The 457,080-nt window shown below is 40.9% G+C and overlaps 21 protein-coding genes, 3 long non-coding RNA genes and 1 other non-coding gene across 55 annotated transcripts; 9 read left to right on the top strand and 16 right to left on the bottom strand.

Annotated features, from left to right (window-relative positions):
• Window positions 1–1,795: 1,795 nt before the first annotated feature.
• LOC135262332 (insulin receptor substrate 2-B-like) lies at window positions 1,796–11,655 on the bottom strand. 2 transcript variants are annotated; one of them, XM_064349315.1, is made up of 2 exons: window positions 8,173–11,654; window positions 1,796–3,052 (listed from the first exon to the last, which is right to left on the bottom strand). In XM_064349315.1, the coding sequence occupies exons 1-2, from the start codon at window positions 11,321–11,323 to the stop codon at window positions 3,048–3,050; spliced, it is 3,156 nt and encodes a 1,051-aa protein (XP_064205385.1). In that variant the 5' UTR covers window positions 11,324–11,654; the 3' UTR covers window positions 1,796–3,047. The 2 variants fall into 2 exon arrangements, with proteins under 2 accessions (XP_064205385.1, XP_064205384.1); XM_064349314.1 differs by lacking the exon at window positions 1,796–3,052 and adding an exon at window positions 3,228–5,111 and having other exon boundaries at window positions 8,173–11,655.
• A 2,061-nt stretch (window positions 11,656–13,716) lies between these two features.
• gc2 (guanylyl cyclase 2) lies at window positions 13,717–31,190 on the bottom strand. 4 transcript variants are annotated; one of them, XM_064349309.1, is made up of 20 exons: window positions 30,917–31,190; window positions 27,759–28,629; window positions 26,997–27,298; window positions 23,833–24,358; window positions 23,354–23,438; window positions 23,132–23,228; window positions 22,792–22,929; window positions 22,239–22,319; window positions 21,958–22,134; window positions 20,914–21,070; window positions 20,184–20,333; window positions 19,401–19,549; window positions 19,149–19,312; window positions 18,530–18,722; window positions 17,866–18,040; window positions 17,418–17,516; window positions 17,128–17,222; window positions 16,860–16,945; window positions 16,582–16,670; window positions 13,717–16,317 (listed from the first exon to the last, which is right to left on the bottom strand). In XM_064349309.1, the coding sequence occupies exons 2-19, from the start codon at window positions 28,501–28,503 to the stop codon at window positions 16,583–16,585; spliced, it is 3,507 nt and encodes a 1,168-aa protein (XP_064205379.1). In that variant the 5' UTR covers window positions 28,504–28,629; window positions 30,917–31,190; the 3' UTR covers window positions 13,717–16,317; window position 16,582. The 4 variants fall into 4 exon arrangements, with proteins under 4 accessions (XP_064205379.1, XP_064205380.1, XP_064205382.1 ...); XM_064349310.1 differs by having other exon boundaries at window positions 30,921–31,190; XM_064349312.1 differs by having other exon boundaries at window positions 23,833–24,244; window positions 30,917–31,189.
• Window positions 31,191–38,287: 7,097 nt separating this feature from the next.
• LOC135262365 (ras-like protein family member 11A-like) lies at window positions 38,288–41,898 on the bottom strand. The gene is made up of 4 exons (XM_064349411.1): window positions 41,374–41,898; window positions 40,306–40,362; window positions 39,930–40,012; window positions 38,288–39,189 (listed from the first exon to the last, which is right to left on the bottom strand). Exons 1-4 carry the CDS (start codon window positions 41,492–41,494, stop codon window positions 38,719–38,721), a joined length of 732 nt encoding a protein of 243 aa, XP_064205481.1. The 5' UTR covers window positions 41,495–41,898; the 3' UTR covers window positions 38,288–38,718.
• Window positions 41,899–44,216: 2,318 nt separating this feature from the next.
• Window positions 44,217–59,411, bottom strand: LOC135262345 (rho GTPase-activating protein 6-like). 4 transcript variants are annotated; one of them, XM_064349355.1, is made up of 12 exons: window positions 59,215–59,411; window positions 53,312–53,468; window positions 52,917–52,985; window positions 50,593–50,852; window positions 50,089–50,287; window positions 49,256–49,311; window positions 48,827–48,977; window positions 48,071–48,219; window positions 46,578–46,781; window positions 46,069–46,157; window positions 45,759–45,955; window positions 44,217–45,122 (listed from the first exon to the last, which is right to left on the bottom strand). In XM_064349355.1, the coding sequence occupies exons 2-12, from the start codon at window positions 53,445–53,447 to the stop codon at window positions 44,803–44,805; spliced, it is 1,830 nt and encodes a 609-aa protein (XP_064205425.1). In that variant the 5' UTR covers window positions 53,448–53,468; window positions 59,215–59,411; the 3' UTR covers window positions 44,217–44,802. The 4 variants fall into 4 exon arrangements, with proteins under 4 accessions (XP_064205425.1, XP_064205426.1, XP_064205427.1 ...); XM_064349356.1 differs by having other exon boundaries at window positions 53,312–53,453; XM_064349357.1 differs by having other exon boundaries at window positions 46,578–46,748; window positions 59,215–59,410.
• Window positions 54,252–54,323, top strand: trnah-gug (transfer RNA histidin (anticodon GUG)). The gene has a single exon. It is a non-coding gene; the product is annotated as a tRNA-His (tRNA).
• Window positions 59,412–67,361: 7,950 nt separating the features above from the next.
• On the bottom strand, window positions 67,362–103,649 carry LOC135262333 (NHS-like protein 2). The gene is made up of 7 exons (XM_064349316.1): window positions 101,230–103,649; window positions 81,847–81,999; window positions 79,230–79,357; window positions 78,422–78,593; window positions 74,312–76,393; window positions 72,249–72,351; window positions 67,362–70,558 (listed from the first exon to the last, which is right to left on the bottom strand). Exons 1-7 carry the CDS (start codon window positions 101,504–101,506, stop codon window positions 70,267–70,269), a joined length of 3,207 nt encoding a protein of 1,068 aa, XP_064205386.1. The 5' UTR covers window positions 101,507–103,649; the 3' UTR covers window positions 67,362–70,266.
• A 150-nt stretch (window positions 103,650–103,799) lies between these two features.
• Window positions 103,800–109,472, bottom strand: LOC135262364 (small ribosomal subunit protein eS4). Of its 5 annotated transcripts, none has more exons than XM_064349410.1 (9): window positions 109,377–109,393; window positions 109,162–109,266; window positions 108,535–108,585; window positions 108,347–108,417; window positions 107,349–107,529; window positions 106,049–106,146; window positions 105,223–105,394; window positions 104,390–104,547; window positions 103,800–103,946 (listed from the first exon to the last, which is right to left on the bottom strand). In XM_064349410.1, the coding sequence occupies exons 4-9, from the start codon at window positions 108,371–108,373 to the stop codon at window positions 103,845–103,847; spliced, it is 738 nt and encodes a 245-aa protein (XP_064205480.1). In that variant the 5' UTR covers window positions 108,374–108,417; window positions 108,535–108,585; window positions 109,162–109,266; window positions 109,377–109,393; the 3' UTR covers window positions 103,800–103,844. The 5 variants fall into 5 exon arrangements, with proteins under 5 accessions (XP_064205480.1, XP_064205478.1, XP_064205476.1 ...); XM_064349408.1 differs by having other exon boundaries at window positions 108,347–108,424; window positions 108,539–108,585; window positions 109,377–109,392; XM_064349406.1 differs by lacking the exon at window positions 108,535–108,585 and having other exon boundaries at window positions 108,347–108,424; window positions 109,377–109,472.
• Window positions 109,473–111,061: 1,589 nt separating this feature from the next.
• Window positions 111,062–133,283, bottom strand: LOC135262330 (phosphorylase b kinase regulatory subunit alpha, skeletal muscle isoform-like). The gene is made up of 32 exons (XM_064349308.1): window positions 133,084–133,283; window positions 131,403–131,561; window positions 130,422–130,469; window positions 129,366–129,534; window positions 129,182–129,264; window positions 128,202–128,282; window positions 127,479–127,577; window positions 126,536–126,682; window positions 126,363–126,416; window positions 125,788–125,910; window positions 125,385–125,480; window positions 124,759–124,866; window positions 124,560–124,638; window positions 124,252–124,386; window positions 123,256–123,365; window positions 122,745–122,889; window positions 122,237–122,315; window positions 120,144–120,214; window positions 119,754–119,918; window positions 119,488–119,564; window positions 118,415–118,560; window positions 117,927–118,080; window positions 117,163–117,242; window positions 116,973–117,051; window positions 116,262–116,391; window positions 115,195–115,296; window positions 114,885–115,000; window positions 114,331–114,375; window positions 113,926–114,087; window positions 113,307–113,360; window positions 112,730–112,930; window positions 111,062–112,138 (listed from the first exon to the last, which is right to left on the bottom strand). The coding sequence occupies exons 1-32, from the start codon at window positions 133,159–133,161 to the stop codon at window positions 111,965–111,967; spliced, it is 3,549 nt and encodes a 1,182-aa protein (XP_064205378.1). The 5' UTR covers window positions 133,162–133,283; the 3' UTR covers window positions 111,062–111,964.
• A 2,717-nt stretch (window positions 133,284–136,000) lies between these two features.
• Window positions 136,001–141,087, bottom strand: LOC135262376 (uncharacterized). Its single transcript, XR_010332191.1, has 3 exons — window positions 140,925–141,087; window positions 138,589–138,755; window positions 136,001–138,302 (listed from the first exon to the last, which is right to left on the bottom strand). It is a non-coding gene; the product is annotated as an uncharacterized LOC135262376 (long non-coding RNA).
• Window positions 141,088–146,057: 4,970 nt separating this feature from the next.
• Window positions 146,058–151,651, top strand: adad2 (adenosine deaminase domain containing 2). 5 transcript variants are annotated; one of them, XM_064349380.1, is made up of 10 exons: window positions 146,058–146,182; window positions 146,388–146,484; window positions 147,274–147,659; window positions 148,001–148,129; window positions 148,635–148,785; window positions 149,464–149,631; window positions 149,750–149,964; window positions 150,065–150,299; window positions 150,501–150,633; window positions 151,211–151,651. In XM_064349380.1, the coding sequence occupies exons 3-10, from the start codon at window positions 147,278–147,280 to the stop codon at window positions 151,319–151,321; spliced, it is 1,524 nt and encodes a 507-aa protein (XP_064205450.1). In that variant the 5' UTR covers window positions 146,058–146,182; window positions 146,388–146,484; window positions 147,274–147,277; the 3' UTR covers window positions 151,322–151,651. The 5 variants fall into 5 exon arrangements, with proteins under 5 accessions (XP_064205450.1, XP_064205449.1, XP_064205453.1 ...); XM_064349379.1 differs by having other exon boundaries at window positions 146,080–146,484; XM_064349383.1 differs by having other exon boundaries at window positions 146,080–146,484; window positions 150,501–150,688.
• Window positions 151,652–153,604: 1,953 nt separating this feature from the next.
• zgc:153990 (uncharacterized protein LOC768125 homolog) lies at window positions 153,605–162,940 on the bottom strand. Its single transcript, XM_064349422.1, has 5 exons — window positions 162,782–162,940; window positions 159,234–159,399; window positions 156,454–157,140; window positions 155,468–155,518; window positions 153,605–154,846 (listed from the first exon to the last, which is right to left on the bottom strand). The coding sequence occupies exons 2-5, from the start codon at window positions 159,355–159,357 to the stop codon at window positions 154,404–154,406; spliced, it is 1,305 nt and encodes a 434-aa protein (XP_064205492.1). The 5' UTR covers window positions 159,358–159,399; window positions 162,782–162,940; the 3' UTR covers window positions 153,605–154,403.
• A 1,916-nt stretch (window positions 162,941–164,856) lies between these two features.
• alkbh6 (alkB homolog 6) lies at window positions 164,857–169,898 on the bottom strand. Of its 2 annotated transcripts, XR_010332188.1 has the most exons (7): window positions 169,269–169,898; window positions 168,477–168,545; window positions 167,981–168,041; window positions 167,292–167,443; window positions 166,960–167,058; window positions 165,702–166,361; window positions 164,857–165,665 (listed from the first exon to the last, which is right to left on the bottom strand). XR_010332188.1 is itself a non-coding variant. In XM_064349413.1 (6 exons), exons 1-6 carry the CDS (start codon window positions 169,323–169,325, stop codon window positions 166,092–166,094), a joined length of 708 nt encoding a protein of 235 aa, XP_064205483.1. In that variant the 5' UTR covers window positions 169,326–169,898; the 3' UTR covers window positions 164,857–166,091. The 2 variants fall into 2 exon arrangements, 1 of the variants encoding a protein (XP_064205483.1); XM_064349413.1 differs by having other exon boundaries at window positions 164,857–166,361.
• A 3,970-nt stretch (window positions 169,899–173,868) lies between these two features.
• Window positions 173,869–207,277, bottom strand: LOC135262327 (cadherin-related family member 2-like). Its single transcript, XM_064349298.1, has 31 exons — window positions 206,645–207,277; window positions 205,917–205,980; window positions 204,916–204,981; window positions 204,195–204,334; window positions 203,454–203,507; window positions 203,268–203,357; window positions 202,502–202,591; window positions 202,241–202,363; window positions 200,316–200,459; window positions 199,885–199,960; window positions 199,606–199,724; window positions 199,188–199,412; window positions 198,888–199,043; window positions 197,402–197,566; window positions 195,930–195,991; window positions 195,393–195,642; window positions 193,285–193,524; window positions 181,851–181,920; window positions 180,971–181,564; window positions 180,771–180,842; window positions 180,364–180,413; window positions 179,967–180,118; window positions 179,377–179,479; window positions 179,029–179,117; window positions 178,321–178,389; window positions 177,969–178,107; window positions 177,343–177,464; window positions 176,863–176,976; window positions 176,017–176,091; window positions 175,386–175,443; window positions 173,869–175,160 (listed from the first exon to the last, which is right to left on the bottom strand). The coding sequence occupies exons 2-31, from the start codon at window positions 205,966–205,968 to the stop codon at window positions 175,014–175,016; spliced, it is 3,906 nt and encodes a 1,301-aa protein (XP_064205368.1). The 5' UTR covers window positions 205,969–205,980; window positions 206,645–207,277; the 3' UTR covers window positions 173,869–175,013.
• LOC135262379 (uncharacterized) lies at window positions 188,895–190,167 on the top strand. Its single transcript, XR_010332196.1, has 2 exons — window positions 188,895–189,042; window positions 189,227–190,167. It is a non-coding gene; the product is annotated as an uncharacterized LOC135262379 (long non-coding RNA).
• A 2,828-nt stretch (window positions 207,278–210,105) lies between the features above and the next one.
• On the top strand, window positions 210,106–240,039 carry sptbn4a (spectrin, beta, non-erythrocytic 4a). Of its 4 annotated transcripts, none has more exons than XM_064349300.1 (20): window positions 210,106–210,784; window positions 211,034–211,180; window positions 218,720–218,980; window positions 220,135–220,359; window positions 221,842–221,931; window positions 224,124–224,402; window positions 225,061–225,191; window positions 225,484–225,688; window positions 226,865–227,110; window positions 227,862–227,996; window positions 230,303–230,547; window positions 231,486–231,624; window positions 231,766–231,850; window positions 233,032–233,228; window positions 233,679–234,415; window positions 234,619–234,679; window positions 236,217–236,464; window positions 236,971–237,138; window positions 237,460–237,502; window positions 237,664–240,039. In XM_064349300.1, exons 2-20 carry the CDS (start codon window positions 211,058–211,060, stop codon window positions 237,910–237,912), a joined length of 3,867 nt encoding a protein of 1,288 aa, XP_064205370.1. In that variant the 5' UTR covers window positions 210,106–210,784; window positions 211,034–211,057; the 3' UTR covers window positions 237,913–240,039. The 4 variants fall into 4 exon arrangements, with proteins under 4 accessions (XP_064205370.1, XP_064205369.1, XP_064205373.1 ...); XM_064349299.1 differs by having other exon boundaries at window positions 236,968–237,138; XM_064349303.1 differs by lacking the exons at window positions 234,619–234,679; window positions 237,460–237,502; window positions 237,664–240,039 and having other exon boundaries at window positions 236,968–237,102.
• A 4,149-nt stretch (window positions 240,040–244,188) lies between these two features.
• LOC135263533 (proton-coupled amino acid transporter 1-like) lies at window positions 244,189–256,681 on the top strand. Its single transcript, XM_064351676.1, has 11 exons — window positions 244,189–244,808; window positions 248,033–248,156; window positions 248,412–248,502; window positions 248,589–248,677; window positions 249,299–249,388; window positions 250,109–250,193; window positions 250,684–250,902; window positions 251,868–251,966; window positions 252,123–252,289; window positions 253,495–253,664; window positions 255,509–256,681. Exons 1-11 carry the CDS (start codon window positions 244,748–244,750, stop codon window positions 255,769–255,771), a joined length of 1,458 nt encoding a protein of 485 aa, XP_064207746.1. The 5' UTR covers window positions 244,189–244,747; the 3' UTR covers window positions 255,772–256,681.
• A 5,874-nt stretch (window positions 256,682–262,555) lies between these two features.
• LOC135263532 (cationic amino acid transporter 2-like) lies at window positions 262,556–271,961 on the bottom strand. The gene is made up of 12 exons (XM_064351674.1): window positions 271,795–271,961; window positions 268,749–269,125; window positions 268,462–268,617; window positions 268,178–268,343; window positions 267,860–268,002; window positions 265,618–265,840; window positions 265,380–265,516; window positions 264,294–264,396; window positions 264,003–264,139; window positions 263,706–263,872; window positions 263,462–263,570; window positions 262,556–263,376 (listed from the first exon to the last, which is right to left on the bottom strand). The coding sequence occupies exons 2-12, from the start codon at window positions 269,116–269,118 to the stop codon at window positions 263,237–263,239; spliced, it is 1,851 nt and encodes a 616-aa protein (XP_064207744.1). The 5' UTR covers window positions 269,119–269,125; window positions 271,795–271,961; the 3' UTR covers window positions 262,556–263,236.
• A 4,253-nt stretch (window positions 271,962–276,214) lies between these two features.
• On the top strand, window positions 276,215–280,446 carry LOC135263531 (uncharacterized). The gene is made up of 2 exons (XR_010332484.1): window positions 276,215–276,313; window positions 279,645–280,446. It is a non-coding gene; the product is annotated as an uncharacterized LOC135263531 (long non-coding RNA).
• A 1,604-nt stretch (window positions 280,447–282,050) lies between these two features.
• zbtb20 (zinc finger and BTB domain containing 20) lies at window positions 282,051–366,719 on the bottom strand. Of its 4 annotated transcripts, XM_064351672.1 has the most exons (6): window positions 366,067–366,719; window positions 321,877–322,000; window positions 321,546–321,623; window positions 317,019–317,177; window positions 306,905–308,455; window positions 282,051–301,025 (listed from the first exon to the last, which is right to left on the bottom strand). In XM_064351672.1, the coding sequence occupies exons 5-6, from the start codon at window positions 308,433–308,435 to the stop codon at window positions 300,484–300,486; spliced, it is 2,073 nt and encodes a 690-aa protein (XP_064207742.1). In that variant the 5' UTR covers window positions 308,436–308,455; window positions 317,019–317,177; window positions 321,546–321,623; window positions 321,877–322,000; window positions 366,067–366,719; the 3' UTR covers window positions 282,051–300,483. The 4 variants fall into 4 exon arrangements, with proteins under 4 accessions (XP_064207742.1, XP_064207740.1, XP_064207741.1 ...); XM_064351670.1 differs by lacking the exon at window positions 321,546–321,623; XM_064351671.1 differs by lacking the exons at window positions 321,546–321,623; window positions 366,067–366,719 and adding an exon at window positions 329,532–329,987.
• Window positions 366,720–373,849: 7,130 nt separating this feature from the next.
• On the bottom strand, window positions 373,850–379,701 carry bud13 (BUD13 homolog). The gene is made up of 11 exons (XM_064351669.1): window positions 379,507–379,701; window positions 379,250–379,343; window positions 378,618–378,702; window positions 378,464–378,512; window positions 377,547–377,821; window positions 376,911–377,161; window positions 376,496–376,604; window positions 375,728–375,866; window positions 375,226–375,416; window positions 374,759–374,840; window positions 373,850–374,452 (listed from the first exon to the last, which is right to left on the bottom strand). Exons 1-11 carry the CDS (start codon window positions 379,674–379,676, stop codon window positions 374,359–374,361), a joined length of 1,539 nt encoding a protein of 512 aa, XP_064207739.1. The 5' UTR covers window positions 379,677–379,701; the 3' UTR covers window positions 373,850–374,358.
• A 7,581-nt stretch (window positions 379,702–387,282) lies between these two features.
• Window positions 387,283–415,588, top strand: LOC135263528 (myotonin-protein kinase-like). 3 transcript variants are annotated; one of them, XM_064351665.1, is made up of 15 exons: window positions 387,283–388,580; window positions 399,214–399,305; window positions 400,480–400,563; window positions 400,909–401,004; window positions 406,671–406,837; window positions 407,351–407,444; window positions 407,808–408,005; window positions 408,653–408,901; window positions 409,326–409,405; window positions 410,110–410,206; window positions 410,287–410,435; window positions 410,813–410,910; window positions 412,163–412,224; window positions 412,881–412,955; window positions 413,221–415,588. In XM_064351665.1, the coding sequence occupies exons 1-15, from the start codon at window positions 388,421–388,423 to the stop codon at window positions 413,320–413,322; spliced, it is 1,803 nt and encodes a 600-aa protein (XP_064207735.1). In that variant the 5' UTR covers window positions 387,283–388,420; the 3' UTR covers window positions 413,323–415,588. The 3 variants fall into 3 exon arrangements, with proteins under 3 accessions (XP_064207735.1, XP_064207737.1, XP_064207736.1); XM_064351666.1 differs by having other exon boundaries at window positions 387,326–388,580; window positions 406,671–406,819; XM_064351667.1 differs by lacking the exon at window positions 412,163–412,224 and having other exon boundaries at window positions 387,319–388,580.
• Window positions 401,856–405,947, bottom strand: LOC135262523 (uncharacterized). The gene is made up of 3 exons (XM_064349538.1): window positions 405,654–405,947; window positions 404,881–405,573; window positions 401,856–402,089 (listed from the first exon to the last, which is right to left on the bottom strand). The coding sequence occupies exons 1-3, from the start codon at window positions 405,945–405,947 to the stop codon at window positions 401,856–401,858; spliced, it is 1,221 nt and encodes a 406-aa protein (XP_064205608.1).
• Window positions 415,589–416,023: 435 nt separating the features above from the next.
• Window positions 416,024–421,698, top strand: LOC135263527 (sphingolipid delta(4)-desaturase/C4-monooxygenase DES2-like). Of its 3 annotated transcripts, none has more exons than XM_064351664.1 (3): window positions 416,024–416,284; window positions 418,936–419,574; window positions 421,301–421,698. In XM_064351664.1, the coding sequence occupies exons 1-3, from the start codon at window positions 416,225–416,227 to the stop codon at window positions 421,439–421,441; spliced, it is 840 nt and encodes a 279-aa protein (XP_064207734.1). In that variant the 5' UTR covers window positions 416,024–416,224; the 3' UTR covers window positions 421,442–421,698. The 3 variants fall into 3 exon arrangements, with proteins under 3 accessions (XP_064207734.1, XP_064207732.1, XP_064207733.1); XM_064351662.1 differs by having other exon boundaries at window positions 416,027–416,284; window positions 418,832–419,574; XM_064351663.1 differs by lacking the exon at window positions 416,024–416,284 and adding an exon at window positions 416,964–416,997 and having other exon boundaries at window positions 418,832–419,574.
• Window positions 421,699–422,898: 1,200 nt separating this feature from the next.
• Window positions 422,899–425,884, bottom strand: zgc:171929 (uncharacterized protein LOC100124596 homolog). The gene is made up of 4 exons (XM_064349575.1): window positions 425,785–425,884; window positions 424,620–424,819; window positions 423,437–423,620; window positions 422,899–423,248 (listed from the first exon to the last, which is right to left on the bottom strand). The coding sequence occupies exons 1-4, from the start codon at window positions 425,882–425,884 to the stop codon at window positions 422,899–422,901; spliced, it is 834 nt and encodes a 277-aa protein (XP_064205645.1).
• An 8,780-nt stretch (window positions 425,885–434,664) lies between these two features.
• Window positions 434,665–455,872, top strand: LOC135263525 (vasodilator-stimulated phosphoprotein-like). 5 transcript variants are annotated; one of them, XM_064351657.1, is made up of 14 exons: window positions 434,665–434,825; window positions 435,475–435,555; window positions 445,180–445,351; window positions 446,943–447,123; window positions 449,230–449,293; window positions 449,596–449,902; window positions 450,771–450,898; window positions 451,365–451,413; window positions 451,805–451,838; window positions 452,101–452,143; window positions 452,431–452,508; window positions 453,696–453,765; window positions 454,044–454,101; window positions 454,388–455,872. In XM_064351657.1, exons 3-14 carry the CDS (start codon window positions 445,214–445,216, stop codon window positions 454,420–454,422), a joined length of 1,185 nt encoding a protein of 394 aa, XP_064207727.1. In that variant the 5' UTR covers window positions 434,665–434,825; window positions 435,475–435,555; window positions 445,180–445,213; the 3' UTR covers window positions 454,423–455,872. The 5 variants fall into 5 exon arrangements, with proteins under 5 accessions (XP_064207727.1, XP_064207724.1, XP_064207728.1 ...); XM_064351654.1 differs by having other exon boundaries at window positions 434,666–434,825; window positions 435,475–435,530; XM_064351655.1 differs by lacking the exon at window positions 434,665–434,825 and adding an exon at window positions 435,059–435,355 and having other exon boundaries at window positions 435,475–435,530.
• Window positions 455,873–457,080: the final 1,208 nt, after the last annotated feature.

Here is a 457,080-nt window from a genome sequence, read left to right as displayed (position 1 = left end):
ACCCTCCCTTTTTCTCATCTGCGAAGAAAATTGACCCAGTGCCTGTAACTGTATTCTCTTTCCTTAAGATAGAACAAACCGACACAATGCCTAATGACTGAGAATATCTCTCCTCTGTAAACTACGGACATAATAAAAAGTCAAAAACAGAAGTTGCATAAATATTTATGCAGTACCAGCGAGCCTCCGGATCTATATTATGAGGTTGTTGTTATAAACTTTTATTTACCATTACTTTTCATCAGTGCTGTAATTTTAAATCATAACACTATCTTTAAAGGTAGAAGGTTAACAAAATAGATATAAAACAGGTATCCTGGCCAAATTCTTTTAAATATACAATACATTGACTGAACAAATGAGGCAGTGATCCGATATCTGTCTGCTGACACAAGACCACAGCCCTTAATTACAGGAAAACAATACTCAGACGTGGGAAAAAGACAAGGATTCACAGTGGAGAAAAAAACTTTTTCTCTCTGTACCATTGACTGTGTTATCACAGGTACCTTCACTGCTGACGTACTGGAACCCCACATACTGGGGAAAAAAATTACATTTCCTAAGAAGTTTCAAGCTTCCTTATTAGATAAAAATAAATAAAAAAATAAATAGAACAACCGCACAACAAGAGGCAGTTGGGTATCGTACCATGCAGGCAGGTGGCTGAACAGGAAGTACCATAGACGTCTCCTTCATGAGGGAGAGCCACTTCAGCAGGCTCACCACAGAAAGGCTGACTGACACACTTGACAGAAGACAGTCCTCCCAGACAGGTGGGAAACAACAGAATGGCACAGTTTGCATGAAACACAGAAAAAAAATACCAGTTTGGTTTTCAGCAGCAGTTATCAGTAAACAGCTAACACCTCCCTCCCCACCCGCCCACCCCCATGTCTTTTATCTGACAGGTGGTGACAGTGGACCTGGTTGCACTCTTGGTTGCATGTGGCAGTTTGTGTGAAAAAGACATGCATGTAGTATGTAGTTTTGGTCGAATGACACAGGAAATGTGCTTGTTCAAGCTGGCTGTTCAAGCTACACCTGGAGAAAGGTGTGCTGATCTGCAGCAACACCCCGCCAAAAACATTCTCCTGACACAGATGCTAATATCACATATTACAGACTGAGTGTAAAAATGTACAACAAATTCATCCTTTAAGTGCGGTTTCAAAGCATCGTACTAAACGAAACAAGTATACAATAAATGGAAACAAAAAAATGGAAAAGCTAAAGTAAAGAGGCTAAATAGGGTGTATGTCTAGAATGGCCTGTACACACTGTGGCATCTAACAGTGTTGCTGAAATTCTGGAGGGGGACTATTCTATTCACAAGAGACTAGTTTTACCCCAGGACATCCTGAAACTGTAATTATTACCTCTTGCTCCAGTGATTTTAATCCTGTATCAATCGTCCGTGTTCATAATTTTTACAAATCGGGACAATAAAAATTCCAGCCCGAACTACCTACTGTTTTTCAGTCAAACTCAGTACCTTAGAATGTATTAATCCCTTATGAACAAACATTTTTTCGTAAACGCAAGTTTGTTCACCAGAATTTTGGCGCTAATTTCTTCTTGTTGGTAATATGGAGGCTGTTGTGGAGACTCTGCAGAAGAGATATGGTTGTTTTCTAAATAACATAAACTCAACAACTTGAGCATGGAGACCAGTTTACAGAAGGAAAAAAAATCAAAGCACTCAGAAGAGAAAAAAACCGCAAATACATGAGATTGACAGATTGATTGATTGATAGCCTAAGTGTACCTGCATTTCTTAAGACTGCTTGCTATAGGCCTATGTTATATTAATCTCCATTAGAAATCAATGGGAATGTTGTGTCCAAAAAGCAGGAATTCCTGATAATCACCGGCTATCTATATGATAGGACATAAAGGCCTTGGTTAGCTGTTGGTCGATCATCCACACCCTGGTTTAACCAACCAGCATCAGTTATGTTCCATGTTCTCAGAAGTCACAAGTGTTCCGAATCAGCGTGCGACTTTACCAAATATGGAGGGGAGAAAAAAAAAGAGTTGCATCCATGTCCTACCAGTGGAAAGGCTACAGCCATGCCTGACAACTGACCCATTAGAAGAAGCCAGAGACACAGGTGGCCACCAAACGTTGGACTAAACATCTCAGTGACTGGGGTGGAAAAGCAGGGATCGTTTTACCCAATAAGAATGCTCCACTGCAGTTACCCTCAATTCATACAAACACCATTACAGGACGTCCTGGGGTTGAACTAGTCACGTGTGAATCATATGGATAAAATAAGTGCTATGCTTCTCAAACCACTGGGAGACTACTCGCCTTCTGTGGAGAGGGGCATGGAGAACTTGAAGGACACCCCCCACTGAAGGAAGGAAGTGGTTACAAAAACACTTGGGTCATCAGTAGTGACTGACACTGGCCTTGCCTCAGGTCACCCAACACTAAAAATGAGAGAACCACCAGAACCTTTCAATGTTGGGGCAAAGGAGCATTTCCATTTCTTTGTTCACTACCGGCACAACACAAATCCCAAAGGCTGGTTTCCCTCAAGGGGTGGCGCTGCCTTCAAACATATTCACCCGATACTTATTTTGAAGAACACTGAATGCAAGTTTGTGCCCCCTAGCAAAAGAGATCAGTCTAAGTAAAAACTAAAGCCCTCCAGATCCTTCCCAGCAGAAACCCACAGTAATGCAGCCTGATATGTGATGTGTGTAGTAAATCCTCCCTACCTAAGCCCCAAGGCCTGGAACATGGGTAAGGTCAGTTCAGCCAGTTTCGTACGCGGGACTGATTCTATCTGTGTGAGGTGTCAGTTATCAGGTTGAATTTTGGTGGATTTTTTTGTTCAGATGGGAGGTATGGAGTGTAGTAATCTTAGAGCGGGAAATTTGCACAAGCTGAGATTGGGTCACCTGACACCCAGCCCACACTCGTTGTCGTGACCCCCGATGACCCCTTGCTCAGGGTAACAAGGTGCTGAAAATGGAGTGGGAATCTGACCCCCCCCCCCAACGCGGAGGAACCCACTTCCCAGGAAACTCCTTCTTCAGTCTGCAGAGAGAGAGAGAGAGAGAGAGAGAGAGAGAGAAAGAGAGAGAGACAGAGAAAGAAAGAGAAAAAGAGGGAGAGAGAGGGGGAGAGAGATATTGTTAATCTGTACAACGACCAGTACAACATTAATCAAATGGAGACCAAGACCAGGACAGCTCAGATCTGTGTGGTGCAAATCACTACAGTAGAAAACCTGTTTTTACTGTAGTCTACACTGCATATGGTCAAAACTGCCAACATGAGCACTAATGCCAAAAGCGCAATATGCAAATCAGAATTACAATGAATTGTCAGATTTTATCACTACTTCTTAAGTCCAGTAAAACGGCGGAATTCCATAACCTCTGGCTGCTGCAAAGCTGAGAGATTAAATCTGAATAACTATTTCCAGTAAAGCAGGCTTTCAGAGGAAATGTCAGCAGACAGGAGGGATTTCATCTGGCTATGTGGTGCTGTCCATCTTCCCGTCCTAACATGCCTGTCCAGGGAGGTGTAGAATGGGCCTGGCTTAGGTCTAGGAAATTTACAGCATTCACACAAGTCACATCTCTCACTTCCTGCAACCGCAATGCATTGTGGGGCTCTAGGGTGATGCACAGATGTTCAGATGCAATTTGACTGACCTGATAACAACAGAGTACTCAGTACACAGGATGCCTTTAGAGAGACAGCTCACATTTTTAACTGCTCCTTACACCCATATTTTCTCTTTATTCCACAATATGTATATAAAATAACCTGAATTCCAAACCCATCCCACCAATGCAATGTACTCATTCCATGCCATTCATAAAATCCCTGTGGGTATGGAACCCAAAACCTGAATGCTGCAAGCTTGAATCCAAGTTGGAACTCCAATGTTGGGTCATGTTCAAACTGGAAACGATATTAGCGAAGTATGCATGAGCAGGTGTTGCTAATAATAATAAGCATCCAATTAATTATACCTGGATGGGCATGTAAATAATGTGAACTACAAGGGTGGCTCTGCTTTCATATTGTGAGGCCTTATGTGTTTCATATTACCACTGTATGGTCTTAATGGAAACGCCAGTCAAACAAGGATAGCAATCAACAGTTGGCAGTTTTTTATTCTTGCAAACCATTATAGTCATGCTCTCCTCACTTTATTACAGGGATTAACCACCTTTAAAGGGATATTTCACACTTTCATAACAAGCAATTTTGTAGAACCTATCCCATTGTATTTACAATGCATGAATACTAGTAATATCAGATGCTTCTGTTGACCGTTGTCAGCATTGTCGTTCCTCCTGGGTGTCAGGCTCCCAATTCATGCCCATTCATTTTTTGGACCTCACCAAAATTAATAGTTTTAAAGCACAAAGTAATTACTGAGGATATTAGATCGATGCAATATTTTATTTTACTTTTTGTTCGTAAGCTGTTTTCAGGTTTAGGTTAGCTATAAAGTGAGGAACTATATTCAGACCGACAACAGTGCAGAAATACAGCAAGTAGTTTGAGGCATTTTAATCACAGACTGTAGAAAAAATAGCATGTGCTCAAGTGAATATCATGTGCAGGATTTTGGTAAAATAAAACTTTGTTGCTGGAACTGTTTCTTTTATAAGGTAATAAAACAATGAAAATACATAAAATATCAAAACAAACAGAAAACTCTTGATGCTAGAGCTCTCTTTCATGGAACTATTATCCTCCATGTTAGTTTGTGCTTTAAAAATATTAATTTGAAGAATAGCTGAATTCAGCGGATGTTGCTAGTATTCATGCTATGCAAATACAATTGGTAGGCTCCACAAACTGAATTATGTTATAAAAATGTGAAATATCCCTTTAAGTTGCCACAGGTTTTACTCTGTGGTCAGGACTAAGATTTGTGCATGTTTCAATTTCTTGCATGAGTTAGTTGGGACCCCAAGCGAACAGCCTATTTCCTGCACAGCAGTGTCCACCATATTCATTTGCTGGACACAGGGCTCAAGTGATGCTGGGTCAGAGGTTAGGGGTCAAAGGTTGAGGGTCAGGGCAGGACAGGGGCAGCAGCTGATGGTCTGCTGTAAGCCCCCAGGTTTACCTGCAGGGTTGTTCCAGGAGCCACAGATTCACGGTCCATGCAGTGTCCATGAAAAGCATGTGCTTATCATACATAAAGTCTACAGCTTGAGGCACATCGAAGCAGGAGTACTCCCTATCATCTACCTCCGTTCACAGAAGGCAACCATGGCTGGAATCCAAACAAACTCAAGGAATGTTCTTAAGAAGGACTTTAATACACAGCATCACTGTTTTAAAAAAACACATTGTTTTGCAGACTCTTGGCCAGGACATGGCTAACTGGTCCAGGTGATCCTTCACTGCTCTTTTTGGCTCTCAGGAGTCTCTGCTGAGCACTGCAGCGATTGAACTTTGACCTGTCGAATGATTTGTCTGACCTGAGAAGAGGCTGGTAGTGAAATTCTGTGTGTTAGCGAGTGGTGATGTTGGAGCTATGGCATTCTTTGATCTTTCGTATTCTTCCTGTATGAGTACTGTTGGTGATGCAAAGCCTGGGACCATGCCAAACAAACACACATGATCGGTCAATAATGAAGAAATAATCAGATACTACACTCCCTGTCAGGAGTGCCTCTGTAAAGTATCTCTATGGCAAAAGCTCTCTGCCTCACTGTCTGCCCCAACTATTCCACCTCACCCAGCACAAACTGCCTTCCACTATTCCACCCCACCCAGCACAAACTACCCCCAACTATTCCATCTTGCCCAACACAAACTGCCCCAAACAATATCACCTGACCCAGCACAAACTGTCCTTAACTATTCCACCCCGCCCAGCAGAAAATGCCCCCACCAACAGTGTTACAGTGATGGCATCTTTTTGAAGGCCAACTCGGAAGTTTTAGTGCAGTATGACTGCACATGAGAAGCTAGTCCACCAGTGTCACGGAGCACAGCAACAAAAACTGTGACAAATGAACAACCACAGGTGTCCACAAAATCACGCCTTACTTCTAAGAGGAAAAATTCAAGAAAAACGTTTTTTCCCACCTGAAAGCGTACTAAAATTTTCTTGGGTTTAGTTAACCCCGTAAATGTGGAGAATGTGCAGCTCAACTCCCAGTTGGTGTCCCTGATAGCAGTGTCAGCTTGTTAACAATGTCCATCTTACACTTCCCTCCTTCACTTTGTTCAGAATTTGACAAGGGTGGGCTATTATTAATTGCTAAAATTACTTTTGGTATGGTGCTTTTCTCACTTTCAGTTCAAGTTTTTTTATATGCTAAATTTTAAGTTACTATAACATTTGTCTCCACGTGTGGCCTTTGTTGATAGGGGTGAAGTATAGCCTAGGTGGAGGGGCAATTTAGCCCTGTGGTCCTCCTGGGCTGAATGCTCTGCAGGAAGCCCTTACACTGCTAGCGGCCATTTAATTTGAGGTGGGTAGTCGGGTGCGCCTGGCCTTTCAATGGTCCCTCGCCGAATACACAGAAAACCCACCCTCTCCGATTCGCTCTGAACACACGCTTCGCCCCATGTTATCTTTCTCTGGGTTTCCTTGGTCAACGTCGAACTGCTTATCTTTAATCGATGCACTCGCTTCAATTCCAGACACAAAGTTAAGAATACAGTGCTGCAGTGGTCAGTGTCTAAACCTGGAACCAGAATAGACACTTTGAAGTGAAACTACCATTCTTTCAAGAACTGACCATTTTTAGTTCAAAATAATGATTAATTTCTTTCTTGTCTTGTTGCACCTGTCCTGCCTTATAGTCTAATGCAGATTGAGCTTATGCTGCACTTGCATTGATGGCCTTAGCCTATACTGCCAGTATTATTTCCCATTTCAAAATAACAAAATGGGAAAAAAGTTGTTTTTTTCCCCCCTGTGGAACAAGGAACTGTACGGATGGAGAAATACATTTGTAAATATGCTGGTGATTAGACGCATAATCGTGACTGACCACCTGTGATTTTACCTCCCTCACATCCACAACACAGAAGACTTCACACTCCCATCAGTGATGGAACAGAAACATAAAAACAAGACCGCCAGAGGCAGCCATGACACCCATATGTGCAACAACAGCCGTGCAATCACTGACAAGACGTCACCATCGTGTCCCCAAACAGACAGCGTAAGCGCACGCACACACACACACACACGTGTGCAGACGCATCCATGCATGCGCACTCACGCGTAGGCACACATACGCACGCACACACATATGGTGCACACATGTATGACAACATGCAAATCAAACTAATGCAGCGTACACTGAATTTCTCAAACCAGTTTTAAAAAACAGCATTCTGCAGTGAAACTGCCCTGTTGATCATTCATCTAGCATCGTCTAGCAGTATCGCAGAAAATAAAGACATCCATTCATAAAAATAATCTTAAAAAGACAAATGACGTTCACTGCAACATCTACCCTGCTTTAAACACACCGAACAGACTAAGGCCACAGGTGCACTGCAGAACAGAAACAGCCAACAGGATTTTTATTTGACTTCCTGCAGAAAAGACAGTAACGCCCAAACAGGGGTACCCCAGTCGTTAACGCTCTAAAGACAGACAAGATGAGAGCAATGTGCTTCCTTGGAAGCACCAAGCAACCATCATAACTCATTCTGCTCAGAGCTTCGGAGTTTCATGCTATGGCCAACCACACAGTTACGCTGGGAATACATAAACTTCCAACTTCTTCCAGAAAACTGCATTCAATTACAGTTCCAGCAAGTAATAGGGTACATGATAAATGGGGAGGGAATGATGAAGTGATGATTATCTAGTGAAGGGTGCTGTAGTATAACCCTTTGACAGCATGAATGCAGGGAGCACAAATAAATCACCCAAAGCAAGGTGCATAGAGGTAACACTCCACAAAAAAAACCCTACACAGCAAGTGGTCAGCACTTCAACATAAATACAACCATGATCCAGCTCAACATGCCAACTCAACATGTCTGCAAAGTGCAAGTGCTTCCACCTTTATAACCCTCTTAGCATCTAAATCTCGGCACTGTAAGCTGCTCGAGGGTTCAGTAAGTGGGGTGCTGGGGTCAGAGGTCACTGGGTCCCTCTTGCTCTCTCTGATTGGGCTTACAGCAAAACGGGAGACAGAAGCATAACAAACCTTTGGAGGTCGCCGTGGTCAGGTGATCGGACCTGGAGAAGTCTATGCTGGCGTACACCCCGTTCTCCGGGGGGGCGAGCACAGATGGCGAAGGGGGGTCCGGAGTGGGGGTGTCCCGCAGGTCCAGGGCGATGTAGTTGAGGCCGTTTCGGCTTTCCGTGCCACAGGCCCCGTCGGGGTCACTGGGGGAGGCCACGCCCTCCATGCGCAGCCAGACACTGTCGAAGGAGGCGGAGCTGCGCCACCTGGCGCCCTCTGCCTGGCGGGGGCTGGCGGCGTCTGGCGTGGTGGAGGGGGCGGGGTTCAGGGGCGGGGCTGGGGGGCTGGCTCCACCCACAGAGGAAGTGAAGGTCTCGGATCTGTGTCTCCTCCTGCCCTGAGGAGTGGCGCGCACCAACTTCGGCTCGGCCTGGGGGGCGCTGTCTGACCCGTCCGCCTCTTCACAGCACTCTGCCCGCCCGCTGCTACCAAGGGCTGGGGTGCATGCGATGGGACGGGTGTAGCTGGGGGGGTTCCATGGGGCGACGAGGGAAAGGCGGGGGGCGCGAGCCTTGGTGTCCAGGCTCAGGTAGTCCTCCTGCAGGGGCGAGCGGCGGTGGGGGCTCGGAGAAGGCGGAGCCTCTGTGGGCGGGGCGCGAGGTGCATTTGAGGGCCGGGCTCGATACTCAATGTTGATGTACTCGCCCGGGCTGGAGGGGGGCTCGGGCGGGGGTTCGGGTGCTGCTTCGCCCCCCTGCCCGCCCAGAGAGAGGCGCGTGGGGCGCTGCACAGGCGAGTCTTGCGGAAGCGAGGGCGGGGCTGGGGAGCTCGCGGGGAGCTGTGCACCCTGGCGCACCGGGGCCCTGTAAGAGCGCGGGAGGGAGAAGTATGCGCTGGGGGAGCCGGGGCTGTCGGCCGGACCGCCGCGCGACATGTCCATGTACTCGTCGCTTTCGGGCAGGGTCCTGCCCTCCCGGGGGCTGCTCCACGCTGGGGAGGCACGGCCGGGGGGCAGCATCATCATGTAGCCCGGGGAGTCCGACTGAGGGGGATGCCCGCCGGGACGGGCGGGGGAGGAGGAGGAGGACGGCAGCATGGGCATGTAATCGGCTTCCCGTGAAGGCACCACCCCTGGCATCATGGGCATGTAGCCGTCGTCCTTGGCAGGGCCGCGGTGGTTCTGGGAGACGGCAGGGAGCTCCGCCTGGCAGTACGCGTCGGAGTATGACCCGCAGCCCGGCCTCGAGGAGGACGAGAGGGCAGAGCCGGCCTCCGCAACGCCCTCATCCAAAGAAGCAGTCTGGGTCATCTTCTGCTGCACCGCAGCCAGGCTGCTGCCCCCTGCTGGCCGAGAGGGGAACGCCTGGCAGTACGAGGGCTTCTCCTCATTGGCTCCCACGTCAGGGTGCGAGCCGCTGAACCTGTCCATAGCCATGTAGTCGCTCAGGCAGTGCTCCTCCTGGATGGGAGGGGTGTTGCCCAGGGATTCGGGGGTGTTGCTCCTCACGCGGAAGTAGCGGAAGTCGCAGGGGCTGGAGCCGTACTCGTCGGAGGAGTTGAAGCCGCCGTCGCTGGGGGAGCCGCAGACGGAGGAGCTGGAGGGCCGCGTGAGCGTGTCGGAGGCCGAGCCGTGCCCGCTGCTGCTGGACACGCTCACCGGGCTGGTGGTGGAGGGGAAGTGGGAGACGGGGAGGGAGGCGGAGCGCATGTGGTAGGAAGGGCCGGGGTGCGTCCGGGGGTACCGCCCCCCGCTGCCCTCCTGCCGGCCCGGGCCGGCGCGGGCGGAGCCCACGTGTGCCAGGCTGCCGGTGGCGGAGCGGAAGGGGCGCCTCATGGTGCCCTCCCCCTCGCTGGACGTGCGGAAGCGGTAGGCGCTGCCCGCGCCGCTCTTGCTGGTGGGCGGGGTCCCCGCCGCGGCCTCCGTGCGCGAGCGCCGCTGCAGCCCCGTCTGGCTGGGCGGGAGGTTGCCCAGGTGACGGCGCGTGGTGATGAAGGCCATGGGGTTGGAGCCCGAGGACTGGCTCTTGCTGCGCGGCCGGAACTCGGCGAAGGCCTTCAGCGCCTTCATGGTCTCCAGGATGGTCTCGTGCATGTTCTGCGCCACCACCGAGTCCTCCACCTGCATCCAGATCTCCCCGGGCCCGGTGGAGGAAGACCGCCCCACCTCGATGAAGAAGAAGCTTTCGGAGTGGCCGCAGCGGCGGATGTTCATCAGCTGCAGGTTCACGCACGGCATCTCGGAATTCAGCTTGACCAGGTGCATGCTCTTTGCAGACAGGCACAGGCGGTAAACTCCCGTTAGGTTCTTTGTATGGCCCAACCCTTTGGGTTTCACACTCACCTGCCACACCTCCTTAAAACCAGCGCTGGGAGGGACGACGCCGTAGCCGTCGTCCAGTTCGTCAGGGTCAACTGGACGCTTTTTACCTTCATTCATCAGGTCGCTCAAGGCTAGATACCAGTCTGTCTGCTCCTGCTCATTCTCAGCGACCATGGCAAAGTATTCATCCTTAGTGTACAGAGCAATGAGATACTTGTGTTTAGCATCTGCCCTCTTGTTAACAGTGAAACACTGGTACAGATAAATCACCCTCTTCGGCGTGAGAGCAGCGCTTGCAGCCCCGGCGGCGGAGCGGAGGCTATTCCGAAATTTCTTCTCGCTGTCATAATACTCCAAGCGGCTGGGCCCTGCATGACTCTGGCCCCTCAGCACGAAGAACCTCTTGTGGCCGTGCTTTTGCTTCCTCAGATACCCGCACTTCCAGATATCAGCCTCCACCCCATCCGTAAAAACAGCGGCGGGGGTGAACGCTGAGTCTGCCGTGGAAGCAAGTGAATGCCCGGCGGCGACGGCGTCTTCGTGACTCAGATTTACCGAAGATGTAGACCGCTTTCTGACAGCATCTTCCTGAAAATTCTCCTCCGGTAAATGGTGGGGCTGGCGGTGATGATGCTGATCCTTCGGTTGCAGTCCGGGGTGATGGACGGAGGAGTGTGGTGAGTGCTGGTGCTGCAAGCGAGCGCCGCCGATATTAATTAAAGGCAATGGGGGTTCCCCGGCTGAGGTGTCGCTTACCGTAACTGTAGTTGTTTTTGTCCCAATTCCACGCTGCTGAGTCTCCAGCATCAACATACCGCCACTGCTTCCTTGATAATTTGTCAAATTTTCCATGAGATAGCGCAATTAAACACCCTACTAAAGGTCACTATAGCTTAACGACCGTTATCGACGCACACCCCATTCTGGGCTGGAAATGTGCAGCTGCAGCACGATATCTTCCTTCCAAACAGAGTCTCCGTCCGCCCTTCTAATTATTATTCTTGTATTTTGCAGGTTATCACCAGCACTCGCTCCACGAAACAACTGCTACGTGGCTAGCATACAGCATTTGCCCGTTTCTATTATCAATCTCGCAAGCCTGCTGCCTATCTACCTCTCCCCCTCTCACAGTACACATCTCTACGGACCAGCAAAAACAACACGTGACCCACGTCTGTCCTGAGTGGGAGGGAAAAAATACTGAATTCCTCCATTTTAATTGGATGAACTGGCATGTCCAAGATGACTGACATTGCTATAAACCAATCATTGTGGACAATTGGCCAACTACGGCAACACCAACTATCGAATTTCGAGTTTAGTTTTATATTTTTAAAAAAAAGTGAAGACGTTCTATGACAATATTTTATCCAATAGTAATTCGCTGTAAAGTAGGCGTTGCAAGTCTGTCACTGATCAATAGCCAACGTTCTTGATTGACATTGATGGTACCCACTCCCTGTTTTGTAGATGGTCTGGTCTTGTTGCGCGTAGTGTTAGTAACCCGTATTACTGGGCGAGCAAAGTGCATTTCCAGTGTAAACAAAGATGAACTAGATGTAGCGACCTAGTCGAACCTGAGGTACGTCGCTGCCTGATCCTGTGAAACATCCAATGGAGTTAGATTTTTAAAGCTTTTAAGAAATAAGTTGGCATTTGCGGAAATTGCTATTTAATAGAAATTAAACTTGATGGCAACATTTGTCTTATGACTTTGTATAGCTTTCCAGTGGAGACCCCCAGCCAAAAACGTCTTGTCTTCGTTTTAGGCAAACTGAAAATGTCTTTATTGACTCGTTTCTAGCGTGTATAAATTGTGCATATATAAACAACATTCGCGATAGTTGACGTAATAAATGAATATGGAACGCGTTTGGTATATTCGTATTTGTTTGTATGGTGTGAAACTTACCAACTACTAAATTAAACATTATTATTATTATCATTATTACTATTATTATTATTATTATTATTATTATTATTATTATTATTATTATTATTAGAAGGCTTTAACTGCTGAAACTTATGAGTCCCTAGTCGAGCGACAAATCATGGATGGCAGCTCACTGACAAATATTACACAAGGAAGTGTATTACATAAGCGAAATACACAGAAAACAACTTGTAAATGGCAGCCAATTATATTTAACGATTGCATTTTTCAGTTTATCGCAACGTAACGGATTTCACGATACAAGCCAGAAAGAAATGAACTAGGGCGCCCTCTTGTGGCGAACGCATCTCTGCACACCGCACCGTTATTATGACTTTCCTTCGCGGACTCCCTTCCCCAGGATGATTCCCCTCGTTGACATTTCCATTTTGCACATTTACACATTCATATTGACCAGAGCTGTTAGGTTACAGAGCCAAGCTAGGGTTTTGAACAGCAACATTCTGATGAAAAGCTGAGCTTCACACTTAGCACCGCACTCCTCTATCAATTGTGAACTCCGTTTACTTTCAGCGAAATAAATCTCAGTGTGTTATTTCTCCCAGGAGAAACCTGTGGAGAGCACCACTTGTGTGCTTGACACTGTCCCCACCTCTCTCGTCAAATCATGCACTACTGCTCTCAGCCCATCCATCAAACACATTATCAGCAAGTCACTGTGCTCCATTGAGGTTCCCTCACTCTCTAAAATAGCAGGTGTAATTCTTCATAAAATAACATGATCTGGACAGGTCCAATTCCAACCTAGAACTATTGAGAAACTGTGGCCGGCCAGCTTCATAACCATTTACAGAGCATGCCCCCATGTGAACCCTTTCAATCTGTCTTTCACCAGAAAAAATATGGCTGTGAAAACAGCACGAGTTCTTTGTTCTGCAGTTTGTTTTAGGATAGGATGATTTAGTAGAAGTGGGTCACTGTGTGCCGGGTTCCACCCTTCGTCACAGCTGGATGCTTCTGGTGTGACTTATTTCGTTGACGATTATTACAATGGTGACGACGACAATGTTAACACCCCCCCCCCCCACACCCACTCACACACACAGCTAGAGTTAATCTTTTTGCTTAATGAGTGGGTTTTAGAGTTTAATCTCGTTATCAATGACCTCCCCTGTGTGTCCTGGTTAGGCTGCATGCTGGATAATCCAGCCGGCATTCAGGTCGCTTCATCTCCTGCTATTCCAATCTCCTCCACAGGGCGGTGCTGTGGGTGCGAAGCAGAACCAATCGATATCCTGTCTTCAGGCAAATATATATACGTTCAAAATGATAAATCACCCCTTACCCCAAATAACCACCACAATCACTTCAGTTTTTATTTCTCCTGCTTCAAATAATAGCCCTCAGCAAATGGATACCACATGAAACAGTTTTATGAAACAAACATATTGATGATTGGCTGAAGTATGGTAATCAATTCTGAACTGCATTCTCAAATATCAATAAGAGCACTTTCTGGCATGCTGTCAAATGATATTTTAGTATTCCATTCCTTTTTCTTTCTTTCCGTTTTTGTACTTGTTCCAGATGTTGCATAATACAAAAGACTCACCTGCCCTGCAGCCCATAGCTGAAATCATTACTGAGATGCACTGTATGCAGAATAATGTAAAATGCATATGATCAGGTATTTTCACCATTTATTACATTCTATCTCTGAATCAATAGCTTCCATACTCATGAATACATACTTTCTCGAAACTGATGCTTTTGCTTTTAGTAAAAAATGTCAGAGTATAAATTATTTGAAGAATCCAGATTAGGTGATTATATGAATTTTTAACTATATATGATTTATCAAATCCCAGAATATTTATTTTACAGCTGATCTGAAGCCATATAATAAGTATATGACAATAACAATGCCACGTATATAGACTACAATTCACAAGACAACAAATGATGTGCCAGCAAAATTATCTACTTGAGAGATATCTACAAACAATACAAATTTTAAACAAAATATGTTTGTTACAATATTGACAGGTCTTGCAAAAACAAACAAAAAACATGAGACATATAGAATCCATACAGTAATTGAAGTAAATTAAATGCATACAGTGCAAATTCCATAGTTACATACATCAATTAATACATTTTTGAACGTATGTTGCTTAAAATGCTGAGAATTCATAAAACTACATATGCACAGGTGATTGTACATGAGAGTTTACAGTTGAACACAGGTGAACATACATGTAAGTAAACAAGTAAACATACAGTACATGTGCATTTACAGGTGAGCACACAGATGAACATTAAAGAGAATTTACAGGTTGGTCCAGGTGAGCATGTAGGTTGGAGACCATTCACTTTGTTGCTGAATGGTAAAATAATCTACAAATCCCATTATGCAGCTGCTACTAATTACAGTGTCTGTTCCAAACAAAACTGAAAGGAATATATACTGTTTCCAGGTAACATGGCACCATATAACCCAACCCTTAGTTCTTCTACCATTATAGGATGTTGGGATGATAGTCTGGAGCAATGGGATATTTAGTGACTGTAGTTATGGGGTATTCAGTCTGTAGTTAAGGGGTAGTTAGTGTCTGACACTAATGGGTATTTAGTCTGTAGTTAAGGGGTATTTACTGTCTGTAATATTTAATTGAGTTACAGGGTATTTATCATCTGTAATATATAACCTGTAGTTTTGGCTTATTTAGAGTCTGCAGATACTGGGTTTTTATTTAGTCTCTACATAACGGTTATTTAGCGTCTGTAAACCTTCATCTATAGTTATGGGCTATTTGGCATCTGTAATATTTAATCTATAGTTATGGGGTATTTAGCATCTGTACTGTTTTGTCTGTAGTTGTGGGGTATTCAGCATCTGTACTATTTTGTCTGTAGTTATGGGTATTTAAGGTCTCCACTATTTCATATGTATTTCAGGGGTATTTAGAGTATCCACAATTTCAACAGTAGTTATGGGGCAGTCCTATAGCCTCATTTCTGTGTAAGAGAGGCAGTGACCGTAAAAATCTTCCTCAGGGAAGTGTCCCCCCACCAAGCCAGACAGACAGGCTATTTTGTAGCAGGGGCGACAAGAAGAGCGCAAAACAAACAAAATCACACAGAAAAATACTGCAGCAAAGGATCACATGACCTAAAGCGCAGAGCAAGGGGTTGAGCGTGCAGCCCACTGCACCTGCTACAGACCCTGCAAGGTTTCCTCTCACTGGAGCAGAAGCACAGAACGGGGGTGTGAGGGCCAGAGATCCGATCCTCTTCCAGCTCAGCCATGAATTCTGCTGGATATTTATAACTCCAGAGGGGAACACGTGTCACGGGGTGCTGCACAATGAGACAAGGCCACTGATCTCTCCACGGCCAGTAGACTGTATCTGCAGCTTCCTTTTCACCCTCCGACCCCGCCCTAACCTGGCAGCCAGCGGAGCTCTTGATTTGAACTTTAGTTCTTTCACAAATATTCCATTCTGACACAGGGCTGCAGTTGTCCTTCTCTCTGTCCCTCTCTCTCTCTCTCTCTCTCTTGCTCTTTCTCTCTATTCTCTCTCTCTCTCCTGTCATCTTTCTTCTCTCTCTCATCTCTCTGTCTCTATTTCTCTGTCTCTCACAGTAGTCGAGTAGAGTCTCTCTATAAAACTGGTCCCTGCTTCCTCATAAAGAATGAAAAAAAACAAAAAGAACAAAAAATCCCCTCTGGGCTCAAAGAGGGAGGCCTCTCCAGGTGAGTTCACTGCTGCCACAGTTGGCTTGGTGCAGGTGGGTGTGTGGTGCCACGTCTGTGGGCACACTGCTGTCTGTCTGGCCGTGTCCTTCGCTGTGGCCCGCCGTGCTCAGCTGTGAGACTAGCTGCACGTAGCAGATCTTCTTTAAAGCCCCACTGCAGAAGCAGCTTCAGCAGGCTCCCAACTTCCCTGGTCTGCACAGCAAGAGAAAACCAGTCATCAGAGCCAAGCAGCACAGTCTAGCGCAGTCCAGTGCATTCTTGTACAGTCTACAGCAGTCCAGCACAGTCTAGCACATTTCGCTGTTCATGCAAAAATGGAAACGTTTGAATCTACTTCTTATAACACAGAAATCTTTTATAAAGGTAATGGGTCAAAGCATGTTGCACATGTTGAATGTAGTGATACACTGTGTGGTGCAGTACAGCCCAGTCACCCCACTTCTGCACTAGCATTACCTCAGTTCTTCCTGCCGGCAAGCTGTTGCTCTGCTTTTCGCCGCTTGTACTGAGCTATTTCCTCCATCTGGAGCCCATGAGCTTTCTGCCTGTAAGATACAGAAGGAAACACCTAAACAAGACAGACACGCACACGACCACACACAAACCCACACAACCGCACACTGCCGCCCACAACTGCACACAAAGACACAACTGCACACTACCGCCCACTACCTCACACACAACTACACACAATGGACACACTGACATGAGTTGAGAGAAAACATGCCCCTTACCCTGGCTTGAGCTCTGGTGGGATGGGCAGTGGTTTGGTGAAGCCTTCCTTACCAGTGAGCCAGTAAGTCTCCTCCATTCCTTTGCCCTGTGAAGCAGAACGAGAGAGAGAGAGAGAGAGAGAGTGTGTTAGAGAGATTAACAGAATGAGAGTATGTGAGAGAGTACTGATACTGTTTCAGTGGGGAAATATAATATTTAAGAAGCCCCACAGACAGATGGCAGTCCCCTACTAGGACACTATACATTATACGCACTGATCTCTCTCACCTCAAGTTCTGTCCTTCCTCTTCGCTGCACCTTGTAGCCCTCCTTCAGTTCCAGCAGAACCTTCACAGTGCTGTCACTCACATGGATGCGGTAAGCTGCCAAAATTAACATTCAGCAAATGGGGTCAATGTCAAAATCTTAATTATACATTTGATGTATCAGACGTGTAATGTATGTCCCAGGCCTTTATATTTCATATTCATAGGGTTACAGTGTAAAACACACAAGGAACCCTGGACATAATGTCCTGGAGTTGCTCTGTATTGGCCAGAGCTGTGGATCAGACTCACGCATCCCCGTGGACTCCATTCGAGAGGCAGTGTTCACTGTGTCTCCAAACAGGCAGTACCTGGGCATGGTGAGACCCACCACTCCAGCCACACATGGGCCTGGAACCAGAACCAGAACCAAAACACACAGACATACTGGGTTAGACACTGTCATTCTGTCAGGGAACTGGGAATATCTCTTCACATGGTGGGGATGGAAGCTTATAAACAGTTGCGTGGGGAAGGGTACTGTGCTTACCCTGATTTTTGTATATATATTTTGTAAATAACTACCATATAAAATAACATGCTTTGTACACAGCCAGTACTGGCACAGCCAGGATACCGGAACACAGGCTGCATGACAGTCACTGGCATTTTTGGACCAAATGAAGACTCTGCTCTCCGCATTGTGATAACACGCTGAGGGGCTTAGGAAGCGCCACTCTCTCTCTCTCCCTGTGCCCACCCGTGTGCAGGCCGATACGGATGCGCACTGGCACGTCGGGCATGTGCCGCATCTCGAAGGTGCCGACGGCGCTGAGGATGTCCAGGGACATGTTGGCGATCTCAGCCGCATGCCGATCCCCGTTTGGAACAGGAAGTCCCGACGCTACCATGTACGCATCGCCAATGGTCTCCACCTGCAGGAAATACATGGGGACACTTTACTATACTGAATAAAGAAACATATGGAGACACTTTACTGTGGTGCACTAAGAAACATATGGGGACACTTTACTGTGCTGCACAAAGAAACATACGGGGACACTTTACTGTGCTGCACTAAGAAACATGGGGACACTGTACTGTGCTGCACAAAGAAACACATGGGGACACTTTACTGTGCTGCACAAAGAAACATACGGGGACACTTTACTGTGCTGCACTAAGAAACATGGGGACACTTTACTGTGCTGCACAAAGAAACATGTGGGGACACTTTACTGTGCTGCACAAAGAAACATATGGGGACACTTTACTGTGCTGTAAAAAGAAACATTTGGGAACATTTTACCGTGCAGCACAAAGAAATATATGGTATACCTTACTTTGTTTTACAAAAAAACATATGGGGACACTTTACTGTGAATTGCAGCCTATTGCACCAGGAGGAAAAAGGAATTGTAGACCTTGTAGACGTCATGGTTTCCGATGATGGCATCAAATAAAGTGTAGAGGTCGTTAAGGAGGTCGACCACTTCGATGGGCTCGCTGTTTGCAGAGATGGTGGTGAACCCCACAATGTCACTGAAGTACAGCGTCACACCTTCAAAGTGTTCTGGCTCCACAGTGCACCCCATTTTCAGCGCCTCTGCAACAGACCTGAGGAATGGGGTACACATCATGAGTACAGATCACTGAAAGAGTGTGTGCACGTAAGTCTTTATGGATGTGCCCATGTGTGTGTGTACGTTTGATCGTTTTCAGTAATCATTTGTGTGTACATTATGTTACTGTCTGGATATTCTCCTAAGACCCAGCAGAAAAAAATGTTTTGGTTTTAAAATTTTTTCACATATAGTAATTGTGTTTTGGATGACAAAAACATGGTCCAGTTAAAATATTATTTATTTTTATTGAATGTTCCTTGTAGAGTAGGTTTCAGTAGAATATCTAGTTCTTGACATTACTACCGGAGCGTCATTGCTGAAAATAAATTGACGGGTTTCTGGAGGATAGTGTGAAAGTGTGTTCATACATGCATATGTGTGTGCATTACCGTGTGTATATGCAGTAAGTGTGACTTACGGGGGGAGCATCTGCGTGAGCAGTTTCTCAGTCTTCTGTTTCTCGATCTCCAGCTCCTCGGTCCTCTCCCGGATCAGCTCCTCCAGGTTGCTGGAGTACTGCTCCAACATGCGCAGCATGGAGTCGATGATGTTCGTCTTCTTCCCCTTATTGACGTTTTTAAACTGAGGGAAGGAGTACGCGCTGAGTGAGCCTGCCAATCAGGAATGCGTGGTCCTAATACGGTTCAGAAATTTGCGGCGACGACATTACCTGGTCAAAGATCTCGTCGAAAGCCGGTCGTTTTTCGGGTTGCTCGTTCCAGCACTGCTTCATCAGCTGAATGCACTCCAGGGGGGCGTGGTCTGGAGACACCACTGGCCGGCACAGGGGAGGCGGCTTCTGCAGCTTCTGAATGATCTCTGCCAGAACCAGAACCAGAACCAGACCCAGAATGAGCTCTGCCTCTACAAGAACCAGAACCAGAATTAGCTCTGCCTCTGCAAGAACCAAAACCAGAACCAGAACCAGAATGAGCTCTGCCTCTGCAAGAACCAAAACCAGAACCAGAACCAGAATGAGCTCTGCCTCTGTAAGAACCAAAACCATAACCAGAACCAGAACCAGAATGAGCTCTGCCTCTGCAAGAACCAGAACCAGAATCAGAACCAGAATTAGCTCTCCAAGAACCAGAACCAGAACCTTCACGCCAAATCACTTTCCATGTCAAGAGATTATCCACACACTAATATTATTTACACCAGGGCTGCCCATCCCTGTTCCTGGAGACCAAACAACCTATAGGTTTTAATTTAAACCCTCATTTTACACTTCTGATTCTACTAAATAGCAGCTTGAAAAGATCTGTAGTTGTTGAGTGATATGTGCTTTGCTAGTGTTGGAATGAAAACCACCAGGACAGTAGATCTCCAGAAATTTTTACCCACCAACAGTTGACCCCAGATCAGTTTCTATATGAATAATGCTAATTCCAGACCAGTTTACAATGTGGTCGGGGCTGACCCCATATCAGTCAGCACGGCCTCCCAGCCCTACCTTCGGCTGGCAGGCCCAGCATGCAGAACGGCGGGCCTCGGATCACCACCTCCTGCATGATGATGGAGAAGCTGTACACGTCACCCGGCAGGGAGCCATTAAGGCCTGGTTTCGGGGCCCTCAGTAGCTCAGGGGCCGTCCACAGCAGCTCTGAGACACACACACACACACACACACGCACATGCACACACACACACATATACAAACAGACATAAACACACACACACACACACTCACATGCACACACACACACACATATACAAACAGACATAAACACACACACACACACACACTCACATACACACACACACATATATGCACATACACACACACACACACACATATACAAACAGACATAAACACACACACACACACACACACATTCACATACACACACACATATATGCACATACACACACACACACACACACACACACACACTCACATGTAATTTTCAGCAAGGTAATTATAGTTTTGTAAAAGTAATTTTTTTTTTTAGGTCTATACTATTTTCATTTTCATTTCCAATTTATTTAGTTTAATTGGAAATGAAACTCCTCTGTGTTTTTATTTCATTTCTAGTTTACAGATCTATGCCTATACCTATGCCAATCCCTGTGATAGAGACCAACACAAATTATGATCCCTGTGAGTGACAGAGACGAACAGAAACTATGATCCCTGTGAGTGATTCAGACTACTATTCCAGTGTGCTGCAGACTCCACTCACCCTCAGGGGGTGGGTGAACATAAGGAAACTTCTGAGCCTCCAGAACCTCCTTGTAGCCATAGTCACTGATCTTGAGCACAAATCGTCCATCCACCACACAGTTTCGTGACTTTAGCCGGCCGTGGCACAGATCCCTGTGGTGCAGGTACTTCATGCCCTGTCCAAGAGAAAGACGGTGAGCACTCACAGTTCCCTGCAATTACTGTGCTTCGTTCACCGCCAGAGAGAGATACTGTGGGAACGCTCAGTGTACTGCCACAAATATGCAGTGAGCATGCTCAGTTCATTTCCAGGGGAAGCATTGAACATGCCCAGTAGAAGCTGGCTGCAGACAATTTGAACCTCACTGAGAGCAACAATCTGATTTACGGTCTTCACGAGAGATTGTGTCCGCCTCAGGTAATGTGCTAGATAACAGAACAGACCTGAGGAGAAACTAAACTGTGAGAATATCACGTCTCAGAGCAGAAAATGTTATTGATGACCAGTTTTATTTTGTGCTGCTTTGATTTGTAAGGGTATATTTTGCAGAGGGAACAGAGCGAACCCTTGTGAAGTGGGTCACAGGATTTTACGAGTTGGTTTGGTTTAGTTTAGTTTACGGGGTACCGTTAAGGTCCTATTTTTTTAGGTTGGGCTCTTTTCTTTTCCTCCTAAATTGGGCACCAGGTGGCTTTCACCTTTTCCTGTCGATGTTGAATTAGTTATCTTTACAATCTCGATATATGCCCACAAGGACGACTGAGCGACAGATCCAGAAACTATTTCAAAATTCAGAACGCAAACAAAAAGCTAAAGCAAACACAACATAGGAAATGTGCTTCAAGAGAAGAAATACTGCATAATGCCAAAGCAAATTCAAAAAGGAAATGTGCTGCAAATTCAAAAACACATACAAAACTAAAGCAAATGCAACAGAGGAGAATGGACAATGGACACACACCAAACAAGGAGAGAATGCCGTTACAAGTTGTGCCACCCTAAGCAATTGCCAATGTTGCCTGTGCCTAGGATGGCTACTGATGCAGGGTGTGGTGGGGTCACCTTGATGAGGTCCAGCAGCAGCGAGGACTTGAACATCCAGTCCAGTTTGACGTCCTCGTTGTGCAGCAGGTCCCGCAGGCTACCTCGGGAGCAGAACTCTGTCACAATGGCCAGCATGTCACAGTCATGGAAGAACCCCAGGAAGGGATTAACGTTCTCGTGCCGCATGTCCTTCAGCTGAAAAAGTGGGCGAAATGTTCCAGTCACACATCACCCTTGCCACTGCAAGTGCCTCACAAACAATGTTAACTGGCATCATCGTGCATGTCCTACAAACCAACCATTTCAAAAATGTCGCTGGTTTTCGGGTTGATGGCTCCAAAATTTCCAGACGGGAGCTTTTTCAGCCATGCCCAATCTCCCTGGAAAAGAAAGTTTGTGATTGCCCATTCTAGACTGAGAGAAAATAAGCACCGAATAAACAATAATAAGAATTTTCAGTGTGATACCTGCTCATGGAATTTAAAGGCAGATGACCTAAATGTTGTTGCTAATTTATGTAAAAATCCATAGTTGAAGCCCATGGCAATGCCACAGAAATGTCTCCTCATTTCTACACATTCCTGCCATGCGACACGTTAAAATGGCAGAGTGAGGTTTCATGGACACCATCTGGAGTGGACCTACCACCAGTCATTGGCCCATGTCAATCACTGACTGTCATGACCCAATAAAACGACTCCATGCCACTGCAACAAAGCATTATGACTGACTTACTGAATCAGTTCAAGGCAGTGACTAGCAGGTAAGCAGCGATGACATTCTGAGCCTCGCTCTTCAATCATTGCGCTAACCTAGTCCGCCCGGCCCCACCTCCCGGCCCCGCCTCCTCACCTCATAGATGACCACGTTGGAGTTCTCGTATGTGGCAGGGGCCAGGCTGGAGGAGGAGTACGGGGATTTAAGGCTGTGGTCTGCATCAGATGGACTCCGCCCCATATCGCTGCTTTTGCTTTCGCTTATGCTCAGCTTCTGCACACAGATTAAGTGCTGATCAGACATTTTTATATTTTATTACAAGAATATAGATACCACAATAAACAGCTGTGCTCTCAGTAATATCTCACTTTTTCAAAATGGCAATGAGTGTGTTTATAACATAACATGAAACAACCCATATTTCATTTGACCTATGAACTTTCTGGTACATTCTATGGTGTTCCAAGGCTCTGACCTTGCTGCTTAGTGATGGGTTGATGAATGTGACATCGGCCAGGGTCAGAAGGATCTTGTTTGGTCCACGGACCATCCTGATCTTGCTGATGCGTCGCCTGGGACATGTAGGGGCACAGAGGGTTTAGGGGGAGAATCTGTGGCCCTTTCTCGCTCTCTACAAAAAACCAGGGTAAATATAGTACAATAGTAAAATGCTGTGCCACAATGCTGATGGCCATACCTTATGAAGAATGAGGTCCCCATCAGGATCAAAATCAGCAGAAAGACAGACAGGAAAATGCTCAGGGCAAAGAATGGATCCACCCCTGGAGTACCAAACAAATGCAGAAACAACACAGAAAGTTTCATGATATATATATATATATACTGTTTTTATAACACTGTACTGTATCGTTTCTGTAAAATGGTAAAACATACAAGCATATGCAGTATATACCATGAAAAAGAAACGGATTGTCTGTGCTTCTGTCGAATATTCATCTTTTGATCTCAAATCAAAATGCCTTGTGTATACAGTAAAAATAACAGATTTCACTCTACTGTTCCCACACTTTTAGAGGGCACGGTATTTATAACATAATTTTTCTGATGCTTTTCTTGTCTAAGACCCCACTGTCCTCTTCTGCCACACCAATCTCCATCTGGCACTTTCTTTCTCTTTCTCTCAGTCTCTCTCTTTTCTCTCCCTCCCTTCCTCACCTCCGGTGCAGAGCTTGCCGCGGGTGAACCAGCAGCTGGAGTCGGCTTTGGGGGCGGAGCCGTGGGGGAAGTGGATGTGGTGGCCCAGGAAGCGCACCGCGCCGGTCTCCGTGGCGACGCGGTGCGTGGGGTGCAGCGCGCAGGACTGCCCGTCCGTGTCCAGCACGGCGTAGTCCAGCAGGCAGGCGCCGGAGCTGTTGGTGCGGACGCGCTGGGAGAAGCCGGCAAAGGCGAGGCTGCGGGTGTGCCGGGCCAAGCTTGCCCCCGACAGCCACTCCCCCGAGTCCCGCACACCCCGCAGGGCGTGGGCCACCATCAGCACAGAACTGTACAGGGTACCGAACAGAGGAGACACCTGCAACAGAGGAACCATCAGAACAGAGCTGTACAGGGTGCCGAACAGAGGAGACACCTGCAACAGAGGAACCATCAGCACAGAACTGTACAGGGTACCGAACAGAGGAGACACCTGCAACAGAGGAACCATCAGCACAGAACTGTACAGGGTACCGAACAGAGGAGACACCTGCAACAGAGGAACCATCAGCACAGAGCTGTACAGGGTACTGAACAGGGGAGACACCTGCAACAGAGGAACCATCAGCACAGAGCTGTACAGGGTACTGAACAGGGGAGACACCTGCAACAGAGGAACCATCAGCACAGAGCTGTACAGGGTACAGAACAGAGGAGACACCTGCAACAGAGGAACAAACACACGCGCACACACACACACACGCACACACACACATATAGACAACCAGTCATGTATACAGGCAAATATACAAACCCAGAAACAAATAAATAAATACAGGTTTCCAGACACATTCAGTGAGATCCTTTAGCCTACAATTAAATTGAAACCTTTAAATATATTATCCACGGTGTGTACATGTGTATAGAATATCCTTCTTAAATATACAGGTAAAATTAGCTGTGACCAAACTGATTAAAAAGATTAAGAGGAAGCGCAGATTATAGGATAATGGATAGCACAATCCAACTGAATGGATTATTCTCACACCACACTGCCCCTCTAGTCATTACACCCTCTGCTGAAAGTAAACTAGAGCAGCCTGCCACAGAATGCTGGTAACAAAGAGATGAAACTTACATGATATTACAGCTCATTATCTCCTCCTGGGGTTTGCTTGTATAATAGCTATGCCTCACCTCTCTCTCAATACAGAAATCTGTTCTAGGGTCCACATTCTTTTTGTATTATTATTATTATTATTATTATTATTTTAGTGCAATAAATATTCAAGTATTGTGGGTAATGTGTTTCATATGCTATATGGCAAATCTCCACATGTGTGGATAATAAAGTCGTTTTTCTAATATAATCGTATATATTATCATAGTCTACCTCAAAATACAAACGAAGGACTAATTTTTACACCAAACCACTAAAAATTGGAATGTTAGTCTATCTAGCTTGTCTCAGCCAGCTTGACAGCTGTTATTTTGTCTGTAATGTAAAGACGGCTAGGCAGCTAACCAGAAACATACAATACTTACCAAATCATTTAAACAGCTTTCCATGAAAACTAGGCTTTGCACTAAAGTTTTTTACAGACTCTGAAAATTACATTAGTTCCTACATCCATTTAATAATCAAGGAAATATTTTAGTGAACAATCAAGCAAACTGGCTTAATGTCTGGCTTAACAAAGAAATGTGACAGAAAAACAGAAAGAAGATGTCACTTCCACACAGTCATTTGAGCTCTAAAAACAAATATTCAGCTGAAGTCTTTTACAATGCGTTTGAAAAAGTACAGAGGGGCAATAGATGTGTGGTGAATCTATAAGGTAAAATGAATCTTATATTTCACAGTGTTTTAGTTTAGTACCCACATAGTAGTTGATTAAAAGTTAAACGTAGGTCAAAAAATGAACTGACACCCTATTTTCTTCCTGTGGATTAGCTCGTACTGTACCGGTTAAAAATAACTTTCACCACTGACTACATCACACAACTCGTTTAAAAAAAAAAAAATCTGGCACCCAACGTGGATCTAAGCAAATCCAATTCCCACCCTAATTTAGAATGGCCAGCTGTCAGCCACGGTCCTCCTTTGAGACAAGTGGTGTCGCATGCCTGCGCCTGATTGACCAGCAGGGGTCGCTAGACAGTGATAAAACACAGACCCCTAACTAATTAAACCCTCCCATACCCTGGGCGATGCAATCACCAATTGAACATCACTCTGTGGGGCTACCAGCCACAGTTGGCAACAGAACGGTCTGGATGTGGTTCAAGACCTTGGAGCATGGTGCCTTAACCAAATGAACCAGCCAGCAGCTCTCACCACATTTCTCTAACCACGACACCAAACTGCTGCTCTAACCACTACACCAAACTGCTGCTCTAACCACTACACCACACTGCTGCTCAAACCACTACCCCACACTGCTGCTTGATCCACTACACCAAACTGCTGCTCTGACCACTACACCACACTGCTGCTGACCACTACACCATGCTGCTGCTCTGACCACTACACTACACTGCTGCTCTAACCACTGCACCAAACTGCTGCTCTGACCACTACAACAAACTGCTGCTCTAACCACTGCACCAAACTGCTGCTCTGACCACTACAACAAACTGCTGCTCTGACCACTGCACCACACTGCTGCTCTAACCACTACACCAAACTGCTGCTCTAACCACTACACCAAACTGCTGCTCTGACCACTGCCCCAAACTGCTGCTCTGACCACTACACCACACTGCTGCTCTGACCACTGCACCACACTGCTGCTCTGACCACTACACCACACTGCTGCTCTGACCACTGCACCAAACTGCTGCTCTGACCACTACACCAAACTGCTGCTCTGACCACTGCACCACACTGCTGCTCTAACCACTACACCACACTGCTGCTCTAACCACTGCACCAAACTGCTGCTCTGACCACTACACTACACTGCTGCTCAAACCACTACACCAAACTGCTGCTCTAACCACTGCACCACACTGCTGCTCAAACCACTGCACCACACTGCTGCTCTGACCACTACACCAAACCGCTGCTCTAACCACTACACCAAACTGCTGCTCTAACCACTACACCACACTGCTGCTCTAACCACTACACCGCACTGCTCTTCAAGCCACAACACCAACCAATCACTCTGCAGCAGATGATGTACCTGATGGGGTTTGAGGTTTTTTGGCAGCTCGCCGTGTTCCACTGCGTCCTGGTAGGCCTGGTAGAAGGAGGGGCCGGGTGACTCCAGCGTTACTGTGAGCACGGCGTCGTAGGCGCGGCGGAGCTTGCTGTTGTTCCGCAGGGCGGGATAGTGCACATCGCGGTACGGCAAACTGTACAGGAGCGTGTCGTACGGCACAAACACCACAGAGCCGTCCGTCAGACGCATGTCGTAGGCAGTCTCCAGGAACCGCCTCTGCGTCTCCCCTCCAATCAGCACGGAGTGCATGCAGAGGATCACCACTGGAGGAGAGGGTGTGTGATTACAAAGTTCTTAACTACACATTCTAATGCTGATGTAACAATCACTAATTGTAACTGTAAGCAAAGATTCTAGAACCATGACTTGGAATAAATAATCTAATAACAAAAAACCTATTCTTTAAAGGGTTAAGTATTTAACCTATGTGGGCCTGAAAAACACTCACTAAATTTCAAGAAAAATTTAATTATAAACCAGATGGCAACCTGAAAAAGAACAGTTGAGAACCTTACTGAAATGCCCAGAATGGTTCAGAATTCTCCCAAAGGGGATAATCTAATGAAATGTCTATACACAGCAGGCTGACAGTGGATACAGAAATTCTATGGAAGTAAGGATGGTCAGCTCCATATTCTTAACATTAAAAGATTCTCAGAAGGAAGGCAGCAGCTGCTAATCTGGTTGTTGTGGATGATCTGTGACCTCAGTGAGAACACTTACTTCGCAGGTGCTCCATCCTTCTGATCTTGGCCAGGGCGTGGCGCAGGCTGGCGGGGTCGGAGCTCGTGGAGGTCACCAGGTCCACGGGGAGGCCATGGCTGCGCAGGGTGCTGGCCACCGCGCTGGCCGTCTCCACCCAGGCGTCCTCTGCAGAGGACACCACGCCCACATGTGCCCAGCGGAAGTGGTGCAGCAAGGTGAGCAGCACCCAGGTGGGCGTGGGCAAGGTGCGGGCGAAGTTGGGGTATCTGTGTACGTCGTCCAGCTCGTGGCCAACGCAGGCCCAGGAGAACAGCGCTTTATTCCAGCTCCTGGCCAGCAGGGCGGCGGAGTCGCAGTAGCCTGGGTTGGCGGGTCCCACAAAGGCGGAGGCACGGGTGTTGTACCCCAGGAACCCCTGCAGGGCCCCGGAGGTCTGGCAGTCCTCCTCCAAAAGCACGTAGTCAAAGGTGGAGCCCAGCGACAGAGAGGCGTCCCGGTTGATCCTGTTCACCGCCAAACGCGCCGCCATGTCGGGCATGGCCTTGCCGAAGAGAGGGTCACATGACCAGGGTCCCACCACGCCCACCTTGAAGACGGTGGCGTGGCTGTTGACGGGCAGGCAGAGGGCGAGCAGCAGCAGGCAGAGGACCCCGGCATGGCGGAGAAGAGGGCGGGTTTGCGATCGCTCCGTGTCAGAAACGCCTGGTCTTCTCCGACTCCATTCCCGCGATAAACCATGGGCCGGACAGAGCTGCCGTCGCATCGCCAGACGTGCCCCCCCCGACGCACGCACTGGCACGCACGCTCACACACACACACACGCACACGCACACGCACACACGGCTCACTCCTCCTCAACCGACGTCTTCCTGCTTCCTGCTGCAAACTCCTGCAAAGCAGAAAAAATGCAAACAATGGAGAAAAGGCAGTTTATATGAGGGGAGCAATAATCCCGCACCAGGATGACTGTCTCACTCAGGAAATATCAATGATGGAGAGATCACAGAACCTGGCTGGAGGAGGGATTTGACACAGAATAATAAAGTAATGCTCCTGCATGATTAAATCCCCAGAAATGCTGTTTTATTGTTTCAATCGCTGTTTTGCTCAGTCTTCAGTGGTAGGCCATGCACAGCATCATCCATTGATCCCCCTCAAATCCTGCCCACGCCCCCAACCCCCCCCACCCAAACCTGCCCGGGACTGGGAAGCTTATTGCAGGGGGACAAGTTTACTGATGCAGGTGTCAGGTTTCGACAACACAAACATGTCAGCCAATCAAATACAGAGAACACCTCCCTATTTTGTTTGTGCACAAAAACACCCGTGTATGTGTTGGCAATGGCAGAAATCAGAAGCGAAAGGTGCATAGAACTTCAATACAGATTTAGGTTTGAGACATGACACAGAGCAATAGTGATTAGAGGAATCTTGTAATCTTCATACAGACATTAGGTTAGAAATGTGACCCAGTTCAGACCCAAGAAACCAGGAGAGGTGAGTTAACTCTGTAAACAGCTGCTTTTATTGACCAATCAAGTGAGTAACAATGAAATCCAGCAGACACTGAAGCCTGCCAGGATCATGGTTGAGAACCATTGCTTTAGACCAGGAACCACTGAATGCCATCCTAAAGCCTAGTTCAGGGTTGTCCAACCTTGTTCCTGGAGACATACCATCCTGAAGGTTTTCATTTCAACCACAATTTGGCACACCTGATTCTACCAACTAGCAGCTCAACCAGATCTCTAGCTGTTGGGTTTGCTTTGTTAGGGCTGGAGTGAAAACTTAAACGATGGTAGATTGCCAGGATCAGGATTGGGCAGCCCTGGCCTACTGTACATGCTGTCAGAAACTTCTCAAAATATTTAAAATGTATCCACCATCGCACAAAAAACAGCCTCCAAGTCTGTATTTGAGAACCCTCACCCTGTGCATACTGTGATAGCAACAATACCACTGCTAATATAATACTGCATGCAGGGACTGGAGTTAATACCATATCGCAAGGAACTCTGGGTCACACACTCAGTCCCTATAGACGCTAGAGCCGAAGGCTTGAACCCCATGCAGTCATTCATGGACATGTGGCACGCGGAACACAGCACACTGTTTTTGCCGATTATTTTTGGGTGGTGCTGATCAGGGGAGTGTAGACCTTGTCAAAAATGACACGAACGCGTAAGCTCGTGACTTCAACTCCCATCAGGCTCCCATCATGAGAAATGGCTTGCAGCACTTAGCCTTCTAACAGCCATAGCCTTGCTGAGGGCCTTCATGTGAACACTCATGCACCTGAGGCCTTATAATGCCTACTAGGCACACTGCTGGGCCCATACGGATGTAGACAAGGGCTTCACCACACAGTGCTGTTACTAACACAAACAGGGGTTTTGGTGGATATATAAATTGAAGGTCATCTTCATCTTAGATCTCAGTGAGTTTGCCAAACAGAGCAACACTTAAAACTTTTCTAAATTAATGAAATATTATTTCCTCCTAAATCGTGAAGGTAGAATATTTCAGAACGTTTTCCAGCTAGCTCTGCAGGATTATTGTCTTAATCCTTCAAATTTTTTAATAATATTTTTTTTTAAATCCACTTGATTTTCATTTAAATATCGATTAAGCCCCCATCAAACAAATACCGAAAAAAATGTTTGGCTGGTTTAACATTACAAGAACATTCATCTTGACGCAGGCTAGTCACCGTTTAGATATTATAACTAATAATCTAGGATAGGATTATTTAAATATGGCTGTACGATTGTATTGTAATCTAGTTTGAGAACTAGATCTATTGAAATGTCGAACTTAAAAAGTACTATCCATTCCAACGAATTATGGTTACCAGTGCGCCGTAACTGGTAACAATTTGTAAAATAAACGAGTTGGTTAAGCGCCCTTAACCCAGGCGGGAAAAAAATAACTGGACACATGTACTATCTAGAGCAATTCAGCATTAACCCAGGATAAAATGGCAGATATAACTCGGAATAAACTAATAACCGTGATAAAGTCGATGCATTTTTTTCTGAATAGGCTATTGCACACTTATTTAATCATCTTAAAGGACATACCTGGCCCGCAAAACTACGTGGTTGACATTCTGCGTGTCATAAATGTAGACCACCTGATACTACCCGACGTGCAGCAAAAAAGCAGTGTTGACTTACCTACCATGTGCCTTGAAAAGAGGTACACCACGCCTTTCTTTCCTTCTGTTGATGTAATTTTATACTGTAGTATTTCAATCAATGTCACGTTGACACGGAAACGGTTGTCGCGGTGTTTCAACATTAAGTTCTATTATAAATAGTTATCAATAAAGGCATAAACATTCAGAAATAGAACTAATACGCAGCTGAATGAAAAGCGGGTGAAAGTGCTGGCGCGACGTTTCCAGCGTTTCCAAGGTGGGAGTGGGAGCCACTTTCTGTGACGCGCATAATCTCTTCAAAGTCATACTGTATCAGGTGTATGACGGCTCTACCGACCTAGGACGAGTGTCCTGAAGATTATACTAAATCCCATCTACAACACCATATCACAACGGAGTCTTTATGGGGGGGAAATGCGTGCACGGCCCTTGGCAAGAAATGGCCCGCGTGAGCACCACATGGTTAGGCCAACATGTTGCGCAAAGTGTTTGCCGAAGGTCAGTGCGGAGATGACAACAAAATCCGCTTTAAATTGCTACATTAATATGCCGTATATTATTAATTAGGAACCCGCTCAATAAAACATTTGGTAGTGATTGGTAGTTCTTCCTTTTTGTTTTGTCCTACACACTGGCACCTGAAAAGAAAACAAATACTTGTCCTTTCAAATTTTAGCTCAACATTTCATGTAATAATTCAGTTTCATTGAATCCATACCAACAACAGTAATCCACAATATAGTCAACATAATTTTGAAATTATTTTATCTGAACAAATGAACAAACGTTATGCAGCCCTCAGTGTGTGTACTACTACCCTAGATGCATATCTTTATTTTAATCATTATTGTTTTTCACATATTAATGTTTGGGGTTTATAATTAGGTTTTCGTTGAGTCCTGCTTTAGGTCATTGTGCCGCAAAATCGCACAGTTTAGATCTAAGGTTCTCAGGCTTGAGCATGTACCACTCTGATGATGGATTTTGTTTCAGCAGATCTCGTCCACATTTTTCTATGTTAACAAAATTTGAACCCAGTTTCACCTATAAATGTATTGTTTAATCTGTTTTGTTTAATGTTTTATTGTTTAATGTAACTATTGCTGAAGGACCCATCCACCATATAGAACATTATGCAGAGAATTAAACAATTACAAATCCTGGGATGGGAATATGAGACATGTATTCTTTGTAGCATGAATAGCTTTTCTGACATAACGTGGGCATAGGAGTGTAAATATTACTTCAATAGACACTGAAATTATAATAAAGGACAATTTGCAGTTAAGAACAATTCAATGGTTTCAATTGCAGCTGGAACAAAAAAAAAAAAAAAAAAAAACAAGCACTCAGGGGGGAGCTCTGCTCAAGATGAGATAAAGCCCGGCATAATCTGGGCAATATAACACATATATTAAAGCACAAAAAACAATTGACTCTTGGGGTTAATTGTACAGAATTAAATCAGCAGACTTCAAAGAAAATAGTCATTAAAAAAAAATTAGTGTTGTAAAAACAACAGTAATTGTTATTCACACAAAGCTCTGCCCCAGTTACTTTTCAGGCTGAGGCTACATTTGCCATCTGCAATGGAGCTCTATACAATGTGGGAGAGGAGGCTTTTTAACCTGCTCATTCTGAATTGGCTGACTGAGGGAATGTTCACCATGGCCTGGCTCATTTTGTGGTTCTTTTTGGCCTTGCGTAAGTAAAAATTAAACTTGTGCATGTAGTTCCTCTTTCCAGCTCTAGATGACAGTATCCATTTCTGTTTCTATTCTTTCTTTTCTCTCACACTGAAATATTTGGGTATGTCTGTACAATATGCAAATTTAGAGATTTTTACACTTAAATTGCCATTTTGTGAAGTATTTGGCACTTTGGTTTCACATTTAGCAGTGCTGTTTGTTCTTATTTTTTGCTTTTAAATGTTAAACATTGTTTCTTCAGGATTCACATTACAGTTTTTATTTTTAATTTTTAATGTTTTTATTTTTAAGGGGAGCAGACAGCCCGCCCTCTCTTGGGCTTTGAACCCCCATTGAGGGGGACTCAGCTATCAGGGTATGGTTTGAGAGTTGACCACTCTGGACTGTGCCACAAATCACATTACAGCATTATTGCATGCATTATATTGGTCCTGGTTATGTGTTTATGAATGGCCGGACAGCATTAAGACCATCCCCCTAATACAATTTTGTATTGCAGGAAATGGAAGGTATGCTTCAATTGACCCAACATTTTTCTCTCCCTGTGGGTGTTAACTGGCAATGTGGAAAATTAAGTGAGGCATTTAGGAAAGGCATCAACTGTATCTAATCAGCTGGTGCTGGACTGAGGTTGTAAGTACTGAGCGAATTCTCCTGACAACAGATGCCTACCCATACAGCGGCATGCAACAGAAACTAACCACGGACCCCTTTGGGTTATTTAAAAATACAAAATAAAAAACAAAGGGGTGGGAAAAAATGTACGTCTCAAAAGTCAAATAATAATCAGAAACTAGGATGGAGCAACCATAGATTTGTGAACAGGGATTATGTATTGATCTTAGGTGGTGTGAAACTGGCCATTGCTTGTAAAATGTTCACAGCATTACTTGGCACTCATTTAACTAGGTTTTCCACAGTTACGTTTGCAATTAATTTTGAAGGTAGCACACTCTTTGTTCAATTTATCAGGTAGAGTTAATCTTGTAAAAGTGCTAATGATAGTTAAAATATTAGCTGGACGAGCTACCCAGCAGCCCCAAAGATATTTTAAGAGCATAAAAGTGAGTGTGGTTAGATTCCTAGGAATAGCAAAATGGAGAGGCCAGGCTCTTGTGTATGGTCTAAAAAACTTTAGAAGATTTTACCAAATAGGTTAATAATAATAATTAATGTGGAATTTCAATAGAATTTTCCCTTTCACACGCTATGGGTTAGTTTCAGCATAAAACCTTCAAAAAAGTTCAAATCCCAGAGAGGTTATTTGACAAAAAATTTTGTTCATAATGTAATTTGTAAAAGCAGGGGAAACAATTGGTTTAAGTTCATCTGGCTAAAACTACGTTTGGAAACCTGCTCTGTTGAATTGCAAAATGCATACAGTAATGCAAAAACAGAAAGTACATCCTCTTTCAGTTCAATGGTTTTTCATGTTAGGACATAACTAACCCTCATCTAGTCCTCACTGAGTCCTAACAGCAATAAAAACTAACCTCAAGTGACATAACACACAAATTCAATTTATTATTCATTTAATCAAAAATGAGCCAACAATGTATCAATCACACAGCCCTGGTGTGAGTTTGATGGAGCACCCCCTGGTGTCTCTCAGCCTATGGACTGAGGGCAGTTCCCTGCTCCTCCTTTATTATTGGCTTGGTCACACATGGTGCTCAAATTATTTTAGCATGTGTGAAGAAGATTTGTATATTTGGCACTCATTTTTTGGCAAATGCATAAGGCTGTTTCCATAGCAAGCTATTTCACTGGGGGCCATCCAGCCAGTAATCAAAGGGAACTCAAGCATATTTAAAACATCTACAGTGTAGTATGGTAAATGGTAAATGGACTGCATTTATATAGCGCTTTTTTCCAAAAAATCCTTTCATTCACCCACCAACAGTGAAAGGCTGCCATGCAAGGTACCAATCAGCTTGTTGGAGCAATTAGGGGTTAGGTGTCTTGCTCAGGGACACTTTGACACACCCAGGGCGGGGGATCGAACCGGGAATCCTCCGATTGCAAGACAACCGCTCTTACCTCCTGAGCTATGTCACGCCTTTATAGTGCTTGATTTTTTTCCCTGTATCTTTAGAATTAAGGTAATTTAGGAATATTCATGCTCGTACCAGCATGTAGTCCAGTACTGGTGAGCCCCTGAGGAGACTTCAAGCCAGAATAGCAGTCCCACTGCAAAACTAGAGGCATAGTCAAGAGACACCCCCAGTGTGGTTATGAATGTTATGTGAACATTCTGCTTGAATAGTCATATAAATATTTATATATACAGATTGCTTGGTCTTGTGCATTGCCAATCAGTCAAGTATTTTGGATAATATCTTCTTGGGAGCTGCAGAGACCAAACATGGAGTGTGGCATGTCCTTTGGCCTCTTGTCAGCAGTGGAAACGTCCTAGAGGCCTGAATGCAATTCATACGACAGCCTTTACATCAGGGCTGGCATAGCTTCCTAGTGCACTCTCCAAGCACGGAGTCACTTATCCTTGCAACTGAGCACCTTGTCTGTGGTGAAAAACAGTAAAGAATGGTTATTTGCCCTTTTTTTACACTACTTGGGATAACCTTTGTTTCCTTTCTGTTGCTGTTTCCTTCTTTTTTTGAGTTGGAAGCTGGGAGATTCACTCAAGGACTCTGCTGGATTATTAGGAAGGGAGGGGAAGGGGGAGGATGAGCAGGACCTGGCATTGCCATTTGGCTCAGAACACTCTGAAAACGAATCCAGGTAGTCAAGCACTTCTCGGGTAGGGCTACAGCATTTCTGTTAAGTTCCTCCATGAACTACAGCCTGGCTACAACTCTCAAGCACAATTTTCCATTGACTTCCATAATAACATGTGTATCTTGTCAATTTCCTCCACCATCCTTTATAGACTCAATTCTGTAGTAGAGGCTATAACAGACTTCTGATCCAGCAATTCAGGAGCACAATAATCTGACCCAGCCAATCAAGAGAAAATTAGTTTGATCCAGCCAATGAGGAGCACCTTTGTCTCATCAAGCCAATGAGGAGTGTGCAAATCTGACATAGTCAGCGAAGAGCACATTAATTCAAAGGGAGGAACTTTCTTCAGCACAGCCCATAAGTTTGAAAGAGTTCAAGCTAGATAAATGAAATCCCATCACTTGAAGACAGTTTGCTGTAGAAAATAAGCAGTTATATCAATGAATGAGGTATAGAATGTGATCTATGCAGGGCACTTGGGATAAAGCCATATGGAAAGTCAACAAACGCTATTAATAACATCAGTAATTGCGGCTGCTGTATTTAAAGGCAAGGAGCAGGCCAGTTATATCTCTCCCAGCTACATTCCACACATGCCTATCTTGGCTGCCAAAGTTTGGGAAGTCCGCTGAACCCAGAGGGAAGAGGAGGTGTAGATCTCCGCATACAGTTGCACGAAAACGTTTGCGAACCCTTTGAAATTATTTGTATTTCTGCATTAATTATGCATTAAATGTGATCTGATTTTTTTTTCTTGCAACAGTACGTGGATGAGAAGAGAGGGCTGCCACTTCTGCAGGCCACACCTGGCGTATCTGCCCCATTTTTAACGGCCTGTTCTGTGAGGTGAAAGCATGAACCGCCTTCCCTCACCCTGGCGGCTGGCCTGCCCAGGACAGATAAATATATTCCACACACTGCTGCTTACCACATTCAGATCAAAAGCAGATTATTGCATGTGTGCGTGTGTGCGTGTGTATGTGCGTGTGCGTGTGTGTTCAAGGGTATTAAATTAATTTTTCCAGGCTGATGTAAGCTAACAGTGTGGAATAAGGCGTGCTGCTCTGGGTTATCAGTAGACTCTAACAACATTTGGAGAATCTGCCAGTTCCCCACACAAAGCTTCATGGCGACTCATGGCTGTGCAAACCCTTGCAGATTTGCCAACTGTCTTTCGCAAGCATTTGAAAGCTCACCATGTCAGATTACGCCTCAATGTTTCTATTTAACTTAAATGTTTTTATCTTTAAAAAAATGAGCTAACCCTTCTCATCTTTTGTTTCACAGCTCTTGAGGCAATGACCTTGAAGGTGGCACTTACAGTACAGTCCATAAGTATTTGGACAGTGACACAATTTTTGTTGTTTTGCCTCTGTGCTTATTGGATTTGAAATGAAACAATGAATATGAGGTTAAAGTTCAGACTGTCAGGTTTAATTTGTGGGTATTAACATCCATATCAAGTGATCATGTGCACAATCTGCACTTTAACCTCATATTCATAGTTTCATTTCAAATCCAATGTGCTGGAGTACAGAGCCGAAACAAAAAAAAAAATTGTGTCACTGCCCAAATACTTACGAACTACACTGTATATGATTACAACCGTAACTATCTCTAGCTCTTATTGTTTGCTTACCATGCAAAACTTTTGTAAGTCACCTTGGCTGAAAGTCTCTGCTTAATGATTGATTTATAAGAACTTTAATTATTGAAATGGGGTGGGGCTGTGGTCAGACAGGGAGTCATGAGTGAGCAGGGCTTAGCTGTGAGAAAACTGGGTGAGTAAGACGCAATCGCATCAGCAAGCATGTAAGCTGTATATATATATATATATATATACAACATTTTGCCCTGTGCTCTGCAAATTAGTGATACTAAGGGTGGAAGGAAAGTTAAACATGTCCTATTAGATGGGAGATGGGCTTTTGTAAAGGGGACGACAAGCTAATGGCTTCCTTCTGGAGACCGGCAGTCTGTCAGTGTGGAAAGTGGAAGAGTTCCCAGAGCAGCCGTTTGGACAGAATGCTCCGTTCAGCCTTTCAGGGGGCTGGCTTTCCCGGGAATCCTTGAGTGAAGAATGCAGACGTGGATGTTCACTCCACAGCTAAAACTCTTCCAAGAAGAGGCTCAAGGTTACTATAAATACCCACAAAAACACACACTCCTCTCAGTCTCTCAAAAGCAGGCATTACAAATGCATTGTACAAATCATTGAAGGGACCGCATGGAGTGTGCTGTGTTCCGCTTTAGCAGATGATAACGCTGGACTCGCTCTTAAAGGACGTTGGCTCTCTCGCTGCATGCTTTCATGAAGCCCTCCCCCAGCTCAAGGCCAACTGGGTGTAATGAGATAATGTGGTAATGATCCCACCACCAGGTGTATTTACAGATTTGAAAAAGAAATTGTTCACAGATCACTGGACAGGTTGACTTGACTTTCCAAGGCACATATTTCAAGGTCTTATATTTATTTCTGATTTATTTGCATGTTTTCTTTGATTTGAATAATCTATGTGATGCCAACAGAGTTGATGGTTGATTCACTGAAAACCTTTGTGAGTTATTGTACATCAATGAATTCATTGAAAATTTTGAAAAATTAGGCTCTTATTTTCTAAGCTAAGGTAAGAACAGATATGAGTAATTAATGTAAGTGCGTGTTCGCGTGAATGCGTTCCAGTGAGACTATCTCAAATTGAAAATATCACTCCAGCGAAGTGACCAAGGCTGGAAACCTTGTAATGAATAGATGTAATAGTGGGCAGTGAATCTATGCAGTGTGAATGAATCGTGTCCAGACCAGTTCAATCATGACTACAGGGTCTGGGATATACAGCTTTCAGTACACAGTACGCAGTGGCATACAAATACATATATAATGTACAATTATTTGTTCACATTTTTGTTCACAAAAACCCCTTGTTGAGCAGTATTTTATTTATTTATTTATTTATTTAATAAACACAAAAGACAAATTTAATAAAGTCAAATGTTACAAATGAAATCATATGACACTGTTTTATGTTTGTATGTCCCTGACGTGCACTCCTAGAAGGTCACTGTAGATCACTGCTTCTCCCATTACAGAATCTTAGAGCAACTTTTTTTTTTTTAAACCGACACTTTCTGTGTCAGTTTCTGATGAGGGATCCAACTGATCAATAAAACCGTGTCATAAGAACTGCAAATATGTTTCTGTAACAAATAAACAAATTTCAAAGATAAGCCACACAGAACAATAGTGTGACCCTCAGTCTGGTTCCCGCGCTCCCCTGGGGGTCCATGTCCAGTGAACGTGTCCAGCACATCACCCCACAGCCTGCCTTCTGCTGGCACAGGGACAGGCCAGTCCCCAGCGATGACATCATAGGGCGGTGGCTGCCCTGACCCTGGCGGAGAGCGCCTGGCGGAACCTCCTTTTCAGCTCCTGCATGTTGGGGGACTTGGGGCGCGCCAGGTGGAGGCCCCCCCGCCGTTTCTCCCCAACCCCGGCCGCTAGGGCCCGGCTGACCTCCTGGCACAGGTGCAGGAAGGTGGCGTGCACCCCCTCCCCGTCCTCGCGGGCGGACGCCTCGAAGTAGGCCGCGCCCAGCTCGGCGGCCAGCGCCTCCCCCTCGGCCGACGACACCGCCCGCGCCCTTGGCAGGTCGCTCTTGTTGCCCACGACGATGAGGGGGATGCTGCCCCGGGGGTGGATGTGTCGCACGTGCTGGTAGAGCGGGAAGACGGTGCGGAAGCTGCCGGGGTCCATGACGGAGAAAACCAGCGCGTAGCCGTCCGCCCAGTAGATGGAACGGTTAATCTGTTCTTGGCACTGCAGCCCCTCGGGATCGTCCTGCCATAGGGAGAGACATGGAAAATGTGCTCCTTCATTTAAACAACACAGCGCTGCGAAAGCGTGCTAACAGTCTGCTGGCATTCAGTGTTAATACAGCACTCACAGGGGCATGCTCTTCAATGGCACCAAGGGACAGTCTATAAAAAAACTATCAGCTGCTTAGCAGACAATTATGATGTTATCATGTGTGTCTATTTGGAGCTTGACGTAAAGGTCAGGTATTCCAGAAAGCCTTAAAGGGTGTAAAAAAATGCTTTGAACTGCAGAAAAAATGCTTTGTGTGGTGGATGAAGTTCAAGACTGCTCCAAGGATTATCTAAATGCTGGAAATGTCACAAAAAACACTTTTTTTCAGGGATTTTTTTTACATAAACCACCCTACTTACAGTTTAAAGATGCCTTTGAACAGCATTGAGAATGTACAAAATTGTATTTCCATTTCCAGATTCATAATGGTTTGATTATCCGTTCCCTCATTTGATTCCATTGCTGGGTTCGATTTAGCATGCTGTGTTCCTCTGTCATTAGACCCTCCAGAGAGATTCAACAAACCGAACATGGTAAATGGTAAATGGACTGCATTTATATATGGTGATATGGTGGTGATATTTCAAAAAAAACATGCAGCACTGATGGAAATAACAGATATCAAACACAAGCTTTTGGTGAGAGGTCAGATTGTTGCTTGGCATGAAAGTGGCAGTATATGGTGCAAACATTATACAGATATGGCGTACCTGTAGAGAAACACAGGGCGTATCCTGCACTTGCAAAAAAACTTGTTCTCCATCAAGACTGATTCTTCTTGAATATAAGGCCCCTGAGAGAGCACATAATACAAAATTAGTGACTGAAAGGATGTAATAGAAATACACTGAAAGAAGATGCATTGTGATAAAATATATAATATCAAGATATTGAAACATTGCTGGGAAATATCCACACCCTTATTGAAAATGAATTTACCGTAATGGGTAGATGGGTAACGTTAAACGTTAACGTCAAAATTAAAACGTCCACATATTTACAATATATTGCAATAGACACCATTTCAGTTGGGGTGTGGATAAAGTACCACTTCCCATCAGTGACGGAGAGAGAGAGAACATCTACCTGTGTTTGCTTCATAATCTCCAATGAATCTCCTGGTGAGGAATCTCACAATCAAGGCTGGAAAATTAAAATAGAAATTATTCATTTGTCTGCTTGCAGACACACAAATACTGTAGATAGATGGAATGACCTGTACGTGGGTCTTTAGATTTCCCGACAAAGGAACCACCATTTTGGATCCAGTCGTATGTTCCCTCCAGGCAAAATAGCCCTGCTAATTTTGGTTAAAATAAAATCAAATGCATTAGGATATTGAATTTAATCATTTTTAAGGCAAGGCTACTTTGGCCAAAATTTTCATAGGGCACTATTGCCTAATCAGATGCCATTAAGGGCAAAATCCAATTCAACATGAAGGCATCAAGGCCAAAAAAAATTGGCAGACACTGATAGGTGTTCAGATTGTTGATTAAAAAAACTCAATTTAAACAAAAACATGGCCGGTCTCAGAAAGTCCAGAAAATGTGGTGTGTGGATGGCTGTCCATAAGTAGACATATTAATATGAATTTCATTAGGAAACAATTGCCTGCTTGCAAGAGCGCGAGGCTGGCGTCTGTCTGTGTGATGAAAATACCATGGGAAAGCGGTACCGTACAGCGCTAGTTGTGTAGTGAAAGAGGGCTGTGGATAACTAGCGATTTCCACGTGCGTGGCCTGCCTTCCACAATCTCTAGTCCAGAGGGCAATATAGATTACAAAGCAAAGCACAAATGGCAGTGCGATAGGTGCCATTATCTTTAAAAAAAACTTGGTGCAAGTAACTACACCTGGGATTTACAAATAATTTAAATTGATACGCATTTGGAATTCCTGATCGCTTGTTGTGGGGTTTTAAGCAATTGGACGACGTAATTTTACAGATGCCTATATTGAAATGTAACATAAATTATTCGTCTGGTGGAAATTCAGTCTGACTTCGCTGTCAGATGATTATCATACTTTATCGACAGTGATCCTGAATTGATTGGATTATAGTGAGAGGGGCCCTTATAGTGAGGGTGAGGTTGCAAATCATATCGGCTAATATTTTCTCATTAAAAAACAAACTTCCAAAGAAGATAGTTACCTGTTTTTCCGACGTTCCTGGCACCTAGAACCACAATTTTCACGTTCTTATTGGGCACGCAGTCCAGAGCGGGACACTCCGGTATAGGAACTAGCAGACAGTTGGTAGATTCAGAGCTCATTTTTCAGTAGTTGAAGAAAATAATTGAACTATGCTTTACAACCGCTGGAAATGTTTCCCGAGTAGAGGTCACAGCATGTGCTTCACCATCATTCAAAGCATCTGTTTACAAATGTTAACGGTGTCCTCTGTGCTCTTATTGCTGCGGCGATGACTTCGAGCAGCTGTTTTCTGCTTGGTAAATAAAAGAAGATTTCAGTGAAGAATATTGCGCGGAAATCCCACGTATCTAGGTGAAATGTTTGTTTGTAAACGTATTTCTTTTCAGCAGAAACACCGTCGTACTAGACACGTCCACAAACCAATTAACTGATGAAACAGCGAATGAATCTGGCTTCCCACAGTACCATCAACAAGAGGTGCGCCCGGGGACCGAGAAGAGGAGGTACTAGTGCAGCGTAACACTGGCTTTCCACTCTCTCTCTCTCTCTCTCTCTCTCTCTCTCTCTCTCTCTCTCTCTCTCTCTCTCTCTCTCTCTCTCTCTCTCTCTCTCTCTCTCTCTCTCTCTCTCTCTCTCTCTCTCTCTCTCTCTCTCTCTCTCCCACACACACACTCACACACACACCGAGGTGAGATAGCAGTGGAGTCAGTGTGCTATCTCGTTCAAGTGAAGCTGGATTTTGTCCAGCCTCATACCGTGGACCAGTGCTTATCCTCAACAACTTTGTGCCATCAGCCTTGTGGTATAAAAAGGTGGTCTTATCACTTGGGGGTCTACTTACGAGCCCATAACATTGATGCTTGCTTCCCTGTCAGCATTTGCTGTGGGAAGAGGCACTTTCCAAAAAAAACATTTTTTGAGAAGGTATTTCTAAGGGTGAGGGTGAAATTTACATCTGGGATTATAAAAAAGTATTTGGGCCCTCAGTTTTCCTTCCAACACAGGAATTGGAATGTTTTTGTATAATTTAGTGTTTCTTTTTTTCAGGCGCCTTGTGTCCATGTTTGTTTACTTGTTTTTTTTTTGGTGTCGCTATGTACCATGCTTCTGCTTTTGGTTGAATTGACTTTGAGGTTTCAGTAAAGGACGAAAGGGAAGGTCTTGAAATCTTTCAATTCGATTTTCAATTTAAAGGTGCTTCATTGTTATGGGTCACTAAAGCAAATGTTACAAAGAAATGTTACTCTCGCCTTTAGGTAAAAGCGACAATCCCTGTCACTCATGTTAGTTTGAATCACGTCCCACGCACGCTGCTGCAACTAAACTGTACCAAAATTAAAGATTTAACAGTTTAAAGAGGCACCCCTTTTAAATGGTTTTGAAAAACCCTAGAGTTCACTGGCTCTCGAAACACCCAACTCTTATTTTGAAATGCCACGTGGTGCCGCATTGAATTCAGTTGCATTTCTGCATGATCGATGTATCGACTTTGCTCTGATGAATTAGAGCATGTTTCAAATTAAGTCTTTTAATTTTTACTTAAGCTTCTTTAATGATAGAAAATAATGCTACCATAACTACCATTACTACACGAAATAATAATAATAATAATAAGAAGAAGAAGACAAAGAAGAAGAAGAAGAATGCAGAAATGGACAGCAATGTGGTGCAGTAAGGTGCTGTCGCCTCAGCAAGAAGACACCCAGTTCGAATCCTGGTCAAGAGCCTTTCTGTGGGAAGGTGCAGAGTCTGAGCTCACCAGTAGGGGGAGCTGATGGACTTTCAATTCATTACAGTCCTAAGTGGGCGATTTCCCCTAAGTGTAGGAAGTGTGCAAATTTTATGAAAAACTTGCATGAACTCTTAAATAAAGAAGAGAGCTTTCAAATTATGTTAAAACTAATATTGACATGTCTTGTTAATCACCATTATTTAAACATTAAAAATTAAAACGCTTCAATATTTTTTCTGCTAGGTCTTGTGAGGACATGTTCTGCTCAACTGTTAATCTGGCAAATAACTTCCTGGCATGCACGCGCTCTTTTAAAAAAAAATTTATTTGGTGGGAGCTTAAGTAACCATGATAGTTCAACGAGAATGTATAGCAACTGTGCAGCTAATATTGTGGCCAGTCTTACACACTTCCCTTTTAATGCCCTCTCACTAAACATACCAACATGCTTTATAAATTCATACAGCACTGCATTGCAAAATGCAAAAGCATTTCCAAATCAAGCTGATATAGGTGTGATACTCTGTAACAATATACCAGATTGTGTCTGAAGCAAAGAAATAATAATAATAATAATAATAATAATAATAATAATAATTTAATTTAATTTATACTTTTGCTCTTGAAATTGGTTTTGTGAGCAACTCATAACCTAGTGTGATTCGTCTCCCTCTTGTGAACTAAACAAAACATTACACTTCATAAACTGTAAACGTAAGTCCTTTTATGCTGAACCATTTCAAAAGAGGGCTTTGGTATTTGATTTTTATTTCACATCATAAAAGAGATTGCACATGAAATGCAGGGTAAGGATGCTATTAACACTATTAATCAGTCCTGAGATTTATCCCAGTTTTACGGAAATCGGAGATATGCAGCCTCTCAAAGGGACAGTTCACTTTATGGGGTTTTTAAAATGTTATTTCCATTTTAAAGTACTCGCAGTATGAAATTTGCCCAGCCTTGATTAGATCCAGCAGCAGAAAGTCATACTTTCACCCACACACAAAATAAGATTGACTGTGTAATCATGCACGCTCGCACACGCACACGCACACGCACACACACACACTATGATGAGTGTGGAAAGAGCTGGAAAAGCAACAATAGCAGAATACATTTTTATCTTTATTGCACAATGACCAGAAGAAAGATACGCATGGGAAACAATCTCTGATTGGCCGATACTTACATGGTGATTCGTTTTGGCAACAAATAATATGGAATTCTGAATAAAAAAGGAGCAGTCATGAAGTTCTACTTCCTGGATAAATCCGTGGCAGTTGCTCAGTGCTGAGAGTGTTTCTGTGCTGTGTCTGCAGTTACAGTGTCCTCTCCAAGCTAAACAGTCCACTTACAAGAAAAATGAACAGCACAAAAACTTCACCCCAACAATCTTCCTCCAGATTATATGGGATATAAAATCATAAATAAAAATACCAGGCTTCGCTGGGTATTCATTTTTGTCCGTAATCAACAGTGACGTTGGCAAAAACCAAAAAACCAACAGACAACGCTCCAATACCTCTGTGGATATGTGTGTATGCACACTGCATGTATGGATGTGCGAGTGCATACACAAATGTGTGTTCATGTATGTGCATGTGTGTGTGTGAGAGTATGAGGGTGTGTGCATATGTATGAGTGAGTGTGTGTTTGTGTGTGTGAGGGTGTGCGCATGCGTGTGAGTATGGGTCATACAGTGTTCTCAGAGCTAGAAGACTTCCGGCTGAAAAAGTCCCAGAAGTTTGTGGGCTGGGATTTTTCCCTTGGGCTGAAAGGGAGGGGGGAATTGTCGGGGTCCAGACCTAGGCTGAAAAGAACAGTCCTCTCAGCAGGGGAGAAGGCTCCGCCCATAGCCCCACCCTCACAGGGCGACTCCCCCTCCCCTGAGCTGCCTTTCTGGGCGTCGTCATTGCCGGGTGGCACGGTTCGGGCCAAGCTCATCAGGTTGTGGTGGGAGTGGAACTGCCTTATTTGGGCGATGGACCTCTGGGACCTGTCCTCTGTAGAGCCTTATGAAGAAGGATTAAAAGAAAACGGTGCCATCAATCTCCACAGAGGCCACACCCATTACATTACATTACATTACAGGCATTTAGCAGACGCTCTTATCCAGAGCGACTTACACAACTTTTTCACAACACCCCCCACGCAATCATGTGGTCTTATTCATAGACCACACCCCCCATCCAATCATGTACCCTTATTCATAGACCACACCCCCACTCAACCATGTGCCCTTATTCATAGACCACACCCCCCCACTCAACCCTGAGCCCTTATTCATAGACCACACCCCGCCCCCCACACACAAGCATGTGCCCTTATTCATAGACTATACCCCCAACCAATCATGTGCCCGTTTTCATAGACCACACCCCCCACTCAACCATGTGCCCTTATTCATAGACCACACCCCCACACACACAAACATGTGCCCTTATTCATAGACCACACTCCCCACTCAACCATGTGCCCATATTCATAGACCACACCCCCCCCCCACACACAAGCATGTGCCCTTATTCATAGACCACTCCCCCCCACCCAATCATACACCCTTAGTCATAGACCAGACCCCATCCCCCCTGCCACCCATCCAGTCACATGCCCTTATTCATGGGCCACACCCTGTTTCCGTCACTCACGCTTCCTGCTCTGGTTGACCTGCAGCACCCTGAGGAAGACCGTGCTGCTGAAGCAGTCATCAGCCTGGGAATCAGGGAAGAACGGGGTTGGGGAATCCAGGGGCGACTGCTCGCCGCTGGCCAGCTCCACAGAGTCCAGCGAGGCCCTGGGGACTCCTCTCCTACTGGCCTCCGTCTCCACTCTCTGGTAACAACCACTGGAGGTGGAGGGGGGACGGGGGCTGAGATTAGTGGGTGGGGTTTACTTACACAATGGGTGGGGTTGGGGCTTGACAACAAAACAAAAGGCCTTGACTCCTTAACTCCCCACCTGAGTTTCCTGCGCAGGAGGTAATTGATGATGTCAGGATCTGTCTGTAGGAGGCTCAGCAGTACTTCCTGCTGTAGAGCTGCAGAAACCTACAAAAGCACAGGACCATAATGATAACCATGAATCCCCATCTCACTTTTTCCCTGTCCCCCTTTCTCTCCCCCTTCACCCTGTCTCTCTCTCCAGACAAATCAACAACCTGGAAATGTTCTGTAGAGCATGGTATTCTTGGGGTGCAGTTTGTGTGCTGATGAGGAACGCTTTCAAATATGTTCTACAAAATGAGAGTGTGAGAGTTGTCTCTCCGCCGTTAAAATGAACCGTGACAATGTTTTCTATTTGTCTGTGGCTACTCTAAGCATCACACCTTACTGAAGTGAATTTACTTCTTCGTTGGTAAATAACAGAGCATCAAGATAGCCTCTCCTTCTCTCTCAGCCACTCAACCTCTACCCCTCTTGTCTGTGTCTCTCTCCTTCTCTCTCCCTCCTGACCCTTCTCTCTCTCACCATGAACAGCAGTCTGTGCTTCTGTAGGAGTAACAGGGTGACGGCGATGACGGCGGCGCTGTCTTCGGCGGTCGTGGCGCGCAGCTCCCTCTCCGAGCCGCGTTCACGCTGCAGCAGGTTCGGCCCGAAGATTACCGCCAAGTTCATGGCCGTCATCTTATTCCCTGGGATCTGTGGGGGGCAGGTGGGAGGGGGCGGTACACACTGAGTGTGTGGTTCATGGGGGAAGAGGCCCAAAAACGCGAGCAGTCAGTGGGTTTACATGATGTTTAAAAAAGTCGATTTATTGTATTAGTCCGGCTAAAACTGGACTTTTAAAAATCATGTAAACACTGTAGTCCGACTGAAATCGTACGAAGTCGAATTTTTCAAAGTCGGACTAACATACCTAGATAATGCGGTTCGGGGTCGATTTACTATGGCATGTATACACTTTAATCGGACTACAATCGGCCTGGGCATTCTGCGCATGTTCCGTAATTTACATAGCAACTTTACGCTCACGGTGGCCAAGTGGAATCGATAACGTTTAGAAAATATGTAACTTTAAAATATTTAATTGAAAGTTCTACTGGGACTTTTGCGTTTATTGAGGGTGTGACTGAAAATTTTGGTGCCGCTGACTATAATCAAATGTTTTTCACATTTACCGTTCGATTGAGCAAGTAGCCTGCCATTCAAAGTACATTTTTATGGGTTAGTGCTGTCCGATTGTACTTCACATTAACCTTGTACGGCGATCAATAAAGGCTAACAGCACAGTACCAGTTAATTATTGTCACTTCTATCACCAGTGTAATGAACTAAAAAAAGGCGACAAACTACATTTTCTGTGAGAAATGCATTGTCGAGCTCATGCGCATACACTGCTGGCGACATTCTAAAGCTCCGTTTTGCCCTCCCTAGTATCATGGCGAAAAAAACACAGACAGACAAGGAGACCAACTTCATGCTATCGCAACTAAAGGAGTTAAATATCCTAAAATACATGGATGGAAGAAAAACGCGGAATGACAAACTATTCAAAAAAGTTGTAACAAAATTGGAGGAAGCAGGATATATAAGAAGCCTTAGTCAGACACACCTCAGTCAATAATTTGATTCTTTCCGAGTTATGTATATTGGGACAACGACAATAATCCAATTAAATCTCATCTTTGGCCAAATTGAGCTATTAATATAGCTCGATTGAAACTGTGCATGTAAACGTAGTAACTCATTTATGGACAATGGAGGAGAGGTCACAGGCCAGGCATATGTGGTCTTATATAGCATATTGGTTGGGTACATTCACTGCATTAAAAAATTTACAAAATATTTTCATAGACTGCCTAATTTTAAACTGGGGTATTTATTAAAATTATATTCATATATGAACATGTCACACACACACATCTGTTTGTGTGCAGGTTTCCATGCAGGTTTTCTATGGAGTCTTATCACCTTGACGGTGTGTCACAGTTTCAATGGGTGTGTCTGAACCCTGGTCTGACCTTCTGGTTGTCAGGGCCGACAGAGTCCTGGGCGTGGCGCTGTACGGTGTGCAGGAGCGTCAGCAGCCGCAGCAAAGTGTCGCAGTTGCAGGGGGGCAGCAGGTAGAGTAGGTGCTGCAGGTAGGACAGCTGATCCGCCCCCCTCAGACCTGTACCACACAGAGAGCAGAATGGCACACAACCCAAAATCCACCCTGCGTTGGGGGTCTGACCTCCAGAGGATATGATATGGCCACTCTTTCCCTCCTTTATTGATTACTTCAGGCTTACGCAGGGTTTTTACGCTGAAGGGCATTACATAGCTGAGATTTGACGAGTTTTCTAGGCATCCACTGCAGCTTATACTGATACAATGGTTTGTGGCAGTCGAAGAACCAAAAATTTACGTTCGAAAATCTGAACAGCAATTTCTCTTTCCAAATATAATGTCACGGTTACTTAACAACATCCAGACCTTGCTTAGCACGGTTCCGTAGAAAACTACTTCCTACTAAAGTATGCTGACTGTGTTGTCACAACTGTGCTGTGCAAAGTCTCAACCAAAGCACGCCAGTATTCAGGGGCACGGTGTCAACACTGTTTTAAAACTTTGTTCCAAGCACCACCATACACCGCGTCTCGACCACAGACACCGTTAGCTGTTTACACGATGATTGTGATAAGAAGACTCTGTAAAGTGGATGTAATGTGGTAATGAGTCAGTGAGCTGGCAGTGGTCCTGACTGGGCGCAGGAGGGGAACGGTAAACTGAAGTACTGTAGGTGTGCAGGAAGGCGGGGTAGAGTTCTCGGGGGAGCAGTGGATCGGGCATGTCCCGCAGGAACTCCTTCAGCAGGGCTGCGATGTCATGCACACTGTGCTCCTCATCCAGGACCACATCCACGCCCAGGTCAAAGTGCTCCCGTAGCTATATCGCACACACACACAAGCACACGGATGCACACACACACACATACACGCATAAATACACACCCACCGATTCTCATGCATGCACGCACGCACACACACATGCATGCATACACACACACACACACACACACACACAAGCACACATACACGCACACACATGCACACACATATACAGACAGACACAAAAATAATGATATAATCATTTAATAACAATTGTCCTGGAAAAATGGAAAGGTTCAACTATTAAAATTCTCAGATTAAGAGTTAGAATGTCACCTGTCTGATTCTCTTTTTGGAGCTCCCAACACGAAAAATCCCTAAAGTCTGCAGACCTAGAGAAGACAGCAAACCAATCAGACCTAAACATGCATGCTCACACACACACACAAGTCATGGTATATGATTATTAAAAACTACATGTCAAGAGTCACTTCCATTTTCCCTCTCTCTCTTTCCTCCTCTAACCCCCTTCTTTCTCCACCACTCATGCCCAGACTGTATTACATCACAGCAGTGGTCTGTGACCCAGGACCTGGAGTGGCACAGATGCTTCTATTTTTGTTCAGTCTAAGCTCTTAATTATTAGACTGTTAATCAATTAGCTCTGTGCGCCACAATCCAGCAGGTCCTCCAAGCCCTTGTAATGCTGAGTAACTTGTGCGGCATGTCACTTGCATTCATCTAAGTTTCTCTTTCTCCAGCTACTGTGCGTACTGTAGTTGAGAGCGCGGGTGGAACAGAATGCACACCCAGTTTAACTGTCAGCAGTCTGTCTTAATCAACTGTGAGATAAATAGCTACATTCAGCAGCTAATGTTAGCAGTTTTGAACACAGTGAAGTAGCGTGTGAACAGGCTTTAAATTATTTACATTGAAAGTAATTAGCTAGCTAGCAGTAACAACCCTGGAAGTTGGTTATAAGTGCTTGTCTACCTTATCTACAAACTGGTGAAAATCCGTTTCATTAATTCACTTAAGACAATTTGATTCATTTGTTTAACCTTACAAAATTAAATTAGCCATTAATATGCTGGATATTTACACATCCGTTTATGCAGCTGGAGGATATCTGTATTTACTGTAGCAGTGGCAGGTCATTCAAAGCTCACCGTGGGCCTCGATGTGGCGGCAGCACTGCTCTAACACACGCGGCACTTGGCAGTAGATGGGGTTGAGGCTGAGCTTGGCCTGGGCGCGGTCCGCCGCCTTCTTCCCATCCAACTCATAGGGGTGAGAGAGCTGCAGCGCCTCCAGCAGGCGGGACTGACTCTCTACAAGGTCAGAGATGCAGTCCACGGACAGCCCTCCCTGCAGCGGGGGACAGGCTAAACGTTGGACTCATATAGTGCCTTTCAGTCAAGCATCTCTACATGCATTTCGGTTGGGCAGGAGAATAAAAAATGCGAACATCATCCAAATATAACATTTCCATTGGCTCATTGCAGGTTTACTTTTGTGATTCCAAACATGCAATCGTGAATTTAATTCAGCACTTTTTCAGATAGCTGACATTCCATAAAAACAAAGTTCACTATTACATATAATTAATGCAGTCATAAATGGGGAGACTCGTAAATTTGGGGTGTGTCAACTTCAGTGGGCGGAGGACTCACCCTGCGACGTGAGCGCAAGGGCTTAGAGAGGGGGGTGGATGAGCGGGGGCAGGTGCTGGGTTCCTGCTGAGGCGTAGGTGGGAGGGAGGTGGCCAGGCTGTTGCTAAGCTGCAGTTGCTGGGCGCGGAAGCTCAGCACACTGGCCTCCAGGTCCTGGCAGTCTCTCCGGCTCTCCTTCAGGGCATCCTGCTTCTGCTTGTGCGCCCGGTCGTTAGCAATCACCTGGGACAGGGGAATCCCGAAAGCCTTGGGTGTCTTTTCTGGTGAAAAATGGGGCAGAGAGAAGAAGAGAGGGGATGAGCGAAGAATGAAGTGGAAAATGGAGTGGTTGGGTTATTTGGCCTGTTGTGTAATATTAGGGGTTGGGGGGGGTTGTATCCACCCTATCCCCCCTGTAAATTACGGTCTTGAATGGCACGGTTTAAGTGTTTTTAAACGCCCCTCGAGAGACAGCTGTTAATTAAACAGATGATACAAGTTCCCATCATTTGGTTTTTCGGATGATGGCTTGCTTGGTTTATTGCTTGGTTGCTTGATCAGTTGGTTGTATATACGCACAGAATGGCCTGACTTGATAAAGTGATGTTGGGCCCAGGTTTGTGACCATGCACCCACTTTCTCTCGTTGAGTGGCTGATTAATCCGGAGCTGACATCTGAGATGTCTGGGCTCGTATCTGTCCTACACCCACAGCTCATACCCATGTTCAGTCTCATTTTAGAGTTGGCCAGGAGAGAAGGACGGAGGTTAAAGAGTTAAAGACTCATCCCATTAGTCATCCACTGGTACAAGACAAAGCCTCTTAAAGCACACTTAAAGCATACATCTTATTGTTATTACGTCTGAGACGACCAGGCTAGGCCCTCACCCCCAAATGTATCCAAACCACCATCACTAAAAATTGCATTGTCACTACACTGGCCGTAGACAAATGCTATCATTGCATTCAATTACAGCCATTTAGCAGACACCACTATCCAGAGTAACTCACAGAACAGCTGTATCTTACATTGTCCTGCCAGCCAGACCAGTGCAAAATGCGCAGACTGTGGCACACTGATCGCCGATCCCTGTGTTCTCTGTCCCTGCGATCAGCCTTGCTGGGCTCAGCCTCAGATGAACAGCATAGGGGACAGAGGCCCATTGGAGATGAACTGTACCGGCCCAGGCATGATCATGAACCTGGAGCTTTGATCCCCAGCCCACTGTAACTCCTAATCTCACACAGTCAAAGGCCTACATTGCTTGAGGCCCCTCAAAAGTTGTTGCGACTAGCTTGCGTGTACCATGAAACAAATGTGATTTTATTTAGTGGGTCAAAACTTGACTGGCAAATGTCCTTGTCTAGCATGATTTGTATGGCTTTCATACATTGTCCATCTGTAGGGCTGAAGGCTCAGTGAAGCATTCAAGTTATGTGCTTTGCTCAATGGGACCATGTGAGCTCCACACATATTGAAGCAGTAAGCCACAGTGCCATAATATTTACCACACACTTCTGAACATTAAACAGACAGAAAGAGAGGGTAGAATTAATGTGCCTTCTGGAAAAAGTATTCCAACTTCTCAGCCAGTAATTGACCCACAATAATTTAAAACAGAGGTCAGATAAGTGCTTGTGCATATAAAGACAGCTGAGAGACAGGTGAGAATATAAGGGCAGAATAATTTTTCACTGATGGGGTGAGAGAAGTCAATGGCCTAGCCAAGATCTCCAATGATCTACTAGATAAAGAGGACTTAGCCCCCTTTTCTTACAGGTAGCCAATGAGATTTGCACAGACTTGGAAGAACCCAGGGAACTCATTAACCTGGGCGTTTGCAGGCTAGGGAACATCTCCTGGTCACATGCGGCTCTGTTAATCACACGTTATTCAGCTTTGGATCAGGCCGCATTGGAGCTATAGAGGAGTGCCAGGACAGGAAAACAGAGAGCGGCAGGGCGGCAATGGACCGGGATTGCTACAGGAAACTATAGCTAGGAAATGGCAAATTTGCATGATAAATGTCCAATAAATCAGATAAAACAGTTCAGCCTCTCTCTGGCCTCGCATAATCAATTGGCCCTCATAGTGAACCCCCAAAGCTGATTGCATTCATTTATTACCAACATGGTGTGAACATGACAGAAGCTGAAGTAATGTCAAAATTATTAAATTTATTATAGCTATTTATACCACCCTGTGTCCCTGGGGGAGACACACTTTAGATGTGTAAAACACTTTTGCCACAAATGTGCTTCATTCTAAGACCAGGAATCAGGTTGAATGTCACATGTTGAATGAGTAAGTGACAGGTTGAATGTGAGACTGCATTGGTTTTTACCTCTTTCTTTCTTCTCCTTTGAGAAGGAATCGAACCTCTTCCGCAGAGACTTCCTCCTCTTTCTGTACTCTGTAAAAGAGCAGAGACCCTGAGGTGTGTGGTGGATTGGAAGAAGGGCGGGGGCACAGCAGCCAACAGGCTTCCTTTCAGGGGAAGGAGCTGGGATTATCTGAAAAGCAGCTTTAGAGCTATTATATACCAATGATAATAATAATAATAATAATAATAAGAAGAAGAAGAAGAATAAGAAGAAAAAGAAGGAGAAGAAGACGAAGACGAACAAGATGAAACATGGGGGACGGGCAGGTATATAGTCTGCCTTTGAACCTGTTCGGTAGGCAGTGGGGAGGTGGGGTGGTTAGAGTAAGGCCTATTGGTAGGGGGTGAGCCACTACCTCGGGGAATGGTTATCTTGAAGTCCAGCTCTCTCTCCTCCAGGTGGCAGTGTGCTATCTCCTGCAGGCGTGCACGCTCCAGCTCAGACAGGGTCTGGATGTGGACGGGATATAGTCTCACACCCGGACCCAACATGGTGGCCTAGTGGCGTTCACGCTAAAGGGAAGAACAGAGAACAGTCAAGCTGCAGTCAAAACAATACTTCTGTTACAACATAGAAAACAGTTTACGGCCTTGATTCGTTTACCTATCTGTGAAGACTTATTGTGGGATGTTGTGGGATTTTTGACATACAGACTCAAAAATCACATTTTCCCAATTCTTCACAATAGTTTGTTTTCTTGTTTTCCGTGAGCTCAGTCTTATGTCTTTCCTATTTGTTCTAGTGCTGAGGATTCTGGGTTCGACTCCCGAATGGGAAGTTTCTGCAAAATCATTTGTTGGTCATTCTTAGCGTGCTGTTGAAATGGTTCATCTTGGCTTGTGTAATTGGTGATTACAGTACACGCCAAAATTGAACTCTTAATAGTCCATTGATGTTTACGTGGAAGTTGGCTTTCATGGTGAAAATGTGGCAGATTGCATTTGTTTCCATGTAGTGAGTTTTCATTAGCAACTTCAGAGTTAATGTTTGCAATTTGCTAATAAAATGATCAAATCACCGTGTTTGATATGACATAGAGAAATATCATCAGGCCGGATATAGAGGAGGAAATGGAGTGAGCCATACAGCACCCACCAAAAGTGAGCTTAGTCAAACTGTCATCACTAGGGGACTATCAGAAGAAAAAAATAGTCATTACTAGGAGACTATCAGAAGAAAGAAAAGTTATTACTAGAGGACTATCAGAAAAAATATATAGTCATCACCAGGGGACTATCAGAGGGAAAGCTATAGAGGAAAAAACAGAGCATGTCAACATCTCCTAACTTTGTTGTGCCGTGATCGTATAGTGGTTAGTACTCTGCGTTGTGGCCGCAGCAACCCCGGTTCGAATCCGGGTCACGGCAGCTTTTGCAATAAAGCCCAAGATTTGTTTATTTAACAGTGAAGATTTAGCATTGTGGTATTTTTGACATACATACTCAAACCTCACATTCTCCCAATATTACACAAGAGTTGCTTTTCTTGTTTTCCAAGAGCAAATTTCTGTATCTCTCACATACGCTCTAGCGGTCAGGATTCCTGGTTTTCACCTGGTTCGACTCCCAGTATGGGAATGGGAGTTTTCTATGCAAAATGACCATCCGAAAGGCCTCTAATGTTAGCTCAGATTAAAGTGTCTGCCAGGATTTGTTAAACGTTTGCCTCATACCATGGAATGCCTTCCAACAAACTGGTGACATGTCCGTCAGCCTCGTTCTCATTGAAGTTGATCTCTAACCCCACCCTGAACTGGAAGCCATTTCTTTCATCTGGAAAATCCAAGATTTTATTCTGCATCCAAAGTTTGTTCAGCTGGCTACTCAGGTAACCTGAAACTGTCTGTTTGAACAATATTGTCTGGAATGGAGTTATTTCAGTACTCTTGCCCATGTCTCTCACCCAACCTTGTCGTGCTGTGATCGTATAGTGGATAGTACTTTGTGTTGTGGCCGCAGCAAATCCTGTTCGAATTCGGGTCACGGCACCTTTTGCAATAAAGCCCTAGATTTGTTAATTTAACATTGAAGATTTGGTATTTTAGAATTTTTTACTCTCTTCCAAGAAAGCTTTTCCTGTGGGTTTCCCATATGGTCTAGTGGTTAGGATTCTTGGTTTTTCACCCAGGAGACCAGGGTTCAATTCCCGTTATTGGAATGGGAATTTTCTATGCAAAATGAGCATTAGAAAGGCCTCTTTATGTCTTCTCAAAGGAAGGTGTTGGCCAGGATTTGTTAAACATTTGCCACAAACCATGGAATACCTTCCAACAAACTGGTGACACGTCCGTCAGCCTCATTCTTGTTGAATTTGATCTCCAACCCCACCCTGAACTGAAAATGTTGTTTCTTGCCATAACTTTGGCGGAGCCATTTCTTTCCCTGGATAAATGCAAGTCTGTTAGTATGGGTGTTTCGCACAGGGTGATGTTCCAGGAGCAGTACTCAACTTCCCAGCCAATACATTAGTATTAACTGGAGCAGTAGTGTTACATGGTGGTTCAAGAAGTTGGCTTACAACCATGAGATACAAACCTCAAGCAAGGACTAGCTATATACTCAGTCAGGACACTTAAAGATTTTTAAAATTATAAATGCAGTGCAGCCTCAGACCGTGGGTCAACTTAATATGAACTGATCCATTTAACATCTAGCTGTTTAACCCTTTAAGGTGTAAGATCATAGATATATGATTATAATGTTCTTAAATCCTCAAAGCCCAATGGCCATGATATTAGACACTGGCTTCTAACAATAACATTGTCTTAAATTATCGCTGTTATCTGTCATCAATTCAATGTGCAGTGCTATAACACTTATGCCATTCTAAAGCTTAGCCTCTCCACGCTTTGACACAAATTTAGAGTCCTATGCCACCCTCTGTTTTAGTTGCTTTGGTGACTGGTACTGCTGCTTTTGGAGAACACATCTTTCAGTACTGTACACTCAAAACAACTGCACACACAGTTCAACAGTTTTGCAGATCGGTATCTGTCTTCCTTAAATCACCAAGTGGCCATTGAGATAAACAGTGGAGAGAACAGAGGCTCTGACCCTGCAAAAAAAAAAGGCTTAAATAATACCCAGGCTTATTTTTGCTCTTTTGGTGGCGTGAGCTCACACGGCCACAACAGTCTCAGTGAATCCTTTGAGTGCTGTAGGCTCCCAGTGTTGACATTCTGATGGGGTGAACAGAACTGACACTGCTCCTGGTGCACTTCTGGCTCTTTTTCAGAAGGGTGCTGTCTCTAAAGACATTTGAAGGTAAGCTCACACTGATTGGTCTATTCAGAGCAATGACATCATAATGGTTAAGCTAGGATTTTATTGGCCAAATAGCCTAATCTCCTTCTCCTTTGGCAGTCCCCGCCTGTTTAGTTACTTTGGCATAGCTGCCCATAGTATACAGTCATTACTGCGCACAGACAAGTGTGCTCTATAGTTGTGACAGAAACTTCCTGGTTGGCAAATAAGAGGCCTCCAGCAGCATCAATAGATTGAAGTGGTTGTTATGGTTAAACATCACAGAACTCTAATCATCAACTCCATATTAAATGCTAATAATCAGATCAGATATATGCGAGACGGCAATGTTCTCACTATATTAACTATTATTTATGATACAACATGACCCGACAAGACAGGAAAATACCACCCACTGCTTTCCAAATAAATAAATAAGTGATAAGAGGGTGAACAGAAGAATAAAGAGAGGAAAGTTATGCTGAGGAAGAGTAGTCTTTCTGGGTCAAACTTTTGTTACCAGTACTAAGGCTAAAACATGGTACCACCAGCACAACCAGTACACTATCACTGACCTGGGTTCTGTGACAATCCTAACACCACCTGCACAGACTGACCTTACCATTATCAGACACAAAGCTACAGTCATTCCCATGCTCAAAAGACTCTTATCTATGAGTCTAGATTACAGCTCTGTGCCTGTGACTTCCTTGTATTAATTCAAGTTCAGACCACTTGCCGTAATAAACAGATTTTAATTACAGTGGTAGTACACAGAGGGCACCTCTTAATTGTTTTATGGAAGGTCTGGAAATAGATGGAAGACTCTGCTACTCCAAAGTACACTACATGGTCGAAAGTATGTGGACACCCGACAGCCAAAACCTCTTCTAAAATTATAGGTATTAATGTAGAGTTGGTCCACCCTTTGCTGATATTACCACCTCCACTCTTCTAGGAAGGATTTACATTAGATGTTAAACCATTTCTAGAGAGATTTTCTTACATTCAGCCAGTAGAGCATGAGTGAGGTCAGGCATTGATTGAGCGAATAGGCCTGGCTCACAGTTGGCTTTCCAATTGATCCCAAAGGTGTTGGATGGGGATGAGGTCAGGGCTCTGTGCAGGCCATTCAAGTTCTTCCTCACCAGTTTCATCAAAATGATTTCTATATGGACCTCACTGTGTACCTGGGGGCACTGAAACAGGAAAGGGCCTTCCCCAAATTGTTGCCACAAAATTGGAAGCACAGAATCATATAGAATGTCATTGCATTAAGATTTGCCTTCACTGGAACTAAGGGGCCTAGACCAAACCATGAAAAACAGTTGCAGACCAAGGGATTGTCCAGATACTTTTTGTCATATAGTGTATCTAAAGATGTCACCAGCTACAGCTGTCTGCTCTACTGTAGAATACACACCTACATATGCCTCTCTGTCACCAGATAAACCATTATCAGCAAAACAAACACCCCACTCCACGAACCTTTATGGCCTTTCATAAAGAACCTTCTGCAGCACCTAAATGTGATCTCTCTTTGATCACTCTCTCTCTTTCGCTCTCTCTGTCTGTCTCTCTCTTTCTCTGTCTCTCTCACTCCCCTTCTCATTCTCTTTCACTCTCATACTCTATACAGATAGAAACTAGGTATCTTCACTGTTGAGGACCTTTAAAGAATTTATAAATGAATCTTCGAGCCCTCAATATCTTCGGTAGGATGGTGTGTCTGTGTTTTCTTTTCCCAAATCTGAAGGACCTTTCATTGCAGAAACAGGCCTGGTGGACCAGATCAAACACAGAACAGCCCTCACAAAAGGCGCCAGTGAAACGGCAGTTATTATTACACACTTAAGCTATTCTTAAATCAAATGTCAATATGGATACTTAGGTATACAGGTCATCCTCTAATGAAAAACGGGACAGTGTATGTTAAAGTATGTAAGAGGGCCATAATAGGTACAGCAGGCAATCCTTGTTAATCATTTTTAGTTGATATCACACATTTGATATGTGACATACAGACCATAAAAAACAAGATGACAATACACTGAAGTGCTATAGCTGAAGCAGAGCACAATTAAAAAGGAAAAACTCATCACTACACAGTCCCATCATGCCATATTTCTTATCTCACTGTAAAGATTTACTTTCACAGAACTGAATGCTGGCACTAAACCAAGAGGTTGGGATACGTGTAAGCACACCCTTTAGATATTTAACATTATCGGGTCTAAGGCTGATGCCGCAGGCCTTCGTGTCCCTGAACACTTGTGCAATTAATACTTTTTCAGAATCTCACTGCCCCTCCCTAATCTGATTTTACATCTAGAATTCTGCCTTACTACCCAAATCAGGCTTGAGTAAACGTCCACAGGAAACCTGGTGGGCCTGTTTCGAGTGAACTGATTAGAGAACAGCCATTTGAGTTAATTAGATTTGTAAATATCATGTCAGAACGGTAATGAAGTTGCTTGGGAAAGTCAGCGTTGTCCTGCATTATTTCACTAAGTGACCATGCAAACACACACATACATGCACGCACACCCACATGCACACACACTCACAAATACAGAAGCACACTCACGCACACACACACACACACACACACACACACACACACACACACACACACACACACACACAATGCATTTTACTGGTAAATGAGGAGCCATATACCTTCCATAAATGATATCCATTCTGGCCAATTACCCTCAAAGAACAACAATAAAGAGAAAAATTGAATGCACCTACAGAGCTTTCACACATATACAGTGGGAAAAAAGCACATAATTGTATTTTCTCAGGCTACTTGCATGGCTACAATAAACCAGCACATGCAGTGCACTGTACAGGACTGAACCATTCAGACGGAAGCTCAGGAAGGCAGTTGATCATTTCCCTTCAATGCAACCCCAGTCTCTAGCTCCCACGGCAACAAACCGTACAACCTGTCACCACCACAGATGGCAAACAGTCCCCTACAGCAACCAAACAGCAACTAAACCGGTGGTACCTCATGGGAAAGCTGATTCCACCCTGATGAACCGGCTCCTTCCTCGGCGCTGGGGGGTGTTCCTGCGGACGGTGGGGCGTGGGAGGCGGAGACCTGGGGGTCAGGCGTGGAGGTGAGCGTGTCCGGCGGGAGTGAGGCTGAAGCGCTGGCCTCCCTCCGTCTGTCTATCACTCACTGCTCTGCCCCGGAGAACCCTGAGCACGGGCACAGCTCAGCTCAGCAGAGGGGAGGGGCCGCTTTAACCGGGCTGTCCCTCAGTGACCCCGCCCCCTCCCCCCTCCTCCCCTCCCATGGCAACGCTTCAGCCAGTGCGCTTTCCAGCTTTTTACACTTCCAGCTCAACGTCTCACATGTCTTCTCCTGTCTCGCCGTTCTAATTTTACTACATTTATACCAATTCCAAGTCTTAGACCGAGTTCATCATTACTCCATCTCTCGACTGGTGGTTTTACAAGCCAGGCAAGAAGCAGAAAAGGGCAATAAATATGTAATAAATATAAATCCCTCAAAAAATAGAGATATAAACATACTGACCTGTTAGCTTGTTTCCTGTCTGTGTTTCCCTTTGGAATTCTAATCACGTTTAGTGTTTGTATTCACACATCTAGCCCTTTAGTCTTGTTTACTTTTTATTACATTTTTGATATCTAACTTTATCACTTCCATCTTATTTGCTGGCCATGCTTTAGTATGTTGTATAAACTTGCACCACAGGTCACTCTGGCCAGTGAAATAATCAATGATAATGAAGAAATAAATAATTAGCAATAAAAGAATGTAGGGAGAAATGTGATTGCATGAGACTATAGATACTGTAGCCACCATTGCAGCCTGTTACTGCTGTCATGTGATGATGCGGATGTACTGTACAGGTGCATTGCCTATTCTGGTTATGAATTACTGACATTTGCAATCAGAATGTATTACCACCTGACACCATTTAGTGGTTGCACAGACACAAGCTGCTTTAATTGGCCTCGTATTGGTTGCAATACGCATTTTAATCCTCTGTCAGTGTAGTAGATATAAACTTCAGACACCGTAGGTAACATTTGAGAGTGGTAATTATGTATTTCTGGGACAAAAGCAATGCTCCCGTGGGTGCTTTCCTCTTTGGACCCAAGGTACTACACTGCAACAGCCTGGTACCTCGGCATACACACATGCAGGCACGCACGCACACACACACACACACACACACACAACCCCCTTACCATCACACCTCAGGGTTAGCACATGTTTCCCATAGCAGAAGCCTGGGGATAATGACTCCACGTGCTCATTTCTGTGCTTCCCGCCATTGGCTCATTGGTGAGAGGAAGTAAATATCTCTCATTCAGAGCCCCAGGTCTGCAAAGGGCTCAGGGGTAAAGGAAGTGCTCAGTGCAGAGCTGTCCTCCGACACAGATGACACTCACCACGTCCAAACACGCAGACTTCCATCCTTCCCTCTGTTGCACATCCTGACCCAAATCAATATGAAAGGGGCCGTTCTGCCTCACACATGGACAGCTCTAAGACCCAACAATTCATTTCTGTCTCCTGTAGGGGACATGAGTCTATGTTCTTTTTGAAAATATTTTCACTGCAACATGTTTTGCCATCAAAGACACTTGTATTATGTCAAAAAAACTAAAATGCTTAAAGTTTTTTCTGCCAGATCTCAGGAGGATATCTCTACCCTGAATCATTAAACAAGAAAACAAAAGCTTGGTCAAAATACAAAAAGAATGCCTGATTGCTGGTATATACTGGATTACATGAAAATCTCAGCCTGGGAGGCCACTGACTATGGCGCCCTCTGCAGTCTCTTCACTGCATGTGATATTGCTTCAATAATAATAAGGGAAAACATTGTTTCTTCTTTGTCTAAGCTTTTGCATGACACAGCCTGCTTTCCTTCCCACTGTAATGATGCACATGTGAGCATGGGTTTTTGCTTGCATTAACTTTACATTAATTCTGCGTTACATTCCTATCCTAGCATCTCTGTGGCCTGAAGCAGGACATTTACGGTAGTACAGCTTGTGTCATAAACACAAATGGTGTTTTATCCAAAATCAAGACACACAAGTTCTTCAAAACTCTGTTGTAGACTACAGTTTACAGTAGCTTCGTTGCTATAGTGTACAGTTTAACTGCACAAAGTTCGGCGCTCATGGAAACACACAGTAAAACTGGTAAACAGTCTGGTGAGGCCTTGGTTTCCAATCCACACGACAGGAAACTTCTGAATTCAGAGGAAAAAAAGCAGAAATGGTTCATGATTCATCTCACATGCTTTACAGTTTCTCTCTCTCTGGTTGGAATAGTCACAGAAGGCATCACTAAAAGAGTGACAAGTCTCTAAATAATTTCCATTTGTGCCCAACACAATGGTCTCCATGGTGACCATGGAGAGTGACAATCATGCATGTCATCTATATGAGCGAACAAATTAAATACGGCAACAGCGTTAAAAATCCTGGAAGGAATACTCTTTTTGTGCAAGATCTGCAATGTACTTTTCCCCAGACATCAGCCCAAAAGTGAACTGCTAAAACTGATATTAAATGGTGGTTTAAATGGAGTTTACTTTTTAAATTTCCTGTTCATCTCTTCTTACATTTTCTCACGAAATTATTTCCTCACACCAACACCGGCTTCCCTCCCAAAGGATCCACACAGGAAAGTGGCATTTAGAAAAGCATGCGCTGGGGATCATTCTTTCCTCTAAACAGGACATGCCTCATCCACCCTGACTGCCCACAGCCAATTTGTGGCCTCTTTGCCCCAAACGCTTCAGCGTTGCTCCATGGAGTCTGCGTGCTGAAAATGCCTGGGCTGATTCACGCTGTCAAAACACCTGTTCCTCATCCCACAGCTTATATAAAAAAGGCCTGTGTGTGATAAGGGCAACAGTGAACAAAAAATGAGGAGCATGCACGATAAGGACAATAGTGAATGAAAAAACAGGCCGGTGTACGATGGAAAGGCAAAATTATTATATGCGGTTGATTTCTATTGCACTGCTTTGCCCCGTAGTCTGGTACAGACTCCTGACTGTGCCAGTGGCTGAGAGACCAGCAGGAAGGCTCATAATTGGCTTTAGCTCTCGCAGTGAGGCTGGGCTTCACACTGCTGTGTTATCCCTGTCTAAGTGGGAAAGAGCAACTCCTCAGGCTGACCGAAAATCTGCCTGTGTGTTTCCTCTGAAAGAGCAGATGCAGCCTTACAGCTCAGCTCAGTGTAGTGTAATGGGTGAGGAACTGGGCTTGTAAGCTCAATGTTGCAGTCAATTCCCATAAAAAACTGCTGGATAAAATAATAAGAAACTGGGATCACGGTTTAGGAAGAAAGGATATAAAAACATTATGGGAAAATGTATCCAAAACCAATAATAAAGGAAAATTTAAGACCCATACAATATAAACTCAAAAACTGGATATACTATATCAGAGACTGAATTCACAAATTTTATTAAACTTTATAAGATAAATGTCTGAAATGCAAAGTACAGGACCCCTTAGTGCACTCATTTTGGGTATGTGACAGAATAGGTCAACTCTGGTGTGAAATGGAGAAGATTTTATGAAAACCATTTCATAAACAATTGGATATATCAGAGGTTAAGATTAATTCTGAATTAATGAAAAAGCTAAGATAATTATATTTTCCTCAGCAGTAATGAAAAAGATTATTTATAAAAACTGGAAAGCAAGCACGGCACCAAAGAATAGCAAAATGGGGGAAAACTTGGGGAGAAAATGAGAGAAAAAGTTTTGCATGGGAAAGGAAGAAGGAGAACCAATATGAGGAAACTTGGAATTTATTACTGATCTTAAATTCTGAATGAGTAACAGGAGCAGAATAACAGAGGAGGTAATAGTGCAAAAGAGGTAGAGAGATAAGATAAGAGAGAGAGAGATATGTAATAAAAAATAGGATCCTATAAAAGACTACCAATCTGTCGCTTAGTCTTATTGGTTCAACTGTCTGTCGCTCTGCCTGTCTGTTTTTGGGCAGTCTGGTCAGTCTGTTTAGAGGTGGACAAACATACCTCTTTAATAATTCTAAACTGCTCCTAATGTTAGCTATGTGCCATATTTGTTGTATATGTGGTTGTACATAAAATCAGGTCATTTTTTAAAGTAATGTATTAAGTGAAGGGAAGTGGTGGTTGGTAAATGCAGCTCAGTTGAGATGCTGTTCTTATGTGGGTTTTCTCAAATTTAGCAGCATTGGAACTGGCCCCTGAAAACAAATGAGTGTTAAAAGAAAGGAGGAAATCAGGGATTCATTTTTTCTAAATCTTTTGCTTTTGCAAAAAGGGAAGACACACACCCAACTATGAACAGGTTCAAATCACTGGAGAACAAACACTCAAAGGGTACAAAGTGATAGGCATGCAGTGCTGAAACACTGGTGGCATTGTACTCTATAAAGGAGCCAAGAGTGAAAAAATCAGTTACTGAAGCAAATTTAACAAATTTAACCTGATTAAAATGTATCACCACTCAAGGCTGTGGAATAATTCAAGCAAGGAACTTTACGTCTGTTAACTTTCTGTAAGAAATTAAAGGGAAAGGTGGAGTGATAATACACACTCTCTCTCTCTCTTTCTCTCTCTCTCTCTCTCACACACACACACACACACACACACGCACACACACACAAACACACAGTCTAACTTGCACACACACATGCAGAAACACACAAACACACACTCACTGAATTCTCTCTCTCTCTCTCTCTCTCTCTCTCTCTCACACACACACACACACACACGGAAACACATGCACACTGACAAATAATATTTATTTATCCCCCTGCCCTCTCTCTCTCTCTCTCTCTCTCTCTCTCTCACACATTCACACACACACACACACACACACATATATACCCAAACACACACATTTTTCCTGCTCCTACATTGATGTTTATTTATCAATATGTGTCTATATTTGATATTCAACTTACCACAAAACAAAACTCCAAATCTGGCAAACAAGATCCTTAGGTCTCATTATAAAGAACATCAATCTGCTGGATGCATTGCAAAATAACAATTAGCTCTCTTTTAGTCCAAACTTAAGCCTAAAACTGCTGTTTAAGTTTTCTGAGTGCCCTTCTTTGGTGGAACAATAGACTTTCCTGTGCTACTGGCTACTAGCTGCATGTTTTGAAAATTGTCAGCATTGGCCATTGTGTGTGTGTGTGTGTGTGTGTGTGTGTGTGTGTGTGAGAGAAAGAGAGAGAAAGAGAGAGAGAGAGTTGATACATCAGCATATATGTATTGTGTATGAGTATGTAGGCTGCCACCGATACAGTGTGGCTCTTTCAGAAACAGGAAGTGGGTAGCGGGCAACAGGGCTGTGGTGAACTCATGACTGTAGCCATGTCCTGACATGCAGGAAGCAGAGAGTGGAGTGTGGGGCTGGAGGACAGAGCAGCACTACCCTGAGCAAGGAAGACACAATGGGATTTTAGGCCATCGTGAAAGGGTCTCTGAAGCCAAAAACATATATTAGGAGTTTCCATTCCTCCCATACATGTTACACATGCACATTGTGATATGTTGTCAGTCTTATTGTAAGTAAAGGTGATTTTTGTTGTGGGGTTTTTGCCCTGCCTTAGCCTGTGGAGTTTCTTTAGTTTATAGTTTCCTCATTCTTATTTTAAGAAGGGCTTAAAAGCAGTTCATACACTAGTGAAAGTCAGTAAATCAAATACCTTTTTCATATTGATCTTGTCTGTTCACCATGTGATACAGTGGCCACGCCCAGCACTACATCACACACTTCTATCGTTTTTACACACTTCCTTAAGCTGCAACTCATTTTACCAAAACTATAAACACAAAACCTGGTTTCTGATGGCTGCACAGAGAATGATATTTCCCCCATGTTGGCCAGGAACTTATACAACGGCACAGTGACAAATGAAGTTCCTTCCTTGTCTCCTCCACTTTGCCAAGTTGAGCCCAGCCTCATCTATAAAAAAGTAATTATGTGGAATGAGGCTTGTATCTAGTTTAAATAAACAGATACCCCCTAGTGAAATTAAACACATTAGTAATGCACCATCAGCAACCTGTAAATAATCAGGATGAAGTGCCATCATCACACCAGCAGAGGGTGCACATAAGACACACAAGGACTAGTTCTGTGCAACATCTTCAAACCGTGAACAATAGATATGCAGGAAACTGCCAAAAAAAACACTGGTATAAAGTGTCTTAATGGAGCATTGGGCCCCCCACAAGCAACCAGTTGTTGGAGCCTGTCGAGTGAGGAGGTGGGGTGGGTGGTGTTGTTGGAGTCGCTTGGTAAAATCCTTCTTACATTACATTGTTATGAAATGTTCTGTTGCCATTCCATTTAAAATTTATACCGCTAGTTCCACGATAGGGGATGAATAACGTAATTACGAAAATAACGTTAATTACCTTTGGATTGTGTGGCCCCCCCTCGTGGTTGTGTGGCCCTCCCCAGCGGTTGTGGCCCTACACAACCGCATAGAGCGTTTATGACACGGGCCGGCCCTGTCCAAAGGTCATCATGCATAGCGGCTTTATTGTTATTGCCATTTAACTTACCATCTCAGCATCTATGGGGTTCAGTAGACCTAATCCGTGCCAGGAAAACGCACCCCACAGCATAAAAGAGCCACCAGAATCCTTCACCATAGGAAATGGGACATGTAGGTTTTACATTACAGGCATTTAGCACACTTGCACTGCTTTTTTTAAACATAGTATCCATTTTTATAGAGTTGGATATACACTGAAGTAATGCAGTTTAAGAACGAGGGTACAATGGCAGCATCCTACCTGGGAATAAAACCGGCAACTTTTAGACTACAAGGCCAATTCCTTAAACTTTATACAACACCACCATCCGATGGTTTAGATTCCATTTTGATTGGTATATTCCATACATACACTATATTCCATACATACACTCATCATCATGGACATCATCCATATGCATCATGTTATACGCTTTCAACCACAGTTGCCTCCAGTTGATGTTTTTTTCCCTCAGGTTTCCATGCCAACATCACCTTAGCCACTGTTCCTCATGAAACCTCAGCAAGTGGAACAGCCTTTGTCACTGAAGCTCCTGCTAAACATAGCCTAACAATCACTCCTCTTCCGAAGTCACCAAGATCTCTTCTTCTATCTACGGACAAAATAATGGGCAACCGGGCTCTCCCAGATTTTTTAAATCTGCTCTTCCATCCTTCTATTCATCCATTTTCCAAACCGCTTACTCTTGGTCAGGGTCATGGGGGGCTGGAGCCTAGAATGCAAATTGCTTAATTCAGGACCTACATCTGAGTGAAAACATCTGCTTTCTAAAAAAAAAAGGGAAATCATTAATTTACTGAAGCGTTTCCTTTATTTTGGCTTATGTGCGTACATTTTTGGCCATGAACTGCTTCACTGAAGCCCATTTTATTGTTTGCAGCAAAAGCATTCTGAAATTACTGCAAAGAGCAATCAACCCGTCAAAACCTTATTTCACAAGTAACTGTAAAACCACTACTCAAATAACCCTTTACAAGATCGATGGCATATCATGAATACTGAATTACAGTACAAGGTACTCAAATAATAAAAGAAGAGTACTTGTACATATTGATAGTGTGGTTTTTCACTCTTTCCGTGTTCCTTTCAAATGATATGCGGCACACTTGCTTCATCCTACCTCATTTTTATTCAGGATGTAATCATGTCTTTTATTTGTACCAAAGCTTCAATGGCTCATTGAAAAATTTAAGCAACTGAGTGTTTAAATGATGGCTGAAGTTCAGCATTTTGAAGCCTTTTTAGAGTAGTGTAAAATGAGACTGAAATTTGTGGGAAAACAAAAAAAATGAGCTTGTAGTTTTGCTCAGTAGGTTCTTTCCACCAGTTCCAGGGTGTAAGAAAAACTGTAAAACCAACAGCTTGTGGTGAAGATAACCATGGTACCAGTGTCTGCTGTAACGCTTTAACTGTAGTTGAATACATTTTGTTTACAGTATGTGTTTATATGTTTGTACATGCCTGTATGTGCATATATGAAAGCTCATATGTGCACATTTGAGTTTAAGTGATTATATGCATACAGGGGTATTTTAAGTATTAATCTCTCCACAAAACAAAAGCCAGCAAGTGAGAATTAAGCAGGAAAAATAATTTATTTTAACGACATAATTTCATTACATCGGCAAGACATACAATAGCTCCTTATAGGTTGTGAGCTGTGTTGGGCTTTGAATTCTCTGGCCTGTCTGCTTAACTTTAACATTCTGTGTAAACTCATCTCTGGTTGTATTTCCCCATTTACAATTTTTTTTAGTCTTCTTGCACATGGCACCCTCTAAAACAGATGCCAGTGGTCCTTGACTGTGACCTACACCCTCTAAAACAGACTCCTGTAAGCTGTACCCTCTAAAACAGACTACTGTTTATCATTAACTTTATCATTAACAATTAACAATAACAAGATACGAATGTGTAGTCTTGCTATCTTCTCAACTTCTCCCAAACGTTTGCCAGTATATTAAAGGCTTTTGAACAAAATGCCAACATGTTTCCTTCAACAAGAATAGCCTGAACCCAGGAAACAGACCCTAGATACTGGGTATAATGGGGCTGCTCCTCCCTGTGTCTGTTCCATCCATAAAGCTGTACCTACACAAACATCTCTGCAGGGGCCTCAGAAAAGGCCATGGTTAACAGGAGAGCAGATATGGTCTGAACAGTATAAAATCAATATTAACAGTAAAACACCCACCAACAACTCCTAAGGAAGTAGAATATTCAGGCATTATAAACCAGAGTTACAAGGCAAACAAACACTGCTTTTAGTTTAATTTGCTAAATATTTTGAGCAAAAGCCACACACTGCTTCACGTACTATACTTTGACTCAGCTTCTAATTCTGAATATATGAATATGAGCTGTTGGGCTACTTGTAAAAAAAAAAAAACTTCATATTAGGATATTATAAGTTCCAGAGTGGAGGCTGGAGAGCAGTCCTCTGGAGAGAGAGTACACGCGTGTTGCACACGTGTGTTGTACGCGTGTGTTGAACACGCCTCTGGAGGGAGAGTCCGTGGGCAGAGGCAGACTCTGCAGCACCGGGGCATTTGATTTTGGAACTGAGGGCAGAAGAGTACAGTGAGTCCCTTTCACACACCGGGTCAGGGGGTTCCATACCCCTGAACATACTTCCCACGTGCTGAAGGACATGCCCAGGTCTTAGGTTCCTGTCAAAGATATTCTATTTACAGTACTAAGCAGATATTCTGCTCTGTAGTCTTGTTGTCCTCCATACTGCTGTGTCTATGAAGTAGCGTTGGATAGCGGGAGGTCTCACTGAAGTCTTGGTCTATGGCCACTTTCATGAACATCCGAAGAGAGATGGCAATATAACTCTTCATCAAAGTTCAAAACAGAGGGGTGACTATCTGTTCACTCAGTGTCTCTGTTGTGCTTTGTGACCATGGTTTTGAGAAAGGTACTAGATGAATAAAAAATAATTTTTAATATAATTATATTAAAAAAATCATTTACAACCCTTATTTTAGTTTTTTCTTGCAATTTGGATTTCCAAATATATTTGTAGTACAGTTCCAGCTTGGCAATATTCATTTGATTGACATCAACTGGAGAGAGCACAAACTCCCCCTTTTGGCTCAGAGTGCTGGAGTCTTTGTATTAGGGGTGCATCCTTCACCCACAGTGGGCACGGAGCCCACTGACAGGGCCGGTAGGTATTGACTGGAGCTGAGCGAAACCTTCCCCGCGTGGGTGACAGGAATGCCCAGTGTAAACCGGCGGCCACTAAATCACGCGCTAAATTTCAGACTACGGGGGCCGTCGCATCGAGAACGAGGGCTTTCACTGGACAGAGCACCCGACTGCCCCTGGAAATAAAGCTGGTCCTTTATTGATCAGCTCGATACCATCCTGAGAGAATCGGTCCACACACTAAAACTTTTATGGTCACCTGAGAGTAAAAAAAACAAACACCTGAGCATCTAAGAACAAATTACAATCACAACTACATTCCATCAGGGCAACGCTGTCACATGACTGTCAGGGCATCACTGTCACGTGAAGACCAACCATAGCCCCTCCCCTTCCTGCAGAGTTTCAGCAGAAGAGTCAGGGACATCCTTCTGAGTCAATTCACCCAATGACAGTGTAGAGCTCCACTGCATCACAGCAGGGCTGCTCTGTGAGTTATCCATCTGCACTCCCCTATCAGTGCCATTCAAGGTTTTCCTTCAATTATAGCTGCCCTTTATTATTTATGAAGTTATTGATTAATAACTGCGGTGGGGGAAATTCAGTCAAATCCTGGTCAGGATCTGGATCTTTTGAACATCTGAAAAAAAGCTTTCATCTCCCTTCAGTGTATCCCTGTATGAAATGTGTGTCACCTGTACCCAGGTCAGTGTTCCAGTATCAGTGCTTGCTGTGAATTCCAATTTAGGAGCTGTGTTCCAATTCACCTACACTGTGTTCTGACTCAGGAGCCCACTGTTCTGATTCAGGAGCCCTGTGTTCTGATTCAGCAGCCCTGTGTTCTGATTCAGGAGCCCGCTGTTCTGATTCAGGAGCCTGCTGTTCTGATTCAGGAGCCCACTGTTCTGATTCAGGAGCCCATTGTTCTGATTCAGGAGGCCACTGTTCTGATTCAGGAGGCCAGTGCTCTGATTCAGGAGCCTGCTGTTCTGATTCAGGAGCCCATTGCCCTGATTCAGGAACCCTGTGTTCCGATCTCTGATTTGAGCTGATGCTGACCCCCCTCCCTTTAAGCTGACCACAGACCCAGTTAGTTCTGCCCCCTCACCCTGAGCCAACTCACTCAGAGAGCTAGGAAAAGCACGATCAAGAGGCTTTTTTTTTTAAAGAAAGTAAAAACAATTTGAAAACATACACTCTTTGAGACAGAAGATCTTTACATTAAAAAAACCTCATGAGAACATTGAAGCTGACGGCCACAGCACCACCATCAAGCACGGCCACACAGAGCGCGGGGGAAGGAGAGGCCCGGTGGGGTCATGGGGGGGTCAGTGCTGCTGGGGCGGTCTGTGGCAGCTCGCCGGCTCCGGGTAGGGTGGCGGGCCGTCGGGGGCCCGACGGGCCAGCGGGTTGGTGCTCTGTAGCATCTCGGCGGCGGACGGTCGGCCCGTCGGCCCGTTCCGCCCGTTCCTCTTCTGCAGCATGGCCATGAAGGTGTCGTTGCGGGCACTGGACCTGGGCGCCACGCCCGTCGCCTCTGCCTTCCCCGGCGACGCCAGGCTCTGCCGGCTGCCGAACAGGTCCAACGGCTCTTTGCGGCCCAGAACCTTCCGTTTCGACCTGCGAAGGACGAGAGATTCATCGGGGGGGCCGGCGTTTCTTTGGTGACAGCAACATTAAAATGAGTGCATCTGATCAAGACAAACATAATATATGATATCGCCTTTTGTAACTGCATAACAGACCTGTGCATGTAATCTGCATTTATACTAAAGTAATAATTCTTCAGTGTTTTTTTAATGTAGTGGTGTGTTTGTAATTTGTGCTGTTTAATACCTGCTGTTAGAAGGTATTCAACTATAAAATATGGTGTGTTACATGAAAAGTCAGATAATTGATTACAACGAAAAGTCAAAACAGCAGCCCGGTGGTGGGATGAACTGCCCACAGCGGCCAGGGCAGCAGAATCATAGGCCATCATCCTGCACTGAAAGACTAAAAACTTCAGACTGCATCTTGGCTCCCTTCCTCTGTCCACCCCCAAGCACCCTTCTTTTATGTAATTAAATTATTGTTATGGATTGCTGTGGCATGGTTTATGGATTTAAAAGGATGTTGGGTGCATGAATGCATGATTTGTATTGCTGTTGTAGGCCGACACAAGTTGTTTAGTACTTTAATAATGTTGTGCTTGCTGTTTGCCAAGACCGGCACTGACACTGACACAACTCGCTTGTGTTCTCTTTCACTATCAGTCACTCTGGATTAGAGTATCTGTTAATTTAATGTCATGTGAGGCAGCATAACTACAGTAAAACATCTTTAAAGGCTGGCTTCGCATTACCAAACACTGTTGTTAGTAGGGCTTTTTGGCGGCCATAGTTATAAGTTTGGCTCCTGTGCCTCCCATCACATGCTGTTTTTGAATAGTCATGTTCAAACTGTCATGTTTGTTAACTCAAAGTCGGAAAGTAGAAATCAGTAATTTGAAAGTCATTTCAGATTTTTCAGATCACCACTTCATTATCATTGTGCACTGTACAGTTCCATTCTACAGGAGGTAGACATTCAAAGGAAGTCGTATGATCGGATGTACAGGGGTTGGATATGCTGAACTGTACAGTCAAAGTATTTTAGTTCATTAAAATGACATTCAGTTGAATGCCTTCAGTGCTTTTCTCTCTCAAATGACCTACAGGGGGAGCGGGTGAGCTTAAAATTGGGGCTGAACTGAATGGGATTTTGCATTATGCTTCTATAAAAATTTTAACAAAAAGTTTGTATATTTGTAAACTAATTACAAATACTGCACTATAAATACTGTACCTCTGAATGAGGCAGCACTGTACCTGATACAGTAAATACTGTATCCGTGCATGAGGCAGCACTGTACCTGATACAGTAGATAGTGTATCGGTGAATGAGGCAGCACTGTACCTGATACAGTAAATACTGTATCCGTGCATGAGGCAGCACTGTACCTGATACAGTAGATAGTGTATCCGTGAATGAGGCAGCACTGTACCTGATACAGTAAATACTGTATCCGTGCATGAGGCAGCACTGTACCTGATACAGTAGATAGTGTATCCGTGAATGAGGCAGCACTGTACCTGATACAGTAAATACTGTATCCGTGCATGAGGCAGCACTGTACCTGATGCAGTAGACACCGTATATGTGAATGAGGCAGCACTGTACCTGATACAGTAGATAGTGTATCGGTGAATGAGCCAGCACTGTACGTGATACAGTAGATAGTGTATCAGTGAATGAGGCAGCGCAGTACCTGATACTGTAAATACCTTACCTGTGAATTATGGTGAAGAGGTCTTCTGTGCTGTGTAATGCGGAATTGCTCACAAACACGTCATCATAGTCCTCCTCTGGACCATCCTGTGAAAGTTCTATTCCTAAAATAGAGAATTAGAATGAAAATACAATAATAATAATAATAATAATAATAATAATAATAATAATAATAGGACTACACATTATTAATATGAAACATTTCCAGTGCCTCACAACAAAAGGCAGGGCTACACCAGGACTACCTGTGAGTGACCTACATACGTCTGTCACAGAAACACAAAGTGCGCATGTTACAGCTCCAGTGAATGAAGGAGTGCACCTAAGAGGCGAATGTGAACCATGGTGCAGTCCTGGTTCAGCACAAGCAGACTGAAGAGTGGTGTAATGCTTCTGGTCTATTTTTATTTTGACATATGCATTTATGTTTGTACACATACATTTGCTCTAAAACACTGGGTGTATGATTTCAAATAAAGCTGTTTTTTTCTATTGTACTGCAGGCTATCTTCCAGCACTAGTGCATTCTCAGTGCCGGTCCCAAGCTCGGATAAATGGGAGAGTTGCGTCAGGAAGGGCATCCGGCGTAAAACATATGCCAAATCAAATATGCGGATCGGATGATTCGCTGTGGCGACCCCTAACGGGAACAGCCGAAAGAGAGAGAGAGAGAGAGAGAGAGAGAGAGAGAGAGAGAGAGAGAGAGAGAGAGAGAGCGGCTATCTTCCAGCACAACACAATAACAAAAGAGCTCAGTGTCACGGTGAGGATCTACCACAAACACTGTGGTCAGCGTTGCCTGTTCTTTCTCAGAGAAAGTACCCGTCGAGCTTCAGATTAGTCACGAGAAGTTGCTATGATGACGCCATATGTGAATTTGCATATTTGAGTCATATCCTTGCGCTAATTTGCATATACATCCACTGCTCATTACATTCCCATGGCAATCAGTCTGATTTAAATGTTTGCAGACAAATGCAAACAAGACAGAAGTAGTGTGTACCGCTTAAAGTGTGGGCTAGCTATCTGCCAATGATAATGTTGCCATTAAGATTTTCAATAAATTTAGCAGTTACTGGTGCCATGAACAAGCAGACAGGCGTGAGTAAAAACTTTCGGTTACGGCTGTTCGGTGAGAAAAGCAGCCACAGCTAGTTAGAGCATGCAGGAGTCGGCCCTAGACCCCCCATTATCTTTACCTCAATTCCAAACAATATAATCTAAATACATAAATATGTATGGTTAATGGTTGCCAATTACCTCTGCTAGATCATTTTTAACAATGAAAGTGTCATTTGCTTGTGATAAAGATGTGATTTATAAATACAAATCCAGTATAATGAAGGCATGGGGGCATAAATCATTTTTACCTGTGAAATTTTTATCTCTAGATTAAAATGACACATGGTTTTTACTTAACAGATTATTGGTATTTATGTATTGAACTTATATTCTCAATTATTTTTCATTTTTTATCTTATGTCAAATAAACCAGGTAAAAGCACATAAGGCAAATACAGACGATGAACAAAAAAATAGAAACACAAAACAAGAAGTAAATTTACACTGGTTTAGTCACACAGTGTCATTCTTCGTTTACTAAAAGTTTCAAAATGGGTCAGTGTGACCCAAAACCAAACACAAGAGTTGACAAGTATCACTATCTGTTCACAGCCCTCCCATCCAGGACCCATTACATTATAAAAACAAAACAAAATCATTCATTATTTCAGAATTCATGCCCAGAAATAATGACTCAAGACTGTCAAACAAATGTGTCTTATTTCCATCGGAGGACCTTGCGCCTAAAAGCGAAACACACAGAGCCGCTTGTTGCACTGTTTCAGTGTGGCAGTTACTCACCCCAGTGCGTGCAAGAAGTGTGCCTCCAGCATCAATTTTGATTAATGTCAGTTTGAAAATAGCAGACCCACCTAAACTCCAATAATGAGGCACTAAATATGTCAGTCGGTGGCGAGTCATCGTAAGTCACGGTGAGCCAATGTGAAAATAACCCTCATTTTCATTCGCTATGCGGAACACGCCGCGCTTCACTTTTCTCACCTGCCTCGGCGCAAGTCAGAGGCGCTTTCACCTGCGGCCGGTCCCCGGCCGGGACTCTCTCCGCCTGGGCTGGGTCCTGCTGGGTCAGCGCGCCGTCGGCTTTGGCCGGTCGCTCCGCGCTGACGCCGCCGCCGCGGACGCCGTTGACGGGCAGGAGGAGGATGCTGGGCTTCCTGGGCACGGGTGGGGGTACCTTGTTCTGCTTCCTGTCCAGCTCAGCCAGACAGGAAATGGTAATCCGGCTGGGCAGCGTCCTGCTTTTTCCACGTGTCTCTGGGTTGCCGGGGGAGGAGGGACGCTCTGCTTCCTGCTGGGGGTCGGGTGATTGCGGCTGCTGGGCGCACTCTTGGGCCCCCCCAGGGCTGGGCGGGGAAGGGGCTGGACCCTTTTTGGACTTCCGCTTCCTCAGCACTTTGTATATGTTACCCAGGGGCAGCCCACAGTCCGCGGCTGTGGCGGGAGATGCGGCCGGGGGTTCAGAGGAGGGGGCGGGGTTCAGCATCAGGCTCAGGGGCCGTTTGGGCTGAGGACGGGGCTGGTCTTTGGGCGAGGTAGGTGGGGACTCCGACAAGGGGGCGGGGTTCAGCACCAGGCTGAGGGGTCGTTTGGGCAGGGCGGGCTTCGCTGCGATTGGAGGCTTGGGCTTGGGGTTTGGGGTTCTGACGGGGCTGTGGACTCGGTCCTGGTCCTGCTCCTCCGGGATGACCTGGGAGCCGCCCTCCACGCCGGCCTCGGGTTCGGGGAGGCCGACGGAGCGCAGGCGCACGCTCCGCAGGTCGGTCTCGGTCACCAGGGGCAACGCCACCAGGCCGGGGCTCAGCTTCTGCGGCAGCAGCATGGTGGCGGCGGCGGAGGAGTCGGAGTGGCGGCGGGCGCCCGCAGACTTGGGGCGGCCAGAGGGCGGGTCCGGGCGCGAGGTGGCGGGCACCTCGCAGGACAGCCTCACGCGGGCGGCCCTCTCTCGCGCCGACGCCGGCGTCAGGGACGACTTCCTCTCCGGGACCTTGGGTCGCAGCCTGCAGCCCAGAGGGGAGGGGCCCAGGATGGCGGAGGTGGGCACGGTGGGGGTGGGCGTGTCCGACAGGCTGGAGTAGCCGCTGGACGGGGACATCAGCCGAAGGGGTTTGACGGGGGAAACTGTGAACTCGGGCGAGAGCTGGGAGGGGCTGTTTTGGGAGGAGGAGGGTACGGGGGAGGGCAGGGATTCAGAGCTGCCGTCCGTGTTTGCCATCTCCCCAGTTGCCGGGACCTCCACTGTGCTGGAGCTGGATGAGGACCTGTGATGACTGCTGTATTTCGATTGGCTGGGAAGGGAAGATTCAGTCCTACTGGCTGCAGCGGTCCCCACCCTGGAAAGGGGCGTGTCTGGCAGGCTGGGGCGTGGCCTAGAGCTGAGGATAACGTCCGGTGGGACGGAGCTGCACAGGTCCCTGGGGAGACACAGGCTCCTGGGGCGCGTGTGGCCTTTGGCTTGCGCCGTCTCGCCCCCCCCGGTCTTGCCCAGAGACACGCTGCGCACCGGGGGGAGGGGCTTCTTCTTCAGCTTCCTCAGCGAGATGCTGCGGGAGCACTCCCGCCCCGGCCCGGCCGGCGCCATCGGTGTCGCCGCCCTGGTGGCCGTGCTGACCGGGCTGCTGCCGTGCTCAGAGCCGCTGCTGGGGTACGACAGGGCCTGGTCCTCCCCCTCCGGCGCCCCCCCACTGACGCGGCGCCCCGGGGAGAAGGAGCCGGAGTCGGCGGGGATGGAGAAGGAGCGCTCGCGGTAGTGGCCGCCGTCGGACCGCGGGGCCCGCCCCTCCGCTCTGACCTGCGGGATCGCCATGGTGATGGGGTCCGGGCTCAGCAGGTAGGGGCTGAAGGAGTTGTCCCAGTTGGGGCAGAAGGTGGAGCCCCGGGGCCCGTTCCAGGAGGAGCACATCAGCGCCATGTTCTCCATCATCTCCGAGCTGCCGCTGGAGGACTGCGGCTCGCCGTGGGCCAGATCGCTGTACGTCTTCCGCAGTGGCAAACACCCACCGGCAGGCTCTGGACACAGCGCTAAAAACCTGGGCTGAGAGGCACCCTTAATCTGGACACCCTCACCTGAGAGATACACAGAGCCAGACATTAGTCCATCTTAGGATAAAGGTTTGTCTGCACTTTCATATTCCCCAAAAAATAGTACATTTAAAAAAAAAGTTTTTTTGACATAATACAAGCATCTTGGATGACAAAAACATGTTGCAGTGAAAATATATTTTTATTTATTTTATATTATTTAATTCATTTTTATTGAACGTCACTTGAAGTGTAGGTTTCATCATAGTATGGTCCTTGAGAATACGACCAGGGACACATGTCCCCTGTAGTGGCCAGAGATTAATTTCTACAGTCCCCCAATTTGTCCCATTGCTTTTGCTCCCCTAATGAGGGGTTGTGTGTAAAAAGGGTTGTAACAGGGTTGTAATTGCTATACGGATCAACAGACATGCATACGCTCAAATTAAATCAGACAGTCTGCATTTTAACCTCATATTGACAGTTCTGTTTCAAACTCAATGTGCTGGAGTACAGAGCCAAAAAAAAACTAAAATTTTGTCACTCACGATTCTTTTGCATTTAACTGTATATTATAAAATATGCCAATTACTGCAGAACATATTTGAATATAACCAAGAGAATTTATTACCAAACATGACAATATTAGCATGTGCTGGAAAACATATTTGGATTGCCTTATATACAAATGTTCATCTCATATATTTTATTATGTTTATATGGCAACATTTTTTGTTGGGTAAGGGAACTGTTTTTACATGGGTGCTCACAATGTTGTTCACAACCTGCCAATTGTCAAAGCTGAGAAAGGTTGCTGCAACACATCATACACTACAGGGCCAAAAGTACACCTGACATACAACACCTCATCCAAAATTAAGGGCATTAATGTGGAGTTGGTCCACCGTTTGCTGCTATAACCCTCTTCTGTGGGGCGACATAGCTCAGGAGGTAAGAGCAGTTGTCTGGCAGTCGGAGGGTTGCCGGTTCGATCCCCCGCCCTGGGTGTGTCGAAGTGTCCCTAACCCCTAAGACACCTAATCCCTAATTGCTCCCAATGAGCTGATTGGTACCTTGCATGGCAGCCTTTCACTGTTGGTGTGTGAGTGTGTGTGTGTGAATGGGTGAATGAGAGGTATCAATTGTAAAGCGCTTTGGATAAAAGCGCTATATAAATGCAGTCCATTTACCATTTACCATTCTGGGAAGGCCTTATATTAGATGCTTGAGCATTGCTGCAGGGATTTATTTCCATTCAGCCAGACAATTATTGAAACTGGCTAAGAAACAAAATAGTCAGTGCAGGAATCATTGTAAGATTAACATTGGCAATATAAGCAGGTTGCTGGTATGGTGACTATGCTTGATATGAACAGCAGTTCTAGGTAAAGTTGTTCTCCTCATAAGATCATTGCGCACTGAGAATTAGATCATATTAGCAAACAGCTATGCAATATTTCATTCAGTAACTTCTGGTTTCCCTGCTGAGTGAATGAAATATGTAGTATCTGCATGCCTTCATTACAAAAAAAGGCATGCAGATTTCATTTGAAATGTCACAATTAATATAGGACAAACATTCTTTAAAAAGGAGGAAAAACAAGTGAAACATAAGGGAGTAAAAATGGGCATTTCTATTTTCTCTCTCAGCCCTCGCCTGGCGAAGGAAGAGCAGAGAGTTGCCACGGAAACTGCTACCTGTTCGTCAGCATCAGTGGGCGGAGAAAAAAATGGCATTTTCTGGACCCCCAAGATGCTACTGGGGGGGGGGGCACAGAGGAGGATGCATGAATGAGAAAGAGGGAGAAAAGAATGATAAGCACACAGAGAGAAGAGAGAGACCGATAGAGAGAGAGAACGAGAGAGAAATGAAAGAAAGCGGACTTGCAGGATAAAGGGGATTCATAAGCAAATTAAAAAACAAAGCAAAACCAGTTGAACAGAAAATGGGAGAGATATGCAGAATGGCACAGTCAGAGGCCGGGCATAACCGGCCTGCGTACTCGACCGCAGTCAGACCTGGCCTAGCCGGAGGGGCAGGCAGCCGTGGTGAGGGAGGTGAGCAGGCCATACCTGTGGCGTCTGTGAACACCAGGTGGGCTCGGGTGAAGGGTCTGAGGAGCCAGCGAGGTTTCTCCGGGATGGGGGGGCCCACCCGGGGGTGTTCCGCACAGCTGCCGGACGAGTCGTGACCCAAAACCCCTACCGACGCAGTCTGATCCACACACCCCTGCTCAGATATTACCTGTAGCAAGTCATGCACATGACAACAGTATATTAAAACTGGACATAAAGGATATAAAGGGACAATACAACTATGAAAGTATGACTGTTTTTTATTTTACTTTATCCATAGTCTTATGATGTCATTATCAAGCTCAGACACCACAGTGGTTTAGTTAGCTCTTGTTTATCCTCCTGAATCCCAGAAGAAAAAAAACATGACATTGTTTTATCTTTACTGAATGTCCCTTGTATTGTAGATCTCAGCATAGTAGAATATATGATTTTTGAGATTAAGACCAGAGACCCATGTCCCCTAGAGTGGACAAAAATGAATTGCTGGGACTTTGGAGGATATGTGATGACGACTGTGCACCTTATTGTTTAATAAGAACGTGCACTTGAACTTTAACTGGCACTACCCATTGTACTGAGCCTCTGCCATGGGTAGGTATACATACAAATGGCATTTCTTCATTCTTCCCAGTCAGTTACGGTTCTATCACAATGACAATAATGCGAATACGTATGAGCAAAGTTACAGGGGACAGTTCATCTTTAATGATAGTGGTTGATCGTTTGTCACGCGTAATCCGAGCAGGGTTCAGTAATTGCTAGATGGGCGGGGTAAGGAGGAAGAGGAAGGAGGAGCCGTTACCAGGCAGCCTGGGTCTGGCCCTTCCTCGGGGAAGGTGGCGGTGCGATCCCGACTTTGCGGGGTTCCCTCTGAGCTTTGGGAGCGCGGGCGCTGCGCCTCTGTGTCGTCGTTAAGCTGCTCGCCAAACTCTTCTCGTGCCAAAAAGAAGAAAAGATAAAAGAAAAAAACCGCGTTCCTTAGCATTACCTCACTCTCCATCCCCCCTCCCCCCCAGTGTGGCAACAGATAAATGTATCAAAATAAACTAATTCAACCTATTATTAAAGTGCGATATCCCTTTAATAATAGGCTAACTGACACACGGATAGGCGAATCACACATTAAGATTACAGAGCACAAGCTAATGAAGTGCACAGAGATAGAAAGGGGGAATGCAGAGGCTTTATTTAAATAAATCACGACTTGGTAGGAAAGAGACTATGATGTATTTTGAGTATTCTGAAAATGCAGAAAAAACTCTTCTTTCATAAGTACCATGATACCAACTGTAATATTTTTCCAAATTCATAAAATACAAACTACAAAATACTTGTTCAAATCTTAAATACAGTTATTCAAATACATGAAATTGAAATAATGTCCATCCCAGCATAGAGGACTGTCATTCCTGCTTTGTATAAAGTACTCACCCCCTTCCCACACAATCAGAATCATAGAATATGATTGTATGCTGTAGCATTGCGATTTGCCTTCCCTGGACCTGGCCCAAAGCATGAAAACAGCCCCAGACCAAAGGGTGTCCAGATACTTTGGGTCATATCTGGACTCTAATACCTCTAATACCCTTCTGCCCCAAGCCACCCCATACCCAGCCCTTTCACCCCAGGACACGTCTCAGAGACGTCCCCCTGAAAGACCACACCATATAGGCAAGCACACAATAACACACGTTTCACACCATTTAAAAGCTATTTTTCACTGCAGAGAAACCAAACTGAACTTCCCTCTATCAAGACTCAAAGCTCCCCTTCAGCACAGAATTACAGTGGAAACCCATTTAATCCTATTTTAATTGCTATCCCCCATGTAATAAGATAATTTTTTTTCTAGTGGGGCGGGGGGGTAATTAAAATGAGGTATATCGTAAACCAGCAGGCTAATTAAAATGACTCCGGAGCTGTGAATGAGGACTCACAACGGGGGCTGTCCACAGCAGGATTGTGTGCTGACAACTGAAAATATAGGACTAGGATATAGACCATTTGCACACTATACAAAGAGCATTTAAGCAGAGATAATAGCACACAGGGTTTAGTACAGGCAAGCTTTGGGTAAGCCAGAAGGCTGTTCATTTTATATGTTTATATTCGTCGTGATACAGATCATGCTGCTCTCTCGCCCCAGAACTGCAGGAGAGAACTCCCACCTGTGCCCTAAACCAGCAATAATAAGAAGAGTTTACTGCTTCAGCCCCTCAAACTCTACTGCATTCTCTCAGAGGTGAAGACTGTTTCTGTGCCATTCTGATGGGTTTACTCCAGGGCCAAACACATGGATGAATCACCTAACCAGGGAGATATTTACCCTTTAAGGTATAAGAACACAAATATGTGATTAGAATGTACTAGACTTAACATTCTAATGTCAGTGTGACAATAATAACAATAATTGCTGAAAGCAATGGAGGTCTAGAACACTGACTTAGAAAACATTCCAAAAAAACTGACTTTTAAAAAGGTTACTAAGGGTTACTGAGGAATCAAGAACTGAAGGTCACGTTAGTGTTCTAGGGGGACTTCTGTGCATTAGCTGACACCAGCTAGCAATACCACTGGTGAGAGGTGAACAAAAGTGCAGCAAATGGTGGACATTTTATATCACAGATGATAAAACGTATAGCACTTCCTACTCGCTCTCACTCTCCTACTGTCTTTCTCTCCAAGCCCCCTGCACACAGGCACGCACACAGGCACAAAAGCAAATATGAACGCACAACATACACAGAAGCAGCAGAAGGACAGACATCATCAGCTCTGGCTAGACTGGTCTCATCCAAAAGGTAAAACCATATTACCGCACTCAAGCAGCCCACGTACATTAAACATGCCTATTTTATTTCGCCAATAGCTAACAATCACCATGGCGGGAAAGAGGGAGATAAAGAGAAGGAGTGTGAAATAAAGGGGGACAGAGGGAGGGAGTGAGAGAGAGAGAAAGAAAGAAACGGGGGGGGGGCAGGCAGCTTAGACACTGAGGTATTTATTAGAGTTGCACCTTCACCTGCTCTGTACATTTGTAAATGAATCAACAGATAAACATATTCAGCGTGAATAATTAGAGCAGCTGGTGCTACTCCAGCTCCAGCAGCAACATGAATAACATTCATAGAGAAGGATGGACACAGCGCTCACTGCAGGGTGTGAAACATTTAACAGGAAACCACATTACACCCCCCTACAACCCCAAAATGATCTTAGCATTCTGGGTTCATTAATATGAGACATATGAAACAGTAACAATACAGCAGACACACAAATCAAATCCACACACAAAACTCACTGGAAATGAGCCAGTTTGAAAAATAAAGAATGAATAACCGCACAAACCCCTGAATAGCCTAGGGAAAACCACCCAATGGCCCCCAGTCCCCCCCCCCAACCTTCCCATCCCCTCCTACCTTGTAGCAGTCTCTGCAGATTGAGCTGTGCTTCCCAATGCAGCTCCTGCACACACTCCGGCCTACTCCACGAGCCCAACACGTTCACATGCTGTTGCCATGACGATCGAAAGTGGCCCGTTCTCTTGCTCTCAGAGTCCAAGTTGGTGGTAGCTGATGGGAGAGAGAGAGAGAGAGAGAGAGAGAGAGAGAGATTGAGAGAGAGAGAGGGCGGGGGGGAATAAATAAATATTATTTCTGGTATTTACATAACTAAGGCAAGCGATATCCATTAAGTATCACGTCACTTTAGGGGAGGTACAGTGCACTTCACATATGGTTTATTATTACAGTATCTCTGACAACCTCTGGCAAAGCGCATTGCACAAGCACATTCATTGTAATTGTAGCTGGTATTAGATCTATTTATGAGCTTGTGACGCACATTTACCAGGCGTTCTGGCATTGCGTGGGTGGGGTCAACATGCTCCTTTGTCTTGTCAGAGGAAGTTTGGGTCATGTGACTCTATGGATAACAGTCAGACTAAGTGAGATGGTGGACACCCTACACATTAACACAACTGCAACCAAGACCCACCAAGCTTTTACTTCCTCCCCAGGAACTGTGTGACGACAGCGCTGCCTTTTGGTGAAGTGCATTGCAGGAGAACACGCAAATTTTGGTCAAATAGAAGATTTTGGTTAATTACGGTGAAAGTAGACAAGCAGGTCAGAGGTGCCACCTCTTGCATCCCCACAAGCATGGACAGTGTGTTCCAAACAAGTACAGGTTTCATAGTCCCGTGAATTAAACTACTCAGGTATCACACCACTTTTCTACCTATAAAGTTTTTTTGGCTGTGAGTGTGAAATTAGAAATTAAGGGAGAAACCGGTTTCCTGTGAGATTTAAGACTGGGCAAGAAAAAAAAACTCCAGCTATACTTAAAGAAGAGAGAAAGAAATGAGTTTTTTATTGTTTAAACCAGTGTCCTTTGCTTGTCTTAATGGCCTTCTAGATGCAGGCTATAAATCAAGTGATCAATCAAATTATGCTAGGCTGCAGGTGGCGTTAGGCCAATGAGATCTAACTGATATAACAAATGCCTGCCTTAAAAAGTTTGGTTTAAATAGTTCAAGTTCAGGGACAGTCCCATCCTCCCCCACAGCCTGCCATCCCACCCCACCCCGGATCCTCCACCCACAGATGGTTTCACACAACTGGACCTGAACTGAGTAGATAGACTGGAAACTCAGCCATGCTGGTCCCCTATGAATCCCACACCCTCGAGCCGGCAAGAGGACGATGAGCTCCGCCTACTGAGCCTGGCTCCTCCCACGGTTTCTTCCTATAGGCCACCTCGGGAGTCCTCCCTTGTCTCTCTTGAATTTGGCTTACTGGCTGGGGTATGCTGTGAGGTGTACCGTGTCAATTTCTGGTAAAATGCTCTATATAAATACATTGTGATTGACTGATGATATGACAGTATGCTATAAAAATAAACAGCTGATAAACAGGCAGGGGCAGAAACAACAGGTGACAAGAAGTAAGTTAATCAGAAGTAAAAGCAGCAGCTTGGCTTGCAATGACACTTCAGTCACTCCAATACTGGCAATATCCAGACAAAAAAAAAAGAATTCACAGAAGCGAGGGAAACAAAAACTTGCTCTTCAAACCCACTGCTAGATATAATTTAAATATTTATTCATATTTATCATTTGGCTGTCAGTGCTATTCTCCTGTAAATAAAACAGCATTCATTTGTTTTTTATAGTATGAGTGACGTTTTGTGTATCAGGTCTCAAATTCTTCATGGTCGATCGTATACTGCAGAAAAATGTATCCAATAGTAATGGCCAGTAAATTATGTAACAGCACTACAGGCTATATTTTAAGAGATTTTCAACCAACGTCCTTCTTCTGTAAAACAAAGGGGAGCTATCCCTAGAGAGCAGTAGAGAGAAACAGCAGGGAGCAATGAAGTGATTCAGATAAGAAACAGAATCGGTGAAGTGTTCAGCTGTGTCATGGGTGGGGCCTTCATACAGAACGCATTCATCAAAATAAGCAGCCTAACTGCTAAAACACCCCCCCCCCCCCCACACACACACACAGCGCAGTAATTTTCTTTTGTTTTACAGCAGCTTGATGCATAAAATAAACCCGCATGTGTTTCTGCTGCAGTGTCTATCACAGCACTGTTCCTGCCCACAGCCAGGACTGGCCAATCAGCAGAGGTTGTCAAAAATCCACCCACGATTCTCAGTGCCTAGTTCCAGTTAACTACAGTAGCAGCAGGGTTGTTACGGGGCTGAAGCACAGGCTTCAATACTGCGGCTCTAGATCAGGCAGATGAGAATCCTACAGCTGGCTTCTGGTTCTAGTCGTGGCTAATATAACAGGGTTAAGACCAAAACATCGGTCCAAAGCAGACATGAACTAGTCAATCAAGCAAACGGAGCTGTTCAGTGACAGTTTGGTAGCAATGCATTGATATGTCACCCTATTTTATTAGTTCTGCCAGTGGATTAGTTTTTTGTCACTGGGGATTTAAAAAGTTTTTTCCTATAACTAGGCGCTCCCTTTACGATCCATCCTCAAAACTGCTGTTTATGTCAAAGTTTTACCACAGCAGAGGTTCTCAGAACTGACGAAACATATCACTGGTTTCATAACAGAATTTCAACATTTTCAACGTTGTTTCAGCACAGCACACACTTCCTGTTGTGCAACAAAAGTAGAGACAGACCCTCTCTTTCTGGATAGCTGGAACAGGTGAAAACCACAATTAATCAGCACCACAAGGGCGAGTTTGCAGCAGCTACTCACTAAGGTCCTCTGAAGCAAATGTGCCCCTGATCATCTGAGCAGGTATTTCATAGACCAGTGCAGACCTAGAGCATTCGGTTTGAAGAGGACTGAAGAGAGAGAGAGATCAGAGTTTCACTTGCACTGACACTGGTTATAATATGGTCAGATAAGGGCACTTATCAGACTGTATCATTCAGTAAACAAGAACGACAGGAAGGTGAAAGCTTCTTAAATCATCTCTTCTGTAAAAGGGTGCGGTCATTGTGAGAGGCACATTTACACACGGAAAAGTGCACAATCTGCCCTCCAGTGATCTCGGATGACAACTCATGCGGTGCAGGCCGATGACACTGTCAGCCTGCCACCCAGAAAGGCTGGTTTCACTGTGGCCTAGGCTTCCTTACTCTCTCCAGTTCCCTGTCTTCACTGAAACTTGGACCACCCCATACAACACTGCAACCCCTGAAGGTCTATCTACTGCTTATTCCTTCCCCACAACCCCTTCTTCTAATGTTTCTTTCCCATCACTGGAGTCATTTATGTGTCTGTCTGTTGCCTCTGCTGCTTCTACACCAGGGGTGTCCAATCTTGTCTGGAAAGTGCCGGTGTGGGTGCTGGTTTTTGTTTTAGCCCTGCAGTAAGACACCTGATTCTACTTATTGACGTCTTCATTGAAGACCACAATTAGTTAATTAGTTGAATCTGGTGTCATAGTGCTGAGCTAAAACCTGCACCCACACCCACACTGCCCTTCATTCTACACTGTTCTTCTCTCTGCCATCTGCACTTGACATTCTCCCCTTCAAGCCCCTTAATCTACATGGACCACACTGCAGAATGGAAATAGAGAAAATCCAACACCTCTGCTGACCTGCGTACCTACTAAGCTCTCCTCTATGCCTTCTCCTCTCATGTAAAATAAGCCTGTCTCCTTTCTCAAAACCCAAAATTCTAAGATCGGTATAATATCATTCTGACTTCATTATCCTCTGACGTACTTCTTTTTCATTCTCTCAACTTATGACTGTTCATATCTCTGAACTGCTGACGTCGCACTGTCTAACCACCTGTGCTCTGGACCCCATCCCCTGACCTCTTCTCCAGACAGTCTCTCACCCAGCATACTTCTGTTAATTGACTCTATGATCAATAAATCACTTCCAACAGGCTGTGATCCACTGGACCCGACTGCCATCCAGAATTATTGGCAGGTCCCTGCGCCACTTGTAGTATCTAACCAATTCTCTAACTTCCTTTCACAGACCAACCACATTGAGCCCTTCCAGTCTGACTTCAGGGCTGGTGACTCCACTAAGACTGCCCTCCATACCATCACAGAAGCAGCACTTCAATCAGCTAGAGTGTCTTCCATCTGCTCTGTCCTAATCCTCTTTGGCATTCACTCTCAGAAATAAAGGTTCAGTGGAGGTACGTTTTTGTTCTTTGAGGAAAAAAGTTCCCAAATATACCCTGAAGGTACAATAACATCCTGTTTGGGCACTAATAAGAAAGAGGTACACATGAATTTTGCATTGCCGGGTTGGGGTATGATTTTATGTACCTATAACCAGCTTCACTAACTCCTACTCCCATCCCGACTACACTCGAGATCTCGGGTACAACTCTAAATTGGATTGAATCCTAGATCTTTGGAGGGTGCTTTAGGCTTTGGGTTTGTGTGGGAGACTTATCTTGTGCCCATAACCTTCATATGAGTGTCAACCAAGGTTTCATACCCCTCCTCTTTCCTCCTTTACATGCAATCTCTTCCATGCATAATGGTTCCTCATGTCACTTCTATGATGATGACATTCAACATTTTCCTCTCCTTTCCTTCTTCCAACCCAAAGGTCTCATTATGCATCGCAGCTTGCTGAATGACATCTTGTGGCAGATAGCAGACTATCACCAAAAGCTGAACCTGGGTACACAATATGTCCTTCTCTCTCTGAATACGAAGCAAATATGGAATTGTATACCTCCACTATCAGGTTCTGATTAAATAGTTTGATGTGAGCTGGATGCAGGAGTTCAACTGACTGACACTACCAGCATTATCAAAAGTTCGCTGAACCATGCAAGGCCCCAGAACTCATGCCAAAATTCAGCTTTTTTATTTATAAGTTGTAACATCTCTCAAACCACTCCCTGACATCTCATACATTTGTTATTGAAGGAGGTTGTGAAAGAGCTACTGCTACTTCTGCTAAATCCAGGGCATGGCAGGATGGGAGGGCACCGTGTGGTCTGTTCGTGATCTTGACAACATTGTGCGTGTCATATCTCACTGAGGACACGGGAAAGCACAAACGCCAAACTGTTTTTGAGCAAAGACGAGTTTTTCAGGCATCCCGAGAAAAGGCTAACTGCACCTCCTCCCCCCTATGGTATACAGATTGATTTTCAGCTGTTTCAAATCTTTCATAGTTCATTCTGGAATATTTGTAAATTCTGCACTGTGTATATGTTTTGGTTGCCCATGTTGTTCACACTACCCACTTCTGCTAAAGGTCACACCCTGTAGGCGGTGCACACAAATGAGCCTTTTCGGACCGACGCTTTGGCCACAGTGGAATCACCGCAGCCACAATGCATCATTGCATCTTGACGTTTAAACATGCTGCACTAAACTCTGAAGTGAATGTTCTAGAATCAGCTGATTTAATAGCTCTGCATTTGGTCACCATGGCAACCAGGTCTATAACCAGGATCTGGATCCGTGCCCAGAGGAAGATGGAGAACAGCACCCTGAGCTGGGGCAGAGGTGCCCAGACACATGCACCAGCCAAAGGAAACATGGGAGATGCTCACTGAAAACACTGCAGTTGCTGCTTGTTTTTTTATAATGTAATTATATAAATAGAGGGTACAGTATAGATTGACTGGGAACCAAGTGCCAGACAGCCCTGGGTAATACTGTATATTCCATTCCGACAACCACCTAAAAAAGCAACACTTGTTGCCTACAGTTCTTGTAAGCAGAAACACATTCCAAAGCGCAACCACAAAAATTTTCCTTACATCACACATTCAATTTCTAATAATGATGTTACAACCCCTCCAGCAAATGGAGCATTGTGTACAATCAAACACAATCAGCTATATCTTATATCTTATATATATCTTATATAAGATGATGTGCCAAAATTGATTTATTGATTGATCTATTACAGGGGTCTGCATTTATGGTCCTGGAGAGCCACAGGCTCTGCTGGTCTTCCTTGTTATTCTGCACTGAAATAATCAATTAGAGCAGTTGATTACACAGGTAATTCACTTCACCTGGTCACTTGGGTCAGAATTGGGTTCTCATTTTAAGGTGAAAACAAAAACCAGCAGAGCTTATGGCTCTCCATGACCAGGGTAGCAGACCCCTGATCTAGTCCATTCAATGTTTTGGAAATAGGTGTGTTGCAGGAAAGTAACTTTTTGGTCCACTAGCCCCAGTGGCTGATGGATCCCAAAATTCACCAACCAATTTCGCTGTTTTACCAGACAATAAGATATTCAGAATAAAACAGGACCTCCAAGAGATGGGTGGTTAACCAGCCACTTGAGGGGACAAGATTACCAGTCACAGATTGAATTGAATTTACCAGCATTTGGCTGGTGGTTGGTGTTAATTTCTTGCCGCGCTTACAACACAGCTATTACCGGAATATTTCTAGAAGAGAAATAAAAATGACCTTTACCTGTCGCCTGTGTGCAGCCTGTCAGCCTGTCTGTCTATCTGTCCGTCAGGTCGCCTCTGTGGAACCAGTGTGAACCCCGTGTGTGTGCACCGTGTGTGCACTGTGCTCAGTTCTGACTGTGACTGGTTACTGCCTCAACGCCGGCATGCTCTGCATGCAAAACTGGCCACACCCCCCGAGAGGAACCCCTAGAGAACCCCCTGGGTCCAGCGGCTGAGGCAGGAAGGCACACAGCGGCTGTGGCAGGTCAGCTGACCTGACGGGCGCGGGTGGGGGTGCTCCCTCCACACGGCAGGGGGTTTTGCAAAAGCGGCGGTGGCGGCGCTCAGCGCTCCAATGGCAATTCTGTGAGAAACTACATTTGTAACCAGAAGGGTGGAGGATAGATTCCCCAGCACGTCACTGCTGTTTCTCCCTTCAACAAGATGTATTCAACCTGTACTGCTGCAGGAAAAATCCACCTTGCCAGGATGTGACAATGTGTAGTATATTCTAGTGGCCCTGTGTGAAAGAATTGTGTCTTAGCTGCCTTAGAGAGGAAATTTACAGATGGCCATTTTAGCAGAACAAGAACATAAAAGCCCTAAAATGAGGAACAGCTGAACTCAACTCAAATTCTCACACTTTGTGACACTTATCTAAATTACAACAAACTCCCACACCGACCAATGATTCAGTTGGTACTGTAATACTCCACAGATCACAATAGCTGTTAACAACTACTAGTAACTACAGGCCCTATGCAGACTTGGCACCTGCTTACCTCCCCTTTCCCCCCGGTCTGGGTTTAAAGTGCATTACTAGACACCGGTCTCTAATTTAAATGGCCATTGGGGGTTACAAGAATGTTTTTTGCTAGTCAAAGTTAGGTATGTTTTCTAAGCAGGTATTCAGATTCGCTTTGGAAACATACTTATCTTCCATATTGGGAGCCAGTTCCTTGCGTGCACTGAAAAATGGAAATTTCCGCAGGTTAAGGACACGTCATGACATGTTTGACAGGTCATGATAATGGTCAAACAAATTCCCTTTGTTTCAGTACCTGCACCAACACAGGCATTGGTTCAAATGTACAAGCAACAGATATGACAGGTCATAAAACACAAGTCTAAATTTTAGGGGGGATTTGAGTGAATGTAGTATTTAAAAGAACACTAGAAATAACACTTATGTAGTCCTTAGTTAAACAAATATGAGGTCAGGAGAACAGAGGACCACTTACCAAAGAACAGTCCTATTTCCATACCTCATTAATAGCAGATGGAAATTGAACAATGCCAATATCGGGCATATTTAAATTAATTAATAGAAATGTGCACCACTCATTCAGCATCCTACTGCAGCAGACTCTGTTTCTTAGTTTGTGGCAGTGAGCGATCGAAAGACAATTTCTTTATGTTAGTGGCAGTACATCAACATCACCTATTCACCCTGCCTCAATCAGAGAGGTATAATCACAGTAATAATGACAAACTGAAGAATAGGCCTACATGTATCTCATACTCCAAAGAAAAGTGTTTCCTTTTGCTATGGGAGCTATGGACGGGATTTAGGCCCCGTCCATAATGTTTGGTAGTTGGCTGCCCTATGGGCAGCTCCACGTATCCTTCCCCTCGTAACAAAATGGTTTGTTTGAATCCCATTTCAATAGTGTAGCAGCACTCTCTGTGATCCCACGGGATCCTGGCCTTCGTAAGTGATCTGCAGTCATATTTATGGGCACACAAATGTCTCGCTGGGTTAAATAATTGCTCTTTAATGTCATGCCAAGCCGCCCCTGTTAATTCATTGGCAGTGCATATGATATTGCCATGGTGCAGCTTGGACTTTCAAACAAACTGAGCTAATGCTGGAGGGTTGTATTTGCCAAAATACTCAGACAGCTACTTTTATGTATATTAGCTTGAAGCACTATCAAAATTAAACTGAATCAAACTAAATATCCAACACATATATCTGTTAGAATAGTAATATACACAGTATGTTACATGATTTTTAATACTAACCACTGGTGATGCTTGTGTCACGCAACTTCTGGCTGACCACCATTTTAAAACTATAGCTTAAACCTCTGCTTAAAACTGGTTAACCACAGCAAGCCACACTGATTCCACTTCATTCTGAGATCAAATTAGGGGATTTAGAGCTGCTGAAATACTTTAATGAAAACAAAGAGCTTTGCTAAACTAAACACACACACACACACACGCACACACACACTCAAGACACTGATGAAACTACAGATCTAACACAGACCCTGTGCAAATATAAAAAATAAAAAAAAACTGGTCTGCTTAAAGGTACTGTACAAATGCTAAAACCAGAAGGTGTTTTACCGTGTGAAACTCATTATGGGGGGAAAGTGAGCAACACAGGCAAACCACACACTTCCTAAAATGAAGGAATCCAGTATGAGAGTGCCCATGCAATCAGAATGTTGCAAGTGCAAACCAAAGGTTGGCACACTGCTGTTGCACACAGTGTGGCACTGAACCTGCATAAATGACAGAACCCCCCCTCCTCTTCATCTGCCCCCCTGGCCCCTCTATGTCAAGTTCATTAGTATCTCACTGGCATAAAATTTATATGAGGATTAATTCTGAACCCATTAATTTTCCAAAGGAGGCAGGAAGACCTGGAGTGCTTTGCAAATGCTTGCGCCAGCTCTATGACGTTACTCAAGCACACTGACTCTGGGTTCACATAAAAATAGCAAAACACTACGGATTAGTATCAGCATTATAAAAAACACTGGTTTTATACTGGGGGTGGGCTGGTCTGTATACAGGTTTTTGTTGCCACCAGGTACCCTGGCTCAATCAGCTAAGTAGGTCCTAGTCATATACACCAACAGCAGTTCACAGTAAAATTGTTAAATACCGTACAAGAACATTCATAAGCTGCTGTTCATATCACAGAATGTAGCGAAAATATCAGATCATAAAAATGATTAGGCTAATTAAATCACTAAGAGCAGAAACTGTCCTGAAATCCAGAAACAGATAGACTAAGGCCCAGCCTTTCCCAACCCGACTTCATATGCATACTGTAAAAACACTGGTTTTAATGCAGCACACAGTTCTGATGGCACTGTGTAGTTCAGTGTTCCAGCGTTGTACACGGTCGCTGCACACAACCAGTGACGAACAAGTCCTATTGTACAGAAGCCTCCATCCCGCTCACACATGACACACACCAAGTCCCGGTCAGCTTCAAAAAGAGCCAATGCGGTTCCCTCTCAAAAGCTAAAGCAGTGCAGACTTTCTTGATTGTACTCGCGTCTCGCACACAAAACAGCGTGTCCATGCATTTACACACACACTCAAACATTCCCCATTATGTTACATAATACATATATCGATATAATTACATTGTTCGCAGGGGCGGAGCTAGCCTGTCATACATGTGGGTGAGAGCGGGTGCGAGCCAGAGACTGTAAAAAGGTGCGAGCCGAGGCATGAGGAATAGAACGTCACGCTTAGAACAATGCAAAGGTGTCCACTTTAAAGATACAATACTTTTCAACGTCAGCTCTGATTAAAACATAATGTATTATCTGTTTTTAACGCAAACAATACTCATTGTTACTTGTCAACATTCATCACGTTTTACATGAATTACCCATTGATTAACCCGCGTTCACGCAGCTAGCAACTCGGTTGATCAGTTTCCAGAAGTCCATTCATTCCCTATGTAGGTAAGCGACGTCCAGCAACCAAAGTTGCCAGAAAAATGTTGCCCACGATTTCACTTTCGCGGGCACTGCCCGTCAACACAGCCAATCAGAGCTTCAGGCTTGAGGCTTCCTACTTCACCAATATGATACCATAGACATATATAGTCTATGTATGATACAGTTTCGTGAATTATACAGGTCCGCTAAGTGAGGAAAAATGGAGGAACAACTTATTATGGTACAATCGTGTAAAACAGTACAGGGACGAGGGTCTAAAATGACGCATGGACTTAAGTTATAGCTTGGTTGCCAGCTAGCTAGTGAGAGAGTTAGGGAGATCGCTGGGCAGCTAACTAGTACTATTAGTAGTAGTGAGAGAGATATGGAGAGATAGCTAGTGAGCGGGATAGGCAGGTCGTTAGCAAGGTGGCTAACTAGTGAGAGAGATATGGCTACCGAGATAGCATAACAAATAATATTAATGAGTGTCCTGACATAATTATAGAAACTAAAGGAGATGCTATGTGGCTATATGGCACATATACGCAGGGGATGGGGGCGTAAGAACAGACATTCATCTCAAGTAGGCCTACTCTTTTCATGCGTTCATTCAATGATGGGCATGTCTCCGGCAATTAACAGAGTGATGGACATGGGGGTGTGGCTCATCCCCTCTAAGGACCAATAGGAGCCCACGCGCTGCTGGGACAGATAAATAATGAGTGACAGATGAATAATGAGAGCAGGATCTTCCCTGCTCTGAGGGCAGATCTTGCTCTCTTAGTAATAAGTTAATGAAAGCAGTAGAGAAATTGATTCCAGATCAGCAATCACTTGATTTACAGGGATAATCCTCAGGGTAGCATAGAGAGAGGAAAAAGCCTCATCATCTTACTCTCCAACCTGCACACACACACACCATGTGGTAAACCTGCACATGAAGAGCAGTCTACCCTAATGGTTTGCAAAAGGCAATGCTGAATTGTAGAGGTCACTGCAAATACCTATTTTTTAAATTGACAAGAATGAAAAATTAATAACAAACTGATCCCGACAGTATCGACAGCAAAAGCTCAGTCCCATGGGAACACTGTTGTGAAGCACTTTGTGTTGCCATTTGATGTATGAAATGTGCCACACCAATACTGTTAATATGTATTAGATTATTTATTTTTAATTACTATATGCCCCTAGAGTAACAGCATTTCCACTAGATGTTCTTAAATTCCATCCACAGAGATAAGACAAAGAATTCAATTAATTTATGCAGTTATTAAACACATGCACATTTACTCAGTGTCAGTACTCTCATAAATAAAGGTATAGTGGACATATGTTTAAACACATTTCACAAATATACTCTGAAAGTACAGCAATGTTCTATTTGGGTAATAATAACTACCTTTAACAAGCAAAATAGGTACAAATGAATAATGTATTGCTGGCTAGGACTACAATTTTATGTACCTATAGCGTATCACCCCAGTGACAAGAGTTTGTACCTTTTTAGGCACTTTTTTGTACCTTTTGTAAACATGTAATATCTTACCCCATTACATACTCCAAGGTGTATGATGTAGTTGCCTAAAGGCAACATTCCACAAACATGACATTTCACTAACTGAACTTATATTGAATATAATTGAAGAGAGCACTGTACATGGAAGATAAGCAGGTACTTGTCCAAGGAGAGATATGGGGATTTAACCGATCCATCTGCAGACACCGAACTACAGTACACAAACAAAATCAGCACAATAAGATAAACGGAAACTATTATTTTTGTATGTCACTACAAGCCAGAAAACAGTAATCTTATCAAGAAATGTAGGAATGGTTACAGACATATCCTGAGCTAGTGACCTACTGTCACACCCTGATTCAAAACGTGCACGTCAGCCCCATTCACACACACACAGGGCTTGAAGAAAAGGACCATGGGAGCCAGCACTTACAGTATGGCAGACACGCTTGCACACTCGCACGCATGCTCGCAATCATGTGTCCATGGTTACGAGCAAGCCTTTAAATTCTCATCCCCGTCATTCCGAAATTCCAGCTGTGCATCCTAACTTCTTACCTCCAGGGGTACAGTACATTCTGGAAGGCGCTCCCTGCCCCTGCAGATGCTGCTTGGAGGAGGAAGAGAACGCGTAAGAGCTGATCGCGGTGGGTTACGGGTTCCCGACAGTGGGGGCAGATTGGACCTCTAGGAGGCATCGACCCGCTTTACAGATTTAAGAGCAAGAGACATCTGGTGGGTGGGATTATGCTAATTAGCGGTGGTTTAATCACATGCACTCCCGTGGAGTAGCACACAGACCCAGATTACGGCCCACCCAGACCCTGATTTATAGCCCCTCCAGTGGTCACACACTGGTCACCCTCCACACAGATTACCCAAGTACCTTTAAACCACCCACGTTCCATAAATCTACTCTGTTCATGGGAGCTTTTATCTTTTATTTGTTCTGTAGCACATCCCCCCCACAGAAACACACATTCACCACAGGATTACATAACTACATTATACTGCACTCATCAGACGGAATTCCTGGGGGAAGCAGTGCATTGTGGGTATAGGTAAACTTGGTGTAAGTATCCTCAGACTAAGAGACAGAATTAGATTAGGTGTTTTTAGGAAGTAGGAAGTCAGGTTGATCTGGGGTATTTAGAAGATGATTCTGATGGAATACTTGTGCCAGGATGCTTGGATCAAGCTAAAATACTCACCTCATCCAGAGAGCTCAATAAAGAGTGGGGGTGGAGGGGCTTCAGATGGGATGGGGAGATGTAGGTTATAAATAGAGACGCCCATCTCATTTCTGTTTAAGAAGAACCCATCCCAGGTGAGAAATCTGGCTCATTTTGCCCCCGTCCCGACATGAGTCTTGTTTGATTGCGTAATACTCTAAGTGGGAAACAAACTCATCATTTCCCCCCACCTGTGGGGCTTCCTGCTGAGAAGGATTAACCCCCCCCCCCCCCACTCTACTGCTTACAGGCAGCCAACCCCCACCTGTGCTGGGCGATTCATACACACACAGACAGGCAGGCTCACACACACACACACACACATACACACAAACATATATGCACAAGCATACACACACGCACACACACACATATATGCACAAGCATACACACACGCACACACACACATAGGCATAGGCATGACTGGAAAAATACACACACATGCACACACAAACACGTGTCCACACTTCATCCACAGTTATATTTCAAAGAGGTTAGTGACCCCCCACCCACCAGCTCCTCCGCACTGTTCATCACCACCGAACGCAGAACACCGGGGTGACACGTGCAGTCCATTCACTGCATTACAGCATCTACCCCATCATACTCACTGCAGTCTACCACAGTCTACCAGCTGCCGACCCTTGGATTTACAACCCTGAGAGACTAATCATCTGTTTAAATTAGCTTAGCAGACTTAATAGCTCAGAGTCAGTTATATATCTCACAGGCTCCTATTGGCCTTCAGTTATACATCTCACATTTTACACATAACCTATTTAGACATCTAATGCCTATCTAAAAAACACATTCAGCCAGGTGAAGTCCCTTGCCCAATGATACATAAGCAGAGCCACAGCAAAGATTCAAACCCATAACAATTATTAATCCAGAATTACTAAACCACAGTGGGATTGGCATAGTATGTTTTTTCCATTAGGAGCTCATGTGAATCTACATAAAGAAGTCATTCGCGTGAAGTGTACTTAGCTCACAGCAAAGAACAGTGCTTGCTAAATCATGGCCTGTCCTACTCTGCCCTCTAATGGCATTACCGCAAACTGCATACAACTCAAACTACAGTTAAAATTCAGATACAGTGGGAATTATTGAGAAAAACAAAGATATTGTGTGGCAACAGAAAAAAGGGATCATTGCACCACCGATTACTAAATAATGAAACTGACTTATTTTTAACCCATTGGAATATTGGCCTTTAAAAATAAAACATGTAAGATGTATTCTGAAAGATATCGTTTATGGTTTCCTCACTTGTTTCCTCAAGTTTTTTTAAAAAACAATTCTCTTAATCATGACAATAACTGACACAAGACATAAAACTGTCACCCTTCGCAGAACAATTGCATTTACAAAATGGCATCCTTTTCTCAAAACTACAAACACATACAGTGGAAGAATAAATAGCAGAGGTGGTCAGCCCTGATATTGGACAGCCACTGAGTCAGCTGGTGTAACTGTTACTTAAAATGTATATGATCAATTTAAGCAACTAATTACACAGCTTATTCATCTCACCAAATTTATTTTATCTCTGATTGGCTCTCTGTTGGTCAACTAACCCTGTGGCTCTCAAGGAGCAGGGTTGGCCACCTATGATCTATAGCCTTCACAAATGGTTGATTGTGATGTGCAAATATCTTAGTTCAAGATAAACTAGACATACCACCTCGTGGTTGTATGCCTCCGCCAACCAGTCGCCAGTTTGAATATAAAATGTCGTCACTTCATCATTTTATCCTACTAGACATTTGTGTGAGACTTTGTCATAATTAGTGTATGAATTCTTGAGTTATGGCCAAAAACGTGATTTGTGAGGTCACAGTGACCTTGACCTTTGACCACCACCAAAATCTAATCAGTTCATCCTTGAGTCCAAGTGGACGTTTGTGCCAAATTTGAAGAAATTCCCTCAAGGCGTTCCTGAGATATCGTGTTCACGAGAATCGGGACGGACGGAGGACAGCCCGAAAACATAATGTCTCCGGCCACGGCTGCGTAATAATTTACCAAATATCTCAAAATAAATTGGTCTTCCCTGGTTTTTTGGAAATAAATGAAATACACAACAAATATTTTAAATGAAAATTAATAGTTTATGTATTGGACCCAGGTCTTTGACAGAGTATTTTCTTGCCCCTGTTACCTTTGGTTTGCTCTGTGGAGGTTTAGGTCAGGGTATACCATGAAGTGTATTATGAAAATCCATTGTAAAATGCACTATATAAATAAAATATGATTGATTGATTGATTGATTGATTGATGAAACCTGAATCTTACAAAAGTCTACTGATTCTTGATTATAGTTTATTATCTTCTATGTCTAGCCACACATTTTCATGCACATCACAAAAGTATGTTGGCCAAACAATGTTGGAAGACAAGTTAGAAATGTCTGAAGTGTGGGATCTATGCTTGGCAGGCTTTGGGACTGATATTATCACTGGACCCTTTAGTGCAGTGAAAGTCGGACCTGGAGGCCCCTGTGTATGCTGGTTTTTGTTCCAACCATAATTGCAATCCCAGAAATTTAACAAGCTGTTAATTTTTTCTTAATTGGCTGCATTTTATGTTTTAGAAGGATTATTTACTCTCTGAAACCACGTTATGCCAGAAATAGCTATGCATGCAACGAAGAATAAAATTTCCACGTTCATATTGTGCTATATTGAACCACTGCTTTAGTGTACTGAAGAGAAGCAGCCTGTAAAGATCCAATAGAAACATTCTCCAATACCAAGATAAATTCCTCAACAGAGTTGGAAAGGTGAAAAGGGTGGGAGGAACACCATTGACATTTGCTGCTTTACCTTAAGCAGTTAAAATATGCGTGCACTACAATAGGAGCTCACAGTATCCTGGATGATAAAAAGGCTACTCTGGATTTGCCCCTCAACAGAATCTTGTGCTTCTGTAAGCAGCTCAGAAAGTTAGTTGAGAAAATACAATAGACACAGTAAGGGTTTTCAACTGCATGTTTATGTATAATTCCATTGTTGCCTATAGTTGTGCACCTTATGATATTCCCACCATCTTGTCCTAGGACTTAAATTTGTCCAATGGTGGTTTCTGGCACAATAAACAATTGTGGCTCTGGTGTAATTTGATAAGATTGTTGATCTTGGAATCCATTGACAATCTTGCACACCTCTAGCATCTGTCCTCCCCACAACTCTTTCTCTCACAGGTTTTATTGTTTTAGTCTTGACAAAGACTGTCCCTCTGTCTAAAATACCTTTGGACCGACTGGTCAATGCACACTTTTAATGAAGTCTTTGAAAGGCTTAACAGAACTGCAACTAATTACACTCAATTGCCAATGCATGAACAATTTGCAAATCAAACATAACAAGATTAAATAGCCAGGTGTATGAGGTCAGGTATACTCAAAATTACACCATTAACTATTTTTTTACTATTATACCTGATGTGCATTTGAGTGAAACAGTTTTATCCTTCAAGAACGTTTGACGCTGCCGCGGAGTTTTGAAATATCTCGCGGCAGCATCGGGCCGGAAGAGCAAGAGAGCGGTCACTCACAGAGCTGGCATTCTGTTCTTGCAGGAGGAGGCAGAGCGGTGCCAGCAGACCCCAGGCCTCGTGCCCACACACCTATGGCACTCTTCCCACCGCTGGCACATCTCCATGGTGACAGATCAGCTCGCTCACGACTCTGACACATAACACTGCCCGCTGAGGTAACGCGCAGAATAGATAAATTAAAACGACTAAATGAAATCGTAGGATCGACCGACCACGACCGTACCCACACACACAAACCTGAAATAAACGTTTGCATCTTTAAAAATTCTGATAGATTGTGTCCAGTCAGTCATTTGACCTGATAAAACTTGTTCGGCTCCCTTCATGTGTCATCCAAGTATACAACCACTGAAGTTATATATACACCAACCTGTATGCTGGATGAAAAATAAGGGAAACAGGTGAACAGTAAAAAAAAGACAATTATCTCCAACATAGGGACAGCAGGTCTTTTGACCTTTAAGCACACAGTCCCAATAACACAGCATTTCACTATACTGTGCAATGACCCAAAATTGTCGCAAATTAATTTCTGGGAGAGAAGCTAGGAAACCCAACAGAAAAAAACATTACAATGGATGATATTCATGCAGCCCCTTTTAGGATCTCAATGCAGTGTACGGTGAAGAGAAGAGAATACCTCAACTATTACCAATTGGAAAACTCACCTTGCTGACACAACTCACCTTGCTGACACATTTTCGACGGAAAAAAAATCACCACATACCAGGTGAAGTGGAGAGGGAATGACTATTAAGTCAATCATATTAGGGGAAGATTAGATTTCATACTGAGAAAACCATTTTGGGAAATTGCTCTATGCTCAACATCATTGACCCCCAGTTCTCTGGAGCACAATCAGAACCTCTGGCTAATCCTAGTGGGGTATCTGAGTGTAGTGATCTCCGCATGGCCAATACGTGCCTTTCCCAAGCGTGGCCAGGAATCCCAAAGGGTGTTCCATAACCAGCCGTAGTGTCACATTGGGGATGTAGGGTTTCAGATAGCAGGTTCCTCCCTCTAGTTATTTGGATGCACTGTACCTGCATCAGCTGTGTAAACTATTCAGCAGGTAAAATGAAGCAATTTATTTCTGCAACTTTGCGGAAACATATTGATTTATTTACTTTGGCATCCCACACACATACACACACACACAATCGCACACTCACACATACAGACATTGGCATGTGCTCAAACACACTGCTTCCGCCCACTTCCCTGTGCTGCCGTGGTACACAGTCTCCATGGCAATGATAGTTAGGATCAGCAAAGAAGACAGCAACTAATCCTAACTACCATCAGCTTGGAGTATTAAAGAACCCTGTTAATATTACACCCTACTATGCACATCATATCTGCTCTGCAAAGCTTTGGGGACATTACCATATACTGTATCCACCTTCAAAGTACCCCTGCCAACTGCTGCACAGATAGCATCTGAGTATGGCGTATTTACTCCATGCAACAGTCAGGAGACATACATATTAACAGTCACATAGCATTCATGCTTCATGCGTCAAATGCAGGAACAGTACTGCTGTTCCAATATCCCCACACACACACAAAAAATACATGGACAAAATACCTATCTAAAGACACATGGAAAAATAGAAAGGCCTATGGTCCAGTATTTCTTATGGTTTCCCAAACTAACTAAAGTGGTGTGTCCTAGCAAGGGAATTAAACAATATCATGTTGCACGGCCAGTGACATCACAGTGGCTTCCTAACCTGCCCTGGCATGGGCAAACCTTCAAATCTAAGAACAATTGGTCAGACATTCCTAGAACTCTGAACAATGAACAGAGAAAAGCCGTACACAAATCCGCATTCTACTGTACATGAACAGAGACTCCCTCCATAACGAGCCCCTAAGGGTTGACAAAAATTAAATGTATTAAAAAAGGTAATATAATACAGGAAAAACAGGAGACAAACAGAACAACAGAGGGCGCCCTGTTAGATTTAGTTTGGAGCGTCACCTGGACTTCTTAAACTTTGACCTAAGAAGCTGGTTGACAAACAGTAAACAGACCGATGAACATTCGATTTCATTTATTTGTAGCATCGTTCCTATAATAAAAATCGTGGCGTTAACATGATTGCTAAAGAGGGGGCGAAAAAACCCAAGCGCAGCTGCGAGGCGTCTCCGCCAACGTTTGCGCAGGACACTTTTCTGTGTCTAGAAAATCAAATAACTGTTAAATAATTGGCGTACAAATACATTTAACTATTAAGCTTAATTCAGTAGCCTTCTTGAAACCATCAGTATCAAATAACATGCGTAATGCGTAATGTTTTGACTCTCTCAAAAAGTCATAAAATATCTCGTAAACAATAAATAACAATTATGTCATAGAGACAATCTATATCCTTCAAACTGTTACCTATGAGGTTCTGTTTGTTCACAGAGGTTGAAAGCAAGATGCGCATTGCGAGACTTGTTCGGGCTATGTGACATAGAAGAATGCGTATTTTCAGCTCGCACGCGCCGATTGAGCAAAAAGTAATGTTTTGTTTAATCATTGAAATAGCAGCTTTTTCAAACTTTTTGGAGGCGCTGAACCAAAAATGTAGTACTTTTAAAATAATAAAGCACTTAAATTACATGTTGGGGTTGGGAGATTTTGTGCAAACACTGAATGAATGATACACTCAAACACGGAAAATGTTATTAATACCCCGATTTATTTTGGGTAGGCCTAGAAATGTCATCTTCCATATCGATATCTGGCCCTATATAGCACATAATCTGACTATGTATTCGTGAGATTTATATTCATCAGACGCTTTCATACACATAAAGACCATAAATGGCTATTAATTATACAGTTATGTACACGGAAAATGCACCACACAGTTGAGTCGCGGAGAGGCTTCTGTTGACATAGTTTTTGAAAGAACTTACTCAGTGGTGGCCGCTTGGTGACCAGAACCGAAAGGTGTTTTTGCAGACTGACAACTTTGCTCTCCAACGTTCTGGACCGAAGACACACCGATGCAAGTTCCCCTTCCAGCTCCTCCAGGATACCGACAGACTGCCTGGATAAATCCGAAAGCTGTCGGAGAACGGAGCACAGAGCAAATTCACACACATCCACCAGATCCGAGAAGATAACTCGCTGCCTCTTCGTGTCAGCTTTACAGACATCTTTAGGGACAATTATCCTTTTACAAAATGGCATTTTGTGCTTGTCCTCAAACGCTCCCCAAGTCCTCTCATCTGACGCGAGTGCAGGCAGCCAGTTTACAGCCACAGTATAGTTGTGGAATCTGGTTTCTTGCGTTTATTTCCATCAGAATTGCATGTCCAGTTCCTAAGAACAGCGCATTCATCCAAAACGGATACCTCCAATGGTATGGTTCAGATCTACGCTAGTCAGCTTGTGTTTAGAGAGCGCGCATAAATCTCCCAATGACCACAGCGCACGGACTGCGTTACTGTAATGACTCGAAGACCGAACGTTCTGGCCAACTGGTGTAATGCAAACGCTGTACGAAAAATATTTCATGAAAAAAGTACTAAAATATGTTTAACCCAAATAGATTATATATATCAATAGTCCATCTTGGTGTGCTTTTTATCATTATTTTCCCCAATAAGCAGTTTGCAAAGTCAACATACAGCGCTCCAGGCTCGAGATTGGACAGCAATGAGATACAATGCGGTCATTTTGGTAGCCTTCCGGATACAGAATACGGGGAAGCTCCCACTGAGGGAGGGATGGACTGTGGGCCACACCCCTCATCGAAAGTTTTCTTCAAAGTAAAATATGAAAGAAGAACAGAAATCAGAGATCTTCCCGTTTGTAAGCCCAAAGTGTTCATGGCTCGCTAGATCAGCAATCTTTCCCAACAGCCTAAGAGAAATGCGATATGATCACCAGTCACTACTCCAAAATTGACTTTGAGTGAGATATTTAACCTGTGATATCCTGGTCTATAAGTAATGACGTAAAACATCAGATGTTGTGGAGTAGAGTGTTTGCTTGTCACATTTGACACCATAGTTATCAAACCCCTTAAGGCAGGGGTGCACAAGGGCCAACCCATTTCTGGATTTTGAGCCAATTTTTGCTTTTAATTCTCCCAATCATAATCATATCTAACCAGCTACAGCCACAGAATGCAACTGCATCCCAATGATTGTACTGTGCTAAAGTACTGCAGTGAACCAGTGTAGTTTATGGAGTTGACAGAAAATTAAGACTAAGGTAATCGGTTGGAACAAAAACCAACGCACACACTTGCTCTGCAGGACCAGAGTTGTGTGGCCCTGTCACAAAGGTATTGCAACACACTGGCTATGACTGATCTGCAGGAGTGTAACACTCAAACCGCCACAGCCTGTCAGTGGGAGGGAGACACTTGGCTTCTTAGTCACGGCTCCAAAACCCGAGGGAATCAAGTGTGTAACACGCACACAAAGTCACAAGCAAACATACACCCACGAGCACATTCCCAAACCCACACACATACATGGTTTCCACTAGCAGGAATATTACACAGGTAGTCACTGCCTAATCAGTGCGTGGTCCACATGCTCGCGCTTCCTGAAATAGCAGGCTGCAGGGCGTCTCAGGCGGTGGGGTCCTGCAGGGTGTGTTATTGCTGCCCTGCCCGCAGGAAGACCAGGCTGTGACCAGGCCTCAGCAGGAACCATATGGCCTCAGGAATAAAAAGTACATCACATACACATGCCAGACCCATATGTATATGTATAGACACACCACACAGACACACACACATTACACTACGAACACCGATATGAATGTACACACACACACACACACACACAACACACACACTGGAGGGTGTAGACATGCTTGTCTATGTTCAGTAGTGTGTGTATTGGTGTTTGTGGGCGGTACTTGGGATCCTGATGGCAAGAACCCAGGTACGACACACACACACACACACATACATACACACACACCCACACTAGACAGTACACTCACCCATAAATGTGTACACAAAATGACTACAATCCACACACATACACATGCACACACGCACACACAAACATATGGAAGGATTTCCAGTTCTAAAAAATGGGTAAAAGGGTGGAGATACAGGAGAAATAAAGCACCACTGAAACAGTTTGGGCACCGGCCACAATTCTTGTGGAATTCTGGCTCTAGTGATTCAGAGCCACTTCAATTTCCACATAATCTGAAGGAGTTCCTCCTGAAACTGCCTTACATGGGTCTCAGAGGAGAGATCACAATATAGAGGTGATATTCAATCTCCAGTACAACCCCAGCCAGATGTTAATACGAGCAAAGGCTACAGGAGCACAGACGTAAGCAGAGGCCTCCCTCAATAGGTCAGACCCATCAGGCATTATCCAATCAGGACTCTCCTTCTGACAGGTGACACTAGGACTGAACCAGTTCCACTTTGTGGCGACACAGAGCTTTGACCTCCATTCCAGCTCAGACCTCCCCATCTCATTGAATAAGGCTCCAGAGTCGCGCGTGCTGGGGATAAATAGAGTTTTATTTGACGTCAGTGGTGTGGGGCTCAGCTGCTCCCCTGCTTGGCGGCCAGTCTCTTGTCCCTCTCCTCAGCAATGGTGAGCCGGATGCCCTTCCCGCGCGGCAGGGACACCCACGGCTTGTTCCCCTGTGGGGGGGGTGGGGAGTCAGCGTTAAATCACTCATACCCATCAAGTCTGAACTCACTATACACCCATTCTGTCTGGCTTTCAATCTAAGAACTTAAACTTCCAGTTTTAATGTCCTCATCTTTCCCCTATGTTTCAATTTCAAATTTTAAAAAAGTAGGTCTCCATCCACTTCACAAGCTCATCTACACCTACCTTCTCAGCCAAGAGTACACCTACTACCAACACTCTCACCCCTGTTCTATACCTACATTCTCTGACCCCAGCACTGCACCTACACTCTCTCTACCTGTACGATACCTACACCCTATCACCCCTGTACTATACCTACACGCCCTCCACCTGTACTATAACTATGTCCTCCAGACCAGTACTCTACCCACACTCTCCGGGTGTACTATACGCACACTCCCCCTCTCCTCTGCTCTGTGGTTTGGCTCACCTTGCCAATGACGAAGATGTTGGACAGTCTGGTCGCAAAGCTGTTTCCAGTGCTGTCCTTGACATGCACCACGTCGAAGGAGCCAGGGTGCTTCTCCCTGTTGGTGATCACGCCGATCCGCCCCAAGTTAGCACCACCGGTCACCATGCACAGGTTACCTGCAGATCACACGCATATGAGAGGTGCCACACTCACAGGGGTGAAGAGGTCGGAGGTCACCTGCCGGATGGCGATTTACCACGGGGGTTTAGGCTCGTTATGGCAGAGCGCCTGAATGGATGGCAGCTTACAGTCACAGGAGGAGCATGAAATAATGTGTCTCCAAAACCAAAGCTCGCTTGTGAAAATTCATTCATGACATCGCACTGACTGACAATCACTTGATCACTACATGACATCACAATCACTAAGCAGATGCTCGTATCCAGAGCGACATACAGAAATGATTAATGAAGCAGAACAGTATCACATGAGGCCTTGTAACGGGGTGTGTGGGCGTGTTAGAAAGGTTACTGAAGGACTCCTGGCAGGCCAGAAATCAGAGGAACATGAAAGAAATCACCTCAAGCTGTGCAATCTCACAGAGAGAAGAACAGGCGGGATCAGCAGGAGTGGTGAACAAAGCAACGTTAAATACAGAACTATATAAATGATGTTACTTTAAACCAGGGGCTTTCCAAAACTTTTCTGATCCAGGGACCCCCCCACCCAGGCTGAAAAGCATTCAGGGGACCCCCATCACAAGTTAAATAGCATTATATGAAAACCCAGGCTTTAAACCCAGTGAAAACGGCCCGTTGCCGTGGCAGCGATCGTGGAGTATTTTCGCTCACCCGTGTCAAACTTGATGAACTCCGTGATCTTGCCGCTGTCCAGGTCGATGCGGACGGTGTCGTTAACCTTGACGAGGGGGTCGGGGTAGCGGATGGTGCGAGCGTCGTGCGTCACCAGGTGCGGAACCCCCTTTGTGCCGATGATGAGCTTCCTTACCTTGCAGAGCTTATACTGCAAGCAGATCAGAAAAATACAGCGCTCCCATTTAGGAGCATTTGCGCCTGAAAACCGACATGTGGTAACTGGAGAAATAATTTAGGCGCACATTTACTGTACTAATTGGCATGTATTACTGTGCTCACAAATTACTCAACTTAGGAGCATGTGCTCCTTGGAAAACATGTTTTTAGAGCCCTGATTTAACATGAATAAGCAGAATAACATTCTGTTTATTGGTTGTGGGGGGTTGTGACAGAGAACCGGGGGGTGGGGGGCATTGTTCTCACACTCACTCCCTCACACACACACACACTGCTGTCCTCTCTTGGGCCCTATCCAGTAACAGGGCCCCTGAAAGCTTTCCCATTTTCCCTGCAGACTTTTTTGTTTTGCATAGCTAATTTGGTTTGGTGTTTTTGTCATGTTACACATATGCTGCCTGCTTTGTGAATGTTGTAATTCAGGCCTGGGATAATTACACATATAAATCATTTGCATAAATGCATGTTCTAAAGCATTGTAAGTCACTCTGACTGACACATGAATACATGAAGTACTGATACTGATACATAATGATACTTATACATAATGTAATTCAATGTAAACATAACATTAAAAACGATCTCGTTCAGCTGTGACCCCATGAACCCTGCTACCCATCCTCACTTTGGCTTCCTCTGCTGTGATACGGTGGACAGTGAAGCGGCCCTTGACGTCATAGATCAACCGGAAGTGCTCTCCGGTTTTCTCAATGCTGATCACGTCTGGAACCAAAGTGCACAGAGCGTTACTCAAACTAGTGCATTACTCAGATCAGAGCATTAATTAAACCCACTTTACTGAAACTAGAGCATTAATTAAACCCCGTCTTTACTCAAACAAAAGTATTAATTAAACCCATTCTTTACTCAAACCTGAGCATTAATTAATCCCACTGTTTACTCAAGCCAGAGCATTAATTGAACACACTGTTAACTCAAACCAGAGAATGAAATAAACCCAATCTTTACTCAAACCAGAACATTAATTAAACCCACTCTTTACTCAAATCAGAATATTAATAAAACCAATTCTGTACTAAAACTAGAACATTTATGAAACCACAACTTTTTCTTAAGAACTTCACACAAATCAGAAATAACAAAGCCCCATATGCAAAGACAATGGAGTACTTTCAACAAAACAACACCTAACAAGGCAGCCCAGTGCAATCCAATCCCAGCACTGTTCGTGAGCTGGTGGGAGTTTATACTAAAACTCATTTACACTTAGTCTGGCACCCCCTGCCTGGAGAGTTAATGACAGCAGATTCTGGGTCTCCTGCCAGCACGTTCAGCACAGGCAGTGAGACAGACAGCTAAAGATGGGTCCTGCAGTGCGGCAAGTGATGTGAGCCTTTCATCCACTCGACAAGCCAAAACAGCTTGTGTGTCCATGAATGAACAATTACGTACAAGCGACACCTCCCTTGATAATTTGCGCTCACTGGGGTGCAGTTTGAGCTTCTGAAGGAACAAAAAAAGTATCTTAAAAGTAAAAGACTATGCATTTTTGAAACACTGCTGTATGCATCCACTTGTCAATAGCAGTAGCAGTTAAGTTGAGAGGTGCAATCATAAAACCTTAGAGCCATCAGAGACTGCATCAAATTAACCGCAGACACCTGATCTTGGATCACAAACGTCACACACTCAGCTGCACAGATAATGCACCCAAATAATGTCCATTGTGTATCCTGAGGTGTGGAGTTTCCACTTCTTCCACAAAGCTGTTGTTGGTAGAGAAGCAAGATAACTCACAAAGGTCGCCCAGTGACCATGCGACTACTTAGCTAATATCTAACATTTCAGCGAAACCATGTCCCCACAAGAATCTGCATGAAATGCGCATAGCGCAAGGATGGTTGAGGTCGACAGATGATGCTTGGAATTCTGGGAAAACTCAAGAGTGTCTCGCCGGGCCTCACCCATGAAGCCCGTGGGGTAGGTGATGTCGGTGCGGACCTTCCCGTCGACCTTGATGAACCTCTGCATGCAGATCTTCTTGACCTCGTCTCCAGTCAGAGCGTACTTCAGCCTGTTCCGCAGGAAGATAATGAGGGGAAGGCACTCGCGCAGCTTGTGTGGGCCCGTGGACGGGCGGGGGGCCTGGGGAAAAAAGGCACAGTGTGGGCTCCAAAAGCAGGGGGCACCACGCGGATGGTGTGCACTAAGCTTCATCATCCCCGTGTGTGTGGACACTGTCCACAGCCGACTATGAGAGTCTACAAAAAGTCTTCGCTTTGGAGTTATTCAAATTGTATTTTGTGTTTTTAGATCAGAAACATCTGAATTGCCCCTATACCAGCCAATGTAAAGCTGGCTCATCATCAGAAACTTAAGTACCTAAAACATTCTTCAACGCTCAAAAACTGTCACAATAAAAATATACACTAAAGCCAAAAATAATAAAATAACATTTTTTTAAATATCCCAGAAAGAAAGAATTACCAACCCATGCCTCAAAGACTAGGCTATATAACGACTGAATGGTGCGTTGGCTTCTCATAAATAATCGTAGAAAGGAAAGACGGGAGCCCACACTCTTAATGAATGTCTACGCAACAAAATCATTTTCATTTTTATTCCTATTTGGACAGAAACAGACATGTTCCGGCCTAAGTCCTCAGTGTCTTGAAGTTCTTCGCTTTGTCCAAATAGGAATAAAAATGAAAATGATTTTGTTGTGTAGACATTCATAATCTATATCTGTTCATTAAGAGTGCGGGCTACCGTCTTTCCTTTCTATAATATCCCAGAAAGTGAATTATCTCTTTAAAAAACTTGGAGAAATATAATATCAGCATCTGACTGCTGTTAAGATCACCAGCTTAATGACTACATGCAAAATTTGATTTGTACATAAATTGGACTAAACTAGCACTGATTGACAAAAAGACATGTTTTACCACCGTTTGTGACTTACGAAAATCCCGGTCAATTTATCCAGCATCCAGTGCTTCGGCGCTGCCACGCGCTTGAGGTGCTTCTTTGGTCCTCTCGCCTGAAAAACATCAAAGAATGATAAACGGACAGGTCACGCGCCAGACGGACCGCTTTTAAAAAGCAATCAGATGCAGAACTTATCTCAAAACCCCTAGGAAGTGGGTTCACTAACCTGCAGCTCATCGTGTGAGCCATCAACCCGCAACTAGTGTTGACTACCTGCAGACGGCACAAATTAAAAGCTTCCTCCATCCCATCAGTAATCTTAATAGCAACCCCTACTAATCTGAACAAATAAACACAACCGCGACTAGTCTGAACAAATAAACACAACCGCGACTAGTCTGAACAAATAAACACAACCGCAGGAGAACAGAAACGAATTTGTTAACGTTAACCGTGAACACGTTTGTAAGCAGTTTCCAGGCACTCCTAGTTAACGAGCAGGTTACTACGTGTCACCTTGCTCGCCGATTAACTACGCTGTGAACCTACTGCTAGTAAGCGAACTACGGCACATTCATCGGTAAAACAATAGCCAGCCACCAGTACGGCGCCATGCATGCTTTACAACTATATTCCATGCAATTGCTTCTAGGAGCAACCGGCAACAGACAATATTTTTTTAATACATCTAACTGTGAAACAATGCATTATAAAGATCTAATACGCTTTGTGTTAACATTAATAAGAAGATGTATACGAGTGATATTTAGGTATTGACACAGAATGGTCCTTAGACAAAAGCGATGTTTAAGGATGAATTAAATTTATGAACTGAGTAAATTATCTCACCATTGCAGTGCCTCCGTGTTAAGACTTCTAACTTCCTTGTCAACAAGCAAGACGCGGAAGTCAAGCGAGTACTGCAGGCGATACGACTTCGCAGATGTCTGCCCACTAGCGTGAAAAGAAAAAGCAGTGCGCATGCCTTAACAGATCTTCCGTTTAACATTTGAAATAGGCGACTTATTCAATATCTAATCGCAATTGTTTTACCAAATCTTTACCCCTTCTGACGCTGGATGTTTTCATCTACCACAGGCAAGAAAACACGTTCAGACAATCAGCATTAAACCCATCTAGGCTCACTTTGCCTTCTGCATGTCAAAACGGTGTCAGCTCACTCACCATTCACTCACACACTCATACCTATGGGCAATTTAGAGTCTCCAATGAGCCTACCTGCATGTCTTTGGACTGTGGGAGGAAACCGCCTGGTAAAAAAGAAAAAGAAAATATAAAACTTGACCCTCTACCCTTTTCGTGTATCTTGATAAACTTCGCCATGTAGCCCTTGTTTAGAACCATTAAACAGAATTCCATTGTAAACAGACAACTAACCTCTCTTCTTAGAGAATGGTTAAAGAATATGGTTAAAGAAAGACCTCTTCTGTGTGATTGCATGGCTCCATTTTAGAGATGTATCTTCTGCAGAGGCATGTGCATCAGAAACTGCCCAATTATTTTTGACCTGACTGACATAAATGATTTAATTTAACTCACAGTTCTCATTTCAGTGTTAAAACACATTCTCTGGAGTCTGGGTGGAGTGTTTGCTAACACCTTCCTTGCAGTTGTCACCAGTGGTTTGTAATTTGTTTCAGCCCACACTCTTGCCATAAATGTACACATATAATTTCTTAGACCATAAGACAAAATTAGGGGTTCTTTTCTCTATTTGGACATAATCACATTCAAAGGCGGTTAGTGTCATAGAAGCCCATATCATGTCACCATCTAGAGTCAAATTGTTGCAATAGCACTCCTCAATTCCTGTTTTCAAGGCATCTTCAGATCTTTGAAAGCTCTACTTACCATGTTGAACGCTGTATCCAATTCCTCCTTGCATTGTGCCTCTCTAATGTCTTTCCCCGGATTAAGGCATCATCAGTCTTGGCACCTGGCACATTTGCTGCACTCTTCTATAAAAAAACCCTCAGATACTGAGGGCAATCCAAAAGATAATATTTTAACACTAGCAAGGAGTTCACACCCTTCCACTTTCCCACTTAAAAGCAAATTTTTTCATAAAACATTTCATTTTCAAAAATATTTGGCCCTAGCTAAGTCTCCACTGATACCACCACTTGTTCTTTTCACGTATTTGTTCAGCTCTTGGGTCTATGCATGATCTGAGTGAACTGTGTTTGTTACCATCATAAGTGAGTGCTCTCATTATTGGCTCTACCACCTCCGTGATTATTTCAGGGATTCTAGTGTATGAAGCTGTGCATTAAGCCCCATTTGATGTTTGTAACTTGTTTGTCTTGTTGGGTAACTTTGTGTTTTATACAAGGTCCCACATGTAAAAAGAGATTTCAATCTCAATTGGGTATTCCTGGTTGCTAAAAATGAGCCTTAACTATCCAGGTATGCTTGTGATGTTGGGACATGAGGTACAGGAGCAGAAATGGGTGTGCTGTCCATTCAGCACCTCAGGTGCACTCACTACCTAGGAGAACTGCAGGACCACGGACAGTGCCAACCTCACTCACTGGCATGGAAGCAGCTGTTTCTCACTGTCAATCAGCTGCTACTCATTGCCGTATCAATGGGTTATATAAAGACCTTGCTCTCCAGCTGAGGAAGGCATTTTGGTGTGGGGATGGACATTGGTTTTTTGTGGGCCATTTTGTTTTGTGGAATTTTAATTCTGTGTGCATTTTCACCCCTCCAAGAAGAGAAAATAAAATGTGGTAAGCCAAACAAGTTTATTTTCCTGTCTGTCTTGCCAATTCACCAATTGACATTTTGACCACTGTGTCTCAGATCTCTGTCACAGAGCTGTCATGAAATGTATTGCACATCTTTTAACAATGAACTAAAATGAACCATATTCATACTACAGCAGTGTATTGTCCTTCAGCATCAATAAAAATAACCTGATGTGACATTTTTCATTTATTTTGGTGAATTCTAAGTAATATGCTCAATTTCATTATTCAAATTTGCAGCCAGAGGCCACAGTAGTTTAAATTACACCAGGGTCCCAGTCTTGCGTAACTGTAATATTTATGTATTATGTGAAGCACACAGACCTGCAACAATATGTAAAACAGAATACTTCCTGTATTGATAATGAAAAAAAAAAACACTTCAGTGGACCATTCCAAAATCTCAGACAATTCAATCAATATTTATGTTAAGATTAAGAACACAGAAGAACACAATGGGTGCCAAATGTACCAATTCACCTGAGAATTAGACGCATAAAGATTTGAAATAAAGAAATTGTCTCACTTACTACTAGCTACTAAAAACATAAAAAACTACACTCCACTGGCTTATCATAAAAGAAGCTCCTCAAAACAAAGATAAATAATGAATGCTTACTAAATATATTGAATTGTACATACATAAATAAAATAATAAATACATACATGCAAGTAGCCAAGCATCCATGACCCCACCTTCTCCATTGTGTATTGATGAAGAAAACTAACAAAACAGGCACTGATGATCTTTTGTTCATATGATTCAAGACTACATCTCCCATGACCCTCATGTCAGGCAGAGAGGGGGAGGGGATATGCACTTAGGCTTTAAAATAATGTGCTGGTGTGATAACACACCACCACACTTATGTACTGCAGCCTCACTGCAGGGCACAGGCACCGCTGGGCAGGAAGTCCTGGACGTAGGTGGCCACGGCCTTGGTTAGGTAGGTCATGCTGCCAAAACGGCCACTGGGGGCGCTGTCGTATAGCTGTCTGCAGATGCCGGTGGACTGGTCCTTATCCAGCAGGTTATCCCCAGCTCCCAGGTCCTTCTGCACGGGCAGGCATGCCAGATACAATCTCAGTTAGAGAACAGATATCTATTCGGTTTTACACAGACAGAATTTTGGATAAACCTGTAAAAATATTAACCAAAAATAAAGATTAGCCATAGTCCTGGAACAAATTATGGAAACACAGCGATTAAAGTAGTACTCTTAAAACTTTCATCTGGTGTTGTTTCTTGGAGTCATTTTCGTCTGTAAAAATTGATTTTTACAGTCATAATGACATTATGGGAACATCAGTAAATTGATATTAAGCCAAAATGGCTTGTAATTGCTTTTATGTAGAAAAATACTGGACAAAGAGATACATGTCCAAAAAATATATATATATGAAATATGAAAACATATGAAAAATAAAGCAATAAACAACGAATAATACTATTAATAAATATTAGCTACTCCCTCTAATAAATACATAGAATAAATTAGGCAGAATGAGAGGGATTTGAGGAAGAAAGGGATGGAGAGTGGAGGGAGAGGAAAATCAGGAAGATTGATGGAGAGAGGGGGAGGTGAGACAGAGAAAGATGGGGACAGACAGCCCAAAGCGGCACTCTCTCTACGGCACACACTGACCTGGTCCTGGTAAAACAGGTCACTGGCCATGTGAACGATCTTCTCCACGTGGATGATGCCGCCCACGCTCTCCACCTCCACCTCGGCCAGCATGGTGAGCACCAGGATGGCCTCCACCAGCAGCTGCCGGTACTCGGGCTTTGGCACACGGTTCAGCACCGTCTCCACGTGCACCGCAAACTTAATCTCTCCTGGAGTCATCTACAGCACCACCCAGCCAGGGATAGAGGGACAGAGGAGGAGGGTAAGGGAGAGGGAGGAACATAAAAACAGAAAGCTATTAGAGGTGGAGCTCTGCAGCATAATATTCTTACTATACATAACATTTTTTCCAAGGAGCACATGTGCTCCTAAGCTGAAAAATCTAGAAGCACACAATACTTCCCAATTAGTAGATGTGGCCCTAAATTACTTTTCCAGTTAGCACACATCAATTTTCAGTAGAAAATGTTCCTAAAACGGGAGCACTGTAGAGCTCTGTTTTATATATATATATATATATATATATATATATATATATATATAAGTTATATTGACATCACATAGAGCACTGAGCCCTGGAGCTGTACTGCCCTACCTCCCTGGTGGTGGAGGCGGGAAGGACAAATCCTTCGATGGACAGGCCTTGACACTGCGGGACAGAGCAACAGGACAGGAAGTGCCCTTTAAGTATTTTATAATAAATCAAAAAAAAAAATCTAAATTACCTTATAACAAATTGTGTTATATCTTATAGATGATATATTTTATTAGCTCCTTTTAAAAAAACAGACTAGAATATTCAAAGCTTTTCAACAGCAGTCACCAGTAAAGGAAAAGCAATTCCATGATTGACCCTATTTTTGAAAGAGCCTTGTCGTTCACTTTGCTGCAGGCTACTTGTGATTCTTCACCTTCGCCATGGCATTAGGCAGCCAGCTACAAACACTCCACTGAAACCTGGTCTCATCACACCTTTCTGTAGCCACACCCACCCCTCCCCACACAGAAAACAGTGTCACGTCCAGAAACATTCCAAACACATCTTAGAAAAAGAAATACAGGCAGAGGTGGAGATGGAGATTGGAAGTACATCATAGACATGACTGAGCACAGTTAATTCATGATACTATCAAGGTAAAAATCTTGCATAGTATATCTTTAAACATCTAATTAAAATGAATTCTTAATAAATGTGTTATTAACGCCGCTTTCACCTTCTGCAGGATCCTCCACACTTTCTGGTAAAATCCCACGGGGACCCTGTTGAGGGCGCCGTCGAGTCGTCTCCTGCGCAGCCACTGTCCCTGCCGGCTGTCTCGCCCCCCCGCCGGCATCATATTACCTTCAAAGGATTCTATGGAAGGGAGCCTGTACCTCTGACACACACAAAGGGGTTTCCCTCTGACACCTGCAGGGGCTCCTCTCAGAATCAGCATGCACCAATTACATTACACCTTCCAGTTATTTATAAGTGATTCATTGACAGGGAGTTGGTCACAGATGGAAAAAGTTTTGCAAAATGAGGCTTTTTATAGCAGTTTTTTTTATAATGTATTTGTAGCAGTGTGAGCATTAATACTCTTTAACAATGTGTTAGCATGTTATGTCAGGTTACTCACCCCAGACTCAATGTTTTCAATATCCAGAGAGTGCACAGACACAGACTGCAAGACAAACACAGGCACACACACACACACACACACACACACAATATCAATATGGTCATCACCCAAAATAAATCACCAACACAGTATCTGAAAGAATATGTGTGAAATGTATGCTTGATCTGAGAAAGATCCTCTAATGTAGGCCCTGTTCCTGGAGAGCCATATCTATTTCCGGATTTCATGCTAGCTTCTGTTTCCACTAAATACCCTGGCTAATTAAATATCTAAATTTATTATATAATTTTATTCACAAACACCTCATAGATGAGCAGGCTTTATTTATATATTTATCATAATGAAATGATGAATCCCAATCCTGACAGCTGGATTTGAAGTGATATATAATGTGTTTACTGTGTGCATGTGCATGTGCGTGTTTGTGTACAACTCAGTGCTCCCACACGACCCACCCCCCCCCCCCCCCATTAAACTGTCACGCCTAACCCCAGTAATTCTCATTGCTAATCCTCATTTACAAATGTCCTCCCATAGGAAAGAATTCTCACCATCTTCACGTCACTCTTCGGTTTGCTCACTCCCACTTTCGCACTCTTGGTAGCTCCAGATTTGCTGGCGTCATAGATGGCAATGGCCGGGCTTACAGCTGACCCTACAGAGCGCACTGCAGCAGAGAAACACATGAGTATGCGCATGCACAGATACACACACACACAAACGCACGCACATACTCACATATGCACACGCACATGTGGGCACACACACACATACACACACGCACACACACACACACAAACTCACAAACACACACACACGCACACACGTGTGTGCACACACAGGCAGGTGGGGATTACTTACCACTTCTCTGGATAGCAAACTCCTTGCCACTGAGGATGTGGTGCAGCAGATTCTTCAGTTCAGTGGGACTGAGATTCATCAGACGCTCTGTGGCCTCCTCTCCTGCAGAGTGCAGCATACACTCAGCATCTCCCTACTTCTACAACAGCATCCACACACAGTGTATGCAACTGCATTCACAAAACTGGATTCCATGAATGACATAATTATTACAATTTATTTGCTCAGAAAATGCCCTTTTCCTGCGTGACCTTATGACCATATTCAGGTGGACATTTACAGACACACTTGAGGTTAGGAACAGTATGACCCAACCTTGGTCTGGAACTTGCAGTGTTGTAGTTACTTGCATGGTTCTGTCATACCTGAACAGTTGAGTGACTGGGTGAACTAATACCTGAACAGTTGAGTGACTGGGTGAACTCATACCTGAACAGTTAAGTGACTGGGTGAACTCATACCTGAGTATTTGAGTGACTGGGTGAACTCATACTTGAACAGTTGAGTGACTAGGTGAACTCATACCTGAGCAGTTGAGTGACTGGGTGAACTCATACCTGAGCAGTTGAGTGACTGGGTGAACTCATACCTGAGCAGTTGAGTGACTGGGTGAACTCATACCTGAGCAGTTGAGTGACTGGGTGAACTCATACCTGAGCAGTTGAGTGACTGGGTGAACTCATACCTGAGCAGTTGAGTGACTGGGTGAACTCATACCTGAACAGTTGAGTGACTGGGTGAACTCATACCTGAGCACTTGAGTGACTGGGTGAACTCATACCTGAGCAGTTGAGTGACTGGGTGAACTCATACATGGACAGTTGAGTGACTGGGTGAACTCATACCTGAGCAGTTGAGTGACTGGGTGAACTCATACCTGAGCAGTTGAGTGACTGGGTGAACTCATACCTGAGCAGTTGAGTGACTGGGTGAACTCATACTGAGCAGTTGAGTGACTGGGTGAACTTACTGAGCAGTTGAATGTGACTGGGTGAACTCATACCTGAGCAGTTGAGTGACTGGGTGAACTCATACCTGAGTAGTTGAGTGACTGGGTGAACTCATACCTGAGCAGTTGAGTGACTGGGTGAGCTCAGTGGCCATGACCTGAATGATGAGTCCAATGCGCAGGCGGAACATTTCACTAAAGAGGCCAGGCTGTGTGCGGATGATCATCGCCAGGAAAACCATGATCTCCTGTCACACACACGCAGTAAGAAAATAACACCATGAATTCCTGCCACACACACACACATTTTCTGGAATACACACACATATATGCACACACAGTGATTATAAAACATTTCCCACAATTTCCTGCAACACATACACATGATGACCATGAAAAACTGTGATCTCCTGCAGATATAAAAAACACCTTGTTGTCAGTTGTGTAAAACATCACTGTAGAATAACAGCCCTGTGAGAAAGCAACCCCACAGGGATTGTATTTGACTCAGCAAACAGAGTTATTCTATTATACACAGGCAACCTATTAAACAAACAATATCCCTGGGTATTATAAATCAAATAACTTTAAATCACATTAACTAAATGACTTTTCAAACAACAGAAAACTAAAACTGAAAGCTAAAAAATAAAATGAAAAATTAAAACAGAAAGCTAAATTTATTCTAAAGCACCAAATTCTATACTCAAGCTACTCATTCTTCCTGGAGTCTTTCCCTCGCCTGAGTAAGGAGGGCGTTGGGCATGTTCACCTGCATTAAGACAGCAATGATGATGATGTTCAGCGGTGGGCGGATAGAGATGCTCACCTGTGTGAGAATGGCAATGGTGATGTTGTTCTCACTGGCCTGATCAATCAGCTTGGCCAGCTTGTCTGGGGGCATAGGACTGCAAGGAGAAAGTGCTTCCTATGTCAGGAAAAGACTAAAGGTCCGTATTTCTAGAGTCAAATCTGCAGGTGGGCTTGCTGAAGGTGACTTGAGGGATGAGGGCACTCACGCAGTGATGGTCTTCTCTCGAGGCTCAGGGGGAAGACCCACAGTCAGGTGTTTCTGATGTGCCAGCAAGTCTGAGCATGCCTGGAAAGCAAAGAAATGGTGCCTGTATATTACCCAAATGAGTTAAGTGCTCAGATATCACTGGAACCAGTCACTGTATATGTACATAAACAGTAAAAAAAGAATTTGTTTTACTTCAGTAAGACAGGCCTAGATAGCCGAGATTTCTCAGCCATTATAGTTCTCTTTCACCATGTATCAAAGTATGAAGCTCATGTTATCCACCTAACAAACGATGTACTGTAAGGATGCTTTATATTGTATGTAAAACAGGCATTGCATTATTACAATTCTGAGGTATTGGTTAACATAGTCAACCTTTTGAGCATGGCAAGTATGGAGTGGTGGAGTACTAGATACCATGTGTGCCAATTGTCTTGGAAACAGGAGTGCCGATGAGCTTAGTAACAGGTGCAATGATGTGTGTATGGGCTACCATGGTTACCTGCTGTCTGTAAAAGTTGTACTGATATGAAAAAATAGGTTACTATGGTTACCTGCTGTAGGTGACAGGTGTGCTACTATGATGTGTTACTAGAGTTGCCTGCAGCGACAGGTGTGCTGGTGTGTACGTGGGTTTTTTTAAAAAACGCACTGACGTGAGTACTGATTATCATGGTTTTGAGCTTTAGGTAGCAGTGCACTTATCTGTGTTGGTTACCATGGTTACCGACTGCAGGTGACAGGTGCGCTGTGATGCATTACCTCGTCCAGCTCCTCCACCTTCTTCCGCAGCATGCCGGAGATCATGCGGATGACTCCCCAGTGCCGCAGGGACCCCGCCTTCTCGTAGAGCTCGTACAGCAGCTTCCGCACTATGCTGCCCCGCCCGTGTAGCCTAGTGTCCCAGTCTATCCCTCTGAGCCACGGAGAAACAGAGAGCAAGAGACTCATACATACATTCACAAACTGTTCTGCCCCTGCTCACGCATGCTGACTATACTCAAATTCTCACACACAGACGTCAGACACATACATACACACAGACACACACAGACACGAGCATGCAAAAACAGATATAGACCCTCAAACACACACAGACACAGACAAAATCCTAAACTCCCCTCCCCCCCACCCCGAACACACACAGACAAACACAGCAAACCCTCAAACACTCAAAATAGCAATTCATGTTGTACAGCAAAGATGGAAAGTGTAGTAAAGTGCATGCTGGTGTTTGTAGTACGGCTCACTTGTCTTTGAAGAAAATGTAAAGGATGTCGGCCTGGTCCTGCAGGTTTTGAGACAGCTTCAGCATCTGCACCAGGGCCATGTAATCAATTTCCCCATTCACATCCCGGGGCAGGTTACTGGGGGGAGGGGCTGTTACATCAGAGTCCTGGGCAAGGAAGTAGCTTAGTATGAATGGATGAATGAATGAATGAATGAATGAATGAATGAATTACCGAACAAACAAATGAATTATGGTAATAGGGAAACAATAAATTTGATGTTCTGCCTCTGTCTGCAACAGCGCCCATGAAAAGGCTTGAACAATGTACAATAAGCATTCTGTTACAAGCACCATATAAGTCCCGGAATACATTTTAGCATTTCACTTTCTTGCAGTGACTGTGAGCTTACTGTACTACTGTAATTGTGCCTATGGCGTACTGACTATGAGCTAACTAGAGAGCAACTGATAAATTGGTATGGCCAATGTTTAACTTTTCAGACAATCAGCAGGTGCCGAGCACAAATTGAGTAATTTCTTGCGCAAGCACACCTCTAGTGTTGAAACAGGTCACCATTATGTTGTCTGACTGTGTAGCTTTATCTCAAGCATCCGAATGTTTTGAGACATGGAAGGTAAAGTATGCTATATACAAACCCCACTTAAATATCTAATGTATAACCTGAAGAACAATGAGGTTATATTGCAATTCATTTATTTAATCTTTTTTAAACCAATTTTGATAGCCAAGGTTTTAGTCTGATTGCACAAAACCTGTAATAGTCATTGTCTGTCAGGGATAATTTGTCTAACAAAAGAGAAACATTGGACTTGAGGATGACATTTTGCAGAATCCGGAGCAATTTAAGCACAACATTGGGTGTGCATTCTCACTCACATGCAGTGTACACCTGCTATTTTCGAACATTTTTTCCTGTTTCCTGTTTTTTTCCTTTTTATGGGAAAAAAGGAGATATTAGCTGATTGGCCTTCTTACTCTCTTAAACATCGGCATCAGTATTGGCCTTGAAAAAGCTAACCTCTCGTCCTAACTCTGGCATGCCTGACAGACTGTGTGTGCTAGTGCAGTACCTGACTCCCAGAATCTACCAAGTTGAGGGCCGGCTGAGGGGACCGGAACAGCTTGGTGGGGAGGTACATGTGAACATCTAAAGAAGAAAACGCAGTCATCAGGCACACTAGTCACACCATACAAAAACAGCACTTGAAAGCACTGCACTAAGCACAGTGAACCACAGGGCTTTGAATCTGAGGGCTGTGGACCTCCCGCCTGCAGGTCTGCCGGGGGGATTCAGAGGAGAACAGGGATAAGAGGGGAACGTGGAGGACGGTCTCACTGTGGATGTTGAGCTCCCTGGCCTTGTGCACCAGGGACACCATCTCCCGGGTCTTTTTGGCGGCAGCGCGGAAGCGGTTGAGGCCTCCCTTGGTGGCGCTGATTTTAGGGCTCTCTTTGGGCATGGACAGCAGCTGGTCCAGGTACTCCGCCAGGTCATCCACCTCTGGGGGGCGCCAAACCGAGAGAGAGTGTCACCAGCGAAAGCCGGGCCCATCCTTACTCAGGCACATACACCACTCCCCATGCTAGTACGAGGAGACGTGCAGACAAATGGAGACTTGCGCTCCCCCCAAGGTCCCAGCAGCAGGCCCTTACCGACAGTAAGCTAAATTCACGTACAGCTCTCATGGCGCACAAGCCTCGCGGTCACCATAGCCGTGCTGCTTACCGCAGTCCATGAAGGTCAGATGCGCGCAGCAGGAAGTGGTCAGGAATTCTGACAGCTTCCCTGTCTGGACCCTGTGGGGGCGAGGACAAATACGGGGGACATCAAATGGGTGTCTGCACGCAGTTCATACTTCAGATCCTGCCAAATAGATTATCTGTAACAAATGCTGCTACATTTATTAACTGTGCTAGTGAGTGGAAGTAAGTGAGTATGCTAACCTGGCTAAGTGTCTACAGTGTATTTAATTTGATATAATAGAGCGTTGGCATCAAAAGAGTGTGGACGCAGATGGTTCGCATGTGTAAAACCATTTTGAAGGGTATTCTCAGCCATGGGCTGATCTTTCGCTGTGTGCTACAGAAAACGTTTTCCTGAAGCTTGGCAAATATCCGTCACCAAGTTTTAAAGTTATAAGTTGGGGCTGCTGCAGCTGGTTGTCCCGCTGGACTGGTAGACCCGCTGGGGGATGCGTAACAGGCAGTAGAGTCACCCAAGATTAAGGTTAATTATGGTTCATTCAGATCTCTCTAGAGCCCCCCTGCTGGTCAATCAGGTACACAACCATCTGCTTGCTACAGTTGCACGTCTTCCTCCAACTCCTGTCTGCGAAAGCTTACATTGTAAAAAAAAAAGCTGTATTTTTACAATAAATGATTCACTATTTTTTCAAAACAGTCAAAATCATGTAGAATAAGGGCAATAATTATTTAATTGTCATCCCATAAATAACAGGATCTATGCACTTTTTCCGCTTCATTTAATGATTTTTCACTGGCAACTTTGCAGTCTTTTTTACAGTGTAGCTTGTGGGTTGAGGTGTGAGAGGAAACAGCAGGTGACAAAATGTGCAAGCTTGCATGTCTACACTCTCCCACAATGGCTGCACAGATCGCAGTATGAAAATGAACGTACAGATCTGAGCAGTCCAAATTAACAGAGAAAATTGGGAAAAGCATTTTTAAAAAACAATAAATAAAAATAATATTTCTATTTGGAAAAAAATACAAATACAATAAGGCACAGATTAAATGAGTATGACAGAAAGATAATGCATGAAATGTGGCAGTGTGCTGTGCAGTGTTAGTGGCCAGTTTCACAAATCACAATTATAGGTGTAGTACATTTTGGCTAAAACGTTTTCCTCAACATTCCATTGCTATTAAACATGCACAACCATCTCTAGACATTCCCAAGCAGCATCTGCTACTGACACTATCTAGGCTAAAAACAGCAAGGCAGATAACCTTGCCAAGATTGTTTTTGGCATCTAGCTAGAAAATCTATTTTTTCTGGCTGCTTAGCAGCTAGCTATAAATCTGTGAACTTAACTGGCTCTGTCTTGGACAAGCTTACTATACATTAATATATGTTAGCTGGCAGTGAGCAGCTGTTTTTAGCTAGTAACAGTAACAGAGCAGTTGTTACATCAGCTGTCCTCATCAGGGATTACAGGTACTGAATGAAGCTGCCTTCATGTCAGCTGGCATTACAGTACAGCAACTGAGTGAATTTGAACATTCACAGATACAGGCAAAACTAACTAATCTCAGTCACACTGAATTAGATAGCAGTATAAGCAGCAACATAGGGAAAGTTACACAAATGCACTGCTAGCTAAAGTTAGGTAGCTAGCAATAACGGTATTAAAGCTAGGATACAAGTTTATTTAGGTAAAAACACAAAGGATAACGGAACTAGTGTCATTACTGCTTTTCTGTAATGATCTGTTACATAGTTTGCTATATTGCCAGCATATGTTGGAAAGCTTGACATAGGTCGAGTTACACTGCAATGGCACTCATATAAAAATTTCCCTGCTTTTTTGGCATTTTTAACTCTGTTGCTTAAAACATAGTTTTGTGTGGTATATGTGTGGTCTGTATGTGGTGTTACAGGACCAAAAGCCCTGCCGCACTCCCTGGCAGGTCCTCTACCACTGATGTGGAACTGAGATGCCAAAAACAAACGTTCCTATAGGCGTATATGTGCATTCTATGTTTTAAATATGGCCTATAGGAATGTTTGTTTTTGGTATCTCAGTTCCACATCAGTGGTAGAGGGGGAGTCAGGTATATATATAAATATACATATACCTGGCTCCCCCAAAGTAACCATCCTGCAGCTTCTTCAGAACGGCCAGTACTGCTGGATTCAGGTCTTTGTGGTCGTCAGCTGAAATTAGACAGTAAGGAGTACAGCATCAGTAATCAGAGCACCAAACAAATGGAAACAGCATTTCAACCGTTTTTGGGTGCGATTTTTTCATATAGACTCATTTTAAGCAGCCAGTCACTGATAATAGTGCTAAATACCAGTAGAATATAAACTCGGTGAATGGCGCGGTCTCAGGTAAAAACAAAAATTAAGTTTCCAAGGTTACCTTAAATAAGTGTCTGTTCCTGTATGACAGTCTTAAAGTGAACAAAAGTAAAACTCATGAGAGTTTCAACATCCTTCAGTTCATACAATCAAAACTTCTCAAAGACAAAACCATGCAAAATGAGAGAAAACAAAAATCTTTTACAATGTTATATTTCACAGTAACAGTGAGTGCCTCCCTAAAAGGTCCAGTGGTTTGGGGGCAGTTCATGCAAGTCTTACTCAGCATGGCCTGTGACACGGGGAAGGTGACCGTGGGACGACCCGTCACCCTCCAGCGGGAACACAGGTACGACAGGTCTGAGCGCAGCATCTCCACGATCATGTGGATATCCAGAGCCAAGTAGAACTGCTGGTGATCCATGAACTAGAGAAAAGAATCAATGGAGATGGGCAAGAGAGGTGAATAGAGGAGAGAAGGTAAGGGGTAGAGAGGAGAGGAGAAGAAAAGAGGACAGGAGAGTTCTGGCAGCACTGCAGCTCTGGTCTAGGGTCCATAGCCCTGTGCAAGGCAACTCAGGGAACGGACTTATAAGGAGAAGGTTGCAGGTTTGATTCCAAGGCAGGGCTCTGCCTCTGATTCTTCTAGTGAATTAGGGAATAGATTGCTTGGCATGGTGATGGGTAGCCTTTATGTATGTGGCACCAGACAGCCTCACACTGGAATTGATGGTCTCTGTGTGACCAAGAGTGTATGAGTGAGGGTTGGTGCATCGGCTGGGGTTGTGCTTACCTGGGGGGTGAAAGAGAAGATGGTGTTCCTGATCTTGTAGAACTTGGACGTGCCCAGGACACCAATGCGCCGATAAGGCCTTCCTGTCAGGCCCAGCCTCTGATTTCGCCCTGGAAGTGGAACGTCACAGTTTTTACTGTGTGTAATGTAATATGTTTCAATTTGTTATTCTTTGACGTATTAGTAGAAGGCAGAGCCAACTACTACTGTTCTTTCTGCAAAATATACTACTTATTATTCATGACTAATCTCTGCCAATTAGGAGTAGACAGTCACAGAGCTAGAGTCTTTGCTCTCAAAAGTCTTGATTGTACTTTTTCCTTAAAACTTGAACCATTCAAAAATAGTCTGAGGCAAGACTTGCTACAGTGTGTCCTTCAAATTTTTTTTTTGGTTGTTTTAATTTGTTATACATATGGTTGGAATTATACATATGAAAAGCTATGACATCAACCAATGGGCAATTTAATCCAGTTTTAACTAGCATATTTGTAGTTATTAAAGAGAAGAAAATATATTACAGCATTATTTGTATTCTTGCTTTCTGTGCTCATCATGCCACTTGCACTGTGGCAGCTGTGTCAAGTGACATTCACTTATATTCAACATACTATGTGTTCTGACACTAGTGTCATAAACATCTTGTTATAACAGGTGACATAAGGTACGTTTCACCTGTAGCATAGTTAGCATAGTTCAGTATGTGACAAAAGCTATTATATAAACGTGTGAAATTATGATCATCGTAGCATTATAAGTCTATTATTTGTCATAAGCTGTAAGACACTGTCATGACTGGCTATGACAAATGCTTTTTCGTGTTTATGATAGCATTAGGTAGGCTTAATGGCATATAGTTCAATGGAAGTGTTATCAAGATATAAAGCCATATTTACAACAGAATTACATGTACACATACAGTCTACAGTGGAAAGATGGCCTAACAGATATAACTAACACATTCCACTGCTACATAATGGGGTAACAGTGTTTTACCGAGTCGGGCATAGATGTGGCTCAGGACCCGGGAGGGCTGCACTCTGATTGGGTGGACTTCCTCCATCGTCTCTGCTTTGATCCCATGTTTCTGTAAGAGCTGCTTAATCTCCTCAGTCTCTGCCAGGATGGACACTACAATCACAAGAGAGAGAGAAGAGGAGCCATTTTTCTCAGTCCTAACATGGTGGGTGTAAACCAGCTGCCTCATGGAGACCAGCCCTCTTAAATGAGCCACTGCAGATTAGCGTGGATTTCAGACATGATGTTCTGCTCGTGTCAGGACAGGGGGAGAAGGAGAGGCTCACCCTGCACTACCACATCCGGTTTTGGGACGGTGGAGAAGCGCCTGTTCAGGGGGTCAATCTCTCCCGGGGCCAGGAACCCCTGAATCAGGCATAGCAAGAGAACGCGAAGGACAATCATACATTCATCTTTCCTCTGTCATCATAGACTGATTCAGGACCAGAGCTGAAAGAGGGATCTAAAGGTGAAACAGGAGCTCACCTCGGCCAGCAGATTCCCCAGGACATAGAGGGACTGTCCCCATTTCAGAGGACATTTTCCCATGGGAACCCTCTCCACAGAGTGGGGGTTAAGGCACTCCTCATCCACCTGCCACACCAAACACATACAGCCTGTCAGTTCATCCCATTCAGCTAGTTCATAAAGAAGCACAACGAGACCAAAAAGTATTCATTTGAATCAAGCTTTTGATTTCCTTATGCTTTTGTGTCTAAATGCTGTGATAAGTTGTATATTTATTGTATTCTGACAGTGCCCCATGTCCCCTACTCTCATTTTAGAAATGAGAAATAGACCTGGCTATGATTGGTTCTTGGCTGATTATGTCATGATGACCTGGGTACATAAATCTCTACAGTATGCTACAGCCAAAGTACACAAATGTACAAATTGTACTTCTACATGTATGCATGTGCACACAAGTGGAATATCCTCAGCACTGGGATGTTTGAGAACATGTTTTTAGCAACATGCTGAACAGACATCAGTAATGTACAAACACAATGCACACGCAGCGCACATACAGGGTAGGTGTGTAACACGCAGTGCGCTCACAGCGCACAGCACGACACAAACAGCGCACATATGACACACGCGCAGCAGGTGACCTTATCAGCAGGGACGCTGTAGAGCTCGGGGACCACACGCAGTCCATCCGGCTGCTTGATCAGAATCCCATCCAGAGCCTCTCTGTACTCCTGCACCTGTGGGACACAAACACCCACACCTGGCGTCAGGGAAAGAAAACCTTCCCACAACCTTTCAGCAACCTGCACTGTATCTCCGCAGTGCACAGCAGGTTGTGTCCAAACCCCCTCCTGAGATTAGACCACACCTGCCTGCTCCAATCATGCTACCTGCTCTGCTAAAGTCATATGCTCAACTCTCACACACTCTGCCACCTGCTCCACTGTTCTCACCTGCTCTATTACTCTCACCTGCTCCAGGTTTCAAAACCTGTACAACTATTCTCACCTCCTCCTCTATTCTAGTTTATTCTGTACGTCTCACCTGCTCTTCGCTGCCGATGAAGATGCCGTCCAGAATGAGGTAAGTCCAGAAAAGCGGCCACTCGCACTCAATGTTCTCAAACAGCTTCAGCTCAGAGGACTCGTAGTACAGCCTGCTGGGGTCCTGCAGGGGAGGCACAGCACATTCAGGCAAACAGCTCTCACACAATGAGAGAATCACATCTCCACATCACACTGAACTGAGACGCACATCTGAACGTCATGCTAAACGGAGAGACACATCTTTACATCACACTGAACCGAGACACACATTTTCACATCACACTGAACTGAGACGCACATCTGTACATCACGTTAACAGAGACTCACATATTTATTTCATGTTCAACAGAGAGAAGCCTGTTTTGATTATGCTAAATACAGAGACACACATCTTTAACTCTTTAACACATCTTTGAGACAAAACAGGAACAAATTTATGTCACATTCGACAGAGATACATCTTTATCTGGCAAGAGTGCTGCCTACAGATGGGGGTAGGGTTCCCCACCATAAAGAATGTTTGTGAGTGCTGTTAACTGGACCAGGGACATCTACGGCAGGTTGGGGCCGTACCTCTTTAGGGGTTTTGTGTCCGTCTCGAAGGAACCGGCAGCATCCGTATCGGCCCTGATGAGAAAGGGGAGGACAGGGTGACCTCCAGGAGGGGCACACCTCCACACGTGTTTCCAGGTGCTAACCCCACTGCGGATGGCCAATTATGGGGGTGTGAGAGAGGTGTGTGTCACCTGCAGCTTGGAGATGATCTCTTCCTTGGTGATGTTTACAATATCAATGTCCTCCACTGCAAAGGCAGGGTAAGATATGATAGACAGAACGCCCGCATCCACTTCTTTAGAGGTAGAAGCTCTCGGCAACACTGAGTTAAGGATGGACTGAGGAAAAGGAGAGTTGGAGAGAGGGAAAATGGATAACTTGCATGAGAACTCTGGATACATTCTGAATTTCTTGAAACCGTAGTTTCCAACAGCATGGACTAATCTCTCAATCAGCAAATGGAATGCAGCAGTCCAATGGTTCATCCACACTGTTAATCATCCAACTGGCACTTCATTTGTTTATGTTCCTTAAGACTTCTGACAGCTTGGACACAGTGTAGTGCATTAGACAATGTAATAACAAACTGAAATATTAACCAAGAACACACAATAGTTTTTATTTGAGGCGGTGGGAAATGAGCATCCAATTGGACAGCGGTAAAAGTATTGCAAAATGAATAGATTAATAAATAAAAACCTGTTCATAGCCGGGGCATATAAATAACAACATTGTGTGTCCATGTTATACTTTGGTCACACTTATGCATAACATCATTTCATTATATAGCACTTATTACCACCTCATAATTAGTGACTAATTGCATAATTTGTCACACCTAGGCTGAATGTCAGATGATTGCTTGGCTCAACGTGCCTACAAGGACACTTAGAGGACAACTGCAGAAATTCAGGTTGACAACCCAGAAGGTCATGTGCTTGATTGTGTTTTCCTAGTGATGAGCCCACAGCTGTGCCCAAAACAGCTTACTTGCAAGCTACTGAGTATACAAGTAGTATGCAATTCGCATACTCAATAGTAGGCAAGTAAGCTGTATCAGACACGGCCTATAAGTGCTATGTGGTGGTGAGTCATGTGGTAATTGGTGATGAGTCACATGGTACTTTTCTGTACCTGGCAATGCTGGACATCATCCGCCAGAGCATGGACCACCGATTCTGGGCCTCCTTTGGCCCCAAACAGGTTCAGCCCATCCAGGGCCTCCAGGGCAGCCTACAGGCACACAGAGAAACTTGCTGATTGGTCAGCTAGGCATCATGCAATCAGTGAGCTGCCAGTTGCAACCAATCCAAGTGTCTGCAGTGTTTGTACTAAAACAAAATGGGTACTGTAGCGGTGTGAATGGTGCATGTGGGTTCTGTAGCTGTGTGAGGGTGGATTGGTGTGAGGAGCAAATATCTGTAGCAGTATTAGCGTTAGAGATAAATGCAGACACACCATCAATCATAGTGGCATTCCCAGCTGCTCACGGTGTAAATGAGAAGGAGTCGTCTGAAGAGGAGTCAGAGTAACTGCCCTGCCTTGTCACGGGTGGAATTTCTCATGTTACTGGGGGAATCATGGTTTTTTCAGGATGAAAACCAAACCTGCTTCTGTGGCTGTTCAGACCAGGGATGACCACACCAATGTAATGGTTAGGGAGGTGGTAGAGGGGAATATTATGGAAGCAGTATGATGTAGTGGATAGGGTGGTGGTATGGGGCAGTGATTAAGGTGGTGGTTATGTGATGACACAGGGGGATTAGTGAGGTGCTGTGGTGTAGTATTATTGCACTGTTACGAGATCATTATTCCCATGTGATGACAGACAGGGAAGAATTCCACAACAGATCCCACCTTGGCCATGCCAATAGAGCTTGCATTGATCTCAGGAATGCCCTGGTTTGTCTTGTCTCCTCGTTCCCACATGCCAAAGTCCTGAGAAATCAGAGAAACAAGGAGAATCACCTGACCCCTCTCAGAACAGGGAATAAGGCTGCATTCACACCAGATCAGGCAATGCAGCACCTTGCCGCAGGGTTGTGCGGCGGTGTGGGCGTGTCACTACATGGCCCATTTGTGTGACGTCATGTTGTGAACTTTAACACCCACTCCTGTCCGCTAACTCAAAAAAAAAAATGGGCACGAACGCAAACCGAAGGAAGCTTCTTGCTATCGTTATTTTTCAGCGTAGACTGCCAGCCAGACGCAGACGTCAAAGCTGGGTACACGAAATAAACCAAGCGAGGACACAACTGGGAGAGTATCATCGTTTGGTCCATGAACTCCATAGTGCTAGGTACAATAAACTAACATGCAAGAACTGCTAAATAGCGAATCTTTTATACAGTTTAATTCCGACGTTCGGAATTGATATTTAGCTAGTAATTATTGTTTCAGTACTCGTCCCATTACCCGGTACTGTCAAATCACAATGACGATTATAAAATTAAATCTTAGGAAATTAATCACGTCAGTAATTCATCTGACAGTTGCTCGGTAAACAGCGGACTGCTACATGGTAATTTAAACAACTTACGTGATTGGACACTGCAGCGCGACGTCGGGTTTTCTTTTCGGCACCCCATGCGGTCCCCCACTGCCGCAACCTAAATGCACTACCCCCATTCAAATGAATGGGAAGACCACCGTTTTTGCCGCACAACCCTGCGGCAAGCTGATCTGGTGTGAATGCGGCCTAAAGGGTCTAATTCCTGTATTTCCTTTACACATACCATTGCCTGCAGAACACAATACCATGTATAACTGTATGCCAGTAACTCACCGCCACTTTGTTCGCCGACAGCTTTCTGCCATTTTGCATATCGGTAACTTACCGCCACTTTGTATGCCGCCTCAATGTAAAACATAAGGTTCTGGACCACGTCCACTTCATCTTTGGTATAGACAATATGTAGCCCTACAGAGAGCAGAAAGCCGATTGGACACTTTTTCTGAGTTGACGTGTGATGTCAGCATAAAGACAGAGACACCATTGGCGGCAGCCTAAAACGGCTGTACCTGAAGCAGTCATCTGTGCCAGGAAGAGCAGGAAGATGGACGTGGCATCCACCTGGAGGTGCCCCCACTCATGGTCCCCCACCACAGTGGCACAGGTATGTGTGTTGTACTTGGCATGAAGGGAGTCTGAGGTTCTCTTGCTGTATTTGAACTTCTCTACTTTGTCCAGCTGAGGAGAAGGACACAAAAAAATTAACAAAGAAAGTCTAAAATAAGATATTAGTCTTGGCAAATTTTCTTAATTTTCTTCCTAATTTTTGTTTGCTTGCGTGTGTGAGTGCATGTGTGTGCGTCACTTGAGCATAAGGCTGTGGGTACTCAAATTCAAATTTCCACACCTTCTCCTGTTAATGTTAACGTACTTAGTTCCCCATGTGTGGTGTTAATGCCAAATGCAGTGACCTTCTCTTGGAATTCATGGGATGCTTGTCTGCAAATAAGTCATCTAGCTCATACCAGCCTGAGGGAGACATTCAGGGCTCTAATGTTCTGTATTACCCTCCACTCACCCTGAAGAAGGTCTATCTCGAAACACAACACAGAATCGCAACATTCAATTCAGTTTGAAAGGGGTCCATCCCCAACAAACCAGACAGAGGCATTTTCTGGGAGCTGCCTTTTACACTACCTCAGTAGTAGTTCATAACCACCCCTGAGCCTGTATTTTACCATTTGGGTCAAAGCATCTGGCAGAACCTGTGGCTCGAATGCTTTATGTTGCTTGATGTGAAAGGCATTATTAATGGATTATCTTTGGTTTACACTCCACAGGCATGATTCATAGTTGATGTTAATATAAACTGCACAGAGCAGCATGAGTTGCTCAATTTATTTAACAATCACAGCTTGCTGGATAGGCTTCATTGCAGCTCATTGCAGGAGCCTCACCTTTAAATTGATCACCAGTCTTACCTCAGCACAGTTTTCTGAGTGGGAGTCTCAGGGGTCCCTTCAGTGTCCCATTCTTTTTTCAGTAATGTACCTCCCCCTCTTCTCCTCCACTCCAATAGGGTCCCCAGAACACAGAATAACTACCCTCTAGGGGTGCTGGCCTACCTGCCTCATGATGCACTGCAGTACACCCCTCATCAGCTTAACCACATTCTGTAGAGAGAGAAGGAGAGAGAGAGAGGTGTGAAAGGGAGCTGGAACACCCCACTCTTACCACCACTGTAAACAGAGCCAAATTCAACCCTAACCTTTCCAGCCCAAACAGCCCCCCCTCCCCCCACCAGAGTAACTCAACACCCCTCAGCACTCCCTATCCTCTGGAATTTCCCTGTTTGTGCTCCTGAAACTAACAGCTAACACACATACATAATCTAAAAAACAAACAAATTGTATTACAAATCTAAATATCTTTTTAAAAACTATGAATTCATGAATTCTTCTGCCAAAATTTGAGACGATATTTAGCATTATGGTTAGGAAATTATATATAAACAATATATAAATGAAAATTATTGATTTGCTTGAAACACTTTTGGAAATGGACCATTATCATTTGATGTAACTGTACAGAAAATCCAATTTTGGACCATTTCACATAATAAGCATGTGATAGGATACGATATGATCCCTCTGACACAGTCCCTATGACTAGGCAGAAAATTATTTGAGCCTGTGAAATATTAGATAAATTCACCTTTGCCATTCATGTCATTCAGGATAACCTCTGAAAAACTGAGAGAATATGCTAATATTTTAAAAACCATTTCTTTAACGCAATCGCTGATTATACACATTTAATTTGAATGCCATGACTTGGCATAGGTGGCAAAACAACTGCCTATTAAATTAAAGGCAGTCAGTGTAAGCAAAATTTCCTGAATCCTTTTTTATACTGTTATGTCTGTTATATCAATGATTACACAGACTGATAACATTCTACATGCAAAATACATCTTAGTTATTTAGAAGAGGGGAGAAAAATTATTTTTGTGCTGAATTAAATTAATATGAATGTGCAAATGACAGTGAATTGAATGCAAAAGTAATGTTTTAGTAACTCAGTGAGGGGTAGGGCTCATACCCCACCTGTTCCAGCTCGTAGGCCTTGGCCTTGTCCTCATCGCGGTCGGCGTTTTTGCGGTAGGCCAGGCTGAGGGCCCATACTGACAGGATCGAGTAGACATTGTCTCGAACCCAGGCATGTGGGCTGTCCGGGCTGGCGGGGAACAGGCCTGTCACTGGGTCCTAAAAATGACATCCATCACGCATTTCCAGAATGTTATATTGTGTCATGTCCATTCATACAGCTGGATATTTTAACCGAAGCAATTCAGACTGCCCTAAACCCTGCCACCCTAACAATTACCTCACAATACCACTTTAAACAGTGCACCACAGTGCTGATCTACCTACTGCATTTGAGTAGATGCCGACTAAAGGACCACAACCAGGGCTGAAAGCTATTTTGTTGGGTTCTGATTGGGCCAGACCTACTTCAGGATCTATGTCTTCAGCTTGTGTTGGTTTCCATTAGACTAGTACTTGGATCAGATATGATAACATTCACCTATCACTTAATTTGGAGCCATCTGCTGTTCAACATAACTCATTACTGCCACGACTGGCGTAGCTTTGACCACAAGAAACGCTAGTCTAAGCTTGTCTGGACTGAAGGATACTCTCTTTACAGTAAAATGTCCAGTGTCCACCAGATTGCCATCTGTCCCTGGACTGTTTACCTGCCACACAACTATGCAGGAGTAGATTGGCTGCATCCCTGGCATCCCTAGTGCTGGGGCAGGAAGTTCATTCCGCTGCACACTCCTTTTCAGGTGTCTCCATGGCTCTGTGCTTCTAGAAACCCTTGGAGCAGAGTACCATCTCCAGGGCCGACTGGACACCCCAGACTATGATACTCCACCAGAACTGTTTGTCCCCATGAGTGGCCTGTCACGCAGCCAAGACATGGAGCTCAGTGCTCCAGGAGAGGCTGAGGACATTGATTTGGCTATGTCACTCTGGAGCCAGAGGACGTGCCTGACCCTTTTGTCCCAACTGAGTTAGCCACTGCCTTGTGTTCTACTTGTGTAAGAAACTGCCTCGTATTAGGCTAGTTTTGCCCACAGTTAGCTTGTTGGCTAGCTAGATAAAAAAAATGACCACATGAGCAGTTTTCATTTTGTTTGATAAAGTAGAGGGCTAGTAGAGGCCCTCGCTTTCAGGCCTAGTTTTAACTTTGCAAGCTGTTATTAGTTATAAAGCTGCCATTTTTAATTGAAGATGGCTAATATATATGTTCCTGTGGTGTTTTATTGTTATATTAACATTATTATCTAGTCATTATTTCTCAGCTTACTAGCTTACTGTGGAGACACAACCAAAATGGTAGTGGTATTTTTTTTATGTTCTCCTAATGGTTCAAATAATATCACACATATTATGGTGTTTCTTCAAGGAACTAATTGGATAAATCAGGAAATAGAAATTGCATTTTAAATGCTAATGTTTAAGAAACCATAATAACATCATAAAGATTTTGAATAGCACGCATGGAATGCATTTGCACATACAGTAGAACAACATAGCCTAGCTTTTATTTAGTATGGTTAATATAAAATGTGTTGGACTAGATAGTGTTTACAAAAACAAAAGAAAGATCTAGAACAGTATTTCTGAACAACACAGCAACCCTGAATTACAAAAGGTCAAGTATGTACGTTTTTATCTAACTATAAAAACATAATATTTACGCCACACCCCTACTCACCTGGTAACAGAGGATCGTTTTTTGCACCATTCGTACATAGCTGTCAAGTTTGACGCCGGAGTTACTGCGGCTCCGCATTTTGTCCGTCCTTCGCTACCGATCTGTAGACTGACTTACATTACTGACTATGCACGGCTGCAGCACGTAGCACCTTCGAAGAAACAGAATGTCAGTGGCGACACCGAGGCCCCCCTGCCCGCGTATCTGTTACACTGCTTTCACATGCACTTTAACGAGTCCATGTAGAGTAGCACAAAGCTACTTTAACTGATTTACGCTTTTTAGTAACAGTGTATATATATTCGAAGTGTAGATAACAAACTGCAAACAATACAGCTCGCTGGCACAGATGTACAAAACCAAGTCTCGACATTACAGTTGATGTAAATCAAATATGGCATCTTAAATATAGCCTAAAGTGTAATATTGTTCAGATCATTTAGAGAGGTTTTTAGAGACGCCTTCACTGACTCTCAAGACAGTAGCATTTCTCCTCAGGTTTGCGTATCTGATTTCTGGTCTCTGGTGACATAGTGACCTCGTGCAAAATATATTGACGTCGCTCTCAATAGCTGTGGAATTAGGCAATCTACTGCACTGGTAGTCTCTTTTCTTATTATCAAATGTAAAAACATAAAATAAAAAACAGCGATGTACTCTTGACAGGAGTTGGGCATATGAGGCGTGTACTCAGGTGTTAGACCATTTAATGACTTTAAACGTTAAAACAGGTGTGATGTGAAATCTACCTCTGATCTTTGTCAGGAGTTGTGCAGCATAGTTTTGAGTTCCTCCAATTTTCATTTGGGCAGCACATTAAATTGCTCGCTATTTGGGGGTACAGTAAAATCTGTTTCATCACCAATTTAAAGTATTTTGCTTAGACAGATTGGGTTAGAGATTGGTCTCTATTTGCTGAGAACTAAGGAATGTAAATATGTTTTTCTAAATAGCTTCAGGATTCTTAACACTGTAGAGCAGTGTGTAGGGAGTAGTTAAAAATACTTAGCACTTCCCCAGGTATAAAGCTAAAGCATTTTTTTTTTAAAGGGGGTAGGAATATCAATCAATCAGTCCATTTTTATTTGTATAGAGCTTTTAACAAAGGAGCTTTGTCACAAAGCAGCTTTACAGAGAACCGGACCCAAAGAGTAAGCCTAGGGCAATAGTGGCAAGGAAAAACTCCCTGACTGATAACAGGAAGAAACCTTGAGCAGAACTGGACTCAGAGGGGGAACCCATCTGCCGTGGGCAGGCACTGGTTTGTTATGGAAATGGCTTACATGAAAACAGATAAATTATAATACATAAACAGCCAATCCAGTATTAATTAAATCCAAGCAAAGGTGACTCCGGTCACGTAGAGAGATGGGCAAGAACACCAATGGGTAGTGTCAAGCAGGCATGTACAAAGCTTAAATTGTGGTTCAACAGTCCTCTGCATATCCACATTGACTAAGGCAAATAAGCTTAGGGTGCCCTCATATGGTGATATAGTGTCATCCAAATTACCATCCTTTTAGCTTGTTTGATAGATAGCAAGCCAAATATTAGTAATTGTGTCTCTGAAAACATTGTGAGAGATTCATCTGAATTGACTAAAAGAGGAACATTTGGCCCATTTAGATATCTTGAGGGTTTTGGTTTTAATGCTGAATTTCTGAAGCCATCATATAATGTTTCACATGAATTTGGAGCCAATAAACTCTAAAAGCTAAAACGATAATATATGTGTAGTTTATTTTCAGTCTAACAGTGTTATTATTATCAATAATAATAAACAAAAAATTTATGTTTTGCTTATCAAATATTTTCTATGCCCAGCAATATGAGACATATTATTTATAATCTCATTGTCATATCGTTGCTCAGAGAAAAACATCTTGACAATAACATCCCTGAGTCTCATGTTTTATGAGGTGGGAGAATCCATAGCAAGGGATCTAAGATTATGTAGAATCTCTCTAGTTTGGTCAACGCTTGTGGACTCTCCCCTTCAGCTCACCCAACGGTTATCAGTGGGTTTTAAATGATGAATGGTCATCGCAAAAGTTTTATTCTGTGGTCAGTTAACCTTTTTTGTGGATTTGGAGGAATGTTTTGGATCATTGTCCTGTTGGAAGATCAAACTATGACCCAGTTTTAGCTTCTACACAGAGTCAGCCAGATTTTGGTCTAACATCTCCTGATACTGGACAGAGCATATATATGATGCCATATATCCTAACAAGGTTCCCAGGGCCATTGTAAGCAAAACAGCCCAAAACATCCCATATCCACCACTTCACAGTGGGGATTAGGTTCTTTTCTGCCTGACCCTCCCTCTTGTAATGCCAAACCCATCTTGGGTGTTTTGTAGCCAAAAAGCTCTATATTTGTCTGATCTGACCTGACTTTGACCTGGGGACATTCAGAAGTATCAGCTTGCAAGAATGGCTAGAGAGAGGAGAATGACGCAGATGAGGAAATTTTATGCAAGACAACCCAGAAAGGGATGAAAAGGCAAAAGTCAGGCTGATAAAGCATGTCAAAGGAATGGGGTCAAAGTACACAGCACAGAGACTCGGGAACCTCAGGATGCAACTAATAATTCTCCAGCTGTGATCCTTGGAGGATTCTCTGACCATCCTCATGTGGATGACTAAGGCTGTATCCTAATCAGCACACTTGCCTACTATTGAGTATACAAGTTAGGCAAGTAAGCTGATTCGAACACGGCCTAAGGGAGTGTGGTACAGGTATGTGCGTCACCTCCTATTAATACCCCATTGAAACAAGGAGTCATAGAACACCACTTATGAGTTTCTGAAGGCTCTATAAAATAAAATATAAATGGCAATATTTTGATTATGGATTTTGTTCATTAAAAATTCTGGGGACACACATTTTACACACAGATGACAAATGACATAAATAGTTATTTCTTGTTGAAGAAAAAATTTTATTTGAACAATTTGACCTCAATAAAGATTACATTCATCACATATTTTGATCAAGCTAATAATAAACAATGACATTTTTTCATAGTCTTTTTTGCTCATGTTTACCAAGGATGCTAAAAATTCTGGATGACACGGTAAGTTTGCTATATTAGGCAATCTCAATAATGCTTTATTGTCTTTGATAAGCAGCAATCCTACTGATCATAAAATCTGAAATACAGTACAAGAAAGCCACATAATATAAGATTTTAATTTATGTGCTTGCTTTTAAAAAAAGAATAATAATAACAATGGTGAGTCTCTGATCCCAATAAAGCATTAACACAAAACATTAGTGCAATTGTCATGTGATTGATCCATCCTGCTCAAAAGATGTATTTAAAGCCAGATCAAACTAACCTAAATATGCTTCCAAAATTTTTGTCTTTAAAGTTACTAGAACGACAGTTGGCTTCTTCAACTTGGCTCTTAGCTCTTCAACATAAGTTTACTTTCAGTCCCTAGGATTACGAACTTTCAGCAGCTGGGACCCTGCGTGATTCCACCAGTCATTCAATCAATTAATCAATCATGTAAATGTGTAAAAAAATGTTTTCTCACAGGGCACATTACAGAACGTGAACTTGTCAATGAGTAAATATGTCTGAGAACAGACAAGAATGAGTAGCCAGTTCCTAATGTAATGTGGGACAGTATATTTATTCTGCATAGTGTGCATATTCAGTTGTGACAAATCTATCTAATAGCTGATCCGTTTCCAGCTCACTGAAGTCAGAAAATTGTAGTTGCAACATTTAAGCTGGAAGCAGAAGGCCCAGGCCTGGGTTTGGAACACTCTGTTTTGGAACATTTGGCAATGTAAATAAAACGTTTGTGGAGCCAGTTACAGGACACAGACATGAGGCAAACCACAGTGCATAATTCTTTTCACAGTACACTGTTGTGCAAATATTCTACATACAGATTCACATTACAAAAGAACAGAATAAAATACTACTTGAGTTTGCAGATATCTGTTAGCATTACTTTCTAACGGTATTTGCTTCATGGGAAACTGAGCAGGTTTTCAGTCCTCATCAATATTTTCCCTCAGAAAAGTACAAATTTGGCAAAGTAGCTTCTCACATATCCATTACATATGGTTGCTTGGTGGCTCTCTGAGTGTTTTAAGTGCATTGCTGAGTATATAAGATATATACAAATAATGTTTAATACACAATTAATATATAAAAAATGTTTCTCCCAAAAGTAATTTTGCCTATTTTAGTATTTGCAGTGAGTGGAAGGCATCTAGTCTGGAATTAATTAATAATTAAGTACTGGAATTAAATAATGCAATATGCTCAGATATACTAACCAAAAGTTATATTTCAGGAGCGTCAAAACTATTCAGCTTTACTTTAAAGAAATACATAACTTCTACATTCTCAAAAATATATGTAATTATAATTTCATTTAAAAATACTCAGATTTGGTTAAAATGCAATACAGTACATATTTGTAATTGGTTAAAATAGCTTCTCTGTAGCCATATAAGTAAAATTGAAAAGTATAAGTTGAGCAGCTCTCTCGATTATACATTAATGGTTGATTTCCCTCTCCATCTTGTCTCTGGATGCCAGGGCTTCACTGACATTTCAATTTGATGTGTGCCTAAGCTCTGCTCATGACTGTTATTGGAATGTATATTCAAGTTCATATATAACGAATACTGGAATTATTTTGTTTTCAAGAAAAATATATGTCACAAGAGTTTCTCTCTTTCTCTCTTTTTTTTTTAGCTAGGTAGTATCTCCAGTATAGACAAATTAAATTAGCCTAATAATCAAAGACAAACAAAAGTTTTAGCACAGAGACCACAATATTGACCTCTGCTCGAACTATCTTTTCTTTTATAAACAAATAGTTGTTTTTTAGTTTTAGTTTAGTTTAAATTTTGCCTCTAACATATATCCAAAGCTAGATTCAAGAGTAGACTTTTTTGGTGTCTTATGGTGGTCATGTCTTGTTTGAAACAAAATTTTGTGTTTGAATTTTTCCAAAATATCTATTTGAGAATTCTTGATCAGACAAAATACTCACACCTTTTAAACGTCCTTTTTTCCCCATCAGAACAGCAAACGCAGCCTCACATACTTTCCCTCAATGTCCACTTTCTTTTAAAGGAATGATAAAATCATATTAGTATGTGTTGCAGTCATGTAGTCATGACAGAACCAGCTTCTGGTTTTTTACTTCTTGGAATGAACAGCATGGCTGTAGGAACAATGGCCATTCCTAAACAGACAAGAAAGAAATAAATATTTAAAGTTTTGTAATATGAAGCTTCAGTTAAGCTATTTATGATCCATAAATATACAAATAGATATGGGGGGAGCTGGCTGGTCTGGCCCTTTGGCCTGGGTACCAGGCTCATATCCTAAACGATAACATGCATTATTATTATTATTATTATTATTACTATTATTATTATTATTATTAGTAGTAGTAGTAGTAGTAGTAGTAGTATTAGTAGTAGTAGTAGTAGTAGTAGTAGCAGTATTTAGGGAGGACAGAGTCTTGCCTGCAGAGCCGTGAGGAGCACTCAAGGTTATCCTGGCAGTAAGCCTTATAGGGCTTGGTTCCTATGGTCCTCCATATGGGTGACATGCGGGCCACGCGCTTCAGGGGCACTGGGTCCTGCAGGGCATCAGACTGGCCACCATGTTTCACCACAGGGCTGCAGAACACCTGTCAGACATGTCACATGACCGTCATACCTCCCACCAATGTAGCCAGGCTGTGTAATCATAGACATGGTAGGAAGCTTCACCACAGCTGTTCCCTACACACCTAAAAATCAGGTAATACACAGTACAAAATCCAGTGAAAGTATACATATTTGCACAGGGTGACTGAAACTGTGGTAATAAAATATCAAAAACAAACTTTCAAGTCTCAAATTGATAAAGTAGTCTACATTTTACTGCAACTTTGGCAAAACAACTTTTGGTTGTTTCACTTTTGAAACAACCATTCATGCCGTTCATATATGACCTGTACAAAAACTGATTTCTTAAACTGATAATCAGCTGTCAGATGTCATTATAGATTTTTCCAATAGATTATCTCTGCTGAATGGGGAATTTTTTTTTTGCCATTTTTGTAATTGTAAAATGTAGACAATGTAATATTATGAGTAACATATGGTTATATGAGAGATGCATGGTGGTATTAACAATTTACATATATGCACTTGAGGGAAAATGTATGTTCTCCTTCTTTACTCTACTGCTGTAAGTCTACAGCAATTTTGTAGTAGAAAATGGAGATTATCCATACAATTGAGAGCTTTTTCTTTTGAGAATATTGTAACAATACAATATCGGGCAACCAGTAAATAGTAATCTTCTTTTAGGTGGGACAAAAATCAAAGAAGCCATAGATAAGTATTTGAAAAAAGAATAACCATTCATAAACACAGTGGACTTGCAAACTGAACAAAGCACAAACCTAGTTCATTCTTATGATTCACACATTTCCAAAGCAAATGAGTGCAAAAGGTGCCAACAAATTACAAAAGTTCAGTGAGTAATGGTAACGAAGTCAATCTGTTTATGTAATTGTGTACGGACACTTACTATGTGAGACAATGATAACAAAAGCCAACTGATCAAAATGAACGATTAGAAGAAAACGTACGGCATACACAGTATCAGGAAAAAAAAAACACCATAACATTCTGATTCTGATCAACAATTAAAATAAAATTAAATAAAAAAAAAAAACAATCCAAATCTGGCGGTAAATAAGTTTCCAGTAAATGGTCACCTACAAAGTTGACAGACAGAAATTGACATACCACATTGGTGCAGGAAAGAAATTAAACAAGCAATCATTTAGATGATTTCACCTTTTAAAAATCTTGATTTCTTGGAAAAGGGTCATTAATACGAAAATATTGAAGCAATCATTTTCAAAAGATGAGTAGAAATGATTACTTGAATCAACATAATTCTAATGATCTGTGAGCTTAATAACTCAATGAATACAAACATGAATATTCAAGGAGGTTTAGTGCAATAAGCTTTTAAATAGCTTTTCGTAGGTGACTTAGGTGCATTAACTGTCTTAACTACTCCTTGTATTTTTTCCATAGACTGCGTTGTTGCCGTTCTCGTTGTTTAGTGTTAATCAGTTTAACCTTCAGGGTCCAAGTTGAACTATGCGGTTGTTCCCTGCACTTGGACCGGTACTTCTCTCTAGTGTTTTCGTCGTACTTGTTCCTGGTTATGGTTATACACTTTGTTGTACGTTGCTCTGGATAAGAGCGTCTGCCAAATGCCTGTAATGTAATGTAATGTAAAATATGGAGAAAAACCACAATGGCTGTACTAAGTTAACAGTTTTAGTCTGACAATGATAGACTCAAAGCATTTATTTCACAATACCACAAAAAGAAAAAACCTCAGTGCACATTTTTGCCTGTATTTTATTGAGTAGAGGTAATGAATAATTATGTATTTACTATGTAATAGTATTACGTAATGCTGTATTTACACACATGCGTACACATTCATGCAAAGGAACAGTCGATAATTCCAGGACAGAACTATGCTCCCATTCTACAGAATGTCCCGGGTTGCTATAGCGTGTGCAGGAGGAGAAGTGGCATTCCTCAAACAATGTACGCATATCAAGCCCATGTTCTGCAACAGCACTTATGATGGAATAAAGCACCTCCACCAGCACTGCTACCTACGGTTCGACTCCTGGAACTTGTTTGTTAAAGTGCATGCTTTCCCAGCCATGACAAACAAAATAACAAAACTTGGTTTGTAACAAATGTAGTCACGTATATGGTGGGCTAAGGTGGGATATCAGCCAGCAACGATGATCTTAAGGCAGGTGGATCTTTACCTGGTGGAAGAATATCAGAGTCACTAAGCACAGTGCTGTCACTTGCATCCTGCAGCCGGGATATCCTGTAGGAACCGTTACTGAAGAAGTACACGTATGCGTGTGCCAGCGTGTGTCTGGGAGTAGCTGAGTGGGAGAGGATTGCTCTGTGTTCTCTCTCTTTATACGCCTGATCAAAACTCACAGGCGCACTGTCCCCTGCTTCAGCGTCAGGCCTTTGATGAGGTCATTCGTTTGTTATCTGAAAAACGCAGAGATAAAACGTTCACTGGGTCCCAGTTACAGGCCGACAGCCACAACTTCTCTGGCACAAAAGCCAAGAGGATAATCCAGAGCAGGACAGCTCATTCTTGTAATTAATCAGGGTACGTAATAGATTGTGCACCATGCAGATTCCAGGTAGGGGCCTCTCCCAAGGGTACAACTGAACAATGGTGATGTCCTCACCTGGGGAATCAAACCTGCAACCCACAGGCTACATGCCCAGTTCAGTAACCACTACAGGAACAACCTGCACGATCCTTAGGGAAACATTGTTAGGCCCTCATTTCTGCCATGGTAAAGTGTAGATATTTGTTTCTGATTCATTTTGAGCATGTGGATGACTGAAATCAAACCTTTTTTTTTTTTTTGAAGTGTGGCAGATATTTTCAATCTCTGTCTCTCAAGACTAAGGCTGTGGAACATGAATCCATAATTGCTCGTGTGAAAGGGTGCAATGGTATCATTTCAAGATGAAATGGCAGATCTCAAAGTAAGTTTTATTTCCAGAAGCACTTTGGTCTGATCTCTGACTTTGGTATGCCATGAATCTCAGTAAAAACAGCAAGTCATGCTGAAGACACATGGAGAGCAGACAGGTTCTGATCCAAAAGCTGTCAAAGGTCCGAGTCATGGTGTTCTGGTTGTCTGAACGAGATGTTCTTTTCTTTAAATAGCCTGTTCCCCTGGTCATTCCCCTGCCCTCTTCTAATGAAACCTATCTTGCTATCACAGTACATTTTGTCATGCAATAGATTATATTTTCCCTGTATAAATAATGTATTTTATTACAACAACAAAAAAAATTAAGAGCATTTACACAGTGTGTTTCAAGGCCACTATTTTCAACAAGCCACAGTAATTTGGTCACTCAGTAATCCATATTTCAAACCATTCCCATATGATTGGCAGCAAATTTTCAAACAAATGTTCTTCAATTTTATACACATATTTTAAAAAATTGTATTTTGTGGATTTTATCCTTTTTAAATTCATACCAAAAAGTACTGTTTAAAAAAATACATATTCCAGCTGATTTTCTGAATTTCTATGAATATCTCAAATATTTATAAATAGAAAATAATTTGAAATGATTAATATTTCATTTGAGCCTGGTCTCAAACTGAGTTGGCTGCCACAGGGTTCATCAAGTTTATTGGGGTCAGATAATAAGGACACGTCCAAAACATTGCTATCAGCCTCCAAAAGTCTGCACAGAGAAAGACTTTCCATACTTACTAAGAGCAATCAATAGACATACAGCATAAAATTGACATTGCAGATTAGGGTTTGTCTCCAGACATTGGTCAGACTGGACTTTTCTTTTTTTTTGCTTTGCTCAGTAGTGCAAAACATGATCACTGTTTTCAGTCAGCTGTTTCGAAATATACAAACATAGTTCAGAAAAGTTAAAAATATGGATTTTCATAAATTACATAACCTACACCTCATGATTTAAACACAATGGTTAGGTGCTGTAATGTGGCTTCATCAACTTTAAAGTAGCATTTTAATGATGGTGTAATTCAAGCTCTTTGAGTTCAAGATCAGAAAGATATTTATGATTGCTATTCTGCAATACAAAACCATTCCCATGTTTTTAATGCACGTAGACTACTATGATCATCCAGCAGCATGAAAAAGTACATTCTACTTGAGTATGTATTTTGTGGGGACAAAATTATAAGTTGTAGAGGACAGAGACATTGTGCTTGATATCAGTTAAATTACAAGCAGTCATTTTCCAATAAAAGATAAGCAGGCTTGTGTTTCATACACACCTGCCTTTACCCAGAATGAATACACTCATACATCTTTTTCCAAAAACACGTGGTTATGCTCTTTCAGTATCTCTGAACTTTGACTGATGTTACATCCTCCTTCCTGTTGTTGCCTTTGCCATTTGTCAGACACAAATCACTTTTCCAATGATCATGCTTCAATGCATGCCAATGGCCTGCAAAGAGGTGTATTCCAAAAATGTGCTTTGGGGACCAGTTAAACAGTTCTAAACTGAGTCTTTCAACATCTCTGCTCAGCTGCTGTCTGTCACTGCTATGGGGCTCCTGGAGCTGTTTTCTCGTGTGAACCTGGCTGGCCCTCAGCTGGCCTACATCATTCTTTCCCAACACGGATCTTGTGAGTGCAGGTTTTAGTTCAAGCTGCTTCACGTGAATTTGGTTTGACTGAGCCGTGGGCTCGAGACTGGCTGAAGTCTGAAATCAGCTGACTTAGCTGTTGTAAGTGCCTGAAGAGACAATTTTGTTAGTGTAGGTGCGCCTGAGCTCACACAAAGATACAATGAAACCTTACTGGCAAGAATGAACCATAGTTCCCGACAATATCTTCTAGCAGTCATAAAAAGATACCCAGAAGTGTTAACTGTCCCACACAAGTGTAACTGAAGCACAAGGTGCAACAAACCATGATGTTTGTAGCAAAAACATTTTAAATAGAACAAATTGGGGCCAAGGATAATCATGTGGATGCTGGGGCCTGTTACGCTTCACCACTGATTGTTTAACTAGGCAGGGTGAAGAGTTCCTGTCAAATTATACCTCTAGGGGAAAACAGGGTTGAATACACAAAAATAGTTATTCAAAATACAGCATACTGGGCTCTTCCAATTATTTAGTAACAAAAAAGAAAAAATAAAAACAAAAAGCAAGCCATTTATTTCCCATATCAACCCATAATGAAATCAATACAGTGGCACAGCCCACAGGGCAGCCAATGCATAAACCACATATGAGTCCTTGCATGGGTAGGGGTTTGAGTCCCAGAGACCTCACCCTCTGAGCTGTGTTTCCTTCTCTATCTGTAATTCTCTCTGCTTTCTACCTGTTGAAGATATATATATAGGTCTTAAATATATTTTTGGCAGGGGGTTCCCCAGCATCCTGGATAAATTCCCAACCTGGCTCTCTCAACCTGCCACGTAGTCGTCCCCTGATTTAAAATTGTTCTCTCCCTCTTCACCCTGGCTGATGTGTGGTGGGTGCTGCACATTTGTGGTGGTTATGGCGATTTTCCCCGGCATCACTGTAAAGCGCTTTGAGTACGAGAAAAGTACTATATAAATGCAATTAATTTTGATGATGATGATTATAATAAACAACCACAAAAATAAAAGGGTTTCAGCCCTACGGGATTGGACCCCTAACTATTGCATCATGTGCATGTCTAATTCTGATGTTTTGCTTTTTCATCATTCAAGTTAATTTTATTGTGCTGCTGTGGCATTGTTGAGGAGTCAAGAATTTCACCTACCTTTTATACTTAGAAAATTGGTCTTATGCAGAAACATATAGAAACGGTGCTGTCTCTGAAGAGACAGAGAGGTCCAGCCTACCAATTTTTATAATGTGCAGTGATGCGTCAATGAATTAGCATTTGTAATAAACCATGAGGAGGCATGGCGCTGACTCAAGTTTTCGTAAAATAAAGTAAGTAGAGTGCATCACATCGGCAAGATCAATGACAGGCAGTTAGGTGGCTAGGACAGTTTTTATTTTTTTTAATCTTTGCTTCAAAACAAACAAAGATAAAAGTAGAGGAGTGAACCCAATTCACTTTTAGCTTCTTGACAAGTAAATCTATATGGGTGTCAAATGACAACTTGGGTGGGTGGGTGTCATCCAACCAAATATCCAAGTATTTGTAGGAAGACAAGCTTTTGATGGGTGTTCGTCCAGATGTGGTGATGCTAAGGTCAGTAATCTTGAGAGTGAACATGAAATTCTTTTACATTACTTTTAGATCATGAAGGCTGGTCTGCAGAGGTAAGAATGAAGATTGAAGATCTTTCACTGCTTGTGTTGGAAGAGAAGCTTCTGTATAAATTACAGTATCAGCATAGAGATGTATGTACGTTGGCTGATTTTAAGGATTTCCCAAATAATTTATAAAAATGGAAAAGAGTACAAGTGCCAAAATTGAGTTCTGAGCTACACCTCTGTTTATCCTAAGGATGTTTGCTTAATGCAATTTTGTGAAAATACATTGGGTTCTCCCTGTAAGATCATTCTTGAACAAACTGACAAACCTGACAGTCCGCTTTACAATGATCATCTTTTCCAGTGTATTGTTTTTTTACGCAAATCACTTGCTTGTCACATGAGATGACCTTTGCATGATTGAAAAATGCAAAAAGTCTTTCCATGTATCACTCCCTGTTACTATTCTCCATCAACGTTGGAGATTTGTGTCCATATTGTTATTTTTGAAGACTGGTATGGATGTCTGTAAGAGTACAACTGATCTATCACTTGCCATTTGGTCATGTATTTTAAATAATTTCCACTCCTGCTTTCTAATTGTACATATTCTCTACAGAACTTTGTGTATGCTCATCAGTTATCATAAATGCATGTATGATAGGACATTAGGAGCTGATATGTGTGGTACTGATGGTGTGCAAACTACACCGCCAGTTGCATCTCAAAATGTAGGAGTGCTCTGGGTCATCTAATGCCATAATCTTATCCCACCCTCTGTAACACACATTACCTTTAGTGGTAATATTTGTATGAGGTGGACAAATTCTTTAAAACTGTTGGTTATTCAAATCTACGAGTTCAAATTTGCCCTTCAAAAGTTTCAGTGTCTTAATTTCATTTATATCTAGAAAACTTTTAAGATGCTGAGTTAATTTTTCTGAAGACCACAATTATTGGCTCCTGTATATCATTAATTGTTACAGTCACCTGCATCCCACATGATTTTTATGCAAAAAAAAGAATGGGTTTTAAAGACAATTTCAAAACATCCCTTTATCATTTAGACCAGTAGTAACCAACCCTAATTTGACACACCTGCCCCTACTAATGAGCAGTTCAACAAGGATGTCCAGCTGTTGAATGACATGTGCTTTGTAAGGGTTGGAGTGAAAACCCACAGGACGGTAGATCTCCCGGAAGTGTTGGTTACCACTGATTGTCCACGTTTGCATTGCCGAAATGGGTTGACTCGACACAAACAGCTGTTTCTGCAAACTGGTATAACATAGGAATATACATCCTGAAATCAATACATGCGTAAAACTTTATATTGCCTAACCGGCAGCCACATTAGCTATTTTTTTAAAATAATTTCTCCCATAGGCCGCCTATGTTTCTGATCGAGAAGTCTCGAAAATGCTAACGAACATGAGTGGAATGACAACACGACTTATGAGGCTGAAATTTCGCATTTGTCTTTAAGCTTTGGCAGGGATACTGACTATGGCGCATGACCAGTGGGCTATGTTTGAAGCGGGAACTTTGTTCTGACGCTTTCACGTACAGCTGGAGTGCGCAAGGTAAGCCACAGTCAAGCATAAGGATAAACGGACACCCAAATCCTTTTCACTGTAGTATTTAGTTAAATAGTTAGCGAGCTTTTGCAGATTCGTTTCCTGTGCTTAACGCTGAGTTTATTTAACGTAGTTTATGCGAATAAAAGCTAGGCAATGTGCAATGGCTGATCAGCTAGCTGTCTGTGTTCAGTTCGACAGCGTCGCGTTCTCCGCGGTAAGTTTCGTTCGCTTTAACCAATTTACTGCATGAGTGCGCTCGCCAGTTTTAGGTAACAAATGACGATACACGTATGAAGTTTGGAATTCATCGGGGGGAGTTTAGAACTCCCTATACAGCTGTTGAAAAATTAGCGTATATGCAACGGGTTTTATAAGGTAAGACGGTCGGTTTTATTTTAACAATTTAGATTAGGTTTAACCGTTTTGTTTGTTAATTCGTTCAAAATCATGCTTATCGTTGAATAGCACCTCCAAATATCTGTGTGGGGTCTGGAATACTTGGGTTTGTCGAACATTCGATGCAATGCTTGTTTGGTGTAAGATTCAGTGAATGCTTGGTTGGCTTATTGAAACCAAGACCCGTCATAAAACTACGTGTTAATCCTTGGCCCAAATTGCTCTCCTGATAGCAATGTATTTGGACGGACTAAATAATTCTTTCAGTTCACTAGCATCATAATATTGTCATAAGTCACCCTATACACTTATACACATCACTTGTCCTTGTAGCTTATATTGATATCTGAGCTCCTTTCTTATACATTCTTTCCCATTCCCTTGTCTTTTCTTCAGCTTAATGGGGGATCAGGACAGGAATATGGAGAGCAAACGGCTGCCGCGAATGGCCGCTTGTCTGATGCGTTTCCCTTCTGAGCGAGAGGTTATCTCGGGGTCTGCTAGAGGTCACTCCTCCCGGAAAAAGTCAGGTGACTTTGAAAGGCACGTGTTCAGTGATGCCCTAGTAACTCCAGAACTGGAGCTGGTTAGTGAGGTGCCACACATGCTACTGCAGGACAGTTGTCACAAGGTGAAGGACATGCTCGAAGATGACTCGGCGGAGGAGGACCAATGCGACGTGTACCGTGTCGATGCCCTGGACAACCGTTCTCACGGGCAGTTCTTCAACAGAGGACAGGACAAGCTGGAAGGCAGCCCCAAGAGGAGTAACAGAACTGGAGGTGCGGTTTGTTCATTTTGACAAAAGATGTTCTGTTAAGAAGAGTGGTGCATCATCTTGATAACTGAAGGCTGTCGTCATGTAAACTGTTTGTATCAACATCATTCTGAAGTGATTACCGAAATGATTTGTGCAATGGTGAAACTGCAATGGAATCAATCTGTAATATTGCAGACGTGGTCATTAATGGGGTAATACTCTGTATTTTGTAGCATTTAATTTGTTTTCCTTCAGCTACTGGTCATGCTCGCCACCGATTTTGATCTTGTTCTCGCTGAGAGATATAAAGCTTATTGAAACTGTGACAGTTTGATGCACTGAGCCTCTTTCCCTGTCCCTCAGCGGGGTACACAGACTGGCACAAACACAGGACCGCGGCCGTTTGCAGCGAGCGCTTTGACCGTTTACTGCAGGAGTGCCCCGAGTTCCACAGCTGCAAAAGCTCCTTCGCTGCCTTTGTGTTGGAGAGAGGTGAGTCCACCACAAATTAATCGTTTATAAAATATTTTCAAAATTGCTTCCTGGGACTGCCGGCGCTGTCCACAGTGCTGAAATCATCTCCTGCTCAGAGAGGTGACGTCAGGAGTCGTTGCAGCCCGCATACGGACACAGGCAGGGATTTCAGTCCCTGCATCACAGGTGGTTTGATACGATTTGCTTTTAAAGTTATTTTCTCTTCATTAGTTTAGTCTTGATTTTAGACATTTTGTTAACTGATCAAATTGAAGACTGAGGCAAATCAATAGACTCCTAATTAGGTTTCTTAACACATGCGTTTAAGTTCTTTCATAATTTTTTCTTTAAACTTTTTAACAATGCCAGGTCGTTTGCTATCATTTGCTTTGTCTTTGAATTCTTCATTATCTACCAAATGGTTAGTTTCTGTGGCCACATGTCAACACTTTCACCAGTTAGGAAGCCTACCGATTGATATAAAATCTTTCTAATTTGCACTTTTGTTCACGCGTGTTCTCAGAGGTGACCGACACGGACGGGCAGCCCTGCGAGCAGTACGAGGTGGTTGCCCTGGGAACAGGGAAGTCCAGCTGCAGCGGTTGGATCTGCTTCAGCGGGCACGTGGTACATGACTGCCACGCCATTGTCATTGCCCGCCGAGCGCTGCGGAGGTGCGTGCCTTTTCCCGTCTCTTTACAGTGTGGGCTGTGTGGTAGTTGCGGGATCCCTCCGTTTCCATTTTGAAGAGCCGTACCATCCTCCTCCTCAGATTTAGCTACATTTTAATTGCAGGTTCAGGACTGTTGTGTTAAATTTCCCTGTCAAATCTTTACAAAAAAAGTTGCTCATGGTTGCTTGGAATAGCGACATTTTAGTTTGACTGTATTTAATCCCTATTATCCCCAAATTCAAGATTTCAGATGGTTATTATTTTTAAGCAGTTAGTCGCGACTGGAGTATGGACCAAACTTGATGTTCTTCCTAGTGGAATCCAAAATGAAGGAAACTCTCTTAAAGAGATTAATGGAATGTTCCCATTTGGCTTCTAAAGCTTTTTACAATGGTGTGCTAACCCCTGATTGCGAAATGCAGGCATCTTATGAGCTTATTTGACCTGTTGTACGAACAAAAACACAATTTTTAATTTCATGAACAAGATTTGCACTGATCAGAGAGTTTCTGCCCACTATTCCATCCCTACCACTGGGATTTCATGTGGCTGTGAAGCCACACAAACGGGCACAGTCATAGACCTAGAATCCTTGTAGATTTGCACGGACCACAAATACGGGGATACGTACAGAGAATGGGGTGCAGAAAAAAGGGTGACCACTATTATTTTTATTTAGGTTTTTGTTCAAGCAACTGCTCCTGTTCTTCAGTGATGACCCCAGTTGCAAAGAGAGGTCAATTTATGAAAGCACATCTGATAGCCATCTACTTCAACTCAAGCCAAAAATCTATCTGCACCTCTACACCAACCAAACCCCTAAGGGGGCTGCACAGTGCATTCTAACGTAAGTAAGCCATTATTTTAAGCTTTGAAACATACTGAGCTGTATCTGTTGCGGGTTGCAAATGCAGTATATACATTGTTGTTATGAGGTCACATGGGGAAACCGTTTCTCTCCGTAGGCAGTTGTCCCTGAGCTGTTACACCTCCCTGAAGCTGCAGTGTCATGCCAAGGGCTCTCTCATCCCCGCTGTCTTCTTGCACCCCAGTACCTGGGGGGCGCGCATATGCTGCATGTCGGACAGCGACAAGCTGTGTCGCTGGGCGGTGACCGGCCTGCAGGGTGCGCTGCTGAGCCACTTCATTCAGCCACTCTACATTACCAGTGTGGTCCTGGGTGAGGGACAGGCATTGTTTTCTGGGCACTGGATACGGCATACGGTGTAAGCGCTGCTATCCTAAAATACAAATTGATCGATCTCTCTTCCACTCTTCAGGAGGCTCCAGCCACTACTCAGAGAAAGTGTCCGACACCATCAACAAGAGGCTGGGTGAGGGGTGGCTGGGCCAGCTGACCCACCCGTTCAGGCACCAGAAGATATTCTTCTTCAGTGGGGAAAACGTCGGGCCATTGGTCTGCTCAACCCACTGCAAGAACCTCAGCCTCAACTGGTGCCTGGGTGACCCCAGCATTGAAATACTGGACAGTACCAATGGCCACACTACTGAGGGGTAAGCCTTCATAAAAATGACTACAGTCCAGCTTTTGGCTATTACAGTACAGAATCATTCTGGAGGCAGACAGTGTAATGATGTCATAATACCAAAGTTTTACTTGTGATACTATGCCAGTACAAGGGTCATGGTTGTTGCTGTTGTAATGAAATATATTTAGATTTGATTTAATGGTTCCATTACCTTTTTCTTTGACAGGTCCCCCTTCATAAGTGGCCCAGGTTTCACCAGCAGACTGTGCAAGAGAGCTTTCTTCAGCATCTTTCGAGAAATCGCCAAGCTAGGGAACCATCAAGACCTGCTGGGTCTGGCCACCTACCATGATACAAAGGTGTGTAGTTTTTTGAGGGATAGCAAGCATCCCGAAAGCAGGTGCCTTTAAAAAGGTGTGGTTCCTGATATAATTAAATCTGGCAGCGTACAGTTGATCTTGTGTCTACAAGCCAGTGTATTTATGATGTAACTATGCTGGTAGTTATTTTTTACCCGGAAGCATTTCATGCGGCCTCTGAAGTTTGGTTGTTTACGACCACATCTGGTACAATTAAATTTAAAAAAAAGACTAAATGAAAGGCAGTACATGACTTGGTGGCGATGATAGTGATAGCATTCAATAATTATTGTTCCGGTATATCACCCAACCCAACTTGCCTCAAACAGGTTTTGTCTATTTGTTACTGTGTACATTCAGTCCATTCTTTTTAACAGGGATTAAGCATTTGGGTAGCTATGGAACTGCTTAGTTAGCTAAATATGCAGCTTGCATAGCTAGCTTGCTATATATATTAAATAATTATTTAGCTTGCCTACATTATGGCATGCTTATGCCATAAGGGTTTTTCAGATGCTCTGTTTGGGATTTAGCATTTGGAATTAAAACTGTGGGGTCTGATTGTGCTTTATTTAAGATGTCCGCCCACCTCTACCAGACTGCCAAAGCCTTGGTCAACGAGCAGTTCATGGCAAACAACGTAGGGCCCTGGAACTCCAAAGAACTGGTGGACAGCTTTGGCCACTGATGGGGAAGCAAAAGCTGATTTTTGCTTTAATGTTCAAAGGTATTTTTTTGTGTTCCTTTGTGTTTGTTTTCAGTAAATGACTAGTAAGGTTGAAATCATATTACTTCTGTTTGTCTCAGTAAGCTGTTCGCATTTTTAGTTTCTAGAATGGTCATGTTCCAGAACATTCGGATCTTGGTTTCTGTGTGTGATAAATGTATAAACAGTTTTTTATTTTTTTTATTTAATTATTATTTTTTTCTTTTGTTCCAAGGTAGAGTTGTTGAGCTAGGTTTTGAGGTTCCAGCCCAAAGTATATTGTGAGAAAATAAAGGGTGCCAAGGTTTAAAATGAATCATACATTCTTTACAGGGATTTCCTTTCAAAGTTAACAAATTAATTATTCTGGACATATCATACAACCATAACTTCATATTTGATTCCACAAATGATTATGTACATAAAGGTCCAATAGAATACATTATAATAACTATTTAGAGAGCACAATCAGATCGCTGTTGTCCTGAGGTTGGGGTCTCCTTCAGCCCCTGGCTTATAGCTCCATGTCCGCACATGGAGGTCCACCTAGGGCCAGACATCCCAAGTCCTTGCCAGACTTCTGTAGCCAAACTATATATATTTCCAGCTCCCTACCTTTTTGTAAAGCTGGCCTAGAAGGCTGCTGGACCGTCGGTACACCTTGGCTTTGCCTATTTTTCCCAAATCGAAATGGTAAAAAGATACAATAAAAAGGAATGAGGAAATGTTCTTTTTACTATTGACCACCAGGGGATGCTGTCTCCACATTCCTGCGATGTGGTGCGGTGCTGGGATTGTCAGTGTCAGGCGGCGGATGAACAAGACAAGGAAATAAAACTGAGGTCTCACTGCCTTTTGTTTACCCCGGCCAAGGAACAAAGAACAGTAACAACGAAAAATGTGACATCAAAATCACAGATCCCATAAGAATAAAAAGGCACAGCTTCCAAAAGGAACAACAAAAAGAGTCCCAAAGGCTTGCCAATCAGGCAATTGTGGTGACTGTTGCCAGGACAACGGTCTCTCTCTCTCTCCCCAAAGACGTAAGGAGCAGGCCTTTATACAGTCCAACAATTAGGCAGTGGGTATCAGCTGTGATTTTTACAACAGGGCACACCAGTCTCCCTGGCAGTGAGAGAGGCCAGCGCTCTCCATGGTTCTCCAGCACTTCCAGGGAGCAGAAACACTTGAATGGACAGTGCCCCAGAACGAAAAATCAACTACTCTGTTCTTGCTCCACCCTTCCTGGCTGCGCAGTAGCCAAGGCCTTGTACGCCAATGGATCTTTAGTGTTAAAGCATTTCAAGGAGATGGCTGATGCAAATATGAGCAACTCTTGGTCAAGAAGCTGAGCGTATTGAATTTCTACCATGCAGCATAGATCATGTAAAAAATTAAATAAAAAAAAAACTTTGAAGGAAATGAACTTAATGATGGACGCACTTGGGAGTCCATTCGAGGACTGAATATTCAGTTTCAGGAGACATTTTTTCAGATCCGCTAGCAGTATGGGGTTAACAGGCAACTGGGTGAAACATCTGAGGAGGAATGAATACCTAATTCATTGAGAGAATTCCAATCGCAATTGCAAGTACTCAAAAAAAAAAATCAGTCTGCTCATTTTGGAGGTTCCCATCAACAGGTGACCTATATTCTTTCTTTTTGTATTGGTTCCTGATAGTTGGCTACTTGTTTGTTATACATTTTAAATTTACCGTATCCTTCACTGTTTCAGACAGCTAGTAATAGTAACCGTGTTTTGTTAAATGTACTTATGCTTGTGGCAGGGTGAAATGTTATGCTCACCCTCTTAATTTAACATCACTTAAAAGAAATGCCTGAAGAATATCTGTAGAAGGTCTTTCAGAGCAAAGGTTTTGTGCAACTTTCAAAATGCTTTCCACAGGACAATCCATAATTCAATAATGCTTGCATAGTTTTTACGAGTTGATGAATTGATTGAGACAAACAGCAAAAAATAATTAATTTTTTCTTCATTCAAATCCAAAAATTGAAGTTGATTTAATAGGAACACACCCTTATAAATACACATTACACATGTATAAACATTTTCACCAAATATTCCCTCTCTGACTTTCTGGTTGCTCAGTGAAAAATGGTACCAGTTATGTGAAAAACTGTTAAGTCTCACCTGGATGATACACCAAACAGTCTGCGCAGATATATATAAACTGTATAAATATAAATATAAAACTATCACTTCTTATTGAGCCATAAGCATAATCCGATAATCCGAGCAGGTGATATTTTTTTAAATGACAACATTTATTACAGAACACACATTCATGAATCACTTTGTTCCATGTTTCTTGGTGAACTTATGAGTACAGATGTCATAACAGGACATCTTAATGTTTGTACAAATATAAGAAACCACTACTAGCACCATCTCCATCTTGGATCTAGAACTGAAAAATGACTGGTTGATCAGTCTGAAATTCACCCTACCTGTTACACAAACACATTTAAACCATCAGGAGATATTAAAATACAGCAGTTGTGATATACTGTAGACCATTATATGGACAAGAAATGTCCCAGATAAATCTGCATCTTCAGTTTGCTGGAATTCTTGTTAATGCCTGCTGTCATAAAAGGGTTGTGAATACATTTTCAAAGGAATGATTGTCGAAACCACTGCCCTCTACGTCGGCCTTTGCTTTATAAAATATATTACAAACATAAATATATTACAAAATATATTACAAATGTCTAATGACCTCAGACTAGCATCCAAGCAGCAGGAAAACTGGAATATTAGGCCATTTCCGGCCACAGACATCAATCAAAAGGAAAAAATAAAACCAAGAGCCATGCACTTCAGTAAAAGCTGGCCCTTATGCAAGAACTGGGTGTTCTCACCATTGAAATGAGTGCCATCCATAATTTACGAACAAAAGCTGACCAGTGTTAAAACCCAGATGTATATAACCCCTCTCATACTTTAAATGTCTCTCTGTCCTGCCTCCTTGCTTCACAGGAGCAAGTGCATATGTGGTTGGAAAGCTCTATAAACAGGGACTTGAGGCCCTGTTGGTGGTGGTTACAGTGCAGGCCGCCCATTGAGCTTGTCGTGCATGAGGGCGAGGGCTCCGGTGGCAAAGTCGCGCAGGATGTGCACCGTCTCCCTCTGCAGCTGCAGGGAGTCGTGCACAAACTCCTGCTGGGTCTCCGCCAGCTGCTGCACGGACTCGGAGAGCAGTTCCAGGGAGCGGGACACCGTCTCCAGCAGAACGTTGGTGTTGTGTTGCTCCTGGATGCTGAGCGCTGTACAGTGGGCTATTTTGTCTTGAGCGCTCAGGGCTGGCTGCGACTGCTTCCGGGCCCCAGACGATGAAGAGGAGGATGACGCGGGATGGCTGGTTGTAGCTGAAGCGGTGACGTGGCCTAGGCTGGCCGGGTGATGCTCATCCTCTGGGAGGTTCGGGGGTGGCAGAGCTCTCTCCTGGTACTCCTCATCAGAGTCCATCAGCTGCAGCTCCTGGTCTGAAGGAGTGAAATAAAATGATTACTTGTTTTTACAAAGTTTTATATTCCTTTATGCAACTGGAATAGCAGAAAGAAAATATTTTTCCCATTTCTGTAGGCATACAATATAGCTCATTGGGCACTACACTGGATCTTCAAAAACAGGCAGATTAATTGTCAAATTTGCTTAGACACATTAGACTTAATCACCACAGCCCCACTAGCTATTTAATACTAATGTAGGAAAATTTTTGCTGTATTTTCAATCCAGTAAGGTGACTTTCTGAAGTGGTATCATGAATTTTCATTATTGCAAGTAAAAATCCCATTTCTGAGATTATGAATAAAAAATATTTGTGGTAAAAAATGTATTTCTGATATATGGAATGCCTGTTTCTCTTACTGATGTGAAAGCAGTAAACCTAGAAATCTTCTGAAATTAAAATGCAGTTCCTGATATCAGTTTATTAAAATTACGATTATTAAATGATTAAATACTGAACTGGAACTGAATCTCTAGAAATGGAATTACAAAATGTAAAGACTGTAATTAAAGTTAAAACAACTTGCCAAACTTGGATTATTGTATGCATATAGAAACTAATGAAAGGTGTATGTACATAATATAATTTGACTTACCTTCATAACTTATTTCATACTGCATCTCAAAAGGAGAATGGGAGGTGTCTCCTAATTATAAAAGGGAAATGGAAAAAATTACATATACAAACTGAAATTAGACATCTATACTCAATGTTGTTTAAGACTAATAAAATTGATACATTTCCTAAATTTGCTTATGCTTATATAATGTAAGAGAGAAAACAATACATAAAATAAGTAGGTAAAATTTCCAAACCATGAAAATTCCTTTTTTGCTGAATAAAGAAAGAATTCACCCCATTTCATTCATTACATGTTGTTACTTAAAGCTTGATTTGTTTTCATACACTGCATATCATACTTATATTGTAATTAAAGACTATGTGAGTGCAAACTAGGCCTGCTTTTGGAACTTTTCATTTTCAGGGGTGCCATCTCATAAAATGGGGCAATAAATGTATCATGTTCTGAGTATTTGTATTCACTCGCAAAAAAATGAAAAAGAAACTGATTTTTGAATTTTCCTTAAATATACAATACAGGTGTCAAACCAGAAGCATGTCCATGTTTTGGAAACACATTGAGATTTCACGTGACAGCATGAATGTGCAATTTGTACTGGTTAGTCTATATTATGAACGTAGGTACCAAGAACAGATAACTCTTCATAGTTTAATCAAAAATAACACATTAAAAAATGTGAAATTTTTTGCAAGCGTCTCAACTCCATAATAGGACTGTTTATGCCAAATCTGTGAAAGAACGGAAATTAAAGCTCGCATTCTGATGAGGATAAATTTGAAAGCACAGACAACATGATCAATGAAATCTGTACCTCGTGTGTCCTCTTGATAAAACAGTAAAACATTGTGCCTACCTTTCAAGCTTTCATCCAATAAGGGATCCTATTAGTATAATAAACTTTACAGAATAAGACTGCGTGCTGCCATTTCCTAGCAGTTTCATATGTTCCCAACTGTACCAGAAGACAGAGTACAATGACACTCAGAAGAGTGACTCACGAGATCTGACGCAGTACACTGGAGAGGGTACAGCATGATCCTCTTTATGTAATAATAAGACAGGGGGCATAGACATTGACACTGGCATGGGTATAGACAGAGGTATGGACATAGGCACAGACACAGAAGTGGGCACAGGCAAGGGTAAAGACACTGACGTAGGTACAGACATGGGTACGGACAAAGGTACAGACACTGACGGTGGCACAGACATCGGTACAGACAAGGGCACAGGCATTCCATGGGGATGGGGAGGAAGTGGTATTGTGGGGACATTTATCTCGCCATTGTTTGAGTTGTCGACAGATGAAAAGGGTATGCCTAGGGTCACAGCCTCCTCTTCTTCTTCTTCATCTCCTTCTTCCTCTTCTCTACAGCCCGTTCCTGAGTAGACGTTCCTGTCAGATGTTGGCAGTCTGCCACGTTTGCCATCGAGCTCTAGGATCTGGTGGACGATGTTCTCAATGGGAGAGAGTTCACGGGAGAGGTAAGAGTTCATACCTCTGTAAGGGACTGCCCCAGCCCGAATAGCAGCTACCTTACGTTTAGTGTCACACTTCAGATCAGACCATTTCTTGATAACCTCGATGACCTCACGTTGGCATTCTCCAATCTCGTTGATGCAGGCTGTAATCGCTGCCCAAGTGTGCTTCTTTACTTCTGTTGGTACACCTCGGTTGAACTTGCCTGTGGGAAATACACAAACGCACAAACTCAGGAACCTTGGAAAAGCAAAGGAGAAGGTTCTGAGGTGTGTTATCTGTGCGGCAGTTGTTGTTGGAAAGCAATATTAACATTATTAAAGGAAAGAATGGAAAAAGCAACTGTAGTAAATGGAGATGAGTGAGATACAGGGCCTTCAGAAAGAATTCACCGCCTTGAACTCGTATTTTTGACTCACAGTTTGTCCTGCTGCACCTTCCTCTCTATACTAAGTCTCTTAGCCAAAGACAGGAAATGACGGAACTGCCTTATCACACTACACAAACTTCTATTCTCTTTCCTCCTTCCGATACATTGTTTCAGCTCGAATCTCACCTTGTCGGCAAACCATCACCTGAAGATCAACTTAGCTAAAACTGAGTTGCTCGCCCCGCTTGAACTTTCACTCTGGGTGGTACCTCAAAGTCAACCTCTTCTGCTAGGAACCTTAAAGTGGTACTGGACAATACACTGTCCCTCTTCAGGAACATCACAGTGAAATGTTGGTCTAGCACACTCAAGTACAGCATCCAGAGAATCCACCCCTTCCTCAGCACCAACTCAAAAAACTGTTTGAATATGAAAGATGACTTGAGTCCTCAAACGGTATAGCATCCTTGCAGAGGAGTGCACTCTCCAGTACCAGAGGCTACTGGGCATGCCAAAATACCATTGCCAGATGAAATGGGCACAAAGAGTGAAACTCAAGATGATGTCATCATGTTTCTCTGAGCTATGCTCACAGAAGCCTCCTGTCAGTTGCAGTTAAAAGGTAGCAGTAATATGGTAGCTGCAGTATGAAAGGGCAGAAAAACTGAGCTATGTCACTCCACCTAGGAGCACAAAGCACACACACTAAAACATAAGGCTGTGTACCCTGAAGCCTCTTCTGCCACACTGACCAATCACGCAATATATAAAGACCAACAAGCATCAAGCCAAACACAGTAGGCTACTTGACATTGGCGTATTAGCTGCTTTTCGATTACATAGGTAACATGTCTTCGGTAGAGAGCGCACCTTTAGGGTCCCCATGGATAAATTTGCTGAGATTGAGGAATGGCTGATATTTGCACATTACCCAAAAGTCAGCATCCCTTTTATAGGATTGCTAGGCTGTCCCCTTATGCTATTCAACATGAACGGGCACACGCATCGAATTTGGCATTGATAATCTGATACGCCAAAAATATACACAAAATTTGTGTATGCTTTTCATAGGAATTTTTTATTAAGAACAAAAGCAAGAAGAACTTAAGAAAAGTTCTGTCAATGAGGCCCAATGAGTGGTCTGGAAATTATTGTTATCTTTATCCATTCTGTATACAGAAATATTTATACATAGAAGGATTTCAGATTTTTTTTTGGATTTGTACTTTTTGATCAGATTTTAAGTCCTCAATCTTGATCAGATTTTTTTCAGGGTTCATTACATGCTGCAGAGAACTTTTGCCTTCACTTTTGATGAAGATCCACTATATAGCTTTTAGGTTATAACTAGACAAAAATTTAGCAGGGTGTTATGTGTTGTTTGTGGCTTGCATTTTGTTAAATTATGATTACAGATACCGTTGGATTAATCTGTAATCATTTATCATTCATGAATTCATTGACTCCTGTTAAGGAAATTTCTAAAATTCTAAAATCTGGCTGTGAGAGGGAGTGCTGGATGGCTGATCCTGTTAAGGCACTGGTCTAGTGCATGGATGGGCCCCATAGTCTGGTAATGAATCCAGGCCATGCCATTGCCAAGTGTGGCTGGCAGCCAATGGTTAGTCAGGTGCTGCAAACCTGTTAAGCTGCACATAAAATGTCTCCCACCAATGGCAGTGCAAGACTGACATGCAAATTTTAGTGTGGCAGGAAGCAGTGGCTGACATCACATGCTTCAGAGAGAACATGCTTGTCTGCTGTCCTAAATCCACAAAGGAGGTTGCAGCAATAGGCACAAATAAATATAATTGGGCATTCCAAATTGGGGTGAAAAGGCAGTGAAATAATATAGCTATGTTCTTGCAGTATTTGTGCACAACATATAATACCCCATATGGAATATGGAGCGGTTGCAAAGCACTTGCCGACGATGATGTGACGGTTCTTCCTCACTTCATCCAGCAGGATGTGGACCTCACTGAATGTGAAGCGTGCCTTTCTCCTCTTGAAGCGTATGCCACTATTGGGGCTGTAGGAGGAAGCAGACATCTTGTGGTCGAAGCTGTCTATCCCTCCTCACTGCTGACCTGCCTGTAGACGCCAAATAAGCAAACTCATTATTTTGTGGAAAACCACTGATTGATTTTATGAGTGTGAATAAATATAACCTCAAGAGGCAAGAAAGAAAATGTTCCATACATGGACTCTCAGGTGCAATTAAAAGGTGGACTTTGACATGTCCTAACAACATTAATAGCTTCACAATAATTCATAGGATTTCTTATTTCTGATTTACAGAAGTCTTGAACTTAGCTATGTTAAAAATAAAAAGGAAAGTGTAACCATGCAACTGGCAAATCAACCATGCCTGCTGCCCAGATAGTTTCAGTAAACTTATCATAAGGACAATGCAGGTTACAAGTGCAAATGACAACACGTCACCACTGATTGCCATAGCACTCGGTTATAGAATAGCGACTGGGAGAGGGTGATCAAGAACCATCCCAAACATGGGGGCTCGATTAACACTACAATAGACGGTTTTGCAGTGGCGGCAATATTGTCACATGCCAAAGGGCAAGGCTAAAGCCAGATAAAGGTGATAAAATGGACGTTCTGCATAAAAATCTGGGACAGTGATATTCTGTTTAATGATCTCCTTTTAGGAAACATTACATTGCAAGATGTCAAAGAAAAGTTCTAAAGCTGCCTGGCCTTCAATAGCTTGGAATATATAATAGCACCATTTGATTGTTCTCGGCAGCATTTTGAATCACACTGTCCATTTTAAACATACTTTTCAATGGACTACCCTGACAACACACCGATGCAAAGCTCTGTCGCATTCCGTCTGTGGGAGGTGTAGCCATGTAGAGGCCAACAGCCAGTTGACAGTCCTTACACAAACAGTGACTGTCTCTTTAAGAAGATGACATGCGCCTGAAGACATCATGTGCACACCATTCTTAATCCTCATCACACAGTACAAGTGTGAAGGTTCCCACCCCTACACCAGCTGAATAAAAGTGAGGGATGATAATTGCTTGCTCTCTTCTTGCTTTTTGTCCGACATTTCCTTTCTTGCACCTCTAACCCCAGGCACTCGGACACTGTTCAGGGAGCATCCACAGTCCATGGAGCTTCCACGTCTCCAGAGTTCCCACAACTCTGTGAAGCTCTCCTGAATTATGCAGCTGGCAGGATACCTACCATTGCTGCTTTCACTGTAGAGGCTTATCTAAACTGCTCTCCACAGCAACTAGCCTACATGCTGCCAACATAGCTCGCCTTGTGCTTCACCCCACGTGGAAGCTGAGTTAACTGACCATGAGAAATTTGAATAATCTCAAAAAGAAAAAAAAGGGGGGACACGCTTTCTTACAAACGACCGCAGGACATCGCCACTGCATACGGGAAAAGGACCCCGGCTTGCACGTACTGCTGCCAGAAACCTACACAAATTTGCCACGCCACGACCGTGTTCTTTCAAGGACCCAACTGCAACCACTGAAGACAATGCATGTGGAAGGATCTTATTAAGACTGACTAAACATCCAGGGCAGTAGCTACAGTTTAGTTCAGTCTTCACTGAGAGTAATGTGAATCAGTGTATTTCTATTTGTCTTCCATTACTGATCTTTCAAAGGAGTTGCATTTGTGGTGTAACTGTTTGAATTGGTTAGCCACCTATAGAGTACAACCACATGTGGTCTCGCTCTTTCCTCCCCGACTAACTTTTCAACTCTATCTTTTCACACTCATAGAATAGTCGGTAGTAGGTGAATAACCAGCTTAGTTGTACATATCGTTTATGAATTGAAGCTACGCTTCCCTCTTCGACACTAACCAGGAGTGATACTACTTTGTAGCTAAACTAAGTTATTAATGCATTAAGAAAACAAACATTTTGTCCAGAAAGTTACCATGGCCGTTTTTCCCACTCCAATAATAGCAACAATTGAAGAGAAGGTAGGCCAGGTAGACCCACAGGTATAGACACAGAGGGGGAGGGAAGCTCAGAATAATTTGACTGCTACACCAAATTAAAAAAGGGAACACGTCACAAGTTCATATATAATCGCCAAGAAGTGATTGTAAAGTTGCAAATAAAGTGTAACTCCCTTCTCTTGTTCATTCTTTTCACTGTTACACATCTGTTACCAAATTACATGAGCAATTTTTACTTTGCTTGGTTTGCCTGGCTTTAGCAACAGCCAACATTACTATCTATACCACTGTTTGATTAAGACATTTAATCACAAATCTTAACAGTAATTTAGTTAATTACTCTAGAAAACTAAACGCAGCCTTAGGCAATCCCAGTCACAGGGTGATAGAGGAAGCAGGTGTATTGGGCAAATCCCTTAGGTGGTGCCCCATTGTTAAAATTTGTAGACTACCTCCTCATTGTGAGTAGTTCTCCACTGACTCAAGGTCATGCATATCAGTAATGAGCTGGATTCAGAAAGGTTCCACAACTGGATGGCTGCAATTGAACTACACGCAAAGAATTCCTGCAAAGTCAGACTTTTTTATTGCTATTTTGCTGAAATGCACTTGAGAGCTGTTTACCTTTTGAAACGTGTAGTATTAAAATGTTGTTTAAAAATGTACTTTTCTTGATAAATTACTGTTAACTAGGGGGTAGAATCAGAACAAATTCACATTTGGGCAGACGATTCAAAATACCAATAACAAGTAAAAAATAAAATAAAAAATCCGAATGATTTGTGTTGCATTACGATTGAATAATCTTACACTTTAGGTTTTCTATCTGTACGTTGCCCTACAATAGACTAGATTAGATACATGTAAAACTAGGAGAAATTCCTTGTTTCGAAGTTCTCAATGAATTTTACCGGTTTTGCACAAGTACACAGGTGGCTCTTCACATGTAGCCATTTCTTCGGAGTTATTGTTTCAGATCACAAGGCACAAAACGACATAATTCAAACACCAGTAAATAGCAATGTAATAGTAATGGTTATTTTTTTAATGGTTATTTGTGGTACACACTTACGTGTGTTACTTACTGAGTGATAAATATGTTAGTTAATCACATCTAATAACCATTTTTGTGCATGCAGCAAATCTCCCTGATTCTTTGTTACAGTGAACGCGCTAACTATCGTTACAGCCATGCTTAGGCTACTAGTAAGCTATTATAACACCATTGCAGCCCGCCCAAGCCAGTCCGCCTTCCACAGTCGCAGCAGTCTACTGAAATTAAATATAGACATATCTTTATAATAAAATTGCATAACTAAAAAAATATAACCCTGCATTTTGCCAGTTCAAGACTGTCATTTTGATGGAGGGTTAATTTCGTCGGGGGTTAATTAATGGCGTAAACGAGAACAGCTAGCTGGCTTCTTTGCATATTGTTCCGAAAAGGAACAGCCCTTACCTGTGGAATAGTACGACTCATGACTGTTACACATTTAAACGCATGCAGGTAGAGCTCTTTCATTACCTTATTAACGTGGGAATGTGTAGGCACATAAATCCGCAAACTTCATAAAATCGGAGTCTAAATCGACAAAGACCTTATGTCAAATTCTTTATTCACAATCCAGCGACCACTGTTTATCATTACTAGGAAGATATGCCACCCAAAAGCAAGTGCAATTCTTCTTTAATGGATTTACTCCCGGCCTGTAAACCAACTTAGAGGTGCATACCGCCACCTACTGTGTTGGCGTCTAATAGGAGATGAAATTTAAAGAACGAACTGATATGCTACATACCTAAACTTATTTCCACGGAAAAACCTAGTGATTTTGATTTAAAGAAATTAGCAGGTAATACTTCACTCAAGTACTATAACATTGAGAACAGCAAATCTTATGCCAAAATTTCTCTGCCCAAACTACCCATTGGGATAGTATATTATACAAATGAAAGTCTATTGTAATACAAAATTGTATCAACAATGGAACTGTATTCATTCCACTACACTGAATTTGTAAACTGATATTATTTTTCGCTTCCAGCCATCCACAATAAGTTTATTGTCACTTAATTATTGACAGCAATCTTCCCACTCTGTCACTCGTTGCATTCATCACAGCTGTTAGAATGAGACAACAGGCATTTCACTGTTGTTAATCTGTGGCAAGCGGCGGACATAAAACCTAGTTATTGCCTGCACAAAATTTATATTCTGTTCATGTGCATCAGCAGCCCACACATATGCTGCTTAAGATCTTTCATGGAGTGGATTGTCTGGCAATGATTTCAGAAATGCATGTAATTTAGGGGCATCCACTTTTTATAGTGGAATTTTTATACTTAGGTCAAATGATGGATGAGCTCTCCTGTGCCCTGCTAACATATGATTTCTCTCTGCTGCTCTCCATTCAGTTGATTTTTGAATGTAAATGTAATGTTAGTCTATTTAATGTTTGTTGTAATATATTGAATCATGACTAGGAGCCACACGCAGTGTCCCACATAGATACTGGGGCACATGATCTCTCAAAACCTTTTTTTGGCTGGACCGGAACAGCGGGGCCAGCCCTACAAACGTGAATGTCTGTGACTGACTGACTGACTGAGTGAGTGATGAAGTTACACCATTAGTCGGCCGAGTTATGAAGTTACACCATTGGCCGGCCGGATCACGTGTGTTAGGTCCAGCCATATACTAGGTTAGGGGAGGGTCGGGGAAGCAATGGAAGACAGTGTCAAAGTGCATGCTACTAAAAGTTTGTTAGTAAAAGCTTTTTGAGAGGATGAATAATTACTTTTCTTTGGCATGGATCCATTTGAAGACAATATTGGGTTAGTTCGTTTAGTCTTTGAATCTGTCATTATGCTGAGAAATAGCTAAACCATTTTTCTTGATAGTATTTCAGTTTCTCTACAAACGCGAGAAAACACGCTGGTATAATAAAACAATGTAAATATATAGTCTGCTTCGTTCTGTTGCTACCATAATATAACAAACTTTCTTGTGTCTACAGCTGCAGTTTCTCGCTGCAATTACTAATATTGAATATAAAAAAGACGCAATTTATGCTGTAGTCTGCCAATGTATAAATAAATAATGGTACTCTGCGCGCAGCATGCAGGTAGCAGGGATGGCGAGTTGATATTTCGTCTTTATCAATTTTGTATTTATTTGAAATATGTATTATTATTCTATCTGTCTCTGAGGCGCTCTGAAATGTGCATTCTCTGCTAAGCTGACGCCTTTTTGGCTGGACCACAACAGCGGGGCCAGCCCTAGAAACGCGAATGTCTGTGACTGAGTGATGAAGTTACACCATTGGTCGGCCGAGTTATGAAATTACACCATTGGTAGGCCGGCTGACGTGTGTTAGGTTCAGCCAAAAAAAAATGAAATCGTAAACACGAGTGAGAAAAAACAATTCAATTTTATTTTTTTACATTTGTGAACATAACTTTTCGTTTACATTTCAGAAAAATGCGTTTGATTTTATTTTTTATGATCACGAGAAACATTTCCACATCTACGCCTACGATTTGTTTTTTTCGCGTGCAATTTTTTTTCCTACACGTGCGTTTTTTTTCCTACGCAGACAATACTTTTGGCACAAAATTGACTCCATATTCCATTGTGGACATTGTACACATAAGCACCAGCTGAGTGCTTAGACTTAGAAATGCCATTTAGAGAGCCACCTACACAAGTTTCAAAGTAATTTCCCTGAAGTACTGTTCATTGGTTTATTCGCAAAGCACACCCCCGACTGGTTGGAGTTATGTTAAGTTTGTCAGCCTCAGATATTATAAGCGTCACAAATGAGGCTACCATTTAGCTAACCTAACTCCTTTCATTCTCAGGATACACAACTCAGCAAGTTAGCAAACGTATTTCTAATAATGTAGAGAGCTTGTGTGTTTTAACCCATATTCAATCAGTGTTGAGAGAAGGAATGAAGATTTTTCTTCCCTCTATACTACTGTATGCATACTATTAGATGGCCTTGCATATTGGTGTATTAAGATGGGATTCATACAACATGAATGGACTTACTGTTTATCAATCATTTTGAATCAGCCTATTGGGACTTACTTTTTCCCTAGGTGGGCCTGCTGTAGACCCACATCAGGCACTGACAGGTTCAGCTTATTTTTCTTACTGCAACTATACTATGTAATATGCAATTTGGAATAGAATGAGTGCATGCATGAACTTTTTTTATTTGGTGAAGAACACTGTATTGATGAGAAAGGACGATAAATATGACTGGACAATCCAAATTGGGAGAAAAGGGATAAAAATCAGGCTAACTTGGTTCAAAAAATGAAAGTATATTTGCACTGAAAGCAAAATTTTGAATGTTTGAGCTAGCTATCAAGGTAAACAAATCAACAGCACAATGAATGTTCTGCTTTAAAAAAAAAAAACTAAAAAAAAAAAAAACTAGCTCATGTCATATAGAACCAGTGAGCTGGAACAGCATCTACAACATATAAGAGGCGTTTCCTCTGCAGAAACCGCTACAGATACTTGTCTTTTTCTGTGGTTATACTGCTGAAAGAATTAACCTTTCAATGTTATGACAACGTAGTTATTACTGTGGTTGAACAATGGACATTTATGAGGCAAAGCTCCACAAATGTTCCACAATGATGTAGAGGAACCATAATCTGCAGGCGTTTGGCTTGAAATACATTTTTGCAAAGTTTGATGTAAGGACAATGATGAAAGGATGCTACTGGCATACAGAGATGGTGAAGGGCGAGATATTCTGGCCAGAATTCTCAACAGGCTCACGTTTCCATTTGACTATTTCTCTTGCTCAGTCTTCCCATCACTTCTTCCCCAGTAGCAAGGCGGCTCTAAGAATTTTGGGGACATGGCGTATAGTGAGCGAAACCCGGGTGCCTCGGGTCAGGCAGTCTCCAGCGCAGGCGGTAGCGTGAGACAGGTTGGCCACCCTGTCTGTGAGAGTGTCCTGGACGACTCCCTGGATGCCGTGCAGGTAATGCTTGTACATCTCATCCTGGAGGACCAGCAGGCTCCGGGGCTGCACCAGCAGGGACAGGCAGTAGCGGCTTTCTTCCGTTTGTGGGACGTCGGTCTGGGGAAACGAGGAGGCGTTATGTGCATCTTCAGACATACTACCAAAACAAATGTGGTTGGCTTCAGAAAGGCCATTTGAGAGCTTAAGGATTACACAAAGCAGATGTACATATAACAGAACGTATATGATTGATTAACTGGGTACGGAATGTGCTTTTGTGCCCGCTGTGTTAAACAGTTTTTTAACTCCTTGGTTGCAGTGTTCACTATACTTGTTTGGACTGCATTATCCTTTCAGTGAAAGTCTCTTGTGCATATACAGTTTCTTTATTTTAAAATGTTTTCCCACCTGCTTAGCATGGTAAATACCACAGAATTGGTTCCTAGCTTAGCTTGCTTGTTTGTTGCTGCCTGTCTTGGCCAGATCGTTGTTGAAAGAGATTTCTGTATTACTATTTTTACTTGTCTTTTCTAGTATCTCTCTATCCCTTATCTCAAAAAACCTAAAATAAGGGTACAGATTTAATTTTTGGCCTATGTTATAACCTTTTCAAGTAAAGTTCTCGACAAGGTAACCATTTATGTTGGTTAGTTGTGTGGTATATCACCCTAATGAGGGTAATGGGTTTCTGGCATTCCCCATTCCCTGTACTTACCTGGGCACTGTTGATGGGATGATAGAAGTCTAGGACAGTGTGAGACCCAAGGCTGATTGTGGAAACTGTGGGGTAGTAGAGTGGCCCATCCTCGTGTGGCTGAGAATTAATTCAACAAATCAAGCATAAGTATGAAAATGGCTGTGTGAATGCAACATTGTGGATACATTCCCAATGCACACTGACTATTTGCACAATGTTGCAACAGCATGATATTAATTGTGAGAGTACATTACACACTTTTGTTGTATGTGCTTGTGCTTGCATTTTCATTTAATTCTGCTAGCTACATTTCACATGAAAACAAAGCAAAGACAAATTATTTATTATACCATTATACCCTGTCCTGGATTGTATTCATTCACCAGGACATGATTGGCAGTTTTTCCAGCAAATATATCGAGGGCAGAGATTCTCTCAGCATACTTCTGTAGCCATTCAGGTAGCTTTTCAGCAAGCATACCTTTTGGATGGGGCAACCCACCTATGAAAAATATGAAAATACAGTGGTGCATAGATGTATATTCCTGCACAAACATTCTTCAAGATTTCAATCATACAAATGGAAATTTGGTAGGTCAGTTTGTCAGGACTTGGGCAGATGTGGCCAAAGACATTAAAGGGATTGAATGTTAAGGAGAAACTCTTGACCAATATTCTACCACGCTCTCAAATTCTGAGAAAATAAAAATAATGGGACTGTGTGGGCATATGGACAATGAAAACATATAACATTTTAATCTACAGTACACACAATCCTAACAAAATTGACAAAATGGACCCGACACTGAACACCACTCAACACCTGGCCATGTTTGATGCATTCTTTCAAAGCCAAACATATTTAATGTGTGTGCAAAAACTGACGAATTGAGAAATAGCAATTTTTTTCACATCAACTTATAACTTTAAAACTAGGTCACCACACTGAGAACATGCATAGTTCCAGTAGAAGAGAATATGGATAACACGCTGCAAAAATTACAACAAAAAACAAGCATGATTTGACATGGTACAGTACCCCAGTTCTGGAGCCGTCTGCCTTTCAGTTGGGTCCATTTGGTCTTTGGAGCCCTGTATACCTTCAACAGTGAAAGGTAAAACAGGAAATTTAAAAGACAAAAAGGTTAATAGCTAAAAGCTTCTTTTTCAAAAACACTCCCCGGAATAATGACCATTTTGAATATGAAATCACAACTGTGTGGTCATCTCGAATCAACTGCACTGATGGAAGCATTATCCAGGAACCCCTTTAAAGTATTACACTTACAGCTATCTCTGAAAGTTTATTGTACACCTGACATGTGTGATACCTTTCAAGTTTCAAATATTGACTACTGACTTAACTTTTTTGTCAGGTATTTTGCTATATCTGAAAGGATGGGGTGGCACTATCCTTTCAAGGCACTGTACAAACACAATTGGATGTTTGAAATTGGAATAAAAATTAAATGCTTTGAAACATTAACTTGTAATTTAATGTGTGTGACTGGTGTTCATATCAACGACAGCCTTACCTGTTGCAAAAGATATGCCTCCTCTGCCTCTGTTATGTAATCTGGAAAGTAATACACAGAAGGTGGAGCCTTCACGGAAAAAAGGAAAGAAAAGGGGAAAAACTGATATGACAGGTAAACTGTAAATACTGTAGTTAATATCAAAAGTGAATATCAAGTGTGTTTTTTAATTCAATATACTGTACTCTGAAAAGACAATAATTATTTTGCTCAAAGGTGTGAGTGACATGAGGTTCCTATCAGTGACAATGATGAGGGGGTACCAAATGAAGGCAAATCAAGAAAAAACCCTCAACACCGTTAACAACCACGAGAAATAGGCAAATTCTGGTGCTGTTATCAATAACCGATATTTGTCTCGTCAATGATTGATGCCAATACTTCCCCATTTTACATTATAGCACACATGCAATCTGCCACCAACTGTCCACATTCATATGTCATAGCATAAAAAAAATCATTTTGAACTTATTTTATGTGTACAAATCATTTCATTTTACTTTATCAGTAAGAAATGAGCTTGAGTTGACAGAACTAACGCTCTATAGTTTGCTTGTGTGTTTAGCTGTTAAAGCTGTTTCTGTGCTCACCAATACCCCATTTTCTGATATTTTAAATAAAACTTTCAAGATCTGCTAAACCAGATAATTCACTGGGCTCTTTAAGAAAAAATCCTCTTGAAGAAACAAACAACTCATTAGACCGGGTTACTTAGGTTCCACAGATTTGTCAACATTTGTATAATACGATTAGATTTAAGTGTTAACAAAACATTAACAGTAAAAATCTTACATCTTTAACGACGCAATGTCCCAGTCCTTTCAAAGTTTGACACGCAGGTTCTTCCATATGGGTTAGGATATTAAGGAGACTGAACACTAAGAATCAATGAAAGAAGATATCCAGACAGCCTAACCATAAGGGCTGGGACTGACTAAATATAATTTGCAAATTGAGTTTGCAAAATGCATAGATCACCGGTTGGTTTACCAGTCTTTTTAGTCACAAAAGGTTACCGTAATTAGCTACCACTCTCGCAAATTTTAAGCGTAATTGGCCTACTTCTAATTTCACAAGAAATTTACTACACGTATAGTTTGTTACACGTAAATAGCTACAAGTCTGCAGTTGTAATCAAGCTTGCAAATCACTCCACTTGGCCACTCTGAACGGGCCAAATCCAAGTTCTGTAACCGGCTATAGTTACTCATTTATATAACCGGCTTGTCTGGTTTATACGTTCTGTTACCTACTGTTCCTTACGGCAGATGCCCTATAAACCAACACGTCGCATACAAACACTACGCGGAATCTCTAGTTTATACACAAATACGGTAATTCCAATGTGGACGAATGCGGACAAGGAAGTGTTTCGGATTCGTCTAGTCACATGTCCAAATTTCTACCAATGCGCAGGCGTACTGAAATACTATTGGATAGATTTCTGCTTCGCAGTTGTTATCGTAGCTGTACTGTGCTGTGTCCAGGAGGATCCATTGGCAGGACTATAGGTGATGATGAGAAACAGCTATTTTTGCAGCCTGGAGAGAGCGTAAAGTTACTCGCTAGCTAACTAGTCACTAAAGAAAGCAACATTTTTGGTTTATGGGTTCAGTGCAGTTCTCTTTGCTGCTTAAGTTCTATGGAAAAGAAAATGCTTATTCAGTGGGGAAAATGCAGCTTACTCAGAAAGCTTTGGATGTCAAAATAGGCTAAATCTGACAAGAACAGACATTTTTATAGATTACCGGCAGTGACAGAGAATGGGGAAGAGGAGACGAAGGTGTGAAGCCCATGTGTAGAAAAGACTAGAAAAATATGGACAACGTGACTGACCTTTTCTCTGTGAAGCACTTTTTAAAAAAGTGATTAGTGATTTCACCGTGGTCTCTGGTCTAGCCTGTTAATATTCTCCTATATCTGTACTATAGATACCGTCCATGTGCCCCACCTCATCCAAGGGCAGTGGATTCTCTTCAAAATAGGAGCGCAGACAAGCAAGTCCATTACACATGCTAGCTCACAAGCTAATTCTGTTTACAGTTTGAACAGCAGTTACCCCCAATCTCCCTTTGACGTGAGTTCGGTCAACGCCACCTTCAACTATGACTGAGGTATCTCCAAATTCAAAATACCCACGTATGTTAGTTCTTCAAAATAAATAAATATAGTACTTAATTATGCCGATATCTCTGTACACGAATTGCTTTGGCCAGCCACACAGAATTAATCTGTTCCACCTTGATCTGTTAAATGAGCTAAATGTTGTTTTGTGGTGGATTACCCATTTAAATACAGCATGTTATCTGTGTTCTGTGTTTTATACAGCCTATTTTGCTTCATAAATATTTATATGGTCATGGCGTGGTACTGCATATGCTGTGTTTGTTCTGTATTACTGTTTTTTTCCCCAATTTTTTGTAATAACTCTTCATACAAGTCTCATTTCCTTATTTCCTTCCCAAATAGCAGAGGAGCCTGGTCTTTAAGTCTTTGTACCGATGTTTGTGTATGTATATGTAAAGCATGAATATTTAGCTTCCAGTTAGAATGTATGCATTCCAGTAGAGCATTTGTTTGAAAATGGTCAAATGTATGTTTCTGCCATAATGTGTCTTCAAAAGAATCTTGAATGTAAGTTTGAATGTGTGCAATAAAAATACATTAAATTTGCAACATTTAACATCTCTGTCAAGCAAGACAAACATGTCTGAACCCAAGCAAAGCAGACAGATTTAAGATAAAATACCAACCAGTCCTAAACTGATCTTTCCACACTAGTAGTCACAAACAGCTAAAAAAAAAAAGTTCAACACTACTCCTCCATCCTGTCACAACAGGATGTCTAGCCCTGCAAAACTGAGAAGGGGCTTAAAAAGTGCTGGTCTTTGCACACACACTGTGACACATCAACAGGCCAGCTAATATCTGAAATGCCTCAGTAATCTGGGTCCTTTGATAGTTTTGCATATGTAATCAGCTTGGCTTGTGTTGGCTTGGCTGTGCTGCCTCAGGCAGAGGGTATTAAACTAGCATTACAGACAGTGCATTCCTGATGCCTGAACAGAGCTTCAGAGGGGTTGCTGAACAGTCATGGCTTCAGTCAAAAAATCTTTCGAGGGGCTCAAAGGCACTACCCAGTCAGCTGCTAAAGGTGTGACAGATTCTACCGGTAAGACACCTTCACTTTATCAACCTTAACCGTGCAATTGAAGTATTTGCTTGATTCAAAACATTATCTTTAAAAAACTAATGAGAATAAATGACTTGATCCCAAAACAATAAATCAATAATTATTTGCTGCCAAGCTAAATATTACGACATAAAGCAAAATAACACACAAATAAAACATAAGCCTATAAAAAGATAAGTGAAAAAAACAAACAAAAAGAAAGAAAGAATTTTAAGATATGCAGCATTTGGTTTTCATTGAAATGTACTGACTCAGACATTAAAGTTATCTTATTTTGTCACCTGAGTATGAAATTACTGTAGCATATCCAGAAGACCTGTTATTTTGATTCTGAGAATATTTTTTTTTTAACGTAAAAGCAATAATAGTACTTCTCTGGTCAAAAGGAGGATGTTCTGTCAGCAAACATATTCCAACAAACCTAAATTCACAAACACAAATGGGACTAATGTTGTTTCAAACGGAGTAAAATGTCTAAATTTCATAATTATATAGACTGCTGATACAAGCTGCCAAATCTGCTCAATCATAAGAACAAATATAAATTAGTGTTTCTAATACAATTGCTTTGCATATTTCTGTGTAAAGCACTCTTTTGAAAAGTGCTATATACAAAAAAGTATGATTATTGCTAATTCGGGACTACAATAAGATAACCAGAAATTTACCGCACAATTCCTCAATTATGCCAAAGTTTAGATATCAAAATATTTCTACGGCCATTAACCAAAATTACAACAAATTTATAAATTTTGAATCACTACTTGAAATAATTTCTCACTTGCTGTACATAATCTTTTATAAATAAATTAAGTTTCAAATATTCATTACTATTGAATCATAATGAATGAACAATTCTGTTAAACCATCTTTCAATCTGAGTTTGTTTTAGCAAGAAGTATTAAAAAATGACTATTTTTGATACAAATCCACTGGAGTCTCTTGTTTGGATTTTACATGAACAAAAACCAGTTTTAGTTTTTTTTCTATAAAGTACATTAATATGAACAGAACACTTTAAGTAAATATGCTTCATTTTCATACTAAAACCATGAAATGAACACAAAAGAAATGCATATTGACTTAACACCTAGAAAATGTGTGATGCTTATGTCTGGTTAATCATCAGAGGACAAACATTTTTACAATTTAGCCTTTAGCTGTTATTTTATACAATGAAATGTTTTCTTCTCTCTCACTCTCTCCCATCCCCTCCCCGTTCTGGTAGTCCAAGCAGCTCAAGAAGCTGTGCAGCAAGTGGCTGATTCTTCAAAGGAAACTTCCAAATTGGGTACGTCAATAGCACTCTCCAGACTTATTGTGTCAGAAAATCATAGATTAAGACGACAGATTAAATAGTTGCGTTAAACACACAAAGGGCAACCTGCTTGTTAGCATTTCAAAAGTGGGAATAACCTAGATGCACTGATGGAAAAACTATACTATGGAATCATTCCTTTGCAAATGCTGTTTAAATACTCTGCCAATAATAAAGCAGTCCACTTAAAATAATGATTTTTAGCTTCATCAATACATGACACCCTCATAGAATTCACAGTCTGTTAATGCCATGCAATTGTTTTGGTTTACTTTTCTTGTCAGCAGAATAAGCAAGCTAATAATTCCACTTTAGGTTGAAATATCATTGTGCCAGTCATCAAGTTTCTGGTTTAACTATTGCATTAGCTACTCAACAGTATGCAGAGCAAGTGTGTTATGACCACTAATAACTCCAAAACTGTCTGGGCCACCTTTTGCAGCTACGGATGAGGCCAACAGACAAATGCAGACGACCATAGGAACAGCTGCAGACAAAGCCACAGATGCCATCAAAGACTTCGGACAGAAGCTGGGCCCAAAATGAGCTGATAAAAAAAAACCTGGACCAGTGGTAGGGGTCATATTAAATAATTAAATTAACTACAAAAAATTTTGTAGCTTTGTTATTACCCTTTTTGTAAAAAACCTGATACCAATGCCATTAACTGAAAAATAATAAATTGGCACCAAGTGACTTTCTGTCATAAGCACTGTTTTATCATTTTTAAGTCATTGTATTGAATTCAATTATTTTTGGAAGATTTATTTTCCCATTTTGAGGAATGCCATTAATGCAAAAATGTATGTTTTCCAAATATGAATATATGCAGAAAAATAAAGTTTACAACTCAACAAAAAATCTGGCTTGGGAAATATATATGCAAACAATCCATTTGCATCCAATTAATTTTATTACCAGATGGCTCGCTTCCAAACAAGATATAGATGTTAAGCCATTTTTAAGATGAACAGCACCGTTTTAACAATACAGAGAAATATATACAATTATGCTGGTCTCTCCACTATGAAAAGTCAACACACATGTAAATGTAATTGTGACCGCATGAAAAAAGGTAACCCACAATTAATCTGTTTAATTTACCTTTCATAAGTTTGATTAGAAAACCACAGTTTGTTTACAGGTAGCTAAGTACACTCGGCAAGTGGATTAAAACTGCTGGTGATTAGTCAAATATATTTCAGTATATGTTAGTGATGTCTGAGTACCAGAGACATGAACAGTACATTACCCTTACTGTAAATTATGAAAAATGTTGTGCCATATCATAGCTGCATTATAGGTGGTTGTAATTATATATTTTTATTTTTGGCGATGTAATGTAAACTTTACAGATACACAGCATACACATTCTGCAACTGAGAAATAAAATCCTGGCCATGGCACTGTTCCCAGCACCCCACTGAAGGAAACATTCCTGCATGTCTGTGAAGGGAATTCATTTTTAAGTCTTCACAAGAAAACATTAACTGTTATTGGTTCATGTCCACTTTTCTGTCTTAGTCCAGTATTTGTGGTTAGGCAACATGTCTATGAAGGGAGATTCAACAGGGGCGGGCCATGCGGTTACATTTAAGAGGGGTGGGTCCCCTTTTCACTTTTGCATGGGGTTTGAGTGTGGTGATTGGGAGTAACCTTCAACAGTTGTACGGTGACTAAAATATAAATGTATGAGTAACATCCAGTGTATTACACTGAGGCCAACAGCATGTAATGGGCTTTCCTTTTTCAATTAGAAGATAAAAGTCTGCATTTTCTAACAGCTTTTCCTCATGTCATGCTGGGTAATGAAGTTTTATTGAATCAATGGAGTCTGCAGCAAACTACACAGGAAAGTAATATGTAGATTTTCTGTCCAAAGGAATTAAATGTTAGTTATAATATGAAACTGATCATTTAAAGGATACAAAAGTCTGACTGCAACCAGAGTTAAATGGATATTAAAGATATTTTGGACAGGAGATCTGTTTGCCTGCCCTCTGGACAGAAACAGAAAGGACTACATTCAAAGGTCTGTGGTGCTGAGGGCAGGGTTCACAAAGCTGTTATTTTCCCAGCATCCCTTCTCCATTTCTAGCTGGGCAAGGGCTGCTGTCAGGGGTTCAATATGCTGGAATTCATTGCCATTCTCCTCTTCCTCCTCTTGAATAATCTAATGGGGTACAAACACACACAGATCACAGTGTCAACTGCAAACACTCGAAGGTAATTTAAAAGTTAAGATCACATTTGAAACTCAATAGTTTCCCTTCAAATGTTTTGGAGTAGCATATCATTTTAAGAACACAGTTTAAGTAGTTGCATAAAGGTTTTTCAGACAGCACTTGATTATCTGATTATATGTTTGTAGCATCTTTTCTGGAAAAGTAGGCTTTACCATCATGGGCACTGTGTCTTTTTCAGTCATGTTCAAATCAAGGTCAAATGAGTTAAGACTGAAAACAAAAAGAAGTAGTTTAGTATTTCAGTGCACTCACGCAGAGTAGATTAAGAGGACAGATGTCAGTAAATACTTCTGTGGATACAAAAGGCTAACTAAAACAGGATTCAGAGCTATTGTGGACAAAAGTTCAGACATCCAAGAGTACTCCAGAAACCAAAGCTGTACATAGCAGTGAAGTGGTAAGTGACAAGAAAACAACCAAATAATTGCATCCAAGCTAGAGGCATGAATCTTTCCCTCTTAGATTTAATATGCATCTTGATACAGGGTCTACAATAGAATACAGGAAAGATAATTACAAATACAATGATTCGACCCGATTCAGTGTTTATATCCAGTATCATTGATACCCATCATGTACTAACATTATTATCTTAAAATGAACTGTGTCAGTTAGCCCTCATCTGCTTATGGGTAGTGACTATAGCGATTATTCCTGCCTCTTGCCAAATGCATGCATAGGCTCCAGTACCCCATGACCCTGCCCAGGATAAGCAAGTACAATAATGGGAGTAAGGCCTTCTTTTTTAAAATATGTGATAAATGAATGTGCATGTGATCTTACCTTATTCTGTCTCCATCCTCATCGAAGCCCAGGTCTGTGGTCATTTCAAAGTTCAAATTCAGCACAGGGTTTGCTCTGCAGGACAAACCAAATGATTACATGCCATTTACTGTTGAAACAATGTAAAAAAAAAAAGAAGAGAAATATAATAATTTAGTGTGTGACAGAAGAACACTGCCTCACACAAAGACCTTTTAATTGCTCAGGTTGGATGATCGGTTGGCTTTTCTATGTTTCTGAAACTGAGGTGCTCTAACTACCAGCTACATTCTCCCTCATCCAGGAGCTGTCAATCACCCTCAAAAACACGTTTCCACATCCCATAATGCTAAAAATCTTGGTATAGTTCTGGATAACAGGCTGTCAGTCACTAAAAATATTACAGCAGTAACTTCTTCTGTGCATCATCTGCCAATTCCATCCATTCTTTGCAAGTCTTAATTTTTTCCATAAGTGTTCAAGCCTCTGGCCCTTATTTTTAAGGGAGCAGAGATCGGAGTGAATCAGAGAGCAGATCAAGAAAGTGAGACTGCGTGTGTGGGGAAGAGTACTACTGTTGAAAATAGCCAAGAGGGGATCATGTAGAGTTTCACACAAGACTCAGTGGAGAGGGGTTGATTTCCAGATAAAGTGGGAGATGTAGAGTCAGGTGAGTGAACATGAATGGGGAGAGGGGAAGGACCAACAGAATCATTATACACTGGCTGGTCAACAGATTTCACTTTGTGAAAATAAATTACATGTTTTCTATAATTTCAAGGTTAAGACAATGTTGTCAATTTCATGCAACAACAGCAGTGTTTGGCCCTTAGATTTTCTCCATTTGTTCTGGAGGTAGTGACTCACCCCTCAATTGTGTATCTGTTGGTCCCAGGCACCACAGCCCTTGGCTTGTGATTCTCTGTTGACACCTTTGCAGCTGAATTCATGGCTTTAGCTGCCTTTAATTTCCTCTTGTAGCTGAAATTATAGTTATGGGTAAATGGGCAAAAACTGTAGGCTATATTCATTTTACGGTGCTGTTAATTTAAATATCACTTGACCAGTGTATGGATAACAGGTCTCAGAAAATGAAATGTTCACACCAGAGTATGCCATTACCCTTTGGGGCAGGGCAAGTACCTAGCTCAATGAACTCATAATGCATCTCCTATAGAATTCTGCTGTTTGGAGGCAAAACCAAGATTGGTCTCAGACTACCAAGGCTATATTGCTGTCATGGCCAAGGACTTCTTGAGGATGTAGGCTATAGTGCAGCTCATAACTACATGGGAATCTCCTTCAGGAAATGACACCACCAGGGTTATTGACTTTCTTATTACATACCTCCTCTGAGTATAAACAAATGACATCAACATGACAACCAGTGCAATCAAGAGACTTGCTACCAAGCAAATCAAAGCTAGCAATACAGGATCAAATTCTTTCACTTCTGGCCCAGTAGATACCTAGAATGGAGAGAAAAGAAAATTTTCATTATTAGCTAAATTGATACTCACATCAACCCATTTTTGTGTAGTGCTTTTTACAATGAAATGTCACAAAGACATTTTACAGAGAGCAGAAGGAAAGTTGGGAAGAAATCCAGACCTGAACCTCCCCAAAAAGAAAACAAGTGGGGTAAAAACTCCCCAGGAGAAAGAAAGAAGAAGAAGAAAAAAAAACCCACTCAAGCAGTGTCAAAGTGTCAAGAAAAACTCCCCAAGGGAAGAAATCTTGAAAGGAACCCAGCTACAGAGGAGGAGCCCATTCTCCGACCACCAGCCCGATGTAAAGAAAAGGTAGAATACTGCCCCTATGATAAAGAAAAACTGTGGAACTTACTATGAAATGTGTTCATGCACACATTTAATTTGTATTACAAAGAGCATGTAACATTTTCTTATACTGTTAATAATGTATCCTTTGTTTTCTTTCTTGCAAAAGCAGAGTCATTTCCTGTACATACTTACAATGTATGTTAGTCCATACTTTTGCAGGATGTTGGCATGATAGAAGTCCTCCTGTAGAATCCTTTCAACATCATCAGAATTTATTGCACTCCCATTTGGGTATACAAAATAGGATCCCAACAAAGTCACCCCGGAGGCCCTGAAAAATCATTAGGTTGCTGAAATTTACACAGAATTATGACTGATGCATTTACATAGTTGTAGACCGTGAATAAAATGATGAATTGATAAAAACATATCTAGATATTCTAGAAATTAACCTGAATTGCTGTAGAGTGAATTTTGATTTGGACTGTTACAGTAATAATTTAAGTTGTTTAATTGTAAGTCTCAATACCTTAAAATTACATACCTTTGTTCCTGGCTTTCTGAGACAATTTCTATAATATGAACTGTTGCTCTGGTGGCTGCTATTAGAGCCCTAGAGGACAATAGAATGTTAAATATTATAGGTGCTAAGAGTCAACATACTTCTGAAAGTTCAAATGCAAATTTAAGTGACTGCTTAAATTTTAAGTTTAAGAGTAAAATCATTTATCACCTTGTTCTGCCCATTCATTCATATTCTTCCACTGAATATGAAATGAGTTAAAACGATCAAACTTGACCTGTAACTTTAAATTAATCTGGACAACAAGCATTTATTCTCCAGCATAGTGGTCCATGTCTTTACAACAAGGACACAATGTGTCAGATTAAAACCCATGCATGACTTTAAAGTGATCAAATTTGAATGATCAGCTCAATTTTGTCATTTGTTTTTTCATAACTTTGAACATTTAGATTTTTTTATGGCCAGTGATTACTGATCCTTGTCCCTAGCACCCCTAACTATTAATGTGCTACAATTGCCACTCAAAATCGCTAGTTGGTACCGATCGTCACGTTGTTGTCTTATGTCTAGCTATCCATTTTGTTTAAAAACAAAAACATATTTATATAATATTTTTTGCCTGTCATACCAGTAATTATAAGACATTCAATTTTGGGAGTGCCAACTGATGAGTTATATAAATGGGGATTTACAGAAAATCAGAAAATAACAGAATCAGGCACTTACCCTCTAATTGAATTAATGTTTCTGTTGATCTCATCCACTCGAGATTCAAAGCGAAGGCCAACACGGAATGATTTGTCAACAGTATAAATCTTAAATAAAAGCATATACAAAAAAATATTTTATGTTTGTATCATATTGATTACAAGATGTATCGGTTTATTATTATTATTATTATTATTATTTACATTTGTGACAAAACCATGAAAACTGTTTATTCATTGCCCTTCATGTTACCTGTGATAGAAAGTGAGTTTGATTTCACGTGATCTAAAAAATGAAAACTACAAAGACAGTTTAAATTCCAATTAGACAATTGTGATGGCAGAGCAAATTCACCCGAATGCTTACCATAAGTTTTGTAGTCGTTTCCAGTGGTGGTTCTCCACAGTCTTTTGCCTGAACTGTTACTAAGTACTGGCCTTTTAAATTACTGTCCAAGGTGCCTAAGGACCTAAAATAATTTTGTTTGGTAAATATGCAGGTATAGGAACATTCTGGCAAACAATTTAAAGCTACAGATCAGGTAAAAAAATTCAGCACCTGATAAATACTTATTATATCCCCATTTGAATGTGCTCCACCACAAGTTCCTAAATTGAACTTGCACAGGAATGAGTTGGAGGAAAACCCTAGCCAACAAAAAATGTTCTCACAATGTTACTGGAATGTTTTATAAATGTTATAACCTTGAAATTATGGCAGCAACATTGTGAGAATTGTTTTTTTTTTAAATTTAAAATGTATTTATTAGCTGGGACACGTGATATGCAGCTCAACAGAAAAACTAGAACAGTGCCTTAACAGATGAGCCATCCAGCGGCTCCCCCTATTAATTTTTTTATAAAAACACAATTATGGGGGTAAGTCACCACTAATATTAAAGCCTGTTATTTCATTCTAAAAAGGTATCAGTAGAGGGGTTTCACAACTAAATTTACCTGATAGTTCCAAGGTAGTCATTTGTCCGTGTAGTGGTTTCAGCATAAAATATTTTTCCCATAGACTCCCTGCGATTATCGGCATAGATAATTTCAACTGCAAGAACTTCAAACTTTATCTTCATATTCTTTCCAGAATCTAAGTCATTTGCCTTGACAAAAATTAGGAATAAGGAATCAGTCACAGAATTATACAACACCCAGACCTGGCCTAGTACCCGGACCACTACAACTTTGAAATCTCTGAAATACAAGTTTTTTTAAAGTCTTGGATACTGGGGAAAGAAAAAGTGTTCTGGCCCTATCCATTTTCTGTATCATTCACTGGCAAGCAAATTTAGCTGAAAAAAATTAAGATTTGTGCGAACAATTTGCAAAATACTAAGCAAGAACTTACAGCAACTCTTGCAACCTCAGTCCCTTTTTCAGTTCCTTCGGTCACCACAACTGTTGGGGGGAAAAAATCTGATGTTCAAACTTTGCCATTGTCTTTCACATTAAAGACCATGTACAATCAATTTTCAAATTTCCAAAGTGTTCATTAAGCCAAGAGGAAAAATATAATATTGTGGAACAGGAAAGCTGGTACACCGAGGGGCATGTTTATGTTTTGAATATACACAAATTCACTTTTGAAACACAGCATTAGTTAGCCAGTAAGCATTACATGGAAAAAACACCAGCTCTGACAATGACTATGCAACCAACTAAATTAGTGGTAGGACTGAACTGATTCCACCATAGTCCCAAATCAGACAGCCAACTCTTTTAATATGAGTAGCATGAAAATATACATATACCAACCAAACAAAGTCTCTGAGATTATGAATCTAGGAATGTTGTCGTTGATGTCATCAATGTAGATCGTAAGTTTTTCTGGAAAAACAAGAAATATTTTAAGAATTGGAAAATAAAAAATCCCAAAATTTCTGATCCAATATAAAAAAGAAAGGAATATGTTTGTGGTAAGCACACAGATCAGCTACAGTAGACAAAACCTTTACCTGGAATACTGTGGTTCTCCCCTTTCTCTGTGAAGACATCTACTGCTTGGACTTCCATTTGCACTTGGTCACACATTTCATAGTCAATCACAAATTTCTCATTTACCACCACAGCCCCGGTGGTTTCCAGTTTGAACCATTCCTCTTCACAAGGTCCCATGATACCACTGCACCTGCAACTGGAAGTGAGCAGCTTGTAGATCAAAGAGTGATTTGTATCCACATCAACTCCTACGATGTGCCCCACCTCACCAAGGCCAGTTGTGTTCTCCTTGACATTCATTATCATCACATGTGGAAATGTTGGACATTCATCATTCACGTCCATGACGTTCACAGTCACTAGTACAACATCACTTTTCTGACCCAGGTCGGTGGCCTCAATTTTGAGGTTATATGACATCCTGTGCTGCTCATAATCTAGTGCAATGTCAGGGTCAACTGTGATGTTGCCCATGTAGCCCTGGTCCTTCCCTTTAGAGTACGCAATTATGAGGAAGTTCCCAAAGCTGCCATCAGCAATGCGGAAAGATATACGGTTGTTCATCTCAGTTTGATCCATGTCATGGGCAAACACAGAGCCCACAAATATGCCTGAAAATGAAGAATGGAATCATTTGAATACTGTGACCACTGGAAAGAATAGTCATACAACTATTTTTTTTTTTAAGAATTAAAAAAAAATCTTACTGCACAATACTGTAGTGTTAACACCTTCAATATGCATTTTCATCATGCAGTTATGTCATCCAACTCAACACTCATCTCACCTCTAGGGCCAGGATTCTTAATTCAGAAAAAACTGAAATACCAATACAACTTAATACAACCAACACATAATAAGAAAATATCATGGATCAAGAGCAGCCCTGAGGCTTACCTTTCTCACTTTCACTGACATAGAACTCATAACTGGGAGATTTAAATGTTGGTGTGTTGTCATTCATGTCCTGGAAAGACAAATGAAAAGCATTCAACTCTTCTTATATCACTGAACTAATAATTGGACCCTTAACGCATTGAAACTATCCAATAGAGCCATGAGAACATTATATGTATTTTACTTGAGTGGACTTGCAAAACCCAAGAGGTTTAGAAATAATCTTTGAGCTTTTGATATTGACTCTGTACAGAATCTGTAATGCTAAATGTCAGAATAGAGGTTGTTATGGTTTCTCATTGACTAGGACTGTCGTAAGTATTATCCATAATTGTTGATAATAGTTAAACTATGTGTATAGGTCTCTACAATTTTACAAATTTGTTCCAAGACAGGTCTGAATTTTGAAATGAATTCACTGTATTTGCCTAAACTTGTAAATTTTGGCATTCTACACTAAAATATTTTCATGTTTCATTGCTACTATTATTCTGCCAGGATCTGAAAACAGCTTAGTCAGTTTTATAGGGGCCAATAGAAATGGCCCAATAAAGCAATGTTGACACCAATTAACTGCTCAGTGCTGCTATGGCACTAAATTAAAATGAGTCTTCACACAATAGCTTCAGCCCTTTGTCCTAGCAACAGAAAACTATTGCCACTAGTCCTACTCCTCATGGGCTTTCCTCACCACTCCAGTGGCCAGTAAAAAGGAGAAACCTGCCTGAGGGACTTTAGTGGTTCATGCTGAGGGCCAGACGCAGGCAAGAATGTCTGGCTCATCTTAGATGCCCTGCAGCTTCTCCCCTCTGTTCCGGTTCCAAGAGAGGGAGCTCCTGGTCACCTTCCCCTTGGACTATGCACCCCAAAGTCCAGTTCCCACAGTCTCCCAGCCCTTACACTACCTCACAAGGACTTCACCTTTAACAGGTTCCTGTACGGCCATAGTTTTTGGCACAGCGGTGGACTGTGTGGCACACAAAGTCCCAAAAAAATAGGTAAAACCAGCAGCACTTCAAAATACTGCCTTTGGATTACCCACAGGAACTACATCCATAAAGTTATTTTTTTTCCAACTGAATGTGGTGTTTTGTCGAGGCGTCAGTCTAAATGTGTAACTATTTTGTACCGGTTTGAACAAAGGGGCTGAATAATACGTTTGTCACACATTTCTTTGTATGGACCTGTGTGTTTGTTGTGAGGGTGTTCTAATGGGTAATTTTTAGTGTCTAAAAAGTATGTATGCGAGTGTGCTATAAATATGTGAATAATAGATTTTTGGTTTCATTTCACTCCAGGACAGCAAAGTCTATGCCCCTCATTGCAATCAGGAGCTCCCCATGGAAGGCACTCCCAGTGAAAGGTAGGTACTTCTGTATTATTTTCATGGGTAAGTTGTTTATTTTTTGCTAAAATGTAAAAATTTTGTTTTCTGAGTAGTTTACTATGGTGTATATCAGAGGACGAAGAAGAGAGTTCAGAAACAAAGGACTCAACACCCCCACCTTCCCGTCCTCCCACCATCAGAAAAAAAAAGTGCTGCTTCAACTTACCCCAGAAGAGCAACCACCCCAACCCCCACATCCAGCACACAGCCATTTACACCTTTACCTGCAAGGTCATCCACTCCCACAGCCACAGTACAGCAGGACCGGTGGAGAGAAGAGGAAGATAGTGACTCTGAACCAATAAGGCACAAATTTGTTCCAGCCCACACGCCAAGTTCCCAATTAGGTATACCATTTAAATACACTCATGGAAATGTTCCTGCTTTCTCTGTCCAGAGATGTGCTTGCAACAACCCCGCTTGCAACTAACAAATATGCTCAAGCCCAAAAAAACAAAGGAAAAAAAATACACCTGGGTGCCTGCTACCTTCCACGACCTGTTGAATTTTTGTGGCATTGTTTTATTTATGGGCATAACAAGATGTCCCAAGGTCCAGGACTATTGGAGGACAGATGATGTTTGGGAGATTCCTTTTATACGGAAAATGATGTCAAGAGACAGATTTCAAGCCCTGCAACAAGGGAACTCCCGCATATGGCTCGCCAGGGTCAGGCCTATGATGGACAGCATGAAAACCTCATGCAAGGCTATTATCATACCTGGCAACAACTTCCCAGTTGATGAGAGGATGGTGCCTACAACAGCCAAAGTAGGGATGAACCAATGCATCAAGGACAAGCCCACCAAACAGGGCTTTAAATTGTTTGTATTAGCGGATTCTTACAATGGCTACACTTGTATACACAGTAACTGCATATTTCGACCAGGTGCATAGAGCTGCTGAAATTCGTCCCCCTAGAGTTGGTAAAGTATCTGGTTCCCATTGGTAATTGCGTACTGCGTTAGATTAGACTTTTCCTTGTGTTCATTTTTCCTTGTGTTAAGTAACTATCAGTTGCTATCTGGTGCTTAGAATTGGTAGATTGGCTACTTGGTCTTATTGTGATTATTAGTAGGTACTCTGTGAATTAGTGTAAATAGCGCGTTATCTGAATCAGGTTATTTTATTGTTAATTAGGGGCACTCTGAGCAACGCACTCCCTCTCAGTTTATGTGCCAGCACCATACCAGTCTGCTCTCTCCCCCTCAGAAGGCGCTTCCAGAAACGTGGCCCCCCACGACGCCGGAACCTCTCCAACCTCTGCTACCTCCTGCTGACCCCCTGTGAGAACTTCACGGTCACATGGGGGCTATGGAACTGCCTGTCTGCTACGTGGAAGGCTGATTTCATTTCCGCCTATGCCTCCCTCCGGTCCCTTCAGTTCCTTGCCCTCACCCAAACCTGGATCACACCAGACAACTCCGCGACTCCTGCTGCTCTCTCGTCCTCCTACTCCTTTGTGGCAAACACGCCTGCCACAGGCCACCGAAGTGGCTTTCCTTGGGGCCCTCCGGCACAGAGACACAGGGAGATGATGTTTTTTTACTTCATCGGTTGTTCAAGCAGATTTATTTGCAAGGGTTTGGCAAGATGGTACAGCCAAATGAGCAGATGTAAAACCCTGTCATGACAGAGAAGGCTCCCCTGTGTGGGTGGGGATGGCAGATTTAACCTGTGCGCACTGATTACCTCACTACGCACAGGTGCAGCCACCCCTGTTCCTGGGCCCAATTAGCCTGGCCAATTATCTAATTCATAACCAATTATCTAACTAGCCAGGTCTAATTAGCTTGACCCAGGGCAGGTGTGGCTGCTTAAACCAGCCATCCCCACACCACATCCTTCTTCCACACCCCCCGGCTATCTGGCCGTGGTGGTGGTACTGGTTTATTGATCTCCCCCACTTGGAAATTCTCTGTTCTCCCCCTCTCTGACCTGTCTATATCCACTTTTGTATACTACCCTGTCTCTATCACCTACCCTACTAACCTCTATATTGTTGTTGTTTATCATCCTCCAGGGCCCCTGTGAAGTTTCCTCGATGAGGTAGACACCCTACTCAGCTCCTTCCCTGAGGACGGCACCCCGCTGATCCTCCTGGGAGATTTCAACATCCACCTAGAGGCCTCCCAGGCTTCTGTCTTCCTACCACTACTCCATTCCTTTGACCTCTCTCTGCAACCGTCTCCCCCAACCCACAAGACAGGCAACCTCCTAGATCAGATCTTCCTGAGGAACTGCTCCTGCTCTAATTTCACGGTTACCCCTCTGCGTACATCTGATCACCACTTCATTTCCTTCTTCCTCCCTCTTGCTCCCCATACTCCCTCCCCTCCTCCCACCCCCACTGTCACAGGCCGTCGTAACCTCTGCTCCCTCTCACCCTCTTCTCTCACTCCCAGAGTCACTGCTTCTCTCCCCCTCTTCAATCATTCTCTAAACTCCCCACTGACTCTGCATCCTCCACCCTAATTTCATCTCTCTCCTCAGCACTCAACTCGCTCTGTCCTCTTGTCCTTAGGCCAGCACGCTCATCCCCTCCCAGCCCATGGATGTCTGACACCCTACGCACCTCCAGGGCCAGCCTCCGCGCTGCTGAGAGGAAGTGGGGAAAATTCAGGGACCCATCCGACCTCTCATCCTATCAGTCTCTCCTGACGGCGTTTTCTTCTGCTGTCACTGCCACCAAGGCAAATTTCTATCAAACTAAAATTCATAACTCCATTACTAACCCTCGTCAACTGTTCTCTATTTTCTCCTCTCTCCTCAGAACGCCTCCTTCCCCACCTCAGTCCTCCTTCGCTGCAGATGACTTCGCAATTTTCTTTGATGAGAAGATTGCAGACATCTGCAGCTCCTTTGCGACCCTACGACCTCTGTGCCCTCCCCCCTCTCCGTGCCCTCCCCCCGTTTCTCCACATTCTCTCCCCTCACAGACTGTTTTCCAGCTCTTGCTCTCCTACTGCCCTACCACCTGTGCTCTTGACCCTATCCCCTCATCTCTCCTCCAGGTGATCACACCAAATATCCTCCCATTTGTCACCTCCCTCGTGAACTCCTCCTTGTCTTCTGGATGTTTCCCCTCATCCTTCGAGGGCCCATATCACCCCGCTGCTGAAGAAGCCCACTCTAGACTCCTCCGTCATCCAGAACTACCGCCCAGTATCTGTCCTTCCTTATTTATCCAAAACACTTGAACGAGCTGCATCTAACCAACTCTCTACTTTCTTCTCACAGTATAACATGCTCGACCCCCACCAGTCCGAATTTAGGCTTGGCTACTCGACAGAGACTGCACTCCTCTCTTTCTGTGAGTCACTTCATGTCGCACGAACAGCCTCCCTCTCCTCTGTCCTAATTCTGCTAGATCTTTCAGCTGCTTTCGATACTCTTGAGCACTCCATCCTCCTGTCCTCCCTGGCAGCAACAGGGATCTGTAGCACAGCCCTTGACTGGTTTGAGTCCTACCTCTCCGGTTGCTCCTTCCAGGTTGCCTGGGCTGGTAGAGTATCGCTGCCTCGTCCCCTTGCCATGGGAGTTCCCCTTCTCTTCTCCCTGTACACTAGATCCTTGGCCCTGTAATCTCTGCCCATGGTTTGTCTTATCACTGCTATGCTGATGACACACAACTCTTTCTCTCCTTCTCCCCATCGGACACACAGGTCTCTGCTCGCATCTCCGCTTGCCTGAGGGACATCCAGAGCAGGATGGACAATCACCACCTAAAGCTCAACCCAGGTAAGACAGAGCTAATCTTCATTCCTGCTCTAACCTCTCCCCTCCTTGATTTCTCCATTTCCCTAGGGGACACCTTAATGACGTCTTCACCCTGTGCTAAGAATCTTGGAGTGGTGATGGACAACAGGCTATCCCTCTCCAAGAACATCACAGCGGTAAGCCGGATGTGCAAATTCTTCCTATACAACATCCGGAGAATCTGTCCCTTTCTCACCACCTACTCAACCCACCTGCTGATCCAATCAATGTTACTGTCCCGCCTGGACTACTGCCACTCTCTTCTGGCTGGCCTTCTGCCATCAGACCCCTGCAACTCATCCAGAATGCTGCAGCTCGTCTGGTCTTCAACCTCCCTAGACACTCCCACGTCACCCCCCTGCTCACTACCCTCCACTGGCTGCCTGTTATGGCTCGCATCAAATTCAAAACATTGGGCCTCATTCACCAATATCTTCCTAAGTTTTTTCTTAAATTTGTTCTTGAGAAAGGTCCTAAGAAAAGTCTATGTCAGATTCATGATGTGTTCTTAAACCGCAGAATTGTTCGCAACCATGTTCTTATAATGATGAATCCCGTTGTCCTCGTAAACTGAAAGCGCGTGCCAGTTGTTCCTAATTAGCATAGGTAAGCGGCCCACCAATCAACCATAAAAGGGCATGAGACTGCAGGGCCATGTGTACACAGAAATCACACACAGAAATTGAAAATAAAAGTTGAGAGAGAAGTCAAGAATGCCCAAACGAAAATCTAAAGACAGTGGAGCACCGGACTCCAAACGTAAGAAAAACTTCTGTAGTTTTGAAGTGAAGGTACTGCTGCAGGAAGTGAACAGCAAACGACCTGTCATATTTAGTAGCGTCAATAGTGGATATAAAATAACACAAAAAAAAAGATGCATGGGATGCTATTACTCGTTCAGTGAACGCTATATCCGGAGAAGGTCGGCACAACCGATGAAGTAAAAAAAAAAAGATTTGATGACAAATCTGAGGCAAAAAAAAAATGCTGGTGGGAGTGGGCACCAGGAATTGCGTGTTATGCATTCAAATGACAAAGCGCTTCTTATCACATTAATACCGCTAATTAAATCAACTGGCAGTGAACTGCATCGGAGAAACTAGCTGTTTCAACGCGTTGCCGCACAAAAAGTCATTTTGGTGTCACCCCCCTCTGATGGTGTCACCCGGTGCGGTCTGCACCCCCCTAGTGACGCCTCTGAATAAGTGTTCTCTTCTTCAACGTGTCCATGTGTTTAAAAAGTGTTACCTAAGTGCTTAGTTTGTATTCAAAATTTAAACATTTGCTTTTTCAGTATTGACCAAACACTGCATAATTGAAACCCCCAAAAATAAAAGGTCACTACAATGGTTTGATTTTTATCATTTATTTACAGATGAACTCTCGCTGAGGCAACCACCAGCTGAGGCGGAACCTGGCACCTTAATAATTATTTAAAAATATTATAAATGATAAAAATATCATTGTAATTTAAATCCTATAATATAATACAACTGTAGAATTGAAGAAAACGCAATAACCAATTATTTTGCACAAACATGTCAGCACTCAAATGTGTGTAAGTGTGCTCTTGAGTGTGTGTAGATTCCGTTCTTACCTAAGAACAAATCCCAAATAAGAAAACATTGGTGAATGTCAGAATATTCGTGAAAACTGCGTAAGTGGGTTTTAAGAAGAAAATTCTTCTTAAGAACGGTTGGTGAATGAGGCTGTCATGGTTCTGTGTTTTCCTGTCTGTGTTTCCCTTGTTGGGCCGCCAGATGGCGGCACTTCTGTTTTGTGTCCTGCTTCCCCCTGTTAATTGTATTATTGTTTGTCTCGTTATTCCATCATTGTTCCCACATGTGTCTTGTTATCCCCTCCTTCTGGTCTGATTGTTTTTTGAGTTCACCTGTGTCTTGTTATCCCATGTCTATTTAAGTTATTTGTGCCCTTGACTCACGTGCTGGTTCCTTGTGTTTGTTTCCTACACCGTATGTACCTGCCTGTATTTTGTTTGACCTGTCCTTGTGCTCTGCCTGCCCGTGTTCTGCCCTGCCCGTGTTTGTGAGTTCCTCTTGTTTTCTGTTTTATTTAGATATTTTTTGAGTTTGTGTTTTTGCCCATTGTGCCCTTGTCTGTTCCCTGTTTGTGTTTGCCTTTTTTGTTGTAGTAAAATCTTTGTTAATTTTCCCTTTTTGAGTTTCTTTTGTTACTCTGCGCCTGGGTCCCACCCCCCGTACCGTGACAGAGGCCCATTGTGTCTAGGTGCCAGCGGACTCGCACAGGAACATGGGAAGTCCGTGATGACCATATCTGCAGCTGTGAATGACTAAAATAAATTCCTGGATGGCGTTGAGTTATCAGATCAGTGGATCCAAAGCTACAGTGCAAGGACGAAGACCTACAAATGGTACAAGACCTTTTTTCATTTCTTGGACATTGCTGTGGTGAACTCATCCCTGCTGTTCAGAGGACAGCAAGACAAGAGGCACAAAAGGACCCAGACATTTACAGTACTGGATGAAAACTCATCACAGAACTGCATGGTATCACGGAATCCAGATGTCAGCCTGGTCAACTGCAGACCAATCACATCCCATCAATAACGGGAGGAGGAGGGAAGCGCAACCAAAAACGCTACATGGGAATGTGGTACATAGGGGTACCCCACAGGGCACAACAAAGCGAGGGCATGTTTTGCAATATGGCACATAATTTGGCAATCTTACTGTGAAGCTTTGAACTTTTTTGTTGCAATATCAAGTTTCATTCAGTGTTGTAACAATTATTCAATTATTTTTACAGGTTAAATATATTATAGTATTTTTATTTATGGTATGTAGTCCTTGGATGTTGGTTATATTAAAAAAAAAAAAAATTTTGTATTTCAAGTCTGCTTTTGGAATGGCATAACCTGGAGATAAGAGCAGGAATTGGGGGGAGGGGGTGACCACTGGAGGTGTGAATACGTGTGCCTGTGTGTGTTGGTCTGCATGTGTCTCTACATAAAATGTGTCTAAGTTAGCAGTCAGTTTTGGTCAACCTGAGAAGTTTGTAACAGTTAGTTGTTAGTGGGCATCTGAGTCCTGCATCTAGGTGTGGCGTTCTACATTTCATCTCTGTTCTGTTGGAATATTCTGCAGTCTTTTGGTTTTTGGGTTTTGGATTACTTTGGGACAAAAAACAAAACTGGTTTAGTATCTGCTTTCATTCATGCCTTGTGTGACTGTCCATGTCTAACCTTTGTTAATTGATTTCAGGTAGTTGAACCTCGTCTTTATATTAAAACGTGAATATTTGTATAAATTTGTGAAATTTCTTTTCATCTGGTTGTGAGTTGTACATTTTGATAAAGGTTGATCCAATTTGCTCTGCCCATCAACAAATTTGCAGTTTTAATTGTCTTTAATTACCAAATTAAATCAAATCTATTGTACATGTTGTAAGTGAGGTGTTTTAACTGATGCACGTGTGTTCAGTATTCAGTGTCGGACGTTAAACAAGGGTGTCAACGGTTAAAACTGCTGGGTCTGGAAAATCAAACATTTCATTTAATCCTCAGATTTATTTTGTGAAATATTCTCATCACAAAGCATTGTGAACTAGCTTCCCCACACACTCAAACATCATTTTGGTGTAATACTGAAGCAAATTACTTCACGTTTCAATTTGAATGATGTGTGTGCTGCCACTAGGGGGTGCATAACACAGTACAGCACCAGCTCCTATAAATACAAGAACATAATGAACACAAAACACCAGCGTTTGGAGACAAGACGGGAATGAAGAAACCATGGGGATAAGGCCAACAAAACCTTCCAAGAAAAAGACCCTCGCCTCCTGATATTGAGGAGGCTAATTAAATAAGGGTGCCTAATTACTAGTTGCTGTCAGGTGTGTCTCTGCCTGGCAGCCTGGAGTGGAACTGATCTCAGATGGCCAGCAGAGGTCACCAAATTTCAGGTACATATTGCTCATTCACAACAGTTCCCAAGGCTGGTCCTTCCTGGCCTATATATGCAGTGAGCACCATAATTCATTGAACAGTGATACATTTTTTATTTTGGTTCTGTACTCTAGCACTTTGAGTTTGAAAGGATACAATGACAATGAGGTTGAAGTGCAGACAGTCAGCTTTAATTTGAGGGTATTTTCATACATATCAGATGAACCGTTTAGAAATTATAGAACCTTTTGTACATAGCCCCCCCCCCCCATTTTCGGGCATCAAAAAATATTCGACAGTTTAACATAATGCAGAATAAAGTAATCATTTTTAATATTTGGTCTCATATCCTTTGCATGCAATGACTGCTTGAAGTCTGTGATGCATAGACATCACCAGACGCTGGGTATTTTCCCTGGTGATGCCCTGCTAGGCCTGTACTGCAGCCATCTTCAGTTCCTGCTTGTTTCTGGGAATTTTTGCCTTCAGTCTCCTCTTCAGCATGTAAAATGCATGTTCAATTGTATTCAGATCCGGTGATTGACTTGGCCAGTCAATGATTTCCCAATTTTTGGCTGTCAAAAACCCCTTCGATGCTCTAGCAGTATGTTTCGGGTCATTGTCTTGTTGCATGATGAAGTTTGGAGGCATTTGGTTTTATCTGAGCAGATAAAATATTTCTGTAGACTTCAGAATTCATTGTTCTACTTCTGTCTGCAGTCACATCATCGATGAAGACAAGTTCCACTGGCAACCATACAGGCACAAGCCATAACACCCCCTCCACCATGTTTCATGGATGAGGTGGTATGCTTTGGATCATGGGCATTTCCTTTTTTTCTCCACACTTTCCTCTTTCCATAACTCTGGTACATGTTAATCTTTGTCTCATCTGTCCACAAGACTTTGTTCCAGAACTCTTGGGGCTCTTTTAGGTGCTTTTTAGCAAACAGTAATCTCGCCTTTCTGTTCGTCAGGCTTATCAGTGGTTTGCATCTTGTACTATACCCTCTGTAGTCCTGCTGTTGTAGTCTTCTACATATGGTAGACTTTGACACATCTACACATGCATCCAGGAGAGTGTTTTTGATCTGTTGGACTGTTGTCAGGGGGGTTTTCTTCACCATAGAGAGTATTCTCCGGTCATCCACTACAGTTGTCTTTCTCGGTCTACCGGGTCGTTTGACATAATTGAGTTCACCAGTTGTTTTTTCTTGTTAATGATTAACCAAACTGTTGACTTGGGCATGCCCAGGCTTTTTGCAATGTTCCTGATTGATTGATTTTCTTTTCTGAGCCTCATGACGGCCAGCTTAATTTGCATCAACACTGCTGTCTCCCTCATGTTTTCACACCCCAGCAACAATCTCCAAAGGCAATTGCAAAGTCTAGAATCAAGACTAGACATCAACAGCTCTCTTCTGCATTCACTAACGACACAAATAAATACACCTGCCTAACGAAACACATCTGTGAAGCCAATTCAACAAATACTTGTAGTACCTTAAAATGGGGGGGCCATGTACAAAAGGTGCTGTCATTTCTAAACGGTTCATCCAATATGGATGAAAATACCCTCAAATTAAAGCTGACAGTCTGCACTTCAACCTCATTGTCATTGTATCCTTTCAAACTCAAAGTTAGAGTACAGAACCAAAATAACAAAAAATGTGTCACTGTCCAATGAATTATGGTGCTCACTGTACATACAGTACAGTATATCACAAAGGCACACACAAATCACATGGAACTGTTGAAAGAGAAAGGTTTTCTATAGTATTCTGTTGCTGTATATATACAGAAATAGTCTTGGAATTTTATATTTTTTGATGTATACATCAAGGTATATCTCTGCCTGGATGTAAATCAAGACATTCTCTACAAAGTTAGAACATGTTTTCCCCACATCATTGAATTAAGAACGACCACAATGATGTCTACTGAAAGGATACTTAAAGAAGAAAAAAAAACCCCAAAAAAGCCAGCTTTCAAAATAAAAAGAGGAAGAAAAAAGGAGGCAAGCCTAACTTCTCCCCTTTAGTAAGATTTCCACTTTAACTTTCTCTTTAAAAGAATTAACATCTTGGGAAGGCCCAGAAGCCTCAGAAGCCCAGAAGGCCCAGAAGCCTCAACTCAGAGCACGAAAACCAAATACCGACTTCGGGAACAACAGCTTCCCGTTTTATAGCCACAGCCACCCATAACAGTGCAAAACAACACAGACAACAACAGAATAATTACTACTTGGTTAATTTGTCCAAGTAATAATTATTCTGTCGTGGTGTGTGTTGTTTCTGCAACATCTCATTATAAGACCCACATATTAAAATATTTAGAAGAAAGAAATCGCAATGTGTTACCTCAACATTAATAGTGACCGTGACCCATGAAGACAGAGATGGGTGACCCATATCGGAGGCTGTCACATTCAGTTGAATTACTCCATTGGCTGTGGCTTCAATGGATTCTCGGTCCAGAGGTCCTTTGTTTTTTAGCAATCCAGTTCTTGCATTGATGCTGAAGTTTCCACTGAAGTGACTTTTTTCAATCTTGTACTTGATCTCACTGTTGTCTGTTCCTGGTTCATCTCCATCAAAAGCCTGCGGGGGAATTGTCATATACGTGATTTACACTTGAGGCCTTTTGTGATTGTTATGACCCAGTCTAGGTGTGAAAAAAAGGAAAAGGGAAACGAGTAGGACATGGGTTATGGAAATGACTGCAGACCTACAAGCAACTCTGGACCCTAACTACAGTACCATGGAAAATGATTTGCCCCTTCCTGATTTCCTCAATTATTCAATTTTTGTCACATTGAATGGTATTTTTTGTGTTTTGAATAATTGTCTTGCCACATAACCCAATAACACTTCAGCTTCAGCTCATGGACAGATGACCGGACATTCTCCTGAAGAATTTTCTGGTACAAAGCTGAATTCATGGTTCCTTCAATAATGGCAACTCGTCCATGTCCCGAGGCAGCAAGCATCCCTACAGTATCAGACTGTCACCACTATGTTTTACTGTTGGTATGATGTTCTTACTCTGAAATGCTGAAATATACGCCGCGTCCTCCAAAAAGTTCCACTTTTGACTCATCTGTCCATAAAACATTACCCTAAAAGGCTAGTCAAAACTTTGTGGTGACTAGAGATGTATCTAATTATTAATTAAATTTGATAAATTTTGTTATTGATTAAGTACCTAAGGGGACTATTACTTTTTCACATGGGTGATATCGGTGTTGATAACTTTTTGTTTTGTGTTTACTCAGTTTCCCTTTGCCTGATATTATATTTCATTGAAAGATCTGAAACTATTCAGTATGTCAAATATGCAATAATAGAGGAAATCAGGAAGGGGAGAAATACTTTTTCACAGCACCATACCTAACCAAAGTGTTACTTAAATGGTTTCAGCGCGGCTTTAAAAGCAGAACTACAAGACACTTAATCTGCAGGCTGAGAGCAAGAGTCCAAATAGCGTACCCCCAACAGAGATTTTAAATGCCACCTAGTGTCTGTCGTGGTTCCATATTCTGTTTGCTGTGCGGCGTCGTGGTTTGTGCTAATCGACGTCTTTTTGTGCTAATCGGCTACTCAGTATCCCTGTAGAGAAAACTGAGTGCTTATTCAGGGAACTGAGTGTGGTAATCTTCAGAACTGCCTGAGGGCGCTCCGAGATTCCCTTTGATTATTACCGATTGTTTGCACCTGATTGAGAGAGCTTGTATACGCTCACGTGAGATCAGTTCTTCGCTTTAGCGTCTACTTACGTACACGAAAGCCGGTACAGAGAAAAGCTCTCTTATAGAAACTGTGGTAAGAAAAAGTATATGATTTTTGAATTTAGCTTTTGTATTTGACTAGTAGTAAAACACCTGTCCTACTAATCACCTAGCTTTAATTCTTTATTTTCCTTAAACGCCTTTCGCCTTCCTCATTTACGAGGCACCCTTTTCTTTTGCTTTTTTTCAGACTGCACTGCAGTCTTCATAAAGTTCACTCACTCCTTATGCCTTAGTTTCGTTCTCCTGCCGATACATTTACTTTGTGTTGGGATATTCTCCCTTAGGAGTTGAGTCTTCTTTTCGTTATCCCCCTCCTTAAGTCCATTTCTGAGACCTAGTGGTTATTCCACTTCGGTGGGTAAACTTTAAGAAATCCCTTTTGAATTCACTGTAGTTGCGTGTGGTCTTTACCACTTCCCCACCCTCACAGAGTCACCTTCAAAAATAAATAAAAGAAAAATAATAACACAAGGGCTAGAGGGAGTTTAAAAAAAATCAAACATACAGAACAGAAAACTTACAACAGAGGTCATAACAGTGATATAACCTTAATATATGAGGCAAAATATGTACTGGAATCCTATTAACCTGAAAATGTTTCTTTGTGGGTGAAGTAGTGTTGAAGCATTCCATCATTAACATTACTGACAGAGTTGAGTGAAGGACAGAAATGCTCACCTGTATTTGAAGCTGAAGTTCAGCATTACTTTCCTCTTTCACAAAGCCAATGTAAGAATCTCTGGCCATAGTTGGTATTTTATCATTAATGTCGTTAAGTGTGATTTCCAGGACTGTGGTTCCCATGTTCTCGGCACTGTCTATCGCTTGAAGAGTAGCAGAATATACGGCACGAACTTCCCGATCCAGCAGTCTGTTGTTCTTTACTTTGATCCTGCCACTTTTTGGGTTGACATCAAAATATTTCAGTCTAGAAAGTGGAAAACAATAAATGGGTAAGTAAAAGGGTCGATTTACTTTTCTGTTTTTGTTTTTTATTTTTTACTTCAGTTTCTGTGTATTCAGTTCCATGTTACTGTTAATTATCTTTCAAAGGGTTAACCTTTGAAAAGATGATACTGTACCATAATAGTCAACTTGACTGGATTCAGAGCTGCCATATCCTTAATTATTTTTTTTACAAAATCCTTTGTGTCCAAAACTTTAATCATCATCACTATCTTTGTGTTGCATGACCTTACACTGTCCAGCACTTACATACTCTCTGGCAGAAGCCTGTAAGTGATTTTTCCAACATCCTCTGTGTCTGGATCTATAGCCTGTTAAAGAAAAGAACCGACAATAATGAACAGTAATAAACACATTAACTGTATGTTGTTGCTATACTACAAGGATAACTTGTAAGTTCTTTAAGGTTAAAAATACAATACTCTTGGCTGGACATTACATTATGGAGATATACTGTATCTTGCATATCTTGGAAACTTTGCCTCTGCCTTTATTGTGGACAATGATGTTTTGAAGACTCAAGGGCCTACATATTATGTAGCACAACTGAAAGCAAAGGCCATTCCCTGTGATCACAGTTTTGTTATTTTACTCTCTTCCTTGATGCTTGAATAGGGAACCTTACAGAAACTGTACCCAACTGCAGGGGTGAGCTTTGCATTTTGCCTGCCATGCATTTTCAGTCTTGGAAGGATACAAAATCATTGTACTTTTTTCCCCCAGCTGCAGTAAATCAACAGCATTATTTGTATAACAGTCTTTTTCTCTTGAATCTATAAAAAGCCCACCATTTCAAGTGGTATATAAACTATCCAAGGGGCATACCTGTCATGGTTTTGGCTGATGCCACCATTTCTTTTCCTTCCTGCGCCTTTTCTTCAGTTATTACGGCCATTGGTTTTATCATGCGCCTTTTCTTCAATTATTACGGCCATTGAGTTGATTGAATTATACACGTGCAAATTTTCTTTTTACAATTTGCACCTGTTGACGTTCTATTTAAACCCCAAGCAAGCAGATAAGCTTTGCTTCAGTGTCACTTATGTTGCACGAGAGCCGGTATTCTGTCAAGCGAGGTAAAGGTAAAGGTAAAGGTAAAGGTAAAGGTAAAGGTAAAGGTAAAGGTAAAGGTAAAGGTAAAGGTAAAGGTAAAGGTAAAGGTAAAGGTAAAGGTAAAGGTAAAGGTAAAGGTAAAGGTAAAGGTAAAGGTAAAGGATTGAGTTGCGATATTGGATTGTTGTGGCTATAAAATTAGCACAACAGTCTTTATCTTTTTTAGATTGTTGGCAACAAGTTAGTGCCACAATCTAAGCTCAGTATTCTTTCTTTAGGGTGTTACTTTTTCAGCCTCGGTTCGAGGTCTGTTTTCTTTGAGTTGCCCCGTTTTCTGCTCCGGCAGTTTTGTTTTATTTTCAAACTCCTTAAGCTTTCGTTTTTTTTACCCAGTACGTGGGTTGTTTTCTTTGGGATACTCTCCCTAAGGAGTATTGTTTTCCTTTCCCTTGTCTCTTGAGACTTTGTGGCTATTTTACCTCTGGTTAATAGCTTAAAGAACCCCCTGTTCAGTCGCGGTTGGTCTCCCAAAACTCCCACTCCCTCACAATACCATGGCCGATAATGTTGAATTTGTCATAAAACAATTTTCACCTACTGTTCTTTAAGCATGCATCAATGTTTGTTTCCTCTTGCTGAAATTCCTCTTTAAATACAAGCATGCTTACTGTTATCGTGGCAACAACTTTTCCAGTTCGGCTGTGTTCATCCACTTCTAAATAATATGTCTCATTCTTGAAAGCTGGGTTGTTGTCATTTATATCTTTGATCTGGATGGTGACGACAGCAGTGGAGCAGCAGTCCGCAGTCTTGGAAGTGTCAATGGCAACAATCTGAAAAAGAAAATTGTGTGTTACTCATTGAATTTAACACTAGAGAGTTCTTATTCATTTTAAAAATTGGACAACCTTATTAGACGAACAGTGCATTGTCTTTAGGAGTGCAACATTAATCATCATTGATGGGACTACGGATTTGTTTAAATCAATGTTATACGCAGCACAATAACAAATTTGTTCTCTCAACAAAATTTTTTTAAGTAACTGATTACAATAGAACTTAGACTAAGTTTGTTCAACTTTAAAGGTTCAGTGTTCTGTGAATGACCATTTCTAAGCTTCAGTGGAAAGCCTTTTACAGCAACCAATACATAAAAATGTACTTTAATAAAAGCAGAGAATCTGCACTTTAACCACATGTGAATTATTTGATTACAAATCTAAAATTGTGGAGTACATAGCTAAGCCAAGAAAAAATCTTGTTTTTTCCCCAATCATTATTCATTATTCAGTGAATCATTGTTCACTGTGTATTTTTTTTAGGTTCATTTGAATTCTTACAATCAGCATTTTTAGTTTCCTAAGCAACATGAGGCAACAAACAGAGTTAAAACGAGGTCAAATAATCAGTGCCAGAAATGCAGGTGCATCCGTCAGGTGGCAAGGAAAACAGTGTCAAAAATTATATGCAAATATGCAAAGCATGAACAAACTGCATTGACAACGAGGAATAGTGTTTCTAACTTGAAGCTCACAAATGGTGACAGGCATATACTGAACTAAACACCCAAAAACGACGGCGTCAAAATGACCACGGAATTCAATCAACACCAGAACCAACAACAACCCCAGTCTTTAAAAAAAAAAAAACTGTATGGGGTGAGCTTCCCATCGCTAGTATTTATTTAAGGAAACTTAAATTTATTTAAGGAAACGCCATTTGGAGACTGCTTGTATCGAATGCTAATGCACAAAGATGCATAACCTGGTGTAAGGAGCACATTAACATTGTAACATAACAGCCAAGGAATATGAAGCCATTTAAAAAAAACAGGTTTACTCTATGGTGCACACACTGTTCCCTCATTATGCCCCCATATTCCAAATTCGAGAGTAGTCGCACGGAAATCAGGATTAAGGCAGACACCTTCCATGGCTTCCATAATGACCAGATCTAAACATCACTGAGCCTTTTTAAGAAGTTCTGGAGCACAGAGGACTAAATAAATTATATACTGTGATTACATAAAATCCAAGAGGTGTTAAGGCAGTCTCAAAGCACTTTACCTACCTTTTTTTCTAGCTAAACCAGGATAAATCTGGCTCTGGACAATGCTGACTAGGTGCACAGAAACATTCAATTACATGCCCTTACCTCAACAATCATGGTTTTCTTTTTTTCATAGTCAACATCGCTGGGGTTTCTGATGAAGATTTGCACTGGACTGCTTGATATGGCCCAAGGAGGAGACACAGAGAATGCATTTTTGTCTGGTCCTTGAAGATGCAGCTCAAATCTGGAATTTACCCCCTAGGTAATAAGGAAAATGATCTAGAGCCAAGCATTTTCTTGCAATCCTAAGTTTATATGTCAGCTGGTGCATATCACATATGGATGTTTTACTCCTGAGCAGACACAAATGCGGAATAAAATGTAAGAGGTGCTTCAGCTGACCTCATCCAAATCTCTGGCAATAATGTTTAGATCTCCAACAGGAACGCCTACAGAAGACTGCTCATTGGTGATTCCTCTGAAGTGTCGCACTTCCTCTTTGAAATTACATTCAGGTTGACAGTTGTAAAACCTGGGCTTGTTGTCGTTAATGTCTCCAATGTTGATTTGCACATCTGTTGTGGTGTTGGAAATAGTTCCATAAACATTTGGTTTAGTTTCACTTGCCTGAAATTAAAAATACATTAATAGCAGTTTTACACAGAACCCAAAAATCACAGTATACACTATTTTTTGTGCTGATGGAAAATGCAAAAAAAAAAAAAAACTGGATTAAATTAAATGCATCACATATTATTTGCATTATTGTGCATATATTGTATTACACTTATGTGTCTCCCATTTGTTTCTCATTACTTACCAACACTTGCAGTTTAACAACAGCATTCATATACAGTAAATCTTCACGGTCAAATATAGTTTTGACAAGTATGTTTCCACTTTCCTCATCAATTTCAAAAAGATCAGGCACATTTGAATCTGTAGGTGAGCAAAAAGAATGTTTATATTTGGAGAAAAATTGCACTCATCTGTAGTTTAACTCTGGTTTGATAACTAAATCAAATATGCAGGTGACGATAGTTAACTGGAATATTTTCGAACTGGAATTTGAGCCATGAAGCATGAAAGGTATACTGACTTTGAATTTTGAAGCGGATCTTGTCATTGACTCCTGTGTCAGGATCTATGGCTTGCACTTGGAACACTGTTTGGCCCTCAAAAATAAAATAATTTGAGAAATTATTTTAATTATGAATTTTAAATTATAAACTGTGAGACCATAAGTTAGTAATCATTTATTATTGTTTTAACTGATTTGTTATAGATGTGTATACAATTCTACATTAATTCAGAGATTCAGCAATGATATTCCTTACCTCAAAACAAAATGCAGATATTTAATACCTTCTTAAAAATAATTTGACAATTTTAAACTTAAAAGATTACATAAGTGAATGGAAAAAATGTCATTTCCATTAAAAACTTGCATTCATTTGTAAGGCAAGTCAAGGTAAATGTTGATTGACCTAATTTGACTGTGTTTTATGAGATGCTAATATGAACACTCACCACAGTGGTATGCTCATTGACTGTGACTGAATATGGAACATTTAAAAACTGAGGCACCAGATCCGGGACATCGATGACAGTGATGAAGGCAAAAGCAACACTCGACTGAAAGACGTGAGAATGCCAGAGAGGCCCCCCGCCATCCTTAAATAAAAACAAGATGGCTTTAATTGGAATCATAAAATAGATTAATGTACTCTTCAATTCCTTCAGGTTCTAAAAACTTGGTCCCGAGGGGCCCGTGTAGATGCTGGATTGTGTTCCAACCTCAATTGATACCCCTAGATGGTGGCACACTATTAATTCTTCTACGATTAGACACTTTCAGTGTATTTTAAAGTCAAATTATTTAAAGTATATTTGCTCTCTTATGTCAAATTATGGACCCTATATCGCAGTGGTCTCCAACCCTGGTCCTGGAGAGCTACACGGTTTGCTGGTTTTTGTTTTCACCTTAAAATCAGCACCCAATTGAGACCCAAGACACCAGGTGAGTTGAGCTAACTGTGTAATCAACTGCTTTAATTGCTTCATGAAGTGTAGTAGTAGTAGTAGTAGTAGTAGTAGTAATTTATTTCGGTCCTTATTAACAATTTTCCAAAAAGAATGCACATAGAAATAAATAAATAACAATAAGGCATTCAATTAAAAGTAAAACAAAAAACATAGTGCAGAGACACTATGAAAACCAGCAGACCCTGTAGCTCTCCAGGACCAGGGTTGGAGACCACTGATATATTGATTTCAACTACAGTGCGAATGTTTCAGGGCACTAATGGAATTGCACATTTGATCCTGTGAAAAGTTTTTTTCCTCTGCCTAGTTTGGTAATTTTGGTTTGTGTCAGTTTATATGTGCTAATTTGATGAATATGGGCATCATGAATGCTGATAAATACAAACAAATCTTAACATATCATGCAGTACCCTCTGGACAATGTTTGACTGAGAGAAAATTCATTTGCAGGAAGATAATGACCCCAAGCACACTTCTAAGAAGATCAATCCACTGGTGTTCTCAGAACAATAGACAATGGAGTCCAGACCTCAACATCACTGAATGTGTTTGGGATTACTTGGATTGAGAGAAACAGAAAATGCAACTAACTTCTTAGACTGAACCTTGGAGCTGTTTACAAGAAACATGGAAAATTATCTTGGCAAATCTTGTTGGAAAACCCGAAGCAAGTCTCCTGAAAATAATGGAAGCTGTAATGAAGGCAAAGAGTGGACACACTAAATACTGAAAGGTTTAATATTGTACATGTGTGGAGGTTTTTGTGTAATTTTGTGTTAAATGTACATTTGCTGCATTATTTTCTGATATTGAAAAATAAAGAACTGGAACTTTGTGGCTGCCTTCACTGGAAAGTACACAAAAGAAAGGGTGGTCTCTGACAGTACTTTAAGTAGCTGACATTAAATGTTTTGGTGTTTCTGCCAAATGAAATAGCATTGTGTTTAAAGACAATTAATCAGCGTGGCAATGATTGATTTGAATCTTTGCCATGCTGTCCTGATGTTAATGGATCTACGCATTCACATTTGCAAGTCAATGACTGGCTGACTTAATGCAGTCTCAGTACAATTAGAACAAATAATGTCAAATAACAGGATATACCAAGTCAGTTATCAACAAATGAATTTTGACTGATCATTTTTCTCTTTTGTCCCCAATGATTGTGGAATTTCAGAGCTCTCATTTCCAACACCCAAGTCCAACACCTTGCTGCTAATTTCATGCTTTTCTTCACCACGCAGATACACAGCAAGCACTGTCTGTACCTGCATACACATACTGTATATACAAACTATTGTTTTCAATCACTTGTAGTGCCAAACCTAGTTTGCTGCTAGTTGATGAATGTGGTTGCTTACATCTATGTAGTGCTTGTTCATTCTACTGTACCTGCTTGTTATACATACCGATGCATTGATCTTCAACTGATAAAAAGTGCTTTTGCTCGTGTAATTCAATCTGCCAATCAGTTTAACTTCTCCAGTCCTCTCAGAAATTGAAAAAAGATTCATACCATCATTTGGCACAACCTTGGAAAAACCACAAAAGCCAGATATGAAAGACAACATGTAACACGCGCAAATTGAAAAAGGACACACGTATCAGATATACAGTACATATGTTAAGTATAAAGAAAACACTAAATAATAAACACAAGGAATTCTTACATCATCAATTTTGTAGCTCACAAGTGATGCCAGCCCATAGTCTGCATCTCTGGCAGTTACCTGGAATAGAACTGTGTCCACTGCTGTATTCTGGAGAAATAAACAACACAGCTTATAGTATAATGTGATTACTGATATAATTTTTCTCAAGTATTTGAGAGTTTGACTTTCCCCTTTTAATTTATGACAATACAGATGTAATATCCAATCAGACTTTTACATCAAAGTAAAAGAATAAAACAACAGGAAGAAGAAAGAAAAAAAACTGGACAAAATGCAAACTACCCGTGGCATACAAATGTTCTGTGTGTCTGCATTAAGTTAAGTCTACGTGTTTATAAGTCAGATATTTTAAAATGAAGGGGACAGATTTGGCTCTGTACATCACAATTTAAATTTGTAATCAAACAAGTGCAGATTCTTAGGTTTTTTAAGGGTATTTTATTATTACATTTTGGTTTTATACATAGCCCCCCCCCCATTTCAGGTCACCATAATGTTTGTGATAAATGACTTTTTCTGATGAATCAGGTGTATACAATTGCTTCCTTAGTGCAGATATAAGAGAGCTATCAGTATCTAGTCTTGGTTCTAGGCTTTTGATTGCCTTTGGAGTCTGTTATTGCTGCTTGTCAACATGAGGACCAGAGTTGTATCTTGTATATATTCTACAAATGTGTCAATATAGAGGATTATATTGAAACTGTAGAGACAAAATTTGACTGCATGTGACAGGGCCTCAAGAATGATGGAAGCCTTTGCTTACCTCAGAGACATCTTTATTGAATGGCGCATCAACAAATATGGGCCGATTATCATTGGCATCATGCAGAATCACAATCAAAGTTTTTCTAACCTTTTAAGAGAGAATAGTGTTTAGTACATCACATGTAAAACAAGGTATTTCAATATTGCAACACACATATTGCTATATATTCATATTCATACTTACAGCATCATTCATTCCATCATAAACTGATAATTCCACATTAAAGGTAACTTTTTCCTACAAGAAAAAACAAAACAAAACAAAACAAACAACAACAACAACAACAACAAAAAACATGTCTGACTTCTTAATTGTGAATTATTACATTGAATTTCAAAGCTTTATGTTTTGATGTAAAATGAGTTGTTGAGTCTCTACATTACATCTTTTAAGTCACTTAAGTTCAGGACACAGTGATTCATTGTAAAGATTTGGGTAATGGGTAATAACATTTTTCATGAACCATGAATGGATTCTTTATATTCTCTACATACACACACTTTTAACATTTTATATATCTAATGCTGTCATTGTGAAAAAAGGAAGTCGTACAAAATTATCAACACATGTGTTGTTAAATTTGCTAGCATTGTGTTGTTTGCTCTTTGAAAATGGAGGGATACTAAACCCTCAATAGGATTTTAATGGGCTTTCGGTTATAAGTGAGACACAGAGGACAATATGAATTCGCAACAACAAAGTGCACTGTCTGTATTGCAAACAGAGCTTTTTGTAAAAGGGTAGTGTGACTTGTTTACAGAATCATAAGTATCAACAGAACATGTAAAAGGGTATAAACTGTGTGGAAGGAAGGAGAAGGAAGATTATGTGAGTTGCTTTACCTGGCACTGCCAAAAGGATAAGGTAGTGTCTGTTCTGGGTTGTGTCTTTTTTGACTAAACAAACTGAGTGCAATAGACTTACCTCTCTGTCAAGAGGAGACTTAATGTGAACAATTCCTGAGTTTGGATTTACACTGAAGTAAAACCTGTTCTCTCCATTGATGCTGAAGGTCAAAGGATCATTCTCTGCATCACTTGCTTGAATTGTGAAGGCATAATGACCTAACAGAAACAGTATAATTTTGTATCTTTTCATTCAGAATTAAAAATCTTATTTTGTGCACACACACACACACACACACACACACACACACACACACACATACAGGTAATGGCCAAAAGGTGGCAACCCTTAGGTAAGTGACAGACAGAAAGTAAGTTGAAAGCTGCTTCCTCACACAGTGCTTCAACACAGGTGTGGTCGAGTGAAGAAATTAACAGCCCAGCATGCTCAGGGTCATTTACAAAAATTCTTGGCAGGCGTGGTTGCTTATAATATTGGCTAGCAGGGCTATAAGAAGAAAACTCAGTGACTTTTAAAGAAGCAGGTTTATTATACTTCTAAAGATGATTATTTATTGTTTATTTAAAATCCAAAGTCCTGAAGTACAGAGGAAAAATGACAAAAATAGTTTTTCTGTCCGAATACCAACAGACTACACTGTAAATTTACCATGTATTTTATTCATGGAATGGTTTTTTTTAAATCATGTATTGGACAAATAAAGTGAAATTAAAATTTAATAGAATAGATGAATACACAAACAAAGAAACAGAACATAAATGTAAAAATGTATGCTTACCAACTGGTATGTCCTCTCTTAAATTAATTAAAGTCATGTGTATGATTGGAGATGTGTTTCCAGAGGCTTAAAGAAAACATAAAACCAGATAGGTTAGTGAGAGACAATAATATACATGTACAATGATGTGAAAAAGAAAGTACATATCAGGACATAGCTAATCCTCATCTAACCTCACGTGACAAATAACAAATAACAGATTTTATTTTGATATTTGCAATTATCTTTTCACAGAAGACTTCTGTGAAAAGATAATTGCACCCCATGATTCCCCCTTTAGCACTGGGCCAGAATTCCCCTGGTGTAACATAAGAGACTGGTGAACTGTATTATTTCAGGCTATTGACGCTGAAAGTAGTTCTTCAGGCTACTGAATCATAGGATGCACTTACTTTTTCACCGAAGGCTTCTGCATGTTGGCTTATTTTTGGTTGAATAAATAAAGTCCAAGTGAAATCTTAGGTTTACTGTTAGGACTTGGTGAGGTTTAGATGCCAGGGTTAGTTATGATCTGTTTTATGTAATCTCATGTTGTATAGATAATCTGATGTCATATAGAGAAGGCAAGTATTTCAATCATTTTCTTAATCCACTGTGATCTTGCAATCAGTGTAACTGTCATAATTGTCAGTGTTCAGTGAACAGTTTCATGTCAAAGATCTTGGTGGATCCAGAAATCCATTGATATCTTCCCTATTCTTGTCAAGCTATGCATACCTCACACTGCTTTGGCGACTTCATAGAAAATAAAGTCATAATAATAATAATAATAATAATAATAATAATAATAATGTTTTTTTATATAGAGCTTTTCAGAATCTCAAAGACGCTTTACAACACAGGGAAGAAACAATCAACAAAAGAAACCAGGGTACAAGCATAATTATCAACAAAAAAAAAGTACTGAAGAAAAACAATTTTCCAGAATCATCTGCACTCACCTCACATAACATAAGTTTTAAGAAGTAAAGTATGACCTTGAACTAAGCACAATGACTCACCTGTTTGGAAGAACAATGCAAAGAAGAGCAGCATGAGGCTTGCCTCCTTCATTTTCCACGAGGACTGCAAAGAAAAAAAGTTCTAATTCTCAGTCACTTAGGTTGAGCATCTAAATGTAAAGTTACAACATAAACTATGCAACATAAAAGAGGCCAGTCAGATCACGTTTTGGCTGATGATCTCATTCGTTCAACTTTTTAATAGTGATTGTATTACCCATTAATTTCATAGCATTGATCTCTTAATGAAAATATTCTGTTTTTTATTAATGCTAACTATTTAATCTTCTATTTCCTTTTTCAGATGATCCAATCATGGAAATTTGCTTTTGTCAAGTTAAACCCATTTTACATAATCCATTGTATCTTCAATGAGAATGTGTATTTTGTGTTTTATGTTACAATTAATATTTTCTAAAATTCATGAACGGATATTTCACATTCTTGCAATTATTAAAAGGAAAACGAAAGGTACTTTTAATCCAGCTGTCCTCATACATATACAGTATGAACTGCTTTTAGTTTTGCATCATAACTACAGATTACAGTCTTTAATATGCTTGTTAATTATTATTTACATCAGAATGAAGGCCTGTAATCTATCACATGGAACATAATCATGGTCAAAATTCTGTCTTCTTAAAATGTTAAAGATAAATTCTACAATGAAGATATAATAGATAACATATTTGATGAGATAAATAATTCTCGAAATAGAGTGTACTTACTTGCGTTGCAGGTTTTATCTCCAGTCTGTTGGATGCCTTCCTCTCAGCTATAAGAATGTGAAGACCAGATCAGTACATGGCTAGATTCACCAGTAATTAACTGCTTTTGCTATTAGTTTCCTAACTGTAAGCATTAATCTTTAACACACTGTGAACAGAATAGTCGTTGAGCCTTTTTTTTCCGATTGATGATAAAGCATCTGACAATGTGCAATGGGTTGTTTGCTGCAACTCCTTCTGTAATGAAAGCTTTAAAATGTCAGGTTACAGTCCCTCTCTGGAAAATCAGTAACTCAGAGCACACTGTTCATACCGTAAACTCAATCTGATTCACACAATAAAGGACAACTAAATGAGAAGAACAGGGCAAGCTTTGATGTGTCTTCTGGGTTGGCAGTGTAGAAAAGCCGCCACACTAATTACTTGAACCATTACACTTCGCTAACTCCATTTAAGTTCAACTACGGGGCGTTTAGAGGGACAATTGCACTGTCCTTTGGTATAAATGCCTCAGCCATGGTCCCAGGCAGATCTTCTATTTTATTCCTGCATGTCCTAGCTATATATCTGCAATTGTGTGGACAATTCACATTTAATTGTGGACACAATTGCTGATTGAGGGTAAACCAAGTCACTTTCAATAAAAAAAAAATAAAAATAAAAATTGGCGTTCATGAACATCTGAGCACTCTGTGTGTAAGACTAATGAGCTCCTCCAATTAAATACTCCCAGAGAGTCCTCAAATGGCCGCTGATAGCTATCTTCAGCCAAGGATTATCCAGTGCAGAACATTGGTACATTGTTCATAAATATGACCAAACACAAAAAACATGGCCTACATTCCAAAACAAAATGAAAACAAAGGGGTGGTTGTATTTGCTTCTATCTGCATTAATGAGTCTTCAGTGGTCTGGATTGGGGCCTGATGAATCTGGGGGATATTGGGAAGCTGAGCAACCCTTCAGCATGTGTTCATTTTAAAGGCATTCAAAGAACATTGCTAAATGTTTTCACTCATGATATACAGATGTTGTAGAAAAAATATCAGTATTTATCGGTATATCGGTATATTTAATATTAATATATAAACTAATTGCGTTTTTAAATTATCACACAAAATGCATTCACTGCTTTCGTCTGCTGAAGTTGATAAAGCCTTTAGGGTGGGGATGAATAACTGTGGATACTGTAGTTATAGAAATGATAGGCTTACAAGAGGATAATGACAGTGCATAGGCTATGTAAACGTGTACTCCAAGGAGAAAGGAGGGAGAAATGTGCTGATTTCGTTAAGACCAAAGAAATGACCTTTTAAAAAATTGCACTTTGTATTTCTACTTTCCATTCCGTTATCTGTTTTGTCATGAACATTTTAACGCTTTTCTCAGTGTTTCTGTAATAAGCCTTGATACATTTTCCCTTAGCCTATATAAGAAAACTGCTATAATTTATAAATACAAACATTTAAATTTTTTTTTGCTTTTTATTTTGGACTCATCTAAAAAGAGGTTCGTAGCAGGTTTTGAAACTCAAATTGATTGAGTTGTGTCCTTTATTTTAAGAAAATAGATTTCCAATACATGATTCCATAATCTTTATCAAATTTGGTTGTTACTGGTGCATACATTGATGCTGTAATAGTAGATACATCTGATGTTGCTGCCAGCTCATGTGCAGGAGCTTGTCTTCGCAAAATACAACTTGGGGAATTTTGAGTGAGAGCATAATAGCTTAAGATGTAATCCTTTCAATGTTTTATTTTAATGAATTTATTCAAGCTTATGCAGATCAAACATAAAGGTAAAGTGAGACTTCGACAAAGAGGGGAGAAAAAGTATTACCAAACAAAGAACAACAAAACATGTTAGCACATTCTGTCATTTTTATTTCATTAGAAGTTCATAGCATCCAGTAGTTCATAATGAAATGAGGGACAATTTTTTTAATTATAAAATATTTTTTTTATTACCTGTTGTTAAACTGCACTATTATTGATGTCATTGTAAAACCATGACTTTAATGCTTTAATAACTCAACAATAGCAGTGCCAGTTATTATAATGTTAAAAATCAGGGATGTTTGGCATTTTATACAATTTAGGTTAAACCAATTCCAGTTTTAGCCATGCCTGCTTTCGGTTTTCTCCAAATTCAAATACAGATCATTTTCTGGTTGAATCTCTGAGTGATTAATGGAAAAGAAACAGCCACCTGGTCACACACATTTATAATAATCACACACCAGCTTTGTTTGTATGGTAGGCTATATGCTTAGTAAAAGCTTACCTGTGCGTTAAGAAACAAACAAAAGCAGCTTTCCTCATCGATTTGGACATTACCACAACTCACATGGTAAGTTACTAATTTGCCTGTGTGTCAGTGTCGTTCTTTATGAACAAAGCCTCAAGCTTCATAAACTGAGAATGTGGCTGGTCTTACGTTACCACTGGAAATGCGTTTCCTTGATTAACATTTGTATGTGTTGTAAAAACCTGAGAAAGCACATTATAGGGCATTTTTATTTACTGTTACAATTATTCTGCTCCTCTGCTGAAATCATACTGACTAGGTGCTATGGATGTAACATCAGACTGCGAGTACTTTGGTAATTTAATTGTATCTAACTTTATTAATGTATAAATGTAACTGAAATGCCTAATTACTGCTGACATCAATAATATTTCATAGTGCTTGGCTAAATATTTAAATAAGCAAATGAGCAAGTGAATGAGCAAAATCCAAAAACTGTTACATTTATGGTGACCCTCCCCTACTGTATTGTTTTTGTAAAAAATAACCAACCCCCTCCCCCCTCTCCCAACTGTGACCCCAGTCACCTCAACCATGTAAGGCACCAGCTGGTACCGCAGTGCTGCCAGACATATTCTAGCTGATTTTCAAGCACATTTTTGTATAATTCTAGTATCTCCAGCAGTTTTGTTTTCAGCAGCAGACTCAGTGTAATAAAAAAATAATTTCTTGAGTTTATCAGGTTTTTAAAGGGGATTTCTATGCCATTTTAATACCATTACCACTCCTGCCATGCTTTGAGATCCAAATAAATCAGTCCTCCAAAAATATAATTCTGCAATGCTCCTTTTCTTAAATGACAGCCATAGCAGAGGCAGAATATACTAACCTAGAGCAATGATAGTGAATGATATTAAAGGAAATAAGAGCTGAGTGAGAAAATAGGTCAATGTCCCTTTAAATGAAATCAGTGCTCCAAATCAGTCAGCAAATTGTAACCCATGTGGTCCAGCCTTTCTCCTATTATCTTATTCAGCTAATTCCAGAAGACACTCCCCATGCTCCTGCTCTCAGTGCAGTAATTTCAAGAATAGAACATTGTCTCTGATGATGCTAGGGAATGACGTAGGTCTACACCCCCCCCTCCCCCCATTGCTCTCTCGCTATCTCCCCCCCCCCCTCTCTCTCTCTCTCTCGCTCACTCGCTCAGTCATGCTGCTCAGGCACTGCAGTAGCAGAGGAATGCTGGATTTGCTTGCTTGCTGATGAACATGGCAGAGCTGAAAGGCAAAGTATAAGACCGATGCCATGCTACGTCGCTCAAACCAGGTGAAAGACAGTAGGATGAATATGAGAGGAAAAAGAAGACAGTCATAAGGATCTTATCAATCTGTGATTATCTTTCCCGCTCCGAAGCTCAGTGGATGACAAGACTGGTTTATGATCCTGTTCCCCAGGCATAAATACCTTTCTGCCTCTTCTTTCATCGACAGAATCAAGTAACCAAGACAAGGGTAAATCTGAGCTCCGGATTTATGAGTCAAATCGTGTCCTCCACCTGCTCGCGGTAACTGCACAGGCATTTGCCATTGTGCCCCTCCCCCATTAGTCTACCTTGCGCTGAGGTATTTTTACCGGGCAATAAAACGGCGAGAAAAGCAATATTGTCAAAGGAATTGTTTTTTGTACTGGCGAAGCCTCCACGGTGGCTGTTGTTGAGCGTCTATAAGCCGGAATCCTTTGGAATCTTTTGGAATGGCCTTGTTTTGCAGCACTGCACCATGCCTGCAGGTGCAGTGAAGGGGAAAGGCAAAGATGAGGATACAGGAGTGCCTGACTGCAAGTCTTTAAGCTTGCTATTTTTGATTTTTTGATGCTGCTACTATTGAGGTAATGGTCCTATTATTACTATTATTATGATTTTATATATATATTTAATTAATTTATATATTTATAATAATTCATTTATCTATTTATTTATTTATTTATTTATTTATTTATTTTTTTTTTGGGGGGGGGGAGCAGTTTCCTGCTGCTGTTTCTATTTTTGTCAGATTGATTGTCTATTAACCATCCCTGGTGTAGAGAGGATTAGGTGTAGTACCTTTGGCCCTTGGTAATATCCTTTGTCTCCCTTAGCTGGAAGACTGATTTGTGGAGAAAATGCTTATGGCCCGTGACACCGCCCAGGATGAGGCACAGAAACTGCATAGGAAGTGGCTGAAGCACCAGACCTTTATGGCCGAACTTGCTCAGAATAAGGAGTGGTTGAAGAAGATTGAGAAGGTGAGAGCACCGGAGAAGTTGATTTCTCTTTGTCTTTATATTAATAAACGATCCTGAGGGTCGCTGAGGCTCATTAAGTCCATAAGGTTAGATATCAGGGTGCTCCCCTTTACAAAGATGCTTTGCATGATTTGCCATCGACTCTTTCTATAGCAAACTGGCATGTCTCATTGCGCATTTTTATAGGGGGTAGTCATGTGATGCTTTGGCTTCTGTGTTATTAAATTTGTTTGTCTTTCCTTGGGTGAGGAATACAGCTTTTTGAGCATGCATTGCAGGTTGTAGGGGCAGAGTTTTTTTTCTCAGTGATTTAAAATCAGATTGATAATAATTATGATGAATAGGTTTATTATCGTCCCGTAATCTTTTCTGTTTTTTTTTTTGGACCGAATACACATTCACTTGATGTTAATCTTGAGCAGCAGAAGGCTTTGCTGGATCCAAAATGACTGTCTGAATCTGCTGCCCCAAAAGCCTGCATCCTGAGTGTTTTGATAAACTATTTATAGGCCTATTCAGACCTGAGATGCATGTGCGCAAGATGCTATTTTAGCCAGCTTGCTAGTTAAGCAGTCTTCCTGTTGCAATATTACAGTCATAAGCAGCTATGTTATGCTAATGTTAACTATATCAAGTTGCTTATTCATCATTACTACATTATTCATTTTATGATTTGCTTTATTACTTCACATTTTACACAAAAATAATTACAATCACTGTTTCAGATAAATGTTGATCATAGCAAATCACATACCTTCCTAAGGTCAAAAAAGAACTGCTAATATTGAAGGCTTTATATCTCTTTTTTCCTAAATGTAGCATGCTTTTTTGTAGTAAGCAACCTTGTGCTTACATAAGCATATACATTTCTATGGTACAAACCCTGGACTTGGCTGTGGTTACACTGAGGAGTGTCACAGCCTGGTGCAATTTTATGAATTGGTATTATGAATACCTCCTCACCTAAGAGGTGATATGTTCTCTTAATATTCTATAATTGTAATCGGCTTATACATCGATTAAAGGGTTGTATGGTTTCAATTTTTGCTCTTTGATTTTTAAATTTTTAAATTTTATTTTGGCATTCGTGGATTTATACCTTGTGATTTTCTTAGCAGTGCATCCCCTGTGTTCAGTGAAAAGTGGGGGCTGCACCATTCTCTGATCTTTCCATTTCCTGCATTTAGATATACCTATTATATTGTTGTTTTTTTACAACCCTTTAGTATTGTTTATTTCCATACAAGATTTCCGATCTATTTTAATTTTTACATACCTCTGTAAAGGGGCTGGCATTTAAATAAAGTGATGGGCTCTAGTAGTGTGGCATTATGAAGTCAGCAGAAGAAAGGATATTTAGGATAGCTAGATGGATATCTAGCGAGTGAGTTAACAGGCAAACAGCTATTGGAGGCCTTTGGGAATTTGTGTTGAGTGATATTTAAAAACTCTTGTTCATTTTTTAAATGAGGCCCATATCACATTTTTGTTTTTATATTGTGACCAATATCTGATTTGCTTTGTGCAGTCGGTAGCTAACCAAATATCATACCATACCCAAAGGTAACAGTAGTGTTAGAGACTGTCCTCTGAACAAAAAAAAAAAAAGCTTTGAGTGAATGGTGCTTTTTACTGTGCTGCTAGACCCAAAAATATCCATTCCACAGAGATGTATTTACAGTGATAATTACAATAAAAAACACAAAACTAATCCAAAACAGAGAAAACAAAGCCCAGCTTTGGCTAGCATGACCCCTTTAATGGTTCACCCACAAGCACATACTGTACAAAGAATACAGTAGTCACAGTTCATGTTCAAAGACACTATATATAAGGTCACATGACTTTCTAAAGCACATGACCAACAGGGATTCAGGGGGTCATCATAGGCACTGAATTAGCACAATAATCTGACTAATCACACAGTTAGTGCTTAATTGTGACTCCTATAAAAGTCATTTGTTTTCCTAACATGTAAAGAGGAAAGAAAGCAAACATGGATTGTTAAACAAAGTATTCGAGTGACACCATGCACATATTCAGAAGATTCAGCACAGCAATTTAACCATAGATGCACACAAAACAACAAGCAATGGTGTAAAAAAAAGTAATAGATGATGGGGCTATCCATAGCTTAGGCGTATGTGCGACTGCATTTGCCTTCTCAATAATGCAAGGTTCATGTTGTACTCATACTTGGAAATCCTCAAAATTCAGTCTATTGAACTGGACTGGCATTTGGCCAAAGCTCACAAACTACCTGGAATTGTTAAAGAGGGTTTCATGCATTGCCTATGCATAAAGTTGCACTGTATAGCACTTCCAAATAACGCAATAATGGAGAAAAGTTCAGACTTACCAATAAAACTTCCACCTAAGCCATGCAATCAGGTACAAGGCCAGTTCTAGGCATAGGCAATAAGGGTGGTTGCCCATGTTGCTGTTTGTACAGGGAGTGCCAAACAAAGGTTATAAAAATAAATGAAAATCCATGCATTTTGTCCATGATAGCATGAGCATTGGAGGCATGGAAGTTGGTGGTCCACCCCACCCTCTACCCCTCAGACTGCAATCTCACTTAGCGTGGCAGAATGGGTAGAGCTATGCCAGGGCAGGTATAGCCGGAACCAATCCAGGTTAGTTGCTGATATGTATTGGGATATGCTGCATGTGGTTCAGCAATAACAAATGACTGACTGTATTAAACACAGCCACTCATTGCTGCTGTAACAGTGCAGCAGAGTGAGAGGTCCTCTCAGCAGCAGTGCAGCAGCTGGGCTGAAGCAGCAGTAAAGTGCCTGGTCTGAGTGGTCTAAGTGGTTTAAATGCTCAGAGCAGTGGCAAGATGAAGGACAAGGTTATTCGTCCAGCTTAGATCTGGCATTTTGGAGAACCTATGCCCCTGCTTGCCTTGAGGTCTACAAACAGCTGCAACTCCCGATGCAAGGGATTAATCTATGAAACTGGAGCTACGCTGACAGTGAGGCCTAGGCCTCAAATCTGCCGGCATAACCTACTGGTGAAACTGACTACTATGTCATTACATATGTCATTTCATTACTGAAACTACTGTTTTTGTGAACTTTTGGTTGGACATCCATGGTTTTGTAAGTGAATTTGCTTGTCATAAAGAGACTAGATAACTATTACACTAAAACTCAGATTCAAGAAAATGTTCATAACTTAACAAAGCATGGACTTACAGCAGAAATGGATTAACTAAGAAAGCAGAAACTTCTACAGGAAGAACAAACTAAATACCATTATTCTAAAAAGGGATATAAAATAGGAAAATTACTCAGCTGACAAATTAGGAAAAAAGACAACAAAATAATTTAAAAAAAATTATTTCCTATAAAATGGAATGAAAATAGCATTCTTTTCAGTGTATGCAGAACAAAACTATGGAACAGTTTCCCATAAAGAATAAGCATTTTATATTACATATTTTGAGTGTCATCTGAGAGCACACTTGCTTAACACGACTCTTACTGTATGCAGTTGCTGTTGATTTTACATATATTTTTCAATGGGTTAAATATTTGTCAAGCACATAAAGCATTACAATTTAAATTTGTTCAGTGGCTGACTTTAGACCACCCAATGGAAACATTGCAATGTACTTACTTGGATATTCCAATAATTATGTATTGTATTTACATTATACATCATGCATGTATTTTTCTCATCTCATTTATTTCTCACTATTAAACATATCGCACATATGAGGATTAATATTCTGGCAAAAAAGGTAGGCAGCTGGTAGGTCTCTGTTCAAGGGGAAAGAAGTATTCAATTCAGGACTTTCATGTCATTGAACATAATATCCATGCAACTGCTGACAAGATGAAATTTGACTGTACCCTCATTTTTACAGAGCCAATGAAAGATAATGTGACAGGAAACAGAACAGATAGGGCTGCCATAGCATCATATATTGTTGGGGAGGGCAGGTATGAATGTCATTTCCTATGTAACTAACTGGGCCTGCTGTAAAGTTGACTGGCTGGGGGGTGGGAGGGAGGGGGGTGGGGGGTGCAAATGCAGACTTGGGGGGGGGGTTGTGGTTACAGATGGGGCCCTAGGCGATCACCTATGTCACCTATTCCTAGAACTGGCTTCCATAACTAGTTTACCTTATTGCCATTCTCTTTTGGTGAATATTAACTTGGTGGATTGAAATAACCCAATCATTGCAGTGACACAATGAACCAGCAGGTAGAAGCCCAGTATATTTGTATGAAATGGAAGATGTTCTTCAAGAGTTTAATAGTGTATGATAATAGCCTGTGATGGAATATTGTCACACACAAAAAACCTTATCTGAAAAAAATAAATGGCTGAGCCTAATGGAAGTCCTTTTGGTTCATAGTGTAAACATTTAGGCCTACCACCGCAGATCAGTACAGCAGTAGAAAGCTGTCAATACCATTTTAGTTTTTGAGATAATGATAGAACTGTATAGATTATATATGGGCAGACAGAAAGAGCAAGGATATAACCTAAGCACTGTCCAACAAGAGAGGACAAAATGGTAAGGGAAAGGGGAGAGGGGATGTAAAAAAAATTCAGAGCACTGTGTTGGGGTGACAATGAAGGTACTGTAAGGACTACACAGCTTTTCCTTGCAGATTTTTGCTCATTGACCTTTCTAAAACCAAAAACACCAAATAAATAAGATTAGCTGCCAAGCTCCACCGAGCCCTCCAGGACTAATTTCTTCGATGTAGCCATGGCTGCCAATGAGAGGCATCTCTTGTGTATGTTCCGCTGAATTTGGGTGCCTCCGCTAAAAGGAGCAGCCCCAAGCACAAGGGCGGGTCCACACACGTTAACTGAGAGAGCACATCACCAGCCAACTCCCAAAAAGACATGAGGGCATTCCCGGAACATGTACGTAAAGGTGACCACAGCATCTAGAGCACCTGCTACAAGATTTTTCTTTGGAGGTTTTTTTATTTATTTATTAATTCATTTGTGTATGCATGCTTTCCCCCTCCCCCCATCCCCCCAGTTTGGAATGCCCAATTGTATTGATCAGCGCTCACTGCTGCAACCTCGGCTATCGATTCTGGAGAGCGCAGACAAGCATGTGCTCTCCTCTGAAGCATGCAATGTCAGCTGCTGCTCTCATCACACTGCAGTTCACAAGTCAGTTCACACAGACATAAGTGGGAGGAAGAGACTGGGCCTGATTTATTGAGACCTTCAGTATGTGCAAAACCTTTAAGCACACATTGGTCATGTTATTGGATTTAAATGTGCTAAAAGGTTGTGCACGTGCTAAAGGTCTTAGTATTTGTGTACAGCTCAGCGGGTGGACTTTCAGCTGCTGAAATTGCCCAGAGGAGGTCACTGGTGTTCAATGAGACAATAACACTGGTGGTCAGTCAGCACAGGCATGGTGTGTTTTCAATACCAGACTGTAGGGCCCATCCACACATTTGAAATATATCCTTATCAGGATGAACCACGCAAAAGCCCCAAGATCTTCATTTAAAAGGGTTAAATTATCCCTCTGTACAAAATTATGATGCATTACTTGGTGAGCCAAATTTTTATAGGATAACGTTATGTTAAGAAAATGTTATGGAGATTACTGTCCCAGGCCAAAGTAATACCAAATGGGCTCTTTAGCGACAATAGTAATCCTCAAATGTGATTGAGCTGTTCATAAACTACAAATAGCTTAGGATATAAGTCAATAGTAACCCTGGCAGCTATCTGCAGCTGATTCTATAACATTAATTGGAAACTTGCCAGTCATTTAACATGGTATCATTTTGGGACATAAATGAAAATAAAAGTCAGCAGCCATGCCACCATGTTCCCTGCTTCTGCTGGATGGCTGAAGCTAAGGAGGTGTGGGCATGGTTAGTGGCCAGCTCAAAACCGTTCTCTCCCTTTCCACCTCAGCTAATGTGTGGTGAGCATTGGGGCGCAAAATGACTGCTGTACATTACCCAGGTCGGTGTTGCACATTGGTGGTGGTTAAGGAGACTTTTCCCCTCATCACTCTAAAGCATAATAATTGCTACGAAACTGTAGCAGACGACGATCTTTCGACCAAGACATTACCACTTTTCAATGTGGTAAAACCGTGAATGCAGGTGACCTTGGTTCAGAGAATTTAAGAGTGATTAACTGATTGGTGGGATATGGGTTGGTGGTATATAGTGTTACATTTAAAGCTATAACCCTATTTAAGCACAGCATATCTTTTGGAATTTGGGGAGCTGCTTCAGAGAGGAGGGAAGATGAGTGCTCACTGCAGCCTACCGGTATCTCCTCCTGCTTCAAACACTCTTGGAAGCAGCAGTGTCAAGGTCGATATGCGGTGGATAATTCCTCCAAGTCTACTGGCCACTGAACAAGGCATGGTAAAAGTACAGAACACAGTAATATTCAGAATGCAGCCATCATGCTATGCCTGGGCTATGCATGCTCTTTTCCCAAGCAGATAACTCCCTTTGGTTATCAGGGAGTGTCAAAGCATGCATGAGTCACACTTCTGGAAGTCCATGCTGGTAAAAAAGAGTATCACCATTCAAATGCAAGCCTGGCTTGTTGCTGGTGACTCTGTGGTGTTGCATTTTATGGATATTACACTGAAAATGATAGAAGGCTGAATCAATGGGCATGAGGCCCTGTTATAAGATGCTAACATTGGCCAGCAGCTGTCTTTTGCACATATAGCCAGTCAGAGATGCTGTACATGAAATGGAAAAGGTAAAATATAGCAGTGCAGGGAGGAACACATCTATGCTCAGTGAGATAAAATAACTAGCTAAGTTAGTGTTAATATGCTATGCTGTGTCAATACAGAAGTATTAAAATAATGACCAAGGTTCAAAAATATGGTTTGGGATGATTTCACTTCCAGATTAAATTGCGTAGCTTGCAAGCTAGTTACAAAATCTTTCTTAGTTTTTTTTGACATTTTAAATGTGTTACAGGCCCATTATCGACATTAGCAAGCCAGATATCAATGGTTTGATAACGCAGACAGATAGATATGCAGATGGTAATTAACAGCTTTTGATTCCAGTCTGGCAGTCAATGTGGCAGTATTCCCATCACTGGGAATGTATTGGCTTGTGCGTGACTGACTGAATAGCTTCATTCCTAGTGCTGATACGGCAGGTTTCAGATTCATTGATGTATGAGTCATTTACCATGCAGTTCTACATGCTCTGGTGGCTAGCCAAATAATCACTATATGTGAATCTGTTTAGCAGGATGTCTATCAAAACATATTCATCACAGAAGGAGAACACCCCCTCAGTCCTCCAATGCTCCTGTTTTTCTGGATAAGACCATCTAAAATAAATGTATCAGACTACACATAACTTTTCATCACCTTTACTCTGCGTATGTGTCCTCTTGGTTTTTGATGAAAATACATTTTAAAACAGCAAATACTGCAACTCTTTACTTACCATCTGATTTTTTGAAGTTGTTATTCAGAACATGGCAATACCATTCCATGCACAAATTGTGATCCCTATTTTCTGTCCACCCCTTTTCTTGTAATTTTAGGAAGGCCAGCAGTTGATTCTCGAGAAGCCAGAATTGAGTTCTGTGGTGCAACAAAAGCTGAAAGAAATCCGGAAGTGCTGGGAGGACCTGGAAAGCAACACTCAGGCCAAGGCCCAGCAGCTCTTTGAGAATAACAAGGGAGACCGGAGGCAAAGCTACACAAATTTAAGCAGTCAGCTTTCCCGGCAGGATGGCCAGCTGTACCAGATGGACTACACTCAGGATCTGGCCACTGGCAATAAGCAACTCGGCAAGCTACAGGTTTCTGCATTCATTTCCTCTGGCATCATTTTACTTTGTCTTTTCTTTTTTTTTTTTTTGGTGAGAAAATTTGTAGTATTGTTATATTCCTTTGGACAAAACACATGAAAACAGACATGCCGATGCAAGGGCACAGATACTGTAAATCTGAATATCCTCCCCCAACCCCAAGGACATCACATATGAGAAAGTGATTTAGATGCAATAAGAATGATTAAGTCAACAGGATAAATTATCGTGTGAAAAATACATACATGCATATGTACTACACTGAATGGTGGTGTTGTATAGTGGTTAGACAACTGGGCTTGTAATCTAAAGGTTGCAGGTTTGACTCCCAGGTAGAACATTATCCTGGATAAGAAAGTCTACTAGATGCCAGCTTAGTCTTGGGTCACAGCTATGATTCATTATCTTCGTCAACGGCCTTCTTAGGATAGCCTGCAGTCCTAGGTCAGCCATGTTTTCAAGCCACTACAACAGTGGTGAAATAAATCGATGGTATTGATGGTATATTGGTTGTCACATGGCTAACAACCATTTCCATGAGTATGTTATGGACCTGTTTCCATCATGACCATTATAAACATAACTTGGGATCTCTCAAGGAATCTCCCAGAGCTCTATTTTGGCTAGCAATTTATATAAATGACATTGCTATTAAGAATTGTACACTATATTTATATGCTGATAACACTGTTTTGTAAATGCAAGTGTCCCCTTAGTTAACCAGGTAATCTTCAATCTTCAGTGCCTTTACTGTCATTCAAGTACTCACTATTAACCTTTAACCTTTTTTAAAGGGTGAAATTGAATTAAAATAAAAATGTGACATGTAATAAAATAAATTTGTAACTAAATATAGACCTATAGATAAAACTCAAAGGATATATTTTAAATAGTACAGCCAGCAAGTATGGTAAATACTTGAGTGTCGTTGAAAGTAGCAGCAGTTGAATTTTATGTCTTCGACAGGTACATGGATACGTTTATTGGTATTTATTGTATGTACCATTACATCTTTGTAAAACATGCAATAGCATGGACAATACGGGTATGAGAAAACAATTGAAACAAATGATGAACTTATATTTATTATATTGCTGTTTGTTTGTCTCTGTCTCTGCTTCATCATCTGTGTCCTCTCTGTTTAGACATTCAAATCACCAATCGAGGGGTGGAATAAGGAGATAAGGGATATTCGTACGCAGGTGACCACCGTCCCCCAGAGGTCGCTGATCAGGGACAACACAAGTGAGAACCAAGCAGTGGTGGAGACACGCATTGTCCGTCTCATTGAGCCCCTCAAGGAGAGGCGGCGGATCCTGCTAGCTACCAAGGAGGTGAACCAACTCAGTCAAGACCTGGATAATGAGATTGTGAGTTCTCATTCTTTCTCTTTCTGAACCCATTTCTGGTTTTCTGCAATGACGAACATCGATGAAAAACTGAAAATGACATTGCCACATTTAGTTTGGATGTGGATATTATTAATATTTTTTCTACTTTTGGTTTCTAGGTGTGAGATGTCTCTGTAAAATTCAAAATGATTAATTTATCACTTAAACCCAATACAATTCAGTCATTACACACCTGATCTTAAATCTTAGAGCCCTCACCAGGAATGCTTCATTTTAAAATTAGTGCCAACAACTTTTATTGGGGTGTGTGTATTCTGAGACCAAGCCTTGAATTATGGTTGTACGTAAACTTTTAAAATCAGTCCTAAAAGAAGTTGGAAGCTAGAGTTGTGAGTCCTGGGTGGGTGTTATATTATATCTCTTATTTGTTTTGGTGAGAAGCCTAGCAGAAAATTTTTTAAATATCTGATAATACATTGAAGCATGGGAATGACTACAGAGAAGTGCAATGAACAAGCTGAGAAGATCATACTGCTAATATATTTCTCATATAGTTTTAGCAAGACTGGACTAACTCTTTTGTGTGCTACTCAAATATCAGGTCTGGACTCAAAAATAACACCAAGGTTCCTGTAGGCAGGTTAGTGTTTACAGTAACAGAGCCAAAATTAGATTCAGGTTGCTTAGTCATGCACTTAGGGCCAACAATTAAAATTTCAATTGTGTCTGTATTCAGCTGAATTACATTTTGAGACATCCAATATTTTATATCAGCAAGGCACTTTTGAAGGGAAGCCAACTTACTAAAACCCCCTTAGGTCTAATAGACAAGCAGTGCTGAGTATCATCCTCAAACAACTGGAAATATATCATGTCTATGACTAACTTGAGGTAACACATAAATTAAAAAAAAATAGGGCCACAAAATCATATGTGCTGAGGAAGGCACATGGTCACAATATAGAGCGAAAATCTAAAAGAGTCTAGTACAGGGACGTATAAAACTACCCATTTTCATTATAAATATTTTCTTTTTTTTCGGTGATGAATTTCTATGAAAGGTGATGAAGACTAGGGAGACTTGGGCATAGGATGGTTAAAGGTGGTTTTGTGCCATTGGAAGTTGATGAGGTGAGGGGGAGAAGAAATGTACAGTAATTTGAAGTTCCATTGTTTCAATCCTTTAGAAATATTTGGTGCAGCCATGAGTAAAATGGCTTGTGACACTGTTGGTTCGGTCCCCTGCACCAGCACTGGCACCATCAGGATTGGAAACCAGAGCTTAATGTCTGAGCTACAAGACCCAATCAGAAATTGCCTTTTTTGCTTCATTCTGCTAAAGCAAGGGCTGATGTCAGTGCACAAAGTTATTTAGTTGGGGGATTAATAAATGGTGCCCCTTAAATATTTTGTGTTAGTAAATGCTACAGTAAACAATGGCTTTCAGTACATTACACTAAAATTTTAAGGGGAAACCAATTTTATATATTTTTTTTTCAGCTGTGGATCCAGGAGAGACTGCCTCTGGCCATGTGCAAAGAGTATGGGAACAGTCTTCCAGCTGTGGAACAGTTTTTGCAAAAGAATCACGTGAGTATGAGGCTTTTTTTCTTGTACAGACTTGACTTTTCCATTTGTGTGTCACCTTAGTACCTAATCGCACTCAAAGATTTGTTTACAGCTCCAGACATTAGACGGTAACACTTGAAACAATAATAGCAGCTTGAATAAAAAAAGATTTTTTCAAATATAATAAGTACAGAATGGGCAGATGCATTCTCTGTTGGTGAAGGGACCGGAATGCCAAATTGTATGAATGACATCATGTGACAGTAGTCACATTGTGTCAAAAGTCCCACCAATCATGTAGTTTGCTGGTAACAATCAATAGAATAATGGCAATAGTGATTGGGAGGGTTGATCAATCAAAAATACCAAACGGAATAAAATAATCTCTGTTATGATGAAAAGACAGATCCCATTAGTGCATAAACAGAAAGTTTACTTAGCCTGAGACATTATTGTCACAATACAAGAGCCCTCTGGACTCTGCAGAGATGTTGTTTCAACAGTCTTTAGTACACAAACGTCATATAACTCACTATCCTCCCTATCCTAACAGCCCCTCTGTCCCCTCCCAATAGGATGTTCTCACATTCCCTGTCACCTCTATAGGCTTTAGGTTTCCCCTTTGTATTAGAGATTCCTTATTCAACCTTATTGGTGATTCAGCATCTCTGTGTACAACAGGGATCTCAGTGACAAAGGCATGGAAGAGGACCTTTAAATCTCGTCTGTCACCACTGTTTATGCAATGCAACCACCACTGTAAAGGATGAAGGGCTATATTATGGGCTCTAATGGTTTTGAGCTTTGGATTACATTACATTACATTACATTTATTTGGCAGACGCTTTTATCCAAAGCGACGTACAAAAGTGCATTCATCGTCATGGACAACTACAAAACACAGGTTCAATAAGATACAATACTTATTTTGTACAGCTATTTCAGCTATGGATTACATCACTGAGCAGTTTCTTTCCCAAATCGAGTGACAATAGCAAGAAAACATCTTGCTGAATAAATACAATGTATGTTTGCTTCGGGTACCACAATTACATTGTTGATTTTACAACTTCTTTTGTACTATTGGTTATTTTGTAACCTCTGTTGCAACTTAAGCAATTTCTAAGGATCAGTATTCAAAATGGTAAACATTTCCATAATGGCATGAACATGGTAATTCCTCAGACGTAATTATTGTTAATTATAACAGGATGTTATGAATAAAATCATCAAAATTACATAATGTCAAACGTCCATTGGATGCTGAGTTTATTTTAATAGTTGTAGCGAAGAAACATCACCCTAGTATCATACAGTAGAAGCAGTTTGTCAATGTCAGTACTAAATATAATTTGTACCCAGAAAAAAATTCTAATATTCTTTTTGATCCATTTTGCCAACGACATGTGTATGGGCGGTTGCTTGCATGAGTCATTTCCCTACAAATGATCACATTAAAAGATTATTCTCATCAAATACTAAGGCAAAAGGGGGCATTTTCTCATTTTTGCAATGAAGTTTGATGTACGGTGACTAATGCCTGCCACCCATTAAAAAGCATAACTCAAGACTGTACTGTTTAGGTGTTTAGCTGTTCACAAACATACTAAAATTAGCTATTTTTAAGCATGACTAAAATATTAAGAATATGTGACTGGCATTAATATCGCAACTTTCATTATTAAGTAGACTACCATCCATCAGGGGGTGCTGCAGCACCCTCAGCACCCCCCTTCCCACTGCCGCACATATACACTAGTGTAAAATATTTTTCTAAGTGCAGACACAACAATAGTGATAAAATATTGAAAAGTGTAGTCATAGCAACAGACTTCCCAGGTTAGTTTATTTAATCTATTCAGCGTGCAGTCACATTACACTGCGCACATATTCATCAAATACTTCCAAAATTCAGCAGCTGTGTTCTTTTCATAATTTCAGTCATCCTACTGAGTTTACAACTACATGTAGTATTTATCCCAATTATCAAGCTTACTCAGCTTTATTTAAACCAACTTTCACTGAGGAAATTAAAAAGGAAACACTGCCATTCCTGGAAATGGGACAGTATGTGAGGCGATACCTTCTCAGCCACCCCCCCCCCCCCCCCCGCCCCCCGTCAAAAGATTTAATTAAAGCAAATATTAGGCTATGTTATCTGTGTTACCAAACAGCCTATTGCAATGGCCTCCTGTTTATTTGCGGATGTTCAGAGTCTGCAGAGAGAACTGCAGGAGCACCAGGCACGGGTGGAGGACGTGCTGAACAGGGCGATGCTCATCGCTACCATTCAGAGCCCCGAGACCGACTTTCTGCGGGGTGACCTGGAGCAGCTGAGGCAACTTTGGGATAGCTTGTGCCTGGAGACAGAGAGGCGGCAAATGATGCTGGACACCATTTATCAAGCTCAGCAATACTACAGCAATGTCACAGAGGTGAAGTCCTGGATTTGCGAACAGGAGCAAAACCTCATGATTGAAGACAGAGGCAAGGTAAGAGATGGATTGGAGGGAGCCGGGACAGAAAGTCACATGAATGTCACGTGAATGTCTTTCAGATAAAAAAATCAGTCTGGTTAGTCTCGCAGAACTTAGTATTGCGCTCATCTTTCACCAAAGGTCACGACTAGACATTGAAGGCGAAAAAAAGGTATTTCTTGTACAATGACACAAAATATGTTAAAAATTACAGTGTGTTGGGATCCTTGTGGTGAAACAAAATAATGGGCTTACTTTACCAGGTTTACAGTCAGGTCAATATTTATTTAGAACTTACTTCCAATTCAGTCGTTCTATTGGAAGTTGAATTTAAATAGAAAAAATGTTAAGGATACAGAATTGAAATTTGAATCGGAATAGAATTTAGTTGCACTAAATTGCATACAATTGTAGTTGCATATCAGATGATTTGCAGATCTCTTGCTTAGTCTTTGTGAAATATGTGACTTTAGTATCATATCAGTGGTGTTTGAAGCACATGGCAGTCAGGATCAGTGGGAGACGAGGCCAAAGAGTTGATGAGGTTACTGCAAATGGGATTGCGTCAGTTTGGCTTTCTGGGAAATGTAAATCAATGCTAGTCTCCAGCTCTTGGTAGACTGTAAGTGTCCCCCCAGGAGTTTTATACGTTGTTTGGTTGTCATTCCCCCAGGATGAGCCTAGTACCCTGGAGCTACTAAAGAAACATCTGGCTATGGAACAGACCATTGAGGATTTTGCTGAGAGAATAGGCCTCCTTTCCCAGCAATGTCGACAGCTACTGGAGCTGGACCATCCAGACAGGTACACATCAATATTTGTCCTTGATTTCTTTTAGCATCATCTATTAAATTCCAGAAAGGTCACCTTCTCGAAAAAAAATTCCATTTAATGTGCCACCGTCTTTCATGTTAGTGGTTAGTGTATTGTACTGGTAGTATCTTTCATACCTTTCAGTCAAAAGTTTTATCACTTGCCAATAATGTGTACAAGTCTGTGGTTCTCTGGATGCCTCTTCATGCCATTGACAGATTTCATGTTAATGGAATGTCTTATATAATGTATGTCTCATGTCAGTGATGTGCCTCTGTGACAGTGAACAGATCAGCAAGCAGCAGTCAATGGTAGATCGCCTCTACATTCGCTTGAAGGACATGGTAGAGGAAAGGAAGTCGGGGCTAGAGCAGCAGTACTGGCTGTATCAGCTTAACCGGGAGGTGGATGATCTGGAGCAGTGGATTGCAGAGCGTGAAGTAGTGGCCAGCTCCCATGAGCTTGGACAAGACCTTGAACAAGTCACGGTCAGTCGTTCTGCTGAATAAACAAGGGCAACATTTTCAAGGCACACATATACGTGTGTATTTTTTAATTCATTTTTTAAATAGATTTTATATATTTCTTGAAAGGTTTCACACAAAATGTTGATTTTTATACTGTTTTTATAGTCATACATGCTTCTATTTTTTAAACCTGTTTGTGTTTATTTATTTTTATTCAGTAGTAGTCCATTTTGTCAAGGTCTACTTCTTCTGTGCAAAAAAATTAAATTTAAAATAATGAATAAAATGAATATTTGGATTCAAGTTACTACTGCTTGGACAGTAATACATCTAATATTGTTCATTTGAAAGTAATATTGGCCGTAAGAATGTAAATACAAATGCGACACCCTGAACCAAAATTTTCCCACAGCGTTTGCAATGACAAATGTATGCTTCCATGTCATCTCACACTGTCCCTGGCAGATATTTGTCAGAGATATTTGCCTTCAGACAGGTCCACCCGGAACTGCAGGATTTGCCTTGGAACCTGCTTTCTCAAGTGCCTGTAGGACTAGGACTTCTAAGAGCATAGCTAGATGTGTACCTTCATCTAGAGATGTACTTACCGTACTGCAAACACAAAACCTGACTTATCAACATCTCTCAAAGCATTGGGGATTGACAGATGGAAAGCAATATGGAATTATGAAAACCCTGTGGTAAATGGGTCCATGAGTACTGCTGTGGTCCCACAGTAAATGCTAATGCATCCTGACTTGACGCATCAACAGCAATAGTTGAAAACCCATTTCTGATATCCAGAAACTGAAAACATGCTCAGGTCTCAAACATACCAAAATTGGTCTGCAAATGTAACATATGTGTGAATGTGCATGTATATCAAGTGTATGTAAATAAAAGAGTTGCGATAAATTGGGATTTGCAATCCATTTTTTATAAAATGCCACACGAGTCACAATAGTGTGCAAGGGGAACTCTTGTCAACCCAGAAAGGTAGGTTGTTTTGGATGAGAAGGGCATACCATGAACAGCTTCCAGACAAATGTTATTCTACGTTGTCTATGCTCAACAAATTACACTATCCAAGGGTATTACAGTGGCAATGATTTTTGCACTTTACAAAAATGCTTGTTTGTAAACTGTGTTTTAGGGATTTTAACTTCTGTAACATTTCTTTTTTGGTTGCTCTCCTAGATCATTCAGGACAGGTTCACAAAGTTTTCCTCAGATACATGCACCCTAGGCCAGGAGCGAGTGACAGCTGTGAACAAGATGTTGGATGAGCTGATTGATTATGGGCATGTGGATGGGGCCACCATTGCAGAGTGGAAGGACGGACTGAACGAGGCTTGGGCCGACTTACTAGAGATGATGGAGACTCGGAGGCAGATGTTAGCGGCCTCCCACCAGCTGCACAAATTTTTCGCGGACTGTCAGGAGGTACAGTATACTCGTTTGTGGTTTAGAATATCTGACTGTAATGTCGAGAATATGTAATGATGAGCACAGGCCATTTGCCAGCTGGCTAGAGGAGTGTCCAGTGCAATGTCAAGCCTGGATTTGAACACTCCGAGGGTGGCAAACTGTTCCTCACATTGACAATTGTACTAAACAAATATCCTTTCATGAGTGTGAAATGGACCTTATTTACCTTATTACTAATGTATGCCTATGTGCCCTTCTTCTGTTTTTTGTTTTGTTCTTTTAAATAGTTTTTGAATCTTTTGTAGTTCATGTTGTCAATGAATTTTTTTTATTAGCGTCATCTTTATGTATTTACAAAACTCTAACCAAATCTTCCCTTAGTCTCCTTTTACTAATGAGAGCCCATGTCTCAGTCGTAAGTCAGCTCAGTATTAACAACCTTTGCTTTGTACTTTTTTCTGTATATTCCAGTTTTCTGTTGGCCCTTTTTAGTACTACTGCACCATGCTTAGATCCTGATAGACTAGGCAAATTCTTCATTGTTTGTACTGTATTGTAAGTATGCAACAAGCGAATTTACACAAAACAATGTCTGGAAAGTCTTGGTTCATTTGTTCTGTATGTATTGCAATGTATTTCCAGAGATTAATGAATGCAGAGGCAAAACTGTTTTTTTTTTTCATAATACTTACATTCAGCATTGATTAGGAGTGTCACAGCATTGTCAGTACATAACTGATATGTAGCCATGTTAATGGGTCTGTAGGTTTGGCCAAAAATTGAAGACAAGAGGAGGTGGTTGCGAGAACTAAAGGCCTGCCAGACTGGAACTGCTAGCACCGGCACTTTCCACAGGCTCATGCACACCTTTCAGCATGACATCCAGCACCTTGTTATGCAGGTGAGCTTATCAGACTCCATGTCCTCACAGTAAGCTAGCATGGCAGTGGTAAATGCTTTATATTTCTTTTAATGGGATTATCTTACCTCAGAGTACTGGGTTTCGCAAGAGAAAAAAGAAAACCTGGTCAGCTAGGAGTGGGGTCCAGCAATACTGTGATAGTATTCATTTTTACGGATTATTAAACTACCAATTACTTGACACAGTAATTGCAAGTAATTAAACTACAGTACAGCTGCCAATTAGAGAAAATAAATTAACTGAAATTACTTTTAAAAAGTAGTTACCCAATTTTAAGCTACTTCATAAAAAATGAATTAGGTCTCGTATGTGCCATGACAGATGTTGGATAATACAACTGTTTTTATGCTCAGACTCTCTTTAAATAGCATAAAGGCTAATTTATGCTTCGGAAACAAAGTGTCATGCGACATGTCGCGGGACAAAAATGATGCAAATTCGACAGTTTTGACGTCAAGCCGACACTTTTAGAGGGTCAGTGATGGGTGTCGCGTACCTGCTGATTTTTGTAAGGTTGCAGACGCTGTCTTAAGTGTCGCGCAGCTGTGATTGGATGGCTGAAACGAAGGCAAAAAGGTTGCCATGGCGATGTCATAAATTTTTTCCCGATCGTGAAAACTGCCTGACTTGTTTACATTTTGGACAGATGTGGCTAGTCGGTAAATCTATCGCTGTTTCCGTCGCAGCACTTTCGACACAAGCAATATCGGAAGTGCTATCCTACAATTTCTTCTTACCGTGAAGAGTGCCTGACCCGCAACCGTAGAAATGTGTTAACAAGGCGGCACAATGGTATCGAGAAATACCATCTTTGGGGAAAAAACGCTACATTCTGTAAATTAATTTAGAACAAACTTACCATGCATGAAAACAGAAAAACACTTGTCAGTCACCCACTTTATGGAGTTATAATGTCGTTATAGTGCAGAGTGTTTAAAACCATAAAACCACACTTTATCAAAAAATTTAATTAAATTAAAACTGTAGGCTACACGTTAACATTAAATATAGGCCCACCCATCTGACTTTGACAACTTTGGGACTAAACTGGCTCTCATTTTAGTTAATAACACTAAAAGTAACTTACCATTGGAAAAAGGCGATACACTATAACTGCATTTAGATCAAAGCTACTATGCATTAAAAAAAGAACTTTCGTCAATCTCTTCACGGTAAGAAGAAATTTTAGGATAGCGCTTCCCACTAGCCACATCTGTCCAAAAAGTAAACAAGTCAGGCAGTTTTCACGGTCGGGAAAAATTTTATGACAACGTTAGTGGCGCTGCCATTTTTTAGCCTAAACAAACCTCTGCTGGGCTTGCCGTCTGGTTGCTATAGTAACAACGCGCACTGTCGCTGAAATATAAATGCTAAACGTCGTGCAACAAAGTTCTACCGGCCGACACTTTGTAGTACGACACTTTGTCGCCGAAGCATAAATTAGCCTTAAGCATTCATTCAGTTCACAGTTAATACACATTTTTACCGTTTTTATTAAGTTTTGAACATATTTCTGAAAATGTACTTTCTAATTTGAAGGATAAAAAAAGGATATGCATAGATTAGAGAAATAAATGTTTACAAATGCAATGTAAGGTATGTAGAGTGGTGTAAGAATGATTGTGCAACCTCCGCTATCAATTTGTGAGTGTGTAGACACACATGTAACTGCTTACACATATGTAGTAGTATGGTTGGATTAAAATCTTAAATTTAATAAGCACCTCCAAAAAAATTTGAAAAAACGAAATCAAATATTCCATACACGCCATCAATATAAATGTTGCACTATTACTCTTCTCATCCACTTTATGGTTATTGAATGATCAATTGAGATAATTGGCACTTGAATATTTGATTGTTGGTTTGAAATGGAGGCTTTATTGACTCTGTAATGAGGAAAATATGTGGGAAATAATTATTACTTTGGGCCTTATTTATGTTTGATGAATCTGAGCCAGTTTTTCAATATGTGTCAATGAATTCTTAATGTACAATGTTGTTATTTGATATTTCAGACTGCTCTGCCTGTAATATTTTACAATTTTTCAATTATTAAACTTTTCATGAATCCAACTTACCTCCATTCCCAACACAGTTGTGTATGCAGAATTATACCGTACTTGATTACTCATAATTGTTTTCTTTCTGAGTAGCGAGCTCTGAAATGACAAAAAGTAATAAATAAATTCAATAAATAAATAAATCTCAGCTCTATGAAAAAAATCAGATCAGATCTTCTGATTTTTTTAAAAATGACTCAAATTTTCAAAATTGTACTGCAGGTGAGGCAGCTGCAGGAGAGTGCCACCCAGCTCCGGACCGTTTATGCTGGAGAGAAGGCGGAAGCCATCGCCAGGAAGGAGCAGGATATCATGCAGGCTTGGAAAGAGCTCCTGACCACCTGTGACGAGTGTGGGGTGCAGCTCACCACAGTGGCAGACAAGCTCCATTTCCTCGGCTTGGTGCAAGACCTGAACTTGTGGATGGACCGCCTCATCTGTCAGATTGAGAAAGAAGGGAATCCTAGGTATACCTCAGAGCATTAGGCCACCTTCTTTTCAAAATCAGAGTAATTAATTCCCCTGGAATTCTCAGGCTGAAATAACCCGGAAGGTTAATTCTTTTTTTTTTTTACTTAAAAAAAAATATATATTTTTTTATTAAGTAAACAAAAACAAAGAAAAAAAAAAAAGGGCAGAGGAGGTAACAAACTCATAAAATAAACAGACCTAATCAAACCAGAAATGGTAAATGGTAAATGGACTGCATTTATATAGCGCTTTTATCCAAAGCGCTTTACAATTGATGCCTCTCATTCATTACATTACATTACATTATAGGCATTTAGCAGACGCTCTTATCCAGAGCGACTTACACAACTTTTTTACATAGCATTTTTTACATTGTATCCATTTATACAGCTGGATATATACTGAAGCAATTTCAGTTAAGTACCTTGCTCATTCGCCAGAGCAGTTAGAGGTTAGGGGTTAGGTGTCTTGCTCAAGGACACTTCGACATGCCCAGGGCGGGGTTTTGAACCGGCAACCCTCCGACTGCCAGACAATCGGTCTTACCTCCTGAGCTATGTCGCCCCTGAACAAAACAGAAAAAGAGGAAAGAAAACCAATAAACAAACAAAGAAGAAAGAGAAATATATATATATATATATATATATATATATATATTTATAGTAGTCATAAATACTACTAAATTAACTGGGAGGTAATTCTGATAATAGCATTCTTCTTCTAAAGGTTATAAATCCAAGGTGAATGTAAAATGACCATATAATAACGTGCGAAATAAATATGCTTCAATAAAGTGACTTCTGTTTAAAATGAATAGTTTAAATTTTTAATCTGTATTAACTATGTATAATTATGACCCTCCTTTTAAAGTATTGTATGGCCATTTTCCTACCCTTGTAAAAAATAATTGTCTATATAATTTCTGGTCTTCCAGGGATTTGTCCTCTGTGGAGGTGGTAATAAACTACCACCAAAGCCTAAAGAGTGATATTGAAGCACGAAACAAGAGCCTTCTGCAGTGCCTGGAGTTGGGCAAGACCTTAATGACAGCCAGAAACCCTGCTGCTGAGGAGGTGAGCGATACAAAGTCAGCAGTATTGTGGATTACATTGGAAATAGTGGGAGTGCTCTAACAACATGACTGCAAACATTGCTGTAAAGATTCCTGGCACTCTTGAACTTTCTTTTTTTTTTGTCGTTGTTGCATTTCTTAGGTTCGGGAGAAGCTGGATATGCTCATGGCAAAGCAGAAGGAGCTTTCTGAGAAATGGGAGAAGAAATGGGGGGAACTACAGAAGAGTAAGTGCATCTCACTATGCATGTTGGGTCTATGTTCAAATAGCCATAACCCTAGGATATGTACAGGACACCTGGAAAGGGAAGATGCAGTTTATGAGATTAGTGTCCTTAAATCTGATTAGTTCCAGAAAGGTTTAGCCGCTGCTATGCTACAGGCAGGGGTGGAAATGTTTCCCTCAGAGAAGGGTCCCTCAAAATAAAACATTTTGAACAACCCAGGACTTTGCTTTCACAAATATTAGTGGTATATTTTTACATCGTACTTTTGACAAAACAATAAATGCACCAGACGAGCACAAATCATGCATTAATTCTTGCAATTGATTGTGTAATTAATTGTTTATATAACGTATCTTCAGTAGGCCTTCACCAAGTTACACCAAGTTAAAACTATGAACTATTAATTCTAATCCACATAATGCCAAGAAGCAATGGAATTATCTGCAATTCATGAGGATTCTGGAGCCATTTGTTAAAGAAAGGCCCAAAGCAGAGACATGGTCTGTGAAATTCTGGATGATAGCTTCATGTCAGAATCAATGGATCAGCTGAGTGAAGAACTGCAGCCAGATCAGCCAAGCGATGAGGTGCATCCAGGTCAGCCAAGTCAAGTAGTGTGGTCAAACCAGGTAGAGCGGCCAAGTCAGCCAAGAAATGTGTTCTGTCGACCCAGGCACGATCCAGGGGTCGGAAAAGGCAGCACCAGCAGATGTCAGGTTTTGATGGCTCCTCTCTACATTGTAACCCAACCCAAACAGAAGGGTTTGCTACTAGTCTTGAGCCTTGTCTTAGGTGATTAATGACAAGAAGGAAGGCAATGGGAATGGCAAAGATCAAGCTAGAGAAATTGATGTATGATAGAGTGTATAGAAGAGTAATTATACCCACACACAGAGCTCTCTCACTCTCTCTACCCCTACAAACACACATACACACACACACACACACACACACACACACACAGCAACACACACTGTACTCTTCAAATGGGTAGTCCACTCTCATTAAGATAATGTAATAAGACACCTTTAGTGTTAATTTTTTTTAACGTTTGTCTATGCCTGTGTAAATTAATACTGCAGTCAATTTTAACCAGTCAGTTTTCTCATTCCTGTGTCAGTAGTTAATGCTTTAATACTATAAAATCTGAGACACAGTTGGGTTCTCGTTGTTCCCTGCAGTGCAGGAGGTGCACCATTTCTCCCAGGAGGCAGTAATGGCAGAGGCCTGGCTCACAGGACAGGAGCCCTTCATCAACCGGAAGGAGCTGGACAGCAGCGTGGATGAGGCTGACCAGCTTATCCGCCATCACCAGGCATTCCGCAAGGCCGCGGCCACCTGGGAGGAGCACTTCAGCCTGCTGCGTCGGCTGAGCACCGTAATTATCCTGTTGTCCCTTTTACGCTCTCTTCTCTGATCATAGGGAACGTTATCATTATGGCTATATGGCTAACCTTTTACCCTTGTACCTCCCACTGCATACCACTTTCAGAACCATGGACAATGTACATCTCAATTTCTGTGATTACAGAGTTCTTTTACACAAAATAGCAAAGACTCTCACAGGTTTAACACATTATAAATACACATAGATCTGTGCCATCAGGTCTGTCAATAATATAAACAATTTCATGTTAATAAAATGAGATTTGTAGGTGTTGTTTTAAAGCAAATCATCAAATCAAATTCATTTGTATGGTGCCTTTTACAAACATTTGTCATAATACGTTTTACAGTGGATCCTGGCCTAAGCTCTTCACATTCTTTCAAATGTGCTGTCCATACAGTTATTGCCATGGACTTAATAATCATTTTCTTCTCCATTTAGGGGGAAACAGAGAAGGCCACGCAAAGCAGGATTCCTCCCACGGTACTTGGCAGAAAGGTGTTTCTGCACTCACAAGCAGCCTGTCCTCCTCGGGGGGCTACCCTGTCCTCACTGCAACAGAGCATCTATGAGCAAGCAGAGCCTCGACTCAGGCACATGCCCCAGAAGCTGCCCACCACCTCGGTGGTCCAAAGGCTAGGCTCAACAGTGGCTAACTACAAACCAGTCATGAATTGGTCCAGCTACAGGAGATTGGACATGCCAGCTGGTGGGGGTGAGAAATCTCTTGAGGCCCCAGTGGAGCAGAACTGTACACCTGATCCTCTGCCCGAGATTACTCAAAGCATTACCCAAAAGCCAGTGCAGCCGCTCCCCGAGGTCTGTCAGCCGGAGCCTGTGAGTAAACCAGAGCCGTCCATCATGGCCAATGTATTGGTGCAGGCTCCCGTCAAGGACTTGTTTAGGGGCGAGCTATCACGGGACACCCGGGGCAGTCGCTCTGACCCTCAGATGGACCACTACCGTCGGGACAGGGAGCGCAAGCTCGGGAGGCAGACCTCGAGCGAGCAGGAGCTCAAAGCCCGTTGGGAGGAGCTTCCTCTGGAGGTGCGGGAGCGACGCTACAGGAGGAAGCTGGAGAGGCAGACCTCCAGCGAACAGGAGCAGACTGTGGGGAGCAGCAAGAAGTCAAGCGAGCAGGACAGCACAAAGGAGCTCTCCGAGAAGCCCACTACAGGGTAAGTGGAGAGTTAACCGGGATAATGAAGCGGCATGCCTGTTTTTAAAAAAATAATGTTCTTATTTGAGTCTCTTTTAAATCTGATTTTCTGCTTTTATCTAAGCTTCTAAATTGTGTCAATTGAGTTACGTATTGTTAGCCTCCATCAGTGCCATACTGTAAATGTCAACCTGGGTCATTAAAATTACATGACTCTTGTAGTGAGAAGAGGTCAACCATGGCAGAAATTGTGGAGCAGGTACAGGAGAGAGAAGCAGCTCAGGTGAGTCCTATTGCCATAGTCTCTAGAGATCACTGCTCAGCTTACAGAATTAGTACCCTCACAGCAGGGAGTGATGGGGAAGATATTAGACAAAAAATAACTAACCCTGGAGTGTTGTGTTTCAAAGTTTTAATCAGGAGACCATATGTTGCGGCCTGTCAGAAAATTGCCTGAACTCTAACCCATTGATACATACAGGTCACTTGTAAGTGTGATACACCACCATAACACAACCACCATAGTTTTACCTGATTTGGTAGTCAGGTGAAGTTGTGTGCCATCCGCATATCAATGCAACATGCAGGTCATCTGTAAAAATTAAAGCATGTATATCATGAAAAGATATTTGTTGATCATGGGCAGAGACAAATTTTTAAAATACTTGAATCTTGTCATTTTGAATTGAACATGCTTTATTTACGTTTTAAGTGTAATAATTAAATCAGGCTACAAAGCCAGTAGTTAACTCTCCACTCTGCTTTCTGGTATGGCCTGACCCAGAATCTCCAATATAGTGCCCGTAGGTGTATTAATTAATTTTAAGGTATGGAATCCTAAGAGTATGAGGTATACCAGCATGAGGTTTCCCAGGCCACCCTTAACCCTAACCCTTATTTAAACCTCTAATGGCTACCCCTCCAGTCCTACTTTCTGTGGCTTATTACTAGGCCTCTCATTCTGGCCAATCCTTTTGAAGTTTCTTAGGGCCCAAACAGGCCAAATTGTGAATTATAGGTGTGACAAGCAAAAAGGCTTTCAATATGAATGTAGCACAAGACATTTTTTTTGTAAATGAATTAATTTTGTTGAATAAGAAATATTTGGACCTGTTGTGTTGAATGTATTGTTTTGGTGAAGTGTGCATTGTCAGGGGTTTTGAGTGGTCTGTGCACTGCAACCCTGCTGTGGTATCCAGCACTGTAGAGTTCTTGATAGCCTGTTCTTGATTAAACTCCCTGCTCATGCGCTAAATTGAAAATTTTCTGTCAACTGAGCCAATCACTTTTTTAGCCTTGCACCTTGAACTAATGCACATACATCAAGTTACAGTACACGAGCATGTGCTTCAGACCAGAGTTGCTCTTTGTCTTTGCTGTCTATCCCTTAGAGCTCCAGTCCAGCATCACCTTAAACACCGTTCTTTCTGAAATATTGAGCTGTCTTCACTAAATCTCTTGCCAAACATTGCCAAAAAATCATCCCTCTATCAAAATAATTGAGGTCTCATCTCCTAGTCATACTAACTAATTATAGGGAATCAAGGCTGCCCACCATTTTTGTACACCACTTGGAGCATGCTGGGGTGTTAAATGCTTAATTAACTCAGGAAAAATACCTGTGTAAAAGCACCAACTATTGGCCTTCAATATAGTTTTATGTCAACCTTTTTGGCCACTACGTGCTATACATATTTCCATAGAAACTTGCACCATGTAATACGTTGTGGTTAAGACAAAACCTGTATTAACACTATGAAGCATTTAAACTACATTATTGAAACTAATATTGTATTTGTGCTTTTTTCACAATCACAAAGGCTCGAGGGGAAGTACCTCGTCAAGCCAGTAGCATACTCGACCGAGTCACCAGGCCAGACCGGCCACGAGCGAGGGATCGCCCAAAACCCCGGAGGAGGCCCCGGCCCAAAGAACCAGTGGAGACCCGCCGGTCCCGCTCTGCTCCAGCCCAGAGTACCCCAACCATTCCACAACCACCCTCACACACCGCCAAGCGTGAAGGTTTCCTCTTTCGAAAACATGACATAGAAAGCCAGAACCCCAACAGGTGAGGCAACCCAATTGGTACAAATATATTTCATTATTAAAAGTAAACTTGGGCTAATCAAACAATTACAGATCTAAAATTGTGGAGTCCCTTATATATCGTACGTTGTATATGAAAGAACGACTAACCAAAAATACCGAATAAGGCAGAATATGCCTTTGTTCCAAACATAATGGATGTCAATGCTGGTAGTTTAATCTTTGTAAAGACAGAATAATCAAAGTACTGAAAACAAGCATGCCAATTTTTTTGAGAAATAAAACGATTACTTATTAAAAAATCTGTCTGACTAAAACAATTATATACTTTTTCAATTTTGTGAGCATAAAATATAGATCATTATATTTGTTGTTTTACTCACATTTATCAAGGCTGCCAATAATTTTAGAGGGCTGTGTCTACACACACAATAATGCATAAACAGTATGTGTAATTAATATTTGAATGCAATTGATGAAGTCAAAGGCATCTGTACTTACAATGTGAGTTTTCTCACCTACTAGCAGATCCTGGGTGAACTTATACTGCGTGTTATCTAACGGAGAGATTGGCTTCTACAAGGACGCCAAGAACACCACCACACCTTACAATAGTGAACCCCTGCTCAACTTAAGCAGCTGCACCTGCGACGTCACCAATGGCTACAAGAAGAAAAAAAATGTCTTTGCCCTTAAGTAAGTATTGCATACTATTGTGCTCAAATTTAATGTACCTAACCATCCCATAGCTACATGACTGTTATACTGCACATACAACTTCCTAAAGAGAAGCTGTATTTTAAAATACTGCTAACATGTAACTACTGAACAACCATTCAAAATAAATATAGTAGGAGGCTGAGACAGAATAGTAATAAAAATATGAGAAAATGTAGAGCCTACCCCCCCACCCCCGCCACACACACACACACACACACACACACAAAATGTTGATAAACAGAACCAAATTTCTGAAAAGTAAAGATTAAGAATGTTTTTTCTTTTCTTCTCTTTCAGGACGACTGAAGGGAATGAGTTTTATTTCCATGCGAGGGATGAGGTGAGCAAAGTCTCACTGGTCTTTAAACAGTTTTTTTCTCCATCACACTAACAATTTCCTCTGAGTGATCTGCTTTGAGTAATGGCTTTAGGTGCATTGCTTGTATGTTAATACATGGATAAGGTTTCATAAATGTCTCTGCCTCTCTCACAAACGTGTAGGAGGACCTGAAGGGCTGGATCACAAGCATCACAACGAGTATAGCAGAGCATGAGGAGATTGCCAAATGGGGGATGCCCCAGACTACTACCTCTTCTACAGAAGAAGGCACAAGGAAGGATGGTGGTAAATCTGACATGGCTGACAAATCAACCGTGGGTAACAATTTAGAAGAGAGGGAGAAACCCCAGACAGGAGAGATGCTGGAGAGATCAGATGGAGGCTCCAGCATGTCAGAAAAGAACAAATGAACGCTTGAATCACATACAAAGAGGCAAACCTTCAGCAAACTTGATGTGAAACCACTCCTCATGGAACAAAGGAAAGAAACAAAGAAAAATATGAATCATCGATTGGACGTGAACATGCATTGTCATCTCTCTGCTCTCTTATATTTCCAAATCTTAAGAGATCCAGTACCAGTGAGCCAGAGGGCTGAAGGACTCATGAGGGCTTTTAATCTCTCAAATTGAATGACACATGGCAAAATCTTTTTAAGCTTTTTAGCTTCCTGTAAGAATTTCTTCATTCTCTCCTTTGCTTCATGTCTTTCTTCATTTCTTGTTGTATCTTTGTTTTCTTCTCTTCCTTCAATCAAGGCCCTTGTGTTACTTATATATACTTCTACATAAGGGCTTACTCACTCTAATATCTTCGGTATGTAAGGACTTCACTTAGAGACAACTTAAGTGGTTTGAGTCTGGATCTGTGAGGAAATCTAACACTGAGACATTGTCTGAATCACTTCAAGCAGGAAACTTCTAAACAATGGGCACAAAGAATAAAGTGGTACTTACTGTATACTTCTAAGCAAAGTTGTCAGGTAACTCCCCAAGGTGCAGTGTACTAATGAGAATTGATGAACATGCAGCGGGAATAATGTAAGTCTCATGTGCTTTAACACATCCCATCTATGATATTAGTAATTGTATGTTCATGAAATGTTTCTGAGGGCAAAACATTTCAAGAGACAAGTGGTAAAGTTAAAGGTTACTCCAAATATTCCATATATGGCAGACATTATCTGGCATATGCTTTTTGTCCATAGTAGCATGGAACATATTATGTGTGTTATGTGCATCTAAAATAGTTCAAAATAATATTTCCACATTAGAATCAGATACTAAAGCAAAGGTCAAATCTATTTTGTGAGCCACTTAAAAATTACCGAGTGCACCCAGTGAAATTACTGTACAAGGTTCCAGCCTAAACATGTATCAAATGGGTGAAAGAACATGAGTACATTTTCAAAACAAAAAAGAATATATAATCATTATAGTTATGTAACAGTACAAATTGATTTGTAAACACATAGATTTATAGCTCAGGCTAATATTTTCAAAGTGTGCTGTCAATACTGGTAATATGATGATTAGCAAAATTGCAGAAAATACAGTGCCAATTTATTGCAGATGAAGCAGAGGTTCTAGTTCAACAGTTAACATGGAATAGCCTAAATATGGTCAAACATAACTCACATTTTTCATTGACTTTAATTTGAATTCCATTGCACATCAGGAGGAATTATTATGCAATATCAGTGAATGTTAGACACAATAATTTTCAGGACACTTACAAAAAAATGTGTACATGTGTGAACTATATGAACTTGAAGGTTGCAAATATTTTTGACAGTCATGTCATACCACATTGCAAGTGAACAAAAAATATATAACATAGTGTGGTAGGAACATACTACTAGCCTTTCACTGAAAATATAAAGCCCAATAACTTCTGTATTACTTCTATGTGATAACAGTTTGCTGTACATATGGCTGCTGTAATTTCTTCTGTGTAAGATAATAAATATTGAAAGTCCAAGACTAATATCTGATAAAATGCAATTTTGGTACTCATGCAAATATTGCAGTACAATCCATATTTGTAGATTAGATCTCCTTTGGAATATGAGAACCGCACAGTTAGAGGAGAGAGGAGAGAGCATTGAGACTTGCTGAAGAGAAACCAATTTTTCATGTGTGCACATTGGGTTTAGGGTTATTTCTTGACTCAGTATTTGCTTTTCAGTTCTAAATGCAATTCAGAATATAGCGATATGAGCAGTAGAGTAGAACCTCAGAGAAGCCTTATCAAGCTCCTTTATTGTCACTGATGCAAAACTGCGAGCATTGAACAAAACTGAGTTGCACTTTCCATTGACAAAAAAATACATAAATGAAGATGTACAGTATTGTTCAGAAAGCTGAAAGAAAAATATGAATGTTCTAATGAGATCCTGATTGCTGTTAGTTTAAGTACTGGTTATTAACTTGAACTAAGGATCATAACTACAAAATGAAAGTCGACAACTTGTTCAGTTAAGGCTACCATAATGGAGGTATATGATTCAAATAAATAAAAGATTCTGATTCTTAAAATTTGTGTTTTTTCACTTTACATTCAAAGACACAAACATTTCAGAGTTTCTGATAACCTCCAATCCTGATGAATTTGTATGTCAGAGGTTTTACTATATTTGACAAAGAAAAGTGCCTCAGAAGCAGTAAATACAAATCTATGTTTGTGATGTACTTCTGTTCAGAGGCAATATAATTTATCTTTATTTCTTTTATGGTGCATATTGATATTGTTACATTTGAATATTTAAATAGTATGCAATATTTATCATAGCCCATGTTATGAAGTATAAATACGTTGTTGGAAAAAAATTATAAAGGAAAATAACAGATTATGTTTTTCAAAAGAAAAAACTTTCCCTTTGCACTACAGGTCTAGTCTAATGCACAGAGTAAATGACCTTGATATATTTATGATGCAGGTTCTTTATGTAATAATTGGGCATGTTTGCATGTGTGTGTGGGTGCGTGCGTGTGTGCCAATGTTCTCCACTTTCCAAAAATAAATAAAGCTATAATTTTAATATTTCAAATAAATATAACTACGTAAATTCAGGGGACCAAAGCCCATAACGTAAGTGACCCTACATGGCATAACGTGCAATCACCACAAAGCTGCATTTCTGTATGATTTTTAACATTTGAAGCACAAAACATTTTGATTTCATGCCATTTCCAAAGACTCTTTCTTGAAGTCTAAGCCCTAGGACGTTACAGAACATCTAAAGGTATGAATTTTCTGAAATATGTGTATTTAACACTCTGGCTAGGGTATGTTGAGTATTTGCATGAAGAGGAGTGGTACGTGACAATATTTCACAACACAAGAAACATAAGAATAGATGATGGTGAGAACAGACAATTCAGCCAACTCAGCTCACCATTTACCTACAAACTAGAAAGTGTCCATCACCATATCTGACCTGGAATTAAACACCCTGTCTTTACTACATGACCTGACAAGCAGTACATATTGACAACTCTGTATAAAGGACTCTGGTATTTGTGTGGAATTTATTTTTCATCTAATTAGTCGCCCTTATTTGAATATTTGCAGAGCTTATATCTTTCTTATCGTGAGATGCCCAGAATTGCCTACAATACTCCTATGCGTGGTCTGACTTTATTTACAGAGTGTTTATCATAACATTATGCAAGAGCAGCCAGCACTACTTGATAAACTCTTGACCCTTGCATTGCATGAGTGTTGTCAGGTGTTCCCAAAGGTTCCTTTTGAATATTCTTTCCATTAAAAGCTAGTCCAAATCAGATACACTGGAAAATATATTTACACAAAAGCTGCGTTTCCACCAAAATTACCCGGAACTTTTAGTCCCAGGAACTACTTTTCAAGGAACTAAAAGGTTCCTTCGGCCCATAGTTGTCTGCGTTTCCACCGCGGTCTAAAGTCCCGCGAAGATTAGGCAAATTAGCCCACTGACGTATGAAAAAACGACGTTGTCGTCGGTCCATCTGTCCTATGATTTCTACTGTAACCCCATACTACTACCGAAGTAGCCTACATTATTTTCTAATTACCGGGACAGCCCAGAGGGGTTTATTCCACTTATATACAACGGGTTACCAACAATGATTATATATGGTTACTTTTGTATTTATTTATTTTTTTATCGATTTAATCACCTGGAATTGAAATATCCTTCTGCAGCCGTTTGGGCTTATTTTACCGTTGTCAAGCAAAACTGTCGTTGGTAGTTGAACTTGGACCGTTGTTATGCAACAAATAGGATATAACAGGCCAATAGTCAGATTGTAACTGTTATATATATCCTCTCAAACACATTCATTATGTTTTTATGCGAACATTCGCTTTCATGTCTTGACATCCGAAGCGACCGAATGCATTCACATTTATATGTATAACTGGCAACAACAGCAGAAAACATGCACACGTTGTAAACAATTGGCTGTTTCATTACTTTCTCATCGTCAATTCCATATCACAAATCGCAAAATGACGAGAATAGAACGAAAACTCGGACTTGCGTGAAAATTTAAATTAGTAGTGGTACAGCCACCGTTTGCTTTCCTTCGAAGTTACTGCTAGCCGAGCAGCAAAGTGTGCCCTCCAGATGCGAACCATGCACCATAAATTAGTCCATAGCCTTCCTGGTCTTTTTGTGGAATTGAAGAATGACAGAGTAAAATTACGGCAGTCTGAAAAAGCTAAAGGGACGATTACTAGAATTAACCTGTTATTTTACCCTGACAAAAAGTGCGGAAGGTGATTTCCAGTTTGCTTTTACTGTATCACCAATGTGAATTACGCAGAACTACCGCATACCTCACATAACTGTATCAAACGTTTTGAGTCAATTACAACGGGCTAACAAAGAAAATCCGGAAGAAAATATTCAGCAACCAAATTAATCCGTTTGAATGTTTTGGTACGTAATATGCTGTCCCAGCACAAATGCTTTTTATAAAAAATAAATTATAAAACGAATACTAAAGCAAGAAAAGAACAGAAGAGCACACGTTATAATTCCAAGACGTTGGCAGGCTATAACCAAAACTAGGCTACTGCGCCGCATAACATACAAGTTTGATTTGAAGTTATTATGAAAATAAATTGGTTTGCGGCTGCATATTTTTAAACATGGCGGCTGAAAACAAACACAAAAAAATGCTGCGAGTACTCGACCAATCAGAAATGTTCAGCGCTGCAAGCTCCACCCAAAAGGTTCCTGTACTTTTGGAAAGTACTACCCCCCGAGCAGGAACTTTTTGGGGGGTAAAATAAAGCCCCCGGAACTAAATTTAGACCCTAGTTCCTGCGGTGGAAACGCGGCAAAAGTTAAATGATTGTATATGATGGCCTTTTGGCATTCAGTGGGTACTAAATGTGTACACAGGGGGAGAAAAATGTACTCATGTGGCTGCTGAACTCTGTTGGGTTCTGCAAAGTGTTTTTGGCCATGATGCTACAGTTTCATTTGTATACAAATAGCTACTTTAGCAGTAATAATGCATGATGTGAGAGGGACAAGGGATGTGTTCAGCAGGAAGAAAGTTTGAAAGCACACTGATTAAAATATGGCGCTGTTTGTTTGCACTTTAAAAACACATTTTCCCATTGAAATGAAGCTTGTTTTGTACTTTGAATTATGTTTCAAATGTGAAATTCATTCTGACAGCCCAACATTTCATGATAGTATGCCAATTTTATTTTGGAACACTCATTTCATACAATTGGCATGGCAAAATTTAAGCTGCATTGCCATGTGCTTGCCCGTTGCATTCTCAAGTCCAAGCTTGTAAATGTGAATTAAATCTTGCGTACACAATATCAAGACATACTGACTGGTAGCACTTTATTGATGACTAAAGAGAAGGCTGAATAAATAGCCTGAGGTAACTGAGAGTAGTTTTTTTTTTTTTTTTGGGACAATATTTGAAACAAAAATAACTTGACTAAACTGTAAGTTAATGTTAGGGATATGATGTTAGCTACCCACCAAGGTAGATTAGCTTGTTCAAAATAAGTCTCTAATTTGATATTATTTACAATTTGATAGTAGCCTACTAACTAACCGTTATTCAACATTGTAAGCAAGCTAATTGTATAACCAGTAGAACTTTAAAAGCTAACAGTGAAGCTATGTACTTACGATTACTACCAATGTTCTTAGCCAACCAGCTAGCAAATATGAATATGAAGCAATTAAACTTGTTACAATTACCCATTTCAATATTAATCTTGAGTTAGAGGATAAAATTGAATCAATTAAATACAAAAAGAAATCCACTTGTCTAATGTTGCTGCATCGCTGTAGTCACTTGATCAATTCAGACCAATGGCAAACTGAGGCACTGGGTTATAGATGCAGTATAGACAACACATTACAGATAGGGCTATATAAAAAGGTATTCAAATATTTTCCCAAATCGTCCCTACCAAACCAATTGTTTTTGAAACTGCTATACATTGTAATTTATGATCAAAGAAAATGTACATATTAAGTTTTATTCATCTGTCAAATCAACTTGGTTTTCTACATAGAATTCAATGGGCAGTAAACTCTTCTGGTCTCAAAATGCGATGCAGACGCTTGTTTCCAGTTACTTTCATGGCTTCGCTGCCTGGCTCCTCCTACCTTTTCCAGTTCCTATAGAAGCTCTATGCACGGTCCACCGGGTACGGGACAAGGGCTACATTTGGAGTAGGCTACATGTATATTATCAGCCTATTAGGTTATGTTTGGTGATTGTCATAGTCAGACACAAGGAAATTAATTTTGTGACAATCGCCTTAAGGTGAAACAATGGCAAGTACTATTTATTTTAAAACAGAACCGTATATACACAGATAATTGATTTAAGAAAGTGAGACGTGTTTCAACATCATCGCATAACATCTAGCCTGCCTCGATGCATAGACTGCTGCCTAGGGGAGTCAATTAAATAAACCCTGCTGAACGAATGCAGACTACAGATGAGTCCTATATGTCGTTCGCGAATTAACGCCCGACTCGATGTAGTGAACGAATCTTTATGGTTAAGGGAATCGAAGACTTGGAGTCCCTCACACGAAGTGACAGTCGCTATTTCCACTGATGCGTTAAAAGATATTTGCACTCTTGTGCGAACATCCAACAACAAGCTAACTTTACTGTGGTACCTCACCGTCTGCTGACCAGAAAAACAGTGAGCCTTCTGACAACGTGATCAAAGCAGAACTTGGACTTGGACGTCAGACATCTCAGGTATGAGGTGGAAGTCTTGGGTGCCGTTATCAACTGTGAAGGCTTCAACAACTGGAAATACAGGTAACATTTAGCTTCAGTAAAAACATGTAATTTCACAGATTATTATTATTATTATTATTATTATTGATAGCAAGGGAATACTGAGTGGCTGAATCAGAAAAGACAGTCCCTATTACAGCAGGCTGGGCCATATACTTACAGGTTCAAGTTTAACTATATCATTAGCCAACAATGACTGGGAATCCACAGTTGACAGCATACAGTTGTATTCGCCCTGCCAGCCATGGGCAGAATGGGGTAAAGTCAAACAGGTTTTTACAGGTGAGCTCTGCCTTATTCCTCCTCGTGCTAGTGAAAGATACTTTAATCAGCATAATAGTAATTCTGTCCTGTAGCACTGTGTAGCCTGCAGGGGGTATAACAGTCACTGCTTTGTCAGCTGATGTGTCTGAGCAGTGCATGTGATTCGGGTGTACAGGTGTACTGCTCCTTTTATGAGTACTGGTAGCAGAGCGGTGACTCGATTCACACTTGGCAATTCCAAACAGGGGAGAAAAAGAGAAATGGGGTGGGTGAATATTTCAGAATTTTTTTTTTTTTTTAATGATTCCAAATTACGTCAAAGGCCTACATGCCTCAAACAACCACTACCAAACAATGCCTTGTTATATTTCTCATGCACCTTTGCATCTCAAACAAATGTGCTATTTGTCTGATTAAAATGTGTAACGCTGACAAGTGGCAGCTGACAAAGGATGCTGCCACTCGTCAGCAAGTGGCAGCCTCCTTTTAAAATTTTTGATATAAATGTGTGCTTTTACCAGTAGAAGATGATTAAAAGTCACAATGAGAAATAAAGGCAGTACTCAACCTAACATTGAGTAGTGAATTCAGATGGTGACAGTTCTACTCTGCCTGGAACCACACAATTTGTTTCCTGGGAGGGAGGTTTTTAGCTAGTTCTAAATTGGGAGAAATAAACATTGTCTATAGACAATACATAATTACTCACTGTAATTGTAATTAGGGCATTTCATTTTTTTAAATGAAGTTTACATTTACATAATGCAGGGTTTCAAAGGCAAATGCAGGAATATGTGTGCAAATAGACTGTCTTCACTTCTACGTGTGATTCATGCTTGTCTCAGAAACTAATAGATGACTGAAGATGAGCCTGAATCTTGCATGTACTTGTCTAGAGAGCAAAAGGCTGGTACAGAGCCTTTCATCAGCATAGCATGAAAGAGAGAAAATACATCTTCACCTCTCAGAGCAGACCATTTTCTGTGTAAAGAGCCTTTCTGTAATCAACATGGTATTAACTTTTCACACATTAAATGTAGTGCTTTACTATTGAAGAAAAGTACATTACGATTTCTGCAATCATTAATAAATTGCATTGCATGAAATTGCATATTTTCCCCTCGCCAAATCTGTATGATGGTAATCATTTCAATGCAAAATGGAATAATTCAAATGGTGACTTTTCTGGTGTTTAGCAGTTAGCCAGAGCAATTTATAATGCAAACACAAGTGCAAAGATAAGGGATTGAAGTGCAGTAGTTCCCTAGAGGGGGAAAGTACACACCTTATGCACGATTCTTGACCTTTACCAGAAACACAGTGCATTTTGTGGAGAAACTTCTGATCCGATAAGATTTTCTCATTGTTAATTCTAGCTAGCTAGCTAAGTATATTCCACATCCTCGCAGGTCTTGGGATTGGGAGGATGACATGAACACATTTTAAATTATTCTGTCAACCCCTTTGGCATAGATGACACTACCATGCAAAACTACAAAGCACCAATGCAGTGATAATAAATGCATTGCCCATTAACCCTTCAAACTAGTTGTTTATCCATATGTTATGTCTGTAGTCTGTATGTCTTGTTAATGTGCATTAGCTGGTAAACGTGGAGGTGAATATCCATTCAGATGCTGAGATTGCTGACCTAATGGCAAAAATAACTGAAGGATAGACACTGCTAATGAACCCAGCTAGCTTGCCAGTTAAAGTGTGTTATTCTCTGCTTATAATGCAAAATGTTACGAGTCCATGAGTCGACCCTGACAGATGGATGGGAAAGGAAGAAAGCAAAGACACAAATATCCACTTTTAGCTTCTGTTCCTAACAGCTCCTATTCAAAGCAGGGACTTGACATTAAAAAAAGTGATGCGACTTGGCAGAATCTACCCACTTCCAACAGAGAGAATTCTCTGACCTGAACAATGTCTGCATCCAACTAACCAAGGGTTGCTCTAGTATTATACTCTTACTCACTTGGGTCATTGTCTTGCCTCATTAATTTGAGCTTGAGCCATCTGTATTGCAAACTCACTGCTTTTTTGGGTGAGAGCTAGTACTGGTGAGAAATATGGTTTTTACAGTGAATGTGTTCTGCAGACAGATCACTTTCATGATTATCATGTTCAGACGAACATGTATGAACACATGAAAAGACAAATTGCCTCACACAGATGGGTTTGGCGGCCATTCAACAAAAAAGTTGGTTGTCTGTGAGCCTGATCTGTAAATAATCACACTGTAAATGTTCCTTTTAGTGTGTTTGTAAGACAGAGTGTTGCAGTGATGATGTCTTTTTGTAGGCCAACTCTGAAGTTTATTCCGCCATTGCCCGTTCCCTAGACACATTCCTAATGCTATTTTTCCCATGTATAATGTACATTGTAAATGGCATTATAGATAAAGGGGAAGTACACGTTCACTTGATCACAACAGAGCTAGTTGCAGAAGGTAGCTGGTTAGATACACATTTCTCTGAAATCATACATTTTTTCATGGTCAAGCCATTTTTTTGTCTTTGGTAGAAGCTGTTAGAATAGTTGCCATTAGATAGAAGTCGTGTTTGTTCGACCTCTCCTCTTGTTTATAATTTATAATTATAATGATACTGAAGATTAACACAATGGTACGCGCAGACAGTGCCACACTAAAGGAAATGGGATTTGTGTTATTTTGACAGCCGTATTGGTTTTTGATCGCCATATCTATTTTTGAATTGTTTCCCTCTTAATTTGGACCAGTTTTGGTTTTTGGAATTGATGCAGCGGCATCTTAGACATTTGGATTCGTACAGGAACCGGTGAATCTTTACACCGCTCCATTTACTCAGCTGATATTTTGATAAGAGAACCATTGTCAATAAACCGTCTCCTATTTTCATTCTACCAAAATCATGCAAAAAGGGCAGCCCACATGAAATATTTATGCATGTGATGACAACATTGCGAGCGATAGGGTTGTGTTTTCCCCCATGCAGGCTCCATGCGTTACACAAGACATAGATACCCGACAGAGGAGACCGCCCTGTCTCACACTGGGCCCCAAGGCCACACCAATCCCCAAGACCAGTATGAGAGAATTGGAGGCAGAGCCGGATGTTCGTAAGGATGCTTTAATATGATTACATTTGGTCTTCATTGTCTTCACTAGTCTGCGGCCTTAGTCAGTCAGGTTTTGAATTTGCCTACCATGTATGTGAAAATCATATGCGTATAACATATAACATTGATTCAGGTGGGCATGTTACAACAACATGAGCTTTTGCATGGAATGGTACTTCTAACAGCCTATTAGGCTGGTACAATGGTACAATCTTTATGCAACTAGAAACCAACCTTCAACTTTTGTCTTCATAGGTTCACACAGACATTAATCCACCTACTCAAGGGTAATATTGGCACAGGGCTTCTTGGCTTGCCACTGTCTGTCAAGTATTCTGGACTGGTGGTAGGAACCTTTACCTAGCATGTGTGTGCATAAATAAATAAAAAAAACATGGTATTGTCTTCATTTATTGTTTCCTTTCTCTTTAGTTAGGTCCAATAAGCCTTGTGATAATGGGGATCATTGCTGTCCATTGTATGGACCTCCTCGTTAAATGCTCTCATCATCTTGGTGCTAAGTAAGTTCTCCGGGTTATTTTGTTTCCTTTTCAGTTTCGTGCCACACTCTCCTGACAGTCTCCTGAAGCAAATACTAATGAGGGGGGGGGGGGGGGGGTAGGGTTAGGGTTAGTGGGTGACAGTGTATTATAATGGATAAGGAATTGGTCGTGTAACCATGTAACCTAAAGGTCACAGGTTCGATTCCCACTGCCGTTGTACCCTTGAGAGAGGTACTTAACCTGCCTTGCTAAAGTCTATATCCAGCTGTATAATTGGATTCAATTTAAATGCTATATAAAAAGTTGTGTCAATAGCTCTGGATGAGAACATCTGCTAAATGCCTGTAATGTAATCTAACATGTTCCCCTGATTGGTAGAATGTGCTGTGGAGAAATCAGTTCATTTATGAAATGCTTGTAGGTTTGGTTTGGGAACTTGATTTACATAATCCTATCTGTAATGCATTATATATTGGTCATAAGATCACTGTCATTGAAAAACTGGCAAGGTATCATCCTAGCTAGCAATTTAGATGGATAATTTTTGCTGTTTGAAATTGATTTATTTTGTTCGTTATAAGTTTGAAAATGTATTTAAATCACAATATGAGCTGCCAACTAAACTGTTTCCTTATTTAGGAAGGGAAAACCATTTCTGACTTATGGAGAGGCTATGGAATACAGTATGGAGAATGTTTCTTGGATGTGCAAGCACTCAATTTATGGAAGGTAATTTGGACATGAGGAATGATTACAATGTGTGTTTATGTAACTATGCTAAATATAGAATGTGAGAAATGCCTCAGATATGTGATAGGTTAGGTCAAGTACTGCTTCACGTTTTTTGATATTGTAGACTCATTACATGTTCATACATGGGAAGGGTAAGCAGACAGGTGTTACATTGTTCAGTATATTAGCCACTTCACATCACTCAGTAGTTCTCAGGATTAAGTGTTACAGTATACTTCTAGGAACACCAGCTAACTGGTGATTTATTTAATTCATTAATTTTTTTACACAATGGCATTTTAATTTTTGCAGTTTAGACTCCTGATCCCTGTTTCACAATATTAGATGGATAACTGTACTGAGTAAAACCCAGAAACCTCCCAAATCTGAAACATGGACTGAAGTAAAAAGAGCTGTTCTGGGTTTTACACAGTGCAATTATCGAGCTAATTTAGTAATCCTGCTTAGCCCAACACCCCCCTGACAGTCCACGCCATATTTGAATGTGTCATTTCAACTTACATTTCTTTGAGTTTTGGAGTAGTAAGTCATTTGAAAGTGTAAACTAGCCTGTTTGGTGATGTTTCAAATTAGCACTTTGCTTCTTAAAGTTAGCATGTGTAACTCATACAAAAATATCACTCTGTATGTCCCCATTGTCCTGTCTAATTTATTATACTTTATGTTTTAATCATTTTGTCTTCTTCTGTCTTCCAGGAGGTTTATTAACTTGTTCTTGATCATCACCCAACTAGGCTTCTGCTGTGTCTACATTGTATTCCTAAGTGAAAATATCAAACAGGTTAGATATTTTGTTCCTCTTAAGAATGCACACTGTTTGGCAACCAGTTAGTGACCAGTCTGACCCATTTTCGAACCTCAGTAGATATAGTTGTATTATATCACCAGTCACAATTGTGACTGACAAGATACAATATATCCTTACTTTACAAACAGCATGAACTTGGCTATGTATCAGTATAATTAATTTCTACATTTACAATTAAACATGTAAATAGTAGAAATATGTAGGTATAAAGGTATGATGATAAATTTATTTTGGTAACCTTAAATGATTTGGCCACAATAAATGTTTTCAATGTCAATGTCAAACGCACACTGCTTTTGTTTCACCACCAAATAAGTATTTGTACTATAACTGGCAGAATACTATCAGCATTCTGGATTATTATGGAAACATACCTCTTAGAAATATTTGGGATACCAAATATATCTACTTCAAACAAAGTCCATTTATGATGACAAGTCTGAAGCTATGATTCTCTCTGTAGGTCATTGAGGCAGTCAACGGGACCACAGTGAACTGTCAGAACAACCAGACAACCCTTATTGTGTCCAGCTTTGACTCCCGCCTCTACATGCTCTGTTTCCTACCTTTCATCATTCTACTGGTGTTCATACGGAAGCTCAAGCACCTGGCACCATGGTCCTTGGTGGCTAACTTTGCCATGTGTGGCAGTGCTGTCGTGATTTTTTGGTACTCCCTAACTGTAAGCAAAGAACCTTGGGGGATGTACATACAAGAATATACACTGTTGACAGATGCTGTCAACCATTTGATTAGAACAACATTCAAATTCAGAACTGCTGATTAGTGAGAATAATTTATGTGATTATCATATAAATATTGAATGTCAGATATTAATAAGTAGTAATATTGTAATATTTTAAAATCTTTATTTCATGTAAAAACTATTAGTATGTTTAAGTTCCCAATTTGATGCCAATTGATATCACAAAGACAGATGTTAATCATTGAATAACCATGACCTTACATGCAGGTAGATGTGACAGAATAAATCTTCTAACACAATGATATTACATACATGATAAGAAAATGGCATTTCATTTTTAAAACTATGGGCCTGATCCTGGTTTGAGATAAGCATGTTTAACCTTTATGTAATTTTTCCTGGCGCGGGTGACTTATGTCAAGATATGACATGCATTGGGTGAAGTGTTACTCAAGAGGCATGTTCTATTGAATTATGCAAATCCTTGATTGAAAAGTCGTTAAAACTAGTTTTATCTCAGCAGCCTTTCCTTGCAGGAAAGGGCTGAATAGATAGGGAAGACCTATCAGCCAGCATATGGAATTACAAATCAGTGGATTTTAACTGAATAAATACATAACCCTAATGTCTTTTCTGCTGATATGCTGTGAGCTTCTTGTTGCTGGTGTTTGAAATTATTTTTTCCAGAAGTTGTGTAACTCTGTTTGATCATCAGGGATGGTCCTTATTTATGTTTGATCTGCTACAATATTTGCAGTGGAGCCAGTTTCACTTAAGTCCAAAGCAAATGCACCATTTTCACAGGTTCTTTATCATCAAAAGATGTAGTATTTACAGTATGTGCTGAATCAGAAATATGATGCAACAGTCCCCTTTAGATTAGGAATATATGATTGGAACTGCCACTCGAGATAATAAAATGCATTTCATTTTTCTTTTAGAACATCCAATATCCAATTTCACTACCATATGCTGGAAAGGCTGCAGATTACCCTCTCTTCTTTGGTATTGCAATATTTGCCTTTGAGGGAATTGGAGTGGTAAGTTGTGAAATTGAACAGTATGGCTCTGTTTTATTCACTTGTGAATGACATTAGTGAGGAAAGTAGAAAATAGAGATTTGCTTTGCATGAGCAGGGAAAGATCACATTCTGCTTAAATGAAAGCTTAACATGACAATTTATGGTGTCCTCCAGGTACTTCCATTGGAAAACAGAATGCAGAGACCACAGACTTTCAGCAAGGTCCTCTATTTGGGCATGACACTTGTCACATTGCTGTACTTAAGTTTGGGGACCATTGGTTATCTATGTTTTGGGGATCAAATTGGACCAAGCATTACTCTCAATTTACCCAACTGCTGGTGAGTGACTTCAAACATTACAACTTTCAAAATGTAGGTGTTACACAATTGTTGTGTGTGTGTGTGTGTGTGTGTGTGTGTGTTCGTTCTCACAAAAAATGAAGTACCCAGTCAAATACAGCAATGAAAAACACTTCAGGTAACACCATAGCAGCTTGTACAAGAAAATTATATTTCCAGAGGGTATACAAATGTAGGCTCAAGGGGCAACCGTCCGTGCTGCTTGTGTAACATTAACCAAGCTACTTAGAAATGTAAACTCCACTGTATGAGTGTGTCAGTGCGCTTTTGCATTTTCAGTGGTTAAAAAAAAATTACACAAAGAAAATTTTAAAGTGGTGCACAAAAATGGAAGATCCAGAGGCTGAAGGAGCACTGTGACCAGCAAATGCTCAAGAAAATCCCCAAGCTGACGATCCACTGCTATCAGTCAGCTATTGCAGGATTCCGAGCTAATGCTAATGCCACATCCACTGTAACGGCAACTGATGGAATGTTAGCTGTAGCTAGCATTTGCCTCGATGCCATCTCGCCACCACTGACTACCAGCTTCTACAACCATCGCAAACAAAGGGCTGTGGGTTAGAGGAGGAACAGAACACCAGAATGAATGACAGTTCATTGTTGACATTGGTACCTAACAGCTGATTCTTATAACTCAGACCTGGCATGTTGCAGAAAAAAAATATCTGGTGCCGACTGTAAGTCATTGTGTCCTATGATTACTCAGCTTCATTATATAATGGCCAGGGAATATGCAGGCATATTACAATGCTAGGTGCACCCAATCGACAATGGAAAAACAAGGATCTTTCATTCAGTCTTTCATTGCCTACCTTGACAAACCTTCCTTGCCCACAAGAGAGAGACTGGACCATGGTCAAACTCAATATATCTGCTTTTAGACTAGCACTACTGCGGCTTGGCTTCCAGATCCACAGATCCAAATCCGACTGTGATGTGGCTGACTCAGGCCTACCTCTGAGGTTACCTGTAGCCTCCAGTTTTATAAATATAATCACATTTTGAATATAATATAATTTGAGCTGCCTTTAAGTAAACTCAATTCCAGATGCAGCCTCATGGAAAATTTAATTAAATGATCTGTTCTGGAGGTGCAGACATGTACGGTATATTCTATGACAGTGTTTCAAAGGTGTTGACAAATTGTAATAACCAGGCTTTCCTCATTTATCTCTCTGTAGGTTGTACCACATAGTCAAACTTCTGTATTGTTTTGGGATCTACATCACGTATGCTCTGCAGTTCTATGTCGCAGCTGAAATCCTGATCCCCCCCGTAATGGCCCACATCCCACAGAGATGGCAGTTTCCTGCTGACCTTACCATCCGCACCTCCCTTGTCATTCTAACCTGTGAGTCAATTTTGGGATATGCATTTATACATATTGGTGAAGCACATTGACAGTATAGTACTTAAAATGTTTAAAACCGTTCAAAAATGGAAAGGAAACTGGCCTTCGCTTTTTATGTTACCATGTAACAATTTATTAAATGTATTAATTTTATTTGAAATTTCTTACTGGAATTCAAATTTCATTTGAATCTCTGAACCATTATTTTCCCTAGCGTTACAAATATTCATTGACTTTATACTTTTAACAGTCAATAACTTTATGCCTTTAACAGTTTATTGGCTCCTTGGGTTAAATGGTATATGAATACTCTAAATGAGCAGCATAACTGTATATTACAGACATACTAAATTTATTTGTTTATTATTTAAATCCTGTGCACTTTAAAAGTAGGTTTTATACTACATTATCAAAAAGCTTTGGAAGAATATTAGTGTTAGGCAATGAACCCCAAAACACTGCAAAATGAAGTGTAAACTTTTTTTATTTGCCAGATTTACCAATTTGGAGTCATGCCAAAAAATAATCCAGTGTCCAATTTGTCACAATGTCCTTTTGTGAGATATCATTTGGTTAAATATTCTTACAGGAGCTGCTGGGCAGCTTGCTCTGTTAAGGCACCATTCTGTGATGCAAGTATGATCCCCACGCTCTCGGATTGAATCCAGACCATGGCAAACTGTGGCTGGCAGCACCATAGGGTGATGTGTCATTTAGAGTATTTGTATCAGAACTTTTCAGCAACCCCCACTGGTCAATAGAGTTCCTGTGTACTGCATGTGAAAGCAGCATATGAAAGGTCTTCCTCTGGCTCAACACTGTGCAAGCTTCTGTGTAGTCTGCAGTGTGAACTGAAGCAGCTGGCGGCACCATATGTTTTAGAGTGGGAATTGGACATGTTCAGCTCCACATTTGGGTGGCAATTTTATATTTAAAAATATGCAGCTTACAATAGAATATTAGCTTCAGCAACTTCTTGTCCTCATACTGCCCATTAAATATTTATGGAAATTATTGCTGACACAAAGAGAAAAGCAGTCTTAGATGAGGGGAAATCCAATGTCAATATTGCTTTACTTATATTCTTTTAACTTCACACCTCACAGGCATCAAAATATCTAACCATTATGTGTCCTTTTGCTTCCCCTTTTCACTTATTACAATCAGGCAATGAAATGAAAATGTTCTGTGTGAGTGAATCAAGTCTGGACAAAACTGAAGCTCTTCAGTTTTAAAAAATGAGTTATCCAAACCAATGAATGAAAGATATGCATGTAAGAGAAATGAAAATGAAATGAATTAAAATATGTTCCGTAGTTGAGCGATATGAAGTATTCAATCACAAAAATATGTTAAAGCAAATGTCAAATGTAACAGCACATTTCAAAGATTCCATTTTCTTGACCATATCTTAATTTGTTTATTTATAAAATGTGTTTATTCGTTGGTTAATAAAATACATGTTTTCTGTCGTTTGGTGCAGGGCATATTTTCAATTCCACATGCACGGGACATATTTTCATTTTCTTGCAAATATAACTGTCATTTGTTTCCAGGTCGGCAACTCATTTCCATTTTTTCATATGCAGAAGTCACATAGCTTTGTCTAGAAAGGCACCTCATACTAGGACACACCTTTCTACCATAATATCCCTCTCTCCATTCAACACATGTGACATTCTCTACCTTCTTGTTTTTTTAACAGACTAGTCACTGGTATTAAAGCCTCAACTATTCATAAATACTGTGAGAGGCCAAACATATATCCCTAACCAGCTCAAAGTAACCAGACCAAGAAAGGTTTTAATCACATTTGCAACCATTTGTCTGCGTACCCTCCACAGGCGCCTTGGCTGTACTCATCCCCGAGCTAGACCTGGTGATCGCACTGGTGGGTTCAGTCAGCAGCAGCTTCTTGGCCCTCATCCTCCCCCCCATACTGCAGATCCTGACATTCCACAATGAGGGTCTCCCCGCCTGGGTTCTGCTCAAGAACATCACTATCAGCCTGATCGGCATTGTGGGCTTTTCAGCTGGAACCTACATCACCATGAATGAGATTGTTAACCGTAGTTGCCCCAGATACTCAAACAGCACCATATGCTAGAGATCCTAAGGACCAGTGGCCGTGCCCATCTTAATGTTCAAAGGCTTAAGTCTTTGTAAGCAAAGTGTATACATTTTACTTGGTTTCTTGTCATTTTATGACTGGTTACTTCCGTTTCTATACATTTAAAAGCATTTGACAGCATAGGTAGAAATGTTTAAATGAAAAGCTTTAACATTTATGTTGTGCTCGTTGATCTAGTCTGCTTGATGGCTATATTTACTTGATAAAAATTTTTAAAAATATGGCTTTGGAATTTAATCTCTTCACTAAAAGTCGGTCATTCCAGTGGTGAAAGAAAGGACACTGCTGCAAAAAGTGTGGTGATCATTATCATTATCAGGAACCACTTTTTTCACTATATGATTTGCAGTTAAAATTCATGAGACAAGGGGAAATGGCTATTGTTTGTTGTAAAAAATTAGGTTGTAATATTACTCTAATAAGAATAGTCTATTTGTAGAGTGCTTTTCTGTATGGTGTTCAAAGTCCTTTACGATATAAAAGGTATAGATAAATACATTAAATTCGATAAATACTGAATACAACTGCAATATAAGCCAGAAACCCTGATAAAATTGTCAAATTACTGGGAAATTATTCAATAAAACTGGACTCTCGTCATGAATACCTTATTCCCTCATTTTAAAATGTGTAGAGGGGATGTTCAGGGGGTTATTTGGAGAGTATTCAAAATAGACTACCCCTATCATTACACATGGCTATTATGTAAAAGCACATGTTGAAAGTAATAAGTCACATCTTTCTCTTGTACTGTACTTAAAGTCAGACTGAAATTGCTTTGCTTATATTTTGTACTACCCTTGGTGGTAAAATAAGCAGTGTCAGCTGTATTATCACATCATTTACAATTTATAATTTTTTGTTTTGAATTATAGAAATTGGTGTTTTAAAAATGTTTTAAATTGCTGCTTCTTGACGTCAGGAAGCGGTCTCATTTTCATGTAGCCTATCACAGCGTGTATTTGCTTATGATTGACATTGAGGGCTAGGCTCCATTTGCCACTGTCAAGTCTGGCAAACATGGCACCTTGCAAGCCGCACTGTTGTGTTGAAGGATGCACAAATACTGACTCACTACACTCAATCCCGAAGGACACAAATGTAAAAAACAAGTGGGTAGAATTTTTATCAGGTTTATTAGTGTCAAACAACACAAGAGTCTGCAGTCTGCATTTTAAACCAGACAACTTTTTGAATTGGGCGCAAAAACAGAGTGGATTTTGCAAAGAACTGCGACTGAACCCTGGAGCAGTCCCCACAATTTGATCAAGCACAGTATGGAGCAATACGGAGGATAATCACAAAGTAAGTTTCTTATATTATTATATTTTGGATGTATAATTACTGAGTGTATGAATTACCTTTGCCTGGCTTACAAGGAGGATAGCTAACGTTAGCTGGCATAGCTGAAAAGCAATTTTTGCATCAACATATATACGAAATATAAAGCAACAATTCAGGAAAGCCAAATATTATTTATCTAGCTAGCTACAGAGATTTGTTGACTTTGTGCAATATGACAACTCATTTAGCTTTACCTATCTACTGAAATGTAGCCTGTCACCCTATTATTTTATCTTGATGGCTGTCACAGTCAACATTTTATCACCATCCGCACTTTTATTTTTTTTCCCGCCATCGTAATTTAAGTTTGACCGAGTTCATTGTACTAGCCTACTGGCAGGGAATGCTGACTTCAGCTGTTTACTCTTCTGTCATTTTAAAATGTATTTTTTAAATAACTTTGCGGTTCATTGGTAAACGAAGTGATACCGCTTGCCAGACCGAGACACGCACCCATGACGTGGGTTGTCAAACGGAACCGGCAGTCACTCTAGCTGTAGTCTCAGCCTCAGACGGTCCGCCCACTAGCTGTCACTCAAAACGCAAGGAGTGCGCCCTCGACCCAGAGACTGTAAAAAATATGGACACAGCTACTGTGACGTCACCCATTGACTCTCCGTGGGTCTCTAAAACACGTTTTGAAGCTCAATGGCGGGCGCGGCCATTTTCTCGATTTGGAGCCAAAACCATAGAGTTAAGCGGTCTTGTGATTTTTACAATTTGATTGACAGTCCGGTGCGGAAAAGCCCCTCAACCTGAACGAGGCTAGCTGACTGTCTGCCGTTATGTTTTAAAATATATTATCAGATGTTTATGGGGTTTAATTTCCATCCGTGACTGTACTGTGTCATGTAATCATGTTATGTATGACATTAAAAATACAATTAGGCTATGTTCAGTTATCTTCAATTTATGTTTCTCAGCAAAACGAATATGCTTAGCTAGCATATCAGCTTGCCAGTGAGCTAGGTAGGCTGTCCGTGGTTAGCTCACGCGTTAGCAATATGAACCACAGGGGAAGAACATTGACTACACTGATGGTCAATCAATCGGAGATGTGTAGGCTACTGGTGATTTGACTAGGCAAATTTTCGTATAACTGTCTGGTAGATCTGCTGTTAACCGAGCAAGTTATCGTCGTAGGTTTTCGCCAGTCAGATAATGAGCCTGCTACTACTAGCTACTCAATCGCCGTTTGTGGTGTTCACTTGCTGGGTGACGCTAGCTGACCGATCGTTCGCAAATCACTTTCTACCGAACAAAAATTAACACTCAGCGGTGATTAACAAATCTACCAAGTATTTTAATAACTGATCTGCAGGCGTGTAAATATGACAACGCACTTTGTACGGCAAGTTTTCCACCTGGTGCATGAAGACAAAAATAATGTAGCCTACATTGAATTTCTAATTATTATTAGGCTTTTTTTCTTGTAAATCATCAAAACCAATGGAGAAAAGCCAATATACGCAAGGAGCCCCCAGAACCGATTCTGAGAACCACTGTCTTAAATGCCTAGCTTGTCGGTCTCTTAAATGCTAAAAACATGTTCCTTTCTAAATGCCAAGATGGTTAATTTCGTTAAATTCTGTGTGTGTGATTTCATCGTGTGTTGTATATTCAGCAAATGAACCTTGAAACTCTTAATTCGCTTCGTGAAACTGAAAAAGTGTTTATCCCAAATCGGGATTATAGTAGCTTTGTCACATGCGTGAAGCATGGCCCAGGTAGACATTTACGGAATGTACACGACTGACAAGCCGCCAAACACGTTTGACAGATTGAATGTTTGCCGGTTAAGGTTAGCTAGCTAGTCAAATGGCTTGGTAGCCGAAGTTGCGAACTGTTTTAGCACAGGCTACTACTGGACTACCAAATATAGCAAGCTGATTACGCTTTCTGCCAAGTAATTATTTGGTTAAGTAGGCTAAAGGAAATAGTAAAAATGACTCGGATACCGAAAAACTTAAGAGGAGGATTATTTTATGGTCGTCTAGAGCAGCTGTAAATAGCACACGCCATAATGAAATCACCACGAAATGGGATGCCTGCATTTTCAGACTTAGCACAGGCGGACCGTAGCCGGAGCCGCAATGGCAAGGCCAAGAAGCGCCACCGCCCACCCCAGTGACCATAGACTGTAGCCCCTACTGTAGCTGAGTCCTCCGCAGTAATCCGGAAGTGACGCAAGCTGTACCTCATTGGTCCAGAACAAATATTGGCACTGTGCCCAAATGACGCAATAAATCATGAAATCGACCCATGGACAGTCATAAGACCAATAAAATACACCTATTATGACTATTTGTTCTTTTGAGAAAAAATTATTGACTTTGTATTTTGATCGCATTTGTACCGTAGACTTACATGGAAACCGGATATGAAAACACCTATACTGGAGCCATCCGTAGTGGCGCTAGTGAGCAACCAGGAACTACAACACCAGGAAATGAGCTTCAAAAACGAAGTCTGGTTTTGGCCGCTTGCTCGACCCCACCCATGCAGTATCCGACCTCCATAGTAACATGATAGTAACATTTTTGTGATATGTCCAAAGTATAAATTTTTATCATTTAAAAAAAAAACATTTTAAAACCATTTAAAAACAATTTGCAATGGTATAGAATATAAATAACGATACAGTATTTCAAATTTCAGTCCGGCTTTAAGTACTTATTGATATATTGACATATTAGGCTCTATTTTCCAGCCGACCCATAGCGTGTTGCGAGCTTTCACGCTGGCGAAATGGTATTTTCGTCATGGATTTTGGACACATTTGTGCCATTTAGCAGTTTCCTGACTCACATTACGTCAATGTAGGAGGAGAGTTGCTGCTGGGGGTGTGTCAGTCAAGATCGAGAAGTGGACTGCAATTTTGGTGCAACTTTCCGGTCTGCCTGATGCAATTTGTGCAAAAAATGCATACTTATCATATATTATTCATTTGCTTAAAATGATTATTATTATTATTACTTTTTATTTTTACTATAGTATAGCTATTGGGATGAATCATGGTTAGACTGCATTTATAGCTGAGTGCCACTTCCTAATTTTGCTGCGATAGAGGCAAGTAAATGCACAGACTAGACAAAGTAAAGATGCAAAAGGAAACAATGCAATACAATCGACAATGAATATCCTAGAATCAGAATGCAAGTGACTGATAATGCTCCTGCAAGCTCACAACGAGACACAGGCGTCTGGTGAGAACTGGCAAGTTGCAAGTTCGAAAAGTGAGCAATGGTAGAGGGGAGGGACCTTGGTTCGGTCTAGCCTAGCAGCTTTAAGATCGCATTCGTTTTTGCACTGTACACATTCGACAAAAATATGTGTTATGTTCTCTAACTACGAATATTAGTTCGTACTAGTCAGACAGTAGTCGTAAAAACAAATGATCTGTCCTAGATAGTTGGATTTTCCCACTATCTGGTATGGATAATGTTTGTTTTTTTTCTCTCCCAGATACAACTACTGTCCAACTATGCGGCTCACCCCTCGTAAAAATTCAAGATGAAATTTGTCAGTTTACCGGCTCGCCACATGCCATCTGCCAGCCGAAAAATAGAACCTGTTGTCTACACAGTTCAGCGTCTGTCTGTTTTTAGGACACATCATGATTTATGGAGGCTGCCACAGGAGTCAGGCCTATAGAAATCTGCCCTGTATTCTGCACAGAGCAAAAAAAAAAAAAAAACCTGGTTCTGGTGTGACAAGCTATGAAGAAACACTTACAGTAAGATACTTAAAATGATTTCAAACTTCCACTTTCTGAGATTTTGTTTAAGTGTATTTTTTATTTATTTTCCCAGATACTCACAAAAGTTACGATGGCTTACATTCTCCTAAGGCCCACCAATTCCCCTGTAGGGGACAAGTGTCTGGACTTAATCTCAAGAACCATACAGGTATATTCTACTACGCTGAACTGAAACCAGCATTACAAGTGACATTCAATAAAAAATATTTTGAAAAAATTTTCACTGCTAAATTAAAATGTTTTTTTTTTTTGTCATCCAAGACACGTGTAATTTGTGGGTTAAAAATTGTAATAATGTTCATAATAATAGTCTCAGGAGGATATAGGGGCATCTGAGAGTTTGTTCTGAAGCAGAAAAATACTTAAAAATACAACTCCAAAGCAATTAACTACACCACAACTGAATTTTTTTTTTAAAAAGATAACTATCACTTGAATCTCTTCAATCTTATTAAAAGAAAATTAAAATGAGGTTTGATTGTTTTTAAATTTTTTTAATTGAAAAAGGGATTAACAAAAGTGAATTAGTTTTGAATTAACTTTTCAGGTCGACGTCTGTCAGTAGAACAGGTCATAGTGAGAAATTAGAAGTAGGCCATGCTTTTGTTTAAAAAGATATCTTTGCATGAATCCATTTTAGATTTTTCCAAGTGTAATGCTCTCACAGATGAAAATAAGTAATGTGACTTCAATACATTAAAACATTTATTTTGAGGACTATTGTGCATCTATCAATATTTTGTATAGGTTTCAGTTTTTCCTCTCCATTTTGAGGTCTTTTTCGGTTATGTGTGATCAGTGTTGCCAGCTTTGAAAACGGTAAACCCAATCAAAGCCATGATAGCACGATAGCATAAAAAAGTAGCCAAATTGGGCAGGATCCTCCCAAACTGGCAATGATGGGTGTGGTACTCCCTGATTGGAGTCATCTCGTTAGTCAGAACGTGTTTCACCTGGGTTGGCCAACCTGGTATTTAAGACCTACTAGCCCAGTGCATCACTTGTTGTTGAAATGCTGTGAAAATAATACTCAGATTAATTGAGTGGTTTAAAAGAAGGGGGGAAGAGGAGAAAGTAGACTGCTTTGCCTCTTTAGTTTGTTAAAAATATGTTGTTGGTCCCTGACTTTATAGTTTTGGTTTTAGTTTTTTTAGGGGGGGGAGCTCAAAGTATTGCTTTGAGTTTAAATTACAAATTGGTTTCTATTCTGTGGGTTTTTGTGCTAGTGCCAGAGGAATATGGGCAACATTTCTGTAAATTATAGGGCAGAATCGCAAACTCGTGTTGAATTCAAGGAGCAAGATGTCATGGGTGTGTTTCTTGACATTAAGGACCTTTGTGGTTTTTAAAACACTCCTACTTCAGTAGTTAAGAGATTGTCTTCACAAAATATTTGCTATATGCACTGAGCTGCAGAAAAACCTGCAGTCCTTGCAGATGAGTTTGCTGTCCAATTAAACACTTCAAACAAGCACCAAGAGTTGTATCCCAGTGCAAGGTCTTTCTTTCCCCCTTTCATCAAAAGACCCAAATTGGTGTAAATCTGGTTCTAATATATATACGCCAATTTATCATTATCATTTATCATCAGAAAGGTCGCATCTATCCCACAGAAATCAAAAAATGCAAATGAGGAAAAAGGCTGTTGCTGTTGCAAGTGCCCCACAGACCTTTAATTCTGGTTAGGACTGTGATCTCCCTAATAAGATTTTTGGATAAAATTTATATGAAACCTTAATGGCATGAATTTGTGTCTCCGCTGGGTAACGCCGTGATTATGCAGCCTGTGGTAATTCTGCAACATTATGGCAGCTTTTTTACATTTTTTTTCTTCCTAATTTGTGTGGACATGTTTCATTTGTGGAATGTGGAACCTTTCTGTTCTTGGAGTGAGACCTAGGCTGCCCATGAAGTAGGTCTCATTCATTAACCACATAAAAACAAAGTACCGATTTTTTACATTTATTTTTTACTGGTATTTATATTTACTGAGTGAAACAGAAATTTTATACAATACCTGAAGTAACCTTCAAGATGTCAAGATGATAGCTTTTGTGAGCAAGATTAAATATTGTTTAAATATACATGTGTATTCTAAATTATTCTCCTGAGGTTTTAAATACTTGTGCAGACATATATATATATATATATTATGTATAACTCTACATTAATGATCATACTGTTTTAATAATATCATACATAAAACCTATATTTCATAAACTGCATTTGGTACAAAATTTAATGCATATGAAATTATTTTTTTAAAACCATGTATTCCAAATAAAGACTTTCAGAATGGTTAGTTTCATTCTACTGTCAAACATTTTTCCCTCAGGCTCAGAATCTGTCTTCTCTTTTCACTCCATCCCCTTCTGCTTTGGTCTCAATGGTCTGAATATGGACCTGATTGCTTGCATTGAGAAGCCGTTGTTTCTGCACACTGTGGTGAACACCGTAACCAAAGTAGATGAGCAGTCCTGTGAAGAGAACAAAAAGAAGCTACTAAACATTTTAATACTGATGTGGTTTGTTCACAATCTGAGCTTGAGGTTTCCTCCTTACCCACTGCCATCCAAACAGCATATCGAATCCACGTGTCCGTACCCAGTTGGATCATGAGGTAGACGTTGATGAAAACACTCACTGTGGGGAGTACTGGCAAAAAGGGCACCTAGGTATTGACATATATAATCATACTGAATTATCACAATTAGTAAACATTACCTCGCCTCAGTCTTAATGCCTTTGGTTAGTTATAATGACCACTTTGAAAAGTACATTTTTAAGAACTGAAGAGTGTTCTTACCATAAAAGCAGCTTTGATGGGACTCTGAGGCTGCCTCCATATAATAACAACATTAAGAACCAGAATAAGAAGGATGACTGAGACACAAAGAAGACTCCATACTTCTTGGCACAGCAGAGGTTTTGTAGCCTTACTCAAAAATAGGCTCAAGATGATGATCAGTATAACTGGAATTAAAGATAAACATGTAAATTATTGCTTGGTGGAATTCAGGATGTGATAAGGTTTGTCATTTTTTTTCCCACTGTTACAAACACTGACATCCAGAAAGAATTAGGAGAAATACAAATGACTTACTAATGACAATTGTACAAGTTGATACATTTTTTGACGTTTCAGAAGTTGGGTGTGAAGGAGGATTTAAAAACCTCCACTTTGAGCTTGTTTCTGTTTTTTGGATATTATTGGAGTCTTCAGTGCAATCGTCTTGGTACCTATATAACAATAGTAAAACATAGTTAAAGCAAGTTAAGCCAGGGCAGAAATCCAGATTGTATGTCCCCTATTTTCAATGGTATCTATTTAAACAGCAGATGTGTACAGAAATGACCTCTTATTACATTGAATGAATTGATTTGTTATGGTTACCGAAGTATGAGAATACACACGGCCACAAGGGTGTAGGCGAAAAGTGTTCCGATTGACATCATATCAACCAGTGCCTTCAGGTCAAACAACAGAGCCATGATTGCTGTTAAGACAGAAACATTTATGATTGTTTGTTGACTGTAAACGTGACAACTGTTTTATGAATTTTCCCACGTAAGTCACTTCATTATGTGGGAGAGAAAAGGGAAATTCTCTGAAAAGGCAAGTAATTACATATTTAAATTGTAGTACTTGCAAATAAGCTGTCAGTATTGTACAAAAACCGAAATTTAAACAGTTATTCAAATTATAAACATCATGAGTGCTGCTCAATCAAATGTTTTTTTAATGGATTTGTAGAACCCTTCTGTTATGTAGATAAAGAAAATGCCATAAATCCCCATCTAAGCATATTGTTTTGTAATATTTTGCAGGATTGTTGCGAGTTCTAAGACACACCAACATGGCAAATGAAAGGCCCAGCCTTGGCACCTTTTGACTTAAGAGTTTTGACATTCTTAATTTTTCAAAACACTAGAAACACTTGAACCATAAGTAGGCTCTGAGACTGACAAGAAATCTGGTATGTATGTGATATGTACCACTAATTTTAATTAGTCACTTGAGTAAAACAATATGTAGAAAATGAGCATTTATACAAAGTACAACAATGTTAAAAAAAATAAAAAATAATGGGTGAAGTTGCCAAGAACACTAATTTATTTCTGTGTAGAAATACCAAAATGCGGGAACTCTTAATTCCCCTTTGAAATTCATTAGTTTCGTTCTTCCATAGAATTTTACTAAATTCCAATAAATCCCCCATGTGTTTAACATTTTGTAATATTAGTAAGAATAATACAGGGTACTAAGAGATGCAAAATGCCTTGAAGATATTTTGTTTCCAGCAAATTAAGTTATTAACTTTGAATTAACAACACCTAGCAATATGGTTTAGCTCATAGCAGTACACCATTATGAATACATGGACCCTGTTAATCACTGCTTGCTGTTACATATTTTGGTGTTTTTTGCATCTGTCTACATTTCAATGATGACACCAATGAAGGTTAGCTGCTGGCTTACCTGCCACAATGCCAGATGACAGTGTAGCTACAACTGGACTCTGCCGAGAACTGATGTTACTCAAGGATTTGAAAAGGAGTCCATCTCTAGCCATGGCAAAGAGGACTCTGGGCATTGGAAACATGGAGCCCAGGAGGCTTTGAAAGAACAGACATAAATGAGTGAATCACCATTAATTACATAATACTTCTTGCCATTATCAATTGATTAAATTTGTATTTCATTATTCCTGCTTTACCTTGTAGAGAGTGCACACAAGGAACCCACGGCAACCACATACTTGGCTGCAGTCCAACCAATATAAGTAAAGGCCACTGGCAGGGGGCTATGAATGCTCAATAAGTAGTAGGGCATTAAGAGTGTCAGGGCAGCAGAAACTCCAAAGTAGGCAAGGAAGCAGATGAGCAGAGAAGAGACAATGCCCAGTGGAATGGACTTCTGAGGGTCCTTCACTTCTTCCCCTGGGGGACAAATGACAGGAACAATCAACAGACAGGCGAGCATTCTGTAGCCAGGGAATATACAGTATGAACGCTTCATACATTAAAAAGATAGTTCACTTTATGGACTTTTTAGATAGTATTCAGTTTTAGTGTATGTTAGTGTATGTTTCCATAAACAGAAAATTGCTATGGCAAAAGTTGGCAACTAAAAATCACTGCTTGAATACATAGGTCTTGGAGTTTGTTGTGATCTATACCATCTGTAGAAATGCACTGAAAGAAGAAAAGGGACTTGGACCCTGGGAATTGCTGCTGGCAGCTATATTTCTTTATGGTCCAGGTGATGGAACCCTATGGTTTGCTAGCATTTCTTAAAGATATCTTTTAAAGATATAATTAATCTAATGTGATTAAGAAATTCACAGCATGCTTTATAAAACCCCTGTCAACTGCATATCCATTTGTTGCATGTTATTTGTGGGTTGAGACATGAATTTGAAAAAAAGCTAACTTTGCTTTGTACAAGTGCCTGAGCCTGAGGTGTATTTACTGTACTTGGTGAAAAAATATTTCACTAAGTTAAATTGTTCATAAACATAGTACTCAAAAGAAATCATGTTGGTGTGTCGTAACTGCACAGTCTACCGATGTGAGTAAAGTACTAAAAATGACTGAAATTTCAGCTTTCAGTGTTTTGCCAGTAAGAGGAAGGTGTAAAAAAAAGAAACCAAAATAAAAAAACCACTGAACCACAAACTCCATGGCAGAGAGAATAATGCCTGCCTTTCCCAACAAAACTACAGCAAGACAACAGAACTGCTCTGCGCCCTCTTGAGTCAACAGCACAGGTTGAGCCATGTCAGCATGTCAATGTCAGTACAATTGGGCACTCCAAATTTGGTGAAAAGTGAGGGGGGAGCATTTTTTTTAAAGAAAGAAAACTGAAGCACATTTTGACACTTCTTTACTTTCACAAAATGTTCAACAGGAAGGAGCCACTGCCCCAGCTTGAGATGGAGTTCAAAAGGTACTTGGTCAACAGTCTACCTGATGCTGCGCTGTAACGTGAAAGGGCAGTTACAAGTTGGCACCTACTCTCACGGTTGAATGTTTCCGGAACCTAGGTCTATATAGATACAAGCTTCTGTCAAAGTAATCATCTCAATCATCATCTCACACAGCACGCAGAAGCAGAAGGGCACTTTTCTGCAGCGAGAGAAATCAAACATACTTTTCGCCTAAGCTCTCTGTGCCAACTCTTGAGTCTCTTCTTGCTGTGAAAAATTGCATGTGCAAGTCAAAGGCATCATGTTATAACATTGAGTTCTCCAATGGTCTTTCCCTGAAAGCAAAGTTGTGCAGCCACCAGTCTTTAGAGGAAAAAAACAAGAGGGTAAAGATGAGCAAGCAGCAAGCAGATTTTTTTTTTTTTTTTTTAGGATAGAAGTGACATAACGAGGAGGGATAGTTTTCAATTGAAGATGAACACTAAAAGTATTCGGACAGTGTCTAGAACAGCCAAGAATTTAATCGAGTGAATTCTTTGTTCAGGAATGTAGCTCTGCATTGGCTAGAAGTACCAATGAATGAAAAATATTCTCTCCATCTCTTATCAAACATAGCATTCACAATGGCCTATCTGCTTTGTGCATTTTCAGCCAACCAACTGTCACTTAAAATATAGCTGTAAGCAGCAATTCCTGCAATCCAAGCACTTATTCTTTTCATGTTTTCCTGCTCATGTACCACTACAAACTTTGAGACCAATGGGATTTTTATTGAATTTCACTTCATTCTGAAATTATTTATTTTATCATGTTTCAATGTATGGACTAAATACACAAGCTGGTCATCGTTTTCTAAGGGCCCCAATATAGTATAATGCACAAAATATCCCCATCAATCTAAAAGTGAATTTAATTGATTGGTAAGTTCTTCTTGGCTCTGTTTGGTCTACTTTGAATGTTTTGTCATATTTTTTTAGAGGAAACATAATTGTACTACTGTTAATACATTCCTGTTGAATGTTTACAGTACCTGTGGTGGCAATGCAGTCAAATCCAACAAAAGCATAGAAGCAGGTTGCAGCTCCCGCCAAGGTTCCTTGGAATCCAAACGGGAAGAATCCACCAACTCCAAAACCACTCGTCGCATTCACAGTAGAGGACAGATTGCTGACCCTTATAAAAATAAATAAATACAATAAAAAACCTGTAAATCTACAGGGTAAATTCACTGGAAAATATTTTTATTTATTTTCCCATGAAGCACATACATTTTTCACCTAACCACATGTAATTATTCATTCAATTAACAGATTCACACTTCAGAAAGGATATTAAATGTAGTACATACTGCATGTGTGATGTAGTATTCAGGATAGTTTCCATACTGATATACCAGTTGTTAATGTCTCCTTTGATGAAGCCAGAAATGATGATAAACAGCAGAACTGCTATGTTAATGCCAGTGAATATCTTATTGATTGTCGAAGACTCTTTGACACCAAATGCAAGGACACCTTTGAAGGAATAACATAAGAGATGACTATATATAATGCGAGTAGTCAATAAAATTAATCATTGGTAGCCATATATTCTGCCCGAAAAAACAGAGCAATAAATTTAAAAGTAACTTGCCAGCAAGTAACAGGATAAGACCGGCTGCAAAGAAATCTGGGAAGGCAGCCAGGCCTGGCAGACCCATAGGTGCATATTTTCCCAAAGCGTTAGCTATAACATTTCCAATAAGGTCATCAAATGTGCCACTCCATGCCCTGGCTACACTTGAGGTACCTAAATGAAGAAAAAAAATATGTTCATGTAAATAACTGGCTTGATAGTAAATGATTGGAAATATTATATATTTCACTGGGGTAAAAATGGGGCGGGACCACAGTATTTAGTTTAGTTACATTAGTTCTTGCCTATGATATAAGAGAGCAGTAAATTCCATCCGGTGATGAAAGCCCACACCTCCCCCACGGTCACATAGCTGTACAGGTAAGCAGAGCCCGTCTTTGGGACCCTGGCCCCGAACTCTGCATAGCAAAGTCCAGCAAAGATGGAGGCCAGTGCAGCAATGAAGAAAGAGACAATTATGCTGGGGCCAGACACGATCCTGGCAACCTCTCCAGACAGCACGTACACGCCAGCGCCCAGGGTGCTGCCAACCCCCAACGCTACCAGGTCCAGGGTGGATAGGCAGCGACAGAAGTTTGACACCTCTCCTTCTGGTTCCAGGGGCTTTCGGCGCAACAGGCTCCTTAGAAATGATGAAATTCTGGCACCGGACATACTGTAACTAATTGAAATGACACATGTCAGTTAGTTCAGTCACCTCTACTGACAGCAGGGTTGTGCAAAACTCTGAATTTAACATTTTGTCTCCCATTCGATTCACCAGTTGGAATTTTTATTAAAATTGGCCATATTAAAAAGCACTTGTGGGCCTTCCATGTCACCTCATATTAAACTAGACCCCAGGAAGCTTAAATTTGCCCAAGCACCCTATTGGTGACCCATACAATTTGAACCCTTCATAAATATTCACTCCCTTGTTTATGTACTTGAGTCATCTTACGTAGTGTTTTATGAGATGATGAACGTTGGGAGGTGATGTTGGACTATTGCTCCACAAACAATCTTTCAAAAGGCAGCCCTCAGTCTGCAATTGTGAACTGCTTTTGTCAAGTTACATTTTCAATCTTGCTAAAGTCTGGAGGCTGAGAGCCATTGAAAAACAGTATGTGGCCAGTTTGCTGTCTAAACTGTCTAAATGAAAAAGTACTGAAATACATTTGTGCCCAGGTTTTATATTCCTGGCAGAGGGAACCACGTTATCTGTGAAAATGTCTTGGTATTCGATGGAGTCTATTGACATTAACAAAATCCCCAGGACCAGCAGATAAAAAAACAACCTCTGACCATCAAAGATCACTGTATGTCCCTGTTGGAAGAATATTATTTTCAACATAAGCATCCTTCCGAGCATCTTTCCAAACCCACACTAGTGTGCATGGTCAAAAACAAAACGTGGAAAGAAATGCTTTCAGTCAAAAATAAAAGGCTTGTGAGAGCATGAAGTCAGCGAGTGCATTTAAAAGTCAAGGACTGAAGCTGTCGGAGTGGGGTGTTTTACTGAGTGCGGCAGAAGAATGGCTTCTCAGCTGACCCCAATCAGGGGAAAGCTGGAATGGAACCACCGCCAATGACATTGCAAAGGCACTGCTACAGTGTGTAAACAAGCATGAACTTGACCGCATCTTTTAAGCCAGTGTTCAATTTAATTTGCTTGTAATGGAGCATTGGTAATGTTAGGAAAATGGTGGGGCAGCATCTCAGCTCTGAAGTCTTTGCATACCATTTGCCTACTCATTACATTGAATTTGCAGAGACGTTAACATCTGCTTCTTTTTTCTAAACTACTTCTAAACATGTCAAAATACTGAAGGGGCTTTCTCAATGTGCATGGGACAGCACAATGCTTGCTAGCCATTGGGCATGTGTTGTCCTTCTGCAGGGCTTTGTGTAGTGAATGGAATATGAAAACTGGGAAGATCTCAATATACATCAAAAATATAATACAATAAATACACGGGCATTGATGCTGTGATCACATTACCTGCTTTCATTTCAAATCAAGGGCTAATGCAAGATGTGTCGGTTGAACTGAGCAACTTCTAGCATCAATCCCAGAGAAGAGACAACGGTTCCCTTTGACAAAGTGCTTACCCACAAAATCAAGGTCTTTGAAGCAATGGTGGACATCCCTACACTGTGTGAAAATGGCCAACAAAGATTGTGCTGAATTCTTATTTAGCAGTATGGAATAGCACACCCCTGCTCCTAGTAAGCATATTGTAGACCCTACTGTTGACTTCAGGAAATCATTCCATTGAATTTGACTCCTTGTATCCATTTTTATATATTCATTGAAGAATCATGATAAGCTTGCATCAAAGAATGTGGTCTGTCAGAACTGTTATCAAAAAGCATAAGGGGAGGGAGCACTGAGAGGTACTGTAGTACGTTTTAACAATTTAACAGGCATTTTTAAGTGCAAACATTCATCTAGAAAAAGTGGATCATGCATGATTAGGTGCATTTTTAACAAGCATTTGGTAAACACGATAATACATTGTCCATGCAAGAAATTATGGTACACAGAACATCTGAGAAACAACATTCACTTAAGAGGCAGCCTTATCAATAGAGAACAATCAAACCGAGTCTTTTAGAGCAGTGTACCATTTAGAATACATTAGGTTTTTTCAAAGTTTATGGAGATGTAGAGGGACATGACATCCAGCATCACAGTATCAAAGGTACTTATGGTTTGGTGAAATTGGTTTCAACAATTTTATATGTTGATCTGGTTTCTCTGTGTCATCGGTCTGGAAATTGATGGGCCATTAGCAAATTAATGGCAAGAATATCATTTAAAGCTATTTTGTCAATATTTATTTAAATATTACAATTAAAACAGCTAGTAAAAAACATGGATTAACTCAAATTGGGTTTCTCAATCAAACTGATAAATGTTGCAGCTATTTTATTGTAACAGTATTTTATGAGTCATTTGTCTTCTGTACTTCAAAGTTCAAAGACCATGAAAGAATGGGTGGATATATTGCTAGTTTGTAGCTTCCTGACAAAACCCATGCCACTGAAATTGTACCCACAGAAAGTCTCAAGTTCACTTAAAATATTTCTGAGATTAGTTTCTTGATTAGTTGACCCCAGTTGAGGGGAATTCTATCTATCCTATTATCTTTGTACACCACTGTTCATAATGCTAATTTAAATATGATCTATAATTATTACTTTAAATTGTTTTAAGAAAATAATTTGCAATATTTTCAAACAGCAGCAATAGAAATGTCAAATTACAGCAGATCTGTACTCTTACAGAAAACATGACTTTCACTTTATAGTTCCATCCATGTAGATTGATAAAAGCATGTCTCTTACCTAATGTATATAGTTGTACCCGTGTGCTGCTATGCGAATGCTTCAGTTTCACCGTGTTGTCTGTTCGGGACACCTGAGTTCTTTCCGTATCATGGTGGCCCTCCTGTTAATGTGAACATTTCTGGAATACACACAGCGTTTTTGATAGAATATGTTACATTTAGCATGGGTGTGTCATTTCTCAAAAAAGAGTCCAAGTGTTTTTCAGCAGAACTTCGAAGAACTGGCCTGTAATGTTTCCACAGTTGCAGGTATTGAGTCCTTAGGTGAATCACACCAATTTTAGGTCAGATTCAATATCCAAAATTATGAATATGTGATGCATTTGTAGGATTCAAGCTTTCCACAGTTTTCCACAGAAATATTCTCCACCCTATTTGTAGCACAGTTTTTGGTGGCAAGCACATTCAGTGATTTATGATAAAATAAATTCCTGAAGTTAATGGTGTTCTACATATTAAATCGCACACTCATCATACAATAAGGATAGGTTTAAATGATGTCACAAACTTTTTCGCATTTTGAAGATTGGCAGCCATAAACATAGTTATCGTTCACGTTAAGTGGACAAGGGCTGCCTCATGGGTTAACGGGAGCACAAACATCAAAGTGTAGTGACAAAGCTGCTCCAGCTACTCGGCGGCAGTGACCAGCCAGCACACACTTGGTCTTTGTGAGGTGGCGGACCATTGGCCCCATAAAGGAATTTTCATTCTGTCTTAATCCTGGCTGGCATGTACCTCATCTGACTGAGCTGAAATTCTTGTGCCTTAATGAGTGCTCATGTTGGCAACAATAAATATTTAAATATTTTTATGTTAAGTAAAGTATCTCTAGTGCTAAAGGTGGCAGTCATGCTGAGCAGGTCAACACTGATTTTATGTTATTAAAGTATATTACTGCAGACCTGCTGTTTGATACTGTGTAATGAGCACATGGAGGGGGAAACACATACATTTCATTATAAATTACAGTGGAATCACTTTGCAAAATTATTGTTTTTCTCCCCAAGAAAAGTTGTCTTATAGAGAAATAAATCTTGACAAAATATGCTGCGGACACAGAATATTTGCCCAGTTTTTGTTAGGACATGTGCTATTAAACCATGGAATTCATCTGCATGATAAAAACAAAAACATTTTATAGGAATGCTTCTCTTCCCTGTCCTAACAATTAACTTGATTATAATTACAACTGAAGATCATTCTCAAAGTTATTTGCATTGCATACTGGTATGTTATTAACTTTACAAAATTTACTCATTCATATTTTGGACTGTAGCTATTGCCACAATAAAGACCTCATAATTTAGTTAAGAGACTGCTGCATATTTTGATAGCATTTATTTCTTTTCATGTCTGTAAGTGAATTAAAGTATGTTACCTTGATCATGTCCCACTTTCCCAAGCAGCTGTCCTAGCAGTAGATGCTGTAAATAGACTGACCACTATTTACTCTAATGCAAAATAATCCGTTTACAACAATATATATGAGGGCTGCCTGTTTATCCCGCCCACTAAATGGGATTAGCAAAAAACTGGCACTTTTCACTCCAGTTTCCAGTTCACCCTGTGATGTCGTCATTATTTAATGCATGGCACACAGTAAAAAAAATTTAGAAGAAGCTTATTTGAATGTCAAAAAGAAATCCTAGGAAATCAAGGCATGTGTTTGAACTATTACACATTAAAATGTTCAGTGTTAAATGAACACTTAGTGTACATGTGCTCCCTATTGGACACCCAGTACTCTGTTAAGAGTTTAACACTGGAGATTTTACTGTGCGGGTGTAAGGATTTAAAATTATTGGTAGGGAGGAAAACACATTTATCTAACTATTATCTTTAAAAACCTGTAAAGTGCACGTTTGTGTGAGTGTGGGTTCACGTATTGACTGGGGTGTTCTTCTTGTAACTAATACAGTTGGATATAATTGTACATAATATACTCATATTTAGAAGATTATACAGTCAATTCTGTGAAATCACGTTCCCAGCAACTGTTGCTGGTGTTTTAGTGTAGCCTGGGCATGCATTGCCATGCACTGTCAGTTCACTACTGACTTGTTTGCATACATGAGTACTGCTAAAAATTGTTACCAAACAAAAGGGGGTATACATTTACTCTATAGGCCCATATCTTTAACATTATGCAGTCATTTCTGTGGAATCAGATTCCCAGCTGCTGGTGTTTGTGTGTCCTCGGCAGGAGAGGAGGCCAGTCCCTGAGGGGAAAAAGACAGCAGCAGCTCGCCTCTATGAAGAGATCATCAGGGTATACTTTATTCCTTCTTAACACTGAGTTTGATTTACAGTATGTTTTCTTTGGAATAGAGTATCTAACTACATGTACATTCAATAGTCATGTTTCCACCCAAAGTACCCCAAACTTTTAGTCCCAGGAACTACTTTTCAAGGAACTAAAAGGTTCCTTCAGCCCATTGTTGCCTGCGTTTCCACCGTGGTCTAAAGACCTGTGAAGATTAGGCAAATTAGTCCGCTGACGTATTACGTATGCGCGCGACTATCCAACAACGATGCTATATAAAGCGACGGACAGGCACCATTATTTGTGCGACACTGCAACAACAGTAAGCTTGGAGGAGATTCAAGTTGTGCTGCTGTTGATCGTGATTTACTGCTTTGCAAATGAGGTCATTAGTCAATGCTGGAAAAAAGTCGAGCAGTAGTAGCAAAGCGGATTCAAAACGCCGGAAATGCTAGCCTTAAAGCAAGTAAACGGATTTTACGAGCTATTGCGGAGATTGATTGTGAGATGACTGAGACAGACTTGCGCCGCTGCGCACAAAGAACAAGAATGGTAAGAAGTGAATATATCAAGTAAATCACAATTGTGAATAATGTTATTGTAGACTACATCGACTTATTTTTGGCACCTTTGTGTGTGTTTCAGATATGCGAGTACTACAGAATGCGTCATGTTTTGCCATCCATTTGGGTACACAATAGAGCAACGGAGTGGTGGGAAACCGTGGTTCCAACTTTCACCGAAGCCCAGTGGATAAAGAATTTCCGGATGTCTAAGGACACATTTCTGTACCTCTGCCGTCGATTGCAACCAGAACTGGGGAGATGTGACACAGACTACCGCTATTGTGTACCCATTCAAAAAAGAATTGCCATTGCACTGTGGAAACTTGCGAGCAACTCAGAGTACAGGAGCATCTCTCATTTATTTGGAGTCGGCATTACTACGGTGTGTCACTGTGTACACGATTTCTGCTCCTCTGTTGAGAAGGTACTCATGGCAGAAGTTATTCAGTGCCCAAACAGTGAAAAGTTAAAGGAAATGGCAACATATTTTGAGCGCAGATGGGGGTTGCCACAGTGTGTCGGTGCAATTGATGGATCACACATCCCCATTCTTGGACCAGAGGAATACCACACAGAGTATTTCAACCGCAAGGGCTGGAATTCGATCATCCTGCAGGCTGTTGTGGATGGAAGGGGTCTCTTGGAATGTTTTTATCGGAGCGGCAGGGAGCCTGCATGATGCCAGAGTGCTGCACTTGTCAGGGTTGTGGGGTCTAGTGGATATGGGTTTGCTACTCCCTGATGAAACAAAGAACATTGGTGGACATGATGTGGGGTACTATGTCCTTGGTGACGCAGCCTATCCTTTGAAAAGCTGGCTGATGAAACCTTTCACAGACAATGGACGACTGACACCCCAGCAACTTGTATACAACCACAAAACAAGCAGAGCCAGGGTGGTGGTTGAGAACCGCTTTCGGCAGACTGAAGTGCAGATGGAGGTGCTTGCTAAAACAAAATGACTGCAACATACACAAGGTCAAATCCATGGTGATAGCATGTTGTGTTCTGCATAACCTCTGTGAAATGAATGGTGATGAGTACAGAGAAGAATGGGGTGCCACTGCATTAAACCAGCCTGACGGGGCTCTGCCATCCACTGTATAGGCCGAGGGGCTAGACGCACGTACAGGTCTAATGAAGTTTCTGAACACATTGTACTAAAGTGTCAGATTACCGCTTACAGAGCTGAAGATGCGTTACTTATTTTACGAAAGCATTTTCAATAAATATTTCAGCAGTAAGCAAAACAGTGTGCAGGATTTCTTCTAATTGTTTTCAGATTTACAAGAACAGCCACTATACACACAATTGGTTCCGCAACTATTTATTTATCTGCAAAAATATGTGTGCAAAATACAAATGTGCAAGGCAAGAACATGCAAAATACACAGGTATAACAAAAACTAGGGGGGGGGGGGGCAGTCTTTGTGTAGCAGTGTAGCTGTTTCTTTGGCTCAGCGACTGGGCAAGCTGGCCAAGAACAGACAGAAACCCGTCCTGAAAATCTCTCCAGAGCAGTCTGGTTTCTTCCGCCTCAGACTGGAGGAACGCCAGCTCTTGCCTCCTCAGCTCTCTTTCCTTGGCCTGGTGCTCAAATAGCAGCTGCGTATACTGGTCCCGCTGCTCCTGTCCTCGCTGCAGGACGGCCCGGTTAGCGTTGTCCATGTCCCTCAGCGCGTCAAGTAAGTCTGCATCCCTTTTCCTCTTTCCTAAATTAATATAACACAGAAACACACCACAATAAATAAATACACAAGCACAGTTTGAAGTAGAAGAACATATGTTCGTAGCCAGCAATGGCATATTGTGAATTTTTTTGTAGCGTGCAGCATAATCTTTATTTTTAGCACTTTTCAAAACAAAGATGAAACAAGGTGATAAGATCAAAGAAAAAAAAATAAAAAAAATATAATAAAATCCAATAAAAACTGATAAATATTAAGACTTTAGCTTGCAGGCAAAATGCTCCATACCTCGGCGTTTGTTCGCTTCAGCAGGAGACATGGGACGAGGGCTGCTGGTGGTCGCAGGGGTAAACACACTACTCTCTGCAGCCTGCAGTTCAGTGTGCCCGCCCATTTCATCTGAAAAACACGTTGAAAAAAAAATCAACATTAGGCTTTGTATCACTGCAACGACATTAGGACGATGTCATTTTGTACAATTGATTTAGCCAACCCTTGCCGTACAAACACCACGATTCTACACCATTAGCGGTTGGCGTTAGCATGTAGCTAACGTTAGCTTTTGGCTAGGGTAACAATAGTATGACATCAGTTAGCATTATAGCATTTAATATGCATCATCTGGGCCGTATGTGATTTACCTTCAGCCGACTGGTCATCCGTTTCCGTGTCTTCCACCATGGCTTCCAACAACACATAGCTTAATCATTTTGGATCCATTTCGGTAACAAGAAAGCCCAACAAATTAAAGGGGGGTTGTCCTGTGTATCCAGAATATGTACCTCAAAAATATAAAAGCCAGAGAGACAATCAATTGGATTATAATTCAATTGCTAACACAATTAGGCATGTAATTTACAAATCCAGACATGCAATCCTGACAGTTTTGGGGATCAGTGTGATCAGTGGCCTCACAGCAAACCTAAAATTTTGAAAAAAGGTATTGTCCATTTACGTACAATCTGGGCAGAGCCGAGACCAAAAGAATTGAAACTGTAGTGAAAATCCGTTCATTTAAACAAATTTGTAACAGACCTAATTAACGTGGAAACACAAACCAAAACACCATGCACAGAGGACTATTTAAACATACAGCCCAAACAAGTAATTACTGTAAATGTCCAAGAGAATAATAATGAACACTCAGTGGACTAACAAACTCAAACAAAAATCAATTTATAGTGCCAAATGAAGAAGCATATTACAGAAAAGAAGCTACTTTGCAGCTAAGTGATGAAATGGACATTGACACCAGTGAAAATAATTAAATTCACTCATCCCAATCAGAGTTAAGTACCCCTGACACCGATATTAGTAAAGAAACATTGAATTGTATTCTTACAGATAAAGCTATGTCGGACAAGCAAGGATTAATTAAGAATATGTTTCTTTTCTGAATCCAGCGGTTCCAACAGTCAATGTCCTTGATAAAATGTTCAGCACTCTGAATACTGAACCAAGTGATATTGCATGCGAGAACCCCTCACTTAACCTACATGTAAAATATATTTTATTAGATTTAAATTAATAATTACGTTTAAAATTAGAATCATCAATTTAATCGCCAAATTCTTTGATAGGTCAGTCTACAGAAAACTGGTGGAACCAACAAGTCAAAACAAGCTGTATATCAGGTTTTCAGATTAAATAATTGAATTCAATAAGAAGCAGTCAATTATATTAATGAACATACATTCTTTATTGAATGCAGGCACACTACTTCTAAATTACACAACAGAAGACATACAGCAAAACATTAAACAACTAATCTAGAAATACCAGGAGAGTGAGAGAGTGAGCGAGAGAGAGAGAGAGACCGATCGGCCAGACCTTGCCAAAGTATCACCCACTTCCAGTATAAGCGCCACAAGGAAACCAGCTAAAAACACACAACCTAGGAACCACCACCAAAATAAAAAGAGGAACTCTTATTCTTCCAGGCTCTGAAACCAAACGCAATCTTGAATACCTTACCCAGCATGGCTTGAGGATGTTTTGCCCTGATTGGGTGATGCTGAGTTAAGGTGTAGGATAGAAGGGAAGGGGGGTCAGACTAATTTATGACAAGGACTGGCCTACCTAAAGATTGCATTCAAACTTAAAGAGGACATGGGATAGGGAAATGTTAGGCATGTAGGGTCTCCGACCCCCGATATGGTGTCCTGTGTCATCTGGTTTGTCTCTTCGGAGGGGGTGAGGCCCATAGATTGTCTGCCTAGATTAGGGTATCAGTGGATTTTATATTGCCCCGATCACATTTGCTTTGATGCTTGTGACAGGGAGGCCAGGCCACATTCTTATTCACTGATTCCCTCTCTAAGGCCAAAATCTGAACACTACATATCCTACAGCTACGTTAAACAATTTCAGTTGCACAGTTTCTCCCACCGCTAACTTTACCTTAACAATGGCTAAGTGGCCATGTGGCCTCTGATTTATTTTCAGTACCTTACCTGGCATGGATCTGTAAATGGGTGCAGAGTGTATCCTGTTTGCATAGGACTGAGATCAGAGAGAGATATGGACAAGGTTAACTGATTTATTGGGGGAAGAAAATGTTTTGACACAGTCGAACTCAGCAATTTCAAGTTTCTGGGGAAGGTTGGTAAAGGGGGGGTGGGGGGTGGGGTGGGGGGTGGGGTGGGGGGTGGGTGGATGAGAATGATGTCAAGAAAGTACTTGGCTGGTGTCTTCATTTTCACATTCCTTGGAGGACTTCATCACAACCATCTTTGGTCTGTGGCATGGTTCTGCCGATTGACTACTTGGGGATAATGCAAATGGGAAACAATCCAAAATATTTAATGTATGGTGGGTTGAAGGTAAATGTCACCTGCTAGCTAAAAGAAAACTAGTATTCTTTATTATATATATATATATATATATATATACCAGTTTTCCTTAATGCCATAGAACAGAATTAAAACCATTGAAGCACACTTTAAGCAAAAAAATTAGACACTAGCATGCACATGTCTGCTTGTGATGAAAAAAGAATAAATCTTGCTCATAAATTAGTTAAAATTAAGGGGAAATGTTAAATCTCAGATTCTGGATTTTTAATTTTTATAAGACCCCTGCTAGAAGTATTGAAATTCTCATGCTTTATACTTCATATCCAACAGTATGGTTAGAGCTGTGTTTTTTGTACAATACAACACAACTTATTTGTTTATGTATTTCATTCATAATCAGACTGTAGAAACTTTTATTTTTTGTCCTGTTGCAACTCAACAATTCCTTGTCCTTCCTCAACAGACACTCTTTCCCACACTTTAAACTTGCTATTCTTTCAACTGAATTAATATCCTATTCTACTACCCTGCAGACAATCTATAATGACTCATTCCTGCCCCAAGTGGGATGAAGGGAGATTTTCCTGCTGGTTGAACGTCTTGGTCCTCGGCTGTAACAACATCTGTGAAGCAGAAGGATCTGAAGAATGGGCTGTAGGTAGCGGAGACTGGATGAGCTGGCACTTCCAATGGCATGGCTACAAAGACTCAGTCATAGACTGCAGAAGAACTTCTGGAAGTCTTTGCTTGTACCCTCTGTGTAAAGCTCATAGCTGTCCTTCAGCTCTTCTGGGGATAGGTTGATTACAATGAGGATCAGGAGCAAGTGATGCATCCTCAAGATTTACACTTAATGTAACTAATGTTCTTATGAATGTTATGAATATATTATGTGAGCAACATTCCTAGATCTGTGACCCTCTGTGTCATTGTAAAAGATGGAGCTTTTAGAACAATAACCTGTGTATGTATTAGATTTAAAAATGTCGGCAAGGTCTAGAATTAGTAGTGTATGTGATGTACAGTAAAGAAATGGGTATTCATTGTGATCCACAGCTGTCTGGTTGGTCATACATCAAGATAAAAAGAAAATAAGTTTGTGTTTATGGGGTGAAGTCAGATGTGAAGTTTCGGCCACACCACTTTTAGATATGTGATCCCACCTCTGGATGTAATAGTAGACATGCATCTGCCTGGGTATAGACATTGTGATGAAGCTGCAAAAAAGGGAAAAAATGCTGAAACAAACTGCAAGATCATTTGAGTATAAATCATAGGAATTATATTAAAATTGCAATCCTTAATTTTTTCATATTAAAAAAATGCTATATGCGATACCTTTTCATGCAGGCATACTTGTACCCATGTTGATTCAATGTGCTTGCCTTCTGAAATTTATCCTCTATATGCTATTTTCCACTGGTGGTGTCAGGTGTGACAATCCTGCCAAGTATTCAAATATGATGACACATGCTCAGACACTTGCATGCTGAATGCAACAGAGCAAGCATCTAAAATCTGAAAACCATTTTTTTTTTTAAATTATGTTTGATACATTGCTCAATATTACCGTGTCAGCCAACATTGTTGGTTGCCTCTAGACAATCTTCTTAGTCTAAAATGCTATACCACCAGTTTATCACAGAAGAAAAATAAGCACTTGATGTGCTCTTAGTTAATAGCTTCATTTCAAATAGATCTCTGGCATTTGGAGTTCAAAAATGAAATTTTGTGACGAGATGCTGCCAAATTCACCAAAACTGAAAAATTAAGGATAGCCACTTAAATGTTACACTATACATTCATCACACCACATTTAAAGTACTTTGTCCAGTTCCTAATATCACACTACAAGGTAACACACAATGCTATAATTTATACTGTAATGCTGTTGAATATTTACAAAGTGGGTAGACTAGGTCTGCGTGTCACTTATAAGGTTTTTTCATTTAAATTAAAATAATAATGATTAAAGTTGACATCAAGGTGGGTTCTATTAACAGAACAGGGGGAGCTAGGTGTAATTCCGTTCAAGGTAAATCTCACACTAGTTCTAGGAAGTATTTTCACAAATAATGAACAAATGCATGAACAGAGTAACTTACCATGGTTTATAGTAAAAAGAAAGAGCCCGGCGAGTTGATGAAGACCAGGGTTGACAGTTACTCAACACACGATAGTCTAAACGACAGCTCATTTAGGCTGAATGACCTTTTCTTGTCACCTAGCATTCTTATGAACTGATGTAGCAAATAGTGGTGCCCACCTTTTCACCTTTTTGGTTCTAATGGAAATCAGACATATTTACACTTACCTGCATTACACAGTGATCACGCTCCTCACTTAGCAGGGTATCCAAGGCGCATTGAGAAGAATAGATGCTACCTGAGGAGTATTAAATGCCTTTTTCTACAAAACTAATGTGTATGCACATTCTTACTGTTGGATCAGCTGTCCTGTGTATGAAAGGTGTGGGTGGGATGTGGTGGTGATGTTAAGGGCATGGAAGAAATGATAAGCTTTGGTGAATATCCGACTTGTGGAACCAGCATATCTTGACAATTGCATAGTGTTGGTGGATACTGAGCCAGTTCAGACTGTTCTTATATATTAACTCCCCATGTTTTCATGATTGGGGATTTGAACCTTTAAATAGTTGGCCATTTCTAGACTGGGCCACTCAATACCTAAATCGTTATATCTACCCTACTGAAGTTATAACACCATAATACTTAAGGATTGAATTGTAGAAACCATGACTAATGGGTGTTATTACAGCAGTGGCATAAAAGTATTCAAAATTACCCTGAACCCCCTCCATCCAGGTTTTAACATAAACAGTCTTTTCCCATTTCTGAAGCACAGGTAGAGTGATTATAAAGTAGGTACAGAATTTGTAAATGCAGTGCAAAATAAACACACACAGTCATTCAATAAAGTACAGGAAAGTACTAGAGTTTTTATTCCTTCATATTCAAACTTCACAAACAGCGTGAACTTGTACAATACCTCAGAAAGTGAAAATTACAAAAAAAAAAAAAAAAGTGCTGGTAACATTTACAAAAAATCCTCCTTACTTAGCAACAATCAGTTTATTCTTCCACACAGGGTTTTTTTTTTTAGTCTTTTGTATTAAGGCTTAATACTTCTGTATAAAGTATATGCAAGATAAGTCTTCACAGTATTTTTTTTTTTTTGAAAAAGTCACAATAATATGTAACATAATGAAGCATTACAGCTACTTTCTTTATAATAACAAATACACATCACTGGTAAATATACGTGAAATACAGGGCAAACTGTAAATGGCAAGTAAGAATACTGTCAACTAAAATAAATTGTCTTCTAACAGGTTATTATGGGAAACATCATACCAATGTTATAACTAAGCCTGGAGGGAATAAAAATACTATGAAAGAAAACTTGGGAGATCGCCTCAAAAACTTTGGCACATCCCTTTAATTATTTTCCAAAAAATAAAGATTTATTTTTTATTTTTTACATAATATGCATGGCAGTATAGTAAACCAGGCATAATGTTGCACAACGCCAAGTACACAGTAAAGTGAAAACATGCTGTGTAGTAAGGTGCTAAATTAGATATCACACAGCCAATCTTTCAGATCAGCATGAATAAGGTGCATTTCATACACAAAGCATGTATATCTCTATGTCATTTTCCTCTTATTTATTTCCTCAAGGAAAATATTAAAAACTTAACAAAAATAACCAAAACAGACTGGCCAATAGTCTCGAGGCGACCTCATACATCATCCATAGATAATGATTTTCAATAAAAAATAAATACAAATTTAAATACTTTTTTTGTTTTCTGTGCATTAGAACTGTTCAATCAGGTTACGAATAAACAATAGTTGACTTAAAAGATTACCTTTTTCATTTTTTATGTGTTTTTTATGGACCATGTCTGCAAGTGATTGCAAAGACAAAGGGAATGGTATCAAACCGTAAAGCAACACGGAACAAAGCAGAGATATTTTCAGGGGATTTTATAAGACGCACTGATAAACAGATGAGTGCTCTAGCCCTGGGACTTACCAATTTTACACTCATGCATACCGTTAAAGTGACGTAACGTGCTTGCTTAAATACTCTACACCACAAAAGCATTTGGTTTTAGTGCAAACACAATTGGCTGGCTTCAGCTTTTCAACAATAACAAGCTCACCGAGAAAAATTACAAGGCACATACTTATGCTTCCTCTAACACATGACAGATTTAAACTGCAACACGGTCTTTCAACAACACCACAAAGCTGAGATAAAGTGATAGATACTATTGCTACTTAATTTTTTATGATTAATTATAATGAAGATAGCAATATCTATATGATTTCCTCTGTCACTCCCTCAAGCTATTTCTATACAGGTAACTATGTCCAATATATTTGTGTGGAGTGGAATTCTTTGGAAGGCTGGACTAATGTCCAAGCCAGAGAGGTGAAGAGGACTTTGCCCACAATGCCAATGTAATTATCTTCTCTTTTTTTTTGGTTTTTACTCTCCATCTGTTTGTTGACTGAGTGCACAAAGAGTGTTTGGGTACAGTTCTATCTGTCAAAAACATCCCCCAGAGGAAACATTCAAAGACTCTTGTGCCCAAGACTCAGACACTGTTGATGGTTTACTTGGAATGTGCCTATTATCAAATATTTTCAAATGCATCCCAGAGGTAATATGCTTTAAATCTGTACCTTTGCTATTCAATACTTATCTATGAAAAAAATCCTTTTCAAATATCACCTTTTACACAGCATTACCTTAGTGCACAGACAGCTTTCTTCATTGTTTTTCTTGGTCGTGTTTGTTTAATTAAGTATATTGCTATTTATCCAAGAAAGAAACAAACCGACTTAGTGCAAATCTCTTTTCAGGTTGAATAAGTGGGAGTGGGCTATGCAATTAACTATAAAAGGTCACTTCAGGGTCAACCATGTTCTGCTAAAAAAAGAATGCAAAATTAATAAACTAAGTGGTTACTAATTGTTTAATTGCATTGGAGTGGTATCCCTTTGGGAGTTTTAATAATCATTTTGTTGTCATTTGAAAACTCAAAACTGTCTATTCAACAGGGAAATTTGGAAATAGCTTTGTATTGTCTTTTTATGTTGGATTTACCCCCAAAATGCACACTTTGGTTTCAAATGACCCTAACAACCAGATAGCCCACCATTTGCCAGTACACGCATAACAGCCAAAATGATTTAAATATTAAGTTGAAAATGATGAATCACGTGAAAAGCTATGTTAAAATCTATTGTTTTCTTCAATTAACTGTCTTTTAAAAATAAGATAAGTGAGACGACAAAGTGAGCTATTTCTAAACACCATCTCTTTGAGTGAGGGCGAACCTGTCAACCCTCAGGTAATGGGTGTAAAAAGGCTGAATTCCGTGCTGCTTATTCATGTATATCCTGCAGGTCGTAAATATTGGAAACACACTCACAGTCCAGTGTCTTTGACAAGTCAGAGTATAAAACGCCCTTGTATATTTAAAAAATCTCCTTGTTACGCATCTTACAACAGCAGTCATTACATTACAAATGTGTTTTTGTTTCATAACAACGATAAAAAGACAAACCAACTTAGAGCACACGTGAAGAATACCAGCTGATAAAACATTACTGCAGCATATCCTGAAGGGCACAAATCTGAACAGCTCAATTTCAAACGGTCATACCTTTTGTTATTCAGTATATTTAAACCCAAAATGAAATTATGAGAAGTATTCCAATTATATTCAGACAAAAAGGAACTGTAAAAAAAAAAAATCCATAGCTTTTTAAATATGTAACTAAAAGGGAATCTTTTCATAAAAATATTTAAGGTGCTAAATATCAAATGTAGATTTAAAATGACAATTCAGAAAGCAGAATCTTCATGACTATTGCGTTGTGTTAAGGGCAAAAATAGATGTGGCTAGTAAAAAAGGTATTGATTTGTCAGTTAAGCTATAGAAATAGAAATGTCTGGCAGCCAACCTGGGTGCTCACGTATCTCATGACTCTCATTCATTGGAAGCGGCAGCAATTTACGAGTGGGGGATTTTGGTAACAGTCAACATATTATATTTACCAATAAATGGCATAAGAACAATTTTAGTGCAAAAAAAAAAAAAATGCAACAACAATCTAAATGTAACTCTACTTCATCATAACGCCAACAATTATTTCCTTGTAAATCTAATTATAAAGTGGTTAAATTCTGCCTACAATATATGGAAAATCCCTAATCATTATTTTTTATTTAAGGTGTACGAAAAGGAAAACAAATTCTACAGTAAACATGTTCTACCATATAAGCAGGGAATTTGGTCCTTATAATAGCAAGGTTGACACAACTACACCAAAAAGTATGTACATGTTCTAATGGTGAACTTTCTTTAGTCTGCAACATTGAAGCAGTGGAAGATTTCAGGGAAAAATAACCATGTTAATAACAAGGCAGTCAGGCACCATATTTTTGTATAGAGTGACTGGTAAATATTGTATCATGGATGCAGTTTCAGCACAATCTGGCATAATCCAAGTTTGCATTCTACACTTGGATTGGTCCAATTCAGTGAGTTCTCAGGTTTATGTTACTGTTTATTCACACCAACAATAGTTACACATCACCAACACCTGCATGACTTAATGAAATCAAATGAAGTTGTTTTAGGGAGTCTACCCAGGGAACATTTATAACATTTGTAATATGAGTTTTGAAGAAACATTCAGGAAAATGTAACAGTACACTGAAATGCAGTGTTTAATTATTGAGCGAGAAATATATTTAAGCTATCATTGTCTTAATGTGCTATTGTCCATTAACAAAGCATATTTTAATAAAATGTGCAGGACAATTCATGTGTATAGCAGGAGTATAAATGCTGAAGAGATGACATATTTAGTTGAAAAATCGAAATATGACCTTTAAAAAGAATAGGAAATATTGATGCTACATTTAAAAACATATCATAAAATGCCTATAGTCCTGTATTACAGTTGCTCAAATTCCTTTGTATTTCTGTTTAACACAAAACAAAAGATATTCTGGTCTACAACAGGTATTATAAGCATAGCTGTTAAGCCTGTGCTTATGAATATTTTCACATAGGATGTAGAAGTGTTCATTTTTTGTCCATCTAAAATACAAACATTCATGATACAAATTCAGGTACCTCTCCAATGATTTTACATATTGTACTTATTTCATTACAATTTAAATAACCAAATATAAAACACAGTATTTCTGTCTCATAATTCAAAACACATAATTTCTGTCACACATCTTTCATTTTATGATTCATAAACACTCACATAATATTTAAATATTTCAACGCTAAATTATCTCCTCCATTGTTTTGTCTGGTAATATAAACTTAAAATCTAACTACACGTAAGCATTACATCACTGCACTGGGGTTAAATATCTACATGGTCAGGCAACTGACTTCCAGATTTTTCGCTTATGTGGAAATTTTAAAAGCTTTCTTTGTTCCAGAATACAGACATGTATACACAGTGTAGCTATATAATAGGAAGTATTCTTTATGAAACAAGAAACTACATTAAGATTATAAGAATATAACCGATCATAAGAATGCTTGCATCTTTCAGAGTGTTTTTGTTTGTTTTAGTATGGCCTTGGAGACGTAAACATTTGTGAAACTAGATCTCGTTTTCCCAGCTAACCTTGTGGCCTAGTACAGCCAAAGCCACTCCTCTTCTAATCAAAGAATTGTATAATGTTCCAATAGCACAAATGAAGAATTATGTATTTGACAACACTGTTACAATGTTTTATTTCAATTTGAAATCCAAAGTGGAGCTGAAAAATAAGTTAATTTTCAGACCAGAATTAAATTAAAACTTCAAACCTCTGTCTAAAATTAATGCGATTATTTGTTAGCACCTCACTCTTAACAATGCAACAGAATCATAATGATACCAGTCAGTATGTAAGCAGACCAGTTATTGCTGGGATAAAAGTCTTTCTGGTAATTGTCACCATCTGACTAAAGATTTGTGTGTGTGTGTGTGTGTGTGTATGTGTGTGTGTGTGTGCGCGCACGCCTTGTACAATCAAGTGTAAAAAAAAGAAGTGCTTTTAAAGCAATTAAATCTCAATATTTTAGAGGAAACATCTTTAAAAAAACAAGGAATGTTTCCAAGGCATTACAGAAAACTGTTTCCTGTGTTATCTGTGCTGGTGTAGTGTATCTTCTACTTGCAAAAAAAAAAGTTAAAAAAAAAAAAAAATCAGAAGTTAACTAGAAAAGCCAGAATAGACATGCCATATCAGACATACAGCTGTCATGTTAATAAATTATATACATTTAGTCATTTTTTTATTTTCCCATTTAACTGTGTTTGCAAATTATCAAGCTAAATTGAATTCATAGCCCATGATAGCTAGCCTCTTATACATGTCTTCATCTAGCCAGTAGTAGTCGCTTATGATCTTGAAATAGGTGGGATATAATTCTGACATTTTAAATCGATAACTTAGCAGACGATGTGGAATATATGATCCACACCACTCAGTAGCTAATTCCATGTTTCTTAATAGCCTCCCATATTGCAGCATTTGTTTATTTCATGTCACAAAGAATATTTCAATTAAAACTAAATGTAATAAAATATATGGTAACTATGAAGGCAGTACTTCTACTCAACTAGGAAATTATTTTGGATTTGGAAATCACACAAGCTTTCAGGTTTAGAAAGAAACTCCACTCAGAAAATCTGGGCATTTTCACAAACACTTAAAACAAATGTTAGGAGAGATTCATTTCTATTTACATATAATCAATATACCCCATTTTCTAGTTTAATATAAAGATTTTATGTCCTGATATAAGGAAAAGGCAAACTACCACAGGAGATGACGATAAACCAAGCCATGATAACATCACTCTGCAGAGCACATAAAAAGGCTCCATTTTTACCATTTCGGTCACACATGTATATAACATCTTGGAGCATATGTGTAACTGCAAATAGGCATCTGGTGCAAACATGACAGTCATGCTAATAATAGCCTAATAAAAACAGACTGTCTATGTTTATAGCTCTGTTTGAGTCTATTTATGCTGCAGCGTGAAGAATGAAGGCTTGACTAGGCAATCTAACCAAACTACGGCTGAAAATCTGTAGTGTTTGAACCTTTTTGGTACTATAACAAATCGATTTTGAACTGGGGGAAATGCGATCATACACCAGGTGGATTTTCAGCCACTGGGAAGGGCAGGCCTGCAGTACTATGAGCTACACCATAAGTGAAGATGAACTTGACATTAGATATTTGACACACTTAGAAAACAAAATAAATTAAAATGTTGAGCCCAATGTTGAGCCCAATGCGGTTTCTGCGGTTTCTATTTTCTATTAAGAACCACTAAGTTACTGTTGTTAACTTGAACAGTGTAGAGGAGAGTAGCTTACAAATACTTTTTAATAAATTGTGATGAGTGCTGATATCTACTGTGCAATAATTGTATTGTAAAAAAATTAACTACACTATTTATCTAATTCCAGCTAATTAGTATATAGTACATCTTTAAAATTTTAAGCGAAAACATTTGATTGCACAAATAAGCAAAAAACTATTTGCTTTGTGTGCTTAGCTTTCATGTCACTATGTAGCATTGCACAAGACAAAAGTTAAACAAATCATCTCTAACCTTGACATAATTCGGAACTTGCTCCATTTTCCATCAATTTGCCAAATAACCAATGCTAGGAGGAAAAATATTTATTTGTTTAATTTGTGATAAGGTTATTCTTTAAATCACAAGTTTGTGCAGAATTTTCTTATATGTCAAGCTTATTTGAACTCATTGATAATTGTACTCTTCCTTCTCTGTATATTGATAATCGGCAAAGATTCCGCAGCTTAAATGCTCAGCAAACCACAGATTTTACGAAGTGTTTTGTAGCCATTGTAGTATCTTGATGTGCTCACCCCAGGTATTAAACACAGTAAATAAGAGATCTTCCTCTGAACAGAAGTATTTGCTTTGTAACATGATATAAAGAAAGAATCACTGAGGCGTTCTGTTATAGCTTGTTAACAAGCAAGCTACAGGTTTTGGGTTTGTTGTGTCAACACCTGGCTGTCAGTTCTTTTAGCCTTCAATAATTCATTTTATTTCTTTTTTTTTCCATTACTTTATGGGGTTTGAAATTTGAAAAAAGCAAAAGAGTATTCACAGGTCAGGGTCTATCAATGGCATATGTATTGTTCAGAATAATATTTGTGCATGATCCATATGCAATATTTCAAAATTGAATCCTACAAAAAGCAAGGCAATGTGGCTGTTATAATAGTAATAGCAACTATTTTCTTAATTCCTTTGGGTTCAATTTTATTTCATTAAAACTCAAACGTAACATCTAAAATTGAATGCTGACAAGAAATAAGACTATTTGGATCTTGATTTAATTTCTTAATGAGCACATGTACAGCAGGCACCTGGTTTCAGTACCTTTAGCTCTTTCTCTTTTTACAAACTATGTGAAACACAAATGTAGGTATGATGGCCTAATGTGTGTGTGTGTGTGTGTGTGTGTGTGTGAGTGAGTGTATTTGTGTATGTGTGTGAGAACCAGTATAAATACCACAGGAGAAATAATAAAATAAAAAAACACTTAAGTATTTTGCAAAATCAACTGTCAAAACCAATGGCCCATAACATGTCTTTCTTGTTTTTTTTCTTCAGAATTATAGGTTTTAATTTTGTTCTAATCTATCAAAGTTGCTTCAAAACATTTTTTAAGACGATAGGATATTTTCAGTCAATAGATATAAATATTTAGAAGATGACACAATAGAATTAAAATCTATATAAAAATATAACAAAATATAGCCCTGTAAAATCCAATTTCTCTCTCTATGGATCTTTTGATAGCGTACCTGTTTCCAATAGAGTGAATTTATTCACAGTTTCACAAATAACAAAGCTTGTGTGACTTGCCTAAAAAGGAAATGGCCTTTCACACATACAAATTGAATATAGAAAAGTCATGGGCTTAGCGTTTTTACCATCAACAGACTTTTACATTGTTTAGGAAAATGTGTTTCAAGGGCACTTTCACACATATTCAATTTGAGTGATTCAGAAATGCACTTTAGTTGGTTTAGAGCTATATGTGAAACCTCTGATACTGACATCATCAGACCAGAGTGTGAATAAAAATTATAACAATGAGTTATATAAAGATGGATAGCCTACTTAAAGCTGAACTTGATGCATTTGTAATTTCTGTTCAGTGAAAATTGTGTACAGTATGAAAACCAGTTTTGTTCAAATGGGAATTGGTGTTTTGCACAGAACTATAAATTTAACTATAAACTTCTTAATGCTCAAAAGTAAAATCCCTTTGACATTCTATTGGAAGCATACAAAATAGAAAAAAATGACAAAAGAAGCAGATTTCTGTCTCATGGGGACACTTTTTGCTGTTGGAACGACTAAATATCTTGTGTGAAAGATCAACATTTTTTCTCCAAGAACAAGATGTGCCCAAAGAAAAAGACAAAATACATTTTTTTCCCAAAAAAGGAGCCAAAATCAGTCAAAAAAATATTTATGAAGTATACACAGATATCCTAGTTTTAGGGGGGAAGGCTCTGCAATTGATTTAACAGAATAGTAAAATGACATTGGACAATAGGCACAAGCACTATTTGCAAATAAAACATCTGAAAATTGTAGATACTGAGAAATGCATTTTCATACGTATAAACTAACAATTTGACAGTATTACATGACACAAAATAATGTCACCATGTAAATACATTATTGGGTATAAATATTTTCAAAAGGCAATATGCGTATCTCTTATTCCCTCTAGCACATCTATAGCACAATATGTCAGACATATGGAACAATGACATTGGGGACAAGGATCCAGAAATTATTGCTATGAATACGAAACTGTTTTTCTCTCCCCACACACAAGAAGCTTCAAACGCACACACGCCACACACAAACACTGTAATTCCACACAAAGTGCACAATGTGTTAGCAGTTATCATTACAGTTTAGTTCTTAAATAGCATACTGTACAAGTACCACAGCCAGTTTGACAATACTATGCAGACAGGCAAATGCTTTTGCAGGCTGTGTTGTGAATCAATGTTTCAAATGTGTTTACTTGTGTCTTAGATGTTAGGCACTCACAGAAAGGACTCATCTTTAAGGTTTAAACATATTGCAAAGCAAATGTCAATTTATAAGACATTAATACCAGTCAAACAGTGTTGCTGAATAGCTGGGCATAGTTGAAGGTGTACTGTCACTAAATGTCTATTGAAAAAGAAATATTATAAACATACTGAGAGTACAGTACAGTTGTAGATAATTATGCAGGAACTGAAGTGAATTCACATAAAGAGGAAATGAAAAAAAAATGACCATCTTAAAAAAACATGCAGCAGGGTATAATACAACTACTGTTTCTGGCACCTAGTATCACAACTCCTGAAGAATCATATACCTATTTATTTATTTATTTATTTATTTATTTATTTATTTATTTATTTAACAAATAGACAAGGTATTGCAGGAAAAGTGATACAAAGTACTGTTCTTTGTACATGATAGTTGTGTGTATTTGTGTGTGTGTGTGTGTGTGTGTGTGTATGATGTATGAAGGACTAGGTAAAAGCAAAACATAAAAGGAAATAAAGACTTTTAATTTAAATTGATAAAATGTGTACTATAGTTTATGTAAATATTTTTTGCTCAGTGTTTCACGAATACCAATTTATTATTGCTGTTTTTTATTTTCTTGTTTGTAGCAAGATGATACTTTTGAGTGTAATAAGTGTTCATTTTTGACTGCAGGCCGGCAAGGCATCCACAGCTGTCGTAAATATTATTTTTTTAAGTTTTCCAAAATTTTACATTTTGAAAAGTAGCAAGGGTGTTATTGGGCCATCTTTATAGTGTGTGGCTTCCAAAGCTGAAACTAAAAATACAAATGCAGATTGGCATATCAAAAAGCAACACGGTCAAACCATTTGTTGCAGCGTTGTCCTGTTTTTTCCTCTGGATGATAATTCATGAATAGGTAGCTGTCTATTCCACTATAAGCAAAGGGAATATCTATTTTTAAAGGCTAAAAATAGTTGGCTAGTTGGCTGGTTAGTCCTGTATAGCCAACATATGATGTTTCAATTGTCCAACAGAAGTCAGCTGTGTAATATTCCAGGCACAGCAGTGGAACAGGTGTTACACCAATAGCAGTTATTAATGCTTCTTTGTACTGAAGTGTTGTTATGATCTCTGAATTTTGTCCTTACAGTGTTTGAGCACAAAACTGCTCTTGTCTCCTGTGTCTATTACGAATCTTGCAGACTTTAGTGACTAGAAGATTTACTGCTGCTATGCAGGCAACATTACACAATACTTACATAGACCTGGAGTTTTAAATGAAATTTAAATATAGTTAAAACCTTTATGCAGTTGGATAGGGCATATAGGGAAAACTTATTTCGTTGTCCTGTAGAAAACTACTGCATTGCTATGAAGATGGTCTTTTATAATGTACAAATAGGCACTTCAAGGCACACTACTTGTCCTAAATTTGAATCACTTTCTCTCACTTTTGTTAAAGAGTGATGGATAAAAAGCTCTAGTATCATTGCCTGTAAAAATGGTCTTGCAAAATACCTGTATACATAGAAAGGACATTTACTGGATTAATTGTGAATTTATGTATTACTAAAGCAAAGCATAATGTTGAGTAGCAATAATGAATAATATGGTACTGTTCCATGTGTAGTTGTAAAAATGAAAATGATCACATTAGACTGTTTGAAAAGGATAATATATACCAGCATGATTAAAAGAAAATACAAGTCACATGTTAGAAAGAAAACGTAATTTGGAAAATTAGCAAAAATATATTCCCCCAAACATATCAATGCATTAATCATTACTAACCTATTATATCAGTTGTTTAAAAAGTCTGGGTGAGTGAAATCTTAATCGGTATATAATGGTTGTCTTGAGGCATAAGTAGTTACCTAATTTTCCCAAACTGCATGCAGTGTGTGTGTGTGTGTGTGTGTGTGTGTGTGCACGCAAGACTGTGTTCTCAGCAAAACAATAAATTCAGCACAAAGATCTGTTCTTGCTGGTGCTGTGGCCATTGTGCTCTAGTGCACTGTTCTGTTCATAGATACATTTAATGCAAAAAAAACTTTTACTACTAAACTCAAGAGCATTTGCAGGGCACAGACCTTTATTTGTTTTGACCATATTTTTAACTTTGCACACTGTGCACGTGTTTTATATTTAATTTCCAGTTTTGCCAAAAATTCAAGTCTATTCAGTAACTTTTGACAATTACCTTCAAAGCAAAATCTACTACTGGAGCACTGCAGAGACTTTCTCAATGGCTGTTCTCCCCTTCTCGCTAATGGCATGCAGAGAATGATAGTAATGAAATGTAAATGAAAACTGTGAAAGTAAAGATAAATAATAATAATGATTCAGATGCACTGCACAAATTGAGCATAATGTAATAATGTACCTATATTTTCTGTAATATCATCTGTAAATATTAACATGCATGAGAAGGTACTGTAAGGTTGGTTAAAGTATTGAGTTTCACAAGCTGAAGTAATACTATGAAAATTTACTGTAAATACGAAGAAAGTAATATATCACAGTCTAATAATGAACTTACTATAAAACATTGCTAAAAGAAATGTTTCCAAATGCAAACACAATGGTATCTCTGATAAAATACATTATGGAAACTGCAAGATGTTAGAATAGTATTGTAATGCAGACAAGCTAACAGAACAGAGTATGAATTGGATTATGTAAAGTACAGTATTTTGGCATTAATCTTAATTGCCTCAATGTTAAAAAATAAGAAACTGATTTAGTTATTTCCAGTAAATGCAATACTGGTCTGGGGAAACTATACATGCCTTACAGCTGCTAAGGCAGTTGTTTTTGCACATAACAGTTTGTGTTAAAATTCATAATAAAATGTAATAAAATTATTTAACCTATGACCTATGACACTAATGGTAATAACTCTAATGGTAATACGATTTATGTCAAATTTAATCAATAATTTTACTTTTCATTCATAAGGCTAAAGGAAAAACATCAAAACATTCATTTAAATGGAAATTGGTCTGGTGGGGAAAATGTTCAGCAGAGACTTATGAGGAATTGGGTGGAGGGGGATGCTTAGTAATAACATTTTATTTATGACCCCCTGGCAAGTTCATAGCTATATCAGTGATTTAACTCAGCAACGACGATAGGCAACAGTAAAAAAAAAAAACTACCCTAAATGCTATTTTACTTCTTTAGCCAAGAATGAATGATAACTATCATAAAATATCCTTCTATGATTTTATTATTCCTACATTTTAAAAAAATGGTATAATGCCATTCTGCAAGGCTTCATACAAACTGGCTTGTTAACAATTCTTTGTGTGCAACACTGCCAAAAATGTACAAAGACTCCTTTTATAAATTCACTACAATTGATACCAACACATCATGTGTTTTGTAAATAATTATTGATTAAAGATTATTCTGAAAAATAAGATATTATGTGCTATCTATACACAGCAAGATTTTCAGTGTTAAATAAACTCTGATTATACTCTGATAGAATACACTTAAACACATTTGGACTCTAAACACAGTTAGTGTTGAATTAACACTGCACATATATCAGTATCAATGGTATACAGCAGGTTCAAGGAAGAAATGAAGGCAGCTCCTAATGCACATTAATGTTTATATTTTGATCAGTCATATTAATTTGGAAAGCATATCTGCCAAGTTTTAAGGGAAATGGCAAGCATTAAATTAAAGCTTTTGTTTATCAAATGATGCTTAATTTAAAAAAAAATGAAAATTACAATTTTTTTAATAACAATTTCTATCATTCAAAAACTATAACCATTAACCAGGATTAATGTCTTTTATATTGAGGCACTGGCTGCATGTTCTGTTTCAGAGAAAACCACACATTTATGCTTCTGACCTAAATAACTACAGTATTTACACACAATATAATTTGTGATTGCATTAATTTGCCAACAGTTTTGTCAATCTCTCTTAATTTTTAAGACTTTCTACCAGCAGTAACAAACTGACAGAGAAGGAAGGGGCAATTATCTTTAACCTTTTTACATAAGATATTTTTATCTGATTATTATGGCCTATGTTTTTCTTTTTGTTCCTTGCAATGCTCTATTGAGCATTTTATCTACAAATAAATGAATGTTACTACACAGGCACAATTATTTAAATTCTGAACAGCACAGGGTAAATAAACTACTTATAATACGTTTATGTCTAGTCTCTTGTATAAGTTGTTGGGCTTTTTGGCCCAGAGCACTGAGCAGCAGACACCTTAATACATTAAAACCATAGTCAAAAATCTGATCACTTGACACAATGCATGATAGCGTACTTTAAAGACCAGGGGCTGGATCCATACTGTATGAATAACCATATTTCCAAATAAGATGTATTAAATCACACGTTATAACCAGTAAATATGAAATGGTTTTCCAAGTGCCTGTTGCCGAAGTATAGTTATAATCTGCCAGGTTTTTCTCATTAACACACTTCACATCAATTGTCATTTCATATTACTGTTTGAATAAGACACAGGGCCTTTATGCAAGAACCAACAATGAGCAGAGAAAATGTGTTATAAGTTTTGAGTTACACATTACGAAATTAACTAATTGTAGCGTGCTTATGAACATAAGGACATAATACGTGATGATAACAGGCCAATCATCCAATCTCAGCTTGCCATTACTTAAAAACTAGACGGTATCCAGCACTGCATTAAACCCAGACTTGAACAACCCAAAGGTCTCTACCTCTACTACATGACAAGTCAAGATGTTCATTTAAGTAGCTTGTTCAAGCAACCAAAGTGTAGAAACTGGATATCAGTCCAATGTAGTCTTCTTTTTCTCACACAACTTCAGCAATTGTAAAAAGGCTCTATAATAACATATTTTAAGTAGGTTAAAACTAAATATCCCCCTCCCTCCAACAAGAGGAAAAAATAAAAAATGGATATTACAGTTGAACTTAACATAAAACATTTCATTTTAGATTACTGCTCAATATTTACTCATTAATTGATTACATTAGTACTATATCTTCTTGGGCACTGATGTGAACGATTTTGAAGAAACAATTGGTTTTGATGGAATGTGGGAGGTGTACAGCATTGAGAAATGCCACCATCATATTAATGTGCTGGGAATGATTTGACTCTACCAGTACGGTTCTAGCAATCCTTATTTTGGCATCAGTAATGCATTCAAAACCCTCTCAGCACTTGACTACGGGGATACAGAGCTGGATATTCTGCTACCGACATCGGATAGTTAAATAAAACTTTGTATTTGGATATATACAAACCAGCCCCAGGAGTCCTACTGACGACAATTATTAAAATGGCAACCAGCTCAATTACTGAAGAATTTAGTCAAACATAATCACAAACATTGTTCAACATTGGAAAATCGGTCTGATTGTTTTCTGACTGATATGTCTAATATAAAGCCCCTAACATGTGCAATACAAAGGCCGGAGATGTGGATTTTCAAGTCCTCTAAACTGGCTAGAACACAGAGCCTCAAAATTGTAGTTTTGGACAAAGTTGTGGACATTTTCCCCTTTTCCATTTGAAGTATTTAACAGTACTCAGAAAAATAGACCAAAATACTGCCTTAACTGACAGCACCATCCAGTCAGCATTGATAACTCACAGCTCATACAGTAGCTTTCTTTAAAGGACAGCTCTTTTTTTTTGTTTGTTTTTTTCTTGGACCCATTTTTCCAAACTATTTCCAACATACTGACTGGAATTGATAATACTTTTGTCACATCTTTTTTTGTGGAGCTTTTGTCACCCCAAGGACCACTCCACTCAATGCAGTCCAATGGGGCTATGCCAACAAGCCTTGAAATGTGTTTTTAATGTGGTAATAATGCTCATTTTCAATTTTTACATTGTAGAAACATTTCCTCACTTGTACTGTGGCAGACTGTATTCATGCGCACGGGCAAAGTGTTGGTAGAGTTGTTCATTACATTTGCCTACCGCATTGTTGAACATGGCTGAATTTCTATTCTTATGTCTGTGTGGCCCTATTGGACTGCATTGCAAAGCAGAGTGGGTTCACAGGGTGACCGAAACCAAGAAAGACATGACAAAATGATTATCATTACCGACCTGCATGGTGGGAGTAGAATCATAAAAATGGGTCCAAGTCGAAAACAAACGGCTATCCTTTTTAGTAGCCATAGGAATTCAGAAGTACTCTGAATAACTAAAAAAATTAAAAAAGCAACCATTTTCCAAATGTGAGCCATTTTCTTATTATTTCAAAAGGAACACTCACTTATAGGTTTTCAGATGAATTGGAATAAAATGGCTATTAAAAATATTCTCTAAAGGAGAAGGCGATGAAGACTACGTACTATACTGTAGAAACTGCTGTATTCATTCAGTACCTGCATTGTGTATTGCAAAGGAAGCCCAACAGTTCAGGTGTCACAACTTGACTTGGGACAAGTACAAATGGATCATGTCAAAAACACACAGATTTTTCAGATATCTAAGTATGCAAAAAATGAAAGAAAGACATGTACCAGAAGAAAAGCCTACCATAAACCATTAAAATCAGCAGCTATGCCCAAGCACACTACAAGGATTTTTTTTGCTTTTCTTTTCATTTGTTTGGTATGAATGCTTCTATATGAAAAACAACATTTGTCCTACTTTGTGCACTGAAATAACTGCCGTTTGAAGGACATGACTTAAAAAAAAAAAAAAGAATGACAGTGGAAAGAACCTCACACAATGGTTCGGATTTAAATAAATGCTTGCACAAACACTGCACAAGTCAATACATATATAGCAAGATATGATAAAAGCTAAGAAACATTGAATTACATTATAAAAAACAAAACTAGTCTAACACAAAGTGAACTCTAAATCTTAATAGATAAAAAAAAAAAAAACATTCTCTAAAACTATAATAACTCTGGTAACAGTAGTGCACTTATTGGTTTAAGCAGTGCAACATATATGCAAGAAAACAATGCAGTCCTCTTCTCAAGCTTTAAGGAAAGACATTTCCTTTATAAAGATAACCATATAATAAATTGTCTTAAGTATTATGTGCAAAATAGCACTATTTTAGTGTTCAACCTTGGCCTTCATTCAGTCTAATAGCAATGTGCAATATAGTTTGTCCTAATCTTTGAATAATCAAATGAAGTTTTAGCTACCTTTACATTGCTAATGCAACATATTTGTGATTTCTGTAACTTATGTATTCATGATGTTGCACGCAATACTGGAAAATAGAACTCGGTTCTTCATTTACACACACCATAATATACACAGACACACACAAACACTCACATACAAATGCACTTGCACGCATATACAGCGACTGTGGTTCACATATGTTTGCAGATGAAGAAACAAGTTGTACTTTCCTGTATTGTCCACAATCACATGTACACAGAAGTTGTATACATACATATATATGTACACATACATATATGTACACACAATGGCGAGACTGAACATGGGCCTTAGTCTACTACTAATATATTACAGAAGTGATGGGGAGTCAGGTTTCATGAACCCCTAATCGGCGGAGCTATAAGCTGCCAATCACTGATTTCCTTGAACAAATCTATTGTTTATTCTCTCTGCAGCAAACAATTCGTTCAAACCAGTGAATCACTGACAGCAAAATGGTTGCATGAAATCTCACTGTGCCCATCACTATTTTAGACTGTATCCAATGAGGGAACACCCCACTGAACGTGGTCTATTGGGTTTTGCTATATGCTACAACCGATGTCCACTACACATAAAAAAGCAAAATCTTCAGATTGCAGTTGTGTTTATCAAAACAGTTGTTTCATAGTCCCAATAATGTGCAACAAGCCAATAATATGAGACACAGAAATATAATATGTTACCTATTCAGAAATGTATCATGCACACCGGATATCTATTTTAAATTGTGGAATCAGGAATGTACAATATCCATCTGAAAGTTTGTGGTATATTGACAGCTGTGGTAATAAGTGATCTGGTAAACTTATTCTGTGGTTTAGTTTGCCTCATGAATCTCATAATGCCTGTAACTCCTAAATAGAAAAAAGTCCTATTTAATCCACAAGATGGGGCTAATATATCAAAGTAGTGCATTTTTGCTGCTCAAACAGCTGAGTCATGGTCTGTCTAAAAGGAAATACATAGGAACAAGGCCATAAGAGGTTGTGACAATTGAAAATGAACACTATAATTATGTTCAAATTAAATCCACAACTGTGATATTCATTATTGGTAAGCCTTTTCAATAATTATAAAAAAGATTATTTAAAAAGGTGGAGGGAAACAGCAGCTGATAACAGTCTGAAGCAATGTGAAAAGGAGCAGCAATCAAATTAGAGGGCAGGCTATGCAGCACGTACAATTCTAATGCTGCCAAAACTGGAAACTTTAAAGGCAAAAACTAAAAGGATCGGTTATTTCAAAAGGAGTCTTCTACACTGTTTAAGCTCACATTTTCTAAGTGGAAGAGGTCAAATTGCCTTAACAGTCTCCTAAGATAATAGTGGCAGTGTACGCAAATTTGAAAAAAAAAACCCTTTACTATTTTACTTTGTTGCTCAAATACTGCTGGAAACACAAATGCCTATTTCATAAGCTTTACCCACTTGTAGGAAGTCATAATCGCTATTTTGAAATTTTATGAACAACAACAGCTGCATTGTAATCACGATAATAAACAATTATCTAAAGTTTCACATGAATAACTCTCATCTTCCTATCCAATATAAAAAGGCAAACTTGTGACCATCATTACTCTTTTAGAATGAAACAAAAGCTCAAAGATACTTTATCCTTTTTGAAAGAGGCCATTACACCACAGTAATCTTGGACTCTTACATTGTCCAAAACGGTACATATGGGAAAAATCTACATTTTATAAATGTATATATGTTGTGTGCGTATGCTTGTGTGTATGTTTTTTTCTTTTCTTTTCTAGAGACAGTAGGCCTTTTGGTAGTGTTCAACATATAAATCAGTATTTGAGGAAAGCATACATTTAGAGGCCTGTAGTGAAGATCCAGCCAGTGGACCATTGTCTAACTACATAGCCTTAAGGCCACCATCATATTTTTCTTTAAGAATACCAAAAGAGAATACCATCCTGTATGGGAAACTTAATGTGCCAGTGTCTATACTCATTACTCTTCATGCCCCCAAAAAAGAAAAAAAAATTTTTAGTGCCATTTTTCTTTTCTTTTTGTTGTACTTATCCATCCGAGACATGCATACGCATGTGGTCGTTGAAGTGCTGAATTTGGTCGAACTTGGCCGGGCAGACAGAACACACGTAGGTGGTCCCCTCCTGGCAGCCTGCTTCAGTGGCCACGCCCACTCCCATGCCAATTCCAGCCCCGCCCCCTGCTCCGGCTCCACTGCTCGCAGGCATCGCCAGGGCAACCGTTCCTACTCCAGGTTCAGGAACAGCCATGGGCACTGGGATGGACACCGGGCCTCCTGACCCTCCACCAGTGACAACTGTAACGCCAGTGCCACTTGAACTGTGCAGGGCCATGTGTCTCTCCAGCAGGGTCTTGTGGGAAAACTTCTTCTTGCAGACGTAGCACTCGTAAGACTTCTCCCCGCGGTGCAGGCGCATGTGGACGTTTAGCGAGCTCTTCTGGGTGAAACGCTTGTTGCAGATGCTGCACTGGTACGCACGTACCCCTGTGTGTGTCACCATGTGTTTTATAAGGTAATCCTTCAGGGAAAAAGAACGCCAGCAGATGCTGCACTGGTGTGGTTTCTCACCTAAACATGCACAGAAGTCAAACATATTAGCAGAACAGAGACACGTTAACAGTGGACACATGTCCTCAACAACAGGGTTACAAAACCCTTGTCCTGATGGACGCACAGGGTTTCCAACTCATTTGAAGCCATGAGTGGTTTCATTTCAAATCATGAGTTATTAAACTGGCTCAATCTAAATGTGTGTGGTAAAATCTACAAACACTCCATTCACTGTTGAATGGAACTCCCAATGCTGGTCACTTTCTTCATTCAAAGACTGATTGGTGAACTTGCAAGAGCTTGACTCACGAGGACTGGAGTTTCCCTGATGCAGAGTATTCAAGTTCCAGCATGCATATGCACTCCTCACAATTATTCTTCCATATTGCCATTGCCATTTGTAGTTATAAGCTCTCGAGGTGTGAAATAACTTGACTGCATTGACCTATACATTAAAGGATATACCAGCCATTTCCATTATCAGATCATTCCAGGTTCACTCTGAAATACTATCAGTTGCATATGCTGTAATCTGTGGAGGAAAATATGGCAACTACACTAGGCTGACCAGACTTTTCCCGGACATTCTTCTTTTTGGGACCAAAAATATCCATCCAGGCACCATTTATAAATTCCTAAAAATGTCTGGCTCGTTCCATAGATCCTATGTAAACAAATAGCCTAGTATTATGTTCATAATGCCCACCTGCCACTGTCCTTTGTTTAAAATCCAATATACAGACACACACATACACACACACACGTACACACATACACACACACACAAGTGCATATACATGGCACAATAATGAGAGTTCTCCAGTGTATTATGTAAAACCCTCCACATCGCATCAGGGCTGCATCACCATGTTGTGGTTTATTTTGAGTTTCATAAATGAATCATATAAAAGCTGTGATGAACTGATGTGTTAAACATAAACAGTGCAAAAATGGCAAGTAAAATCTCATACCACACTTTTTCAAGCTTATGGTTTAAAGTAACAAGTATTACAAGTAACCTCAAGAAACTTTAATGCAGATTTAATGGCATAGTTATGTCTGCAGAGGTAGTATGCGTGTACATTGCCTGATTGTTACTATCTAGGAGGATATTAGGAGGTGTTTAGGAGAAGGTAACTGTAGCATTCATGTCATTTTCTAAAATACATTTTAGTTGCTTCAGCTAGTTTTCCAAATGTGCAGCACTGCTAGGCTCGTAGATAGCAGCGTTTTGGTTCAAACTCATTTTATTATGAAATGGCTTGTGGTTAATATATTGTTCTTTCTGCAATATGTTGTCATTTGTTCAATTTAAATCTAATATCAGCAGTTTGCAATAAGAGATCAGCTTTCAGACAAGAAGGGATAGATGCACTCTTCCTGTATCAAGAACAAGGCCATCCTACAGTAAGGGAATTCCTGCTAGGTTCATCATTGTATAGTTAAGCTGGCAGTATACTCAGTAAGAAGAAAGAACTTCAGGATTGAGAACCACCGGCGAACATGTCCACGAACACCGTTTTCGGTATACTCAGTGAGAACACCGCACCATTTAATGTCACTCCATGCCACTGGGGCGTGAATAATTACAAATGATTATGAGGCCACTATTAACCGGGGCTGGAATCTCGCAGACCTCCGTCTCGCAGCCACGCCATGGATGTATAAAGAGAAGGGCTACGCAAGATCACAACACAAAACAAAAAGTTTAAAGTGTTTAAAGTGGCTTTAGTTTATCTAGCTATGCAAAAGAAGAAAAAAAGGCGAAGGAGATGGTACGTCCACCCTCTAAATCAGAGTAGGATGGAGAATGTAGAGTTTTGTTTGTACATTCGGCAAATGCGGAGGTTAGACAAGGGGGTCCACTTCTCTTATTTCTACATGCGGGAACTCAGAAATCCCATCTCTACAGAAGAGAGATTGGCGTTGACTCTCCATACATTAGCATGTGAAGTCTGCCCTCTGAACACTCAACCGTGACGTAACCAACCATGCGATATTTGGACCAATAGCTGAGAGGGGGAGGTCGGAGAACAAGAAAGACATTTTCTAAAAGTTCTCTCTGGAGACCGTCACACACTGCACCGTGAGAACACACAACACCGCGTCTTTTTGTTCTTCAGTTGTTCTCATTGTCTTTTCGCTCAAAAAGTTATACTTCTTACAAAGTATACTGCCTACTTTATGGTAGTTAAGCTAATTTTGTTTGTGATAGCATTTAGTTGTGGGACATATCCCTTGTTAGATTACACTGTATGAAACAGTAGGCATCTGACATTACAAAACAATCACTTATCCTAAGTCCTTATCCTATTCTTATCCTAAGAAACTTACATCAGTGGAGATCATCTGTGTTAGTCTCAAAGATACAAATGTATGATATCACCACAAAGGCACAGAAATGTCATTTATAATCAATATGTGTGAAGTTAACCAAGCAAACCAAAAATTAGTATTCTTAAGAATATACTAATATGTCACTATACACAACCTACACAGTGACACCTCCAATTATCAAAAAAGAAATACAGAAAGAATTAAAGAGGATGGATAAAGAGAATCGGGGAGCCATGGTTTAGTCTGAAAAGGCAGGTATTCAGTCTGCCTCAAAAGATGGGCAGCGTTTTAACAATTTTTACAGCAGGGGAATGCTCAGTCCACCATCAGGGGGCAAGAACAGTGGCCAGGCACCCAGAGGTAGCAGAATAGATAAATCAGGCTGGTGTGTAGGGTCCGATGATCTTTCAAAGATATAATGGAGCAGTTCCTTTAGATGCCCAATTGGCTAACACCATTTGATGCTAACATACATTACCTCTCTGCTTAACACCGCAATGCCAGACAGTGGCCACTGTCCAGAAGTAAGTGGAGGGGAAACCAGCTAGCTAACCATTTAATCAGCGCTGACAAGCTAGAACGGACAATCAGCTTCAGGTTGTTCATTGATGGCTAGTCCAGCTCCCAATAAAGCAGCTCCTACTCAGGTGCAGTTTCAGTTAAATTGAAAATAACACTTGAGTGCTCGCCAGTGAAAAAGAGATAAAATGGGGCAGGGTGAAGTCGGTGCTAGTTAAAAAATACAATTCACTCCATTAGTGCGAGAGCGGCTGCAACTCAATGTCCAAAGCACACTGTGAACAGGTAAATTTGAATGGGCAAGATGCATGATCTAAGCGACTTTGACCACGGTATGATTGTGGGTGCCAGACGTGGTGGTTCCAGCATCTCAGAAACAGCCTCCCTACTGTCTATTGTCTCGCTACTGTCTCTAGAGTTGACATCGTGCGATGAACAAAAAATCATCCAGTGCCTGAAAACACCTTGTTAATGAGAGGTCAGAGGAGAATGGGCATACTTGTTCAAGCTAAGAAAAAGGCCACAGGTGCTCAAATAAAAGCTGTCTACAACAGTAGTGTGCAGAAGAGCATCTCTGAACGCACAACACGTTGACCTTTGACATGGATGAGCTGCAGCAGCAGGAGACCACACCGGGCTCCACACATGTCTGCTAAGAACAGGAAGATGAGGCTAAAGTAGCCAAGCGATCACCAAAACTGGACACAACTGAAGACTGGAAAATCGACGCCTGGTCTGACAAATTTTGATTTGTATTTTTTTATTTTATTTTATTTTATTTATTTTTTTACAATTTTATTTGTAGAGTGCTTTTGACAGAAAACTGTCACAAAGACACTTTACAGAGTGGCAGTAAAGAGCAAAAACTAACCAAGCAAGAGCAAAAACAAGATATGACATGCAGATGTTACGGTCAGAATTTGACGTAAAAAACCTGAAACCATGGATCCATCCTGCCTCGTGTCATAACATATATAATTCAATTATAACACAAAACATAACATAAAAAACATAACATATTTCACCTTGATTGTTAATAATGAATATGTCGCTGGATTTCCAACTTCGGCCTATTGTAAATGTATGGCCAAAAATGCACTGTTGCCACACAAACATTTTAAACACAAATTAACTATTTCATTCAAATCATTATATAATTTGGCAGCTATCACATAGCAATGCCACTCTTTTGTAAATATGTTCAATATTAAAGACAATCCCTTTGCATTCCTGGTGCATTTAAACCAGTCTTGCCAGTGTGCATTAATTTTCTCCCTCATTTTCCATTTCTGTGTCCTTGTTTTTGAGAAGCTGAGAGTGTAGACTGGTGCATATTTAGTGGCTCAGTGCCGTTACACACAATATTGACAATAACTGCGGTATTGTGTGTATGTAAACATGGTCATTTTACGCACATCAAATAAATAACTGCCCAGCTCTCACTAGAACAAGCATTCCCTTTAAATTGCCATGCCATAATACAATGTATATGTATAACAGCCTCTGTATAATAAATTATCATTACATTTCATTACACCTGAACAATCTAGCTGTGGCATACCGCTGACCATCTACCTCAGGTTTACTTTCTAAACATTTTTTCAATCAAAACACTATATTTGAAGTTTATTACAACTATTAAATAATATGATTTTCTGCATTTTTAAACTAGCAGAAAGACATCAATGAAGCTCTTCCTAAAGTAGGCTGAAGTACTTTAACTGGCGAAGATTAGTTTAAGAACATCAAGAAAGACTTTTCTAATAACACCCAAAACCAAAATGACTATGGGTATGAAAAGGGGTATCTATAATAATTCAACATTTTCTAAAAGAAAAAGAATACGTCAAAATGCAGTAAGAGATTCAATAAAAATAAGAGTGTAAGGAGCTATTCCAGGGAACTCTGAGCTTGAAGAAGTTCTAGGAAAAGAATGTCTCTTTCAGATCTTGGAATGACTCAAGGCCATGCTCATCAAAGAAATCATTCATGGCCTGAAAATTCTTACCAGGGCAAAAACATGTTTGGAATTCGTTAATAAATGACTGTTGCGCCAGATGGGCAAAATATTATGAATATCATTGACTTGAAGATTGCCTGTTTCCAAATTTCTAATTATATAGTCATGCCAGAAGATTGTGTACTTCATTTTATACCAGAGAAAGGGATGCCTTGAATCCTTTTTATCAAGTTTCTAGGGCAAGCCAACAGACCAAAAAACTTTGATGTAAGGAATCTCAAATGAAATTCGATTTTCCATTAGGCAATATTAGGAAAGCAGTATCACAGAGAAATGAAAACTTACAAACAGAAAAACTGCAGATTGTACTCAAAACTTTCTACCAGGTTGAGATCCATATAGTGAAATCTTTGATATTCTCAATAGTGAATGAAGAAGTATCTTATAACTAGAACACTATCAGCTAGCTAATGCTAGCTAGCTTGTATTTACTGTTGCAAATTTAAGCAAACTGACACTAAATATGTTTAGCATATAATTTTTCTCCCTTGAATAAACTTTTATCCATCTAGATCTAAAAATGACTTCTGTATGACACAGCTAACTGCTGCTCAGACAGCTTGCTGCCTAGGAATCATGAAAATTTTACACCTGGCTTCCGCTAGCAACACAATTTTGGTTAACACGTCAAAAAATGTATATTGGACCTATACTTTTATTATCAAAGTATAATTACACAGTTCAAAATGAAACTCAAATAAATTCTTAAAATAAAACTTTTGAATGGGATACAAATAGTTTGACTACAAATAGTTTTGTTTCAAAAAAATATGGTGGTAATGGTATGATATAGAGCATATATGTCCTCAAAACGAGCCTTGGTTTTCTTTTCTCCCAATTAATTAACTGAACAATTAGCGCTACTGATTGTCCGGACAGCCTTCACAACTGACTCCCAAGTAAAGGGAGGGTGGAAAACCAGCAGTTCTCAGCCCTCGAGGGCCGTGATTTGAGTAATGAGTGTACAGAGTGTGGTGCTTTGCAACACTGTATATGTAGCTGGAGACGCATTTTTACTCACCAGTGTGCACGAACATGTGTTTCACGTAGTTCTGTTTGGCAGTAAAGGTTTTGCTGCACAGCGTGCACTCGTAGGGCTTCTTCTCACCCGGTCCCATGCCCCCGGTGGTCTGCTGCTGGGCCGAAGGCTGCTGGGCTGACAGCTGGTTGGTGAAGGAAGGCATGCTGGGAGGTGGAACGGCCAAAAACTGCGGTTGCTGGGTCCCCATAGACTGCGGTAGACTGAACAGGAAGGGCTTGTTGCTGCTAGCGGATTGTGTGGCAAAGAGGGTGGGCAAGTAGGTGTTTCCAGCAGTGCCCATGACCTGTGTGTTGCTGGTCAGAGTGAGGGGCATCCTCAGGTTGCTGGTGAGTGCATCTGGCTGACGCAGGTAGAGATGGGCACTGGATATTGAAGGCGATACAATGTGGTTTGCTGGGGGTTGTGACATGCTAAGATCATCTGTACTCTGGGATGTGGCTCTGTCCTCAGCATCGGTCATCTGTTCAGGAGAGGAATCATTGACTTCTATCTGTAACGGGGGTTCATCGCCCTGCATCCCCTCTCCACTCCCTTCCCGCCCGAATCCCACCAGGTACTGGTGCTCTACAGAGTCAGGCTCAGTACCGATGGACGAGCTCACGCCCGAGTCGAAGCTCTCTCCCTTGGGCTCACTCTCCGTACCCTCAGCCTGATCCGTGTCCTCTGCGCATTCCTCAAACTCGCTGCGCTCCTGGTTGTAGCAGCCGTAGTCGTAGTCTTCCGCTTCCTGCTTTATCTGCATCCCGCCCGTCTGAATGCGCACGGGCCGGGGCTGTTTTCGGCAATGAGTCGTCTCTTGGGCGCCGAGAAAGTGCTCCAACTCCTGCGTCCGTTCGTGAATGCGAGTGATCCACGTGGGGTCTTGCTGGTCTTTTTGTACAGAGAGGGCCGAGTCGAAGCCGCCCACGATTGCGCCTCCGTAGTAGGAGCGTTCCCTGGTGCCGTTCTGCAGCGAGAGATTGGAGCAGGAATAAAGCGATGTGTACACGCGCTCCAAGCTCTGCTGCGAGGACGGCTGCATGTAGCCAGACTCCGCATCGCTGCTGGGGCCGGAGGTCCCCGACTCCGGGGTACCTCGAGGCGTGTCCTGCCCGGAGTCCCCAGGAATAAAAGGCAAGCCGCCGGCCCCGCCCAGTCCCACGTTCTGTGAGACGATTCGAGTGCATTCGTCGATCACGGTCTTGATCTGCAGGATGCTGGCGGCTGTGAGGATCTGCAGAGCTTCGGACTGGGACACCCGCAGCACTCCGCTGTACATGAAGTCGATCAGCTTCTGAATGGACTGCACCGAGACCACTGAGGGGATCTCAATGTCACTGTAGCCCAGGAGCAGCTTGTCCTGGAAGAAGGGGCTCCCGGCAGCCAGCACGCAGCGGTGGGCTCGAAGCATGCTTCCATGGATCCGAACAGTCACGTCACAGAAGTGCCCGCGGTTGCGCTGCTCATTGAGGGTCTCAAGTACAGAATTGCTGAAGTTGTGGAGATTGATGTTGTGAATGCGCTCGGTCATCCCCTTGCAACTGATGTAACCTGCCACAAAGACCAAAAAGAAAAAAAGGAGACATTCATTCATTGGAAAAACTGTATTGAGAAGTACATTTCACCAAATTACCTGGGAATGGCAGATCAATTTAACTTCAGAACTTTGCATGTGACTGTATTAAAACCCTACAGCTAATTAAATAATGAAGACACTTCAAGGAGTTGAAATTAAATTTTCTGAATCTTATAAAACAGTACTATACATTCTAGTACTTATTTCTTTACTACAATAACTGGAATAAGGTTATGTAAGTTCAGTTACAATTGCACACTTTAAATAATAATCTCGAAGATTTTCATTAAAATAAATGTCTGTTAAGTCACTATCTATCGCCGAATTAGGTAACACAATGGTGATTGAGCTTATTATTATATTAATTTATATTATTATTATTATTATAATTTATGATTAAAGAACTGGGTGTCTGTGGCGACATTCCCGGGAAACAATCACAAGTGGCGCATAGTTAGTAACACGTTTTCCATCACCCATCAGTGGTTGGTCCGCCAGAGAGGGTAGGCGGAGCTAACGCAACTGGCTCGCTCTTCAACTCACTTGTGAGCCGCGTACTGTTTTTTCCGGTGTCTGCTAGCATTACAATAACAGAGAAAGGGAGGGGGGGCGGGGGGTTAAGGAACCCTAAAAAGTTTTTGTGTAGTATGAGAGGTCATATTATTTGTTGATGTAGATTTCGTATTACATCTGATGACAAAGTAACGTTACTAAATTACATAGCTATTTGCACAGCTAACGTTAGCTACCGGACCATGTCAAGAAAGGCAATATTAGTTTAGACAACGTTGCGCACAGTATCTCTCATATCAGGTAACGTTAGCTAGCTAGCTAATGTAATTAACACAATATAATGTCAGCTAACAATAAGAAAAAACGCTAGCTAACGCTACCGACCGGTACCAACCTCGCAAACCGTAAAACCAAGGCCAGTTCAGATCAATGATTCGCAATGAGACTGGATGCAATTTGCAAAATTCCAAGATGTCTGATTGTAAATGTTCTAAAACTGCACGGCGATTTGACAAGGTGGGTCTTTTGAGACCCCAGGCAAGGGCTTCAGACGCTCTGCAACTAACCAGTTCACACCGCTGCAATTTTCTCTGCAACATTCTAAAACTGTTTCGTCTCGTTGTGAATCATTGATCTTAACTGGCCTTAACGTTACCGCTATTTACATTGCCATCAAGTTCATCAATATATTATAATGATCGGAATAAAGCCGAGGTATAGGTGGAGCAGAGCCGGGTCTGATTTCTGTGTAAAGATGTCAAGCCGGAGAAAACTAAATAAAAGAATATGGCAGTATGGATTAGCATTGTTATTATTTTATTACGCTTCCTCGTATGTTCCTTCAGCCTTGATGCCCTTTTTTGATGAAATATCCTTCGTTTTTGTTTTATTCTTCTTGTTCTGATTGCTAATTTAACACCCAGCTCAGCTTTATCCTCGAACAGTTTAGTTAGCAAAACCAGAAACACCAGGGGTAACATTTTGCAAGGCAGTTGTTTCAAAAATATTACACAACAATCATTCACGAAAAAGACTGTTTATTGCGCACGAGATACATAATTGCACGAGACACAGTGAATCCCGCAAATTCTGTAAAGATGTTCATGCCTGGCAAAATGTGGATAAAGAACGTTTGTAGAAATTGATCATCACTAATTCTACCCCAGGTCTGCTACAGCATTTTAACCTGGCTCGGCAGTGTAAAGACAGCTTAAGTTAGCCTAATGTTAGACAATGAATGAGTATGTACATAACGTTACTTTTATAACAACCATTTTTTATTCAGTAAATAGTAAGTGTTATAGTTGGCGTGGCCCAGGTGCCAACTGACTGACATCACACAGGCGACACTGGTTGGATCCGGTTGGATCTATGGGAAGTGAGGTCCAAAAACACACCTGCAATTACTGTTTCTTGCCATTGGTACCGCCAAAGAGAACGAAACAGAAATCTTTGAGATTGTAACTTTAATGTGTAACAGTACTGTAACATACATTGGTATTTGTGGGTCTCAAAATATCATATTTGGCAGAACTAAAACTTTGGAGCTGCTAAGCTAACACTGGCCAGCTAAATAAATATAGTACCCACTTTGAAGATTTATCCTTGTTTAAGTTGCCTTACCCCAAAAGTCAGTAGGTCATTGCCCGAAAATATAATAGCATGTAGTGGCATATTTTTATGAGTTCTTTTTCAGAACATACAATACTGGTTGTACTGTACATTTTTCCTTGCCCCTGTATATTATTATCAATTCAAACCAAAAAGCTATCAATGTATGAGATGATTTGTGCTTGAGCCCCATCTTCCAGCTGTTGTGTGGATTCACTTCTAGGTAGTGGTGGGTTTTGGTATTTCTTCTGCTTAGTAGGGAGATGTAACATGCTCTCTGTTTGATAGATTAGTGCACGCTGGTGCATGCACAGACACTTGTACCTAAAATAGATCCATTCAGCTCCAAACCAAAAATAATTACATTGCATATTCATTAATATATTTAATCTAAATATGTGAGTTGTCCTGACTGAAATGATCACTAGGAGAACACTACTTTGATTTAAAATACTTGGTAGAGCAGAGTGATACATAAGAAGCCGCTGCCAGCCTGCCAAGATTAGAATAAAATGCAGTTCTATTTTTCTTTGACTTGCATGCATGCAAATTTTACAACTGAAAATGACAAGAAGTGCTCTCAGCAAAAAAGTCTTTTACAGCTAAATTAACATAGACGTATTTGCTTTATAACTTTTTCATATCTTATTTATTTTTATCGCATTGGTGCATGGCTTTAGCTTCAGTTATTTAAACAATTGAACTTTACTTAATTAGGGACAGGCATATGTTCTGAAAAGACGAGGACTGCTGGAGTGCTATACAATACCAAAATCAATTACTGGAAAATAAATGCAAGTGAATTATCAGTTGTAATTTCATTATTTATTTGCAGCTTCAGCAGCCTGTTTATGGGGAATAATAGTGGCTTTGAGAATCCTTGCCCCGCTGTTCGCATTTCAGCAGCAGTTGAGACTCCGCAATTGTGGAATTGTAGAGTCACACTATTGGTGTCATCAAGTTAAGTCCCACTCGATTCTAGGGTATTATTTGTCAGAATCTGAATCAAAATGATGGCAGCGTGAATAGGGACTATAATAGAATGTCATATTCACATAGTTTTTAATTCAATAAAGCATCTTGAACACTATTTGAATTGAGTGGGGTTTTTTTCTCATGAATTATTATTCTGGGATGTGGCAAAGGCACCACAGTAAGTAGGCTACAGCCTATGTTTTCCTGAAAACGATGACTTCTATGTAGGCCATCAGCTGCATGTACTTACTACTATGGGGCCAGAATGTGTGTACACGCCCCCACAGACACACACACAAAACTGCAACTAACTCATTTATGCAGTAATACTACTTAGCTCTCATAATTAACTGTATTGCAACATTCAACACACTCTTATTGAGATCTGCAGATAATTCCAGAATAAATTTAATAACTGTGCAACCCTGACTATTTCTAGACCAGATAAAGGCTTTATGCAACAAACACAGAGGAATGGTACCTTACCTAAGCACTTGAAAGGTGGATATTTTGGTTTTACAAAACTGCATATCTGACTGTGTCCCTTTTTCAAAGTCCTTGTCCTAGTGATTGGACCATGGAGACATTTCTCTATTTATACACCATAAACATTTTCAGTTTGGACTATTTCCCATAGATGAGGGAAAACACAAACCCACTTGCTAGTTCTGTTTTAATGGGACAACTTTTCCAAATTAATGCACAAGCTCATTATAAACAACTAATAAAGGCTGTTAAAATCAACAACACCATGCTACAAGTGTTAATAAAGGCTGCTACTTATTAGTGAGCTACCTACAAGCAATACAAGAGTAAAATGAGTGTCATTGGCAGTCACGTTAGGTGTGCTATTACTGGTCTGTGCAAAATTAACAGGTGTAAAACTTTATGGTCACGTTCTTCCTTCACTTAAATCTATACAATGGAAAGACTGTATATTGATCTTAAATTGGATTCATATATTGGAAACAACAAAATGTAAAATAACACTGAATATACAAGTAAGCATGATAGGCTCTATGGTGATCATGAGGTCCCATTTGAAATATGGGCTTGGCAGATAGCTAACATTCTGCAGTTGCCATGTAACATGTAGGATCAAGAAGCCTCACAGTTCAAAGTTAGGAGGTTAAATTGGTTGGTCATGATTCAGTTTATATATCTGACTAAATGTGTGTTACATTCGATTTACAGGAAAAATAAGACTGAAGATCTTGAATAGATTTATGCCCCAGATTTACAGCCTACGGACAGACGAAGGCAATATGGTAGAAACCACACCTAGTCACTTCAGAGCAGTGCAAAAGAAGGGGGGGAGGACGTTACTTCAGAGCAGATGGGACTGAATAACTTGCTTGTGACCGTGCATGACTTCCTCAGATTATGCATGATTTTGATTAGCTGGGTGGCTTTAGGCGAGTAGCAGAAAACGTGAATGCACTGTAAAAAAAAATTAAAAATTTACGTGGCAGATTTGTTTGAACAGATCATTTTGGTGAATGGCGGCTGAAATAGCCGAACAGATTAAACACACCATCGGCTGCAGTCCCACAAATGCCTGCAGTGTGCTCCCCAGTGTAGCATCGCACCAATGCTGTATTTACAAAGTTGCCGAGGTTGTGAGTGTGAAAATAGAAACTATTGGAGAAACTGGCTTCCCTGTAAGGTCTACATTTGGGGACAGCTATTCATGGACAGCAGTGAAGTAAAAAGAAGTCTTGAAAACAACATGGCAGAGAAACCAGGAGAGAGGCAAAGGCGGCACAGAACCGACATTTCCTTCTGCCACTCTTGGAAATATCCAGAATTATATATTCATTCATGGAGGGGAGGGTAACAGTAACACACATTTCGTGGAAATGAATGGCTAGATATACTTTTCATTAGATTATTTGGTGTTTGTCTGTTAATGCTATTCTTAGGCAAACAATACATTGTGAATTTGTTTCAGTCTGAGTGAAGCCTTTGGTACTGAATTCTGTGGAACTGTAACAAATATTATGACTTCAATTCAGTAGAAAAACACTGCTACCCTGTCACTTTAAGAAACCTTAAAAGGCCATATACCATATGGAAGAAACCGTAGATAGGAGACAAATAGCTTTGCAATATGTTGGTGGGTGGGACTTCGGATTGACATATTGTTACATAATGACCTCAAACTATGCATGCAGATTGCTGGAGCTTAAATGATTACATTTAATTTGATACACGTCTTTGTCCTATTTTGGGCTGGGATTATTTGAATAGTTTTTTTCCCATTGTTCTTTTGTTGTTGTTGCCTTTGTTTTTCATTTATTCTTTTATTTCCATCCTTATTTGCTTGCATTATATCCTACAGCTTGAATGCACAAGGCCTTAACTTTTATTTAAAATTTTAAGGTTAAAATTCCTGGAGTACCTTAGAAGTAAAAATGTACACATCGCTTTCTTTCAAAATGTACATATCGCTTTCACATCTTTGACAATATAATGTTCAGAGATTCTAGAATAAATATTTATTATTTCATTTTCAAGTGCACTTAATAAGTCTAAAGATGTCCTTATCATTGTAAAAAAATTAATTTTGGTTGGTTTGGTTTGGTTGGATGAGACTCAGTGGGAATGTTCTGTTGTTACTGCCATAATAAATTCAACTAAGCTTTTTCTCTCATCCATTTACGCCCCCAACTCCTTGGACTGCACATTTTTCAATCAAGGCAAATTATCACTTTCGGGTTTAACTGATTGTGCAGTAATTGTAGGAGGAGACTGTTGTTGACCCTCTAATGGATTTTAGTAACCTGTTGCCTACTAGATGTTGTGCCCCCTCTAGCTATATTAAGTCTTTTTTAACATTTTTTCATTGAACATTTCACATTCTTCTCCTCCAGCCAAATTTGTTATTCTAGGATAGACTATTTTTCCATTGTAAAACACAATCTTTAATTAACAATACATTAATTCATCTTTTATTGTAAAAACATACAGTAATAAAAAATAAAAATCTGGGAGGGTGTCAATTGGGCGCCATGAAATGATTTCTAGTGGGTAATTTTTGATTTATGGGGGACGTATCAATGGTGTAATGGCAAGCCCTAGATCAAACATTGATATACAGTCAGGTCCATAAATATGTTGACATTGACAATGTTATTGTTATTTTAGCTGTCTACCACAGCATATTGGAGGTGAAATTAAATAATGAATATGAGCTCAAAGACCTTCAGCTTTAATTTGAAGGCATTTACATCCAAATCGGGTGAAAGGTGTAGGAATTACAGCACTTTTTATATGTGGTCCCCCCCTTTTTTAAGGAACCAAAGTTAATTGGACAATTGGCTGCTCAGCTGTTCCATGACCAGGTATGTGTTATTCCCTAATTATTTAATTTACAAGTAAGCAGATAAAAGGTCTAGAATTGATTTCAAGTGTGTCATTTTCATTTGGAATCTGTTGCTGTTAACTCTCCATATGAAGTCCAAAGAGCCGTCATTGTCGGTGAAGCAAGCCATCATTAGGCTGAAAAAAAAACCATCAGAGAGGTAGCAAAAACATTAGGTGTTGCCAAATCAACTATTTGGTACATTCTTAAAAAGAAAGAACGCACTGGTGAGCTCAGGAACACCAAAAGGCTCGGAAGCCCACAGAAAACAACTGTGGTGGATGACAGAAGAATATTTTCCCTGGTGAAGAAAAACCCCTTCACAACAGTTGGCCAGATCAAGAACACCCCCCAGGAGGTACACGTATCTGTATCAACAATCAAGGGAAGACTTCACCAGAGTAAATACAGAGGGTTTACCACAAGATGTAAACCATTGGTAAGCCTCAAAAACAGGGAGACCAGATTAGAGTTTGCCAAAAAACATCTTATAAAGCCTGTACAGTTCTGGAACAGCATCCTATGGACAGATGAGACAAAGGTCAACTTGTACCAGAATGATGGGAAGAGAAGAGTATGGAGAAGGGAAGGAACTGCACATTATCCAAAGCATACCAACTCATCTGTGAAGCATGGTGGAGGTAGTGTTATGGCGTGGGCATGTATGGCTGCCACTGGAACTGGTTGCCTTGTATTTATTGATGATGTGACTGCTGACAAAAGCAGTAGGATGAATTCTGAAGTGTATAGGGCTATATTATCTGCTCAGATTCAGTAAAATGCTTCAAAACTCATTGGACGGTGCTTCACAGTGCAGATGGACAATGACCCGAAGCATACTGCGAAAGCAACCAAAGACTTTTTTAAGGCAAAGAAGTGGAATGTTCTGCAATGGCCAAGTCAATCACCTGACCTGAATCCAACTGAGCATGCATTTCACTTGCTGAAGGCAAAACTGAAGGCAAAACGCCCCAAGAACAAGCAGGAACTGAAGATAGCTGCAGTAGAGGCCTGGCAGAGCATCACCAGGGAAGAAACCCAGCGTCTGGTGATGAGTATGGGTTCAAGACTTTAGGCAGTCATTGACTGCAAAGGATTTGCAACCAAGTATTAAAAATGCCAATTTAATTTATGATTATGTTATTTTGTCCAATTACTTTTGAGCCCCTAAAATAGGGGGAGGGGGCTTTGTATAAAAATTTTGTTATTCCTACATTGTTCATACAATATTTTTGACAAAACCCTTAAATTAAAGCTGAAAGTCTATACTTAAATCGCATCTTGATTGTTTCATTTCAAATCCATTGTGCTGGCGTACAGAGTCAACATGATGAAAATTGTGTCACTGTCCAAATACTTATGGACCTGACTGTAACTCCAGAGCCATTGCTTGTTGTGAGATTTGGTATCAGAAAACTGTAATATAAAATGTAATCTCTTTGTTCCTCGAAAAGAATGAGCATTGTTTAAGATGCAAGGCAAAACAGGCAAGCAACTCTGAATCAGTTCACTGCAAATATCAAATATCTAGGGCATAAGCAGTTGGTTTCATGTACAGTTTGTTGAGATCTTTGCAGAGAGGGATATTCTGTTTGGTGTTTCCTCTGTTTTAGCAGTTACCTGTACGTGGTAAAAGTTTATAAAGCAGTTTTGACTGCAGCACTGCTTGTTTGAAAGATTATCATCCAAATATTTATTTATCAATTCACAGGCCATGGATTGGGGGCCTAACAATGACATTAAACTTGAGATTTTTGCTGAACTGTATCCACTACTTCCTGGTTAAAATATGAATGGCTTCTAAACAGAACAATAGTGAGTATAGTTCATATTAATGCTTTATTTATTATTCATATTTTAGGTTTTAGCACATTTTTAGCACATACATTTTTAAGATCAAGATTGTAACAAGGTTAAAAGTAGTTCTTTTAACCTTGTAAGACTTTGAAGTATAGCTGATTTTTTTAAAGCACAGTGATTTTCACTACACGGTTGCAGCAGTAAGCCTCTACACAGAACCACAGCAATGTATATTTATACAGAAATATGAAGTCAGGTGGCAATGGCATACTTACGGTCAGGTAAGGTATGGGTTTGTAAGGCTGGTGATACAGTTCTGGGAAAGCTAATAGGTGATGGTGGTAATGGACCAGCTTTGTCTGAAAAAATTGGCCATGGTGAAAAATCTCCTTCTTCTCTGTAGATACCAAATGTCTTTCATCAGCTGGTTTCCTCTGGAACATAAAAGCATGTGACTGATTACAACAAAGCCTTTATTATGTAGTTTATGGGTGTCTCAAAACAGGTTCAAACTAATTACTGCCAACAATTCTGCACAATGATAAAAAAGTGTGATTACATTCAGATACAATAATCTTAGAAGAGACACCTTTAATTATACCAGACGTATTGTTGACTGTACTTGTGCAAGCAGTCGCATTCCTGTGGCGTTATTGGCTGTTCGTGTTGTATTTCTCTGTATGCAAGAGACATAAAATTGTAGGTTGAGGAAAACGGATGTAACAGGATGTGGTAGATGACACACATGCTTGCTTGTCACCTTGTTATTCTCAAGTCATGAATTATCAAGATTATCTTTCTGTGTTACACAGAACACTGAACTTCAATTTGGTTGAATTGTATGTGCCCTTAATCAGTACTAGAATGTTAGAAATAGATTTAATTTAATTGTGTCTACACATATTTTTTGTTTCAGGGAATGGAGCTGAGGTGGTATGGACTGGTAGGAATAATAGTCTGGATCTTTTTGGCTAAAGACTATTCCAAGGATGGTCTATTTTTGCTTTACCGTCTGCTCTTCTATCTGGCCACAAATTTGTTTGGCAATATGTTATTAGAGACTAAATGAGGAGTTGGATGGAGAGGGAGGGTTGAGATGATTTTCAGTGTTTTGGTTTTTATCTTTTGCATTCAGTAAGGCATATATGTATTTGTCCTGCCTCAACAATTATTTAAAGTATATACTTTATGTACCAAATATGAGGATGAATTTTGAAAAGTAAGCCAATGAAGAGATTGAACAGTAAGAGATTTGGGCATACCTAAAACCCATCCTGGATATGGTTAATGCCCAGTTTCCTGATGTGCACAATCTGTATTTCACGGTGGAGTTGAAGGTACACTAAAGAGGATAGGTGATACCTTGGTCTGCCAGTGGAGACATATCCCTGATGCAGAATCATTTTTAGGGAATTGAAGGAATCAGGAACAGTGGTGAAACTGTTCTACCAAGTTGTCAGCAAAACTCATGGCATTATCAGGCACGGGGACATAAGTTGTTTCTGCCAATCAGGTGAAGGTATGTGGGATTATCCATGTTATGGGCTTCAAGAAGTCACCCTTGAAACAGTTGAGGCAGTTTCCCTGAATGACCTGGATCCTGCAGCTCCTAATCAACCAGAAGTCATTCGATCTCATCACAGTCAATGGTGCATTGTGAAATGCAATGAATATCCATACCCTGGCATAATACTGGTGGTTCAGAGAACAACATCAAGGTAAAGTGTATGCACAGATGTTAAAATGTTCTTTGCCTAATGCCAGAACCAATTCAAGTGAACAAAAGATTAGTTCAGATCAACCAAAAGATCTGGAGGCACCTAGAAAACTACTTACAAATTGTGAATAAGAAAAACCAGAGAGATTGTTGACATTATACCAACTCTGAGCTGTAACTTTGTATCTTTTGTCAGGTGGTATCCCATGTGGCATGGAATTGGTATGCCCATTGGATTTGGGCATTTGTATCAACATACCTGTCAGAATGATGAGTTTTTAGTAATTGGTTGTTCTTAAATATTCAGTGGCCATGTTTTTATCAGTCAAATCTGATAAATTAGTTCTTAATGTTGGATGTATTCAGTGTTTGATTTGCATGTGTTTGTTGTTGACTGTGTTGTGCTATGAAGAACACATTTTCATGATGGACTCCCTGTTCTGTCCCAACTTTTGATGCAGATTATTTCTTTTTGAAATAAAAAGAACACTCAGACTACATTTTTAACTCAACATGTGTTACAAGTCTGTGATTAATGTGGTCACAGGATTTTAATAGGATAAGGATTAAGAGTCCGCTCCTAATATTTTAGTGCTTAATGTTTAATTCACTGTCACATCTTTATCTTCTTAATCCTTTTTTCATGACACTGAGACTCTGTATTTCAAATAGCAGAAGAAAGCATACATTTAAAATTCATTCAGGGGAATAAAATAATAAAATGAGGATGTATGAAATAATATTGTGTGATCTCATTGGAGTTGTACTTTGTCATTGGTGTTACGGGATGAATTTTGAGTCCCAGCATTACAAATGTCAACCTTTTTATTTTTATTTTTATTTGTGTTTAATGCACTAAATAGTTTTTGCTCAAAAGTAAACATTTTAAGGATCTAATTATTCAATTTTTATGTCTCGGTCTCAATTATTGTTAATTTTACAGTTAATAACATAATGGTACTAACAGAAAAGTGCCTCACAACTGAACATTATACATTCATAATTAACAAACAATTCCATCATAACCTATCAATCATAATGACATTAACTTTTTTCCATTTGTATTCTTTGTGCAAACTACATTCTTGATAGACTGAATTGTCATGTAAAGTATTCATGACACCTCTGACGGAAAAGGTCACTCATGCATTTTGAAATTGAATACCTTAAAATATAAAAAACTCCTCATTTATGAGGATTACTACTGCAAAAATTGTAATTCTTATTTGGTAGAAGCTTTTTTTTTTTGAAAGAGAATTCAAATTCGGAACATTTCCTAGGTGATTCTTTTCTGACTTTTCTGTCACAAAGGAATGAAGATTCTTTCTGTAGCAGTGCCAACACTGATATTCCCACTACACAAATACCAGGACAAACATTTTTCTCAGAGGCACATGAGACCAGAACATCATAGAAATATTTTGATTGTACAATAATTCATTTAAATATGGAATATTATTGGTGCAGTTCAACTCTGGTTTTAACGCAAAGTTATATAACTATGAATGCTAGCTAGCTAATTTAGGGGGAATGTTACGTAAAATTGGTCTAAATACAATTTAAACCAGTTTAAACTAGTTTTAGGACAAATTCAAAATTATATCAGAAATGTGATAATGAACTTGATCGCATGGACTAAAGAATGAAACTTCTATTCAAACTGCTATATCACAAAGAGAAATTCTATTGAAATAGAAAATAATCAAAATGAGTGGGATGGGACATAGACCTGGAGAAGTTTGGCCAGATACATGAGGGCAAAACTGTGAAACGCTTTGAAAGTGAAGAAAAGGGTCTTTTAGTTGATAGGGAGCCAATGAGGACAGGTATGATGTGTTCATGGGAATTGTTATGAGTGGCAATACAGAAAGCAGTGTCTTGGACTAGTTGAAGTTTGTTGGGAAGTTTGGTAGGAATGCCAGAGGGAACAGCACTAGTGTTCCAACCTGGAGGTGACATGGGGGTCGATGATGATTTCAGTGTTTGAGTGGGACAGTGCAATCAGAAGAATCTCAGTTTTATTACTATTCAGTAATAAGAGATCTGCCTGGTGACATGTGGGTCAGTTGGGGGGAAGAAAAGAAAGAGTTGAGTGCCAACAGCATACCATGATATGACTACCTAAGAGCAGAGATGACAGGGCCTAGAGATCTAGTGTAGAGAGAGAAGAAAAGCGGACCAAGAATAGACCTTCGGGAGACCCATGTGGAGATACTGCGAGATGTTAAAAAGGCACCACCCCAGGCAACTTGGAAGGAACAACTTGTTAGAGAGATTGTATACCAAACCAGGGCCATGCCACGGATCCCCACCGCAGCAAGGGAAGACAGGAGAATCTGATGTTGAAGACTGATCAACATTGTTGAAGACCAGAGAGAGGTCAAGGAGTATGAGGACAGAGGAGAGGGAGGCTGCTCTAGCAGAGTGAAATGCCTCGCTGATTGAAAGGAGCACTGTCTCTGAGTGGTTAGGTCCGAACCTCGATTGATGTCAGTCCAGCAAGTTATTATCTGAGAGGAAAGTAGAGAGTTGGTAAGAGACAGCTCATTGAAGAGCTTTAACCAATGAGAGAAGAGCAACAGGGCTGTAGTTAATGACCGCAAAGGGGTCAAGAATAGGTTTCTTCAATAGGGGGGTGACATGAGCTAACTTGAAGGAGGAGGGAAAACATCCAGTAGATAAAGAGGAGTTCACCAGGGAGATGATGAATGGGATGGTGTAAGGACATTCATTCACCAGGCCAAAAGCAGAAAAAAGCCCCAATTCAATTTAAAAGTTACCCAATCGCTAGTATAAAACTCCACAAAAGATCCCCAATGGAGGAGAGTGGATATTTGCCTCCAAGGGAAAAGTCGATGTCACAGCAACAGCAGCCAGAAGGCAGAAGAAAATGCATATCATAAATCATAAATTCTGCTTTTACAGGACTTAATCTTCACCTTGCAACAATTTAACTCACGCTAACTAGCCTAGTCTGCTTATGTGAAAACATCTCGTAACCTAGATTTACACCCCTCTAGACATCTAACTTTTGTCTAGATTCTGGTTTCTGCTTACTGGGAAACTAGATTACTTTAGAACTCACTGCATGCAGATGTGACCCTGTTTATGAGCGCCTTCTTGACTTTCGGGTTTGAATCACCACCTCCTCCAGTACACCCACCTTCAATGAAAACCATAAGGTAATTACCCCCTCTGAATCTGACTTTCACAGCTTTCACACAGCTTAAAGCACTATTCAAACTCAGGCCCTGCTGGTCCTCAATGTCACTAAAGACACTGAGGACCACCAGTATTGATTGTACATTTATCCTGAATAAAATATGGGCATCCCTCTTCCAGGAAGAATATCTAATACACTCCTGAGTTAAGCAATACAAGAGCTATAGGATGAGAGGACCTCTTGCCACACTCACCATTCCAAGAGCATGGAAGCTTTTCTCCACACTGCATTTCCTTGCTTCTGGCTCATTCCAGTTTACAGTCACGTCTGCAGATGGATTCTCACAGTCTGCATTTTCCAGTGTGATGTCTCTTGATCTGAAATCAAAATAATCAAGTTTTTCAATATTGGTAGAAATAATGAAAGGAGCATGTTGTTGCTTTTGCATATTTTCTTTTTGTAAATTCCAAGATAATTTACTTTCATATGAATATTTATGTAATTTTTGCATGTTATAAGTGCCATTTCATGTGACAAAATCAAATGATGTACCTGGAATGAATATTTCCAATAGGGAAGGAATATTTTGTTCATGAAATCAAATAAATCTAAATCGCATCGACAAAATTCAATTTTGTATGTAACAATATTTTAATTAATTTTATATATTTTATTTAACACACAAAGTTCATTTGGCCCATTTTGTGGTTAGAAGAAGGGAACAACACCCTGGATGGACAGTTGATGGGTAAAACAGAATGTAGGCTATGCCACAAATTCAACAATAGAAACTTCCCACACGTCATGTAATTAGTAGTATTAGTGAAAGCAAAGGCAATATCTTTTCTCTACCATTGACAGATTACTTAATCCAGCTCTGGTATTTTATTTTGGTGGTGATTTTGTTCTGCGTGTAAGGAGTCTACAGCATTTTTTCAAGAATAAATTTCAACAATAAAATATAATACAACACTGTAGCAACACAGGTACTGTAGAAACAACACTGTCCAGAGTTAGTCATGTGAAACTGCTATGAATTATTTTAAACAGCTTTGTCAGAATTTATACCACTCACAATGAAATGCAGTGACTTTCAAGAGGTTAGCACTATTCTCTAATGTAGACATTTCACATACTGGCTCTTGTGTTACATTAATGCACCAAAGCTAGAACATTGCCAGGATTTTTCTGATTGTGGAATAGTATCCTTTTGTTGTACATAAGGAAGACTATGGGGTTCTAGTGCCTTCATGGGCATGGAAAGTACTAATCCAAATTTACCGTGTGCTAATATGTGCTAGATGAATGTAAAATGTCCCTTTGACTAATTATAAATAGCAACATTTTTTCTGTATGATTACATATTTAGGTGTGTGTACCAAAGCATATGTTATGTTTTTTGCATTATGTCATTTGTTCCTATACTAACATTTCTCATGGAGCTCTGGTGAAAAAATCTAATTTTTAATCTAATTACTTTATAATAGACAAAAAGCATTTTCAGAGAGGTTTTGGATATGTTTTTGGACCCCTAGACATCCACCTCCCTATACTAATGAAACGACAGTAACTCCCAATTGAAAAGGATGCAAAAGTAAGTCTTGTGACTCAAAACTGTTGATTTCTAGAGAAATATATTATTTTACGATTTACAGAAATGCACAGTTTAGCCTTTTGTATAGATCTGGAGACACTAAGGGACACCAAGGTACACAGCTTACATTTTGCTTTATAGTCCTTTAGTAGTTCTGTGTATCACCCTCAGAATTAGCACACTCGTGGTCAATGAGTTAATGATCCAGGAAATGTATAATTTTAGTTTGGCCTATTTTAAGTTGGTGACTCTCAGTATTTCACTGAAAACTAAAGGAGAACTTGCAGTTATTGCATTATTGGCTGGATTTATTTTTGTATTTGTGGCACTTCATGTATGCCTAAATTATGAAAATAATCTAAACCAAATGGGACAAGGGTGTTGCTTCATTTAAGCCATTTTACGAGTCCCTGTGATGCATATGGACAAGTCTTCAGCCACTCTGAAACATTCTAATTAAAGCCATTTATCTAAGCAGTAAGTGTTTATTCATTGGGGGGAAAAAACTACATAACATTGAAGTAAACACAAAGAAATGCAACTAGAATTAAAAGTAACAAAGACTTCTTGTGTTTTTTTAAACAATCAGTATTTTGTGTGGCCTCCTTTGACTGCAAATATGAAGTGATTTTCTTTGGTAGACTGCCGTGTCATTTTTCGTTGTGTCAAGTAGTTTTCAAGCCAGTCTAATCCTGTGAGACATCCACTCCAAGTAGGTCTTAATCATGTTTGCAAAGTGTTTGGGTCGTTTTCATGCTGATAGTTGAAGTTATTGCCAATCAGTCATTTTCCAGAAGGTACAGCATTATGAATCAAGATCTGTTTATATTTCTCAGCATTCATAATTACATTGACTTTGACCAAATACCCTACACCATTGGCTTAAATACATCCCCAGACCATGACAAATCTTCTTCTGACATACCGGTGTCTTTGTATACCAAAAATGTCAAATTTGGATTCATCCCTCAATAAGGCTTTCTACCACTGGTTGTCGCCGCATGCTTTATAGTCTATCGCTTGCTGCATCCTCTTATGCTCATTTCCTCTTTAGACAAGAATGGTTTCTTAACATGGCCAACAAGACCATTTTTTGTGAGACTTCTTCCCACGGCTGAAGCATGTACTTCGGTGCCAGATGACTCTGCCAGATGCTGAGTAAGCACTTCAGTGGATTTCATTCTCTCCCTCAAGGAAGTGGCCTTTAAGTACTGTTCATGAGATGCAGACAGCTTAATTGGGCCTTCCACTGCGACTTTGGTCTTAAACTTGCCCAATTTCTTCAAACTTCTCCATGACAGCTTGAACACCACATCATGAAAATCTGAGATCTGCCGTGTTGAAGCAATGTTATCATTTTGTGTCTGTCAAACTGTGTTAGCTTAGCTATTTAAAAACCACCCCTTAAGGCACCCCAGGTATTTTATGGTTTTGTTAAATTCTACCACCACCTAATCAGGTTCAGTTAATCAAGACCTCATTCAGCTGATTCAGGTGTGCTGCTGGTAGAATTTAAGTACATGAAATTGCTATGCTGCCTTGAGGAGAGATTTGGTTTGAGACCCAAACCTGTGTTCTTGCGTTCTGTGATCTAGCCATCTCACAAGCTAAAATTTTGTAAAACAAGAAATTATTTTCTTTTTATTGAATCAATGTTTATTTGTTTTATCTTTTCTTGAGAATATGCTATCAAGAGAGATATAGCGGAAGGACCGAGCTGTTGTTGTTAAGCACGGAAAGTCTCCATTCTAAAAGGTAAAAACCCTTTGAAAAATAAGAAACCAAATGGAGAATCTTCATGCATATTACAGCACAGATTGAGAAAGAAAACATATTCTGAGTGAAGATGTTGTTTTAATTGTGTTACAATCTAGAGGGAAAAACAAAATTACATTGTTTCTAAAAGGTCATGCTGTGAACATGAGTTTAGTGTGATTTCATCAGCTTCTGCTCAGGCCAGTAGAGCCCATTTGCCTATGATGAAACCATACCCCTCCAGTTTGTGTTTATGCCAAGTGCTACGGAAAAAAATTCTGGATCGCCTGCAAGGTGCCCTGAGCCTCTGGTAACCATGGAGACCAGGCAAGTCATCAAGGGAAAGAAAAGCAGATTTACATTTTAGCAGTTCAGAACCAAAATGATTTAACTGCACGAACTAACCAAACATACTTAATATCTTAAAATCATACATCGTACCATACTTAAATGCTTTTCAATGTTAAATGATTATTTTTCCAAGTTTCACACTTTCCAGGTTATCCACAAAAATCTCAAAAGACTACTGTGAATTTAGGCACAGAATCTGAAGCACTTAGTCAATTTAAGAGCATATACAACTCAGTCAAAAATTCTGTACTGCCCTTTTGGCGACAATGGCAGTACAAATGTGCTTGGGAGCTAGTGAAATTGCTAATTTTGCCCATCTCAAACCAAATATTTTGTCTCCCAGTTTTGTAGTTTCATGGTCTGCAATGAAGGCATTTGCATCTACATGGGTCAGGTGGTACAATACATTTTCAATTTGCATACATTTAGGTACTCTTTTCCAAAATTTACACAGATTATATTCTTAAATTGAAACCATGTATACAGCAGAAGCAATTCAAGCAATTCAAGTACCTTTCTCAAGGGCATAATGGCAGTGCCTCCACTGGGAAATGAACCTGCAACCTTGGAGCTGCAAGTCCAGTTCCTTAACCAGTATGCTACATATGATACATTGCCACCCAAACAAGTGCTATATGAAAGGATTTTTAATTAAATTGTCCCATTTTAAAATCTTAATAAGAGAAATTACACTTTTGAAATATATGTTTTATACCCAGTGACTAAACCAATGTAAATTTGGTTCTTGTTTTGTGTTTCGGTGTTCTTCACCATCTCTATTTGCTTTTTTCCCCTTTAGTTTCTTACAGTAAGACAAAGATGAAAAATTATTACAAATCAGTTGAAAACAGTATCAATATATTGCATGAAAAACGTTTCTTTTCTTTTTTTTACAGAAATTTATTGTGGTGTGGGGATGGCTGGTTTAAGCAGCCACACCTGCCCTGGGTCAAGCTAATTGGACCTGGCCAATTGGATAATTGGTTGAGAATTAGATAATTGGCCAGGTCTAATTGGACCCGGGAACAGGAGTGGCTGCACCTGTGCGTAGTGAGGTAATCACTGCGCACAGGTTAAATCTGCCATCCCCACCCACACCAGGGAGCTTCTCTGTCATGACAGTGTTTGAGATCTGCTCACTTGGCTGTAACATCTTGCCAAACCCTCGTGAATAAATCTGGACTGTTTGAACATCTTCTCCCTGTGTCTCTGTGCTGGAGGGCCCCAAGGAAAGCCACTTCGGTGGCCTGTGGCAGGCGTGTTTGCCACAGTGGCGCCCAACGTGGGGCTCCTCCGGCACGGCAAAGAGGCACAGGAGGGCCAGCCAGGAAGCACACTGGAGGAGGGGCGGCTGAGGTGTTCCCGACAGGGCTTCGGGCGGATCCTCCGGGCCAAAAATGGGGAGCGGAAGATGACCAGGGAGGGGAAGGAGGCAATCCTCAGCTGGGACGCTGAGGAGCTGCACCTGGCCGAGGAGGCAGGTCAGCGACGGGCGGTGCACGAGAGGTGGTCGCGCCGTGAGCTGGACTTGGCCGGGAAGGCGGGTCAGCTACGGGCGGCGCACGAGCGGTGGCCGCGCCGTTTTGCTTCCTTTCTCGTCCTTTGGTTGTTTTTAGTTCTTTGTTTTGGCCTGGTTGGTTTGCCCGGAGCCCATGAGGGGATAAGCCTGCAGCCGCCCGCCAGCAGAGCCGACTGGCGGCCACCACAGCCACGAGGGTTCCTGGTCCCCAGCACCACAAGGCCAGTCCACCAGCCCACCAGCCCAGCCACCCCACCACAGCCCCTGGAACAGCCCAAGCCGGTGACGCCCCCACCAGCCAGCAGAGCAGCCCAGGACTTCCCGTGCTCCAGGAGGGAGGAGGAAGAAGGCCTGCCTTGTCATCCGAAGGAGGGTCGCCGCATGTACTGGACTGTTCCGGGGCCACCCACCCTGACTTTTTAAAAAAATTTTTAGCGTGTTTGGAGTGTTTTTGTTTTTGTTTGTTGTCTTTTGCTTTGGGAGTGTGGGGGTGGGGGTGGGGGTGGTGGGGGGGGGGGGGTAGGCTTCGGCCAGTGAGTCTCCCTGGCCTCAGTTTGGCGTTGGGGGTATGTGGTGTGGGGATGGCTGGTTTAAGCAGCCACACCTGCCCTGGGTCAAGCTAATTGGACCTGGCCAATTGGATAATTGGTTGAGAATTAGATAATTGGCCAGGTCTAATTGGACCCGGGAACAGGAGTGGCTGCACCTGTGCGTAGTGAGGTAATCACTGCGCACAGGTTAAATCTGCCATCCCCACCCACACCAGGGAGCTTCTCTGTCATGACAGTGTTTGAGATCTGCTCACTTGGCTGTAACATCTTGCCAAACCCTCGTGAATAAATCTGGACTGTTTGAACATCTTCTCCCTGTGTCTCTGTGCTGGAGGGCCCCAAGGAAAGCCACTTCGGTGGCCTGTGGCAGGCGTGTTTGCCACATTTATGTTCCCAATGTATTCATTATAGTAGAGTTACATAAAGCACATTTTTATCACAAAAAATGAATGACACTTTAATTGTTAAGTTTGATCTAGCAGAGGTAAATGGCAACCAGTAACCATACTGTTTATATTGTTTGGAATTGAGAATATATAATGAGAATTTCTGGCATAAATGTATTTCTGTTTTGCTTTTAAATCGCAGGAATGTCCTGGGCATATTTGGTACAGGCTAACAGTTTCACAGGTGCTACTATGTAAACAGAACGCAAGAGTTAACAGATCACAGCACAGGGAAATATAGTGGGTGGTGTATAAAGCAGGATTTGGAACTAATTTTTTGAAAACTTGCACGAAACAATTTAATTGCATTTACATAAATAGTTCAAGATGAAATCAACCGGAAATGTATTGGCTTTGTGATTTTCAAGCACTTTCAAAGATTAATTTTTTCAAAAGTCCCAGTCCCCTTCTCTGCAATGCCCTGAAGTTTTACTGTTGTTTTTGTTTTTGGTGAAAAAAACGAGTGCACACACCCAGTAACTTCAGGAGGCGTTGACTGATGCCAGTCAGATTTGAAATAAGGAGAAAGCCACACACTCTTTTTGCACCGATATACCGTTTATATGCCGACATTTCTGCACGCAGACCCTTTGCCATGTTCGTCTGTTGTTTCTGGTAACAGAACCAGAGCTTTTTATGGTAGGAGCATGACACTGTTCAGGTACAAAGACTGAAAGAACAAATGACGTTTTGAACAAACTGATCATTTCTACAAATACTGCTATAAAACGTTTTGATAGACAGTTGTGCTTGACCATCATAAGGAATGTTTTTGGTGGTCTTTACAATCCCCTCTGGTTTTAAACAATTCCTCAAATAAAAGTGCTTTATCTTAGGTGGCGTTTCAGTGCAAAAATGGACGGAATGGCATCTGCCGCAGTCACTGTGAAAGAGTTGATTTCTCTAGTAAGCTCCTCAGAAGGTGCAAGTAGAGTCAACACGTTTTACCTTTAACATGGGTTACCTTTATAAGATTATGTTGAAAATCCAGATCCTGAACATGTTGCACTTGCTAATTATTCATTCATCATATAAAAGTATGTTGTTGAGCCTCTTCACATTGATAGCTGACTATATTTATTTGAAACAGAATCCCCAGACGAAGAGATAAATTAAATTTGTGTGGACACAAAATAGTCTGAGACGTGAGGTCCTTTTTGAGGCTCATGGGGTGTTACTGACACTTCATCCCTAATTTTGCCTGCATTGCAGTGCTCCTCCAATGCAGCAAAGATGCTTGGACTGAGGAGTGAGAGATGGCATTTTCCATCTGGCCTTGGATGACATTCACCAGCATCCCCCAGCATAGGCAATACCATGCCATTTTCTATTTTACATGTTAACAATTCATACACAATTCATGTTACCATTTTGCCATAGACCGCATGAGTTTCAGGAGTGCACACCTGATTCATGGCTGAGAACTTGAAAATGACAACAACCACAAAACCTACATCTGAATCAAAACAGGAAGCATTTGAAGAAATTGCCTTACCAACAGTTAAACATGGGGTGCATCTATTATGCTTTGAGGCTATGTGGCAGCCAGTGGCACAGGAAATATTACGTCAGTGGCAGAACAGATTCAACTAAATAGAAACAAAGTCGAGAAACTCATGTCCCAGAGATAGTGAAGAAATTGAATCTGAAACGAGGTTGGATATTTCAACAAGACAATGATCCAAAACATACCTCAAAATCAACCACTTAAAAGAATGAAGGTTTTGGAATGGCCTTCACAGACCTGTTGCATCCCAGATGATGTCAGCCAGACAGAGGAGCCAGCACAAGCAACTGATGATGACAAGCGGTTTTATTTCATGTGAACATGGGAGCAACATCACTACACTGACTCAGTGAATAAACATTCCTTTATACATTTAATGTGGTTCATGTAACCGTTTGATAAGGAGGTTACGCCATAGATAAAACTGCTGGGAATGATGACTAAGCATATGTTCATACCTAGAACATATGTATTAGTTATACAAGCTCTGGCCTTCTTATCTATATGTTACACATTTCAAAAGCATAAACATTCAACACTGTAGCAAAACACACTCAAATCAAACAAAAACTTACTGTATAACTAATTGCATACTTACTATTACTAGTCAGTCCATATTCATGTGTGTACTGCACATATAAAATACAAAATAATATTTATGTTATAACCTAAGAAATGGAGGAATATCAGCAAGCAACAGGAAGGTATTTAATGATCTAGTCCCTTCCCAGTTTTTATATTTAAACTTCTATATTGTGAGCATTTGGTTTGTTTAAAATAATTTTAATTTGAACAGAGAGAAACAAACATTAGTAAGTTAAAGGTTTTTCAGAATAAAACCTATTTCTACTGGTAACAGTAGAACTACCCTTTAGAATTTTATTAGTGTACTATATATTAATAATGCCGCAGGTACTAGTGGCATGTGTTGAATTATGATTAAGAAGTTCAACTTTTTATTTGAAATCATACAGTATGGCACATGTACTGTAACATGTGCCTGGTTGAAATGGTGAACCATTACAGTACCTCTGCTTACTGTTGATTAGACTGGACATAGTAAACCCTGGACCACACTAGAGTGAAAGGTTCTCTCTCTCTCTTTCTCTCACACACACACACACACACACACACAAATGACATTAAAGCAAAGAAAGTCATAAGTCAATGATCTTGTGTCAACATTTACTAGAATGTTACTATATCATTTAACTTAGTTTATTCTAGTTTTATATTACTCCTAGGATAGCACACCCTGAAGATCCAGTATTTTCTTTTAAGTTAACTATCTAGGAACAAAGCAACAACCCCAGTATGTATTTATCTGATTAAAGATTGACAATATTCTAAAAAATTATGGCAGCTACTGTAATAGGAAACCAAATTGGCAAGGAGGTATTTTGTTGTCTGTTCATACCTGTATCATACCTCTCCAAATCAACAACCTCTCTTGCATGGGTCCAAATACAGGTCTGTTGTTAGCAAAACAGCTTGCTTAAAGTAAATGAAACCATTTATAAAACCACAAAAGCTGTAGTACTCGAAATACAAATATACACCTTTGTGTCTTTAAGCCATGGCAGATTACAACATTAGGCCATATCAAAAACAAACACAAGTGGAGTTCACAATGTTGATGTACCAACAGTCTAAAAATCTGAAAACAAAACAACACTCCAATTATGGTAACTGACCAGCCAGAATCAATCCCTGGTGTCAAACATACCATGAAAACAAATTCTCATTGGTATTAACCTCTGGTTGCCATACTGATTGCCATATTGACGAAGATCATACTGCGAAGATCTAGTGTTCACAGAGATATTGTGCCAGATTTATCTGGAGGGTTTGTCTGAATTGCATATGCCCAAACAGCCTAAGCATGCATTTGACCGAATCCATCTGAGAGTCTTTCACCCTGGTGCAGTGTGTTTTCGAGAAAACACACATGCATGGCCAGTTGGCCACACATTTAACCTTTTTGACCTTTTGCAAAAAATGAAATATCGCTTGAAATAAAAGGATGTTTGTGCTCAGGATCACCTGTATAGTCCATCTGGTGTACAGACCTCTATCCATGTAAATAAATAATTTGGCTATTTCTATTTTACCGCTCCCGACAATGTTATCCCTTTAAAATTAAAAGCCTACTGCTATATCCAAGTCCTGGCTGAATGATGATATGTGTAGCATTAAGATGGAATGTAAAACAACTAAACATAATGGAAAGTGTTCATGAGAATACAAAGATATTTTAATAACTTTCAACAATGTTGTCAAAGATGCAAGAGTGAAGAACTTTTCCAAACTTAAACCTGAGTTCTATTCAACACAAATTATTGTCTTATAAACCTCTCCAATGGTAATACTGAGTCATATCCTGTGGATTGTAAAGTTTCAGTCATTATTTAGCAATAAGATTTATAACATCAGAGTTTAGCTTTCTGCATGGAGTACTATAATCATAAGAATACTTCTGTGTTAAATTATTTTGAGCTCAAATCATCTGATGATCTCGTAGAGTCAGTTTCTTACATGAAAACTTTGACATATCTCTTCCTATTAGTTTGCTAATGAAAGTGATGAAACTTGCCCAGACCTTCAAGCATTCATAGAGTGTCTATAGTCACAGGTCTGTTCCGCATTATAATCGGCAGTGGTTCAGCCTAGTCCTCAGAATACAAAGATTTTGGTCCAACAAATTTAATTAACTACAGACCCATTTCAAAACTTCCATTTCTTTCCAAAATTTTTGTCAGGTTTTTGTTCTTCACATAATGCAGATTTGGTCCGTTGATCATACAATTTTAATTGAAAGACTTCTCCAGTTAATTACTGGTCCCAGGTGTATGACTAAGCAAAAATAATCTAATTTTGGCTCTCCTCCAGGAACTTCTTTGTTATTTTATACCTGGAACTGAGATTTCAGTAGGGTACAAGAAAGTTAGTCCAGCGCAACTACTATATCTAAATATATCTATGATTAGGCCATTCCTGTCTGTGATTGATAATGAGGTCATAGATGCTTTTCATTCTTCTCAGCTTGATAATTGCAATTATCTGTACACATGTATGAGCCAAAATGCATTATATTGTCTGTAGTCAGATAAAAATTTGGTTGCTAGTAACACACTGGCCTCCAGTTTTAAAAAATTAATAAAATTGTACCAATTACTTTTAAGGCCAGGCTTGGTCAGTTCCCAGAATACACTGCCCATCTCTTGAAGGCATACATCCAACCATGCTCCCTTAGAACCTTAACAAAAGAACCTTTTGTTGTCCCAGCCACAGAAAACAAAACAGGATCCAATTTTATCTTCCAGATTTCATTAGGGTCTCTGACTCTGTATCTTCTTTCAAAAAACACATTTTAAACTTGCTTTCAAATATATCTAACCATTTTGGTTCTCACCATATCATATGTAGTTATATTAATTTTAGCTGCATAATAATAATAATAGCAGGAAGCAGCAATTCCCTGGTCTAAACATAAAAAACCAGTCATTGGAACTGACTGCATAATCTTAATATAAACATCAAACTTAGAAATAATGTATAACAATTCTATCAGAAAGCAAGAGCCATTGCATATCTTTGCTCAATGATATCATTGCTTAGATCTAATTATTTCCTGACATCATACTATAGCTGAGATCAACTCACAACATTTGGATCAAGGTTTAACACTGTTCATCGCAGGGCAAGCTCTTTAGATACCAGAATACATAGCTAAAGTATGTTGACAACCATGTGTGGAAGAGTCACATCTACCAATGATTCTATTTCAAATGAATTAAAATGTTTTAAAGACTCTGTGGAGCAAACAGCCAATAACGAATAAATCTATGCAATAATATTGCAGACTGGGACACTCGAAACTCATTTCTCATTAAAGAGGCTGATCCTGAAAAGGTCAACAAGATAACAAGCCACATAACCAATTCTAAGGCCAAAGATATCTATAATATGAATTCAGCACTTGAGAAGGAAAATGAACAGCAGTCCAGCTATGAAATTGCCCATCTGGTTAATGTATCATTTAAAACAGGACCCTTCCTAGAGACCTGGAAAATAATGATTATCATTCCTATTTTTAAATCAGGCGAGACATGACACCCAATTATGGACCCAATGCCATTCTCCCAGTTATCTCTAATAATTTGACTGAATTTTCCCACCATTTATTACATGCTTAGTTAAAAAAGCATGTACTTTTGGAATATTTTCAACAGGGATATATGCACTCACATCTAATACAATCACATTTTAATACTGTGTGTTCCAAATGCTGGTGTTGTGTGTTTATACATGTAATTAATCAATACATTGCCAGCTTTGTAAATACACAAATGTTTCTATAAGCAGTCACCAGCCGATACTGCTACATCCATTCATTTAAAGATTAACTCTTTGTTGTGATCATTCTTGGCATTCGTTCCATTACTTCTCCTTGTAGTAAACCAAACAAATGTCACAATGACCCACCAATAGGGTAATTGTACACTCAATTATCAGTCATGTTTAAACAGATAATTGAAAGTGAACAGTGACACCTAGAGGTTAGTTAGGAAAATGGCAAGCATTGTTGGGCTGCATGGCCTGGTCTCCTCATTATGTTATGTTTTAACGATCCAAATATGTTATGTCCCTCCAAGTCACACGGTTGTGCAAAACCACCGACATTGTAAGTCAATGACAATTACAAAATAGCTATAAAGATAGAGGATGAAAATTTGCAAAACCATATAATCAAAACCGCTTCAGACTTATCAGTGGTGATGATAGAAATAATGCCTTGTGGATTATTGAGTAATTTGATGCAACTGCTCCAAGAACAGTATCGCTATTCAAAACAGTCAGACACTTTTAATATCATCATCTGCTGGTCATTACATGGTGAAAATGATTTCTGAACAAGCTTTTTGTATATTGTGTAATTGTGACTCACCAAAATGATGGATCTATTAAATAGATACCAATAAATCTCTGACTTGCAGTAATAATATTAATAACACATGCTTCATGGTGCGGTATCCTTTTTTTGCATTTTATTTGGTTTTATATGTTTCATAGCCATATTGATAAAAATATTTTATTTGCACAATAAAATTTGTCAAATTTAGTCACTGAAAAAAACTGAAACTGATAATGAGAATTAATGTTACCTATATTTTAACTGTACTTACATACTTTATCAAGCCAAGTAATCCAAAAGCAACAAATATAGTATATATAGTGTTGGGTTTGGCTGCGTGTTTGTGGGTCTTTATATATTATCAATCATCAGAAATCACTTTTATCTATAAATTTAATTACATGCATTCCCAACAAGGTTATTATCGTAAAATGACACTAAGATGAAAAGTGGCAAGTAATGAAATCTAAGAGGTGAAAGAACATCATAAACTAAAATAAAAATAAAGTTTTTGAAAAAAGTAAACTAAGCTAAAACTATGAGACCTGCTCTTAAAATTAAATAAAGTAAAACTGAAATTGAAATGAAAAGCTTGTGAAACATTTGAGGTTATTCAGATAGGCTAGTTAATGTAGTTAAAATCAATAGCAGGTTTAATATTAATGTTATTATATAAAATAATTTTATTAATAAACACTTATTAACATGAGGTCTGTAACTACTTAAAATGACTTCTAAATATGAACATCTGCGTATGCCTGTATGAATGTTTCCGAACACGCACAGATTTTGATCTTACCAATCAGGGTAAAAAAAAGAAGATGAATGCTAAAATGTTCGTAAGCATCGTTAAAGATCAAACTGGGTCATATGCATGTTTCGTGAATGAGGCCCATTCTAAACTACAAGCTGCTCTTGCAAACATCAAAACCAAGCCCTACAGTTTCAATAAACGTTTATTACTATTTCCATGTAGTAACACCCAATTAATCCAAACATTTACAAGTGTTACAATTTCAAACTTGAAACACCTTCACAAAGAATAGGCATTATAATCATCACATACTGAGTCCAATGCCTCAGATTTTCTCTTGGGCACGAATGCTTTCATCGGTGTCAATCAGGGACATTCTCATTCTTTATGGTTTCAGCAACTGTGAGGTTGTTCGCAACGTCAAGCGTTCCAGGAGTTTGGCAATAGTCACATGATTTTTTTAATTTTTTTTTTGGACCATTTCTGAAACAAAATCACGTGACTGCCATTTCTGTAGCACGAGGCTTTGGTTCATTACTTGAAACATTCCTGCTCGAAAAGGTCAAAGCTGTTTGTTCAAAGCTGTTACATCCATTTTGAATCTAACATTACTAGTTATCAAACAGTATTTGTCTCTCAGCTCAGAACAACTTCTTACGCACGGTATGGTATTTTCACACATTCCATATAGCATTTCCACTTGGTACAAGCCGCATATTCAACAATAAAGCCAAATTTTTATTCCGATAACAAAAATCATGGACAAGAAACCAATCAGGTGGCAGCACAGTAATGTCTTTGAAAAATGTAACATTCAGATTTTGAAAGGTTAATCTCCTCTGTTCAATGAGTTGGTTAAAGGAAACTGAAGCATCAGCAAAATCAGCACATAGTAAATGTTGAACAACCTCCAAAATGCAAAACCTCTTTGGACAAAGTGTTTTCTTTGCAAAAAAAAAAAACCAACAACTGTGCACACTAGCACTAGCACACTGCCTAATTATCCAATATCAGAGTATTTTAATGTTTTAATATGACTGTAGAATCATGGACCAAACAAAGTCAACACTGTTCCTAAAATGATACCAGTACCCATTATTTTCCTTATTTATCTGTGCTCATCTCACTCTCTTTCAGTCTCCATTATTTATCTTCATCTTTGTGTATAATTTTATTTATATAATTTTTTTTATTTTATGTACTTTTCGACATTTGAAAAGTTCCTGATGACAGGTGTGAGCTGGCTACAAACACTTAACAGAGCATCAGGTGATTGCTGCATATGTAAATAAATAAAAAAGCAGAGATCACAGGGCCCAAGCACCTATAGACCATGATCATATACATTCAGTGGCCAGTTTATTAGGGATACCTAGCTAGTACTAGATATGACCTGAATTTTTCACAGTATGGATTCTACAAGGTGCTGGGAACTTTCCTTAGGGATTGTGGTCCACTGCTGTCTGATAGCATCACACAGTTCCTGCAGTTTTTTTTCAACCTCCCATTCCATTCCTCCCAAAAGTAGATTGAGATCTGGGTACTGTGCAGGCTATTGAAGTAAACTGAAATCAGCGTCATGTTCCTGGAACCAGGTTGAGATGGTGTGTGCTTTGTGGTGCATCATCTTGCTGGAAGTATGCATTTAAAATAGAGTAGACTGCCAAACAATGTTTAGGTATGCTGTGGAGCTCAAATGATGCTAAATTGATATTAAGGGGCCTAATGCATGCCATAAAAACACTCCTTACACCATTACACCACCAACAACAGCACCTTTGACATATGGCAGGATGGATCTATGTATTCATGCTGCTTATGCCAAATTCAGGTGCTACCATCTGCATGTTGCAGCATAAATCAGATTTCAGACCGCATAACATTTTCCAATCTTAAACTGTCCTGTTTTGGTAAGCTCACTGCAGCCCTATCTCCCTATTCTTCGCTGACTAGAGTGGATCCCAGCATGGTCTTCTGCTACTGTTGACAAATCACTTCAAGGTTTGATGTGTTGTGCATTCAGAGTTGCCCTTCTGCACATCATTGCAAGTCTGCCATTTCTCCTCAGACCTCTTTCATGAACAAGGTGTTTTCACCTACAGAAATGGTGGTCAATGGATGTTTTTATTGCACCATTCTCTGTAAACTCCAGTGACCGAGTGTCTGAAGATCCTAAGAGGACAGCTGCCACATCTAGCACAAACAATCATACCAAAATCAAAGCTGATTTGTTCACGTCTTGCCCATTTTAATGTTTGGTCAAACAACTACTAAATCTCTTCATGGTATCTGCTTTATATATTGAGTTTCAGCCACAGGAAGAGTAGGCTATTTGCGTTTACGAGCAGGTATAAATTGACCACATTAACCATAAATGATAAAGAGGAGCATACAATAAATACACCGCATATCTATACAATAAACTTGCATCATTTGCATACAGTATTTATCCGCATGGGATTAACATGGATTTGTTTACAGTTGCCATTTTTTTTTTTTTACAGAGGGGTCATTCCTTTGTAATTGCGATTTACACCAGTCATTTTTACAAGGCAAAGTATTCTTTTTGCATATTTTCATATAAGACAGGGCAAAAATGCATGAGAAGTTATTTAGCCAAGGCTGTAGTACTTGGTCTCAAGACCATATTTTATGGTATTAGTCTTGCTGGGAGTAATTTTTCTTGGTCTTGGAATTGGTCTTGATGGTGAAAATTTGTTTGTGGATAAATCACAGGAGACAAGAGCCAGGTGCTTGTGAAAGGACTACAGTGTATGCTATGATTGCTTATGTTTTCTGGACCAACAGCTTTGTTCACGTGCACCATTTTCATGAACCTATTAATTAACATTCCCTACCTGTAACAAGATATTGCATTTCCTCAGTTAACAACAAGGCATCTGATGCCATGTCATCACTTTATACATTAAAGTTAGCCTATGTTTGTCAAAGCTGTTGTAGAAGTTGTTAAGAGCCTCAGAAGACTGACTGCAATATTGCTTAGGCTAAAGGGCATGGTCATTCTGCTTTGTTGGTAGACATTTCCCTCTCTAAGAATTTCTCATTTCCCCCCCCTTGAAACAAATTTTCATCCTTCTCTTTGTATATCCTCTTCACCTCTTTAATTTGTTTATTCAGTCTGACCTGGATCAGTTTTCACTCAACTTTGTATCCTGATTGGAATGCTTTCTTTTTCTTATTTAAAGTTATTTTAAGCTGCTTAGTAATCCAGGGCATGTTGTTTGAGAACACCTGTCTTTGATGGAAAACAGTTTAATCACAGAAATGTATACAGGCAGTCACTTCAAAACAATCTTTTAGAGTGTCACAAACATCATCATCCCAATGTAGACAACTCGCTTCCTCTATAGTTTTGTTAAATTGGATGGAATTGTGTGGATTGTATTGTCATCTGCTGTGCTTAGCGGTGGTTTTTTTAATGGATTTATATCCATTTTTGATGTTATAATAGCACAAATCAGTTTTACTCCCTTTGGTAGTTTGCATGATATACTGATGGTATGATGTTAGATATGTGTAGAGTATACAACTATTCATATCACCTAAAACTAGCAATTGTGATTAACGAGATTTTGATGCCAGGTATTGCACACATGACAAAATGATATCCATTGCATTATTTTTTTGCTGGCTGAAGGTGGAACATAAAAAAGATCATAAACAACTATCGAAACTCATGTGGTAGATATTTAGGTCTGAATGACAAGGTGAGTAGCCCAACATCTGCACAACAATGCATCTCTCAAATGACAACAGTCCTACTCCATGTTTACTGACATATACGAGCCCTCCGTCTCCATGTTTTCTTTTTTTTCCTGTAACTTCTCTCTTCCTAGTCATTAAGGATCAACCCTCCAAAAGTTCAGAGTCTTCGATGGTTTAATCCATACACGTTCCCATAAAGGAAATAATGCCAGCATCCCTGCACCCATTGTTTTTCAAAATTGGCATGAAATGCATCCAATTTATTGTGTAGCAATCTAACATTGGTGAGAGGGCTCATCCAATATTTATTGTCATTGCCTCTCACTCTGCCAAGAGCTTGGGGGTGGTCCTGGATGACCAACTGGACCTCAAGGAGCACATAAGGGCAACATCACGGTCCTGCAGATTCCTTCTGTACAACATCAGAAGGATTCGACCATACCTGATGACGCACTCCACCCAGCTGCTCGTCCAGGCTACGGTGACCTCTCGCCTTGATTAACTCTCTCCTTGCAAGCCTGCCAGGTTGTGCCATACAGCCACTACAGATGATTCAGAATGCCGCTGCCCGACTCATCTACAACCTTCCCAAATTCTCCCACGTCACTCCTCTGCTGCGATCACTCCACTGGCTACCGGTTTCTGCCAGGATCCGGTTCAAAGCCCTGACCCTTGCCTACACTGCAGCCAACAGGACAGCCCCCATTTACTTGCAGGACATGATTCGATCCTATGTCCCTGCTCGACCACTCCGCTCTGCGGAAGCAGGGCGCCTTGTAACCCCTCCCACCCGCCCAAAGGGATCACAGAGCTTCTCCACCCTAGCTCCCCAGTGGTGGAACAAACTCCGTCGCTCTCCGAACCTCCCCCTCACTACCCATCTTCCGCCGTGGCCTGAAGACTCATCTCTTCAGACTATACCTAGACTAACCACCACCACACTGTATATAAATCCCCCCCCCCCTCCTTTTTCATGACACTTGTTGCATGTTGGCCCATCCCAGCACTTTTTGGTAAATTGTATTTGTCCTAATACTGTAGCTTATTCTTCTGCCTAGTTGGCTTTGCAGAGGTTAGGTCTGAATAGTGTTCACTGTGTGAACTAAACTGTGTTCTTGGCTAGAAATAGCTGTACAAAATAAGTATTGTATCTTACTGAACCTGTGTTTAGTAGTTGTCTATGACCATGAAATGCACTTTTTGTACCTCGCTTTGGATAAAAGCGTCTGCCAAATAAATGCAATGTAATGTAATGTAATGTAATTGAACATGAGGGAGGGCCATTCCCCTTGTTAACTGAAGTATTTTTGAAAAACTGCAACAAGCTTTTTACACAGCATGTTTTATGTGGAATTCCCAGGCAGTCATAACAATATCCACTGGTCTTCCAAAGACTTTCTGAAGAGTTTTCTGAGCACTGGAATAAGGATACCACATCCTCTTGGAAAACTGCTAATAATAATTATCCAAAAATGTGTGGCATCCATATTTTGTGCCAAACTGTTCTTAAACTTTTTACACTACAATGGATAGAACTTTGAAGGAGATTAGTTTATTTACACATAATATGCTATCTAAATTACAAGCAAAATAGACTTAAATGACAAGAAAAATAAGCTTTTCATAGGCATAGTTTTTCACCTAACTCTAAATTTCGCACTTCTTTCTCCAGTAGTGTTGATATCAAAGAATCGTGTGTAGCAAACGTTGTCAGTCCAGAGGTCCAGATAATATGCAAGGTGATATGCAATGTGAATTTCCAGTCTTCTGGGCTTTTGCCCAACTTTATCCCTTCATTTCCCATTAAAAATTGGAGACTCTACTTCAAATATAATCATACTTATGTACAAATATATAAATGAATAAATAATAATAATAATAATAATAATGATAATAATAACAACATGTAACTACCATTGAGCACACCACTAAAATACCCTCTTTGTTTTTCCCTTTTGACATCTTCCTGTTGACCACTAGGGGCCTCATGTCACTGGCTCAGTGAAGGCCAATCTACACTGCAGGCATAAGGAATGTGGCATGGCTTTGTGCATATTACGTCCAACAGGGAAATGCACCCAGTGTAATGCAGTGAAAGAGATACTCTACAAGCAAACTCTACTCTGCAAGCAAAGAAAACTTGGCGCAAAGCTGGTCCAGACTTGCCATGCCACAGTTCTGTAGTTCACCCCTGCTCTATATTTCAGCTTGATGTGCAGCACAAAGAAGTGTTTGCATAAGTTTGCTCTATTGTGCTGGATGATCTATGTTATGACCTTGTGCAAATTGAATAATTATATTGTTTTGGGTGCATCCCTTGCTTTTGCTCTTGTGCCAGTAGAGAAGAGAAGGGATTTTAATAAGCAGCTGATGAACAGTATAAAAAAACACATTTAAAAAAAGCAGTAGTGTATCAGAGGAGGGGGTGGGGTGGATTTGAACATTCAAAACAGAAATGCTGATAAAATGACGTGGCCTAGAGATTAAGGGGAGGAGAGCCAACACGGTTCGCGAGATGGAAATACAGGATGTTTAACTGGAAATAAATTATTTTTGACACCCTTTTTGATTTCATCGATGTATAGGGAGCCCTTCTTCACAACAAGGGCTTTTGGAATACATGAGAAAATGGTCAAAGAAGTAACACAGCTGATTCTGGTAGCTGATGAAAATGCACCAATTTTGTGAATTAAGTTTACCACTAGCTGTAAATGCACTTGCCCTTCAAAGTTCGAGTCGTTACCAGGGCGATTTATCCCTTAAAAGACTTAACTGTTTAAGATGACTACACTGCTTACTAAATCATAATTATTTGACATAACTACACAGAATGCTACTGTGTGTGAGACCCCCTCATTCTGCATGTCCATGTCCATGTCCTGAGATGTTTTGAGAGTGCAGACTGCAGAACACAGTAGCTTTATTCCTGTTCATTTTAAGACCATCATACAATTGAAACAATGGATGTTTTTTTAGGTAGAAAGAATACTTATTTTCCCTGGCCCTGAAGAGGCACTTAATTGATGTGATTCTTGTTGACCTAATCATTTAACAAGGCCACAAAATAGTCTGTATGCTTAGCCAGGGGAAGCGGATATTTTTTTTTAAATGCACCTTAATAGCCTACACCGTTTGCTGTAAATAAAAATAAAAAATAACTAAATGGCATTACTAACTTTTTCAACTACGGATATTTGTATGGAAACTCATTCCCACAAAAATAGTATCGCATATATTTTAGGGTTTGGATAAGCTGAATATTATCCTTAGAAGCGAGCTGCTATATTATTGCATGCATAATAATTAAAACATGTTCAAATTTGAATAAAAACTGTTCAATCACTACATCTGGGTTTATCCTACATCTAATATGTAAACAAATGGGTTGAACTGTACCTCAAAGTCTATCGGATAATATTCTTACTTTCTAGTCACACACATTTCTGGCTTTTTTTATAGATCATGATACATGCATTTGTCAATAATATTGTGAATAATCTCTCTCCATAGAAACTGGTCATTTTGTTTTGAGTGTACTGGCGCCTATACAGTCAGACGTATTCAGAAGACTACTTAGTTGATCCGTGTTACAATATACCCAGCTACAAATATTTCAAATACCGCTATTCATGGTCTGGACTTGGAATGTCACAAAGAGAGAAAGGAAAATTATAAATGTTAATTTTTTTGCCACAACAAGAGATTTATGGTCTACTCATATTTTAGAGCCTTATTTGAGTTTCACTATCCATTTCATTCTAAACTAGACGCTGCACTTATTGAAACTGGTTTATTTATAAAAATCACTGACTCAGAATTCCAGCCATTTTAGAATTTTTTGACTGTTATTGTTTTGCAGAAATGCACTTGAGTGCTGTTTAAATTTTGAAAGAGGTGTGGTATTTATTAAAATATGTTTGAAAAAGTACTTTGGCCTGGGTGATCTTTCCGTTATCATTTCACTTGTATTTTACATGTATTACTTAAATGTTATAATTTAAAAGCAGTGTTTGTTAGAAAAGCAACACGAAAAAAAATCCACAATGTTCCACATTGTGAAAAAAATGATCCACATTGTGAATCGAACTGACATTCTTTTTTTTAAATCTGAAAATACAGGCCAAAAAAAAAAAAAAAAACAATATTGAGGATTAGCAACAAATAGAAACACAAAACCAGAACCGAATGTACACTGGTTTAATCACTGGTAATGAAATAAACCTCCCAAAAGTGTCATTCCTCTTTTACTAAAATTTTAAAACGGGTCAATTTGACCCCAACCAAACACAAGGGTTAAGTGCATCCCTATTGTATTTTTTTTTTTCACTTTATTCTGACAGGAGGTAAGCAGAGAGGGTAACAGATAATAGCCCAAAAATGCCAGGGCAGGTCAATCAAGCCCCCAGCCACATGATGGGATTCAAACATGTGTTAGCAGTTAGAATTCATTCTTTTTTACACAACTCATATATTTCAATGTTGATTGGGTTTTAAATTAGCTCTTTTGTAATATAGTACAAACATTACCTTCTGCCTCATTTGTTTTTTCGGTAATACATGAAAACAAGACAAACTAGAAAGAGCTGTTAGGACAGCGAGAAAGACAATTGGCATAGATCAAATTACTGTGTCTCAGCTATAACAAAATCTAAAGCGCAAGGCAGTAAGCAAATTACTGGAAGTATTATCCAAACTACAAACCAACTATGCAAAAAGGTAGTTGGGGGTAGTAATAGACTCTTACAGCACAAAATACACACAACGAAAATATGGGAACTAGGTCATTCCTGCAGCTATAAGGTTCTGCAGTGACAATCGAATGTGTTGTTGTGTTGATGTGGTATTTTCACATTTTGTATCGTACAATGTGATTTATAAAAGGCAGGGAAACAGCAACCAAATACATACCCCAGTACCCCAAAATGGGATAATAAAGTTTCACCTGACTTGACCTTCAAGTGCTGTGGAGTTTCAAACAAAAACTGAACCACCTAACCTCAACACAGCATTTTTTTTTCAAGTGTATTAAATGAGTGGCACTTATTAAGATCTGATCTACGATTAGCTCTGCCAGCGACAGTTAATGTCAGCTGAACAACAAAAACCATCTTGGATCAGTACATATGAACAGTGTCCACTCAGCACCATCTATTAAAAAGGAGAATGTCCTCCTTTGGTCCTCCGCTCACCAAGCTACAGTCAATAGGTGATATCATTATTAGATACTAACATTATTAGATAATGGGATACAAGCATTGAAACAATGAGGAATAAAATAGCAACAGAATGTTCTCCTTTTCAAACGAGGGCACTAAAACACAAATGTTTTTCAATCATTGTTCAGGTTTTTAGTGGAGACACTTCATGATAAATTTATATTTCAAATAACATTCAGGAGCCTATTAAAACTGACCACACAATATTAATCTAAAATAAAAAATATAACAGTAACCACACAGAACTTGAGCACACAGGAATGGAGCAGAAGAAGCAAACACGGTTAAAGGTTCAATATCCAGGCAAGAATCCTTCAGCACCACAGGCGAGCATTCTGGGCTGCACATATAAAAACACTTCTGACACAGTCTTGTGCCTTGCCTGGTTTGGTGAAACAAAATCACAATTTTACGTGCCACCCACAATCCCCCTCTCCTCCTCAGCTAAGCAGTGTCAAAGCAATCTCAGTGCCATAAATTCAGCTGCTGGTTGAACTGAGGTGATCCTGAACCACAAATCGCAGACGCAGACTGCCGATTCCAGACTCCAACAACCCGGACCGACATTCAAACAGTAATTCCATTTTATCTGTGACACAGTGGCTGAACGGCAGCGCCTACCTGCTATGAATGCTAATCAGCCCAGGAGACGCTCTCGCCTCGCCCTTCTTCCCCTTTCTGTCTCTTTCCCCAGTCAAAAGCAGTTGGTTCCTTCCAAATTTAGTACGGCTGTGTAGTACCCCTTTCTCACCCTTTTTATTAATTTTTTGTTTGTCTGCTTAATGTTTCCTTTATGAAAAACATATGGAAAAACTGCCACAGAGTGTCTCAGTACACTGTCATTGATCTTCTTTATTCTCTCGCACTCTCTGCTGTCTGTTTCTGTGGTTCTCTTTTCAGTGTGCTGTCAATATGTCCCTAGAGGTAGAGGTCAGTTTGCCTGCTTGAAAGCAGACACAATGTTCTAGACTCGGTGCCATTACCTGCCGTTAGAACACGGACCATGGGAAAAAAAATAATAATAATGAGAGTGCGACACCAACAATAGTAAGATGGGCCAAAATTGTTTAAGTGTGTATTTTTATAAGCTATCAAGTTATCTGATAAATTTTGGCAATCCTAACCTGCATTTGAAAAATAATTACAATAATTTACGGTATAGAAGTTACTCCAACACAATCTTCACAAAATGACCTTGTTCATGCACCATACATGTGCCAGAGTCTTTATTTCAAATAAGTAAGCCCTGCTTCAAATGAACATGTACACCATTTCAAGACCCTTCATTTTAAGTTGTGTTCAGTAATTTTGGACATTGATGAAACTATTTATATAACTTGTCCATATAAAAAAGCAATTTAAATAAAAAGATTTTGACCAACCAAAGCAATATCAATGACAGAGTAAATTAAGGGTTCCATGCTGCTAAGTTAAAAATTAATATTAATATAAACTGATGCACTAGGCTGAATAGTAAACATATACCATGACACATATTAATCTCTGAATGACAGCACATTGCCCCATTAATGCAAAGGCAGCCTGTGATTCGGTGACACTGACAATAAGAGCAATGATGTATGAGTCATACCTGACCATTTTCAACATCGTCCTCCTTCTCTTTTACTTATGGAAAAAATAATTTTCAGTCATATGGACAACACAATGAGCCTCATTTAATCCCATAAATATGTGCTTATTGAGGCACACAAATGCGTATTAATAGCTTTTTGGCATACCACACTATTGCACAACATAGAGAAATGCAGCATAGTTTAGTTTGATACCACATTATGTTCCACAAATCTTTTTTTTTATTGTTTCATTAAAAGGTAAAACCGTTTCCAAATGATTGTAATTATCAAGCAAAAATGACATTAGCAGGGGCTTAAGAACCACAACCTGTAAATGTGCCAAAGGTGCATTGGAGCTGGTCCAAAAATGAAATGAACTCGCAGCTGACTGACTGCCACTATTTATTTTTTTTCCATGTGACTGGCTTTGTGAATCGATGCCACTGAAAACATAATCCAAGTTCGGAGAATTCTCACTGTAAACATAAAAAAGTGCTTTTCTCAAATGGAGCTGGAGCCTAAAGTTGACATGCTGGAATGTAGCTTGACGTCGTTAAAATATAAAAAATATAGTTCACAATAGGCCTCAATATGCCAATTATTTCAATTAAAATGTTAAATAAGTAAATTTTCCATAATAATAAAAGTAATAATAATAATAATAATAATGCATGTATTGTAAGCAGCATTTTTTGCATATTAGAATTGCTAAAAAGCTAGTTTGGCTAACATTGCCTTTCAATGACATGAACTACGTCGTTTAATACAGTAGCATTTCTGCCAACCAAATTAAGATGCACCATTTGATTCAAACTTCTTAACCAACAATTAAAAATTTGGCAACTACAACACCACTGTCCAATCCTTGGACAATTTTAACACCAGTTGAACTAGTAATTGTTATGTATAATGTAATTTATGATTTACCATTTCATATCGGCAAGTCAATCAGGCCCATAGAAAACTATGGACACAATTGGCAATTGGCTATATCAGACATTAGCAATGTCAGCACTAAGCTTGTAAGTTCTCTTGGTTTACAGAGCACAAACAACCATTAAACTAAGGCTTGCATACAGACATAATTTCAAGGTCTTACTGGAGATGTCACATCTGCTTTCAGACAGCATGAATGAACCCAAGCAGGTAAGGCTTTTCTTCCAAACCTACAAATAGCTAGCCAGCTAGCTGGCAAGCTGTGTCAATTGTTACAGGAGATAAATTAATGAAACCAGGACTCCCAGACTTCACCCCATCGTTTTTTGAGCATACAAGGAATAATCAGAGTAAGAGACCACAAACAAAACTAGACACTAAATTGTGATATTCAGTATCTTTGCCATGACAGTGAGATACAGTAGACAACATACAGTAATTATCTAGCAACTTGTACGTATTCTGTTTTCTTATGAGTATATGCTAGCTTTCTGAATAAGACACATAGATGTAGATGTCTAGCTACAGGAGGCAAGGCTAGTCAAGTTGTTGGCCCACTGACATAACTGCAGTGAGAAAGGGTCTTAATTCCATTCCTGTGGTCATGTTTGTTGGTGTATTATGCCAATAAACTATTATAGTAATTACAGCAATTGACCTGATTAGCCATTTGAAAGCCTACTTTTCCAAATTTCAAATTAAGAGTAGTTCTGAACCACTGAAACATGTTTAGTGCCACCGCTTTCATTATGTTCATAAACAATTAAAATGGCCTATATAGCTTTGTAATGTTATAGGGCTCATTAGCTAGCTCTATATCCAGGGCCCCCTAGCGTTATGGGCAGTACCATCTGCAGACTTTGGACTCATCACAAATATACAATGTATTAAAAACATTTCCGATAAGCATGACATACGATTACACTCAGAGCCTTCAATAAACTTGTCCCAAGCCAAAACAGCCACCTTTTCCTGTCGGCACTCAGGGCAATAAAACAAAAGGAGCTCCTCAACCCCATTCACTTATTACACCACTAACAACATTGTAAACATATTTTTAATACTTAATAGAGTTATTCATATCTTTTATTCACTCATATCTTTGCATGAAAAAGATTCATATATCCTTTCAGCTTTCAGGACAGCGCCTGTGATTGCCGAACAAATCATTCAGAAAACAGTTTTAAATGTTCACTTAAGGTACTTACATTGCATTCACTTCCGATATATATCCAATGCTGCATCTTTATGGTTCTTTTGTCCACATAAATGTTTTTGTAATCCAAAATGGCTTATATCGTATTCAAGCCATAGCTGTTTTCCAGCCCTGATGCCATTTTGAACTCAATCCGATGCATCTCCGCTGAGAACATGGCAGAGAAGCAAAGTGGTCTCCTTACAAGTCAAATGAGCAGGAGGACAAATTAGACAGGACTCTTAGCTTTAAAACGAAGCTTGGGAGGGGTTTGTAGGTTTAGGGCTTGTTATCTAATCAGCCAGCTCAGGAGGATGCCAAGTTTGTTTGCAGCTGAGGCCATTTAAATTGCCAGATTAAAAGTCCCAGTCATCCTTTTGAACGCAAGCTCCTTTTGTCTTGTAAAATACAGGCTCTGAACGATTATAGTTTAAAAAAAAGAAAAGGTTTTTCACTCGAGCCAAGTTATTGAAGAACCCGACAAAAAGTTAATTTTCAAGGTCAACCCTTTGACCCTTGTAGAATTTGAGGGCTTTTAGTTATATGCACGAGATGAACAGTGCACCATAATTTTGCCACTAACTAATGTGAATTTCATGAAATAAACAACTAAGATAATAATTATAAGGCTATTTATATACCATGAATACTTCCTCACATATTTCATAAGCTTTGACACATCAACCTTGATGTATACATGAGCCCTTCGGGTACAGCCATCATCCATGTCTCTGCCACAAAGTTATAAGTCTTATGTAAGTCGTGCAAACCAGGCAAGATTTGTCTTTTTACGTGCTTGGGAATATAGGGCTAGCTACATTTTTAAGGCATGCTTAGCTAGAAACATATTTTGATTAAAACGATTTACTTGACTTTCCTCAGGCAACTTTCGAAAGCCTACAATTGAAAGGAGAAAATGCAAACATTAAAATAAAAACTGTGAACATCCATAGATAGTTATCTACAACCTAGCTAGCTAGAACAAGCTACTGAGCTACAGATGAAGCCCCGATCTTACATTTTGCCCCCAAATGTATTTTGGGTTGACAGAAATGTTTATTCCCAGAAGTAATGGATAAATTATATAAATACACACAATCTAGTGAGTTCAGTATGTAAATATTATCTATTTCGTAAGGGTCTGTACTAGCATCTAGCTAGGACCATAACTTCATTTGAAACAATATTTGATGTAAAAACAGACATTACAGTACACTCATGCTGTTGTAATCTCCTAATTTAATTGTAACATCAGATGGTCACCCAACACAACGAATAATAGGTATGAATAACTGCTGAAAAATACCACTTGCCAGCTGAAATTAACTGACATATTTTAATGGCCATAGGAACCCATGCTACCAGAAAAAATGTCTGGCTCATCCAAAATCAAAAATGAACCCATGTCCTAACCTTTCTTCAAGCTGCTTAACGCAACTGTAAACGTACAGTTTTCCTAACCCTAACCCTAGCTGAATCCTAATTTGAGCCCTAGAACCTCATTGATGCCATAGGTACCTTTGGAAACATCTGATTACTCATTTAAAATTGATGATAAATTAAGTAAATAGTTGTATAGTGACAATCCTGTTTTTTAAAATGTAAATGTAGCACCTTAAAAAATAAATTATTTTTAAAAGTAGGTTGTAACGCAAAGCTTAGCATTATGATATATATAATGTGCAAAATTATATATAATTTGTGCAACAACAAAAATTTGAAACAAATATCACTGCCTTTTCAATTCTTCCCACAGAGTTGAATCGTAATGTATTCTGAGAGGAATTAGATCTACTAATACAAACCTTAATTTAAGAGTTTGTCTGTATAACCACTAGATGGAGCAATTGTGCTGAACCTTGAAACAATTTATGTAATTGGCTATGTATAAAATACATCAAGTAGCGGGGCTTTGTACCTATTAACACAACATCTGGTGAACGTTGGCGTGCTTGATTCTGACAGTTACCTGCCGGACTGCCACACTACTTCCCACTTCTGTTTGTTCCTCATTTTAAGTGGTTTTCATCTACCATATATGAATCTACTTAATTGTATTTCATTTGTATAGAGCAGTCTATAAGTAATTCTAAATTATGTCATGTTACTCATTTTAAAACAGTTGAGCATTGGCTAATGTTATTCAAATATCAGTTTTAAACATTCCTTCTAACCTTTCTTGGGCCACTTTTTAAATTTGTACTTGTTATTGCCCTTCGCAGGTGCAAGGAGACTTCTCAGTTCCTCGATAACTGACTCGAAATCAATTAAATTTCAGGGGAACACTGACTGAAACATCTAGTTTTTTTAATCTAACCACAGATCTGTCAAGAAACATTCTCTGCAACTGCATTAATGATGGACTGAAAAAAATAAAATAAAAAAACAAATTTGAGCAATTCATTCTTTACTGCTGAAAGGCACATCTCGTCTGGGATCACCTTCCGAGATTGCTAGGATGACCTTGTTTAGGACACTTAAGTTGTGGTACATCAATTCCTAGATCAAGTTTACTTGCACGTATCTCAACTTCACTCTACTTTACATGGCCATCAACAAGATGCAGAAAACTTGCATTCAACAAAGCTAGCTATCTACAACCTTCACAGCATTGTTGGATCAGTTGTGAGGTTGCATGCTTCAGGTCACCACCAACAACATGTCATTCAGTTTTATATCTAGTAGCTAGTTATTGTTTGTACCATTAACAAATGAAATGTGTGAAATTAAGGTGCTTGTAACATAAATGATTTAATTGGGTAAAGCTGTTCTTACTCACATGGAGTAAATGGGTCCATTCGATTTCATCACTCACTTGTGCCTTCTTGGTAGAGTTTGTGGTTTAGGACCAATGAAGTTGTACCAAAATTTAATCGAAAATCAAAAAATACGCACATCCCAATTAACTGAGGCGCTGAGCAATAAGGTATATGATAAATACAAGTCAAGTTAGCAAAAATTGTGAGCTTCAACACACATTTTAAATGTGCAAAACAGACAACATTTACATCCCTTACCTACGCTTAAATCAAACAGAGCCAACTCAGCTCATGTTTTCACAGGAATACTGAGGCCATACTTGGCCTTTAAAAAGAAAAGGGGAAATTCTAATTTCCTCTGAAATAATTATAAGCTAGCTCCATCATGCTAGGTAATAAAGGGGGTACTTTTGAAAATTATCTGACCATTATTATGTCCGATTGCATTTTGCTTTCTACATGACAGGGCACATATAGGAGTTCAGCAAAGTGGGCTGGCACATGGACATCAGCTACAGAATGTGACTATAGAATGTGATATGATCCCTGGAGGCGACATAAGTGGCCATATCAAATCTCACACTGGTCATCTGGGGCCACGGTTAGAAACCTGCTGCAGACCTTAGCCCCACTAAACATATGCCTAATGCAACAGTACAACCAAATGCATGATTTAGCAGCCCAGGGAAAGGTTTATTGGGTTTATCTTTGGACCACCAGATCGTTTTTGTATGCAAGGCTAATAAAGCATAATATATAGGTAAATGTGGCCTCACGTTAGGGTTAAGTTCTCAAAGGTGGCATAACTTCAGCTATATACTTTGCTAATTAACCCAACGGAGTGTGATTGCTTACAAATTACATTATCATTAAATGAGACTCCTACTGAAGGCAGCAAAATAAAACTGGGTCATTATCTCATGGTGCGTAATAGTAGTAAATAATGCACACATTAAACAGTGGTGGGGAAATTGTATAGAGCTTTTCCTCATCAAGTACTGTACCTGAACCACTGGTAGTAAAAAAAGGTCTAAAGAATGAATGATCCACAACCATATTTGAGGGTAGGTGTGAGGTCCTTTTTTCATGTATGCATCCATTACATTACATTACATTTATTTGGCCGACGCTTTAACCAAAGTGACGTACAATAAATGCATCACTCGTTCGATGCAAATCATGTCAATGGTGTATATGGCCAAAAAATTAAATTATTGACCATAACACCTAGTTCCAGTGATACTTCCATTGGTGTTCAGATCCTTAAATTTGGTGCTTGTTCTCAGTTAGGGCTGTCATCGTGCTTCCCTTTCTTCCAAAGAGCCATCTGGTATGGAGGAAGCACTTTATGGTGGATTCTGAAACCTGGTGATCCCAAGATGCAACTAAACTCTATAGTTTTTGAACTGTAATACTGTTATTCTTTGCCTCCTTCACCATCTTCCTCACTGTGCAAGAAGAGAACGTGCAATTGTGTTGTCCTCCTGGCACCTATGCAACTGTTGAGGTTTGAAACATTTTCATTCTTTCTCTAACAATGCTTAGCGGCGTGTTTCATCTTTAATGTGCTCTTTGTGTACGCCTTACCTGACAACCATGTCTCTTTTGATCTGACAGTTCTTTTGCTTATCCCATGGTGATCGATGACAAAGGCATTTTTCATGTGTGTAACCTCATACTTTACACCCCACAGAAGGTGATGGAAGGTCACAATACAGCTTCTTTAGTCCGAAATTTACTTGAATAAGTAGGCATATTTATTTTTATTGCATATTTAACTTTGATTTTATTTATACAAATATTTTGGGGTGCCAATGAATTGCTATACAGTATGTTTTTGAAAAAAAATAGTCTTATACTCAATGTAACAAGAATAATTTTACCAGAATAAAGTAAAAAAGTATATGATTTCCCTATTTCTTTGAGCATAAAATATAGACCTTTGGTGCCAATAATTCTAGACCTGACTGTATATAATATAGTCCCTATATATAATATGTCCCATTTATAATCAATAAGTGCAGCAAGTTTAAAGTTTGCCAGACAAACTAACAATTATTACTGTATACAAAATGAATACCAGTATATAACCAATATTGCTGTATACAGCTAGTCCTAAAACATTATTATACCAAAAGCAAATTGAAAAAGAAGGAAAGTGAACAGAAACCAGAAATATTATAAAAATTCTATTATCAAGCATCTCACTATAAGCAGTACAAGCAGTTGTTTAGGGCCCCAAGGCCACCAGGGGGCCCCTGTGAGTAAGGTTTTAAAAATGTATATATTTTTTTTATCTATTTTCAAATACAATTTAATAAATAAATAATAATGTGTATTCAAATAGTAACAGAATTAGGGCTGCAACAAATATTCCATAAATTCAAAATATTCAAAAATAAAAATTGTTTGAAAGAGAGAAGAACATTCAAATGGCCCTATTTCCCTTTGACATCATAGTGTAAACAGTTGTATTGTAGGATCGATATGGGGTAATGGTGAGAGAAATGACAGCTGTCAGATTAAGAGAAAGTGTCACCTTTAAGGGAGCATAAGAGTGCTTTTTATTATTATTATTTTCTCCCGTTCGTCAGACCACAAGAAGACTGACGGCTCGTCAACATCATGGGTTAATTGCAGTGTGCCTTAAACTTTTAGCTGCTTATTAACATTGGTTCACAAAGCACCATACTAACCCAGGATATGCTGCGTATTAAACTTAGGAAGGTCTTGATCGCAGCATGCAACTGGAGTGCTGATCCCCAGAAGGTCTCCTGCCAGTCTTGAAGTTCACAGTTTTATGTTTATGCCATTGTGTGAGTTGAATTCAGAGTCATTTAAAGGTGTCTGCACCAGTTCTGTTTTTAGGCGCAGCAAAAGCAGGCAATGGAAATGTTTTGATATTTGATGTGGGACTTTTTTTTTTTTTTTTTTTTTTTAATTCCTGAAACATTTGCGATTATAGTGATTACCATTACTGTACTACCCATAAATAAGAGAATTCCTCAGATTCCTTTCAAATCTATCCACTGGGCAAGGGAGAAGGATCTCTTAAGGTTGACCTTGCCATCAAGCCCCGCTCCTCCTGCAGCCTGCAGTCAGATGCCTCTCATTATTTGACCACTCTGTCACCTATCCAAATTACGCGTCACCCAGAGTGGATCCTACCAAAGAGAAGTGTCGTGATTCGTGACAGCTGTAACGGGCAGATGCTTTTGACCAAGGCAAAAAACTCAGAATGGTCGAGAGAGTGTATAAAGCATCTGAAGTATGGAAGTTCTTCACAGAAGTTTGAAGCAGTAATGTACAATGTAAATCGTGCAAAGGAAATTAGCCTGGTACAACAGTACAACGTGTGTGAAACAGCATTTAAAGAGATAGCATCGCACTACTATTGCCAGTGGAAAGAACTCAGCAAGATGAGCTGATTAACACGAATGGTGTGAAAAAATAATATATCAGACCTAGCTAGTGTTAGTTTCATATCTGTCAGCAATGTTAAAAGCCACATGCTAACATCAAATATTGTTTCTGTGGTTTATGTTCTATTGCTCACAATGTATGTATTTGTGAAATGTACAACACATTTTTAAAGTGTTAATGAGAGACTAATCTTTACTGCATTGCTTAAAGAAATCCTTGGAGCCAGATTCCCGGTTTAGTTATTGTCAGCAAGTAATTTTGTATTACTTTTAGCAGGGCGTTTTATAAATCAAGCAGGATATCACTTAAGGTGCCAAAATGGTCAGAAATGGCCCTGAGCAGACATTTAGTCATCTCTATAGCAGAACCATTCCTAAGATTTCAGCAACGAATATGCAACAACTAGTGCTGAGCAACTGCCACTTTCCCATTTTGATAAAATGCAAAAGATACAGAATAAGTTTGAATAGGTGTCATTTACTATTCAAACTTTATATATTTCCATAACATAAAAACCCTAATTTAAGTCGAACTATGGCTTAGACCTAGAAAAAAGGAAATCAAATAAAATGTTATCCCTAAAAAGTAGTGTAAAATAATTTTAATCCAGGATGTTTTCATGAATGGGATAAGGGATGCTGTAGATATTTGATAATGGATTAACTAGTCTCTCATAGTCTCTCTATCAATATGTTATTTCACAATTGGTTTATTACATTGTAAAATAATAATAATAATAATTCAATCAATCAATCATCCTTTATCTATATAGCACATTACATACACCTTAGGGCAACACAAAGTGCTTCATAAAGAATTCAAAGAACAAATACATTTTAAAAATGTATTTTTTAAAAATTGCAATTTCGTGATGCCAAGGGAAATTCTGGGAGACTCTCACATAAACCTGAATGTTTGGCAATATATATAACTGAAGAGTACAACTCTTGGCACAAAGTCATCATTTACTTTCACACTTTCTTCTTCAACAGCACTCATTTTCCTAATTGAATGACTTCTCTCCTAATCTTAAATTACATTCCTTCCAAGTTATTCTATGGAAAAGAAGTTTTTTAGTCATTGAATTGCTTTGATTTACATACATCCCAGATATTGACAAATGTTGTGACAGCTGTCCTGTTCACCTGTTGGGATTGATTTAAATGGTCCAGTCAGTTTGCTAATGTTGGAATTCATTTATTTTAATGCATCTTTGCATCCAGTTACAGTACCAGTGGTGGTTGGAGAGCCAAATGTAGACAGGGCAGAAATTTCCCTATAAAATGATCATAAGTCTCAACCTGTTTTCATAAGTTTTTTTGCCAATGATCTCAATAAGCAATTAGCAGGTGAACACACAGATTACTTTTTCACATCATGTTATGGAGATTAAGCAATATATTGAATTTAGAAACATCAGTATTAATCACCAAGTACAGTTAATGAAAAATGATACACCACTCTGTTAACAACAGCATTAGCTTTCAGCAAAACCTGCGATAAAGGCTCTCTCACAAAACCCATGCCTGGTTTATATTACAAAATCTGTGCACTGCAGATCTCTGCCATGAATACTCCCTGAGTGTGAGCTTAGAGAGCAAAGAGCACATGTATCCACAATCTAAATAATGTTTATAAAATATTTCCTTATTGGTGCAGTGCAGTGTAATATGAAACATGCATACAGTTTTTATGCCACACCCTGACAAAGGCATAAGCTGCAACGTGTAGGTTGTTTTTCAATGCTCATTTTGCTTCCTAAAAAAGTTTTTTATATTATACTCGCACAACTGCCTGGACTTTGATTGATGATTTTTATACCATGTCAATTTTTTTGGTGGATCTGTAAAATTATTTTTTTGGTCTTAGATGATTTCCCCAGTCCATGAGCACCTGTGATTGTTTACTGGATTACCTGAAGCACTTCTCGTATTCTCTTTCTTGAATTAATAGTTTTACCCTCAGAAGCACTGCAGCCTTCTACTGTTGCAGACTGGCCCATGTATATTCTTTCCATCCCCACAGCTTGCTCATTTTGTTCCATCTGTTGTTCTATTGATGTTAATATCCTTTCCTGGGATATACCATCCTGTGTCTTACTGACTTTTTGTTTTGTATGCCACTTAATGGCATGACATATCTTCTCTTTTCATCATCTACGATTTGTTTTGTTATGCTATTTTGTTTGTTTCCAAATTTCTCTCCTTGCTGTTGGTGTTGTATTCTTATGTTGGGTTGTGATGCTGTACCTTTGTTGACCAATTCTTCTATTTCCTGATATGATCCTCATTCATTCCAGTAGTGGTACAAATGATAAATACAGATAACCATTGAACAGCTCACTTTAAAATGTCATGTTTATTTTAATTAACAATATACAGAATACAATACAAGTCACACATGGCTTCACGGGTGTATCTGATATATCAGTGTGTTCAATTGCCTCCTTAGTACAGGTATAAGAGAGCTTTCAGCATCTAGCTTTGATTTTAGGCTTTTGATTGCCCTTGGAGTCTGCTACTGGCATGTAGGCTTACCAAAATCAGCCATTTTGAACATCATTAAGAAGAAAGTAAAAAAGCAATCGCAAAAGGCCTGGTAGGCCAAGGAAGATCTCTAAAGTTGTTGAACAAATAATTCTCTCCATAATGAAAAAAACACCCTAACAACAATCCAACAGATCAGAAACACTCTTCAGGAGGCAGGCGTGGATGTGTCAATAACTACTGTCAGCAGAGACAAATCTACCGAGGCTACACTGCAAGATGCGAACCACTAGTTAGCCGCAAATACAGGACAGCCAGGTCACAGTTTGCTAAGAAGTACCTAAGAGTTCTGGAAGAAATGTCTTGTGGACAGAGGAGACCAAGATTCACTTGTATCATAGTGATGGCAAGAGAAAAGTGTGGAGGCCAAAAAAATTGCCCAGGATCCAAAGCACTCCTCCTGTGAAACATGGTTTCATTGCCTTCATTGATGATGTTACTGCTGATCGCAGCAGCAGAATGAATTCTGAAGAGTACAGAAGCATCTTATCTGCTCAAGTTCAACCAAATGCTTCCAAACTCATTGGACAGTGCTTCATCCTACATTAAGACAATGATCCCAAACATACAGCTAAAGCAATAAAGGAATATTACAAAGTTAAAACCTGAAAATTCTTGACTAGCCAAGTCATTTTCCCAATCCGAATACAACTGAGCATGCGTTTCAAATGCTGAGGAGGAAACTTAAGGCAATTAGACCCCGAAACAAGCAGGAGCTCAAGATGGCTACAGCACAGACCTGGAAGTGCATCACCAGAGATGATACTCAGCATCTGCTGACTGGTTCACAGAGTTTAAGCAGTCATTGCATGCAAAGGATATGCAACAAAGTACTAAACATGACTACTTTCATTTACATAACAGTAATATGTCCCAAACATTATAGTGCCCTGAAATGGTGGGATATGTAAAAAACGTCCTGTAAGTTCTACAAGGTGAAACCAAAGTGTAATATACCAAACATACCTTTAAATGAAAAACGGAATGTGCACTTTATCCACATGAGAACTGCTTCACTATAAATCTGCAAAATGTGGAGTACATAGCCAAACCAGGAAAAAGTATACATATGTATATATCTTTGTCCCAAACGTTATGGTGCTTACTGTATAACAAGTGGTAAAGAACAGAATCACCTCCTACATTCTCTACAATTAATCACCACATTCAATACAATCAATGCATTAAAAGTTGCTAGATGACCTGGTTCAATGTATAATGACCTTTCAGACATATTCCTCCAGTATGTTAACAACAACAGCACTCAAGAAACACTCTGTAGGCTTCAATTCAATATACACTACAGTACCATACGCTACAGTACCACACAAAGTTCTTGACAACCAACGGTGTTGCCTTATATTGCTGTCTATTTTGCCAATGGCCATCCTTTTAGCTAACAGTTTGCAAATTACATACTAAATGCTGCTGACAAACCTGTCATAGCAAATGGACAGTTTTTTCTCTTTTTTTAATAAACCTGGTGTTCTATGTCGGTAGTATTTTAAGATGACCTCTTATTCTGCAGTAGCCCTTAGTTAATACTACAGTTAATCTCATTCTTCAGTAACTACATAAATGTGTTCACAGCTATGCATGATGCCCCGAATAGTAAAAAATGATACTGTGGCTCATGGTTCAGAAGACATACATACACATACACAAAAACAAATTGCAACAAAACATTTTTTTCAATAAAAAAGGCATGTTATTCCCAGACACTTACATTCTGTATACATCTGTGGAAAATGTCATTTCTAAACAGGTTTTTTTTTTTTGTTGTTGTTGCTTGAAAACAGAAGACTCGATAGTCTATACAGTTGGGAATCATACAGACCATCACCTGTTCAGTGCAACTTTAGAACCAGAACCTTTAACTTTGCTTAAATTGCACATATCTACGTCATTTACTGCAATTTATGCAGTGTTAATGTATGATTTTTATTCTGCTTAAATAACTAAATATTGGTTAAGGTAAGAGGATAGGTTGCATGAAGTTCAAGCAGGATGATACTGACTTAGGCATTGACAGTATACACATCTAACTGATATCCTGATGTTCACAGTGCCAGTATAATAATATATGCTAACAAGCATGTGAGATTAGGAGTTTGAATCTCTTGTATGATTCATTTCAGAAGGAATTGAATCAATAGATGTCATATGCATTCTCTAAATACACCCAGTGAAAGCCACAATTGCTGCATATATAATGTGTAACTTGATAACCTGAAATCTGCAGTTGTCAGAGATTAGATATAGCCACCTTTTTATAAACTTAGATGACCATCAAAATCCCACATCATCCCCACATTTTAACAGAGCTACAGAATTTTCAGCGTTATGTTTAGAAAGGGCTCACTTTCAATGTAATTTCACATAATCTCATACCAATATTAAATTACCCATACATTTGTGCATCCACAGTACAGACATCATTGCCCACGATGAAGGTATAAATGCATTAAGCCCAAATATCAGTATTTTGGACTGTAAAAAGTGCCAGAAATAACAGTGGCACAGGATGCTATTTTCATCCTTTTTATTTTTATAGTGCCTGCACTGCGTGGGTGTAACAGGGACTGGATCAGTCCTTTGGGAGTGTGGATTGGCTCAAATTCTGGATATAGTACTATTGTAATGTCTGAACACCAAATTCAAAGGTGCAATGATGAAACAACACTTGGCTGTCACATATTGTAATATTTGCAAATATAAAGGTAAGCATAAATAAAGGAATATTGGTAAGTATAAAAATTCAAACAGAGCACGCAGACCAAGTGGAATTACTTGTGAAACAGTTTTTGTGTCATTGGCAAATTAATTCCACATATTTCAGGATTCCATAATTCAGCCACATGACTGTAGTTCTACGGTTCTAATATTTGTACAAAACCAAGAGCTTAAAAAATGGAGTCCAGAATCCAGATACAAGATTTGGGTTTTTAAGATGTTCCTCAGCTGTCCTGTCAGGCTGATAAGCTTATGGTACTATGAGTCTGATTAGGTAGAATACCGTTCTTCTCTTCTTTTAGATATGGTGCAATAGCAGTGCACACTGGCCTCTACATGTGCCATACTTAACATTGCACGGTAATTATCTCATTTATAACCCATCTCCTTTTCTGTTCTCCTCCATGGAGCTTGTTCCACTTCTGCCACCGAGTTCACAGACAGCTCCAGCCTCAACCCTTTCCTGGTTCAAGTCCAGATGACACAAACTGAAAGCCAAGATGTATCATCTCGCTCTTTCTGACCTGCATATTAATATACACTCCTTTACCATCTGATTTAATATCTCAGGGTTTACTCTGCCCATACACTGATTAACAGCTCCAACACATTTTCCATTACCTCCCCGTTATAATTTAGCCTAACATTAACTACTGACACAAGGTCGGTCAAGAAGGGGTGCCCCCATCCCAACCCCCCACGTAGTCAGGTTCTTCCTGAGGTTTATTCCCACCCAGGAGTTTTATCTCATTTTTTCTTCCAACTGGGGATTTTTGCAACCCGCTGCGATTTCAGGTCAGACTTTTACTATTTTTCTACAAAGAATCTTTATAATAACGCCTCTGTAAAAATCTCAATACAAAAAAAATGTAACCAGCCATCATCAAGCTGTGGTCTAGCTATGGTCTAGCCATTTGGTCTGTATATTGTCTGGCTGGTATATGGTTTATACAGCGCATAGGGTGTAAACATGGTCTTTATTGGAATTTCAATATGTTCCGATATCAACTGTGTAACTGATAAGTTGCGAAATATAAGGGTACATATGATCTCAAATGATGACATTTTGTACAGACACAACCACTGCAACCAAAGTCTTATCTTCAACTATGGTACTACCATGTACTGTAGTACGGTGCTCACACATATTAAATTTTCAGTATTGAACTATTATTATTCAATTGTAACATGGTTGTCAACACCCAACTCCACAGACTCATCCCTGACACTCTATCCTCTAGCAAGTTTGCTGCCTTGAGAAAAGGGGGCCACCTATTCATTATCTCCAGTCGTGCTCCAAGGGCACGCGTGAGTATGGTGTGGTCATAGGCAGCTTGTCCAGAAAAATTCTGCATCTTTGGCACCACATTTGAAGAATTTTGATAGTGGTTTTGTCAAAAACTCCCATTTTTTAAATAGTATGATCAAGAAGACACCCCTTTCATCTGCTTAATTTTTAACAAATACTCAAGATTTGGGACACAAACACTTCAGAAAAACCCTATTGATGCCGCCCTTCAAAGTATTTATAATTTCCAAAATTAATACACTACTGCACAGAAATATCTTACGGAACAGAATTACGCTTGTATTTTATATAAGCAAAGAAGGATTATAATGACAGCACTACGTTAATTGCAAAATTTTGCACATCTTTTGATATGACGTTCTATAATTATATTTAAACAGAAAAATTCAGTGTGGCATCAATGGTTCTTTTTGAAGTGTTTATCAGATAATGCAAACAACCACATTTGCTAAATGCAATATAGTATTATTAAGAAATGATGTCCACTGAAAAATGTATTTCTCCCATTTTTGCGGGTACTGGTGCATCTTTTTCTGAAGGGGTATCAAGTGGGCAACAGGGGAATCATTTTAAGTTCTCCCATTGAGTAAAACCGCTGAGGCTTCCATCATGCAGTATGTTCATTTGACAGATGGCACACTCTACTTGCTGGTAAATTGTCTGTATTTTCAAAACACGATCTGGAGTAATCACAAGGATGTCACTTCTTGAGAAGAACTGCAATGGTCCAGCTGGATGGAGAAAGCTCACTTTCATTTGGGATGTGTCACTGTTAACTTCTGGGGCACAACTAACCACCATACCCTGCAGTAATAAATCCCCTGATGCACTTGGGGATGCACATCTGAAGTGAAAGAGAACTTTTCCCATCCAGCTGGATAATCAATGACCCTTCTTATGTCCAAGAAGACTTCTTGTGATATTTTGCAGATCCTGTAACCATACAATAATGACATAGAATCCTGGGGTTTTAGCAAGCACTTTGGAATCTACTAACACAGTCCAAGAAACATTTCGAAGGAATCCTGAAGTAGGTGGAAACCTAGAAAATGATGTGCAGTAGAAATGTAGCACACACTATTGAGCATAATTCAAAGGATGTTGCTTTGATGTTATACAATACTTCTATGAGAGCACACTTAAAGAGTATTGTGTGCACTTCTGGGCTCGACACCACAAGAACGATCTAGAAACTTGAATACGTACTAGGAAGGGCAATGAAATTGACGGTGGTATGAACTGTAAAAGATACTGATCAATCCAGGCTTAGAAAATGGAGACTTGGGGGCATTTGATTGAGGTTTTTAAATGAATAGGGACTGAAACTGTGAACTACCAAAGATTTTTCAGGGTATGCTCTCTCAGTAGATCAAGGCTGCATTGTCGTGAATAAAATACAGGACCGCTGTAAATAGATAAAATAAATAACCCTTTACAAAAAGAGTCGTCGACGTATGGATCAGTATACCAGGACATGTAGTTCAGGCACAGGTTTAACGCAGTGATGGACACTCTCTAGTTTCTAGATGAATGGCCCGCTCTTATTGTTATTCAAAATTATTACACGTGAGAAACATATTTTTCAGTTTATATTTGTAATGAATACAAATGTCGCTACATTTGAAACATATTTTGTTGTTTGCACAATCTGATACAGCCTATCTCATATAAAATGAGCTGTAGCCAAAAAAATAGAGATCCCACTCTGGATTTTTCTGTAATTATTCAACAAAATTCAGTAGAACAAAATAAAAAAAAACATGAACAAAATCAAAAATGATATACTTTTCAAAATGAACACATTACTGTATACTATAACTTACAGAGGTGATGTCATCCTCATATTTTAAAACACCCCATAAGGATACCAAAATGTTGTTGCTACAATGTATTGTCCAAAGATTAGAGGTTCTGAAACATATAGGGCCAGAAATTCCCTAAAATGGTCACATTAAAAAATGGACACATCTCAATAAAGTATTTGTGACCAAAATCTAAAATATGCATTGAAAATCTCTCCTATTTGGAAATAACAAATAAAAGAAAATGTCAAACAGAATGTCCCAAATATGAAAAATAATTACGAACAGTAATTATAGAAATGGCAATCCATTTGCATTCATAAAGCATTCCTGTTAATTTGGGAATGTTTAGTCTGGTATCCTACTAAAGCTAAAAAAGGATGCATCATGCAGCTGCTAAATAGGTGCATTATTTACACATTTAATGTAATTCTTAATACAAAATTCTTAACCTTCTAAATGGCAGCTCAGCCAAGCGATTGATATTCTTCTAATGTGAGATTATCACATTAAAATGTATTTATCTATTTAGTTTTTTATTTGTGCAAATACAAATAATGAATAAATAAACTAAATTTGGATATGAAGTGAGGTCAACCACTTGGTTGATCAGCCAGTTAAAGAGTTACAGAAATGTACAAAACATATTACCAAACTTGTAGGTAGTCTGAATGTCTTTATGTCTTAGAATATCCTAATTTGTCCACATTAGCATGCACACGCATCACACATTATAAAGCTAAAATGGACAACACTGGATAAAAATATAGGTCCTAAAAGCCATGACATGGTTGTTGAATGTTTCATAATATACACCATAAAAGGCTTGTTTGTAAAGTTGCGATTTTTCATCAGTATTTCTTTTTATGATTTTAATTTTTATAATCTGGTCTCATGCAGTACGTTTTCCCACCTACCAAACTGATTAATGACAGGCTGTATTAGTTCGTCTACATTGGTAATTATATCCGTTCCAGATCAGTCTAAGAAAATAATCTTCTTTTCGCCAATTAAAAAAGATCTTGGAATCTGATTTTAATTCAGCCAATCGTTTCTCAGGGCAAAAACTGAGAATCAGAGGAACGCGGCTCCTGCAAAATGTCCACTACTGGCTGACAGATTTCCATGGCATTATTCCCAAGTGTATGGGAGGAAACCCCTTTAATTTTAAAAAGATGAAAATCGACTCACTTTAGTTTTGGGGTCGTATGCAAAACAAAGTGTTAAAAATATCCACCTCTGAAATCTGAAAAATCTTACGATGTTGAGTTGACAGTGCATTGAATTCTGAAACCGGTGTTTCTCTTTAACCCCTTTTCGACATCCATGTGGAAGCCTTAACCGGCCTTTCTTATCAAATCTGTCGGAAGTGAAATGTTACTTCTCAAGGCGCGTTCTTAATGTGCATTAAAATGTCCGCTAATGTATCGCCCGCCCAATCATATGTAACAACCTATTAACCGTTCCAGGTAAAATGTTGAACAAAATTATAACCGTAACAGGTAGGCTAATCTTTGATGCCCCCTATAAAGCCTATCTGAAATGTTTCGGATATGTTTTTGTCTTGAAATATCATAACGTACTAAAATATTGTAATCAAATAATTATTTTCTTACCGTCTACAGGTGCCTTAATCTGCAATCGGAACTAGTAATAATAAATGAACGAATTCCGTTAAATGCGCCCACAAGCAAAACAACAGATCATTCCGTTCCGTGTGTGTGTGTGTGTGTGTGTGTGTGTGTCTGCGTGTGCGTGCGCGCGCGCTCGCGTGGGTGTACGTGTGTATTTATTTTTTTCTTTTCTTTTAATTTTTCTTCAACATCATAAAAAACAATGCTTATTATCAGTCAATCGTAGGCTAAATAGTGATCCCGGAATATATATATATATATATATATATATATATATATATATATATATATATATATATAGGCTACACACACTCATTGGAAAAACTCCATACACGGTCAGACCCCTGTGTGTATCATAAAAGTAGCCAAAAGTAAATCCTTTAAAATAGTTTTTGTTTTGTTTTCATAGTCTTGATTTGGCGTCTTTAAAAAAAACATTGTCCATGTGTTTATGATGCCTGTAGCTAAGGTTATATATAATATACTATAGACCCCTCTATCATGTAAAAAGTGATATTCTCGCAGTGCGCATGTAGGAGGCTGCTTTTTGGAAGGCTAGCCTACTTCAATTACGCGAAATGCACATTTATAATCTGGAGGGGGAAAAAACTATTCAGAACGCAAGCAGGTAGACTATGTGAGTTACATAGGCTACATATTAGGCTACCATATTCGACCAATTTCAACACATCGAACAGCAACAATTTTATGTCCAACTTGATGCGTAATAAATCATAATAAATCTTTTTAATCATGCGGATCTGAATCTATTCCATATTTCGCGCCCTGAAAACGTTGGTTGTATTATTTTCCCTTGACCCATGTAACTGACCAGGCTTAATAGTTACATAAAATAGACTACCTCGACTCAACAATAGGCTGTACACAACATTTAATGTGAGGATTTGTGAAACACTTGCTCTGTGATGAAAAGAGATTCATTTCGTTAAATGTACCATATCTGCGTAGCCTACAGAGGGACCTTTACTTTCATTGCCGAACCTAAATTTAGGCAAGGTTTATTTGTTGAAGTGCTGAACTTCATATGTCAATAAAAACTGAAAGCCAAATGGCCTTTACTGTTAGACATAGGTATTAGCCGGTATTACTGGCATTTAACGATACGAATGTCGTCGTTTCGCAATTAAGTAGGCCTGCCTTTATGCAATGTACACCCCTTTCCTCGGATGAAATCAAATGACGTTATTTTCACTTTAAAACAAGGGCTATGGTGGTGAAAAATAACTAGTAACATTTTAACGTGAGCTAATATGCTTTAGGGCGTATGAATAACGTACACATTATGTACATGATGTATACTAGCAGGATTTAAGTATTGACTAAATGTTGGAAAGTTCATTCAGTCTTCTCTGAAATTGCTAACTGTAGCCTAAGTAAAATCGAGTTACAACTTCGGAGGTAATATCAGGGTAATAAACAGTTAGCAAGCGATATTACAAGTCATCGTATTCAATTGGATTTCTTCATAAACCGATATATTAATTTTGCTGAGGAAAAACGGAAGAAACACTGTGCCCTCAGTTAACCGCTTTAGGGGTAAAATTCTTTTTGACGTTTTTTTTTTTTTTTTTTTTTGAGCCAGCCATGACTTCCTAGGGCTGGTCTACTTCTGCACTTAGCTAACAAATAATGGTCTAAATTACTACAGCATCAATAATTTAAAATAAAATTATGTGCAGAAGACTTTGACTATTTTTTCGTAGATGTAAAATAATAAAAAGAAAACATGTACCTATGTCATTTATGAGGCAAAGACACCATCCAGAAATGTGGATTCAGGTGCACAGCTTTTTATAAGATTTTGCTCACACTTTGCGGCTGAGAAGGTCAAATTCAGCACATTAGTCACATTGTTACATATAAGTTACAATACACTGCCTCAATTTAACGTAAAAAGCACGAAGCCGAAATAATTAGGTTTCAGGAAAGGGTCTTTCTAGATTTTTACACAAGAATAGCCTACTGTTGAGCTCCCGCTACTGATCTCTACTTTTAACAAATTATAAGAGTTTCGGAAAAGTTTTTCCTTTTCTTTTTTGTGTTTCTGAGTGTGTGTGAGAGAGAGCGTGTGTGTCGGGTGGGGGGGGAGGTGGTGATAACAGGCATTTCTGTTCTTATAAATAACATAGACGCTTCACCAATACCCGCCCCCTCCCCTTCCTTTAATAATTTCTTACCTTCTGTTCTCTTATCCTTCTCGTGCCCTCGTGGCAACTGCGATTCACAGCCTCTCCACTTTTTCCACCGGCAAGATTTTGCGTTTTTCAATATTTTCCCTTACTTTGTTTCATTTCTCACTTCCATCTTCTTTCATCTCATCAATAAACACACGCTGCAGCCAACCTTCGTACAGGACTTCAACCAGCTACTCCATGCCCGCCCATATTTCACTATTCGCTGAAGATTTTCAACAGTCACGCCTTTTCTCCGACGATTGGAACATAAAGCGGTCTGTCTAAACCTGTAGGTTGGGAAATACGCCGTTGAACATAACCGTTACCCAATCGTAACAGCGAGCTCTCACTGTGCATTAACCTGAAACAGCTTCCATTGAGGCTCCGAAGTAGAAAGCGTTCCCCAAGCAAAGTTGGTTGAGAAAATGAAACCAACATGGAGAACGGAGTGCTACAGTTTCCAAACCGATTTCTCAGCATAACCCGTGTTAACTTCAGCAGGCGGAATTTTGTAAGCGCTCGGCACGGAAATATATTGAAACAAAATATTTTCTTTACCAGGCTTTATGTCCAAATCTGCTCGGCTTGTAGGCTATGATTAAACAATTACATTTGAAACAAAACATTGATATATCGGCGAACCGCCACAACGTATGTGGGTCCGATCTCTCGCCTAAGCAGTTCATTGTTAATTAAACATGTCGATCATTTATTGTCCCTCTGCATTGGGTAGGCTCGTTGTCAGTAAATCTACGAGGATGCAATTCAGTTTTATATTGGGTAACGTCGCTGCCTGTCATGTGTAATACCAGCATGTTAGATTGCCATTCGAGTCTTTTACTTTCTACGCATTTCTATTTTCTCATTTATTTATTTTTTAAGACAACGACCCGAACTGACCTCAAACAAATAAAAAAAAAATACTGACAGTTCATTTTACCAATCAGAATCGGAAAAGTGAAGCGGGAGCGCTGTATTCTCCAATAAGTTTGTAGACCTCCGTGAATGACACAGAATTTAAACAATTGGGGATATGTTTTTGTTTTTACCCCACCTCTGTCTAGACAGTGACAGGTGTGTGTGCATGTCTGAAGTCTAGACTGAAATAATCAGCCTTAAAGCTGCAGCGAATGTTACCTCAAGGCGACTTGTACGCACATTTCTTGAAGCATAATAAATTGGAAAACCGGATTATTACGTTTAAAACCTTTATGTCGTGCCCCATTGCTTCTTTGCCTCGGTAATTGTCAAATTTGCAGTCATATATTTTATTCAGTGACGACTTACAAACCAGACAATATATAGTCAGTGCGATTAGCCTCATAACGTTCCCTTAAACTACTATTGACAACGTCAATTCCACAATTCATTTTTAATGAATTATTAGAATCTTTGCATCCCTGATCACTAGTCACAGTTGTGTATTTTTTTGAAGTGTTGCGCAATCAGAATGCGACCACGTACGAATTATAACGTTGTAGTATAAAAATGGCCTAAATTTTTTACTGCATTTTGTCATTATGTTACGGCTAGTTTGAACATATTGTTCTTGACTACAACGAAATATGAGCGTTTTAAAATTCATGAATATTTTGTCTACCTTTTTGCAGTGCAAATACTATTATTTTTTACTACATTTATGCAGATATTATTTTATACTTATTTGCAAATTTGAGTTTGTTCATTTCCAGTCAGACAATGAAAATTATAAATAAGCGTAAATAGGCTATATACAGTGTCTTCAATTTATTCACAACTTTAATTAAAAATGGATAAAAATACTGTTTAAACCCAAAAAGATGCAGAGTTTGTTCTAAACAATCAAATGTGAAAAATATTCACGATACAACTGTTGGCTGAATACTCCATTCTGATTGGCTGGGGTGTTGGCTTTAGTTTTCCGTATACGCCTGGCTATGAAATGGGGCAATAACATGTTTAATCACAGTTGCAAATGGATGTGCATCAGAGGTCTTTTAATCAGCTATCTTAATTCTTTGCTTTTTTGGAATATTTTTCCAAAATTCAAAGTCCAGAACTCCATTGCTTTTAATTACCAGTAGTGATTGTTATATCAGCATTGAAATGTTCAATTCAGAAGATTCTAATCACATTTGTGATCTTACACCTTGAAGGGTTAAATCAACAGTGTGGAAATTTGTAAGAGCTAGCAAGTGAACTGTTACAATATCATACTTGCAACAGTGTTAATGAGCTCCAAATCACATCTCATGTAAGGTGTGCACTGCACACCCGATTATTATTATTATTATTATTATTATTATTGTTAATAATAATAAGTTGGTCGGTTCAATCTGCCGAGTGAATTGCTTATTAAATCCAGAGATGCCTCCAATTGGCTTGTTTATGAGTCCTTGGTTGTGTTGCCAAAGGTATCCTGTAAAATCTTAGGTTTCCTTCCTTCGACTGCATGTTTTGGCACCCAACGATGCGGCAATATGATGGGATTAAGAGGTTTGTTTAATTTAGGAGCAGCTAGCTATCTATAAATCTCATCGGCTGTTTGGAGGAATGACTTTTTTTCTAAAGTTTGTTTTGCCTATATGTGCATGTTGTTGTCATTATGTTGTTTCTAAAACGGCCTTTTGAACTCAAATGGGATGCGTTTTGTTCTGTATCTTTGAGTGTGCCTATTGGCAACCCTACCATGACCACATCTATAGCTTAATCTCTGTTTTGACTAGAATTCAATAGTTAGCTAGCTAGCTATATGTGATAACAAACATGCAATGAGACTATTTTGCCCTAAAACCAAACTGAGCTTAGTATTAGGTAATGTGAGTGGCAGTGAACCTAGCATAAAGCAAGCTTGCTACCTACCAAACCCCGCTGAGAGGGACTAGAAAGGCATGTTCATTCCTAAAAGGTAGAGGGTTTTGGATATTTGCTGGAGTACTTAATACATTTCCATTGCAAAAGATGTGCATATTTTGAAACACACTTTGATTACAATTATGTTTTTTGTTGGTAAGCCATTGTATAAGCGGGATAATGACATCCAGGCTGGGCATTGTGCAGTTTGAATGCCCTTCTGGAGTGAAATTTACTACCACTGTGTCGAGCATTCATTCTGCATAATACACAGCCCCTCGGTCATTATCCCTTACTAATGATACAATGGAATCAACCAAAAATAACACTTCCCCATCTCTCACTCTGGCATTGTGCATATGAAGGTCCTAGCGTGGAGTCCACAGTATGGTGGCCGGGAACAGACAAGCTGGTGGAAGAACTTGTCAAGCATTGTGAGACATGCCACAATTCACATTATTCTCCACCCAAGGCCCCAGTAGACCACAAAAAGATGGTCCAGGATACACATTCATTTTGTCGGCCCTCTTTCAAAGAAAAGTTTTCTTGATTGTGGTAGATTCCCATTCAAAATGACTTGAGGTATCCACTACTCACTCCATGTCCTCCACTGCTGTAGTCAAACGTCTGTTTGCAAAGTATGGACAGCCTGACATCATCTGATAATGGCAGCTTTCACTTTTGTTGAGTTCCAGACGTTTGCGCAATGTAATGGAATTAGACATGAGACAACAGCACCATATCATCACTCATCCAATGACCAGGTCAGTTGCAGGTATTATCCAGAATCACATGGGCAAGCACGACTTGTCAGGTTCATACAACAAAAAAAGTCTGCCTTCATCCGGATTTTGGGGCCAACATGCAGCAGAAACAGGAAGAGTCTGCTACAAGTACTAATGGTGTACCATAGAGTTCCTCTCGTCAGACACAGGTTAAATGTGAAGTTTTGCAGGAGGCTCTAAATGGGTACCAGCTGTAACTGAAGAGGTCATCGGCCCCCTGTCATACAGAGCGCAGATGCCAGATGGTCAAGTACACCAGCACCACATCAGCCAACTGCACTGTCGCATCTCAGCCAGCACTGATGAGAGACAACCTCCATTTCCTGACCCAATTACCCAGTAGCCCACCTGCGAGTGTTACATTGTCTCATCAGCCTGTTTCAGCAGAAGGCCCGACTGCTCAATGTGCCTGAGGCAATTGCATCAACTGAGAACACTTCACCAGCCACTCCCATGGCACAACCCAGTTCAGTGCAAGTCAGGTCAAGATGTCTCCACAATTATGTCAACTAGGCAGATTTGGTGTGATGGGTTACCATTGTGTCAACAACCAGGTTGTTCTGGACCTGGGTCAGCACTATAAGCAGTGCAGCATCTTGGAGTCCACCACAGGGGAGGATCACCACAGTCAGTGTGTTAATCAGCATCACATCCATCCATTATCAATACCCACTTATCATGAGCAGGGTCGTGGGGGGTGCTGGAGCCTATCATAGCATGCATTGGGCAAGAGGCAGGAATACACCCGGGACAGGCCGCCAATCTATCACAGGGCACACACACCATTCACTCACCATTCACTCGCACACTCATACGTTCTTGCTGTGAGGCGACAGTGCTACCCACTGCACCACCGGGCTGCCCACCAGCATCACATGAAAGTGATTATCCTCCCAAAATGCTGCCCCTGAAGAGCAATCATAAAACCTGCCACGCCTTGCATTCAGGGTGACTCCAGAATCCAAACCTATCATAACAGTTTCCGTTTATGTTTTTCAGTTTCATACTGATTTGCTCGAGTATCTTGACTAAAATCAGGAGAGATTCCCCACTGCAGCTGAACCTTACCTACAGAACATTTGTCGTGGTTCTTTTTGTTTAAATAAAATCTATTTGTATATCGCTTTTTTATGAAAAACAGGTCACTAAGATGCTTTACAGAGTGCCAGAAAAGAGCAAAAACAAAGCGGGAAATGGACAAAAACCAGGTCTGAACCCCAAAATAGAAAGCACAGAGGGGAGAGAAACCTTCAAACAGAGGTGAGAAAAAAACTTGATGAGAAGAAATCTCAGGAGGAACTCGGCTATAGAATGGGAGCCCGTCCTCCACTGGCTGGCCTGGTGTAAAGCAGTGGTAGAATGGATGTAACAGAAATGTGCAGCAAATAAAATGGTTTGAGCTGGTTACAGTTGAGGTTATAAATTAACTGAAGTAGTAGAAGTCCACATTCTATAGTTCAGTATTGTGGCGTTTAGAGGGGCAGGATGATACATCTGAATCTCCAGCCTGTGTCACCGCATGGGCATGAAGCAGAGGAGAAGCAGGGCTGCAGCAGTCCACGACCAAGGAGTGAGGGACAGGGCTGGAATGATCTTGTGAACTTGGAGTGAAGAAACAGGTTGGAGCGGTCTGTGAGCTCAGGGCGAGGGAGGGGCAGGAGCCCCAGGGAAAAATGTTAAAAAATTTGTTGAATGTTTGTTTTGCGAACAATATGTAAGGATTTATTGCTCAAGTCTGGTGTCACCATTAAAATATAGAACTTACATTCAGCTACCTTGCAGATTCTGTCTGCATTCCCTCTGTGCCACACCCTAGCCAGTGCCACAATATTTAAAAGTAAGAATTAACATAAAAAGGGCCATGCAGTCGTACACATTTTCTATGTCTTTCAGCAAAAGGATTTTACTGGTTGGTAGATCACAATGTGCCTGAAATCCAAAGTCTTGCTAGCAAGCTTACCAGCTTGTGTCCTGGGTGGAATGCTCAATGCATTCTGATTAATCGGTTCTGGTCAGGCAACTTCAAGGCTCAGCTGGCTTCCCCCATCTCTCCCCATAGATGCCATAGCCTCATACTCACTAACGCATTGATGTGCTCATGTAAGCAGGTGCGTGCACTGATGTAGAAACATGCAGACCAAATAGAAATGAAAAAAAAAGAAAATCTAATATCTTCTGTAGGGCCCAGAAAAAAGTGTGAAAAAATTAATAATTTAAAAGTACTGTCCAAAATAGTATTTGTAATAGTAATATAATTTTTCCAAGGTAAATTCACAGATTTGAATGGACTTCAATAGATAAGTGTGATTTTTAGCACCAGAGGCTTATGAGCTTAATGGAAAATGCCAATCCCTGGTCCCTGCTTGGACTTCACCATAAACTGTATAAAATATATATTTTTAAAATGGACCAAGTCATAGTGACGTCACCCACTGATGCCCCATAGGCTTGGTGAAAAGCATTTTGAAGCCCGGGAAGTGCAACTTGTTCATGCTACCATGGAGCACATTGGAGCCAGTGACTGCAGTAGGGAAAAGGGGGACCCTTATATGGGAATGAAGTCAGGTCATCCAATAAGCGCGTGAGATACAGTGACTCAAACTGTCCCTGATTCGTTCACAAAAGTATTACAATCTTGCCCAAATAACACAATAACTCAACAAATCGGCTTATGGGGAGACATTAGACCAAGAAAAAACAGTTATTGTGACTACATTTTCTTCTGGGAAAAAATGATTGACCTCGTATTTTGACTGTATTGTGACCATTGACTTACAGTGAAACAAGTAGCTGAAACACCTATACTGGAGCCAACCACAGTGGCGCTAGTGAGCAACATCTCTGAACAAGATCAGGAAGTGTTTCAAAAACACAGCCCGGTTTTGGCCACTTGGACTTCACTGAATCCTCTACAATTGAGAGAAAACGTCAATGTACAATAATGGGTAAGGAGTTGGTCTTGTAGCCTGAAGTTCATAGGTTCGATTCCCATGTAGGACACTGCTGTTGTACCCTTGAGCAAGGTACTTAATCTGCAATGCTTCAGTATATATCCAGCTGTGTAAATGGATGCAGTGTAAATGCTATGTAAAAAAGTTTTGTGAGTCACTGGATAAGAGGGTCTGCTAAATGCCTGTAATGTAAAGAAAACAGTAGAATTCATGCATATGGTCCCATGGTCTCACACCGCCCTCTACTGTTAAGGACTAAGCCTAGCAAGTGTTTTCTTGGTACGTGCATAATAAATGCATTGCAAAATAAGTATTGCATAATGGGGGGGGGCATGCATTGACACAAATGTGACTACGTGTAAGTGGACGTCACACCAACTAAAAGTCAACTGGATGTCATCTATCATTATTTTTTGTGCCTGTTCTGTTGAAAGCTGTGCAAAATAAATTTCTACCCTGTGTATTGGGTTAACTAAGGCTACGCTCACATTAGACTGGAGTGGCCCAAACCCGTTTTCGTGTACACGCGACACAGATCCGATTTTTTCAGAGCTGTGTGAACACAAATTTTATTTTTTCATAACAGATTTGCACCACTTCCATATGTGGTCCTAGAAGCGTCATCCGATCTCCACAGCAAATAATATTGGGCTGTGTTAAAAACAGCTTACTTGCCAACTACTGAGTATGAAAGTACTAAATAATAGGAAAGAAAGCAGTTTTGTACATGGCCTTGATCAATGCTTACACCGCTATTTAATTTGTTTCCACAATGGACTGTCTCACATATATTACATTTTGTTAATGTGTGTGACGGTTCTTTTATGGCAGAGTTCTGTTCACACTTAGATATCGGTCACTTAAAAGCCTGAATGTGAACAGTTAATGCAAAGACTAGATCTGAACAAAAAAAATTGATATTGAACATTAAGGCCTGTAATGTGAACTTAGCCTAACTGCTCTATAAGGGTACAACTGATTAGCAATTGTATAACTGGTCCAGTGATTGAAACAACCCAATTCCTTCAATGACCACAAGTAGATTTGGATGGTAATGCAATTTTAAATAATCTTGGATCAGGTATCCTACATAAACTAGTGTCCCTACTCATGGGGCTAAGGACTGGACTTGATTTACACATTGAACAAAATCCTTAGCTGTCCTCAAATAACTCAGCTGATGCTTGGAAAAATAAAGAATATCACACTTCCATCACATACTTACACAAAGCATTTACTGTACTTACAAATAACAAAATAAACATTAGACTTTGCAGTTTATAAATTGTTGTGGTGAATGTGCTGATTTGCTTCAGATAAACCCTGAAACAAATACCCCTTGCTCTCCAGATCATCATCTATGGAACAAAAAACCACAAGTGACCACAAGAGGCATCAAAAAGATGAACAGTATCTACAACACAGCTAGAATTTCCACCATTTGGTCGGTTTTCCTGACATGAATTCATCAACAATGACAAATCAGAAAACCTAAAAAAAAAATAATATAGTAGTCAGTTTTTTTGATGTCTGGAAAAGCTGACAGTGCGTCTGTCCCAAAGAAATGTCCTTCGGCTTCAAACTATGAAAGGAACCAGGGATCAAATGACTTTCTGCTTGTGTTTTCAAGTGGGCTGTTGGTTCTCTACACAGGTTCTGGATGTACAGTGTGAGGCAGCTGGCGGTCCGGTCCGGTCAGGTCCGATCTGGTTCTGCTGGACTGGCATCTACATGTCCTCCACACTCCACTTGTAGGCCGTCTCCTGAATTGCCTTCTTATCCGCGATACGGCTGTACCTCCGCTGCTCAAACCCATTTGACCTGTGGCACAAACAGGAAGTCACAGTCTCGTTTCTTGTTTCAGGGCAGGACTGCTGACCTAGGATCAGTTTAGCTTTTCACCTCATAGTGGATATGCCTAAATGGTTCCTTGTGGGAATTATGAGGAAGTAAACAAAGTATCCACCAATCAAAGTGACTGTTCTCTTACTTGTAACCAACATGTTATATGATTGGTTGAGCTCCACTTTTTTCTATAAGGTGGCATTGTAGCTGTCTTATCCCAAATTTCATTATCTATGCCATAATACAGGAAATGCATGCAATGAGTTAAGCTGAGTAACATACCTGTCCACTCCATCCCATCGATACCCAGGCATAAGGTTAAACCTGTTAGGGGGTGGAGGCGGGCCCTTGTAGCGAGGTCGTTCTGTATCAGTGGCAAATGAAACAAAACACAACGATGCATTATCATTTATGATGCTCTTACCAACAGCCACTTTCAAGAAGGTTGTGCAAAGACCAGAAGAGACACTGTTCATTGAATAAGTGATTTACACGCACCTAAAACATTGCATTACATGCCATTCACTTAAAAGACAACAGGAATTACATCACTTCAAATGATCTTCTGCAGATAGATTAAAGAGTCGCTTCCGTCATATGAAAATACAGGTCACACTAATTAGGTTAAGACAGAGCCAATGAAATCGTGATCTTTTATTCGAGTTCCTCTTAAAGGGCACAGTGCAAGTCCATTCTTAATTGTTAAGACTGGCTTGGGGCCAGGGCTCTGTTTGCATTGAGAGGCTGACCTTTGACCCCCTTGCGCTGGGAGTCCTTCTCCTTCTTCTTGCGCAGCAGGCCGGCCATGGGGTCCCCATCCCTCTCCTGCTCCCTCAGCATGCGGTCCAGGTCTTCATCGTCGGCGTGCCTGGCCAGCGGCTTCTCCGCTTCCCGCAGCGCGTCCACCGCGTTCTGCTGCTGCATCTGGCCCTGCGCCAGCCTGTGGGCATTCCGCAACTTCAGCGCATTTACGTTACATTACCTCGCCCATCGTGTCATTTCTTTACCCCAAGGACATGAAAGTGGGTAATGGTAGCGAAGGCTGAGGTGAATGAGATAGTGAGCGTGAGATTTCATAAAAATCAAAAATAGGTGTAGCTACTGTATGGAATCAGTCACTCACTGGCGTGCGTGTGTGTGTGTGTGCGTGCGTGTGTAAGAGAGAGAGAGCACATATGTCTCTGTTCCTGCTAACAGTATTGTTACATTTTGACAGGCGAGCACAGGACAGGAATGGAGTGGAGTGCTCACCCTCTCCCCCACTGGGCATATTTTTCGTCCCTCTCCGCCTTCTCCCCGGCCTTCCTGCGCTGCTCCTCCCGTTCCAGGTCGATGTCCCGCCTCTTCCCCGACTTATCCCTGAACACTGTCTCTGCATTCCGGGACGCCTCTGAAAGGGAAATGTGACAAATGGATTAGAACATTAAAATAATTGGGGGTAATGGGGTACAGGGGGTCCCCAGGGTCCTAGCATAATACCCAACCAGCCTTTCTCAGCCCAGCCACCGAGCTATCACCCAGTTTAACTGGCTTAATAATCTTTCACTCTTTAGCATGTTAAGATCCTGAGGTGATCCTCAGGTGTCATGGGAGGTGTTATTTATTTAATAATATTTATTCAGCACAAGTTATACTACAGTAACCCCAGTATGGAAATTTACTTGTCATCTTGGCCATGACATAAAATGCAAGCATTACCAAAAGAGAGCAATACAAAAGGGAAAAATGTAATCCATTATAAACGTTTGACTGGATCATTGTGAACTGATTTGATAATGCCTTTTGAGGAAAATAATTTTTTAAAATTCTAAAAACCTTTGTATGTTTAGCACCTTTCATATAATACAAGCCAAAGTCTTTTTTAGCCATAACTTAAAAGTATTATATGACTTCTGAACAGTGCTAAACACTGGTTATCAGTTTGTCCCCCCCCCCCAATTTACAAAAGGAGTAAGTCCAAATGTTATTAATGAGACAATAGGGGATGAAACTCAGCCCTGGAAAATGGGGCTGCTGTACCTTCCAGGGGTTGATTGTTCTTCTCTCTCCTGCGGTTCTCCTCCTGCTCCTTCCTCAAGACGTCCAGACTGACCAGGCCTGCCGCCCCTCCGGAGAGCATCCGAGGAGTCTGGGGGGGCGCACAAGCCCATTTCAAATTTACCGTCAGCTTCCGCTCATCAAAAGGGTTTGTGTGCGTCACCAATAGAAACCTGGACTACAGTCACAACTCATAGCTATAACCCATGGAAACCTTTGCCAAAATGTTTTCACTATTAAGCCTGTGTAGGAATTGAAAACAATTACCAATTATTTTTTTCAATTAACTAATTGAAATGCAGTGAATTTCCTGAATTGACTGAACTGAAATGAAACAGAGCACAACTGTGCTGGACAGCACTAGAAACGCAAGCTGTTGCTATGGGGACGTGCTAACCGTTTGCGAGGTCCTACGCGGTGGGGAGAGGTCCGAGTCTGAGCCACGCCCACGCTTCTGGGGTCGTCTCCTGGGGGGGGACAGGTCAGAATCAGAGCCCCCGCCCCGCTGAGAGCGCTTCCGTGGAGGCGAGAGGTCGGAATCTGGGGAGCGACGAGCAGAGTTTCGCGGGGGTGACAGGTCCAAGTCTGAACTGTTCCCACAGCGACTCGATCCCACTGCATTTTGTTTCCTCCTGGAAGGGGAGGAGTCTACACAACGGAAACAATGTATTATCCAATCTGGTGCCTTATAATGTTCTTCAATTTTTTGTTTCGTTTTCATGTACATACAAAAAGTATATATATCATTTTTTTTCATTCTGGTTAAAATACAATTAATTTTATTTTTTCATTTTTAGTGTCAAGGTTTCATAACTTACCAACTAATAAGACTGGTCCAAAACCCCACAGTGACTAAACCACAATGTCATTTCATATTTTGTACCACAATACATTTTAGGGTATTTTCCCCTTCCCTGGTTATAAGACTTTTTAGATGCTGCTAAAAACAGAAAAGAAATGCTAAAACTTTGAGAAAAACTTTGGTGTTGGTTGTCTTTTTTTCAACTGAAAGCCAGGCATTCAGAATAAACACCTTTGCTTCCTTTTTTCGGCACCATGGAGCTTGCGTGGGCTCTTCGGGGAGGAGAGGGGGAGGAGGAATCATGGCGCTCTCTTTTTGGGCCCGCTTTTTGCCTCTGGGGTGAGAGGCTGGGCGGCCTTTTTCTTGCAGGCGAAAGCTCGGGTGAGTCGTGACGTTGCCTCCGTGGTGGAGAGACGTCTGGCGATTGCCTTCCCGGAGGCGAAACGTCTGAAGAGTCATCCCTCTGTCGCCATGACGACTGTTCCATTTGAGAGTCATTTCCTGAGCTGGGACACAAGATGCATTAAATGTCTGCCTTACACACTTAATGACCAAATGTAACACTGAAACACATAACAAAGCTTTTTTGTTATATAAACATATTTGTCTTAACATTTACATTTCTCCAGGGTATTAGCACACTAGCTTCATGCAGGGCACTTCACAGAATACCAAACTGTAACTATAAAGATGTCCGTACAATGTACAGTTAAAACATTTCAAGTTCTTAAAGAAGGCACCTGCTATAGGACCAAAATACTCACTTTGATTACAAATTTCTGAAAAACTATTTTTAACACAAATCTCAAATATCCATCAAATATGCTCCCCTCATACGAAGTTTCCTTGGGACACATTTCAGAAAATTCTGAGAAGCAATTAAGGGAATTTTGCATCCAAATTCACATAGAATGCAAGTTGACCACATGTAAACAGGAACTAGGCTATACCCAGGAAGAATGAACAAAAAATATTTAAAATTCTGTATTTTCGGCTTTGTGGCTGTATTTCCATCAAAAAAACTTTTATTGTAACCCAATTAGTCCATTCAAAATCAGATATATACTACGTACAAACTACTGGATAAAAAACAGAATGCCAAGGTCCGGGTATAATGACATGGTCCAGTTAAAGGCTAAATTAACTACCTTATTGTTGAATGGGAACCTTGAAGTTCTTGAGAATCACCATCTGTGGCTGAAAAAGGGGGTGGGGGTTCATAATTAAATGACTACCAGTGTCGGAACATTACGGTGTCAACGCGAGAGCTCAAACAGTTAGGCATGCAGCGTCTTTTCTGACCTCCTAGGCGTTTCCATTTCTGGCTGTTCCTGAATTCTTCCAGTCTCTTGACCTCCTCTGGGCGCTCATCTATCACCTCAGCCACCTGTACGGGAAGCAACCGAATTCCTGACGGTCACTGCTGCTGAACTATCAATGAACATATCGATCTGTATCCTACCTGCGCAATGGCAAAGTTCACGTAAGAGCTATTTGCTGGCAACCGCTGCAATACAGAAGGCTCGCGTGAAGCTTACAATAGCTTCCAATTCTACTGACGGCTAACCAAATGACAAAAAATACGATTTCAGACAATAGCTCAGGAATTAAGTGTAATGCATGCTAATCAGTTGGTACCTGAACAAAGCAGCGCAACAGGTAAGTTTATAAATTGGTTAACTTCCTTACTGCACAGCTAACAATGTTGGCTACCTAGCGGGGTAGCTTGTACTAGCCGCATGCACAGCAAGTCAATTAGATTAATTGACTTCGCTAAATCGAATAAACCTCAATGTTATATAAAGAAATGAAACCGCACGTTAATCCGTATATAAACTAAATGCACCAAATATCCAGGGTTCAAATAGCGGTAGTTGGCTGTTACGACAATTCTAGCTAGTAAACATGGGGGTAAACTCGAATGAAAAGTCTACCACGGGGGCCTCTTCATCCTCCTCCTCTTGGTTCTCTTTCTCTTCTGCGTTTATTAAATGCTCCCAATGCACGTCGTCATCCACTATTTTCATCCTGTGTCAAAAACATAATTTGAAAAGACAAAGTGGTGAACATGCACTGCCAGTACAGTAGACGAAGTCAAGGTAACGTTAGCTGCAGACTGTGCTAACTCTAGATTTTCATTGTATCCAACGCTAGTTATTTTCTACTAAGCAAGCGCATAGGTTCTACACACCCCTTCCGGATAGGTTTGATTCGGTTCTTTTTAGTTTTCTTCTCTTTTTTGGCATCCCCATCTCCAGATAAATAACGTTTAAGGTATTCCGCTTTTGAGAGCGTCGATGCTTTCCCACTGTTACTGAAGGTAGCCATTTTTCTGCGTCCAGCGTCAAAGCACTCAGACATTAGCGTCAGACGCACATTACGGAACTCACAGTGGGACAAAAATGAGTGGAATGACTGGCACAACCACAAAACTACAATGGGTGCACCCAGGGCCCTAGATGAAGCGCATAGGACCCAGAGACTGTAAAAAAAAATACAGGATAGGACCCCGTTACTCAAATGACGTTCATTGTGATTTTTTTCATGTTATTTGTTCCCTGACTTATAATGTACATCTTCTTTTTTCGTTTTTTTCTCTTAATTTTGTTTCTTTTTCTTCATAACTTTAATTTACATTTCTTTCTTCATAATTTTTTAATGGAGCATAGGCCTATCCAGGCACTGTAGAGGGTTGGAGGGGCCAGGCATTGAATCAACAGAAGCAGGGCTTGACATTAACACCCACCACCTGGGTAGATTTGGTAGTATCGTGTAACTCATAAAGTTATGCTGGATTCGGTCGGTAATGTCAACTTATAAAGTCGGGAAAATATCACGTAACCAAGTCGTATACACTAGGGGTGCCTTTCAACCGCTTTTTCCCCCCCTCGCCTTCTTTCCTGGCATGGAAGGCCAAATTAATTCATGCAATTCACAATAACTACTCCAATGACAACAGATGAAAAATATCACAGATTCTTTACACATACTGTTTAAAAAATGGTGATGTTTAATAAGTTTTTGTCAAAATGTATTATTTTTTATTTTTGCGATATAACGATTAAAGTAAAACTATTTTTAATCATTTTGAATGCAGCTCTTCCTTCAAATTTATAATTAATAAAATGGCATGACAGTGTATAACGTATTGTTTAATTTGAACCACTTTTTCTTTCTGTACAGAAAGGTGTCTGATTACACAAAAAATAAATTCATAAAAACATGATAATATGATGTAGCAATGTGCTCACATTTCAGAAAAACAATTGTGGTTTACTTAAACAATTTGCAGAGTAAACTTCTCTGTTGAATGAATCAGGTTGACATGGGACCCAAGCTTCCACGCACACTGAAAGAAATATCTCTAAATATAGCCATAAATACCATATATCATTTATAATTATATATTAGAAAGTGGATCCTCAGTAAAACTGATATAACATTGTAAATTGCAGATTTATGTAGGTGAACAATAGTCAATGTACATGTTCAGTGTCATTTTAACAACATGAAGCATGGAAACATCAGGGTTACTTTGATATGCAGTTGATATTAGGATTTAATGATGGCTCTAGGTTTTAAAGTACATTGTAAGTATTGTGATCTATTGTGCCTCTCTCTACAATCTATGCAACAATGTTCGTTATCCCACTATTTCAAGCTTTTATAGATTATGACAACACATAGATACAAATTTATAGTCCACTGAAGAAGATGATTTGGTTTAAAGAAAAACCTGAAACTTTCTGTGTCTGGATGGTTCCTGTGGTCCTATGTGTTCTTCTTCGGGCCCCCACCCAAATATTCAAAAGTAGCACCCCCCCCCCCCCCCTCTTCCCGCCATTTCACTGATATTAACTGAATCCTCATTGACTTGGGGAGGTTTTAGCCATATTGCTTTTGCTTGTCCATTCTTTATGGATCGTGTGATGGAGGGAAGGAATGAAGGAAAGGTGGAGTTTTCTGGTGCAGCCGCGGTGTCCTGTCCGAGGCTCAGCTCCTGAGGCAAGGGGGCATCTCCTCTGGGCTTTGGGACACAGTGGGCAGGGTCAGACGAGAGCAAGACAGTTCTGCTGTGGCTAGAGGGTTGGACTGGCGCCTCTGGGCTCCTCCCTTATTTGGACCTCTGCAAGGGGAGAGGGAGTAAAGGGCCAAAAAACAAACAAACATGAAATGAAGTGGTGCCAAAGAATATGAACAAACATTTTGAGGTAGTGTTTGATCTCTGGATGGAATACCTCATACTGTATATCAGTAACTTAAAAGGTGGACAACTACTATGATGATGTATTTCATTCATATATTGCCATTCATTTAGCCTTAATTTAACTAGGAAATCAGATTTTGAAACTGAAAATAAATACATTTTGGTCATCAATAATTCAGTGTAAATAATAATTGAAATATGTATTGCAAATGAAGCATGGGATTCTTCAAAATAGATGCTCCTCCCTCTCCCCTTGCCTGTCAATGAGGTGGGAGGGGCTTGTGTACAGCTCCTGTAAGATGTCCTCCTCATCCTGGGAGGCTGTGCCTTCTGGGCAGAAATGTTCTCCATTCTCCGGAGGACTGAGGTATGTGGGCTCCACCACAATAGAGGGGAGTGTCTCTTTTGGGTCCCCACTGGACAGAACCCCCTCTGGCCCCAGGGGCACCTCAGCTGAGCCTGGAAATATCTGATGCATTGAATGGGATTATAGGGAATGGATTTCAGCATACAGTAGAATGGGACTGTCAGTTAACTCAGAGAAACCTGAGGTCATCTGTCAATGGCACACTGCACCACCCTCCTCCCCTGTCACTTTTTCAAAAAGACCAACAACAGGCTACAGTCTCCAATTTCACATACCTCGGCAGCATCATTTCCAATGATTGCACCCAAGAGGAGAAAATAAATAATCGCCTCAAGCAAGCCTCTGCATCATTTGGAAGACTCTGAAAGAGGGTCATCCAGAAAAACCATCTCAATCTTAACAACAAATCCTAGTTGACCAGGCAGTCTGTTTCTACTCTGTGCGGGTGTGAAACACGGACCAGATTTAACCGTCACGTGAAAGCTCTGGAGGCCTTTAACATCAGATTCCTCCAAAAGATCCTCTCAAAAACTTGGCAAGACAAAATCACACATCCAGAACTCCTCAGCAGAATTGAATCCACTCTACATCAAGACCAGCTCAGATGGCTGGGACGTGTGATTTGCATGCCTGATGCTTGCCTTCCCTGCAGGGTTCTCTATGGCCAGTTACGCCAAGGTCAGCGTTCAGCTTGTGGACAAAAAGGTTTAAAGATCAAACCAAGACCATACTGAAGTTATGCAAACTCAATCCTACAGATGTGGATAACTTTTCTGCCTGTCGTTTGCTGTGGCAGTCTCACTGCATTGAAGGGAGTGCATAGATGGGTAAAAAGTAGACACAGCATTGAAACAGCATAAAATGAGGCCTGCTTGCCAAATTACACTGTCCCCTCCAACCAGATATTCACATTCCCTGAATGCAATCGTACCATTGCATCCGAGGTGGGAATATACAGTCATCAAAAGACCCAAAAATGAAAGCGAAGATGGTCATCATTGGGATATGAAGGACAACCATAAAAGCAAGCATTTGGAGTCTCGAAATGTGGCAGCCCTATAAATTCCATTTGTGAGGGAGTACTGACACACAGCCTGCTGGGTAGTGAAGTTTTGTACCTGGAAGGCCTGCTGGTCTGATATCTCCTGGCAGGGGGTCTCCTCCGCTAAGTCCTTAGTGGTGATCACATCCATCTTACTGCAGAGACACGGACACAAGCGTTTGTACAGAGGATACAACAGACACACTGACAGTCTGGTCAATACAAACACACTTGCATTTAGGTTAGTGCAGATACACTTACAAACAGGCTGGTATCCGATACAAAGAAACACAGACAAGTAACAGATTACAATACATTCACTGACAGCATAGAATAGACACACTCACAGACAGGTGAAAATACGCACACTTGAGGGTTTTTTCCACCAGGGTGCATGCTTTAATATTTCCCATTTGGCAAAAGTCAGTTTGACACAGTGAAGGAAAAAATATCCTAGGATTGCTTTGCCTGTCCCCATAAAGCATGCATCTCTCAGACCACTATCAATGCCAGCTGTGGGCCCGCAAGCAGTTTGCAAACTACAGCACTACAGACTGCACTCAACTGTATCGCCTCAAATGTCCACTAGCAGACTGCTGTGGTGACAGTTTACTAAATGCTGGTGGACTGATGGTTGTGCCAATGGCAGGGCCACTAGTGAGAAGCTAGTGGGAATGTGTGCTGGCTAGGCACTTGCCTACACACCACAACGTAGCACAAATTAGGTCTGAAACTCAGTATATTTGATTTGTTAACTGTCTTTTGATGTGGTGTGTGTCGTCTTTGTCTCAGATACATATATTCTAACTTTTTTTGGCAGTCTCATATTGGCTGCTCTCATTTTGATGTGAACTGGGCTTTGAGGGCTGAAACTTAATAATGTTCAGTGTGTAGTTTACGTGGGATGCAGCCCAGTAAAGAGCCGGTAATCCACACGTATTATCCTCAACTACTGCTGCTTCACAAAGTCTTTAGTGCCTCTTTCCTTCATCCTCTGACATGGAGAACATGAACAAAGAGAACAAGAACAGTACAAACATTAAGCATGTCCGTGTGTGCTTGCATGTGCATGTTTGCAAATGTGTGTGTTCATGAGTGTGAGTGCGGTGTTTTATGTGGTATGTGATATCTCACTAGGATGAGCGGTGATGTGACTATCCTGTAACCCACAGGTAGAGCGTTCAAGGGAGTGGGTGTCACATGCTGTATCCACAGAGGCTGTTCAGTACAGGCACAATGAAATGACAGGCTGATTCATCAGGGCACAAATGTAAATTTTTCACAGCTTGAGATACAGAATATATGGTTAGAAAATTTCACATCTCTGAGATATACAGAATATAAAATTAATAATCAATCCATTACCTAGCTCAATAGAAATGAATACAAGTCTATTGACCTCAGCCAAAAACATCCAGACAGATGACAACAGTCCAGATTCACATCTGCCAGAAACATACAGGCCCATGTACACTAGCCCAGTATTCTGCTGGCAACTATTGTGAGTAGCCCATTGCACACTAGCACACAAGCTGTGAACTAGCCCAGTATGTGCACTAGCCCACTAGCTGTGCCATTGTCCATAGGCTGCGCACTAGCCCAGTTTGCAGACTAGCCCACTAGCTGCACACTAGCATATTATGTGCACAACAGTCAGCCCACCGGCATTTGGAAATCAGCACCACAGCGATCCACTAGAGGACAATTGAGGTGAAGCAATCGAGATTTGCATCAGCTGTTAAAAGAATGCAAAATTGTTGGTGAACAGTCCTGATGCTAGCGAACCACCGCAGTGGCAATTTGCAAAACACTCCCAAACAGACAGCTGGCACTGATCACTGTCCATTAGGTGTTCATTTAACACTGAATATTCTGCTGTGTAGTTCCACTCTGAAAAACCACAAGACATGACACACGACTACAAAACAAATCACAAGCCAGAGCACTCAAGCCCTCATTGTAGTTGCAGATTTGCTTCTGGACACTAATTAATACTAATGATGGGTTAGCATGGGGTAATCAGTGTGACATCTGAGATATGTTTTTTCTTTCAGACATCAAGTGAAAGTCCTGTAAAATCACTAGACCCTTTCCATTTTATGATTATTGACATGTATTTTGCAGTGCAATATTGAGTTTTATGCTATGTAGTGTTTTGTGCAGCTAACTCTTGGCCAGGAATCTCTTGAAAAACATTTGTATCTATTTTTACCCTCAGTCACACAGTCATGGTCTTGCGTACACCTGAGTTTCTCCTGGTGCAGAGAGTGCCCTCAAGAATCGAACACGCCCTGCTTTGGACTCACCTCCGAGTTGCAAGGCTAGCATCTCTACCAGCCTCAGGAGTCATCCGAGCGGAGTGAACAGGGGTAATGCTAGCATCTAAATGTCTCCCTGCTGGTCTTGCAGAGGGGCAGCTCATCTCCAGGGGCAATGGTATCAAACAGCCAGATTGCTATGACGAGGAGACCTAACTGTCTCCCTGAAACCAATGCCGGACTTTCCACTAAAAACTCCAATCTCTTCCTCCCTGCTCTTAATCTTTGTGTCAGGGTCTCTTTCTCTCTGTATTCCCCTTCTTTTCTTAACACTGCTATTTCTTTCTCTCTTTCTACATCTCCCTCTCTTCCCTTCTATTTTGTTCTCTCCTCCTCCCCTCTCTGACTACCTCCACTTCACTCTCTCTACCCCCCTGCTTTTCAGCTCAGCTTTGGCACCATAACAGGATTAAGGTTTCCCTCAATTACAGCATCAGGGCAGGGGATTCATGTAGCTGGGAAAGTCCCTCTGTTAGCACGAACACCGGCTGTCACTGGCCTGGGTACAGATGAGGAAACGAGTGCGTGAAGGTGTATGAGACCAGCAATTACTCACAAATACCAGTGTTAGAAACTGATGTTCATATGTCAGCTGCTTTCTGCTAAATATATTTTTTTATCTTTACATATTATAGAATAAAATGTAATTTTCCAGTTATCTGTACATGTCTGTAAATGATTCATAATTTATAAACTTATAATCTGTTGGCAAGTCACTTCAGATAAGATTGTTACAATATCCTCCCAAGACCTTGCGATTAATTTTTGTCCCCTGTAGGGGACATGAGCGTCTGAACTTAATCTCAAGAACCTCTAATTTTAAAATGCTGAAACCTACAGGGCATTCAGTAAAAGCAAAATGATTATTTAAAAAATATATACTCACCACAACTTTCATCATCGATGCCACTTCTATTATATCAAAAGGAAATACTTAACCTTTTTTCTGCCAGGTCACAGGTGGGTATATTACGATTACTTTGCTTAATTTTCACGACATTCACTACATTTGGGCATAAGATCCCATACACCATGTTACTAATGCAAATATTCTTAATGTTGCTAATTCCAAAGGTGTTGCTCTCTCAGTTACACCTCTATAAATAAAACGGTGTTACAAAACGGCTCCTGGAGGGCAATGCAAACAATTCCAAAGGTTACCACTAGGTGGCAACAAAAGAGTAGGCTTCACATTTCAACAAGGAGCTACAGAAGCAGGAAAGACTCCGAAAAGAGACTAATTCTGCTCGTTCCTATCAGATAGACTGACACACAATTACTTCAACACAGCAGTCAGTTACAATGCAACAGTACAACAATGCATGTCAATGATGGTAAATGTGTGAAACCTTGTGTACAACCTTGAGATTTTTTCTTTGTGGGCCACTGAAAAGCCAGCACGCTTGCTTTGATTGAAAAGTGTGAAATCATGTGACTTGGTAACGTGCACTTGAGATTGGTCCTTTTAAATCACCTGATGTGCAAGACCTGAGGTATATGTGTACTACATACCAAAGTGTGGAGCACAGGGAGTTCAAAGAGCATGTGGCTGTGTTCCACACTGTACAACAGCACAGTCTTCACCACTGTTTAAAAACGCACAGTGGCGTACCAGCAGCGATGATGTCACACACAAAGCACTGTTGCCTGGGACCAGAACCGAGGTGGACAGAGAAAGAGCTAGCTGGCCGAGACATTGAGCACCTCATGCCGGGTCATTCAGCTGCGCTGGTCAGGTGTGCGGTGGTTTAATCCACGCTGGCCTCACTGTTCAGGCACTGGCTTGGTTCTCCTGTCTCCAGTGTTGCTTGGCAGTGGTTGGAGAATTTGATCTTCCAATCCCAGCATCACTGCTCTACTGACCCTGCTGTAGACAGGGATGCCAAGAGTTAAGCCAGCTGATCTTCCAGCCTGGTGAAGCCCAACCCTCTCTTCCTTAGTAAAACATTCCTCATTCTGTAGCTGTTCCTGAAAGCATGGTGACACATGGAAAAACATGCACAGTGACACACATATATAGGGGAAAAGAAAGAGAGAGAGAGAATAGGGGTAGCTGGATGGGGGAGTGCTTATAAACAGAAGACAGAGTAGGGCGGGAGTCTGCTGGGAAAGGAAAACAGAGAAGAAAAAAGTTATGAGGACAAGAGAGAGAGAGAAAGACACGCAGAGAGAGCGAGAGCAGGTCAATGATAAACAATGAGAACCAACCCTAAGAAGGGTAAAGAGGAGAAGCAGCAAGGGGAAGAGGAAAAGACAGAAAGAGGAAAAATAGGACTGGGCAACTGAGCAAGTGAAAGTTGAAGTTGGAGGAAGAGGAGAGAGTGGTAGGGGTGGAAGAGGAAGGAGGAGTGACACACAAAGCATAGAGATGGGTAACAAGGTTTAAGCCATAAAAAACAGCAATACACTCCTGGACACTTTAAGGCATAAACACAAACTGCAAAACAGGTGTATGATTAATATCGGTGAGAGAGACAGATAGAAAGAGATGGACTGATGGAGGTAACCGGCAGGTATGTCTCCACTCCTAACCGATGCACAGCATTTTGAGGCCAGCTGCGAGAAGCCAGTCAGCCGCAGAGAGACCAGAACAGGGAGGGAGGCTGGGAAGAGAGCAGTGCAAAAAGAGGAAGAGAGACGGGCTGGACAGGAAGGGAGAAGACAAAAGCAAACCTGAGAACAACAAAGAGAGAAGTGAGCGATAAAAAACACACAACACGGAGCGCTGCAATAAAAAAATCACAAGAGTGAGAGCGAGGGGGAGAGAGAGAGAGAGAGAGTGAGAGAGAGAGAGAGAGACACACACACACCAAAAAAGGACTGAAGCCAGAGCTGAAATCACAGCTGGGCTTGACAGATGCTGTAGAGACACGGGGAAAGGAAAAGCCTGGGAGAGCTACAGACAGACCAAAAGGAAGAAAGAGAGGGAGAAAAGGGGGGGGGGGTGCCAAAGTTGAAGCCAAAAGCTGACAGACGGAAAGAGGAGAAAAGCTCAGAAGAGGTCAGGGAGGAGAGAGCAGAGGAGATAAGCAGTGTGACATTGACTGTAAAGAGAAGCGACAGAGAGGAAGGGGAGTCTGGGAGAAGTGGGAATCCGGTAGGCCCGTGGCCACACCCTCCATGGGGACCATGGGGTACCAGGGGGGCCTGTGAATCCCTGGAAGGGGCACCATGTCCGCGGACCCTGGACCCCCAGAATCGGGCCTGATGGACCAGTTTTCAGGGCCCGTGGGCCTCCAGACACTGCTGGACCTGCTGGTGGGCGTGTACCAAGAATTTCGAGCATCGCCCCTCGCCCGGGAGAAGTATATCGCGGGATTCCTGCAGTGGGGTCAGTTATCTCTCTCTCTCTCCCTCCTTTTTATTTATTTTTTTTTACCTTCATTAAGCCATATGTCAGCGGAGAACTCAGTTCTCTTTTGTGGTCACATGACATGGGAGTCAAAGTAGGTAGGGGATGCAAGAGAGATCAGATGAGTATGTGGTCAGATGAAGATTAGACAGATAGTTCATGGTAAATATTTGACCAGGACCCCAGCATTAACACCCCCTACCTACCATGGGCTCTTTAAAGACCACACACTGTAAAATGTTTGCACAGCAGTGAATCAACTCTGATTGATTACATTTTGTTCTGATAGAGTACATTTGATCGCTATAAGGTTCATGTCTCAGTTGAATGATTTTAATAGTGTGAGTCATTTGTATCATGCAAAGGATGACAGTTTTCGACTATTTCAAAGGGGTTTTTGCCAGGGATGTCAGTGGGTACAATAGGTTGCCAGGTCATGTAATAAAAGCAGAGACCCTCGGGGTGTTCAAATCCAGGTTTGACGCTGTGTGTGATACCCTGTTCCATGTGATTAAATACTATAATATGCATTCTTGGTATTTTTTTTATTTACACTTAAAGTACACTTAAGTATAAAATAGCATACTTCAGCATATTATTTTTGGGGTGGTTTGTAAGTATATGAATAGTCTTCATGGGCTGAATGGGTTATCATTATAATTTAATATTCTTATGTTTTTCTTCCTGTGTTCCTACTGTGTATGTGCGTGTGTATGTGTGTGTGTACCTGTGTGCCTGCGTGCCTGTGCATGTGTTCCCGTGGATAGGTGACAGAGTACATAATGGATTCACCAGACTCTGGCAACAGCAGTTACCTGGTTTGATTCATTCTTCAGCATTCTGGAATCTCATTTACCCGGGTTGATTCCTCTTTGGAGCTGAGAGAAATCACACTTGAGCTGAGATTCACAAGATATTTATATGCAGCATAGCAGGGGAGGAACGATGGATACAGTTTGTGTTATCCCTTCACCTCCAGGTACAATAAATCAAATCGCAGAAATGATTAGCCATGGTGTTTTATCAGTGTAAAGGCAGCAGTCAGATTTTCAGTGTGTATATTTTTATCAACTTTATTTTTTTATCAAGGTATTATTTCATTCATTGAGTGCTTTCATATCATATCTGTCCTGCTGTTCTTTTATAAATGTAATTTATAATCACAGTCTAGAACAGGGAACTCAAAGTCCAGGCCTGAGGGCATGTGCCTTCTGGTGTTCCATGCATCTCAACACTCAGTTACTGAATTTAAATCAATGATTGGCTAAAGAGTCAACACACCTTCTTTCTAAGAGCTAAATTGGCTACAGACTGCGAAGAAGATCCAAAAACCTGCAGACACTGCAGCCCTCCAGGGTATGAGTTTGATATTCCTGAACTAGAGTATCAAGCACTGTGACAGACCTGTCACGCCTGGTATTTCATGAAGTACGATTGCTGAATTCGTTGGACAACTGCACTGAACAACCAGGAACAGCTTTTTATTTCATTCCATGTGCCAGATTTGGGAGAGTTAAGGTGAAACAGGGCCCTGGTACTGAACACCCCAAAGGTCTCTGAACCTTGATTTTGGTCCTGGTGAGCACTGTGGGATACCTTGGATGGGTAATAATGAATTTAGTGCACAGGCATGGGCAGTAGATCAGAAATAGACAGTACATTACATTGCATTACAGGCATTTAGCAGGCACTCTTATCCATACCATTTGCAATACGTAATTTGTATTTGTCCTAATACTGTAGCTTATTCTTCTGCCTAGTTGGCTTTGCAGAGGTTAGGTCTGAATAGTGTTCACTGTGTGAACTAAACTGCGTTCTTGGCTAGAAATAGCTGTACTAAATAAGTATTGTACCTTACTGAACCTGTGTTTAGCAGTTGTCTATGACCATGAAATGCACTTTTTGTACGTCGCTTTGGATAAAAGCATCTGCCAAATAAATGTAAAAATGTAATGCATCCATTTTTACAGTCAGATACAAGGCTACAACAGCAGTGTCCTGCCCACGAATCAGTACCAGCACGTGAAAGCCAACACACTGCTGACCGTGTGATTCAGAGCTATTTCTGCTGGTTTCAATCTGACAGCAGCCATGTCTGTTACTGGAATTAGAGGGCATTGCAGCACTGTGAGGGGCCCTGTCCTCTAGTGTGTGTATTTGTGTATTTGGGATTGTATATATGTGCGGATGGATGCACATGCCTGCCTGTGTGTGTGTGTGTGTGTGTGTGTGTGTGCATGGCCCCCCTTAGCACCGCCACTGCTTCCCCCCCCCCCCAGCACCGCCACTGCCCCCCACCCCCTCCCCCCCCATTGTCTTGTCAGTCTGGGGTACCCATCCTCAGCCTGCACTGTTTAATTTAATATGGTTTCAGCATAGCTATTAATGACTCATACACAAAACATAAGCATAAAAACATACACATTTAAATGTTTTTAACAAGCGGCCAAAACCAGACTTCGTTTTTGAAGCTCATTTCCTGGTGTTGTAGTTCCTGGTTGCTCACTAGCGCCACTACGGATGGCTCCAGTATAGGTGTTTTCATATCCGGTTTCCATGTAAGTCTACGGTACAAATGCGATCAAAATACAAAGTCAATAATTTTTTCTCACAAGAACAAATAGTCATAATAGGTGTATTTTATTGGTCTTATGACTGTCCATGGGTCGATTTCATGATTTATTGCGTCATTTGGGCACAGTGCCAATATTTGTTCTGGACCAATGAGGTACAGCTTGCGTCACTTCCGGATTACTGCAGAGGACTCAGCTACAGTAGGGGCTACAGTCTATGGTCACTGGGGTGGGCGGTGGCGTCTCTTGGCCTTGACATTGCGGCGCCGGCTACGGTCCGCCTGTGCTAAGTCTGAAAATGCAAGCATCCCATTTCGTGGTGATTTAATTATGGCGTGTGCTATTTACAGCTGCACTAGACGACCATAAAATAATCCTCCTCTTAAGTTTTTCGGTAGCCGAGTCATTTTTACTATTTCCTTTAGCCTACTTAACCAAATAATTAGTTGGCAGAAAGCGTAATCAGCTTGCTATATTTGGTAGTCCAGTAGTAGCCTATGCTAAAACAGTTCGCAACTTCGGCTACCAAGCCATTTGACTAGCTAGCTAACCTTAACCGGCAAACATTCAATCTGTCAGACGTGTTTGGCGGCTTGTCAGTCGTGTACATTCCGTAAATGTCTACCTGGGCCATGCTTCAAGCATGTGACAAAGCTACTATAATCCCGATTTTGGGATAAACACTTTTTCAGTTTCACGAAGCGAATTAAGAGTCTCAAGGTTCATTTGCTGAAATCACACACACAGAATTTAACGAAATTAACCATCTTGGCATTTAGAAAGGAATATGTTTTTAGCATTTAAGAGACCGACAAGCTAGGCATTTAAGACAGTGGTTCTCAGAATCGGTTCTGGGGCTCCTTGCGTATATTGGCTTTTCTCCATTGGTTTTGATGATTTACAAGAAAAAACGATAGCCTAATAATAATTAGAAATTCAACGTAGGCTACATTATTTTTGTCTTCATGCACCAGGTGGAAAACTTGCTGTACAAAGTGCGTTGTCATATTTACACGCCTGCAGATCAGTTATTAAAATACTTGGTAGATTTGTTAATAACCGCTGACAGTGTTAATTTTTATTCGGTAGAAAGTGATTTGCGAACGATCGGTCAGCTAGCGTCACCCAGCAAGTGAACACCACAAACGGCGATGGAGTAGCTAGTAGTAGCAGTTACTGGCTCATTAACTGACTGGCGAAAACCTACGACGATAACTTGCTCGGTTAACAGCAGATCTACCAGACAGTTATACGAAAATTAGCCTAGTCAAATCACCAGTAGCCTACACATCTCCGATTGATTGACCATCAGTGTAGTCAATGTTCTTCCCCTGTGGTTCATATTGCTAATGCGTGAGCTAACCACGGATAGCCTACCTAGCTCACTGGCAAGCTGATATGCTAGTTAAGCATATTCGTTTTGCTGAGAAACATGAATTGAAGATAACTGAACATAGCCTAATTGTATTTTTAATGTCATACATATAACGTGATTACATGACAGTACAGTCACGGATGGAAATTAAACTCCGTAAACATCTGATAATATATTTTAAAACATAACGGCAGACAGTCAGCTAGCCTCGTTCAGGTTGATGGGCTTTTCCGCACCGGACTGTCAATCAAATTGTAAAAATCACAGAGCGGCTTTTAAACTCTGTGGTTTTGGCTCCAACTCCAAAATGGCCGCGCCCGCCATTGAGCTTCAAAACGTATTTTCGGAGACCCACGGAGAGTCAATGGGTGACGTCACAGTAGCTTTGTCCATATTTTTTTACAGTCTCTGGTTTTTAAACACGTTTTTTTTGCCTTGTGCATGTGCATGTGGCCTGTGACGTGTGTGTGCGTGTGTGTGTGTGTGTTTCTGTGTGTGTTTCTGCACTGCAGCGTATATAGACGGTTTCATCAGTGGCACGCGCGTTGCCAAGGTTGTGCGCTTGGCCCTAAGTTAACTTCCGGTCTGTGTTTGTTTATTATTGGGTTTGTGTTTACTGGCTAATATGGCACCGATTACAAATGGAGTGAAAGTTAAACTGATGAACAGACTGATGTTGGGCTCAGGTTGTTGTGCTGTGGGGTGCAACCTGACCTCAGGAACAAACTATATTTCGAAAATTAGTAAAAATACATAATTTAACTTTGTAACCTCACTAGGAAATTGTGAAACGAATTGATGAATCCCTGCGATTATCATAGCTGGTGCTTGCCCGTTGTTACTTCGTATTTTTGAGAAATAACTGGACATCGTTACCTATTAAAATGTAAGTCCTGTAAAAATACACATAATAAACTGTATTTTAAAAAATCTACTTCATACATACACATTTAGTAATACTAATACAGCCTTATTTACTATATCAATTTAAGACAATGAATTATGTCATCGCGACCCATTAAAGTCAATGGCGCAGACTTTGCTTCATAATTTCAAACTGCTTTCCTAACGGCTATTTTGCGTCCTGCGACTTAGGTTACAACAGTGAATATGTACGGATTCCTAGACGTGCTGATGAGAGACCACCCTTTCTCATATTAACCTCCAATATGCAAGACAGGATACTAGCAAATTTCCATTCATTTATATGGGGTGGTCGATACACGTCCCCTTAGCAACCAAATGCTAGCGCTGGACCACGTCTGACTTATTTGCTGGCACACAAAAAACGTGAAAGTACTGAAAAAATAACCACAGGAGGATAACAAGGATATTTTTCCTACATAACTAGGTACAGGTTGTTACCGATATTTCGCCTATTTCATATATAGTTGCGAATCAGTTTACGCTTTCCTGTCTGTCGAACGAAGGTGGTCGAATAGGTGCTCTCACTCTAGCACTTTGTTTCAGGTAACAAACTCATAATAAGCGATAACTAAGCTGACCAGTAACACGCCTGAAGTAGTTATGAATTAGCTAACTAAATTGATTGTAGCTTAATTAATTCATTCTAGTTAGCTAGCCAACTAGCTAGCTAGCTAAACGTAGCTACCATTTTATAAATTATGCACAGTAACGTTAGCTCAATGCTAGTAGTTCATACGCTTTAGCTACGTTTTTTACTAACGTTATGATACCTGTTTCCAATGACTTGACAGCGTTACATTGCTTGATCATTTTTGTTGTGGTAACCTAGCAAGATGACCCAAACTATAAGAGCCACGATGTTTTCCCATAAAACATCTAGGTTAAATAAATAACCTACAGTAATTGCATTGGCTACACATGCTGCCCACTAGCCCCAGTTTGTGATTCTAATCATCGTTTTTAAGCAACATCATAGAAAGAGTGCACTTTTTATACAGGAATGAATGTGCATGTAACCCAGAACAGTTATGGATTATGTAAGGAATGTATGATGCTCAGCAAGGTGCAATACTGTGAACAGTTATCTGTCACTTGATTTTCTGGTAATGTAACATTATCGCATTTCAGTTTGGCCAAGTAACGGTTCTTTTCTTCGACTGGTAACCCCAAATAATACGGGCTAGACATAGTTTTAACTAGCTAGCTAACGTAATTTACTTGTTATTTACTTTGCTTGTTATCAGAAATAGTCTAGAGGGACTCTGTTGTTATTGATTGTTTGCGGAAGTCTGCCGGAAGTCAAGTTAGGGCCAGAACAACGCACATGCGCAGTAACGTTTGTTTATGTTGTTACCGTTGAAAACGAAATTGTGGTGAAGCAGTGTTTTGTTCCTGCTTCCTGTTTTCTGGAGCTCTACCTTTTTTCCCTGACTCAAGCTCTGCTTATTGGATGATACTGATTTTGGATTAGAATTTTTTGAGGAGATTTAGCACCACAATGTTTTTCTGTCATGGCATTGCATCTTATTAAAATAATATTGCAAGGGTTTTATATTGAAGTTTGAACCAAGGGGGTGTGTATATATTGTTTAAATGTTTTAAAAATACGAAAAATGATTTGAGAACATTTTTTTATCCCAATTATCTTCCAATGGGGTAACAGAAATGTACATGATAATAAGATAATAAGAAAAATCATTTTAGTGGAAAACTACAAAGTAATAAAATGAGTCTTAAAACTCTAAAGCCAGCTCTTAGTACTTATGTGACAATGTACTGAATTGTCGCATTAGTCAGCCTGTGCCCTTCCCACCAAGTATCCTGCATGTCAAGGGTGCTCTCCTGGGGTCCCGAGTGCAGTCAGGGGTGTGCTCTTAATTTAAGGGAGGCTGGGATGGTCAGTCCCAACATGGCCCTCCCGTCACGGTCAGATGAGAAACAGCTGGGGACGTGGCCAGAGTCAACACGAGCAGGAACAAACTGTGACTCTTTCCCTTTTCCAGCATTCTGAAATGACAAAAAAAAAGTCTGAATGAAAATGACATCCAAACCCCGTTAGAGGACTGGACTGATCCAGGGCAGTCTTCACACACCTCTGATCCATGTCTGTAAGGAATCCGTCAAGAAGTAGGGACAGGAGGAGGAAGAGGAAGAGCAGAGATGGCCTTCTCTTGGCTATGGTGACAAAGTGCGGGAGACTCCACTGTTCAGAGCTGCTGGGAGTGAATCTTGGCCCTGCACATTATCTGTGTCCCATCCTAAAGATACACTGTGTTATTCAGCACACTGCTAGCTTGATATCAGAACTTTCAACTCGTTACACTTCATTTCCTGAATCTGCAGAGAGCAGGATTCAAAGGTCTGGACCCAGGCAAGCACACTGCAGGTGGCACTGCGTTTATACTGCATGTGTGACTGAGAAAGAGACATAACAGCTGGGGGAGAGAAAGAAGAGTATAAATGAGAAAGAGAAGGAGAGATAGACATGAAAAATGAGATATAAATAAAAACCTTCACAGATACTGCAGAAGATATTGGACGAGACTCAGCGCACTGTAGGGGACACTGTATCTACAAAGAGTGAGAGAGAGAAAGAGGGAAAAGGGCATCCATTCAAATTGAATTAATTTCAGAGAATTGAATCAAGAGAGAGAGAGGAGAGGGAGATGACAAGGGAGACACTATCGGGTCTGTGCTTGTGTGTCTGCCTGAGATATTTCCATTTATGAGGCTGGCAGGCAGGCTGGCTTCAGTCCACTAGTGGGGGGTTGGGGGATAAACACAGCTAGCACAGGGGGATGGAGTCATGCATTCGCACGGAACTTTCCACTGCATCACAAAGCACAGCAATTGCCGTGATCACTCACTGTCACAGGGGTCCGTTGTCAAGACAGCCCTTACTGAAATAGAACATACTGCAATATATTGTAAAAAATAAAAAAGTTTTTTATGTATTGGTAAATGTATATATAGTATATTGAAATATCTGAAAGCAGATATAATTTCTATATTTGCCAATATATTGCATGAAATATCTCGATAAAATGTTTCAACCTGTTCAGTTTCTGCAGAGAGTTCTGTGGAGGTCAGTGATCTCCTGTACCTGTCACCAGGGTTGGCAATATATGTTTACATTTAGCTATTAGCATCCCCCTTATTCAGAGCAAATTACAAAGGTTCATACACAAAGATGTAGGCAATATTAGAGACAAAGTCATCATCAATGTCAAAAGTAACAAATAGGTTTGAGAATTTAATGTTTGCTGTACTTCAAATAAATTCATTTCTAAATGCATTAGTATGAATGTATTTCATATTTGATACAGGTTGCCGTTGTATTTTTGTACAGCTTATAATTCTCTGTGACCTGCAAAGAAACCTTTGCCTGATTTTTTATCATGGTTCAAATATACATTTATTTGGGAAGTATATTGAATTTTGAATCTTATTATAATCTGACCCATTTCTGCCAGTTATGGACTTGTACAGCCTTGCCATCTTACCTGGGTCACCTTCCATTGTACTCTGAGTGAAACTCAAACTCCCACAATACATAGACCCTGGTACTGTGGAGTCTAGTGGCCCACCTCTCTTGCACAGCTCCAGCTGATGACAACTTACATGCGCCTCTCTGTCCAATGGCAATCCACACTTTTCATTGGTAAGGAAGGGGGGCGAGGGTCCTGTCATTAGATATATACATTTTGTCACACAGCTCAATGCCTATTTTCCTTTTTTTATTTGGATATATGCCTTTCTCAAACTCCTGTTCTGGAGGCTGGCAGTGTCTGTAGTTTTGTTGTGGTTTCCTTTCAATCAGTAGCCAGTTTAGACTTTGGAATCAGGATGTGTGAACTCCTTAACCAATCAGTGACTTAAATTAACCACTTAAATGCTGAAAAACAGAAATACAATGTGATCCTCCGGAACCCAAGTTTTGAAATCACTGTAATGCATATACTACATTTACTGTGTTGGGGATTTTTTTTTATCATTGTGTTTACAGTTTATTATTCTATAAAAAGGCTGGAAGTAGGGCATTGATGAGGCCTGTTGCTTACTTCAATGGATTCTTAACCTGTAATCCACTCCCAGTGAGAGAACAAATAATAGAATGTTTGTTCCTTTACTCCAGAGTCCTTCCAGAACATTCCATAGTTTTTTTCTGTTTCATTCAAACCTTGGCCCAGGTAGCTGCTTGCATAGTTTGGTGATTCCATGACCTGGTACACAGAGTTATCTCTGTAACACAGTCTTAAGTAACCACATCCCAGAGTATCAATAAAACGGGGGGGTCACTCCCAGTATGGTACGTTCAGTGCCAGAAAGCGCAGTTAGTGCAGCAGTTCTTGTGCAGTGCCTGTGACGCCGAGTGGGGCTGAGTGGGGCCAGCGATTTCTAGAAGCTTCTTCCCCGTTCTTTCCACCAGAACAGTTTACACTGTTGCCTTAGTCTCTCTTGCATTCCTCCCAGGCTGGGAGGGCAGGGTCTATGCGGGAGACCAGGGGAGAAGAAAAGTCAGCAGCCCTGGAATACTTGCCTTAAAAAAGTCTTAAACACTGGCAGCTATTCTTAGAAGCATCTGTTCTATTTCTGACCTGTTGCTTTCTTAAAGGAGAAATGGACTGCTTTCCCTGCTCTGTCTGGCCTCCGAACACAAGGCCATTTCAGAGTGAACAACATCAAACTTAAAACATGTATCGGTTTGTCAGAATTAAATAACCTCTTGATATGCCTTCACACTAGATGCTGGGAATATTCCAGAAAATTCAGCTACACTGTAAAAATAACCCTTCTTAATTCTGAAGGTGTGAAACCTCCTCATGTTTTGTCACTGTTTTGGTGACATCTGTTTATATTCATATTACAACTGAGTAGCTTCTTTAACAGTGCATAACTGCGAGTTCAGAACCAGCATCAATCCATCTCTGGTCTAGAATGAAATCCAGATCTATCTAAGTCAGTGGTTGTCAAACTCGATCCTGGGGACCCCCGTTTATGCTGGTTTTTGTTCCAACCACAATCGCAATCCCAGAATTTTAACAAGCTGTTATTTTTTCTTGATTATGTGCTTTCATGTTTTAAAGCAGGGGTGCACACGGGCTCTTTTTTCACCAGAAAGGGCCAGTGTGGGTGTCGGCTTTTGTTTCAACCAAGTAGTATGGTGTGTTACTGCTTCCAATAGTTTGATATGTTCCTGTGCCACAAACATTTAACTGAATTTGGCATGCTTGAAAATGTATGACCCAAACAGAGTGGTCAGACCAATGAATCACAACCATGAGTGTCAATGCGTGTTAATTTTCACTGACATTAAACTTCCGGGCACTGTATTTCAATATATTGAGCAAAACACATTTTATTGAGATGAATCTGGAGGACTTTACTTAATGGCATATAGTCTGAAAAAGTCTAAATATGTTTGATTCATTCTGGCTCCTTCATTACATGGGCTATCCCATGGAGTATCCTATTGAGGTAGGGTTGGAAACGATCCATTACATCCTGTATTTCAGCCAAGAACGAATGTGAGAAGGAGTGCTCATCTCAGAGTTTCTCAGGTTTCTGCTGTTCATTATTCTTATCCATTATGAGCTAGAATGTCTACCTCATATTAGATCAGCACTCTTATTCTATGATATGTTATGACTATGGCCCAGGTCTGTGTCAGCCATTCATCAGTGTCAGTAATCACTGGCCAGACCAACCTTACTGTCTCTCTCTCCTCTTATGTCAGCGGAACCCCTGGTGAGACAGGTGAAGAAGACCCGCATCCAGAGGGAGGACTTTGACATCCTCAAAGTGATTGGCCGAGGAACTTTCAGTGAGGTGAGGGGTGGAGGGGGCAGGGCTAAGGCCCAGTGGATTTCCTGCTGTACATGGAGGCTCTGGAGGATGTGATGAGACCGTGAGGTTTCATGAACACCACATTGGGAGGAATTACAGCTGTCAATCACTGACTTGTTTCAATCCAACAGCAGACGCTGCTCTTCACAGCAGATCAAACTATTTGTTTACATCAGTGTCTTAGTGATATCTTATGACAGCTACACCCATTCCCTCATCAGTACATACAGTGACAGTTGGCTTGTATTCACACCAAGGCCCCAGAGTGAGGCTTCAGAGCACTGGTAAATGGAAGAATTCTGCCCCTAATGGCTGGACCCAGTATTACTTTAACACAATTATCCCCATTGGAATTCAATTCAATTCCAGTTTTTGATGGCAACAAATATTTGGGTAATGATGGTGAATATATGCATATCAAACCAGGTCCTGGGCCAGGCAAGCAACATGAATAATTCAGTGAAGCCTGCACACTGAAACTCAAATATATACCTTTATTCAACAAACAAACATTTAGATCCTGTATGGATCTTCATCAGGTAAAACTCTTCCCGGCTAATCAGATGGCATGTCTTATGGTATATATATATGGGGGTTGAACATTTTGTAAAGTTTTACCTGACGAAGATCCACACAGCATCGAAACATTGTTTGTTTGTTGAATAAAGGTTTATATTTGATAGAGTCAACATGCCTCTGTTCATAGAAAGAGTCATCCAGTACCACTCCAAGATTCTTAGCAGGTCAACAACGGGTCATAGATCACCTAGACTCATGTGTACACACATGTGCACAATAGCCAGTTTTATCTTGTCTTGTTTTCTTAAATTGTCACATATTATCCAAGGTTTCTGAATGAACCTTAAAAGGGCTTAGAAATATTATTTTGTCACCAAAACTTGGCCAATTTAAAAAAGGAGAAACACTATACTGTTTCCAGACCCTATTGAGTAGAAATCCACCCACCAGTATTTTGGTACACCTGTGCATTATTTTAAAATTGACAACGGACCACTTGAGTTTGAAATACTTTCTCTTCTGCGTTTCATAGTGAGTAATAGCACAGATATGACAATCATTGTCAATCATCTCTTACTACAGAACCCAATGATTTGCACATGCTCCATCCTCACAAATGCGCAATCTGCATCTGCAGGTTGCCTTGGCGCGCATGCGTAGGTCGCGGCAAGTGTATGCCTTGAAGATCATGAACAAGTGGGACATGCTGAAGCGCGGAGAGGTAAGATGCATACGAATCAAAGATGTCACAAAAACCAGCTGAAACAGATAGCAAAGAAATGATCAGCATTAAATCAACTGCGATAGAAGACATAAACTCCCCTGTCTGATTCATATAAACTCCGAGTTGAAAGTGCGAACATATGTAGAATTTATTTAGCACTTAACATTTTGATGTGGTGTTTTAACCTTGGGCTTAAAGCAAGCTAGAATGAAAGCTGTTGGAAGCCAAGCTAGAACTACAGAAACCTGGGGTGAAGGATAATCTACTGGTAAGAAAATGAAATGTAAAAACCCTACGGAGATATGAAGGCGAGCTTACAGTCTGTGCTGTGCGTGCTTGCAGACGGCATGTTACCAGGAGGAACGGGAGGTCCTGGTGAAAGGGGATCGGCGCTGGATCACTGAACTGCACTACGCTTTCCAGGACGACAACTACCTGGTGTGTCTCCTACAAATGGATACATCCTTGATGGCCTAGTTAAGACCATGGTTTGTTAATACACTGGTCAATTTCTTACTTTTGACATTAACCTTATTAAATTCATGCTCACATTGATACAAACTGAAAGAGTGCAGAATTTACAGTGTTTTCTCATAAAGTTATGGTGATGTCTATGTCTCACGGACTTTAGGCAGTCATCAAATGCAAAGGATTTACAACTAAGTATTAAATATGATGACTTTATTTAGGATTGCGTTAATTTGTCCAATACTTTTGGTTCCCCAAAATGGGGGTGTGGCAAGCGAGTGCCACCCCTCCGGTTAAAACACACACTCACGGGAGACAGTTGTTTCCGTAATCAGCACTTCCGTGCTCTTTTATTTTCCGATGCGTCTTTTACAGACAAAATCATACAAACACACTACGGTTCCGCAGCCGTCTTGTCATCAGCCCTCCTCACGTTCCAGCTTCCGGTCTTCCTTTTAAAAACCCCAGGCTCACTGTTGAAAGCAATCAGAGGCAATCAGCGCAATTAAACAATTAACAATTATCGGCGCTGATTACCTCCAGCTGACAGTTGTGACGAAGGATCCGAGAGCCGCTCCTCTCACACTCTCTCTCTCTGCAGCCGACGCTCAAACCACGCCCACCCCACCACATACCCCCACCGCCCGACTTAGGCCGGGGAGCCATCCGGCCGATGACCAACCCCCCCTCTCCCCCCCTCCTCCTCCTGGGGGCGAGAGAGAAGTCCGCCACGACCATCCGTGCACCCGGTCTATGAATCACATTGAAGTTAAAAGGCTGCAAAGCCAGATACCACCGAGTGATCCGGGCGTTGGTATCCTTCATGCGGTGGAGCCATTGGAGGGGGCATGGTCCGAACAGAGGGTGAATGGGCGACCCAGAAGGTAATAACGGAGGGCTCCGACCGCCCACCGAATGGCGAGGCACTCTTTCTCCACCGTGCTGTACTTCGCCTCCCGTTGTGACAGTTTCCGGCTAATGTACAGCACGGGGCGGTCGACTCCCTCCACCTGCTGGGTCAAAACAGCCCCCAGCCCTCTGTCCGACGCGTCGGTCTGCAAAACAAAGGGGAGAGAGAAGTTAGGTGTGAACAAGAGCGGCTCCCCACAGAGAGCTTCTTTTACCCTCTCAAACGCCCGCTGGCACGGTTCCGTCCACTGGACCGGATCTGAGGCACCTTTTCGGGTTAAGTCAGTTAGGGGGCTGGTTAGCTCCGAAAACGCCAGGATGAACCTCCTGTAATAGCCGGCCAGCCCCAAGAACCTCCTTACCTCTTTTTTTGACTTGGGTCGGGGACAGGCTGCAATCGCAGCGGTTTTGTCCACTAGAGGCCGCACCTGTCCACTTCCCAAGTGGTACCCCAAATACCGTACCTCCGCTCGGCCAATAGCACACTTCTTTGGGTTAGCCGTGAGCCCTGCCTGCCTTAATGACTCGAGCACTGCCCCCACATGCTGCAAATGCTGCTCCCAGCTGTTGCTATGGATGATGACATCATCCAGATAGGCAGCAGCATAACCAGCATGCGGACGCAATACCCGATCCATTAGGCGCTGGAAGGTGGCAGGGGCCCCGAATAACCCAAACGGAAGTGTCCTGAATTGGTACAAACCATCCGGAGCGGAGAAAGCCGTTTTTCCTTAGATTTGGCAGATAAGGGAATCTGCCAGTAACCCTTGGTTAAATCCAGCGTCGAAAAAATCGAGCCGTGCCAAGCCGATCCAAGAGCTCGTCGACCCGAGGCATTGGATAAGCATCAAACCGTGACACTTCATTTACCTTTCTATAATCCACACAGAAGCGAATAGACCCATCAGGCTTACCTACCAGCACGATGGGGCTACTCCAGGGACTGTGGGATTCCTCTATTACCCCCAGCTCTAGCATTGCCTTGATCTCTGCCTGAACCAATTTCTTTTGTGTTCCGGCAATCTATAGGGGCGGGTCCGCACCGTCACCCCGGGAAGTCTCTATATGGTGGTGTATGAGGTGCGTGCGTCCTGGTATGGGAGAAAACACATCAGCAAAACGCTTTTGCAACAAGGCAAGGTCTGTTCTCTGATTCGGTGAGAGATGGTCATCTGAAAGGGTTGAGATCTGATTGGATGAATTTGGTACCTCCGGACCCAGCTCATCTCTCTCCTTATCCACCGTAACCAGAGAGACAGCCACTACCTCCTTCCACGCTTTCAGGAGATTGAGGTGATAAATCTGTTTTGCCCCTCTCTATCAGTACGCTCTACCTCATAGTCAACCTCCCCCTCGCCGTGTGACCGTAAAGGGCCCTTGCCACTTGGCGAGTAATTTAGAACTAGAGGTAGGGAGTAACACAAGAACTTTATCTCCGGTGAAAATTGCCGTAGTTTAGCTCCTCTGTTATAGTGCTGTTGCTGACGTGCCTGCGCCTCGAGCAAATTCTCCCGTGACAACTTACCCAGTGTATGGAGTTTTGCTCGCAGGTCCAGCACGTATTGTAATTCATTTTTACTAGGACTCGGACCCTCCTCCCAGTTTTCTTTAACTAGGTCCAATATCCCCCGGGGTTTCCTACCGAACAGTAGTTCAAAGGGAGAAAATCCCGTGGAGGCCTGGGGAACCTCCCGCACTGCAAACACCAGAGGAGATAACCACTTATCCCAATTACGGCTATCCTCATGAACGAACTTCCGGATCATAGACTTCAACGTTCTATTAAAACGCTCAACCAGCCCATCCGTTTGGGGATGGTACACGCTAGTTCTAATAGAACGAATGCCCAATAACCCGTACAGTTCGCGTAGTGTGCGTGACATAAACTGGGTGCCCTGGTCAGTCAGAATCTCTTTCGGGATTCCGACTCGGGAGATTATTTGAAACAATGCCTGCGCAACACTTTTTGCCGAAATGCTGCGCAAAGGAACTGCTTCGGGATACCTTGTCGCATAATCCACCAGAACTAACACGAAACGGTATCCCTGCGTGCTCCGATCAAACGGCCCGATGAGGTCCATCCCACTCTCTCAAAAGGGACCTCCATTAGCGGAAGGGGGCGCAACGGCGCTTTTGGTATAGCCGGGAATTTACGAGTTGGCATTCAGGGCACGACGCACACCACCGACGCACGTCGGCCCAAATGCCCGGCCAATAGAAGCGGGCCATTATCCGGTTCAGTGTTTTCTCATACCCTAAATGACCAGCCATGGGGTTAAAATGAGCCGTCTGAAAAACCATTTCCCGAGAGCTTTTAGGCACCAGCAATTGGGTGATTTCCTCGTTAGTCTGAGTGTCACGACACACTCTGTATAACCTATCCCGAATTATTACAAAATACGGGTGAGTGAGTGTTGCATCAGGGCGCACCTGTTGACCATCAATGGACATCACGCGGTCAAAGGCAAAGCGTAGGGTGTCATCACGAGACTGCTCGAGTGGGAAATCCTCCATGGGGCGAAACACCGGTACCTGCGGAGTCTCCCCCGGAGGCTCCACTGATGTCGGCTCCCCCTCTGCCGCGTCGGACGACCCCGCGTCACCGCTGACAGCAGCACACACATCACACAGCCCTACCCGTCGTGAACGCACCCCCCCTACCTTACCAGCTGCCTGGCGAAACCCCGGCCAATCAGTGCCTAAAATCAGAGGGTGCGAGAGGCGGGAGCTAACCGCAGCCTTTATTTTATGTTTTTTCCCTTGACACCGAATTTCCACTGAGACGATAGGGTACGCGTGTAAATCCCCATGCACACACCTTATAGATACCATTGATGCTTCTAACAACGCCTCGGGTCGAACCAGGCTTTGTCGAATCATGGTCTGCATAGCCCCTGAGTCCAACAGCGCCTGGTGTTCACTCCCTTGAATCCTTACCGGAATACAGTACGCTCCGTCTGGGTCGGGAGCGGAGGTGGGCGGGCCGACAACACGAACCACCTGCCCCACCTCCATGAGCGGGCACTCGCGGCGCAGGTGACCCGGTTGTCCGCACCGCCAACACCCCGGTCCGGGCGTCTGAGGAGCTCTCTGTGGGTCGTATCCCGCCGCCACTGAGCCTGGGGCTGGGGAAACAGAAACAAAAGGGTTGTTGCGGGAAAATGCGGAGGTTTGGGCACGGGGAAGGGAGGAAGAAAGGGGGGAAGGAAGGGAACGAGGAAGGGCTCTCCTGCGCGGAGCCGTGTCTGCCCGTCCTTGCTGCTGCTGCTGCTGCTGCTGCTGCTGTGACTGGCCGCGGGGGTAGAGCGCCAGGTGGTCCTCCGCCAGGGTGACGGCGGCCGCCAACCCGGTCGGCCGATGGCACCTCACCCAATTCGCCGTCTCCGCCGGGAGGCCATCGATAAAGCGTTCGAGGGCCACCAGCTCCACCACCTCGTCTGCTGACCGGATTTCTGGCCGCAGCCACCGACGTGCCATGTCCAGCAGTCTCTGTGCGTATGCGAACGGTCGGTCCTCTCCGGCCAGGGCCGTCTCCCTGAACCGTCGCCGGTGTTCTTCGGGGCTGTATCCCAGGCGGTCCAGGACCGCCTTCTTTAGGTTACCGTAGACCGTCCGCGCTGTGGGGGTAAGCTGTGTGCCGCTCGTTGTGCTTCCCCAGTCAAGAGGGGCAGGAGGCGGACGACCCACTCCTCCTCCGGCCATTTACTTGCCCTTGCGGCCACCTCAAACCCCTCAAGGAACGCCTCCGCGTCGTCATCCGGGGTCATCTTTGGTAGATGGAGAGCTACGGGGGGTCCGGTCTGTCTCTCTCGGGAGCTGGTTTCTCCCGCAGCCGCCAGTTGCAGTAGAGCCTGGGTCTGGAGGGAAGTTTGCGCCCGCAGAGCCTCCAGCTGTTCGGCGTGCATCGCCGCCTGCCTCTCCTGCATCGCCGCCATCCCCTCCAGCATCCTCGCCAGCGCCACCACCGGTTGTGGCGTTTCCCCCTGCTCCTGGCTATGTTCCATGCCGTCTCCTGTGTGTTTTAATACTTGCCCCCCGCACGGGCCACCACTGTGGCAAGCGAGTGCCACCCCTCCGGTTAAAACACACACTCACGGGAGACAGTTGTTTCCGTAATCAGCACTTCCGTGCTCTTTTATTTTCAGATGCGTCTTTTACAGACAAAATCATACAAACACACGACGGTTCCGCAGCCGTCTTGTCATCAGCCCTCTCACGTTCCAGCTTCCGGTCTTCCTTTTAAAAACCCCAGGCTCACTGTTGAAAGCAATCAGAGGCAATCAGCGCAATTAAACAATTAACAATTATCGGCGCTGATTACCTCCAGCTGACAGTTGTGACGAAGGATCCGAGAGCCGCTCCTCTCACACTCTCTCTCTCTGCAGCCGACGCTCAAACCACGCCCACCCCACCACAGGGGGTACTATGTATTACATGGCTGCAATTCTGGTTCACTAGATATGGATGTAAATACCTGTAAATTCAAGCTAACAGTCTGCACTTTAACCTGATATTCATTGTTTCATTTCAGATCCAAAGTACATTGACAACAAAATAATAATACTAATAAATGTGTCACTGTCCAAATACGTACGGACTGCACTGTATATCAACATAATTAGAGGAAAGGTTGGCTCTGTTGCCATATAAGAGGGATCTGTTTTTATTTTGTGAGATTTCATCTGAATTCTGAAATTTTACATGTACGGACTTTCTTTCTGTCTCAGTACCTGGTGATGGATTACTATGTAGGGGGTGACCTGTTGACTCTGCTAAGTAAATTTGGTGATCACATTCCTGAGGACATGGCCCAGTTCTACCTGGCAGAGATGGTGATGGCCATTGAATCAGTCCACCGCCTGGGCTATGTGCACAGGTATTCCATCTCTCACAGGTACAGGCATACAAAAATACATTGTCTCATTAAGGTACATTTAAATACAGGTAAAGTTGAGCTCACAGATATACCCATACATTAGTAAACTGTCTGTCAAAGGTACATTCATACACAGGTAAGCTGTCTGTCACAGGTGCTGAATGCTTGTGTATGCTTAATTTTATTTTAAAATTAAAAACAGCACCTTACTGGTAATAAAAATGAACACGTCATAGGAAATTATTTTAAAAACTATTAACGTGTCAATATGGCAGTCACTCTTTGGGTTCATGGACTGTCGAGAGGTGAAGTTACAATGTATTGCCATATTGACATTTTGAGCACAGCCCTAACACACAGGTAAACTGTCTATCACAGGTACACTCACATGCAGGTAGAGTCAAACTAAGGTAACACAGACACAAAGGCAACCTGCATACAGATAAACTGTCAGGTGTGTCTGACGGATTGTGTTCACGACACTATTCTGTGTGTGCATGCGTGCGTGCATGTGTGTGTTTGCTTTTTCAGGGACATCAAGCCAGACAACATCCTGCTCACGGCAGAGGGGCACGTGAGGCTTGGGGACTTTGGTTCCTGCCTGAGGCTGCAGGAGGACGGCATGGTGAGGGGACACAGAGAACACTAACAGAACACTGATAGACTCTGAGTGGCCATGAGTTATAGGATTTCAGTGATGTCACAGTTATGACATCACAAATAAAATCAAGATTATTTTTCAGATTATAAAAGAAACTGTGGGTGGCTGAACACGCACGACTGGAATGGATTTGCAAATAGAACGGATATGGAAACTTTCATGTCTAGAGATTAAATTATCAGCAATGGAAGACATCAACAAGGGTTTGATTTTGCATATCACCAGACATGCAAACAACTGACAGACAAAAGACCAGTGTTTTCTGTGCTGGACCATTTGTCAGCTATGTGAAGAGTGTGCATGTGTTTGCCCTGTGTGGCCCCCCAGGTGCATTCCTCTCTGGCGGTGGGGACGCCAGACTACCTGTCGCCAGAGATCCTGCGGGCGGTGGAGGGGGGAGGGCGCTACGGCCCAGAGTGTGACTGGTGGGCCCTGGGCATCTGCGCCTTTGAGATGCTGTTTGGGACCATGCCCTTCTATGCTGAGTCCATCACCGAAACCTACGCCAAGATCATCCACTTTCAGGTGCGCCGTTCACACCTGCCCACCCTCTCTGTCCCAGGCGTGTTTCAAATGAATACATGTGAGAATCTGTCATGTGAAACACAACATTAAAGAGAGTGTGAGGTAAATGAACCATGCATATACAAAATATTGAAGTGGGTATTGTTGCTCCTGTACTGAGTGAGGCACAAGCTTACTATTTATAGTTTCTCACATGAGCATACTGCATAACCTGCCTGTATTTCACACACCTGAGTATACAACAAATTGGTGTTTCCGGAACCCTTAATGCATACAGATTAATTTATCATTAATAAAGCTAGTCAGTTAGTACTATGGTTACCTTTGGCAGGAGTACTTTCAGTTCTTGGACTTTGAATCATGCATAGACCAACATGATTAGCATTATTTCATGGCTTGTGAGCTAGCTAAATTGCTTATCATTCATGCCTGTGTAACATAGTTAGCACGTTAGCTACCTGTTGCAGAAACACTTTGAGCTCTTGCACACTGAACATTTGTAATCAAGCATTGCACGCTAGTATCATCACAGTTATTATTTGTTCATAATGACATCCATGGCTTCATAACATAGCTAGTAAGGTAGCTCGCTAAGGGTTCATCCATGCCTGCATGGTGTGGTTAAGCATGATGGCTATCTGTTTCAGGAGCACTTTGAGTTCCCAGCATCGGGGCCAGATGTTTCGGCAGAGGCACGCTCCCTTATTAAGGGACTGATCTGCGAGAGGGAGGAACGTCTGGGGGCAGTGGGATTCGGGGATTTTAGGAATCACTGCTTCTTCTCCGGCTTGGAATGGGGCTCTCTGCACCACCACCCCGCCCCCTATCAGCCTGAGGTCACAAACGCCACTGACACCTCCAACTTCGACATGGTGGACGATTGCCTCAGCGAAATGGTACCGGCAGAACTGATAGATGTTTTTTTTCTTTTAATAGATAAGTAGCCCAGGCCCCAAATTATTATTTTTATTATAGACTTTCTGTTTTTTATTATAAATGCAATTTTTTATTTACTTTTTTCTGACAAAGTGTTTTCACATGTTCAGATAAGAAAGTTACATTAAAACATGGCACAGAAAATGACATAGAGAATGACAAAGCAGAATTTAGTCAGGCACCATTCCACCCATTCAGAGTCAATGCAAACACACAGAAAGCCACAATAAGACATATAACCATACACTGTCCTGTAAAGACTTCTGAACGCTTTGATGAGTGTGTGCACTGGTGCGCCTGTGTGTATGTTGCTGAGTTATGTTTGAATTGCCGTGTTTGACATTCTCACAGAACTTGACTATATGTGTGTGTTTGTCCCCGCAGGAGACACTGTGTGACGTGATGGACAGAGCACCTGTGGGGGTTCACCTGGCCTTTGTAGGCTACTCCTACACTGCCACCAGGTAACCTCACATGCATTATCATACTGTCTCCTAAACAAATCAACTGAACAGATTTGTTCATTTCTGAAGTGCTTAATAAAAGGATTAAGCAAGGGTGTTATTTTTTCTTGATTACTCAGGAAATACTGATTTTCAGGCTGTAGATGTCTCTGGGAGCCACTAATATTTGGTTTAATTGCTAAACAGTTTCTCCTGCCATAATCTGTCAATGTGCAGAAACTCCTGATGTGTGTGCTTGCTAAAAACTCAAGTGCCTCTGCCTGTGGTTATAATATTTAGGTCCTGAAAATCAGTATTCTCAGATTAATCAGGCTATTGGGGCATAGCCTAAGCAAAATTAAGCGTGTTTCCTAAACAGGTATTCAGGCCTGCCATGTGTACCAGTGAATCTTGGATATTAGGAGGGGCATCCTTCTGTGACCTGAAAATTGTACATTTGCTTAGGTAAACACACTCACTGGTGGACAAATATACTGGTGCTAGAATTTTGCTTACATTTCTAGTATCTCTGGCTCCTCTAAACAAAGTTGTGGCTTTCATTTGAAAACCTAAAAAATGACAACACTTGTTAAATCAAAAGGTTTCTATGAATTTGCATGAGGTCAACACCATGTAATACTGTTCATCCCTGAACTTGTTTTTTTAACAAGTGCATGAAACTGAAATATAAACAATTGTCTTTGTCCCTGTCACATTCCCCACAGAGAGACAGGTGCTCAAGACCGTAGTCATGACATCATGATGGAGATTGACAACCAGCGAATCAGAGGCCGTGGTAGTCTGCTGTTTCAGGAGAAACTGGTGAGGGCACTGTCTATTACCAAAAAACACGCCTACAATGCACCACTGCAAACCTTTTGAACTCTTGTGCGCTGTTACAGAGTCAGATGTGGCAGCTAACAGAGAGCCTGCCAGCTCAGCTCCCTGCATTGATGGAGCTACCCCTAGTGTTGCAGCAAGGTACTGCAGAGTTCCTGTGCACTGAGGACAACACTGACCAGAGCACAGCACACAATGAAGAACTGCCCAGGTACCAGGCTAATGTGACAGCATGTCCAGAGAACTCTGTTAACTGAAAAAGTGTGTTACTGAGCCCCCATCAATAGAATGGACAGCAAATAGAATATTACTGTTTCCATAATGATGAGACATAAGTTGAAAAATTTTATTCCGGTCTAAAATTGTCCGGTCACCTGATGGCTTCTTGATCTGAACCAGCCATTAGGAAGAATGGGTATACAATAATTCTACTCTATTGTCCATCATTTCTTTAAATCAGTGGGTGCAGTCTCACAGAAACCTTAAAGTAATAGATAATAATAGATAAATAGATAGATCATAGTGTCTGGATATAATAACAAATATCGTCCTTGGTCAGCCCAACTATTTTTCCATGTCTCCACCCAGACGGCTGCAGGAGGTGGAGAGGAGGAATGAGGAGCTGGAGAAAGAGATGGAGAGGCTGAAGGTGGAGGTACAGAGCCTACGGGTCAACAGGGAGGCAGGCGAGTATAATTTTCTCCATCCACCCAGTCACACATTCACTCACCCACTCATTCACTCGTGTACTCACTACCTCATCCTCTCAGTATTTATCATCCAGTCATGGTTCTGCCTTGTAACTCCAACTGTTTTGTTCATGTTTAGTGCATGGATAGTGCAGAATTCCCCCTTAAATAAGGTTAAAAAACTGTGTTTACACATCTCATGATTGGTTCTGGTGAGCTGTGAAACACAGAAATCCACATATCCACAGAAATATTTCATGCTTGCACTCTCCATGGTGAAAATTAGCAGAGGGAAGGCCAGTCTTGTGTTTCCAGATCAGGACTGTCAAACAGAAGTCCTGGAGGGCTGTGTATATTGGTTTGTTTGACTTTTAATCAGTAACCAATGAAAGTCTTGAGGGCTGGATTCTAACACCCATGTTCAAGATAATCCCTGCTCACAGTGAGTGTAAGACCAAAGGCAGAATACAAGCGTTTTTGCAGCTCTTAAAGTTAAAAGAATTCACACGGGCCTCTGCCTGCGTGGGGGGGATATGTTGTTCAGAACACAGTGATAACTTTCATCCCAGAGTAGGCCTGGGATGATGGTACTTCATGTGTAAATTAGAAAAACTGAGGGGGCTTCTAAACTTTGGATACAAGGCTTAACTTTAGCACTATTATAATACTTTACCCATTTACAGCTAATGTGGCACATAATGTTCTGTTGTATACATGCATAATGACACCCATCATCAGGTTTGATACGAATAAAACTCATAGGTATTGTTCCTTAAATGGTTTTGTATGCACTTTTGTAAATCACTCTGAAAATGCTAATATGCTAAAAAAAATGACTAAATGTAATGTAAAGTTCAGCTGCAGTCATTATGATGTGGACCACAGAGTACACATACTGGAGGAGGACAGTCCAGCTTTGGCAGAGTTTTCAAGTGAGCTGGTTGGTGCTTGGCTGAAACTGAATGTGTCTCTTTCCCGAGCACTGCTCTTGCCGGCTTCTGTCCTCTCCATTTCTTTCCATCCCTGTTCATCTCAGAGGATCTAATGGTCTCTCAGTGACACAGTCATGCCTTCACTTCCCACAGTCATGCAGTTCCCTCCACCATATCTGCATGTTATCACACAGCCAGCTACACAGCCTGTCCTGCAGGAGAGCAGTCATCTGTGCAGACAGTGCACTGCGGACACTAGGCTACGCAGTCACGCATCGGGGGCTGCCCTAACCTACCTTTGTCTTCTCTGACCACAGAGCTGAGCGTCTGCCTGTCCCGCCTCTCTTTGCCTGATCACTTCTTGGATCCCACAGGGGATGTAAGCTAACTTCCCACGCACCTTTCTTTGCTCAATTTGCAGCCAATCAGGGCTCAGAGCTGCCCTGGGAGGGTGGTCTCTGTATGCAGACAGTTCTTTGTACCTAGTCAACTAACTAACAGGTTATGAGATGACTTCTCGTTATTTTTTGTTTATGCATGTCTTAACAAGCTATGTGTCGCAGAAAATAGTGTATTTGGTTTATTTCTATTAATATTGATGGTAGTGCACTTATTCAATGATTGTTCTACACAGCTAAATTCTCATTGTTAAATTAATAGTGATGGAGTACATTTTACCCATTTTGAACTCATATAAACTCAGAGTTTAGGTAACACAGAACATCATTCTGCGTTGTTCCTAAAAACAAAATCAGGTCGTATTTATGTCGTTGATCTGCTGGCAAGAAGGTGTGAAGTCAAAATGTCCATCACTGTAGGTTTGAGATGGCTTTCTGAAACTGCTGTCATGGTATGAGGCAATGTAAAGTTTTCAATATAACTTTTGAATGGTCCACTTCCAGTGTACTTGGGTATTACAAGATTTCAACCATGTAGTGTAAGAGTCTGGAGATTGTGGTGCCATTTCTCTATTCCACACTCAGCCTCGGTCTATGCACCACTACTATGCAATACTGATTGTCCATGTGTTTACAGAACTCAGTAGCGCCCCCTGCCTGCCATTACCCACTGGTCATCCCTCTGAACCGGCACCTGCTGCTGTTCCACAGGGTAGGAATATACTGGTGCATTCACTCACCTTTTGTTAAGTCATAAATTACAGTACTTCACCTCATTCTTCCCAGAAGCCAAATTCTTTTTAAAGAATTTCTATAAATTCTTATAGACAGACGCCCAGACATAGTCACAATCACTGATGCATGTGAATAAAATATTTTTTTTGTTCTGCTCAATGATCAAAAGGCCCAGATTAGATTGGATTTATCTATTTCTAACAGCTGAAAGCATTTCTTTGCCCGCCATCCCTCCCTGGCAGGTGCGCTGGCCGCAGGTGAGGTGTGAGGGTTATCTGCTGGTGTGTGCGGCGGGGGCGGAGCTCCAAGCCTGGAGGAGACGGTGCAGTTCTGAGCTCTCCTGATTCTGCAGGTGACAGGTGACACCCAGAGGTCGTTCTTTCCCAGGTCTGAGCGAGCAGTCTCCTCCCCTCCTTACCCCGCTCGCGTTACTCAAAATCCCCCACTCAGCCATCAGGAGCACGGCTGGGAGATGGAGAAGACAGTGGATTGATATAGGAGCATCCGACCTCGCTGTTCTGCATCCTGACACTGAGGGCAGCAGCAGAGAAAGTGAGCAGCCTGTACATGGTCTCTCACGGTAGAGAAGGCGGGAGTTCCACAGTTCCAAACCCTGACTCTCACATCAAAAGCAGTAGGGATGAGAGTGACATAACAAATGCCTTTCCCAAATCACCGTCTTATCAGCAATGAGCTGTCCTCTGGCAGAGCTCCAACTCTCCATTCCTACTGCAGAGGGAGGGGGTGATGACAATGAACCTGGACCTACGGGACTGCACACTGTGGTCTGAGAACCATCACCGCAGGACATGGGACTAGTAGATGCACGGAGGTCACCCAGGGTTCAAATCCTCAAGGCTGAAGATAGGACTGTGTGTTCCAGAATGGGAGCTGTAACCTGTGTGCTGAGGAGCGTGCTCCCTGCTCCCTGTGACACCGGTCCTCCCACCATCATAAGGACTCAGCTTTGCTTTGCCTTATGAATACCATTTCTTGTATTTAGTGCTGTGTGTGTTAGATGAAGAGGACCATATCATTGGTGTCATTTAAAAAACAAACCTTATTACGCCATTTTTTGCATTTTTAAGCATGATCCATAATATAAAACTTGCATCATCAGCTATGCACTGTCAATGTTTCCTGGAGATATGACTGATGAAGTCTCTTTACAAAGCTGTGTTTGATTATAACTTCTCTAATGTAATATAGGAAGAAAACCATTTTTCTCTTTTTCTGAAAAGTTGTCTATTTGGAGAAACTATTTTTTTAAAGACGCCAATGATATCTATGCACAATTTTTAAATCACCTTAAAAAGTACACTCCTACAAAAAAGTGTCCATCAGTGTTCTGGACACTAAAATCAGGCTGACACCCAGAATTCAGTATGTCAGAGAATTATCTGAGAGGGAAGATAAACACTTGAGACAGGCAGACTGGGTTTTCAGTAGGCACAGAAAAATATGTAGCTACACCACAGACTGACTGACCATTGAAGAGAAGGAAAAGCAACTTACAACGGTTCAGCAGGGAGACAGCTGAAAACAAGACCAACATATGGAGACACATGGATAGCTGAGGACTGAAATATCTGGACATTTTATGTCAAAATTTTTCTACAAAAATGAATATGCTGCCATTTATTATAAGTATGTGGACTTTAAATACAGAAGTATATAGTGCCTTCCATAACGTTGGGGATGAGGACATATTTTTTCTTGATTTGGCTTTTTACTCTGCAATTTTAGATTTGTAATTGAAAAATTCACACATGGTTAAAGTGCAGATTCTCAGCTTTTATTAAAGGGTATTTTTATACATTTTGTTTTCACTGTGTAGAAATTACAGAATTTTTTTATATAGCCCTAAGCTTTAGTTTGGGTTAAGGGTATTTACATTCATGTCAGGTGATCTGTATAAAAATTACAGCCCTTTTTATATATAGACTCCCAGATTTTAGGGGACCAAAAGTAATAAATTAACACAAATAACGTTGTCATATTTTGTTCTTGGTTGCAAATCCTTTGTATTCAATGAGTGCCTGAAGTCTACAACTCATAGACCTCACCAGACGATGCTCTGCCAGGCCTGTACTACAGCTATCTTCAGTTCCTGTTTGTTTCTGGGGTGTTTTGTCTTCATTATTATCTTCAACAAGTGAGTGAGAGAGAATATCTGACCAGGGATCACAGAGACACACCACAGCATATTTCCATATAATACTTGGCACTGCATGAGATGTTTACAAGGCAAGTAATAGACATTGAAAGTAGAGTATTTGGAGAAAGGGGATGCAGAGAATGTAAGAAGGGATTTAATTCTGTGGAGTGTAGTGTATGTAACTGTGTATGTGTAAAGCATGAGGGTCCATTTAAAGTGTGCAATAATTTAGTTAGTGCATGACAGGAGCACAAGACTTCTTTTTTTTTTCTTTAACTTTCGGGTAACATAAAAGACATATAATATATTTTAACTTTTGTATTTTTTTGAAAGTTGGCTTATTTTAATACAGAAATATAAATATAAGAGTTTGTTCTTGATCACATGAAGTCACATTTGTTTTGGGGTAAAAACAGATATAACACAAATAAAATATTTATTGTGCAATAAGATGTATGCTGTCTTGGTTCATTTGGAAGAAGTATGTTATTGAGTTTTTCATTTTATTGATGAAACATTCCTATAGATTGACTGCTAAAGCATTATCCTCTGGTAATTTAATTCAAATGTATAAAGTTTACAGAATTTTTTTCAACATAATTTTGTGCAGACTGTAGTATTATGGTACACATGTCTTGTATCATTATTTACTTAATTATGCATCGTTGTAAGAACAAGATGTTCCTCTGGGTGTGGCCTATACTGCGTGAACATCTTAGTTTTAGTCCGGATTCACGTTGACTTTTTCTGTTTTGTTGGCTATCAAACACCCAATTGAGAAACTGTTTAGCTGACAGCGTTAAGTAGGATGCACTTTCTTTAAACCTTAAAAAAACGAGGTGAGGTCAAATTGTAAATTGAGCGATTGAGTGTGAATGCTTTGGGGCGGTAGGACCTCCTTCCTCAGAAAGGCGTGTTTAGGACTCAACTGACTGTCAATCACACCGGCACTGAGCACGTCGCCTGATTATGGCTCACCCGCTGTCCGGCTCCAGTAGCCTACAGCGACTCTGCCTGGGTTTTTAAAGTGCGTTTTAACTGCTAGAGAAGCCAACAAGACATAAAAATGGGAAATACGGTTGTTCGAGATGACTTTGAGTGGGTTTATACAGAGCAGCCCCACTGCAGCAGAAGAAAGCAGATTTTGGGTGAGTTTTTGTTTTAAGTTTAGCCAAAAGGTGAGGAAGGAGTAGGGTAAAGACAGGTGTTCAGCCCAGGTAATAAAAAATGTACGGCCGTTGTTTTGTGGGGATTTGATTTCCAAGCAATTAATTGCGCGACATTCCTGAACTGAACAACTTTAAGCGCAGCTGAACGGATTGTGTCGGGTTATCACAGATTCAGCTGTTGGCTCTTTTTTTGGCGTTATGTCGGTTTCAATAGCTGTCGTTTATTCTGTGAAACCAATTAAAATGTGTATATATTGGCGTATGTGCTATGTAAATAATTCATTATCTTTTTTTAAAGTCTTGGAACTGTTTAGTGGGCTATCATCAGAAGCGAAATCAGTCTCTTTTACGATAATGAATAGTTTACGCTTGTGTTACGCTTATGATGAAGTTGGTTCTACTTTCCAGAATTTACGCTACATCTGTTTATAATAAATAAAATAAATAAATAAATAAACAGCAGTTGTAGGACTACCATGAGAGGACATTCAAAGACCGAGCTGGTGAGCGGCTACGAGTAGAACACTAGATTCGTGTAGCCTGCTCACAGTAGCGCACTGAAATCTAAGAAATCTTGAGCGGTCGAGACTGAAACAGGTGCAGCTACCTGTCGAACAGGTCTTTCGAGTTTACCCCGCCGTATACACCACATTAAGCAGTATACAGAGAAGACATGTGGGTCTCCAAGTTAGGTGAGTTAGGCATTTTGTTTCGTGCATACTCGTGACATGTATGCATTCCTGTATTCCGTACATAAAGGTGCTTTTCATGGTTTGTCTCAATGGTATTTCCCCATTGCTGTCACTGAGGTGTGCACCCCCATTGTCACCTTCCTGTTGGGCTTTGAGTCTTGGGCTTATAAATGTTGAGCTTAAGGAATCGAGTGCGGCATTGAAGCAGTGCCCGTTAACTCTGACTGTGACATTTGCTCTAGGGTTGGGCAGATATCCGGCAACGCCGTGTACCTCTAGGTAAAAATACCGACAGTCATGTTTCAGTTCATTCGAACCCGTTAGTGCGCCGTTTTGTAGTGCAAGCATTAGCCTAATAAGCGTTAATTTAAACCAGGGGTGCCCAGTCTTATCCGAAAAGGGCCGGTGCGTGTGCGGGCTTTTGTTATAGCCCCGCACTAACACATCTGATTCTAATTGCCAAGATCTTGACTGAAGACCATGATTGATTAATTGGTGGAATCTGGTGTTGTAGTACTGGGCTAAAACCAAATCCTGCACCCACATCGGTCCTTTACTGATAAGATCAACACCCCTTATTTAACCCAGTCTTTCTTAATGCTAGCGACGGTCCTGCTGGACGCCCTGCAGTAAAATCTATCTTGAGCTGGTCAAGGTTTTGAAACAGCTGGGGGCTAATGGTTGAGCAACCTAGCACATCTACCAGTTACCAGCTTAAACCAGCTACCTGCACTTACTGGTCTGTTTCACCAGTTATCTGCTCTTGAAGGTTAGATCAGCGTAGACCATAGACTATTTATTTGATCTGTTGATTTTGCTAAACAAATAAAAACAAACAAAAAAAATCCCAAGCTTGTGTGTTTTCAAAAATTTGTTTTTAAAACAGAATAAGAAATGATTGACACTAAGAAGATAAATAGTTACAGAATTTTTTCTCCCATTTGAAACTGAAAAGGGAAGGAAGGAAAACTACTGTTCTGGATGAAGTGAAATTGGTTGTTGACCCACCAAGGGGCACCCATGAAAGAGTCCAGGTATAGAGCAGTCGACAGTGTTTGTTAATTAACTTCCAGTGATGTTCACATGAAATGTAGTGAGGATAAACAGAAGGAAACCTCAATAAACAGTAAGCTGATGAAATGGAGAAACTGGCAAATGAAATGTTTATATCAAATGAATTTCTATAAATGAACCAGAATTAACAACATTAACATAACAATCGCACTAAACAATAAATAATATTCCCAATCAGTATTCAAATCAAGCTTACATCATAAATGACACACAGTGCCATCCAGAAGACTGGGAGTGATAGAGTGAAATTAGTTTTTTTTTTGTTATGTACTTAAAGCAAATTAATTTGAGATCAAAAGATGAATATGAGGCAAAAGTACAGACAATCAACTTTCATTTCATGGTATTTACTTGTGTAGATGTTTTACCATTTTACAGAAACTGTAAAGCTGTTTTATGGCCCACACATGAAGCAGGAAATAACATTTTTCCTTCTGTGTTCTTGGTATCCATTGTTTGGCTTATCACATTGTGCCTATGCAACCACAGTGATTTTTTTTTTATATCTCTGTTATAAATCAGCACTGAGTATAAAGTTATTAACTATTTTAGTCAGACCAGTCTCTGTGCTGTGATTAGATCTAAATCCTGACTGGAATTAAATCTCTAAAATTTAGTTTAATTAAAAAAAGGCATCAATTATATTATAAATGACTTTTTCAAGAATCTTGCTCATGCACTGGTGCCTTACTTTTCATTCTTTCCATTTCTCCATTTTTTCAATCCTCTCCTCTCTCCCACACGTTCTTCGCCTGTACAGCGAAACACCCAGAGATCAAGTCGCTGATGGGCCCGGACCCCCAGCTGAAGTGGGTTGTGACGGCCATGGTTCTGACCCAGGTACTGTGCTGCTTCCTCGTGCAGGCTCTCAGCTGGAAGTGGCTGCTTTTCTGGGCCTACATGTTCGGCGGCTGCATAAACCACTCGCTGACCCTGGCCATCCACGACATTTCCCACAACGTCGCCTTCGGCAACAAGTCGGCCGTGCTCAACCGCCTCTTCGGCATCTTCGCCAACCTGCCCGTGGGGGTCCCGTACTCGGTCAGCTTCAAGAAGTACCACGTGGACCACCACCGCTACCTGGGCGGGGACGGCCTGGACGTGGACATCCCCACCAGGCTGGAGGCCCGGCTCTTCAGCTCGCCCGCTCGCAAGGTGCTGTGGATCATCCTGCAGCCGCTCTTCTATGCCCTGAGGCCCCTGGTGGTCAACCCCAAGCCTGTGTCCCAGCTGGAGCTGCTCAATGTCATCGTGCAGCTGATCTTTGATGCGCTGCTGGTCTGGCTCTGGGGGCCCAAGCCCCTGGTTTATCTGATTGCTGGGTCAGTCCTCTGTATGGGTCTCCACCCGGTCTCTGGCCACTTCATCGCTGAGCACTACATGTACCTGACAGGCATCGAGACGTACTCCTACTACGGACCCCTCAACTACATCACCTTTAATGTGGGCTACCACATGGAGCACCATGACTTTCCCAGCATCCCAGGGAGCCGCCTACCTGAGGTAACTTCCCCTCTTTCTTTGTGACTCTGTACTTCTTTCTGGTAGCCCAGCTAGCTGTTGCACATTGTTGCTGTTGTAATTCTCCGATTTCTTTATACTTCAGTACTAGGAACCTGTTTCTGGTAACCCAGGTAACTCCCACACTGTCACTATGCTTGTCAACTGTTTAATTACATTTCAAAGTAGCCATTTGAGAATTAATTGGCATTTAATTTATGAACTGAAATCAAAATTATGAATTGAAAAATAACTTTCAAAAGACTAAAATCTTTGTGGATTTTAATTCAATCCATTTCCTGAGGTGGCTATTGAAATGGAATTCAAAAACAACTCTGGCTACTTGTAGTCTTCTCATTATTCAGTTACCTCAGTGCTGCTAAACCCTTGCTGGTAACCTATGACATTGGAGGACTCCACAATATTGAGCAAAAATACAACCAATTGGGTGCATTCCGCTACATGAATGTATTTTTCCCTCTGGCTATCAGTTACGCACATCAGTCAAATGACAGTTAGAAAGAACAGGTTAGGAATGAGTATGGAATGGACTGACAATATGTACTGGGAGTGGAGACTAGTTTATCCAGTCACTTCTTTATTGCCATAGTTTTTCAGACAGGAGCGAGCGAGTGAGTAAGTATGTGTGAGTGTGTGTAGAGACGTTCCATTGCTCATGGGGGCCCATTTCTAAATTATATCATGAGACCCCTATCTTTTAACTGCTTCCCCACCAGCCACTTTCCTATATGGGCCTATAGAACACTGGAATTTCAACAGCACCAAGAGCTTAAACAGTAAACGCTCATTTCATGGGCTTTCTGCTAAAATTAGTGCAAGCTAGCTGTAGTATTTCAGCAAAGTTCTCAGAGGCCTGTCAGTGCTATGTTTGTATCAGAGGTTAGCCTAAAAGTGAAGTGCCTGGCTATAGGAACATCAGAATAGTGCAATGTTTAGCTATTTGATTTACTTTCTGGGAGCCGCCTAGGCTAGCTAGCTACTACAAATGGATTTAAATAGAAGTTGGCATCTGTGGTTGTCACAGAAAGGTTAGAGTTCAAGAAAGTACCCGGAGGTGTCATGATGTAGCTGTGAATGGCAAATGCATGGCTGTTTTTAGGGGACCATTAAAATTTTAATAAAATTTTTAATCTTACTTTTAACACATTCTTGTGGGATTTGAGCCCTTTGCTCGTCAGGGCCCGTTTCATTTGAAACTGTTGAAGCTGCCGTGTGTGCGTGCGTGCGTGCGTGCGTGCGTGCGTGCGTGCGTGCGTGCGTGCGTGCGTGCGTGCGTGTGTGTGTGTGTGTACATGTGCGTGAATGCGTTTGTATCTGTCATCAGATACATCCACTGGCAAGCACATGCATGAACATGCACACACATGTCAGGGTGTGTCTTGATCCAAAGTTCAGCGTGTGCGCTGGTGACTGTGTGACAGTGTGTACACACTCCCCTGCTCAGCATATTTTCTGTCCTAGTCACAAACTCCCAATCAAAGACCTGTTATTTTAACACTGCCCCCTCACCTTCCCTCGTTCCACGCCCTGTTTCCTCCTCTCACTTTGCTCTTTGCCTCCGGTTGACACAGATAATGCTTTGTCTCCGGTTACTTCAAACATTATGTCAGTACGGTGTGAATACCTGAATGAATAGGTAAAGAATCAGTTTTCACCTTTCGTTTTCCGTCTCTTTCATAAACACATACCCCATTGACTCTCCGTCCAGGTAAAGAAGATGGCTCCAGAGTTCTACGACAATCTGCCCCAGCACGACTCCTGGATACGGGTACTCTGGGACTTTGTCTTCTGTGAGTCCCTGGGACCATACTCTAGGGTTAAGCGTCACTTTCCGTTGAAAAAGGAGTAAAAGATTGGGTTGTGTGTGTTTCTGTGAGGTTTTTTGTACAATCCCTGAGTCCTGCCCCTTTAATTTCACTGAATAAGGTGTTCTAATCTAAACTGGACTTTATACAAACACGTTTTAAATTTTGGTGGCTTGTCACCAAAATGAAAATTGAAAGAGGTTATACCTTTGCTTGTGAATGTCTATTTACTTAAAATTAATTATAAAAGTGTATTGAAAGTTTAATATGTGAGATCATTAAATTAACTCCCTCATTGGAATCTGACTGATTTGATTTCCTACAAAGTTCCCTATTGTATTACATAGGCTGTGTCCTCAAATGTCTCATTTTCTGTAGATTTAGAATCTAAAATGAATCCCAATTAATTTATTTCCTTTGAAAGAAAGTCTTCACTGTTTTGTATGGCTACAGTTTAATGCAAACAGTTATCTGTAATTTATTCATTTTAAATATAGGGTTTAAAACAAAACGTAATCTGTACAAGAACATTAACATTCTATAAGGAGACACAACCATGATTAGGTCAGCCACTGCTCTGTGAATGTGCACTGAAAGACTAGCACTAGGCACAGAGGAGCAGTGTACAAAACATGCAGTTTACTTTACCTACCTGCTATTCTACACTCCGATACGGCATTATTATTAACAGTCTCAACATGTTAGAAACAATAAATGAAAGGCTAGTCATTTGGGAGACATGAGGGTGACACAAAAAGCCTCAGGTTTTTCTATTACAATAATCTTGTGTTGGTTTAAAGTGTTGGGGTCAAATTGACCCCAAACATTAAAGATGTCATTAAATTTCAACATAATAGGAAGATTAACAAAGTCACAACATTTTATTAACATTTCAAATAATAAGAACAAAAAGACACTGGAGCATACAGTTTGACTGTTTTTCTTTCTTCAAGGTATTATGTTAGCTGTTTAGAAATGTCAGGACGTTATTACATTTGTCTATAGATGTTATTAACATAATATATACATGGGGGCACAACTCCATTCCCCAAAGGCCAGTGTGTGTCCTTGTTTCTCCTCCAATTATTCTGGCTTAAATTCTGAACCTCTGTCAGCACCAATGCTGATTCACTCCTATATTGGACCACAGTAAAAAAATTTCTTCCAAGGATAACATGCAGTCTGCAGCTGTAGCTTATAGCTATAAAGACTGACAGTTCAAATGGATGATGTGTCTAACTGAAGAAGAGTCAGAAATAGGTCATGAAATCCACAGATTGGCCTGTTTTGTGTATTCCTGCTTTCATTACTTTTTTAGTTTACATTTATTTAACCTGATAGTCCCATTACGATGTACACAAAGGGAGTGTGGTCAGGAGGGTTGCTTAATAAATTCAGAAACCTACTCAATAACAGGCATCAGCCAACAGGCAAAGAATGGCAATAAATGCCAAATGTGGGCTTCAACTGTGGGTGGGGTGAAAGTTGAAGTGGTAGGGGCTCAGATTAAGTATCCTGACGTGGGATAGATTACCAGGGGCCCCAGTCTGTGTTTGGTGTGGTTTTGGACATGACTGTGGCTGTGGCTGTGGGCGGCGGCCTGCTCCTGGGCGTGTTTGCGATAGTACCGCCTCAGGGCGGGGCTGCCAGGGTGACACTGGCGCACGTGCAGGAAGTACTCCTCGGGGCGGGTGGAGGTGAAGCCGCAGTCCTCGCAGACGAAGATCTTGGAGCGGCGCTGGCGGTAGGCGTACTGCTGCCGCACGCCGTGGATCTTGCGCAGGTGCGACTCCAGGGAGCAGCGCTGGGTGAAAGCCTTCTCGCACAGCTCGCACCTGTACGGCCGGATACCTGCGGGACAGCCGGGCCGGAAAGGGTCACTCGCCGGGAGTGTGTGGGCGTGTTCGTTCCGCACCTGTCTCCCTGCATGTTGGCGTGCGTCTGTAGGAACCTCGCGAGTGAATTGTCTCGGGGTGTCTGTCCATCTGCCTCTGTCTGTCTGGGGAACGTGCCGCGTGTGCGTGGTGCGTCTCGCTTACCGGTGTGAGTGCGCATGTGCCTCTTGAGGTCAAACGTGTCGTTGAAGCCCTTGCCGCAGAACCTGCAGAGGTGCCTCTTCACCAGGCTGTGGCACTTGAGGTGTCGTGTTAGCATGCGCTGCAGGGGGAACACTTTGTGGCACACGGAGCACTGGAAGTCCCCTGCCCCAGGAGGGGGGCGTGGCTGAGTGAGAGAGGGAGAGGGAGACTGAATGTGAAAAAAAAAAAAAAAAAACTGTGGCGTCAAACCTCAGTCATGGAGGGCCACAGTGCCTGCTGGTTTTTTGTGCGTTTCAGCATTTAGGTTCTTCATATATGTCACTGATTGGCTGAATAGTCCACACACTTTGTTTCAAAGGTTGCCTTAAAAAAACCCTGCAAAAATCTGCAGTACTGCAAGGTACTGACTTTGTGGTCTTTATCAAATGGTAGGCTGGAACATATTGACCATTCTCAGGCAACAGAATTAACACAGTATAATTTTTATCTAGAAAACAATGCTGGGTAAACTGCCTTCCTACCTCTGTTGTTTCCTGTGAACTACAAAGTTATCATCTATGTTCCACTAAGTGGATACATTTTTAATGTTACTAAGGTATTCACAGTTTTTGGAAAAGCTGCATCATCTTCTTATACACCCTGGAAGTGGAGTGAGTTATAAAAAAGGTTGAGACTAGAGAGTTGAGACTAATTTTAAATGTCCTCTTTACAATACCATGACTGAAGTGTGTGTTTGTTTTTTATTGTAGCTAGCTGTAATCTGTGGGTCGCATTAATTCATCGCATGGTGTTATTGAACTGTTGTGTGTTTCTCTTTAGTAATACATTTTTCTCCTGTATTTTATTTCTGTTATCTTGGCCAGGTCTTGCTTGAGGAACATTTTATCTCAAGGGACCTCCTGATTAAAACCTGTTAAAGAAAATGAATTGTAACCCCTGGTGTACAACACAGGGGCCTTCACAAGGGTTTAAACTTGTTAGACCGTAGTTTAAAGGTTGTAGCAGAATTTTGCAAGCCATTTAGTGTGAATGTAGCATTCAAGACAATGCATGTCAAAAATATTTTTCATCTTGGATGCACCCCAGTCTTCATGTCCCTTATAAAAAAGGAAGATACAGCATAGGCTATTCATTATTACAGAATGAGCGTTACTGCCGATAAAGTATGAAACTGTATACTGACCTTTATCCTAGGAGGTGGACAGAGTGCTGTGTCTGGGGGGTACTGGCCCTGACTGAGGTGGGGTCGGTGGGCGGTTAGCATGGAGTGCCAGGTCCGGCCTGCTTGCATCTCTGGATCTGGGGCAGGGGGCAGTACAGCAGGTTCAGGGTGGATAGGAGGGGCAGGAGGTTCAGGGCTGGGCTCTGGAGCTGGCGCAGTTTCTGAGAAAGAGCGGAACAAATAATTGTTTCAACTACAGAACCGTTATTTGATTATTTACTTATTTTTTAGGGACAGGGCTAAAAGTGTTGTTACAACATTTATCAGATACATTGCATTCAGTTTTTAAAATCTAATTGTAAAACGTTTCCCCAGGTATGCTAAGAAAATGAAGTATATTGAGACATGGCAATTCATTTCCTCTTAACCACAACTTAACCACTGAATAAATCATTTTTAAGTGCATTTTTTTCTTGCATACTTTCTTACAAATAGGGATGGAAAAAGAGTCTTCAGCAGCCCTTAGTGAGCTTGTCAAACGTTAACGCTAACGCATGTCAGATTACATGAATGGCTGAGCTAATTAATACGAAAGCTGCCATGAAATCCAGATATGGCCCTCCAGGAATGGAGTTCCCCACCCCTGATCGACTGCACAAAAATGCAATTGCAGACATGGCTTAAAAGTAATCGGAATACCATGGCTATTTATTGTCTAGGTCTACCTGAGGAGCCTTGTTCAAGTATACAGAATGAATGCATATTCAAAGAAGACGTTTAAAGTAGCAACTGTACTAGAACTGCTTTCAACATAAAAATATTAAATGTGACTTAATGATCAATTTATATATGGAATCTTTGTGTCTCTTTTGTGACTTTATTAATCATCGGCTGTAACCTGTACCTTCACAGTTTCATCAACAGGTAATGTACACCGTTAGCAGATTTGTATTTGGACTACTGTAAGTGCAGATTGAACACTTTGTAACTGTAGAGTGCCGCACAATATAAAACGCACAATATAAAACAGTTATCGCACTAAAATATGGCTGTAATGAATTATTAAATATTAAAGAAAAAGGTAACATTTTTATAAGCAGTATATAACCAATGAGTACAAAGCTGAAGAACTTGAGAATTTGAATCACTATGTCCTCCCCAAGCCTGGCTCTTCCTCCTGACTTACCTGTTTGGAGGTCCTCGGCACTCTCTACCTTTTCTGGATCTTTCCATCTCCATCCTCCACACAACCCCTGCTTCTTCTTCACCAGGAAGGAACGGGGCATCCTTGGTTCCTCTGCTCCTCACCTTTGTCTGTGGCACGTGTGTAGCTGTGTATGTGTGCGCTGAGCCTCGCCACTGAAGAACTGACCCCCGTGTTCTGTTGTCTCTCTCTCCGTTTAGTCGCGTTCACGTCTAAAACCAGCGGGTGTCAGTTTACCTCAGACTCCCGTATGCCACCCCCCCCCCACCCCACTACCCAAAAGCTCTGTAAAGAAAATCACAGCCCTCATTTCCCTAGCTCTGCCCCGACAGGGTGCACCTGTACCTGAGCCTGCTTGATCTGCTTTAACTGGTCACCCACTGGTTTGCATGCCAGGCAGTGAGAATCTGGTCCCCCCCTGATTCAAGCAGTGCTCCCATGCAAATGGAGCCCCGGCCACGCCCGTACAGAGTACACGGTTCGAGTAACAGAGGCACACGGACAGACCCACAGCCTGAACTGCTAGTAAAATCATCCTTTCATCAGCCGTTCCAATTGTTTGGAGGGCCCCAGTCACCCAGACACGCATAAAGGCTATTCAAATGTAGAAACAAGGGCACAGCCTTTCTTTACTGTTTACCGTCTGCCTGCATCTCTCAGTGTGGAGGAGCTAACAGGTTTCAACAGCTCTCCTTCCTTTGCCTTTTCAATTTCTTTGGAGACCACAAGGGATGGCTGTTGAAGGGGAAGGATTAACAGGAAATAGGTAAGAGTAATAGTAATAGTACTAGTAATCCCTATTAATAAAGCTCTGTGGATATGCATTTTACAATACTAACCCTTTCCTGGAGACTTAAGGAATATGATACTTCACAGAATTAAGTTAATTCATGCATCAAAAACAATGCCAAGGGTTGGCAGCATTTGCCAAGGGTTGTCAACTTGCTCAAATATAGGCCACAACACGTTGGAGTGTTGCTATTTTAAACTATTGTAATTCCACTTCTTTTACATGATAACCAAATAACAAGCCAAATTGTGTATATTATTCACAAGACTACTATTTAGTAATTAGATTTGCAGCCACCCGCTTTGTTCTCAGTGTGCATCGTAAGAATGAATTGGTGACAGGTAAAATTAGCAGATCACAGAGCAGCAAAGGATGCCCCGCTCTGTTACCAACTCGAGGAACACCCGGCCTTGTTTGTGGTGCTGCCAGGTCCATCCGGCCAGCCGGGGGTGGGGGTGGAGTGAGGGCACAGCGGTGGTGTCTAGGCAAATATTTATAGAGGTCAAATGAAGATCAGCCAGCTCTTCTCTTTTCAGTCAGATGATGCATTCACCATACAATATCACTAGTGCATGGTTTTATGGCAGGCTGGCCAATTACATCCCAGGAGGGTTAGGGTGTATTCAAATGTTTCTTTTTGCAAATTACCCTGCCTTCGTCAGCTGATCTTTGCACTCTGTTCACTAATGACAGTTCACTCATAGAATGGACCAGGCTAAAATGGCTGATATAGGGACACAAAACAGTTATCAACTCTGATTAATGAGCTTATCAATACATGTTTCTCACATTACGCATATTATTTCTATTGTGCTAATTACATTATTCAGAGCAGAAATGGTAATGAAGTCCACTAACGTATACAGCCCCCCATTGCCCACCTTTGGTTAACAGCTATGTCATGGAGCGTACCGTAAACAATTTAGGAAAAAGGGAGGAGGTAGCACAGGCCATGGTAAAAAAACAGGAGCCTAATGAGGGTACTATCTGATCCTGTCTCACAGGCCTGCTGTAGCTGTTTGCAAATGCATGCCTGCATCTTGCAGCAGAAACATCAACATGGTGAGTAGAACAGACATCGCAGGGAGACGTCTGGTCCCCTGGGGAGAACTGGAAAATCCCTAACACTCTTTACAGCACATGTAGTTTCCACAACAGTTTATATACATCTAGAACAATGGCTCATCTGTTTAGCATAATCCAGGTTTCCTTTTGTCCTAGACTAACTGAGAAATGTGCCTATTACAAACCAATAGATAATGACAAATAGCAAGCAGCCTAAGCATTTCAAACTGGCATTTGAACTCTCATTCTAATATGTCAATGTATGCAACAAGGGACACTGGAAGAGTGGACTATTAATTTAAATGGTCTTTTATCCCATGATCCAACAAGGGTTATACTTTTCTTTAAACATTTTTTTGCAAAACTACATATCAAAATCCCACTGATATACAATGTAAAGAGAAGAGCCTGCTGAGGTGCTCACAAAGTAAAAGTCTTCTTTGTGTGAGGGTGGAAAATTAAGTCTTTATTTAATGTGTGTATGTAAACAAGTTACAAAAGAGGGATTCCAACCTTTCAACCTTTCAATCTCAGTCAGTTGACACCAGTCAGTGTCTGCACACAGGCACAGTGCACCTGATTTGCATAGGTAGATGTGCCTGGCCAATTTTTGCCTGAGGAAACAGGCAGTGCGTTTGACTGTTAAATATTCCTCTTTTGTACTATCAACCACACCTTATGAAAAGATTATAAAGAGAAGAGGCAGTGAATGGCTCACTGAGGAAAACCGTTTATTATATCCAGTTTACAGCCTGCCCAACATGGACTGATTGAATAGATGTGATTGGATAACAAGATATACAATAATGGACATACATTTAATCGTTTAAACAGAATGCAGGAAACGCTGGTTAAGTAAAATATTATTGTAATATTCTCATGAAGAGGTGTGAATAGGCTGAGACTGGACAATTTCCAAATGATATCTGAATGCATGATATCCATTTTTGGTGTAGTGAAGCTTGTAGGATATAAGAATCTTTTTTTAGATATGACTCCCAAAGAGTTGCAGAGGTTACAAGAAGCCTTGAAGTGATCATTGCGAGCGACCTCCAGCAAATCTGTTGTAGAAGACAGGGGTTTTAATACATTAGCCAGGACCCTTGATTCATGCTACAGAATCCCAAGCTACAAATGTTTGATGGAGGGTATAATTGCAGACAATTATAAAGACTGTAAATACAAGGTAAGGGGGACTTTGCAACCTGCAAACAGTGTGGTTCTCACAACAGACATGTGCAAAGTCCCAGTGCAAGAGACAAATTTGACTATGCCCTGTCATTTATTTCATTGATGTTTGGGCAAATGCAGGAGTTTGTTTCAGATACCTGTGGATTCTATGGACAGCATACAGCTGACAACATACGTTTAGAGTCAATAATAATAATAATAATAATAATAATAATAATAACAGATTAATAAGGCATAACTCAGAAGGCGGTAGTAGTTGTCACAGGCAACAGTGCAAATGTGGTTTCTGCAGGGCACAAAGTTTGAGTGGAAGCACTACCTTTGTTTCGCCCACACCTTAAACTTGGTGATAAAATATATGAAAGCTGTTCCTGAAGTTGTCCAGCTCCTGGAATAATGCAGTGGCATTGTATCCTTTCATCACCGAAGCACAAGAGCCACAGAGAAGCACAAACTCATTCAAAAGCTGCTGAAGGTGGCAAACACAAACTGATTGAGTCAGTAGAAACATGGTGGAATTTGATATTACACATGGTGGAGGGACTCTATAAGCAGAGGGAATGAGGTAACACAGCCCTCTGTCTACTTGAGAAGACTGCCCTGTGCTGAAGCAATGAAGAGCTATCCATGATCCACCTAACCACTGAGGACCCTGAGATCCTTTGAAGAGGTAACATAGGATGTTGTATTCAAAAACATGTTACTGCCCACATTACTCCAAACAATCCTTTAATGTCATTTTAAAAAATCTAGAAATTTACAGATAAATCACAGAGTAAGTTTTCCATTTTTAAATATATTTTGTTATGATTTAAGATTTGCAATGCATGAAAAACTGTCCCAGCCCTGATCTCAGAGGTGTTATGGTCATTTATTTATATACATCAATGTTTTTTGAGAATATTTTCCATTTGAATAAAAAAAATAATAATAAAAGACATTTTAAATATTGTTTTACACAGTCTATAAGCTATATTAACAGACTTCAATTAAAAATGTTTTACACAAAATTTTATGTTGGTGGTGTTACAGCAATAGAAACCCGTTTAAAAAGCACAGTAGTTCTTTAAACTACTTCCTGTCTGAAAAGGCCAGAGGAAGAGAAACTACCATTGATGGCACATGGTGAGTGACACCTCAGTTACACTTACATTTGACCAAAATGTGTCACATTTGCATTACATCAGTGGTGTTACTTTAGTAAAAATTAACTTATTTTAAATTTTAAGTTTAACTTATATAGAATTATTTGTTGTTTCCACGTGTTCTGTGACTTAGTGAAACTCCGATGGCTATGGACTCCATTTTAGGAAAAAGTCAATTTTCTGCTATTTTATCAGAAGTGTTTCTGCCTTTTGGGTAACACCACTGACATATCAGTAATAAAAAGACCAACAAATGAACTGTTGGTACACATTGGTCTTATAAAGTCCATAACCTTCTCCTGTTTTATCACTTTTGTCAGGTTTGGCCAAATTAAGTGCCGCTGAAAAGCAGTGTCATTATGGACAGCAAAGAGATGCTGATCCAGTTTTCGGGGCTGTGCATGTGCAGAAATTTTATTTTTCTGATTTCTATCTGCTGTCCATCATGTCTCGCCAGAAAGGCTTCTGAAAAACAACGTAAAACTTTTTGAGGCAAGTCACAGAAAAGGAGCTCCAGATGGGACAGGTGGATCTTTATAAAGGAGTACAGACGCTTGTCAGAGGGAAAATACTTGCTAAATGCGAAGTTCTTATTTCACAAATTGAAAGATTATGCTTCATCAGTGAAAAAGTTGAATGATCACAACGATCAAGGTGACAGTGAAGATCCACCAGGTGGTGACCACCCAGTCAGGTTCCCTAAAATTCAGGCACATCAGCTACCTTTGTACGGCAAGTGAAGGCATGTCCGACCGCCCATGCTGCACACTTCATGTAGTGACATTCACACACAAAAAAAATGGCTTGGCCATCAGCCTAGCAACCTTTCCATCCTCAACTCAACAGTCCCTACTGGAGGTAATCGAAAGCCAGTACAGTGGAGAGTGGTGCATAATAAATCATGATGAGCAGCCTCATCATGGGATAATACTTGATGTGGAGTAATACAATGTCAAAATTAATGGGAATGGGAATAACAAGTTTTTTGGTTAAGCCTCAGAAAGGACATCAGCTGGTATGGAGATGAATAGCGTATTACTGAGTCACTGGCCTTGAACAAAAGATCTGTCCAGATCTAGAGTGACATTAGCAGTACATAGAGAACCACTTCAAGGATATAAGTACTGTCCATGGCTTAGCACGGATGAACTGATGAAAAGAAAGGGAAGGGCGAGAGACCACTCAAATGCACTTAGTCTCTTTAAGGGCATATGCAATTTAAATAAAATAAGGCTTTACATTAAAATATTTTTCTGCATATTTTCTATTTTATAGAAGGTGTCCCTTGGAATGTGATTGCATGGCATGTGGAAATCAGACTCAAAATGCATAATTGCCCTCAGATTCTGGATGCCAGCCGACAACAAAACCTGACACTGACCTTTAATGGGACACACTGGCAAGTAAGTTAAGGAACTGTTCAAATAAAAAGAAAACTGTTCTTTGAGCTGTCAAACCAGAATACTATTTGGTGGAAAGTTAGATGTTTTTTATATGTTGTCTTTTCTTATATTTGTACATTCGTCTTTGGACTAAAGTGGCTTACATTTTTCAATTAGTGTTGTTAAGTATCATTCTTTATCCTAAAGATCGGTAAAAACAGTGGTTTGTCTGAGTTTTCTGTATTTCCACTTGCATGTGTTTACAACTTCATATAATGGAGGCTTTAGCAAAAGACTACCAGGATATTTTAGCATAATGAGCTAAATACAATAAAGTACGAAAACAAGGAAGTACAGTAACTTCTTCCAAAGGACAATTTGGATGAAAACGAACAAAACTAGTGGGTATCAACAGAATTTCAGGTAGTTTCAGGTAAAGGGATCCTGCTTTAATTAGCTTCCTGTTGTATTTAGTATTTCTTTAACTTTGAATTATTACCTTTGCATTTGTCATAAAATTGCTGTAGGAAGACTTTTGGGTTAAAAAAGCAGGTTGGAAAAATGCATAGCTTTAATTACGTCAGAGACCAGACATGCAAGTCATGTATACCTTTAAAATATGTGGGCGCCCTCTGGTGGTATTTAATAAAAATGTCCTTGAAGTATCCTCTAGAGGGCGAACTTGCATTGTGTTACATGGAACCTGAACCCCAACAGATGTTCCACATAAGTTTGCTTAAAAGAATAGTTTTCTTTCGCGGGGTTCTATTTATATGCCGCTAATGCCGTACTGCACCATCTCGTACACGCACGCACACACACACCTCCATGACATCTAGCTACAGCAAGGACCACAATGGAAATAACTCTTGTGACTTTTTTGTGTTATCCTTGATGCTCTTTTAATTGTACATGTACGTTGGTGTTTGCAACCATGTAATTGTCCTTTTAAAGTGAATCGTCAAATAAATAAACTAAACTAAAAATAATTTGGGGGTTCTATTCTTTCAGTTAAAGTGTATGTTTTCAATTGTCCCAGACATTTCTTTGTGTGATGAAGGATATTTTGGAAATTTACAGGACTTTCTGATGACTTGGCAGCTTTACAATGGTCAGTATGGGGCACGCAAGGATTTGTGGTCTAAAACCAAGCATACACTTCGGACAACTCCAAAACAGCTTTTAAAGCAACATTGTTCCCCCAGAGATTGTAATGTGCATGTGCATGTTACCTGATTATTCCTCTATGTTTAAAACTATGTTTAATCTTATTTTCAGTTTGAACTATTTCCTATGCTGCAATCAAGAAAAGAAACACTGACACTATAAATTGATATTTTAATCAGCTTAATCCAAATGCATCTCTATCAGTCATTGTAAAGCCAGCTGGTCATCAGGAATTTTTTGAATTATCAAAAAAAAAGAAATCCTTCATTGAACATAAAAAACTGGACCACGATTGAATACACTAAAATTTAAATAATCTCAAAAACCCCAGAAAGGGAACAATCATTGAAAGACTCCAACCTAATAGTTTCCCACAGCTATGACAGACCATCATTGTTAATTTAAATTGTGAAATTCTCACTGATATTAAAAGATAGCTAGATTTTTAATGCAACCCCAATCCACATGTTAATACATACTTTTTTGCAGTAAGAGTGAAGAGTTTCAAATCATCTGTGTTTCAGGTCCTCATAAATCTATACCCAGTTTCTACAGTAAATATAATCATTCAGATGACCCCATGCATGCAAATGATGATGCTACACAAGTCTTGTCCAGTTATCCCAAACATAACCTTAAATGAATTGGGATACAGGAGGGTTCTATAGGCACAACTATCATATTCCTGTGTTTGTTAAAATTGGCTACAAAACGGATATCTCTTTGAGACATTGTTCAGCAACCACCTCTTAAATCAAGCAACCCATCTATGTGCAGTCCAGTATCTTCACTGCAGATCCAAATCTCTCTCTCTCTCTCTCTCTGCCAGCTATGCAGGAAATAGAAACTATGAGAAAATTGCAGAACAGAAGAGTGAAAACCTCAAACTATACTGCTGACAATCCATTTCTAAGTAAGGCAAGACTGTACCGCAGAACTTGCTTTAACATTGGCTCTGAGAGTCACAGGCATTGTGTGTGTCTTAACACACACATAAAAATAACACATTCATTTGTGCTGCACCAGCTTTGTGCCATCTCTGTATTTTCTTGCATAAGTAATTATAAGATAAATGACTGAAATGCATACTATGACATGAGAACCCTGCATGTTTTGTTGTCTCACAATGTTGACAATTTGTTCGTATTGCAGTGACCAGCAGATTAAATATTAATTATGTCTGTTACGCCTAGTTTTGTGTTGCCATACATTTTTGCCAATCATTGCTTGTGACATTACCTCACACCACTCAGTAGAAAAGCACTGAAGACAGTTAGTTTGTGAACTTCCACATTCATGCTGTGTTTTCAGATTTCCGGAATGTTGGGTTACATAAAATTACACTGTTTCTGTTTAATACCCTTATCATGCACAGTGAGCAACAACAAAACAAAATGCATATTTGTGTGAGTTCACACCACAATGTTCTAACACAAGTGCTTTTATGTTGTGGATTTCATGTTTTAAACAACATATAATTTCCTTTAGTCTTACTAAAAAAGTTAAAACCACCATCACTTTAAATAAAGCTATCACTCAGCTGTACAATGATCAAGGTTCTGTCATCCCTATTAGAGAAATTAAGGAACACGGCTAGCATTTTGACATATTTGGTCAGCACAGAAACCAAGAAACTAACAAGGTCATGGTGATTACATTTTAATGCAAACAGAACTAGTGGTGTGACTTAATGGCTGCAGTTCCAGGTGCACTTCCTTGCATACCTTTTCAACCGAAGCAGTCTAGTTTTAGTCACTATTTTTCACAGCCGTGCACAGACTTTCTGGGGGTGTATATAAAAAAGGGGACTTGCCGTAAGTAGGACTGTATAAAATAGCTTCAGCCAAAAGGGTATTTTTAATGTCTCAGAGCAGGGGGCATATGTTTCATCATATAGTATGTTGGTGTCTATCTGTGCACCTGTCAGTTTTTAAAAATATTGTAGTATTGTGACAATCCATTGAAGCATTTGCAGTAGTTTAGTAGGCCTAGTATGTACATTTTTGCATTTAATAGTACACTGCTTGTAGACAAATATTGACCTTGGTGTATACAATTACCACCCATTGTCTTTTCACAAACCTAAATGGTGTCAGTGGCAGAAATAGAGAGAGAGAGTGTGTGTGTGTGTGTGTGTGTGTAGTGACAGACAGGAAAGAATGTGGGTTTGAGTTCATTGGTGCACTTCCTTTGCTTGCTACTTTGTCTCGCGTTTCTCAGATTAACTCCTATCGTCTGAGGGTAGTGCTTCATGAAAATCCAAGTGAGAGAAAGACTGAGCAGGTGAGAGTGAACATACTTTCCAAAATTCGCACTTGTATTACGCCTATTTGTGGCCATGCATCGTTATAGTATGTCAACAGAATATTAGCCTAGTTGTAGCCTACTACAGTCTGTCATTTATAAAATAGGATACTTTTTATTTTGTGTTTTATTTGTGCTATTGTCCCTTTAAAGCGCCCACGCCGCTACCGCGGCGTTGTCCCTTTAAACATAGATTGGAGCTTTGGCTTTGTAGCCTACCACCGCCAGCAAAAGATTTTTTTACGAGAAGAGAGGGAGTAATGAACTCTCACAGAGCAGACACTACTGAAAGTCAAGAGACCAAAGAAAGCAGCTTGGTGCTCACGGCCAACGATCAAAGCGTGAAAAAATATTATAGGTATTTAGAATAAATCAGAAAATGGAGGAAGCGCTTCGCTAAATGGTGTTTAGCGGGAGATGAGCCGGGATACTGATTGGAACTGACAAGCTTACTCCACTAGCCTACTGTAACGATAGTGCTGTGCTCTCTTAAACAGGAAATCTACAAGGTGTGATTTTCGCTCTCTCCGTGGTTAATATCCCCCAAACGCGGCGAGCTGGTACATGTGCGTACAATCAAAATCATCATCATTTTGTCATTTATTTTGTTTTCCACCTTCGGCCTCAGATCTGACACCGAAAATACTGCGAGGGAGAGGATCCGCGCTCTCGCCAAACAATGAGGTATGGGGTCGCTCCAAATATGACTGTGAGTGGCTAACGTTCTGTGAACTCTGCTCACAAGCTATGCATCGGCAATTTATTTAGTTTGACGTGTTAGCTATTTTTGCTAGATCGTAAAAACCGATAACTTACTGTCGGCTACTCTTCAATGTATTGCGAAATTATTTACTCAGTACTTAGCGATAACGTTACAGTGTGATATATCTTGTTGGTCAGCTAGCGGGCTAACCGTTGGCTACCTTCAGGTACACATGTGTAACGTTAACGTTATTCTAATTCCGGTCAACATGACTCTAGCGTACAGTCGTTGCAAAGCTGCAGTCTGATGATGTCCGTGCATTTCAATACAAAGCTAACGGTCTTGCTTATGTCATGTGCATGTTTCTGTGTGACTTTCTAGGCCAACTTTCCAAAAGAATGTAACCGCGCTATCAAAGAAGGGTAGACGAAAACACGATTTAAACAGGCTCTGACACTTCTCGTCTCAGCCATAATACGCTAGCCTAGCTACAGTACATCGCACAGCTAGCTAGCTATATAGCTCACTACTTATGTCGGGAAGATCGTCGTCATCCTAGCTGAACTGTCATCTACCCATGGATATAGCAGTAGGATATTTTAATTTGAAATTAATGTCTGGCCGAGTTTGAAATGTTGATGCCGGTGCTTGGACCAGTCATCGAACATGTTGAGTCACTCATCGGATTGGAATGATGTTTGAATTTTATTCTTTTTTTAAAAACGTCCCGTGTCCTGATTTAACTCCAAGCAGGATTCTTTTTTAGATGCATAAACTTATATGATCAGGTTCAGTCAGCAAAGCATTTTGAAAAAGCTTTAGGAAAGTAGGCCTGCGCTTTTGAGAGGAAGTGTTTTTGTTTTTTTTTGCGAACACTTAACCACTAGCTATAATCTGAGGATAAGGAAGTTGGTCAGGTGAACACAGCAGTACGAACAAGATGCGTTTTAAAGCTTGTTTTGTTACACGTATATCTATCTTTTGGCAATATGACATGTTGCGCTGTGGTTTGTAAAGGACAGCACGGAATGTAGCCTTCCATACTTCATTATATATTTTTTTTGTTACTTTATATATATACTCTATATAGGCAATGTGGAAAAAGTTGTTACGGATGGGATCACAGTGCCATGATCCCATCTGTAACCCACAAAATGAGGATCTCAAAATGAGTATTATACCTTACTGGCCTGTGTTTTGTAGTTGTTCCAATGACATTTGGTATGCATTTATTGTACGTCGCTTTGGATTGAAGCGTCTGCCAAATAAATGCAATGTAATGTAATGCAGTGGGTGCAATGTATCAAATCCCTGCTTGCACTGGGATCTGTACTTGGGTTGTTAGACCACCGCCCTGTGTACTGCGCCAGACTGTCTCCCCACTGTGCTTGCTAATTGGAGACTGTCCCATGTTAGGTCTGTGTGATCTTGCACAGTATGATGTTGTTAAATGGTTAGGCGATAGAGAAACAGTAACCCAAGACACAGGTAACAAACAGGCTGCCAACTGTCATAGTGTGCACATTATTGCTTGGGACAGTGATGCTTATTCTCATTTATTTCTCAAGGAAACTGTAGGAGGAAGTTGGTCTTGGGACTGTAATGTTGACAGTTGCAAAATATGTGAAATGGATTACCAAATAAACTAACCTTATGCAAAGCCTGTTTTTCCCTCAAAACCCCCGCCCCTCAAATGGCAACTCGGTGAAGACTTCTCTTGCAGTAACACTCAACCCTGGACCTGTAGAGCTGCTGGATCTGCTTTTTTAATCATAACATTTGTTGTCTATGCCAATTTCCTGTGTGAAATGGGAAAACCGAAGGAGAGTTAGGAGAACCACCCTTCAACAAGAGCGCATATGCATGCAATAGAACATCTATGTTCAGAATGAGCAATGGAGAGGTCTGGTGCTCACAATGGGCTGCAGCAGTGTGGATAATATTTCCAGCTGCACTTGCAGTTGAATAGAAGAAATATCTGAAAATTTTATTCAGAATGATATCAGTCCTATAGCCATCTTTTGGCTGAAAATTCAAATACCCGACAGTTGAGGAATCACAGCCAACCCGTTGATCTGTTTTTTTGCACCTGACGGGTTATCTTAGTTAAGGGGCTGGTTCTGACGTTAATTTGTTTTTCGGTCTCACAAAATGATTGCGATTGTGTTTGGCATTAGGACATTTGTGTGGTATGCAGGTCATAGGATTATGTGGGTCTGAATTAGCTGAATTTTAGGATAAAACAAAAACCAGCAGATTCTTCGGCTCTCTAGGACCATGATTGTAGACCGATTTGAGAATCGGTGGCCAAACCTTTGCCTGTTCGGTAAGAACACTGACCCTGAACGGTGCATTCGGCTCATCTTCATCGCTGGGAGATTGCAGAAAGACGTCGTTTCAGTCAGGCCTCGCAAAATTGAAACCTTATTTTAAGTCTCATTTCGCTGCCATTTCCCCCTGTGGCCACAGTCTGCAATCGAGGTGAGAACAGCTGAGGACTTTGCTCCTGTCTGCATAAGAAAAAGGTTTTTTTTATAATTTTTTTTTTTATAATAATAAAAACAGAGTGGACAGTCAGAAGTACATAAATCACCAAAATTAGTCTATTGTGACAAGGACATCAGAACAGTCTTCTCTTTTCAGTGGCATTGTAGCTGGAAATATTGTACTTTTAGCATTCCATAGTGCTGTTTGCTGTCGCTTCACCTTTTGATTATTATCATTTTTATACTCCAGCCAAATTCAGCAACCCAAACGTGGGCATCCATGTGGGTTTCATCAAGCTCTTTCCAATTATAGTTATATACCTGCCGTTCTTATAGGTTGGTCATTACCAGGGAAATCTAATCTGACGCTGGAATGAACTGTTCAGATGCAGATTTTTAATCTTGGACACGGGTCACAGTGAATCTGGTGTGGCCCGGAACTATTTTGATAGCATTGGCAACACTTGAGTCTTCCCTCACCTTCATGTGGGGATGAATACCATGAAATCTTTCAATTTTTGGAGATGACAAAATTGGTGGCTCTGAACGGGGTTCATCCTCAAGGGATTTATGTTTTTCAGAGGAGGATACATCATCATCAGGATCCTCCTGAATATTGTCTTAAGTTTCTAACACATCCTCCTCTACATCACGTCCATTGTCCAGCACCTGCAATAGAGCCACACTGACAGTAGGCCTAGTGTCTGCAGCAGAATCACACACAAAGGCATCCTTTTTATCTGTTTGCCCCTCCCACGCTTTGTGTGAATTATCGGAATTTTAACTGGTGTTACTTTTGTAAATGTAGTTCCACCAAGAACTGTGCGAAACTTCCCATTTTAGGGCATGAGGTACAGGAATGTTTGTGAAGTTTAAAAACTGAGAAAGTTTCAACAGAATCACCCTCTTAAAAAAAAAAAACTGATAAAAAAATAAAAAGGTTGTAACTTCTCTAAGTTTTATTCGCCTACACAGCCAAACAATATGGATGGTTACATAGAATGGCAGGTCGTGTGTTGTTTTTTGTTTTGTTTTGTTTGAAGGTGCAGTCTCTTTAACTGCAGATTAAGTGCTGAAAACTAGGCCTCTATTTTTCAAGGTTGAGCAAACAGTTCCTAAAAAAACCTTTTAACATCTCTGTCGTCTGAGAAGTAGTAGTGTGTCTGCTGACACACTTCTGCAGACACAATGGTGTCCAGATGGCGAAGACACTATAAAAAAAGACAAATCAGTAGAAAAATAGTATCACTAGTGCTTGTAGAAGGTAGAAAGTCTTTTCAGTTTCACATAGACTGCAGAGCCTTATTCAGCTGAGAAGGCTATAATGGACCCAGGAGAAACCAACATGTAGGTGTCTGTTCTGAAGAGTTGTCTGTGTGTGGTTGTGTATGTGTGTGATTGTGCGTTAGAGTGTGAGAGATGGGGAGAGTGGCCATTCATGCAGGTGTGTGTGTGAGAGAGTGTATGTGTGTGTGTGTGTGTGTGTGTGTGTGTGTGTGTGTGTGTGTGTGTGTGTGTGAGTGTGTGAGTGCGTGTGTATGAGTGTGTGCGTGTGTGTGTGTGTGTGTGAGTGCGTGTGTATGAGTGTGTGTGTGTGTGTGTGTGTGTGTGTGTGTGTGAGTGCGTGTTGTTATGATGTGTGGTGTGTGTGGTGTGAGTGTGGAGTGTGAGTGTGGGAGTGGTGAGTGTGAGTGTGTGTGTGTGGTGAGTGTGTGTGTTGAGTGCGTGTGTATGTGTGTGTGTGTAGAGAGAGTGAAAGGAGAGAGTGTAAGTGAAAGAGAGCATGCAAGAGGCGCAAGGGGATCGAGTAACATATCCTGGAGCCACTTCCTCTTTCCCATTGATCGGAGTGGAGTAACTTCTAGTCATATGTCCCAGCCCCCACCCACAGGTCACTAATGCGCATTTGTAACCTTTTTATCGTTCTGACGATTGTTACCGCACATCTGTAAAATTGAGAGGGCCTGGTTCCCTTCCACCTTCCACCAAAGCACATGCTCACTCATCACCTTCCGCTATTGTAGTTCACCATTTAGAACTTCCTGTTGGCTGTCTCTCTTGTTACAGCGCTTGATGCCCTGGTCCAGCCCTAATGACGTGTACACTTCTCCCTGCCCCGTTTACACTTGTCTTTTTATGTGACGAATATTGACGATCTTGGCCGATCTGATATATTTTGTGTCAGTATTGGTATGGAGCTGGGTCCATTTGTAATTTTTTTTTTTAAAAAAGCATTATTTTGTTTATGCTCATATCTGTTTTGGGTAGGAGTACCGATGATGATTCTGAGTGTCAGTGTTAGCGCTGAGTGTTTGTGTTGCCATAGATGAGTGTTGAAGTGGGATGTCAGTGAATATGTCTTGCTCTGTTTCTGAAGCTTAGAACTTGCTGTCAGGTGGATTTAAGCTGAGCCTGGAACTGCAGAACGACGTGGGTGCGCCATGCGTGCAACACGGCAGAACATTCTCCTCCTTCTACTCTCAGAACAATCATTTGCACTGCAAATCTGTCAGCGACATTCAACTCCGACAGAGTACATTTTATTCAGAGAGCACATTTTATTCCTTTTGGACTGTTCTAAACTCTGTTGACGGTAGGCATTTTGCTGTGTGTGCTGTTCTCGGGCATTCAGATGTCTGCTCTGTTCCAGTGTGTTTCTCTGCATTGGTGCCAGTCTGTGCCAGTAGATATGACCCCAAATGAATGCTGGGAGGAGCTGTAGGCCGAGACCTGTTTGAATGCAATGTTTTTGTTTTTTTTGGACTTTGTTGACATTGCTATCGTGTCTTGTGCTTTATACCGTATGCTGGATTGGGTTCATTCTCTCAGTGAAGTTGTTTGAGGAAGTGGAGCTCCCTTATCTCTCGCATCGTGAATTGCAGAAGCTTTTTCCCGGGTGAGGAAGTGTCACCGTGTCATGTACTCACACAAAAACTTACTGTACACACATCCATCTTTCAGGTATTGCACAGCATGATGGCTAACCTGATATGCCTTAGTAAAATGTACAGCTTTATAAATGGGCTACATGTAAAAAAAAAAATAAAAAAAAATTTATTTATGTGAGCTATGTAAGTTGCCTGAATAAAGAGTAGCCATTTATTCAGTGGCTACTTTAAGCAATTAAATGAATGGCTCAATATAAATGTATGCATGTAATGTAAAATGATATGCGGATGCACAGAGCCGGGGTTTCTTGCACGCATGCAGACAGGAGAATAAATCTGTGCTAAGTGTCACAGAAAGTGGCGCATCTGCAACGGAGCTGGCTGTGGAGAGAGAGCCAGTATGAGGCGTTCAGAAAGCACCGGGTTTAGCGGCGTTATAACGGCGCACTGAGGCAGCCACGTCTCGCGGACAGCTGTGCTTACTTCCTGCCTGAGTGAAAGTGAAGCTCGCTTCTCTCGCGCACGCATACACACGCATGCACACGCACACGCTACGACGGAGCACAAGGCACACGCTTTATGACACAATAGCTTCTCATTATGTGCCAACTGCTAGAGAATTGCTTGGAGCATGCCTGGGTAAGGAAACAATGGAGCTCATAATCTGCTGTGTGGACGTCTCGCACGCACACCAGTATATCTGGGCCTGAAACCTGTGCTGCACCTGGGCCTGAAACCTGTGCTGAAACGAGGTCTGCTGGGCCCAGATACTGAACGTTTCCAACCTCACGCAGGCTTATGCCAGCATCTCTGAGCCTGTGCACTGGCAGCACACCACTGCTTCCGTTGACCAATGAGGAGCTGAGACGCTGGGTTACCACAGGCCTCATTTGCTCTTTCAAGATAAAACAGTAGGTTTAACCCAGGTCTGTCTGTGGCTTTATCTAGTTCTCTGCTTAAAAACCTCTGCTACACTGGGTTATTGAGAAGTTAGACGCTTTGCAGTTACCAGTCTCTCTTCACAACATTGCAGAATCAAGACAGCAAAATACATTTTACAGAAGTGGAAATAAATGAATGTTTATCTCTATTTCAAAGAAAACACAACTTTGCATGGTAGGGCTTTTAATTCCGCAATAAGTAATCAAAATGATACAACACAATAACACAACTGAGAAAAGTATTTTTTATGTTCTTTCAAGCATTGAATATATTTAGAAGTTAGCAGGTGCTATGTCTAGAACTTCCAGTTAATCATTTAAATAGGCTTTCAAATGCAAAACAACAGTAACAACCACGCCCTTGTGGCAAGACGTGTGGCCGTCTGTAGGGTAGTAATTTCCCCAAGCAATTGCAGAAGTGTTGTTCTTAACCATGAAATAAATAAATATAACACATAGCAAAGAGCATTTGCATTGCATGCCAAATTGTCCCCGATTTGTAAATGTGATGCATTTAAAGTTCATGCTAAGCCTTCACCGTATGGATATATTGTATATTTCTTCTATTGGCTTAAACGTCCTTTTCCTGTGTCATATGAGCTATTCACAGTCGCTGCAGTTTGACTTTAGGAGGGCTGTGTCCTTGGCAAACATCCTTCATAACAGACACCATCCAGATATCATTTGTCACGTGCTAGCCTAACTTTGTTGAATGTGTGCACTAATAAGGCACGCTTAAGCATCTGAACATGATACCCAAAATAACATCGATAGCAGTTCAATTTTAATTAATTTGAAGGTGCTGAAAATGCTAACATATCTACCAAGTGTGTGAGTGTGTGCACGTGTGTGCGTGCGTGCATGCGGGTGTGTGTGCGTGCGTGCGTGTGTGTGTGTCTGTCTGTGTACAGCTAAGTGTGGTTTGGGGTGGGGAAACTCAAAAGGCAAAGGTCGCTGATGCATAGCATGTTGACACACTCATTCCTTGTGCCAGACTTTTGTCTCTGGTCCGGAGAAATGTTTTAAGTTGGTCATAATCTTGATTTTCCTCTAGGAGTAGTAGTAATGTTTTTTTATGTTTAATTCATGATTAGTTTGCAATGGAGGTAGAGGTGGGAGGGGAAGTTGTTTTCTTTGAGCTAGTGATATGCATGCCAACTATTAGAGCTACCCATGCTGACTCATGGCCTATTGCAGATAACAGTGCCTAGTAAATAATGAATGTCTGCTTGAGCGCACATCGGAAATATAAATGCGTCTGCCTCGTGAATTGTGATGCCAAGATACGATTTTTATTGTTCACTGATCCAAATGTCTTGTGTGAAATCTGACACTGCTCGTCTTCTCAAGATTCTGAGCTCTGATTGGCCATTTCCTTTGTAACTACCTGTAACATATTGTTTGAGTGGCGGTTGAGTTCTACGATTGTAGCAAACTGTAACGTTATTATTTGGTCTTCTTTCGCAGTCTTTTAGCAGTATACTTTATGAGCCGGAAAGCAACAGTGCCTGAGTCACATTGTCTGCTTCTTCTATTTGCTCGTACTTGCTTATGCTTCTCTGAGCAAACAAGCCGTCGGTTAAATAAATCATGTATCAGCCCTGTACCCCTGTACCTCTGTCTGCCCAGAAGGGTCCCATTTCAATGTCAATTGTGTGTTCCTGCCACAGCCCTTCAAACAGGAAGTGGCCAGTGGTTCACAGGAAGTCGGAGGTTATATCACATCTTGCACCGAAAGGGAGGTGAGGAAAGGCGGGAGCACTTTTTCGTGTGCAGGCTGCCGTGGGCTTGCACCGTCACTTCTCGCCCGTGCCGTTAGTAAGGTGTGACCAGCTGGGTAACAGTGTTTCTGTTTCAGTCAGGGTCGAGCCGCCTGTCCCCTTCAATTCAGGAAGTACCATATTAAAAGTTCAACCTCTCGAATTAGAAAAACAACAGATGTCCATACTGTACTATTGATGATAAGAAAAGAATTGTAATTTAAATGTATTCCCTAAGTTTACTGAAATTAAAATGCGATGGACATCTTAACCCTGGTTTGAACTGGGTGCTTAGTCCTGTAAATTGTCTGTTTGGTTGCTTGGCTCTGCGAATTGGTCGCAATGAAAGTCCTGGACCACTCTTTGAACTGTGGTTTCCCTGTCACAAAGGTTGAAAGGTATTTGGCTGCGTAAAACAAAAATCATTAACCGAGACATATTGCTGAATTTAGCTGCCCATTGAGATATTAGCCACTTAGCACACTAGCTAATTAAGAACCACTTGCTTGTTAGCTAGCTAGCTAGCTGCATCACCCTTCATCATCTGAATATTAATAGCACTGACAGTAGCTAGGTAGCTAGCCCTAACTAGCAGAGTTGGCTGATATCAGCCCACGCATACAGTCTATGCATCAGCCCAGCCGTGTTGTGTACTTGTCGGTAAACCGTTAGTAATCACCCTCTCTGTGCTCCCACCAGCTGTACAGACCACACACTTTGGTACGACCGGGAATTCTGTTTTTAATTGTGATAATTGTGATTTTTCCCCCGGATGTTGGAGGCCGTCTGACAGCTTGGCCCCCCAGGGCTTGAGCATTAATATGGAGCAGACACCCCCATAATGGCCCCAATGCCCCTCCTTTGTCCACCATGCTGGGAGTGCCTCACTGCACTCTCACACCGCCCCCTGGGGTGTGGTAACGCCCCTGTTGAGAAACACTCATTTAAAAGATACCAGCTGGCTGTCTTCCGTTATCTGTTTTCCATCTTTGCTACTGTTACCAGTTAGCTGAAATAATAGAGTGGAATTTATTCAGAGCAGAAACAACACTCAGTTAGCTGAGTGTCACTAAAGTTCATCCATTTTGGGAACATTACATTACAGGCATTTAGCAGACGCTCTTATCCAGAGCGACGTACAACAAGTGCATCAGTGGTGCAGAAAAAACACACTAGAGTGAAGTAAAGATCGTAGTGCCAGAAGTGACCACATAGATCAGGACTCCAACCCTGTAGGGTAGCCTGTTCAACAGGTTACCCTACAGAACTTCTGTTCTTAATTATTTAAATAGCTCTGTGTTTTTTTTAAACCTGACAAGTCATGAGCTACAGCAGCTGAGTGTGGAAGCTTTTTCTGTGTTTTGACATAAGGGCAAGCCAGCAGTCTGTTTATTCACACATTTTGAAAATTCTGCTAGTATAATGTTTTGGAACAGAACCTAGCACACACATTAGCCCTCCAGGAAGGGACTTTCCAGTATTTCAGATACAGTGTTTGACCCAAGACTGGTGAGATGTAACTGCCCTCTCCCTGCCTCTCTCTCTCTCCCCTCAGTGAGTCAAGCATCTGCCAGGCTCGTGCCACGGTGATGATCTACGACGATGCAAACAAGAAGTGGGTCCCGGCTGGCACGGGCACCCAGACCTTCAGCAGGGTGCAGATCTACCACAACCCCTCCAGCAACGCTTTCAGAGTGGTGGGGCGCAAGCTGCAGGCAGACCAGCAGGTAGGGCTGTATGAGGAGGACTGTGCACGCTCAGTACGCTCTGTGCACGCACTTAGTACACTCTGTGCACATACTGTACGCTCTGTGCACACACTCAGCACACTCTGTGAACTCTCTGGGTTCGCACTGTGCACACACTCAGTACACTCTGTGAACCCTCTGGGTACATGCTGCGCATCCTCTGGGTATGCTTTCTGTATACTCTGTGCACCCTCTGGGTACATGCATGCATCACTCTGGACATGCTCTGTGCACACTCTCTGGGCCCTGGGCTGTGCCAGCCACCTGTACTCATGCTGAACTGGTGTCGCACACTAGGATTTGTGTGAAGTGATGTTCTGGTATGAGATGTGGATGGGTTACAGTGGGAAGATGGTGGTGGTAACATTATGCTGAGGGTGTGTCTGTGTTAGTGTGTGCTTCCAGAATGCACCCTGCTTTCATCCTGCTCTCACCCTGCTCCCAAAATGCACCCTGCTTTCATCCTGCTCTCACCCTGCTCCCAAAATGCACCCTGCTTTCATCCTGTTCTCAACTTGCTCCCAGAATGCACTCTGCTTTCATCCTGTTCTCCTCCTGCTCCCAGAATGCACCCTGCTTTCATCCTGTTCTCAACCTGCTCCCAGAATGCACCCTGCTTTCATCCTGCTCTCCCCCTACTCCCAGAATGCACCCTGCTCTCATCTTGCTCTCCCCCTGCTTCCAGAATGCACCCTGCTTTCATCCTGCTCCCAGAATGGACCCAGGGCTCACCCTGATCACAGAATGCACTGTGTTCTCTAGTTCCCTATTGTGCGCATCCTGTAATATTCTCAAAGAGAAGTTAATCAAATTTCCCCGAGGTTTACATCCTTACAAAGTAACTGCCAATGTTTTTTGTTGTTCCACTCATCTCTCTATTTCTTCTGAGTATTAAACTGGAAAAGGAAATCATGTTCACATTCTTGCATTCAGTTTTCTGTGTTTTTTATGTTTTGAGCTCTGTCAGCCTCTCTTTCTCTCCTCTTTGTGGCTGGGGTCGTGAGAGTAGTTTGGTATCAGCGTGTATTCGCCAGCTGAGGTTGTCAGCTCGTCTCTTGGCTTTGCAGGCATAGTTACGGTTTCTCCCTCATTCTCTGGAATGCGGGGCTATAAAACAAATAAGAAACAGTTGTGCCCTCAGCGCTAACGCTACCACACAACTGGAGATGTTCCTGCAAGTGTGTCTGCAGCACCCCCCTCTGGATTTAAATGGCATTGCACTCATCTTTGGCAGAATCTCAGTGATTTTGCCGTGTGTGCACGCGTTGCATTTGTCCGTGAACTCCAGTATTTTGAATGAATATATAAAGTGGATTAAGATGTACACATTTCTGGTATGATTTGACTTGACAAAGTGCCAAATTCAAATAATTTCAACGGATGCCTCATCATTAATTTCTTAGAAGAGTTTTTTCTTAGAAGAGTTCCTGAAAGATGCTATGTCACTCACTGATTCTAGTTCCACTAGTCCTAATCCCATACCACCCCTGGCATGCCCATCAAATCGGGGCAAACATATCTCAAAGGCTGTGGCAGAACGTTGCGGTACCATTTCTCTGTACTCACGCAGGTGGTGATAAACTGTCCAATCGTGAAGGGGCTGAAGTACAACCAGGCCACGCCCAGCTTCCACCAATGGAGGGACGCGCGGCAGGTGTGGGGGCTCAACTTCGGCAGTAAGGAAGACGCGGCGCTCTTCGCCAACGGAATGATGCACGCCCTGGAGGTGCTGAGTGCCATGGCAGACACGGGTAGGCTGCCTCTAACACCACCCTAACAGCACTCTAACACCATCCCCCACTGCAGGGCTCTACGACAGGGCTCTACTGCAGGGCTCTACGACAGGGCTCTACTGTAGGGCTCTACGGAGGGCTTATGCAGGGCTCTACGACAGGGCTCTACTGCAGGGCTCTACGCAGGGCTCTACTGCAGGCTCTACGACAGGGCTCTACTGTAGGGCTCTACTGCAGGGCTCTACGACAGGGCTCTACTGCAGGGCTCTACGACAGAGCTCTACTGCAGGTTTCTACTGCAGGGCAGGGCTCTACTGCAAGACTCTACGACAGGGCTCTACTGCAGGGCTCTACTGCAGGGCTCTACGGCAGGGCTCTACTGCAGGGCTCTACGACAGGGCTCTACTGCAGGGCTCTACTGCAGGGCTCTACGGCAGGGCTCTACGGCAGGGCTCTACTGCAGGGCAGGGCTCTACTGCAGGGCTCTACTGCAGGGCTCTACGGCAGGGCTCTACTGCAGGGCTCTACTGCAGGGCTCTACTCCAGGACTCTACGGCAGGGCTCTACTGCAGGGCTCTACGACAGGGCTCTACTGCAGGGCTCTACGACAGAGCTCTACTGCAGGGCAGGGCTCTACTGCAGGGCTCTACGACAGAGCTCTACTGCAGGGCTCTACTCCAGGGCTCTACTGCAGGGCTCTACGGTAAGCCCTGCTGCCAGGGATTACTGGTGCTCCTGATCTGGAGAATCTAGGAGCACGTTACAGACTGGAGGAGCTCAAACTGCACATGCAATTTATAATTTTTTTTTTCTTATGACAGAAACACATTCAAAATTGCCAATGATAAGAGTTAGAATGTTATAATCTACAAAAGGTTTGTCCTTTGCAATTTGCAATAAAGTATACTGCATTTATATAGCGCTTTTATCAAAAGCGCTTTACAATTGATGCCTCTCATTCACCCTTTCACACACACACTCACACACCAATGGTGAAAGGCTGCCATGCAAGGTACCAATCAGCTCGTTGGGAGCAATTAGGGGTTAGGTGTCTTGCTCAGGGACACTTCGACACGCCCAGGGCGGGGGATTGAACCGGCAACCCTCCGACTGCCAGACAACCACTCTTACCTCCTGAGGTATGTCGCCCCCAATACCGTATGCAGTGCTGAAGTATTCAGTGCATGGCAGGGGGTTCCAAAACTTCTTCATCCAGTCACTAAAAAAGATTTCCTCCTTACGTGTGCCAGTGTTTGTTTTCTTTTATGGGGGTGTACTCGTTCTTGTTCCACCAGACGAAAATAACTTTTAACGTTCTTAATTTCCAGAAAACTAGCTTAAGCTACTGTGAGCTGTAAAAGCTTTGAAATGCACACTCAAGAGTGACTTTTAGGTCATGCCTCATTAATGCAGCGATGAGTTTGAGTCTTTCACTGGCACACACCCGAATGAGCTCATATTTATTTTGTGGCTCATCATGCTGTGTAAATAGTCCACGCAAGTTAATAAACTGAACATCCAGGGTTATGTACAGCAGTGCAGTGCAGGTCCAAATCTCCTCTTGAACCAGTGCCCCTGAATTTCAAGTGTAATTAGCTTTTTTTTAAAGTAGGAGAAAATACTCACACCGTAGAACCCACTGTCACACGGGAACCTATACCAACCTCTGACACTCTTACACTGTCACACACAGAGGTATATGCCACTCTTCACTGTCTATGGATATTCACACTGTGATCACACTGGGTTAAGAGTGTCTGCAAATTGGATAGGCCGTAGGTCAGGGACCTGGCCTTGCAGCCAGAGAGTTTGACTCCTGTATTTGAGTTGGAAGCTGCCATTATACCTTTGATAAACAGACTGCCACAGCTACTTCATTTTTCATTCACCATGAGAACCAGTACACACCAGGAGACACATGCATATAGATACATGCACACAGTCACACACGCATGCACACAGGCTCACATGCACGCACATCATATGCACTCACATACACAGACACACCTTTGTGCGCGCATACATAAACACGCACGTGCACCATTTTGTTAAGATGCAGACGTCACACACAAACTCTCCCTGTTAGGGAAGACATATGTAGTGAAAGTTATTCTGTTCCTTTAGGCTCCACCCTCCCCCGACCTGTGCAGAATGGACCCTCCCAAGAGGAACTGGAGCAGCAAAGGAGGTACTTTGAGGGGTGCGGGACATACAACAGTGGTTGTAAAACTAAACTCAATTCTAAAACTCAAGACTATAGGTTCTCCAGATGGAACCCTGTAATTATAAGCTGTCGATTGGCTGTAATGTCTTTTGTTAGCCATAACTGTGTCCTGAACTGGAAGCTGCTGAAATGGCTACGTTATGCCTCGGTGCAAAGAGCATTATCAAAATTACAATGATTGGAATTGAACACGCTCGTGGGAGTGACTGAGTGACTGAGTGAGTGAATTAATGAACAGGTCTTCATTTTGCCCTCCCTTTGTCCAGGCTTGAGCAGCAGGAAAGAGAGCGTCTGGAGAGGGAGAGACAGGCGGCGGCTCCGCCCACCCCCCCAGCAGCCCTGCCCGCAGCCCCGCCTGCACCCCCAGGGGGCCCACCTCCTCCACCGGGGCCCCCTCCTCCTCCCTCGGGACCTCCGCCCCCACCTGGCCCCCCACCTCCACCCGGGAGTGGACCCCCACCTGCCCCGCCTCTTCCCTCATCTGGCAGTGGAGGAGGGGGAGGAGGCGGGAGTGGGGGAGATGGGGGTTTGGCTGCGGCCCTTTCTGGTGCCAAACTACGCAGGGTGCCCAAGGTGAGAGAAGCCCTCCTGTGCTGTGCCATTCAAGAATGCAGCCAGCTTTCACTTTACACAAGTTGTGTAGAATAGTCACAGTGTTCACCTAGTGTGAATACAGTGGCTTCAAGAGCTGTCTAAAAATGTCCTTATTCAGTCTTCCAGCAGTGGGGTTTAAATGTCTTGAAAAAACTCTGATACAATGATAAGTCCAACTAGTGGCTAGTCAAAGTTAAAAATACCAATGTGTTTCAGCTCAAGGCTGAGCCCTTATCAGGTTACAAATGTGGACTTCCTTCCTGTTAAAATGACTCACCTAACCAATGTAAAAAAAAAAAAAAAAGCAACCAAAGTGACATGTACAAAAATAAAGCAATACATAGCAACGATCACTGTCACCAAGTTGCATTGGCTATTTCTTATCCATCACATAAATAACATGTCAACATTTATAAGTTACAAAAGTTATGGCCCCCCACCCTCCCTCCTCGCGTCCTCCCGTCCCCCCCCCCCCCCCGTCCCCTCCTGTTTTTTGGGATTACCCCAATGACCAGGACTCTTAATGTGTGAGGGCTGTGATGCCCACAGTTTTGCAATGATGTGTCAAGATAGGATTTTGCGTCCTAATTGCATATTTTTGTACAGCCTGTCTTTATGTCACATATGTTGAGGACATGGTTTTTGGTTATATTAATGCTTTATGTACTATAGTAGGTATGTCATGATTATGCATGTTTTATACATGGCTCCAGTTAAACAAAATAATTTATTGGTCCAAACCGAACACCATTTAATGCACGAATAATGACAAACCAGTTTTTACAATATGATAAGTGAACCATACCCCAGTGATCCATCACAAAGCGGTTGTGTTCGCCCCCTGCAGGAGGATGGTGGTGGTGCAGGCCCAGCAGCCAAGGCCGAGAGCAACGCCAGCAGTGGCGGAGGAGGTGGTGGTGGAGGTGGTGGGGGCGGGGGCCTGATGGGAGAAATGAGCGCCATCCTCGCAAGGCGGTTAGTACCTTCCCCGCTTACTGGGTTCACTGTAGGTGCGGGGCTGTTTACTGGAGTTTTCGGGGAAAAAAATGTAATTTGAAAATCTGAATTTTTTAATTTGTGAAAACTGCAAGTTGGTACCCTGTGGTTCTCCAGGATCAGGACTGGGGAGCCCTGCACTGGTCCATTTAGATCAGACCTGGGTCAAATACGTATTTGTTTTGGATTCAAATACTTTTCGCTGCTCTGTTGATCTTGCCTGGTGTAATTGAGCCTGCCAATATAACCAGAAGGCAGGGTTTGCAATTTTTGAGTGTATGTCATTGGTTCTAATACACCAGACAAGATCAGTAAAGCGTAGAAAAGTATTTGAATCCAAATCAAATATGTATTTGATCCAGGTCTGATTTAGATGTATGTAAAGGTTCTTTAAAAATTGTGTACAGTCTCGTATGGTAACTTACCTGTCTCTCTACCCATCCAGGAGGAAAGTTACCGATAAGAAACCTGAAAAGAGTGACGAGCCAAATAATGTAAGCCCCTTCTCTTCTCCTTCATTACAGATAGAGCTACACATTTGGTCATTTAGTCTGGAGTGACAGTATACTGAGCTGTGCTTGTCCATTAGGTAGGGCACCAGTGTATACAATGATAAGGGAACTAAACTTTAAACTCCAAAGCTCCAGGTATGATTTCCGGGTGGGGCAGTGCCTTTGTACCCTTGAGTGAGGTACTGAACCTGCATCGATTCTGTAAATATCCAGCTCTATAAATGCATTGTATGTTAAAAAAAAAAAAAAAAAGTGAACCGTGTAAATCGCTCTGAATGACTGCATGCGCTGAACGCCTACATTTACATGCATTTGATTGTAGACAAGCACAGTTGAACATTACTGTGTGGTTCTCTCTCTCGTGTGTTTGCAGGGGGATTCATTGTCTTCAGGTGCAAAGTCAGCTGGTGAGTGAAGTGGGCAATGGGGGGTTCGTCCCGGCCCTGGCCTAGCTTCAGTACCGTTAAATATGCTCCCTCAGGCTGAATGTCTAATCCAGTCGTTCTTCTGTGATTAACTGATTAACGATGACCAGTCTTGCTTTGTTTGTACAGTCTCTTTGTTTTTACCTTATCTCTGTCCTTTAACTGAGCTTCTCAATTATTTGGATGGTCCTGTAATATTTCTGTACACCCCCCCCCCCCTTTCCCCCTAATCTTTTTGTGTCAGAACTCCCCCGGAAACCTTGGGAGAAATCTGCGACCATGCCCAGGTCAGTGTCTACCTCTTCAGTCCTGCTCTCCTTGTATCTGCCTCTGTGCCTCTCTCTCTCTCTCTCTGTCTCTCTCTCTCTCTCTGTTCACATTATCTCTGTATATCTGTTTCTATCTTTCTCTCTCTTCATTTTATCTCTCTCTGTCTCTCTCTCTCTTCCCCCTGCATGTCTCTTCCTCTCTTGTTCTGTCCATCTCTCTCCTCTTGTCTCTGCATCTTTCTCTCTTCCTCCCTTGTGTGAACGAGTCCCAAAGTTAAGAGAAGGTGTGTGCATGTCTCGAGCAGGACTAACGCCAGCCCCAGCAGGGCTCAGGATCCCTCCCCTCCCACCCACTCTTCCCCAACTTTGGCCCCAGCATCCAGGTACTGAACCCCCACCCCACCCCAGTCCTGGGCCTGCCTGTCAGTGTGCAGCGCCGCCCACTGAGCCTGAATCTGTCTGCAGTCCCGCCCATTGAGCTTTTGTCTGTCTGCAGCCCCGCCCACTGGGCCCGCCTCTGTGTCTGGTGCCCACCATCTGGACCTGCCTCTGCTCACTCTGCCCGAGCCTAACTGCAGAACCATTGTAGCCATCCTCATGGCGTTTAGCATTCTTGTTCTGAAGATCCCTCCCTGTGATATTTATGAAGGCCCTTCCAAACCTCATAGTGCAGGGGTGTTGGACTCCATTTATGGAGAGCCGTACTGTCTGCTAGTTAATTGGTGTGTTTCAGAAATTAAGTGATAGCATTCATTCATTCATTGATTGGCTAAAGAATAAACACACCCTTTTTCAATGACCTGAGTTGGTTGCTGATTGACAGGAAACCACAAAAATCTCCAGGTACTGCAGCTCTCCAGGGAGTTTGACACCTCAGTTTGTCATAGTGCTTCTACTGCACTGTGCACTTATATGTCTGCAATCCTGTGCCTTGGATCAAACTGTACAGCTGCCTCCAATGGAAACGGTTATTGAGCTGTGTGAGTGCATCTCTCTGTGGAGAAGTATGGGTTATTTCTCACTGCTGCAGTGTCAGGATCATGCTTAACGTGTCTGCTGCAGCTCACAGTCTCTCCACCATCTCCTCATCCAGTGCTGTATATCTTTAAGCACTTCAGTCATAGAATTAGGCTATTCTTTTAGCCTCTGGACCTGCTGGACCAGGGGTTTTGCGCTCTTTCACTGGCGGTTGCTTGACCCGGGATTGGTGCCTTTGGCTCGAATGAGTGAGTGTGAGACGGTGAACAGGGGTTTACCTGGGGATGACACTGAGGAAAGAAAGAATGGAGAGAAAGTAATTTTTTTCTGGTAGCTTAGATGTGGCCAAGTTGCCCCACAGCAGGAGGGAGAGCAGAGAGCTTTATGTGTGCTTACTGGGCATCCGGGGGGTGCTTGGGGTGTTGCTATGGCAGCGGCAGTTGGCAGATGCAGTCGCCATGGTAACGGAAATGCAACAGCCTCGGTGACGGCTGATAATTGTGGGCAGCTTGTTTTGACTATGTGTTTTGAGTTCCCCAGCCTTTCCTCTTCCTCCTATTTCACCTCACTTCTGCCTTCCTCTGGTTTACAGGGTAAAGCAAGCGGGAGGCAGTAAAGACACAGGAAGCAACGAGGAGTCAGAAATGGAGAGAATCAAACAGGTCAGTTTTCTGACAGTTCCTCCACCAGCACCACAACCTCCAGTTCAGTACCTGAACTACTGTACATGCTGTCAAAAACCTAATTATAATCATTTTACTTTGTACTGCCAGCTGAATTCTCTACAAAGGCATTGTTAGTCAGCTCCTCTACACGTGTTACAGTTCATTTTGAGCTCCTGAAAAGGTGCTCAGGTCTTTGTCCTTGGAAAATGGCATTGTCTCTGAACAAAGCTGGGACAAACAGGCTGACCCCAGTCCCCTTTTCCGTCTGTGCTTAGGACATCCTGGAGGAAGTCCGCAAAGAGCTTCAGAAAGTCAAAGAGGAAATTATTGGAGGTGAGTCCCCAAACCCCGAACGCCCCAATTCCCAGTGTCCCCATTGGTGTCTTTCTTTCAGACTTTTCTGCAGCCCCCATTTTATGTAAGCTAAAAAAATGGTAGATAGGTGGCTAGATAATTAGTTTGTTAATTAGTTCATTACTCAAGAGGTCACAGTACAAATCATTTTATAGATTGAATTCTAATAATCTTTGTATAATCTTTATATATAATCTTTAATTAAAAAATCTTTATGATTAAGTCCAGCTTGCGCTCTCTCACATTCTCTCTCTCTCTATGAAAGCATTCCTGCAGGAGCTGCAGAAGAGGGACACATAGTCCCGCAGGTCGGACAGGAGCTACGCCACTGCAGAGGGACGGGCCTCGTCACGGCCCAAACCCCCCCCTCCAGAATGCCACGTCCAATGTCCCCGCCCCTCGACTCTCTTGCGCTCTACGACACGCACACGCGTACGCACGCATTCGACCCGGGGAACTCCTCCACTGAGAGCGTGTGCCCCTTGCTTCCCTTCCCTCGCACACGGCCACAGATTCAGATCTACTTACGCTTCTCTGACAAACCTCTCTGTCTGTCCTTCCATTCTGTCCCCACCCCACCCCACCCCACCCCACCACCAACACAGCCTTATCTGTAAGATTATAATATTCAGGGAATATCGCAAATGACAAAGATGAAGATGCTTAAGTGCACTATGTACGGTTACATATAATTCCATCTCTTCCCGCCTGGCTGGTAGAACTGCAGCTGGACTCTTCTGAAAATAAACTAGTTTTTATATTTGTATATCTGAGGACAGCAGTCGGGAAAGAGAAGGAACAATCTGTCTGTAATGGTTTCAGGGCTGGTAGACGGGACATTTGAAATGTCTCTTGCATCCCTGACCTTGACAGAGCTTGCCCAGTCCCAGGTGCAGACCTTTCACTCACGCCAATGCTGCATTTACCTCAGGGATGAGCAGGATCAGTGCGCCGCGGACGCTAATGCCGCAGGGCGCGGCTACAGGATCAGCAACACTGGCCAACTTAAGAGCGCTTTCTCAGCGGCTTGCCTGACGATGAACCTTCTCATTATGCTCTCAAGCCTGTTCTCATTAAAGCCAGGAAGGCAATAAGGGGGGAAACAAGGCTCTGTTACAGAGGCCAGGACCATAACCTGTACAAGAAACCGAGGTTATTGTAAAGGAGATGAATGTTCAAACATAGATTAGTACACTCTAGAATGGAGAGGGAGACAGAGAGGGAACACCGAAGAGAGAGAGGTTTGTATGGAAGCGTATCGCTTGATGTGACTGCCAAACGCAGATAATCTGTTTCTTGTGTGTACTTTCTGTGGGTAAGCTGTCTGTACAGCTGTGGATCAGCTGAGTATGGCTCCCTGCTACTCATGTTGTGCCCCACCCCCCACCAGACTTGACTGAAACTTGTATCTCTTGACTGAGACTCGTATCTTACACAGAGAGCTGTGCTTTTATTTTCTTCAGTTCATTCTTCTATGTGAGGCCTGTTTTACACATGTATATTAAAATATAGAAAAGAAAAAAAAATTTGGGTATAAATATATGTTTTTTAGGGTAATTAAAACAAAAATGAGATGCTATTTCTATTTTGATTGAAATCCCTGATGCGGTTTAATGTATTTTGATTTTGTTATTGATCCAATTTTTTCTCGTTAGAGCCTTTTTGAGCTGAAAATTTGTCTAAAGGAAACAGTGCAATAACACCCAATTAGAATTGCCTTCATTGAGAAATACAGCTGCTTCTTGTATGATTTTGGAGTTGCCTTTTTCTTGGAATATTACCTGAAGTCACTTATCACTTGTACTGAATATGTTTACAAATTATTAGAATATGTATATGGATGTGTAGTTTTATTTTGTAACAAGATAATATATGCTTTAGGTTTAGTCTCTGAGAAAGCACTTCTAACCACATACACAGTCACTGTGTTCAGGCCCAGCCCATTAGATCTATCTCATAAAAAACTGGTTGTTTCTCTAGTGATATCGGTCAAATACTATGGGTAAAGGTGCACTGTCCCAAACCAAGTTTGAACCAGCTGTGTGGACATAACATTCTGATTACATATCAGCACTGCTTCACACTGCCCAAAAAGGTAAATGCTGGACTAATGGCTGCTGCACGTAGGACACGCCTTTGTGATGAGACGGTGTAAATGTTGCTAAAATCATTCTGAAATTGCCATCATGAGGGATGGATCTGAGATGGAAACGTTACAGTGTAAACAAAAGGAGTCCTGTTCCGTATGTCGTTCTTCCTTCCAATTGTAATTGAAAAACTGAGAGAAAGAGGGAACTGCAATAGCCATTTCCTCATCTGTCGTAAAACTCTGGGAGCAGAAAATAACTGCTATTAAATTTTTCAAAAGGTAATCAAAAAAAAAAACAAGGCAAAGGAGCAGCAAGGATCAATGTTTCCTGGGCTCAACACAGTGACAACCTGTACTCAGGTATGCAAAGCATCTTAAATTGTCTTCTGGTGCCGTTGAGAGATTATAGGACAGAGCCATTTTATAAATCTGAAAATGTAACCGGAAAAAAATATCCCAGCAATTTCACGATGGCCTGTCTGACTGGTCTGATCGTAGTCTGTCAATCTTCAAGACAGAGTGTAACTTGAATTCCAGTAAAAATATTTTGAAAATAAAAATAATATATATTTCTTTTAGTGCACTTAGAAACATACGTAACTGAAATTTACAGTAAGTTACTTGTAATAGTTGGCTAAGTTTAAAAAGGATGGCGAGGGCTTCAACATAAATTCCTGTTGGATTGCACATCAAATAATTATCGCTGTACATGCTTCGGTGACATTCTAAATGTATTTTCTTGCCTTTGACCACGAACCCCGATTGGAAACTTAAATTTCGCTAAATACCAAAAATATCCTTTATTGCACACAGAAACGGTCTAAATGTAATGTGGAAACTAAAATAACTTTTTTAAAGCGCACTACATA

The sequence above is a fragment of the Anguilla rostrata genome, chromosome 9 (genome assembly GCF_018555375.3).
Source record: "Anguilla rostrata isolate EN2019 chromosome 9, ASM1855537v3, whole genome shotgun sequence".
Classification (NCBI taxonomy): domain Eukaryota; kingdom Metazoa; phylum Chordata; class Actinopteri; order Anguilliformes; family Anguillidae; genus Anguilla; species Anguilla rostrata.
This window is presented reverse-complemented; position numbering and strand designations above follow the sequence as displayed.

Coding starts and splice junctions, on each gene's coding strand:
- gc2 (XM_064349309.1), bottom strand. CDS start 28,503: ATGCGACGGCAGCTCTGTCCGGCCCATGGTTTATCGCGGGAATGGAGT. Junction 24,359..26,996: donor AAAACCTCAAACCCCATCAG/GTACATCATCTG, acceptor CCTCTGTTGCAG/GTGTCTCCTCTGTTCGGTAC. Junction 18,041..18,529: donor GAAACCATGACGTCTACAAG/GTCTACAATTCC, acceptor TATTTCCTGCAG/GTGGAGACCATTGGCGATGC.
- LOC135262365 (XM_064349411.1), bottom strand. CDS start 41,494: ATGAGCTCTGAATCTACCAACTGTCTGCTAGTTCCTATACCGGAGTGT. Junction 40,363..41,373: donor CAGGAACGTCGGAAAAACAG/GTAACTATCTTC, acceptor TTAATTTTCCAG/CCTTGATTGTGAGATTCCTC. Junction 40,013..40,305: donor AGATTATGAAGCAAACACAG/GTAGATGTTCTC, acceptor GTGCTCTCTCAG/GGGCCTTATATTCAAGAAGA.
- LOC135262523 (XM_064349538.1), bottom strand. CDS start 405,947: ATGGAACATAGCCAGGAGCAGGGGGAAACGCCACAACCGGTGGTGGCG. Junction 405,574..405,653: donor GGTTTGAGGTGGCCGCAAGG/GCAAGTAAATGG, acceptor AGCGGCACACAG/CTTACCCCCACAGCGCGGAC. Junction 402,090..404,880: donor ACGGAGCGTACTGTATTCCG/GTAAGGATTCAA, acceptor TTTGTTTTGCAG/ACCGACGCGTCGGACAGAGG.
- LOC135262333 (XM_064349316.1), bottom strand. CDS start 101,506: ATGCCATTTTGTAAAAGGATAATTGTCCCTAAAGATGTCTGTAAAGCT. Junction 78,594..79,229: donor GGCCAGACCCAGGCTGCCTG/GTAACGGCTCCT, acceptor GACTTGCTACAG/GTAATATCTGAGCAGGGGTG. Junction 72,352..74,311: donor TCTGACTTGCGCCGAGGCAG/GTGAGAAAAGTG, acceptor TCTCTATTTTAG/GAATAGAACTTTCACAGGAT.
- LOC135263532 (XM_064351674.1), bottom strand. CDS start 269,118: ATGTCCGGTGCCAGAATTTCATCATTTCTAAGGAGCCTGTTGCGCCGA. Junction 264,140..264,293: donor GTGTGTATTCTCATACTTCG/GTAACCATAACA, acceptor ATTGTTATATAG/GTACCAAGACGATTGCACTG. Junction 263,873..264,002: donor AACTTGTACAATTGTCATTA/GTAAGTCATTTG, acceptor CTTTAATTCCAG/TTATACTGATCATCATCTTG.
- LOC135262364 (XM_064349406.1), bottom strand. Junction 105,395..106,048: donor TCACAGCAGAGGAAGCCAAA/GTGAGGATGGGT, acceptor ATCTGCTTGCAG/TATAAGCTCTGCAAGGTAAG. Junction 104,548..105,222: donor GTTCATCAAGTTTGACACGG/GTGAGCGAAAAT, acceptor TGTGATCTGCAG/GTAACCTGTGCATGGTGACC.
- LOC135262345 (XM_064349355.1), bottom strand. CDS start 53,447: ATGTTGGGTCCGGGTGTGAGACTATATCCCGTCCACATCCAGACCCTG. Junction 50,853..52,916: donor AAAGGAGAAGAAAGAAAGAG/GTAAAAACCAAT, acceptor ATTTTTCACCAG/AAAAGACACCCAAGGCTTTC. Junction 50,288..50,592: donor CCTTGCGCTCACGTCGCAGG/GTGAGTCCTCCG, acceptor CCCCCGCTGCAG/GGAGGGCTGTCCGTGGACTG.
- zgc:153990 (XM_064349422.1), bottom strand. CDS start 159,357: ATGTCTGCTTCCTCCTACAGCCCCAATAGTGGCATACGCTTCAAGAGG. Junction 157,141..159,233: donor GAACCGTCACATCATCGTCG/GCAAGTGCTTTG, acceptor TATTTCCCACAG/GCAAGTTCAACCGAGGTGTA. Junction 154,847..155,467: donor GTATGAAATAAGTTATGAAG/GTAAGTCAAATT, acceptor TCACTCCTTCAG/ACCAGGAGCTGCAGCTGATG.
- LOC135263527 (XM_064351662.1), top strand. CDS start 416,203: ATGGGAAATACGGTTGTTCGAGATGACTTTGAGTGGGTTTATACAGAG. Junction 416,285..418,831: donor CAGAAGAAAGCAGATTTTGG/GTGAGTTTTTGT, acceptor TCGCCTGTACAG/CGAAACACCCAGAGATCAAG. Junction 419,575..421,300: donor CAGGGAGCCGCCTACCTGAG/GTAACTTCCCCT, acceptor CTCTCCGTCCAG/GTAAAGAAGATGGCTCCAGA.
- alkbh6 (XM_064349413.1), bottom strand. CDS start 169,325: ATGGAAGAACCTGCGTGTCAAACTTTGAAAGGACTGGGACATTGCGTC. Junction 168,546..169,268: donor GACATTGCGTCGTTAAAGAT/GTAAGATTTTTA, acceptor TTTTCCGTGAAG/GCTCCACCTTCTGTGTATTA. Junction 166,362..166,959: donor ATCCCATCAACAGTGCCCAG/GTAAGTACAGGG, acceptor TCGTTTCCCCAG/ACCGACGTCCCACAAACGGA.
- LOC135262330 (XM_064349308.1), bottom strand. CDS start 133,161: ATGCGGAGCCGCAGTAACTCCGGCGTCAAACTTGACAGCTATGTACGA. Junction 128,283..129,181: donor AGGCGGCATACAAAGTGGCG/GTAAGTTACCGA, acceptor CTGATTTCTCAG/GACTTTGGCATGTGGGAACG. Junction 124,387..124,559: donor ACCGGATGTGGTAGTGCAGG/GTGAGCCTCTCC, acceptor TTGTGATTGTAG/TGTCCATCCTGGCAGAGACT.
- LOC135263528 (XM_064351665.1), top strand. CDS start 388,421: ATGTCCGCGGACCCTGGACCCCCAGAATCGGGCCTGATGGACCAGTTT. Junction 406,838..407,350: donor AGGTATTCCATCTCTCACAG/GTACAGGCATAC, acceptor TTGCTTTTTCAG/GGACATCAAGCCAGACAACA. Junction 410,207..410,286: donor TGCTGTTTCAGGAGAAACTG/GTGAGGGCACTG, acceptor GCGCTGTTACAG/AGTCAGATGTGGCAGCTAAC.
- sptbn4a (XM_064349299.1), top strand. CDS start 211,058: ATGCTTATGGCCCGTGACACCGCCCAGGATGAGGCACAGAAACTGCAT. Junction 236,465..236,967: donor GAAAGCCAGAACCCCAACAG/GTGAGGCAACCC, acceptor CTCACCTACTAG/CAGATCCTGGGTGAACTTAT. Junction 237,503..237,663: donor ATTTCCATGCGAGGGATGAG/GTGAGCAAAGTC, acceptor ACAAACGTGTAG/GAGGACCTGAAGGGCTGGAT.
- LOC135262327 (XM_064349298.1), bottom strand. CDS start 205,968: ATGAAGGAGGCAAGCCTCATGCTGCTCTTCTTTGCATTGTTCTTCCAA. Junction 200,460..202,240: donor AGTTGAAGATCAATGCATCG/GTATGTATAACA, acceptor TTTTTATTTAAG/GATGGCGGGGGGCCTCTCTG. Junction 180,414..180,770: donor AATCTCAGAGACTTTGTTTG/GTTGGTATATGT, acceptor TCCCCCCAACAG/TTGTGGTGACCGAAGGAACT.
- zgc:171929 (XM_064349575.1), bottom strand. CDS start 425,884: ATGCCCCGTTCCTTCCTGGTGAAGAAGAAGCAGGGGTTGTGTGGAGGA. Junction 423,621..424,619: donor GTCCACCTCCTAGGATAAAG/GTCAGTATACAG, acceptor TCTCTCACTCAG/CCACGCCCCCCTCCTGGGGC. Junction 423,249..423,436: donor GCACATGCGCACTCACACCG/GTAAGCGAGACG, acceptor GCTGTCCCGCAG/GTATCCGGCCGTACAGGTGC.
- LOC135263525 (XM_064351654.1), top strand. Junction 451,414..451,804: donor AGAGTGACGAGCCAAATAAT/GTAAGCCCCTTC, acceptor GTGTGTTTGCAG/GGGGATTCATTGTCTTCAGG. Junction 452,144..452,430: donor AAATCTGCGACCATGCCCAG/GTCAGTGTCTAC, acceptor TGTCTCGAGCAG/GACTAACGCCAGCCCCAGCA.
- LOC135263533 (XM_064351676.1), top strand. CDS start 244,748: ATGAGGTGGAAGTCTTGGGTGCCGTTATCAACTGTGAAGGCTTCAACA. Junction 244,809..248,032: donor TTCAACAACTGGAAATACAG/GTAACATTTAGC, acceptor TCCCCCATGCAG/GCTCCATGCGTTACACAAGA. Junction 253,665..255,508: donor CTCCCTTGTCATTCTAACCT/GTGAGTCAATTT, acceptor TACCCTCCACAG/GCGCCTTGGCTGTACTCATC.
- LOC135262332 (XM_064349314.1), bottom strand. CDS start 11,323: ATGGAAAATTTGACAAATTATCAAGGAAGCAGTGGCGGTATGTTGATG. Junction 5,112..8,172: donor GACCACGGCGACCTCCAAAG/GTTTGTTATGCT, acceptor ACAACCCTGCAG/GTAAACCTGGGGGCTTACAG.
- bud13 (XM_064351669.1), bottom strand. CDS start 379,676: ATGTCTGAGTGCTTTGACGCTGGACGCAGAAAAATGGCTACCTTCAGT. Junction 377,162..377,546: donor GCCGAAAAAAGGAAGCAAAG/GTGTTTATTCTG, acceptor TCCGTTGTGTAG/ACTCCTCCCCTTCCAGGAGG. Junction 374,453..374,758: donor CGATGGGATGGAGTGGACAG/GTATGTTACTCA, acceptor TTTGTGCCACAG/GTCAAATGGGTTTGAGCAGC.
- adad2 (XM_064349380.1), top strand. CDS start 147,278: ATGGGGGATCAGGACAGGAATATGGAGAGCAAACGGCTGCCGCGAATG. Junction 148,786..149,463: donor GCCCGCCGAGCGCTGCGGAG/GTGCGTGCCTTT, acceptor ATTTTTATTTAG/GTTTTTGTTCAAGCAACTGC. Junction 150,634..151,210: donor CCACCTACCATGATACAAAG/GTGTGTAGTTTT, acceptor GCTTTATTTAAG/ATGTCCGCCCACCTCTACCA.
- zbtb20 (XM_064351672.1), bottom strand. CDS start 308,435: ATGACCGAGCGCATTCACAACATCAATCTCCACAACTTCAGCAATTCT. Junction 301,026..306,904: donor ACACATGTTCGTGCACACTG/GTGAGTAAAAAT, acceptor GTGCATGTTTAG/GTGAGAAACCACACCAGTGC.